The sequence below is a fragment of the Pipistrellus kuhlii genome, unplaced genomic scaffold, assembly GCF_014108245.1.
Source record: "Pipistrellus kuhlii isolate mPipKuh1 unplaced genomic scaffold, mPipKuh1.p scaffold_m20_p_1, whole genome shotgun sequence".
Lineage (NCBI taxonomy): Eukaryota > Metazoa > Chordata > Mammalia > Chiroptera > Vespertilionidae > Pipistrellus > Pipistrellus kuhlii.
Genome location: NW_023425404.1, coordinates 171,777,648 through 172,242,716, shown reverse-complemented (window position 1 = coordinate 172,242,716; position 465,069 = coordinate 171,777,648). Strand labels below are relative to the sequence as shown.

The window sequence follows — 465,069 nt, the reverse complement described above, 5'->3', positions numbered from 1 at the left end:
TAGAAAAAAGTTAAATATTCAAGAAACATTCGCAAAAAGGAACAAACTGGAGCCCATTTTCATAGTGCTGCTTTTCAATGACATTAATAGTATTCATTTTTAAAACTTGATTAGGTATATTTAAATCATACATGGGATACACCTTTTGTTCAGTCAAATGATAGAAACAAATAGAAAGCTAGTAATATCCCCTCACTCTTTCAATCTTTTACACTAATTACAGTGTTTCCCTGAAAATAAGACATCCTCCGAAAATAAGACCTAGCGCATGGAAAGATAAGACATTTCCTGAAAATAAGACCTCGCGCAACTTTGGGAGAAAAAATTAATATAAGACACTGTCTTATTTTCGAGGAAACAGGGCAGGCAATTTTGATGTGTATATTACCACATATTTTCTTCATTAATATTAAAATATACTAATATGTAAAGAATATATACAAGGATACGTTGGGTTTCAAAATGTTTCACATTATTCTGCTAGTGCATTTTTGGTTTTACTTAAATATAATGTAGATGTTCCTCTAATCTAAGACAATCATTTACATCTTAATCAGTGATTCAATGCATGCTACAGATTAGAATCACTTAGGGAGCAAAAAAAAAAAAAGAAAGGAAGGAAGGAAGGAAAGAAGGAAAGAAAGAAAGAAAGAAAGAAAGAAAGAAAGAAAGAAAGAAAGAAAGAAAGAAAGAAAGAAATTGCCAGAGCCCCACCCCCTGAGATTCCAGTTTAATCAGCCTGGGTGGGGCCTTGGCATCCAGCTGCCCAGTTGACTCTGATGTGCAGCTAGTTAAAACCACTGATTTAAGCCAGTGTTTCCCAACCTTCCCTCATGATGAGAATCACCTGGTGGAGTTGTTAAACCACAGACTCCCGGATCCCAACTAAGAAGTGCTAAACTAGAATTTTTGGGAACATATAGGTAAAATTGCATACTTAACTAGTGCTCTAAGACAGATTTTATATACAGAGCACTAAGTTAGGTATGCAATTTTACCTATATGTTCCCAAAAATTCTAGTTTAGCATTTCTTAGTTGGGATCCGGGAGTCTGTGTTTTAACAACTCCACCAGGTGATTCTCATCATGAGAGAAGGTTGGGAAACACTGATTTAAGCAACCCGAAGGCTGGAAGTGCCAGCCCTCTGCGGAATGGTTCTGGCACACATCCCCCCGGGAAGGCCCACCTCTAGGAGCACAGCTGCAGTGCCGATTGGGGAGACTCTGGGACGCCCACTTAAAGTCTCCTCAAGAAGATGGGCTTGAGAGGAAACTTGTTTTCTCTTAAATCATGACATTCACATGATTGCAAAATGTGTAACCAGAGCCAGGAATTGCAGAGGCCGCATAAGTAACTGTCTGCTCTGCTAGGCAGGGTTTAGTCCCTGAGCTGACTAAACTGTAGAGATGTGCCCTTGCCTGCAGAAGGTCTCCCCAGCTGCCCGTCACAGGAAGCCGCACCCAGAACTTGTTTCTCCGGGTCTGGGAGAGGCACCCCTCTCTGGCTGAGGGAACTTGCTCAGCCTCTCCAGGCTGGGAGAGTTTGCAAGTCAGCTCCCTGTGAATGTCTTGGTGAAACATGTGGATGGTCATTTCACCACCTTCTCCTCCTCCTCCTCCTTTTTAAAAAATATATTTTATTGATTTTCTAATAGAGAGGAAGGGAGAGAGATAGAGAGCTAGAAACATCGATCAGCTGCCTCCTGCAAACCCCCTACTGGGGATGTGCCCGCAACCAAGGTACATGCCCTCCTTGACCGGAATGGAACCTGGGACTCTTCAGTCTGTAAGCCAACGCTCTATCCACTGAGCCAAACGGTCATTTCGTCTTCTTGGCTCTCGCTACACATTTGAGAACCTGAAAGATAGAGGCACAAAACAGGAGAATTATGGAGGCTTTTGCTCCTCTTTTAATTTTGTTTCTGGGAAATGCAACAATTGGCAGTCTGTGACTGTTACAGAGATCCCGAACAATCAAACAATGCAGGAGAGTTTGGAGATTCACTATTCACCGCGGTGGGCTTAGAGAAAATGAATTCAAATTCTAAGCAAGCCTACAAGCAGAACTTCCCTTTTTATTAAAAAGCCAGCCCTGTGTACACTTAGTGGTTCTCTCGCTGCTGGCCTTGAAAACAACACAGTTCTACCCAATTAAAAAATGAGCCTGGCATGGCATTGAGATTATGGGCATATCTAGTCTCTGGCCTGCAAGGTCATACAGCTGAGTTTATCTTCATCATTATTCAAACAGGCTAAAGCAGGCTAGAAAGCAAAGTTATTTTTTTAGACTAAGAGGCCATCTAAGAAAAACGGCAGAAGATTCCAAACAGCAGGGTTTGTTTTTTTCTTTTTTACAAAATAAGGGTTTTCCTTCTCATGACCATTAGGTTTCGGCCTGCATTATTGCCTCCATTGGTTCTGCCTGCAACAAATGCCCTTTCCCTTTCTCAAAGCACTTATTTGATCAGAGGTTTAGAGAGATCAGACAAGGTTGTTAGAATTTACTGAGGAATTAAAAAAAAAAACACCAAAAACTAACAGCCTGGCAGTGGCAGGTGAGCAGATAAAGCCACATTCTACTTAATGAAGGAGGGAATGAATGTCGGGGTGAAAAAAAAAACACAACAAAAAACAAAACAACAATCAGGACTGAGCTACCGTATTTTTTGGACCATAAGACGCTCCGGACCATAAGACGCACCAGTTTTTAGAGAAGGGAAATGAAGAAAAAAAGATTCTGAAACAAATAGTGTCCTAAAATATTTTACGTGCATTAAAACCCAACATCACAGTCATAAACACATGTAATCAACCCTGTAAAGTAAACAGCAGCATTTAGAACCATTTTAGAGCCGGGCAAGCACACAGAGACCACACAGAGCCGGGCAAGTAAAAAAACATTTTTTTTAAAGTATATGTGTAGGCTATATTTGAACCATAAGACGCAGGGACTTCTGTGGGGGAAAAAAGTGCGTCTTATGGTCCGAAAAATACGGTATTTTTCTCCGTTTCTTTCCCAGTTATAAAACAATAACATGAAATGTTTCGATTTTATCCCTTTACACTCCAAAAACTAAACTGCCAAGCGTTTCAAGCCTGGGTAAAGGGGTGAATTGTTACACAGAGTTTCAGCAAAACCAGAAGGAGCCAGACCGTCAACCGCAGGCCATCTGTACCCTGTTGGTGAGGCCATGGGTCCCCGGGCGTCTGCGCTGGGGAAAGGGCCCCCAGTCCCACACTTGGAGCCCCGGTGGCCCAGCTGCAGGCTCCGCCCCCTGCGTCACGGGAAGCTGGGCAGCCTGTTGCAGGCTCCGCCCCCGGCACCACGGGAGGCGGGGCGGCCCAGCTTCAGGCTCCGCCCCTCCGAGCACAGATCCGCAGGCATGTGGATCTGTGCTAGGGGCGGGCATCCCAACTTCTGGCTCCGCCCCTTTCGTCGCGGGAGGCGGGGCGGCCCAGCTGCAGGCCCCGCCCCCTGCGTCACGGGGGGCGGGGGCGGCGGGCGATTGGCCGGGGCCACCCCAGCCCGGAGCAGGCGGAGGCTGGACAGGGCACGGGAAGGGGAGGTCGCGCTCTGCCCGGCGCGGCTCCAGCACAGGCAGCCGAGTTTGGGAGCTGAGAAGTGATTTTATTTATTTATTTATTTATTTTTTTACTTTATTTTGTTTTAATTCCCGAGGCCGATGGCTGGCGTGGAAGCACCACCCGTTTCCACCCTGCGGATCTCTGCTCGGCTCTCCTGCCTCTTGGGACTCGGGATCGCCGTGCTGTGATGCGAGCCGGGGAGGACTCGGTAAGGGGGAGCGGACCCTCTGGGTGACCCCCGCCTTCGGTTCCACTACCCTCTGTCTTCCCTTTCTCTCTTCTCTGTCTCCCTCTCCCCCAATGATTGTGTTCAGGGTTGATGAATTGCCTCAGAACTAGACGATAGGGTTGTGAACTTCTTTTTAAGGAAAACCACACCATTTTCAGTTCCTTGATTTCGAAAGAGCAAATTGTTTTTATCTTTTCTGAGTGCTGGGTTTTGTGGAAAGGCAAATGATGCTTGTGTCCCCTCCCTCCCCTACACACACACTCTCTCTCTCTCTCTCTCTCTCTCTCTCTCTCTCTCTCTCTCTCTCTCTCTCTCCTGCCTTTGTCATCTCATTTTGAAATGCAGGAGTTTAAGGCGATTTTGGTTCTGCCTCAGAGACAATGAAGAGGATGGGAGGCTGAAAATCTACGGGTTGATTCCTTAAGGGGGAAAAGGATGTTTGTTTTGGCGCTTGCCCACAAGTAGTTTGTGAGGGGGAGCTGGAAAAAAAAAAAAGTTGGTGCGCTTCCCAGCAAACACTAACTTTGCAGAACTTAGTAGCTGTTTGAGGCATCCTTCGTCTTACATTACAAAACACACAGTCACACTCGACTGTGCACAGCAGTGAGACCGCTGGCTGGGTCAGTGGCACACTCCAGTGTGGAGGGTTACCCTCCCCACGCCTTCAGAAAGGATGCATTTAAAGTAGTCTTAATCTTAAGGGCATGTTAGCACAGGTATTTAGAAAGTTATCTAAATAAGAGCAAAGTTCCTTCTTGCTTCTTTTCACCTAGTTCTTTGCAAGGAGAAAAACACAACCCTGTAGTCTGAGAGCAAGCCTTTGACTAAAATCAACCTTGAAAGATGGACCAACAAGGACTTATCCACCAACATGTATTATGTTCTGTATCAGAAAAGTAACTCCAGAGTAGATAATTCTTTTTAAGTTGGGCTAGGTCACATTTCTATGAAGATACCATCATTTAAAAAATCTTTGCCCTAGCCGGTTTGGCTCAGTGGATAGAGCGTTGGCCTGCAGACTGAAGGTTCCCGGGTTCGATTCTGGTCAAGGACCCATGCCCGGGTTGTGGGCTTGGTCCCCAGTGGGGGGCTTGCAGGAGGCAGTCGATGGATGATTCTCTCACATCATTGATGTTTTCCATCTCTCTTTTCCTCTCCCTTCGTCTCTGAAATCAATAAGAATATATATTTTTTTTAAATCTTTGTTGGCTTAAAAAATATAACATATATATTTATTTTTTATTTTATTTTTTTCCATTTTTTAAAATTAAGGTATTATATGTGTACATATCTTACCATTGCCCCTCCCCCCACTCCCATACAAATCCTCCCTCCCCAGAGTTTTTTGTCCATTGGTTTTGCATATATGCATGCATACAAGTCCCTTGGAGAGGAAGGGAGAGGGGGAGAGAGAAACATCAGTGGTGTGAGAGAATCATTGATTGGCTGCTTCCTGCATCCGCTCTCATCCCCCCCCACTGGGGATTGAGCCAACAACCCAGCATGTTAACCTGTCAGGGAATCCACCTGTGACCTCCTGGTTCAAGGGTTGATGCTTGACCTCTGAGCCCCTCTGGTGGACCTCTGTTGGCTTTTTAAGAGCAAACGTGTAATACATAGTCATTGCAACACAGTGAACTCACTCACGCCCCAGTGTGAACTCCCACAACGATCTACATAAAAGTCATGTCTTCCTGGACTCTTTCCTGTTCTCACTGCAAATGCATATTACACACCTCCATGTGGATAGTTTGTTTTTACCAAAGTGAGATCATCCCGCTGTGAAAGAATTTCAATCCAAAGTGAGCTAGAGGATATAAAGTAAATCGTCTCAGGCATGTGCTCTCAGAAAAACAAAACTAAAGGACTGATAGGTGATTTCCTGTAAATGCCTGCTTTACAGAAATCTGATCCTGTGGCATTTTCTTAAACATTAGGGTGTTCATCAGATGGCCTCACGTCAACCTTGCAGTTTTGCTCATAAGCCATAAGCTTATAAACCTCTGTTTCCAGAAATGGGAACAAGACCAACCCAGGCCGAGTTGGTCTCACCAAATTGGTCTGAACTGAGCTTTATTTGTGTGACTGGATTGGTTCTGTCTGCTTGGGGAATTTTCAAAGCTGGTTTCTGTTTGATTTCATTTTAACAGACTCTAAACTCTCCCCACTTCCTGTTCCCTGTCCATAAATACAGCCTACCCCAAACCCTCCGTGGGTTTGCCTGTAGCTTGCTACATGTGTTTTCCAAGTTGTAATTTTTCTGCTATTTCTCATCGAACTCACCTCTCTCTCTCTCTCTCTCTCTCTCTCTCTCTCTCTCTCTCTCTCTCTCTCTCTCTGACAGTTTTGAGCTTGCTTCTTTATTTGGGTCAACACTATAATGGTTTTCCCCCCACTGTTCGAAAGTAGAGCATTCTTGTGAAAAAGTATCGCAAACCAAAAATGGCATAAAGCGAAGAAGCAGTTAACATTAATTTATATGGGAAAAATTTGAGTGTTCCCAGACTAATAATAATAATAATAATAACCTACCAACTCATACCAAATACTCTTAATTATGTTCAGTTTTACACTCCACGTAACACCCTATGAGCATTTAGGCTGTTCTGGTACCTTGGGACACATATTGCTAATAGAGGTGCGAGAGAAACCGAGATGAAGCACAGATGTTCACAGACAGTTCCCAGCTCTGGCAGCCTGATGCTGAGATGCTGAATGTAGTTCCCCGGGAAAGGGGTTGGCGGGGCCGCTCTCGCTGCTGCCTCTCTAATGATTGCTGCCAAACACATGCTGAACGCTATTTTCACTTTTTGTCTTTTTTTTTTTTTTTTTTTTAATAAAATTGAAAATCTTCTTCAGATTTCTTTTGATTAGCGGAAGCAGGTACTAATGTGGGTTTTTTGTAAAAATGAGTGGTGTGATGCAAACTTTGAAGAGCCCAGGATCCCTGCCGGGCTGGTGTGGCTCAGTTGGTGAGTGTCAACCTATGAACCAACCAGGAGGTCATGATTCCATTCCCGGTCAGGGCCCATGCATGAGTTGCAGGCTTGATCTCCAGTAGGGGGCGTGCAGGGGGCAGCTGATTGATGTTTCTCTCTCATTGATCTTTTTCTCTGTCTCCCTTCCTCTCTCTGAGATCAATAAAAACATAACGTTAATAGTACTTAGTTTGGGTGGTGGGATTATATATGATTTCTATTTTTCTCATGATAATATTATCTGTAGTTTGTAAAATTTCTACAATAAATATATTTTAGTTTTGTCCTAGAATGAAGAGAACATAGACAGTATCACTTTCCCCCTCTTTCACAAAGCTTCTACTGTCTCTTATATGTAGTTTCATGTCAGGTGTCATTGTTTCTGAATTACATTTGCTGGTGAGAACATTTGATTTATAAGGGAAACCACCAGATAAAACTTATTCTAGTCACATTCACTCTTCTGACTCCAGCTGTTTTCTAGAAGAATGAGCAGTGTGGGTCTGATTCAAGCTCTATTCCTTTCCATTTCCTGTCGATCATGTCTGTTAAGGTTTCATGATGATGGGTCTTCATTTAATCTTCCTTAATTTATTTTTCTAAAATCTGCTTTGGTCCATTTAAAACCTTTCTGAATGAGGAAGATGAGTACAATTACATTTCTGTTAGCAAAACGAACTTATAACATTTCAACTCTATGGAGGGTAGGTAATAACAAAATGCCTCCAGGAAAAACAATGCCATTGGCTTTTCCTGCATGCCATCTCCGATATTTCTATGTTATCACTGAGCTGACATCAAAAGCCATTCATTTGAGACACAGAACTTTAAAAATAGTCTGAAAAGATATAGTTTAATACTTAAAGATTTGTGTTGGCTGGTTTTAGTATGTACTTCCTGGCAACAGATTCCCTTTTAAGACATTATAAAACTAAACATTTTTGTTAGCGTTTCATAAGAAAAAAAGAAAGGAACATTTTCTTCATTCTTTCATCGTGGGTATATTTTTAGATGAACATAAGGAAAGAAATACAAATCCTCATGACATTCAGCGAAGAGTTTGTTTTGCCTAGGGAATCAAGTTTTCTTATCAGTGGTCCAGAGTATCTCTGTAGAGGTGCGGAAAGATAAGAGTCTAACAGTGGTCATTAAAGTTGTAATTAATTGATTCTACGTGAAGTTAGAGACCCAGCATAAAAATATTTTCATAATGCATCTGTATACAACTGGGGCTATTTTTCTTTTAATATGCTTTGGATTTCATCAAGTTAGATTACATCTCTCCTTAATTGCTGGTACTTTTATTTGCCACCTCTGTTTCTGCTACCAGGCCCACATGATGATGAAATGGTCATTTCAGAATACTGTAGATTGGTCATGTTCTGAAGATATTAGGAGTCAGCAGAAGGAATATTAAAATAGGTTCTTAACTAGGAATTGAGAACCTTCTGACCAATAAGTATTTTTTTCCCCTCCCACTAACTTGAATTTTCTAATGTAAAGAGCAATGAAGATGATATTTAAAAAGTATAACAGACTTGTTTTTGAGGTTACTCTGATATCTAGAAATGTATGTGCCCTTTGTAAGTATATGTTTTACTGCAACAATTATCTCAACTTTCTTTTGCTGTTCTGAAAGCTAAGCTGAAATTATAGCTGAATTTTTCCATAAACATGTCAAAGCCTATCTCATGAGCATTAACCCCTGAAGAATTCAGGTAATGAGGGAATCTCATGAAGTTCACACCTGACCCCCCTTCAGGAACCATGTACTCCTTGGAGACAAGAACCGTGGAGTTTACATAGGATGTTTCACCGTGTTGGTTGTAGTGCCTGGAAGAGTGCATGGCTGACCCGTTAGCCTTTTGGTACCTGTTTATCACACAGGTCTGAGGAAAAGAGATCTCTGAACAGCGAAATAGGTTTCACTAAAAACGTCTTGTGAAGTTTCTATATTCTGCTCCCTGAAGACCTTTGAGGTCATTAATTCCATTTATTTCTGTTTATGAACTCTTCTAAGGTAGATGGGAGTAGGAGTTAAGTCTTTTAAGAAAGGCAGATATTTTGGCAGCCACGGGAGAAACAAACCTATAAAATTAGACCGAGCATTCAAAACAAGGAGGTCTTCAACTCCTGGAAGCCCACCTACGGAGAGGCTTCTGCAGGCCCTGAAGGCATCACTGTACAGAGCACTTTGCAATGACTGGTGCTCAACACACTGGTGCTGAGTTCTCAGAGAAGGAAACGCGTTTCAAATGCTAAATAAAGTATAGGGAAATTGAGAACACATTTATAATGCTTTCCATCCTGGATGAAATTCTTTGGGTACTTAAAGGAATGAACCTTAAGCTGTTGGGGGGGAAAAATAAAAATAAGTTACTCAGAAGAAACTTCCTTCCTTTGAGTTTTGAAATTAACATATCTTGGCTATTTTTAAAAAAGGATTTGAATTGTTTTAGTTCCCTTTTTATGTCTCCCTATTACAGTCTTGCAAGTGGCCATTTTAGGCTGACATGCTGTAGATTTTACTATGAACTGTAATAACTTTAGCATGCATAATAAAAGTTGTAACGAATTATCAGGGAATAACTAAGCACATAGCACTTCTACAGCCAGTGTACATAAGATTATTACAGATGGTCTGCATGTCAGAGAGGTGTTATGTTGCTCATTAATCGTATGTTCATTCCACAAACATATTGAGAGTCTACTCGATGCCTGATTCTTACTATTGTAGGCCTGTGCAGTATCAATGAACAAAAGAGATATAAACTCCTCCTCTGATGGAGGCAGAAGAAAACAGAGCTAAAATACAAAAATAATTACACCTGCCGAAACCGGTTTGGCTCAGCAGTAGAGCATCGGTCTGCGGACTGAAAGGTCCCAGGTTCGATTCCGGTCAAGGGCTTATACATTGGGTTGCGGGCACATCCCCGGTAGGGGGTGTGCAAGAGGCAGCTGGTCGATGTTTCTCTCTCATCGACATTTCTAGCTCTCTCTCTCTCTCTTCCTCTCTGTAAAAAATCAATAAAATATATATATTTAAAAAATAATAATTACACCTTATTAGAAAGGGATGTGAGTTCGATGAGAAATGAAACGAGAGGAAAACAGGGATTGCTGAGACAAGGCTGTGTAGAGGGACAGGGGGAGGCAGATGGGGAGTCAGATAGCGCTGGCGGCTATAATTATAATGAAGATGAGAGCCTTAGAGAGATTTGGAGTTGTGGAAATGCCAGGATCTAACTTAGATTTTAGCAGGACTAGATGATAGTATTTGATGAGAGGGACGGTGGGGGAATGATGCCACGTGGTGAGATTCTGAATATATTTTAAAGGCAGGGCCAACAGAATCTGCTGCCTGACTGTACAGGTTTTGAGGGAAGACAGGACCCCCTGATGACTCAAAGGTTTTGGGGCTGAGGAGAAGGATGAAGCTGCCAGGGCTAATCTGGGGGAGGGGGAGCAGGCTTTGGGGAGAGCACTGGGAGCTCAGTGTTCCACAGGTTTCCATTTGGAGATAGCTGGCAGTCAGATGGATAAGTCTGGACTTGGGGGAAGAGTTCTGAGCTGGAGAATAGTTACTTAGGGAAACCTGTAGAAGTTCTCATTTGATGGTCTTAGTTTTCTCAGTAAAACAGAAACAAGGTCATCAGCAGGAAGGAAGTTGGGAGGAAGGTACGCAGTTAGAGCAGGAAGTATGAAACAGTTGCCTGTTAAAATGGGAAAGTAAAGAGACTAGAAGTCCTGTATGATTGCCGTTGGCATGTGCGGCCAACCTGTAGTTCGTGGTCGGTAATTTAAAGTGACACTAACCAGGCACATTATGTGTTTCTCTGTAGGCACTTTCAACCCATAGTTGCTGGAACAGTGTACTAGTATAGGGATTTGAGATAACTGATTTGGATATAACTAGGGTAAGGGTCCTCTCTCACTTCTTTCTCAAGAAAGAAGTGAGAGAGGACCTAAGGGGTGGAGAGAACATACAAAGAAGTGGTCACAGTGTTGACCATAAATTTCTAAACATGTGAGCAGGGAGATGAGGCCATGCAAGAAGGAGGGGCAGTGGGAGATAGGGGGTCAGTTGCTTGCAGGTCCCTGTGGGACCAGATGATATTGAAATGGATCATTTATTTACAAGTAAACTATGTTTTTATATATTGGATCATATTGCAAATACATGTAAAGAGCTTTCTAGCACATGCATCTAATGAGTGTTTGAAAATGAATTATTTGAATTTGTTAATTTATTTTTTCAAAGGAAGTATGCTTTTAGTATTGTCCCCCCTGAATGACTTAAGCTCAAATATTTTATCCTAGTCCCATTCTTTCTCCGAACCCTCAGCATTCCTTGGTAGGCTGCTAGAAGCTGTGTGCCTTCTACCAACTTATTGCTCAAGCTTCTGCCCCATATCAGAGCCTTCTACTGGCTCTCACTCCAGCGGAGGTATTTGGTTCAGGCTTGGGTAACCATTTACCAAGCTGTGTCACTTGGGTGAGTTTCCCAATCACTCTGAGTCTCAATGTTTTCAACCTTAAACAGGGATAAAAACACATACACTGTTGCCAGGACCGGTTTGGCTCAATGGATAGAGCGTTGGCTTGGGGACTGAAGGGTCCCGGGTTCGATTCCGGTCAAGGGCATGTACCTTGGTTGCGGGCATATCCCCAGTAGGGGGTGTGCAAGAGGCAGCTGATCAATGACACTCTCTCATCTGTTTCTAACTCTCTATCTCTCTCCCTTCCTCTCTGTACAAAATCAATAAAATATAATTTCAAAAAAAACACAAAAAAAAACACATACACTGTTGTCAGATTAAAGTTTTGTATATTTATCCCCAGCACAGGACTTTGCATGTCTTTTTATTTATTTTTTATTATTATTATTTTAAATATATTTTATTGATTTTTTGCAGAGAGGAAGGGAGAGAGATAGAAAGCTAGAAACGTCAATGACAGAGAAACATCGACAAGCTGCCTCCTGCACATCCCCCACCGGGGATGTGCCGGCAACCAAGGTACATGCCCTTGACTGGAATCGAACCTGGGATCTTTCAGTCCGCAGACCGACGCTCTACCTCTGAGCCAAACTGGTTTCTGCTTGCATGTCTTTTTAAATGGTAGATATTGTTACGATCTCAGGTTTATTGAATTAATAATATTATATTACAGTTGAATAACTGAATCTCAAAAACACACTATTCTATCATTTCAATAACATAGATTTTAGGAGTATTCAGGATTGCCAATGTTAGAACATAGTATTAAATATTGCTATCATTCAAATTTTAATATATGTTTATAATTTTCAGCTTTAAGAATAGACTATGACATAATGGCAACTTCCCATGGGTATGGGTGAGATTTTTTTTTTTTAGTTTCCAGTAACAGGGAGAGACAACATACCACTGCAACATTTGCCCTGCCTTTTTGCTAGCTTAAACCAATTTTGAGCCTCAGCATTAGCAAAAGGTGACTCAATTGGAGGTTGATCCCTCTAAGAAAAAGCTGAAATATATTGGGGAAAAAAAGAGGTAATAAGGCTTTTAGTGTCTGAATGGACACATAAATACTTAATTCTCACACATGAAAATTGAAAAATCACTTTCTATTTAATGTAGTTTGGAAACATTAAGAAGAGAGAAACTTTTCCCAGTAGAAAGCAATGTATCCAGACACCACAGTCATATTTTATACCTCTGTCTTCTTTAAAAATAAACATGCTCTATTTGAAAGTTCTTCTCCAGCAGTGAAATAAAACACATGGCTGCGGAGGGTGCCTCCCCCTGTCTGAGCGAGAGGCTGCTTCTGTGACGTAGAACTGTGTCTTTAGGTTCTGTTTCCCCAGCACAGCATGAGTCATAGCGTGTGGTGTTCAGGTCTTGGAGTGAGCTTGGCTTATGCACCCTTTTCTAAAGACGCATGAGCGCTATGTGCCTGCTTAGAGTTGGCCTTTTCCCATTAGCGTTCTATAACTGTTTATCTTCTTTTCCAAAGATTATGTGGGTGAAGAAAAAAACTTTTTTTCTCTCCTTTTATAGGTAGCACAGAAATAATCACCAAGGGAGCCGTGCCAACATGTCACCTTGGCACCTGATGCAATAAGAAACCAGCAAAGATTTCAGATGATCTTGCTGCCACCTTACTGCTTATTACCTGTCAGACGAGGAATCGTTCTCCTTGAGGTAATAAGCTTCTGATAGTGAGCTGGAGAAGTAGGTCAGATGAGGCCCGGATTGGAATAAGCATTAGTTTTATCTGCGTTTCAGAGAGGTACAGGTCAAGAAAACTTTCACATCCTGAGTCTACTGTGAAAAATTTCTTATCTTATAGCTATAACATCTCTCTCTCTCTTTTTATTGACCCTGACAGGTAAATTCTCTTTCCAGGTTTGGGGTATATAGGAACTTTGATATTTTTGTTAGTGTTTTCTCATCTTGGTTGAGAAAAAGGTTAAAGGTCTGTCAAGGCCAGGATCCATTGTTCTCCCTTGGAGGCCAGGATCCATTGTTCTCTCTTGCCAAACTTTTGGAAATGTCGGTTGAAACTGATATGTAGTTGTATTAAATCTGCAGAATCAATCCTGAACGCCTTATCAGCTTCCGCTGGGTATTTTTTAAAATATATTTTATTGATTTTTTTACAGAGAGGAAGGGAGGATAGAGAGTTAGAAATATTGATGAGAGAGAAACATTGATCAGCTGCCTCTTGCACACCCCCTACTATTGACATGCCCTTAACCAGAATTGAACCTGGAACCTTTCTGTCCGCAGGCCGATGCTCTATCCATTGAGCCAAGTCAGTTAGGGCTACTGCTGTTTTTTTTTTTATTGTTTTTTTTTATGTAACTAGTCACAGGGGTCCTCAAACTTTTTAAAGTGGGGGCCAGATCACGGTCCCTCAGAGAGCTGGAGGGCCGGACTATATGAACTACTAATTCCTACTGTAACACCTCGGCTGCGCTCACTGCCCAAAAAACCTGGCGGGCCGGATCAGACTCCTCTGCGGGCCGTAGTTTGAAGACGCCTGATAGACTTTGGCTATATTAGTTAATTCTAGCCTTAAATGAGAGGGTCTGCTTGTATCAGCTGTCAAGCCATCGGTACATAGCCTTGGTCTATACACTCAAAGACGAAAGACTGCCCAATAATAGGAGTGACATCTAATTAAATCTTCATTCTTAATTTCAACTTTACATATGGAAATAAATTTACATAGCAGAGTTCTCCAAGTATGTTCCAAGGGCCAACTTGAGTACTACCTAGAAACTTGTTAGAAATGCAGACTCTTTTTTTTTTTTTAAGATTTTTAAAAATTGATTTTTAGATAGAGAGGGAGAGGGAAACAGAGGGAGAAACATCAATCTGAGAGAAAAACATCAATCTGGCTGCCTCTTACATGCCCTCAACGGGGGATTGAGCCTGCAACCTGAGCATGTGCCATGACAGGGAAATGAACCTGGCAATCCCAGGTGCACAGGCTGACACCCAACCAACTGAGCCACACCAGGAAGGAAAGACATCCACATTCTTGGGCCCCACCCCAGATCTGCTGGATCAGCAACACGGGGGAGTGCTTCAGTACATTCAGTTGCATACTGGAATTTGACAGCCACAAACAGAGCATCTTGAAGTGACTACACACAAGAATGTTTTTCTCTTTTAGACAAGTGAGCTCATGTAGGTACATTTCAAGTTGTGTGTTGGTTGATGTGACCTCATAAGTTTTTAAATACTAACTGGGCTTAAGGGAATTCATTATCCCGTATTTGTCTGTGATGACCTGCTCTGCTACAAAATTTCCATAAAGCATTCATTGAGGGAAACAGGTTTTGAGCTCTGTCTGCTTTCAAGTACATTTGTATACAAGAAGGAACATAGTATCTATTATTTTAGGCACACTCTGTTATAGATTGTAGCTTTTAATATCTTCTAGAAAAATATAGTTATTTAAATAACTATAATAAAAATATAGATTATTAGAGATAATCTAATTTAAATGATCATATTTGATTATTTGATATTTTATCTATAAATGGAATTGTATAGTTGGAAAGGCATGACTTTGGAGTCAAACATTGCATGCCTTGAGTTATATTCATTGACCTTTTATTTCTTCTTCTGAAACTAGGAAGTAAAACTTCATATACCATGTTGTGAAGATTAAATTAAATGGCATGCGAAAAGTATTTTGTAAGCATTAATTATTATGAAAGTGTTATATGTACTTATTTTCTAGCAATGTTTGGTTTATATTTCTTTATTTCTAATCTTAATTGATCTTATGCCTAAAATTGATAGGTTATAGATTTTAGAACTTTAATCACAGGTTTTGTTCAGCTTCTGTGTGTCAGTGGGATATTGGATCATGTAGCATCATGCACACATAATGCATAGGGCAGCATTAGACTGTTTCATAGCTGTTAATTAAAACTTCTTCCTTTTGCCAAAACTGGTTTGGCTCAGTGGATAGATCGTTGGCCTGCGGACTGAAAGGTCCCAGGTTCGATTCCGGTCAAGGGCATGTACCTTGGTTGCGGGCACATTCCCGGTAGGGGGTGTGCAAGAGGCAGCTGATCGATGATTCTCTCTCATCGATGTTTCTAACTCTCTATCTCTCTCCCTTCCTCTCTGTAAAAAATGAAAAATAAAAATAAAAACTGTGAACCTGAATTTATTAAAAAATCAACAACACTTCCTTTAAAAACTTAAAAATTAAATTTTAAAAATTATAATTCAGTACATTTCATTGTAACAAAGAAAGAAAAGTTAACAAGCTCCTACTATTCCTTTTTTTTTGGGGGGGGGGGCAGGGAGGAGTTGGGGAGGAACCCAATAGATTGTAGCAATTCACACTCCCATTGCCAGAAGTATATTTAATGTGCTAAGTTTTATTGAGGTTTTTCATCAATATTCATAAGTGAAAGTGATTTATAATTTTCTTGTGCCAATTATAAAGACATTTACACATGCATATTTTTAGAACATAGTTGATATTTCTCTGATGGTGATTAATGATTACTTGCAATGAATTTTTTCCCCCCTACTATATAATTGCCTTACTGTGAAATAGTATTGCAAGTTGGGTATACATAGCATTTGGTTTGTATTAATCTCATATTCAGTTCCTCTCTACCAGTGTTAAACCTGTATGTTAAGAATTTTTTTTTAAACCTAGTTGGCTGTTTGTACTTGGTGGTTGTTCTTTTCTTAAAAAAAAAAAAAAAAAAAAAAAAAAAATATATATATATATATATATATATATATATATATATATATATATATATAATTTATTTCAGAGAGGAAGGGAAAGGGAGAGAGAGAGAGAGAGAGAGAGAGACAGAAACATCAATGATGAGAGAGAATCATTGATCGGCTGCTCCCTCCACACTGGGGAGGGAGCCCACAACCTGGGTATGTTCCCTGACCGGGAACTGAGCAGTGACCTGGTCAATAGGTCGAACCTCAACCACTGAGCCATGCCAGCTGGGCTATGTTAAGAATCTTGATCTTGGTCATATGAATGAACATGTACATTCTAGATAAAATGCTAATGTCAGTTAATTAAAGCAAGGTGTCCAGAGACAGGTGTCCTTTGTCACTGCATTTCTGGGAAATGTTGAACATCAGGTTGTCATGCTCAACTCAGGAGCATGCAGCCTTTTCATAGAGTTAATTGTTAATGGTATTTTCCATCACTAACCAGCAGGAAGTTTGCTGTAATTCAAATTTCCACATAGTAGTAGTTGCTCTTAAACTAAAATGAAGTTAAGAATGGGGATTTTAATAAAAACCGAGGTAAACTAAATTTTATTTTTTAATGAAATGCTAAATCTCCCTGCCTGTAAGGACTGCAGCTCACTGGGGGAATAGAGTATCAAGACCTAAGCATTCTTTCTGGTTCTAAGTAGTGGTAATTGAACTTGTTTCTTTGTGTGTATGTATGTTTTTTAAATTTGTTGTTACCGTATTTTTCGGACCATAAGACGCTCCGGACCATAAGACGCACCAGTTTTTAGAGAAGGGAAATGAAGAAAAAAAGATTCTGAAACAAATAGTGTCCTAAAATATTTTATGTGCATTAAAACCCAACATCACAGTCATAAACACATGTAATCAACCCTGTAAAGTAAACAGCAGCATTTAGAACCATTTTAGAGCCGGCAAGCACACAGAGACCATACAGAGCCGGGCAAGTAAAAAAACTTTTTTTTTAAGTATATGTGTAGGCTATATTTGGACCATAAGACGCAGGGACTTTTTCCCCTAACTTCTGGGGGGGAAAAAGTGCGTCTTATAGTCCGAAAAATACGGTAATTCTCAAGGTAGGGTTCCAATCAGTGGCATAATATTAGGTCAAATAAAGCATGGGACCATTTTGTTTATTATCAGAAACCATGACAAATCTGCTCCTTGTGGAGTGGGCTAAATCCTAGAATTATGAATGATATTCTTGAAAAAAAAAAACTTAAAAATGTTCCTCAGAGCTTTTGTCTACTGGGTGGCTCTACTTTCCCATGAGAACGGTTGATAGAGGGTTTTACTCTCCTTAGCTAACTGGTTGCCTGGCAGACTCTTCAGTTAAAGAGGCAGTACGGGAAAAGGAAGCAAAAACACCTCGTTTCCTCTTCCCTGTCTCAGCGTGGCTTTCCTTCCCTTAGAAGCAGGAGTAAGTCTGAGAAAACACAAGTACAGTCGTCCCCCCTTATCTGCTGGCGATAGGTTCCAAGACCCCCAGAAGATTCCAGAAGCCAAAGATAGTACTGAATCCTAAATACACGTGTCATTGATCATCTAACTTTGGCCAAGCATGAGACTCTCTGGAGTCTGGGAAGAAATTAGGTCCCTGACCTTGAAGAATGAAGCTACCTGAAGCACACTGTAGCAGGGGCCAGTGATTGAGCCATGCCCGGGTTATAAAGGGAGCAGAGCCGGGAGTATCTTCCTGCAGCTCCTGTGTGGATCCTTCTCCATCTCTCCCACTCCAAGGGCAAGCTAAAACAAGAGGAGCAGGGGCTGTTGTGGTGAGTGGGTGATACGATGGACCAGCCCTCTGGAAAGAGAGGGCAGCATTTCCAAAGGGGTGGATTATAGGCTGTGCTTTGCAACCTCCCAGACATGTCATCTGGGTACTAATTAAACCCTGCATTCATGCTCCTGAATCAGAATCTCCAGGGGAGGGGCCTGGGAGACTGTAATTAGCAAGGGGCCCCAGGACAAGTGGAATATAGTTTGTCCAAGAACACAATTGGAATGAAATTTGAAGAGGATGGTGAAGGATGAGATCAGACGGTATGAAGGTTATCCATATACTAGAGGCCTGGTGCACGGGATTCATGCACTGGGGGGGAGGGGGGGGTGGCCTGTGGGAATTGGCCCGCTGTGGGGGCTCCACTCATCCCGGTCAGCTGAGGCGGCTGTGGGCCCGCCCTCTGAGTGGCTGCTCCCTGGTCCCACATCTTCTGTGGAGCTGGAGCCCTTGCCGCTCCAGGGGACCCAGTCAGGCCAACCAGGGACAATAACACTGAGAGGCAGCAGAGGAGGCCTCAGTCCCGTCACGGCCATGCACCCACCTCCCAGCCTCGGGAGTCAGCTCCATGAGCCCAGCGGCAGTGGCACTATGTGGCCTGCAGGTGTCCCGAGGAGGTGGCAGGGAGCAAGGAAGAGGATCCTGGGGCGAGGAAGTGATGATCGCAGCCTGGGTTCCTGCCCGTTGGCCCAGGGTTCGCAGCAGGAGCAGCTGGTCATCCCGGTCAGCCACTCACACTGTGGTAGCGCACTGACCACCAGGGGGCAGCTTCTGCGTTGAGTGTCTGCCCCCAGGTGGCCAGTGCACATCATAGCAACTGATCAACTGGTCATTCTGGTTCTGCCATTTGGTGCTGGATTTTTATTTACTTATTTTTTTTGGACTTTTATTATATAGTATATAAAAGCCTTAGTCAGTGGTCGGTAAACCACGGCTCGTGAGCCACATGCGGCTCTTTGGCCCCATAAGTGTTCTAACCCCATTTCTTCAGAATAGACTTTGCCCAGGCTGAAAACCAACTTCTGCGCAGGGACCACAAAGTTTTAATTGCACTGTACGTGCGCACCCGCACGTAGTATTTTGTGGAAGAGCCACACACTCAAGGGGCCAAAGAGCCACAGTTTGCCGACCACTGGCCTAAGTGACCGTGCAACCATCCGACTGGTAGCTATGACATGCAATGACCACCAGGGGACTCTGACCAGTAGCCATGACACGTACTGATCACCAGGGGGCAGATGCTCAAAACAGGAGCTGCTGAGCTGCCATGACTTGGCAGTTGCAGTTCCCGGGTGATGCACCCAGAACCAGAGAGAAGGGAACCCATTTCCAGGGTGTGTCACCTGAGAGCCACTCTCTTGTAATCTGGGACCTGTTGGGGGATGTCAGCTGGTTTCGGCCTGATCCTCACAGGCCAGGCTGAGGGATCCACCGGTGCCCAAAGCCATGCACCAGGCCTCTAGCTTTATTATATTTACTAGAGGCCCGGTGCATGAAATCATACGTGGGGGGGTCCGTAGGCCTAGCCTGCGATCAGGCCCATCTACTGCCCGCTCGCCAGTCCCTGGTCCTGCCCCACCACCTCTGCCAGCCACCCGGTTCCCCTCGCCAGCTCTCATCCCACCCCACTGCCACTGCCAGCCACCTGGTTCCCCTCACTGGCGCCCCTCCCCCCTCCATGGCAACTGGTCGAGCAGTCCAGTTGGCCTTTTATTATATAGGACTAGAAGCCCAGTGCATGAAATTCGTGCATGGGTAGGGTTCTTAGGCCTGGCTGCCGATCAGGGCCGATCAGGGCCTTCTGGCTGCTGGCCGGGGTCTTCCTTCCCCTGCTGCCGGCTGCCAGCTAGGGCCTTCCTTTCATTCCACGCTGCCTGCTGGCGGTCAGCACACGAGCAGGTGAATTCCTGGTCAGTCGAACTCCCGAGGGGACAATTTGCATAGTAGCTTTATATTATATAGGATTAGTCATGCCTGTCTTTTATGATTGGTTTTCTATCTGTATCCTACTTAAAACTGGTTGCCTCTGAGGTATCAACAATGACACTGAGCTGAGCATTTACTTAGACTTGGGCTACTTTATTTAACTTGAAATCAATCTGTTAAACGTTTGGACCTCAGACCAATTTACTGGGTTTCAGACCTTGACTTATTTATGGTCTGAGGAATAGCCAAAGAGGAGAATAGGAACGAGAGCATTGTTCCTCTATAGTGTGCCCATGACTCTTAATGCTCTTTTATTTTATTCATTAGCAAGCTGAGGCCCAGAGGTTAATGACATAGGTCAGAGATCTAATGTGTGATGCACCTGCGATGTGAGCCTTGGTCTATAGAGCAAGGGGATTCGATTCTTCAGAATGGCGAGCAGAGTGCTCATTCACTCAATTAAAATAGGTGAAATAGGAAATACAGGATTAGGGGTAGGGGCTACAGTGAAGAAGCTTCTGACATCTGTCACTATATGAAAATTTGTGTCCAACATCCTGTTGTTATTTTCTTTTTAAGAAAATCTAATTATCAATATTTTATGCGAATTTATCTCCATTTTTAAATGTCCTGTATTAAAAACCACGTGTTTGCCAACATTGTGGTGCAAAATACATCATTAGATAGAGTTTTGCTTAAGGGCTACAAGTTTGTAGCTTCAGGTTAAATAATCTCTAAAGTTTAAGCTTTTAAATATCATGATTCTTGATGTGGTATGATTTATTCTGATTTGCTTTCCTTTCATATCATGAAAAAAAATTTCCTGACTACCATAACATGACATGTTATTAATCATAGAACCTTCTCTAAGTACTGATATACTTTTAACTTTGCTGGGGCATGTGGAGAAAGATTAAAAGGCTACAGGCTCCTATTCCAGGCGATATGGTAAGTAAAGTGTTGTCTTCCCCTGAGCCTTCTAGTTCAAATGCTGTCTTTTAGTGTCTTTTCTCCATCACAGAGCCACATGTATAAGAGTCTTTCAAGAGTGTGAATAGCAACATATTAGTGAATCTTAAAACCAGTTCAGTGCATCTTGACCAATATTAAAATGAGAGACAGAGAGAGAGACTGAAAGAGTTACTGTAGAATAGAAAATGCATGTGTTACAAGTAATAAGAATAAAAAATTGTTTTGTAGACTTTCTTTCAGCTATACACTGAGTGGCCAGATTATTATGATCTCTGAATGCATAATAATCTGGCCACTCAGTGTATATCCTATATGATAAAAGGCTAATATGTAAATTGTCCCCTTGACCAGGAGTTCGACCAGCAGGCAGGCTGGCCAACTGCCCATGTCCCCTCCCTCTGGACAGGCTGACCGGACTCCACCCATGTACGAATTCATGCACCGGGCCTCTAATATACACACACACACACACACACACACACACACACACACACTGAGTGGCCAGATTATTATGCATTCAGAGACCGTAATAATGTAGCCACTCAGTGTGTATGTATGTTTATGTCTATGTTGCAGGTCCACCATAGAATATCATAGAATGTATTTCCCACTGGCTGGCAATTACCAAATTTTAAAACCACTGAGCTGGAGTGACTAAGTAGATCGTTGGTCATTCCTGCTTAATATAAGATGGTTTAAATTCTAAGCTGGAAACCTGAAAGGATTTTTCCCCCACATGCTAGTTACCTGCATTCCTGGTCTTTTTTCTTCTATTCCTTGCAAGAACTAGCAACTTTCTCTCTTGTGTAGATCAGTTCCTTGATCCGATCGTCACTTATTAGGAACAGAGTAGCAGTGGTGAAGGGAGGGAGAGTCATTACAGGATGACAAGCCTCCAGCCTGGGAGAGTAGGACAGAGACTCAGTGGCTGAGGGCGGATGCTGAGGAGGGCGCTGAGCCAGGGGGAAGGAGAGGCAATCTTATGCTAGATAGATCACCTAGTATAAGTTTAAGGACATTGAGAAGGTACACAGGAAAGCAGACCGAGGGAAACTTGGGCAACAAAATGTCTTTCAGTCATAGATTTGTTTCTTTGGAACTGAGTGAATGGGAAAAAATAAGGTTCTTGAGTATGTATGTGGAGTGAAAAGCTGATTATTTTTTATAAACCAGTGAGTATTTTTTTCTAGTGTGAGGTTGTTAGTTAAATACACCACAAATTACCACAAGTTAACCTCGCCTATGTCTCATATTTTTAAAAATATTTCTAAATTTGCATTCTCAAGAAATTGTATTGTGAAATTTAAAAATCTAGGTAGAATCTAGATTGTTGCATGAGATTGTGGACAATAGAGGAATACATACTCCTCTGTCTTAGTAAGAATTTACAGTTAAGTGCTCGCTTAATAGCTGAAGATACAGTAGTTGTGTGACTTGAAGCAAAAAGATGCATAACAAAACCACTTTTACCACAGGCTAATTGGTATAAACAAGAGTTAAGTTCCTCTGGCATCTCATCATTATAACAATTGAACTGAATGTTATTGGAGGACCTGCTGTAATTACAAGTGAAAACTTCTCTTTCAAAGTTTCCAGAAATTATATAAATGGTACTGATTTCACCCTTCTAAAAAATTTGAGCTTTGTCATAATGGTCCCCTACTGTGCATGAGGTGAAATGCATAAAAAGCACTGAGTGCTTATATTAAGTATTTTACATTCTTACTGGTTTATTGATAAAGCCCAAGGTACTTCTGGGGGAGATTTATGAATGTGCTAATGAACTACCTTAACAACTCAAGCTGCGTTGGAGGTTAAGCCTTATAGGACATTTGGTCTTGTCCTAAACACACACTGAGTAATTGGGTCCATGTCAAAAAGTCCTTAATTCTGTAAACCAAAAGTAGAAATAAATGTTATGATCAATTTGAACCTGGGGATGTCTTCTAAGTGTGGACATTTTGGACAGGATCAAATATCAAGGACCATATGGCCTGGACCAGATATGCTTCTAGATATTTCTGATGAGACCAAATTTCAAGGACCTTTGGCCTGGAGCAAATGTCTCCATGGATGTTTTGTGCAGAACCAAATATCTACTAATCTAGGTGAGGAAGCTATTTTTTTTTTTTTTAACTGAAGTGAAAAAAGCAGGCTTTTCAGATCACTTCAGAGGAACACTTTAAAAACATTATTCGAAAACATACTGCGAATTGTTTTGGCCAGTCAGTGTTTATTGTTTTAGCTCTCTCTGAACAAATATTTTAAAGAGCAACTGCAAAGAACAGAATTTGATAAGGATAGAACTCTTTTTTTCTCTCTTATTTTTGATATGAGTATAAAACTGGTAAGACTGACTTTAAGAATATTTTCTCTCACAAATAATGGAGGCTATATATAGTGCGGGGCAAACCTACTTTTGCCTCCTGTTACGTAGGTGATCAGAAGATCACCCCATGAGAAGGAGTATCCTTTATTTACTAAAGACTTTTGGTTAAAATGGAGTTGCCAATATTGGTTTTACTTTCCCATTTATACCTTGAACCATTGGGTCATATATTTATTTGGTATAGAAAAAATTTTTTAGCTTTACTATCCTTATTATTCTTTAAGACTTTCCAGAGGCTTATGAGGAGTGTTTTAGTGTTTTTTGTTTTGTTTTGTTTTGCCAGATCACCTACCCAACCTGGATCTCACCGCATTTTGGACATGACTGAGCCGGTTCAATGGGCCAGATACCACTGGCAGCGGCTGATGGGCGGTCCCAACAGGGAGGAGGATGAGAGGCCATACAGCTATTCCTCGCTGCTTGCCTGCGGGAGCAAGTCCTCTCAGACCCCGAGACTGGCGGGAAGGCACCGGGTGGTTGTTCCCCACCTCCAGCCCTTCAAGGAGGAGTATGAAAAGTTCTCTGGGACCTATGTGAATAACCGAATACGAACGACAAAGTACACGCTTCTGAATTTTGTGCCAAGAAATTTATTTGAACAATTTCACAGGTACTTTTAGTTTTGGGGAAAATAACTTTGTTCTTATCATTCTAGAGTAGGGGTGTCGAACTCAATCAGAGAAGGGGCCAAAATCTAAAATCCAGCCTAAATCGCGGGCTGAATGGTTTACTGAACAGTCATAAACTGACAATGTTAACCAGAAATGTGAATTTAAAATGAGTGGAACAATCTTTTCCTTAACAGTGCTGTTAACCAACTCACATGCTATCAAGGATTTGGCCCGCAGGCCTTGTGTTTGACACGAGTGTTCTAGAGGATATGAAAGATTTTTCATGTTCATAACATTGTATGTTACTTAGGCTGAGACTTTTGACATGGTCTTTGGCGATTCTGGTAGGGTCTGTCATGGAATGATGTCCACTTACATTCACATAGCACCTTATATAGTTGACAACATGCTTTTTCTTGACCAGGGAAGACATTGTTATCCTCTTCGTATGGATCAGGAAACTAGGTTTGGCATTGTGGTTAGCCAGTTCTTAGGTGAAACAATAAAATCTGGTTTAATATCTATTGGCTCTCCCATATGAATTTAGGCACTGAAGGAAATGCAAGTTTACATGGGGCCCCTTTCCTGTGGATTTGGTCATTTGGCAAGTGAAGCAAGATGTGTATACAAACAGCGGAAAGAGAGAGTGGATGTGAAGAGAGTTAAAAAGGGCTGCCTAGTAGGATGGAAGCCTCAGAAAGAGAAAGGATGCTGATCGCCATGGCAGCAGAAGGGGAAGTGGCATTTGAACTGGATTATAGAGGATGGAGAGATATAAGCAGAGGTGTCGGCACAGCACATGTCTGCTGGAGGAAGGGGTGTGCCCAACAGTCGCACAGAAGATTTTCTTGAGGCCTGGGAAGTTATACGTTCAGACTAACACAATGAGAGGCAAACTAAAGGCAGAGAGATCATTCAGGAAGATACCGTGTATGTCCTGGTGAGTTGTAAGAGAGACCTGAACTTAGATCAATGAAAAGAAAGATAATCTGTTGCAGATACTATGGACTAGATATGGGGAATTAAGGAAAAAGATGGTGTGACCATGTTGAGCTGAGATGACCAAAAGGATTAACAGAAAAATTAAAGGCAGAAATAAAAAAAAGAAGCTTGGCTGGAAGATTATTTTGTTTTTATAAATGTTGAGTTTGAGATGTTAATGGGAGTACAGCGATTCTCAACAATCGATATTCATTCTCATCATTCTCTCTATATGTGTTCCACATGCATTCATTGAATAGTGATGGGTTTAATGTATACATGTGGCCTGGCTGGTCTGGCTCAGTTGGTGTGTATCTTCCCATACACCAAGAGGTCACCAGTTCAGTTTCGGTTGGGGCACATGCCTAGGTTGCAAGCTTGATCCCCAGTCTATTACATGCCGATTTATATTTTTTCTTTCATTGATGTTTCCCTGTCTCTCTCCTTCTCCTTTCCTCTCTAAAATCAATAAAAGTATATTTTAACAAATAATAAAATAAAGTACTCATGTGAATTGGTTAAATTAATCCCTTTAAATGCTATGGGTGTTTCTGCATTTTATGGGGTTTGCACTCTACTGCACTTTGAATAGTTCAGGGCCAGTGCTGAGATTTGGGTGTAGTCCACATAAGTAGCCAAAGGATTTAAGGACAAAAATTTTTCAGAGTAAAAGGAGTTGGAGGTTAGGAAGGAGAAATGTGAGTAGATTATTTTGAAAAGTTTAACAGGAAAAATATGTGATGAAAATTCAAGGGGCTATGCGGCATTGAGATTTTGTTTGTTTCTTTTAAGATAAAGAGCCACTTGAATTTACCTTGCAGGCCAGTGGAGGAGTTTTTAAATATATAACATAGAGGAATGGAGGAAGTTCCTGAAAAAGTGGTTCTGAATAGCATCAAAGCAGAAATAAGAAGTTGGTCTCAAGGGGGAAAAACCTCTCAGGCTTTTCTACCAATTTTGAGCCTTGTTTGATTGTAATGTTTGGCCATACAAATTGACTTCTGAAGGGTGGATGGTTGTATCATTTAAAAAAGTTATTTTTATAACCCATAACACTGAATTTCCTGTCAGCTTTTGAACTTTTGAAGATAAAGTAGTATTTCCTATTATGCTTTATTCTAGAAGCCTGCTGCATGAAAATTCATGCACTGGAGGGGGTTGTTCCTCAGTCTGGCCTTCCCCCTCTCACAGTTTGGGAGCTCTCAGGGGTGGGAGGTGACCCAGTGGTCAGGAGAAGACAACACCCCCATCACATCTCTGCTGCTGCCACTGCTGGCAGCACAAACCTAGGCCAGCCCGGTTACCTGAGCCTTGGGCGGCCCTGGGCGGCTGGGAAGCTGAAGGTGGGTCCAGCCGCACCATGCACCTGCAACATCCCCAGTGGAACTGAAAGGACTGGAGGACTTTGGTGGGGCTGAAGGGACTGGGCACCGCCATCTTGTGGCTATGGGTGCTGCCATCTTGTGGCTATGGGAGCTGCCATCTTTGTGATAGTATGACAGTCAATTTGCATATTCCCTCTTTATTAGATAGGATCATGTGTCACACACTCAAGACTGTCAAACTCCAGTATTTACTGTTACATATTTAATAAATACTACCTCTCATTTATTAAAGTATCCCTTGTGCTAGATGTTTACAGGAGTAATAAATTGTTGGTTCAGGTTTTTTATATTTTGCTAGTTCTTTATTCTGTATCATCTAAAGTCAGCTAATAAACACCTGTAAGAAAACACCCTGAGGTTTTTTTCTCCTCTTTTGCTTTAGGTGTTTATGTGATTTGTTTACAAACTCCTTGTGTGTGTTTCTTTGCAGAGCCGCCAATTTATATTTCCTGTTTCTAGTCGTCCTGAACTGGGTGCCTTTGGTAGAGGCCTTCCAAAAGGAAATTACGATGCTGCCTCTGGTGGTGGTCCTTACCATCATCGCAATTAAAGATGGCTTGGAAGATTACCGAAAATACAAAATTGACAAGCAGATCAACAACTTATTAACCAAAGTTTACAGTAGGTAAGCGTAACAGGACCTGTCCTGGGAATACACATGCATTATTTAGAAGCTTTCAGATTGTTACTTTTTCCCCCTTAGGTGTGACCAAGACCCTGGTGGTGGTGGTGGTGGTGATGATATTTTCAACTACAATAATATGTATTAGTGACTTTAATTCGTGTGTCATAGGAAAACAAAAGTGTATGAGATGTTGTCAATCCAGGACAAAAGCCTCTATAACTTATAAGTGAAACAGAAAGAATAAAACTTAAAGCCATCAGAAGGAAAGTAAGCAGATAGGTTTTCATCTTTGATGATACAGTTTGGAATTAGAAGAGGGTGGGGTATGAAAAATATGAATGAATATGGAGAACAAGATGGAATATGAAAAGAAGAAGACAAGAGCTGTCTGGAGAAAAGGGATTCTATAAAATGAAGAAAAATGTTCTTTGGGGGCACAAAAGAGGCTAATAAAACCTTCCCACTGCAGCCATAGTTTAGGACTGTGTTAACCAGTATTTTTATTAAATGGCTAGTGGTCCAGTGCACGAATTTGTGCACATTGAAAGGAAATTAATTAGAAGAAATATTTTAATATCGCTATTCATCCTTTCTCTATAATAAAAGTGTCAATCAAATTCACGATTGACAGTGTCAGATGGAAACACATGCGTTTGATTAGCACCAGCAAGAGCTTTATATGTATCATGCTTACACGAGTCAACTTAGCCTTTTATAGATATAGAATATACCTGCTTAATCAGACCTGCTTCCTGAATTAGCTAAACCTTTTCTAGCCCAGTGAAGCATGCCAACTTTTCTCAGGTAATTGAAAGCAACACAGCAGTAAATATCAACATGAAGCAGATTATTATTGTAGATCACGCAGGAAGAACAAAGGGTAAACTATTTAACTGCAGCAGTGTTTAACTAAAGTCTGCACAAAGAGAAAACCTGAAGTCATTTTCAAGGTCCACCATTTCTTCTTTTCAGTCGAGTCAAGTTTCTAAGCTTTCTAAATCTCCCATTTTCCAGCTCATGAAAAGACAATAGGATTCCACCGAGTCTCCTATCTACCTCCTCTAGGACTTCTGTGAGGATCAAATGAGATGAAGCAAGGGGAAATACTTCACAGACATTTGGTTGAAGTGTAAAATGTTTCTACCTGGGTGTTCCTGGGCTGAAGAACCTGCATGGAGGCTAGTTGCTAGGGAGAGGAAACCAGGCATTGCTACGTGATGTCATTACCCAGCACCCACATTGATTTTTTCTGGGCTGGCCATGGGGTCTCGGCAGCAATGGCTGTGATTTGGTGGGCTTTCACTCTGGGGTGGTGGCGGGACCTGTGTCCCACTTGGGAGAAGCCAAGAGTTGCTTTGTGGGCACTAGGTCTGCAGTGCCATTTCTTTGTAAATGGCCAGTAACCGTCATGGCAGCTCCTGTGTTAAGCATCTGCCCCCTGGTGGTCAGTGCGCATCATAGCAACAGGTTGGACCGTGGGAAGGACATTTGGTGTAAATATATATCTATAAATAGACCTGTTTAAATGGTGGTATAATGATTTTTTTAATGTTGTATCTAGGTATTTATTTCATTTCTTTTATATTTAATTACCCTTCCTTCCTGCCACATGGAAGCTCTCTGAGAGCAGATGTTGTGTCTTGTGTATTTCTGGATCCTTGACACTTTGACCACAGGGTAGATGCAGAAAACACTTCATGTACAAAAAACCCATCAAACAGTAATTTTAACTTTATTCCAGGTTTATACTCAAATAATTAGTGGTTCAAAATCTCACAGGAAAAAAAAAAAAAGAGATGAAAATGTGTTTTAGGAGCTAATAACTAAATTTTCAGGAAAAGTAAGTTGTGCAATTTGGATTTTATAATTATGTGGCTTCCCTTTTAGCATTGAATAGGTTAAAATTCACTCTAATACTTTAAACGTGCTTTAAATTGTACAGTGAAGCTTAAAAAACTATTGTATATGTTTTTAGCTAGATATTCTATTTAAACTTTTTTTTTTTTTAATTTTAGGAAAGAGAAAAAATACCTTGATTGCTGCTGGAAAGATGTTACTGTTGGGGACTTTATTCGCCTTTCCTGTAACGAGGTCATTCCTGCAGATATGGTCTTACTCTTTTCCACCGATCCAGATGGGATCTGTCATATTGAGACTTCTGGGCTTGACGGAGAGAGCAATTTAAAACAGAGGCAGGTGGTTCGGGGATACGCAGAGCAGGTAAATAACTTGTCGGCAGTTGGTGGCATTAACTAATTTTCTTTTTAGAAAATGACTAAGCTTACTTTCACATGTATAGATAAAGAGATTTTAAATTTTATTTTTACCATTAAAAAATGCAATCCCAGAAGGCTTACTACAGCTCTGGTATCAGTGGACGTGCGCTATACTTTGTAGATAATAGGATATAATGACTTCGGAGTTGAAGCATTTCAGTTGGACAATCATATATTATTTGGAACTGAGTTACAGGCACCTAGCAGAATTATTTTGACGTTGGGTGGGAGGAGACGATGCAATATGCAGATCATGTATCATCGACTTGTATACTTGAAATCCATATAATTTTATTGACCAGTGTCACCCCAATAAATTTAATTTTAAAAGAATTATTTTGCAATTTGGGAAATTACTTTGTAACAGAAATAATCATCTTCTCATTTATATTTCTTAAGCTTAGACCTTATGATATTGAAGCTGGAGACATAAATAGATCATTGTTCCTAAAAACCTATAGTTACTTATTTACCAAGGCCTTTTAAGACTTTTGTAGCTTCTCATACCACAGAGCTCCTAGACCTTTCATGGGCTATGGTAAGAGAATCAAGAACATTGAAGTTATATTCATTAGCATGAATATAATGAGTCCCAACTCAGCTATTTAATTACTGCGGGATTTTAAGCAACTCACGAGCATACTTGATGCATCAGTTTCTTTATCTTAAGACGGAAATGATGTCTCCTTCAGAGCATTGCTGAGAAACTCAAGTGAAGTAATACACATAAAAGCATTGTACAAAGTGCCTAAATAGCAGTTTTCCTTCCCTTTCTCTAGAAGCACTTGAGATGAAGTATTTTAAAATGTAATGGTCTTCTTCTCCATGAACCACTGTTGGGTCAGATTTTCTTCATCTTATACTTGGAAGCCAGAAAATATGTTAACCAGAGAAATAAATACCTTTATCTTTAGTAAATTTCAACACCTGATGTCAGAACAGCCCTACTTTCAGCCTATGTATTTAGACCTCTGATCGATAGGCTGCTGAGCTTACTGTCATTGTCACCTTGGTAAGCATTCTTCTACCTGAGACATTGGTAAAAGTCTTGGAATTTTATTACATACCACTAAATATCTACGTTGAGGGTGACGCTGGTTAATTAATCAGCCCACTTTGGATTCAATTAAAGGTGAATTAAGGTTGAGCACTCTGACATTCCATGACCTCGATTCTAATCCTGGTTCTAAATTTTTTTTTCTTGTTTTGAGACCTTTAGCCAATTACTGATCCTCTTTGGGTCTTGCTCTCTTCATCTATTAATTAGACCTAATTATAGTACTACTTGGGGCTAGGAAGAAGAAATTAACCAGTTAACTGCTATGATGTTTTGAATCTAATTTAAAAAGGTTCACTGCTTGTGTCTATAGACGCTTCTGGCATACAAATGGTTAATTAATATATTTACAGTGCATAATATAGATTCAGTGCATCAAAAGAACTGAACAGTATTATTAGTAAATCAAACTACATGATCATAACTCACATTTTCCATATATATTAATATTTCACAAGCTGTATCAATAGCATTTTTTTGTTAGCCATAAAACCTCATAAAAATAAAATGAAAATGAGATAGGGTGGGCTTGGATTGTTCATAGTGAATCCATACCTATGTCTTTAAAGACACTTTGCTTATTTGCCCATTGGTTTTATAAAGCGTTCTAAAATTATTGTTTTCTCCATTAGAGTATTTTGTAAGATATTAATGTCTAGCTCATTTTTTAACTTTTCAATAAAATATACTGAGATCAAATGCATATGTGCTCAAAGTCTTCACATATACATTTACCATCAGAAAATATCTATATGGTCGAAGAACAACAACAGTGTTTTCATCTTTTCAGTGCCTTCTAGATAAGTGGTTACTATATGAGTAGAAGCTCTCTTCCGTAGAGTCCTGTATAGATTCCAGTATGTGATTTGGACATTCCTATTGCCTGCCTATGCCTACTAATGCTCTAGGACACACATGTCAAACACAAGGCCCGTGGGCCAAATCTGGCCCGCCAGGCCTTGCAATGTGGCCCGCACCGCGCTGTCATCACTGCACTCCGCTGCGTTCCATCACAATGACACGCGGTGACATAGGAGGCTTGTGATCTCGCCGGCCGCCTCGCCGGCCGCCGTACTTGCTATCTATTACGCATGCGCATAGATAACAAGTCATGCGAGATTCAGGAGGCGTGACCTATAGTCCGGCATCCGATGTGGTTGTGCGGGTGGCAGAGCAGAGGAGAGAGTGAGTGTGCGGGCATAAAAAATACACAGCAGAAGCTGCCAGTTCCTGGCATAAAGTGCAGGCATAAAAATCGCAACAGAATCTGCTATCTGTACCCAGCCAGGCATTTATTGACTGAATTTTTTTTTCTCCACTCCATCTGCCAAATCAAGCTATCCCTGTGCAGTTTTCAACTTTTTCCTTCTAACGTAGATTTCCAATAAACTACATCTTTTACTGCCAATATTGATCCCAAAATGTCCAGGAAAAGAAAAGAAAAGTTGACGGTGAAGGCAGACAATTTAATGACAAATGGGAAAATGAATACATGTTTGTGCTTAGAGAGGGCAAACCAGTGTGTATATTGTGTTATGAGACAGTGTCGGTGATGAAAGAGTACAATATACGTCGTCATTTTGACACCAAACATAATGTTAAGTATGGCAAATATACTTTGGAAGAAAAGCATAAAATTGTTAAAGAACTAAAAGGCAAACTACAATCACAGCAGCAAATGTTTACAAAGGCTACAGCGAAAAATGATGCTGCAGTGAAAGCAAGCTTTATAGTGGCTGAAGAAATTGCCCGTACTTCAAGGTGTTTTTCAGAGGGTGCCTTTTTGAAGCAATGCATGCTAAAAGTGTGTGAGCAAGTATGCCCAGACCAGATACAGAGTTTTCAAAATGTCAGTTTGTCAAGAAACACCATTGCAGATAGAGTTCAAGAACTCTCAGGAAATCTATCATCACAGCTGGCCGAACAGGCATGCAGTTATCTCGCTTTTTCACTTGCTATCGATGAAGCACAAACAACACTGATACAGCGCAGCTGTCCATCTTTATACGTGCTACGAAGACCGACCTCTCTGTCACTGAGGAACTTTTGGATGTAGCTGCCATGCATGGGACGACGACTGGTAGAGATATATTTGAGGCTGTGGAGAAATCTATAAATAATTTTAAATTACCCTGGGAAAAGTTGGTGGGGCTAACTACCGAAGGCGCACCTTCAATGTGCGGAGAAAAGAAAGGCTTGGTTGGACTAATGAAGGAAAGAATGCAAAAAAGTCACTGCCACACACCCTTGATTACTTATCATTGCATTATCCACCAAGAGGCTATGTGTGGAAAAGTTCTGGACATGAATGACATAATGACCACAGTCATTAAAACTATTAACTTTATACGGGCACGTGGCCTGAATCATCGCCAGTTCCAGCAGTTTTTACAGGAGATGGGTGCAGAGCATGGAGACGTGCCATACCACACAGAAGTAAGATGGCTGAGCAAGAGCGCAGTCCTCAAAAGATTTTTTGAGCTCAGAGAACAAATTGCTCTTTTCATGGAAAGTAAAGGAAAGCCCTTGCCTGAACTGTCGGATCCCGCCTGGCTATGTGATTTTGCTATGATGTGTGACATATGCGAGCATCTCGCCCAACTGAATCTGAAGCTGCAGGGACGCAAACAAGTCATCACAAAGATGTCTGACATGATCACAGCATTCCAGCGTAAACTTCAACTATGGAAGTCCCAACTGGAACAGGACAATCTTGCCCACTTTCCCGTTTGTTTGAGTATCTCAACCACTATTTCTGGTACTTTTCCTTGCAGTCGGCTGGCTACCAAAGTTAGCCGTTTACTAAGTGAATTTGAGCGGCGTTTCTCTGACTTTAGAACACAGCACTCAGGCTTTGACATCTTTGCCAATCCTTTTACAGTTGATGTCAACAATGTGCCCCATCACCTTCAGATGGAGATAATCGAGCTTCAGTCTGACAGTGGCCTGAAATCAAGGTTTCAGGATGTTGAAATTGAGGACTTCTACCCTCTACTGCCCCCTGACTCAATGCCAGAGCTCCGACTTCATGCTGCCCGTATTCTCTCCATGTTCGGGAGCACCTATCTTTGTGAACAGATGTTTTCAATAATGAATCTGAACAAAAACAAGCACAGATCACGCATTACCGATGACAACCTCCATGCTGTTTTGCGGGTTGCTACAGCCCAAGAAATAAAACTGAACATTGACTCATTGATCCGGGGAAAACAGTGTCAGACATCTAGCCAGAAAACAAAACAATGAGCATTTTAGGTACATTCCAATATTACTGTTTTGCTTGATACCAATATTACTGTTTTGCTTGATAGCATGTGAGTTGGTTAACAGCACTGGTAAGGAAAAGATTGTTCCACTCATTTTAAATTCACATTTCTGGTTAACATTGTCAGTTTATGACTGTTCAGTAAACCATTTGGCCCGCGATTTAGGCTGGATTTTAGATTTTGGCCCCTTCTCTGATTGAGTTCGACACCCCTACTCTAGGACCATTCGGATCCAATTTCTTAATTCATAATTATGCTGATACTTTTCTTCATTTGGGCAATTTGTAATATAAACTTTGTGGCAAGGAAGCCTTTGTTTTACCTTAAGAAATGGTGAAGGGATAAACACTTAAATCTTCTTGTTTTATGATTTAAAAATACGTGTCTAAATATATATTTTAGGACTCTGAAGTTGATCCTGAGAAATTCTCCAGTAGGATAGAATGTGAAAGTCCAAACAATGACCTCAACAGATTCCGAGGCTTCCTGTGAGTGATACATGGCTTACCTTTGTGGCTGTGAGTGGAATTGTGTGTTGCAATTATATTTAACTTGAGGTAAAACTTTATGTACTTATATCCAAGTTAAATCACTAATGGTCAATATGTTTAGGCAATTTATAAATTTGGTAAATATTTATCTACTAGAGGCCTGATTCGCAAAGATTCGTGCAAGAATGGGCCTTCCTTACCCTGGCTGCCGGCACTGCCTTTGCACCATCCAGAGCCACCTTTTCGCTCTGGCCCAGAGCCGCCTTTCCACCTTCCCATGCTGCCCAGAGGCCTGGAGTAATTGGGGTGGTGCAGAATGCCTGTTTCTGCCACCATGGCAATGATGCAAGCATCCTACCCCATCCCTGGCCGCTGGGCACCTGCATATGCAAATTAACCCATCATCTTTGTTGGGTTAATTTGCATACTCACTCCTCATTGGCTGGTGGGCATCGTGAAGGTACAGTTAATTTGCATCTTATTCTTTTATTAGTGAAGATGTATATTTTTAAAATAACAACAAAACCTTGTACTTAAGCTAATCCTAGAATCTCAGTGGTATAAGAATATCTTACTTAAGCTCCACATTAAGCCCACATTCTAGTTGTTTGAAAAGAGGTGTTTGGACAGAACTAACAGTTTAAGTGACATGAAAGGTTGGTGTCCTGCAGTTAAAGGAGCACATGGACAGTCTGGTTGGCAAGAGTTAGCCAAGGATTTGGAAATACATCATTGGAAGAACAATGTCAACAGTGTTCACTCTGAAGGCTTCTTGTGGTTTCCACATCCCTTTTGCATGAGCAGCTAGAATTATTTTAGCTTCTTTATTTTTAAAAGGAGACAATTTGACCTACTTATTAGGGATAATCTTGTGAAAAAATGGTAGAGTTACCAACTCATTTTCTGAGACCAGAATTATCCTTATAACATTACCCAGCTACCCAAATCAGTCAAAGACATTTAAAGAAATATCACTATCCCACATTAACCATATATGCAAAAATTCTAATAAAATTATAGCAAATCACATCCAACAATATATAAAAAGGATAATACACATCATGACCAGGTTTCGCATTTGAAAATCAAACTATGTGATTCACCATATTAAGAAACATATTAAAAAGGGAAATCCCTGTGATCATTTCATAGATGTAGAAAAAGTACTTGACAAAATTTAACTTTTGTTCTTGCAAACTGGAAATAGGGCACTTATGAAAAACCTATAGATAGCATCATACTTAATGGTAATGGACTAAATGCTCTTTTCCTAAGATTAGGAACAAGAGATAGATAATCACTTAACCATTTTTTTCAAACTAGAACTGGAGATTTTAGCTAGTGCAGTCAGACAAAGAAAGAAAGAAAGAAAGGAAGAAAGAAAGGAAGAAAGGACATAAAATAATAAAGAAGTAACACTTTTATTTACAGATGGTGTAATGGTTTTTGTAGAAAAGCTGATAAAAATCTATAAATAATAACTGGATTTAAGGATGTTATAGGAGACAAAAGCAATATAAAAACCTCAATTGTATTTCTGCATACTAGCAATGAGCAAATAGATATGTAATTTAAAAATATATAATGTACAATAGCAGCAGGAAAAATAAAATACTTAAGGATAAATTGGACAAGAGATGCAGAAGGCCACACAGTGAAGATTATTGAGCACTGTTGAGAGAAATTAAAGACCTGAATTTAAAGTAGAGACATACTCATGCATTGACTCAATGTTTTCATGTCAATTTGCCCCAAATTATTGTATAGATTTTGTGGCTATAAAATAAAAATTCCAGCAGGTTTTTTTTTTTTTTTTTAGACATTAACACGTTTATTCTAAACATTTATATGGAGATGCAAATTACCTATATTAACTAAAACAACTTTGAAAAAGAAGAGAGTTGAAGAGCTAACACCATCAGATTTCAAGATTTATTAAAAAGGTACAATAATCAAGCCAGTGTCATTTTGGCATAAAAATTGACCAATAGATCAATAGAAAATATGAAGTTCAGAAAGTAACACAGACATTTATGGACACATAGTATTTGATAAAGATGCAAAGGCAATTTAGTAAAGAAAGGTCCTTTTTTTAAATAGATGGTGCTGTAGCAATTGAATATCTGTATTAAAAAAAAAATTACAATGCAGGCTTCTCACCATTAAAAACATTACTTTAAAAGAAGGGTCCTATCCTTAAATGTAAACCTAAGATTATAAAATTTCTAGAAGAAAGCATAGGGTCAATCTTCAGTACCTTGGGTTAGGCAAATATTTCTTAGCTACAACAGTAAAAGTATAATCCACAAAAGCAAAAAAAAATTAAAAGAACTTCATAAAATTTAAAAACTTTTTTTCTTCAAATGACACTATTAAGTGATTGAAAATGTAAGTCACAAATCTGAAGAAAATATTTTCAATGGATATACATTACATTAAAAATATAGGCCCAAACCAGTTTGTCTTAGTGGATAGAGCGTCAGCTTGCCGACTGAAAGATCCTGGGTTCGATTCTGGTCAAGGGCATATACCTTGGTTGCGGGCGCATCCCCAGTGGGGGGTGTGCAAGAGGCAGCTGATCGATGATTCTCTCTCAAAGATGTTTCTAGCTCTCTATCCCTCTCTTTTCCTCTCTTTAAAAAAAAAAATCAATGAAATATATTAAAAAATAGATAAAAATATAGGAAGACTTCTCAAAACTCAGTAATAAGAATACAAACACTACACTTTTTAAAGTGTTCAAAAAATTTGAACAGACACTTCAGCAAAGAAGATATCTGGATGACAAATATCTGCATGAAAAGATGTAAGTTAAAACCATAGAGCACCAATGTTAAAATTACAAAAAACAACTGTACCCAATGTAGGTGAGGTTATAGAGGGATGGGAACACTTATACCGCTAGGAGCAATGTCAAATGGTACAGTTACTTTGTAAAACAGTTTGGAAGTTTCCTAGAAAATTAAACCTATACCCACTGTGTAATCTGAATACTAAAAAGCAATGGTATTTAGAAACTGTTACATCTTTTCCCCAGCCATAGCAGGTCACACTGAAATAGCAAAAGCAAATGGGCCAGAGCTTTGAAAGCTTTCCTGAGAACTACCTCAGTACTCTAATCAAGAAAACTCAAACCATGCTTTTTATTTTTACATCCCCACTTTTGCTGTTTAAAAATGAACCTATATGCTGTCTTTCTTATAGGGAACATTCCAACAAAGAACGCGTGGGTCTTGGGAAAGAAAATCTATTGCTTAGAGGATGCACCATTAGAAACACAGAGGCCATTGTGGGCATTGTGGTTTATGCAGGTTGGTTCTCACCATTGACTCCTTTGTGCTTTTCTACATGTTAATATGTTCCATTCGCTCCAAATGTCGTCTTCAGAGGCAGAAAGGAAATTTTGTCTTGATGAGCTTAATCATTGGTCTCTGTTTTTTTCTAAATGGATTACAAAAGCAAACTAAATTAACAATATTTATTATACAACTACTTTTTTATGAAATTATCTGCCAGAGAGATTTTAAAATGTGATACTTGCTGCCTGGCTTTAATATGACATATTGTGTTCACTTATACAGGCCATGAAACCAAAGCAATGCTGAACAACAGTGGTCCCAGGTACAAGCGCAGCAAATTAGAAAGAAGAGCAAACACAGATGTCCTCTGGTGTGTTCTGCTTTTGGTGATAATGTGTTTAACTGGCGCATTGGGTAGGTAACATTTCATTATTTGCAGACATCTTTTTGGCAATTTAATCATTTAAAAATATTTTACTTTAAAAAATTTATGAATATCTGACTTCTGTAAGAAAGGTTTTATTCGCCAGCAATTTCCCCCCCTTAAATCCTAATCTTAATTCTTTGGCCTGAAAAGCAGGAATGTTACTTATACTCAGTTATGCATGCCACAGTACTTGGAACCAGGGAAGGGATTTAAGTAGAGAGAGACTGAGACAAGAGAATGTGTAGCATTTTGAATTTGAATTTGAATTTGTTTCAAAAACAAGTCATTGGTGTTCAACAAAATAAATACTCATCCCTGTTTTTTTTTTGTTGTTTTTTTTAGAAATAAAGTTCTATATTTGCATACTATATATATAGCATCCATTAGATATCTGTGTATTTTTTTGAAAGGTCATGGAATCTGGTTGAGTAGATATGAAAACATACCCCTTTTCCAAATCCCTGAGCCTGATGGGCATGTCATATCACCAGTGTTGGCAGGATTCTACATGTTTTGGACCATGATCATTTTGTTACAGGTAATATCTATTGAGCTTATCATAGAATTTAAAGATCTTTGCCACTTATTCAGCTATATTCAGTTACTCAACCTTTTCTCCCCCTCTTTAGCATTTTTAAATTGTTTGGTTCTTTTTAGGTCTTGATTCCCATTTCCCTCTATGTTTCCATTGAAGTTGTGAAGCTTGGACAAATATATTTTATTCAAAGTGATGTGGATTTCTACAATGAGAAAATGGATTCTACTATCCAGTGCCGAGCCCTGAACATCACGGAGGATCTAGGACAGATTCAGTACCTCTTTTCTGATAAGACAGGAACCCTCACTGAGAATAAGATGGTTTTTCGAAGATGTAGTGTGGCAGGCTTTGATTATGGTCATGAAGAAAATGGTGAGTGTTGTGTGTCTATGATAACCTTAACATTGATCATTTTATACCCACTTAAAGGTTTGATAACTAGCATAGAAGTGCTATATTTAAGCATTGGGTACTTAAGTCATCCAGATGGGCATTAAGCTTAATTGTCATCCATTCAGAAAGTAGTAGGTCAAAGGCAAGGATCTGCTGCCATAGTTTCCTTTAAAGGAAAGTGAATTACCAGTAGAAGTAGAAAGTTGAAGTTGTAGATGTGACAATGCTATTGCATTATAAATGCTTTTGAGAATCTATTTCACCAGACTGAAATCTACTTGACCATATACATCTAGAATTTCTGGTCTTTTTCTTTGCAATGGCTTAAAAATTAGTCCATGTATACACACCATACACACACACACACACACACACACACACAGAATGCTGAAGGGGGTGATGGTAGAGGCCAGTTCTCCAAATAATTTAATTCTGGAGAAATGTATTATTAATTCTGAGACATTATTTTTACTGAAATGAAAACAAGTTAACCCTTCAGGGTTTTCTAGCAAAAGTGTTGGCTAGGAGATATTACCATAAAGAATTTTGCCACTTGGAAATAACCCCTTACACATATGTAATTGAACCAAATACATATGACAAGACCATTTTATGTTTTAAAACCTCGCAATTTAGAAATCTGGTCCATGGACTAAGCAGCGTAAAGACAACTAACAATCCAACAAGCACATATGTTTGTTGTTTATTTACTGTGCATTCAAGATCCTGGACATAATCATAAACAAGACAGATAAGGCCCCTGTTTTCATGTGGCTTCTACTGGAGAAAATAGTCACAAAGAAATTAATTTTTAAATCAAGAAAAACATTAAATAGCAAAAAGTGCTTTGCAAAGAATTAAAATGAGGTAATATGATAAAGAATGGTTGAAAGCCTACTTTGGATTGAATGACTGAGCAAGGCTTCTATCAGGGGGGGACATTAGAGTCTAGCTCTAAATTACATGATCTTAAAGTTCAGGGACAAAAGTCTTACAATCAGGGAGCAGCTGGTTTAGCCCTCTGTCTGAAATGAGCTTGCCAGTTTTCAAAGTAAAAGAAAGGCCAGTGAAGCTGGGTTTTAGTGAAAGTGTGGAAGGAGAGACAAGAAGGCTGGAGAGGTCAGTGGAGGTCAGGTCATTCATTCTGAGTTACATAAGCCAAGAAAAGGGATTCAGTTTTTACTCTGAGTGAACTGTGAAGCCACAGGAGAGTTTTGTGCAGGGAGTGATCCGATCTGCTTTATCTTTTAGGAAGATCACTCTAGCTACTGTGTGAGGAATGGATTGCTGAGGGGCAAGGAGACCAGTTATGAGCTATTGCACTAGTCCAGTTGAGAGATGATGATGGCTTGGACTAAGGTAATGGAGATGGAGAGAAGTCAAGATATTTGGGATGTATTTTGGATGAGCAATGGACAGCTCTTGTGATGCTATGACAAATGGGGCTGGGAAAGAAAAGAAGAATCAGGGAGAATCCTAGATTTTTGTTATGAGTAACTAGTATATACCGTGTTTCCCCGAAAATAAGACATCCTCCGAAAATAAGACCTAGCACATGGAAAGATAAGACATCCCCTGAAAATAACACCTAGCGCAACTTTGGGAGAAAAAATTAATATAAGACACTGTCTTATTTTCGGGGAAACAGGGTAGTTAGGTATCATTTACAAAGATAGGAAGACAGAGAAAGAGTAAGTCTGAGGGAGAAGAATAGGAGAGTTCTGTTTTCACATGTCAAATTTAAGTTATCTGTCATTTATTTATTCAACAAGTATTTGTTGAGTATCAAACATTGCTTTGGTCTTTGGAGATATAAAAAGCAGGTAAAATGACCTGCCCTTTAAGAGTTTATATTAAAAATATAAGCAAATAAGATATACTAGTATAGTATATAGAAGATGGTAAATGCTGGGATAAGATTCACAGTAAATAGTCTGGTTAGATCTGGGAAATCTTCATTGATAAGGGGACCTAAGAAACTTGAGGAAGTAATGGAGGAAGCCATACAGATATTTGCTGAAGAACCTTCTTGACTCCCAACTGGAAGCATCATATGAAGAATTGGATTCCAATTAGAAGTCAAAGTTGAAGGTTTAGTTCTGGAGGTCATATGCAAAGAGATGCTATTTCAAAGATGGGGCCAGATGACGTTACCAAGAAAGAGTTATAGGTGGAGAAGGGAGGGAGCTTCTACAGCAATTCAATGTTTGAGGCTTGAGGAGGAGAGAAGACAGCAGGAGAAACTGAGAAGGAACAGCCATTGAAGTAGGAGGAAAAATAGGCACGCATGGTGTCAGAGAAACAAGAAGAGCCATTTCAAGGAGAAAATAGCTCTGTTGGACATTGCTAAGAGTTCAACTAAAATACATGCAGATATGATCATTGGATTTGGTGACAGGAAGCTCATAAATGACCTTGACAAAAGCAATGTCAGTGAAGAGACAGGGACAGAAAGCCATGAGATTAGTTGAGGAGAGATTGGTGTAGGTGAAAGAGGGGAGAACTCTAAGGGTGAAGTCCTTGAGAAGGCCAGAGGGTTGGATGGAGAGCTTGAGTGGAGGGTTTGGCATTTGAATCTTTATCCATAGTAGGAAGAGAGAGAGTTTGGCTACAGATGCAGGTAGGTTGGTTGATTCAATGATGGGAAAAGAAGAAAGTCCCCATCTGAATGCTTCTCCTTTTCTCCACGAGGCAAGTTCATTAGCTAAGGGTATTGGGGGAGGAGTGGTTGGAGGCCAGGTTTGAAAAGGGAGGAGATGGTACGAAATAGCTGTCTTAAGTAAATGCCTGACATATTCAACTTGCAAGTGGTTCTTCTCAGGTAATGATGCAGTGTGACTTCTTTACCCCGCAGCCAAGCGGTTAGAGTCCTATCAGGAAACTGCCTCTGAAGATGAGGATCTTGCAGACACTCCCAGTGGCTCCCTTGGCAATATGGTGAAACCGAGGGCCCCCAACTGCAGGATGGTTCCTCACGGGCCTTTGCGAAGTAAATCCTCAAGTCATCTTGCTGGGAGCTGTTCTGCTCTAGCAAGTGGAGAAGGAGCTGGCGAAACGCCTCATTCCAGACAGGCTGCTTTCAGTAGCCCCATCGTAAGTGTGAACGCGTGGCTTGCCTCTTGTTCGTCAATAGTGAATAATGCCGGAATCTCCTCATAGCTATAATAGAGCCAAACACTGTGGTTTTTTCAACCAGAGAAGAGACCACACAGTTGCAGTTTAGTGTGAGTGCCATACCTATAATTAAAAGTATAAATAAACAAATCACAATATCTCCTAATTTGGGGGATAACTTCAGTGTTGAAAGATAATATAATTATTTCTGTTATGAGTAACTAGTATATACCGTGTTTCCCCGAAAATAAGACATCCTCCGAAAATAAGACCTAGCACATGGAAAGATAAGACATCCCCTGAAAATAACACCTAGCGCAACTTTGGGAGAAAAAATTAATATAAGACACTGTCTTATTTTTGGGGAAACAGGGTTGTTAGGTACCATTTACAAAGATAGGAAGACAGAGAAAGAGTAAGTCTGAGGGAGAAGAATAGGAGAGTTCTATTTTCACATGTCAAATTTAAGTTATCTGTCCAAAAATAGGAATCTTTCTTATTAGGGCCAATCATGTCTGAGCTTGCAGAAGGCTATCTTCTGTAAGGACCGTAGCTCCCTCGCAGGAAAGCTAACCAGAGTTACCTCGTACACAGGTTAGTATGTCTAAATCATTGGTCCCCTCCAAGGGCTTATTTATTTATATATTTTTATTTATTGTTAATGCTCATCCAGGGATATTTTTTCCCATTGATTTTTAAAGAGAGTGGAAGGGAGGGGGAGAGAGAGAAAGAGAAGGGACAAGAAAACATCAGCGAAAGAAAGACACATTGATTGGTTGCCTCCCATAGGGGCAAGGATCGAACTGTAACCCAGGTACGTGCCCGTGACTGAGAATCAAACCTGTGACCCCTTGGTGCCCAGACTGATGCTCTAACTCCGGAGAAGCACTGGCCAGGACTCTCACATTTATTATGACAGTACTTTTTGTAAACACAGCTTTGCTGACCGGAGCCCAACTTTGGCCAGCTCTGATACCTCTTTTATTATGGATACAGCGCAGGCTCTCAGTCATGCAGTCGTCAGATTCCCCAAGTGAGGTATTGGGATCGACTTACATCGATGGCATTTGTTACAAAGACGGAAGCTGCAAACTTTTCATCAGTCTGAGATGGACTTCAGAATGCAGTAATCTCTATGTTCTGAAGCCAGTTATTAGTCAATGTCGAGTACAATTGGTACAATGAAATCATTAGCTTCTCAGATCTCTCACTCAGTCCCAGACGTGTTCCGTAGAACTGGCATCTCTGAAATATGAAATCTGAGAATCCTGTTCATACCAGACTCTTGTTGGAGATTCCCAGTACCCAATAAGCCCCCTGAAAAGTGCTGCAGTAAAGAAACCTGTTTAGCTGAAACCGGTTTGGCTCAGTGGATAGAGCGTCGACTTGCGGACTAAAAGGTCCCAGGTTCTATTCCAGTCAAGGGCATGTACCTTGGTTGCGGGCACATCCCCAGTAGGGGGTGTGCAAGAGGCAGCTGATCGATGATTCTCTCTCATCGATGTTTCTAGCTCTCTATCCCTCTCTCTTCCTCTCTGTAAAAAAATCAATAAAATATATTATATTAAAAAAAGAAAGAAACCTGTTTAATATAAACTTTTTTTCCCAACGTATTTCAGTATGGAACTCTTTGTTTGGTTTGGGGTTTTGTTTTGTTTGCTTAATATGCACTGACATTCTGAGAAGGATGCCTCTGGAATATTGCTCCAACCCATGGAGTCTGACCGGCACCAGCTGGTGGTTTAATCATAGGCCTTGATAAAGGTCGTGCAACAAGTTTCCCAAGCATCCCTTGGTTGACTGAACATCGAGTGAGAAGTCTCAAATTTCACTACTGTCTTCTACTGACTTTGAGGGAAGGGTTATTCTCTGACTACCGAGGGCCCAGCCAGTCCCCAGCTCAGTGTTCCTCTGTTTGAGATGCATGAGGAAATGTGGGCAGCTCATTAAAGAATAGCCACCAGGTTATCAGAGCCTGTGAACTCCATCAGTCTGCTAAGTCAGATACCACAGGACAGCAGATATACAAGTATTTAGACAGAAATTTAAGAATGTTTTGTAACAGCAGATAACGTGGACTTTTAAAACCCATTGTGAGCCTGGGAACCTGGCTCAAGGTGAGTGCATCCTTCGAGAAAGAAAAGGAACGTTACCTTACTTGGGTTTCTGTTGTGCTGGTCTCATCCCACCCACTGTCTCCTTTACTTTATACAACCACCCTCTGAGGGAGGTGTTACTTTGACCATGATTCAGGAGAGGAAAATGAAGCTCAGAGGGTAAAGCGAGCTGCCCGACACCATGAGCTAGTATGCTGTGGATCTAGGAACTAAACCCAAACCCATATGATTTCCAACCTGTACTCTCTGCTTACCAAGCCCATGCTAGTTCTCACCAAACTCCTAAGCATAGAGTACGTGCCACAATCTTCTAAGTCTATGTCACGTGTCTCCATATTTTACTTTCCCCCCCTAAATCACTTCATGCATTCAAGATGCTTTGCCAGCCATCTGCATCTAGGACTCAATTGCATCTAGAGTACAGTGGCCTTTTTGTGAAATTGATTTGACGTTCCTCATTTGACTCATCTGAAAAACTCCTAAGGCAGTTAATTGTATGTTACTGGATTATAAACAGATTTCTGCCACAACATTCTTTGCTAGAAATAGTATTCCTAAATAAGTGTGAAGAGTACCGTGTTGAACAAAGTGGAGTATTTTTTTCAACAACAACTTGCTAGAGCCAGTTTGTACAAAGAGTCTTTAAGAGGACAGCGCTGAATAGAGTTGCCATAAAATTGTGATGATCAGGAATCTTTTGGCAGAACTTTTAGGAATTCCCCATAGAATGTTATTAGGAAATGCTGATTAAAGCTGGTAGCCTGCTCACAGTAATTTTTATTTTGGAGGGTTGGTTTTTTTGTTTGTTTTTTTACAACCATAGTGACTTGAGTCATACAATATTTTGTTAAAATAAATGGTATGAATAATGCCCTTACTTTAAAAAGAGTTGATACTCATCAGTTGCTGATGAACGAATCTATGTCCAAGGTAGAATCCTTGTCACAGGAATATGTATAGCTCTGGTTCTGTGTATTTCAAAATAAAAAATAAAAACTCATCCCACTAGATTTTGGTGAAATGCATTGTCCCTACCTCCTGTTTAGTTTAAGTTAATAGTCAAGGTAGTTCCCATTAATATTGTGCATTCTAAATTTTCCTTTTTTGGGGGGAGGGGGGTCTTTTATTTCCCTGTTCTCACTTTCCACAGTACTATGTATTAATATATTAAATATTTTTTATGTATTTTATTGATTTTTTTTTATAGAGAGGAAGGAAGAGAGATAGAGAGTTAGAATCATCGATCAGCTGCCTCCTGCACATCCCCCACTGAGCATGTGCCTGCAACCAAGGTACATGCCTTGACCAGAATCAAACCCGGGACCCTTAAGTCCTCAGGCCGACGCTTTATCCACTGAACCAAACAGCTAGGGCTAAATATTGTTTTAGAAGAATAAAGTTTACTGTGTCATGATTCATATATTCTGGTTATAAAAGCTTCTCATTTAGATTCAAAAGTCCCATTTTTAGACATTTGTTATAATAACACTTTGTCTTATTGGATCTCCAGGAAACAGATGTGGTGCCAGACACCAGGCTTTTGGATAAATTTAGTCAGATTACACCTCAGCTCTTTGGCCCCCTGGATGAGACCATCCCAGACCCACCACAGGAGAGTCTGTGCATCACTGACTTCTTCATTGCTTTGGCAATTTGCAACACAGTAGTGGTTTCTGCTCCTAACCGACCACGACAAAAGGTAAGGTCTCTAATGCAAACAAAGGTCACCTTTCAGAAGAGAACTTCAGATTTAAATGCATCTGTACTGGTCTTGTTATGTGGGTAATAATTAATAATAATAATAATAGCAGCTAATAATACCAGTTTAACAATTACACAGCAATTAGTGCTCTGCACTTACGATGTCCTAAGTGATTTCAGGTGCTGTTACTCCACTGTCATTTTCTGTCTTAACAGTTGAGGCTAAGTTGCCGAAACCGGTTTGGCTCAGTGGATAGAGCATCAGTCTGCGGACTGAAAGGTCCCAGGTTCGATTCCGGTCAAGGGCATGTACCTTGGTTGTGGGCACATCCCCAGTAGGGGGTGTGCAAGAGGCAGCTGATCGATGATTCTCTCATTGATGTTTCTAACTCTATCCTTCTCCCTTCCTCTCTATAAACAATCAATTTAAAAAAAAAACACAACAACAACAACAAAAAACAGTTAAGGCTAAGTAATTTGCTCAGTCACAGGATAGTTTTGTGGGGAAGGTGGGATTCGGACCCAGGAAGTATGGCTCAAGGCTACTATATATTTTGCTTCTAGGAGGGTAGCTGAAGAAAGCGATTTCTTGTGGAATGTGGCTCTGTTCATTTTGCTTTTAAGTTTTCATACCAAATTGAAGCTTTTATTTATTTATTTTTTGAGGCCTCTGAGACTTCCACCATAGTATGCACTGCATCAAACAAGATACAGCATATTAGATTTATTAGCACGTCTCATGAGAATGTACCTTTTTCATGTACCAGTTGAGTTAGCTTTAAATCAATCTATCTAAAATCCAATACATCTATAATTCACCAAGGTTCTGCAATTCCCACGAAAGCTGGGTTTCTAAAGTCTACTTGTAGCTTAGAATTCATGGAAAATTCATTTCCAGTTAAAAAGAAAAACTCGTTTTAGAGGCTGGTGATTCGCCGCTCGCTGTGCTGGCTTCCTTGTGTATCACTGTCTCCCCTTTTGCATACAGCCACTTAAAATTCAATTTGCAGCACAATCCAATTAGATTTTAATTTTCCATCAGATCATTTTCTTTGGGCAACTTCAGAGGTGGTCAACTTTAACATAAAAATAATTTACTTCCAATTAAGCTTTCATTTGCTCAGAAACTATACATTTTTATAAGATTTCAACTAGAAAGTTGCCCTTTGAAAGTGATTATGTAATTAGAGGATAAATTGTGGAGTGTTCTGTTTTCTCCCAACATAATAGTTTATATACATCTATTTCCAAAGCAGACATCTTTTAGTGTTTTCTGCTTAAGAAATATTGATACCTATCTCCAAAGAATATAATATCCTATGGCCGGAAATAAAATATAGGTATATACGAGCCTAAGTTTCATGATGTTTCAAGGCAGGGATAAGAAGCAATAAAAAAAGGAGCTAATTAGAATTCTCGTGGAATACAGAAACCTAATGGGTTATCGAAAAATTGGCCATCATGAGTCCCTCAGACTACCATAAAACGAGTAATCTTTAGAAGAAAACTTTTTTAATTCCTTGGGCATTTCTGAATGAGAAAATTTTAGGAACCAATTAATTGCTCTTCACAGTCGAATATGCTATTAGTGAATACTAAACTTACAAGTTTTAAATTGTTATTGCTAGGATGCTTACAATAAAGATTATGGATTTTTCTATATTTTAAATTAGCTCATTAGGAAAAAATTGCTAATAAGTACACACACTGCTGGCAATATTAGCATTTTATGTCTTTTGCTATTTGTCAGATTTCGTCCTGAATGGTTGTAGAAGTTCATGATGCCATCAACATTAGCACATCTTTTTCATGATGGCTCTTTATATTTTCACTGTTGTTCTCTGCAGCCGCTATAAGCATGAAGCCAGTTGCTATCTATTTAACGGAGTGGTAACTCTTTGTAGCTCCTTTCCCGCCACCCCCATCTCTCTAGTTTGACTTCAGAGTTGTCTTTTTTAAAAATATATTTTTATTGATTTTTTTTATAGAGAGGAAGGGAGAGAGACAGAGAGCCAGAAACACCGATGAGAGAGAAACATTAACCAGCTACCTCCTGCACACCCCCCACCGGGGATGAGCCCCCAACCAAGGTACATGCCCTTGACCGGAATCGAACCCGGGACCCTTCAGTCCACAGGCCGACGCTCTACCACTGAGCCAAACTGGCTTCGGCCAGAGTTGTCTTTTGACTGCATTATTGAGACCTTCCCAAATTCCTTCCTAGATCCGACTCTCTTCACTAAGTGGAATGCCCATTAAGTCTTTGGAGGAGATTAAAAACCTTTTCCAGAGACTGTCCGTCCGAAGATCAAGCTCACCATCTCTCGCCAGTGGGAAGGAGCCATCTCCTGGGGCCCCGACCGCCTTTGTGAGCAGACTCTCCCTCTTCAGCCGAGTGAAACCGGCCTCCCCTGCGGAAGGAGAGGCCTCCCAGACAGCCGGGAGCCCACAGGGCCCTGGCAGCTCCGCTTGCCCCACGGAAACAGAGAGACAGAACGGTGATGCGGGCATCACCCATGGCAAGGCGGACGCCCTCCCCGGACAGCCCTTGACCTCCAGTCTGTGTTACGAGGCGGAGAGCCCGGATGAGGCGGCCTTAGTGTATGCCGCCAGGGCTTACCAATGCACTCTGCAGTCCCGGACCCCGGAGCAGGTCATGGTGGACTTCGCTGCTCTGGGCCCATTGACATTTCAACTCCTACACATCCTGCCCTTCGACTCAGTGAGGAAAAGGATGTCCGTTGTGGTCCGGCACCCGCTTTCCCACCAAGTTGTGGTGTATACAAAGGGTGCTGACTCTGTGATCATGGAACTGCTCTCCGCGGCCTCCCCAGGTGGGTTCATGTAGAACTGAGGGTGGCGAGGTGAAGGGCTCAGAGATGGAAAGTCCACTCTCGGTGGTTGATGAGAGCAAATGGGCAGACCTGTGGGGATCGGTCAGACTTGCTGAAGTAGAGAAGGCTCAGTAGGATTGGGTGAGAAAGCATCTAAGTTTGGGGGCCACCCAGACCCGGGTGCAAATCTGGCCGCTGTCATTAGTGATGTCTTGATAAGTTACCTGACTTCTGTATCTAAGTCTTCAGTAAAGGGGGATTACAGTGCCTTCTTTATAGGTTCCTCAGAGGTTTGGCGTCATACTGCATCCCATACATGGACAGCAGCCTTTACCCAGTGCGCGCAAACTGTAAATGCCCGATGGAGGACTGATAGCATTGTTAGAGTTATTGCCCCTGCTGGTATTGATGGTGAGGGAACAGGGCCGATATTAAGTTCTTGGTACTTTCCTCTCCCCAGGGAGAATGGGAACAGCAGGATGAATTCTGGGGTTTCCTTTTATCAATGTACATTTGAGGTCCAAAACCGTAAGGCCTTTTGTTCGTTGTAGGTTCAGGTATTATTTTTTTTTTTAAATACGTCATTGGGCCGACTGGTGGGAACCCTGTGTTTTGCTAATTATTTCAGATGGAGCAAGTCTGACCAAACAACAGGTGATGATAAGGGAGAAAACCCAGAAACACTTGGATGACTACGCCAAACGAGGCCTCCGCACTTTATGTATAGCCAAGAAGGTAGGCTGCTTAGCGCTCTGCTCGCCCTTGCCTTCCAGGTAATGTGATTTAAGAGAACCTGACGGCCCTCTCAGGTGGCTCAGTCAGTTGGAGCAGCATCCTCTGCGCTGGAAGTTTGCGAGTTTGATTCCAGGTCAGGGCTCACACCTGGGTTTTGGGTATCATCCCTGGTTGGGGCGTGCATAGGAGGCAGCCGACCAATGTTTCTCTCTTACATCCATGTTTCTCCCTTTCTCTCTCCCTCCAGATCCCCCTCCCTGTCTCCCTCTTCCTTTCTGTCTTTCCAAAAATCAACAAAAACATCTCCTCAGGTGAGGCAAAAGAGAGAGCTGACTTCCACTGGGCTACATTTGTGTCGGGGGCAGGATCATTTCACCGAAAAGGCAGAGGGTCTCTTTTGATCTTGAACTCTCCATTCTTACACTTAAGTGTGAATAGATAGAAAGTGGCTCTCCCCCTCTACTTCAGCTGCTTTATAAGAACTGCAATGTAGATTTCTCCCTCTAAGGTAGGTGACCAGACGTCCCGCTTTTGGCGGGACAGTCCCGATTTTTAACAATTTGTCCCGCATCCTGTGGCGTTTAAATCGGGACTTTTTTAAAACGCCGCGGGACAAATTGTTAAAAAGCGGGACGTCTGGTCACCTTACTCTAAGTAGGGGTGTCGAACTCAATCAGAGAAGGGGCCAAAATCTAAAATCCAGCCTAAATCGCGGGCCGAATGGTTTACTGAACAGTCATAAACTGTCATTGTGATGGAAACGCAGCGGAGTGCAGTGATGACAGCGCGGTGCGGGCCACATTGCAAGGCCTGGCGGGATGGATTTGGCCCTCGGGCCTTGTGTTTGACACATGTGCTCTAAGGCAACCTGAAGACAAAGGAAAATGCATCATTCATTCCTTCTCAAGGAATTCCTCCTAATTTTTGTTTGGAACACGCCTTTCTTGCTTTACCAGCAGGATCTGCTCTCTCTTTTTACCTTTACAAATAACTGACCCTATAAGCCACATGTGTCAAACACAAGGCCCAAATCCGTCCCGCCAGGCCTTGCAATGTGGCCCGCACTGCGCTGTCATCACTGCACTCCGCTGCGTTTCCATCACAATGACAGTTTATGACTGTTCAGTAAACCATTCGGCCCGCGATTTAGGCTGGATTTTAGATTTTGGCCCCTTCTCTGATTGAGTTCGACACCCCTACTATAAGCAGACCATCAGAAGACATCAGGTGCTGCTGACTTCATACTACCTCACGCTACACCGTTAGAATCACCTGAACTTAAATAAGCGGAGATTCCTCCCAGCTACATACTCTCTGGTTTAACTGAATGCGTTAACCCAGTTTCCTCATGTATGGTGCAAAGATACTGAGCTATAGGGTCTATTCATCATCAATGTTACACCAGGCCAGTGGTCAGCAAACTCATTAGTCAACAGAGCCCAACATCAACAGTACAAGGATTAAAATTTCTTTTGAGAGCCAAATTTTTTAAACTTCTAAATGAGTCACCCAGGTCGTGGTATTTTGTGCAAGAGCCACACTCAAGGGGCCAAAGAGCCGCAGTTTGCCAACCACAGGGTTAACCCAATTCCCTCATGTATGGTGCAGATACTGAGCTATGGGGTCCATTCATCATCAGTGTTCAGTAGGCTGATCATAGAATTCGGGAAGCGTCTGACGAGGGTGTGGGCCTGGCACGAGGGTGCCAGAGAGAGGAATACCTAAAATAAGCTGATGGCTTGCTATTTCTCCAGGAATCGGGCCTGGCAGGATCGTCACGTGACTTGCCTTGTAACTCCTTTCTCCCCTCACCCCCAGGTCATGAGTGACACTGAATATGAAGAGTGGCTGAGGAACCATTTTTTAGCTGAAACCAGCATTGACAACAGGGAAGAATTACTGCTTGAATCTGCCATGAGGTTGGAGAACAAACTGACTTTACTTGGTAGGGAGACTATGTTGTATTTTCTGAGCACAAATTTGAAAGCCACTGGGCATTTCTAAGTTATTCACCAGTGCCTTCCCCCTCCCCCACTTTGATCTAATAGATACACGTGATTCTGCCCACCCTATGTGGTCTCATATCAACCCAGTTCCAATCCTCTCTATTCCGTTCCCCACTGCAGTGAACTAGACTTTATTTGGGGTCAAATCGGGGTGGTCTTTCTTAAGGAGGTCATTAAAAAACCCAACACATAACATAGAGTACAAATCATAGAAGCATCCTGGTTCCAGAGAAGAAAGCTGAAGCGTCTTGCCAGGCACTGGGTGCCTTACTTAATATGTGCTCTTGCCGAAACCGGTTTGCTCAGTGGATAGAGCGTTGGCCTGCGGACTGAAAGGTTCCGGGTTCGATTCCGGTCAAGGGCATGTACCTTGGTTGCGGGCACAAGAGGCAGCTGTTTGATGATTCTTTCTCATCGATATTTCTAACTCTATCCCTCTTCCTCTCTGTAAAAAATCAATAATATATATATATATATATATATACATATACATATATATATATATATATATATATATATATATATATATATATGCTCTTTCTGAATCTGCAGAACAAATCTTCATTATATTTAGGAGAAACTTGGAGCGCAGAGCAGTCAGTGATGTGTCCTAAGCCACACGCTCCTAACTGACAAAGTTACGGAGACGCTCTGGCCTGCCTGGTTCCAGGGCCCGTGTTCTTTATTCTGCACCTGCAGTTGGGCTAATGAAATGTATTTCTCTGACTTCCTGATTTCAACTAAAAGTTACACCCTGACACGCCTTGTGTCAGATGGAGCTGTATCCTGAAGTCTTCCAGAGCACTTCAAAAAACACTGGCGTCTGGAATTCTAATTCAATTGTTCTGAAGTGCGGCCTAGACATTTGAATTTTTAAAAATATTTATATTTTATTGAATTTTTTTTACAAAGAGGAAGAGAGAGGGATAGAGAGTTAGAAACATCCATGAGAGAGAAACATCGGTCAGCTGCCTCCTGCACACCCTCCACTGGGAATGTGCCCACTGCCAAGATACATGCCCTCGACTGGAATTGAACCCAGGACCCTTGAGTCCGCAGGCCGATGATGCTCCACTGAGGCCAACCCGCTAGGGTGACATTTGAATTTTTAAAAGTTCCCCAAATAATTCTAAGAGGCGGACAGGGTTGGAAACCACTGCCTTAGACCTGGAGATCTGATTTCCAATATAAACACTAACATCCAGGGGACCGGCCTCTGAGCTCCATTCCTCTGGCTCAGAGAAAAACAATGCTCTCTCTTAGCCTCTGGCCAATAAAATAATGATGATGCCTGCTGCTGAGTCCTTTCTCAGTGACAGAGTGTGTACCTGTTTGGCATTTCCTCATCGGAAATTCTAAGCTCTAGAATACTCTGTGGGCCCAGTGCCAGAACTCACTTGGCAGCAAAATCAGGCCCGACTTGATAAGAGTGTTTATACGTCTTTATTATCCTAACTAGTATGAACATGTGTATGCTATGCTGCAGACATATCAATGTGCCAGATTATCATATATTACAGCATATTCTCTTTTTAAAAATCTGTAAAATTGTTTTATTCCAGTACTTATCTGGCCCTATTTCAGAAAAGAGAATTGTGGACTTAACACTAGGAAAAGAGCATGGAAAATAGGTGTTACGCCTTACTGACAAGAGCATTCTTTATAATTCTGCTCTTACCTTTGGGAGTGACATAGAATTATAAAATTACAGAGTAAGGTTACCTACGTAACAGTGCCCCCTCCATTTACAGAAAAGAAAGCTAGCCAAAGGGAGAATAAGGGAGTTTGCTAAACTTATTGATTCTTTTTTTTTTTTTTAATATATTGATTTTTTTACAGAAAGGAAGAGAGGGGGATAGAGAGTTAGATACATCGATGAGAGAGAATCATCGATCAGCTGCCTCTTGTACACCCCTACTGGGGATGTGCCTGCAACCAATGTACATGCCCTTGACCAGAATTGAACCTGGGACCTTTCAGTCCGCAGGCTGACGCTCTATCCACTGAGCCAAACAGGTATTGGCTAAACTTACTGATTCTTAAGGCTTCCTTCTGAAAATGTTACTTTGCATGCGATTTTGGCCTGGGTCTTCACACTTCCTTTGGATCTCTGGAAGTTACTAGAGCAAGACCGGGTTGACTTATTGGTAGGGCTCAGTGACTGCCTCGGTGAGCCTCGGCTGGCTGAGTCTCTTACAAGCCCTGTTGCCCTTTGGTGAATTTGTAGGTGCCACTGGCATTGAAGACCGTCTGCAGGAGGGAGTCCCCGAGGCCATCGAGGCCCTTCACAAAGCCGGCATCAAGATCTGGATGCTGACGGGGGACAAGCAGGAGACGGCTGTCAACATCGCCTACGCGTGCAAACTGCTGGAGCCGGATGACAAGCTCTTTATCCTCAACACCCAGAGTAAAGTATGAATCATGAGGTTTACACTGATCTCTTTTGTTTGTTTTTTCAAAGCCAGGGGAGCATTTGTGATTTGATGAATGTGAGGAGGAAGAAAAACCGATAACCATTAGCTCCTTGATAATTATTTATTGTATGCAGCAGCCTGCCTCGTGCTTGTGGAGAGGGGAGGGCAATACCATAGTTCTTCTAAAGGCTTGGTGAGATGTCAGAATGGTTCAGAGGAGCCATTGCTGAATAAAGGTATGAAAAGAAAGTTTCTTTTTTATTCTCCACACCCTCCCTTAAGTTATTGGGTTGCTTACCAGGGTTTTGACAAGATTAGCCCATAATGACAGAATATATCAAGCTCTAGGATAGGAAGCTATCTCCCGTTCAAGTTGAGAGGAAGTGATGATTTCTATTGGAATCAGGTGAATAAGTTAATATTTTCATGGTAGTTCTAAAAATAGACTCTCAGGGTAAGCATGCCCTCTGGTGGTAATTCTTGTATAGTGCTATTGAGAATTCCAAAAGTTTGAAGAACTCTTTAAGCAGGGATTTAAAAAAAAAAAAAAAATATATATATATATATATATATATATATATATATACACACACACACATATATATATATATATATATATATATATATATATATATATATATATATATTATTGATTTCTTACAGAGAGGAAGAGAGATAGAGAGTTAGAAACATCAATCTGCTGCCTCCTGCACACCCCCTACTGGGGATGTACCCACAACCAAGGTACATCCCCTTGACTGGAATTGAACCTGGGACCTTTCAGTCCACAGGCCGAAGCTCTATCCACTGAGCCAAACCGGTTTTGGCTAAGCAGAGATTTTTCTTAAGGAAAAGGAACTTAGAGGTTTGGAACCAACTGTTGTTTCTAACCCCTCCCTTCCCACCTAATCTCTAACACAAACATTCTAATCAGTACACGATTTTATTTTTCCAGAAAGTCCCTAGCATAGTGAGTGACATTCTAAGGTTTTCTGCATATTGTGTAATTCACTTGGAACACCTCCCTCACTCCTTCCTCCATAATCACACTGAATCACTGACATCCATTCTGTCAGGGCAGCCTGATTTTCACACCCTGGAGCTTCCCACCCGGTCACATCTGGGACTCAGTCACCGGCTGCCACGTTTGGTTAGCCATGTTTCTATGATCAGGCCTCAGGTCATACCCAATGAGACTGTACACTTAGAGGAAATAAAATTTTCCATAGTTAACATGAAGTAGGTTCTCTCTGGCAGTTGGTAGTGGCCCAGGGACCCCTAACCACAATCACCAGCCAGCTCCCAGGGTCAGCCAGAGGCTGAGACAAGAGAATGCTTAGTATTGTAATCACTACATTGAATGTGCCCTAAGGTTGATAAGACCCAAGTTCAAAGACTTGGCCTGCCCTTGACCAGGTATGTGACCTTGGGGAGCTACCCTCCTAAGCCTTCTTCCTCGCCTGTAAAATGAGTGTAATGCCTATTTCATAAGGTTGATGTAGACTTTAAATGAGAAAACCTAAATTGTTTAATGTTTTGCCTGGCAGAGGCCAGGGGTTCAATGAATCTTAAAAAGGAAAAGTAATTTTTGGTGTTTAATTTTGACATTTTATGAGCAGTAAAACATTTAGTATTTTGAAATGTATTTGTAAACTAGAGGCCAGTGTACAAAATTTGTGCACTTGGTGGTGGGGGGGAGGGGGTTCCCTCAGCCTGGCCTGCGCCTTCTTGCAGTCCAGGAGCCCTCGAGGGATATCTGACTGACGGCTTAGACCCCTGGGCCTAAGCCGTCAGTCAGACATCCTTAGCAATGCCACAGAGGTGGGAGAGGCTCCTGCCATCTCCCTTGCACTCACTTGCCCCGTTAACCTGGCTCAGGGCTTCTGGCTGAGTAGCATTCCCCCTGTAGGAGTGCACTGACCACCAGGGGGCAGCTCCTGCACCGAGCATCTGCCCCCTGGTGGTCAGTGTTCATCATAGTGACCAGTTGTTCGATGTTCAGTCAATTTGCATATTAGCCTCTTATAGGACATACAATTTATGGTAAAAGCATTTAACACTACCAACCCAAGAAAAATTCACAGTGTATCATCTGTGGAGTGTTCTAAGTTCAAAAGATTATTTTATTTTTTTTGCTATTGAAAAGCACAGGTAGAATAACGAAACAGAACACTGTGAACTTAATTTAGTTTTATGATGAGTCAAGTTCATGATTATAAAATGCCAGACACATCAGGGGCTCAGTCACTGGTATTATTTCCTCTTTTCCTCACTCTGCACCCCTCTGGAGATCATCCTAAGAGTTAAAGGAATTGAAGATCACGGAGCCCAATTTGTCATTTAGGGGAGGAATTGCTCCTGTGACATTCTAAATGGGCCCCTGGCAACTAGGGGAATGTCTTCTCGTTTCTACAGTGTAGCGCTCAATGTTAAAAGTCCCCGTCATCTTTTGTCTCTAACTTTGTAAATTGGATTATAGTAAATGTATCCGCTCTACACAAAGTTCCACTCTCATAAAAGTCTTCTTGCTTTTATGTTTTAATTATTTCCTAGATTATTTATTGTGCCATGATATATAAAGGTCTTTAAGGATTCATCATTTAGTTTTTTAAGTTTTATAATTTTATATATTCTCCTGAGATAGTAACTTCTTATTTTCATGTTTATTAGTCTATAAAAGGCTTTTTAATACAAGATCTCATTGGTATTTATAATAAGTAGAGCAGATAAAATTATAGTATTCCTGTTCTATAGCTTGAGATTTGAAAAGGTTCTGATGATTTGCCTAAGTACCTATAGCTGATTACTTGCAAGCATGCTTTCTATAGTATCCCACAAATAATGAAGATCAACTACATATTACATAATCTGTATTAACCTGTCTACATATATATTTACATACAATTGATTCTATTGTAATTATTCATTGAGCTAAGTTATATAAAGTTGTCAAAAACACTGAGTTAGCAAATAGTAATCCATTACCCATAAGGGAAATACAGGATTATGTTCCCGGGACCTCTGGTCACAACCTTTTTGTCAGCCAATCAGTACATAACTTTGTCTCCTGTGTGTTTCTGTTTAAAGACAACTTATTGTACACACCCATACACACACACATACACGCATCCATGTTTGATTCATTAACACCGAACAGCACTGACTCATGTCTGACTAAACCTTATCTGACACACATATTTTTTTCCATGAGGCACATTGTAGCTTTCTTATGCATAGGAACATTTGACAGCACTTCAGCACTATACTTTGGGGAACATTTTTTTTCTTTACCCCCCCTCTATTGCCGTCCATCACTACTCCCCCCCCCCCCCCATTCATACCCTCCCCCTCTGGTGTCTCTGTCCATTGGTTAGGCTTATATGCATGCATTAAAGTCCTTTGGTTGATCTCTCCTCCTTACATTGGGGAACATTTTAAACAGTGAAATCACCAATAAAAAGCACACTTGTTTACAGTTTGGGAGCTGACATGAGAAGGCAGAGTGTCACCTTTCACTGGACAGGTGCACAGCTCTTGACTCATTTATTGTCACTCCGTCCATGTCCACAACTGGCTGTAAAAGCAAAATGAGTATTGATAGTAGGCTTTCAGACAAATTTCAGCAAATAGGTAAAATCGCAAATCGCACAAATAATGAAGATCAACTGTGTGTGTGTGTGTGTGTGTGTGTGTGTGTGTGTGTTCATACACACTTCTGAAGTGAAAGTACAGTTAATTTATGAACTAAACACATGCATATGCAGATAAGAGGATAATAGAATCATAAAACTACAGAAAATTTACGTTTGTATTTTGGAGGGCATCCACTCAGGCTGCATTCAGTACACTGTGAGCCTATGAAGGCTACAAGGACTATTCATGGTATTGGGATCAGATCTGTTCCAGAGGTAAAGGTTGCCAGGTAGCTCCATTGTAAAGTGGAGTCTCTTGTTTATAGTTTGTGCAGTTATGAAGTCCTTGTGTCATACGTACATAGCCATATCTCCTTCCTCCCTGCCCATCGCATTTTGTTGTGGGTTGAGAAATGCTTGATAAAACAGCATTTGAAATCCAGGGTAAATGGCCTCTGAGTAAGGGGCTCTTGGACGAATTAACTGTTTCAGGCTCAGCTTATATCATGCACTGCTCCTGGATCTCACTTGGCTCTCTGCTTAGCCGTCATTTGATACAATTTTTGGATAGGTTTTGATAGTTAGTCTTTTTCAGTAGAATTCATTCAGTGAATATTGATTGAATCTTATGTGGCTCTCTTTTAGGCATTGGGAAGGTTTTAAAAGAAGAACTTCCTGACTAGTGTGGGTGGGGCGAGTGGAGAGAGGTACACCCACCAAATGTGATGAGCGCCACTAAGAACGTGCCAACCAGAATATCCATCCAGGAGGGCAGGGATTTTCATGTTCACTTGGCATATCCCTAGCACCTAGAATGTTTTCTAACATACACTAGTTCCTCTATAAATACTTAGTGAATGAATGGATGGATGGATGGATGGATGAATGCCTTAAATAAAGAATATAAAAACAGTATTTACTGATTTAAATTCTGTTGTGTCATGCCTTACACGAAGGGCTTTGCATGCATTATTTCACCCATTCCTCACAATGATGTTAGGATATAGACAACATTTACATTTTTTCAGATGAGAACCTTGAGGCTACACGATTTGCCCAAAGTCAGGCAGCTAGTAACTGGCAGAATAAGACCAAAGGGCTCTTGAGGTTCAGTGTTTGAGAAGGTAACTTGCACAAATAAAGACATTCTATGACTATTTCTGTAGCTGTAGAATTGGACATGAACTGTCTTCATTCTTTTAACTGCTTCCCACATACACACAGAAGCTTTTGTGGAAGAGCTGTCAGGTCTCTGAAAGCACCAAGGGTTGCCATGGTGCACAATTGCTAAAGAATGACAGCAGCACATTTCGCTGGATGTGGCCACCAAAGAGCCCCAAGGCTAACTGTCTCTGCCTCTTGCTTCGAGGATGCCTGTGAGGTGCTGATGGGCACAATTTTGAAGGAACTCCAGAAGAAGAATCCAGTCTTTCCAGAGAAAGCACCTTTAAGTGAGGATGTACCCCACCCGCCTTCTGCCCCCCGGGACTCGGGGCTGCGGGCTGGGCTCGTTGTCACCGGGAAGGCCCTGGAGTTTGCCCTGCAGGAGAGCCTGCAGAGGCAGTTCCTGGAGCTGACTGCTTGCTGCCAGGCCGTGGTCTGCTGCAGAGCCACACCCCTGCAGAAAAGCGAGGTGGTGAAACTGGTGCGCAACCATCTCCGGGTGATGACCCTGGCCATTGGTGAGTGGGGATGGAACCTAGCCTTGGGCTTCTCACTTTCCTGCCACCCCAAGGCTGATCCTTCTGTCTGTCCTTCCTTCTGTATATCTGTTTACCCTTCTGACTGGCTGTGCTTTACCTCCCCTTTTTCTTCCTTCTTTCTTTCCATCCCACCACGCCTCCTTCCTTTCCCTCCGTCACCTATTTGACCACCTGCTATGAACCAGATAGTAGGAATGTGACCATATAATAGCCAAGACTCTTTAGGTTCCATGTCAGAACCCCTAATCAACTGGATTAAGAAGGGCAATGTATTGAACCAAAAATCTGAAAAATCTAGTTCTACCTCCAGGAAAGTTTAATTCAGGGACATGAACAACTCCTTTATTTATCTATTCACAAATATTTATTGAATGCCTTTTAGGTGCCATTTTTTCTTGGCAATGGAGATTTAAGAGTATGTACAGCTGACAAAGCACCTTTTATTAAGGAGCTTACATCTAGTAGGAGGGAATGTAGTAACCAATGAAACGAAAAAGCATAAATATATAAGATATCTCAAGAGTGACAAATACTAATAAAAAAATAAAGCAGAGCTTGGGGATGTAGAACATTAGGGAGGGAGAGGGGGCTGCTATTTTAAATATGTGTTTCAGAGGTCTCACTGATAAGATTGAATGAGAGGAGAGACTTAGAGGAAATGATAAGTGGGCCATGGGAGGGAACTCTGTGGGGAGGACATTCCTGGCAGAGAAGACAATGGAAATAAAGTTCAAGGACAATGCTTGTTATGAATGAGGCCAAAGAAAATTTAAGGGAGAGAAGAATTTTCTGCAGGTTAGTAAAGGACAGAGAGGTGGAAGGTGGCCAGACCATGTAGATTCTTGGAGGTCATTATAAATGTTTGGCTTTTATATAAAGAGTTAGTGAGTCATTGGAGTACTTTGAGCAGGAGAAGGACCTGATCTGCCATAAGTTTAAAAGGCTCACATTGTCTCCTGTGTTAAGAGTAATTGTAGTGGTGTGTAGACATGAGTAAGGACACCAGTTGAGTGGCTATTGAAATAATGAGGCAAGAGGTGATGGTGGCTTGAGCCCAGATAGAAGCAGAGGAGGTGGTGGGACATGGCCAGAGAATGGACATGAAATTGAAGAAAGAACTGGATAACATTTGCTGGTGAATTTGATATGCTATATGATAGGAGGAAATAAGGGTGACAACACGGTTTTGTCTCAAAGAACAGAAAGGAAGGAGCTACCATTTACTGAGATGGAGTCCAAGAGTTGGGTTTTACATATTAAGTTTGGAAAAGTGGTGTCAGGTAGGCAGCTGGATCAAGGAATAGAATTCAACAATGAGGAATTAACTAGAAGTATAAATTTTGGAATCATAAATCCAGTGGTGATATGTAAAGCCTTGATATTTGATGAGATCACCAAAAGTGAGTATAAATGGAGGAAAGAAGTAGTGTGAGATTAAGCTCTGAGACACTCCAATGTCTAGAGATTAGCAAGATGAGAGGAGTCAGTTATCTCTCTCTTAAATATATATATATATATATATATATATATATATATATATATATATATTATTGATTTTTTACAGAAAGGAAGAAAGAGGGATAGAGAGTTAGAAACATTAATGAGAGAGAATAATCAATCAGCTGCTTCTTGCACCACCCCTACTGGGGATGTGCCCGCAACCAAGGTACATGCCCTTGACCGGAATCAAACCCAGGACCTTTCAGTCCACAGGCCGATGCTCTATCCACTGAGCCAAACCGGTTTCGGCTCAGCTATCTCTTTTAAGGGTCTCTATTTTCACCTGGATTGTGTTCAGTCTCGGGAAGCTTCTCCCTTCAAGATGCTGATATAGCCACCCAAAATTTCCAGATTTACCTCCTATCCTATTGACAGCCTTAATGAAAAGATAGCACTTCCTTTTACGTTTCTGGAGTCAATCATCATGATTAGGGTGGGACTATGTTCAACTGTTTTATTGAATGGACATATCAATGAATGAATTGGTCAAGCTGGATCCAGATATTCCTGAGGCTAGAACCCCCAGACATGACAGTTATATCAATTAAGTTCTGGACATGTCAATTATATCAGGTGACCTTATCTGAACCAATCACTGAATCTAATAACAGATAATGCTAACTGTCCAAGCAGTTGTCCATTCTAACTCTCGGGGTTTGGATTTGTATGAACAAACCATATAGATTCCTAGTTCCCAAGGAAAATCAGGATACTATTACCAGAATATAAGTGAATGGTTGGTGGGTAGTTGGGAACAGTAAATATTCGTTACCCACCGAAAGGCAGTAGCTCTGCTTAAGAAGCTTCCAGTGTGCTGGGGAGACCCAGAGCTCTATAGCAAACACAATATCATGTGATGGGTATAATAGAGATACACAGGGTGGTGATAGAGCCCAAGGAAGGGGCATCTGCTCTAAAGGGAATATGAGACGGATCTCTCAGAGGAAATAGCATCTAAACTAAGATCAAGAGCAATTGAAACCCAGCAAGGTGGAGTGGGGTTGATGAGGACAATGTTATAGGAATAGAAAAGCAGCATGTGCAGTGGCTGCAAGAAGCAGGTTATATATCTGAAAAATTGAAAGTAGAGCGGGTGACATAGAGAAAAGAGAGAGCAGTCCAGAAAGGTGCCATAGCATGAAGGATTTTAAGGCAGAATTGAACTTGGAATTCATCCTGATGTTAGTTGGGTGCCACCTTTAATTTCTGCCTAACTAGCGTCCAGGTGTCTTGGAGACCTTGGAGTAAACTTTGAAGGTTGTGTCTGTCTGCTTGAGTGGCCAATATTGATCTGCAGAGTTTGCATCCTTTCTTTACTCCTCATATGTATCTCGCCTTTTCTTCTGTCCCATAAAGGTGATGGTGCCAATGACGTTAGCATGATACAAGTGGCAGACATTGGGATAGGGATCTCAGGTCAAGAAGGCATGCAGGTGAGTGGATGCTGTGCCCCCAAGTTCTATGAACTTGACCTCCCCCATCCAAGGCAGCGTTCTTTATGGTAAAATATCTGGTAGAATGAGACTCTCTGGTTAGCTCAGGAGTGGGAAACAGGAAGTTTATCCATTTATTCATTGATTATTTATTGGGCATTATGGTCTTTTCCTGTGTAATTTTAGCTCTGTGACTTACCTGTTCAGTTTTAAAAATATAACTAATCTAGATCGTAACTATGTATATGTATTATGCAATAATGTGACTTTTTCAACTGAAAATAAAGACTACTAAGGATTTGAAAAAAATAAAGATCCTAAAGAGGGAGGAAGAAGAGAGAAAAGAGAATGGGAGTGTCCCATTTGCATGCATGCATGGGTGCCTGGGTGTCCGATAGTGTTTTAGGCACATAATTCAGATAGAGTCGTATCCAAAAGACTGCTTTTTGTGTATGGAGCAAATGTTGTGAGAGGAAGATAGGTCGTGAGACCTAGGTTTTCCCCAAAATTGTAAATTATGACATCTGTACAAAAGATTAGAAATTCAAGTGTCTCTTTGCCTGACACATACAAAGTTACATAAAATTGTGACTCCGATTTTGATATCCTCCTCATTGAGAAGTGAATACACACGTAAATCACGCAGTTCTTGCTAAAGGAGCTGCTTTGAAAATTCTCTTGCTGATGTTACATCGTGAGTAGTGACCGAGGAGAAGTCATGTTTCATTCAACCATATCGGAAAGCTGAGTAGTAACTTCAGGCACCCTATTAAGGTTTCTGTAGGGCTTCGTTTGTTTGTTTATGGTGGGTTGTTGTGTTTTTTTGTTTGTTTGATTTTTATGGGAGGGCTTTCTTTTGTTTTTTGGACGTTTTTTTCTGGTCTGCATGTAAGGTTTCCACCACACATTTGACTAATGAGCCTGTGGTGCTCAGCCTGCCATGCTAGGTCTGTTCTGAAATGCTGAATTGCTCAGGGTGGTTCTCTCTTCATTGCCTCCGCAGGCTGTGATGGCCAGCGACTTTGCCATTTCTCAGTTTAAACATCTCAGCAAGCTCCTCCTTGTCCACGGGCACTGGTGTTACACACGACTGTCCAACATGATCCTCTACTTTTTCTACAAGAACGTGGTATGTAGCTACAGAGGATTTATCCCTTTCCCCCGCCCACCTTTCAATCCTGCTTGCTTATGGGATGAAAAGGAAGTGCCCTGCCCTATCCGGTGTGGCTCAGTGGATAGAGCATCAGCCTACAGACTGCAGGGTCTCAGGTTCAATTCCGGTCAAGGGCATGTACCTTGGTTGCAGGCACATCCCCATTAGGGGGTGTGCAAGAGGCAGCTGATCGATGTTTCTCTCATTGATGTTTCTAGCTCTCTATCCCTCTCCCTTCCTCTCTGTAAAAAAAAAATCAATAAAATATATTATTTTTTAAAAAAGAGAAAAGAGCCAAAACCGGTTTGGCTCAGTGGATAGAGTGTTGGCTTGGGGACTGAAGGGACCCGGGTTCGATTCCGGTCAAGGGCATGTACCTTGGTTGTGGGCATATCCCCAGTAGGGGGTGTGCAAGAGGCAGCTGATCGATGACTCTCTCTCATCGATGTTTCTAGCTCTCTATCTCTCTCCCTTCCTCTCTGTACAAAATCAATAAAATATATTTTTAAAAAATAAATAAATAAAATGAAAGTAACAATCTTATAAAAGAGAGAGAGAGAAGAAAGAAAAGAAAATGAAGTGCCCTACACGAAGCTCACTTCACTCACTGAGGTGTTGGGGGCAGCCAGGAGCACCCCTGCTGTCTTAATGGAAATAATCTGGAATGTGCTATGTTTCAGCTGCTGACAGCCAATTGCTAGGCTTGTCCACCCACTAGCATGTTCTATTCCCTGTGCATTTAAATTCAATTAAGGCCTGTCTGGTTCATTTAAAATCCAATTTCTGACCTTCCCTATAAAGGTTGTGACAAGCAGGATTACGAAATGTTTAATACCACCTGTCACTAGCGAATGAAAAGGTTTGCTTCCATTTTACAGGAGCTCCCAAACATAGCTGCTGTCCCCACATTGATGTTCCTTATGTTACATGGAAGATATAGATAAAACCCAGTATGATGCCTTATCTCATAGCTAGCAGGCATTTACAACGGGAGGATTTTCCAGCAAGCCTCTAAAATGTATCTGGGCCATCACGGACTTAGTTTATTTGAGACAAAATGTGGGAGGGAACAATGCAGGGTATATGCCCCTGGCCACCAGGATGACTGACAACCCTGCTGCGCCTGGGAATATCCCCGTTTGGGTAGCAAAAGTCCCATCTCCTGGAAAACGCCTCAGTCCTAAGCGAACTGGATGGTTGCCCATCCTGTTGGCACTGTTCCATTTCATCACTAAAAAAATTATCGTGGACCCCAAAAGCAAGAGAATGAACATGTGTTGTGTGCCTGGTACACGTACCAGGCATGGGACTGGGTTCTCTTCATCCAGAGCCAAAATGTCTCAAGTTGAATACCGGCTCTGCCACTTATTAGCCCGGTAATGTTGGGCAACTTCCTTAGTCCCCCCGTGCCTCAGTTTCCTCATCTGTAAGATGGGGACAAGAATAATTCCCAAGTGGTTATGATGATTACATGAATTCTCTGTAAAGCTCTCAGAACTGTGCCAGCACCACACAGTACGTACCCCTCTACCAGTGACATATCTGGTGTGTGTGCGTTTGAATTTAATAAACCATTTGCTCCCCCCTTCCCTTTTCCCTCCCCGGCCCTCATAAAAGCTGCACAGTAAGATGTGGTCTTCCTTTTGTAAGTAAGGAAACTGCCTGAGGTTGCGCCCGCAGGTGGGAATGGCGGCGTGTGGAGGTGGAGTCAGTCCCACTGGCATTGCTGTTTCTAAGACGCCCGTGTCCCTCTTTGTGTTCCCAGGCCTATGTGAACCTCCTTTTCTGGTACCAGTTCTTTTGTGGGTTTTCAGGAACATCCATGACTGACTATTGGGTTTTGATCTTCTTCAACCTCCTTTTCACATCCGCCCCTCCCGTCATCTACGGCGTTTTGGAGAAAGACGTGTCTGCGGAGACCCTCATGCAGCTGCCCGAGCTGTACCAGAGCGGCCAGGCATCAGAGGTAGGCGCCCAGGCCGATGCCCATCCGTGGCCTAGCGTGGTGTTTCTCAGGCGGCCCAGCTCCGGGACTGTGGTACATGCAGAACTACTTAAAACTATTTGAATCAGCCGAAACCGGTTTGGCTCAGTGGATAGAGCATCGGCCTGCGGACTGAAAGGTCCTGGGTTCGATTCGGGTCAAGGGCATGTACCTTGGCCGAGGGCCCATCCCCAGTGGGGGGGTGTGCAAGAGGCAACTGATCGATGACGCTCTCTCATCGATGTTTCTGACTCTCTCCCTCTTTGTAAAGAAATCAATGAAATATATTAAAAAAGAAAATAGGGTCCCAGGTTCAATTAAAAAACACACACAAAACTACTCTTATCATCTGGTTATTTCTGATCTCTGCTAACAGCAGATAATAAAATATCCATTTCTGAGGTGAACAGAGGTAAAATTATGAAAGACCATAAGTACTTGGAAGAGAGAAAATCCAGAGTGTGTAGACCTTATAGCTCATGATATCTAGCATTTACTAAACTCCGCTCTGCCCTTTATTGTGCGATCCACTACACATCCCTGTCTCGCTTATCTCACGGGAACACTCTGAGAGAGAACCTGGTGTTGTTCCTGTTCTGAGATGAAGAATCTGAACCTCGAAGGGGTTAAGTAATTTTTCCAAAAACGTCACAGTTAGGAAATGGCAGAACTGGTGCAAGACCCCTTCGGAATCTCATTCCAAAGCCAAAGTTAATTCCTCCAGGTTGTACTGTCACACAAAACTGGAGAGTATCTTCATGGCACCCTCCCCCTGAAACCATGCCCTGCCTCCACGTTATCGATGTTTCAGTCCTTCCTGTCTGCCAGTGACATTTCACTCATATCTGTCTCCCTTTCCACCCTTCCCTCACTGTCCCGTTGTCTCTTAGAATATCACAGTTGCCGATGGAGTTAGCTGTCACAAAACTCATTTCTTTCTAATTCATCTTTCACAAAATTAATAACCACCACCATTAAGATTGCGCTAACAAGCATTTATGTCATGCCTCCTGCATGCCAGTCCATGTTTTAAGTGCATAACATGCATAAATCTAATCCTCAAAATGACCCTGCAGGATAGATGCTATCATTATCCACACTGGGGTGAGGAAAGCCAGGCACAGGGAGGTACCTTAAGTATCTGCCCAGGTCCCAGGGCTAGTGTGCAGTGCTGGGAGAGTAATTTGACGCCCATAGGTTATGTGAAGGAGTCACCACAGAGGCTCAGTCACACACATTCTGCTTTCTGAGAAGAAATCCTTATAATCCTTTAATGTCATCTATTCAGATCAAATAGAGACTTGGGGTTTTCCTAAATGAGTCCAATCTGACTTAAAGGTCAAAGCCAGAAGGCAGGAATGAAGGTTGTCTTGTACCCGGCTCCTGAGCCCATGGTGCCTACCATTAATGCTTTGCTGCAGAAAGAACACTGATGCTGCCTTTAGTCTTTGGGTTTCCCCAACACAAACACCGTGGCATTTAGTGACAGAAGTGCAAAGTGCTCTCGCAAGCGCATTGTCAGGATCACGGGAACTGAGGTGGACCAGTAACCTTAAGACACCTGCTGAGGGGGATCAGCCTCGTCAGATATTCCAGTCTTGAGAAGAGGATTCTGTTAGTGAAGACTGTTTCATTTGCAAGTGACAAAAAACCAAATTGGCTTACTGAGAAAGGGAAATTAATTGTCTCATATAGTTGCAAAATCCATGTGTGATGGTAACAGAACACTGTTATTCTTACAGCACCAGGAAATGTCCTCATTTATAGTTATGTTATCACTCACTGGCCAAGGTGGAGTCCCAGGCCTTTGCCTGTGTTTTATCACTGTTTTCTCATTGACCATGTCTGGGACATGGATCTTTCCTCGTTAGGGCTGACCACGTGGTCAGGGTTGGGAAGAAGGGTTTTCTGTGGAAGGACTGGACAGCCAGGACTGAGACCCCCCAGATGAAATCTGTATGTTGACCTTCTGTTACTATTCTTTAGATGGTAACACAGATCAGCGTGTTGGAAAGTATGGGTTAGGTTTAGCTTGAATTTAAATTCTGTTTCTGTGGTGTGTGACCTTTGTAGGTTATTTATAATAACTCACCTGCCCTTCGGTTCCCTTACAGAGATGGTGTGAGAATTAAGTAAGATCGTATGTGTAAAAGTCCTAGCTCTCAATATTGTTATATTTTAACCCCCCAAATTAACCAGACATTTGAGGAAACCCCATATTTAAAATGGTGTGTTACTTTTCATTAGTCCAGCTTTATTCTGGCTTGAACTGCCTTTCTAGCTGGGAGAGTAATTTGACGCCCATAGGTTATGTGAAGGAGTCACCACAGAGGCTCAGTCACACACATTCCGCTTTCTGAGAAGAAATCCTTATAATCCTTTAATGTCATCTATTCAGATCAAATAGAGACTTGGGGTTTTCCTAAATGAGTCCAATCTGACTTAAAGGTCAAAGCCAGAAGGCAGGAATGAAGGTTGTCTTGTACCCAGGCCTAAGAAAAATTCCAGGTCCACTGGAGAATGAGAGGTGAGAGAGGGCCCTTCAGAATGTTTATAGCTGATGGTATTTATTTATTTATTTATTTATTTATTTATTTATTTTATTGTTCATCAGGTTTTTTAATTTCCTTGGTTTTTTTTTTAAATTAATAACCTTTTATATTTTTAAGAATAAATTTTAAAATCTAATAATTTTAAACTTGATTTTAAAATCTAATAATTTTAAACTTGTTTTTTCTGCCCAGGGAACTGAGAAGCAAACTTGTTTACATGTAAACTTGCCCTTAGGCTATCAAAAAGCGTAGCCATTCAAATGTAAATGAACACATTGTTTAAAGATAGCTGCTGGCTGGAATTGGATTACCTGTTCTGGGTGGGAAGGGCTTGTCCTCCCCTTTCTCCATTAAATTTAAGATGTTAGCTTTAAAATCTCTTTTTGGCAAGAGACCTTAAACTTTCAAAACTTTAAATTTTTCAGGTAGCATATTAATTACCGTATTTTTCGGACCATAAGACGCACTTTTTTCCCCCACAGAAGTGGGGGGAAAAAGTCCCTGCGTCTTATGGTCCAAATATGGCCTACACATATACTTTAAAAAAAAAGTTTTTTTACTTGCCCGGCTCTGTGTGGTCTCTGTGTGCTTGCCCAGCTCTAAAATGGTTCTAAATGCTGCTGTTTACTTTACAGGGTTGATTACATGTGTTTATAACTGTAATGTTGGGTTTTAATGCACATAAAATATTTTAGGACACTATTTGTTTCAGAATCTTTTTTTCTTCATTTCTCTTCTCTAAAAACTGGTGCGTCTTATGGTCCAGAGCGTCTTATGGTCCGAAAAATACGATACTTAGCATTTTCTCAGATCAATAATACCTCCACATTCCCAAGGATACACTTCAAACAAAAGACACATTCAAATAGATTAACCAACCCCATCCAGACCCCACACAAGGCACTCACATATAACACCCCAGTGCTACAACAACTCAACACATCCAGATCTAAGCCTTCCTCACTTGATTCAGCAGACCCTCAAGTTCCCCCAAAAGTTTCCAGCCATGTCTGAGAAGCAGCCCTGGGGCATGGGCAGGCGAGGATCGAGCTGCTGCTCCGAGCCTGGCCTCTGTTGCTCCGGGCCTGGCCTCTGTTGCTCCAGGCCGCTCCACGCTCAGCTTCTCTGGGCCTGGCCGCTGCTGCTCCTGGCTGCTACCGCTCCAGGCCTGGATGCTGCTACTCCGGGTCCTGCTGCTCCGTGCCCGGCTGTTGCCGCTCCGCACCCAGCTGCTCTGGGCCCGGCTGCTGCCACTCCTGGCCTAGCTGCTGTTGCTCTGGGCCTGGTTGCTCCGGGCCTGGCTGCTCCGGGCCCGGCCGCTCCAGGCCTGGCCGCTCCCGGCCTCGCTGCTGCTGCTCCAGGCCTGGCTATAGCTGGTGTTTTAAAAGCCCATTTGTATAAGCTGAAGATTGTAGTTTGTCCTTTATTCCTGGAAGAGTTGAGGTTATTGTTTCCTGTTGTTGAACCCTGTTATCAATCCTTGCACACATTGTTCTACTGAGCCAGCCGGTTTTATAATACACTAGAGGCCCAGTGCATGAAATTCGTGCATGGGGGAGGTGTCCTTCAGCTCAGCCTGCACCCTCTTCAATCTGGGACATCCCTCTCACGATCCACGACTGCTGGCTCCCAGCTGCCCTCCCCTGCAGGTCTGGTCCCCCTGAACTGCCCTCCCCTGCTGACCTGGTCACCCCTAATTTCCCATAGCTGCCCTTCCCTGAAGGCCATCTGTGGCAGCCATCTTGTGGTAGCCATCTTTGACCACATGGGGGCAGCCATCTTGTGTATTGGTGTGACGGTCAATTTGCATATTACTCTTTTATTAGATAGGCTGATAATAGACAGATTCCAGCATGTGGCTACTGATAAAAAATAATTGACTTCATTGACTTTCCCTTCCAGAAGAGTTGTCCTTTTTTTGAACTTGGTCTCCAAATAAATTCTATTTTATGCTGTAGTCATTTCCTATCTCCATTGTCATGAAATATACTCTCCCGGGTTATAGAATCTTTCTCCTGAGAAAGGATGGGTCTGGGAGGCTGCAGTCAAAGGCTTCCCTTCCAAGAAGCAGTTGTCTTTACCCATCTTTCACCACCCTCACAGAGTTCCTTTCTGGCTTTAACTTCATGTCCAGATTTTGCCTTTCAGTTTCCAGGAGATCTCATGAGTTATTTCTTCAGCCTCTCATTTATCTTACCCTTGACCCTTCTCTCTCTACTTTCTGTAGTCCCCTTACTCACATGAATGTATACAAGTTATTATTATTATTAAATTTTTTTAAAATTTTTGCTCTAAGTTTTTTGAGCAACCTCTGTTTTCCCAGAAGCCCGAAGTTGTATTTTAACTTATTCCCAAATTGTCTCTCTTGTCCTGTGGCATTTGGTTGACCCTTTGACTCTGCTGTGTTCTCTCTCACCATTTGATTGTGCTTCTACTTAGATTTTATGGACATTTGGATGAAGGAAGGCAGGTCAAAGATTCCCTCATTTCCGATGAGAAAATAGTAAAAGAAGGTATAGGGAAAAGTAGGCTGGAAACAATGAATCTTCATTGTTTGATTTTTTCCAAAGGACAGATAAGAAAGGATAGATATAAAAGTTGCAAGTGTAGTCTTTTGAAGAGTGGAAGGAAGTATATGGAGAATTTGTACATTTATAAAGCTTCAGGAGACAATTGGATATTTTTCAAGGAGATTTTAGCCTCATTTTTTTGCATTTGGAAGGTAATAAAACTAAGAACGTGTTAACAAAATAGAAGGCTGGCTCAGGGATATGCTACATGTGATGCCATTTTTGTCTGTGGCTGATATCACTAATGAACTATAATGTGCTACCCTTCCCACTGGGTCTGAATGCAGCTTCCGAATCCTTTTGCACACACATTACCATCCAATCCAAGTTTGTTTCAGATTGAAACCTGTTTTCAATTACTTGTGACTAGTGTCTCTACTTGATCTCTGTTTCTTTCTATAAGCTTTTGGTAAGAAGCACATGATAAGTTACATAAGGGTAGTATATTACTCCAACAAATATTTGTGAAGTACTTGCTCTGTGCCAGGTACTGTTTTAAACATTTGAATAAAAGAATCAAAATCACACTCTATAAAACTTGTATTCAGTTGAGAGGACCAGAAAATCACTATGTAAACAAAATGAGATTATTTTTTATGGTGATGAGAGACTTCTAAGGATGCCATGGTTGTAAAGGATCGAGCGGGCGTTGCTTTCAGTCTGGTCTGGAATGCCTCCTTGAGGAAGTGATACCTGAGCTAGGATATGAATAGTGAAGAACTGGTCATATGGAGGTCCAGGGCAAAGGATTTCTGGTAGAGAAAACAGCACTGGCGAAGACTCAGGAAACAATGGATTTGATATGTTTGAGGAACAGAATGAACTCTGTGTGGTGGGAGGGTGGGAATGAGGATAAGAACTGTAGGGGTGACCCTGGAGAGCAGGGACTCCATGAGCAGATCATGCAGGACCTTATAGACCCAGGGGAGGAGCTTAGATTGCATTGGAAACGCAGTGCGAGGTGATTGGAGGGAGTCACTTTGATTAGTTTGGGAGATGTTGTGATCTAATTTATAGTTTTTAAAAACATCTGGCTGCTATGAAAAGGTTGAATTAGAGTAGGAGAGGAGGCAAAGAGGCTAGATAGTTGGCTATCCAGTCACTTATAGATTGGATGGCGAATTAGAATGAAGAGTGTAGTAGAGATAGAGAGAAGTAGATAAATTCGGAGACGTTTTTGAAACAGTATTTTCTGATCAATAGGAAATGAGAAGTGAGTATCACTCTCTCTATTTGAGGTAGCTTTATGTTTGATGCAGTGACTAAAGCAACACGTTAAAGAGTTCCTTCAAGGGTTTTTTCAACTGTGAACTAATTCAATATCTTATCATATTCTTCCACCACTATTTACAAATCCACCTGTTTTTTGAGTGAACAAATGAAGTAAGAGAAATTTCTCCTAGAGAAGCAAATATAAGTACTAGCTTGTATTGTTCCTTAACTCTGCTTGGCCCTTATTAATCTTTCTCCCTTCCTGATATCTGTTTCCTTCTCAGGCATACTTACCCCTCACCTTCTGGATCACCCTGTTGGATGCCTTTTATCAAAGCCTGGTCTGCTTCTTTGTGCCTTACTATGTGAGTCCGTGTCCACTCAGAGGGTTTGTTACAATTTAATCGATGATGCTTCTTTGTACTCTATGGCTGGGTATGTTAGGGCAGATTGCTCGTAGTATCAAGTTGATTATTAACTGACTAAATTATTGCCCCCTCCCCCCCCAAAAAATAGATTTTAGATAATGGATTAAATTTGGAAAGAAATACCTAGGTAAGTCCTCTTAGGTCTTTTTTGGTTCTGTACTGCTTGATAATTTTTTTTCCAATTATTTAAATAAAATTGAAAGTCTGGCAATATAATTGAATGAATCAAAATCAGAGAGGAAAAGCCAGAATATAAAATCTATTTTTAGTGAGTGCTGGGCTAATTCTACCAGTATGACATTCAGAGTATTACATTTAAGCTCTTATAAATAGTTTTCCCAAAAATAAAAAATAAAAAACCTGTTTTACAGGTAAAGGATGGAAGAAATGTGTACAAATTAATGTGTACAAAGAATGTGTACAAATTAATTTAAAAAAATTAGGCCAACACCAAGCACAGAGCAGCATGATATAGCTGCTCATCCACACACCCATCCCTGGGAGAAAACAGTCGTTTGATTATGGGTGGTGTTATTATTATGGTAGAATAAAAAAGATGAATCTCTGAGTTAACAATTTCTATTGTTTAGTTCTTTATTCAAATAAAATGACTTGACTTTTCCCAGGTACAACATCCTGGATAAACTGCATTTCAAGAGCAATATAGATCAGGCAATCTGAAGTGTGTTCAGAAAAGAGTAACTAGAATTTTAAAAGATCAGACAATTGTGTCACATGGGGAATAATTTAAGGAGTCGAAAACATATATCTAGAAGAGGAGAGGATATTTAATTACCAGAGATATAAACTCAGGTTAGCCACGATTGCTATTTCAAGATTTGCAGCTCTGTTAAATAGAACATATTTGATATTTCTCCATGCCTTAAAGAGCAGGAAGTTTGAGTAGAAGTTTTCAGGAAGATGGATTACGATTCAGAATAAAGAGAAATCCCAAATGAAAAGTTCACAGATTAGATAGCCTGTCTGAGAGGGCACCGGCCTCTCTTGTCTAGAAATGTTCAAGTTTATCCTAAATGACCAGTTACTGGGAACGTTGTAAAAGGGACTCGGTGCTTTGCTGAGCTATGGGATAGAGGGATGATGCTTACACCACAGAGTGCGCACGACTCTCCGAGATCACCTCCTGCCATCCTCTCTTTGCAGACCTACCAGGGCTCAGACATTGACATCTTTACGTTTGGAAACCCCCTGAACACAGCTGCTCTGTTCATCATTCTCCTCCATCTGGTCATTGAAAGCAAGAGTTTGGTGAGTGGCTTTTCTGCTTCCGAAGTAGCCCGGAACACATTGTGCTTGGGAAAATGTCTTCTGTTAGCAGTGCCCCTCCTGAGCCCTTCTTGCCTGGAAGACAAGTGGTAATGAAAAGAGAGATGTCCCCATGGAAGAAGGGGGATACATAGCTTGTGGATTGTTGATGGTTTGGTGCCATGATGCAGCCAGGAAAGGGGAACACATCTGCCTGGTGTCCACAGTGGAGGGTTCATAGAGGGGTGTCAGGTGGAGCAACAATTATCCTTCTGTGGCCAGCATTCTTCAAGACCAAGCTGATGCCTTCCAACCCAAATAAAAAGAGGTGGTATGCTGTGATTCTGGTATACTGACTCTAGTTAGTAAGTGATGATTTTGTGATTTTTCTCATAATACAAAATAAATATATTTTCTCCCTCAGAATTTCTACCATTTGCTTAAATCTGGGTCTTTTTAACTTAGTTGCTGAGTTAATGGTAAAATTAAGTCTTTTCATAAAAATGGTTGCAAGGTAGCTCTCTGCAGCAAAACCTTAGTGTGGGATTCAGACAAAGGGAGCTTTATTGCAAACCTTCCCTTGCAGATAAAGCACACCCACCCACCTCAGGAGCATAAACTACCTCTGTGATTATTATGCTGCTCACTCATCTCAATTGGATCGTCTCTGCTGTAGTCAAACTCACTATCATCTCATCCTGGACTATTGTACAGCCTCCTTAATCTTCCCACCTCTGCCTTGACCTCTCTCTAGCCCTTCTCTACAAAACAACCAGGATCATTGATGAAGACATAAATCTTACCTTTTTGCTCTCCTTTGGTGGAAATCTTTCAGTGGCTTCCCAATATACTTGTAATCTATACTAATAAAAGGGTAGTATGCTAATTAGACCAGACACCTTCCAGACAAAGCCATGGGGGCAATCAAGCTGGCAGGGGAGGGCAGTTAGAGGTGATGAGGCTGGCAGTGGAAGGCAGTTATGGGCCATCTGGCTGGCAGAGGTGGGCAATTAGGGGCCATGAGGCCAGCAGGGGAGCAGTTAGGGGGTGATTAAGCAAGCAGGCAGAGGTGGCTAGGGGCTATCATGCAGGTAGGCAGGCAGGCAAGCAGGGTCCCAGATTGTGAAAGGGATGTCCAACTGCTAGTTTAAGCCTGATCCCTGCAGTTAGACATCTCTCAAGGACTCCCTGGTTGGAGAGAGTACAGGCTGGGCTAAGGGACTCCCCCTCCTCCATTCTCCTCTGTGCACGAATTTCGTGAACCGGGCCTCTAGTAAAATATAAAAGTCCTAAGGTGGCCTGTGAGACTTCATGCAGTGATACCTCTACTTCTCTCTCCCACCTCATTTCCACTTATTTGTGGCCTGGAACCACACGGTCGGTCTCTCTCTCTCCCTCCCTCTCTCTCTCTCTCTCTCTCTCTCTCTCTCTCTCTCTCTCTCTCTCTCTCTCAGTTTCTCAGATACATTGAGCTCATTGCACATCAGAGCCTCAGTATTTACCACATCTTCTGATGAGAGTCGTCCTTGTTCCCCTTGGATCCCTGTTCTTCACCCAGCTCCTAAGTTACCTGAGGTCTCAGCAAAAATGCTCCTCTGCCAAGAGCCTCTCCCCAGCCACCCAGTTTTCTCATATCATCCTCTTGTTTTATTCATAGTTCTAATAATAACTTATAATTATTCATTTAATTATGTGATTACCTGATTGATGTTTCTCTTCTGCATTACATTATCATCTCTTTGAGGGCCCTGTTCATGTTGATTTTTTTCACCGCTGTGTTCCATTATTATCTATGACAAGACTGGCACACAGTGTGTACAAAGATATTCGAATGGGTAAATGAATGATTATATGATTAACCAGTGTTTGGGGTCTGTTTACCATCCTGATAGTGATGTATTTCAAACAGGAAGTAGCTGAATGAGGTTACAGTTTAAAATGTCACATGAGCTATTATTAGAATGTATATCATGATTTCTAAAGTGGGCTGAGCATTTTTTGGAATCCCTCGCTTTGTGTATAACCTATTTATAAGCCTCAAGTATAGTAAAAGGTTAATTAATAACAGGTGAGGAGAATAAAGGGAATTCTAGAACTGAAATACTTGACATTGTTTGATCTATTTAGGTTCATCATTAAGCAATTATGTAGGTACTTTTGGTTACTGCCTAAGGAAGGGTCATAAATCCTGACATTTATGTATGTCCTGAAGGATCTAACACAAAATGTGAGTTCACTGGGCAACAGCAATCTGCTCTGCCTAACCTGAGCAAATAGGAAAGTTATTAAAAGTATCTGGAATAGCCCTGGTAAAACAAAACAAAACAAAAACATCTGAGGAACCTGGAGATCCGGGAACAGAAACTAGCGGGCAGGCTTGTCGGGATGGTTCTCTGCTCTGAGTTGACCCCAGTCCTTTCTTTCTGCTCTTGCCTCATTGTGCCCCGAGCATATTCCGTGGTGACAGAGTTATATTCCCTTGGCTCCAGTCACAGGCTTTGGCCAGAGGAGGGATGTGTTGCCAAGACTGTGATAATGCCCGTGTCCTCATAAGAGGAAGGGAAGTGAGAGCTAAGTGCCAAGAAAAACAGTGGCTGCTCTATAAAGGATGCATCATTAAAGACTTGTCTCCATGCCAGGAAGAAACAATTTTTTTAATGATGGTTTCTCCCTGGCGTGAGAATCAAATTGTTTCTTATGCTCGGGGCCTTTTCGATGAGTCAGCCATCCTGAGACCAGGAATAGCTTTCCCTTCCCCTCTTGCTCACCATCTCACTGTCACCTCCCACCTCCCTGTTGGTTTTTACCCAATTTCCCTTGACCTTAACTTCCTTGTATCAGTTTATTTTCATGTGTCAGCTCCGTCAAGGCACTGTCTCGCTTGCCAAAGCCCATGTTAACTTTCGGGCAGTAGGCTCATTTGAGAAAGAAGACATCGTTGTTTTAGAGTCATGAGATCTTATGGATTTAGCCTATATTTTCTAAGCAGTTTATACATTTTACAAAAACAAATAAATAAAAAAAAGCAACCTTTGTGACTTTTGAAGATATTGACCATGGGGAAATACTTGGCACAACTGAACGTGAAGGAAAAAATGGGCTCTTGTTTGGAAAGTGTAATGATGGGAAAATAAAAAAGATGAATAAAGGCAGTGCTTTCCCCAAAAGCATACAGAACTAAAGTATACACTGTGATTTAGGCAGGACTGTATATGCACTGCACTAAACAACACTGGATGCCACATAATGCGAAGGTGTTTTTCTCATCATACTTCAGATCATGTCAAAGAGGAAGTCTGTCAAAGAGGGGCTGTTCTGTTTTATCACAACAATTCTCGCTAATTTCCTATTGTAACAGAGAAACATCGACCAGACCATCAAACCTCAGAGGGGGGGTAGGGGAGGATGGGGGTCAGGGGGAGAGATCAACCAAAGGACTTGTATGCAAGCATATAAGCCTAACCAATGGACACAGAGACGAGGGGGATGAGGGCATGAGTGGGGGAGATGGTGGGGGTTAATAGGGGAATAAGGACACATATGTAGCACCTTAGGCCCTACAGCAGCGGTCATGACCCACAGGTTGAGAACCACTAGCAGGGTCGCCTAAGACCATCGGAAAACACAGATGTTTACATTACGATTCATAACAGCAAAATTACAGTTACGAAGTAGCAATGAAAATAATTGGGGGTCACCACATATTGGGGGTCACCACAACATGAGGAACTGTATTAAAGGGTCGCAGCATTAAAAAAAGTTGAGAACCACTGCTAAATAAATTAAAACAAAAAAACAAACAAACAAACAAAAACAGACCAGCCTCCAGACTTAGCACTATTAATACAGGTAATGCTAATGCTTATTTTTTCTAAATAAAGGTAATTAAATAGCCATTTTAGAGAAAAATATTTTTTAAAAGAATATTGCAGGCTGTACATGAATATGAAGGTGGCCAGGTTATGCTGTGATCCACAAGGATTTATTTCTTGAACACTAGTGTGTAAAGTTAACTAAGGTTCTAGACAATCTTCCTGAGGGGTGGCTCTAAGACCCAGCTGAGTCTCAGAGCTCTACCTTCTGGAACTGTCCCCCAGGGGAACTTCTTGGTCAACATGGAAGGAAAGGAGACAGCATAGAAAATATGCACCAGCTCTTTCCCTGCTTCTGACCTCAAAGTTGTGCATGTCCCTTCCATTCACATTTCAATGGTCAAAGCAAGAGAGGTGGCCAGGCATACTTTTGAGAGGATGGGATAAGTACAATCCTTCTGAATGCTTATTTGAGGAAAAGAATGAGAATATTGGTGGGCAACAGTAATAATCACAACAATGTGAATGGATAAAGTTTGAGGTTCACTGGATTAAAGTATTACCTTAATGAAGAAACAGACTAATGGGTGAGACTATATGAAAAAAAAAAATTGAGAAAATCCAACTACCTCATGGCTCGTGGATTATACAGAATAAACTAGTGCCCAGTTGGTGTAGTTCAGTGACCGAGCATCAACTTATGGACCAGAAGGTCACAGTTCGATTCCCGTTCAGGGCACGTGCCCCGGTTGTGAGCTCGATCCTCAGTGTGGGGCGTGCAGGAGGCAGCCGACCAATGATTCTCTTTCATCACTGATGTTTCTATATCTCTCTCCCCTCCCTTCCTCTCTGAAATCAATAATAATGCATTTCTAAAAAATAACCAAAATAAACTAGTCATCAGAATTACCTTTTGGCACTTGACTTAGTTTTTCCCAATTTAAACAGGGATCCGAGCTGTTCATGAAAGATGCTCTTGTCTGAACACTTCGATATTTTTGTGTTTTTGTTTGTTGAGGTGTCACCCCATCCACCTGCTGCCTAGACACGTTGTCTCTGCAGCACAGCTGCAAACCCCGTGAGCCAGCGTTCACTCCCCTGTGCCTCTTGTCTTGCAGACGTGGGTCCACGTGCTGGTCATCGTTGGGAGCATCCTGTCTTACTTCTTCTTTGCCTTGGCGTTTGGAGCCATGTGTATCACCTGCAACCCCCCCTCCAACCCCTACTGGATCATGCAGGAGCACCTGCTGGACCCCGTCTTCTACTTCGTCTGCGTCCTCACCGTCTGCGTGGCCCTTCTCCCCAGGTATGGTATTGGTTTTGTCGCCAAGAGCATGTGTGAAGTCAGAGCTCTGGATTCTCCACGCAGCTGCTAAGAATTCATGACAGACTATCCAGTTAGCAGTGAAGAAGTCAGTCTGTCTTCTATTGTAGTTGAAATATTGTTTTTTAATTATTTTACCTGGGAACAAAAGTGATATATGCAGAGGGAAGGTTTGTTTCTCGGGGGAAACTCTAATCTGGTGGATAGTCCAGGCCACAGGACAGGGCATCTTTGCCGGTTATCCGACGACTTAGTTCCTCTCCTCTATCTTTTTGTGCTGCCATCTTCCACTGCTCATAGGCATTTAAAAACCACACAACTTTTCTTCCTTATTTGACTTCAGTTATTCTTCCCATTCTATTGTAGGTTTAACTGATTTCTGTTATGGCGTGGGATGAAAATGGCTGAGAAGTATGCATGGGTTTTTAATCTATAGATTCTTTCAAGTCTGTGAGAGCTCTTCTTCTTTACAGTTTTATAAAATCTGTCTTGCTGAAAGCACGATAGAAATAGTTGTTTTATGTTTTTAAACATGATCTGAGAGTCAAAATGGTGATTTCATGTTATTCTCTAACAGGGTTGACAAACTGTGACTCACAGATCAAATCTGGCCTGCTGCCTGGTTTTGTAAATAAAGTAATATTGGAACGTGGCCATGCTCATTAATTACTGTCTGTGGCTGCCTTTGCTCTACAGCGGAGTTGAATAGTTGCAGCAAAGCTAAATGGCTTGCAACCTTACTACCTAGCCCATTGGAAGAAGTTTGCCAACCCTGATCTATAGCACCACCATCAAGCACCACGGCCCCAAACCTGGGCGTCCCTTCTAGAAATGCACCAGGAAAACCCACCCGAGTCATTCTGTGGTGGTCTCAGTTGCCTACTTAACCATTTCTCTTAAACTGAAGTGCCTCTGTGGTATTCCCAGCCCTAAGATTGAAAATACTAACAAGATGAACTTGTAGAATTTATAAAGAAACAATTCCTTTAAAGTTGTAGCCTTCAAAAATCCCTTCAAGAGTACTACCATTAAAATTCTAATATTGTAGCCAAAACCAGTTTGGCTCAGTGGATAGAGTGTTGGCCTGTGGACTGAAAGGTCCCATGTTTGATTCCGGTCAAGGGTTTGTACATTGGTTGCGGGCACATCCCCAGTGGGGGGTGTGCAAGAGGCAGCTGATCGATGATTCTCTCTCATTGATGTTTCTAACTCTCTGTCCCTCTCTGTTCCTCTCTGTAAAAAAAAAAATCAATAAAATATATTTAAAAAAATAAAAAATAAATAAAAATTCTAATATTGCTGTGGTAGGCTGAAAAAAATGGCCCCCTAAAAAGATATTCATGTCCTAATCCTTAGAACCTGTAAGTACTACCTTACATAGCAGACATGGTCTTCGCAGATGCAATTATGTTAAGGGTGTTGAGTCAGGGAGAACATCCTGCATTACCTGGGTGGGCCCTAAATGTAATAGCAAGTGTCCTTATAAGAGAGGCAGAAGGAGATCCGACCAGACAAAAGAGAAGGCACCAGGACCAGGGGGCCAGAGTTTCCTTCGCCATAAACCAAGGCACGCTGACAGCCCCTGGGAGCCAGAAGAAGCAAGAAATGGGTTCTCCACAGGGAGCATGGACCTTCTGAAACATTCCCTTTGGCCAACGAAAGTGTTTTCAGAGTCTCTGACCTTCAGAACTATGAGAGAATAAATTGTTGTTATAAGGCGCTAACTTTGTGGTAACTTGTTACAGCAGCCACAGGAAACATGTAAGTTTTGCCACCGGGAAGATGGGTGCTGCTGTAATAATTACTCAAAAATGTGTGAGTGGCTTTGACATTGGATGGTCGGCAGAGACCGGAAGAATTTTGAGGCATGTCATAGGAAATAGTGGACTTCCTAAACAAACGATAGGTAGAAATATGGACATCAATGCTTGCTGGCGAGGACTCAGAAGAAAGTGAGAAAGCGTAGAAAATACATATATTATCATCAACAGGACATTGCTAGAAATGTGAAAGTTAAAGGCACTGTGTAATATGGTAGCAGAAAATGTAGCCGAAAGGCATTGCTGTTATGTGGAAAGCAGACTGTAAATTTTGAACTTGAATATTTAGCTGAGGAGATTTCCAAGCAAAGTGTTGAAGGTCTGGCCTGGTTTTTTCTGGTTGCTTATGATAAATTGTGAGAGAAAAGAGATGAAGGAAGAACTATTGAAGTCAAAAAAGAACTAGGTTTAGGAAATCCTCAGCCTACTCAGATTTCAGAAGTTGCCAAAAGCAGGAGATTGATTGTTTGGAGGATGCTCTAGAGAGGCCAAGAGCTTGGCTGGAGTACCTTTTGCTAGAGATTAGGAGTCTGACTTATGGATCCCTCTACCATCTCTGCAGCCTTCCAGAGAGGAGATGGGATGATGCAGGAAAGATCTGTGAAGACCCTCTTCTCTAATGGCACAAATCCCCGTGACATACATTGGTGACCCACAAGGTTTTTGAGAATTCTATAGGAGCATAAACACTGCCAGCTTCAGGACGAGTTTGTGGTAATTTGTTACCGTAGCTATAAGACACTCATAGCTAACATTTTGAACACTTGCTATGTGCCAACACTCTCCCTGCTTTACATGTACTTCCTTGTTTAACCTAACAGTACACCTATGATGCAGCACAAGTGGTATCTCTACTTATTATACACATTTTTGTTTATTTGTTTAATAAGCACTCATAAGGTACTCACTACTTCCTAAATGCTTTACAAATATTAATTTATTTAATATTATTCTATTTTATATTGTGCTTATCCTCCCCAGAACACCCTTTTACTAGCTCTGATTGGTGAGTATTTTTTGTGTGTGTCCTGGGATGCATTTGAGGTGAAGGTAATTCCGTGGTGCTTTTTGTAACCTAGGTTTATATACCGAGTTCTTCAGGGATCCCTGTTTCCGTCGCCACTCCTGAGGGCTAAGCACTTGGACAGACTGACTCCAGAGGAGAGGACTGAAGCGCTCAAGAAGTGGAGAGGGGCTGGGAAGATGGGTCAAGCAACGTCTACGTGTGCTGACCACTCAGCTGCCACGTCAGAGGGAGGAGCCGTGAGTGGGCCTTCTGTCGCCTTTGCCATGATGTCAGCCACTTCCTGTGCTGTTGAGCAAGGAAGTGTACATGAAACTGCCTTGGACTCAGACCATTGTGAAACGGAGACCTCATGGGTGGCTGGACCCTCAAACGGTTAAAAAGGCAGATACCCTCTTTGGAGCTGCAAGTATTCCTTCGAGTTTGGAAGAGGACTTTGAAGAGGCACCTCTACCAAGCAACCATGACTCGGATTTTTCCTGAAGGGTCATGACTATGTTACTGGTTGAAAAAGCCAGCGCGTTGACCTCGATGGTATGTTCCTAGATGCATTCGTAAGAAAGGGTAGAGTTTGACCTAGACAGAGTGTAAGGAATTCAAGTATTTAATTCAGAATCAAATGTTTCTTTTATGAAACATTTTGGATTTTATGAGAGCATTTTAAGTCTTAAACATATAAGTGTTTTCACTTATTTGAGATATATTTATTTTACTGTGAGACCTCAGATTCCAGAGAAATGCTTTCACTGAGCAGACTCCAATCTGATTTGATTTTTTTAAAGAAAAAAAAATGTAGTTTGATTGATTAGTTGGAATTCAGAGAGTTCCATATTTAAAAAAAAAAAAAAAAGTTATAAATGGCTAATTTCCAGAGGAAAAAAAATAAGAGCCCTTTGAACAACAATGTACCTAAAATAGAATGATAAAATATAGTTAGTTATTAATAGCTTTTTATTTCCTATGAAATGTTTTTGGTCTTCTGACTGAAGATTCTAGGCATACCTCTGTGTTCATTTCAGTGTTCTCATTGGGAAGGAGCAAGGGGGTGGCTAGGCCTCCATCATGTAATGAGTTAATCGGTGTGCAGATGTTAATTGGGGAACAAAAACCATGGGTAAGACACAGCATCAGCTGAGCCTGTGGGCCATTTAGCACTCCCCTGTTGTATCCTAAAACTGACAATAGCCTGATCAAGATAAGACAATCAATTTCAAAACAATCACCAAGAGACCATTTGAGGTTTCACAGTCCTTACAACATTTTTGGGGTTGTAAACTCTAAAAAATGAGCTAGGAATTGAGACTAGGACAGGTGGTTCTCAGAAGGATTCCATGAGGTTCTCAGAAAAATTTGTATTTTAATACATTTTAGGACAGAAATATGTATAGCAGGTTAACTGCTGTTGCAAATCATGTATGCTGTCTTTCGTTGGAACAAAAACTATTTTATACCAAATAAGGCCGGTTATAAGATCATGTGTTCTTGTTGAGTTCTTTTAAAATTCTGCTTTGGTTCGTCTGAAAATTGTCAGCCACCAATTACCCAGAATTCCCTTCATGAAATCTTGTTAAATGTTTTGTTTCTATATCAAAGTTGTCTTAATGACTATTAAACTATTATTCTCAGGACTTTATCTTCTACCTGCTGCCTACTGTCCTGGTCTGATTTTTGTAGCCTTCTGATATTATTGTAAAGTAGAGGACTAGTGCACGAAATTCATGCATGGTTGAGGGCGGGTTCCCTTAGCCCAGCCTGCACCCTCTCCAATCCAGGACCGTCAGGGAATGTCCGACTGCCGGTTTAGGTAGGCCCGGTTTGTGTGTGTGTCTGTGTGTGTGGGGGGGGGGGGGGGGGGGAGGGGCAGTCGGACATTCCTCTCACAATCTGGCACCACTGGCTCCTAACTGCTCACCTTCCTGCCTGCCTGATCACCCCTAACTGTCCCCACTGCTGGCCTGTCCCCCTCCCCCCACCCCCCCAGCCAGCCTGGTTGCCCCATAGTGCATTCCCTGCCAGCGTGGTCGCCTCCAACTGCCCACCCTCCTCCCCCCTTTCCCCCCCCCCCCGCCCCCCGTGGTCCTAGTTTAGTTACCCCACACAGCTTGCTGTTCGGTCATTTGGTCTCCCCTCACTAACACCCCTGCCAGCCTGGTTGCCCCACGCAGACTGTTCGGTCGTTCGTTCTGTTGTTTCAGATGCGACGGTTGCTTAGCCTTTTATATATATAGGTAGTCTTTCATATAGACCAATTTCCAGAACTTTCAAAATCCCACATAGCTAATGGAAGTTGCTTTCTGCTTCCTTATAGATTTTTATTTTAAATAAACTGTTTAATAAATAATGTGATACAAAACTGTCATCATTCCTGTGGATACTCACTGAATCCAACTGTAATTGGTGCCAGAACTTAGAAGGAAAATCCCTAAGTACACCTTTTACCAGAATATTGTTTTGACTCTTTCTTATATGGAAAAATCTATGATGTTATAGCACCTGTTATCCTCATAGTAGCTGGCATTCATTCCCTGAGATAAATCTTTGGATAAATAAAAAATTGGAAATATTTTTACTAGTAAATGAAGTTTCAGAATCTAATGGTAAAAGAATGAGCCAAAAAGACTAAGAAAAGCTGTCAAGTATTTGTACATATGAGTAAATGAAACTCTTGATTGTTCATGTTATGGGGCCACAATTCCTTGATCCCAAAATCCGAAGAACACTAAAAACTGAATTTTTTAAAAATAAGTTAGTTACAAACTTAATGCCCAGAACAGAGGTGAAACTGTCATGTACTTAATATAATTTTTATATATTTGTTATAGAAAATTGTACTTTATTTCTGGGTGTTAAAGTGTATTTTTAAATTTTTGAAAAATTCTGGGTTCTTAAATACATCTGTCTCCCAAGTGCAAAGGAACTGAGATCTGTTCTAAGCCTTTAAATGGTCTCATTTACAAGTAAAAAACTCTTAGATGGCTTACCCAAGCTGATGTGAATAGTTGCATTTTGGTATCAAACCTATTTCACCAAATTTTGAGAAATTAATATAATTGCTCCTAGTAGCCAAAGAAAAGTGCCTAATACCATAGTATATATTTGGGGATGCAATTTTACCCCAAAAGACTTATGAAAGAATTGGATCCATTTCCGAAAATGTACTCTAGACATTAAAAATCCTTATACTCTCAATTTTTGTTGGATGCTCAATGGGTAATTTGAGAGTATTAGCAACCTCTAACTCCAGCCTAATCAAGGTGTTATCTATCATCTAAAGTAAAAGAGCATGTTCTTGTGAAAATCTGAAATAAGACAGGTATTTTGATGGTTAAGAAATTGGGTGCCAATAATTATATTGGGAAAGACAGTTTTCTGGGACATTCTATCCATACACATAAAAAAAAGAGATTATATCATTTTATTTGTATTAATGGTTATTTAAAATAAGTACAATATGTACATTTCACCAAACATCAGTTGAGCAAGGCTAAACGTTGTTACATTAAGTCTGTATCTACAACTATAACAAAACAAAACTGACCCATTTTCTTCAACTTTCATACAGCTGTGACCCAAACTCAACTGCTGGATTTCACACTCTCCATACGTTTATGCAAACTACAGAACAAGTGATGAATAACATGGAAAGTGTCAAGGCAACTTTTTGAATTTCAAATATGTGTGCACATACAAAAGAGTACAAAAATACATGTATAAAACTGCAGGTAGTTTCTATGTGGAATGCTGAGGCAGTCCGGATTGCTGATGGAGCTCAGTAGGGGATCCTACTTGTTCCAAAGGCTTTTGGATGTTGCAGAAATGGGTGCAGCTGTTGAATTGTGTTCAATTAGGTGCAGCTATTGAATTGTGTTCTGAAGCTTTTTAGTGTGGGAAAAATAACTTTTCCACTCATCACTAAAGATATTGATGTGGGTAAAGTGGCCCAGTGCTTAAAAGCATCTTTACATTTTTGCTTTAATTATCGATGGGAAGAATGAGCAACCCCAGATATTAAACATCTTTCAGGGGAAATTATAAAATGTTATGTAGAGCTTTCCTGTGCTTTGAGATACATTTCTGTACTTTATTGGTATGGGCAAACTGGAAAATATATCATTGGTAGGGTGCAATTTAATTTTTTTTTTTTAAATTTCATGTCTGCAGTTGAAAACAAGTTCTCCTTTGGCAAAGCAGAATCACAAATTCCATTGTCACATGAAGGGAACCAAATAAAAATATTACCCATGAGTATTTTCCTAGCTTTTGAAATCTCAGTCAGCCAACTGACAGACACTGAACAAACCCCAGTCATAGGGGAAGTTCTGTGGAGGCATTTCTACCACATCACCACCTTGGTTTAAATTCAGAACTCGCAACCCTACAATAAAATTCCCACAAAGCTTTTATTGTCAACCTGTGGTGGGACATGCTCCCCACTCCATAAATGGTACTTCCAAACGTCATTTTAAAGTCTGTGCTCATGGTGATGTCTGAAGTGTTCTGTGCTCAGTGTGTCGCTGCTGCAGCGACCTACAGGAATGCTACTTGTCTTTTGCCTCCGCCTTTCCCCAGTGCTCAACGTTTTAAAGACTTTGGAAGAGTCCTAGTCAATAACTTAAGCATGTACTAAATTACCTTGGCTTTTAATAAATCAAAAGCAAGTCACCGAGGTTAATATGAAAGTTGCCACTATGCTATTATATGTGAGAAACAAAAGCTGGCAGACTGGTCAGCCTGCAGCTCAGTGTGCTTTTTCGTGACTGGGGAAGAGGGGACTTTATTAACTGTTGCCCTCGCGCCTGCATTACCCTCACTCTCCAGGGTCCGCAGTTTCACACTAGTGGTCAAGGTTAAGCTGACAAAACAACCAAATAAGCTTTGCTTCTTTTTTTTTTAAAGACTTTCATTGAACTTGAGATAAGAAAAATAAAGCTGAATAACACTAGCCTGAAACACGCAGTGCAGTGCACTGCCCATGTGTCCAGGGAGTGCTCCTCTGTACAGCCGTCTGTGGGAAGTGCTCCACAGCCAAGACCCCGTTTTCTCTCAGTGCCGCTGCTGGCAACGCCCCGGGCCATCTTTGGAGTCAGTTCAGGAGGAAGGTGTGAATGTATATCTGTCTCTCAATCCATGGGGTGAAGTAGGACACGTTGCTATAAACTCCGGGCCCCTGCACTTTGGAGAAGCAGATGGAGCCCCATGAGGTGAGGCCAAACAATGTCCACCGTCCTCCAGGCTGCTCACAGACGAGAGGCCCGCCGCTGTCCCCCTGTAATAAGGAGCAGGGAGCATTAGTCACTGGTGTTTCAGAGCCCTCACGGTGTCCGCGTCATCCTGAGGGTATGCCAAAGCCAAACCCAGCGTAACCAAGCTTTTGAAAAATTCCCACAAAGCTTTTATTGTCAACCTGTGGAGGGACATGCTCCCCACTCCATAAATGGTACTTCCAAATGGACATTTTAAAGTCTAAAAGGAGCCGAAACCAGTTTGGCTCAGTGGTAGAGCATTGTTCTGCGGACTGACTGGTCCCGGGTTCAATTCTGGTCCAGGGCATGTACATTGGTTGTGGGCACATCCCCAGTAGGAGGTGTGCAAGAGGCAGCTGGTCGATGTTTCTCTCTCAACGACTTTTCTAGCTCTCTATCTCTCTCCCTTCCTCTCTGTAAAATATCAATAAAATATATTTAAATAAATAAATAAATAAATAAAGTCTAAAAGGAGAGGGGTGGCTTAGGAAAAGATTTTTTTTTTCTTTTCTGTGAAATCAAAAGACATTTTTAATAGTCATTTCCCGTACTTATCAAAATATGTCCTATTTCTTAAACTTATTGTATCAGAATCAATTCTCTCATAATCACACTCTTTAACTTTGATCCATTTTATAAATGTAGAAAGTACCCAATATGGAACATTCAAACTTACCACGTTCAAGATTCTGACTATGTGAATGAATGCATTAAGTAAAATATACTCAGGGACGACATACTGCATTTCTTAGGACCTTGTCAATTAGCATACTTGAATGGAAAATGCCACACGAGAATTACTTACCATAAGGTATTTCATTTCTTTTATATCTACATTTCATATGCATAGAGATTTTCATATTCTTGATATTTAAGTTTAGGTGTTGCATTTGAGTTTTATTTTGTTCTTTTGCCACATATAATTAATCTTAAAACTCAATAACTTTATGAAGTTAATAGTTACTACATCTGAAAGATCAGAGTAGGTTAGAGGGTGTATTCTGCAGTGCCTCAAAAGAAAGGGATACCTTAGGAAATAAGGAAGCAAATATGGTGGACATTTATGAATACTCCTGGCACTGCAAGAGTTTCAAACTTGGAAGTATATCTATGCTCATTCCCCCTTGGCGACATTGAAGAACAATGGTAATCATGTTTCCTGATACTTTTCTGAACACTTGTCCTGCATTACTTCATTTAATCCTCACACAATCCTTATGAGTTAATAATAATAATAATAATGTGATATAATAATAATTATTAAACTTATTTTAGAGGTAATAAAAATGAAGCACCACAGGTGTAGAACTTGTTGATTGGCAGGGCTATCATTTAAACTCCGGCAGCCTAGCACCATGGTTCCAACCCTATAACTAGGCTAACTGGCTCCTTAGAAACGTCAGTGAATAGGACTGCTGTGAAAGTAAAACTGAGTTTTTGATTGTGCTGTGTGCTTTTGGGGAGGTGGTGATCTTGACATTCATAAACTCCCAATGCCATAAACCTAAGTAATGAGCATGGACCATGCAAGGGTGTGAATACATTATTCTGCCTAAAAAGCCCAAAGGGAAAACTTGAAGCAAAATTTATTGGAAACATTAGACATACTCCTCAATTTTTATTAGACATACTCCACAATTTTTTCATCTCCCCTTATATAGGAGGAATACTAAGACGCTGACTTACTCAGGTTAAGCTATTCAGTATGCTAGAGAGTGATTAAAATGGAGCATGTGTATGGGTTTGCTCTACAATTCCAGATCAGAAATTTAACCCAAAAATTATTTAGCATCTGCTCTTTGCAAGGTTCCGTGCTGAGACCCACACAGAGGAAGGCACTGTTTTTGTCACCGAGGAGCCAGAAGTCAGCTTTGCTAACCAGAATACCTTTACACGAAAGCAAAGTCTAAGGACTAAGGCACCCTCACAGGAATGAGCAATTACCTCCAGGTGGGGAAGAACAGAAAAAGTGCCTTCCTTCCTAACACCTGGGTTTGAGGTGGGTTAGCGAGGTAAGGGGCATTTCTAAAGTAGAGAGCAAGAGGCGCAGAAGCGGCCATTCAAAACAACAGGGAGCATACAGCTGAGGCAGTTTGTCTGTCTTTCCTGCCCTCTTTCCCTCTTCGTATAACTGGTCTCTGGGCCCAAGTTAATGTTTGGCTTCAGGATTGACCCCGATGATTTCTAGACTTTAATGGAGGGACCCACAGCGTCCAAAGGTCCCGTGGATAAATTGGAAAGATGATGGGAGGTTCTGGTGAAGATTCTTGCTCCAGACCTAGTCAAAGTAGCTTCGGTTTGTCTTGTGGTTTGTTTTATGTTCTACCAGGAGCTGTGTCAGAGAACCACCGGTATGCAACCCACAGAGCCAAATTCCCACAGCTGAAGAAGTCGGTGTGACCAAGTTCACATTAGACACCAGGTGCCTGTGGCTATGCACAGCCTTCAGTTCCCTTTCAAGAATCACCTTCTTGCCCCTTTTTTGGAAAAATGTATTCACAGTCAACATTGCGACTAGGATAGTGTAGTGGCCCAACACCAGGGTCCTGGAGCCAGGTTTCCTGTGTTCATAGCATTACTCTACCACCTGTTGTGCTGGGTGATATTGGGTAAATTACTCAACCTCTCTGGTCCCTTCTTTTCTCCATTTGTAAACTAGGAAAAACAATGATACAATCACAGTAGGTGATTGTGAGGATTAAGTGAGTTGTTATCAAGCGTTTGGAAGAGATCCTGCAGCACAATAAGCACCAAATGAAAATGTTAATATCCTTACAGTCACTCTTCATTGAATATATATGCCAGATATCCCATACAGACATGTGAGAGATAGGGGCTTTCACAGACACAAAACACCATACAAATTAGACTCAGTCCCATTTGAATTATGAAAAGCCTATCTAGAGAGGTTAGATAATTTCTCCAGGTCACATTCTTACCAGAAGAGAAGAGTCCAACTCACGAAATGCTGTGACTCAAGCCCTAAAACCATTCTGCCTCCCAAAATACTACTTTAAAAATGTTTATTATTTATATATATTTAAATATATATATACATATATTTAAATATAAATATAAATAACTAGAGGCATGAAGATTTGTGCAAGAATAGGCCTTCCTTCCCCTGGCTTCACTCCCCGCTGCCTGGGAGCCTGCACATCCCCGCTTCTGGCCTGAGCACCACTCCTGTAGCTCCCTTTATCCCCACCCTCCCCCTCATAGCAGGTATCCTATCCATGCCTGTGTATGCAAATTAACCTGACATCTTTGTTTGGTTAATTTGCATACTCACTCCTGATTGGCTGATGTTTCTTGTGGAAGTACAGTCAATTTGCATATTTATCTTTTATTAGTTAGATATTTATGTATTGTTTAAGTGTCCCAGAAATCAAACCTTGGAAGGCAGGCTTTCTCTACCACTGCCCACCTCAGCTGGCTGTGTGTGGCCAAGGGCCTGTAGCAATGGTGGCCTCAGTGAAATGCTAAGGGAACCAGCTGTCTGCCTCCTTCTTTCCCCTGGCAACTGTCTAAGGAATCCTCACTAGGCCATCCCCAATCCCCAGGTTTGCCCACTCTGAGACAGGACCAGCAGAAGCATCATTTTATTATGCTAGGTCAGCAGTAACATCATTATTGAATCTCTTCTTTCAATTCTAAAATGGGGGCAGGGCAAGTGGACCTACTCCAAAGCAGTGAAATAGCAAAGGTGCTTCACAGCCTGGACGGAGAATGACTGCTGTCCCCACTCTGTTGTAAGCTTCTTTGAGCCCTTGTCCTTTTTTCCTTCCGTGGGAGAAAGTCCAGTGCAACAGCCAGTGAGTGTTTATCAAGTTGCAAAGAAGGCGCTTCCCTGAGCTGCTTAGTGAGCATGCTCTATGAACGGCTGTGACCATGAATCCCAGTGAGGTCGCGTGCAGTGACATTTGTAGACATGTTGGCAGCCAAGTGCAGGCCCAGACAATGCCGGTGTGCTCACTGCTGAGACAGAGGTGGCTCTTCACACACCCGGGGCTGGGGTGTTGCCTGTGCTTTCATGCCTTCACCCCAATGGCAAAAAACGCCATTGGTGTCCCCTGCTTCCCAGGCAGCCTGGTGGGGGCCGTGGTTACCACTCACACTCCTCTTAGAAACTCATTTGTCTTCGCCCCTAAAATGGACCAGAACAGCTGCTTTCCCTCCCGTGGCTGACGCACGTGCTGTGCCCCAGATGAAGGAGGAGCGAGCTGAAGGCCATCTGAGTGAGCCAAGAGCATGGATGCAGTAAGGGGACTCGCAGGGTCCTGCATGGAGGGCATCGCCATGCGAATAAACATTTGCTGACTAGTCATTTTCCAAAAATCCTCTCCAAGGGCCTCGTGTGAATAACAATGAGTGTGTGTGGGCCCACCGGAGTGACGGCTGCACTGGACCACCTCACCCATCAGAAAACCACTCACCATGCAGGAGTCCACTGTGCCGGACTCGTAGCCAGCACATATCATCCTGGTGGTGATGGTCTTCATGTCAAAGTGGGACTGACACTGCTCCAGGGAAATCACCCGGACTTCTCCCTCCTGCAGCTTGTAGGGCACTGGGCATTAAAAAAGAAAAAAAAAAGAAAAGGGAAGGAAGGCAGGAGAGAAGGAAAGGAGGGAGGGAGGGAAGAAGGAAACATACACGAGGGTAAAATGGCTCACAATGAGGCTAGCTATACATGAGATGATCACATTTTTATTCCCCCAAAGCCATATTCTCTACTTAAAAAGTCATTTCAAAAACAAGGCTTGTTCGCAATCTGAATTTTCCAATTAGAAGGTTGATGGCACTCCTCTAAGTCAAAGCCTTTGTTGTAATGAGAAAAGCAAGGCGCAGAGTGGCTAAGTCACTCGGCTCATGCTTTCCCCAATAAAACCAACAGCCACTGCAATGAAATGGAAAGTGATCACTCACACACACACACACACACACACACGCACACACATGCACACACACACACACACAGACGCACACACATACACACACCCCGCTCTGCCCCAGATGGAGGCTGCCAGCTCTGCCCCAGGACACACCCGCGTCTCCAGCAGGCAGAGCCCTCCTGTCCTCAGCTTAAAGACTGTCTCACCACCAGACCATGTGCTATGGGGGCCATTATTTGAGGAAAAAAACCTTTGATCCTAGAGGACAGGACAGAGAGATGTTGAAAGGGACAAAGCCATCCTTTAGTGTCTGAGGGGACAGTAGGAATGCCATCTTGCTGGAAAGTTCTCAAAAAAGGGCAATGGCTTCTCGAAGCATGAATCTGTGGTTGTTTCGCCATTCTACAAAATTGTATACCCTGCTCTCGTTTTACAGGTGACGGCGGTACAGTGGAAATGCACAGGGCACCTTATTGGGAGGAGGAATCATGCTTGGAAAAAGCAGTGTGATGAGGACAGCGGGAGTTTCAGGAGTTGTCAGAGAATGGTGGTAAGAACAATCGCTAACACGCACTGAGTATTCAGAGCAGGCCAGGCACTGTCACTCCCCCTGCTCGGGGCCCCTTGTCTGTCAGCTGTACAATAGTCCTATACATTAGGCAGTTGCTATTACTGTATTTTCCGGCGTATAAGACGACCCCCTAATTTTACAGATAAAACATAGGTTTAGGCATATATTCGCTGTATAAGACTACCCCCCACTTCAAAGAAAAGACTTACTTTGCTATCAAGATCTGCGGTAATTTTTGTGCCATTTTGATCTTTTGCCCCCGATTTTCAGTTGACTTTTTTTCGTTTCAAAAGTCATCTTATATGCCGGAAAATACGTATGTAACCCACACCTTGCTCCTCACGCTGCACTATATTTGTGGCAGGTGTGATCTGTTACAGGATTGCTGTCAGTTTGATGTGGATATTGTGGGAGCAGTAAGAGAAAGTATATTCAGCCCTAACTGGTTTGGCTAGGGCTGCTAGCTGCTAGGTGAATAGAGCGTCGGTCTGCAGACTGAAGAGTCCCAGGTTCGATTCCGGTCAGGGGCATGTACCTTGGTCGCAGGCACATCCCCAGTAGGGGGTGTGCAGGAGGCAGCTGATCAATATTTCTCTCTCATCGATGTTTCTAACTTTTTATCCCTCTCCCTTCCTCTCTGTAAAAAAATCAATAAAATATATTTTTTTTTTTTAAAAAAAAGAAAGTATATTCAGCTATTATTTCTATCACAGTACTACTTGTAGCTTTTAGGAAGAAGATGCCAGGAACGGTGAATCACATGTCTGACTTTGCCTTTGACGTTCTTACATGAGAGCTTTACAGACATCACTGACTTACTTCTGTCTATTGAATTTTCCTTTTTTGGCATCAATTGACCATAGAGAAAGGAAATTCAACATAGCTCAAAACTTATCTGATAAAATTTTAAAAAAAGGCCTGGGCTGGCAGCTGCTAAGGTGGCTCACAGGACAGCAATCAGCATTGCCATTCCCGAGAGCCATGCAGCACCGGTGATACAGGAGGGAGGGAGGGAAAAAGGAAACATACATGAGGGTAAAATGGCTCACAATGAGGCTAACTATACATGAGATGATCACATTTTTAAGATGCTTCCCTGAACTGCTTAGTAAGCATGCTCTATGAACAGCTGGAAAGAAAATGTCTCCTGGGTTAAATTCATATTCTCAACTTTAAGGGGTCAAGCAAAACTGGGAGTCCATTGGGGGCTGGGAGAAGGTAGGAAACGTGTTCCAATGTCTATGTTTTGTATGTTTAAATCATCCAGGGAGCCAGACTACTTTAATCAACTTAAGTAGGCAAATAGCAAACCAGTTTTCTTCGGAGAAGGACCTACTGGTTGTCTTACAAAGGTCGACCAGACCAAATCACAAGGCGGGACTGGAAATGGGGCCGAGCCCTAGACTGCAGGGCAGAATGCCTCACCGCTGGACAGGCGCAGGTGATTGGCCTGCAGGGTGTGCAAACCACCCGTGGAGGTGGGCCACAGGGAAGACTGACAGGTTTCATCTGGCTTGGCAGTGCTAAAACATTGGCACTGGCTCCCTGGAGAGAGACTCTGAGCTGGAGGAGCGTTTTGAGGTTGCCTCTGAGCTGGGCCGGTTTGAGTGCCATTGCTAACACTTGTCATTTGCATGGGAGAGTGACGCACATGCCCAGTGTGGACCATTTGTGCCTATACTTTTTTTAAAATTTATTTTTTTATGTAAGTCTTTAAAAAAAAAATTACGTTTTAAAAAATAAAAAATAAGCCGAAACCGGTTTGGTTCAGTGGATAGAGCATCAGCCTGCGGACTGAAAGGTCCCAGGTTTAATTCTGGTCAAGGGCACGTACCTGGATTGCGGGCACATCCCCAGTGGGAGGTGTGCAGGAGGCAGCTGATTGATGTTTCTCTCTCATCGATGTTTCTAACTCTATCCCTCTCCTTTCCTCTCTGTAAAAAATCAATAAAATATATTTTTTAAAAATAAAAAATAAATAAAAATAAATTTTAAAAAGTGAAGTACAACTACAGGGAGAAATAAAAAAAATGAACATGTGACAAGATAAGAAAAAGGCATGTTTTTTTTTTAAATTAATTTTTAGAGAGAGAGGGAGGGAGAGGGAGATAGAAACATCCATGATGAGAATGAATCATTGACCAGCTGCCTCCTGCACGGCCCCTACTGGGGATCAAGCCTCCATCCAGGCATGTGCTCCCTGACTGGAATCGAACCAGCAAACCTCCTGGTTCCTGGTCCAACCGCTGAGCCACACTGGCTGGGCTGTGCCTGTACTTTCAGAAATGAAGACTCAGAAGTAACTCAGCAAAAACCGGTTTGGCTCAGTGGATAGAGTGTCGGCCTGCGGACTGAAGGGTCCCAGGTTCGATTCCAGTCAAGGGCATGTACCTGGGTTGTGGGCACATCCCCAGTGGGGGGTGTGCAAGAGGCAGCTGGTCGATGTTTCTCTCTCATCATCGATGTTTCTAACTCTCTATCCCTAACCCTATCTCTCTGTAAAAAATCAATTTAAAAAATATATATATATATTTTAAAAAGAAGTAACGCGGGTCCTCCCGTGGCCAGCTGCCAGGCAGAGCGCGGCGCGGACCGGCTTACTTTTGCTGCCCATGTGGCCCCAGCCTGAGATGGAGCAGTAGGTGCTGGGCTCCAGGACTTGCCAGGCGCGGGGCAGGCAGACGGGCCGCACGTAGCTGGTCTCCTGCACCTCGGCGCTGAGCTCCACGATGCTGATGTCGTAGTCCACCACCTCGCGGACGTAGCGCGGGTGCAGGATGATGCTCTTCACGCCGCGCGTCTGCACGAAGGCCGTCGGGTGGTCCAGGTTGTTGATGCCAAACACCACCGTCCACCCGGAGGCGCTCTCTCTCCTGCAACGGTAATGCAGGAGCCATTGGCCTCTGACCTCTCCAGAGAGGGAGCTCAGCTTCCCATGCGTCCCCGGGGCCCATGGAGCGGGCAGGGGCATGGACACAGTGGCAGGCACCGGGTCGCTGAGCACAATAACCGGTCCCTGTGGTCTGCAATTTGCCACAGTCTGGTTTAGGCACGAAAATGGCACATTCGTGCTTCCTGCAGCCAGCTAGCCAACGTCAAAGATTATCTCTAACTTTTCCGGAGAGCACAAACGTCCCTTTTTTTTTTTTTTTTTTACCCCTTTTGGTTTTGCTTTAGAGTCTCAAATATTTCTCCTTTTTTAGGAAAAGGATGAATATTTATAATGAACACCTGGAATAAAAATCACCCTATTTTGTCTTGCTCCAGAAATAGCATAATTAAGTGGCAAGGTGGAGGTTGTTTAAAGGTTACCAGATTTGTTCTAGGAAATAATCACGCGATAGTGTCACTGCTGTTCTATAAATAGTACAAATGTCTTCCTTTTAGCAGTGGGCTCTGCCCGCGGTGTTTCTAAAGCGTTCCGTGTGGCACATTCCTTGTTGGCCACAGGGAAGTGTGTGAAGGGGCTGGGTGTGCATCCCTAAGTCAGACCATAAGGCTGTCCATCCGGAGGGCCATCGCCTCTCGGTTCTGCTCCTTGCTGTCATGTTGAAATGGCCCGTGTGACCTGACTTTCCGATTGTTCCAGGAAGGCCCAAGTTCTGGATGCCAGAATGATCTTTTCCAGATCCCTCGGGTCATACCTTCCCCCACCAGAGCAAGAGACTACCGAACCCTGCTCAGGTGCAGAGGCAGAGCACACGGGTAGAGATCTGCAAAGCCAGAAGAGAAAGAGGAGTCGCTGTGAAGGTTGAAAAGAGAGGAGCTCCCAGTTTCAGCAAGCCCTGGGAGCTGTGGATCGGCCCATATGTAAGGCCAACAGCGTGCTGTGGCCCAGACCCAGACACCCCCACTGGGAAGGGAAGGCAGACAGAGGACACCTCCCCGGGGGGCAGGACGCGGGGAGAGCAGAGTCAGGTCAGTTACCAAGGGCTTTTGACAAACAACCACTCTGGCTCACTCTCCAGGGATGCTCAGCAGCAGTACCCCAGGGGAAGGGCGGATATAAAATGGAACATTCCTGTTTTACTGGACATCATTACCGAAAGGAATGGATCAACCCCTCACGCCATAAAATGAAAACAGCAACAACACACACAAATTGTGAATGACTGGTGTAGTTCACAAGCACCTAGAAGATAAAAAAATAGTAACCCTGAGGACATAGCAGGGGTTCAGTAGGAAAAGTCAAACCAAATCTCTCACTTCCCTTCCCGGAGTAAATTAAAGGACTGGGATCGGGACAGGTCTGCCCAGCGTGTATGGCAGAAAGATCTGGGACCAAAGAAGTTGAAGGTCCTGGTGAGAGGGCTGACATGAGGAAGCCAGGGCACTTTGTCAGCTGGAGAGAGAAAGGAGAAGAGCAGGCTGAGATAACGGGGGAAGGGAGTGCAGACAAGCAACAAAAAGTCTTGTTAGAGAATTCAAGGCAAGGGTGACTGGGCAGGTTAGTGATTGTGGTCACACTGGAGGCCCAGTGCATGAGATTCATGCGTAGAGGGAGGGGGGATCTCAGCCCAGCCTGTGCCCTCTCACAGTCTGGGACTTCTTAGGGGGATATCCACCTGCTGGTTTAGGCCCACTCCCAGAAGGGAGCTGAGCTAGCAAACAGACAGCCCCGAGGGGCCTTTAGCACTGCCACGGGTACGAGGCTCCCACCACAGCAGCTGCACTCATTAGTTGAGAGGCTGGCTCAGGGGTTCTGGCTGAGCGATGCTCCCCCTATGGAAGCGCACTGACCACTAGGGGGCAGCTCCTGCATTGAGCATCTGCCCCTGGTGGTCAGTGCACATCATAGTGACCAGTCGTGCTGCCGTTTGGTCAAGTTGCATATTTGCGTTTATTATGTAGGAGGATTGTGGGATGATAGCTATTCCTGTGGGTTTCCTGGAGAGAAATCAGATGCTTCTGACAATTACTAGTTGTATGCCAGCCTAGGAAGTCATCTTTCCGTCTCTCAGAGGAGGAAGAAGGGGGAAAAGTTGCTGTTCCGTTACTCCTGAAAGGCAAAGTCTTTCTCCCTTACAAAACGGTTGAAGTTGAATTCTTACTAGGGCATATGGAACTTGATCTGACAGCTTAGCATCTCATGTTTTTAATTTTCATTGGGGATTTTTAAAGACCTCTCCATGGAAGAGCAAAACAAATTTGTGGCTTTTCCCCCACCGATATAATTAACACAGACAGGCTTGAGGAGGCCCACAGATGGGTCACACTGGGATTGGCAAAGCATGGGATCAGGATATGAAGTAAATCCCATTAACTGCAGCAATTGATGGCTCCAGCAGAGAGGAAGGCTTATAATTAGAAGTGCGCAAAAGCTTGCAAGGGCCACCGGAGAGACTGTAAAATAGAATCAGAGTCATTAGCACACATTCGAACGAGGGCTTGTTTGAAGTTTGGCCATTTCTTGTTTCTTACAGACAAGCCAGGCCCCTCTTGACAGTTCTGTCAAGTTTAGTGTTCCATAAAATGTCACCAGGGCTTTGATATCTTACCCATTTCCTTAATTATAAACACATATTTCTTCTCTGTTGCAAGGCTTCTTCCCTGCACAGATCTGTCCGTGAAAGAAGAGACTTGGACGCCACATAAAGAAACAACAAAAGCTGGATCTGAACCGGGATGAACTAGCACGTAAAGAATGAGTTTTCCTTAAAGACCTGCTGGATTCATCCAGGTAATCACCTTTTGATGAATGTACTCCTGCTGGTCTAATCTCCTACTCATCACAGAGTTATAAATCAGGCCTGGAAGAGACATCCGGAAACATCTGGCCTCTTCCGAAACAATAACACCGCTGTGTATTTCCTGACAGACTACACAGACTCCTCAATAATGTATGGTCTTAGACACTAAATGTTCTCAAGCGGAGGTACTGTTAGAGAGTGGGGATTTTTGAGCACGCTTCCAGAGAAGCTGTGGACCATGCCCCAGATGGAGCTGTCAGTGCTGACACCAGGCCAGGCCTTGAGATACGGTCTCATGGCCCCTTCCCAGCACATAGGCCTTCTTTCATAGAACACTGCCAGCTTTCTGAAGAACAGGATGATCCTGTGAACAACATGGTCGTCAATGGCATGATCCTGACATAGCTTAGGAAAAACTGTTTTGTCTAGTGTTGCTTACTCTGTAAGTACAGGATATGGTTAATGGGCTTAAAAGCGATCCTACACAAAGGGTCACTGCTGCTCTCTGGTCTCCCTGTGTGGAGAATGGCAGAGTAGTCGCCCGGCCGGCTAATAAAGGCTCTTTTGCTTTTGCATCAGACTTGGCTCCCTGGTGGTCCTTGGGGATCTTGAAATCTGGGCATAACAGTACTAGCTTGATGTTTTATATTTCATTTCCCCAAAAAAGAGTGATCAAATAACTGGATATACACATTTGCATTTAAAAATCACTTATCACATTATATTCTAATGACTTAAGTGTCTGCATCTTCATTAGGTTAGCAATCCAAGGAAAGAAATGTGTATTCATCTTTGAAACCCTCACCTGGAACTAAATACACGTGCTAGGAGTCTATTCTGCAGAAGGGAGAACACCAGTGTGAGTAGCTTTGTATAAGAAGGTGTATTGCAATGTTTGTTGAAATGGTAGCAAATTGTAACTAACCTGAATGTCCATCAGCTGTGGAATAATAATAATAAAAAAAAGTCTTGATAAATCTATATCATAGGATATCATGTGAACAAATGGGCCTTGAAAGGACTGACTCCATCCTGTCCCTAGCCCTTCATCTGAACCATAGGCACTCCATCTTGTTCCCATAACCTCCATTTTGTAAGAACTACCCTCTAAAATTTTCCACTAAACAGAGGGTCCTTTGTTCCATTAATTCCAGGAAGTAACTAAGCCAGATAGCCTCCTAGATAGAAGAAATTCTGCTATTTCTAGCTTCTGTAAGCACACTTACTCGAATAATGGGGGGGGGGGGGGAAGATATTTTGGGGAGGGGCTAGCAATCTAAATCTGTGCCAGTAACCTAATGTACATTCTTAATCATCCTACAGTCTAGTCACTGCTCTCTCTTAATTATCTGGTCCCGCAAGCCACTCTGAGGGCCTGGGGGTCTGGTTCGTCCTTGGCTCCTCCCATGCCGGTGTCTCTGGTTATCTGAGCTGTGCTCAAGGCTGCAAGCTTTCTGCGGATATCTGCTGAGCACACTGCCCAATCCCAACACGTGTTTTTTGTTTTTTGCCTTTATAAGCTAATCCTTATGTTCATTCGGGGCCACAAGGTTTTAGAGAGACATTAGTCCTCTCAAGGTCGCCGGCGTTTGCAATAAAGACTCCAGATGCGGCCCTCTGACTGTGGCGTCTTCTGTTTGACTTGCTAAATTCCAATATAACAATTTAGCTTTGGCATAGAATGAGTTAGAGCTACATCGGTTGACCTGGAGGGATGCCGGCAATATATCGCTACATGAGAAAGTCACCTTACAAACAGATTCCAAATTGTAAAAGGAAACAATGACGCCTTGAGGGAAATGTATTTGTTTATAGCTGTGCCGGGACATTCACCAGGCTGTGATGGGGGTACTGTGAGGAGGATGAAGAAGTAAAGGTGAGGGTGAGAGGAGAGATAGTGCTAGGAAAATGCAAAGATACTCATGCTTTAGTGGAAGGGAGAAGGTAGAATGCATAACTTCAGTAATACTGTTTTTTTTTAAGTTGACCTTTATCAGTGGTTCACTTATTAATACCAGGCATGATTCTCAGGGCTTTCCAGAGGCTAGCCAAATGTCTGCACCGCCCCGGGACGGTTATTTCCTTCATTTCAATTCATTTATTTCAATTATTGTTTTTTTTCTCAAATTCGCCACTTGCTGTGTGACCCTGGATCAATTCATGAGCTTTTCTGAGCCCAGAAAATGGTCACACAGCAAGTGGCGAATTTGAGGGGGGGAAAAAAAACAATAATAGGCAAAAAAAATGAAATTGCATTTTTTAAAGAAATTAGCCTGATCAAATGAAAACAACCAATTAGGTTTTAGGACTATGACTTATTTTGTTTTTAAAACTTGCTATTGCTTAATATGGCTTTTAAATAAAGTAAAATTATTAAAAATAAAATTGGTGGTATGGTTATTTAAAAGAATGTCCTCCCTCAGGCCAGTGTGGCGGCTCAGTTGTTTGGCGCATCATCCAGTACACTAAAAGGTGGCAGGTTCGAGTCCTGATCAGGGCACACACTCAGGTTTCAGGTTCGACCACTGGTCAGGCAGTACAGGAGCAACCAATCAATGTCTTCTCTCTCTCTCTCTCTCTCTCTCTCTCTCTCTCTCTCTCTCTCTCTCTCTTTCTGTTTCTCTCCTCTCCCTCCCTTTCTCTCTTTAAAAAAAAAAAAAATAGAGTCCTCAAACCCTTTGATACTTCTCCTGTGGTGAAGAGTTTTGTGTTTCTTCCTTTGGATCTCGGTGGGGCCTGGAGGGCTCTGACCAGCCCCACAGCAGAAGCGGTGTTGTATGTCTTGGAGTCTGGGTCACAAACGGCACCGCATCCTCCTGGCTCCCTCCTGGGAAGTTCACTGTGCCGGATGCCAGGGATGCCAGTCACCATGCTGGGTCCTACGTGGGGAGGAGCTAAGGCCTGGCCCACAGGCATCGCTGCCTCAGAGTGCAGCCCCTCACTCAGAACCTTCCAGCCGGTGCCGACATAGCTGCGAACAGAGCCACAGGGCACCAGCTATGCCCTTCCGGTGTCTGACCCGGATCTTCTGGGAGCAGAACACAGGTTTGGGTTTCTTTGTTGTTATTGCTCGGTTTGGTTTTCTTGCTCCTGACCTAGCAGACAGGTGGAGCACATGAGGATCTTCCGCAGTGATGTTTGTCCGTTGGGGGTAGGTATCTCCTTGGTCCTACTTTTCTGCTCCTTTAGGCACATTGTCCTGGTTAATTTATGTGCTAATGCGGCTGGGCCATGGTGCCAAACTATTTGGTCAAACCTTCTGGATTTTTCGGTGATGGTGTACTTGGGTGAGATTAACATTGAAATCACTGGGCTTTGAGTAAAGCAGACTCCTGCCCATAAGGAAGGTGGGCTTCATCCAATAAACGGGAGATGTAATAAACAAGCCAGACCTCCCCTGAGCAAGAAGTAATCCACCTAGCCAATGGCCATTGGACATGAACTGCAATGCCATCCCATCTTCCAGCCAACCCCATTAGATTTTGGACTCACCAAGCATCCACAATCATGTGAGCCAGCCTTTGAAAGTAAACCTCTCACTCTCATTGGTCTCTCTCTCTCTCTGAAGATCCCTGACTAATGCACATATACCATGTTTCCCCGAAAATAAGACATCCTCTGAAAATAAGACCTACTTACAGGTTTCCTTCTGAGTGAAATATAAGGCCCCCCTAAGCTAAACATGAGAGATTTGGTCCACTGATTCTGAAAGAAATGGAGTCACAAGAAATTCACCAGGAAATTCAAGAACTGGATTGTTATGATGATGTTCCAGAAGATGATGACATGATTGTCATTGAATAAATGAGTAAATTCTTGATACTGTAGGATTCAAAGTTTGTCTGGTTTGTGTTGACAACTACCGTACTACCGTACCGTATACAGGTAATAAATTTTCTTTATTTTCATTTAATAAAGGAAATTTATTACCTGTGTAACAAATGTGTACCATATTCTTCTTCATGGAAAAATAAAACATCCTCTGAAAATAAGACCTAGTGCATCTTTGGGAGCAAAAATTAATATAAGACACTGTCTTATTTGGGGGGAAACAGGGTAGTACCTTTAATTCTGCTTCCCAAATTCCTCACTAGCTCCTCCAGCACCTCCCTTCACTGTAGTGTCCCCTTGAGTAAATCCCCCATTGAACTCCACATGTATTCGATGTATTCAAAAGGGCTAGAAAAGACACTCATGCTAGCTGGAGAGTCAATCCGCTAAACTTCCTATTCCTTCCTCTTTAGGCCATAAATCATAAGCAAGAGCTATCCATCGCCAATAAAGGAGCCGCATGTACATAGGCTGACAGCACCGAGGGTAGAAAAAAACCAAGCAGAGAAAGGCCCGGGAGGAAGATCAACGGTGGCTTTTGCACCAAAGTGGCTTCACTAAGAATGCCCAGGTGGGTGACAAGATGACCAGACGCAGGCAAAACGAAGGGGAAAAGGTGGAGCTCACCCCTCAAAGCAGTGGGCGACCGTCAGGACCCACTTCTTGGCAATGAGGACGCAGCCGCAGATGTGCTCATTGGGCCCGCTCTGCAGGGAGCACTGCCAGGGCCACCTTCCAGGGCGACTCGTCCGGCCCCCGAGGATCCTCTTGTTCATTCGGGCAGCAGGGCGGCGCCCGCAGTCTGCCAGGGAGCAGGAGAGGCGTGTGTGACTCACCCCCAAACCCAACTAGATGCTGTGAGTGCAAGGGATCATTTTTCCTCCCAAGCCAACCCCGCCAAATGAAGTGTCTACCTCACTGGGACACTTCTCGCTCTCTCACCTTGTTTAGCACACAGAAGAGAAATCTTACTTCTGCTGTGGCAAGACTGCCTGGATTTGGAAACAGAAGAGGGTATGGTATTAAGTTACAGTCATTGTTCACTTCAGACACTAACCCGTGAAAAGCAAGCCATGGGTTCAACCCTTACCTGAGGTCAGTTCTCAAGGCGGGGCTGTGGTCAGCACCACCTCCAGGATGGGGGTGTACAAAGGATGTGTACTTTTCCTAGTTGACTTAATATCACCCTCATAAAATTTCACATTGGCCAGAAGGGATCCTATTGTTCGCAAAGTTTCCCAAAATATGAACTCAAACCATGATTTTCCAAGTAGGTAGAAGAAAGTGGGGGGAGGATTGGGCTGCTACTTAGAATCCATAGTGAGGGGCACCGTGTCAGACTTTTATGCTCATGGAGAGACATGAATATTAAAAAAAAATTTTTGAGAACTAGTTTGAAAGAAATAAAATATTACTTTAAAAAGTTAGAGACTGGATTTAAAAAAAAAAAAACCTGAATATTTAAATTTTAAAATAATCTTGCCAAGACTATTAGATTACGGATCTATGACTGGCTGACAGGAAAAAGGGGGTTAACTTGATTCCATGTGGCTCTAGATGTCAGGGTCAGGACTAATGGTAGAATTTATAGGAAGTGTGGGCTCAGGAAAGGAAGAACTTTCTAAAAATTGGAGTTAGCCTTTGAAAGCAAGAACATGGGCCCTGTTTAAGTATCTATCAATGTGGCTGCATCAGAAAATTCAGTGTGGGATACATCAAGTTCTAATCATAAAACTCCTTCCAAGCATGAAGCCTTTATTTGCAGTGTAAATTAAAAAACAACAACAACAAACAAAAAAACTGAGGGACTGTCAGATATATCGTGACATGCTTAGAATCCTAGACCTCTCAGAAAAAAAGTATAGACATATATATTTACATATATATATATATATATATATATATATATTCCTTACATATGTCATTTCTACATTTCTTTTTGAAGATTTACTGTATTTTTATTTCTTGCTAAATTTGCATGGTGATCTGTGTAATTATTTGTATACAACAAATTACATAATACAGAAATAGCACATTTGCTTTTTGACTCCCCTGAAGTTGTATCCCTTCTCTCTCTCTCTCTCTCTCTCTCTCTCTCTCTCTCTCTGTCTCTGTCTCTCTCTCTCTCTCTCTTCCCTACCCCCCTCTCGTTATCCTTAACTTCTTTGTAGCACTTCCAAATATCTGAAATTCACTTTGTTTACTAGCTTATAGCCCATCTGTTCACCTATATAATGTATGTTCCTTGAGACCAGGGTCCTGTCCCTCTGATTCTCTTCTATATCCCCTCAAAGCTTAGCACTGAACTTGGCATGGAAGAGATGCTCAATAATTAGTTGCTATTTGTTAGATACAAAACCATAGCTTATACAAATAGGAAAAGACACCAAAGACTATCCATCTCAATAATTTATACTTTGGGAAACTATGGTTATATAAGATCCCAAATCTAATTAGTAAGTGAGGACTCGAGCCAGTTCTACCAACTCCCAATTCAGAATGAGATATTTTATTTATTGATTTGACCTGAGAGGGCTTCTCCAGCAGTCCCAGTTTGGGGAAACACATCACGCTGTTGAAAGATTCAGGTCATTGTTCTGGAGGAAGTATTTCAGTTGACAAATATTCAGAAATGTGGCTGCAGAGTTTGGTCTATATGGGGAAATGTCAAGACATTCTAAAGAAAAACAGTCCACCTTTGGTTTTCTTCTTTGGAATTCTTAAGCGGTTCTTCCCTAGGACTTATTCAAAGCTGTGGAGTCAGATAAACCTGGTTTGAATTGAGAGGCTGTCCCTTCCCATTTGTGGATGATGAGTTTTGAGCAAGTTATTTATATATTTTATAGCTATGTCCCTATCTATATCAACTATCTATCTATCTATCTATCTATCTATCTAGTTAGGGGTGTCAAACTCAATCAGAGAAGGGGCCAAAATCTAAAATCCAGCCTAAATTGCGGGCCGAATGGTTTACTGAACAGTCATAAACTTTCATTGTGATGGAAACACAGCGGAGTGCAGTGATGACAGCGCGGTGCGGGCCACATTGCAAGGCCTGGCGGGACGGATTTGGCCCGCGGGCCTTGTGTTTGACACATGTGATCTAGATAATGGCCGTTCAACCATTTGACTGGTAGCTATGATATGCACTGACCACCAGGAGGCAGGCGCTCAATGCACAGGCATGGAAACTTGGAACAGACTGATGAAACTCAGAGGGAAGCAGGAAGGGGAGAAGGTGGGAAGAGATTAACCAAAATCTTATATCTCCAGTTAGAGGCCCAGTACACAGATTCTTGCATTAGGGGGTCCCTTCGGCCTGGCCTGCAGGGATCAGGCCAAACCAGAAGTCTGACATCCCCCAAGGGGTCCTGGATTGCAAGAGGGACTTCACCGGTACATGGATTCATGCCTCAGGCTTCCAGTAATGTACAAGTAATAAGCAGCAACGTCCTCCACTTATCTGTCTCCTATAGGCTAGACAAGGGAGGTGGCTCTGTCTAATCTTAGGGGCAATTTTCCTCAGATGTACTTTTGAGGCTACTTGGTTCTAATTCCATGTCTATTTGTTCTCAGACCCTCCAAGTCTTATTAGTTTTCATTGCTTCAATTCCCTCTGTTAACTAGTTACATATAACATTGGTAGGAAGTGCAAACATGAGACAACATTTCAAGGAAAAAGTGATAAAAAACTCTACTATTAGAATGCAAGTTTCTCCTCCTTCACCACAATAGTTTCTGTCCTTAAAGGAAAACATCATTAGCCAAGAGAGAGAGAGAAAAGTCTATGTCTAGAAAGAGGAAATAAAGCCCAGCGATGCTGAAGTGAAAGGCCAGCAGCCATTCTGTGGAAACTCACTATCGATGTGACACATGTGCATCATCTCCGGATAGGACCGGAAGAAGGGCCCGGACAACAGGCTCTCACTCCATGACGCACTTCCTCCGCTCTGGGGAAGGTGCCTTACCCTTTCACCAGCCGCCTGTGCAGAGTGGTCCCATTGAGGCTCTCCCAGTCAAAGTCTAACGTTAGCCACGGCTGGTCTGGCTCCTGTTCCGGTATGAATTCGGTCACAGATGGTTCCCTGAGAGAAGGGTAAAGACCAGTTAAACAGTCCAACCACAGTGCTCTTTGTCCAGACAGTATCATGTCTTGGCACTTACTCACTTTCCAAAAAAAGCCTTAAATTGTAAATCAATATTTCAAGAGGGGGATTTGCATTTGAAATTTGGCGTGAAATGTGATCAGCAAGAGGGGAAGTTACTATAAGTTTACTAAAGCAAAAAAAAAAAAAAAAATCAAATGATTACAGCTGTTTTAGTCATTCCGTCTGCTGACATGTATTTGAACTTGGTGAGGTGTTAGAATTCTAACGTATCTGATGTAAAAATTCCAATTTCTAACATACGTGAGCAACTTTAAACAGGGGTCAACAGTAAAATAAAATGTATCTGGCTGGGTGTTTTTTTTCTTCTCGTTTCTTGCCCCATGCTATCCTGCAATGTAGCAATACCTTTAAATAAAAATAAGTAATAACTAAAGAGAATAAATGGCCATTTCGCGTCTACTTAGATGGTATAAGATTGTATGTAGAATTATTTTAATATACTGCAAAAGCCTATGCACTAAAAATTGGGTAGGACCTTGAAAAACAGAGAGAAAGGTTAGCCAACATTATTTTGTTCCTGGCCCACATTCTCACTCAACTTCCACCAACACTGTCCTGTGACTGTCTCATTCAATCATTCAAATAAATATGGTTGCACCATATTTAAGATTTAAAATTTTAGGCTTCGAAAGTATTTAGGTTTTAGTGTAAAATATCCCATTCTTGATAAATCAGTTGGTTTGTTTAGGCAAGCCATATTGGAAGAAAACTTTGGGGGATTTTATCACCTGATACAAAAAAAGGTGGAAAAAGTAGAGGGGTTCATTTCAGACAGAAGGGGGGGGGGTGGTACTTCCTCTGAATCTGGAAGGCAGTGGGGGGAAAGGAACCAGGTACCTTGTTGGCCTCGGAGAGGGAGAGAGTTCATCAAGAGAATTTAAATCAGACAGCCTCCACTTATCAAGTAGCAGGGGTGTGTGATGAGGAGGAAAGCGATATGTTTTTGGGATTGTTCCCGGGTGGGATTTTTTTTGAGAAACACATCAGAGATAACTTAGAAGAATAACAAGCAGCGTCAAGGGTTCAGAGGAACCTGGAAATCTTGAGGTTGTGGTAGCATCAAGTCTGCGGGGGTAGTGACTTTCATTTTTGATAATGGAATGCTTTTATTGCAAAAAAAAAAAAAAAAAAAAAGAGGGGGCAGGGCACAGAAAAGGGAAAAAAAAAGTTAGATTCAGTGGCAGGGAAAGAAAAATGATAATTTCATCCAATTATTAATTATTTTAAAATTGCTGTAAGGGGTGGGAGGATGGGCAGGAAGTGATTAACCAAAGAACTTGCATGCATATATATATAACCCACAGACACCGGCAATAATGCAGTGAAGGCCGGGTTGAGGGGTGGGGGGGAGCGGGGGCAGGAGAATGGTGCAGGGGAAGGGGGGAGGGGCAGGGAATAGAGAAGATATCTGTAATACTTTAAAGATAAAATTCTTAAAAAGAAAAAGAATAAAAACCTCACCAAATCCCGTTACTTTTAAAAAGTGAAAAAACCCTCTAAAGAGAACATTTGATGATAAAATAAAAGCCAAACATTAAAAATAAAACAGTTCTTCACAATGAAAGGATTCTAGTCATTTGATGTGAAAGCAAATGGCATAAACCCTGACCACACTTTATTTATTTACTTATTTGTTTGTTTGTTTATTTGTTTAAATCGATCTTTATTGTTCATATTATTACAAAGGTTCCTCATTTCTTCCCCCCTCCACCAGGTTCCCACCCCACCCTCCGCCCCCTCCCCACCCCCCATTGTCCTCATCCAAAGGTGCACAGTTTATGTTCAGTCTCTTCCCGAATCCACCACTCCCCCTTTCCCCATAACTGTCAGTCCACTCCCCTCCTGTATCTCCGACTCTACTACAATCAACAGCTAATATTGTTCATCAGGTTTTTCAATCTCCTTTTTTTTTTTGTTGTTGTTGTTGCTGTTTTTTGTTTTTTTTTTAATTAATAAACTTTTACACTTCTAAGAATAAATTTTAAAATCTAATAATTTTAAACCTTGTTTCTTCTGCCCTGGGAATTGAGAAGCAAACTTATTTACATGTAAACTTGCCCTTAGGCTATCAAAAGGTATAGCCATTCAAATGTAAATGAACACATTGTTTAAAGATAGCTGCTGGCTGGAATTGGATTACCTGTTCTGGGTGGGAAGGGCTTGTCCTCCCCTTTCTCCATTAAAATTAAGGTGTTAGCTTTAAAACCTCTTTTTGGCAAGAGACCTTAAACTTTCAGAACTTCAAAATTTTCAGGTAGCATATTAATTACTTAGCATTTTCTCAAATCAATAATACCTCCACATGCCCAAGGATACACTTCACACAAAAGACATTTCCAAATAGATCAACCAGCCTCATCCAGACCCCACACAAGGCACTCACAGATCAACACCCCAGCGCTATAATAACTCAACACATCCAGATCTAAGCCTTCATCACTTGATTCAGCAGATCCTCAAGTTCCCCCAAAAGTTACCCGCCATGTCTAAGAGGCAACCCTGGGGCAGGGGCAGGTGAGGAGCGAGCTGCTCCGGGCCTGGCTGCTCTGGGCCTGGCCTCTGTTGCTCTGGTCTGCTCCACAACCAGCTGCTCCGGGTTTGGCCACTGCCACTCCCGACCTGGCTGCTGCTGCTCTGGGCCTGGATGCTCCAGGCCCGGCCGCTCCCGGCCTGGATGCTGCTGCTCTGGGCCCGGCTGCTCCAGGCCCAGCCGCTCCGGGCCTGGCTTCTCCGGGCCTGGCCACCCTGCACTTGGCCGCCTCTGCCCCAGGCCTGGCTGCCACTGCCCCAGGTCTGGCTTCTCCAGGCCTGGCTGCTGCTGCTCTGGTTCTGGCTGCTCTGCTCTGGGGCCTGGCTGCTGCTGCTCCGGGCCCAGCTGCTACTGCCTTGGGCCTGGCCACTCTGGGCCTGGCCACCACCACTCCAACATTGTCTTTTTTTTTTTTTATAAACACATTTATGTTGCAATGTTGGCTGCTGAGTTGAGTTCTGTCTTAGTCTTTGATTTTTCAAGATCTTCTTTGTATTCTTTCTTAAGTAATTTTATCTTTTGCTATAACTTGATTTCTTCACATTGAAAACTTCTTCGGTTTCTTCCTCCTCATCCTGGAAGCTCAGCAGACTGGCCTGCGGCGCCCCTTTGTTCTCCGCGGCCTCCTGCTTGGCTTCAGCCTGCTGCTGGGGTTGGCGCCGCCCAGGAAGCAGCCCCCGGCCTTGGCTCCGTGGCCCGCGATCAGCGGTCGAGGGCCCAGCGGCACCTCCCTCCCGGGGACCCTGTCGCCCGGCTCCTTGCCAGCGCCTGGCTGGCCTGCGACCGGCAGCAGCTCCTGCTCCTCATCGCGTTCTTCCCAGTCTGGAGCTTTTTTCTCCTTCCTGCTAGGGCAGTCTAGCATCAGAGTCAATAGACTGTCCCCTGCGCACAATGTGCGCGACTCCGGGGGCTCTGCCTTTCGCCGCTCCCCTGTGATTCCGCCTCACAGCCCCGTCTCCCTCTGTTTGAACCTGGGTCCCCAGAGTCTGGCCTAGAACTGGGGTTCAGAGCAGTCAGAACTGGGACTCAGCACAGCCAGAGCTTTTGTTTCCTTCCCGCTAGGGCAATCTAGCATCAGAGTCAATATTCCTTCCTTTGTGCGCAATGTGTGTGACTCCGGGGGCTCTGCTTTTGGCCGCTCCCCCGGGATTCCGCCTCATAGCCCCATCTCCCTCTGTTTGAGCCTGGGTCCCCAGGGTCTGGCCTAGAACTGGGGCTCAACGCTGCCAGTTCTGGAGTTCAGCCCAGTCCCCAGTCCGGGGCTTTTATTTCCTTCCTGCTAGGGAACGCCAGGCAGGCACCTAGCCTTCCCCTCCTCTCCGGCTCCGTCCTCTCTGCGAGCATGCGCGCATGTGCGTGCAGCATGTCTCTGTACCTTAGGCTTTTTCAGCTCCTCTGATTTTCCTTCTGGTTTTCTCTTTCCTTCTTGTTGTAGAATTTTCAGTCAGTTGACTACCTGTAGCTCTGGGCAATGTCCACTCTACATTTTAGTTGTATTCCATTGAAATTGTTGTGTGCGGCTGCGGTTAGGTGTTTACCTGTGCAGCCATCTTTGGATCCTCTCCTTCCTGACCACACTTTAAAAGAGTTGCACAAGATTTAAATTTATGTAGAAACTTGGGAGAACTGTTAGATTATTGAAGACTTCACAAAACCTACTGCACAATGAGGATTTTCCTTTTCCTCTACCCAACAGGAAGTCTGGCTTCCCATCAATCCCAGAATGCTGATGGGAGGTACGTGTGAAAGTCATAACCCTCTGGTGTTTCTCCTGGTCCCTGCTTCCTGAGAACTCCTTTCTGGAATAGAACAAACCACGGCCGCCTACATCCAGGCATTTTGCTGGCAAAAAGCCGAAGTAAGATCAGCTCAGCCTTGTCTAATCAGGTCACTGTGTAAGCAGGCATCCATAGGCCGCCAGGGATTCACACAAGATGCCCAGTCCGGCACAGGATTTACACTGGAGCTGGAGAGAAAATGCATCACAAAGGGCGTCTTTCTACTTGGAAGGTCCCTCCAGCTAGGCAAGGGCTCCCTTCACTGAGCCCTGCACTTGGGATGTTTGCACATTTCACTCCTCAGCCTCCAGCACGAAAGGCAATTTAGCCTGAGTCTCTTAGTCACATCAAGTGGAACATCAAAGAAATTCATCATTAAGAAGAGGGGAGAATCATTATAAAGATTAGTTTTCCATGAAATCCCAAACACTAGCCCGCTTCTCCTGCACAAAAATAAATCTCTCGGCATAAAAATGCCATCCTATTGCCCATTAAAGATATGTCGTGCGTCCAGATGGTTCATTTCTTCCATTAGACAGAATCTGAGCATCTGTGGAATTCTAATTTTTAAAAAATAATTTAAAAATCATAAAAGTAATACTCATACATGGAAAAAAGTGCACCATGAAAATACATCTTCCCATCTCAGATGTACAGAAACTACCCCTGGAAATGGTGTTTGAGTGTCCTGGCCAAGCTTTTTCTATAATCCATGTAGTTTCTAGTCTATACTCATTGTTCTGTGTGTTATTGATGATGTTTTCATTTAATGATTCACCTTGCAAGTCTTTTCCATATAATAATATTTGTTAACTATTTTCTCTATGCAAAGTATTAAAAGACTAATTCGTTTATCTTATTTAATCCTCTCAACGACTTTGTGAAGTTTGCTGCATTATTAGTCCCGGTTTTGGAGATGGAAAAATTGAGGCAAAGAGAGAATAAGTAATGTGCCCCAAGGCCACACAGCAAGTAAATGGTGGAGCTGGTATTTGAATGCCTGAGGTTGACATCAGGTTACCACTCCTAACACTTTGAGCGCTATCTGTCCCGCCTTCATGAACAGCACAGGCCATGCTCTTTTCATCACTGCACAGTGTTCCCTTACTAGTATATGGCTGTGCATACATTACTTAGCCAATCCATGATGATGTACATGTATGTATTAATAAAAAAAAGCAGCAGTAAACACTCTTAGCCATTCAACTTTGCCTATATGCACTAGTGATTTTAGAATACATTCCTAATAGTAAAGTTATTGAATCAAAATTTATTTATTTATTTATTTTAGCTTCTTTTTTTTTTTTAATCAATCTTTATTGTTCATATTGTTACAAAGTTTCCTCATTTCTTCCCCCCTCTACCAGGTTCCCACCCCACCCTCTGCCCCCTCCCCATCCCCCATTGTCCTCATCCATAGGTGCAGTTTATGTTCAGTCTCTTCCTCCCTCCCTTTCCCCGATAGTAAATCCCTGAATCAAAATTTAAATTTTCAATTAACAATATGAATTTTCTCTTCAAAGAGTAATGCTAATTTACATACTTGTCAAGAATATGTGTGTCTGTACTTTTTGTTTTTACTACATGTATAAAAATATAAGCCATGCTATTAAAAGGTATCTGGAGCCCTAGCCGGTTTTGTCCAGTGGATAGAGTGTCCACCTGGGGCCTGGGGACTGAAGGATCCCGGGTTCAATTGCGGTCAAGGGCACATGCCCAGTTGCAGGCTCAATCCTCGGTAGGGAGCATGCAGGAGGCAGCCGATCAATGATTCTCTTTCATCATTGATGTTTCTATCCCTCTCTCCATCTCCCTTCCTCTCTGAAATCAGCAAAAGTATATATTTTTAAAAAGCTATCTGGAGCTTAAAATGCTGCTCAAATGTTGTTTGGTATTTCATAATTCATTTGACTTAACATCTTTTTTTCTATATTAAGTGAAGAGACAAATTAAAGAAATCCTGTTGGGTATGGAGCAAAAAAAAATATTTTGCAAGTGATTAAGCATAAAAATCACTGTATCCTAGAAGCAGGGAATGCTGGGCAGCGAATGCAATCAGACCCAAGTGCTTCTACAGGCGCTATGAACTCTTACACAGAGAAGGAAATTTAAGCCAGGACCTAATGTTGAGGGGTGGGGAACATCCGGTCCTCAGGCTATAACAAATTCTTTGGTCTGACCCTGCCAAAGCATTAAGAGCTGATTAATTACATGTTTCACCAAATATAGCAGGCTAATTTTTAAGTTGAAATTTTTGTATGGCCTGTGAATAATGTTATAAACATCCAAATGGCCCCTGAATTCCCTCATTTGACAGCCTGAGAAAACTAGGATATACATCAAGACCCATCCCGAACATTTGTGGGGCTTAAAGCAAGAGTATAAATGGATAGAGTAGGGGTGTCGAACTCAATCAGAGAAGGGGCCAAAATCTAAAATCCAGCCTAAATCGAGGGGCCGAATGGTTTACTGAACAGTCATAAACTGTCATTGTGATGGAAACGCAGCGGAGTGCAGTGATGACAGCGCGGTGCGGGCCACATTGCAAGGCCCGGCGGGACGGATTTGGCCCGCGGGCCTTGTGTTTGACACATGTGGGATAGAGCATCAGCCTGCAGACTGAAAGGTCCCGGGTTCAATTCCGGTCAAGGGCATGTACCTTGGTTGAGGGCACATCCCCAGGAGGGGGCGTGCAAGAGGCAGCTGATTGATGACTCTCATCGATGTTTCTAACTCCTATCTCTCTCCTTTCATCTCTGTAAAAAAAATCAATAAAATATATTCTAATAAAAAAGAGTATAAGTGGAAGCCCACATACCCTATGCCTTCATATTTAGATGTTAGAAGCCAAGTTAAAAAGCTATTAAAGAAAATTCCATCTTGACAATCAGATTTCTTTAGGTTTAAATATAGAAGTATTGGACTCCTTGGAACAGTCATTTTCAAACCTTGGCATTCATTCATCAGAATTACCTGGAGAGCCTGGTAATGGAGGTTGTTGCCCCTTCCCCAGAATTCCTGATTCAGCAAGTCTGAGATGGGCCCAAAGGTTGCCTTTCTAGTAGGAATCCAGGTGCTGTGGCTGGTGGTGGTCAGGACCATAATTTGAAAACATTGCTGAACAAGAAGCAGGCCTAGATGGGCATAACTCCTTGGCTGACAGACTTCTTGCCCCCCCCCCCCCCGGGGTAAAACTTGGCTGGGGGCGGAAAGCCAGAGCGGCCCTTCTAAATTGGGGTTTTGCATCCTTGGCACTGCTGACATTTTATACTAGACTAGAGGCCCAATACATGAAATTTGTGCAAGGGCCTTGGCCCTGGCCCTGGCCCCTGCCTGCCACCACTGCTGTGACCGGGGTGTGGGGGAGCGTCTGCCACCTCTGCTGCACCCCCCTCCCTGGCTTTGTCTGGAAGGAAGGACGTCCAGCCTAATTAGCATATTATGCTTTAATTATTATAGATAATCATTTGCTATGTGGGGCTGTCCTGTGCACTGTAGGGGGGATGTTTAGCATTATCCCTGGCTTCAGCCCACTAGATGCCAGGAGGACTCCATCACTCCTGGATTGACAATCAAAAATATCTAGACTTCTCCAAATGTTCTCTTAGGGCAGGGCCACCCCAGGTTGAGAACCACTGCTCCAAATCATGGGGTCCAGGGAAAGGCCTCTCTGATCTGGATCTGAAGGTGGTACTGCACAAAGAAGCAAAAACGATTTCACTCAAATTTGCTTCTTGCATTGTGTGCTCATAAGACACTTATTAAAAATGTATAATCCCACGCACGCACTAAAATGAGAACATAGAACGTATCCAGAATTCTGAAACATCCTGACACTACAAAAGGAATTATATATTTGAGGCTTAGGTGATTAGAGGAGATCTGATTCGACTTCTCTACTTGTTCCACTCCCATCAAGTCGCTTTGTATTAGCAGCAAGGCATCATATGCTTGTGTCATAATTATGCTGGGAGTGCTTACTTAAAAAAAAGAAAGACAGCACACATCCCCAAAAAACAAGGCTGCTTTACTTTTGACAGCAAGAGAGAAATTACAAACGTGTGAAAAAGTAATTTCTGATACCGAGAAGTGTTTTGAAGGAGACAAAAGAAGCAAATATAGAGTGTATGGTGAAAGCTGCTTCAACAAGGTAGCTGAGATATGAGCTGGGATAAGAATGCTTACATAGAGGTAACTGTGAAGGTGTAGAGACCAACATTACAAGCAAAAACAACAGTAAAGGAAAGCCCCTGAGATGAGAGGGAGTTTGCAGTGTTGGAACATCAGTGATGTTAAAAAAAAAGTTTTTACCACCAAGGCAATCAACCAGAGCCCCCACGCTGAGGTGCAGTGAAGGAAGAGACTTCATTCAAGTGAAAGGGCTCAAGTGAAGACACAGGCAAAGCAGCTGAAGGGTAGCAGCCCAAGCATCACAGCCCCAATGTAGTAACTCAATTGCTACAGCTCCATGTCACAGCTCACGCCAGGAGGAAAAGAAGCAGAAAGTGAGCTCCCCCAAGAAAAGGGGAGGCTGGTTTATATAGAGAGAAGTTCCTGCCCCTGGCCCGATTGGTCCATTTTCATGCAAATGAGGACTCCAGTTAACAATTTGATTGGTCCAAAGTCATTGCCCTGATTGGTTGAAATTGGAGCCATTTTGATTGATCAGTAAAGATGCAAATGAGGATATAATTGTGCAGCTCCAATAAGACAAAAAGTCTCAATTCTATTCGTCAAAATATGATTCCAGGAACTCCTTTATAAGGGTCCGTTTAGAGGGCAGGAGCACACTGCAGAAAGCTTGGCTGCCCAATATGTGCCTTTTGATTGAAATACTGCAAGCATGAGAGGCCACATAAACAATGGCTGCTGGACTGATTATAAATTTGGGCCTTATCACCACAAGGAGTCCTTCTTTAGCAGTTCATTCTTTTGCAACATTGACAGTAATAAGGTCAATGTGTCATAAAGTTTAGTGGACTAGTGGGAAGTGCCAGGATTGAGAGAGAGAGGTGCGGTACAGATTATGCAGTCTTGCATGCCAGAGTAAGAAACTGTATTTTGAATGCAAACTGTATGAATAGCAAGGCCTGCAGGCTTGTCATATATATATATATCATTGCCAACTATCAGTCTTACCTGGGAGGTAGAAGAAAGCCAAATTGCAGTAGGTTGCAAAGACAACATGAAGAACTTAGTGGATCAGAAGTTAAGTCCTCACCAGGAGTCTCCTGGTAGAGTTCCACCACATAAGGAATTCTAACCGAAGTCATACAGACCTCTTTGGGCAACTCCTGATGGATCACGCAAGTTATAAATCATGTTCCTATTTTCCCAGGACCCATTCATATCTATGTCTAATGACAATGTTATATTCATTATGATTGAGGAATCTAATGCACCCAGAGATTTTATTGAGATTAATTCTTTCTATTCTAAAATCTTCTTGCTTACAATTACCCCGATATTTTTGGCTAAAAGCTGGGTCTTGACAGTACCTATTTCTGGAGAACCCATGGAAACCATCTTTAATTTTATAAATCAGGATGTGAATCCATTTTTTAATGATGAGCTATTTTTTTTTTACCACGAAATGAAATGTAAGTTTTTAAACATCTAATTAATTCAGGATCTCTAATAGTTCCATATCAGTTAATAATGGTGAATTTGTCTACAGCACTGAGAAGTTTCCATTTAATTTCATAAATTATTCATTAACTCAGCTGTCAGCTTGAGATTTCGTTTGCTAACAAATATCCAAATTCTTGCCAGAACTTGCTGTTAGTGATTTATGGAAATGCTCTCAGGACAACTGGTAGATTTACCTTGCTTTGTTTATTAAAACCTCATATCCAGTGGTCTCATGGAAGAACTTTAAAATCATTTTCTCTTTCTTTAGGATGTAACACTTTTTTAAAGAAAAGTCTTATTCTTCCTTGCCCCAGAATAGCACATTCCAAAAAACACTTAACTACACCCACACATTGGACTCTATAATTTTCTTCTCACCCAGGCAGTCATTTAGCCAGTGGCTTCTTGCTAATGGGTAGGAAATGAATTCTCTGTGCCAGAGCTACACATCTGCCAGAAAACTACAAAGCTTCTGTGTGTGGGGGGGAAAAATAATAACACTTGATGAGTTTGCTTTAGCTGAGTTCTACTTATGAGATGCCAGGCATCTACTTATTACTCTAAGTGACATTTCAAAGAGTAAAAAACACTTGGATTGTGGTTCTGCAGGATAAATTTCCCCTACACCCACCTCCCCACTGCTATCCATTTAAAAATTATACAATGGTAAGGTCACAAGACAGCGTGAGGACTTACCACAAAACTCCCAATAAAGCAATATTAAAAGGGACTTATATTTGTTTTTGTTTTTTTTTAAATAATTTTCTTTTTAAAATACATTTTATTTATTTTTTACAGAGAGGAAGAGAGAGGGATAGAGAGTTAGAAACATTGATCAGAGAGAATCATCAATCAGCTGCCTCTTGTGCACCACCCCCACGGGGGATATGCCCACAACCAAGGTATATGCCCTTGACCAGAATTGAAACTGGGGCCTTTCAGTCCGCAGGCCGATGCTCTATCCACTGAGCCAAACCGGTTTCGGCAAAAGGGACTTATGTTTGAACAGCTGGTTGGCCTCATCAATGAAGTATGTTTATTGAATAACTGGGTGCTGTAGAGGACCTACTCTCAGTACCCAAGATGTCTTTGCCTCTGCTTCAGACTTGTATCCTTGTTCACAGATGGCCATCAACCTGGAAAAGCATCAGAGAGCTCTCTGGAATTTTAAGTCACTAATCACATTCAGGAGGCTCCATCCTCTTGACCTTATCAACTTCCAAAGCCCCACATCCAAATATCATCCTGTTGGGAATCAGAAATCAACATATGAATTATGGGGAGGTGGGACATTCGTACTGGGGGTTTATAGGAATTCAGCCACAGAATAGTGAGTGCTTCCATGGAAATAGGAAATCAAAGATTTCTTACTTCCCCCACCAGCCTTTAACTACATTTCTTTGCTTCCCACTTGCAGCAAAATCCCTAAAAATGTTCTATAGTTACTTTTCATTTCTCTCTTCCCATTATCTCTTAGGCTTTAGCCCCCTCATTCCACTGAAACTGTTCACGCCCATGACATACACAGAGCTGGAACCAGCAGTTGGCTTTCAGTCCTCAGTTTACTTGATTTCTCAGCAACATTTGATACAACCGACCATTGCCTTCTCCTTGATAGTTTCTCCACTTGGTTCCCAGGATATCCATACTGTAACAACACTGGTTGTTCTTTCTCAGCTTCTTTGGCTTGCTACTTCTCTTCTCTCATCCTCTTAATGTTAGGCCTTAGCCCTACATCAGATTCTCTATTCTATACTCCCTGTCTTGGTTATGTCACCCAGTCCCATAAATCTATACATCCTCTGTCTTCCAGGGACTCCCAAACATACAATATATTCCCAGCCAAGACCTCTTTAATAAACTCCAGATTTGAGCCTTATAAATACCTCCATTTGAATGTCTACTAGACATCCCAAACTTAGCATGTCCAAAACAGAACTGATCTTTTTCCCCAAACTTGCTCCATCCACAATCTTCCCCATCCAGTTTGTTTTTATCCCATCTTTCCAGTTGCTTCAGCAAAAAACCTTTAAGTCATTCTCAACTCTTTTCTTTGTTAACTACTCTCAACCCCAACCAACATCTATCTGTCAGAAAGTCCTGTTGTTGCTACTTTTCAAATATATTCAGAGTAGAACCATTTATCACCATGTGCTCTACTAATATACTGATCTGAATCACCAAAATCTCTCGCTTAGATTACTTCAATGGGCTCCTAACTAATCTTCCTGTTTCTTTCCTTGCCCCGCCAGCCCTTGCTCAATACAGCAACCAGAGTGATCCTTTTAGTCAGAAGCAAAACTATAGAGAAGTTGGAACTCTCATGCATTGTCAGTGGGAGTATAAAATGGTACAGCTCTTCGTAAAAGAGTTTGCTAGCTATTTAAAAATATTAAACATCAAGTTACCGTCTGACCCAGCAATTCTAGTCTTAAGTATATACCCATGAGAATTGAAAACATAGGCTCACATATAAATAGGGATTTGAATATTCATAGCAACACTATTACTAAAAGGCAAAAAGTGAAAACAACCCAAATGTTCACCAATTGATGAATGGATAATCAAAATGGGGATATATGCAAACAATGGAATGTTATTTAGCCATAAACAGGAATAAAGTACTGACACATGCTACAACATGGATGAACCCAGAAAAACATTATGCTAAGACTTGGCGGCTAAGTGAAAGAAGCCAGGTGAGGTATGCACATATTGCATGATCCTATTTGTGTGAAATGTGCTAGAGAGGAAAATTCACAGAGACAGAAAGTAAATTCGTGATTACCAGGGGTTGGGGAAAGGAGCAGCAGGGCGTGACTGCTGGTGGGCGAGGGGTTTCTTTTCCAGCTGATGAAAATGTTCTGGAATTAAACAGTGCTGATGATTGTACACATCTTGACTGTACTAAAAAACAACTTAGTTTTACCCCTTTGAAGATTGAATTTTATAATAGGTGAGTTATATTTTTCAATTTTTTTAAAGTTGACTACAAAGTTTTAAACTTCTGGCAACCTGGGCTACATTTACTACTACAGAGGACTGAATCTGTCTTTGAGCTTCAAGGAAATCAATCAATGAGAAAATCAACCTTGAATTAGATAGTTCTTACATGACAAATGAAATCTGAAATTAGGAAAAATTTAATGTAAATCTTCACATAAAGGACTATAAGATTACATAATAGATGTTGTTTTTGGTTTTCCCCAAGATGTACAACAGAAATGTGTTTCTGAAGCAGGTTTCTCCTATTGACCAACTCTAAAAGATTAGGGCATAAAATCAGATTGAAACTAATTCCAAAAAGGAATTTTGCCAAAACCATACAGCCTGTTTCTGGATGATCTAACTTTATATAAAGATAAACCTTGTGAAGCCGAGAGACACAGAGAATCATCACTTCCCTTCGACCAACTTCCTCAAATACCAGATGTCTCAACTGAGCATTTGGCAAATGTTACAGGACAGTTCAAGGTCTGATTTGTATCGTTGATTAAATAAATGTCCATATGTTTTTGATACTGGACATGTAGGTAGCAAAGTCCATATACTATCATAAGAATTTCGGGACTTGATTTATACCCCTGTCTACTCAAATAAACATCCTACTTCCAAGTTGGGTGAACTGTAGAGATAGATACCTGCAGGTGGGGGTAAAAAGGTTCTCAAATTCAGCACAGAACTCTGAACCTTCTCATTCAGACAAGCACTTATCGGAGAGCCTAGCATTTGTGCTGTGAGACATGGAAAGTCTGAAAAACTCTACAGGCAGGTGTTTTTAATCAACTGCCTCCATCATGAAAGCATTTCAGTAGTATTGCTGCAAGACATGTAATTTGGTGTAGAAATGTCATTTTTTTATGAACTAGCTCCAACATGTACTCACGCAAGTCACTGAATGACCTATTTGAAGTTAGGTTAAATTTGTCTTTGGATACTATACTACAATGCTGGTTTCTATAAATGTTTACTGAATGAATAAAGGAATAGTTTAATAAATGTATACTATAGTATTAAGGTAATCTTAGAGCTGAATATTTTATATCATTTTAATAGAAATGTCATGTGCTGTGCTATCATTGTACCATTCTTAGATGACAAAAGTCTCATTTTTTCCCCCTAACTTTATGTTCTTGGCTGCTTGCTCGTGTCTTCCCTAATGCATTGGAAGTTCTTTGGTGATGTTATTCACCTATGCATCCTCTGAACAAGGTCTACTCTCATACAAGGCCCTAAGCAGAAGTTTTTTATAACTTCAAGTTTCTGGTGCCATGCATCTCCAGGCAGCTGGAGTGCAGGTCAGTAACTAATCATGGCCAGACAGACCCTCCTATTGAGGACTTTGAATCTGGAGAAAGTGACTCAAAGGCCATGGACTGCTTCTGGTTAACTTGAAGTATCAGTGGCAGAACCATGAAGCAGCTGGTCTCGGGGACAGTGCTAACAGAGCAGCTTCTCAGCAGCACATCCCACTTCAGGAATTGATCTCATCTTGCTCATTATCTTCATTCCTGCCCCACCCTGCCTGTGCAGGTTTCTATCAATTCATAAGTCACCCAAGTACACTGAAGAGTTTGAAGGCAATCAGAAAGTATAAAAATACTAAGGTTACCTTTCTTACTCATTTCCTTCGAAGACTTACCACTACTTATCCATGAACTCAGCCAAAGAATGGCTATGATTTTCCAACTACACTGTTCAGATTTTCCTAGTAGTTCTTTGAAATAAAGTTATCTTTTTAAAAATCTAAATGTCAATTTAGATTCTAAATATCTAAAATACTGAAATGAGAATTTCCCACCATGTTAAGAAAATGGAGAAATTTTAAAAGAGATTTTTAAAAATTCAACATGCACATAATATAGGTAAAGGAGGAAGCCAGCAAAATGTCCATTAATGGATGAATAGACTTCTTTAATATGAGGTATACCTATGCACTGGAACATTATACAGCCATAAACAGAAATGAAGTGCCAATATATGGATGCAAAATATCATTATGCCAAGTGAACTAAGCCAGGGAATGGTGATGATTGCATAACATAGTAAATTTACTAAACACCACTGAATTTCACACTTTAAAATTGTTAAAATGGCGAATTTTGCGTTATGTGCATTTCACCACAATAAAACACTTAAATCTTATATGCAAAAAAAAAAAAATTTAGAAGAAACATAAAGTAGAATATTTAAAACAAGATTCCCTTCTACTTGTAGTAGAACAGGGTGGCTTTTCAAAGAAAATTTTCTGGTTGTAAAATTTTGCAGTTCCGATTTTCCTCAGAACTCTCAATGAAGTTATCCGTCATCATGTAATCTAGCTTTCATATTAAGAAACAATCTTGTGTCTTGGTGAGGGGAAAATAAAGCACTTTCAAAACGCTTTTCATTTTTCTCTGATCAAATCATATCCCATTTCATTTAGACATAATAAGGAAGTTGTGGAAATAAAGTATAATTTAATGGATCTTGGCAAATATAATTTTTCCGCTCTGGCAAAGTTTAAAGTTCTTTTATTGATTAGCCTCAGTTACTCAATTTTCCAAAGATGTGGGTCTTTATGTTGGGGAAAATGAGCTGAAGATTCTGGGATTTAGATAATTTTTCAAAGTAGAATTTTATTTATTTATTTGTATCTTCACCCGAGGATATTTTTCCATTTATTTTTTTAGGAAGAGTGGAAGAGAAAGGGAAAACAATTGGTTGTCTCCTGCACACATCTTGGCAAGGACCCGGGCTGGAAAAGAGCCTGCAACCAAGGTATGTGCCCTTGACCCCTTGACCAGAATAGAACTGCTCTGTCCTCTGAGCCAAACCGACTAGAGCTCTAACTGGGATTTTAAAAGAATGCTGCTAGCTATTATTTCCCAACTGAATGATTCATCACTTAAAATTGTTTCAAGTTTGCTCCGTGGAATTCTGGGAAATGCCATTAGTACAGTTTTTATTCTAGTATATTATAAGTCCATTTATTCCTCATATGTGTGTGTGTGTGTGTGTGTGTGTGTGTGTGTGTGTGTAGATTTTTTACGGAGAGGAAGGAAGAGGGATAGAGAGTTAGAAACATCGATGAGAGAGGAACACTGATCAGCTGCCTCTTGCATACCCCCTACTGGGGATGTGCCCGCAGCAACCAAGGTACATGCCCTTGACCGGAATTGAACCTAGGACCTTTCAGTCCGCAAGCCAACACTCTATCCACTGAGCCAAACTGGTTTCGGCTATTCCTCTCATTTCTACCAAATTTTTTCTCCAGGAATCTCACATACATAGTAATATATATATATATATATATATATATATATATATATATATATATATATATATATATATATATATATATATTTTTTTTTTTTTTTTCATACACTCAGATATATTCTAGGACCCTTCAATTATTGCTTTCCATCCCTGATAGAACTTGAAAGAAGAAACCCCACATAATAGCAAATATGCAACTTTTGAAGCATCTCTTTGAGTGTGTTTATAACAAAGGCAGAGTGTCTTCTCATTCTACTAGGAAGCAGAATGTTCTCTGATGTAGCTTTTCTGCATTACTTGGGCTAAACTGAAATACCAGCAATGTCAAGTTTATTTCTCACCTTATGAAACAAACGTGTGCTGCTTAAAAAGGAATGTTCAATACTCTTTTAGGCTGTATTGTACAATTTTCCAGCCAGTTCCTTGGAGGAACCGCCTTAATGCTTTTATAAATAAGGAAAGCATTTTACATCAGAAGTACTTAAAATACAATTACTTCATTTACTTTTAGAGCTTCATCAAAGCCGGTTTTCCACCCAGGCTCTTCAGAGCAGGTGCCTGCCATTAATGCGGTGCTGTCACCTGACCCATTTCCTGTGCCGTGGAGGGCTCTGTGTGAGAGCACCCCCTCGCTCTGCAGTCAGAAGGGAGATATTTACAGCCACGTTCCGGGAAGCCCTCTGAGAAACTCATCAGTGCTACACACTACTGACCTTACCCTAAGCCCATCTGCCTGCAGGCCAGCTGACTCAGGGTCTCCTGCCAGCCATCGGCACACACGTGGTGTTCTGTGGCAGATCTGTGAGCCGTCAGGAATGACGAGGAGTTGTCCTTTGTAGAGAGGGTCACTGAGAACAAAAGAGAAAGCCCTAATTAAAAACATTTCCTCTCGTGAAACCGAAGGGCAGCTTTGCGTGCCTCTCTTCACGCTGCATTCATTTTTACTCATTTTTCGTTAAGAACCTTTTGGTGAATACCTACCCTGTGAAAAGCACTGCCCTCGGTGCGGTGGAAGACTGAAAAAATGAATTAGAAATGCTCTCTGCCCTCAAAAACCTGTAGGTTCCAGTGAAAGAGACAGATAGTTCTTATTCTTTTTCTAGAAGATGGCCAGAGGCAGGGCCCATCCCCATGAGTTTACCAATGATTTGCTTAATGATAAGAAGCTAGTTGTACCTTCACTCTTATCACCTCCTTTCAAAGAGCACGTGAGAATGCAAGTGGGTGATGGTGATGTGAATCTGGTATATGCGCTAATTCCGATTCTATAAAAGAATATCCTCTGTACTTAACAAATTGCAGATCATCTGTGAGCATGAAGTCACAACCCACATGATAACTACGATTTGGCCAGATGATGCCAGATGAAGGGAGAGCTAAAGGCAACAGAAAGAGTGATGAGTGTGGGATGACGGAATCAAGCAAATTTAAAGATTATAAACGGAGATACTGGAGGTATTGATTGGAGATGACTTTAGGTTCTTCCACATGGGGAAGTAATGGTTACAAGTCCCAGTTGGATGTGGAGCAAGTGTACAGAGAAGATGGGAGGGCCACTTTAATATCCCATCCCAGGAGGTGTCAGTCACACAAGAATAACAGAGCATTGATCACGGTTGAAGCTGAGTGATGAATCTAGAAATCACAATCTATAACAACTTGAACGCAAGTGCTTTTCCACAGAATGTAGACATTTCAAGCAGAGCAGTAACTTGAGGGGACATTGTGACTTGGAAATAACGGATATGAATCACCACTGTCAGCTCTAACAAAAGTAAAGCAGAATAGATGAGCTTCGTTAGCACAGTCTGTAAAGTCACTCGGGATTCATGTAGCCGAGTGTACAGCAGATGGCAGAAGCAAGCCACTCACCACAGTCCCATTCGTCTGAACTGTCCAAGCAGTCAGCTTTACCGTCACACCACACGTCACGGGACACGCACTCGTAGTTTGCACACTCCAGTTCATCCTCTTGGCAAAACGCTGGCACAGGGAACAAGAAATAGGACAGAAACATTTTAAAGGTAAATGGGATTGTCACTAACATGCACGTTACCATTTGCCAGCAGGAACAAGCCAAGAATGTGAGTTCCCTGAGGCCTCCAAACAGGTGCCAAACAGACCGAGAAAATTGGTAAAATCTCATTTCCTAGAGGTCAATCCGTACAAACAACAAGCATTTACACAGAATTCCTTTCTCCGAGTGACTCAATGCTCTAACATTAGGATTGGAAAAAGACATATCAAGCAGCAGAAATCTCAAAAATTAAAGAACAGGGTTAAAATCTGCTGTGTCACGAGCAGAGCACAGATGGTGAGTGGACTGAAGTCACCACAGCATGAAAACCAGCTCCGTCCACGTATGTGATACTGTCTACGTTGTCAAAATCTCTGCTAGCAAATGACTCTCTGAGAAACATCTGATTCTCTCCTGGGTTTTAAAAAATCACAGTGATGCCCTAACTGGTTTGGCTCAGTGGATAGAGCGTCAGCCTACAGGCTGAAAGGTTCCAGGTTCAGTTCTGGTCAAGGGCATGTACCTTGGTTGCGGGCACATACATCCCCAGTATTTGGTGTGCATGAGGCAGCTGATCAATGTTTCTAACTCTATCCCTCTCCTTTCCTCTCTGAAAAAAAATCAATAAAATATATTTTTTAAAAATCACAGTGAAACTCCTTGGTTGTCTGCCTAGCACCCAACTCCTTTCTTTCTCTCTTTTTTTAATGATTCTGTTCCCTGCTCCCCACATCCCCACGTGCACCCTGTGCCAAGCTCCAGCGGAAGATCCTGGTCAGCTTAAGCAGGAGACAGCATTTTTCTGACCACAATTATTTTTTTTTCTGAATATAATTATTCGTCCAAGAGGGAGCATGTAATCCAAGATCAGGGTCTTGGCCTATGGTTTTGCGGGTTGTACTTTGCCAGATAGTTCCTGCCCATTCTCTGCTGGCCAGGTCATGTGTCCTACCCTGGGTCAGAGGTGGCCTGGAGGACCCAGCCTCTTTTCCTAATTGGTTCTCCCTGGGAAGTTGCATTTCAGCTGTTCAGGTGGGGTCATTGCTGGTCCACACAAAGGCTCCTGACCGAGCAGGACCCTGCTCAAAGGTGGTGAATCTGAGCGAATCCCTAACTGATGTTGGCGAGGTGAGGGCAGGCTTCTCATTTCTTCCCACGGGATCTGATCAAGGAGGCAGGGCACCCCAGGTGCTCTTGACCTGGTGGGAGTCAGCCCGAGGTCAAGCCCAATTAAGAGAATCATGGAAGTGCTAAACTCCCACATCCAGCCTCAAAAATCCCTCTTACACTTGACTTTTTCTATGATAATAGGTTACATATAATGTAGACTATAATCCTCTATAATAAAGAGGTAATATGAAAATTGACCATCACTCTAACACACAAGATGGCTTCCCCCATGTGGTCAAAGATGGCCACCCTCATGTGGACACAAGATGGCCACCATAAGATGGCCAGCAGGGGAGGGCAGGTGGGGGGGGGGGGGATCAGGCCTGCAGGAGAGGGCAGGTGGGGAGGACTCAGGCATGCAGGGGAGGGCGGTTAGGGGCAATTGGGCCAGCAGGGGAGCAGTTAGATGTTGGTCAGGCTGGCAAGGGAATGGTTAGGGGGTGATCAGGCTGGCAGGCAGGCAGGCAGGTGAGCGGTTGGGAGCCAGTAGTCCTGGATTGTGAGATGAATGTCTGACTGCCTATTTAGGCCCAATTCCACTGGGATCATGCCTAAACGAGCATATTGGAGAGGGTGTAGGCTGGGCTGAGGGACACCCTCCTCCAATGCATGAATTTCATGCACCGGGCCTCTAGTAAAGATAATCAGTATCTTTATTGTTTAAGTTGACTTGAGATGGGCTCTCTATAACCAGTAGGTAAGACATCTTAAGAGGTCTAAATATTTTTCTGATTCTAAAAAATGTGGCCATTCATCGTGAAAAGGTAGAAAATATAAAAATACAAAATAAAATTTAAAAAAACACACAAAAAAACTTAATAATCCCACCACCCAGAGGGTTGTAATTGTGAACTTATTACCTTCTGATCTTTTTCTCTATGTGGGTCTATATCCTTCAAAACTCAGGGAAATAGTACACATAACTTTATATTTTGTTTTATTCATCTAATGGTACATGATGAACCCAGGAGAAACTAGTCCTATAACTTGGTTTTTAATTTTTGCATATTATTTCATTTTAAGTTCCCATATTTTTGGATATTTGTAGTATTTTAATTTTTTATATGTCATAACTAATCTATATCTATCTATCTATCTATCTATCTATCTATTAATAGATAGATAGATAGATATAGATATAGATATATATAAGAGCCAAGCTACTGGAATAACTGGAATGACCAGTCGCTATGACGCGCACTGGGGCTGGCCAACTGGTCCTCCCACAGCTGGCCAACCTCCTATGGCCCCTCCCTCAAGCCAGCCCCAATTGGGGTGGGCTGGCTGGACTCCACCTGTGCACGAATTCATGCACCAGGCCTCTAGTGTTAGTATAATATCATTGTGCATAAATGTATACATGTTTGACTGTCTTCTTGGCATATATTCTTCCAAGTGCAGTTTGGTAAAAAAAAAAAAAAAAAAAAAAAAAAAAAAAAAAAGTCTGAACATACTTAAAAGTTTTTGACACATATTTCCAAATTTCTAACTTCTCTTCACAATGAGAGGTAATTTTGTGTGTTGACAAGTTCCTGTAAGACTCACTGCAGTTTATTTCATCCACATTATCCGGGCAGTCTGGAAACCCATCACAGATGACTGTGCTCTTCAAACACTGCTTGTTGGATGGACATTCCCACAAACCTCTTTCTTTACAGCCTGGAGACAGAAGAGAAGGTAATTTGTAATAGATGTGGAGGTGAAAATAAAGATCAATGTGATCAAGCTACATAGAAAAATTACAACAGAAAGGCCTGATTTCTTTTTTCTTGAAGAGCGTTTACTCCTGTATACCATAAACACGTGATCTTGAAAGTAGAAATACTTCATACTCTTCATCCTGCAATATAAGGATTACAGCTCTGCTAAGAGAAGATCAAATGCAAAGTATGAAAAATTGGAGGAGGGGAGGGGAAATGAAAAAGCAATTATTCATTAACGTTCTCTTTAACTGTTCCTTTTGCTTTCTTAGTCAACTTGCCAACACATAGAAGACTCATCTATAAAATGGCGAGTTATGCGTTTAAGCAAAGATGCCAAAACCTAGTAATCTACATGCATATTATCTAAAAATGTAATTTCAGTCCACGAATGTACAGGCCATCTGTGTGTGTAGCAAAAGAGGCCCCTCCTCTGCCAGATAGCTACAAAACAAGTTTCAGAGTCAGTAGGAAAGCCATCACTCACTTTAGTAATGTAGCCGGAGATCTAAGGTTACAAACTTTATCAGTTAAAACGGAAATGAGCACATTTGCACCAGACAAGACTATAAGCTTGAATTGTGTAATTTGCCTCAGAAACAGAAGCATTGTGATGAACTTAATGATGTTTGAATCAAACACAGTGTGTGTCCTATGTCTGCTAAGACATGCCAAGAGTCTAATGTGTTCTTTTTTTAAATATATATATTTTTATTGATTTCAGAGAGGAAGGGGGAGAGCGAGAGAGAGAGAGAGAGAGAGAGAGAGAGAGAGAGAGAGAGAGAGATACCAATGATGAGAGAGAAGCATTGATCAGCTGCCTCCTGCACGCCCTCCACTGGGGCTAGAGTCAGCAACCCAGGCATTTGCCCTGACCTAGAATTGAACCTCAACCTCCCAGTTCACAGGTCGATGCTCAACCAATGAGTCATGTGGCCTGGGCTCATGTGTTCTTGTCACTCCAGTTAGACCCCTAGCCCTCCTCAGGCTAGAAGGTGCATGAAGGAAGAGGACACAGGGCATTCATGTTTGGGTACCTTTCACCCCTGCCTACAACAGTAACTATAGTCCTTGGCAGCCCTCAACATATGTGTATTTTATTTTATTTTAAAATGCATCTTTATCATTGAAAGTATTACAGATGTCCCATTTCCCCATCATTGACCCCTTCCACCCTGCACCTGCCACCCACTCCTCAAGCCTTCATCACACTATTGTCTGTGTCCATGGGTTATGTATATTCTATATAATAAAGAGGTAATATGTTAATTAGACCAAACAGCAGAACAACCATTCAGACGTTGCCGGGGCTGCAAGGACAGAGCCCCTTGATGAATTTCATACATCAGGCCTTTAGTCTATATATATAAAAGCCTAAGCGACTGTCATGAGCAGGATGACCGGAACGACCAGTCGCTATGACACCCACTGGTCACCAGGGGGCAGACACTCAACACAGGAGTTGTCTTCTGGTGGTCAGTGCGCTCTCACAGTCAACCTCCCATGGCCAGCCAACCTCCCCCAGTCTCTGCCCCCAACAGCAGGCCCCAGCTGGCAGGCCCCCAGGTCCCAGCCAGCAGCCGGCAGCTGGCAGTTGGCAGCTGGCAGGCCCTGGCCCGTCTGGCCACGATCAGGACTGGGAGAAATAGCCCCAACAGGTCCTGATCACCGGTCAGACCTAGGGACCCCACCCATGTGCAAATTTCCTTCCCTTCCCTCTGAAATACGTCAGTCTGTTCCATGCTCCAATGACTCAGGGTCTATTTTGTTCATCAATTTATTTTTTTCATTAGATTCCACATATAAGTGAGACCTCTTACATGTGTATTTTAGATGGAACTTCATCTAAAATGGAACAGAAAGTCTCTCTCATTGCCAGGAAAGACTATTTAATTTAAGGTGAGTAAAATGAAAAGTACTGATAAAATGAATTTAAAAAAAAAAAATGCTATTTTTCATCTGACTTAACACAAATAATTCAGAGAAATTTCATAGATGATTGACTCATGATTCTTGAAATCCATTATAAGAAAAAAATATGCTTTTTGAAATTCTTATCAAGAAAAGTTATCAAAAGAGGAATTTTTACTGTGAGCTAAAATTAGATTTAAAATTAGATTTAAAGTGTTTCAGCCTTCAAAAATTCAGGAACTCCATAATGAGAGGAGAGTCTTTTACCAGATGCACATTAGGAATGGTCTTAGGCCCAGGACATCTGGTTTGGGAACTCACAGGACATTATTTGGGTTTTCAACTAGCAGAGGGTACAGGCATCTGGAATGTTCTGACAATGGCAGCCCCTGGGGTCCCAGGAGATCTGCGAAAGAGCCGAAGTCTGCCCTCATGGCCCAGCCCCTGCCAAATGGCACAGCGAGGAAAATCAAGACAGAGGTGTCAGCATCCCACAGTGCTGCCTGCTCTAAGGGCTGCTTCTCTCATCACAGCCCCACTGTGCGCCAGTGGGGAAAGGGAGAAAAAGCAGGAGTCTTTCTGACTATTCACAAGGTCCCCTTCCTTCGAGTAGGAAGAAGAACGTGGGCTTTTGGAATGAGCTAAAGAAAGGCCACAAAAGTAGACCTTCTGAAACATAAGGCCTGCCTCTCACAAAAAGCAATGACAATAAGAGACATTTATGTTCCACTACAAACTCTAGATCTGACCACTTACAACATCAGTATTACAACCACTATTTTACAAGTGAAATTTAGAGAAAATAAATAAATCCCTCCAAACCCAACTTCATCAAGAAAAATCCCATTGTGATTCAGGTACAGATCTTTAGTTGTGTTCTTCTCTAAAAGGCATGAGGGAAGCACAGCTTCAGAATTGGACCCCTGGGTCTGAATCCTAGCCCCAATCTCACTAGCTGTGTGATCTTGGATAAGTTACTTCACTTCTCTGAACCTCAGTCTCACATCTTTAAAATAGTAATAATAGTGCCCAACACAAAGATTAAATGTGTACTGGATAAGCAGGAATTTCCTCTCCTGTATCTTCTCTTTTATAATAAAATTTTGTGAGGCCTCACTCCTCCTTGTGGAGTTATAGTAAAGCATCTGAGGAAGAATGAAAAGGTCAGGACATTCATCACATGGAAGACCATATTGCTATTTTGTGAAGAAACCACCCTCTCTTTAAAAGTGACATTTTTGGTACAATGGTATTTTAAACGTATAATTTAAAAGGAAAAGATCATGACTCCATTAAAAATTAAAAACAGGCCCTGCCGGCTCAGTTGAGCCATTGACCTATGAACCAGGAGGTCTTGGTTCGATTCCCAGTCAGAGCGCATGCCCAGGTGGCGGGCTCGATTTCCAGTAGGGGGCGTGCAGGAGGCAGCTGACCCATGATTCTCTCTCAACGCTGATGTTTCTATCTCTCTCTCCCTCTCCCTTCCTCTCTGAAATCAATAAACATATATTAAAAATAAATAAAAACAGGTGTCATGGGATGGAATGTTTAATGCAGCTGTAGGTTATGAAACCAAATAATCATTGGTGTCAAAATAACAACCTCCTGGCACAGAGACAATGACAACTCTCACTCATCAAAGCTACAGTGTGATGCTAAAGTGACCAACGGAATAGAAAAGTCATTTGAAAAGCTCTTAAAATCAAACAGCAAATCCCACAATCTGAGTCACAGGCTTTTTAAACACAGCCTAAGGGGGTTTTGACTCTGAGAAAAATGCTCAGGTTATATTTATAGATTTTATTTTATTTGAGCCCAAGAGGAGACCAAAGGTAGAAAATGGAATGATGTTTAAGTTATTTGGAGAGAAACAAAAAGACACATCTCCACACTCAGGCATTTGTATTGCTGTCAATCTTTCTCCCTCTGGCGTATACGCTTTTATATGGAATGGTGATCAGTTAGGAATTCTGGTGCTGTGTTCATGTAATAAAGGGTTTTATTTCTATGGTATAAACAAAGGAACTGTTTTAGCTCTATTCCCATGACCGCCCCATGGAGAAGCCTTGCTACTCACATCACAGCCCAGGTACCACCTGGCTCCGGCTTGTAGCTCACCTAAGTTGTAGGCACAGGTTTAGCAAAAGCTGACCCCAGTCTCACAAACTCAAATCTATAACATGGAGGCAAAACTCAGAAATATAATCCCATTGTTATTTTCCTTAGTTCTCCTTTCTTTTATGTGATTCTTATTCATTTCTTTGCCCATATCTTTGCCTTTTCCTCCACTGCTTAGGAATACCTAATGCTTAGAAAATATTATATTGTAAATCAGCTTGTTGCATGAAGTTGCTAGTTTCACAGGCAGCTCCATCTACATAGTATATTTCAATGAATGATGAAGTGTCAACCTTTGAGACAATGAAGTCTTTTGTACCAACAGTGTTGATTTAACAGTCACTCCTATTTTTTTAGGCTCCATCCCATAAGGCAATTCTGGAATGATGTGTTCAAATTTGCCAAATTCTTCCAAACACTTGGTGAAACTATTCCTAATTCTGACAGATTTTCAAATATTGTTTACATTAGCAATTGCATACACAGTGAAAAGGACTCCAACAACAAAAATTTACCATGCGAGCAGGAGACTTCAGAACATTGTTCATTGCTAAATTCTATGCAGGTATTTTAAAGTGTACTTATTGACAGTGTGCTTTGCCCACCACAGTTCCCTGCTGATATGTCAAAATGACTCAAAGTAGATTTCCAAAACGTCTATCATCTTATAATTAAATTAGATAAGTCTTGTTTTGAGAGGAACCCCAATAATATTGTAGGAACTCCTTGGGGAACTGCAGATGTGGGAGAGTGAATAGTTCATTGTCACATTAGTCAGCGAAGTCCAAGCATGTAGGTGCCTACAACATCGCCATGGACAGAATAAACAGAAAGACCTGAAGTCTGGGGTGAAGCAGCTTTGCCAGAGCCGGCGGCTGCATTGCCAGGTGGTATGCCCACGCAGGCCAAGGATGCAGAGAGACAAACTGAGCAAGTGGACAACATGGGAACGGGGTGATTTCCCAATAGTGAGCCTTCCTCCACGCCGTTTCCTTATTTGACTTCGAGTATCCTGTCCTCCCAGAGCATTAGGCATGTGTGCACACATCCCAAGGGGGAATGTGTATAAATTGTCTATTATCAATCACTTTTGGAAAAGGTCGTGGGTTTTCTCATGACTTACTAGCAATACTGTTAAGAGGAATTAATGTAACTCCAAATGTATTAATTCCCCTCCCATTCTTAACTTTCCTTAACTAGAGCTCTTAGTAGTCCATCAATATTTTGAGTGTTTGATAGGGATTAGAAAACTTCTATTGTTTTTATTATGTGACAAACGTGTTGGTGGACACTCATGACTTATTTAGAAACCTGCTATTTTAGGATGATGCAAAACCTATAGTGCTTTGGGTTTCTTTTTTTCCAGAGTATATTCTAAAATTCAGATCTTTTAGTCCTGGTAAAAATCTTTTTATTAAACTTTTAAATTTCTCAAATACTTAGTACCTTACTACAAATTTAGGTCTATCCACATCAATAGGTACCTTATAACTACTTTGAATCATCTAGGTAATCCATGTAAAATTGCATCTCAGAATACCCTTTCCTATCATTCTCAATAAATCACTCAGATTAGGGATATTTAATGGGTTTTTATTTATTTCTCTACATAAAGACTACAAAACAAGGAAATAACAGTGGCTTCTCAAAACACTGCATGTTCCTTCCTAACAAAATTATCTCAGTCATTGTACCATTATTCTGACAGCTCTAATTTTCTAGAAGATGCACTTGTCCATATTTACAGCAGCTGATAGAATTTCATTGATTGATTGTGACATTTTGTCTAGACCAAAAGGGCACTGTTTACCATGGAAAATTCATTTTGGGGAGCAAGGTAGTATTTATACTTAAAAGGCCAAAAGAATAAAATGATTTCAAAAGATGTACTGCCTTATGTGCTTTTGATGGTTAAAAAAAAAGTGTCAATTTTTAAAAGCAGAATAAGCTAAATCATCATAACCAAACTAATCTTTGGATAGCTTTTCAGTTACTTTACCTTACTCTAGAATATTGTTTAGTAAAAAGCATTGTCCATTTTCTATTCCCTGACACATTCTGAGGTTGCAAGTACCAAAGGTTTGCAGAGAAATAAAATGGAAATAAGTGCCACTTAAATTACTATTGGCATTTCTGGCCTTTCCATAAGTGATTTTTGGAGTTCAAAGGCAGAAATGCCATAAAGAGTTTTACCCTTTGCCAACAGATGCAAAATTGAAGAGGGCATGAAAATAAATCCCAATTAAATTTGAACACTGGAGCCTGAACTCTGTCTCTACGTATCTAGATACCTAACAGCATGGGAATCATGCAAAGACCAATGACAACTGCTTTATAATCTCTAGTAACACAAATAATTCCTTACTTTCCTTATGTGCTTCTCCTTATACTGAGGTTTTGCATGTACAGGGTGTCCCAAAATAACATATACACTGATGGCTGAATTTTGAAAAGGAAATGTATTTTAATAGCCCCTGCCATTAAAATTACTCAAAGTGTATGTATACATTTTTGGGACACCCAATTTTTCATGGAGATTATAAATAGAAGTGTAATTTAGGGAAAAATCAATAGAGTTAACAGGAAAAACCACATCCATTCATGCCTTGCCATTTGATGATCTAAGAAGAAAATATATTAGCATTCAATCCTAATCACTACTTAGAACTAACAGTTGATATTTCTTGAACCCAGTCTCTTATCTCAACCAGTTGTTAGTGTATTCAAGAAAAGTGCCGTCTCACATACATACCACAGTTTTCCTCATCACTGCCATCGTCACAGTCGGACTCTCCATCGCATCTTCTGGAGGCCAGAACGCACCCTTCTGAGTCACACTTGAAGTGACTAGGTGAGCATTCTGTTGAAAAACAAGGGGACCCATTACTGTCAGTAAACAGAAACCCCAGGACCATCAGCTCATTTATCTACTTATTATGTGGAATGTGGGCAAGGAGCTATTACTGAAGATAAATAAGGCAGGTACTCCACGAAGTTGAAACAGCTGCCTCCTCTCTGTTTATCAGCATCTTTCTTGTGCATCTGTCATCACTTCTCCAGATCAGTATTTACACTTTCCAGTAATTAACGCTCTTTCTGAATGGACAGCCTAAGGACTCCTAGAGCCTAAAAGGCCCTGTGGAGTCCATGCTTCCACCTGCCCAGCTGCCCTATCATAGATCCTCCCTTCCCCCAACTGGTGGGCAGAGTATGACATAACCTGTGTCTGAGGCCAGGAATTCCTGAGAGATTGAACCACCAATCATCGCATGCTGAGTGCCCTGGGCCCCAACCCTTCCTGAATCCCCACCTCAAAAGGCATGTTCAGCTGAAATTGGTATGGCTCAGTTGGATAGGGCAAGGGTCTGGGGACTTAAAGGTCCCAGGTTTGATTCCGGTCAAGGGCATGTGCATTGGTTTCAGGCACATCCCTGGTGGGGAGTGTGCAAGAGGCAGCTGGTCCAGGTTTCTTTCTCATCGGTGTATCAGTGTTTCTAGCTCTCTATCTCCCTTCCTCTCTAAAAAAAAAATAAATAAATAAAAAATTATATATATATATATATTGGCATGTTCACCGCTGCACTGGTTGCTGTTCTCTTTTCCAGCGAGTCAGCCCAGCTGGGTCCTCCTCTTCCTTCTCTAATCCTGGTTTTTCTATCTCACTCGTTAGGGCAGAATAAACTTCCTCTTTAACATGCCTTGGTCCCTGACTCCTGTTTTCTGTGCCTCTAATCTTACACCTTACATGTCACAGTTGTTTCCCACTCCAGTCTTTCCACCTCGGACTGTTCCCCCATTCCATTTCTCCACCTGAAGCTCCCATATTGCCAAGATCTCCAAATGCTTTGCACTTGAAGGAACCAGCTCCTAACCACTACCTTCAGAAACCCTAGAATAAGAGCGGCGTCCATATGTAATGGGTTCTGTGAGTTAAGTGTGGATAAAATAAATACTTGCATTATTAGATTCATCTCTGCAATTCATTTTTAAAATAAAGACCAAGTCTAACAAATAAGTACCAAATTCTTCGAAGGAATCAATTTCCAAAGCAATTCACTGCCCTATGAAGCCTGAGTGGCAACTAAATATTTTTAAAAAAATAGCAACAGAGAGACTTCAAAAACAGAACTAATATGTTCATCCATATTAGATACCCCACAGAAATTAATTTATAAATCAACCTTCCACGTCTTCGTCAGGCATTAGGCAGGTTTGATTGTCTGAATTTTCCTGGGGGAACTTGCTGCAATCGGTGTCTTCAGGCCAGTGTAGGCCCACGATGCCAAGAACAGACTCACAGTGTTCTTTGGACTGTTCACACAGAGCTCTGAAAGAGCAAGGGAGACAAAACAGTAGAAGCAGAAATAACTGTACCTGAGATGTATGTTGGGAATCTGTGCTGGGTTTTAGTACTCTGTGGGTGTGTCTCTGTGTGTATGGTGTATGTATTTGGTGTGCTGTGTATCAACTGGGTATGTATTTGGTGTGCATGTGTATCAATGTACTGGGGTGGACAAAAGTAGGTTGACAGTTGTAGGTGAAACACAGTTTATTCTTGTACTATTATTTATTAATAATTGTGTTCTTTTCCATTTGCACAACTGTGAACCTACTTTTGCCAATCCCTGTATACAGATGCATTTGCACATCATAGGTATTTGGGAAACCAAAACAAATAATAGCTCTACAAAGGGAATACATCCCAACAGCATACTTTCACCAAAAGAAGCTTCACTGCAGAAACAGAAATATTGTATTTTATTGAAATATGTTTGACATGTAACGTTGTGTAAATTTAACAAGAAAAACATGTTGATTTGATATGTTTGTATCCTATATAATAAAGAGGTAATATGCAAATTGACCCGCACAACATTGCACAAAGATGGCCACCCCCATGTGATCAAAGATGGCCACCACAAGATGGCCAGCAGGGAAGAGTAGCTGTGGGCGACCAGGCCAGCAGGGGAAGGCAGTTGGGGGAGACCACACCTGCAGGTGAGGGTAGTTGGGGGTGACCAGGCCTGCAGTGGAGATACTTCACTGCAGAAATAGAAATATTGTGTTTAATTGTGACCAAGCCTGTAGGGTAAGATAGTTGGGGGCAATTTGGCCGGCAGTCTGGCAAATAGGCCAGTATTTGGGAGCCATCAGTCTCAGATTGTGAGAGGGATGTCTGACTGCCTGTCAGACAGGCAGATTGGAAAGGATGCAGGGAGAACTGAGGGACCCCCCCTCCTCCCAGTGCACAATTTCGTGCACCGAGCTTCTAATATTTTAATAAAATCTCTGCTGTAGTAGTTGGAACCCCTATCACATAATTACCAATTATTTTTGTGTTGGACTAATTAAGATCTAGACTCTTCGTGAGTTTGACTACAGCACAAGATTGCTGTCTATGTTCACTAGACTGTGCACTAGTTCTCCAGGACTGCTTTCTCTCCTAGTTGCGAGTCTGTACCCTAACCAACATCCAGAGTCCCTTCTCACTTTTGCCCTTCTCATTTTCTCTTTCTCTCTCTCTTCTTTTCTTTTTTTGAGACAGACACATTCTCCAACATTTTTGTTCCAAGTTAGGAAGTCCCCAATATCAAGTTGGATAGTCTCCCACCGCTAGTCATGGAATCTATACCGCATCCTCAGCGTCAGAGTTCTCTCCCTCTGTCCCATTTCATGGGCCAACCTGGCTTACCCAAGGCATCCATCCCCTCCTTCCTTCCATGTAGACCAACATTGTTGAAAAATTTGATACTTCTCCCAAACCCATATATATTTAGTTCAAGTTGGTTAAAATAAAGTTTGCTGGTTGTTGTTTTTTTGTTTGTTTGTTTGTTTTTTTAAAGAAAATACATACTAAGCATTGTGCTAGGTGCTTTCATTTGTGTTCTTATTTGTACCCAGAATATTATTAACCTGAGGTATTAACATGTCTCATGAAAGATGTCTTTATTTCCTATTGAGGGATGGGGGTGGGACATGGTTGTGACTCAATATATCACCAAGAAATTAGTAAAATATTTTTTTTTTTTTTCAAAACAGACACAACTAAAATAAGCTCCTGGGTAAATTTCTTATTTCTTTTTAAATACATTCTTATTTGTGAAAAGTCTCAAACTTTAAACTGTAAGTTAATTTCAACAAGGTAGGGAATGGTTAGCAATTGAACCAGGAAGTTTCAGATCAAGCTCTGTCTAGATTTAAGTCTGGACAAGACAGAATATAACTTGATGTTGGTTTAGCAGAGGAATGGGGGAGGGGGGAGGGCACGGAGACAAAGCCATGGTGTTCCCACATCTGTTTTACAAAAACAGAAGGTTCAATTAGTGTTCAGTAACTGTTGTTGGATTGAACAGTTTGTTGTAGATTTATAAAAATTGTATATAAATCAGTTGTTGATACTTTAAATTAATCAGATAATACTTAATTTATATGGAAGACTGTATAGTGTTTGACTCTATAATTTCTTTTCTTTTTTTTCCTATAAAATGGGAATAGTACAACACACAGCACAGCAACTGCAGGAGGCGCTGTCCTTATCCCTATCTGTATGGTGCTGAGCCAAAACAGCAGACCTGCTGGCAGGGGTCTCCCTCAGAAGGTGATATTGAGGATGAGATGGCAGAAGTACCTTAAAGTATTTAGCACAATGTAAGAGCTTGAGAATGTTAGATTTTTCTGATTCATAATTAAAATCTAATTTTAAAATAAACAGGCTTGACAGAAGCAACTATGTATTGCTTCATGAATTTTAGGATATTATTCATGTTATAAAATAAAAAGTTTGTCCTCTAAATAAATATCAAAATGTAAAATTCATTTTGATATCCACTTAAAATGAAAGAGGTATGTGTATGTGTAAATCTAAAACACAGAACTAATGTATCTTAAAAAAAAAAGTCCAATGCATTGATGACTGCAAAATGTTTTAGGATCAGCCTCATCTTAGGCATTTTGATATGAAATTTAAGCCTGAAATTATACATTTTATGTGAATGTAAATTTGTTCCAGAAAATACTGCATTAGGGAAATTTTTACATACATATGAAAAGAAAGTCAAACACAAGAATTTGTTAAGTCTTATTAAAAGCAATTATTCACTACCATTGACTTTGCCCAGCAAAAGGGAAATAAGATTTAGAAACATGTACAATAAAATGGTAGGTATTTTATTAGTGGCCCTTCCAAAAGCATTTAACAGAACTTTCAGAATTATGTGTGCATAAACCAACAGTAAGTTTGACTCTATTGGTATGAATTGTTCAGTTCCTCAAGTCATTTTGAAATTTTATTGTTTCCTGCCCCACTCTCTAGGAGCCCCATTTAATATTCAGTATATAATTTATTACTTTCTCATCTGTCCACCATATTGATATTATTTCTTTTTCTTAAAGTTCTTAATGACTTCTGGTCTCAACATATGGTTTCTATAGTTACCACTCACATGTAGACAAGCACATTTGTAGATTCACGTTTTGATGGAAAACAGCACTTGGGAGAGCAGCTGTCTCCTAACTGCAGGATCTCTGACTACAGCCCCTAACACCTGGCATAGAAGAGGGACCACCATGTGCTAAGCATCTAGCTGTGCTCGTGCCCTTCATCAGGGCTATTGTTTGTTCTGGGCTTGCAATTAATAAGAAGCACGTTGCATTTTTGCACATTTGTTTCATCTCAAAACCACCATCACTATCTGGATTTTACAGGTACAGGAACTGAGGCTGGGAGAACCAGAGGAACCAGTTTCAGGCCATACACCAGGTTGAGAAGAGCCAGAACTTGAGTCAGACAGTGGACACCATAGCAACACTCTTAACCCACAGACATCATTCATATCTTGAGTCCAAGCTGCACTCTTGAAATGTTGTCCCTTACTTAATTCGGGCGGGTAGAACATGGCCAGCAATGTCCATCCCCTGTCCAGCCTGCGAAGCTGGCATTACATCCCTTTCAGCCATTCCTTTGTGTAACATAGCTAACCTCTGAGTGCTATAAGAAGTCAGCATGTTAGCCTGGCTGTCGTCACTCAGTGGTTGAGTGTTGACCTATGAACCAGGTCATGGCTCAATTCCAGGTCAGGGCACATGCCTGGGTTGCAAGCTTGATCCCCAATGGAGGGTGTGCAGGAGGCAGCAAAACAATGATTCTCTCTCATCATTGAAGTTTCTATCTCCCTCTCCCTTCCTCTCTGAAATCAATAACTATATGTATATTTTTAAAAGACAGCATTTTTAACACATCAATGCTGCCAGAGAAAGAGGCAGATACACCTGGTCTTCTGCTATTTCACATCTTTCAAAACAGTTCTTGATCAACCAAAATGACACACTTGTAATTTTATTTAAGTAAAGAAACTGTAATGAAAGGCAGTTTATATCTCCCTCATTTAGGAATAAATTCTTATTCAATTATTCATTTTTTAATTCCTGCTTCTTTACCTTTGTTAAATACAGAGTCTTTGGCAAGATACACATTTGGTCTAAACTCAGACTAAGTCTTCCTTCCTTCGGTTCTCCCCAAGGATGTTTGAGGTAATAGGAGAGACCCCACTGTATTACCTGCAAGGGGGGATACGTTGGGTTGTATTCATATCACATTTCGGTGCCAAGATAGTGCAGGCAAAGAACATGAGATATTTGTAACAGTTGGTTTGAACAAGTGCAGGGAAAAGAGAGGACTCCCAGCTGATTGATGCTTCCTTCTGAGTCTTGTGGCCAAGGTAATTTGGGAAATGTGTATAGTTGTAGGGCAAATTCATGCAGAGTTCCAAGGTAATTGGTTCACATTGACCTACCAAGAAAACACATGTACAGACACATACATATATTAATTTTTCAAAGTTTCTTTAAAACTTACAAAATTTTGAAGTCTACTTTTTCAAGTAGCTAAGACTAGAATACAAGCAGCATATAGCACTGCTATAAAAAATTAAGTAATTTGGTTAATAAAGTGCCAAATCAAGATTCATTTCTTTGTGTGTGGCTGCTAACACGGTGCCCAGCACAAATGATTTAGAAAGATTTCCTCGTATTTCCCTTTGGCTTAACTTTTCTGAAAGTGGATCTTTTTCATGATTCTTTTACTCACTTTAATTTGTTTTCTTCTTCTGAATTATTTATTACTTCTAAACCGGTATGTCCCTCATCATCTTCATAGCCATTAAAAAAAACAAAACAATGAATTTGACTAAAGTGGGCATTAAATAATTTTTCTACATTTCATTGTTGATTAATGGATTTAAATATAAAGCTACAAGCCCAGCTGGTGTGGCTCAATGGTTGAGTAGGGACCCAACCCATGAACCAGGAGGTCACGGTGTGATTCCCACCCAGGATACATGCTCAGGTTGCAAGCTTGATCCCCAGTAGGGGGCATGCAGAGGTGGCTGGTTGATAATTCTCTCTCATCATTAATGTTTCTATCTCTTCTTCTCCCTTCCTCTCTGAAATCAATAATATATATGTTATTATTGATTTCAATAGCTATGAGATTTGGGGGCAGAGGAGCCTGAGATCTCTTAGCTATCATTTCCAATGAAATAAAATCAGAACCCATTAGGTTGGCATCCAATGACACCCTGAGTTTCCAGCCTCATTGCTTACAACTATCTGGTCAGCAGTATTTCTTTGGCAATACCAGGTATTTTAAGAATTGCATGCTTTTGTGGGCCCTGTTAGCTCCTCTCTTACCCCTTTCTTTACTTGATATTCTTGTAATCACCCCTCAAATACAGTTGCAGACCCAGCTGCCAATATGTAGAATACCCACTACCTGGAATAATACTTTCCCATCCTCCCCACCAAGCTAGTTTGCAGGACTCATCATCACTTCTTCCAGGAAGACTTCCCACTCCCAGTCTAAGTTTCTGCTGAGAACCATAGCATCTTGGGTATGGACCTGCCATACATGCATTGTCCTCTGCTGTATTCTCTACTACTCATGCCACCTTCCCTCCCCTCCTCACCCCTCCCCTGGGAGGTTTTTGAGAAATGAGACTACTTAATCTCGAAATCAGTACCAAGGACAGTACCAGAAGGAAGGAAGGAAGGAAGGAAAGGAGGAGAAAGTGTCGGGAACTATCCTAGGCACTAAATATATAAAAATAACAAGTATAGTCCCCACCATTGAGACACTCCATACTCTTCATAGAAAGACACACATGCTGGCAGCTGTAGCAGAACGTGAGCTACTGGGTTGGTGGCAAGGAGCCCAGATGGACGAGGTGGAGCAAGGGAAGCTCAGGAAGCCTCACAAAGGTTTGGGCAGATTTGGGGGATGCGGTAGAAGGGCCCCGTCCTCCCGCTCTGTCCACAGTAGGCATACCCAAGTTGAGAGAGTAATCAAGTGAGTGTCTTCCTAGGATCAGCCCAAGCTGACTGAAGACTCATACCTGATTAACAGTAAGTATTCCAATTCAATGTAACCATTTCACTAGGAAGTGGTATGCACACAAATAGATTAGTAATGAAAACTGGGGTGAAATACTAAGACAGCTCCAGAACTATATCTTAAATAATCTGAGGGCTTCATAGGGATTATGTTGATAAAAAGTCTGATATTGGCCAGACAAAAAGTTGTATGGACAAAGTATACAGACTCACAACTTAGGGGTGAAAGTGTGACACAATCTTAAGGATAAGTACAGAGTGGAGAGAAGAGAAAGAAATAGAAAGGGTAGTAAAGCATAGGAAATATAGTCAATAATCTACACTAATAAAAGAAAAATATGTAAATAAATACCTCTGTGACACTCACCAGCCAATCAGGAGTGAGTATGCAAATCAACCCAACAAAGATGGCGGGTTAATTTGCATAGGCAGGTGCAGAGTGGCTGGGTTGGGGGGACGCCTGCTATGAGGGGGAGTGTAGGAGAGGGTGGAGGGAGCTATGAGCCGTGCTCTGGTTGGAGTGGAGAAGACTGAAGGCTCCAGCTGGAGCAAAGACTCCAGCCCGCCGGAGTGAAGACTCTGGCCAGAAAGAATACGAAAGGTGGTGGCCAGAGTGAAGGCCTGGATCCTGGGTGCAGGAGGAAAAGTGGTGCTGGCAGCCAGGGAAAAGAAGGCCTATTGCACGAATCTTTGTGTAACGGGCCTCTAGTATTGTAATAACTGTGTATGGCGCCAGGTGGGTCCTGGCAATATCAGGGAGAACACTTTGTAAAGTATATGTTTGTCTAATCACTATGCTGTCTGTACACCTGAAACTAATATGGAATAATATTGAATGCAAAGTGTAATTGAAAAAAGAAACAAGGTATGAGGTTGGCTCAGTTGATCAGTTCCTTTGATTTATGAAAGAGGAGGAACATTTGCATATTTTTATTTTAGATTATTTTAAAAATGAGTGTTTTTCTAACAATAAAAACAACACAAAGATGTATAAACTAAAAGTTCATCATTTTCCACTCCCTGTTCTCTCACTTTCTCTCAGATCCACAGATGAGTCTGAACCCTTCCTTGCTTCCCAATGTTCATATCTATACATACAAGACTTTACACACAAAGACAGAGTGTGTGCTCATTTTTGCCATAGTAGAATTGCACTATTCCTACTACTCTTCAACTTTTTGTTGCTTAATTATTTATCATGGCCATTTCAAAGTCAGTAGATGCAGCTCAACTCTATATTTTTTTAATTTTAAAATTATAATTCCACTAAAATGGAATCGTCCACACAGATTTTTATGTAGTCCCTTTTTTCTTACACATCTTTCCTTTCTCTCTGCTCCCTTACCGCCCTATCAATTTTTAACTTTTTATTAGTGCATTTCATTTAGTTGATTAATAGATATATCACATGAATAATTTTCCCCCTTTTGATGTATGGAGAGCTTACCACTTTTGATCTGGGATAAGATCTAACCTTTAAGTGTTTCAGAACTGAGGGGGATGAATGGATTAAGTTATTATCATTTATTATTCTAGAGATCTTTATTGAATGTTGTAATATTGACTGAATCTTGTGATTTATTCCTTCATAGTGCATTCTTCATAGAGCTATAAGCAAAAGAAATTCTCATGATATCTGTCAGCCTCAAATTCTATGATTTATGATACCAATAAGTTTCTTTATTGCATTAGACTCACTCCCTAGCTGGAGTTGCAATAGCCACTAGAGGGCAACCGAGTCACAGCACCATTTCCAATGTGAGTGAATGGCACAGTGCTTAGCACAGTATCTTGAACCTAAATGAGATTTCATGAATAGTTCTTTTTAGGGGAAATTGACCCTGATGAAGTCTCCATTGTATTCAATCTTTCCAAGTCTGTGACAAGATTTATTAAACTCAACCCAAAGACGGGATTGATAACTAAACAGTGTTATATCCTTGTGAGGAAATACTCTGAAGCTACTGGAAATCATATACTAAGTGATAGTTATTTACATGAGAAAATGTCATTCTCAATACCCATGGGTATATACAATATTCCAAGATTTATCCTTGCCTCAAACGTTGTCTCTGTCCTTACTATTTTTGAGGTATAATAGACATAATATTATATTAGTTGCAGGTGTAGAACATGATTCAACATATGTACATTATTATTTTTAATGGTTTAATGAGTTATTATAAGGCAGAAACCATTGTAACTTCCACAAAGTTCAAGAAATTGAACTTTGCCCAGCTTTTCCTTCCTATGTATATGTCTTATATCAACCTTCTCTGCTCCCTGCAAAGTAACTAGGGTACTAGAGTTATCACTCCCTTGTTCTTCTTTATAGTCTTATTACATAAGTATGCACCACCTAAGTTATTATTTTTTAACTTGTCTTTTCAGTATCTTATAATATCTGGGTTTCCCCTCCATGCCTTTATTTTTCCTTATAGCTTTACCTACCAAAAAAGGCAGGGATCAGACGTTAGAATATGCCAGATTTTGCTGCTTGCATAGTTTTGGTGCAGTGAAACACATTCCACTGCCTTCCCTGTTTCCTGAGCACTGATAACTGAATACAGAGAGAGAGGCCTGATTGGGATTCATCCCTTGGCAGAAGGAGCTGCTGGTTCTTTCATCAGAGGCACATGTCTGAGTCCTCTTTGTGTGTGACATCTGCAGATGTCAATGCTCAATGTCTTGACCCATTCAATCACTGCATCACCAACTAGTGATATTCAAATTTAATAATTTCTTTTTTACTAACTGGTTGGGGATGCTCTCACCAAGGGCTCTTTTCTCTCATCTACCACTTGTTTCAAAGGACTGAAGTTTCCAGCCATGGAGGTGTTTGGCTTTTTACTACACACTATATTATTTATTCCTTCCAACTAGAGAGGGCAAGGAGATGGCAGAAAAATGCATAGACCTTGGCAAATTATTCAAAGTCTTGGTGTTGCCGAAACTGGTTTGGCTCAGCGGATAGAGCATCAGCCTGCGGACTGAAAGGTCCCAGGTTTGATTCTGGTCAAGGGTATGTACCTTGGTTGCAGGCACATCCACAGCAGGGGGTGTGCAAGAGGCAGCTGATTGATGATTCTCTCTCATCGATATTTCTAACTCTCTATCCTTCTCTCTTCCTCTCTGTAAAAAAATCAATAAAACATATTTTTTTTAAAAATACACCTACAAGGTCTTGGTATTGAAGGGGGAAAAAATGCATGTAGAATTAAAGGTTGATGGAACATGGTGGAAATTTTGGGAGAGTTCCTGAGGCCATGGTGATCAAGGGAGCTGAGAGCAGGGAGTGACTCATGCCCAAGAGCTGCCCTGTCCAACAGGTTCCCCCAGATGTCTGGACAACATCTTACAAGGCAGAAGTGAGAATTAGTCCCTCCACACCTGACAAAGACTATGTCTGTGTTTTTCTGTATTTTGCCTCCCAGAAGGGCCCAAGATGATAAAGTTTCTAGACTGTGAATAGATGTTATGATACTATGGTACTTCAAGCCTATCAGTACAATGTCATAAGAGATGTTGCTTATAGGTTTTTATTTTTATTGTTGAAACTATTGCAGATGTCCCCCATTTCCTCTCTTTGCCCCCCCCCCCATCCAGACCCTGCCCTTACCTCCCTCTGGCCCTAACCACATTGTTGTCTGAATCCATGGGCTATGAATATATGTGCTTTGGCTATTCTATAGGCTTTCTACTCATTGTAGTTGTTTCTGGGAATCTGAGATAGGTCATGCACCTTTTTGGAAAATTACCTTCTTATCAACTCAAAGTGACAGACCTGCTTTTAATTTTAAGCTCCACATTGAAAGTGAGACCAAAAATTAATTATAAAAAGTGAAAGAAGCGAGTATCAGAGTCAGAGTCTTTCTGATCCATTTTCAATTTCCTGTGAGAATCTACACAGCCCTCCACTACCCATTCTACCTCCCCTAATAACCCTTCCTCTGAAAGCCAGGTACAGAGAGCTCCCTATTCACACCATTTGGAGCTGTTACATCGCCACCAAATCATTAACATAACGGCTGCAAGATCATTGTAAGCCAGCAGAGTTCCTGGAAAGGTGAGAGTACATTTTATTAAAGGAGCGGGCAGCCAACGCTTCACGCGACTACGCAGATGAACATCGCATTTGCTTCTTGGATAAAGTTTCCATTTTTGAAGCTAAACTTTCAAAGGGAAGAAAAATAGCATCTGCCTGCAGATGGAGCCAAGAAAATAATATATAGGAGCTGATGTTGAGTTGAAAGTAATGGTAATGATATTACTAAGTGATACGGATTTATAGCCCATTCACAACGACACAGTTGTTTCTGATTTCATTTCATTAAGACCATTTCGTTTCTCTTTTGCTACCACATGCAAGTTTCAAAAAAAAAAAGAAAAAGAAGAAGAAGAAAAAGAAAATAGATACATATATTTTTGGAGGGATCCCAGACTTTGTATTTCAATGTCAGTGGGCAAGAACAAAGCCGAACGCACATCCTGCCACAGGGATTGCATTTGTCAGCTGCCGTACTTACTACAGTTACTCAGACTGGTGTTGGGGTCACAAGGAGAGCTACCAGCACATGAATCAAGGCAGGAGCTGTAGAGGCATGTTTGGCCGTCTTCTTGACATGGAGTCTGACCTACAGGGGTGGGGGGGAAGGTACATGCGCTTTCATCATCTGTGAATTCCTGACGCCGGGATCTAAAAGATCGAGGCTGTCTGGTGGAGCGGAGGAATGACACAACTTTAATTTCCTCCCAATGTCTCCGAGAATATTGAACACATGTTGAAAAGAGGCCTTCTGGTTTAATTTTCCTGGCAACTAAATACGACAATTATTTCAAAAGGATTTTGTAGGAATGAGGAAATAAGAGGCAACCTATCAAACACACATATACACATGCGCGCACACACACACATACACATGTAGTTGTTGCTTTTAATGAAAAAGAGAAAAGAAAAGATAGTGTTTAATATTTACATGGGTGCATATATTTGATTACAAAATAAAATTTGAAGAGAGACCAATATAAAGATTCTGAAATTGTGAATAGTAAATGATATTATTTTAAAGGCTCATTTGTTCCCAAATCCAGTCTTCCCTTTGAAAGAAAATATTTTTCCCAATAATAATTAGGCCATCAACACCAACACAATAAGGATGCTATCGGGGTACAAGTCCTGTGCAGTTGTGACCCCTGTTTTCTGTGTGTCCTTGGAAAGCAATACCGGCCGAGTTGTGATGACCTGAGAATTGGGTTTCTATTATAGATCCCAAATGAATGAACACAGTAACATCAACCTAATGGCTTTTCCTTAAGGAATGTAAAGAGGAAACTGGTTTTCCCATTGATTTCCTGGTCCTTTGTAGATTACATGGATAAGATAATAAATTACTGCCCATTCTCTTTCCATCTCTCTGCTGTTATACTCAGTTACTTTCAGAAACATCAGCTGGAATCTAGAGACCTTTGCAAGGCATTTTAAAGTATAAATGATAGTATACACATGGTCATTCTTATCTATAACTAGAGGCCCAGTGCACAAATTCGTGCATGGGTGAGGTCCCTCAACCTGGCCAGTGATCAGGGACAATGGTGGGGTAGATTCCATGGAAAGTTGGCCCCAGAGGCAAGTTAACCAACTGCCAATTCTGCAAGGAATAGGGTTCCTTCCTCCTTCCTGTCTGGGTCCTGGGTACAGGCGAACCAGATTCAGGGCTGTCAGGGTCTTAGCAGCAAGGTCTGGGTCAGTGTGCATCATAGTTACCGGCCGATTGGCCAGTTGTTCCATCCGAACGATTGCTTAGGCTTTTATATATATAGATTATCAAATAATTTGTATTATACTGGACTCTTTCTAGTTTACAAGTACCATTAATGTACAGTATATCATAACCTTGCAGAGATGTCATTCTTTTCCCTTTCTTTCTTTTTTTTAATGACAGTAGAGTAAAAAAAAAATTTTTTTTTGCAAGGCAAGCCAGGCTAATTTCCACACATTTAGTCTCTTAAAGAAATGTCATAAGACAACATGCATTCTTTAGTTCAGTATATGAGTGCCTGCTAAGTGATAACTTTATGTGACAGGGCACTGAGCCTTAAAAAAGATAAAAACGATGACAGTTTATGCTCAAATTAGGGATACCATCATGAACAGAACCTCACAAGGCTATGTGATCATTACTTTACTGGAAATACATATAAGAGAACCAAGCAAGAGCAGGAAGGGGAAAGCCTCTCAAAGGAGTTCTTCAGGCAGATGGGGCAAGCTAGGACACGAGGGAAGGATGGGTTTCCCAGGCAGACAGCGGAACATGCAAAGGCCCGGGCAGGCAAGTGCAGAGGCTGGAGTCATTGGAGCTTCAGGAGACTAGACAGGAAGACAGAGAGCCCACCAAGCTCTGGGAGAAGGGGTCCCTGCTCCCCTCCCCAGCCCTGTGAGGCAGAACCAGCCTACAGTCACCACTGACAATCCTCCTGCAGCTGCGAGCTCCTCTTCCCACTCACTCTCTAATGCAGTGGCCCGTCCCAGCACCCTAAGCAAGCCCCGCCCCTTCCCTCCTTGGGACTTTGGGCCAAGAGGCTCCCTGTGTCTGAAATGCTTTCCTTCCATCCCACCCTCCTAGCTAACTCCACTCATTCTTCAGCTCTTAGTTCCAATAACTCTCCCTCAGGGAAGCGGCCCTGAGGCCCTTGGCCAGGGCACCATCCCATGTAAGATCTCCCAGCACCCTGCCTTTCCTCACGGCGACTTCACTTTGTGGATAGACACCAACATGCATACTTATCGTCTCTCCCCCCTGCTCGGGGCCTGAATGCTGTTTTACTTGCCTCTAAATTCCCAGTGGTTGACCACATATTAGCCCCACAACACACATTGATTAAGTTGACTTCATTAGAGTAAATAATATAAAGATGCTAAAATTTTACTTTTTGACCCATTTTATCTTGTGACTTTCTTACCTCTCACACCTGTAAGAAAGCAATTGACAAATCCTGCCCTTGTGCAGTGAAGAAACCAATATGATTTCAAACAGAGTTGAATTACATAGAAAGAAAGAACAACTTGATTCAAAGAGAGATTTGTGGTTGTAGAAAATAATTTGCTTCTGAATCTTTAAGTTGTTAAAAACTTAGCGCTGCTTATGTATCATTGAATGTAATAGAGCTGTGATGAAAAGGCTCTTCCTGTATGTCTCAAATGCTTTTTTCATTAAAGCTATTCTAGTGATCTATATTCATCATGACAAACTAATTTAGCTACAGGTGACCCATCTCGTTAGCTGGGGATAGATGTACACAGCCGAGACATGCTTCAACATAAAGGCCGTGTAATGATAGCAAATATTAATTAAGTTCTCACTACGTGTCAGTAATGATGTGATTATTATTCTGAGTTTACAGACATGGAAACTGAGACATCGGGGTCAAGTAACTGGCCTAAAATCAACCAGATAGTGGGTAACACAGCTGGGTTTGAACCAGATAGCTGGGTGACTACGAGCATACTTTTAACCAGGCTATGGAGGTCAATAGCAAGGTCACCAGGACACAAAGGTATTGATTTTTAAGTCTAGAAATATTCTTACTAGCCTGTGCTGAGAGACACTTCTACATAAACTGGGGCTTAAAAAATGATCAACAAGAGACTTGCTTTTCTGACAGAAATGGTCACATTTGAAAAACCAATTCATTTGATTTATGTTTTCTCTTTTGAGTTTCACAGATGGAGATCAGACTCCTTTTAAAGTGTGTTTAGCCCTGACCGGTTTGGCTCAGTGGGTAAAGCATCAGCCTGCAGACACAAGGGTCCCAGGTTTGATTCCGGTCAAGGGCATGTACCTTGGTTGCGGGCACATCCCCAGTAGGGAGTGTGCAGAAGGCAACTGATCGATGTTTCTCTCTCATCGATGTTTCTGGCTCTCTATTCCTCTCCCTTCCTCTCTGTAAAAAAAAAAAAAAAAAAAAAAAAAAAAAAAAAAAAAAAAAAAAAATCAATAAAATATATATTTTTTAAAAAGTGTATTGCCTGGTAATGTGAGGCATTGAACTGCGTCTCTGGGCATGTGACTCTATGAAGCTGCTATGTTTAATTTCAGAAGCCAGTTCTTGCTCATTGGAATCGAATTTAATCAAATACCATACTAAATACTAAACGCTTCTCTTTATCATAGCATTGCTTTTCCCCATCAGTTCCCTGACGCTCCCATGCTGTGTAAGTGTTTAACCTCTACCCTTCACCCTTGTGAATGACGTTTCAGTGGAGGCTGCTTGAGGGAATCCTCCACAGGCTGCTTTCTGGTGGGCGGGCCATGAGGACCGCTGCATACGCCATCTGGAAACCTTCCCGTGGGAATCCTATTCATGCATCCGGTTAACTTCCAACACTTCGCTGGGCTCCCAGGGGAAGGCCCGCCCTGAAGGCAGGTTTCGGGCGCAGAGCACACACTTACCGTAGCTGCAGTTCCTCTCGTCACTGCCGTCCTTGCAGTCCTCGTCGCCATCGCACCGGAACATGGCGGGGATGCACTGGCCGCTGCTGCACTCCACCAGGCCATGGCTGCGGCAGGCTGGGGGGAGCCAGAACAACAGTCACGCGGGTGGCTAGCCCTCCTCTCAGCCTACAGGTCTTAGGAAATGGAGTGTTCTGACTATTCGAGTGTTCTGTATAAAGGAATGAGCGCATGGCTGATTTAAACGCAACAAGGCCAAGTGTTTCTGAAATGGAATGGTTTCTCTCTAGAATTTCTCATGCCTTACTGTAGAGGGCCGCCTGAGAAGGCCCATGGACATCCTTTAAGTTGCCAGCTGAGCCTGAGGTACTGGCAGAGTCCATGTCCCGGTTACACACCCACAAGAGGGCTGGGGGTGTTATTCAGTTTCTGACTTACCTTTGTCCAGGTATCAGCAGGGGCGGGTCTAGGCATGTAAATCCAGTAATGCTAGGGCCTAGTTAAGAATGCAAATAAGCTCCTTTGACCCTATAAAATAAACCTGCTGCGTGGCTCAGTCACCTTGCTCCATCAGAGAGATGGCGCCCACCTAGCGCCCAGCTTGATGAATCTATTTCTGCTTCCTGCTCTCTTTCTTTCTTAATCCCCAGCTCCTCCACTCAGGAACCTGTATTTACCAGAAAACAGAAACAGCCCCCCGCACCGTACTAAATGTCACTTGCTGTGGGTTTACTTTATTTGATAACCTCACGATGGGAAGTAGTATTAAGGATGGTAGTAGTGAGGCTACTATTATGAAAGGCACAAGTCATTAAAAGTTTACTCTATGGCAATAACGTCGTTAAGAGCATTCTGTATTTAATCTCAAATCCCCACAACAGGCTTGCAAGGGAGATATTGTGGACCTGGCTTGGAGTGGAAACTGAGCCTGGAGCGTTTAGTGGCTGTCTCGCAGTCACAGGGCTGTTACAAGGGAGGGCGGGAATGTGAGGGCAGGCTTCTCTGAGTCGTAGGCCAGCCTGTCACTCCAGATAGCCTGACCTACTGATCCAAGGAAATGAAGCATAGGAAAGCCCATGCGGATTCCTAGCTTACCATAAACACTTTATTACAAAACTTGCTTGGGACAGCTGGCATTTGTGGCCATTAATCGCCCGGTTCCTAAACGTTGTCTAAATTCTATCACTATCGCCGAAACCGGTTTGGCTCAGTGGTAGAGCATTGGTCTGTGGACTGAAGGGTCCCGGGTTCCATCCCGGTCAAGGGCATGTACCTTGGTTGCGGGCACATCCCCGGTAGGGGGTGTGTAAGAGGCAGCTGGTCGATGTTACTCTCTCATAGACGTTTCTAGCTCTCTATCTCTCTCCCTTCCTCTCTGTAAAAAAATCAATAAAATATATTTTATAAATAAATAAGTAAGTAAATAAATAAATAAATAAATTCTATCACTATCATCTTTTAGAGCATCAGAAACCATGTTTTACATGACCTCAGCCTTCACCGAGCTACTGTTGAACATTAAAAGTCCCTATTCTTGAATCGAGGCTCAACACTGGAATCGTACATGAGCATCATGTCCTTGCTTTCCTTGGATCAGCCACGGTACAGTCTGCTCTGGGCTGCTGTGTTCCGCTAAGCAAGGACTCGGGGATATTCCAGTTTATTTTCAATTCAGGGAAGGGGAAAGTCCAGCATTGCATTTGGTAATTTATGTGACTTTTCTTATGTCAAAATGCAAACCATGCACCCTGCATTTCTATTATTGCCTCAAATTATAGGCAATAATTACTTGCTTTTAACATCTAGCTGCTTCTATTCAATCATTCTCTTAATCTCTACTGAATATAGTGCAGCTTCTAAAGGAAAAAAATAATTAGTAGCCATACTTGATTTTATTACCTAGGTTGTGTAACAGCTACCCAGAGACTGTTCACTCACCCAGAATATGACAGGCAGTAAAGTTCCAACTGTTTTCACTCTCTGTGTAAGTCTATGAACATCGAATGCTCTCTTTTCCCTGGCAATTCTCTCCATGTTCTCCTACACATCATGCCTGAGAACATGTTTGGAGGCTCCTGCAAGGAGCTCCTGTGTCATTTGCATTAGAAAAGGCCCCCAGCCTCTGGGGAGAGCATTCGCAGGTGCAGAAAGGGGACACAGGAGCAAAGAGAGAGAGAAAACAGCCCCCTGCTGGGCCAGATCCAGCCAAGAAAGCTTGACGTTCTGGGGAGAAACGTGTGGAAGTCAAGTGCATTCACTACCTTGTCATTGTCCTCCCACCATTCAATTATTCTCTTTCTAGGCAGGGACCAAAATCCAAGGATCTTTCCCTTGGAAGGCTGTTTAGATGGTAAGCTGGAGTATGTTGGTCTACACAGGCAAGAAGTGGACAAATAAGCAAACAAAATCCTAGGGCACTCACAGCAGTTGACCTCGTCGGACTTGTCCAGGCAGTCCTGGTCACCGTCGCACACCCAATCCATCGTGATGCAGCGCCCATCCCCACAGCGGTGCTCCTTCGTGGGGCTGCAGTCTGCAGAAGGGAAAGTCCGCGCGATGCAGAGAACCAGCATGATGTGCACATAGAATGGCTCCTGGTTCCCACTGAGAAGCATCTACTCCAGTTGCCCTAACACCGCCAGCAACGCCCCCAGGCTGGGTCTGGCACAATGCACCTCCTGCCCAAGCCTGCGGGCTCCTCGGCACTGTCACTATGACTCAGGCATCTGTTCTTCAGATGAAACCTTGTCTAGCTTTCTCAGGACCCACGGCTATTGTTGTTGTTTTTTGTTTTGTCACTGTTTTCTTTCCTTAGGAGAAACACGTAATTTTACGCTGGCTCCAATAAACAGAACTGTGATTTGGATTTCACAAGGTAGAGAGCTGGTTGGACACATTTATTGTTTTCAGACACACGCAATCTGAGGCACTCTTTAATCATACTCCTGGACCTTCCCCACCACTCCCCCAATAGTCTCCAAAGCTAAATTCTGTCCCACGCCATTTGCCCAGTGCCCCTCATCACCCCGGCGTTCCCTCTGTTCATGTTACAAAGTTCCTATGTCATTCAATGTCTAACCTAAACATTTTGAGGTTACCTAATCGCAAAGTCAAAAAGGTAAATAAGCAAGAGAAACTTTGCTGGTTTTAATTCAAGAGATGGTACTCAAAATTGAATAAGACCCTTTAAAAGGTAAGTTCATTCTTCAAAAGACAAGTTTTTGTACATAAAATAAATGTACCATCTTAACCCTACATGTCACTACTACAGAAGGGGGCATGCAGGAGGCCAATTGATTTCTCTCTCTCTCTCTCTCTCTCTCTCTCTCTCTCTCTCTCTCTCTCTCTCTCTCCCCCCCCCCTGTTTCTCTCTCCCTCTCTCCTCACTCCCTCTAAAAACCAATAAAACCATATTTTTTAAAAATAAGAGGGCTCAAGGGACAAATACTATATCTTTCTGAAAAAATTTTTCTCAAGAGTTCAAGATCTACACATGAGACACCAGAAGAACCAGAGAAGAAACAGAACACTTTTAAGGAGAAAATAATATTAATGTATTTACAACCTGCAGCGGCCTTTCCACTCTACTTCTGTAACATTCCCTCAGTATGACTGTGTATTTCAGAGGCATTACATTTATACACAATAAATAATCGGGGGGAAAACTCTCCCTTTTCTAAAATTAAGAAACCAACCATTTTATAATTTAACCTGCTCATAATCATATTAAAGAACAACAAGCTACATGTTCTTGGTGATAAATTATGAAATGTTTCATGAAAACCTTAGGAAGACAATGCTACTTACCACAGTTCTGTTCATCACTCAGGTCCCCACAGTCATCGTATCCATCACATACGAGGCTGTAATTAAGACACTTGCCCGTGTGACAGCGGAACAGATTCTGGCTGCAATCTGAAAACAAGAGAGACCACTCAGGTACCATCTGAACAGAACATGATGTGATAGTAGCACTCTATGTAGCAAAAGCAAATTAACAGGAGGGAAACCATAGTGACAACCTGGCCACGCCTAGTGCTGTACAGGTAAGGAGACTGGTGCAGAGAAATCCAATGACTTGTTCAAGGTCACATAACAAGCTACTGCAGAACCAGGACTGGGAACCTCTGGCTCCCAAGCTATTGCTTTTATCACTTTCTGAGTCTTCATGTGACTTTCACTTTATGTCCCCAGAAAACTCCTTTATAGTCAAATATGAGAAATGACATTCTCAAGTCATCTTAGTTCCCCAGGAAGTTCATGTTCATACAGAAGCAATGACGTTAGTAGAGGGTAAGTAGCTATTTCCTAAAAATGTTTCCTTTGCAATGGAAGTCTAGTTTTGCCCATGATAAGCATAAACACAATGGAGAGAAGAACTTATTTTGATTATAGAGTCATTACTTGCTTTCATACAAACATGATCCCTTAAGTCCATGGGCGGCAAACTGCGGCTCGAGAGCCGCGGTTTGCCACTCTATTAATGAGTTTGCCGACCACTGGGATAGGGGCTTAATCACAAGGAACAACAACAGCCTGTAATTATTGTAATCGAGAGTCTAGGTCAGTGGTTGGCAAACTCATTAGTCAACAGAGCAGCTAACCGTGGCTCTCGAGCCGCAGTTTGCCGACCACTGCCTTAAATCAATGGAATGTTTCATAACATGATCCTTAAATAAGCAAGTACCGTCAGTAGAGTATGGCAGCAAGATAAGAATGAGTGATATGCAGATTCAGGAAGCATATAGTTTACTGTTGGAATAAACATGTGAGGAAATTTTAATATCAAGATACATCTTGTTTTGGGGCAAAACAGAATTCATATCCGAGTTCTGCCATCTACTAGCAATGGGAATTTGTGTGTGTTAGTTAAAAATCTATGAGTCTCTGAACTGACCTATGAAACTAGGATAAGATCATTAGTTATTACAGCTTGAAAATAGAGATTAATAAAATAATGTGTATAAAATATCAAGATAATTCAATAGGAAAAAGAATACTCTCCAACAGATGGTAATAAGAATGATTAGATTTTAAGTGTACAAAACTCAACTCTGACCTTTACCTCAAATTATACACACAAATTATCTCAAAATGAATCATAGATTTAAGCGTAAGCCAAATTATGAAGCTTCTAGAAGAAAATATGGGGCGGGGGGGGGGACGATTTTGTTCTTTGACCTTGGATTAGACAAAGAATTCTTAGATATGCCAACAAGGCATAGGCCATAAAAGAAAAATTAATAAATGGACCTCACAAAGTTAAAAATATCTGCACATCTAAAAATATTAAGTTCTATATTGTTTGAATTTCTGAGCATGCGTCAATTTTATAAAAACAAGATAGTATTCTCTTAAAAATGTATTTTATACAATTATTACATTATTAAAATGAAAGTTCTTTTAATAAACATTATTCAAAAGTAAAAAGCAATAACTAGAATTAAAATGCTGTTAAAAGAATGAAGATAATAGCCAAAGAACACATATGCATAGCCCATGGATACAGACAACAATGTGGTGAGGGCCTGAGGGAGGTGGGGGCAAGGTCTGGTTGGAGAGGAACAAAAGGGGGGAAGTTAGGGGTAATAATGTCAACAATAAAAATAAAATATTATTTAAAAAAGAAAATGAAAAGGTAGACAAACTATATACTGAAAAAATATTTGTACATCATGTATGTGATAAAGTATACATGGAACTCTTACACACAATAATAATAAGTCCCAATTACAAATCAGCAAAAGATTTGAATAGAAAGTCTTCACAGGAGACATACAAATGGCAAATTGGCACATGAGAAAGTGTTCAATATAGTTATTAACTAAATTAAAACTATAATAAGATACTATTATACACCTCCAAAATGGCTATAATAAAAAAGACAGACAATAGCAAGTATTGGCAAGGATTCTGAAAAACCATGTAAAGCTGTTTGGCAGCTTCTTAGAAAGTGAGCTATCACTTTACCATATGACTCATGAATTCTACCCTTAAAAATCTACCCAAGAGCAATGAAACATATATCCACACAGAGACTAGTATGTGCATTGTTCATAACAGCATTATTCATAACAGCCCAAAACTGGAAACAATCCAAACACATTATGAATGGATAAGTAAGATGTAGTATACTCATATGATGGGATACTACTCAGAGTTAAAAGTATTGATTCATGTGACAGCATAGATGAACTTCAAAAGCATTATGCCAAGTGAAAGAAAGCAGACACAAAAAGACTACAGATTGTGTGATCCACTTACAAAATTTCCGTAAAAAGCAAACTTATAGAGACAGAGATCAGAGCTGTGGTGATCTGTGGGTGGAGAAGTAGAGTGTTTCTCTGGGGACTGACTGCACATACCAGTAGGTGGGGAGGAAATCTGGGGGGAGATGAGGAAGTTCTAGAAGTGGGCTGTGGTGATGGTTGCACAACTATAAATTTACTAGAATCCAATGGGATACATTTATGGTTTGTAAATTCTACCTCAATAAGACTGCAAAACTGTTTTAAATTAATTTATGTAAAAAGTACCTGCATTGGTTAGAAAGTAGATTTCTGAAGTATATTATCTTTTCCCTTATTTGAAGTGAAGTAAGTACAAAGATAGATTCTTGAGTCTGGAGAGACATCATGGGAGATGGGCAGAAGTGTGGATGGCATTTAAACTTCACCATGTCTCAGGTAGAGGGAAATAACAAGAACATGGAAGAGGAGAGAAAGGAGGGTACATTTGGGGATCAGTCTAGTTGGCTGATGAAGACCAAGAATCTAGTTGTCAGTAGTACAGTCCCTTGCATTCCAGCTGATCACTTCTCCTGAAGCAGAAGCCTTGTCTCATACAATGTGCTCTATTTTTTTTAAAGTAAGTTACTTAAATTCTTTAAAATAACATCATTTTAGAAACAGAATGGGCCTTAGAAGTCATCCATTCACCACCATCATTAAGAAGATGTTTTGTGTACACAAATACACATACATGTGAACACTTATGTTCACACTTATATACATGCAGAAGTTGTAAGTATTCATTTTCATTTCCCCCAGGCTGAATAATTTTCAAATGAGATTTAACCATCATAAGGAAAAATATAAGAACAAAAAAGAGGTTCCATTTTCACCTTGAGAGAGCTGTACTACTTCCCCCCACTTAGCAGAGGATGCTAACTCCCCGCTCTGCACCCAATCACTGACTGGGACTACTGTACAAGTGAAAAAAAAGGTTCTGACCTTTGTGTTCTTGCTCACCAAGCAGAATTGGGAAATCTGTGCACCAAAATACATGTGTTTTCTTGAAAATTTGTAAAAGGTCTTTTTTTCAGTTTTCTCTTGTTTTTACCTAAATTACTCTTGTGGGACATTTTGAAGCAGTATGCTAGAATATGTAATAACAAGTATTCTTAACTTGACCATTAATGCCAAAGTACTCGCATTCCCCGAAGATGGTGGTACGGTGAAGGGGTGGCATATTTTAAGCCATATGAGTTAGGGGTTTTTGTTTTTTTTTTAACCTGAATACTTCACTTCTTCTGATGGTAGGACTGGAGCATCAAACAGTGGTTCTCAACCTTTTTAATGCCATGACCCTTTAATACAGTTCCTCATGTTGTGGTGATCCTCATCCATAAAATTATTTTTGTTGCTACTTCATACTGTAATTTTGCTACTGTTATGAATCATAATGTAAATATCTGTGTTTTCTGATGGTCTTAGGCAACCCTGCTAGCGGTTGAGCCTAAGATAAGCTGCCCAGGGCCACCTGAGGCTCAGGTAACCAGGGCCGACCGAGGCTTGCGCTACCAGCAGTGGCAGCAGCAGAGGTGTGATGGGCGTCACCTTCCCCTGATCGCCAGGTCACCTCCCACCCCTGAGGGCTCCTGGACTGTAAGAGGGGGGAGGCCAGGCTGAGGGACTCCCTTCCCGCCAGTGCATGAATTTTCATAAATGAAGATGACTCAAACATTAAAAAACAATTCCTTATTATTTACACACACAGGCTCAGATTCAACTTTCCACTGTTATGGCTTACTTGGTTAGAAGCCATTCTCAGAGGTTAGGTACAAAATTAGCTACATTTGGAAAACAACCTGTTACCTCCCTAAGATCTGTGTGCCTAGTAAACACACAGAACCTGAACCGGAGGCACTGTACAACCAGAAATACACAGCCAGTAGCAAAGATCACAGTGCCTCCTTTTAGGGGAGTCAATGTTTATTTGGACTGAAAAGAAATGTTGTCAGTGCAATTTGGGGCCAACCAATGAAAACACTCAAAAGCTACTGACTGTGATTTTCTTGCTCAATGCAAGCATACTTTTGTATGACCTGGGGTAGATGTTTTCCTAGATACAGATCATTTTTCTTAATGAGAGCTTGACACAAAATGTTACTCCTGAAGTTCTTGCATGCTAATATTTATTTCAGTGTGGCACCTCACACAATTAACTTTTGTGTCTTCGCATGATCATGAGATTAAGGGGGAAAACTAAGGAACAGAAAACCTTTTATCAAGGGTTTCACTCAATTTGCTCAGTCTCTATGAGTCTGCAAACAGCCATATGTTGCCTCATTTCAAGGTTCAGGTATGGATGCTCCATTTCTCCCCCCAAACCCCCTCGCTTTCAGATGACCAGAGCGGTTAGATGGTTTGCCCACAGTTGCCCAGCTCACTGATAGCAGGGCTGTGAGATGAATCCAGGCTTCTCATCTACCTGAGTTCTTTTGACTCCTGACTTCTATCTTTAGATAAGTGTTTTTGAATTGAAGTACTGATGACAATTTGGACTGCATAATTCCTTGTTGTGGGAGGAGCTACCCAATGCAATGCACCAGCATCTTTGACCTCAACTCACTAAATGCCAGTAGCATTGCTCCCAACCCCCACAGTTGTGAGAATCAAATCCGTCTCCATATATTATAAAAATGTCCCCAATGGAGAACCACTATTCTACAGCATCTAACGGTCACCTCCATCCGCAGCCTGGTTTTCTTTAATCATCTTTTTCATCTGCGTTTGCATACCAACCCAACTCCCAGTAACCCTCCTCTCTTCCCAACTCACAGGACCGCCCTTCCTGTTTACACCATGCTTCTTTTGCTTTGGGACATCTCTTCTACTAGATTGTTCTAAAATACCACATTCAACGATCTCTATGCTTCTATGCCATTTCCCTGGTTAGATTAAAAGCCTCAGGAAGAAAGAAAGCATGCCTTAAGAGTCATCCTATTTCCTAGGCATCTAGAACATGCTTCCCACACGGCAGGAATTCGATAGTTGGATTGATTCAGCATAACCAAATCGCCACTAAACGGACGTGAATTTTCCAGACATCTGAAGCATCTTCCTTCAGTGTAGAATGAAATATTTTTATTATTTTGGTGGAACTATTTCTCATATTTACTTGCATCCCTGTCTTAGTAAAAAGAACATAGTAAGTGCAGTCCCTTGTGATGACTGGGAAACATCATTTGGGAAAACCATCTGATTTAGAGTCCCTCCCTGTTGAAATGCTACTTTTCTTTCTAGATGACAAAGAAAATCCATCTCGCCTGCCTAACGTCATAGAGCTAGAAACTTTTAAAAGAAAACTTTCCTTAATTTTTAAAATCCCTTATGCTACCTCATTAAATTGTTCCAGGTGGTCGGAAATCTGTTCGCTCTACAAATACTTAGGAGGAGACCGATAAACACAGCAAAATCAGGGGACAAAGCCGGGAAGCAGTCCCGCTACCTGTAACAGACAGTCATCTTCCAAGCGTAACAGAGCATCCGAAATAGACATCTGTCATCGCAGTGACTAGAATATAACCACTCACAGAGTCTTTCATAGACCAGGGCAAGCCAAAGGCAGCTCAGTCCAGAGAAAACAGCCTTTGACTTGGCCCCATTCAAGCCTGGCACTTGGAACCACTGGCAAATGTTTTCATTGCCTTCAGCCTCAGCTTTGCATCTGAACAGAAGGGGGTGAGGATACCTGTTTTGCTGAAGATTAAGTCAAATCACGGAGGTACATGCTTCCAGCACAGCTGATTAGGGAACTCACAAATAAAATACACCCTCCCCTCCTTTCTTCAAAGGCATCCTCCTCCTCTTGCATTGGCCAGAAGCCCAGCACCAGGCTCCTCTCCTGCTCCTCACTGGGAAGGCCCAGCACTATGTGCTTGTTTCCTGCTCCGAAGTGTCTTGCCTGTGGGCTACCTTCAAGCTGATTGCTGCTGTCCCTTCACTGCAGGGTGGGGACAGCAGGGCGGTGGCACCCTCTACAAGCACACAGAGGCAGATGACCTTGTGAGGTCAGAAACAACTGCATGCAAAGGTGTTAATGTCTGCCAAAACCAGTTTGGCTCAGTGGATGGAGCGCCGGCCTGTGGACTGAAGGGTCCCAGGTTCCATACCGGTCAAGGGCAGGTACCATGGTTGGGGGCACATCCCCAGTAGGAATTGTGCAGGAGGTGGCTGATGGATGATTCTCTCTCATCGATGTTTCTAACTCTCTATCCCTCTCTCTTCCTCTCTGTAAAAAATCAATAAATTCTTAAAAAAAAAAAAAAAAAAAAAAGATGTCAACGTCTGCCCACACATCTTCACAGACAAGGATTCTGAGGAGTGTATGTCCTCAGAGGGCCCGACCAGATTGTTTCTGCACTTGATCTTACCCAAAAGGCCGAGAAGCGATCAGATCATTTCTGAAGTGTGTTCCTGAGGAAAGCCCGAATCTTCTTTAAGGAACAGTTCAGCCCCAGAGACATGGCTAAATACCTTCCAGAATAGTAATGCCATCTTCGTTGGGTGCTGGCTAGGAAAATGGACTCCTTCAAATTCAGTTCCAGCAAACGCAGCAGAAAGCCCTCACTGTGTAAAGTGCAGTGCTCAGCGCCCCAGAGAGAGAGGCACCGTTCCTATAACTTTGATATAATTCTATTTCAATTCCCTTTTGGGGGCAATTGGCACATTTTCTTGTAAGTCCACAGCAACATTCCCTGATGTAAATATCCTACAAAAATGTTTTTTATGTAAAATTATCTGCCATAGGTTTTCCTGAAGAGGGCATTCCAAACCATAAAAACAAATGTCTCAGCAAAAGCATTTATGAAAATATGGGTGGCATAACTGAAGTTTCACAGGAACTTCATATATATTTGAAAATATATATATATGCTAGATATTCTACAAACTGCATCAGTGCATGAGTGGATAAATAAATATATCTGTAAACAGCCGAGACCGGTTTGGCTCAATGGATAGAGCGTCGGCTTGGGGACTGAAGGGTCCCAGGTTCGATTCCGGTCAAGGGCATGTACCTTGGTTGTGGGCATATCCCCAGTAGGGGGTGTGCAAGAGGCAGCTGATCGATGACTCTCTCTCATCGATGTTTCTGACTCTCTATCTCTCTCCCTTCCTCTCTGTAAAAAATCAATAAAATATATTTAAAATAAATAAATAAATAAATAAATAAATATATCTGTAAACATATAATTTTGAGGAAATACCAAGTTAAGCAAAATGAATGTCTTTTTTTTTTTTTTTTTTTTTTTTTGACCTGCAGGATTTCTTAGTACCTTTAAGGCAAAAATATGAATTGTAAATATCTAAGAAGTGCATCTGATAGACAGAACTTGTCAAACTTATTTTTCTCTCTCAAACATTTTTCAAGAATCAGGCACTGTGGAACACCAGTTTGGGAAACACTGATCTGAAATGTTACCATGATATATGGCCTCTCAAAAGTTATGACAAATAAGCATCCTAACCCTTCAGGTGGTCCGTTTGACACATAGACCAGAGGAACCTCAAATGTGGTCAGTGATTATGAGCACTTACAAAGCATTGGCAACTTCTACAAGGAGTAAATCACAGCTTTCCCCATAGTAACTACTGCTGCTCATTTAACCATTAAAAAGCAATTAGAACACAATAGCATATGGTTCTGTTTTGGATGCAGATCCTACATTGTATTCTTGAGGCTAATTTTTCCTTTTTATCTATTGCTTAAGTGTAAAAGACTTTCAATCTGAATATGTATTTGCTATGGGCTGAATGTCTGTTCTCCCATGTGCACATATTGAAGCCCTAGCCCCCAACATGACCATATTGGGAGAGAGGGGCTGTGAGGGGGTCATGCAGGTTGAATGAAGTCATAAGAGTGGGACACTAACGCAATAGGGTGGTACCCTTGTATAATATGTAGAGGGTAAGATACCAGCGCACCCCCCAACCTCTCTCAATCTCTCTCTCTCTCTCTCTCTCTCTCTCTCTCTCTCTCTCTCTCTCTCTCTCTCTCTCTCTCTCTCTCTCTCTCTCTCCCTCCTCCTCCTCCTCCTCCTCCTCCTCCTCTCCCTTCTCCTCCCTCTTTTACTTCCTTCTTCTCCATATTCCTTCTCACTTGCCCTCTCTCCTTTAAAAAAGGTCAGGTGAGCACACAGGAGGACAGCAGCTGCCTACAGGCCGGGAAGAGAACTCTCACCAGACACTGAACCCTGTTGGGCCCTGACCTTGGACTTCCCAGCCTCCAGACTGTGAGTAAGAAACAACTTCCTGCTGTAAAAGTCATGACGTCTGTGGAATTTTGTGTGGCAGCCCAAGCCAGCAAATACAACATTGGGCACACCGCCGACCAACCCCCAGAAAACGAATTGAATCCATGATAAATGAACTGTGGGTGTTTAAGGCTGACCCCACCGGGTTATAGATCTCAAACAGTTAACACCATGGACCACCTTCGGGCTTAGAGGAAGCACAGACAAACAAGAGGCCAGGCATCTGCTGTGTCATGAGCGTTAAGAATCCTGAGGGCGAAAAATGTTCCTCTGAAAAAGTCCTTTTTAAAAAAAGGTGAACTTTATACCCTTAACGCTTTAAAAACAAAAAACAAAAAATCCTCACCCAAACAAAATAAACCACAAGAGTTCTCCTAAATTTTAAGACACTTCATGCAAAAACACTTCCGCCCTTGATCTGTTCCCAGGCGGCCAAGCTGCCGGGTCCTGTGAGCTCAGGCCTGGGAAAGGTGTGCAAACACAGTGCTGCCCGGGGAGGGTAAACATGCTCTCCCTTCCGCAAGGCGAACTGCAGAGGCATGGGCAGCTGCTGCCGCTGTGGTTGTCGGGACGGGACAGTGGAATGGCTGGTTTCCAGGCCCCGCCTGCTGAGCAACCCTGTCTCCCCCTATCCCCCACCCCCCAACCCCCCCACCCCCTTCCCCTGACCCTGCGGCCCCACACTCACTGCAGTGAGCCTCGTCGCTCCAGTCGCCACAGTCGTTGTAGCCGTTGCACTGCAGTTTCTCGGGGATGCAGACCCCGCTGGTGCACAGAAAGCTCTCGTCCCCTTCACAGGAGGCTACACGGGGAAGAAAAACGTCAGGAAATTGCTTTGGTGTTTTGGGGTTTTGTTTTTCCTATTACAAATAGGAGAAGAAAATAAAGAGCAAGAAAATCTTCCCTTGCTGTTCAACAGATTTGTCTCTAAATCCCCCCTCCCTTCCCCCCCAGTGTCCTGGTCATCAGTGTCCCTGTGGCCCTCCAGCCCCTTCCTGGTGAGACGACTTGGGAATAGCCCTGGTGGCCACCGCTGGCCTCGGGAAAGCAAAGGAAAGAGGGCCCGGAGCGCGCAGAGCGACAGGTGTCATGTGTGGAGCTCAAAAGAGTAGCCCCATCGGCTATTCAGCCTCTAAAACACAAATGGGAGTATTTTTCTTAATAACTGAAAGTTATTTCAAACGGAAGTGCTATTTATTGAACAAATGCTTTTTAAAAGCTTTCGATAATAAACCACATACATGTGATGATTAGAAAAAAAAAACAAAGACAAAAGACAAAAAAACAAAACCCCCTTCCCTTCTAAAACACTATTCAATGTTGCACAGAGAAAGTTCCAGTAAAATAGCCAACTAGTTGACTTGGTACGTTTCTATGATGCTACCCTGTGCAATCCTCACACTATCAATAGCAAAAGTCTGTTTTTTTCCATTAAACCCCATGATTTCCATATCGAAATTAGAGCTACGGACTTGTCACCTGCCAAAATATGAAAGGCATTTACATTTTGTAGAGTCTTAGAGGAGGCTACAGGCACAGACTCCTGAAAGGTGCAGAGGAAACCAGAGATAATGTGAAACCCTAACCGGTCTGGCTCAGTGGCTAGAGCGTCAGCCTGCGGACTGAAGGGTCCCGGGTTCCATTCAGGTCAAGGGCATGTGCCTTGGTTGCGGGCACATCCCCTGTAGGAGGTGTGCAGGAGGCAGCTGATGGATGTTTCTCTCTCATCGATGTTTCTAACTCTCTATCCCTCTCCCTTCCTCTCTGTAAAAAAAAAAAAAAAAAAAAATCAATAAAATATACTTTTTAAAAAAGAAAAAAACTACAGGTTCTAACCTTAAAAAAAAAAGGGAAAAAAAAGGTGGAAAACACTTGGATTGTACTAGCCGGTCTATACAGTCTCCTCTCTCCAGGGTTAAGAGAAAATGATCAAGGAGTAAGTGTTGATCCTATGGTGAGGCTGTTTTTTTCTGTGTTAGACTAGAGCGTGCATGAATTCCATCTGCCTGCATCTCAGCAACCGCAATGCCTCGGAAGAAATACTGCGTTCCCTGCCTTATGGTGCTAATGATTCCTCACTGAGAGCTCCGCAGTAAATCTCTAGACTTCATCTTTAAGGCCCAATATATTTCACTGCAGGAAAGCTATTTCTTGTGTATGGTTATATCAAATCTGGATCGAATTTAAAGCCTAGCATGGCTTGCATTGTTTTGATTATCGCTGTCCTGTGGTGTCTTGATGATTTTGCAGAAACTGGCTCCTCCTGTGTGGCTCCTCAGAGGGAGGTGTGGCTTCCCTTGGCTTTAGGACTGTGGTGGTCGGCAAACTGCACTTCATGCGTCTCTTTGGCCCCTTGAGTGCGGCTATTCCACAAAATACCACGACCTGGGCGAGTCCATTTTGAAGAAGTGGCTTTAGAAGAAGTTTAAGTTTAAAAAAAATTGGCTCTCAAAAGAAATTTCAATTATTGTCCCGTTGATATTTGGCTCTGTTGACTAAGGAGTTTGTCGACCACTATTTAGGACATTGTCAATTGTTTCTTCAGTCTTTCTTTAGAGGTTCACAGTCTCATTAATCAACATTATTTTTGTAAAATTAGAATAACTGTTGAATACTCTCTGTTTGATTTCTCCTTAACTTGTATTTAGAATTTCAACTTTTATTTGTGCGGAAGTGTTTAACTAGCCAAGTACTTCAAACACACCTTACTTGGAATTTCCAAACAGCCCTTGAAGTGGACAGGCAGATGTCCTATCACCTCTTCCTTGGGGGAAGTGCTGGTTTACAGACACGGGAGCTGGAGTGTCATGAGGTGAAGACAGCAATTGCCCAAAGCCATGCGGCCAGGAAGAGATAAAAACCTGAGGTCGGTGCTCCAGGCTCAGCCATCCACACTCTCCCCAGTCCCTGCTTTTAGTACAGAAACAGCTGTGGTCGGTTCAAGGCCTCCAGGGTCAGGTAAAAGTTCAAACTGGCCTTTATTTTTCTCTCTATGCAAAAGATAAATGTCTGTCCTGTGGGTGGACTGGACCAGAGGAGATGACATTCCATGTCAGCTCTGGGTTTTTGGGAGTATTTCCCGGGAGAGCTCTTTCTTTACAAGTTTCTGTAGAGATTTTCAACCATAAATGTTACTGTTTTATAACAATCATCTTCCAACAGCCTTTATTCGGGCTTAGCGCTTTTGGTGACAAAGGGATTCCCTGAGGCAGTCATGCTATGCAATCTTGAGACCATTTTCACTAACATCATCTATAATTCTAAGGGGTGCATATTGGGCTTTAAAGAAATAGCAGGTTGGTCAAAGGAAGATTCATTCATTCCTTAAACAAATATTGACTACCTACCATGTGCTAGACATGATTCCAGCACCTAGAAATACAGCAGTAAAAACAACAAAAATCATTCCCCCACCTTCTTGTAGCATATACGCTACTAATCATCATCTGATAGATACTTTTACCAACTAGAGATACATCATGCCATTGCTGACTTCTATTTGCACACATGACATTTAAATGACATGAATGCAAAGATTTCAGTATACAGAGGTACAGTGCCTAAGATGTTAGTAGTGTACCTGTCCAGTAGGTGAGGTCAATTACAAATCACCTGAACTTGAAAATTCCATGGATGCTGAAGAATATATCCCTGTGAAGATGATCCGCTCTGCCTACTATTCTTGTCTCTGATAACAGACTGCTGAAAGAACATCCATAGCCTGAAATGACCTTTAGATGTCCTACAACCATTTCCAGCCCTTCCAGTCCTCTCTGCCTGTGTTTTACAGATGGCATTCACTAGTATATTGGCAAAGAGTATTTTTCAGAAATCACCTGTCTCCGACTGTAGAGTGTCCTCATTCATCCTGTCTTGGAGCCCTTATTTAAACTCTGATGCTCCCGTTCAACTCTACCTATGAAAAGGTCACAGAGCATCATCACCTGAGCCTGTACTAAGAGCTTGTCAGTCCTTCATAGAACATGACGCTTGAAACGAAGTTACTGCCAACCGTACTGCTTTCACCTTTTACAAGGCTGTATAACTAGAGAAAGAGAATGAGTGTAATCTTTTAGCAGCTAATAGAGGAAATCCTCCTGTGGAGAGCTCTGTATCTTTGGATATAATAGGCTCATAAAGTCATTGGGTGTAAGATCAGACGTGACAGAGCAGAGTCAAAACCCAAAGTTATGCTCAAGTAAGCAAACTTGCTCTTCACCCTACCTTCTGAGTCTTATCAACTGGCTGGCCCCTCACTCTGTTAAACATTAATATGTTTGGGTAGGTGTGCATAGGGGTACCAGAAAGTTCTGTGTACATGAAGAGTGAGGATCTCCAAGGAAAAAGAAGGGAAGGGGCCAGTATGCTGGGCACTGCCAGGAGGAGACATAAATAAAAGGTTGGCTGAGCCTCCCTGAGAGAAGACCCTTTGGAAGACAGGAGTATCCAATGGGATATTTCAAGTTGTTTTCTGAGGAAATGGAAGGGGTAATCACTTCTTCCACCTGCCATATGGAATCAGCAGAGTTTATGTTGCTCTCTAATTTCCCACTCATTTACTTGGCCAATTTGGCATTCTTCTAGGAGCTTGGAGTACATCACTGAATACCAAACAGATCCTTTGCTTTATGGAGGTTATATTACAAGGAGGCAAACAATATCAATGAGTATAGTAAATGAGAAAATTTGTGTAGCCCTAACCAGTTTGGCTCAGTGAATAGAGCATCGGCCTGCAGACTCAAGGGTCCCAGGTTCGATTCCAGCCAAGGGCAGCATGTACCTTAGTTATGGGCACATATCCAGTAGGGAGTGTGCAGGAGGCAGCTGATCAATGTCTCTCTCTCATCGATGTTTCTAACTCTCTATCTCTCCCTCTAAAATATCAATAAAATATATATATTATATTTTTAAAAGATCAAGAAAATTGCCAAAACCGGTTTGGCTCAATGAATAGAGCATCGGCTTGGGGATTGAAAGGTCCCGGGTTCGATTCTGGCCAAGGGCGTGTACCTTGGTTGTGGGCATATCCCCAGTAGGGGGTGTGCAAGAGGCAGCTGATCGATGACTCTCTCTCATTGATGTTTCTAACTCTCTATCTCTCTCCCTTCCTCTCTGTACAAAATCAATAAAATATATATTTTTTAAAAAGATCAAGAAAATTTCTGTATATTAGGTCAGAAAGTAATGAGTACTATGAAAACAAACAAACAAACAAACAAACAAAAAGAAGAGTACAACAGATTAAAAAATACAGGAGATGTCAAGGTGAGGTAGGACAGGGCCCCAAATCAATCAGAGTGCCAGGGCAGGTTTCATTGAAAGCTGATGTTAGAACAACACCTTGAAAGATGTGGAGGACTTAACCAAATCTCAGGAGTGGATTCCAATGCAAAGTCCCTCAGGCAGCCCTAACCAATTTGACTCAGTGGATAGAGCTTCGACCTGCAAACTGAAGAGTCCTGAGTTGGATTCTGGATTCTGGTCAAGGCATATGCCCAGGTTGCCAACTCAATCCCCAGTGGGGAGCGTGCAGGATGCAGCCAATCAATGATTTTTTCTCATCACCGATGTTTCTATCTCTCTCCTTCTCCCTTTCTAAAATTGACTATATATATATATATATATATATATATATATATATATATATATATATAAAATATTTTTAAAGACCCTCAGGTAGGAGCATGCCTGGCAGGTGTCAGGAACAGCAAGGAGACATGTGTGGCTAGAGACAGACAGACACACAGAGTGACAGAGGCAGAGAGAAACAGAGAAGCACCAAGGAAGGGAGGTAAAGAGGGAGGAAGGAAGAGAAAACTTCCAAATAGGGATTGACTAATTAATAAATATACTATTTTACTATTTAGTGTAGAAGTCACAAACAAAATTCTGCAGCAATTTTATTTTTAAAAAAAAATCTTTGGAAAATAACCTGCCCAGTGTTGCTCAGTTGTTAAGCATTGACTTATGAGGCAGGAGGTCACAGTTTGATTTCTGGTCAGGGCACATTCATGGGTTGCAGGATTGATCCCCAGTAGGGATGGGAAGGGGGTGGGGGGGTGCATGCGACATGCAGGAAGCAGCCTCTCAATGATTCTCTCTCATCGTTGATGTTTCTAACTCTCCCTCTCCCTTCCTCTCTAAAATCAATAAAAATATATATATGTTAAAATAATTGAAAACAATCCCTGGACAGGTGACTCAGTTGGCTAGAGTATCATCCAGTACACCAAAAGGTTGAGGATTCAATTCCCAGTCAAGGAACATAACCAAGTTTCAGGTTCAATTCCCAGCCAGGGTATGTATGGGAGACAACTGATCAATGTTTCTCTCTCTAAAATCAATTTTAAAAAAAATGTATCTACAGTGAGAATTTTAAAAAACTCATTATAAAATAAGATGTACATCAGGACTCCGTTATTTATAATTTCCTGCAAATAAGAACAACAACATAACTTCAACTTTCCAAAGAACATCAACAATTTAGGAATTGCATGCTTATAGTCCACCCTCTTGAAAGGCAGGCAAATTTTTCTAATTATTCAAGCATTTTGGAGGAGTGTCACTTTCTCAATTTGCATTAGGAAATAAACACTTTATCATCTGAATAAATGATTATCATTTAATGGCACTTTAAAATATTTTGAGATTTTTCTCCAGTCTTAAGGCTATCTCAAATGGTATTTTAGAAGTACTCACTATGAATCATAAGATGAAAATGATGGAACAATATTATAAAATACCTTTGACCAATTTCAAACAAATGTAGGATGTGTCATATGAAAGAGTTGGCCATGTATATAAGTCTAACATAAATAAAGGAAATATTAATATATATGATTTGGAAAGAATATACTCCCTTGCAAGCATGTGGTAGTATCTGAAACATTATAGGTATTAACATGTTTCCAGACTTTTATTAAACGTGTAAATCAGTCATGACATCTATGGGAAGTCTTAGGAGAAAGATAAACGAAGAAAAATAACCAGTTTGAAGAGCTTTAGCATGTTATCTTCCTTATTTGTTAAGCTACACAAATTGGATTGGTTTCATTTTACAAGTTAATAGTTTGTGGATATCACTTGCAATGCAAACCAAATTTATTTTTATTCCCAGTTTCTTTTATTTTAGTCAATTTTATGTATTGACCATCTTAATGCTGGAATACATTGTCTATGGTTTTGCAATAATGTGGCTAAGGACCCAGAAATAGAATAAACATATATATTTAGAATTTACTATACAAAAAACTTTGAAAAAACTATCTGTCAAGAACAGACTACAGTTCTACTCTAATGTCTAGAAATTAATTTCCAATCCCATGAAGACTTCCCTGCCTACTTTCTGTTGTTAATTACTATAACAGAGTATTCCAAAGCATTACCAATCAGTAAAATTCACTGATCTTCAGGATTCTGTAGGGTCTCTCCTGTCTTTCAAATCAGAGAGCTGGATTTGAAGCTTCTGAAGCCCTAGGTTAGAGCTCTATTCTCCATCCTCTTTTAAATATATATATATAGAGAGAGAGAATTGATTTTTTACAGAGAGGAAGAGAGAAGGATTGAGAGCTAGAAACATCAATGAGAGAGAAACATCGATCAGCTGCCTCCTGCACACCTCCCACTGGGGATCCACAACCCAAGTACATGCCCTTAACTGGAATCGAACCCGTGACCCTTCAGTTCGCAGGCCAACGCTCTATCCACTGAGCCAAATTGGCCAGGGCTCCATCCTCTTAACTGGTGGCAACAACCCCCCTGCCCTCACCCCCATGCAGTAGTAGCCCATGGGACAGCACAAATTCCATTGGCAAGGCCGGGAAAACCTAGATACCAGTACTTCTGGTTCTCTAATTTTTAAACTTAAAAGAGCCCAAACATTCAAGTAACTTGAATTCTAACTAGTATTATAATTTGAAAATGTTGATGGTGATGAAACTAGTTTATAAACATTCACCCTAATATCAATATTGATACTGACTGGATCTATAGATAGGAGAAGTAATTATACTATATGATATAATTATATATAAATATATGTTTTATATTTATTTACTTATATATTATAACTATATTATTATTAAATAAATAGAATACATAAAAATACTGTATTGCATAATATATTTATTATATATATGTATATATATATATAGTTAAATAGATAAATAAATAAAATAGATTATATTACTTTTCTGTCCTGCTTTGGAAAGTTATTCCACCTTTTGCAGCCTCAGTTTTCTTATCTGAATTCTACCTGTTTTGAGACTGTCTTTGAGAATATTAATCAGCAATATCAGGCGTATGGCACTGAACTGGGTAAAACCCAGTACGTTCTGTTTACTAAGGCTGGGGAGTAGGCCAGTCACCCCTGAAGACACCCATCACAGCATGTCAAGAAAAAATGCCTTGTGCTTAGAGGGTGTTCCTGCACAGAACTAGGGGTCCAGCCCTGTGGATACAGCAGACCTGGAAGGTAAGGGTGATTGTATTCTTTGTAACAACCGAGATAACAAAAAACAACATGATTCTGACAGAACGTCACACAGACACCAATATAACAACAGCTAGCGATGGGATGCCTCACTTTCCTTGGGCTTCTGGACAGAAAAGGGAGTCAGCTGCTCCAAGAGTGTTCACCTTCGCTGTTAAATCACGTGTGTCCTGTGAAGTGGTTTAACATCCTGGAGAACACAGAGGTGTCCTCTGAATTTCTTTCCCAGGCCTCCTCCACTTTCCACCACGGCATGCCTTTCACAGGGCAGCTACAGAAGTCTCTCCTAGGAGCCCGCGTTACCAGGATTGTATATAACAAAGCCACACAGACTAAACCTAACACGGGGAAAAGTCAACCTTGCCGAAAACTAAATATAAGCACAATTTAATTAACTTGCATTCCAGAGCCACAGCTGCCAACTTGTTGAGACTAGAAGGTTGGGTACACTGCACCCAAAGGCTCAGAGGAAGGGGGTGGGGGAAGAGAGACTGCTGATTTTCTTTCCAATGTCTTCACGGGACTCATGCAATCCTTTGTACCAATAAACAGGATAATACCCACTTTGAACAAGACAAAGGCATTCAGTGGCTGGGGTGGGCCGGGCGGAGGGGGGTGGGACAGAATGAGCTAATAATGCAGGAAAAGGTGAAGTTTCAGGACAGTCCAATGTTTCAGGAGAGACTAGAAATGTATAAAAAATATTAACATTCAGATCAGGCCCGAGTCAAGTAGGGAATGGTCTGCTTAATGAAGGATTTCAGGCATAGCTGAAGATAATAGGAAGTCAAAACCTAGGCGTCCATCACTGTAAATGCTCATAACTGCAATTTGAGCAGCGATGTTGTGATGCCTAAGATACTCTCCTGATCAGCCTACTGTGCTGAAACTAATCATGGGAAACCAAGGCATGAGGGTCATCAATGGGAGATGGGTTGGGGCAGTTGTCAGCAAACTCATTAGTCAACAGAGCCAAATATACAACGATTGAAATTTTTTTTTGAGAGCCAAATGTTTTAAACTTAAACTTCTTCCAGCACCACTTCTTCAAAATAGACTCGCCCAGGCCATAGTATTTTGTGGAAGAGCCACACTCAAGGGGCCAAAGAGCCTCATTTGGCTCGCGAGCTGTAGTTGGCTGACTACAGGGTTGGAGGACTGAGCTTAGCATGGAGGTGCTATTGCTTGGAAATGGGTACTTGGAAGCAGGATCAGCAGATGGCAGCCATACTCAGCCCATAGGCCCTGTGAGGCAAGGACTCAGTCTGAGCTTCTGGAGACTCAGGGAATTTCAGTAGGGGACTTACTTCCCCCCCCCCCCCCCCAAAGAACATTGAGTAAATTTGAAATCCCACTTTGTCCAATTATTACTGCGGAAAACTGAGAAGTCTTTCACAATTGAAGTCTACTCATATCCTTGATACATTTTCTCTAATTGGTTTTTTTCCTTATCTGTCTATTGGAGCTCCTCTTGTTGAAATTATCTTCTCCCAGGCCACCCATCATTTATTTGTTTTTTAAACCGTAGTCTCTTTAGTTATGCAAAAGTTTCACATATGGGTGATGTCAAATACAGCAGTCTTTATGGTTTATGTCTTTATAAACCATATCTATGTGTGTCAGAGTTCAGGAACTCTATGAAGGCTGTGACTGCTGTTTTTTATTTCCTACTATAGCCATAAGACCTAGAAGAGTGGCACGCATAGAGAATGGGCAAAATAAACTTTGCATTCGGCCCAGAGCCTTTCTAAAACATGTGGAAACTGCCAAAACCAAAATTAAGAGACACATTCTGGCCAAAATAACACTAAAAATAGGGCACAGGGGTAGGGAAATCAGATCAGGTTTCTTAATAGTCAAAACTGATTTTGATCTGGCTGTTAGAGATTGACTAATTTTTTGTTAAAATAAGAAGGCTTCCCATGTGGCCGAAATGGTCAAAATATAAAATACATAGTCTGAATTATATTTAAAGGAGACGCTTTTGAGATTTAAGTTTCAGAGAAAGGCCAAAGGGAAGGGAAGTGGTGACTAGGTACTTTCAAATACCAGCCACTAGAGGGAGACCACATCTTAAACCAAACCACATGGCCCATAATACACTTGTGGGAAGTATCCAGGTTGTGACAGTATCAAACAATTGTATTTTATGTGTTTTTAGTATCTAAGTTAAAATCAAATCACTTTTCTTTTTTAAAAAAATCATTTTTCATTTTAAATACAGGCACAAAACTATGAATCCTCACAGACCAACGCGTTCAGAAACACTAAAGCATACTGTGTGCTTTTATTACAGAATTGACGTTTCCATACTCTTAATAACCAATTCATTTCAGAAATACAGTTTTTACTTTAGCCAATTTTATTTCAAGTGGCTTTTTGTACATTTTTGGAACTGCAAATTGCCACCTAAGTGAGATTTTTGTCTGAAATGGAAATGGACTTTTCAGCAGGAGATCTCATTACAAGATAAGCTCATTACAGATGCCTGTGGGAACTCTCACCCTGGCCCCCAGGGGGGAAGGAACATCCTCCTGAAACGCTGGTAGCACAAGATCTCAGTGCCTCTGCTCTAAGAACTGCCCCTTTTTCTCAGCCACCCTCCTCCTAAGAAGAATGTGTCACGGCCATTCCAGGGTCCTTTATAAGGACAGACAGAAAAGGAGGCCAAATACTTCACAAAATTTGGCGTGATTCTGAGGGCTCCTGGGAGGTCTCCCTGCCTAAAGTATTTCCCAGCTGAGATCCCTCAGTTTGGTTTTACTCTTTAACCTCAGCCAAGAGTTCTCAAAAGGCAGTTCCTGGGGACTCCTCAGTCATCCAAGTGTTGGATATGGCAGAAATCACAGGCCTTACAGCAGTCTTAAGAGACAAAGCCATTATCAATGATTAATACTTAAGAAATATACTTTACAGATTAATATTTATTATTAGGATGAAAATTTGGCATGGAAAAGTAGCAAAGGGTAGAATCTAAAGCATGGGGTCCTCAGCATAGACATTCCTGGGCAAAATACTTTGAGAACCAAAGGTCAATATGGGATCAGCAAGGGCCAAAGGGGGCAGGAAGTGGGGGCAAAAAATATATAGTCTTTCGCCCAGCTGGTATTGCTCGGTGGTTGAATGTTGACCTTCGAACTAGGAGGTTCAGTTCCCAGGCAGGGCACATGCCTGGTTTGGGCTCCATCCCCAGTAGGAGGTGTGTAGGAGGCAGCCAATCACTTATTCTCTCTCATCATCTCATTATTGATGTCTCTACCTCTCTATCCCTCTCTCTTCCTTTCTGAAATATATATATATTTAAAATATATTTTCCCTTCAAAAATATTTCATTATTTATAAAACATAATGGCCATAACAGAGATATATGAGAAACAAAATCAATGTATAAGCTGCACAAAAATAATATTTTTGTGTCATAATTTAATATGATACAATTAATAATAATACATTATTAATGTAACTTTCTGGCTGAATTTTTTGAAAATTCTTCTATCAAAATATAGACTTTTAATGTATATAACTGAAAAAGGCATTAATAGCTCAACGAAAATGCAAGAGTGCAAATAACTTTTCATTTTGACAAGGATCATTTTTCAGATGCATCTTTTAATGTTGCTGTTAAGAGAATTTTATAGACTATGACAGATTGAGATAGATTTCTGATAAAGTATCCCAAAATACAAATTTTAATATGTCTAGAGCTGATGATTTTCATGGGGCAATTTTAATAAAAATATTTAACTTTTCATGTGAATCAATTTAGTGTAAGTCTGAATTTAATTTTAAATATAAATTAATACAATGGCATTTCAATATTTCTTTTTTATTTACTGTTAGCTGTGGAGATCAAATAAAAAATCAAAAGTGGCTTCAAACTTTGTATATACATGCTATTGCTATATTGCCAATTTTAAGAAAAATTTCCATTTTATATTATCCTCTTTGTTAACCCTCTGTATGCCATAAGCATCTATAGGCACAATTACATTCAAAATATCATGGCATGTGGGGATGGTTCCTGTTTTGGACGTGTGGCAGTTACCTGGTTAATATAAGGCTAACTGGTCAATATAATGAAACTCACAGGAAAAGCGTGTTATTTTTTTCATTGACCATGGTTAAATGCAATATCTATTTCTAAGCCTCCAAACCAAGGATTCCACGTCTTTGAAGAATAATCCTAAGAACTCGTGGATAAATGCTTTATGACAATGTCCAGGTACATACTCACTATGAAATTGTTTACTAACGAAGTCTGCTGCCCACGCACCAGCAAAGGCTGTCTCGGGGTTCAGGCTGGGGAGTTAGCATCTGTGCAGCTGCCACGGGGACAGGCTCCAGGGGTCACCAGACGAGCACCTCCCACAGCCTCCCACGGAGCCCATCCTCTACCTGGGACCAAGCAACCATTACCCACTCCCAACCTGCTCTGTGGCTGCTTCTGTAGCTGCAGGACCATTGTGGCCACTGATCTGGGCCCAGGTCCTTGCCCGGCCACCTGGGGACCCTGTGAGGTCCCAGATAGTCCTCTGGCCAACTGCTCAGCACCCACATCATCCACCGCTATGCCCATTGGTACATGTCCACATATCCACACACTACCGCCTGGCATATCTCCGCCACTCACACACATGATCCATTGCCAATCAAACCTCTGTTACAAAACACAGTATAAAATTATTAAGAGTTTTAAGACAGTGACAACAGAGCATGAAACCAATCTTGGGAGCCCTCTGAGTGCAGGGCCCTGGGCTAATGCACACATCACCAACCCTGTGAGGCTGGCCCTGCCCTCAGCCTTCCAGGGGGAGAGAGAGAGAGGCAGGGAGGCTGAGACGGGGGTGAATAACCATGACAAGTCCTTTGGACAGGGGTCCCAGCATCTCATGGTTTCTCAAACTCTAACTCCTGGGTCACCGTAGCCATGCTCTCACCGCGCCTCTTCTGCCACACCCAGCACATTCCGTCCTGTGGGAGCCACTGTCTAGACATGGGAACCACACGCACTGTGGCAGGCACTGAGCTATGCGGGCTCCGCCTCTTCACAGCGATGGCGCGAAGGTGCGGCCATGGTCACCCGGCTAAAGAACACACTTTCCAGCCGCTTCCCCGTCAGGGGTGGCCCTGCTACTAAACTCTCCACCGCCTAATAGAAGCAGGTTTGTCTTCTACTTTGCCTGTGTAAAAGGGACTTGCTACCCTATGCTCCCTCTCTCTGCCCTCCCACAGCTAGAGCAGAAGAGAGGACTCAGCCAGCTTCCATGATTCAGTAAAGGCTTTGGTCTAGGGCAGTGGTCGGCAAACTCTCTAGTCAACAAAGCCAAATATCAGCAGTACAACGATCGAAATTTCTTTTGAGAGCCAAATTTTTTTAAATTTAAACTTCTTCTAACGCCATTTCTTCAAAATAGACTCCCCCAGGCCAGGGTATTTTGTGGAAGAGCCACCCCTCAAGAAGTCAAAGAGCGCATGTGGCTCGCGAGCCGCAGTTTGCTGACCACGGGTCTAGGGAATGGTGTAGCAAAATAAATAAAAATAAACATGCCCTACCAGGTTTGGCCCAGTGGATAGAGCATTGGCCTGCGGACGGAAGGGTCCCAGGTTTGACTCCGGTCAAGGGCACATGCCTGGGTTCTGAGCTCGATTCCCAGTGGGGTCGTACAGGAGTCAGCCAATCGATGACTCTCTCTCATCACTGATGTTTCTCTCTCTCCCTCTTCCTTTCTTTCTGAAACCAATAAAAATATATTTTAAAATGAAATGAAATAAATTAATAAAAATGAAAATGGATAGAACCTAAGTCTTGGGTGACTTCCTATGGCAAGCCTAACTTGGCAAACTGGAAACTTCATCTTGGATCTGCTGCCTGTGAGAGCAATACAATGTTCCTTTCTTTAAGCCACTGCATGTCAAGATCTCTCTTCTCTCCACGTGTTAGTCTTTCTAAAACTAATCTGAACGGTTTGACCATGGGGAGGTTTCATTCCCACTGTCTATCTGTGAGTAAAGGAAGATCTGAGAATAAAGTTACATCCCTGGAATGAAAGTCAGGACCCAGGAAGGAGGGCGGTCCATCAACGTGTCCCAGTGAGGACTCTGGATGGACCTTCCCACAGAAACATTCATGGACACACGGCAGCGGTGAGCCCAGGGGACTCTGGGAATGCACGCCAGCCCAGAGATGGAAGCACAGCTTTGCTTCAGAGAGAAATATAATTCATGTTTAAAATAACTAATTTGCAAGTCTATCTTTGAAATACAGCTCCTTTATTGGCTGGCGGCTGCAGTGACTATTGACAATACATGCAAACTACGAGGCAGGATATCTGACACCAAGTGAGCTCTTGTTCAGTTTGATTTCTTTATTATTTTTTAATATATACTTTACTGATTTTTTACAGAGAGGAAGGGAGAGGGACAGAGAGTTAGAAACATCGATGAGAAAGAAACATGGATCAGTCGCCTCCTGCACACCCCCTACTGGGGATGTGCCTGCAACCAAGGTACATGCCCTTGACCTAAATCAAACCCGGGATTTTTCAGTCCGCAGGCCAACTCTCTATCCACTGAGCCAAACTAATTTCGGCGATTTCTTTATTATTACTGACTGTATTAAACTGACATAATATAGGCAGCAAAACCAAGAAGGAATTTATTTTGAGGAAGTACAATGCCTCAGGCTTGTGGGATCTGTGGCCCACAACCTCTCCCTCCCCTGACCCCACACACAGTGGTATGAGGGACATATTAGGTAAATGTCCTCAAATCTCGAAGCTACCACAAACAGGAATAGCGCATTTTTCTGCAAATACACTGCACAAACCATTACCTCAAAAAATGTGAGGTGTTAAAATACTCACCAAAGCAGACAGAAGTGATGAGTTAGAAAACTGGCTTGGAAGGACAAACCAGAAATTTAGTACAAGAGAGAAACATGCACGTAGGAGCCACCAAACCCTCTCTCCACCGCCACCCTCACAAGAGCCTGCCATTAGAAGAGATACGTTTATTTTCTCCTGCAAGATCGACCTCACAATCGATAATACACAATGGATAGGGGCAAGGTGGTTTTTAAAAACTGAGAAAGCAAATGGGCTGCTACTTTGAAGAAGAAAAAAAAAAAAAAAAAAGAAGAGGAAGAAGAAAAGGAAAACAATCTAACTTCCTTTAAAGCCATAGAGAATAAAAAGAGATAATGGAAAAATCTTAAAACTTAATTAGGTGTGGGGAAAATCTGGGAGGAGGGGAAGCCGGGTAGTCAGACTTTTAATTAGTCACTTATCTCTAGAGCACTCTTTTCAGAGCATGAACAATGAATAAGACCATAACAAAGAAAGCAAGATGAGCCAGATGAGAATCTGGAGAGAAATTTCTTAACTAATCTGGACTTGGCAGTAGTTCCTTTGTTCAGTGCTTTGAAGGAAGGAAGAATTCCACATAGCAAAGACAAATCAAATAACTGAAGTGTATATTTACCATTTTTAATGTGTTCGTAATCTTTTTAGAGTTTTGTGTAATAGAACACTTGTTCTCCGCTTTCTTAAACCGAACGTGCTAATTTTTCACATTCCCTTGCTGTCTTTATGATGAGAAGCAAGAACATCCCAATGCTACCTACTGGGAGATTCCTGGAGTGAATTCCCCCCTGCGCTAAACTGCCTAGGACTGCTTGCCATTTAGGATGTGTCACTCTTGCCTGTTATACACAGGCTCAACAGTCACCATCTCTACTGCTGAAGCGAAAGCTGCACCAGGAGTGCTATCCATCTCCATTTCCAATTTGTATGCCCTTAAGAAGAGAGATCTGGGAAACCTCCCCAACAATGCTAGTTTTCAGATTAAAAGTGTGCAGGCTGTGAAAGAGGCCCCCAGGAAATGGTTTTTAACGACAGAGTGAACATCTGGCTGTTAATTTCTTTTGTTGTTTTTTTAAATCATTGATTGTATGCTGAATAATTTAGGTGGCAACCTCTGGATAAGTGCTACCATATAGTCAAATGACTGAACTAAACACGAGACAGCAAATGACAAGAAACTGCCGCTATCGTGGAAAGAGCATAGAACTTGACCATTATAACCGGTTCCAGTCCTGGCTCCTCTGGCTGTATGAACACGCACACCCACTATGCAGGGGTATTTTGAAGGTTAAAGAGATCGGGTAAAGTACCTGACCCCATACGTGGCACAATAAAGCTCATACAGGCGAGCAATGCTATTATTTTTACATCACTAAATGTTTAGTGGAGATTTGGGTATATATGCTAATATACTCAAAAGGGTTATTATTATTGCAAAGCCAAAATTTAATCTGTAAGAAAAAAATCAACTTTAAATTGTTTTAGGAAAAATCAGGTTAGTTAGATTTCCTGAATTTTAAAGCTGGAAGAGTCTGGCATTCACACAGCCCTGCCTCCCCTTTCTATAGATCAGGAAAGCAAGACCAAAGAGTCAACGTGATTGGCCAAAGTCACAAAGCTAATTAGAATGCAGTAGCAGGACCAGGAAGGACCCAGGTTTCCCAGTGTCCAATACAGTCCTTTTCAACAAATATGAATTAATCTAGAACAGAGGTTGACAAACTTTTTCTATAAAGGGCCAGATAGTAATTTTTTTAGGCTTTGCAATGCATATAATCTTTGTTGCAACTATTCAGCTATGCCATTGTAGAACAAGAGCAGCCACAGAAAATAAATACATGAACAAGATTGTGTTTCAATAAAATTTTATAAAAATGGCAGCAAACTGTATTTGACTCATGAGCCATACATGGTTTACTGGCACCTGATCTAGAACAAGTTGACAAACTTTTTTTTAAAATATATATTTTATTGATTTTGTACAGAGAGGAAGAGAGAGGGATAGAGAGTTAGAAACATCAATGAGAGAGAATTATCGATCAGCTGCCTCCTGCACACCCTCCACGGGGGATGTGCCCGCAACCGTGGTACATGCCCTTGACCAGAATCAAACCCGGGACCCTTCAGTCCGAAAGTCGACACTCTATCCACTGAGCCAAACCGGTTTCAGCTTGATAAACTTTTTAACTAAAAGAAAATGAGGTGTATAATTTCAAATCAACAAACCTATTGTCAATACAGTAAACTGGATGGCAATAAGAAAACTTACGAGTGATTTTATATATGTTCTAAATGGTGCTATTATGACTAATATTTTTATTTTTTTAAAATATTTGTATTGATTTCAGAGAGGAAGGGAGAGAGAAAGAGAGATAGAAACATCAATGATGAGAGAGAATCATTGATCCGCTGCCTCCTGCATGTCCCCGATTGGGGATGGAGCCTGCAACCCGGACATGTGTGCTGACCGGAAATTGAACCTTGACCTCCTGATTCATAAGTTGATGCTCAACCACTGAGCCACACTGGCTGAGCAGTGACTGCTATTTTTAAATGATGTTTGATAATCCTCCCCTCAAGATCATTATATTCCTCATTAGTAATTGGGATAATGCAAGAAAGAGGAGGATCCTTAAGGAAGGAATTCCAAATTATCTCACTGAATAAGAAGAGTAAGGAAAACTAAGGCAGTAGTAACATTAAGTTGACTTCAGTTAGAGTAACTAAAACACAAAATACCAAGGGGAAAACAACAACAAACTACTCTGAGCTAAAGAAATAAGCAAATATTGCCATCAAAATCTACTGACAACCATAAACTGAAAATACCATCTCCCCTAGGAAACATCCTTAATTTCAGAAGCAAAGAGGATGATCTTGGAACCAAGAATAATCTACCAGAACTAAGAACACACCAGACGTGTACCTGGCTTGATGATACCACGTCCCATGATCAGAATTTTCATAATATTCTGCAAACACACCGGGAGAGATCTCACGGAGGAAGGTGCCCACATGCCTTTTCTCCACTAAGGACCAGTGCTAAGAAACCCTTTTTTTTTTTCCTTTTCTTTTTCTTTTTTTTTTTTAATATATTTTATTGATTTTGTACAGAGAGGAAGGGAGAGAGATAGAGAGTTAGAAACATCGATGATAGAGAGTCATCGATCAGCTGCCTCTTGCACACCCCCTACTGGGGATATGCCCGCAACCAAGGTACATGCCCTTGAGCGGAATCGAACCCGGGACCTTTCAGTCCCCAAGCCAATGCTCTATCCATTGAGCCAAACCGGTTTCGGCTAAGGAACCCTTCTGCTACGATATGAAGCAGAGACAAATCTCCTGCTCCTAGGCATATGACAGACTGGAATGGGTTTGCCAAGGAATATTGCGTAAGCTCCCTCCGGGAAGCCTCTGAGAGAAGACTAAAACTTGGCAAATGCATAGCATGGGGGACTCTCCCTGAAGAGGGAGGGAAGCAGCCGAAGACTTTTCAACATCTGAATTCTAAGGAAGCTATTCCAATTGCCATTTGACATACTCAGTTGAGCTAAATGTATACTCTGTTCTCCCTAATGTTTATGCTGTTCCCTAGTAGAAAATTGGTTATTTAAAAAAAAAAAAAAAAAGCACATCCACCCTCAGAGGCACTAGAGAGTAAGCCAATGATGTATGATTAGAATGCAGCTCATTACACTGTGCCAATGTGCTCCCAACATCTGTTCCGTTTCTGCAATGACTCATTCAGAGTATTCAGCGCTTCATGCAAACAGCTATGATCTTGCAATATTTGATTTATCCTTGAGCTTTTACGCACCCAAACTTTGGTTTCACTGCCTGGTTTTGGAAGAAGAAAGGCATAAAGTGAAGCTGTATCAATGGACAAGAGATTGAGTTGTAACTATAAAAGTTTTATGGATCCAACTTCTGCAGTTCAAAGGGCTCTGAGTCAATACGATGTTATGAGCCAAGAAACATTTTAACACTTTTGTTCTCTGTCAGAAACACAATTAAAGCTGTTGTCTGAGAACTTTAGTCCATTGTCATTTCCCATACTTTTTATTCATATATATATATACTTTATAAGTATTTAAATTGGATATCCTTTATAAATACATTTATATATAATACCTGTGTTTTATAAATGTATAATTATATAAAAATATAAAAAGTGCTTTTTTAATTCATGTATATTTATGGCAATGCAGTTATAATTTATAGCTACATACAGCTATTAGGAATGCTTCAGTTTTCAATATAGATAACTAGAGGTCCGGTGCACAGATTCGAGCACCAGGGGAGTCCCTTGGCCTGACATGCGGGGACTGGGCTGAAACTGGCTCTCTGACATCCCCGACCAGGGCTCTAGAATATGTTAATCATTCCTGTTTTATCTATTACAAACACATGAGGCATGGTACAGAATAAAAACTAAAGCATCTGCAATACGCTTAAATGTAGGGAAATAAGAGACACTCTATTATATTTTATGATTGCTGGTTGTATGAATTTCAGTTGCTATAACTACAAGGTGCGTGCCAGGACTGGAAGGAATTGGGAAGGTTGGGCACAAGATATGAGAGGAACAAAGTCCCAGACAGCCCCATTTCCCACCATGAAAGTGGTAACTTGGCAACGAGATGAGAAGGAGGAACAGAGAGAGACATGAGGAGGAGGGGAAACCAGTTGGCACATGAGCACATGAGCAGAGCACCCCAAAGAGGAATAAAAATAGACCAGAGCTCAGTCTGCCAGGTTGAACTGCCTTGGGGCATCTGACGAGGTACCAAATGCCAAAATGAACACACATTAGTGACATGAATCACTCTGATTAGCCGTAGTTTCTGCAAGTCTATTCTCTTCCCTGCAATAAACATTACTATTAGCTTGCTTGTTTTGTGGCCATTAAAACTAATCCCATTGAGACTCCCAGTTGCGATGCAAAAGGTTGGATTAATTTCATGCCCCTAAGGTGTTTTCTTCATTACTAAAAGCACCTTCATTCATTCTCTCAAAAATATACTAAGTATAAAGGTTATTTTGTCAGAAAATGGCCTAAAATAATGAGCCTTGGTTTCCTTGTCTGTAAAATAAGGATAATAGTATATTTCCATTAAGTTGTATTGAAAATTAGTGAGACAGATCTATAAAGCACTTAACACAGCAATGAACACCCAGCATGCATGCAATATGTGAGCTATTACTTTTGTTATTGGTATTACAATTACTATAAGAACCTGAGGCAGAAACCAGTTTGGCTCAGTGGATAGAGCGTTGGCCTGTGGACTGAAAGGTCCCTGGTTTGATTCCTGTCAAGGGGTACCTTGGCTGCAGGCACATCCCCGGTGGGGGGTGTGCAAGGGACAGCTGATCGATGATTCTCTCTCATCGATGTTTCTAACTCTCTGTCCCTCTCTCTTCCTCTCTATAAAAAATCAATAAAATATATATATTTTTAAAATGAACCTGATGTCATTGTAACCTAACTTGAGTTATAAACCAATAAAATCTAATCTTTAAACCATGCAATTTTATTTATGCAAATCATCTATTTCCTTTAGAATACAATGAATCACCTCTTAAAAAAAAAAAAAAAAAAAAAAAAAAAAAAAACCCTTTGATTCTCCTCTGTCTAGTCAGGCGCTGGCCTGATTCATAATCAAATGGAGGAAAAACATGAAAGATCAAGGAAAAGTACTAAAGGAGAAGATCTAGTATTCTTTAGTCTGTATTACAGTTAAAAGGTGCACCTGCTGAGCCATTCCCAAAAATGGCTTGGGTCTTCTTTGCGTCTCAGAGGAGGACAGATATTAAAACTGGCTTGCAATCTTCCCTTCAAGTGTCCTGAAGATTTGTCATTCTTCCGGTCTCCTTCCTTTGCACTCACACCTGCCCTCTGTAAGCTCATCCACTTTCCCTACTTCGGACCCAATGTGTGCACTAATGACTCCCAGGCTCTTGTCCCCTCAGCTCCAACCTCTCTCCTGAGTTTCAGGAACCTACATCCGACTGACATACCAGAAAAATGCATGCGTCCAAATGGTACTTTCTGCCAAACTATTTCCCCCACTATGGTCTCTATTTTGGTAAGTTGGTGCCACCAACACCTCTGCCTCTTCCCAACCAAACACCTGAGTTGTCATCATTCCTTCTACCCTTTCCTCTCCTCGTTGGATCACAATTCTCCAATGTGTGAGTCCTTGGGAACACAGATTTTGTCTTGTCTGCTACTGAATACCCAGTGCCTGAAACAATACCCACACATAGTAGGCACTTCATACCCAGCCGCTGTCCACATGGCACATAGTAGGCACTCCCTACCCTTCTGCTGTCCCCATGAATGGCACGGCACCCCGCCCCATCGCAGCTAAATGAAGGGGGAATGTGCTTCTTCAAGCCAAATCCTCAGAAAACAAAAAGAACATTACAAAGTTTCCCTTTCCTTAGATCTTTCTATTTGTTGTTGTAATCAAAGCTGTTAGGTAATGTGAAACAGTTTTGTTTTCTATCAGAAAAAGGTACTCTTTGTTTTGTTATAATGTCAAAATGTTAATCCTCTGGCTGTTGAGTTCCACAGTTAAGCAAGACATCTTCCGGCATTCAGGCTTTATCCTATAAAGCTCTGTAAAAATCCTCTATTCAAAAGTTATACTTAGCAGGGAATCTTCTGAAATCCAAATCTAGAAAATTGGAAACAGCTTAACAACCCCAAAGAATAACATTTCATAAAGTCCTAGGAAGTAAAAAGCCAGGTCCCGTGGGGCCGCTGGCTGAGTGTATTGACCTTAACTCTTTCAGACCCTCAGGCTACTGAGTGGACAGAAGTAAGGTGTCAAATGTCCTGCAAGATTTTTGAGTGACTAACCTCACATTTCATCTAAAATGTTCTGTCATTTCCATTTGATTGATTTTAGTAAAATGGGATTCTAAGGCAACAAATTTCAACTGGTGTACCACAAGAATTTTTTTTTTAAACATGCAATACCTGGCTATTTAATCAAGAGCACTGATCTCTTTTCCTTTAGATTGTCAAATAAAAAAACTGACAACAGCAAACAACAATAGCCATCCTGTGTGAATAAATCAAAATTATACCTTTTTGGTCAGATTGGCAAAAAAATATGTTTTTTGGTGTGCCCAGAATTTTAGTACTTAGTTTGCTAGTATATGTGCCACAAGATGAAAACGGTTGAACATCACTCTCTAAAGCACAGATGTTGCTTTCTTGCTCGGAAATATGTGACCTTGCATACACTGTGTGTCAAGTCTCCAGTCAATCAGCTCGCATTGCTCTGATTCACAAAAATAGCAAAAATGTGCTACCAATAACAGAAATAAATAAAAGGTCAGTACATTCACGTCCGCATCTGTATTTGACTCACAGAAAAAGAGCCTCCATGAAATAAAAATATTTCGAGCCCTTTTATTTTTATCCCTACTATTCTATACAGAGTACAACTGAACATGACATGTTTTCTCCAGTGAGCAGGCAGGCTTAGTTTCAATACAAAGTCTATGCCTAAATTAATCTATACATTTCTGACATCTTGTCCGAAGAGACCAAAAACAAAACTCCAAACTTCTTCTCACCAGGTCAGTACCAGCAGTGCTAAGCTAGAGAGCCACTTTCCAGTCCTGTGTTGAGATTTATTCAAACTGCTCACCATGAAAAGAAAAATAGCAATATTCCCATGAAGAAGAAAAGAGAGAGAAAAGCCAATTTTGGGGCATGTGCAGGTAACCACTGCTTATCTAACCACAAATTACATTGTTAGTAAATGGAATTTGATATATATATATATATTTGTGTGTGTATATATATATACTCGTATGTATATATAATCATATCTTATTTACATATAGAAATGTTCCTGTATGTGTACTTTTTATATAAATAAATCCTCAACCTTCTATTATGGACCTAATGTTATAACTCTAACCTCTAATCTATTCTAATTAAGTGCTTGTAAAGAATAATTTTTAAATAAGTAGTCTTGTACACAGAACCACCGTTTTGTGCTAATTTTGGATGCTATTATGTTGAATGTGCACAGGGCTCCTTCTTCCTCCTTCTAAAATGTGTAGGCTGTTTTATAACAGTGACGTCCGAGGTCTGTGAACTCCAACTGGCCCAGAGTCAAACAGGTTCAAATCACCACTCTGCCCAATCCTACCTCTATGATCTAAAGCAATTACTTAACCTTCCAATTTTCTCATCTACAAAATGGGTAGTATCTCAGTCAGTTTGGGCTGCTGCAACAATACTATGGACCAAGTGGCTTAAACAACACACACTTATTTATTTATTTATTTTTCATTTCATTTTATTTATTTTAAAATATATTTTATTGATTTTCCACAGAGAGGAAAGGAGAGGGATAGAGAGTTAGAAACATCAATCAGCTGCCTCCTGCACACCCCCCACTGGGGATGTGCCCGCAACCAAGGTACATGCCCCTGACCAGAATCAAACCCTGGACCCTTCAGTCCGCAGGCCAACACTCTATCCACCGAGCCAAACCGGTTTCGGCTCTTTATTTATTTTTAATATATTTTATTGACTTCAGAGAGGAGGGGAGAAGGAGAGAGATATAAAATTATCTACGATGAGAATCATTGATCAGCTGTCTCCTGCACGCTCCCTACTGTGGATGGAGCCCATAACCCTTGCATATGACCTGACCAGGAATCAAACTGTGACCTCTTGGATCATAGGTCAAAAACTCAACCACCGAGCAACACCGGCTGGCACAACAAACATTTATTGTTCATGGTTCTGGAAACCGAAAGAGAGATCAGGGTGCCAGCACAGTCAGGTTCTTGGTGAGGGTTTCTTCCGAGTTATGTTCCCACATGGCCTTCCTTGGCACATGCCACAGAGAGAGAGAGCAACCTCCCTCCAGTCTCTTTTCTATAAGGACAACCTAAACCTAGTTACCTTGTAAAGGCTCCACCTCCTAATAGCATTCAATGGGGAGTCAGCGTTTCAACAGGTAAATTCTGGAGGGACGCAAGCATGCAGCCCATAACAGGAAAAATAACCACAACCCTCACAGTGCTACCAGGGGAGTGAATAAGAAAACGTCTCTAACTCTTAGCATGGCACTTAGTATGTAAGAAATGTTCAGCACAGCACTATATCATCATCATCATTACCATAGTAATGTTATAATTGAGCACTATTATTAAACACTATTACTTTATTCTTTTTGAATAGCCTAACCATATTCACTAGAGAGAAGCTTAATTTAAAATTAATTGATCTTCCCTTCAGCAAAACCCAAATAGGATAAATTCAAAGAAAATTACATCTAGACACAAAATAATCCACCTAGTAGGGCTTATCCCAGGAACAAAAGACTACTTCAACATTCAGAAGGTAATGCATGCAATCCGCAGGTTAAGAAACTAAAGGTGAATCACACAATCAAGACAGTGGATGCAGAAAAAGCATTTGATGAAATTCAACATCCTACTTGATAAAAGAGTAATATGCAAATTAACCATCACTCCGCTCAAGCCATGCCCACCAGACAATCAGAGCAAGTATGTAAATTAACCCCAACCAAGATGGCTACAGCTACAGAGAGCAGTTGAGAGGCTAGGGTTTCCCCCAGCAACGGAGGAAGCAAAGCTTTCCACCTGCCCTGGCTGGCCTAGGCCTCCACTCAAGGCTACAAAGTTTCAATTATAGAAGATACACAAAACCAAACAGAAAATGGCAGCAGCCACAGAGCTAGCAGGGGGCTTGGCTCTGCTCCAGGCTACAAAGTTTCAATTGTAGAAGGTAAACAAATTCCAGGTACCAGGGTCTCTGCTTGGGTCGCCAGGGGGCATGTCTGGTCTGTAAACCACCATAGGCCCCTCGCGCAGACTGCCCCACGCCCCAGGGGAACACCCACCCTGATCCAGAACACCCTTCAGGGCAAACCAGGTGGCCCCCACCTGTGCACCAGGCCTCTATCCTATCTAATAAAAGAGTAATATGCAGATTGGCCATCACTCCAACACACAATATGGCTGCTCCCATGTGGTCAAAGATCCTGCCCCCATGTAGACAAGATAGCTACCACAAGATGGCCAGCAGGGGAGGGCAGTTGGGAGGTACCAGGTCTGCAAAGGAGGGCAGTTGGAGGTGATCAACCCTGCAGGGGAGGGTAGTTAGGGGTGGCCAGGCTGGCAGAGTAGGAAAGTTGGAGGCAAATAGGATGTCAGGGGAGCAGTTAGACATCAATCAGGCTGGCATGGGAGTGGTTGGGGGTGATCAGGCTGGCAGGCAGAAGTGTTTAGGGGCAATCAGGAGGGCAGGTAGGTGAGCAGATGGGAGCCAGCAGTCCTGGATTGTGAGAGGGATGTCCAACTGCCCGTTTAGGCCCTACCCTACTGGGATTGTGCCTAAACGGGAAGTCGGACATCCCTCAAGGAGTCCCACATTGGAGAGGGTGTAGGCTGGGCTGAGGAACATCCCCACCCACCCCGTGCACGAATTTTGTGCACCGGGCCTCTAGTCTTTCATAATAAAAAGTCTCAGGAACCCAAAAGAAAGATTAATTTAAAGGCTCACCTAAGTAGGTCAGCCCTACTCAGGTCACTCTGCCTTTTTTAATGTCAACGGTGGAATACAATATTATCTAGCTATGGGAGTGACTATTCCAACATATTCACAGTTTATACCTGCACTCAAAGATAGTGAGTCATACAGGGTGAGGACATCAGAGTATGATATCTTAGGAACATCTTAAAATTCTGTTTTCCATAACAAGCAATGAACAATAGGAAACCAATATTCTAAAAACAGTACATTTTACAATAGCTCTTAAGGTATCAAACAAAACATGCGTAAGATCTATAAATTATAAAATGCTGTTAAGAGAATCAAGGTAGACATAATCAATGAGAAGATAAACCCAAGTTCACAATTTAAAATATTCCATATATTTTAAGATATCCAATTGACATCTCCTTAAATGGATCTACACCACAATACCAATTAAAATCTCTACAGGATTTTTTTTATTTGCTGATTTTACAATTTATATAAAAAGTTAAACTACTAGAACTAAAAAATAAATGTTGAGCAAGACCACTGTTGAAAAACTCAACTACCAGATGTTAAGACTTAATATAAAGATATAATAATTAAGTCAAAGTGGTTTTGGTTCAGGCATAGACAGTCAGTGAAACAAAATAAAGAACCCAGAAGTAGACCCACATGAATATGCTTGATTAATTTTTGACAAAGGCACAAAAGCAATTTAGTGGAAAAAAGAATAGTCTTTTCAACAACTGGTCCTAGAAAAATTGGAAGTCCATGTGAAAAGAAAAAAAATACCACATAACCTATACCTCAATCTTATGCCAAAAGTAACTCACCATGACCATAATTTAAAAAAAAAACAACAACAACCTATATTTATTTTATATAAGTCTTAGGAGAGCCCTAGCCAATTTTGCTCAGTGGTTAGAGTGCTGGCCTAGAGTGAAGGGTCCCATGTTCGAACACAAGGCCCGCGGGCCAAATCCATCCTGCCAGGCCTTGCAATGTGGCCCGCACTGTGCTGTCATCACTGCACTCCGCTGCGTTTCTATCACAATGACAGTTTATGACTGTTCAGTAAACCATTCGGCCCGCGATTTAGGCTGGATTTTAGATTTTGGCCCCTTCTCTGATTGAGTTCGACACCCCTAGATTATAGTCAAGGGCATGTGCCTTGATTGCAGGCTCGATCCCTGGGGGTACCTATGGAAGGAAACCAATCAATGTGTCTTTCTCTCCTTTCCTTCCACTCTCTCCAAAAATCAATGAAAAAAATATCCTCAGGTGAGAATTAACAACAAAAAAGGCTGGTGTGAAATTAAAGGAGAAAGTCTTTCTGCAAATCAGTAAGGTAAAGAGTTTTTATGATACACAAGCGTGTTCCATACAGGACAAAAAATTAATCATTTGGACTTCATCGAAATTAAAAGCATTTGTTCTGTGAAAGACAAACTGGGGGAAAATATTTCCAAATTACATAACAAAGGACTTACATTCAGAATATACAAAGAACTCTCAAGACTCAGCAATAAGAAATCAAACAGCACAAGAGAAAAAAGAGCAGATGAACAGACGCTTTCCTATAGAAGATATGCATTCACAAATAAGCATGCTAAAAGATGCTCATCATTAGCCACCAGATAAACGCAAAACCACAGTGAGATACCACTGCACAGCTATTAGAGTGACTAATACAAACGACAAAAATCAACCTGGCAATACTTAGTGCAGATGAGATCATGGAGCAACTGAAACTCATATACCTTGTTGATGGGAAAGCAAAATAATACAGCCATTCTATTATAAAAAACAATTTGGCAGTTTTAAATAAAATAATACATACCTTTACCAATCTAAGTATTTAGCATAGATAAATTTGCTCACAAAAAGAGTGTATATTTAGTAACTAGAGGCCGAGTGCATGACATTCATGCATTTGGGGGGAGGGGGGGGGTTTCCTCAGCCTGGCTTACACTCTCCCAAAGTCCAGGACCCCTCGGGGGATGTCTGCCTGCCGGCTTAGGCCCACTCCCCAAGGGGTCCTTAGCACTGCCTCAGAGGCCAGAGAAGCTCCCACCACTGCCACTGCACCAGCCATGTGCTTGGCTTCTGGCTGAGCAGAGCTCCCATTGTGGCAGTGCACTGGCCATCAGAAAGCAGCTCCTGCATTGAGTGCCCCTGGTGGTAAGTGTGCATTATAGTGACTGGTTGTTTGGCTGTTTGGTCAATTTGCATATTAGGATTTTATTATATAGGATAATTTTCATAACTGCCCCAAACTGAAAACAAAAAATGCCCTTCAACAAGTGAATGAATAAATAAATTGTGGTATATGTAGGCAATGGAATACTACTATTGAGATAGATAGTAAAAAGATGAAAACCATTGACACATATAAAAGTATTTTGCTAAATGAAAGAAGGCAGCCTCAGAAGGTAACCTCATCATATGATTCTATGCACAGTACATGACATTGTGGAAAAGCCTGGTTGTTCCAGGCTTGGAGAGCAGGACAGTGGTTTCCACAGGTTGGGTGGATATGTGGGTTTGACTACAAAGGACAACATCAGGTCTGCTCTATATCCTGATTATGTTGGTGGTTACACAAATCTCTGTTACAATTCATAGAACTACACACAAGAAAACAGTGAATTTTATTGTATAACTTAAGAAGTAAAAATTAAACAAATAAAAGTAATATTGTTATCATGGGAACACATATTAACACACTCATATAAACTAAAAAATAAAAGCATCCTATTTCTGATAGAGAGTAACTTCAGTTTGGACAATTATTTTGACATTGAAAACTGACTTTTACCGATCAGGTAAATTCCATAGAAACTGAATGAATTAAACTCACAGCTCAACGTTTTGATACATAATTTAAAGCACATCATAATGTGAAAAGCTTCTTATCAAAACAGTTATATACAAAGAGGTTAATTGAAATCAGTATTTGTTTTCCCAATTCTATTGATATATGTATAAATAGGATTAACCAAAATGCCTCTAAGTAAAAGAATAATACATAGACATTTGATAAATCCTGAAAAAGTCTCAGAAATTGAGACCATGAAGACTAATGACTGAACAAATAATTCATGTCTAAGTAAACTCCTTTTCAACTCTGTGCTTTCAAAACTGAAAGGCGAATCTAACCAACTTGCCATCTAATCATTGAAATAATTTTTAATGACAGATTATTACTATGTGACTTTTGACAATAAACTGCAAAGTTGTTAAAAATAATTGAATGTCATTATTACAATAAAACTTCTTCTATTAGCTAAATTATGTGAATAAGTTTTCAAAGCACCACAACCTAGAAGACAAAAAATCAGAATAGAATTAATGCCAAACCCTATTATGTTCTACACAACCACTTTTTGAAAAATCTGACATAATAAAGCAAGATAAATTTCCAAAAATGTCACATTTAAATTTAATAATTATGTATAAACACTATAATAGATGTAATATATTTAAATCACAATTTTTATGAAAAATTAATAAAAAAATTATTGATACTCAAAGTCTCATGAGTAAGGAGAAAATTTTAAGTAATAATTTCCATTTTAATACATGGTTTTGTTCTAGAGATGTATGATAGGGTGATAAAAATAATTATGAGCATTGAAAAGAGATTACACCAAAATTTAATTCTGTGGGAGAAGGGGAATAGAAATCATAGTTCAGAGAGAAAGAGGCACTCTGTAAAATTTGCTGAATGTTAAAAGAAGAGATTGTAATATTTTAATGGTTGGTGAGTAGCAAGTCACTGTGGAATTTAAATTCCATTGGACAGACTTAAAAGAGTAAAATAACAATCACTTTAAAATGTCAATTAACACTGGGCCCTATAGCTCAGGGGTTAGAGCACTGGTCTTGTAAAATGTCAATTATTATAATATCCTTTAAATTTTATTCTTTGTCACTCTACATTCATCATTTAAAATGTTTAGATATTAACTTAAAACTGTTCAAGAGGGATATGATTTTGCGAAGTCCTTTTAGAGTTACACAAGCAAACATATTTAGAAGACCACAGCTCTAAAATACGATGTTACACTGCCTCCTCAAAAAGAATTTAGTTCAGCCAAAACTGGTTTGGCTCAGTAGATAGACCATCAGCTTGGGGACTAAAAGGTCCCAGGTTCGATTCCAGTCAAGGGCATGTACCTTGGGGTATGCAAGAGGCAGCTGATGGATGTTTCTCTCTCATCAATATTTCTCTCTATCCCTCTTTTTTCCTCTCTGTAAAGAATCAATAAAATATATTTTAAAAAAAGAATTTAGTTCATTTTGTTCAAATGTGTGCAGGACTTAAGACAAAAAATAAACATATGGATTGAGCAGATGAAAATGAAGACTGAAATTACTCCCAATTGCTGAGCTTAATAAAACTGAAATGATGAAAGTCACAATGCTGTTTAGCATAATGAAGTTGCAATTTCAGAAGCAATTCACAGATTTTGATGCCATGATTCTAAGTCACACATTAGTTTCATGGGCAGCCCAGAGTTTAGAGTTCAAATTCTAGGTTGCAGGAATCACTAAGCGATTGCCACATCGCTGTAGCCCACTTTCAAAGAAAACTGGTTGAGCTTAAGGAACTATGTCCTCCAAATAGACATAAAGTAGCACCCTATCTTGGGAATTTTTGGAGACAAATATGAAACTTAGAACTAAGCTAATATTTCCATTATATGGGAAGGGGAGAGGGAAGACCAGCAATTTTTTCCCCAAAAAACTATCTGATTCTGTAAACATGTATTGGCTATGATTAAATTGACCACCATGCGAGATATAAAGCCGGATTTAGAATGAAAATAGATGCTTTAAATTGTTCAGAGTGTGAATGGTCAGCCTTCCTGTTGGAGTGATCAATCAGATTTTTTTTTAACCAAAATAGGCTTAGAGTTATGTGCTTATGATTATATATATATTGGGGGGGGGATCAGACTTTAGCTTTGTAGCTAAAAATTCCTATATTTAATAATATAATCTATAAGACCACAATTGTGAATTTCTAATTGCAAGGCACGATTTTGAACAAAATGTGGATGCCATTGGTCTCCGGCCATTGAACAAAATAATACTCTGTAAGAAGCATAGGGGTCAACCTATGACCTTTGGCTTCTGAGCTATCACCCTCTCTCAGCCATGCAGCTGGCTCGTAAGGGGAGTGAGAAGAAAGAACACAGGCGTGGAAAGAACCCCCCCTATTTCTGGTCTAGGAACCACTGTGCGACCTCAAGCCAAGTAACCTTTGGCAGAGAACAAAAACCCAATCTCAAATGATCTATAAACAAGACTTCTGAGCCCAAAGAGAACAGGTAGTATTTAGGCTCCACAAGAAATCTATTTGCCTTGGCACTGCCTGTCTTTGCTGGGTAAGTGGCACAGTGAGATCAAAACAAGACTGCGGTTCTCACAGGAAAACAGTGGAAATCCACAAGATGAGATTTCTCATGGCTCACAGACTGAAAGAAGTTGCTAGGGGCTTTAAATAATTTTTTTTAAAAAGCTTCACAGCAAAATGAAACTCAAGTACCAGACGAGCTGATCATGAAGTTTATTAAGAATTCTTCCATGTACTTCGCTGTGTCACTAAGCAAATAACAATGGTAATGTAGCTGTTGCTGTTATAGCTTCTCTTCCTTCTCTTTGGCCACTCTCCCTCACATGCCTGTGTAGCACTGAGAGTGGATATAATTTTCCCATGGGGTGGGGGGCAGAGTATGGCAGGCCGATGAAGGAGAGTAGCTGGAACCTAGAGAGCCTGAAGGAAAGTAGTAAGAGAGAAATTAGAGAGGAAACCGGGAGCCAGATCATGTCAGGCAGAAGGTCTATGTTGCACAACTCCTGGAGGAAGTATTCACATTGATTCCTGTGTGATTGACGCTCTCCCACAGTTGTGTGATGCAACAGCACTAGGGAGGGCCCTGAAGGTTGTACAGATGGTGGTGTTTATATTGACTGAGATGGGTAACCTATAGGAAACTTGGAGAAGGAAGATGTGAACATATAGGAGAACAATAGGATTTGAGTAACAAAAAGAAAAAAAAGAGCATGTTGCTTCTGTGTGGAGAATAGTCTGCAGGGGAATAGGGAGGCTTCAAAGAACTTAATAAAGGCTGGAGGGACAATCCACCCAGGAGTTAGGTGACCTGCATGGACCAGGAAGTGGCTGTGGAGGTGATGAGCACTGGTTGGATTATGTGTATATTTGACAATGGACTCAATAGAACTTGTTGACAGATCATATACAGTGTAATCCGTTTATTTTTCCTTTTGTTTCCCTTGCCTGAGAAGATATATCAGAAAAAATTTTGCTACAAGAAACTTCCGAGATTTCACTGCCTACATTTTTCTAGAATTGTCATGGTTTCCAGTCTTACATTTTCCCTTTTCCAGTTCCTGGTAAACTGCCTGGTACTTAGAAAATGCTTCTAAATGTCTTCTGAACAGAACCATTTACATTTGCACAGTGCATTAGGGCTGCCAAAATTCTTTCAAGTACATTATCTCATTTAGCCCATATCACAGTTCTAACATCCAGGCATAATTTCTTCTATCCTACAGTTGCGGAAAGAGAGGTTAAAAGGGTTTAAGAAACTTGCTTAAGACCACGCAGTTATTAAGTAAAACAGAGCTTGAATACAAGCCTTCAGATCTCAGTTTGGTGCCCTTACAAGAAGCATCCACATATGGAAGAAAAAAAAATGTTTTTCTAATTTAATTGTGTAATAATTTAAAATTATAAATATAGGAAAATTTGAAGTTCTAGGAAAAGCTCATTTTAGTCAACGATCTATTGTAATGAAAAGGGCATGGCTAGTTTTTAGTAATTCCATGATGCTGTGTCTATAATCATCCATCTCCGGCAAAACAATGACACTAAGTATCTCAAAGGAATAGTATTACATAATTTCTCCCAAATCAGCCACACTCAAGTAGGAGAAATTCAGAGTATGTGTTTTACCAATATCCTGAAACTACGATTTTGCTGTTAATGCACTGAAGTGGTTGCTATCAGCAACCAGAGCTAGCAAAGCAAATGAAATACCAGGAAAGGAAAAGGAAAATGAAGGAATAAATAGCCAAAGTTGCTTCATGACAGGAGGGGGGCAGGGGGGGTGGGCGGGAATCTCTTTAGAGACAGAGGAATATCATTTAAAAACTACTTTCCATATAAGATTTCAGACAAGGTAGAGTGAAGGGTCAGTCAGGAAGTTGAGAATGATTGATGGGGGGCCTTGACCTTTGTCCCCCGTGTTCTCACAACTCAACCCTGGAAACACACACTGATGTTTATTTTAAAACCTCCGAAGAACAGTTCCCACAGCATTATCACTTTAGCACATTCTTTACTTCACAAGACTCAACATCAACACGAGAGGGAAAGGATGAGACAACTGTGGATCATTCTATCTGAGAACAAAATATCTCTGGAGTTATGATTGATTAAAGGATGCTCAGAGAAGATGAATTGAATGTATAGAGCTGTACATTGGAAAAAGCAGCTGTTACCAGTTGTGGATGCTGGCTCAGTTCAATCTGAAAAGACATTTTGAAAGTTCTTGTGAGAAGGGGCTATAACAGAGGGTAGTGTTCTAGAGTTAATAATCCAATCAGACGGGCCTTCCCAGGATGGTGGACTAGTGGGTAGATGATACAGCCCAGGGAGCTGGATTTTAAAATAACCTTGGGATGACCTCCCCAAATCTCTCAGTTTTCTAATATGTAAAATGAAGATGAATTATCAGGGATTTATTCTGGAAGCCAAGTGAGCTTACAGCTGTGAAAGCACTTTGGAAAGGAGAAGGGGGTCCATCGTGTAAAGGGGGCTTACTATTTTCTTGGGGCCCATGATTTCACAAGTGGGAAGGAGAAGACTGAGATGGGAGTCAACTTGTAGTCATCACTCATTTCATAGGCTAAGTAGGTAGAAACCTGACTCCAGCACAAGTTCACAGTGTTGAATGCCTGCACCAGTCCACCGTCTCTCTTCCTCTGTTAAATGGGACCCTGCCCCCTTTCAAAAATGCAGAATTCCTTTTGTAATGGACTCCACTCAACTCCACTGACATTAACCTGTGTCGCTTTATAGTTTCTGTCGGACATCAGAGTTTCAGTTCTTTTTACATTGTTTCTCACATATGGGTGTCCCAGATTAGGTTTAACATTCCTACAGGAAGGAAGGGTGGTTAGAAGTAGTAGTAGTAGTACTTTACAAAACATGGAGTACTGTGCCAGACCAAGGTTCCTCAAAAGCAGCACTAGTGATATTTGGGGCTACATAATTTTTAAAAATATAAATTTCATTGATTTTTTACAGAGAGAAAGGGAGAAGGATAGAGAGCTAGAAACATCAATGAGAGAGAAACATCTACCAGCTGCCTCCTGCACACCCCCCACCAGGGATGTGCCTGCAACCAATGTACATGCCCTTGACCGGAATCGAACCTGGGACCTTCCAGTCCACAGACTGATGCTCTATCCACTGAGCCAAACCGATTTTGGCAAGGGACCACATAATTTTTGCAGTGGGGCTGAACTGTGCATTGGTGGTTTATAGCACCGTAGTAGGTTTCTACTCACTACATGCCCGTGGAAACTCCTTCTGTCCCCAGAGTTGTGACAATGAAAACATCTAAAGACATTGCCAAGTGTTCCCAGGTCATCCCTTGTTGAGAACTGCCACCCTGGACGGGTATAAATTAATTTTATGAATACTGTAATTACTTTTATTTCTTCAGATTTCCTGGTTTAATGCTCTGGACAGAGTAGGTACTCAATTAATATTCACTGAGTAAATAAAAAAGAATGAAAAAAAGAACTTCATGGGTTATAGTTATAAGTGGCCCTACAGCATAAAGTCTTATGTGATTATGACTATATTCTATGATAAGTACTTTTCTAGTTCGCATAGAGTATATTCTTACTACACATATTTTAATAACTATGTGTGTGCTAGAAATTATAATTTTATATACACACAAAGATCATCACTAGCAGTAGCTTTATCCCTAGCACACATATTATGAACATATATATGATGGCTAGCATCCTGGTGGAATTTAAGTTTGCATGGGAAAATATTATAACCAATAATTCTAAAAAGTCTATGACAAGTAGAGAATCTCAGATGTACTTAGGAAATTTCTATTTTCTTTAAACATGAGTTTTCAAATACAAATGGATCATCAATCTTTTCCAAGATCAGAAGATTTGTAATATCTTCAGATATTTGGAGAACCTATATTCAGCAGCATTTCAGCTGGAACTATTAAAGACTACAAATGTTATTTTGACTTTCAAGAACTAGTAGTTTTTGACCATCAGCATTAAAGAACACTGATGACATTTTCGTTTTCACATTTACTCTGTGGATTCTTAAGTCCTCTGTCAACATGCCACATTGTCTAAATGATCACTGATAAAGTATTCTTACCAAAAGAGGGACAGCTGTAGATGGACAACAAGAGATTTGAGAGACTTCTTTCAGATACAAACACTCACTCACCCCTCTGATGGCTTGTTGCTATCTACCATCTTTTGGAAGGAATCCTAATTTAGCAGCAGACCTCTACTAAAGACTATGCTAAAAAGAAATAAAAATAAAAAATTTACTACGTTGTAATAACTTGTGGCAGGTCAATGCCCTCACTGTAAAACCGGAAGAGCCAGATAAAACACAAAAACATCTATTCAAAGACATTTGGCAGACTAGGAAGAGGTGAGTGGCTAAGACCCCAGAGAGAAGATAACCACAGGGAAAACAGCCTAGGTTCTGCAATGCTCTTTGTCTTACGGAACTTGCTGATTCTTGTCTTGGTGCTAGAAACTGGACATTAGGCCACTGCAAAAAGGTAAAGAAGTCAGTAGAGCTTGGCAATTTTTGTCTCTCTACAGGCTACATAGAGAGACAATATTTAGCATTTTAGGGCTGCAAAAAAAAAAAAAAATGAGTATTGAGGGATCAAAAATGTAGTGAGAAAGGAGACACAGACTAGTGGGCCATGGGAAGGATTTCCCTTTAAGGCATTTAAGGCTTTCCCTTCAAGGCATTTGCCACAAAGAACAAGAAGCTAAATTGAAGAAAAAGAAAAAAAAGTAAAAATTAAATCAATGGAAAAATATCCTCGGGTGAGGATTAACAACACAACAAAAAAGGTCCATCTCAGCTCTAAAAACCTATGAAATATAAAGAGAAAATCTATGAATAGGCTTTGGGTAATAGTGAGAATAATACAAAATAAAGTGACTATAATTTATCGAAGAAGAAGAAGAAGAAGAAGAAGAAGAAGAAGAAGAAGAAGAAGAAGAAGAAGAAGAAGAAGAAGAAGAAGAAGAAGGGGAAGAAGAAGGGGAAGAAGAAGAAGGAGAAGAAGAAAAAGAAATGGCAGCAGCAAAAGAGCTCAGCAGAAAACCTCTACAAAGTGCAGTGGAAATTTCAGCAATCCTGTTGTCCTCAGAAGAAAAACATGAGCATTTGGAACTGCCCATGGAGGAGCGGAGTGCAGTAGATATTTCAGTTTCTCAGTGGGGCCCCCTGGAGAAATGCTGCTTCAGAATGGAAATGAACCAGAGGAACATGGAGTCAAATTATCATTTCTTATAGACACAGCAAAATCAACTCAGTCTCGGATTGGATCAGATCTGTTCATACTCTATGTTCCTACCATTCAGGAGAGAATTTGTTTCCCCCATTGTCAGCCGACAGCCTCTAGCCCCTTCTTCAAGCTCTGCCTCAGCTGCAGAGAGCTGCCTCACCCAAGGCACTCCCTTCCCAGGAAGCACTGCAGCCAGTGACTGAGTGAGGCGGGTACACAGTTATGCCCAGCTTAACAACAGGTTACGTTCTCAGAAATGCGTCATTAGGCAACTTCATCCTTGAGTGCACTTACACAAACCTAGACAGTACAGCCTGCTACACTCCTCGGCTACATGGAATAGCCTATTGCTTCCAGGCTACAAATCTGTACAGCATGTGCCTGTACAAACAATATGAGATTAAATCAAGCTCAAGAGAAAGTGATGCAAGCAACAGACATGGTAAACACGAGATGTCTGAGGCTGCTGCTGGAGCAATTCGGCACACTGTTTTACAGCAAACATCCTATATAATAAAAGGCTAAATATACAAATTTTCCCCTTGACTGGGAGAGTTCAGCCAAGGGGTGTGGCCAGCCTGCCAACCACCCTCAGCCCTCCCCCACCTGGCCCCACTCCCAACAATCCTGCACACCCAGATTGGGGTGGGCTGGCCAGCAAATCTCCCACGTCCCCTCCCCTCGCCAGCCTGGCCTAATCGGCCCTGTTTGGGGCAGGCTGCCTGGACCCCCCTATGCATGAATTCATGCACCAGGCCTCTAGTCCATATATATATAAAAGCCCAGCGACCAGAATGGCAGAATGACCAAAATGATCAGAACAACTGGTGGCTATAAGCACTGCAGCATCCAACTAGCCTGATCTGGCCTCCAACACCCTGGTCAGGTGCGGGGCCAGCTAGCCCACCACCCACGGCCCCTCTCCAGAGCTGGCCTGGCCTGACGGGCCCCTATTGCAGTGGGCCAGCTGCACCCGACCCATGCACAAATATGTGCACTGGGCCTTAAGGTGTTTTTTATAAGTAGAAACTGAATACTCTAAAATAATAAAAAGTATAGTATAGCAAATACATAAAGCAGTTACACATAGTCATTTATTATCATAATTGTATGTACTATTTTTTATACAACAGGAAGTGCAGTATGTTTGTTTACAGCAGCATCACCACAAACTTTGTGATTAATGCACTGTTATGATGTTATGATGGTTATAGGCAATAGGAATTTTTAGCTGCATTAAGTCTTATGGGATCATTGTTGTATATGAGGTCCGCCACTGACCAAAGCGTCATTGATGTGGCACAACACTGTAAAGACCCAGCTATCTTGGCCCAACATGGAACAGCTCTCTCAGGCCATGTATGCCATACAGCTCCCCATGGATTTAGCTGAGGCTTTTACGGGCGGGCCCGGGTCTTATTTTAACATGTCCCTCTGCCCAATCCTGCTTTCTCTCTCTCCTCTACCTAAAATACCCTGTACAACACACTCCATCTCAGTGACTGTTTCTGGAAACCTCAACTTGGGACAGTCCCAGGAGTGGTCCAAGAAAGGAGGTGAAATGATGGGGTTCTTGATCTGGATCACATGCTGGGATGGTTGTGAAGTTAACATCATTGATGGTTAAGTGGCGATAGACATTCCCTGGCATGAGAAGGTGGTCCAATTTTTAAAACCCTCAACAGAGGTGAATTGGAATGGTATGCCTATGGAAAGGAATGCACTGGATGGGGTAACTTACCAAGTGTTTGAGACATACAGAGGAATAGTAACTATAAGGACAATGGATTGGATAGCTTACTGCTGAAAATCAATGTCCTAGTAAAGATAACTCAAAGCTATAGGCAACTGCAGCTCAAGTGTAAAAGCCAAATACCTTAGAAGAGGCTCCTATCTACCAGAGCAGGAGAGTCTAGAAAGCTGAGGATGCCCTAGCTGGTTTGGCTCAGTGGATAAAGTGTCGACCTGTGGACTAAAGGGTCACAGGTTCTATTCTGGTGAAGGGCACATGCCCGGGTTGCGGGCTCGATCCCCAGTGGAAAGCATGCAGGAGGCAATGAATCAATGATTCTCTCTCATCATTGATGTTTCTCTCTCTCTCTCCCTCTCCCTTCCTCTTTGAAATCAATAAAAACATATTAAAAAAAAAAAAAAAAAAAAAAAAAAGAGCCGGGACTGGTTTGGCTCAGTGGATAGAGCGTCGGCCTGCAGACTGAAAGGTGCTGGGTTCGATGCCGGTCAAGGGCATGTGCCTTGGTTGCGGGCACATCCCCGGTAGGGGGTGTGCAAGAGGCAGCTGATCGATGATTCGCTCTCATCGATGTTTCTAACTCTCTATCCCTCTCTGTGAAAAATCAATAAAATATATATTTAAAATAAAATAGAAAGCTGAAGACCAAAAGTGATCAATACTGTAGACCCATTGAAAGTAAGACCTTCTATTCCATCATAGGCACCAAGAGGAGGGATAAAAGGGAAGCCCACAGTGGGAACTCTTCACAATATGTATACCCACAGACTGCATATCCAGAATGCATAAAGAAGTATAAGTCAAGGACAAAGGCAGACTACCTGATTTAAAAAAAAAAATGGGGAAAACATTTGGACAGATACTTTGCAAGAAAAGAGATATTAAAATAAAAATTTGTGAAATTCCACTTAAATTCATCAGGAAATGCAACTTAAAACCACAAAGAGATACCACAATACAAAAATGAAAAAGACAGGCAATACTAGCTGTTGGGGAAGATTTTGAGCCGCTGCCATTTTCACACATAGCTCATAGGAGTGCAAATTGCTACAACCACTTTAAAAACTCTTTTGCTGAACAAATGCATAGCCAATCAAAGACGTGAGCAAGAATACAGTAGTCATAGTATCACTATTCATAACAGCCAGAAACAACTCAAATGTCCATCAACAACAACAACAAAAAATGCAGTGTGATATAATAATATATTAGAATTCTATACAACAATGAGAATGAGTAAACCACAAGAAGATGAAAACATAATGGATCTCTTAAACATAATGTTGCACAAAGGCGGCTAGATACAAAAGAAGGACATTGTAGGACTATTTGAAATGGAGTTAAGAAATAGGCAGAATAGGCTTCTATCTAACGTGCTAGAAGCCAGGGGAGGGGCTCTTTTGCGGGGGTGAGGCCACCAGGGAATGACTCAGAGTGTTTCTGGGGTGCTGATCACATTCTCTTTCTTGATCCGGATGCGGATTACACAGGTCTGGTCACTGTGGTGACAGTCATTGCGCTGTACACATTATTTGTGTGCACCCTTGGATGAATGGCATAGTTCAATTACAATGGTAAAAAAATGCAACAAAACACAGACACCTACCTTGCTTTTCTTCTTCCTGCTCTGGTAAGAAGCAATTCCTGCTGATGTTGCTGCTTTCGGTTTGGTTTCTAAACTGGGAGCACCTGAGGAAATTGGGCCAGGAGGCGTTCACCCTCCCCAGGATTGGCTCGCAGCCCTCTTTTGCAGCCTCACAGAAGGACCAACAGGGAAGGAGCCTGTCACTAGAAGAAAAGAGGAAAGTGAAAATTAACATTTTTATAAACTGCTTCTTGAAATAAGAATGAAATTGAAGTTGGCCATGAGGGCTGTAATAGTATGTTAATTTACATTCACTATGTCAACGATTTAAATTTCTACATTCAATCCTTATAACAAGAGTGTCAGACATCCTAATATCCTGGTTCTAGAGTAGGGGTGTCGAACTCAATCAGAGAAGGGGCCAAAATCTAAAATCCAGCCTAAATCGAGGGCCGAATGGTTTACTGAACAGTCATAAACTGTCATTGTGATGGAAACGCAGCGGAGTGCAGTGATGACAGCGCGGTGCGGGCCACATTGCAAGGCCTGGCGGGACGGATTTGGCCCGCGGGCCTTGTGTTTGACACATGTGTTCTAGAGGGAATAAGCCAGTTCCATAATATATCATCGATCTCCTGTAGAAGCATTGACTCCCCAGTGTGTTTTTTTTCCCCCTGAAAGTTGAGGTGTTAGCGTAAACCTGTCAATCCAAAAGGAGCTCTACTTAATGTCAAAAGGAGTCAACTAATTAACCTGGAAATACAGGCCCCCAAATTGGAAAGGCAGGAGTAGGTCACAAAATAGGGTCATCTCATTTCTGTTCTTCCCTTTGAGAAATTCAAAGTATCTCTGAGAGGCAGGGGGAAAGCTGTTCCTTAATTTCCACTGCCTCCCTGGAAAAGACACATAAAGACAACTCAGTTATTTATTTGTGGCAACTCAGTGATTTACTTGCAGTCATAAGCAATGCTTTTATCGACAGTTTCTAAAGTTATTATCTTCTCGGATTTCTATTTTGTCTTCTGCAAAAATAGAAAAATGCAGACAACAGTCCATTAATGGTAAGAGAAATGCTGCCCTGGAGCTTGCCTGGATTCACCTCACATGCCATCAAACACTCTGGCTCCAACACTCAGTGTCTGGGGACTAGGAAGCTACAGAAGCTAAAGGCCCTGGGTTTGTTCTCTTAGAGACCCCGTGGCTTTTTCTGCTTTGCAGCTACAGGCTGCATCTCTCACCCTGGCTGGTGAGCATTTCAAATGATTAAAAAAAAAAAAAAAAAAAAAAAAAAAACTGGGAAAGAAAATATACATGTCAGTCAAAGCAAAGCCCACACTTCACCAATGTAGTGTCACTAACATGTTTCAGAGCCACACAATATTAGATCTGTAAGAAACCTTAAACAACACCTCGTTCAAACCCTTCATTTGAGACAGGACCTGATTCTGGGATCGACTGAAGGTCACATAGCTTCTTAATGGAAGAACTGGGAAGAGAATCCAGATGTTTCTACTTTTAGTCCACACTCTATCTTCTCTCCTATATTGTCTAATGCTCATGTAAAGACCTAATAATTGGGCTTTAAGAGTTCCTTGATCAAACAGGATCTCTCTTGGGAGAGAGATATTTTATATATAAAAGCGTGGAAAAGGTTTACTCAGCAATTTCCTTCAGATATGAGTGCTTTGGACCTCATAATATGAAGGTTAGAAACTTGTGTTAAAACTGAATAGCTTTATTTTAATTGATTTGAGAAAGAGAGAGAGAGATGTTATTCCACCTAGTTATGCATTCATTGGTTGATTCTTGCATGTGCGCTGATCAGGGATTGAACCTGCAACCTTGGCATATCAGAACCAACTGAACTACTTAGCCAGGGCCAAAACTGAGTATCTTTTAGAGTCCTACTATTCATATAGCTAGCTGTCTACATTCATATGTCATTAAATTTGTTAGGGAAGATGCAGAACGATAGGTTTTGCACTTGAAAGATTAGGCTTAAGGCATAAAACATGTTGACCTGCTCCGGGCAAGTATCTTGGTATAAAAAGAATACCTGACTGCCATTCAGGAAATATATATTAGGTATTTATAGGACTAAGAAAGTATCACTTAAATAACGTTTTCCAGCCGAAACCGGTTTGGCTCAGTGGATAGAGCCTCAGCCTGGAACAGTCCCGGGTTCGATTCCGGTCAGGGGCATGTACCTTGGTTGCGGGCACATCCCCGGTGGGGGGTGTGCAAGAGGCAGCTGATCGATGTTTCTCTCTCATCGATGTTTCTAACTATCTATCTCTCTCCCTTCCTCTCTGTAAAAAATCAATAAAATGTATTTTTAAAAATAAATAAATAAATAAATACCATTTTCTATCTCAATCCAAAGAAGTCAGAGACTATATTTTCTCAACTAAAATGTGGGCACATGGTTGAGGAAGGTGGAGAACATAGAATTCCTGTGCACATTGCTAGACACTCTCTTCTAAGTGCTTCCTGCGCATGACACCTTCATTTCTCACTACAGCTCTAAGTGCCAAGTGCCAGTAGTATCATCCCTAATACCCAGATAAGGAAACAGAAGCACAGGAACAACAAGAGCCTTGGCCAAGGTCACTGAGGGAGAGAGTGTCAGAGCCAGGATTCAATGTTTAAGAGAAAGTACTGTTCTGGTGGAGATGGTTGTCTGGGTGGGGTGCTTGAATGGGGTCTGGATGATATCAGAGCCTGGGACCTGGGTCAGGGACTCAAAGGCAAGGGAAAAAATGCCAAAGTCAAGGACCCAGGACCCACTTTATTAACTACTGACCCAGGACCCTCTCTATTAACTACTCTACTGCACGACAGTTCTTACTCCAGGCCTATGTGTTCCAAAGCACAACTCAAGGGCGGGTAGGAACGTGATAGGCACTTTGGAGTGGACCAGCCATGTTCACAGAGATGGGTTCTTCTTCATTCTCCAAACTCCTAGTGAAGTTGCAATCATCAGTGTTTGCCAACGGGGCCAAGAAACACAAGAGAAGAAGGAAGTTATGTATCTTTCCTGTCCAGTGTGAGAGAGCCCCCCCAAAAAAACTACAAGACCAGCCTGGCTTGACGTTGGCATTTTTTCCCTTGCCTTTGAGTCCCTGACCCACGTCCCAGTCTCTGATATCATCCGGACCCCATGCAAGCACCCCATCGAGACAGCCATCTCCACCAGAACGTGACTTGCTCTTAAACATTGTCTTTCTTTCCTGCAATCAAAACTGCATTCTCCCAAGTGAGCAGATTGCAACTGGGCTGTCAAAGAACGCTGACAATAACACAGAGTAATTTATAATAACAGATGGACCCTTAACCCTCCCAAAGGTTTTCTTCATCATTAGAAGACTTACTGGAGCAAAGGAATCTCTAATTAATGCCATTTCAGATGCCATTTAGAAGAGGGAAAAATTCATCTATCACTGGGGAGGGTGAGATCACTGCAAAGCTAACTCTCGAGGCTCAACTCTCCCAGGTGGTTTCTGGACTTTCTCTCACCTCTGAGCCGACCTACATTTGGGTCACGCCACATTTTTTCTTGAGATCCTCTACAGTAGGGGTGTCGAACTCAATCAGAGAAGGGGCCAAAATCTAAAATCCAGCCTAAATCGAGGGCCGAATGGTTTACTGAACAGTCATAAACTGTCATTGTGATGGAAACGCAGCGGAGTGCAGTGATGACAGCGCGGTGCGGGCCACATTGCAAGGCCTGGCGGGACGGATTTGGCCCGAGGGCCTTGTGTTTGACACATGTGCTTCAGGATCTTCATGCAAGGGCCCAGCAGACTGCTTTCTGTTCTGAAGCTGACATTCTCAGTGACTTTTCCTATGGACACTTTCCGCTAGAAAGGGTAAGCCCGCCACCCTCTAACTTTCACACGGCACTCCTCACTGTCTGGTCTTGTGCCAACGGTTCACCCACAGCAAGACTCGGTTTCCTCAGTTGAAAAGTGAGAGGTTTGGAAAAGCTGAGTTCCTACGGTGCTTTTATCACTAACATTTCACACATCAAAATGTATCCTTTAACACAGTGCTTCTCAGAGGAGCCGTGATAACCCCACCGGCTTGCTAAATTTCAAAAGGTAAGAGACTTTTTTTTTCCCCTCGAAAATTTGTTCTGGGAATATACAGGGACATTAAGATACCATTAGGCCTCCCATTCTAAAAATGGGTTCTAAGAAAAATGTCTAGAGTGTTTCCAAATAGCTCTAAGAGGTGTAACCAACAGAGGCCCATAAAGCTTTAAATTGCTGCACCGGGACCTGTGAAACAGTGAGAGAGTATTAATAATCAGCAGCCCTTTCGAAGAGTGAGCAAAATGAAGAGCCATTTGCTCTGGGTCGGCATGGCATTCAACTGCCCATGAGGAGCTGAAGTAGTTTGCTGTCATCACATGGAGCAGCGGGTGAGACAGACCACACTATTTTGGAACATAAGTGCCTATATCCAAGCAACAAGCAGACTGACATCTGAAAACAGTGCTCAGCGCGGGCAGGGGTCGGATCTGGCTATCAGAATACTATTTTAGAAGTGGTGATTATTTTAAATCGATGTGTGAAGTGCACTTGGTGTCATGCAAAAGTCTCTTCACACATTTCAACTAAAGTTTAAGCAGGAAACAGTTATTATATGAGTAATCTATACTAATAAAAGGATAATATGCTAATTAGACCGGGAGACCTTCCAGACATCCTTCTGGACAAAGCCATGGTGGAGGGGCCGAGACAGAGGCAGTTAGAAGCAATCAGGCCAGCAGGGGGGCAGTTGGGGGCGAGCAAATCGGTGGAGGGGGGGAGGGGCAGTTGGGGGTGATAAGGCCAGCAAAGGGGCAATTTGGGGAAAGCAGGCTGGGGGAGAGGCTGTTTGAGCTAAGAAGGCCGGTGGGGAGGGAAATTCGGGGCAATCAGGCCAGCAGGAAGAGTGGTTAGGGATGATCAGGTAGACAGGCAGGTGAGTGGTTAGGAGTCAATGGTCCCAGGTTGCAAGAGGGATGTCCAAGGGGTCCCATATTGGAGAGATTACAGGCCGGGCTGAGGGACACCTCCTCCTCCTCCCATGTACAAATTTCATGCACTGGGCCACTAGTTATACTACATAATGATAGTGATGTTTTTATTGTGTTTCCACTAGGCAGAATGTCCTAAAATGATTTATCTATTAAAAACTTGGAGATTTTGCCTATATATTTTTAAGTAAATTTATCAACAGTTTTTAAAATTTATTTACCAATATATATATATATATATATATATATATATATATATATATTTTTTTTTTTCTTTATTGTTTCCTTTTTAACAACATATCTCCATCCAAAAAAAAAAAACTTTTAGACTTCGGCTGTAAAAAAAAAGTTCTGATAAGATCTAATGTTAAAATTATTGAACAAGATACAGCTGATATGATTGATATGACTCAGAATTTTTAAATTTTACAAATGACTTTTTCTAACTTTTTAACTACTTTTGGCCTATAGAAAAGTTATGAAAACAGTATAGAAAGTTGCCATATATCCTGCATCCAGGCTCCCTCAAGGCTAACACCTTACACAACTACAGTTCAATGGTCAGAACCAGAAAACTAAGATTGGCACAATATCTTTAACTAAATTAAATATCCCTAAAAATCTCCATTCAGGATCTCATATTTATATTTAATTGTCACATGTTATGTTTGGCAAATAAACTGATTTTTAAATATATTAGGAGAGCTCAGGGTTTAAAACTGTCGCCCTCCACAGACAGAATTCCCCAGGCAGACTCTAAGATGACCCCCAATAACTTCTGGCTCCTGTTGTTCAGGCCTGTGTGAGCCCCTTCCTTTGAGGGTGGGCTGGCCTAGTGACTTGTTTCCAACCAACAGGTGGTAGTGGGATGTCATTTCTATCATACATAAGATGTGGCTTCTCTATTGCTAGAGACTCTCGCCCTTATTAGCTTTGAAGAAGCAAATCGCCATCTTGGGGAGGCCCGCATAACAAGGAGTTGAGAGTAGCCACTGAGAACCTGTGATGTGGAGGAAGGTGGAAATGGATATGGAGAAGTCATGCCATCCAGCAGGAGCTCAGCAAATACTGGTAAAGGGATGGAATGTAGTGCTATAAACTGTTAAACTCTTGTTAACTTGACATCTTTGCTGTGAAATCCACCACAGAAATCAACAAATGCTACAAACAACAGTTTTGTGTTGCTGTGTTTTTTTGTTTGTTTTTTTCAGGGAGCCAGTTTATCAGTGTACCACTGGCATGAATGTATAAATCATGGCACCTCCTACAGAGGAAAGCTGTTCTTATCTCCACTGAAAGGAAAATCACTGTCTTGCACTTCTTGAGCCAGATCGAGACAATATTAACTCATTATCTCACCACTCCTTGGACATGCCTAATTTTGTTGGTGCTAATACCATCTACCCAAGTCCTCAAGTCCCAAAACCTTTGCCTCACCCTCAACCCCACCATTTATGTGTAATTAATCGTGAAGTACTGCTAATTTTACATCTTCAAATCCAATTGTTCTCTCCCCATTTTCTGTTCTAGTAAAATGAAACTAGTTGTAGTTTCCCTGATATATAATAGACCTAGGCTGTTACTCTACCCGAAATGCCTTCTCTTCCCACCTTTTCCACATAGAAAACTTCTATTCATCCTCTAAAACCCAATGTAGCTGTTACCACCTCTCTGGAAGCAGCCATTTCTCACAATGCCAGATGAAAAGAGTCTTCCTTCCTCCCTGTGTTACCCCCACACCTTGTAAGCTGTTCACATTGCACAGCCATTTATTTATTTTATTTTATTTTTAATATATTTTATTGATTTTGTACAGAGAGGAAGGGAGAGAGATACAGAGTTAGAAACATCGGTGAGAGAGAGTCATCGATCAGCTGCCTCTTGCACACCCCCTACTGGGGATATGTCCGCAACCAAGGTACATGCCCTTGACCGGAATCGAACCCGTGACCCTTCAGTCCCCAAGCTGACGCTCTATCCATTGAGCCAAACCGGTTTCGGCTGCACAGCCATTTAAATGTGTTCATGCCTGGTTCCTTATTGTTAGGAAATCTCTCAAAGGCAGAACTCTGTGCTCTTCACCTCTACATCTCTCGCATCAAACTATGTGCCTGGCACACTGTAGGTGCTAACATGTGCTTGATAGGAGAATAAATAAATTGATAACTTTCTGATATCCTTTTTGAAGGAGCTGATGTCAGAAGCTGAGAGGTAGTTCACTCCCAAATTCTAGAAGACCCTCTACTCTCCATTATGTCTACCCTCCCACACTCACATCCTTGCCAACAGCAACTGCAGCTACTTGCAAGACTGATTCCATCAGGCCCTCTTTCCCACCTAGGTCCATTCCCACAGAACATTCAGAATACCCGGGTCTCCCTCACTTTCTAGATCCCTAAATCCTGAGGGGTCAGGTGCAATCTACTTAGTGAGATCTTCCTGAATAACACTGCTTAAAATTGCATCTCTTGCCACCATACCCCCATTCTCCCAAAGCTTTCCTGCTGGACATTTTCCACTGCCCCAATCACTATCTAATCTACTTTACTTACTTACATGCTATCTACTTATTTGCTTATTGTCTATCCTTTTCTACTAAGCTCCATGAGGCCAAGGATTCTTATCTGTTTTGTTTGCTGCTGTATCCCCACTATGTACAGTCAGCACTCCATCCATATTTATTGGAGAAATGGATGAACTACAGTCAGAGGATAATGTGGTGGCCTGCTTACAATAAAGCGATCCGTAGCAAAGTCGGGAGCAGAGCCATCACTACTACCTCCCAAAGTAATCGGTCTGTACAGGAGCTCACGCCGTCCATGCTCACCTGATCCCCTCCCTTCATGTCAGCGAATTCTACACATGCTGTTCAGTCTTGAAATAATTCCCATGTCAGAGAAAAATGTCAGTAAAATTGGTATGGGTGAAAGCCCTACAATTAAATGTCTCACTTGGAAGCCAAGAGCAGGGTGTCACCCTTAAGACAGAAACTCGAGGAAATACCACCCGATAAACACAGCTTAAATTAAGATGAGTGTGAGTCATGTAAAACCACACAACCACCCGTGAAAGAGAATATAAATTCTATGCCCTTCTAACCAACATGAACCTGATTCTCATTAATACTTGGCATACTTACCAGGGGCCATGGGGTAGAGGATTAACAAATCACTAAAGAAACTTGCAATCGTGAAATTATTTTTGCAGCTGTTTTGACTTTTGTACACCATGAAATGACACCTTCAATGCAGATCTTTGAATGAAGTGAATCACAGGTATTAAATCTAAATGCTAGCCACATCCACATAATACCAAGAAAGTATTGAGGTGAAAAGTCGACATACTAATTCACAGAGCTCGATGAAATACGTGTGCTTGAGACACTGTCAGTGATATGACAAGGCATTTTCAGAAAGACTGGAGCCTCATGGCCTGATTCTCTAGCTTTACATCTTTGTAAAATAAAAGTTCCAGGAGTTATCTGACTCTATTACCCACACATGGAGCCATTTTGGGGTCATAAAATGAAAACTGACTTATCATTGATATTTTATATAAAATGCCAAAAAGCATTTCCCACTTGTGTTGCCTGAGGTTGAATGAGGTTGAAAAGGAACTATGATACAACTGACCACCTAAACCACCACGTGGCCAGCACTGGTGTGGCTAAAAAGTTGCTCCAGCCGGTGGCTCAGTTGGTTGGAGCATCGTCCTGTACAACAAAAGGCTGTGGGTTCAATCCCCTGTCAGGTGTGTACAGGAGGCAACCAATCGATGTTGTTCTTTCACATTGATATTTCTCTCACTCTCTCTCTCATCAATAAACATACCCTCTGGTAAGGAATAATAACAATAATAATAATAATAATAATAATAATAACTGCTATTTCTAGGTCAAGAGGTAAAATCAGGGAAGTAAGCCACAAATGACTTTCAGAATAGTTAGTTGGTAATAGCAACAAAGCATATCTTTTTTCTTTGCCTACTGACATATGTACTTTTTTTTAAATTATGATTATAAAAAAAATGTAATGCTATAATGCTTGCATTTATTTGTGACACCATCGAGTTCTTGGGACATAGGTAAAAATCTTAATAAAAGAAAGTAATAGTATGTAATTATTCTCCATTTAGAAAAAAATGTATATAATAAAGCTTATGCTGACTTTATATAATTCCTGAATTCTTCAAAGAAGTTTTTTAAATCAAATAATATTTTCCAAGTGCTTTTTAGATGATTTGGGGGCTGAATTTACATGTGAGATTGGTACATGCTGCCTTATAAAATGATATATTTAAGAACACAGTAAGCCTTCTAAAGTACATGACAGGAAGGCAATTTTGTTACTTTTTTACTAAATCATTATAAAAAAAAATTCGATTCAAAAATAGTGTAGCAATATAACAATATGCAGCAGTAGAAATTCTGAGGATAAATTGGATGGTGAGGGAGAGGCTTTATAATTCTCAAAGCTTTGAAAATCCATTCCAATAACAACTTAGACGCCCAATTGGACTATTCAGCTAGAGCCCATCTCAGTATTATGGGCATCCTTAGGAATAGGAGGGAGTCACAACAGGAATACTGAATCAATTGTGTGTTTGAATTGACGGGAAACTTTTACAATAACTTTCAGTAATGAGAGCTAGAGTGTAGGATCCTTTTTCTAGGAAACTCCGCCGCCTCTGAAAGGCTGCCTAGGGCATTGATAGAAAATGAACCAATTGTGCCTTCCAAAAAAGAAATTTTAAATATCTCTTGTTTCTTTTAACATTTTTCTTCTTCTCTATGCCTAGAATTCTTAGTTATCTTCCTGGAGGTTAGCAAAAGCAAAAGCTTAAAAGAAGAACGAAGGCAAATGGAAGATAGTAACATAGCAGAGTTCCAATCTTGATTTATCATCAGAATTTTTAAATCAAAACTCATAGGATTAGGTGTGAGAAGCAGGCTGACAGGGGACAGATCTTGACAGATCAGTTTTTTTTTCAATACTATTTTCAAACACAAATTGTTGAAATCTGAGCACCAGCCACGGTGCCTGAGACACATATGTGTTCCGAGCAGATAAAATTCTCCAACATGATACTTCTAAACACTTAACATTTCTTTAGGAAAGAGCCTGAGAGTCAAAAAGAGATAACGAGGGCTTTGGGCGGCACAGTCTCAATCGGCAAACCCCACATGGCAAAACAGAAGTCCTGCAGTAAATGCAGCCCATCCTTTCTGAGGGGAGTTAGGTGACCATCTGTCATTAATAGATACTCTCCATGGTGTCAACACAACCCATCACAAAGCCCCACTGGATTCTCTCACTATTATTCCAATGCAAATATAAAGTATCCTTTGGAAAAGGGATGGCAAATTTAATATTTTTTTAGTCATCAGCCAAGGACATTTTTCATTGATTCTAGAGAAAGAAGAAGGGAAAGTGAAGGAGTGAGGAGAGGGAGAGGGAGAGGGAGAGGGAGAGGGAGAGGGAGAGGGAGAGGGGAGGGAGAGGGAGAGGGAGAGGGAGAGGGAGAGAGGGAGGGAGAGAGGGAGGGAGAGAGGGAGGGAGAGGGAGAGAGGGAGGGAGAGGGAGAGAGGGAGGGAGGGAGGGAGAGAGGGAGGGAGGGAGAGAGAGAGAGAGAGAGAGAGAGAGAGAGAGAGAGAGAGAGAGAGAGAGATCAGTTGCCTCCCACTCACACCACGACCATCAGACCTGCAACCTGGGTATGTGCCCTGACCGGGAATCAAACCCGAAACTCTTCAAAGCAGAGAACAATTTCTAACCAACTGAGCCACACTGGCCAGGCCTATTCTTTTTTTCCCCTGTAAGTTTTTAGAACTCCTCAATCAAGTGCCATTATGAATGGACTGGCCCTGAACTGAATAGAAAAATATTTTGCTGAAATAAGCTGGATTCCTTGCTGAAATGTCTCCAGGAAATTTTCATTAGTCGGTTTAAATACCCCCAGCGATAGTAACTCATCATTTGCTGAGACAATTCCATATGTAGACAAGTTGCCTCCTGTACACACCCTGACTGGAGATCGAACCCACAACCGGGGTATGTGCCTTTCGGTATATGGGATGATGCTCCAACCAACTGGGCTAAACTGCCCAAGGCTAATTTGCATTTTTGAATGATCACTTTGGCACCTAAGTAGAAAAATAATTAGTAGGTGGGAAGTGTGAGAAAAATATGAAAATCTTGCATCTCTGAAAGAGCTGATGAAGTTTATACCCTCCCAGAAATTCATATACCGTCTTTGAGGACCCCACCAATAATAGTGCTTATCATTTATGGAGAAGTTACTGTGTGCCAGATAGTGTAGACCATGTATGAGTGCTTTATGTAAATCATTGTTCAATTAACACAAACTCTATGAAGTGGGTAGTATCAGTATCATTATGTAGATGAGGAAACCGTTGGTTAGCAAGGCTAACGAAAGGTCCTATAATTGACAACTAGCGGAGCTATAGCTTGAATCAGGTCTCATCTGCCCCCAATCTTTCAAGTGCATTCTCTGCAGTTGCCAGATAAATTCTCTAAACTCCAGTGAGCAACATCCTTACTTGGGGAAAAGTAGAGTGATTTTGAAAAGATCATTTGAAGAAAGGCTTTTGATCCTCATAACAGTCCTACATGGATTGAGTACAATACAGAGATACAATCTTAACCTCTAGTCATCTGGCTATATACAATTTTTTTATTTATTTCCACAGATATTAAGAATTTCTGCTAAGGAGATAGTGGCAAAGCAACACCCTGGCGGGGGAAATCAATAGCAAAACATCAAGTGTTCAATGCTAAGGCCTCATTTTATGGGCCGTTTCTCTGCAAAGTGTTAGATGTGCGTCGTGTTCCGGTGACAGCAAGCAGCAGGTCTCCCCAGTGTGCTCTAGAAGCAAAGCCCAGGCGGGAACTTCCAGGCCAAATTAACCCTCCCAAACTTTTATCAGGTTATGGGCCTGTTATTAACAAGGTGGGAAAGGGTGCTGGTTACACATCAAAAGCAAGGGGCTGCAATGCCTGCTTCTCCTTTCAAATGCAAAGGGAGACCTCCAGTGTTCCTGGATCAAGAATTGTGAATTTCTCCCTAGCTGCCTGCTGACATTGCTACCATATTTCTTCTAGCCCACATATTTTTATTGTTACCCAAATGATTTATCAGCTAAATCCTGTATTTTGAGGCACATTTCACTGAATCCCATATAAATTATATCCCATTTCAGTTAGCCTGGGTTATATAGTACATGACACACACACACTTATTAAATGCAGCCTAGTCTAAAATAGACACCGTTCACCCAGCTGGTGTGGCTCAGTGGTTGAGTGTCGGCCTATGAACCAGGAGGTCGTCGTTCAATTCCCAGACAGGGCACATGCCCAGGTTGCAGGCTCAATTCCCAGTAGAGGACCTGCAAGAGGCAGCCAATCAATGATGATTTTTTCCCCCTCATCATTGATGTTTCTATCTCTCCCTGTCCCTTCCTCTGAAATCAATAAAAATATATTTTAAAAAATAAAATAAAATAGACACTGTTCAAGTTCATTATGTAATGTAGTTCAAAGGAATCAAATTAAAAACTCTATCACTTACACTGTATCTTTTTAATTTAAATTTTAAATGTTATAAAGTAGCTATTTTCTCTAGGATGGAATATAAGCAATTCTCTGTTATTTGAAAAGCAGAGAAAAATTAATGTAAACGTATGCCCAATAGTGTAATATAAGAAAATCATGTTCGACTTCAGAATTATTTTCCATAATCTGTTTTACTTTTCTCAAACTTATTTTGCTTATTAAGTTTAGCTTGCAGGTCCCATGGACATTATAAGTGATAGTAGGAAGCAACGGCCTAAAAGTGTACTTATAAAATTAAATATGATTATAAATGTAATAAAAAACAGCATCGATTCCCCAAAGGATACCTTAAAACTGACTATAAATTATCCTCCATTAAAACACAAAATGGAAAACTCTCACATAAGAGCATTTCTCAGGACAAACCAGGTCAGGAGAAAAACAATACTTACCTAAGAGTGCCCTAAAGACTGTGAGATCTTAATGAGAATTTTGCAACTAATTTTATTAAGAGCAGAAATTGAATTACAACAAGAATGATCAAAATGAAATAAGAGTCTCCCAGAAGTCAAATGCATTCTCTTTCATTGTCCTGTTTATGCACACACATGAGTTCAGAGGAAAGGAAAGCAAAAGGATACAAATGAAATGGTTTGAAATTACAGAGAAATGGAACAAGAATTCAGCTCCATCAATCCAGAGTATTCTACCTAATTTTCCTTTAATCCATATGATATTGTACCTTTCCCCCTCCCCCAAATCCTTCAATACTTATCATGTGCTATAAATAATTTTTGTGCTCTCAGTTTCATCAGTACTTCCCCTTCTTTTCAATCCACTACTTGGTAACTATGCTGACACTACTGAGCTGTACCTAAAAGCCAAGTACTATTCCAAACTCTCTGTCATTTAAAATTCACATGAACTTTGTAAAATAAATACAACTATTATTCCATGTTAGAGATGAAAAAGCTGAGGCATGTGCCTGCACAGCCTGCTTTCGCAGCCACTGTGTGATCAATGGTGGCCCCCAAGAGATATGTCCATGTCCAGCCTCTGGAACATTGAATGTGACCTATTTGGGAAAAGGGTCATGGCAGGTGTAATTAAGTTAAGGACATTGAGAAGATGAGATCATATTAGGTTGTCAAGATGGGCCCTCTATCCAATGCCCTTGTAAGAGACAGAACAGAAGACACAAACACAGAAGAGGAGGCATGTGAAGATGAAGGGAGAGACTGGAGAGACCTGGCCGCAAGTCAAAGAAGGCTTGAAACCACCAGAACCTGGCAAGGGAAGGAAATGAGCACGCGCGCACATACGCACGCACACGCACACGCACACACACATACACACACACCCCTGCAGACACCCTCCACCAGTCCCTGGAGGTTGACATGGCTCTGCCAGATCTTGGACTTTTAGCTTCTAGAAAAGTGAGAGAATGAAAGTGAGAGAATGTTGAAGCCACCCAGCTGTAGTAACTTGTTCAGGCAGCTCGAGGAGACCAATCCTGACACCATTCTAGGAACATAAGGGGCCTTCCTGTTCCCATGCATAGTTTCACTCCTGGGAAAGACCTAACAGAGCTTCTCGCTCTTTACCCTGAAGACACTCTCTGCAGATGGCGTCTTCCCAGAAACACTTTCCTGAATGCTGTGTCTGCTAATGGTTCTTTGCTTACTTTACGGTTCAGAACCTACTGTTTCTATTCTACCGAGTTTCTATTCTATGGCCATGCAGGCTTTTTCCAGTTCAAATAAAAAATGGCTTTACCTATTGAAAGCATATTTTATACACTAATTAAATTAGCACAAATAACATGCAATCTATTTGCACTTGAACACACGATTCATTCTAACATTGCTATTCTGAAAACTTCCTGTCATTCCCATTCAGATAATAACGGTGATTATTATTTTAACACATGCTTTAAAAATATATACTTAGTATTTCAAATATTCCCTGACCTACTCGTCATTGACTTACCCTTATTGGAAATCATTTCTAATCCCAGTTGATATTGTGCTGGGCAGTCTCTGTCCCTCTTTATCTACCCTCCCCATTCCTGGCCCTGGTCTGAGTTCCAGCGTTGACCATGAAAACCACCCTGCATCTCACCCAGCCCTGACTTAGACACTGAGATAGGGACATTTGAGCTGATGATATTTGGATGAGATTTTTGGTCTTATCTATTGAGTTGCCATCAATTGCATGCCCTTGCCCAATGGTTGCTGGTGAGTGCAGTTGGTGGGAGGCCCTGGGAGATGGAAGGGCACGAGGAGAGTGAGGTCAGGGTATTTATTCCTTTGTCTTCCTGCAGCACTGAAGGGCTGGCTGTGGCCCTGTCCTCTGGTTGGGGTTGTACCACTTGGCCTGTCAGGAGATCCCCCTTTAATACCTGTAACTGTCTCCAGGTGCTGCTCACCCTCTTCCCCCTGTTGTGGGACCTGGTGCCTCCCACCACTTATTTGTTCTCTGAAGCCTAACCACACCTTCATAAATAGTCCCTTCAATAAAAACTTTTCCATCACCCCTTTGAGGACACTGCGTGTCATCTACCAGACCCTCACTGACATAACTATTGAGTATCCCAGCTGAGAGCATCAATCTAACATCCTGAATAATGTCTTCCCAAAGATAAAATTATTCCAGGTTTTCAAGACATTTCTTCTTTAAAAGATTTACAACCGGCTATGACTGGTGGGTTATTTTTTTTCTCCTTTAATAACAACAACAACAAACATGTGGTAACGTGGGAGGATTCTGTTCCTCTCAGACACTTCTGCCACAACTGACTCTTATCACTGAGTGAGATTTTGTTTCCAAAATACCTGTCATCACCATCACCATCACCGACGCACTCAGGGAAGGCAAGGGTACAGCCAAAAAGCATCATATGTTGATAGCAACCGAGGCGCTGGAGATACATGAAGAATTTGAGGAACGTCTCCATTTCCATCTTTTTGACAATTGAGGGGAGAGGTGTTAGCGAGGTGTTGTAGGGCAGCGTCTGACATAGGCTGTGGGTGATGTTCATGCAGGCACCTGGGAAGTCAAGATAATTACATTTAGGAGCAGACACATCAGAATTACACATTTACAAATTCATTTGATATGAAAGGTTAATGTGTTCATAAGATTAAATATAGTCTACTAGAGGACCGAAGCATGAAATTCGTGCAAGAGTAGGACTTCCTTCCCCCGGCTGCTGACACCGGCTTCCCTCTGGCACCCAGGACCCTGGCTTCCCTCAGAGCCCCAGCCTCACCCAGAAGGAAGTCCAGTCTAATGCTTTTATTATTATAGATAAGAATGATTATAGATATACAATCAGATGTATATACAATAATATACATACATGTAAGACGAGGGGGTGCACGCACATGCAGATGTGTGACAATGAAATCAAGCTACTTATATTCACAGAGGAAGAGTATCTGTGTCCTGGGCAAATGTGTGGGAAAAGTACACTCAGATGTAGCTGGTGGGCACAGAAATGGGCAATCATTGTTCTGGATCACAGCTGGGCAGGGCAATATGTATAAATCTTTGAAATGTGCATATCATTTGACAATGTAATAATCATTTCTAAAAAAAATTATCCTAAGGCAATAATTGTGATTTTGAACATGGATTTATCTACATGAATCTTCTTCTTCATTATAGAGTTTCCATTTTTAAAAGATATAAATCATCTCAGCATTCAATGAAGGGGATTGGTTTAAAATATTATGGAACAAACTACAGATTACTTAACTTAGATATATGAAAGATGCTTTAAAAGATTATTTAGCCCTAACAGGTTTGGCTCAGTGGGTAGAACGTTGGTCTGCAGACTGAAAGGTCCCAGGTTCGATTCCGGTCAAGGGCATATACCTTGGTTGCGGGCACATCTCCAGTGGCAGGTGTGCAGGAGGCAACTGATTGATGTTTCTCTCTCATCGATGTTTCTAACTCCCTCTCCCTTCCTCTCTGTGAAAAACCAATAAAATATATTTTTAAAAAGATTATTTAATCACATGGAATAGTGCTTATAATATAACATGTAAAAATAACAAGTCACAAAACAATGTGTATACTTTGGTCCTGTTTTTAAAAACATGTGATTTTACAAGGATTTCCAATCCTGATTATGCTAACAGTTCAAGCTCAGCCCAGAGCCTCTGCTTTCATTTCCTCATGGCTGTCTTCTCTCCTGGGCACTGCCACCTGCACATCCTTTCTTCCTCCCTCATTCCATAAATTTGCATGGTTTGTCTGATATGACTCAAAATATTAATAGGAGACCGTTACATTTTTCTTTTTTATGTTCTTCTGTATTCTCTTATTGATGTATATAAAATTTTATTATTTTATAAAAAAAATAATTGAAACTTTGGTTATTGTTTAAGCAGGCTATTATTTAAAAGAATCTTCAGGCTTTGAAAATAAAGTGGAAATATTAATTTTAATTATGCTGCATGTAGCAAGAACAGAAAGAAGTTCAACAAGAAAGGGAATATCTTTTCTGATCACCGTGCAATTCCTAGTCAAAGAAATGGAGAGAGAAAAAAATCTTTCTAAGCCTACATTTTACTTCATTTTAATAAAGATAATGTTTAAAAGAAATAAGGCAGCATCTCCAATAAAATGGCCAGACTAACCTTTGATATAAGTATATTACAGAATAAACACACCCTATCGCAGGATTCGCAACCCCCTTTTCTGCTTCATTCATTCAGATAGATCACCTTAAACATCTCTCATCCTCTTCTCTAGTCTACTTCTAGGCTTACTGCGTAGACTCACATCTCTTACAAAACCACCCACGCCCTACAGGAAGTAATTCCTCCAAATGACCAGAGTGTAACCATTAGCTCAAAGAGTCTTACACTTCATGAAAAGACACAAGTCCTCATTGGTATATGATAGTTATTGTTCACCCAAGATACACTGAGCTCAGTGGGGCATGATCACAATACGATTTCCACTTTGAAAGAAACCAGTAACATTCAGAACTTCTCTGTATGCTAGACTCAGGTATAGACATGGCAAAAATAAATAAGTGCACAATTCTATTTTTAATCAAAATCAAAAGTACAACATGGGGGGAAAAAGAGACAAAGAAAAATCCAAATAAATTTATGCAGATGGAACACAAACACATATATACATGAGTTCAGCTTTGCATGAGTGCTGAGGAAGAGAGTTCTGTGCAAATTTTATGAATATGACATGCAAGTCACTTAGTAAGGAAAGTTAAAACACAATTCAGAAGGGAAGAATGTAAAGATGGGAGACTTCAAAATGACACAATTGTATGCAGGATGCTTGCTTTTATAAGACTTGAGAACAAAATTTTCTCCGTCAAAAACATAAAATCATGTATGGAAACTTCAGTGTTAAGAAAACATTTACTGAAAATAAACTTTGTGCCAGGCATCAAAACAGTTACTCAAATTCTCATTCACAGTTGTTCCATTTTCACACCCAGTTAGTGCTAGTATATTATACATGAGGAAACAGTTTCAGAAAGACTACGATATCTGCCCAACAGTGAACAGCTATTATGTGGAAATTCCAGATCTTCAAACCTATACCTTCTGAGTAACCTGTTTGGAGTCAACTCAGGCAAATGAAAAGGGGTTTATTATGTTAAAAAAAAAAATTGTTAGAGAAGATAATTCCTAATGACCAATGGAAAAGCATAGAAAAACACACAATTCAGAGAGAGGATAGAATGAAGTAAATTTACTTTGCCGTAAAAGCTTAAATAAACCATTAGTATCTAATTCAAGTGGTCTCTTAGTATAAAAGATCTTTTAAATTTCATTCCCACTTACTGTTTTATAGAAAAAATAAACCAATTTTAAGAAAAGGAAGTAGATACAAGATCCTTGATTGCCTAACGGGGTTGGGGGGTGTTTGCTAGATATTTTTATAGACAGTGCTTTATCTAAACCCCGCCTCCCACAATCCTATGGAAATGCTGTTTTTATACCCATTTTATAGATGATGAGACAGATTCAGTGAGGGTAAGAAAGGAAACATTTTAAGATGTAGAGTTGAAATTGATCTGATAGCCTTTTTCCCCCCACTGTAATATTCTGACAAAGGTACTATTCCATTTTAGAGAGCACAGATTTACTTTAAACGCTGTAAGATATTTTAATGAATCTTTATTATTATTATTATTATTCCAGCAATAGAGTTGTTTCTCCAAGATTGGCAAAAACTAAACTCTCTCAAAGAAATCAATGAATCGGCTATTAAAAATAGGTTGTCCATTCTCACAGAGGGACAATTTGGATTGGGATTGCTGAGTATCTATTCTTGGTAACGATTCAAAGTCAACCCAGAACAGAGTTACATCAGCAGAGTGGAAATAATGAAGTTCACTCTTTATTCTAGATAACTCACATGAAAAATAACATTTCGCCAGAATGGTTTCTGGGAAAAACCCATGTGAAAAGATATCATGTTCTTGGGAAGATCTGTAAGAGGGTTGCAGAGAGATAAGAAGGAACAGAAAGCTCAAGACTGGGCTTCTCTGTGAGGATTCTTAACTAGCTCTGTGAATATCTTTGAATCCAAACATGGTAACTATTTTCTTTCTTATAAGAGAAATCAAGGAGACAAAAGATACATTTTCTTAATGAGTCAATTGTAACATTTGTAATAAGTCTTTACATAACAAGGCATAGGAATGCCAAAATAAAATGCGTGCACAAAATAAGGAATAAAAATGTAAGTGCCTAGTGCAATGCAGTGTAAATTACCAGAATTAAGCAAGAGCTACTCTTGCCAGAAGAAGCATAATGTTTGGGGATTAATATTTTCTATATACTTACATCTATTCCGAACTTAAGATTTTTAATGCAACCTCAAGTCTCTTGGTAAAGTCTTTTGCCAAGTTTCAAGTTTTCACATCCTACACATATATATATGTATATGTCACGCTCTCCTTTTATTCATATATACACATCCATACCCCTTGATTCTAAGATGATCAAATGATAGCTAAAGTCTCATAACCTGATGTAACTCATTCATTCAACAAATATGTAGTCTGGCAATGTTGTAACACAGTGAAGGGTCAATATTTTATTATAAATTAATTATTCACATTCCATAGAACTAAATAAGATATGTCATTTTTCATTAATTTTATTTTATTTTATTTTTTTTAATAAATTTTTATTCATATTATTACAAATGTTCCTTCCCCCCCCTTCTCACCCCACCCTCTGCCCTTTCCCCACCCCCCATTGTCCTCATCCATAGGTGCACAGTTTATGTTCAGTCTCTTCCCACATCCCCCTTTCCCTTTTCCCCAAGAATAAACAGTTCACTCCCCTTCCATACCTCTGATTCCATTATATTCAACAGTTAATATTGTTCCTCAGATTTTTTTTTTTTTTAGTTTCCTTGGTTTTTAGATTCACTTGTTGATAGTTACGTATTTGTTGTTCATAATTTTTATCTTTATTTACTTTCTCTTCTGAAAGAACCCCCTTCAGCAATTCATATAATTCTGGTTTGGTGGTGGTGAACTCCTTTAGCTTTTTTTTATTAGTGAAGCTCTTTATCTGACCTTCGAATCTGAGTGATAGCTTTGCTGGATAGATTATCTTTGGCTGTAGGTTCTTGCTATTCATCACCTTGAATATTTCTTGCCATTCCCGTCTGGCCTGCATGGTTTCTGTTGAGAAATCAGCTGACAATCGTATAGGTGCTCCTTTATAGGTAACTAACTACCTTCTTTGCTCTTGCTTCTTTTAATATTCTCTCTTTGTCTTTTGCTCTTGGAATCTTAATTATGATTTGTCTTGGTGTGGTCCTCTTTGGATTCCTTTTGTTTGGAGTTCTGTGCGCTTCCTGGACTTGTAAGTCTAATTCTTTCACCAGGTGGGGAAAGTTTTCTGTCACTATTTCTTTCAGTATGTTTTCGATATCTTGCTCTCTCTCATCTTCTGGGACCCCCATAATTCTGATGTTGGTTCGCTTTAAGTTGTCCCAGAGGTTTCTTACATTATCTTCATCTTTCTGGATTCTCTGGCCTTCTTGCGTCTGAGGAGGAGTGTCTTCTGGCTCTTTATGTTCCAAATCTTTGACTTGATTCTTGCGATCTTCCATTCTGTTTTTAGGACTCCATAAAATATTTTTTATTTCAGACAATGTATTCTTTATTTCTTGTTGATCCCTTATTATTTCTAGTTGATCCCTTTTCATATCCTCATAGGTCTTGTTTATTTTATCGGCCTTTTCTAGGAGATTCTTGAACAACCTTATAAGTGTGGTTTTGAACTCTATATCCAGTCGCTTTTTGTCCTCCATTTCTTTCGTTTGTGATCTATTTGGTTTAGGCATTTTCGCAGGCAGCTTTCCTGATGGGGCGGGGTTTCAGGGTGGAGCCTACAGCCTTGGCTTCCGTCAGCCTCGCCCTATGCGACTCCTGAGACTCAGGGTCCTTCAGTACTTGTTGCGAGCGCCTCTGAGAGAAAGGTGCCCTCGATTTTCGCCTGCTGCCAAACTATCTATGCTCTCCCCCAATGAGTCCGGTATTGGGGTTCAGTTCAGTTGGTAGTGGGATTGGAGGTGGCGTTCAGAGCAGTCTGGGGCCCCTGTCTCCTTCCCGTCAGGGCAATCCCGCGGCACAGCCGGCCGGCCCTTCTCTGTGCGCAGTGTGCGCGACTCTGGGACCTCCTTTCGCCGCTTCCCCGGAGTCCCGCCTTACAGCCCAGCTCCCTATGGATGAGCCTGGGTCCCCGGGGTCTGGCCTAGAATTGGGGTTCAGAGCAGTTGGAGCTGGGCCCAGCACAGTCGGAGCTTTTCTCTCCTTCCCGCTTGGGACCGCCAGCCAGGCACTCGGCCTCCCTCCTCTCCGGCTCTGTCCTCTCCGCGCCGCGTGTCTCCGTACCTTGGGCTTTTACAGCTCCTCCGCGCTTCCTTCTGGTTTTCTCCTTGCTTCTCGCTGTAGAATTTCCAGTCAGTCGACTTTCCTGTAGTTCTGGGTAATGTCCATTTTATATTTTAGTTGTATTTTGTTGAAATTGTTGTGTGCGGCTGCGGCTAGTTACCTACCCGAGCAGCCATCTTCTCATTTTTCATTAATTTTAAAAGAACTACACATCTTTTCCCATATAATCATCTATCCTAGAATTATGATTGATTGATTGATTGATTAAGTAATAATAATAATTCAAATTTGTATGGCATTTCCAAGTGTGTAAAATATCTTTCTCATATATAGTATGGTGATTCCACATTTTGTTTCAAATCCTATCTTTATCATTATAAACATATGTGGCCTCTGACAAGTCACCAAATTTATCTGTTTATCAGTTTCCTGTCTCCAAAATGAGGATAATAAGATCTGTGTTAATAGGGTTATTGTGAGGATTAAATGATTTTTACACAATGCCTACTGTTAGCACAAACAATCTATATATATATAAACTAGAGGCCCAGTGCACAAAATTTGTGCATTTGGGGGGGTAAGGGGGAATCCCTCAGCCTGGCCTGTGCCCTCTCGCAGTCTGGCAGCCCTTAGTGGATGTTCAACTGACAGCTTAGGCCTGCTCTCCACAGTCGGACATCCCACCACTGCTGCTGTGCTCTCCAGCTGTGAGCCCAGTTCCCCCTGTGGGAGCGCACTGACCACCAGGGGTTAGCACCTGTATTGAGCAGCTGCCCCTGGTGGTCTGTGCATGTCATAGCAACTGGTCGTTCCACCTTCGGGCTGAAACCGGCTCTCTGACATCCCCCGAGGGGTCCCGGAGTGTAAGAGGGCACAGGCCAGGCTGAGGAACCCCACTGATGCACTATCAGAGATAGGGAGGGGAGAGACACAGGAGGTTAGCCAGCTGGAGAGCAACCACAGGAGGGTTCCAGGGCATTCCGGCCCATCTTGCTCAGTTCTGTTTGGCTGGAACCCAGCAGCAAGCTAACCTACCAGTCAGAGCATCCACCTCCTGGTGGTCAGTGTACATCATAGCAACTGGTCAACTGGTTGATTTTATGCCCCCTAGTGGTCAGTGCATATCATAACAAGCAGTTGAGCAACTTCAGCATATTATTAGCATATTATGCTTTGATTGGTTGAATGGCTGACTGGACAACTGGACACTTACATATTAGGCTTTTATTATATAGGAAGCCTAAACGACCCTTTGACCGTTTGACCATTCAACCAGTAACTATGATGTATATTGACCACCAGGGGGCAGATGCTCAACACACAGGCATGGAAACATGGAACAGACTGATGAATCTCAGAGGGAAGAGGGTAGTGGGAATGGGAAGAGTTTAACCAAAGATCTTATATGCATACTAGAGACCCAGTCCACAGATTCATGCACAGGTGGAGTTCCCTTGGCCTGGCATGTGGGAATCAGGACAAAAACTTGCAGTCTAATATCCTCCAAGGGATCCCAGATTGCAAAAGGGAGCAAGCCAGGCCGAGGGACCCAACCAGTGAATGAATCTATGTCCCAGGCCTCTAGTAAACTATAACAGTTTTTGCTGCAATTGTCTCATTTTTGACTCACAAAAACTCTGTGAAGTAGACATGAGAGATACTTGTGCCCCTGTTATGAAGGCAGGAAAAGTGAAGCAGAGACAGTAACATTTCCTTCTGCCTCTTTCCTCAGAATTCCATGAAGAATTCTTTGCAGAGGGAATAATGACTAATACATGGAAGATCAAAATTCAAAGTTTCATTAATTAGTTTTGCTTAGTTGCAAAATAAAACACTGCTGGGTATTATGTTTAAAAAAATACTAAGTGTTTAAAAACATTACTTTTTGAGAAAAATATTTATTAAATCTCTATTCAATAAATTCACTGGGCTTGAGGCTATGGAATTTAAAACTAATAATTTGAAATCTGACCACACTTTATTATTGAATCAAAGTGTTCTTTCATACATATGAAAATTCTTTTTATGTGCCAGCTATGGTAAAAATAAAGTCTATAATGATAAGAGTATAACAATGACTTAATAGCACATCATGCACTTCGAGAGCAGGGTTTACTGTAAAACCACTATCTCACTTGTGGTCAGTTTTCAACCTCACTACTCACAAAGGCAACAACATTTCAGGAGACTTTCCATCTTTCTGTAGTTCTATTAGGAACCTCACTTTAGGTTTGGTGACAGCCAAGGATGAAGTGTTGAGGAAGGACAGGGCAGACCTGAATGCGAAGGTACGTTGCCTCAGCTGGTTATAGTGGTTCCAGCTGTGAACCTGTGAAACGAGGGGAGTTGATGCCAAATGACAATGGTGGGACAGGCATAGAATGGACAGTCCCATTCCAGAAGGAGCAATGAGAACGAAGGAAGGGTTGATGGGTCCCTACTTGGAGAATGATGGGGCTTGCTGTGTCCTCCCGCCCTTCTCCCCCACACATAACCTTCTTCTCTGCCTCTCATGAATGGCTGTAACATGGCCACTTGGCCAATTCCCAAACTCCAGAACGAGCAAAGAGTTTTGACTTAGGTCTTCATTTCTTTTCCATGGCAGCCCTCCTTATTATTTATTTTTAAAATATTTTGTTGATTCTAAAGGACAGACGATGTGATAACAAAGTCACTGTGGCTTACCAGCCATCAGGACATCATACATCAGTCTCCAGAAAATCACATGCTAAGGCCTTTGTTTAGTGCACACTTGTAAAAACATAACCCAAGCAGACACAAACTCTCTGTGCTTGATTATCTAATAAACAATGGAAGAACTGGAAAGTAATTCCAAAGAGGTAATTGTAGAACTCTAAACCTCCCACTTTTTGAGATAATAAAATTCTCATTAATTCTTTTTTTTCTCGTGGTTTTTTTTTTATTAAGGTATTATATGTGTACATATCTTATCATTGCCATCCCCCAAACCCCACTCTCATACATGCCTTCACCCCCCAGAGTTTTGCGTCCATTGGTTATGCTTATATGCATGCATACAAGTCCTTCTGTTGATCTCTTATCTCCCTCACCTCTCCCTAACCTTCCCTCTGTAATTTGACAGTCTGTTTGATGCTTTACTGTCTCTGTATCTATCTTTGTGTTCATCAGTTTATAATGTTTCTTATTATCAATAAATCTCATTAATTCTTATAAAAGCAATGTTGGCCTTGCCATAAAATTGAAAAGTAAAGGCTCTGCTCAGTTTACCTAAGTTATCTATAATGATCTAAGATAATAATATTGTAGGTAAGTTTTTAAATCTAAGAATGAGACAGCACAATCTGTTTAAAAATGGAAACATTTTACTTTTATAATTTTAAATAAAACTTTATGATGGATTATATTTTCTTTCATCTCAACCTTTCTTACAGAATTTCTCAAGTTATAAATAACTCTATAGGCCCAGTGCATGAAACTTGTGCACAGGCAGAGGGGTGTCGCTCAGCCCAACCTGCACCCTTTCCAACCTGGGACACCCCTCCCATAATCCAGGACTGCTGGCTCCCAACTGCTCACCTGCCTGACTGCCTAATTGCCCCTAACAGCTTCTGCCTGCCAGCCTGATCACCCCTAACCACTCCCCTGCCAGCCTGATTGATGCCTAACTGCTCCCCTGCTGGCCTGATTGCCCCTAATTGCCCCCCGCTACTGGCCTGGGTCCCCTCCAACTGTCTTCCCTTGTAGACCTGATCTCCCACAACTTCCCTCCCTTCTGGTCATCTTATAGTGGCCATCTTGTGTCCGCATGGGGGTGGCAATCTTTGACCACATGGGGGCAGCCATCTTGTGTGTTGAAGTGATGGTCAGTTTTCATATTACCTCTCTATTATATATGATGTTCATATCTCCCAGTAGTTACTTGGCTATTTGGGGACTGGATTTCTATCTGATGCATCCTTAGAGTCTATATACACACCCAACGCCCAGAGCTTGGCACCCAGTAAATAGCAGATGATGAATGAATGACGCTTCCCAGAATATTAACGTAAGCTCTTTGAAATGTTTTATATAGCATAGGAGGGTATATAAGTACCATATTGAGTTTACACCAATTAATATAATTATAAACAAGTACTGCAAGTCATCAAGGCAAATACCACATGCTAATACTCTGTTAATGATGCAGAACAGCAAAATAGAACAATAAAATACATCAACACTCAGAAGCAAGGAATGGTTTGCATCAACTGTGAATGGATGCAAAGCATTTAGCTTGGAAAACCTATTACCATCCTCATTTCATCTACAAGGAAGGCAGAAGGCATATTCTCTGAAGGCACGAGCAACAGCCAACAGGCTCTTGTGGATGGGTCTTTTGCTCTCAACACAAAATTGTACAAAGACCAAAACCCTGAGAGAGTCAGCAAATTGAAATGATTCAAGCAAAAGAACAAGTTCCATGCCAATTGTCTTTCAGAACCAGAGAGTAAAGTAAATTACAGATTTTAAAAAATTTTATCTGAGAATTTGGCTTTTAAAATATTGTTTTTGACCTAACTATGATTGGGAATGTTTTGGCAATACTATTATCAGCATGCTACTGTTTTGTGTTTTTCTCTCGGAATGGATCAAGGGTCTCTGGGCTGTTCTTCCTGGAAAGGAAACGGTGATAATGAATCTGGAGAGAAAATGTTTGAGCCACAGGCCTTTGTTGACAGGACTATTTAACTCTGACTCTCATTAGCTATATTAATATGTTACAGACACATCACCTTTGAGGGCACACGTCACCTGTGGGATATTGCAGGATTCATTTCAGAAAGAGGGTCAGGCAGTCCTGCCCAGAAATCTTTGAGAAGGGAGGGATGGGATTGGAGCCAAAGGAGAATGACAGGCACCGCTCCATTACCCCTTTCAGAAGCCCAGCTCTGCAAATAATTGAGTTTGCTCTCTCTGGGAGAAACCCAATACAGCCCAGGGATGGAGTCATCTAAAGAAGGAATGAGGATGAAGGAAAGGAGAGTAGGGAGAAAAAAAGAACAGGAAAGAGTCCATTCCTACATTCAAATTTCCTTTCTCCCTCCCAAGAAATCTACAAATTTTTACTAGAATGCTACCAGGCTAACCAGACACACATGCAACAGTTATATAAATGCTCCACTTGTTCTTGCTTAGATGTTGAGGTTAGCTAGAAGCCCATGTCTGAATCTCAGACTGTTCCTTAAACCTGAAGAATAGGATTTAAGTGGAGAGGATACCCAACTGGGCTTGATCATTGGGGTCTGACGCTGGTGTCTAGCAGAGTACATCGCTACAGTAAATTTTGGAGCAGCAAATTCTTTTTCTTAATGTATTTAAATTTTTAATTTTATTTATTGATTTTAGACAGAGAGAGGAAGGGAGAGTCAGACAGAGAGAGAAAGAGAAAAACACTGATTTGTTGTCCAACTTATGTATGCATTCCTTGGTTATTTCTTATATGTGCCCTGACTAGGGATTGAACCCACAACCCTATAAACAACTGAGCTACCCAGCCAGGGCCAGAAAATTCTTTTTTTTTTTTTAATTTTTTATTGATTATAGTATCACATAATTGTCCTCTTCTCCCATTGCTATCCCAAACCCCTCCCTACATATGCCCTCACCCCCCTGTTGTCATGGCCACTGGCTAGGCCCATATGCATGCACACAAGTCCTTTGGTGGATCTCTTCCCCTTACTCCCACCCTCCCCTACTTTCCCTCTGAGGTTTGAGAGTCTGATCACTGATTCTAGAAAATCCTTAATGAAACAGCTTAGGCAGGCCTCAGATTCTCCCAGGTGCCTAATAATAATAATAATAATTATAATAATAACAATAATAATACTCTTTTCCTCTAGACTATGTGTTCTTATTCATAATCCAAAGGCCCTAATGGCCCATACATGAAATTTTAGTGAAAAACCTAGATCAGAGGTAAATAAGCATCTCTATTTCCATTAACTTCTATGTGAAATTCAGCATTCTTAAATTATCAATGAAGGCAACACACAGAAAAATAAATTAGAAATCACAGCTATTTTCCTATCAACATGAAGTTGTTACAAACATTTCAAAATATTTACATCCATTGCTGTTATAAAATTAGTTATTGACTTACTGCTAGACATAATTACTTCTGTATCATGTATTACTATATCATGAATGTGTGTTTCTAATACTTTTTATAACAAAATGTTAATAAAATTGCCTTCCTTTGAGATTCCGTTATTTACTTTATATTATTGTGAGAAGACACCTAGAGGCTTCCCCAGGTTGCCCAAGGAGTCCATGGCACAAAAAAATGTTAGACTCTGCTATTTCTGGAGATGTGACACAAACACCGCCAACTCCAGTTCCATAAAGCAATATTTCGAAAGCTGGAGAATTGCAGACTTTCTCACAGGAAGAAAGTTATGCAGGTATAGAGAAAATTAGATATAAGCCCCTTCATGCCTAGAGGGGTAACACAGCTATGAAACTGATATGTATACATCAAATAGAAACAAAATTACAAAACTATTAAAGTTTAAATAAATGATAGTAATGAGTTGATATTAGCATTGTTCTGTTAAAGCAACAGGCTCTTCTGTGTTTGAGGAGCTTACACCACCACAGATCCCAGCTGAGAGAGCAGGTTACCATTTTTCTCTATCTGAACTGTCTCGAAGGCGCCCCTCATACAATATGCCAGCATATGCCTTGTTCTGCAACTGAGAAGAATATCTATTGCCTCTGTCTCTACTCCTTCCTGGATGGCTGACAAATGTCTATTGAAATACCATTACAGGTCCAAGATGGAGCCGCTCTTGTCTGGGTAGCCAGGTCACCAAACTGAAACTTGGATAACTTTCCTGTCCCTGGAACTGCTCAGCTTGACTGGAAACGCAGTATTCCCAATCAGCTAATCTCCAAAGCCAAGCCAGCTCTGGGCTCCCTGCTTATTTCCTTGTTCCTTCTAATCTAAAGCAAGGGTGGCTATGTGGCCCCAGCCAACCAGGTGTTTTCTCTTTCCCTCTTCCTTGTTCTTTATTCTTTATCTTGCTAAAGCTTCCTGTCTTTAGTAAGATGAAGATGGGATGGAAGGCCGGAAGCTGTTCACTTCATGAAATGTTAAAGGTTGTATCACCAAATTGTTTCTTTAGTCATTTTTTTCCCAACAGTCTAAGCAGTATAGCTTAGCAGCAACATAACCATAAATAGAAACTCAAATACAGGTACCAAAAATCCGTATCAATGCTTGTTATAAGATAGTGATCCAGCCGAAACCGGTTTGGCTCAATGGATAGAGCCTTGGACTGCGGACTGAAAGGTCCCGAGTTCGATTCTGGTCAAGGGCATGTACATTGGTAGCAGGCACATCCCCAGTAGGGGATGTGCAGGAGGCAGCTGATCGATGTTTCTCTCTCATTGACATTTCTATTTCTCTATCCCTCTCCCTTCCTCTCTGTGGAAAGTCAATAAAATATATATATATTTTTAAAAAGATGGTAATCCAGGTAATTAAGAATAGGCTTACCTTAATTATTTTTTTATTATCATAGAAATTAAAGCATACATTTAAGAAATTCTTATAGAGAATTCAAGGATCTGCCAGAATACATTTGAGGTCCCTCAGACCCCGGATGGAGAAATACTGTCCAATAACATAATAGGAATGATAAGGATACAATTCACCCACCCACATGTACACATACATAGCACAGACTCCCACTCCAAACCATATAATAATCCAGAAAGTAATCTATGGAGGGGGGTACATGACCCTGGGGCAGTAGAATTGATTGTGGAAAAACATAATAAAGACATTTAGGGTTCCATTCGGAAATATGGAGAGGGGAATTCCCTAACTTCAAATGTCTAGTTAGACTTCCTTTCCCCAAATGTCCTTGGGATAGTTGCCTAATGAACAGTAATCCAGGTAAAACAACACTTGCTCTGTTCCTCTTAGCTTCATATTCATGCAGAGCTTACTTTTAAGCTAGTAGAAATGCCATGTTGACAACACAGAACTAGGAAAAAAGAATAACCTTAAGGTTTTAGATGGATGTGTAAGCTTTCTGCAATAATAAATTCGGGATATGTGTTTAAAGCATTTAGGTATAGTGCTAATAAGTCACTGTTATTTAGACAGCTTCACTGCCATGATCAAGTCATTTTATCTTCAGAAGAGAGATCACTGATAAAACAAAACAAAAATCACATAAAAAAAAAAAAAAAAACACTTCAAGCTAGATATAAGGTGAATACCTTATATTGGGAGAATGGCTGAAATAAAATAAATTATGGTGTAATGACAACATGGGATACTGTTCAGTCATTGCAACAATAAATTAGACATATTTATGTGAAGTATTCTTAAACAAGATAACATTAAATAGAAAAATACATGTACTAAGTAAGATCCCACTTTTTGGAAAACAATGACAAAATCACCTTTGCATGTATATTACTCTGTATACATATATGTGTACATATGCTTCTATATAACTAAAGGCCCAGTGCACAAAATCCGCACACAGGTAGGGTCCCTAGGCCTGGCCAGCAATCAGGGTCGATCTGTGAGGCGGCTGGTGGGACGATCAGGGGGCCCTGCTGGCACCTGCCTTGGCTGGCCTGGAGCAGCTCACTCACCAGCCCTGTCCCCTGCCACCACCACTGGTTGGGGCCTGCAGGTTGGGGGCAACTTCTGTGTTGAGCGTCTGCCCCCTGGTGGTCAGTACATGTCATAGCAACCAGTCATTCACCATTAGGTCAATTTGCATGTTAGGCTTTTATTATATAGGATAGTATAAGAAATTCTAAGAACAAAACGGGCAAGTTTAGGGAGTCTTAGGAATAAAGAGGATCTATGGGGGAGGAATGCATAGGTGAGAGCTTAGAGTTGCCAGAAGGCAAACACTCACAGAGGATAAAGAAAAGTCACAGAGTATAAGTATAAAGGAAACATACTTTCACAGAGGATAGAAAATTTGGACAGACGCTGGAAAGAGGAAGACATATTTTCACTGGAGATAGAGGAATGTTGCAAGGTAAAAGGGAGAGAAAAAAGAGGAGCACCATCCTGGGTTTTGGATGTTGAAGCTGATATTCTGCACAAGACTGACCAATTAGAAAAGCTCAGGGTTATAAAGTGGGGACGGGGTCCAATTAGAAGGGCGCATGAAGAGACAAAGAACTAGAGTCTTTATAAACCTTAGAAAAAGGGGCTTAGTTGGTTACCCCCTGGGGAACCTCTCCCTACATGGGAGTTTGTATTTGCTTCCAATAAATTTCCACACTTTTACTAGCAAGGCCTTTTAGTACGAATTTTATTCTTCAAAACTCATGAGGCAAGAACCTGCAAGGGGGAGATCCGATCCCAAACTCCACATTTCACAAACACGGAGAAAACTATAAAATCGTATATACTAGATTGTCAACATGGGTTAACTATGCACATAGATAGGGTAATAGGAGGCAAAGGAAGGAAAAAGAGTAATATACAAAAAATGAGTGAAAAGATTTCCATTTAAAATTAATATATAATATCATATTTATGCATTATAAAAAGAATAAAAATCAGCTCCCAATGTTGTAGAAAATTTAAAAAGTTGGAGGGTAAAATCCTCCAAAATTTGTTCCTCCATAAAACAATAAAAATACTGTTTCGGGGGGAGGGGGTGTTAAAATCAAATCTTTTAGCACTTTGGGACTTAACCAAAGGCTTGCATTTTTCATTATTCAAGAAAAATGCCTGGGTCACAGTAAGAACTATGAGCTTTGTAGCATTTTAAATTGCCCTGTTACCTTTCCCTTCTCCTCAGTTCTGTGATGGCCTTGCAACCAGGGTAACTATGAAAACTGGCAACCTAGGAGAGGGTAGAATGGATTTGTCCTCCCAAAAAGCCATCCCCAGGGAATTGTCACCACTCACCCTGTCTGGAAGCCCCCGGGAAAGGGTTCATTGGGGCTGGTCTTTATGTGACCTGACCTGGAGCTCTCTCTGTGCAAACAGCTGTATCCCGAGGGCGTCCTCAAACACAATCTGTGCCAGTTGTTTGACATCACAACCACCCACCACAAGAATCCGGGTGGGAAATGAGAGACGGACAAAAGGCTGGAAAGGAAAAACAGGAATGAGGTGTCCACAGGGGCCTCTGAAAAGCTCTGACAAATGCCTTGGGATCTCCGGAGGCCAGGAGCCTGTGCAAGGCTGTGCACGCAACCAAGAGGGATAGGAGAGGCCGGTCACAAAAGCCACATCTTGATGATAGGATGCCCTTTATATGAAATGTTCAGAATGGCAAATCCATAGAGACAAAAAGTAGATTCCTTTTGGACCCAAGCAGGGGAAAGAGAAAAGAAGGGGTAAAGAATATTGGCATTTTTTCTGTAGGGATAAATACGTCCTAAAATATCTCTATCTAGAGAGCAGTCATGGTTGTACAGCTCTGGGAATATATTTTTTAAAAATACTTAACTGTATATATTAAAAGGGTGAACTTTATGGTATGCTGACTATATTTCAAAAAGCATTTCTGAAGTAAGTGAGAGGTATACTGTGTTTTCATCTGATATAAGAGATTTAGAAGCTGTGTACGAAAACAGAATACCTTAACCTTTCAGTGCCTTAACCCACTCTTGTCACTTTAGTTCCTGATCAGTTTCTAGTTACTCTACTGTGTGCCATATGAGTTTTAACTCAAAAGCTCTAGGTTGGCCAGAAAGTTTTTCTCTTTTTTCTTAAAATTCAATTTATGTTCAAATATTTACAAAATACATAAGGAATCAAAGTGAAAATAAAAACCCAAATACAGAATGCAACCTAGGGAAATCCCTTGCTGAAATATAGCATGAATGCTAACTATGGGCCTTTTTCCCCCTTTCCATATTACAACTGGTTTTCCGAATGTAACTAATGAAAGTCCAGAAGTAACAGATGTTACATAAGCCTATTTCACATTCACAAAGCCCAGATTTGCTACATAGTGTAAATTGGGGATAGAGGGGAGGGGTAGGGAAGTTGTGGTTAAAACTTTACAAACTGCAATATTCTATGCTTTGGCATGATATTAAGGACCCCTGCCACCCCTCCCCCGACCCCATCACCCTCTCCTCCCAAGGAAATGTCTTAAGGAAAGGCTATTTCCTGATACCTTTTGCCAGGAGTTCTCCCTCTGGTTTTCCACCCAAGATATCTGTGAAGGACAGAATGTCTGGCTACTGTGTTTTCGGACTGAAATGGACTTAAATAGCTTTTACATATGCCTGGAATTTAAAAATGACATTTTCATTCAAGAATGATTGAAAACAGAAATGAGGCAAATTCTCTGCTAAGTGTTCATTCAGATACAAGGCATTCAATGATGCTTTAAACAGAATTGGTTAAATAAATACCAAGTGCAGAAGTGTGATTAGACATTACTAACAAAAAGTGATAAATCAGATACTATAGTGTTAAAATGACAGCAGTTGATTCACTCAACAATTAATTTTTTGCGGATTATGGGATAGGCTGTAATAAACAAAACAGACTCCTCTTCTACTCTCTTGGAGCTTAAAATTTGTGCAGTGCCCAGATGGCCTGGCTCAGCAGTTAAGCATCCACCTAAGAACCAGGAAGTCACGGTTTGATTCCCTGTCCTGGCTCATGCCTGGGTTGTGGGCTCAATCCCCAATAGGGGGCATGCAGGAGTCAGCCAATCAATGATTTTCTCTCATCATTGATGTTTCTATCTCTCTCTACCTCTCCTTTCCTCTCTGATACCAATAAAAATACATACTTCTTCTTTAAAAAAATGTACTCAGTCATGCTCCTGCCACTGCAAAAAAAAAAAAAAAAAAAAAAAAAAAAAAAAAAAAAAAAAAAAAAAGGCAATGATAGTGACTGAGAAAGCATGAAATAGTTGAAAGAGCACTGGTCTAGGAGTCCCAAGATCTGAATCCTAATTCCATGTCTACCAATTGATTACTACACAAGTGATATCAGACACGTAACTTAATGTCCGTAATCCTTAATTTTATATTTTGAAAATTGGTACAAAATATAATTGCCTGTCCTGCATATCTCACCAGTTAGTTATAAGAACCACGGAGAAAATACGCACATATGTCCCAAAAACTCTAGAATAGCAGGGTAGCAATGCTGCTGGAATGCATGAAAAACTATCAAATCCCTTGCAATGAACAATTTTAGTTAATACAGACGGTCTATTGAGGGTCATGTAGTCAAACAGTAAAGCTCAGTTCGAACAATCAACACACGAACAACACAGAATGACACATATTCAAAAGTTTCAGCCTTTCTCCATTTAATCATGCTCATGTTACCTGGATTTCCTTTACATGTCAACTTACATTCATGCTCTCAAGCAAAGCTCCAGCCACAGGGAGAAAAGAACGAGTCAAACAGACGCGCATCAAACTTCCAAACTGAGCAACAAGTACCATCTGTTTCTTTACTCTTCGGGGTACGTGTCTGTCACCTCAGCTGGAATCTCAACAAATAATGGAGCTTTCGAAATCGAGACAAATCCACTCAGTATAAGAAAACAACAATGGCTATAATTGCAACCACATTAACTGGACTGAGTTTTTGCTTAAATGACTTTTGCACTTCTGATGGAAAAAATACTGTCCTTAAGAATAATGAAGTGCTGAAGGCATGACTGAAATATTTAACAGCAACAAAACACACACACACACACACACACACACAAAAAAAAAAAAAAAAAAAAAAAAAAAACCTCAAAATTAAACTCAGGAGGAACATATATTTCACTTGGCATTACTGGGATTTGCAGTATCACTGGCAGGTAGTGAACACAAACCTGTCTGAATCACTGGTGAACACTGAGCCTAAGGAACAGCTAATGCCTACCAGTGCCACCAGTGCCGTGTGAAACAGTGGAGGCCAGTCTGTCTCTCTGGAGAAACAGAATTATCCTGCTTTTCTTCAGACACTGGCAAACATGGGCTGTGATAGCCAAGGACAGCTCTGTCCTTCCTTTCTTGGCTCAGAATGAAAATCCATCCTGTGTCCTGGCCCTCAGAGGGGATTTCCCTCAGTGGGTTTTCACCAAAGGGGGAAGGACAAACAAGAAGATGGTGGTGGCTGGGAGGGCCTGCTATAGTTTTCAATCACCTAACTTGGTTTTAGGAGGAAGAAAATGAGAATCAAGACAACTGCAGAGCAAGTCCTGACAGAAACAGTGCTGATGGTTTCATCGGCGCTGACTGGGGCAGAGTCGAAGCTCTAGGCCAGTGGTCGGCAGACTCATGAGTCAGCAGAGCCAAATATCAACAGTTCAAGGACTGAAATTTCTTTTGAGAAATTTGAGATTTTTTTAAACTTAAACTTCTTCTAATGCCACTTCTTCAAAATAGACTCACCCAGGCCGTGGTATTTTGTGGAAGAGCCACACTCAAGGGGCCAAAGAGCCGCATGTGGCCCGCGAGCCGCCGTTTGCTGACCACGGCTCTAGGGCACTTTCCCTTCCACGTGGAAGCTTAGTAATTTGACCAAAAAACAAACAAACAAACAAAACCTGCGGGGTGCTGAGGAACAGAGTCACCTTCCAGAGAACATTGTCTGCCACCATCTCCCTGACCCGATCTCCACACTTTCCATCCTCTCTCTCCCCCAGCTCTTTTCTGGAATAACTGACAAACCTCTCCAGCTGCCCTCAAGCGGAAGTTTCACCTATGCCACGTTCCTCATGGTGTGATGACCTGTCAGTCACCAGCACGCACAGTACATCGCACCACAGTCAATCAAAGAGGGAGGAGAGTGAAGCGAGAAAATAAGAACCCATGGACATGTCAGAGGCAAATGAGAGGGTGGTAGCTCTGGTTCAATCATGTGGCATTCTGATATGGAGCTGGGGTCTCCTCTAACAAGGCCCCGATAACAAGTCACACCAAGTAAACATCTCAAAATAAGTAACTTAAAACTTCGAAGCACAGCCAAAACCAGTTTGGCTCAGTGGATAGAGCTTCGGCATGGGGACTGAAAGATCCTGGGTTCGATTCCGGTCAAGGGCATGTACTTGGTTGCGGGCACATTCCCAGTAGGGGGTGTGCAAGAGGCAGCTGATCGATGATTCTCTCTCATCGATGTATCTGACTCTCTATCCCTCTCTCTTCCTCTCTATAAAAAAATCAATAAAATATATATTTTTTTTAAACAAAAAACTTTGAAGCACAAACTTTCAGAGGCGAACCCCCCCCCCAAAAAAAAAAAAAATCAGTACCCTTATATCGGGGCAAACACATTTTCCTGCCTCAGAAATGTTGAATCATATGGTGAACTTCATTATGTCCTACCGGGATGGCTGAGCTGAAGAGCGCTCTCTGCTAGGCTTGGGGGAAATGAGTGGAGCTCTGCCTGTGTGATCAGTAAGTGACTATGATTTGTGAGCATTTGTGGCCACACTTGAAAATCCACCTGTGGGTCCCACAGACAGGAAAGGGCACATGCATGCAGCTCCTTCAGGCTTACTCGTGTTCCTGTGACCTTGGTCCCCTGGGAGAGGAGCACGGGTGGTCCAGGCGGGAGCGCGGTCGTTGGGATGTGCAGTAGATGTCACTGTGCTCTCAGGGTGACTTGTGTTTGTAAGAAGGACATCAGGCACTTGAACTTCACTGTCAGTGGCTATCGGTTCACTCTCGTTTGATTTCAAGTAGGCTTTTTGTAATGTTCCTGAAAGACAAAAATATGCATTTTTAAAACATTACTAGAAAGATTCATTTTTAAACGCATCTGAAGAAAATTCTAGAGCTACTTTCCCAAGTCACATTCTACCCCAGCAAACACAAAGAGAAAGCTAATCAGTAGAGTTTCTCTTCTGCAAAACATATAATCCTGTGAAGAAACTATTGCTTCCTTACCCAGGTTTTCAGTGCCTAAGGAATTTAGGGCTATTCCCCCGGAGATTTGCCACAATTAAATAAAATGTGGTAATACCCACCGGTATGGCTCAGTGGTTGAACATTGACCCATGAACCAGGAGGTCATAGTTCAATACCTGATCAGGGCACATGCCCCGGGGTTGCATGCAGAAAGTAGCTAGCCAATAATTCTCTCTCATCATTGATGTTTCTCTCTCCCTCTCTCTGTCTCTGTCTCTCTCTCTTCCTCTCTGAAATCAATGAAAATATATTTTTTTAAATATATTTTATTGATTTTTTTACAGAGAGGAAGAGAGAGGGATAGAGAGTTAGAAACATTGATGAGAGAGAATCATCAATCAGCTGCCTCTTGCACACCCCCTACTGAGGATGTGCACGCAACCAAGGTACATGCCCTTGACCGGAATTGAACCTGGTACCTTTTAGTCCGCAGACCAATGCTCTATCCACTGAGCCAAACCGGTTTCAGCAATAAAAATATATTTTAAAACAACAACAACAAAACGTGGTGAATCTTACAGTATTTCCTTCCTGCCTTCTCTTTCTCAATTTGTCCCATTATTTTATGCTACTCAGCACCCAGGACACGTGTTCTCCATATCTCCATCTCCACCAGAGGACACAGCAGTGCCTCTTTAGCCTTCTCCTTAGGTTTCTTCGCATTTTACTCTAAATGTCAGTGAACTATGCATAACAGAAAAATAAAAATAATAGGTCTCATGTATTTACCAATAGAAAAAGTATATCAAACAAGTGAAATTCTAACCCCCACAAAAAAAGAAGAAACTAAATTATCTTCATTTTAATAATTACAAGAAATAAGAAATAGTCACTAAGCTAACATTATCAACTGGACATTTTCTCAACCTATTCATTCACTGACAAAATAAGGTGTCAAACATGACTACTGGGGACCACCTAGCTTTGACTTCAGGCAGAAACTTTTGAAAAACTTGAAAGAGATCATGTATTTTTTAACTTCATTAAAATAGATAACAGACTGTTTCCAGAATATAGCACTGTAGTTGAGAATGCTACTAAAATAAATGAATGTGATATTGATCCACTAGAGAAATGCCCAGGGGAATTTTTTTTTTCTAAAAACATTTACAGTGAATGCTCTAATTGGTTCTCATGTTTCCAAACAGTTCATGGGCCGTTAAAAATAAAAGAAATATAAATAAAATGTTTAATATCAGCCTATGGAAAAAATTTCTGTACATGTGCTTGACACTTGGTAAATATTAAGTACAAATCAAAATAGAAAAGCAGCTGTTTTCTGGCTAACTGAGGTCAACAGATTCATCTGCCAAAGGATTCTAAATAAAACATCGAGTGTAAAAGCTAAATCATAACCATGCCATACAGGTAACACATTCTCCAAAGTGTCCGTGGGATTATGAGTGAATATAAAATGCAGTAGGTGAAATGAAACACTTCCTTTAACTGTTTTTAAAATAATTTAGAATTTATTCTGGATCAAAATAAGTATGTGATAGACTTGATTACTACATAACATGCATTTCATTCATACAGAAAATTTTACTAATCAATTAGATATAATATTATTTTTATCCACTTGTTATTTGTTCTCTTCTCTGCGTGTTTTGGTATAAGAGATTTTTCACATAACATGTTTCCACCAATGTGCCTATAATGAATACATGATGTCCGTGAAGTTGATTTACTTATCATGCTAACCTTCTGGATCAGCACCCAGCTCTGTCAACACACTTTTAGCAAATGCCAATTCCTCATAGTTATGTCCCTGAGTAATTCACTTACTAATAAAAGGAGATAGTTACTGTATAAAACATCTGCAGTTGTTAACATTTTGTTTGTAATGACTAGCCTTGTTGATAATCTTTCTCTTATCTTTTTTTACCTACATTGGTGACTGGTAATAATATCTGGTTACTCTCAGATGTCCTTTGAAACACTGACTTACTTAGGAAACAATGACTTAGATAACTTTCTTTAAAAAAAAAAAAAAAAAGCAGCTTTCTTACTCTTAAATTCTACATATAAAGTGGCTTAGTAGAATAGAATGATAATACATGATAGTTGCTATAGCTAATGTTGAGAGAGATAAGAGAGAGAGAGAGAGAGAGAGAGAGAGAGAGAGAGAGAGAGAGAGAGAGAGAGAGAGGAAGAAGAAGGAGGAGGAGGAGGAGGAGGAGGAGGAGGAGGAGGAGGATGAAAAGAAGGAGGAGGAGGGAGGAGGGGGGAGGAGGAGGAGGGGGAGAAGGAAGGGGCGGAGTAGGTCGATAAGGGGCAACTGGGTATAGGGTATAATGTGTGAGGGAGGGGAGGGGGAGAGGGAGAAGGAGGCAGTGGCTAAGGGACTTGTATGAAAAAGCCTGAACTCACTAGATAATTTTGTTTCAAGCATCTCTAGAAACTTACCAACTCCCAACTTAGTTGCCTATGATGCATTTTATTAAAAAGCACAAAAATTAGAACTCAAAAAGACTAAATACCCTCCAGTTAGTATAACATGGTGAACATAAAAATGCTGAGTTATTAGCTCAAAGTAGAGAGCTCATTCTTCCAGCACTGCCCATCCTCTTCCGCATTCCTGCTTTTATGAAGCAGTGGTTAGAATTACAGGCTCTCCAGCCTGACCAGCTGGACTTAAGTCCCGTCTCTAGCACTTACTATCCTGAAACTTTGCACACACTCTCAACTGCCATTAAATAAGGAAAATAAAAGTACCTTCCATTCTAGGGCTGGTTGCTAGAATCAAACTGGCCAATACATTCATAACTCCCTGACAGTTCACGGCACAGAGTAAGTTCTCAATAACTGTTGGTCATTACTACACAATGAAATTAAAATTGTCTTCCTTGGGGCTACCAATAAATACCATTCCCTTCTACCTTCAAAAGCAAAATGGCCCAGGAAATTTTCAAAAGTGAATCGCTTACCCCACTTTCGGAGTGAAATAATGGTGACTAGTAATAGAAAATGACGTTGTATGGCTCAGAAGTGTTTCAGCTCTGTTTAACAATGTTTAAGAAACTGTCCATAATTACAGTAATCATCGCCGAGCTTTACTGATCACCTACAATGAGCGGATTGAGCACTGTAAGTGGCAAAATAATGCTGCCTCAGAGGTGTCCACAGCCTCAGAACCTGTGACTATGTGACCTTACCACCTTACATGGCAAAAGGGATGCTGCAGCTGTCAACTAGGGAATGTGAGGTGGAAACCCTATCCTGGATTATTCAGGTGAGCCCGAGGTTCTTACAAGCAGAAAAGGAAGGGAGGTAGTGTGTGCCAGAGCCACACAGTGTGAGAAAGATTCAATGGGCCGTTGCTCATTTTGAAGAAAGAAAGGAGCCACAAGCCAAGGAACGCAGGAAGCCTCTCAGAGCTGGGGGAAATAGGGAACAGAGCGTCTCCTAGAGCCCCCAGAAGGAATGCAGTACAACCAACATGCTAATTTTAGTCCAGTGAGACCTAGTTTGGACTTCTGACCTCCATAATTCTAGGATAATTTGTGTTGTTTTAAGCTATCAAGGTTGTGATCATTTGTTATAGCGGCCACAGGAAACAAATACAAGCACCTTGCTTAGTATCCTCACTTCAGCCATCTCCCAGGTTAGCCTCCCAAGAATCCTATGAAATATATATATTGTATATAGTTAACACTAATATGCAAATAGACCAAACGGCAGAACAACCGAACAACCAGGAGGTGTGCACGGAACATGGCGGACATCTGCAGCAGGAGGCAGAGTGCGGAACATGGCAGGTGTCGGCCACAGTGGGATGGTGGAGCAGGTGAGCAGGGGTGCCAGACCAAGGAGGAGCATCGGTCGCTGTCATCAGGGTGAGCCAACGGTGGTTACTGAAAATTTTTTGCTCCCGCATACCATAGTCCTACCCAGTGCTCGCACCTGCTGCTGGCCCCGGTCACCTATGAAGGCTTCTCCACCTTCCTGTGCTCCTAAGGGGCGATCAGGGCTGCTGCTCACACCCACTGCTGGCACCGGTCCCAATTGCTCTACACTATCAGCCAGTGTGAGTGGCGGCGGGAGTGGGGCTGCCTGCAGACAGGGGACCAGGGGCCGTGGTGGGAGGGGCCAGACAGGGGCATAGAGGATGGTCTAAGACCCACCCATGTGCCCACCGCAGCCTCATGGCCCACAGTTCCTTTCAAAGTACACAAATTCGTGCACTGGGCCCCTACTAGATTCTATAATTAACTCTTCTTTATAGAGATTCAGAGAAGGAAACTGAAGCTTATAAGAGTTGTGTAACTTACCCAAAATTGAGTTAGGACACAACACATACACATACACCTACAGACACTTCTCACTTTGGACAAGATACATACCTTAAAAAAAAAATCAACCACCATATGCACGTAAACAAATTTATCTTCCTATTTCGTGAGTTTGAAATGAATTCCTGTCTTTACATCTCTAGCCATGTGGTAACACATTTACTTTGCATTTTCTCTGTGCCAGAAACTCTGTATTTACTCTCTGCTGAGAACACAGAATCTAGAGAGAGGTACTTATCGTCAAGATGTTTATAGATTAGTTGAGGGAGACAGCCATGTCGTCTAAAAATACAAGCCATGCTGCAAAGGCTTTAAGAATGATATGCATAGGACAATCTGGTGACAAAAAATAGACAAGTAGCTGTCACTCCATTCTGGAAAGTCAGGAAAGGTTTCTTAGGGGAGAATGATGCTCGATGTGAACCTTAAAAGGTGATGAGAGATTTTCTAAGTTTGAACAAAGCATTTGCTGGGAAGAGGGAGGTGAGGTATGGTCATAGGGAAATGAGAACTTTATAGATAGAGCAAAGTAGAAAAGATACACAAAAGCCTAGCAGCAAGAAATTAAGCATGGCTAGCACACAGGGGACTGGCAAGAGCAAGGAAGAGGGTGTGGAAGCCAGACTGTAAAAGGGCAGTTCCTGTGAAAGGTTTGGAATTGATCTTGTTGGGATAGAGAACTTTCGAAGGGCCTTTATTAGAGTGGAATGTTAGAATGAACACTCTAGCAGCAAGCTGATGCCTGAAAGGAGTAAGTCTAGAGGATAGTTAAATGGCTACTGATAGTCCAGGCAAGGCCTGACCCAAGACAGAAGCAATGAGAATAAACGATTGGGAGAAAGCTTCCCAAGGCAAAACTGTGAGAAAATAAGGGAAAGAGTCAGAGGTCTTTTCAGGCTTCAGGTTTGAATTACTGGGCAAATGAAGGTACCCCCAAATATGACAGAGGTGGTGGTCATTAGTGCTGTTCATCAAATATTGTCCATTCTCTCCCAATGTACTATAGGACACATGCTTGGGTTACATTCTCTGGCCTCATTCTCTTGTCTCTTACATCTTTGATGTGGGTCAAAGGATACAAACTTTCAGTTATGAGATCTTGGGATCTAATGTACACCATGCTGATTGTAAATGATGATGATGATGATATACTTTAAATAAAAGAATGAGCCTCCAATGCTCCTTATCTTTCTCTCTGGCACAATGACCACAAAGGTTCAAGATGATGGCTTGTTCATCAATTTACTCCCTGACCTCAATGAGCAAAGCACATCCCTCTCCCCCACCCCACTGCTATCTTTCAAAGAACATGTAGTAAGAGCGTAAAATTAACTTTCATTGTTTTTAAGCCAGTAGGATGTTTGTTACACAGTATAGTATAGCCACCTGACTGTCACATTAGATTAGGGGTGTCGAACTCAATCAGAGAAAGGGCCAAAATCTAAAATCCAGCCTAAATCGCGGGCCGAATGGTTTACTGAACAGTCATAAACTGTCATTGTGATGGAAACACAGCGGAGTGCAGTGATGACAGCGAGGTGCGGGCCACATTGCAAGGCCTGGCGGGATGGATTTGGCCCGCGGGCCTTGTGTTTGACACATGTGCATTAGATAATAGAGAATGAAAAATAGAATTTGTAGAATCTTACCTGTCCCTACTACAGACACATCCTATCTAAGAAAGATGGAATATACAAATTGACTGTAGCTCCATGACAAAGATGGCGGTGCCCACAGCCAATAAGGAAGGAATATGCAAATTGATACCACAAGGCAAGAGGCAGAAGGCAGCTCTGGCCAGAGCGAAGGCAGTGCTGGCAGCCAGGGGAAGGAAGGCCTATTCTCTCATGAATCTTTGTGCACTGGGCCTCTAGTTAAATTGAGAGCAATCCAAACATTTCCTCCAGAATGCCTTGCCAGACTCCCCAACAAATATGTGTCTTTGTGTTTCCAGAAACACACCACTTAGATCACGTATACACTCAAGTGTCTGTTTTCCTGTCTGTCTCCTTGAAGGTGGGTTTTTATGCATGTCTGCATCTCAAGCAGCCAACAGAATGCTTAGCACGAGGGTAGGTCTCAATAAAACTTGTTAAGTATGAATGATGAAGGAAGTCAGGGGAGTGGATGACATTGTCAAGAGAGGCATGGTTGGAAAGTGAGAAGAGCCTTTAGGACAGATACCTTAACATTTAATGGATAAGTAGAAAAAGATGAGCTTAAGGAGATGGAGAAAGAACAGAGAAAGATGAGCGTAAGGAGGTGGAGAAAGAACAAAGAACAGAGGTAAAAGGAAAATCATAAGTGATCATTTGCAGGCCAAGCAGAAGAGCATTTCAAGAAAAAAGGAGTAGTAAAGACTGAGCAAGATCATATCTGCATGTCACACCTGAATGGAGAAAGTATTCCTAGCATCAACTAACAGCGAGCATGCTCAATCTGACTCGATGTAAACAAACACAGAAAGAAAGCATAAAGACCTTCATTTTTAAAGTCCTGTTCACATTGGTTTCAAATGCAGCAGGATAAGAAGACATTGGTGGCTTTGGTAAGGACACAGTTGCCAGTATGAAAAGAAGAGAAAGAGGGGAAGGTCAGATTGCAGTAGGTTAAGACTAGAGGAACAGGCAGAAATCACCTGTGGGTCTTGTTAGAGTGCCAACTCAGCAGGGGTGGGTGGGGCCCAAGAAGTGACTATGCATTTCACAGACTCCCAAGTGGTACTGGTGCTGCTAGTCCTTGGAACACATTTTGAGTACAAATTCTTTGGCTACTATTTCAAAATGCTTTAGACTTTAAGTATAACCTCAGGTCTTAGTAGTTAATATATATATTCTCAAGTTTGAGAAGTCTTAGTTGATGAATCTGTACCAGAAGAGCCAGGATTATAAAAGGAGTTTGTAGATTTTCAATAAGGAATGTGGAGTCAGGTCATAAAGGATCATAGAGCATCTTAAATTTTGTGTAGAGAAATGAAGATCTGGGAGGCTTTCCATTTTAAGGTGCTATTCAAAATACATTGTAAGCTAGGAAATTAAGGTCTTTATAATTCCAAGTCCTTGTAAAAAGCCACAAGCTGCTCAGAAATTTTCTAAGAGCAAAACTATATTTTAGTTCAATGATCTCCATCCCATCTGGCATTTTCAAAGAGGAAAGTCGCTTTTGTAGAGGACAATTTCTCTTGAGTTCAAGAAAAATATACTGTTTACCATATTTCTATACTCTCCATTATAACTTTTCTGTTTTCTTCATTTAAAAACAATTAACAGGCCACACATAGACTTTTCATAGTATTAAGAAAGCTAGGAAGCCCACATTAGGCCATTCTTCATAAATTTAGAGCTAAAACAAAGAAAATTTATTTTCAGTACAGATGAGTAGAAGAGCCTTTAAAACCAAATTTTCTGCAGCCTGAGGGGGGGTTGTTAAGAGCATTCCAATGAATTGTTTTGGACCATAACTTTGGTGAAATTAAATGGAATAAACAATAGTTCGCAAAATTCTGTGCAGACCATCCCCCAAGTACCACATTTCTAAGACTCTTGTAATACGCCCCCAATTTTCCCACTGCCACACACTCTACTCGTTCCCACCCTTTTTCCACACAGCTGCCAAAGGCACCTTCTTTAACTTCAATTTTTATTCTTCAAGTACAGTTTCCTTTCAATATCATGTTGTACTAGAGGCCCAGGGCACAAAATTTGTGCACAGGGTTGGGGGGAGGGGGTCCTAATTTCCTAGCTTACAATGTATTTTGAATAGCACTTAAAAATGGAAAACCTCCCAGATCTTGATTTCTCTACACACAGGCCACAGGGTTTGGGCCTAAAGCTGCAGCTGGACATCCCTCTTGTAATCCAGGACCACTGGCTCCTAACTGCTCACCTGCCTGCCTGCCCGATCACCCCTAACCACTCTGCCTGCCTGCCTGATGGTCCTTAACAGTCTCTGCCTGCCTGCCTAATCACCCCTAACCCCTCTCTGCCTGATGACAGCCTGATTGCCCCTAACTGCCTCTGCCTTGGCTCCCGCCACCATGGCTTTGTCTGAAAGGAGGACCAGACAACCAGAAGATGTCCGGTGGACCCAGTTTACTTCTTATAAGAAATGAATTAACCTCTGAAAGTCACTCATGGGTCCCAGCATAAAGATCATGTAAAACTTGTCATCACATTGCAAACACAGTAGTCAGTCAACTTTATCCTTTCTGGCTACTTCATTGGCAATTAAAATGTACTGTGGCAATGGCTTGATATATGGGGTTATGCGGTTGTAGATTATAGGATTACTATGGCGATGGGTCATAGGACAAAGGTATTATTATTATTATTATTATTATTATTATTATTATTATTTCTTACCAGAGCATATCTTTTCCATTGCTTTTCAGAGAGAGTGGAAATGAGGGAGGGAGGAAGAGAGAGAAAGAAAGAGAGAGGGAGGGAGAGAGAGGAAGAGAAACATTGATGTGAGAAAGAAAACATCGACTGATTGCCTTCTTAATTTGCCCTGACTAGGCCAGGGATTGAACCTGCAATCCAGGTATATGCCTTTGACTGGGAATCAAACCTGCAACCCTTTGGTGCTCAGGCCAACGCTCTAACCACTGAGTCACACAGGTCAGGACTAAAGGTTTTAATTTTTATGGATAGAGTTAAAATAAGATAAACACGTTTGAGTTCATTTTAAGTAAAATAAAACTATTCGTTAAAATAATTATCTGATTTTTATAATGTTTGTAAGTAAAAGCTAATTCTTTACTTTCATTATCAATTTTGTAACTTAGAAAATTATTTCATTTGACTTCCATAAAAGTTCTGTGAAACAAATAAGGATTATAGCTCCCGTTTCACAGAGAAGGTAAAATATGGTACCTAAAGTCACACATCCAGTAAATGGGAGAGAGTAAAATGCTAACTCAGACTTTTTTTCTGTCAAATTTTAACCTCTTTTTCCTATATCACATGGTCCTTCAGTATGAGACTATAACTTAGTAAATAAAAAACTATATATAATATTGTAGCTTTCTCACTCTTTAATTTTCCTTTCAAAGACCTTATTTTAGAATCTAAATCTTTGGGAATCATTGGGACTGCTCAGACTATCTGCTGATCTTAGAAATAACAAACTAAACTAAACATTTGTAGCTCCAAGTCCAGTTTAGAGGTTGAAGTGAGGAACTATTTGTACTGCTCTCTTCTATAGCCTATTGCTGAAATCATTTCTCACAAAGTTCAACTCTTTTATCTTCAGAAGTTGTTTTATTACCATCTTGACTGTATGCATGACAGAAGCCCAAACAGACAAAATGAAGTATACATAGAGCATCTGTGTTTGTTAGCATAGGGCTTTTGTTACCTTTTTGTAATCAATAATCCTCTCACTGTTATCTCATTGACTTTTTAAGCTAGAGCTCTTTGATGCACAATTGGCATTCCAGCATCCCTTAGCAACCCTCATGGACCTAGAAATAGCTACAAAACTTTGAAAGACTAGGGAGTTGTAAACTCAAACATAACAGAATGTTTTTAAAAGTAAGCAGAATTTAATGAGGTTTTTTTAAAAAAAAGATATAAAGTGATTTTATTGCTCATTACACAAGCACATCAGTTATAAAATAGAAAATGTTTACTTGGGCAGATGTTTCAATATATCTATATCAAACTAACTGGTGAAGAACTACAAAAAAAAATACTTTTGAAGATGTTTGAAAAACTTCCTCTTTCTAAAGATCTCTCTATATAAAAGCTTAAGCAACCATTATGACCAATCACTATGATGTGCATTGACCGCTAGAGGGCAGACCCTTAACACAAGAGCTGCCCCCTAATGGTCAGCGCACTCCTATAGCCAACTTCCTATGGCTGGCCAACCTCCTGTCATTCCTTCCCCCAGCCAGGCTCCCATCAGGATGGGGACTAGGGAAGACAGCCCCAATCAGCCCTAATCTGTGGCTGGGCCAAGGGCCCCAATCACTCTCCTATGCACGAATTTGTGCACTGAGCCTCTCATATTCCATTAAAGCTGTAAAATTTTTATCTAAATAAATAATACCCACTTAATTTTTTATCTAAATAAATAATACCCACTTAAAGCACTGTTTTAATAATAACATTCTTCCTCTACTCAGAGCCTAATACTCACAACATAGACATAAACTGTATTTTATCGAGATTAATTTACTTAATAAATTCTAAATGCATAACTTATAAGTCGAGCAATAAAAATAATAGGTAGTTTGGGTGAAATAAACTATTTTAAAATCATTGGTAGTGCAACTAGATGTGTATCATCTTGCTATTTGTTTTTATATTTTATTTGATTGCACATGTTCAAAAAAATCTGATTCATAGCAATAAGTAGCTATCAATGGCAAGATTTTGAGTTGTTTTGTTTTTTGTTTTTGTTTTTTCCTCCAATAACTCACCTTTTAAACTTAGGATATTGTTCATTTAAAGAGAGATTGCAAGATCCAAATACAAATGAGTAAATCTGTCAGCACAGATTATTTTGCCCCTGGTTTCTGCTTTGTTAAAAATTAATATGTAGCTGAAGCCGGTGTAGCTCAGTGGTAGAGCATCGGTCTGCGGACAGAAAGGTCCCGGGTTCGATTCTGGTCAAGGGCATGTACCTTGGTTGCAGGCACATCCCTGGTGGGGGGTGTGCAAGAAGCAGCTGGTCGATGTTTCTCTCTCATTGACGTTTCTAGCTCTCTATCTCTCTCCCTTCCTCTCTGTAAAAGAATCAATAAAATATATTTTTTAAAAATTAATATGTAACATTGAGTTTGAGTGTACATTTGACTTCAATTTAAAAAAATAGAAATTTGAAGCAAATAATTATGTAATTCTTGAGTCTTTTTCTTGGAACCTTAGTTCTATGGAATAGATTTTGAAAACCAATCACCTAGGTGCTAAAGCCCATATTCTTTAGGACAGCATGTTAGATTTTATGTCATTTGCACTTTATTCATCAATCTAGCTGCATTTCCTACCAAAATTTCACCTCATTTTCCAAATCCATCTGCATCTTTCATGGGTTATACTTTTACCCTTGCTTTTTTCTCAGCCAAATGTGACCCATGTACTACTTCCTTCTAAGCTGAATTTCTATTTTTATTCCAAAAGTTAAAATGTTAATGCCTCACAAAGCCTTGTGACTATCCCCAATAGCACCTTGTATATACCTCTATCATCAACATGTGTTGCCTAGTCTGACAATCATTTCTTCCTCTCAACTGTGAGTTCCTGAGAAAGGACTAATTTAAACATCCTTGAGTTCTCAGGGACTTTTAAAGTTTCTGCTACCTAGTAATCACTCCTTAAGTGTATTGAATTAATTAATCCATTAATTAATATCCTATATAATAAAGAGGTAATATGTAAATTTACCTCACACTGTCACAAGATGTCAGCATGGACAGCGAAGCTGGATTCCTGTAACACAAGATGACTGTGCCCACAGTGGAGGCAGGGTTCCCATAATGAGCCATCAGCAGGGACCTTAGGCTGCATGGTCCCAGGTGGGGCTTGACAGAGGGCCTCAGGCTGTGACTCCCACCCAGCAGGACTTGACAGGGGACCTCAGGCCCGCTTCCCCTGCCCTGGCGACGGGCTGGGAGATCTGAAGTTGTGCCTCTCACCTGGTGGGGTTTGAAGGGTGTGGGGCCAGCCGAGACTGGGTCATGCATGATTTCAAGGCACGTGCGGGTGGGTGGGGACTTGACTCTGGGTCCTGCCAAGTGCCCCAGACTCTGACAGGAGGAAGATATTTATATACACTGAGTGGCCAGATTATTATGATTTCTGAATGCATAATAATCTGGCCACTCAGTGTATATCCTATGTAATAAAAAGCAAATATGCAAATTGTCCCCTCAACCTTGAGTTTGATCAGCAGGCAGGACAGCCAACAACTCATGTCCCCTCCCCCTGGCCAGGCTGGCCAGATCCCACCCATGCACAAATTCATGCACCAGGCTATATATACACACACACACACACACACACACACACACACACAACACACACATGCACGCACGCAAGCACACAGAGTGGCATGATTATTATGCATTCAGAGATCATAATAATCTAGCCGCTCAGTGTATATTTTACTAATTTTCTTTCATCTCTGACACTTCTATTACAGAGAAAAGGCAAATAGCAATATTAAAATATTTCCTCTAATTAATTCCCTTTTGATGTGCATGAATTTCGTGCACCAGGCCACTAGTTAATAATAATTAGGAGAGTGATTATAGTGGATTTAAAACTGCAGATTTACCTAAGTTAGCAACAGCTAACCCTCTGATTGAGTTGTTATTTTAGTTTATATAAGTACTAAGTAGAAACCACTCTTATAAATCATGCTAGTTTTAATTTTGACTTCATTTTACAATAATAATGGCAGCACTCACCAACAAAGGAAAGCAGGATGACCAGCAGGACAATGAGAGCGCAGATACATGGAACCAGGACCAGCAGTAGGAAGCGGAGAACATTAGCAGTTGTCAGCTGCTGAAGGCAGCCATCACCCACAGCATCTTCCTCAGCTCCCAAGACCTAAAGCAAAAGAGAAATATGAGCCCCTGGCTGGGTTTGGCTCAGTGGGTAGAGGTCCTGGGTTCGATTCCAGTCAAGGGCGCATGCCCAAGTTGCAGGCTTGATCCCCAGTAGGGGTCATGCAAGAGGCAGCCAGTCAATGATTCTCTCTCATCATTGAGGTTTCTATCTCTCTTTCCCTCTACCTTCCTCTCTGATATAGATATATAGATATATGTATATATATATAGATATATATATATAGATATATATTCATATATATTCATATATAAATATATTCATATATATACGTATATATGTATAAATGTATATAAAGATGATAATTCTAGTAAAAAAAATAAGAGATAAATATGAAACATGGCTTTAATATTACAAAGCAACTCAGTACATGGCATGAAATTATAGAGCAGAGCTACCATTCTCTCAAATCAGCAGCATTCATAAAGATTTTGCTGTGTGTACTTTAGGACATGAAATGAGGTTTAGTCACCGAATCACACAAATAAAAGAACAAATAACGGTACAATCGCATTCAGGGCGGAGCAAATCATTTATTTCTGAAATGTTTTTCAGAAGTGCATGAGCTTTTAATGATATTGCATCTTAATTAAAAAAAAAAAAAAATACATTTGCCAATCCGGTGTTATTCCAAAAGGCCATAAATAACTTTGGCAAGAACTCACGCTGGCCCAGAGCTACAGGCAAAGACCGCCTAGTACAGTGACAAGACATTGGTGAGTAGGTGTAGACAAGACATACTCCAGACTTCGTTGTTGTGAGGCTTATTAGTCCTAACCCAAATCTGCATAAATCTGGATAAAATAAGCTTTCAGCCATTCATACTTCAGCAGGTTTTAATATGACTGACCACGTGTTTAGTGACAAGTTGAATAATCAAAGGGCCTATCCTGTGGTCCAGCTGAACACTTAGGATCCCTCGGCACATCTCCCGCTGTGCACACTGACCTGCAGCCTGTCCACTTGTGAGAGGATGATGAGGTGCCACAGTGACGATTCACATAAACTTCTCGTCCTCAAATACTTTAAACTTTGCTCAGCTCAGTCTCTTGCCAGAAACGACGTCTGGAAACTCGTTTATTGCAAATGGCTAGCTTCAGGCAGTGACTTTTTCATCAGGGTCCGAGGTGGAATTAAAAGTGACTTGAATAACTCACTAGGAGTTATTCCCTTGATGACGGTGTTTCTTGTGATTCTCTCTTGGACTTTGGACTCTCTTGCATGTTCTCCTCGGACAGTTTCAGAGCTTGAACTATAACCTCTGTGTAGCTGCCTCCTGGATCTCTCTTGAGTCCCAAACTTCCTTTCAAGTTAAGCCATATATTTCCAGTGCCTAGTGCTTAACAGCATCTCTCTCTCTCTCTCTCTCTCTCTCTCTCTCTCTCTCTCTCTCTCTCTCTCTCTCTCTCTCTCTCCTGTAACACTGCCATCCACTTTTTAACAAGCTGAGGTCTCTTGTTGTTGTTTTTTAAATTCATCCTCAAGCCTATATCCCATTTCAGCCACTATCTCTCTCCTTCTTTGTCATCCAAAATGCTCAAAGGATTAGTCTTTATTGTCCAAATTTCCTCACTGGCTGTTTACTCTTGTGACCACTACAATTTGGCACCCACTTCTGTCAATGGTACCAAAACAGCTTTTGCTGTGGTTCCCAATGGCCTCCACGTTGCTACATCCAAACGACACGTCCCAGACCTCATTGTAATGATATCTCAGAGTCATCTGAGAGATTCTCAGTCAGCTCCCACCTTCCTCAAGCACTCTCTTCCTCTGACTTCTCTTTCTCCTCCTTCTCTGGTCATTCCTCCTCTTTCTGTAAGCTCTTATCTCACACCCATGTTCTCCCCACAATGTCACCAGCACACATGACATCAGTCGCCAGCCCCATACATGTGACTTACATTGTTAAATAGCAAACAGAGACCTTTCCTCTGAGCTCCAGACCTTTGTGACTCTTCATGAGGGCCCATAAGGAAACCTGATACTACTTTTTAGGTGGCAGTTGACAGACAAAACTACCTAATTTTTGCTGTAAAATATGGTTGCTTCACAAAGGTTCAAACATAATATAATCTTCAAAATAGAATACAAGTTTTATCAAGACTATACATGTTACATCTGTAGGAAAAAAGGGAAGCACGAGTCTCAGGGAGATTCAAACTGAAATAGTACTGCAACATGAACTACAAACTATAATAACCAACAAATATTTATAAGATTAGAAAGTACACATTTATTCCTGCTCCTGTAGAAACATAATCACAGCATAAACAATACTAACACAGCTGTATCTCTCTGTGTGTATAAATATCACCCTTTTCTCATGAGGATAGGCGAGCACCTGAACACAGTCAGGAATGGAAGATTACCTGCTGAATAAATGAGTGGATTAAAGCACCTGGACAAGAATTACTCTGTACATAATTATACAAATACTGCCTCTTTTTTTTTTTTAAATAACATACATCTTACAAAGACTATTCCTGAATCATCCAAAAATACTTGGAGAAGAAAATGTATTTGGTAGAAAAGTAAAAATCTTTTTCTTTCAGGGAAAATGTACTAAAATATAATAAAATCAGTTTTTATGGGATTACCGAAAGGAGTTTTAGGGGTAAAATAGACAGGTTTAGGGAGTTTTAGGAATTGGGGGGGCCCATAGGTGAGGAAGGCATAGTTGGTTGGCCAAAAGACATTCATTCTCAGAGAACAAAAGATGCCACAGGACAAGGGGAGAGGAAGACATCTATTCGCAGAAGATAGGGACAAGCCACAATGTATGGTGGGAAAGGGGAAACAAACTCTCACAGAGGACAGAGAAATTTTGACAAATGGGAGGAAGAGGAAAACAGATTTTCACAGGAGAAAGAGAATTCTACCACTGAAGGGGGAGCAACAGAGGGGGTACCACGTGGGTTTTACACTTTGAAGATGATATTCTACCAGTTGGAAGGCAGCCCTAAGAAACAAAGAACTGCAGCCTTTATAAACCCTAGAAAAAGGAGCTTAGGGGGCTACCCCGTTGGGACCCCCTCCCTCTGTGAGAGTCTGTACTTATTCCAATAAATTTCCACCTTTTCATATACCACCTTTGGTCCGTGGCTTCGTTCTTCCAATCCACCTGGACAAGAACCTGGGGAAGAAACCACCCTTGCATGCCACTCAGAACAAAACTACTTTTAGTTCAATGCCACACTCACTTTCACCATTATGAGCTTTGAAGTTAGGCAGAAAATTACGTGTTTCAAAAAGTTATGGTTTTTATTACAGACAAGATTTTTTAAATACCACCTATGTGAACATGAAAATAAATAGCCTTGTGACTCTATTAACTCCCTAAAAGAGAGATCCCCAGACATTCCTGGTGCACAGCACTCAGCCTCCAGGTAATGGTTTCGGTAGTCCTGGATCAAAAGAAATGCCCAACAAGTTTAGGCCTCTGTGGCTTAGTTGGTTCAGTGTCATCCTGCGCAGTAAGAGGTTGCCGGTTTGATTCCAGGTCAGGGCACAATGCCTCCACTACAGGCTCAATATTTCTCTCTCTCCCTCCCTTTTTCTCTCTCTAAAATCAATATGAACATTTATTTTAAAGAAATGACTAACATACTCACTTCGGCAGCACATACACTAAAATTGGAACGATACAAAGATTAGCATGGCCCCTGAGCAAGGAAGATATGCAAATTCGTGAAGTGTTCCCTATTTAAAACAAACCAAAAAAAGAAAGAAATGGCTAACAGTTCCATTTATTTGGTAGTTTAGTTCAACAATTTTATAAATATTTGTATCCTAAAAACTTAGTAGCCAATTTAAAAAAATACTACACATAAATTAAAATTTGAAAATACTTTCATGTCGTTTTTAACCATAATTACTTACTAATGGGATGTGTGCATCTGGTGGGCTCTGCACAACACCTCAAACATAGGCATCAAATTAGAAACCACCACCTGTTCCACATGGATTTTCACATGGAGTGACTTTTTACACAACTACCACCAAGAACCCAGCAAAAGGAATATCACCAGACTGCTTTCCATAGTGGTTGTATATCAACCTACACTCCCACCAGCAGTCAGTGAGGGTTCCCTTTTTCCTACAACCTCCTCAACCCTTGCTATTGAGCTGATGTTAAAAGGGCGTGACTTCAGCAGGTTGGGACTTGGAGGGAGGTCCTCCCAGGCAGAGAATACTTAGGAGCTGGGAAGAGCCAGGTGGCAGGCGTGTAGAGCAGGTGGCAGGCATGCAAAGCAATGGGAGCCATGAGTCTGGTACAGGCAGGGCAGCCTGTAGACCTCCAGATCCTGCCCCTCAAAGGGCGGTCCTCAGACAACCAGCATCAGTGTCCCTAGTAGCTGGTAAAGGATTACAGAACCTCAGGCCCCACGTGAGTCACATGCACACTGAAGTCTGTTTTCCATACTATACATTAAGGATATTGGTCTTTGTCTCTTAAGTCCCTAGACTGGGTTTTAAGCCAAAAGTGACATATCCAAGTGAGTATTTTGAAAAGAACACCTGGGATACAGCTAGAGATTGGAAAGGGGCACGTGAGAGTATGGGGAAACCAGAGAGGAGATTGCTGATGTACATAAAAAAGGTGGGGTCTCTAAAGGGATTGCCAGCCTTTCCACCAGCTTTACATTTTACTGTTTGCTTTGTACTGTTAACATAAAAACATTCAAACATGTAAAGAATTTTTGTAAGTTTATTTGAGCCAAACTGTAGACAAATGTCCGGACGCAGAACCTCAATGAATTGAGGTAACGCTCTGGAGAATGGCGGGTTACATCTATATTTGTACATTGCAATCAAAGGAGGGACATAGATGGATTACATGAAATCCATTGGTGATAGACTAGAAAGGCGGGAAAAAGCAAAGAGGGGAGGGGCAAGAGAGGGGACCCTGGGACTGGATAAAGAGTAAAATGATAGACACATACATAGGTGGGTGCAGGAACAATTAACATGACAATAATGAAGTAATTTGTGGTATCTGTTCTGTCCTGGTGCCCAGGCACAATAGGTTGTGCCCCAAGGACTCCAGAAAAAGGGAAGTTACAAGTTACTCAGACATTTCAAGGGTACCGTATTTTCCGGCGTATAAGATGACCCCCTAATTTTACAGTTAAAACATAGGTTTAGGCCTATATCGCTGTATAAGACTATCCCCCACTTCCGAGGCAACACCAGTTCTTTTTTTAATAGACTGCCTCTCTGACTCTGGCCAATGTGAGCAGGCTTTTTACTAGAACACAGTGTAGCTTTGAGTACAGAGAACATGTATAATTTACATGCATAAAAAGCCTGCTTGGATTGGCTGAGTTAGAGAAGTGTTCTATTTAAAAAAAGAACTGGTGTTGCCTCAGAAGTGGGGGGTAGTCTTATACAGCGAATATAGGCCTAAACCTATGTTTTAACTGTAAAATTAGGGGGTCGTCTTACACGCCGGAAAATACGGTATGTTATCTTAAATGGAAAAAGACAGAGAGGCTCAGTTAAGGTAAAAAAGGTTGACCTTGTCAGTGAAGATCCCTGTCTAGGATGTAACTACCCACCATACTGCCTTTAGTTACAGTTTAATTTCAGACCATCCTTTGTGTTTACTTTAGGTTTCTGAGTTTGCAAGACCACTATGTAGGCCTCCCCTTGAGAAAGAAAACTCCTATTTTGTAAAAAACTGCTGTTTGAAATTTTTTGCTGTTTTTTTAGATGGCCTCTTATTCTAAAATGTTTGCTTTCTAGTCTGCTTTAGCCTGTTTGAATAATGATGAAGATAAACTTAGCTGTATGACCTTGCAGGCCAGAGACTAGATATGCCCATAATCTCAATGCCATCCATGCCAGGTGCATTTTTTAATTGGATAGGACTGTATTGTTTTCAAGGCCAGCATCGAGATAACCACTAAGTGCACTTAGGGCTGGCTCTTTAATAAAAAGGGAAGTTCTGCTTGTAGCCTTGCTTAGAATTTGAATTCATTTTCTCTGAGCCCATCTCGCGATGAATAAAGTGATTCTGTCCAAACTCTCCTCCTGCATTGTTTGATTATTCGGGAACTCTGTAACACCCTTAGCTTGTCAGGTGAGCATGTGGCCCCTTTCGTCCACACTATTAATCCCTGTTTGAAAACATTTTGGCTATCACACTGTACTTAGTAATTTATAATTGAAAATTGCTAAGTTGTAATTTACCAAGTTGTAAATTTTTTCCTCTGAATTTATGCTGGTTGAAGACACAAAGGCACTGAACTTCTCATTAGCTGGAGATAGTCGAGTCTGGCCACACTGAGTTGCTGTTAATTCTGATAAAAAGTAAACAAACCTGAGTTACATTACTTGTCACGAAAAGCCAACAGTATTGTGTTTAAAGAAAACTTTCAATGTTTTTTCCTCCCTTCCATCAAAAGTGAACATATCCCAGAGTCAGACTAAATCAGGAGGTTAGAGAATTCTAGGAGAGATATTGATAAAGAACAAATAGAAAGGCTAATATTAAAAAAAAAAAGTAAATATATCAAAACTCCCGAATTTCTCTTATGAAATTTTGCTGGCCTTTAATAGTGAGTCATTCATTAATTTACTTAAAATATATATATATATATATTTACTTAAATATATATATATTTACTTAAAAAAAAAATATAGCCGAAACCGGTTTGGCTCAGCGGTAGAGCATTGGTCTGTGGACTGAAAGGTCCCGGGTTCGATTCCAGTCAAGGGGTCAAGGGCATGTACATTGGTTTCGGGCACATCCCCGGTGGGGGGTGTGCAAGAGGAAGCTGGTCGATGTTTCTCTCTCATCGACGTTTCTAGCTCTCTATCTCTCTCCCTTCCTCTCTGTAAAAAATCAATAAAATATTTTTTTAAAAAATAAATATATATATATATATATATATATTTTTTTTTTTTTTTTTTTTTTTTTCCTGATCCTACTCTATACAAGGCACTGGTTAGTTGCCTAAGGAATAAAAATAATGTTCTGAGCATATGATATAACTTTGATTCATTGAATTAAAATGGATTTTTATTTTTTATTTTTTTACCTCTTGAGATTACAGTTCAGTAATTTTAGTATGTACAAGCATCACCATGATCCAAAGTAGAACATTATAAAAGCCATAGTTCAGTTAAAATTGCTTCACCTGCAAGTGATAGAATATATGGATATCAACAGTGATTTAATGAGAAATAATTTATTCCTTTCTCATGTAAGTGGTCAGAAAAGAACTTGTATGCATATATGCATAACCCATGGATACAGACAGTAGAGTGGTGGAGGCCTGAGGTTGGGGGCAGGGCAGGCTATAAGGGGTAAATGGGAAGAAGAAGGGGGCATATGTGATACTTCCAACAATTAAGATTTTTGAAAAAATTTCCCTGACAGCCTAGCTGTGGTGGCTCAGTAGTTGAGCATTGACCTATGAACTAGGACGTCACGGTTCAATTCCTGGTCAGGGCACATACTGGAGGCAGCCAATCAATGATCCTCTCTCATCATTGATGTTTCTCTCTCTCCTTCTCCCTTCTTCTCTGAATTCAATATATATATATATATATATATATATATATATATATATATATATATATATGTATATATATAAAATGTAAAATCCATTTCTCAATATAAGTGCTTTTTTGAGGGCAAGAAATAGACTTTTTCCAGAGTCTTCATGCTTCTGCAACTCTTCTCAAGTCAGACATGGCAGAATAGAAGATTACCACCTCACTACAGTTGAACAATTTTAGAAATGGCCCATCTGTGCTGGTATTCTTTCAATTACTTTGTAGAGCTTACATTTCAAAATTATATGTTAAAAACCTTAATCTGCAGACACTAAGACTACACTCTCTAAGAAATATTTACCTCAAAACATTGTCTTACCCAAGCACCAATCCAAAATGAAATCTGAATTGTTTTGCCCACTGAGCAAAAATGAGCCAATTGTTACCTTCTTACATAAGAAGGAAATCTTCTAGTACTAGGTATTTTTCTCTCTGTGCTCAATAAACTGTGAGAGTGCTTTACATGAAGTAAAGGTAGATTAACTGAATAAAAGACCAGTGATTTAGACACTTCTCAAATCAGGTATCTATCAATACTCCACAATTCTCCCTCTCTCCCAATTAGCAAAATGCCTCCAAACTCATCTGTGAGTGAACTCTTCCAAACCCAAATGTCTTTTGTTGTGCTGCTTGTTTTTGATGTCCCAAGAGGCATGAAGAACAAGCATCTGGTTTCCAGTAAGTCTTTTCATCCACTTTCTGGCATTTAATTGAAGCATACCAAGTTCAAATAACTCTCTCAAAATGAAATTACCCAATTCACACCAGAACGCATGGTTCCACAAGCCAACCCTGCCCACATTCTCCTCTGAAAATCAACATAACAACAACACCAGATAGTTGTCCCCTGAGTTTCACAGCCACATACCCCAGAATGGGTGTTCAACATGGAGACTAAATACCGACAAAATACTTTCCCTTTGAGGAGACGAGATAATGATAATCCAATACTCAGGATTACTTCAGCCTTTCTGATTTGAGGGTAGCATTGTTTAGCTCAAGTCTGAAATATGAGAGAAGAGATTGGAATGTTTCAGAGGCAGCCTGAACAATGTCATCTCCACCACTGAAATCTAGGAGACCTTATAAAGTCACCGCCCTGTCCTAACCATATTTCCATATCTGCACATAGGGATAGAAAATACATGTCTTGCTCTGACCACAAATATTCCCTCCCCCTCAAAAAATAAAATGAAATTGCTAAAGCAAAAGAAAAGTAAAAAACAGTAATAGCAATGTTCCTTTCAAGTTCTGAAAGTTCTAAGTCCCGATTTCTCTCCCATGCGTAAAATGGAGTTTGCTCAACTCAGTCTCCCTGGTGGAAAGCTATAATCTTTACTCAAGTGGGGAGATGTCTTCAGAGGCAACAGGAGGACCTTCTAAGGTAAACCCTGTTTCTCTCAGAGCAAGGTGGGAAGGTCATATTTCTGTGACAGTCACAGATGATTTGGGAAGAAACACAGGCAACTTCTTACCTACACAAGGTAGCTAGGACCCGGCATCCCATGTGGGGTTTTTTCCAATTAAATTTTTTTCCCAATTAAGTTTTTTAAAAATATATTTTTATTTATTTCAGAGAGAATAGGAGAGGGAGAGAGAGATAGAAACATCAATGATGAGAGAGAATCATTGATCTGATGCCTCCTACATGTCCCCTACTGGGGATGAAGCCTACAACCCAGGCATATGCCTTGACAGGGAATCAAACCATAACCTCCTGGTTCATAGGTCAACACTCAACCATTGAGCCACCCTGACTGAGCCCAGCATCCTGTTTTGAGATGACTTTGCCCCCAATCTCAAACATGTTACCCTTACCATTTTATGGCAGACAAAGTCTTAATGTAACGAACTATAGAAATGATCCCTGAAAGTATAGTCTTATAAGTCTTAATGTAATAAAAGATTTATTTTCATGCAGATATAGTATCAGAATTATTTCTGCATATATTGGACAGTCATAGAAATAATTATTTCTCAGTATATTTTTTGGGAAACAATGAAGGCTACAGGGAGGGGATAAAAAGGGAGGGTTGAGTTAATCATGCCTCTGGAAATTAAATATTTGAGATTTATTCATAAAAGCGTTTTAAATTTCACATCCTGATTATAAGTTACAACATTTCTAAGGGAGCCATGGCAAAATCCAGAGGTGCCTAACAGATCACCAAGTGAAGCCAAACTATTTTTCATGTGGCTCTGAGGAAGCTGCTGAAGTTGTGCAAACCTTAGAGACCTAATTGACTTACTGACCCAATGACAATGGACATGTTGTGACTTTTAAAAATTGAAACAGATTGACAAAGTGAGTCAAGAACTATAATATTGACTTTCTACAGCTGAAAATAATCAGGGACTGCATACGAGACAAAATGGATTTTATGCTCTGCAACAATCCATTTCAGGCATTTCGATGCAAAGTAAAACATAAACAGATGTTGAAAACATTTAACCTACTGAACCTACCTGCTGAAAGGAATCCTGCAGTTAAAGTACAAGTAAGGATTTTATGTCTTGGATGGAGCTGCAATTTCTTTGTGAATATCCAGAGCAAAAGCAAACTTAACAGTCATCATAGAGTTCACTCTACTTCATATATTTCACTATACTGGGTTCAGAATGGTAAAGAGTTGCATCCAAGTCTAATGCTCTTAAAGAATCTCCTAGAAAAAGGGAGCTATTAGAACAGAAGAGGAAGGGTAAGATCTCAAAGGACCTATGAATAACTTCCCCCAAGGAAGCTAGGATGGGAGAAGTTACTGGAAAGTTGATTTCCTTAAAGCTTCAGATAGGCAGTTCAACGCAAGGACACTTAGTGAAGCACACCTTCAAGACTGGACAGCTATGACAAGCAGATACTGAAAACAATATCCACGGAACAACAGTCTCTTAGAGGAGAAAGGGAATAAATAGTTATACAAAAAGTCAATTAATTATTATTGTGGTAAGTGCTATGTGGTACGACCAAGGTAAATAATTTGTGGTAATGAAAACTGACTTCGACTTCGTTATTAAAACCTACAATAGGAAGCAGCCTAATGCTGAAAATTACTTCAGTGACAAGAAATAATAATGAATATTTCTTATAAATACTCAAAGTTGAATTACTAGAATTATTTCAGCAATAATTAAACAATTTACCTTCCCAGCTTCTTTCCACTGATGGTTTCAAGTGTTTATAATGTTAACACATATGTACAATATAAACTGTTCTGAATGTTAAGATTTATGATTTGGGAACTCAAAGTATTAAGAACTGCATAACATTTCCTAAAACGATAAAAGCTACTGCTGAAAAGGCGGCTTTTGAGAGTATAAACCTCATTGGTCCATCCATCATATTTTTTTAATTTTGTTTTTGACATCTTTCCACAGTTAGTATTCCCAAGTACTCAAACATTTTAAAAATCATAATACAGTATCTTGCAAAGAATAACTTGTGTCAATTCTCTTGAGTTTCTTACCAGTGCTAAAGTTGTCTGCATTTTAAGACAAAATCAAACATAAAAATGATAAATGTTCTAAAATACGTGTGATATTATGAATGTATCTAATTTATGAAAAGGCGAACCTCTAGATCCAAATTAAGTCAGACTAAACTAATGAGAAAGATGTCTTTAAATGTTTAATAATTGCCTAATCTTGATGTATTGACTTTTATCTCTTCCAAAGAAAATACGGTTAAAAATTATGGTTGTGAATTAAGTGACTATAAATAATCCTGTTTTTAAATGAAGAAACTAGAAAAAAATTCTCCTTTTAGAATGTAAGACTAAATTGTATATTAATGGTACACTAAATTATCTACTGCTTTAAAAATGGCTGCCAAACAAAGAAACAACCCCCCCCCCCCCAAACTCATAGATATAGATGGTGATTACCAGAGGAGCAGGAGCATGGGGGGAAGGAGGGGAAGGAGGTTAAATATATGGTGACAGAAGGAGACCAGCTTCAGACGGAGAGCACAGAATAGACTATACAGATGTCATATTATAAAGTTGTACAGCTAAAATTAATATAATGTTATTAACCAATGTTACTCCAATAACTTTAACTTTAAAAATAGTCGCAGTGATTACAATTAGTTTATCTTAGTGTAGACACAAATATAAAGTTTTTTAATCTCTTGAAATTTTCAAATGAAATATATTTACTTTTTTCCCTCTTTAAAAAAAAATTTGAAAGAACCACATACTTATAGAAGAGTTGGAAGTACAGTGTAAAGAACCTTTTATCTGAACCATTTGATAGTGAATTGCTAACCAGATGCTCTATCACTCAAAAAAAAAAATGTTATTGGGTGTTTCCAACAAACAAGGACATTCTCCTACAAAACCAAAGGAAATTACGCTGATTCACAGAGAAACATGCAAATTGACTGCACCTTTACTCTGCCCATAAGCCCCGCCCACCATCCAAACAGGGTGAGTATGCAAATCAATCCATCCAAGATGGCGGTTAATTTGCATATCCAGGCCAGGGCAAAGACTGATGACATATAGAAAGAAAGAAGCCAAGTGCTGCAGAGAAGCAAGCAAGCCGGGCGGGGGAGAAGGAAGGGAAGCTGGTGGGATGGGGAGAAGGGAGGAAAGCAGGCAGGGCAGCAGGAAACCCTATTACAGGAATCTCCTAGTAGTCCTAATAATACCCCTGGGTCTAACTTAGGACTGTGTGACCATGTGTCCTTGGTTTCCTTCAGTCTTCCTTTAACTTCCATGACTTTGACCCTCTGTAAATTACAGTCCAGTTATTTTACAGAATGTTCCTTAGCTGTGACTTAGGATTAAATTCAGACATCTTTAGCAGAAATATCACAAACGTGGCACGCCATTCTTCTCACGGCATCCTCTCAATTTGTTCCTTTACAAATGATCACATTAATCGCATAGCAAAGACAGTGTCTGTCAGGTCTCCCTGTGATGTTGTTCTCCTCTCCTCAGCCATGTCCTCAATAAGTAATTCCTGGTGAGGTACTGAAATTATGTAAATAACTTTCAGTTATCTTTTGACATATGCATGGTTTCCTATTTTATCTAACGGCTTATCATCTGTTCCTATCATTATGTATTTTGATGGTCAAATGGACCTCCATTGGGCTAGTGAGATTCAATTCCAGCTGGCTACTGTCTTCTTAGCATGCACCCATAGTTCTCTGGGCCGGTCCCTGCTTCCTGGAACAGGATGTTTTGGACTCACATTGGACTTTCCTTGCCTCATTCTTGCTATCAGCCATTTCTCTAAGGAGCCTGGTTCCTTTTTGTAGAAAATGGTATTTAAAACCAAGATCTGGTGATCCTTGGTACTCACAGGGCATGCTATCTACACACTTACATTTATTTAAAACTAAAGTATAGTTGACATACAATATTATACAAGTTCCAGTTGTATAAGATAGTAATTTGATATTTATATTCCTTACAATAAGTCTAGTAACTATTTGTCACCATATAAAATTGTTATGATATTACTTTCCTTCCCTCTACCGTACATATCTCCATGACTTATTTTCTAATGAAGGTTGGTAATTCTTATGCCCCTTTACTCCCCGCAGTTCTATATTTACCTTTATATGCTGAAACATACACACTTACACTCCTATCTCTAATTCCAATCCCATATCATAGGGTTCTAGATGTAGGTTTCTTCCTTTTTTTAACTGATTTTTTTCCAACAGTGAGAAACCTGGCTATTGTTAATATGTGCAATTATCCCGTCAGTCCCAGCCTGTCACACATCTGTCAGGGTCCCGGCACCCTCTGCTGTGAGGGTGCCATGGTCACCTTGAGGGAACTCTCACGTCCCACCCTGGTTCACGCACCCATCCACCCCTTCCTCCACCTGCTCAGGCTCTCGCCCTCCACCTTCGGGCATCCTCACCTGGGGGGGTCTCGGCCACTGTGCTGCCCTCTGGGCACCGTGAGAGTCCACCTTGCTGCTCCCACAGAACAAATTCAGGATCCGGTTGTTCACCAACAGGCAAGGAATAGGAAAATGCAAATAAAGGTTTGAAGTCTCTAGAAAGCAACTGGTGTTGTTCCTTTTCTCACTCTTTTCTTATAACATAAAAGAGGAATATTATAAAATCACAAGATCTGGATCCTTCAGCCTCCTTGAATATGTTTTTTTTATTATTATTATTATTTATTTTTCGAGAGAGAGGAGGGGTGAGAGAGATGAAGAGAAGAAGAGAGAGAGAGCGATAGAGAGGAAAAGATCAATTTGCTGTTCTACTTATTCATGCATTCATTGGTTGATTCTTTTTTTAATACCATATTTTCCGGCGTATAAGAAGACTTTTGAAATGAAAAAAAGTCAACCGAAAATCGGGGGCAAAAGACCAAAATTGCACAAAAATTACCTGCAGATCTTGACGGCAAAGTAATTCTTTTCTTTGAAGTGGGGGGTAGTCTTATACAGTGAATATAGGCCTAAACTTATGTTTTAACTGTAAAATTAGTGGGTCGTCTTATACGCCGGAAAATACGGGTATATTTTTTATTTATTTCAGAGAGAAACATCAATGATGAGAGAGAATCATTGATCAGCCCACAACCCAGCATATGCTCTGACCACGGGAATCAAACCATGACCTCCTGGTTCATAGATTGATGCTCAACCACTGAGTCATGCCAGCCAGGCAGAACAAGAAACATTTTTAAAGAAAAGTCTGTGTTTGAAAATTTTTAAAAATACTAAATCAAAGCATTTACTAAATTAAAGTATTTATCCCATGGGTTTTATTTACTTTCATTAAAGAGAATAAATCATTTTTCTGGATCATGGCAATGTAACATACAGCATGGGGAATATAGTCAATAATATTTAATTACTTCGTTTGATGTCAGGAGGTGCTAGACTTACCAGGGGGCACTGCCAAAGTTATAGAAATGACTTATTGGTATGTTGCACACCTAAAGCTATTGTATGTCCACTGTAATTGGAAATTTTAAAACAGGAGTGTCTTCTCACCAAAGCTCTCTTCAAAGAAAGAGGAAGACAGTTGCCCGATTTTCCGAGTTTCTAATGTGAAATGGTTGGAGAATCTTGCTAGTCGGGAATAGAGATAGCATTTTTGTTCCTCTTATTGACCTTCAGCTGATAAAGTTAAAACAATACACACAAAGTTGTAGGTGCGATCAGCAGGGATCAAGCAGGCCAGCTGAGTTTGTCCCAAGAAGGCCCAGAACCGACCATACACGTCAGCTCCTCCAGTCCCCTGGGCAATTCATTCCTCCTAGGGACCCCTGCATGTGCTCACCAAGGCCACGTTCAGCAAGGCTCACCAGCTTAATTGTGAAAGGTCGGGAAGCTCAGCATTACTGTTAGGCAGAAGAAGGCAGAATGAAAATCGAGGCCTGGTCAGAACTATAGTTACCAAGTCCAGATGTTAAATCGAACACTGGTGAACATAAAGACCAGGAGGGAGCTGGTCTCTCCAGTTTGCCCTAACGCTTCTAGGGAATGAACCGGCTACACCAGGCAGTCCTTCAGCCATTCCTGGCTTCATCCTCCCACCTCCACCCCACATCCAGAATTGGTCCCAGCTTGCTCGTGGGCAGCTGGGCTGAGAGCTGCGAGGGACCTCCCGGGGCTATTTTTAACCAGATATTTTCGGCAGATTGACTTTCCACTGGGGCAGCCCCAGGCCTGGAGATGCACTCCAGCTGGGAAACCTGAGCAGTCAGCTGGCCTGTGACAAACGAGGTATTTTTAGCCGAGACTTGGGGATCTCCGGATTGTCATCTACTTTAGACCTCAGGGTGGGAGACACAAAACAGAGCCCAGCTAGAGGAGTGGTGCTGAGTCTGAAGTCCCTTAGCAACCACGGCGGAGCTTCTTGTTGGAAGGGGCTCTGTGCCTGGTGCGGAGGGAACAGAGGCCTGGGGGGCTTCCCCTGCCCTGGTGGAGGTGGGGCCTGGGGTCCCTTCTCCTGGCCTGGTGTTCAGAGGGGCCCTCCCTGCCTACCTGCCTGCCTGCCTGCCTGCCTGCCTGCCTGCCTGCCTGCCCTCTGCGTCAGTATCACCTGGAACTCGTTAGAAATGCAAATGTGCCAAAACCAGTTTGGCTCAGTGGATAGAGTATCATAGGTCTGGGGACTGAAAGGTCCCAGGTTCGATTCCGGTCAAGGGCATGTACCTTGGTTGCGGGCACATCCCCAGCAGGGGGTGTGCTATGATTCTCTCTCATCAATGTTTCTAGCTTTCTATCCCTCTCTCTTCCTCTCTGTAAAAAAAAAAATCAATAATATATATATTTTTTTTTAAAAAGAAATGCAAATGCATGGGCCCCACTCGGACCTACAGGTTAGACACCCTGGCCGTGGGCCCAGCAATCCGCGGTGTGCTGGGCTCTCCAGGTGATCTTCATGCACATTACACTTTGAGAAGAACTGGTCTAACCACACATTCACCAGCATTCATATTATAGATAAGGGTATGAGTTTTTGTCCCTACCAAACCCACATGGCAGTACCTTTTTAAATTAAGAGACATTATATTTAGCATATTTTTCGATTTACAAAAACATTGAGCAGATAGATAGTAAAGAGAGCCAGTGATTTTTTTTAAGCTATCTCTTCCTCCTGTGTGTATACCCAAATGGTTAAACCTTTTGCCTCTGTTCATCCTCAATGTTAGTGATAAGACACCGAGTGTTTGCCATCGAGCCTACGGTTGAATCTGAGCAAGAAACAGCGGCCAGCGCCCAGGAGGAGGGCGGCAGCGCACTCCAGCCCTAGGATGACCAACTGCACATGGGTAACCCGTGGCCACGCCGCCAGGAAGCCAGCTGTAACTGCCTACCACGTGGCCCAGGGCACGCCTTCTCGAAAGGGACTTGAAAGTGATGGTCCTATCAGAGTGTTAGTAATGTATTAGCTACCCATGGCTGCTATAACCAATGGCCACCGAGGCTTACCACACGAATTTGTATTCTCCTGTAATTCTGGAGGTGAGAAGTTGGAAATGCGTGTCCCTGGGCTGGAGTCAAGGCGTGGTCAGGGCTGCTTCCTCCTGCGGGGTCTGAGGGGAGGACCGTTTCCCCGGCCCTTTTCGGCTCCCAGGGACGGCCTGTCTGCATCCCTTGGCTGGTGGTCCATCCTGCCTCTTCAAAGCACCTCTCTCCCGTCTCTGCATCCATCACCTCACTGCCTTCTCCTCTGACTCTGGCCCGCCGGCCTCCCTCTTACAAGGACACTGATTACATCAGCTCTCACAGATCATCCAGGGTAATCTCCCATCTCAAATCCTTAACCAGCCACACGTGCAAAGTCCCTTTGCCATGCAAGGTGGCATTTACAGGCCCTGGGGATTAGGACATGGATATATGGGAGGGAGGAAGGGAAACATTATTCAAACCACCAAATGCCTTGTGACTTTTCACCATGTTCTATGGTAGACATAAGCCATGGTGATTATTGAGTACTTGCAATGGGACTCATCTGAACTGAATCATGCTGTGAGAGTATTGATTGGAATGTAAAGACTGAGCATGAGAAAAAGGAAAGTAAAATATTTCACTAATAATGTTCACATTCATTTCATGTTAAAATTATAAACTGTTAGATATGCTGAATTAAATTATTCAAGTCACACTCATCTGTTTCTTTTTGCTCTTCAAATGCAGCTACCAGAGGGCTTTAAGTTACACATGTGGCTGACATTATTTCTGTTGGACGGTGAGACTAGAGACCAAAAGGGAAGCAGGGTGGTGTTAAATTTCAATTGTTTTATTTTTGTCTTACTCGTGCTTATAAGAGAGTCTAGACTTGGAAAGCAACCTCTCTTCTTTCAACCCTCTCTAGGGAGAGCAACTGAGATTTCAAATCAAGAGGGAATGTTATTACATATTATTACATCAAGGATGTGGAAAAATAAAATTCTTCGCTAGACTGAAAAAAAAAATAAATAAATAAAAAAGCAAAAGCCAACCTGAGAGACTCCATGGTTGAGCATCAACCTATAAACCAGGAGGTCAAGGTTTGATTCCCAGACAGGGCACATGCCTGGGCTGTGAACTCAATGCCCAGTAGGGGGCATTGCAAGAGGCAGTCAGTGGATCAATGATTCTTTGTCATCAGTGATGTTTCTATCTCTCTCTCCCTCTCCCTTCCTCTCTGAAATCAATAACAAAATATATTATTAAAAAAAAAAAGCAACGCTCACACATTTATCCAGCCACTCGTGTTCTTATAAAGCACCTTCATAAAGCATTATCTCATTAAAGCCTTGATCACAGCCCTGTGAAAAGGATATTGTCCTCCTTTCTCAGAGAAGGAAGCTGAGCCAAGAAGAAACAAACCCAACGAGTTAGTGATGAACAAAAGCCGGAGCCTCCGGCACCCAGGGTCGCCTTGGCATGGGGTTAATGATCTAGTCAGGTCCACTTCATTTCCCCAGAGTTTTGTTGTTTTCCTTCATTTCCGAGATCCCAAATTTCAGAGATCCCAGAATTCTCACTCTTTGCCTGAAAATCCTGTCCCTCGACTACTCGTTATTTTTCAGCTCTGACTGCAGAGGGGCCGAGTCCTGCCTGGCTATGTACGGGAGGTTATATCTTGCACCGGAGACGTGCCTGGCTCCCAGCTTGACTCTAGGCCACTTGCTGGAAGGCCCCCAACACCAGGGACTGTCTGTCCACCCTCACCCCGTACCCCCAGTTGCACGCACGGGTAAAATGCTCAGCTCTGACGTACACCCAGAGACGCCACCTCAGACAAGCCTGGGCTCTGATGGTCAGCTTTCCTCTGGTCAGTCCCCCCTGGGGTTATCCGGGCAGTTTTGCAGTTTGGCAGAGAGTCGCTGTAAGAGGGATTAACGAAGACCCAGGAAGAGGGAAGCAAACTAAGGTCCAAGAGGATGCCCTGCCCAGGCAGCGCTGCTCAAGTGTTGGCGGGGGAGGAGGGAAAGGACAGAGAAAGTGTAGGGCGCGCTGCTCATTTGCTCTGCCATGTTCAGATTTCAGCTGTGGGAAGGCCCCAGGAGGGTGTCTAGTCCAACCACCCCATGTTACAAAGAAACCAGGAGCAAAGGGGTTAACTTTCTGTGAAGTCTCATGGCAATTTAGCATTGATAAAGGTGAGAACTCCCACCGAAGCCGGTTTGGCTCAGTGGTAGAGCGTCGGTCTGCGGACTAAAAGGTCCCAGGTTTGATTCTGGTCAAGGGCATGTACATGGGTTGTGGGCACATCCCCGATAGGGGTGTGCAGGAGACAGCTGGTCGATGTTTCTCTCTCATCAAAGTTTCTAGCTCTCTCTCCCTCCCTTCCTCTCTGTAAAAAATCAATAAAATATATATTAAAAAAAAAAAAAAAGATGAGAACTCCCATTTCTGATGTTGTTCAACTTGGACCAAATTTTTTAAAAATATATATTTTATTGATTTTTTTTTTTTTACAGAGAGGAAGGGAGACGGATAGAGAGTTAGAAACATCAATCAGCTGCCTCCTCCCCACTCCCCACCGGGGATGTGCCCGCAACCAAGGTACATGCCCTTGACTGGAATCGACCCTGGGACCCTTCAGTCTGCAGGCCGACGCTCTATTCACTGAGCCAAACCGGTCAGGGCTGGACCAAGTTGTTTTAAAGGATCACAGAGAAATATTAAGTAAACTCATTCAGCTTTGATTTCCAAACCACACTAGAGAGAGTGGCATCTCTCTTGCAGGACGAGGCTCTGAAACAGGCACGCGGGGGTGAAAATCAGGCATGGGCGCGGTAATCCTTGAAAACGCTTAGAAAAGTGCCACACTGGAAACCAATATACCCTCTGTCAGTAAATCCCACACGGTCAGTTTTCCCAAAAACGGATCAGGTTCATAGGTGGAGCTCCAGATTAACTACCTGGCCTGAGGCTAGAGGACAAAGAGGCATGTTCCTTACACACAGGATGACACGCAGGCCTGCAGGATGGATACGGATAAAAGGCACCTGGGCCCTAGCCAGTGTGGCTCAGTGGATAGAGTGTCAGCTTGCATACCAAAGTGTCTTGGGTTCAATTCCGGTCAAAGGCACATGCCTCAGGTTGTTCAGGTTCCTCCACGGTCCCGGGGCCCTGGTCGGGGCACGCGCAGGGGGAAACCAATGGATCTGTTTCTCTCACATCGATATTTCTCTCTTTCACTCTCTCTGAAAAAAATCAATGGGAAAATATCCTCGGGGGAGGATTAAAATAAACAAACAAACATGTAAAAAGGCACCAGGTTCTGAGAATACCAGCAGATTCCCTTCTCTTCTCTGGCCCTCCCTGCAGGGCACTGAGTAGAAAGGCAGGCCAGTGGCGCTTACTGCTGCAACAGTCCTCTCCCCCTCACTCCTGACACAGAGCTTCCAGGGCTGCCCACGTGCACAATCTTTATTTGTTCGCCGGTGGCTCCCAAATTCCTGTACCAGCACCTAAATGCTTGCTGACTAAATGGAGGAATCTAGTCCCCTTTCTGGCCAGCCTATGTCGCTGAATTCTCATGAGTTGAAATTATGTAGGTCTCACCCATGGCTCTTAACTTCTTGGGGAGTTTTGGTGCCCAAGACAGAAAAATTCCCACTGAACTGTTTATAGAGATATTTTCTGACTCATGGGGTTCCCGGAGCTCCAGATTAAGATTTCCTGGTACGCCCTGACTGGTTTGGCTCAGTGGATAGAGCATTGACCTGCAGACGGAAGGGTCCCAGGTTTGATTGCGGTCAAGGGCATGTACATTGGTTGCGGGCACATCCCCAGTAGGAGGTGTACAGGAGGCAGCTGATCAATGTTTCTCTCTCATCGATGTTTCTAACTCTTTATCCCTTTCCTCTCCCTTTCTTTTTGTAAAAACATCAAATATATATATATATATATATATATATATATATATATATATATATATATATTTTTTTTTTTTTTAAATTTCCGGGTGCTATCTGCAATAACACTAGCAGCATGACCTTTATGGGTTTGAACAGACTGATATCCTTTACTTTCATAGCTGCACACGGACTTTTCTTTAAAACTCTGCCAAGTGCTGGAAACAGAGCTGGCAGCCTAAAGGTTTGAAGGGGCCCTGGGATAAGCACAAACTAGGGCCACCAAATGGTCTTCCCAACGCACCCCTGTATTTTCTGCCCTCCTGCTGAGCCAGGCTGTTAGCTCATTGGCTTCTCTTTTTTATTTTTTTCTAAATACATTTTATTGATTTTTTTACAGAGGGGAAGGGAGAGGGGTAGAGAGTTAGAAACATTGATCAGCTGCCTCTTGTACACCTCCTACTAGTGATGTGCCTGCAACCTCAGTACATGCCCTTGACTGGAATCAAACCTGGGACCCTTCAGTCCACAGGCCGACGCTCTATCCACTGAGCCAAACTGGTTAGGGCTCACTGGCCCCTCTTGAGTGCTGGCAGTTTCAGCACTGATACAGGTGGACACGATGGATCCCCTGCAGGGCCACCTGGGTCCTCTGGTCCTATCACACGTCAGCACTGTGCTTGTCACCACCCACTCTGATGGTTTGGACACGTAGACATGGACCGGAGGAGAATATTCAGACAGCGGCCATCAGGTGGGCGGATGGGGTAACTGCCAGAATTTGGCTGAGAGGCAAACGGAATTCCTGGGCACCTTCAGCTGAGCTCTGCGCTGAGCAAACTGGGCTGCAGAACACTCGGGGTCAGGCAGACAGAAGAGCCCGGGCTCTGGGACAGCAGTGGCTCTTCCTGAGCAAAGAGACAGGAGCGGGATTGGAGACGGTGACAGGCCCAAGGCAGGCAACGGATGCAGCGACCCAAAAGTGAGCATGCCCTGCACGCCACACCCACAAGGAAAGCACACACAATCTGCCAGCCCGCACGGTGACTGTCTGTGAACATAATAAGCCTTACGGACTGTACTTGCTCTCAGGGCCATTTAGATAAGTCCCAGAAACAGAATAAACCCTTAGGGGGTAAGGAATGGAGACAGGGAAAGGATCTATGCATCTCTACTGGCTTCAATGGTGTCCCCAAAATTCACGTCACGTGAATTGTGACATGAATGTGACCTGACTTGGAAAATAGAGTCTCTGCCTTTGTCATCTGTTAGGGGGAGGTCCCAGAGGATCAGGGCGAGCCCGAAGTGCAATATGACTGGTGTGTTTGTAAAGAGAAGGAACACGTGGGACAGGAAGAAGGGTGCATGACTGACAAGGCAGAGATCGGAGTGATGCAGCTACAAGCTAAGGGAAGCCACAGCTTTCCAGCTAGCACCGGAAGCTATTCAATAGAAAGCGGGGAAGGGAGGCTTCTTCCCATGCCAAAGAACTTGATTTTGGACTTGTAGTCTACAAAATGGTGAGCAAATGAATTCTTGATATTTTAAGCCACCCAGTTTGTGGAAACGTGTTGCCGCAGCCCTAGGAAGGTAATACAGCAGTTGTCTTTCTTAGCTAGCTACAAATATACTCCTGCACAGTCATTCATTCACACATTGTTCATAGGTACCAACTATGTGCCAGACACTCTCCCCGAAATGAACAAACACAGAAAACTTCTGCCTCCTAAGAGTTCATACCTTAGAGTAGGAGGAGACAAAAAATACCCAAAGGTGAGAAGTCTGTCAAATAATGATGAGTTCAGGAAGGGGTTCTATGGAGAGAAATGGTTTCGAATCTATAATTAGTTTAGAAGAAATCAAACACTCTCAGTAGAATCTAATCCAAACACTGAGCCTCATATTCTAGTATTGTCATTCATATATATAAAATGATACACTATGCAAGGGAAGTGGGGAACATACATTCTCCCTCTACTATTAGGTCTAGTAATAATTAATGTCGTTTTCTAATACTTTTTTAAATCAAATTTATTTAAACAATACAACAAAATTTAATCAACAATATAGTTGCCGTTGTTTTCTACTACTTGTGCCCAACGCTCAGGAAGCATTTTAATCCCTCTGTTGTAAAATTCTTGTGATTTTGATGCAAAAAATTCGGTCAATGCATTTTTGAGGCATTCTTCATTATTAAATTTTTTTCCAAGAAGAAAGTTTTGCAAAGAACGAAACAAATGGTAATCGGAAGGGGCAATATCAGGAGAATATGCAGGTTGAGGGAGAACTTCCCATTCCAACTGGCGCAGTTTTTCAGCAGTGATTCTTGCAGTATGCGGTCGTGCGTTATCGTGGTGAAGAATTAGGCCCTTCCGATTAATCAGCGCGGGTTCTTTTTCTCTTAAAGCTTGGGCTAACCTTTCCAATTGGGCACTATACACTGCACTTGTAATGGTTTGGTTAGATGGTAAAGTTCATAATGAAGAATTCCTTTAAATTTCCACCAAACACACAACATCACTTTTTTCGCATGCAAGTCAGGTTTTGGCGTGGGCTGCGGAGCCTCATTTTTGTCCAACCATTGAGGCCGCCTTTTCAAATTAACATACAGCACCCATTCCTCATCTCCGGTAACAATTTGCTCTAAAAACGGCAAACGGTTTTGACTAGAGAGGAGCGAACTGCAAATTGTGACTCTTTGATTACGGTTGTTGTTGGTCAACTCATGAGGAACCCATTTTCCAAACTTTTGGACTTTGCCAAGTGCACGCAATTGATTGGAAATTGTTTTTTTTGTGAACAATTTAAAGTTGTCGCAAGCTCTTGTTGATTAATTTGAGGATTTTGCACCAAAAGAGCTTGAAGAGCTTCTTGATCAAAATTGAACACAATTTTGTCATCTACTCTTGTCACCACTCTTTGTCACCACTCTTTGTCACCACTCTTGTCATCTAGCGAAAAATTTCCCTCGCGAAATTTCTCAAACCAACGCTGGCATTTTCTAGCGCTAACTGCATCTTGACCAAGAGCACTACAGATGTTTTTTGCAGCCTCACTTGCTTTTCTTTCTAATTGGAACTCGTAAAGCATGCAGTGCCGAATATGCTCTTCATCCGCCATCTTCTTAGCCCTAGTTTTGCAACAAAAACCAAACCAAACACAAACTTTTTCAAGCAAAACTTGTTAATTGCACTTCACACGTTCTGTAGATACCACGTGTTTGAGGGTTATGTCAATTCAAGTCAACGCCAAGCAAGATTTTAAACTAATGTTTTAAAACGACATTAATTATTACTAGACCCGATATATCAGTGTTTCTGCTCGAAGAGCAGGAAAACCGCCAGCCCCAGAGCTCATCATGAAGGGGAATGAACCCTACATTAGCAAACATCATCGAGGTGAGGGGAGACTTCCCAGGGTTTTCTGACTCACACATGCTTGCTGGCTGATGTATAAAGGAATCTAGCCACTTCACATTCAGCAAATGCCCTGGAGTGTGCAAAGGAAGCAGAGGGAGGCGCTGGCTAAGAAGACTTTTACCACCTGAGAGCCCAGTGAATGACCACAGAGTGAAGGACAGCTCTGAGAGGACATTCCCGGCGAAGGAGGTGCTCTGCCTACTCCTAACGCGGTAACCGCCGGTCCGCGTGGTGACTGAGCACTTGAAGAACCGGATTTTTAATTTGATTTAATTGTGATTAAGCTCGGTAACGGCCTGTGCTGAGCAGCTAGGCTATTGGACGGCACACGTTCAGAGTCTCGGAAGGCTGGCTGAGGGGAAAGGCCCGGGAGATTCCCTGCGTCTGGGTGGAGGGGGCTTCGTAATCACTAACAGGCTAGAGAGCCGTCGCAGAATGTACAACTGCTAAACACCGTGCTTCTGGGATGTGAGTGCTTCCTTAGTCCTCTCAGAGTCCTTGGAGATAGTCAGTATCTCTAAGGCTGGATAAGGAAATCAAAGCTCAGCAGGAGTATTTGACTTGGTCCATGTCTTACAGCCTCTCAGAGATCCGGATCAGGCTTTGACACCAAAACCCATGCTCTCCACCAAGGCACCTCACCTATGGCACCTTCCTCACTCTGTGATTCCCTCCATTCTCACCCTCTCTGAACACGCTACACACATAAGTGTGTGTACACCTGTGTGCACCTGTCTGAGTAGACTGTGAGGAACAGGTAAGGCTGGGGTGGGGGGAGTGGGTGGGGGGGTGTTCTTGAGAGCTCAGTGCGGATCCAGTATTCCATACAGGTCACTCTCCTTTGGCCAACCAGCCCCATCTGCCACCTGGACAGACAAAGGGAAATGCCAAGAACAACAACGCAGCAAACAGGACGCATGCATGCATCCTCTCGGACTAACTTTCTAAGGCCCGAGTGGCACCTTAAAGAAACCTTTCTCCCTTGGACACGGCCAGCAGAGATGCTCCATCACAGCTTTCCTAATCATCAGGGGGCATCGTCCCTCCATTAGCGGAGCCATGCGGAAACCCTGAGGTGTGGCCACACAGCTCCACGTGGAGCAGGGGTTGGAGGGAAGGGAAAGAGGGAGATGACCAACAGAGTTCCTCGCTAGCAGTATGGAGATCTGTGATTTGGGCTTCGGGAGGTGGTGAGGCTAATTCTCTGGAGATCCTGGGCTGGTCTTCTCCTGCAGCCTCCTGTTTGTCTGCAGCGATGGAGGAGGGCAACGGAGGGCCATGAAGCCAGCAAGTGCTGGAATCCACAGGAAGCCATCGTGGAGACGGGCCTCTCTCCAAACAGAAGCACAGCTGGTTGGTGCTGGAGGCAGCGATGCCCCCTGAGCTCTGGCTATGGAGATGTCTGCAGCACTAAGGGGAAGGTTTTGATGTGATTAATTCCGCATCTTTTTAAAGCGTTTCCCTGTGCCTGGAAATATACTTGGTGAGATTAATAAAGCAACCCTTGTCTGTGTAACCTCCTGGCTGGTTAACGGAGCCTGTCATTGCTGAATTGTAATCCAATCCTACAGGGAACCTTCTGGGAAGAGCCGTCTTCCCCTAAATAAAGCTTTCCAGCATCTTGAGGTTTTGATGCTTGTGCGATTCTACACCCAAATAGCTCTACACTCGGGCGTGACTCTCAGCAGAAAGGACTCCATGGACAACCTGGCCGCTCAGCCCAGGCTCAGGCAGACATCTAGTCTTGACTGCTCTGTCCCCAGGAACATGGTTTCCGGGGCTGACTTTTAGCTTCCTGTTGCACAACCAGAACTACAGGCACCAAATAACACTAACACGCTGGCGAATGTGGTGGCCGACAAAGAAATGATTCTGTAACTTTAAAAACATGCACTGTTGCTTCTCACTCTCTGGATGGTGCCGCAATTCCTGTTTTGCAGCATCTTATGTAATGTTAACACCTTCAGCTAAAATGTCTGTCTGTGGATACGGATCTCCAGGAAATCCTGAAAATTCATTCTTCCCTCTCTTTCTGGGCTTCCATCAGTAAATTACAAAACAAACAAGAAATCCGACAAACCACCACTGTGAGTGCAGGAATAGCATACAGTTGTCATATGTATGGTCTTTGCAGAGCACTGTTTTCATTAGTTTCCCTTGGAAGGGAAAGATCCCTAAAGCATTGCTGGGAGAGATGCTCTGGGGAGGCCCATCTCCCCCGCTTCCCTGAGGAGCTCCCCAACGCGTGGCCGGGGCTGAATCCCGGGAATCACCTGCCTGCGAAGGTGCAAAGAGCGCCTGCACCGCCATCCACCGGCCCCACAGGGTGACACCCACCGGGCGCGGGCATCCGCCTCCGCCACGGAAGCTGGATCAGCCCAGCCAGATCCGCACACGCCTTCCTCCCGCCTCCACAGCCCGCACTCCCTCCCGCACTGAGCGGCCACCCGCCGGAGCGGACTGTGCGGCAGGGACCTTCCCAAAACCGAAGAGGGGCAGCTGCATGTGAGAGCAGGTTCCAGGCGGCCAAGGGCGGCTATGCGGGCCCTGGAGGTGCTACTCCCTACCTTTCCTCTCGCCAAACCGGAGCCGCCAGGACTCTGCGCCCGCCCTTAGGTGCCCGGCGGCGGCGGGGTGCCCGGCCAGGTGTGCGCCGGGACAGTTTGCGCGCAGGGGACGCGGAGGTCCCCGGCTCCCTGCAAGCGAGGTGCCCGCGCTCAGAAGGGCCCGGGAGTCTCCGGGCACCAGCCGGCTGCAGGAGGGACTAGAGATGCACTCCGCGGTTGTGGGAGGCTTGATTCTGGGGCCTGCAAGCCCGCTGCGCTGTCCTCACAGAGGCCGGGGCTGCAGCGCCGCGCAGAGAGGAAGCCGGGTCCCCAAGGGCTTCAGCATCCTCCCCAGGTACCCGAGTCCGCAGCGGTGTGGCCGGCGCAGGGAGGAGGGAGGGCTCTGTATTGCTCCGCTCAGGGGAGCAGGGACTGACCGGCCTTGAACCTGAAGGAAAGCCTGCGCTGGGCCCGGGGAGGGTCCCGGCTGCTGGGCGCCCCGGGGAAGGGGGCCGTGCGCCCTGGGACTGGTTGCGAGACAGGCTGCTGAGCGAGGGGCTGGGAGAGCTCCAAAGGTGGGGACAGTTGGCCACTGAGGGGAGGGGAAGGGAAGAGGGGGCCAGCGGCGCGGGAGGTTAGCCCCGAATTCACCCGGACCCAGAGGTCAGCCGACCTGTTTGCCCGCAGAGTGCCCGCAGCGCGCGATTCGTGCATCTTACCTGCTTCGGGGCGCCAGCTCGGCAGCAGCGCTCGTCCGGGGCGAGGGCAGGGGGCTGCTTCCTGGAGATCATGTCTCGCTTTTTTTCCTCGGTTCACTCTGATCTTGGTCGCTTTTCTCTCCTTTTCGTGCCCCTCGGGGAGAGAACTCCGGGCGCCTGGCTCCTGGCTCAGGAAGTGAGCCAAGTTGAACTTCCAGGGACGAGGCCCCACACTTGGTCTGCTCCACTGATCCCACCCGCGGGCCACTCCCTCCTCTCTCCGTCTCTGCGTCCCACCCCTAGGAACCCTTCATGACAGATCCCCCCACCCCACCTCTTGGCATTCAGAAAAGCCACCCCTCAGGGGCAGACGGAAGCCAGGGGAAATGCAGCGCCCTCCCCCACCCTCCACTGCACACACCTAAACTCACACGTCGGGATAGATGGCAGTGCGAAAAAGGTGAGACAGAGTAACTGGGAGCAAAGGAACGCTCCTGGGCTCCCCTAAAACCTCCTTATCACCTCCTAGACCCCTTCCGCTTAGCCAGAGCGCAGCCAAGCAAAAATCAAAGTAACCATGGGCGCTTGGCAGTGAAAGGCCAACTTTACCTTTAAAAAGGTTTTTCGTTCCCTGGGCGAGCATCATTTGTATTAAACAAATGGGAACTCGCCTTCTGACTTAGGTTCAGTGAAGAAACTCCTCTGCAAGGCTGCCTTAGGCTGCGCTCAGGCTGCAGGGACAGGGAGAGCCCAGCCCGCTTCCATAGCCCTGGCTGAGATCTCCCGCGGAGACCTCCCGCAGGGGACCAGGGACCAAGGCCAGGGCCCTTTTGTTATCCGGGCAGCCACTCCTCAGGCAGCCAAGGGGGCCCTGCAGGTCTTTACCAAGGTAAAGCCCCAGAAAGCTGTCAAATGTTTGGCAGAAAAAGGCTACATTGCGTTTTCCTTAGAAATGATTTTTTTCATCCAATTTGAGTCAAGATCTAACGGAAGTGGCCAAAATTACTCATGAGGTTATTGGATGAAGCCATCACCATTATTCTGGAGGAGGATATGCATCGTATGGATGTATTGGACACCTGTCCCTTGAGTGTTACAATGGGGGAAAGGGAACTTGCAAAATTCTGTTTCTAAAATGATGAGAAAGTAGAAAATATTGTATGTGTATATAGTACGATAGTTGAAATGCTGATTCCATCAGTGCTCCAAACATCAGAGTTGAAGTCCAATACCCATTAAGTTTATCATAATTCACAAAAATTAATCTTAGTGGAGGGCTTTGTATTAACCACTTCACAAGTATTCTCTTTTAATGCCACTTTATGAGGCAGGTACTATTACTATTTGAGAGATGGAAAGACTTAGGGAGTCGAAGTAACCAGCCTAAGTTTACATAGCTAACCAGTGCTGAGCTGAGATTCCTTGGCAGCAAGATGTTCTTGCTGCCATCACCAGGTCATCACCACAGGGACACCAGCTTGAAATATCGAGAGCCTGTGTGGTTTATCTGCCAGCTCTACCTTAAGCAAATCATCAGTCTTCCTGGGCCACACTAGCTGCTTATAAAGTGAGGGTTGTATTCAATCCTCAGGTTCCCACAGGCATTCTGAAGCCAAGCATAAACTTCTATTTCACCTCGTTTCTCTTCCACGTGCTGCCCTCTAGTGGAAGTGCTGCGGAAACTATGAAATTAAAGCAGCGTTTTTCAACCGCTGTTCCGCGGCACACTGTTGCCTGGTGTGCCGTAGGTGCAGACAAGACAAGAATTTTATAATTTTTCACTATTTTGTTTACTTAATATTTCATAATAAAGTAATTATAAAATACTTTCTTTGTGTTTATTTGATTCCTATTCAAGAGAATTACTTTATATATAGTCAATATAGGCACAGAGTTAAATTTTTTAACATTTTCTAATGGTGGTGTGCCTCGTGATTTTTTTCATGAAACAAGTGTGCCTTTGCCCAAAAAAGGTTGAAAAACACTGAATTAAAGTATCCAAAATTTGATAAAGACTGGAGATAAGTCTTCCCCTCTATCCACAACTATACTGTGTTGTCCTCTTCCTCCTCCTCCTCCCCCTCCCCCTCCTCGTTGTTGTTGTTGTTGTTCTTCTTTTTCTTCTTCTTCTTCTTCTTCTTTTTTAATATATTTTATTGGTTTTTTTACAGAGAGGAAGGGAGAGGAATAAAAAGTTAGAAACATTGATGAGAGATAAACATCAATCAGCTGCCTCCTGCACAACCCCCACTGGGAATGTGCCTGCAACCAAGGTACATGCCTTTGACCGGAATCAAACCTGGGACCCTCCAGTCTGCAGGCCGATGTTCTATCCACTGAGCCAAACCGGTTTTGGCAATACTGTGTTCTTCTAAGAACTGAGGCTGACTGCACTGATGATGTAAAAAAGCATTCCTTCGATTTCCTTTTAGCAAGAAAACTCACATAGTTCTAGTTAGCAAAAGCACCAGAGTGAATACTTGAGATACTCTTTATGTGAGGGTAAACAGCTATTTTCATATTCTTTACAACAACCTTTATAATGTAAGAAATCATAAAAATGTTAGGAGTCTCAAAATTTGACTTCAATTATTCCTTTAATTTTCTTGCATATTTGCTTTTCAACTTAAAGTGACAACTATCATCTAGTTTCTTAAATTTTGTAAAATACTTTAATTTTACAAAAAGAAACATTTCTTGCCTTTGAAACTTTTGTCATCTAGTATTTCAAGTATATACCCAAAATAATTAGATGATCTAAGGGGGGGGGGGGGAAGCATAGATTTATGGAAAAATTAATTTAAAGATGGCCTATAGATGGTTAATGGGTAATTCTTCACAGCGCCATTTAAATACATGCCCCACAGTAATTAGAAAAAGCAAGAACAGAAGCTCAGTAAATAACAGACCTAAACTTGCTCGATAGAACAAGATTCTGAAATACGTGAAAATGGTTTCTTAGATGGACACCTGGTCTCTTTTGTCCCTTAAGAGTTTCTAGAGAGCAGAGAGATCCCTCCCGAATTCCTCTCTTCTGGAGGTAGTAATCAGGACTCTGCTTCTTCCTCCTCCTATGAAGCTCATCAACCTCATAGGCAGACGGAAGGCCCAGGCTTAGGAAGGTTTAAACACTGCCACACAATTTAGAGGGCAACTTCCACAGATGGGACAAGAGACACAGTTATAACTATTATACTATGTCAACTCTAGCTTCAGATCTTAGACAACTATCTTAGGACAGGCAAACATTAACAACCGGAGGAGTCACCCGAGTCACTTAAAATTACACAAGAGGAGGAGAGAAAATGGCAGCCCAATAGGAAGATCCCATTTCTAGGAACACAGTGGGTCCTCCGGTTACGTCGGAGTTCCATTCCTATGGCGCAATGCAACACAATTTTCGCTGTAAGTCAGAACCCACCTACATAAACACCTACTCACATGGAACACATACACAGCAGTAATGAAGTAAAACAGTAAAAAAAAAAAAAAAAAAAAAAAAAAAATAAAGATAACAATTCCTGACTTTTATTTGTGGTAAGTAAATAATAAAAAACAAAGCACATATGTACATACATCAAAATGACAGAACTTTTCTATCAATAAATGAGAGATGGCAATGTAACCACGAAATGACGAATGTTGAGTCCGACGTAACCCGAGGACTGTCTGGATATCCTAAGAAACCCACAACACCCATCAGAAAGAAAATATGCATCCCTATGTTCACAGCAGCACAAATTACAATAGCTAAGATTTGGAAACAGCCCAAGTGCCTATCAGCAGGTGAGTGGATAAAAAAGTTGTGGTACATTTAAACAATAGAACACTATGCAGCAGTAAAACAAAAGGATCTCTTACCATTTGCAACAGCATGGATGGACCTCGCGAGAACGACAAGCGAAATAAGCCAGAGAAAGGTAAGTATCACATGATCTCACTCATATGTGGAATCTATTGAACAAAATAAACTGACAAGCAAAATAGATCCAGAGACATAGAACCATGGAACAGATTGATGAATTTCAGAATATGGGGTGACAGGGGAGAGATTAACAGGGAACTTATATGCATATATGTATAGGCCATGGACATGACAATAGTATGGTGAAGGTTTGGGAGGGGCGAGTGAGAGGTAGAGGGGGATAATCAGAAGAAAAAAAACAAAGGGGACATCTGCAATTCTTTCAACAATAAATTTTTTAAAAAATTATATAAAGAGCCAAACAATTGTTACAGGACATCTTTAAACAATACCACAGATGCTTACCAATGTTTAAAATTTTTAACATTCATAGCCATTAAGTTCAAGCATCAGACTTCTTTGCAAAAAGCAAGTTTTCAGTGTTTTTGTTCAATAAAGTTCCTTTGGCAATTTCAGCAAAGAACATACCAATTCATTTGGAATTATCTGCATTTACTTTAGACTTTAGTGAAATTAATGGAAATACAAAAACTAGATGTTGCCAATCTGAGAAAATGTTTAAACAGAAAAACTTTAAAGATTTCAATATAAACATTCCACAAATTTCAAATAGTAAGTTAACAAGCTTTTTAAATGTCACAAAGTAAATAGGAAATTAAGGCCATCATAGTCCCAATTTTACTTATTCTTAATGGCTACTTGAAAACCTTTTCCCTGCCTTCTCCAATTGGCTCAGATAGAAGGGTGAAGGACATGCATTGCTTTATTTCCCTCAGAACCAATTAGTGTGTTTACACCAAATTTAACCTCATTTGGCCTTAAAAAACTCGTTTCTTTCATTCCCCTTCTGCTCACCATGCAGTGGTTTCTGCAGCATCCTCATACCACTTGCTCTGGGCAACAGGGAACTGTGGAAACTGGAGGCATGTGTCTTTGAATCTGAGTACCACTAGCACCTCCAGCCTAGACTGCTTCCCAACTCATCTTTGTAGTTTTTACTCTTTTTCTCCACACACAGCCAGCCATCTGTATTTTTTTGTTGATAGTATTACAGGTATCTCCCCACCTCTCTTCCTCCTCTTTCCTCCCAGTCCCCCACCACATGTCCTATTGTCCTGTCCATGGCCTATGCATATAAGTAAATTCTTTGTCTTCCCAATCTCCCAGCCAGCCATCTTTAAAAAACAAAAAATAACTATTCCCCATTTAAAACCTCCCAACGCTGCCCACCGACACTGGAAAAAAAATCCCAACTCCTTACCACGGTCTATTAAGTACTGTATGAACTGCCTGGCCCTAGACTCTCTCCCCCTCTCATTCTCTAGCTTCAGCCACACCAGCCCTTTTGTTGCTTGGCCATGCCAAGCATCTCACCAACTTAGGGTCTTTGTACTTGCTTTCTTTTCCTCATAGACTTTCCCCTCAGATCCTCAAGGTCATTCAGGTCACAGCTGAAACAAGCCCATCCCAGGGGGACTTTCCCATTCTAAAGTAGCTAGTGCCCTTTTACCCCGCCCCCCTTTCACCCTTTTCTGGAATATTTTTTAATACCATGTATTATACATGACACTGTATTCTTAAAAAAAAAAAAAAATCTCTCCCACTCCGGTAGCAGCTCCCCAAGAGAAAGATCACTTACCTTCTGATAAGTATCCCTAGTATCTAGAGTATCTGTTAGAGGGAACACATCTGTTGATTGAATAAGCGAATAAACAGCTGGGTAATTTAAGCTCTGAGATAATATCCAAACAAATAAAAAACAGCAAACAGTTTAATTTGTCACTCATTCAAGCCCCTTCCTGGGCTCACTACTTTCCCATAAATTAGAAAGAAAACCTAACAGGATCAGCAGCCCAACAGACAGACATGAGGTAGGCTTCAGACTTGTTTAATAGGCCAGCATTCCAGCAACATGAAAATAGGCTCCCAGGCAGACACCAAGTTGTGTTCATATTCTTTAATGTTCATTTTAGATCAGAGTAAGGTAACGTCTTGAGAATAGCAGCTTAAACACCAACTCAGTAAATCTGAGTTACTGAGAAAGTAACTGGGAAAGTTAAAGAAAACTAAAACCAAAACACAGACCATAAAGAAAGGAATGAGTGCCCTTTAATTTTAGAGACCAGTTAATAATTGACTAATCAACAAGACATTTAAAGAAAGCCCAAATTAAATTAAGCAAAATTTAAAAATCCTTCTTTGTACTTCTGTTTAAAAAACATTTCTACACTTTTTACTATCTTTTAATTACTGTTTTGCATCAAATTTTGGAGTTTTTCATGCATTGATACTAATACCTATCCTAAACCTACAGGTTCCTGAATATTTTAGATAACAGTAAATATTCTAGATTACAAATTTGGTATGAAGAACTTTAATGAAAATATTAAGCATACAAAAATTAAATAACAAAACCATTTTAAAATGACTTACAATTTAAACAGATTTGGCTTACTGACATTTCTCTATCAGCTTTTCATAAGAACTGATTATTTCCAGATAAAAATCTACTTAAAAGAGTACCGTGGTAAGAAAAAATGAGAATAAAGTACATAAAGCTCATAAGCCCTGTGCTCAGCACATAGTGCTCATAAATATTAGTTTTTCTTTTATTATTACTTTGAAAAGACACAAGTTTTATAAAACATGCCAATTTCGGTTGAAAGATTCTTACACTAGAAATACCCACATGTGAGGAGTCTAGTTTGGCATATTTTGAAAACAGTATTTTCCTCTAAGGAACACAGTACATAAAAATTTATTTCAATAACTGATAAGCCAGTTTCTGGAATCTAATTATATAACTTCATATTACAATTTAAGAGGTCTTTTAGAGAATTGTCTTTTTTATTAAAGTACAAAGTTACATGATGAAGAAAAGTACCTTCTAATAAGTAACCAAAATATTATTAAATATTCCTCTTACAGCACATGTGGCTCAGTTTCATCTTAATTGGGGGTTGGGGAGGAGGAGAGGAAAAGTTGGTTTGAAATTGTAAATAAAAAAACTATGTTAATTCAAAGAAGCACAATGAACAACTAACATGCTACCCTGCCACAACCTATGCCTTATGAAATATTTTATCATTTCAGTCATGCTTTTAATATCAAACATTGTTATATTGCCACTTCTCATGTGTTAATTAAGATAAAGCTTAACATTCTATCCTTCTAACAGCTGGAAGAGAACAGAGAGATGAGTGTGAATACATATCATGTTGTACAATATACGCTAACATTCCAAGCTTAACAATGTGTCTAAATCCAATCTGAGGTATATTAACAGATCAAAGAATTTTAAGCCGCACCAGGGGCAATGTACCATGCAAACCCTAACACCAGAACGGCACACACTGGGAGGAGATGATATTTATACTTCTGCCACAGTGTTGGCTCAACTGCCACTTCATCTCTTTTCCTGTTCTTCTTCCGACGACCCTTCAGTCTGTTTTCAAAAGCCTCCAGTTCAGCCTAAATCAAAATAGTATCATTTTTATTAAATCCAATACATACCTTATCTTGAAATCTTCTACTTAGATAAAAATAAATCAATTTGGGAAATGTTTTAGTAGTAATGGTATGTAATAAATACACTGATTTGATTTTTTGTTTTAAATTCTCTACTACTAGTTGTATTCAACAAGTCCAGAGTTTAGGAATGCAGTGCTGAGAGATGCCCAACGAGAATAGCTCTAGTTTCTTACAATGTTGATAAATAACATTAGTGGCTTGTGTAGAAATTCAAGTGGGTAAAGAGAGAAAAAAGCCAACAGGAACTCATTATTCTCTTGATAAAACACAGTTAAAATTATAGAATAAAAATTCTTCTGGAGAAAAATGCTTCATGCTTTAAATCAAATGACTATTTTAGAAAGTAAATTATATAAAAACTACTTCTAAAAAAAGGATAACTGAATAACACTCATTATAAAATATGAAGTTTTATTCTACTGTTAAGAACTTTTTTTTTTAATATATTTTATTGATATTTTTTTGCCCCCCTTCCCTCCCACCATCCCCTCCCTCCCCAGAGTAGAACTTCTTAAACTTTAATACATAATAATGTAACATGTACTGTTATTAACTAAAACTTAATAGGTAATTAAAATACATATGTAACATGCATGCAAGATTCTGTAAATGTTTATTAATAGTAGAAATATAAAATTTAGTTAATACTCCATTATTTTGTTTATAAACTACATTTGAATACCTAATCGTGTACTTAATTAAATAAAAACTAACATTCTTCAATGAACCAAATTGTCAGAATATTGTCAGGTGGCTGATATATAGAAGATCAAATTACATTAAAAGCAGTCAAACGTGAGAAACACTGACAAATAACTGATGCTTTAATAATGATCCACGGACAATGCTTATAGTTTAAATTAGGTTCTATATATTCTATTTAAAAGGTCAGTAAATAGGGAATATATTTGAAATCACCATCCATAATGGTTTATAAAAAGGTGAGGGACACCCTAACCTATTAATAATTTAATCTCCCAGGAATTTAGCCAACATTTTTCACTATATTACCTCTGACAACTTATTTTGGGATATTAGTAAATCAACTTTATAGAACCATAAAATACCATAGGTCATTTTGGCCCATTTTTTTTTGCACATAAATTATTTCTAATGTCCTCCCTCAAGTCATGCAAGTTTTAATTTCCTCATTCATAAAAACAGCATTTTAACATATATTGTACCCTGCTTGATAAGTATAAAGCATCTCAAAATGCAAATTAACAAATAATTACATGTCACTATAAGAAAGTTAAGCCACTCTTTGGAGAATATGATTAACATAGTACTTGAACAAACTAGATATATCAGGAATGAATTCGTTATCTAGGTAGTAACAAAGAACATATAATAATCCTACTTTTAAGAATCTATGGGGTCCTAGCTGGTTTTGCTCAGTGGATAGAATGTCAGCCTGCTGGCTAAAGGGTCCCAGGTTCCATTCCAGTCCAGGGTACATGCTGAGTTGCAGGCTCAATTCCCAGTAGGGAGTGTGCAGGAAGCAGTTAATCAATGACTCTCTTTCATCATTGATGTTCCTATCTCTTTCCTTCTCCCTTCATCTCTGAAATGTCTGTCTGTACTAACAAAAGGCTAAGACGCTAACTAGACCAGGAGACCTTCTGGAAGTCCTTCCAGAGAAAGCCATGGTGGCGGGGCTGAGGCAGAAGTGGTTAGGGGTGATCAGGCCAGCAGGGGAGGGGCAGTTGGGGGCAAGCAGCGGGGAAGTTGGGGGCGAGCAGGCCAGTGGGTGGGGAGGGGCAGTTGGGGGTGAGCAGGCCGGCAGGCAGAGTGGTTAGGGGTGATTAGGCAAGCAGGTAGGTGAGCAGTAAGGAGCCAGTGGTCCCAAATTGCAAGAGGGATGTACAATTGCCAGTTTGGGCCCGATCCCCGTGGGACATCCCTCGAGGGCGTCCCAGATTGGAGAGGGTCAGGCCACTAGTATATATATATATATATATATATATATATTAAAAAGAATCTAATGAGGACAAAGGAGAATGTATTATTAACACAGATGTCATGGTTAGTAAACAGGACTTATTTGCTACACATAATCTACAACTCAGTAAAACAGAACTCAAATAATTTTAGATAAGTGAAGACATGGGCTCCAGGAAATGCCTTAAAAAGAATGGCACTGCACCTCAGCCCTTTCCCCACAAACCAAAAGAGGAATTAGAACTCTTTGGCTGGTGAATGGATGAAACTGGCAAGGAAGCAAAGGAAGAACACTGGGAATATATAAAATATCTGGGAATATGCGAGATCCTGTGCTTCTTCAGAGGTACAGTGTACCTGATTAAAGTAAGTGAATGGCATACTTTAATGTATGAACTATATTATTTTCAGTCCAGACAGAGTTGACTAGCCCCTAGTTTGTATCTAGAATGTACTTTGTGTTTGAATAAAAACTAACAATGATGCAAAGAAACACAACCCTGGGTGTTCTGTTCAGTTACCTGGCGTCTTCGATTTTCCTCTTCCAGTGCAGCTTTGGCTTCTGCTTCTTTTATCTGTTTGCAGACATTTAAAAGTAAAGTAACACATTGTAATTGTCAATTCTATATAGAATGTTAGCATCATCTCACTGAGGCTTCACAAACCCATAATGACTTCTGGAGGATGTATACTGGCAGTTATTTAAAGAAATGTAAATATTATAGGGAAAAGTGTTACCAAGATACTGTCTAACAGACTGGGGGTGAGGAGAGATGGTATGTTACACCTTCTATAAACACTTCAAATTAATATAACAAATATTAGATCACAATTCAAAGAGCTACAATAGTAGTAATTGAAATGCTTTTAAAATGTTTTTTTCTTCTTTAGAGTAATCATAGTGACAAGCTATACTCAAAATTATTCAATACCACTCTCTTTCTGGAGTTACAATTGATCATTTGCTTTAAATGTCTTGAAGGGAAATCTTACTTTCAAACAAAATCAATGGTTCACTCATGGACTGGGTTGAGTGCAAGAAAAAATGACATAAGAGGTGACCCACACAGCAAAAAATCCTAAAACCTTATTTTTATATTATTTTAACCTAATTTTCAGGAGGTTTATACTAACATGAAGATGAACAACCATGTCCCAGAACACATATTCTAACTGGTTAAGAGAATGGAAAATCTAGTACACATTAGACAATAAAAAGCACACCTCAAGATTCAAAGTAGGTCTTTAAAACCAGGTTTTAATTATAAAAGCAAAAAAGATGAGCTTTCAAGTCATTCACAATAAGCACACAAAGAAATGCACACAATAGATAGGGAAAGGCCATTAGCACATTGAAAATTACATTTACTGTAATGTGGCAGTACCTCAGAGGCTTTCCGCTTCATTTCCTTGCACGTTGCATCACATTCTACTGAAATCTGATTTTCACGTACTTTGTTGCACTGAAACTCCTAACAAATGAAAGTTTTTACACTTCAGATTTTAAGATTTTTCCCTTCTAACTGTATGTCATAAGAAAGCAAAATTTCCCTAAGAGCTTAAGGTTATGCAAATTATTTAACAGACATGTTCGTTAATATTTAATAATTTGATATGGTTGCAAGTATCAAATCTCTCAGTTCAAAGAGTGATAATTATTTTATTTTCCCTTAATTACAAAAAAGCAAATACCATAAAATTAAAATCATCCACTTACTAAATACAACTATTGAGAAAGGTCAGTTTTTCTTTATTGTTTCTTGTTAATCTTGTTAAGCTTCCAGGTAATAAAATGCGCCAGAGCAGTCCATCCAGCAGCTTTCTGAGATGCTGGAAATATTCTAAATCTGCACTAACTACCCAAATAGCACTAACCATATGCGGCTACTAAGCATTCAAAATGTGTCTAGTGAAAGGAGAAAATGAATGTTTAATACTATTTACTGTTAATTCATTAAAATTCACACTTAAGTAGCCACGTGGCTAGTGGCTACCAACTCAATGTAATTCTAGAGAGTTTTCGAAAGAGCTACAAATTTTTCTCTCAACTACTAAACCTTTGTTCAGTTTAAATTAAAATTTTTCTACAGTTTGTATTTGTGCTTCACTGCATCCTTAATAAAACAGAGGAGGATCTTAATGACTTGATATCAATACTATGATCAATTTGTGTACTATGCTATAATGAATCCTGTGGGATCAGGCCGAAATGGGCTCTCTGACATTCCCCAAGGGGTCTCAGATTGCGAGAGGCTGAGGGACCCCTGGTGCACGATCGTGGCCAGGGAGGAACATGGGAGGCTGGCCAGCCAGGGAGAGACTTCGGGGGGCTCCAGGGATTGTCTGGCCTGTCTCGCTCAGTCCCTACCTGCAGGACCCCAGCAGCAAGCTAACGTACCAGCCAGAGCATCTGCCCCCTGGTGGTCAGTATATGCCACAGTGAGTGGTTGAGTGGCCTTAGTATATCATTAGCATATCACACTTTGACTGGTAAAACAGACGACGACCAAACGACCAGACATTTAGCATATTAGACTTTTCTTATATAGGATACTTTGAGACTTTGAGTTTATAGATCTTTTATATACCTTTTATTTATCCCTATTTCTTGCTGTCAGATGTCACTTGTACCCTGAGGGTACCTATTATTTGTATCAATTTCTCCTCTTGCATCACATGCTCAGATTCTAGTTTTTTGTTTTTTTTTTAAATATTTTATTGATTTCAGAGAGGAAGGGAGAGGGAGAGAGAGATAGAAACATCAATGATGTGAGAGAATCATTGATTGGCTGCCTTGCACGCTCCCTACTGGGGATTGAGCCTGCAACCCAGACATGTGCTCTTGGCCAGAATCAAATCTGGGACCTTTTAGTCCACAGGCTGACTGACACTCTATCCATTGAGCCGAACCAGCTAGGGCAGATTCTAGTTTTTTAGTTAAAATCTACCACAGTTAAGAAATAAGATCACCAATTCCTATGAACAGAGCGCATATACTTTATTTTAAAAATTAAAAATAAAATAATAAAGACCTCTAGAAACAAGAAAAAAAAAGTGCATATACTTTAATGAAAGCACTTTATAGAAAGAAATTTTATTACTTAGTAGGTTTTTCCCTAAGTTCTTCATTTTTGGCTGATGTTAGTGATAAACACAGTTTTTGTCCTCAAAGGGCAGTCCAGAAAAATAAAAAATATGAATAAACATTAAAGACAAAAAATTAAATGTGTTTGTGGACATTAAATCTATAAGCCTGAAACAAAGATTGTATCTTTTCTTATTCGAGATGTACTTATAGAGTGCCTATTACATGCCAAGTGTTTTGTTATGAACAGGGAATATACATAAGGAAAAGAGCATAATAATAATAAGTGCTAAACTAAAAATAATAGTAGCTACTGCTATGATATATTATTTTAAAATATATTTTATTGATTTTTTTACAGAGAGGAAGGGAGAGAGATAGAGAGCTAGAAACATCGATGAGAGAGAAACATCGACCAGCTGCCTCTTGCACACCCCCTACCAGGGATGTGCCCGCAACCAACGTACATGCCTTTGACCGGAATCAAACCTGGGACCTTTCAGTCCGCAGACCGATGCTCTACCACTGAGCCAAACCGGTTTCGGCTACTGCTATGATATTAAATATAGTTCAATGCTATAAGAAACATTGCAATCATTGTGCTAAATGCTATGTGAGCATTACCTCTTCTATGTTTTTCAGTAAATCTATGTATAAACTCCATTTCACAGTTGAGGAAACAAAGTTACAGATGTACCTAGAATCACAAAGCTCTTGAGAAAACTCTATAGCATCAATACAAAGAAAGCAGAAGAAGGAGCACCTGAGTCTTCCCAAGGGAGTCGAGGAAGAAAGACCTTCCCTAACAAGGAAATGTTTACACTGAGTATTAGCAGGATTCTCCCAAGCAAAGTGGTAAGGGGAAAATACATTGTATTTTACACAAAAGAAGGGATTTTTATATATATTCCAGTGGACATCTAGACTAAAGGGGGATATAGCATGAATGTTAGGACACTTAAATAACAGATTCGGAGTGCTATAGGATAAGACTGTACAAATAGGCAAAATAACATCATAGATTTTCTTGTATGTTGAGTCTATGTATATACACTTTCCTTATAAAATGTGGATTTCCCCCCATAATGCAGGAAGAACCAATGAAGATCATATATAGGAGAGTGCTATGATTAGAGGCAAGGAAATCCATCATGAAGCTGTTGCCGAAGTCCAAGAGCAAGCTGTTGCCGAAGTTCTAATGGGTGGCAAACTACACCTGGACAATTAAATACGAATTGAGAGAAAACCTGATAGACGGCCCAGATTAAAAGTGGCTTGACTTAAGTGTTGATTTTCATGTAAAGGTGATTCACTTTAAACTACTAAAACTTAAGAAATTCAACTCCAGAAGAGGTCAAGACTATACATTTAAATTCAGAAGTTATCTACCCCAAATAATGATAGTAGAAACTGTAAAAACAAATGAAGAGAATCTTAATAAAAGCAAAAGGCTCTAAATAAATATTTGTTGAGTGGGTAAATAAAAGAGTGAATTTAAAAAAGAAGAAAATTAAAAAAAAAAAAGAAAAAAAGAAAAAGAAAAGACGAGTCTACCTTAAGGAAATGACCATAGAAACATGAAGACAAAAGGGAGTGAATTCTAACTGAGACGGGGAAAAACCAGAGGTCAAGAAAGAAGAAAGTTTCGAAGGAGTCAAGTGTCAGCAGGAAAGTCAAGGAAAAGAACTGGAAAAAGACCCTTCAGTCACTGGCACCTGAGATTTCAGACTCTTTCTTCAGGAGTCTTGCCCAGCATTATGTAATTTGTTGTGTTTGAGCGTTCCAATCGTTACTTTTTGCCCTCTTACTCCTGTTACCACTATTTTACATTAAAATTAGTTCTCCACAAGTTTGAATATTATTTTATAATTTTATAAGGCTGTGCATGTGAGGTCATTTTTGTAAGACACCACTGCACTTGGACCAGCCTGTGAGGTCATTTTTAAGGCATTTTCAAAACATAATACTGATGGCAAAAAAAGTTTTTTAAGAGCAACAAAGGTTAATTCCAGACCATTTCTTAAACCATGAAACTTGCTTTATTACTCATTGTTTTCCCTGGGCAAAGCTGATTCTACCCAGAAAAAGGACACTGTACTGGATTCCAACATAAAACAATCTCTTACATTAAATTACAAACAACTACACTGCCAATCAAAGCTGATTTTTAAAACAAGCATTTACAGAGATAGATGGGAAATAAAAAAGTTCTGAGAAATAAGACCTTAAAATTAAAAAGCAAAAAATAACCCAAAGAACTATCAAACACAGACAAAAATAATGTACATAGAAAAGAATTTTCAGTAACTTAAAATATTTACCTTTTTAATTCTTTTACAAGGACATCTAAGTTTTACCTTCTGGTTGCAATTAAAAGGACATTCACCAGGGTGGCACATCTCTTTGCACCTATGACCACAAGGAAGCTAAAATAAAACCAAAGGAAAGCAGTTACATTCTCAATTACTTATTACCCCAAATCTGAATTTGGACAGAAGGAAATTTAACAAGAAAATCTCAGGATTGAAAAATTCAGAAAATTAAATTTGAAATAATCCATGCCTCTAGTTTTACTCATACTAACAAATATCATTTCATGCTTGAAAGGTCTCATATTTTATACTAGTAATCTTGCGTAAATTCTGAAAATGTTAAATTCTAGTTCTTGAACAAAAATCCATAAAAAGTGTCCAAAGTATTAGTTAAAAGAAAATATAATTTTTTCCGAAGCCGGTTTGGCTCAGTGGCAGAGCGTCGGTCTGCAGACTGAAAGGTCCCGGGTTCGATTCCGGTCAAGGGCATGTACATTGGTTGCAGACACATCCCTGGTGGGGGGTGTACAAGACGCAGCTGGTCGATGTTTCTCTCTCATCGATGTTTCGAACTCTCTATCTCTCTCCCTTCCTCTCTGTAAAAAAATCAATAAAATATATTTAAAATATATATTTATATATAATTTTTAACAAAATGACACATCACATACTGATTTGTTTTATTTGGTCAAAGAGACTGATTACTATTTTTAAAACTATGTTTCCATCTCTTCCTTACCAAGATTTAAAAGAAAAGAGGTACTATTAGTATATCCTTAAGTCAAAAGGCTTCCTTTATAAACTTCCATCTTTGCAAATCAAATAACTGTCACTGCCTCAGCTTCAACAACAACAAAAAAGAGAATGTTCACTTTTAGATTGGCCCAATACAGATGGATAACCTTGGTTGCTCACATTATTGCCAGGATAAATCAATAGTGAGATTTTACCATTTTATTTTGAACAATTTTTTGGAACCACTTTCGATACTTGTATTTCGAATATAATGTACAGACATCTGAATTTTTAAAAACAAAACTTTATATATGAAATGCTTTATACTAATTCAAAATAATAAATTTTAAAGTTCACATACAAATATACTACTATATCTATCTTTTTAAAATAACCTACTATGAATTTATTCTCTAACTGCTTAAGAACCCACACAGTTTTTGATAAATTTATATTTTAAGTCTGAATCACATGGGAGGTAAGCATTAGATGAATACCTTATTGCTTAAAGTATATAAGCTATCTTTAAAACAACTTAAAAAAATCTTCAAAGGGGCATCCTAGGCTCATACTCCCCAAATTTCATAAAGATATGTGCATCCCTACTCATATGTATTACATTTTTACAGACATCACATTTTTATTTCTGGAACCACATCTTTAGTGGATCCAGAAAAGTCCTGAAATAGGATGTCCAATCAAGAAAAGAGAAAATCAAAATAACAATTTAAAAGGTTCTATTAAAGCTTACCTCTTTAGGACACTGATCTTTGCAACAACTGAGGCGGTTCTTTTCATTTACATCAGCTGTGGTTATTTTTCTAAAAATAGGAGTAAGATTTGGTGACATTCAAACCAAGTCCATTTCATAGCATATTTTCCAAAAGCAACTCAACAATTTCAAACATGTCTATAAAATGATCTTTCTTATTTTTTTTTGAGACCTATTTTAATTGTTTCTTTCTGTAACAATTATCTTCCAATTACTTTACTGTTCTGATAAGTCAAATTTTCCAGCCCTTCATCAACTACCAACAAATTAAATGCCAAAAGGGTAATCGCTGCAAGAAGGAAGCACAAAACACACATAAAATATCACGGTATCTGGACTCTTTTTTTATAAGTTCATGTACTATCTTTCCCTATAGTTCGGTGATTATTCATAATTAAAACTCTCCTTAAAGCCTTTACATAAATTATTAAAAAAGAGTCATTTAATATGTTAGTTCAAACTAAAAAAAATAGGCTATTCAGTGGGAAATGTAAGCTTATTAGGAAAGTCTTTCAGTTGTTTTAGGATAAGCTATTAATGTTAGAAATTGATCCATTTTAAATTACATCATTTAGATCAGTCTGTGCTTTTATATGACTCAATAGGTAATTTGGAAATAGTCATAAACACCAAGGAATAAAACCACTTTCTAATAGGGAGGTGAATAGAATCAAAAGAGATACTACATGAGTCAGTATCTAGTGACAATCTTAAAATCCCTATTATACCTATTGCACTTTTCTCTTCCCCAAATTGCTTTTTTGCTTTTTTTAAAAAAATTATTTCTTTTCCTGCTTTTTCTATTTCCTTTTACTAGACATAATTCCCAAAATATAACATAAAGTTAGTCTCACTGATGTCAAAATTGTAATCTTCATATTTGTATCAAATTATTATATCTATGAGTGTACACTAACATACACAATTTTCTTGTTAAAATTTCATTTACTATCACAAAGTTTTTATGCTAGCTCTACTAAACATTGTATATTTCATTCTTACAAGTATGGTGCTCACCTCTGAACTTATGGATTAAAATCATATTATTCCTGTTTCTCTATAAATTAGGAAAAATTACCTACTTTGCAAGCTCTGCATCTTTTATATTTAATTCCCAAGAATAAATACACATGAAGCAGAAAAGAACTAAAAGGAAAAGATGGCTTATAAAATAATTAGTTGAATTAAAGCAAATAAAATTATCAGAATACCAAAAGTAAGGGATTCTGTATAAAAACATTTATTTTAAATATGTATTCAAGAAAGGGAAAGGAACTCTGGATAGCTGAGACAATGGAAACCATGTCAATCCAATTGCATCCAAACATTCAAAAAAAAAACCATTCAGCTCATTAATAACAAAATCATTCAAATTCCATGACCTTGGAATAACTAGAAGACAGAAATATCTACAAGCTTCAAATTACCTGTAAGTAGAAAAGTAAGTATCAATTCCTAGCAGAGCTATTTCTCAAGCTCCCATAGGAAATCTTTTCAAGAAGTCAGTGAAGTTCTGGAAAAACTGAACAGAAAAGACAGGGAGCTAACATCACTACAGAAAAAGAAAGTCAACCCTCAGTGTAAAAGCACAAAAAAGTCTTAGTAATCAGAGCATTAACTACAAGGAAGAGACTTGGAAAAGTGCACAACAACCAACGAGCCATGAACTGAAGGTAAAAAGGAAAAGAAAGGCAGCTTTTGAAGACTACACGATGAAGAGAAGAGAAAAGAAAAAAATGCAAGACCTTGCAAGAACAAAGAAAACAATCCCTTTTTATCAATATCACCCATTAATAAAGCAAAATTGCCCTCTTAACTCCCCCTACAAAAATTCTAAAGCTAAAAATTATAGTGTTATTTTATTTTTTTAAATATCAACAAAATAATTTTGACTTTTACACTTTTACAAAGCATGAAACTAGAGTGCAAGTGACAAAAACAAATTTAAGATAAAATGAACAGGCCATTTTTTCAAAAAGCATTTATGCTTAAAAAAAAAAAATCAGAAATAAAATTATATTCCCAAATTTAACTTTGAGTAAATCAGACTTTTCAAAAGCCCACTTTATACACTTGGATGAAAAGAAGCTCAATGAGTTTGGCCATAATTAACCTGCATTTTTTAAAATAAGGAAAATATAAAGGTCACATCCTTGTATAATAAATGCCACAACAGCGACATCTGTAATAAATAAAACCTACCTTTTAAATCTACAATTTAAAATTTACACTTAAGTAATTATGTGTACGTCAATTTTTGATCCAATGAAATTCTAGTTTGACATTGTTATTTGAACACACTGTTTATAGGAATGCTTCTCCTTTTTTTCTTTTTTAAAGCAGTTTTATAACTTTTTTCCTAACAAAATCTTATAGATCCCCAAATGGAAAAAACTCAGAAATGCCCTGGTTAAAAAAGGGTGCAGTATCTACAAGGGGAAATAGTCTACATTGCCTCCCGGTCACTAGGAAAATCTAGTTCTCTAGAGTCTAAACACAACCACTGAAAACATATTCCTTACAGTATACTACATATGAAGAGTTCTGAATTATAAAAGGATATCACAAACATAATTTCAGCAGAACAATATTTCTTCAGTCTTCTTACCTACATTCCACATATAGGGTTGTGATCTTGCAGTGACATTTTATTCTAAGCATCTGAACACAAGGAGGACACTCTCCAGGGTGGCACGGCAGAACACATGGATGAGGACAGCCCCCGGGCCGTGGTTTAGAGCACCCTTCCTCACACTGGAGGCATTCTGGACCAGCCTGCCAAATTGCAAGGAAATAAATCACCTACATTCCAAAGTCTAACATTTCTACACAGTAGTTATAAAATTTACATACGCCAGTATTTCTGCAGCTCTTAGAAATACAGCTTAAAAATATTCAAAATGAAAAATAGCAAGATTTATCAATATGACCATTATTCACAAAGATTTCTATGTATACAAACCTGATTAAATCAAACTGCCTCACCTTTAAAATGGACATGAATACATTAAAGCTCTAATAAAAACATAAATTACTTCCTAAAGAGTAGTCATTGGCAGGGGAAAAAAAAAATACATAGTAAGACATTATCAATTCATTTATACCCAACAAGTACAATAATCATCAAACTAAAGAAGGATTCAATGTTCTGGAAATAGTCATCTCATCTTGCTAAAGGAAAAAAACACATATAGAGGAAAAAAAGGAGAATGACTACTAGTTTAATTTATTTTTAATGCACTTCAATAAGGCAAAACTAAATTACATTTAGTACAAATAAATATTATCTCAATTTTAAACTTGCAACTTAACAAGTCACCTCTCTGCTCTAGTAATAATTTAAGTAGAATCTGTCTACTAAAGAAGGCTAAAGTTTTTATTACAGGATAGGGTTGAATTTCACATATCATACTGAGATCAAATAAAAGATCTAAAGATATGAACACAAAGTCTTAAAGGTTCAACATTTTTTATTATCAGTTTTTAAAATGAGGTTTTTTTTTCAATTCATCCAACTTTCTGGAAATCTGCAGAGGAGAGCAATCCTAATTATAAGTAATGGGGTGGTGAGAAGAAATACAGAATGAACATTTGGGTATTAATCCTGATAAATGAAACTTTTTTCTCATTTTTTTGAAACATAATTGGTATTGTATAAATTTAAGGTGTTAAGATGTTCATTTGATATTTATATAGGGTAATATGTTTGTCATGCAGCAATAACACCTCTATCACATTATAGAATTATCCTTTCTTCTTATTGGTTGGAATAATTAAATTCTAGTCTCTTAGCAAGTTTAATAATTATAATGAAATTTGTTTGTTTTTAAATCAATGAAACATGACACATCGCACACACTGCTTTTAGCAGTGTTCTCAAACATTTCTGTGCATTATCAATCACTTGGGAATATTATTAAAATGCTAAGGTGGGATCTGAGATTTTGCATTTCTAGTAAGATTCCAGATGATGCCAATGTTGCTGGGCTGCAGACAACACTCTAAGTGGCAAGGATCTATAAAATACAAAATAATCTATACTAATGAAAAGGTAATATGCTAATTAGACCAGGAAAACTTCTGGACAAAGCCATGCTGGCAGGGCCAAGGCAGAGGCGGTTAGGAACAATCAGGCCAGGAGGGGAAGGCAGTTGGGGGTGATCAGGCTGGCAGAGGGGGGCAGTTGAAAAAGATCAGGCCGGCAAAGGGGGTAGTTGGGGACAAGAAGGCTGGTGGAGAAGGGGCAGTTAAAGGCGAGCAAGCCAGCAGGCAGAGTGGTTAGGGGCGATCAGGAAGGCAGGCAGGCGAGCAGTTAGGAGCCAGCGGTCCCAGATTGTGAGAGGGATGTCCAACAACATCAGGCCTAGACCAGCAGTCAGACATCCCCCAAGGGGTCCAGATTGGAGAGGGTGCAGGCTGTGCTCTGGGACACCCCCCCTCTCCTCTACATGAATTTTATGCACTAGGCCACTGGTATAGAAATATATGTAGGTGTGATTATGTATCTACATATATTTTTTATTTTTTATGTATTTTTGTTGATAAATTCCTCCCCCCCCCCCAAAAAAAACTTTCCCAATTAGTCAATTTCTTCTTACAGGCACTTCAAAAGATATCTGTCCCACATTTGCTTGGGAAATACATACCATTTCAATTGTCATCAGCCTCAAACATTTCCCTTTCAACCACAGTTCCACTCACTATCACCAATGAATTAGACAACGGGAATATCTGTTGCTAATTGTAACAATTAGAGCTACTGCATAGAATAGCCTCCATTGGACCTGACTGTAAAGTCAGGCAAGGATACCAGAGAAGAGCAAATAAGCCAAAGAACTTTGAGTCTAGTCAATTCTATAAATACTTATTAAATACCTGCTGTGTTATAGGCTCTATACTACAACTGAAAGCAGAAAACTGTATTAAAAATTCCAAAGGTATTTGGGTCAAGAGACACATACTAAGAGTATTTCTCCAATGGGTCACAATTGAGATATGGTAAGAAAATTTTTTTTTTAAGTTTCTGGAATTATTTTGTTTCATATATAAATTACAGTGATTGCAAAGTTAACCCAAAATATCTTATAATTTGCCACATCCACTGCCCAGGAAGCAATAGTCAAGAGAATTCTCCAATCACTGTCATATTAGCTCTTAAAAACAAATTTTTTCTGACTCATTTGATGTTCTGAAAACCTCGAGGGATGCCTAATAGCAGCTATACCTTAAGGTAGTTTTAAATAAAGTTATTTATTAGCTTGATTTAATAATTCCAATACTCTTTCATTTTATCATGACTACATTTTTATTGATGACCAACACATGGGCTAATGAGGAAATCCTAACTCATTTACATCTATGTCTACATATGAGCAGGAATGATGCTATGGATATTTATGCTGTCATACACTACAATTGCCAAAAGACAGACCAAAAAACCTAACAATGCAATTGAAATTTTCAATAACACAATTCATATGAGTAACTTAAACATTTGTTCATTTAATGTCACTTAGTAAGTATGAAACTTAAAACTTTTTACTTATTCCTCTTTAAGCACACTTGCTATTATGATTCCCTATAAAATGAAAGCCCAAGAAAAAACATGAATTACTTTTAAAAATTAAAATTTAATATCATTTAAAAGTTAATTGGCTCTATTTGTTTTTCTTTATAAAAGAGCAATTTTTAGAGTCAATTTTTCATAGGCTTATAAAATGCTTTTACTGAATTTCACACACACACACACACACACACACACACACACATCTGTGATGCTATTTACTTTACTTCCAACTGAAGTTTGGGAATTTATTAAAATTATGAGCATCATATTTCATGTGTCAGGCTTTAAAAATATTTGAAACCAAATTCAGAGATATGTAAGTGTTTACACATTCAACTTAAGGACATTACCTTATTTTTGCCAATGCAGGCTTCAGTTTCAGTTACTTCGTGGCATTCTTTCATACACACATGATTCTGACAATCTAAGGTTCGTCCACAAACTCTCTTACAGGAGTAGGGTCCTACAGCATGGCATGGAAGTGGACTCACCTTAAAAAAAAAAAAAGAAAATCAGCACAACACATACACACAAACACACACACCTCCAAGACCCATGTTTCCAAAACAACTAACTCTGTTATCAAGTTTCTCAAAGGTTTGAAATATTTTCACTAATGATAATGATCAAAACCAAAGTAATCTATCCAAAAAAATATGCAAAAAATGAATGCCAAGAAGCAAAATATTTCTAAAAGGGAAATGCAATATGATTCTGTAGTAAATGCATATTCATAAACTAATTTGCAAATAAGAACATGTATACAGGGTGTGGCAAAAGTAGCTTTATAGTATTTTGCCACACCCTGTATTTTTAAAATTAGTAGACAAACTGTTGCCTTTAAAACACTGAAATAACAATACTTAGACTTCATTATTTCTAATAATCCTAGTATAAGAAAATACAGATGACAAGTTTTACTTAAAACTTGTGCCTAGCTCTAGCTGATTTTGCTCAGTGGACAGAGCATCAGCCTGTGGACCCGAGGGTCCCAGGTTCAATTCTGGTCAAGGGCACATGCAGGGGTTACAAGCTCAATCCCCAGTAGGGGGCATGCAGGAGACAGCCAATCAATGATTCTCTTTCATCACTGATGTTTCTCTTTCTCTCCCTTTCCTTTCCTCTCTAAAATCAATAAAAATAACAAAACTTGTACCTATTAACTTACCTCATGCTTCCCAAGACACTGCCTGCAAGAAAAAAATAAAATGAAATAAAAACATTACAAATTCTTCAAAAGAACACCCAAAGCAAAGATGCTAATTCTATTAATTGTTTTATTAAGAGTAAAAAATAAACACATAAAGAAATAAGTAATTATAAAAACACCGCAGGACACAAAGTTAATATACAAAAGCTAATTGCTTTTCTATAAAACAGCAATGAACAACTGGGAATTAAAAACATGAAACATACCACCATTTATATTAGCACAAAAAGATAAATACTTAGGTATAAATCTAACAAAATATATACAAGATCCATATGAGGAAAATTACTCATGAAAGAAATCATAGATCTAAATAAATGGAGATATATTCCATGTTCATTGATAGGAAAGTGCAATATTGTTAAGATATTTCTTCTTCCCTACTCTATGCAGAGTCAACCCATGTTATTTTGTGGATATCAACACAGTGATTCTAAGCTCTATATGAAAAGACAAAGGACCCCGAACAGGTAACCCAGTACTGAAGAACAATGATGTCAAAGGACTGACACTATCTAACTTCAAGACTTATATTGAGGGTAGAAAGCTACAGTGATCAAAGCAGAGGGTATTTAGTGAAAGAATAGACAAATAGATACTGGAACAGAACAGAGAGCCCCAGAATACAGCCATACAAATATGGTGAACTGATCTTTGACAAAAAAGAAAGGCAACTGAATGGAGGAAGGATAGTCTTTTCAACAAATGGTTGGTGCTGGAACAGAAAAAAATCCAGACAGACCTTATACCTTTCACAGTAGTTAACTCAATATGGGTAGCATACCTAAATGTGAAATGTGAAACTATAAAACAGGAGTAAATCTAGGTGACTTTGAGTTTGGTCATGACTTTTTAGATATAATATCAAAACCATGATATTATATCTAAGAAAATGGTAATGTTGGATGAACTTCATTAAACCTAAAACATCTTCTCTGTAAACATTTAAAAGTATTAAATGAAAAGATAAGCCACAGGCTGGAGAAAATACTTGGAAAACATATACTTGGTAAAGATATACTTGGAAAACATATACTTGTATCCAAAATATAAAAGAACTCTTAAAACTCAACAATAAGAAAGCAAACACCTATTTAAAAAGTGAACAAAATTTGAATGAACAGAGAACAGACAAATAATAAAAGACATACAGATGGCAAATAAGCACATGAAAAGAGATGCTCAACATCCTATGTCATTAGAGGACTGCTAATTAAAATGAGATACTACAGCACATCTATCAGAATGGCTAAAACTCAAAACACTGACTATACCAGATACTAGCAAGGATATAGAGCAACGGGTGCTCTCATTCATTGCTGGTGCGAATGCAAAGTGATAAAGTTTGGCAATTTCTTACAGAATAAACATATGCTTACCATATGAGGCAGCAATTGCCCTCCTAAATATTTTCCCAAATGAGTTGAAAACCTATGGCCATTCAAAAAACTGCACATAAATGTTTACAGCAACTTTATTAATAATTTCTAAAACTTGAAAGCAACAAAAATGGCCTTCAACAGGTGAAGAGAGAAACGGTGGTACATCCATAAAATCTTACCTAATAATAGACAATCATGTAAATTGACCTTACCTCTGCTATGCCACCAGCCAATCAGGAGTAATATGCAAATTAACACAACAAAGATGGTGGTTGATTTGCATACACAGGCACCTAGTGATGGGGCAGGATGCTTGCATTCTGCTCCACCCCCAGACTCTCAGGGCCTCTGGGCAGTGTGGGAAGGCAGGACTGGAGCAGAAAGAGGGGGCTCCAGGGCCTGAGGGAAAAGGGGCTGGGCTGGAGTGGAAAGACGGTGCCGGCAGCCAGGAAAAAGAAAGCTCATTATAGCATGAATCTTCATGCATTGAGCTTCTAGTAGAATAATATTCAGTGATAAAAAGAAATGAGCTGTGAAGCCATGAAAAGACCTGGAAGAATCTTAAATGCATATTTCTAAGAAAAAAAGCCAGTCTCAAAAGACTACATACGGTATGATTCCAACTATATGACATTCCAGAAAAGTCAAAACTATAAAGAAAATAAAAAAACAACAGTGGTTTCCTAGACATTCAAGGGGTGGGAGGCAAGGGATAAACATGATATAGGGCATGTTTAGGGCAGTGAAATGATTCTATATAGCATGTATGTTAAATAGTCTTCCTATAAAACAGATTAAGGAATTCAAAGGTAATTGACTACAATATGTCAATTTTAGTGCCTATGAATCAAAATATCAGCGTCTCTTCTTCTGTTTCCCCAAAAGGAAAAATTTAGGCTATTGATAATCACTAATAACTCAAATCTAGTAAGAGATATTATAGACAACTTGGTCCCTCATGAAATAAATACAAGTCCTCAATAAAAGAAAAGACTCTAATAATTACTAGTTGAATATGTACATAAAGAATCTCTTTGCTAACTATACCTCGCCCCTCCAATAAATCTACTGACTAAAATCACCCTATTAGTGACTATAGCTCCCAATTAAAATTCTGCCTCCCAACCTGATTACCCAACCAATACATAAAAATATACTACATGCTATTCAAACTGAAAGGAAAGTTGTGCAAGGACAAAACAGGAGTGAGAGCTTTGAAAAGTACAGAAAACAAGAACCCTCTCTTTAAAATACCAATACACAGACACACGAATATTCTATTTGAAACTTCAATTATAAACAACAGCCCCTTTTGTAATTGTATGTTGGTTCATAGTTCTGTGCTTTCTTTTCCCCTATATTCCATAACCTCTGCTGGAAGTATGAATTATTCCAGGATTCTCTATTACCCCAGATTTGGCTCAGTCCAGGTCATTTGCTAGACACTTCCTTTCGTTTTCAGTATTTCCCTCAAACACTCTCCTTTATGTGTGTCTTACATAGAACCCGGTTTCCCTTTGTCCTCAAGAAGCTTACAGACTAGTATGGGAATCAGTCAGGAAAACTGGATATATTATTGTAATTGTAAGCACAGTTGCTATAAAAGCTAAGAAGGGCATCGAACACTAGCTAGTGGTAAACTCAAATAAGAAATCTAGAGGAAGTTTTTAAGCAGTAAGCAAAATGCATGTGGACAAGAATGAAGCTAATGACAGAGAACTAACTAGCTTATAGGCTAGGCCTAAAATGATGAATTGAACAAAGAATATGGGAAAAGGTAACTTAGGATATACTTTGAGCCTGGCCGGCATGGCTCAGTGGTTGAGGCGTCGACCTATGAACCATGAGGTCTTGGTTCGATTTCTTGGTCAGGCACATGCCTGGGTTGTGTGCTCGATCCCCTGGGTGGGGTATGTGGGATGCAGTTGATCAATAATGCTCTCTCATCATTAATGTTTCTCTCTCTCCCTATCCCTTCCTCTCTGAAATTAATATATGTGTGTGTGTGTGTGTGTGTGTGTGTGTGTGTGTGTGTGTATATATATATATATATATATATATATATATATATATTTTTAAGATACACTTTGAACTATGTCAAAGGTATTTTTTTTTAATATATTTTATTGATTTTTCACAGAGAGGAAGAGAGAGGGATAGAGAGTTAGAAACATCGATGAGAGAGAATCATCGACCAGCTGCCTCTTGCACACCCCCTACTGGGGATGTGCCCGCAACCAAGGTACATGCCCTTGACCAGAATCGAACCCGGGACCTTTCAGTCCACAGGCCGACGCTCTAGCCACTGAGCCAAACCGGTCCCGGCTGTCAAAGGTATTTTTTAAAAGTAAAATTTTAATACTTACATAGGAATAGGAACTTGACATGGAGGACAAGGTAAAGCAGCCTGAATAAATGCTGGCTCTGAAGATTGTTCCCAAGGGCCTGTAGGCTGGTGCTACAAGTAAAATGCATAACAATTTTACGTCAGAGGGATAAAACCACATGGCCATTCAAAGAATCTTAGAAAATTTACCATGTATCCTCCACTCAAACAGGTTGAATACTTTTCAAAAAAATCAACAAATGGTATTTACTGAAATATTCCATTCCATCCGCATTCTATCAGCTTGCTCCTCTCTAAAAACATTTGGTATTAAAAACTGAGGCAGACTCCAGAATTTTAATACCAGAACATTGGTAGTTTAGCCTCCTTCACTTCTCATAGGCCAGTGGTTGGCAAACTCATTAGTCAGCAGAGCCAAATATCAACAGTACAACTGAAATTTCTTTTGAGAGCCAAATTTTTTAAACTTAAACTTCTTCACTTAAACTTCTTCTAACACCACTTCAAAATAGACTCTCCCAGGCTGTGATATTTTGTGGAAGAGCCACACTCAAGGGGTCAAAGAGCCGCATGTGGCTCGTGAGCTGAAGTTTGCCAACTACAGTCATAGGCCAAAGGGAGAATGAGAAACAGAATTGTAAACTCTACCTTCCACCAGCTGAATGTAATCTCCATTATTTGTTCACTGTTGTCTTCCTAGCACTGATAAGAATACTTACATAGTAAGAACTCAATAAATATATTAAAAATGTGAGTGAATTTTTGAGGAAACTAAAAGATACCTATAAGCCTAAACAACATATGTGAAGAAAAACTGCCTAATTTATCTCTATCTTGAAGATAAAATGACTATCACACTTTATTTGCAAATATTTGTTTACTGGTCTCTCTCCTTTTCTATACTGTACACTTCTTAAAACGAAAGATCAAGTCTTGGTTTCTTTATACCCCAGCTCCTATCACAGTGCTCAATACCAAATAAGTACTTCTTTACTGCTTGTTGAATGACTAAGAAAAATTCAGAAAATATGACCCACAGCAATTCACTGTCTCGTCAGAATATTGTTTCCTTACCCTGCCAGTTTGCTTTATTAATGCTTGATCATGACATGGAACAGGACACAAGTGACCACATTTCTCCAACACTTTTTGGCAAGGTTGATGACATGGAGGACAAGAGCCAAAGTGACAGCGATGTTTTTCTTGACTTGTATGATGGCAAGTTGGTGGGCGACTAAATCATAAAGTACAACTTTTAAATTATTCTGATCGTTGAAGAATTATATTTAAAGTGCAATCATCAGTTTATATATCTTGTGATTCTATACAGAATAAGAATATACTGTGAATATTAGTATTTAAATACATTAAAGCAAAATTGAAAATATTAACAATGTTAAAAATCAATATGAATTTAAATTGGTAAGACACCAATATAAGTTTGTGCAGAGCTTCATACCAACCTACATAGCTCTTTGCACTTGGGTGGTCTTGTGGTACGTTCTCGGCCACAGGGTACTGTCACCTTTGTATTACCGCAACTGCACTTCACATCTACAGTTTCTGGGCAAGGATAGCAACTCCCTGAAAAAAGGGGCTGAAAGTTAAAATTCACTTAACTACCCAAATGCCCATCAATAGTACGATCAATGAAAACATCAATAAAAACATGTCCTTGGGTGAGGATTTCAAAAAAATATATAGGTAAAAATCAAGTAGGACTGATATTTTCTTGGTAAGAAAATTCTAAACTACAGATCCAATTTCTTTTCTACTTAAAGGCCAGTATTTTAAAAATAGCCTACAAGACCCTATACATATTCTCCTGTCCCCAGCTATCTTTATCGCACCATCTCTCTGACCTGATCTCCGACCATCTGTCCCCCTGAGCACCTCTCCCATGCTCTTTGCAGTTCCTTCAAGTGCTCCTGTCTCAGGGCTGCTGCAATTGCTCTTTTCTTGCCAGAACATTACCCTCCCCTATTGCCACGGGGCTTGATCTCGCACTTCTCAGGTCTTCTCTCAAATGTCGTCCTCTCAGAGTCATCCCCTGATCACGCTATATAAAATAGGGTATACCATTCCCACTGTCACCATTTTAATTTTACTCTCATTTCCTTTCTATACGTGGCAACACTGATATTCTATATGAATTTGATTAGTTATTTGTATTCTGAGGGAGAGTTAAAAAAAAGTTCCATAAAAGCAGACATTTCTTAATATCGTTCACTCATGTAATCCCAGTGCCTGGTACTGAGCATCCAAGGCAAAAAACTTGAATAAATTAATGATTAATGCAAAGAATGTTAATGGAATTTAAATTTGAGTTAATGATGTAATATGACTATAAAGGAAAATAGATCCTTTTTAGGGTTAATGGAATCTGTCACTTTTCCTAATGGGGAGGCAATCCTACATAATAAAAGGCTAATATACAAATGACCGAATAGTTGAATGACTTGTCACTATGATGTGCACTGACCACCAGGGGGCAGACGCTCAATGCAGGAGCGTCTGCCCCCTGGTGATCAGTGTAATCCCATAGCAGGTGCACCACTCAGCCAGAAACCAGGCTCCTGGCTGGCACACACAGCAGCAGTGGCGGGAGCCTCTCCCGCCTCCATGGCAATGCTAAGGATGTCCGACTAATGGCTTAGGCCCACTAAGCCATCAGTGAGACATCCTCCCAGGACTCCTGGACTCTAGAGGGCACAGGCCAGGCTGAAGGACTATTCCCCCCTCCCCGCCCCCAATGCACAAATTTCGTGCACGGGGCCTCAAGTGTGACATAATGGAAATATCATTAAAGTCTGAATTCACATCCTGACCCTACAACTAGTTTTATGACCTTGGGCCTATAGTCTCTTGGACAGTTTCCTTATTATGTTAAACAACAATAGTGCCATATGCTTTGTAAAATCTCTGAGAGGATTAAGACATTAACTAAAAAATCTAACATGCACATAAACACAAAGGAAAACAATAGTTTGTCCCAGGTCATAAAGCCCCTAAGCAGCAGAATCCAGACTTGAACCCTAAGTCCAGACTTCTTACCCTTAGTCCATGCTCTTACCACTACCTTATACCATAATTTAGTAAATTCCATTTCATATTGACATACCAAATGGGTAAAGTTAACTCAGTTTTTAATGTCTAATAACTTAGGCATCCCTGAGACTCCTTCAAGATCTCACATGCATACATAGAGCTTTCCAGAAGCTATATGACAAGTGATATCAAAAGAGATTGAATTCAAATCAGGTCTGTAATTCCAGCCATCTCCTATTAAATTAGACATTAAAGACATTTGCAAAAATGTAAAAAACACCATTCTCACTAAATTTTTTTCAGAAAAGTTATTTTTCACAAAAAAAAGTTACTATATTAAGAAGTAGTGGGGCTTTACTGCTATTTTTAAATAAAATAATAAGTATCATTACATTTTATTTCAATTTAAAATATAATAAATATCAATAGGTAAAATCCACATTCACAAAAGCTCTTTGGGTCCCAAAAGATTGTAAAGAGGTCTTGAGGTGAAAAAGTTTGAGAACTACTGGCTTAAGATGTATTCAATTCCTTACTAAACTTAATTCCAGAAAAACGTCTAAAATTCAAAGTAAAACTGAAAAACGTAAGAACATATTTATTAATTCAAAAATTCTGTGGGGAAGATTGGAAGGAAGGAAACAACATGGTGTTATAAAATAACAAAGCTTTTATATACAGAAGACATGGGTTTAAATCTTCGCTATATTGGTTACTAGGTATTTCTGTGTACATTTGTCACTGAACCCTCTTAACTTTAATCTCCTTATCCATAAAATCATGATCTTGGCAACTGCCCTACCTTCTCAAAGTTATTAAGAGGACAAACTAAGGTAATAAATGTGAAAGTTCTCTATTAACCTAAAAAACACTATGTAAATACAACATGAAAATACAACTACTGTTAAATTTTACCTCTGTGGCAGACAGATGGACACTTATGGTTTCTACAACCTAAAGTCCGTCCACAATTTTGATCACAAGGTGTACAGTTTCCAGGACAACACTGAAGAGAAAGCAATATATAAATAACAGGTCAGCTAAAAAGCATGCATAATATAAATGTCATTACTAGATATTCACAGAACTTGTGGAAAGCAAAAAACACTGTACCTCTTTTCAATCCTATCTGATAAAGAGGGAATATGCTAATTGACCCTCATGCTGCCGTAAAGATGGTGGCACCCACAGCCAATATGCTAATTGACTGCCTCAAAGATAGTGGTGCCCACAGCCAATAAGGAGGGAATATGATAAGTGACTGCCCCACCCTCAAAGATGGCAGTGCCCACAGCCACAAGATGGTGGCGCCCAGTCCCCTCAGCCTCGTCAGGGTGGCAGGCAAGCAGCAAGGCCAGGTCCACCCTCAGGCAGGACCCCAGTCCCCGCAGCCCTATAGCCCCCCACGGCCAGCCCAAGGGGCAGCAAGCCTCGGATGGTGGCTGCCCAGACGCCCAGAGCTGTCGGAGGCTCAGGTAACCAGGGCCAGCCAAGGCCTGCACTGCCAACAGTGGCAGCAGCGGAGGTGTGATGGGGCGTCACCTTCCCCTGATCGCCCAGTCGCCTCCTGCACCTGAGGGCACCCAGACTGTGAGAGGGAAAAGGCCAGACCTCCCACTTCAGTGCAAAATTTTTCATGCGCCGAAACCGGTTTGGCTCAGTGGTAGAACGTCGGTTACGGACTGAAAGGTCCTGGGTTCGATTCCGGTCAAGGGCATGTACCTTGGTTGCGGGCACATCCCCGGTAGGGGGTGTGCAAGAGGCAGCTGGTCAAGGTTTCTCTCTCATCGACGTTTCTCGGTCGCTCTCTCTCTCTCTTCCTCTCTGTAAAAAATCAATAAAATATATTTTTTTTTTAAAAAGAATTTTCATGCACCGGGCCTCTAGTATAAGAATAAAAGTAATAAAAAAATATTAACATTCTTCTGATAAGTAGACATGCCATATTAAGAACTTGTAAGTTTAAGTAGAGAATATTCTAATTTACTAAAATCAAGCTAAATTTCCTTGCATTTCAGTTCATTATTCTTAAAACATTCTGATACTTTCATTTCTACTTATCTATGTAGAGACTGACAACATTAACCAAAGTAATAGATCTGGTCAAATCCTATAGTCAATTCAGGCAAACAATTGATCTGATTATTTTAAAAATTTAGTTAAAATATTGCCAGTTAAATGTATAGATTAGTTTAGCACAGTGGTCAGCAAACTCATTAGTCAACAGAAGCCAAATATCAACAGTACAATGATTGAAATTTCTTTTGAGACACAAATTTTTTAAACTTAAACTTCTTCTAACACCACTTCTTCAAAATAGTGCCATTTTGTGGAAGAGCCACACTCAAGGGGCCAAAGAGCATCATGTGGCTCTCGACCTGCAGTTTGCTGACCACTGGTTTAGCAGTTATTTTTAAGTCATGAAATCAGAGATTAACTAATGGAGAAAAAAATGAGATTAGGCTATTTGCTTCTAATTTTTATAACTTTCCTGATTTCCAATCTGTTTGTAAGAAATATACCCGTCTATGACTTGTCCCAATTTTCATTCATGAACAAAAGGCCAACTACTTACAGTCCACCTTGCTATTCTAATTCCCTCCTTGACTTCTCATCTATCCAAATTTTGGAGAGAAATGAAGACTATAATTATCTTAAAGAAACTTAGGGTTGAAACCTACTTTAAGAACGAGTTTCAGTATATAAAAATAGCTCAAGCCCTAACTGGTTTGGCTCAGTGGATCAAGTGTCGGCCTGCGGACTGAAGAGTCCCAGGTTTGATTCCTGTCAAGGTCATGTACAGCTGATTGATGTTTCTCTCTCATTGATGTTTTTAACTCTCTACCCCTCTCCCTTCCTCTCTTTAAAAAAAAAAAAATCAATAAAATATATTTTCAAAAATAATTTAAAAATAGCACAAAACAAAATATACTTTATTGAAAAGCCATTAAAAGTCAAAATAGTTCACTCAATCAGACAAATATTTACTAAGATTATGTGTCTATCACTTTGCTAGTAACAGTGTGTGAAAAGAAATTTTGTGGTCCATGAGCTGAATAAGCTTTTTAGACACTTCTGTTTCTGACCAAGGTGGAATAAACAATGACAGGATTTATACTCCTGCCTTAAGCAACTAGGAAATCAGACAAAGTATGTGACAGACATGGAAGATAGAGAAAAGACCCAAACCCAACTCTCAGAAATGAAAAACTATAATACCTGAGATGAATAAACATAGGATTTGATTTTTTTTTAAAAATGGATTAGAAAAAGCAAAAATTAAGGAACTTGAAGACAAATCCCTATAAACTAAAACACAAATTTTAAAAACTAAAATTAATAAATGGAGCATCAGTGAGTTGTGAGACTTCAATAAAAGCATAATATTACATAATGCAGTCTAGGAAGGCAATGGGTAGGGGGAAAACATTTGAAGAAATAAAAACTGAAAATTTCAAAAAATTGATTAACATATAAACCCACAGATCTGAGAAACTCAACAACAACAAAAGATTAAAGAAACATGAAGAATGCTATACCAAGGAATACCACAAATTGCTAAAAACTGGTAATGAGAAAAAAAAATTTTAAATAGCCAAAGGAAACAGAGAAACAAACAGAGAAACAAACATAATCACAGCACACACCCTCTGTTGGGAAAATGCAAACTAAAAGATAGTGGAGCAACATCTTAAAAAATGCAGAAAAAAATGTCAAACTAGAATTCCACAGTAAAAGTATTTTTCACAAACTAATGATATTTTATAAAAGCTAAAGATCTTTTACAAAAATTGAAATAGTGACCAGCACTACAAAAAATGTTAAAGGAAGTCCTTCAGATAGAAAATGAAAGCAGACAGAAACCTAAGTTAATAGAAAAAAACTGAAAAACATAAAAAATAATGAGTCTGACAATCTATAATAATAAAAGCGTAACATGCTAATTAGACCGGACAGCTGAATAACCTTCTGAATGTCCTTCTGAATGTCCTTTAAGACCACCTTTAGGATGAAGCTGGGGCTGCAAAGGCAGAGGTAAGCCACCATGGCTGTGAGGGCCAAGCCCCTTGTATGAATTTCATGCATTGGGCCTCTAGTAAATTATAAAAGACTATTTTTTCTTACTTTTTCAATCTCTTTAAAAGATATCTGACTAGTTAGAGCAAAAATAAAAATATCATTATTTGGGGTTTATAAAACACATGGGTATAAAATGTATGAGTCAAATAAAGGATAAAAATAGAATTACTGAAGAGCAACACTCAATAAAATAGAAATTAGAAAAAGAGAAAAGGAATCAAGAACAGATAGGCAAATAAAAAATAGTAAAATGGCATTTAAATCCAACCATATTAAAGATCACATTAAATGTAAGTGATCTAACCCCAATTAAATAATAAAGATTATTCTGCTAGGATAATACAATATCTAAGTGCTGTCTAAGAGAAAACTACTTTATACGTAAAGTATGAATAGGTTAAAAAAGAATGAAAAAGATTTACTATGCTAACACTAAGCAAAAGATAGTTGAAATCACTATATTTCAATAGGAATTTTATCAGAGATAGAGGGATAATTCATAATTATAAAGAGGACCCTCCAAAAAAAAAACTGCAAATCTACAAACTCAATAAAATAATCCAGTTGACCATAGACTGAACCAAGTGTCTGTAAATAAGAGTTAAACAATAAAGATTAAGCCAGCAAATGAACTATCACTCTTAACATTGCTATGATATTTTAAAGTCAGGGAACAAAAGTCACTTAAGAAACAAGCTGAGAAAATTATGCACGAGATTAAAAAAGTCTCTTTCATTTAAAAATCTTGATAAAGCCAAAAACCGGTTTGGCTCAGTGGATAGAGCGTGGGCCTGCAGACTGAAGGGTCCCAGGTTCGATTCCAGTCAAGGGCATGTACCTTGGTTTCGGGCACATCCTCAGTGGGGGGTGTGCAAGAGGCAGCTGATTGATGTTTCTCTCATAGATGTTTCTAACTCTCTATCCCTCTCTCTTCCTCTCTGTAAAAATCAATAAAAATATATTTTTAAAAATCTTGGTAAGATTTCCCACTTATATAAACCATTAGGATTAATCTAGAATATGTATTAATATTTCATATGAGAAGCACAGAATGTCAAGGTGGTGCTTACATAGGCCTACAGAGGAAAAATTCAAAGAATTTTTAAAGCAATGTCCCCAGGTTATTACACATACCTTTCTCCTACACTGATGCTTCTGACAGTCACGCATCTTAACACACTTAGTTTCACAGAGATAAGGTTTATGACATGGCATTCGTTTTGTATGCTTTCCACAGCGACATTGCTTTTCTACTTCCTGTAAGAATCAAATAAATGCTATTAAAACTAACTTTTGTTAACATGATTTTTTTTCACCTTGCCCATTTTTATAATTACTAAAAAATGAAGGAACCCAGTCAGTGTGGCTCAATGGCTGAGCATCAACCTATGAACCAGGAGGTCACAGTTTGATTCCCAGTCAGGGTACACGCCTAAGTTTTGGGCTTGATCCCCAGTGTGGGCTGCAGGAGGCAGCCGATCATGATTCTCTCTCATCACTGATGTTTCTCTCTCTCTCTCTGCCTCTCACTCTCTAAAATCAGTAATACACACATATACACACAAAAAAATTTTTGAAAAAATGAAAGAGGAAAGTTTCAAGAGCAAACGTGTATGAAAGGAAGACTTTACCAAAACTAAAGCAGAATTTCCTAAAATAATTGCATCTTACTGTGTTCCAAAAAAGACTTCATAGGAATTTTCATTATTAAACTTAGTAGGAATTTAATACTAAATAAATACCACACATTAAAATCACTTATATGTGGTTATACCATGACATCTCCACATCTTATTTCAGTAAAGCAAGAAAATTGGATTATCTTGTAAGCTAATTTGTTGACTTGGTAGTATGGTCCTATCCAAGGTGACATATATGTTTGTGTGTGTGTGTGTGTGTGTGTGTGTGTGTGTGTGTGTATATATATATATATATATATATATTCATCACTAAGCCTAATTCATCATTGCTTTGAATGTCTACTGGGAACAAATAACCTCACTCTGGACCATAAAAATGCAAAGTTCAAACTTGAACCAAGCAAAATCAAACAAAAGGTGATTTTTGGACTTGATTGGTGGCATACTCTCATGCTTCTTCACGATACACATTAGATCACTAAACTCATTCAGGTCATCACATATGTATTTATAAAACTAAGTAATGAAAAACAATTACAGAACAATCCCATGTGACAAAATAGAGAGCTCTTAAAAGTAATTATTATAGGAGATGACTAACTTGTCTACATGTTTCACAAGGACCTCGGTGACAACGCTGTGAACATCTATGGACTCCACATTCAAGCAATTTGTCACAGCTATCTCCACAAGTTGGTACATCTTCTGTACAAGGCAAAGAAAACTCTAAAAGCAGACAAAAAAAAAATCAATGTTAATAGTAACATACATGCCGAGACTGGTTTGGCTCAATGGATAGAGGACTGAAGGGTGCCGGGTTCGATTCCGGTCAGGGGCATGTACCTTGGTTGCGGGCATATCCCCAGTAGCGGGTGTGCAAGAGGCAACTGATCGATGACTCTCTCATCGATGTTTCTAACTCTCTATCTCTCTCCCTTCCTCTCTGTACAAATCAATAAAACATATTAAAAAAAAAAAAAGAAAAAAAAATAGTAACATACATTATTATGAAGCACTAACAACATGCCTTGTTCTTTTGACTCCCTGAAGAATGACAGCCCTTTCAGACTATGAAGTTTTGCATCTATGTAACTATTGGAAAAGTTAACTTTAATAAAAATAACCCCTAATATTTGTGAAGTTAATGTAAAATTAAACAAAATTTGACATATGACAAGTTACTTCAAGAAGCACAATTATGAGCTATTTCAGAAGTACTTATCTGAAGAAATAATGTCATATAACCTCTATGAAGAATTCCACAATATAATTACAAAAACAATTTGCCCTTAACCTCACTGGATAAAAGAATTAGATTCAAAAACATAATGAAACTCACCTTCTACATAAACATGACAAGTAATGGCAATAATCTTATGAGCATGTGTGCTGGCATTGGTACAGAGTCTACAGCCCTTCATGCCTTTAACTCAAAGCAACCGAAATTAAATTCACTTATAGCCCAATACATAATAATGACTATAGCCTGTAATGATTAGGTTTCCTTTATATGGTAGGCATTACAGTTTTATGAGCATTTTACCATTTAATTCTCACAAACGTCTTACAAAGAAGGTACCATCATTGTATTGAGAAAATCAGAGTTTATGAAGGTGGAATTTGAACCCAGATATGCCTGATTCCAAAGTCTGAGGTTAAACATGTTATACTGTCTTCTCATCCAAATGTACAGAAATCTAACATTAAATGTGTATAATTATTGAAACTACATTATGAATTCAGAGAAATCTAATGAGGAAAGTACTCTAGTTAGCATAAAAAATATCCCATTAAAGGTATAAGAATAGTCTTACTTGACTTCTGACATGGACAGAATCTTTTCCCAGATCGAGGGCATTCTCCACAAGCACCAACATGACAAATTTGCTCACATGTATGATTACCACATGGCAAGGTTTTCCCACATACCTAAAATAAAATAAGCACTAGTGAAAAACTTAAAAGTTAACAAAAAAGACTTTGTATTTACATAATCCATTTTTTCTTTGTACATAACCCATTTTTCAATCACAAGCAACTTTTTATATTCCTCATAATTTGTTTTTCCCACTTAGGTATCATATATCTATAATAATAAAAGCGTAATATGCTAATTAGACTGGATGTCCTTCCGGACAACCTTCCAGACGAAGCCGGAGCTGCCAGGGCCCAGGCAAGCCAACGAGGCTGGAACTGACAGCGGGCACAGCGGGTGGGCAGGGCCTTCCTCTGTGAGGGAAGCCTGGGTCCTGGGTCCCGGAGCCCCCGTCCGGGTGCCATAGGGAAGCTGGTGCCAGCAGCCAGGGGAAGGAAGGCCTACTCTTACATGGATTTTGTGCATCAGGCCTCTAGTAAATACATAAATACAACACATACATACACATATACAGTATATACACATACATACATATACATACTTATACACACATTTCTATGCACCAAAGAGGATATTTTTTAAATATAATACAGGAAAAAAGTATATACAGCTTCATATGGTCATCCACCAAAGATTTCCAAATGGTAATAAAACCATGCCAATTCTAGGAAAAACAACCTGTAAAATCAATTCTACTTACTCAATTGGATTAACTCAAGAAGTGAGGAGGGGTATTGTTTAAAGAAAGGGAGAAAGAGCTAGCAAGAAAGAGAGTATATATATGTACTGAATCTAAAATTCAACTATTAGTTTTTTTTTTAAAAAATTATAATATTAAACTGGAAAAGTTTCCTAAAATGTGAATATAATTAATTTAAGTTACTATTCTTCCTTTCATTTTATCCAACGAAATCAAATGAGCTAAACCCCGATTATCATTTCTGATTATGTTTTCCGTATTCTTTAACACCCACACCCTCAAAATGCATGCACACTCACTTGATCACAGTGCCACAGTGGACTTGCACAGCTTCTTTCAGTTACTTGTTTGCCACAGACACACTTTTGCCTACTAACTCTTGGACAGGGCAGACAACTTCCTAAAATCACAATTATAAATCAGCACTGATACGTTATAAAAGCAATAGAGACTGCTTGCACTTTGACTAAAAGGTATGGTCTTTCACCTGCATGACAATGATTTTCACATTTATGCTGTCCACAAAGCAACTTCCGCCCGCATGCATGCTGACAGGACCATTCCTTGGTACTGCACCTACGAGGGATGGGTTTTGCTTTCTTACAGTAACAAGTAGTTGTGACCATCTTTGGACAAGGAGGGCAGGGCCCTAGAATCCAATAAAAGGGGAGAAAAAAAAATCAGAGGTCAAAGATAACTTCCGATTCCCATACCTATTATTGATTTCTAAAGCTTTCCTTACTTATACTTTAAAAGGCATCCCCTTTCAATATTTAATTCTGTAAACTTAAGTTCTTAATTCAACTTTCACAATTTTTTTTTGCCTCAACTTAAGAAGAAATAACCACCCCCAAACAATTATAAATGTAATATATAACGTACCTGGATGACAGAGGAGCAAACATTTATGGCCACAAGGAGGTTTAAATTCTCTCTCGCATACTTGGCCACATGAATGAGGCACAAGCCACGGATCTAAAGGTGGATCTTCAACTTTTCCACAATAGCAATAGTACCTACTAGGTGTGTCAGATCGTTTGTACTCAAACCTACATTTTGGACTACAAAGAAGAATTACAGAAGTTAACTTCATTTTAAAAAGTGATACAAGAGGCAGGAATATATATATATACTTAGCAATATGGTACATTCAATTAGCTCTATGTAAGACACTCTGATCCATTTTTATATTAGTGAAAAATAAGATTTTACTAAAATAAATTTCAACCATCTAGGACAGCTTTATCCAATATAATTTCCTGAGATAATGGGACAGTTTACAATTACAAATATGCGAAACACAGAGTTTTTTCTTGCATTAATTATTAGTACATTATTTTCCATACGAACAATGGCAAACCTACTTTTGCTCAATCTTGTGTATCAGCTATGGTAACAAGAGGTCTAATGCGGATTCAGATTTTCTAAATCCTGAATCTTATATAATCTAGGGGCCTTTGTTAAGAGAAAGAACTGAAAATTACAAATATAAAATTAGTTACGAAAGTGATTATTTATGTGACCACACAGAGTCCCTGAAATTTCTGCATCATTACCTTGACAGTAAATCTACCCTTTTGGTTGCCAGTGTGAGTAAAATTTTTATTGTCTTTATTTAGCAGATTTATAAAATTTGTATTCCCCAACTCTTTCTGGAAATATTACAGAAGTTCAAGATCAAATCATGAATAAATCATATAAAATAAATGTAGAAAAATAATAATATTGAGTAATATACATCTATAGTTTTGAGAGATTTGGGAGATAAAATTGAAAAGCTTATGATCAAAATATGTTAGATGACAGTTTTATACAATGTGATATTAATGAATACTAATATGAACACCAGGAAGGAAGTGCCAGAATCATGAAGAATTCCAGTCTTATAGAAAAGAACGTTTTGCAGGGGAAAAATAAAGTCTGAATAATGTTTAATTAGTGGGAAATAAAAGCCATTACCAAGCCCCATATCTTCATAAGACTGCCAATAAAGCAACTTATGAACCACATTTTCATTTATTTTACAACTTGATATTCCAAAATTAGAAAAATTACCAAGGCCAGGGATAATCTCTCCTTCCAAAATCGTCATCTGTCAAAGAAGATACCAGAAACTGGCTGTCTTTAGCCCACTTCTGGATACAGGGCATGTGAAATATACAGAAACATCCTGAACAACTCCAAACCTAAGACAAAAGTATCAGATATTAACATATATGCAATGATCTTTTTCTTTGATAATTACATAATACTTTAAAATAAGCACCATAGTAAATTATTTTCAAGAGCAAACTAAGGATTAAGAAAAATAATTTTGCCCTAGCTGGTATGTCTTAGTTTATTAAGCATCATCCCATGCACAGAAAAGTCAAAGGTTCAATTCCCGGTCAGGGCTTATATAACAAGGCTTTGGGTTTGATCCCTGGTTGGGGTGCATATGAGAAGCAACCAATCAATGTTCCTCTCTCTCCTCTCTCTTTCTTCCACCCCCCCCCTCTCTATTCTTCTCTCTCTAAAAATCAATTTTTAAAAAAAATACATTATATAATTTTTCCTTCCAGAATAACAGAAGCAATGTTCTTTAAAGAAAAATATCATTAACCATCAGATTCATTCAGCTAGAAAAAACTACTGCTAACATTCTTGTCAGACTCTAATACTTTTTATTAATTTTAATTTTTTAAAATCTTTATTGTTGAAAATAATACATATATCTCCTTCCCCCCATCTCTAGTATTTTTAAAAATGTGTTTCATATTTTTTAAAAGGAGTCATGCCATACTGATATATAATTTCATAATCTTTTCTTTTAATATATTATATACAGTAAAGCTTCAAAATAATGAACTAATTCAGGCAAGGGGATATCCTTTAAAGCCAAAAGTCCATTATATAATAAAGTAGGTTTTCTGAATGCGTATGTTAAAAATTGACAAATTAATCTGTTTTTACCTATGTAGACATGCTTGTGTAATTAAAATTAAGTATGATGGAAAGTTTAATTTCACAGAGTTTTCTATATGCTTTACAGTAATTTTAAATTTATACTGAATAGGTCTAATAAACGTGTGCATTCACCAATCACCGTGAGTAAACAAATGCACACAGCTGGGGAGCAGCTTAGCACATGTGGGAACAAGGGCCAGCACTTTAAACTGCTATGGAAAATCACACCATGGGACAATATACCCAGTTACTGCTCTGGTGTGATCATATGCTAATCATTCGCCAAACGCTGTTGATAAGCGATGATTCCTGGTTTTAAATATGTAGACTAGAGTTGTAGGTATGTAATATTTATGTTGGTAAGATTACTACAGTGTTTTTTCCAACATCTTGCCTATTCGCTAAAATTTGTTAAAAATAACAGTGAATTAATAACAAAAAAATAACCTGTTAATTATAAGCAAATCTCGGTTAAAAGCACTTAAAAATTAACAGGGTGTTAATTTTCACATGACATACAGACTGGAAATTTTGTCTACTAAATCTAAAGTTTGCTAAATCAAGGTCTACAAAATTGAAAGCTTACCGGGCCTCTAGTACTGCTGTAATAGCAGTGGATTAATCTGAGGTCTAAAGGGTGAGTCTATCATAGTCAGTCATCACTTCCCCTTAATTGATCCATTAACATCTTTTTAAATTTACATATATGTAACTTCACCATAGGCCATCTCAACCCTAAGTACTACATAAGTTATGTCTGAATCCATCTTTCCCCAATGACAACAGTCACTTTCCACCATGGCTTCAACATAAGAAAAGCTCACTAATAAACCATGGTCACTGCTAGGTTCTACTTCCTTGAAAGCATCTTTTTTTCAACCTGCTAAAAGTAATGAAATATAGTCCATTTGAACATTTCAGTATTTGTGAGAATCTCTAAAGTACAAAGATATTAAAAATATGTCATGAACATGAAAACTGAAGATACTTGCTTCAACTATATTAATAGTGCTAAATATATTGGATGCTCATTTAGAGGTATTTTTTTTTTATTATTATTACAGATTTATAAAACAAAGGTCAATAAAATCCTCAAATTAAGCATTTTTTTAAACAAAAATAAGCAAAAACATAATAAATGATTAAGTATATTATAAATGCAATGTAAGGTATTTGGGGGAGACCCATTAATACAGATAAGGAGAATAACTTACTGCCTGGTTTCTCTTCACTGAAGCAATACAAATTAAGCATGTCATAGCCCCTGCTTGAAAAGCTTCATTTAAATACTGTCTCGTTCGCTCTAATTCACGTACATCTCCATCTGGAAATTTAAAAATTGAAAACTTCATATTAAGCAACATATGAAAATAACACAAACTCGCTAATAGCACTATATAGTACGTGAGAACAGTCTAGCAGTATCAACTGCTCAAAATATGGCTTAAAATCATAAGTTTAAAAACCAACCAGCAAGCTGCCAAAAGGTCATAAAGTGCATGCATTAAGTCTTACATATGTGATTCAAACCAGTATCTTGGCCCTCTCAGAGCATCCTTGCTTTTGTTGTTGTTACAGTGCTTACCAAATTTGGTAGGGGCAGAGCCATAGACAAAAGCAGCAAGATGTCAAGTAACAAGAGAAAGCACATCAAAGCAAAATGAAAGAAAATGAATGTCAAAGCTCAACAGAGCCATTAGCCTAAATATAAGCACATGTATGTGTATGTGTGTGTACATGTATGGGTGTGTGACACACAGCATTGTGTTTTAATAAAAACTTATTGAATAAAAATATCCTGAGGTCATTATTATATAACTAGAGGACCGCTGCAGGAAGATTCCTACAAGAATAGGACTTCCTCGGGCTTATTCCTGCAAGAACAGGGCTTCCTGCTACCTTCTCCGCTGCCTTGCTCCCTCCCGTCTCCGCTGCCTCACTCCCTTCTCTGCTGCTTCATTCCTTTCTGCAGCACTTGGCTTCCTCCTACGCTGTCTTCAGTCTTTGTTCAATGCCTGGGTATGCAAATTAACTGCCAGCTTTGTTGGATTGATTTGCATACTCACTTCTGATTGACTGGTAGGTGTAGCGGGTGGACGGTCAATTTGCATGTTTATCTTCTATTAGTGTAGGTGACTATTTCTGCTTAAAAAGGGAGCATGAACTTCTTATTAAAAAAACTATATTTTCTCGCCGAAGCCGGTTTGGCTCAGTGGTAGAGCGTCGGTCTGTGGACTGAAAAGTCCCAGGTTCGATTCCGGTCAAGGGCATGTACATTGGTTGCGGGCACATCCCTGGTAGTGGGTGTGCAAAAGGCAGCTGGTTGATGTTTCTCTCTCATCGACATTTCTAGCTCTCTCTCTCTCTCCCTTCCTCCTCTCTGTGAAATATCAATAAAATATATTTTTTAAAAAAAAAAAAAAAAAAAACAACTATATTTTCTTAAGCAATTATTGAGTATTTATTTGCCAGGTACTGCACTATTAGTATTTCAATAGGTTTAAATTAGCTACTTTTATCTTCATTCTATAGATAAGAAAACTAAAGCACAGAACAATAATTTCAGTCTGACTCTTAACCACTATGAGCCCCCTTCATCACTGTTATGCTACAGCAAGGGATAACCACAGGAAGGTCCAAGAAATAACAGGTAAAAGCAACATGAAAGGCAGAAAATTTAACCAAAGCACACATGAGACCAAAAAGGAAGTGATCTGAATCACATTAGTATAAGAGAAATAAACCTACATAACTTTAGTACAATAAAGATTGTTCAATAGAGACTGACTGAATAATAATATAAACTATCATAAGTACAGAAATTATGGCAATAAAATGGTTCAAATCAAAATTTAAGTTACCAGAAAGAAAAATTAAATAAACAGGTTTCTTGGATAATTCTTTACTTTCTAAGATCTAAGGAAACACAGCATTTACAATAACATGCTCTACAGAATATAAATATAATTTAGGGTATTAAACAAAATATACATAAAAACAATCCCAAACTTTAAAATATTAAATTATTTTAAAGTTTTAAATACAATTGCATCCTTAGAAGCCGACTTAATACCAATATTCTATGTGCTTATTTTGCTTTTCTCATAGCTGGCTTTAACAAATGTTAGCATTTTAAATTCCATCTTATTTAACAGCTAACAGAATGAGAACAAAATGAAATAGGCTTTAACAAAATAAATTCTAACTTTATACTTGTAAGATTTCTTTAAAAACTGTATTAAAGTTTGGCTGCAACAATACAGTATACTGCCTAAAATGTCATGGTGGATAACATGACATTTAAAGTGATGCATTTTAAAATCATCATCCTGGCCAAAGCCAGTTTGGCTCAGTGGCAGAGCGTCGGTCTGCGGACTGAAAGGTCCCAGGTTCGATTCTGGTTAAGGGCATGTACATTGGTTGTGGGCACATCCCTGGTAGGGAGTATGGAAGAGGCAGCTGGTCGATGTTTCTCTCTCATTGACGTTTCTAGCTCTCTATCTCTCTCCCTTCCTCTCTGAAAAAAAATCAATAAAATATATTTTTTTTAAAAATCATTATCCTGGCAACTAAAGAAAAGTAAGTACAAGGCAGCTAAAGTACCAGTTAAGAGGCAGCGATAGCAGATAAATCAAAAAATGACCTTTAGCAAGTTACCTAATGTATCTTACCTCATTTTTCTCATCTTTAAAACAGTAATATTAATATCTATCTCACAGTTGCTATGTGGATTTAATTCACACATTAAATAGCTGCAGGGGCTTGAATTAAGGTAACGCTAGTATATGGGAGAAGAGAGGTGGATTCAAGAAATTTAGAAAGTGAAACTCAGCAGGACTTAGTAACATTTAGATTATGATGCTTTTAAAAGTCGATGTTCATGTCAACAGTAAGAAGAAAAGAATGCTGTGTTTGATGAGGTGCCTGACATGGGCAGAGGGGAGGAGTGGTAGTGAATAAAACACACTCATGTCATTTATGTGTCATCCCTGCTCCCTGATTCTGGTTTTGGTGCATGACTTGGAAAACTGTGGTGCTACAAATTGAGATAAAGAAAACAAGAGAAGAAATGTTATCTTTCAACATATGCTTGAGGCATCCATGGCCAGTAAGACAGGGATACCCATTAGGAAGTCGACTATGCAAGTCTGAAATTTGAGAGAATCACAAAAAGTACCAAGTCTGTGCACAGAGAAAAAGAATGAACTTCTCTGATCAATGGGAATGCTGACATATACTGTTCTTAAGTGATCAAATTTCCTTCCTTACACAAAGGAATAAGAATAAAAATATTTATGGATTTGACACAAAACAAAATAAGAAAAACTGTCTTAAACTGTAAGATGAAAGCCAGATTAAAAATTAATAAAACTTATAAATGAAGTTTCCTAACCACTACAAAGAAATACTGAATTTCCTACTTAAAAATAAAATCTGTCTTATCTGGAATGGTTTAAGTGAAGTCCTCTTGAAGCAGGCACCTTCTTAAGATTTCTTCCTATGAAGGCCTCTAGAACAGCAGTCACCAACCTTTCGGGCCTCTCGGACCACCAGGGGCCCATGGACCACCGGTTGCCAACTGCTGCTCTAGAAGAAAAGTACCTGCTAACCTTAAGGCTACTCTTCATCAACTTTTACCTGGCTGAGCCAGACTTCCTAGTCAAGCCTCCTAATCTTAATTCCATAGCAGATATGGTAAATTTCTCGGAAACCTATAGGATGACGTGTACCTATCCTCAAGTGCCATCGATATACTCAGGCAACTAATGTTAGTGATCCATGAAAGAATGCTTCCAATAATGACTTTAAGTATAAAACGTGTAAAGGGTAAAACGCATTTAAAGTAATCTATTTTTACACTCAGTGCCAAATCCTTCACAGCAGCACCACTTTGGCCCCCTCTCGTAAACAAGCACGACTTATAAGAGCAACCCCGATATAAACAACATGCAATGTGACTGTACGTGTCAAACCCAAGTACTTTGTTTTTAAAAATGGTATGGAAGTCAAAAGTTGTAAGGTATAAAGAAATAAAGTCATAAAATGAAAATGACTTCAAGACACATTTAACGTGAGAAAAAAGTGAATAGATTTAAAGGATTCAAAGTTCTCAAATGCAATCAAATCAGAACCAGGAATAGCTTGACCCCACTCACCCCACAGGGAGCTCTGCATCTCCCTCCCAGCATTCTAATGAAATACCAGTTAAACACACAGGAGACCTTCTAAGGCTGTATGGGACACTGCCATCCCATTTGTTTTATAGAAAGATCAGTGTCATACAGTATGTAACTCAGATAGGAAAATGAACAAATATTAGTTCTACTTCAACAAAAAATGCTCATTCTTAAGGTGCAAAAACTATTCCATATGGAGGAAAAGTGTTTTTTAAAAGCCAGGAATATAAATATGGTCTAAATTTAAAAGATCGTACAGTACCTGTTTGAGTAGTATAAGTTGTAAATGTATTAGCAACTATTCTTCCCTGTTTTCCTTCCAAATCTTCATCTCCTTCTTCTTCAGAGGAAGAGCTAAAGTGTTCTTCAACAAGTTTTTTGGCCGCAGCTTGATTAGCCTTCTTGATTTCCTCAAATTTCCTTTGAGCCATTAGCTCTGCTTAAAGGGAGAAAAAGATGAGTCATTTCTGCAAAACAAGCTCTCAAAAGGCAAGTCCTAAGTGCTAATACATCATTTTAAAATATAGATTTAAAAGTCACCTTTGGAGCATTCTATTTTACTAACATCCATGAAAAACAGTAATCTCTCAAATTTCTTGTCATACAAAAATGAGAATGTCACAATAAAAACTTGCATGTTTGTAAAATACCCTGCTAAAAGCAGTGAATTGTCCTAAAAACAGTGACTGGCCCACCAAAGACTGAACAAATAACGTTCACTGTGTTACGTTTATATAAACTGCTGTTTAGAAAGCTCAAGAACTTTTTGCCTTTATTAAAATGTGGTCACAAAACATATATATTTAACATTAATCCACACAAAATGTTGCTAACATAGAGAAAATACCTCTTACAACTTCATTCCAAAAAGAAATGCTAAGTTTTGAGTTATTCTTCTGCTATTCTCTTTAGCACTATTTGTACTTCTCATTTTGTTACTTGGTTAAATAATAATGCAAAAATAATTAGATTACTTCATAGCACATGAAAGTGAACACTCAAGAGCAAGGATCATAGGAGTTTTTTTTCAGCACTAAGTGTTAATAAACTCTAATGGACAGCAACCACAGTTTAAGAAAGGAGCCACAAACATACTGAATTGATCTGAATTAATTAGTGCTCATATTGAGAGGATTTTAAATTTATTAATTTAAATTTTTCACTTGGCCCTGGCCCAGGCAGCTCAGTTGGTTAGAGCATCATCCTGAAATGCCAATGTTGCAAGCAACCAATCCTATATAATAAAACCCTAATATGCAAATCGACTGAACATGGAACTGCCTGTGGAATAACCAGTCACTATGAAGCTTTATGCAGGAGCTGCCCTCAGCCCAGAGGCCCTGATTGGGGGGGAGGGGGGGGGGTAAGGGGGGGGGGCATAGGGCAGGCAATTGGACAACGCCAGACTGCCTGCCAAGGCGGGTGCCCACGGGTCACCCAGCAGATAAGCCCTGATGGCCAACCAGGCCTACGGAACCTATCCATGCATAAATTTCATGCACCGAGCCTCTAGTGAATGTATAAATAAATAAGTGGAACAAATCAATGTTTCTCTCTCTCTCTCTCCATTCCTCTTTCTTTAAAAATAAAAAAAAAAAGTTTTTAAATAAAAAAAAAATTAAGTTACTAGTTAAAAATTCACTTCATGCTGGAAACAATGAGCCACTACTAAGATAAGCCTTCTTATCTTAGGTGGTATTTTTATCTTTTCTTTCCCTTTCTTCATGCAGCCAGTTTGGTTGGGGATTGTGCTGTGTTTCAAGTACAACTGGAGGAAAATGTGCAATGTGCCCACCTAGGAATCTTATAGTACTAGGAGAAAAGTAATATCTGTAAGATATATGAATCAAAACTGGATGCACATCAAGAGAGATGACAAATCTCATTAATTATGGGAAATTAATAAAGGAAGCATTTTTTAAAAGGTTGAATTAGAAGATATAATAAAAATATTCATAACCTGATCAATGTAACCACATATGATCTCGAGAAAAGCTGACAAAACAACCTTCCCATATATTATTTCTAACAGTAAAATCTCAATGATAGCACAGGTGAAGGATGCTAGCTTTTCTGCCATCCACAAAACCCAATAAGGTTTGCCGAAATGTTCCCAGGTCTCCAACAAACCTCACCACCATTATCAACTCAGTAATTGCAAGCTAGTAGAATACCACCTAATTTTAAAATTCGTTTAGGAGAAAAACAAAATACAAAAAAACACTTAGACGCTCAATTTGCTTCTCAGCCCACAAAAGAATACATTCAGAAAAATACATCCCAAACTCACACAGAAAAATGACTTCAGGAATTATTCCTGTGGCCCCACACACTTTCTTAGTAAAGACAACCTGGTGTTGCGTGCATGCTCTCGGGCTCCATAAAACACAGCCTTGCATGAAAGCCACAGACATATGGGAGGCGGCCACGCCAGCTACATCCAGGAAAAGGACCAGAAGTCTGCGAACAGGAACCAGGAAAGTACCACCACCGGAGAGCTTACAGGACACAGGCAGTTAAAAGTCAGTGAGTAAAGCCATCAGGTGAAGATGGAAAGTGACAACTGGGCTCCAGAAGCAGGAAAAGACCATGTAAACGCGGTGCCTCCGCTCCATCTGAATGGGATGTCCACAACCCAGTCCAGCTGGCTGCTGCCATCGTATTTTACAAGAAAAGCAGAGCAGATGTGTATGACATTAAAACACACACACACACACACACACACACAACAACAACAACAACAACAACAACAAACAACAGAACTCCCATGAGAACCAATGCAGATTCCAAGCCTGTGTTAACCAAACCAAACTACGGGTTCAGGCTAGCCCTCCGGACTACAATTTGCAACTTTCGGTCCTAGAAAGTCGGCGCCGGCAAAATGAATGAAGGGAAAAGTAAGAGGGCAAGAGAATTAGAAGAAGAAAAAAAAAATTTTTTTTAAATGAATGATCCATTAAAATTAAGAAAAAACACTTTTTAAATTAAGATACAATGAAGATGGGAATGTGCCTAGAATGCCGGAGAGAGGAGCTGGCGGAAAGGTGTGCGAGGAGGGGCCCATTCTCAGCGTCCCCGGGAGAAGACCAGGTGTGTGTTCGAGCCCCGGCGAGGCAGCCCGCGGCCCGCGCCCCCGGGCGCCCCGGTGCGGCGGGCGGAGGGGCGGCGGGGGCGTCCTCACCTCCCGCCGAAGTCGGCGGCGCTCCGGGCCCCGGGGGGCTGCGCCGGGCCGCGCTCCCTGCGGCCGCGGGGCCGGGGCCGGGGCCGGGCGCGGCGGCGCCCACCGGCCCCTTCTCTCGCCCGCCGCCGGCTCCGCGCAGATGGGGTCCATCTCCTGAGGAGGGGGCCGCGGCGGCCCGTCCGCGGGCGCGGCCCCGGCCACCGGCCACCTGGCGCCAGGAAGCTTCCATCCCTGGAGGGAAAAGAGAAAAGAGAAGAGTGGAAGGGGCTGGAGTGCAGGGAGAAGGGCGGCCTCGGGGAGCAGTGGTCTCCGCGGGGCCGGGCCGGGTGAGAGGACGTCGCGGCCCGGTCTCCCCATGAGGGCGAGTGCCCGCTGACCCCGGGCTTTGGAGAGGGACCCGGAGGGAGAGGACCTAAGCGGGGAAGTGGAACGTGGGGCCAGGAGCATCCAGCGCCGGAGCGCGGAAGCCGGGGAGAAGGAAAGCGCTTTCTCCACCTCAGGCGGAGCGCCCTGACGGGAGGGAGAGCCACCGACTTACCTCGCAGCTCCCGCGGGGAGCGAACTGCGGGAGCTTAACCCAAAGCGGGCTACGTCTCCTTACCGACCGAGTCCGCCTCCAGCGACTACAACTCCCAGAAGCCCACGGCCACGGCCCGCAGAATGCGTGGCATCACTGCCCACTTCCTTATCCGGGAGAGGCGGGGCGAGGGTGGGGGAAGGGGAGGAGAGGGAGTTCTGAGCGCATGCGCTGGCTGACCTGGGCCTCCAGAAACTACAAGTCCCGGCGTGCTCTGGGTCGCCGTCGGAGAGGGCGCCAGGTGCGGAGGTGGGTCGCCCTGAGACGTTGTTTACACCGGAAGGTACAGCTGGGTTCCCGCACCGGCTTAAACCTCCCTGAGTGGCCGGGTTCTGTGGAAGTGGCTGTAATTGGCCGCCCTCCATCTCTACTCTGGCCTTGTGGCTTTCAGCTGGCGGAAAACGTCTCACTTGAATAGAAAAAGCTCTTAATGAAAACACTTGGGTTCGAGGGGAAGGGAGGAATGAGGGGATTCCGCAAAAGGGGCTGGATTGGAGAAAGCGCTCTTCTGAATTGCTAAAGCCCTGCAGAGGATAAAGCTAACGCCTATTAGACTAGTGCTTTATAATTGACAATATGCTTTTCCTGAGCAGGCTGATTTTTACCTGCTCTCTAAAGTAGATTTTTATTAAGGAAAGTAGTTGAGAACCAGGACCTAAATCTCTAACTTCTGTTAGTTTTCCAGTAAGAAAGAGATTTCAAAATTGGGGTGGAAGAGGGATGTTTGTCTGAGATTGACAAGTACATTAACTGCTTGGGACCACACAATCCTTATACAACCCTTTAACTTAACCCCTCTACGTTACTAATAATATCTAATACTTAGATAGCATTTATTAAGTTATATATATATATATATATATATATATATATATATATATATTAAAAGGTAATATGCTAATTAGACCGGATGTCATTCTGGACATCCTTCTTGATGAAGCCAGGGCCAGAGGGAAGCCAGTGCCAGAGGGAAGCCAGTCCAGGTCCCAGGTGCCTGCTGGGGGCAGGAGGAGGTGCCGGGTGCTGCTACCAGCAGCCACGGGAAATAAGGCCTACTCTTGCACAAATTTCGTTCATTGGGCCTCGTGTGTGTGTGTGTGTGTGTGTGTGTGTGTGTGTGTATTCTCCAAGGACAAGTTACTTAACCTGTGTCTCAGTGTTCTCAGGTGTAAAACAGGGAAAATGTGTGTACATATGTAAAAACTAAAAATCTATTGTATATACATTTATGATATGTGTGGTTAACTATATGCTGATACACCTCAATTTTTTTTAAAAACAATTCTAAAATAAAGTATAGAAAAAACTTCTTAAATTCTTTTCTTACTCCTCTTCTTAAATACTTTTATTGTGCAGCCATTTGAAAAGTGTGATTTAATTGCATTTATTTGTCCATTCATTACAGACATATCCTAATAAGGATTCTTTTTGCCAGCGTATCCATACATGCTCCCCAAATACATTTGTCCTTGACAAATACATCTAACTGTACTAGTTATCAGTTTACTAGATGTCTGGCGCATGAATTAGCGCACCAGTAGGGTCCCTCGACCTGGTCTGCAGGGATCAGGCCAAAATTGACTCTCTGACATCCTCGGAGTCCCAGATTGTAAGAGGGTGGTTCTCAGGCTCCCCCAGAATTGTACCCTAGAATCAGGCTCCCCCCCTCTGGTTCCTGGTGTGTCAGCGGACAACAGCAGCTGCCAAGTCACTGCAGCTCCTGCATTGAGCGTCTGCCCCCTCGTGGTCAGTTGCACGTCCTAGCTACTGGTCGGAGGTTGAAGGGTAGGCTGGTGGGCCCATTGCTTAGACTTTTATATATACAGACTAGAGATCGGTGCACGAAATTCATGCATTGGAGGGGGGCCCTCAGCTAAGCCTGTGCCCTTTCACAGTCTGGGAGCCCTCAGGGGACGTCCTACTGAGGCCTCGAAGGCGGGCCACTGCACTTGCCCACTGGTGGTCAGTGCACACCATAGCGACCTGTCCTCCTATTTGTTCGATTAGCATATTACCCATTTATTATAAAGGATAAGTCTATTTCACAATTAATTTATTTTATATTTTCTTTTTCAAAAAGCATTTGAAGGGGCCACTGTTTGAGATGCCTACCTGAAACTTTCTACTGGAAGTAGAAGTTCAAGGTTGCAGGTAGAGGGAGCAAGATAAAATGACTTATTATCCCAGAGGCAGAAGGTTACAGCCTCACCATCCCATTGAACTGGATTCTTTTCTTACTCCTCTTCTTAAACTCCTCATTTTTTTCCTCCTAGTGTCTCTTTTTCCTGGCTCCTCCTTTTTAAAATTTCTCTTGAACACATTTTCTCTCTCATTGAAAAAAAAAAAAAAAAAAGTATTTTCTTTTCTGCTCTCCTTTTAAAACTTCTTTTTCTCTATCCCTTTTTCCTCACTCATGTTACTCTTCCCTCCCCTTCACTCTCCTATTCTATCCCATCCCTTCTTTTACCCTCTATCTGTTTATTGACCACTTTTAACATTTTTCATTTCTTCTATTTCCTTTCCTAACTCTCTACTTTTACTATTTACTGGTTACTCCTTTTTCAAATCAGTTCTATTTACCTGTGCATCTATCTATCTATCTATTCATCCAAACACCTACATAACTATCTCTTTTTTTTTTTATTAACTTTTTTTAATCTTATCCCCTTTACACACAATTGTATTTGACTTCCTTGTTGGCTTCTCCCTCTCACACAATTTTCTCTCTCCTTTATGTAATACTTTTCCCTACCGACTCATCATTTATGAACTTTTCTTTCCTCCTTATTTCCTACTTCTGTTCCATCATCCTTCCCATCTTTCTCCAGCCCTCCCTCCCTCCCCCCATTCCTTCTTTCCTTTATCTTTACCCCTTCCCTCCCTCCCCCTTTCCTTCCTTCCCTTCTTAATTTCTTTCTTCACTTCCTGCCTCAGACCTGCTTTGCTCCCTCCCCCATTTCTTCCTTCTTCCCATTCTCATTTTAAGCTCTACCAGCTCCCCTTTAAAACTTTTCTTCCTCCCTCTTTCTCTCATCCTACCTTTCCCATACATTCTTCTCTACTTACTTCCACTGTTCTAGTATCTATCTACCTGCCCAACAATTTACTTTCATTTATCATTTTTTCTTTCTTGACTCTTACTTTCAAAATCTGTCCCCATACACAACTATATTTGATTTTCGTTATAGCTCCTACAATTCACTCATACATCCTCTTTCCTTCTTTAACTCTGCTCTCTGCTGACTCCTTTATAAAGTTCTTCCCTCCCTCCTTCCCCTCTTGTCCATCCTCCATGCTCCTCTCTCACTTTTACTCCTTTTACAGGCTAATTAAAAATTCTATGCTTTTTGTCCTGTCTTAGTACTGACTTCTCCACTTAAAAATCATATTCAATAAAAATACATTTTTAAAAAATCACCCTGTACTTAATTTTCTTATTAACTCCTCCTCTTAAACTTCCCTCACTCTCACAGTCTGTTTCTTCTTTTTATTTAACTATTCTCCTGGCCTCACCCCATTTTAGCAACCCTCTCTTTCCCGCTTTCTTTCCCTCTCTCCCTTTGAATCTCCTGCGGCCCCTCTCCCTCTCTCCCTCCTCCCTTCCCTCCCTTCATTCCCAGTGTCTATCTCCTTCTTACTCCTCCCACCCTCCCCACCATTCACCTTTCCCTTGTGATCCTGAACCCTGCCTCCCTCCCTCATCCCCCTGCCCCCCTTGCCATGTTCACTGGTTTTTCTTTTAAACCTTCCCCTTTCTTCTCTGGGACCTGCTTCCAGCCCCACACGAACGCACCCGTGATATTAAATCTTCCCTTTGGGAGGTGTTAACCCCCAGCTCAGGGCCCAGCCCCAGTCAGGCCTTCACCGACCCCCTCTAACCCCAGTCCTCCCCACTGCTGTCCTCCTCCCATTCCCTTCCCAGGACACCCCAACTTCCAGTCAACAAAAGTACACTTAATGCACTACCAATCTAATCCTGGCCAGTGTCTTTGGGGTCCAAGCCTCAGTGATGAAAGAGGTACCCTCCTTAGTGTGCAATTCCACCCCAGCTAAGCTGTGCCTCCCCTCCCAGTGCAGGGTGCCTGGCCCAGCAAGGGTAGCTGAGGCCTAGCTGCTGCCGCAAAGCAGGAGCACCTCCAAAAAAGGCCTCGGACCATCCACCCCTCCATCCCGAGACCTGCAGGCACCTCCCTGCCAATGGCCTGTGCTGGGGGCCACCGCCCTCCAGGCTAGCTGTGCCCTGCCTCCCCGAGGTCACCACCCCCTCCTGCCTGCAGCCCCGAGTTTCCTTCCCTTTTCCATTCCTGCGTCTTTTTCTTGTTCGCTTTCCGTATTTCTGTTTCTCCTCTCGGCCTGTCTGCATGCAGGCCTGCCTTCCTCTCCCTCTCCTTTCTTATCCCCTCCTGTCATATCCTATCCTACCTACCCAGGGCCTCACAGCTGCCTGAGCAGGGGGCGGGGATGCAGCCTGCCAATGGGTTGTTGTGTGGCGGCATCCCAATCAATTTGCCTATTACCCCATTATTAGATAGATTGCCTTTCAGCTTCGATTCACCCTTCAAGACATGCTCTGTGATAATGGGAAGAACTCCTTTAAGTACCTCCGAGAGAGCACCACATTTAGTTTTCTCAGCAGAGGGCACTGGAGAGACGCTGCAGGAGGGAAGGTGCTCTCCTAGTAGTTCGTGCTGTCACATAGTGGGTCAGCAAACTTGCAGCCTTTGTGGTCTTCGGCCTGGCCTTAACCTTCCAGCGGCCTTCTCAACATGGAAACTGACCCAAGGCCTCCTGCTCACACTGGCACCCTCAATCATCGCTGACACCTGCTCCCCCATTCCCGGCACCTGCTACACTTTCACCGTAGGCCAGGCCACCACACCTGTGCCTGGGCTCCCATTCTGTCTGCAAGCCCACACTGCGGGTTCCTGGTCACCCACACCTGAGAGGGACTGCAGAACAGCTGCAGCCAGAATATACCAGCAAGCTTGCCTGCTACCCAGTGGATTTGAACCTCAGCCTTGGGAAGGTGGATTCCTCCAAATCTGTCTTGCCTTGGGTCCTCTCCCTAGATAGAATATCATACATGGTTTCCCAATTTTTTATCAGAGCTTAGTAATTCTTTACACTAAACTTAACCCACCATATGATTTCTATTCCTGGTTAGATCCAGACTGATATAGGCAGTGTACACATTTACACATTTTATATTCGTTTTTCTTGAAATACTGGCTATGACCAACCAAACTGGAAGCAATATGGGGAAGAGGGGGAGGGGAGGAAAAGTGGTCAGAAGGAAATAAAGTAAATAAAAAGGTAATCAAGTTGATTTTCCTAGCCAGATTGAGGAGACTGATCCCCCTCTCTCTTTTTTTTTTCTTTAGAGCACATGTGTCAAACACAAGGCCCGCGGGCCAAATCCGTCCCGCCAGGCCTTGCAATGTGGCCCGCACCGCGCTGTCATCACTGCACTCCGCTGCGTTTCCATCACAATGACAGTTTATGACTGTTCAGTAAACCATTCGGCCCGCGATTTAGGCTGGATTTTAGATTTTGGCCCCTTCTCTGATTGAGTTCGACACCCCTACTTTACAGAACTGATTGCCTCTTTTTTTCAATACTCAAAATTGAAATGATATAAATAGTATTGTATATTGTGAATTTCATTAAAGTAAAAATAAAATATTTTTCTTTAAAATGGGCTGTCATTTTATTTTTTCTAGGAAAACCTTCATAACACAGGAAAAAATCATTCAAACATCTATTCAGATTTAATGTGAGCTTTTTTCAAACATTCAGTTAAATAATCCACCCAATAATCACTAATCAAGTCTAGCAAATATCTAATACTGTCAGGCACTGGTCATACAAATTCAGAGATAGGAAGGGTTCACTATAAGTACGAGAATAGGAATGGGGAGGTTCATGAAGATGCCGAGAGCTGGAATATTATTTTTAAATATATTTTTATTGATTTTAGAGAGGAAGGGAGAGGGAGAGATAGAAACATCAATGATGAGAGTGAATCATTGGTCGGCTACCTCCTGCATGTCTTCCACTGGGGATCGAGCCCACAACCTGGGCATGTGCCCCGACTGGGAATCAAACTGTGACCTCCTGGTTCATAGGTTCACACTCAACCACTGAACCACACTGGCTGAGCGTGAGAATATTAGTAAGAACAGAGTAGATCTGAATGGGCTGGAAGGAAACATTCTGAGTGGTAGGGACAGCATGAGCCAAGGTTTAGAAGTGCAAATAAACATGGTATGTGTTTGAACCCCAAAAAGGAAAAAAGTCTATTGAATACCGAAGGCGATTAATAAGGCAGAGCAAAGTTATAAACAGGTTTGGAGAGAACCTTGAAAACAGAAGTAAAAAATGTGGTCTCAATTTGGCATTAAGTAATCACCAAGGGATTCAAGAGAAGGGTGATGACATCATGAAAGGTTTTTCAAGAAAACTAAAGTAGAAATACTAATAAAATTTGAGCTAGAGAAGTTCTTGACTGAGGATGGCTACGTAGAATTAGAATTATAGTCGCTATGATTCTCAGTTTACAAACTCAGATGTGTAAATAATCATATTTCAGTAAACATAACCTTGTAATCAACTTAGTTTGAACTCTGAGTTTTGTCTTTCCCAGGATTGGTTGGAAAACTCATGAATTTATTAATTTATTCAACAGAGATTTATAAATCCCTATTATGTCCCCAGGACTCTCTAGGCATTAGAAATAGAGCAATTAATGAAATGACTCCATAGTGGCAAAAGCTAAGGTTTAAGGTAATTAGTGCCAGTGTACTGTTTGGGGCCTGAGACTCGGAGACTGGGAGCTCCATGTCTGGGATCCAACCTTCCCCATTGCTCTACTTGGCTTGTTTCCTCAGAGGAACTGCTATAGACTTGAGGGGCTGCTCTGGAGCACTCAAGAAACTAACAGATTTTTTTTTTTCTTCCTCACAACCCAGACTTAAAATCTTGCAAAAATCCTGGTTCTGAGTAAACTCCATGCACCTTATAAAAGATTCTTGTCTTCATCTGTGATCTTGTAGAAGACTCAATATTTCTCTGAATGTGTTGAAAGAAAATCCTCTAAAAACTAGAATCTCAACTTATAGTGGGATTGACATTATGATGAGAGAGAGAGAGAGAGAGAGAGAAAGTGAGAGAGAGAGAGAGAGGCTGGAATCAGGATAACTCATTAGCATGTTATGGTCTCAAGAAATAACAGGCGACCACCCTCACTAAGCTGTTTCTACTCAGTGACGGCACTGTGAGGAGTGATTGCCTTGATGTTTTGTAGGAAGAGACTTCCAGAACCTCCGCTATTGTGTTCTTTCCCCTTATGATTTTCCTCATCTCTGCCTAGGCTAAAGTGAATTATTTCCTCTCCTAGGCGATTCTACTTACCAGCCTCCAAAAGTGTGCAATTGCCAGGAGGGGTCCATTAATTAATCATGAAATCAATTTAGACATTTGCAACAGGCATGTTTTTTGAAAAGAACTAAAATAAAATAGATAAAAGAGAAGGCCCTCAAGTACACTGCATGCTCTAAGGGTACAAAATGCATTTTAAACAGATTACTTATTATGGGTCATATCAAGAAAATTTGAACAGACTAGAAGCAGTTACCCTCATTATTGAATCTGTCCTCTCTCTGCTTCAAAATATTTTTTCACGTCTTTGCAAACTCTGCCAATATTCACTTCTGTTGTTCCCCAGGGAAAACAGCCTTCCTGGAGTTTCTGTGCCATGTTACCTGTTGTCTGTCCTAAAACTCTAGCAAACAGGAAAGTCCAATCAATAGAGCAAATGCAGGGGCTAATGGATCATTGTTTATCTCATATTTGGCTTTAGGACTTGATGAACTTTAAGATGTTCTTTTTCTCTTACTTATCAAAGATAGGTCTGGGAATTTTCATCTCCAGAGGGAATCTGATAGATGGAGTATCAGACAATGTGGTGAATTAGTCCATGTTATGTCACTCCATTCTCCTGGTAATCAACTAGGTTTCTTTGTTGTTGCTGTTGTGATTTGTTTGTTTTTAAGCATATTTCTCTCAGCCTTTGCCTTTCTGGACTGGAGTCCCATGCTCTCTCCCTACCTCCATTTATTCACATGCCACCTTTTATTCATTCTCTGCACTCTAGCCACCTCTAATACAATATATTCAGGGTTCACTAAACAGAAGTGCATACAACTTTTAAGTTCAGATGCCCCATAACTTTCTATAAAGATAATATTTCTTCTTCAGAGTTCCTAATGAAATCCAGCCTTTCTGTGATCTTCTTGTACTAGTAATTCCTCACTGAGAATATAACACGCTACAAAACTCCTCCTCTAGGTCTTTACTGCATTTGATTGCTTAGAGCAAATCATTTTAAAATTATAATTTGAAAACAAACAATCTGATTTAAAAATTGGCAGAGGGGATAAATAGGCATTTTTCCAAAGAAGGCATACTGATGGCCAATGGGTACATGAAAAGGTGCTCAACATCACTAATCATCCATTTGAAATATAAATCAAACTGCAATGAGATATCACCCATACCTGTTAGAATGGCTATTCTCCAAAAGATAAGAAATAAGTATTGGAGAGGATGTGGAGGAAAAGGAATCCTTGTGCATTGTTGGTGGTAGAGTAAATTGGTGCAATCACTATGGAAAACTGTATGCACATTCCCTCAAAAAATTAAAAATAAAACCACCATGCAATCTAGCAATTCCACTTCTGGGTATTTATCTGGAAAAAAGAAAAAAAAGAAAAGACTAATTTAAAAAGATATATGGATAACGCCCCTCACATATTCATTGCAGTGTTAATTACAATAGCCAAGACATGGCAACATCCTAAAGATCCATTTATGTATAACTGGATAAAGAAGATGTTCCATATACAATGGAATATTATCTAAATATATAAGATCTATATATACAAAAGCCTAAGCAACCAAAAGACTGAACGACTGAATGACTGAACGACTGATGGACCAGTTGCTATAATGCACACTGACCACCAGGGGGGCAGATGCTCAACACATGAGCTGCCCCCTAGTGATCAATGTGCTCCCACAGCCACCCTCCCGCAGTCTCCTTCCCCCCCACCCCCCTGACTGGCCAGCTAGCCTCCTGCAGTCCTTCCCCCCTGCCAACCCTGATCACCAGACAGGCTGAGTGACCCCACCCATGCAAGAATTTGTGCACCAGCCCTCTACTTGTCTTAATAAAAAATGAAATCTTACTAAATGACATGAGTAGAACTTAAAGAGATTATACTAAGTTTAGTCAGGCAGAAAAAGATAAATATCCCAACATCTCACTTATATATGGAATTTAAAAAAGAAAACAAAATTAAAAAAAACAAAACAAAACAAAAAAACTTCCAAACTCATGGATGTAGAGAAGAGCTGCAAAGCAGTAATACTTTATGTTTAATGTGGAGACCAGGGAAGCAGGTCCCCCTCTTAAGGTAAAAAATAGTCTAGGTCACTACTGTTAAATTGAGAGATCTCTATCACTAGACTTAGTACCAAAATCTAAATAAAAGAATTTATAGAAAGAAAAGGAAATCCATTATTTCAGTTCTGTAAAAAAAACAAACACAAAAAAAACTCTCATTTTCCTATCACCAACAAGTCTTATTTCAGCCCATGAGTTTTAAACACTCAATTATTTTAAACACAAAAATAAAAGGCATATAACCAAAGCAAATTATAAAGTTAATTTCTTGTGGTACATTCCTTTGATAAGTTTATTTATTTTGTGCTCTTTGGGTATTTTGATATTGCATCTGGATGGAGCAGGAAACGTGTAATATAGATTGTCAGTATTTTATTTTACTTTATTTTATTGGTTTTGCAAACTAAAGAACTGGGGGGAGAGATTTATTACATTTAAAAATTAGTGGAAGAAATTACATTTCATGATGCAGGTGCTCTGGGTGGCTCCTCTGTCACTCTCTGTGCTGAGTGTAATCCAAGAGGCCGCTGGGGGATGCCCTGGACTGGGGGACGCCCTGGACTTTGGTGCCACCAGGATACCTGTGCTGCTCAGCTTCAGGAATCCTTGTGGCAATCCCGGGAAACAGGCTTCCTGATGGCTGAAGAACTCACTCAAGTAGCTTCTTGGGCCCGGTCCAGCTGGCTGAGGTTCAGCACAGATAAAACAAGAAAGAACCTAACTGAAAAGAAGAGAATCTGGCAAGCTGACAAGAAATCTAATATCAACTCTTTTTCTGGGCCCCATTGTCAGGCTGGTGAGTAATTTTGTGGTAAATAGCCATTTTCAGAATCCCAAAGGAATGCATTGGTGAAAAATGCATTCTTAGACCTCTGACTCATCAGGAAACCAAGATCCAGACATGTAATGTAATTCTAAAAAGTATTGTCTCAGATTTACTCAGTATGCACTCTGACTGACTTAAAGTGGAAACATACAGATAACAAGCATGTTATCACCAAGTAAAACCTCATAAAACATGGACTTGGGCTGCGTAAAAAGCAATCAACCTCCTAGGGAAGTAAACACTGAATCAAAGGTCAAAAGTCCAGCCTTTGCCACTAAACTATGTGAATTTAAACTTAGCTCCTCTGTTTCTCTTTTTGTCTTCTTTTGAAATAGTTCAAATATAGCAAAGATTATAAAGGGGATTTTACACACACACACACACACACACACACACACACACACACTGAGTGGCCAGATTATTATGATCTCTGAACACATAAAAATCTGACCACTCAGTGTATAATATATATACACTAAATATATATATATAATAAAAGGCTAATATGCAAATTGTCCCCTCAACCAGGAGTTCGACCAGCAGGCAGGCCAGCCAACCACCAATGTCCCCTCCCCCTGGTCAGGCTGGCCGGATCCCACCCATACAACAAATTCATGCACTGGGATATATATATATATATATATATATATATATATATATATATATATATATATATATGATGGGGACTGCCCTTGAACCCAGCCTGCACCCTCTCCAATCTGGGACTCCTCGAGGCATGTCTGACTGCCCATTTAGACCCCAGGAATGGGTCTACATACAAGAGTCAGCACTGGAGCCTCAATGTCTAGATTCAAATAGTGGTTATGTCACTTCCTTCCTGTGGGTCTTGGGAAAATTACTTAACTTCTCTGTGCTTTCATTTCCCTATTTATTAAAAAATAGAACATAAAGGAACCTACCTTGTAAGTTGTCATGAAGATTAGATGAATTGACCTCTGGGGAGTACTTGGAACAGTAACTGGTACATACTAAGCACTATATAAGTGTTACCTGTGACTATTCAAATGTTTTTATAGCATCCATTATATGAATGTATTCCAATTGATATATCTAACCTCCTTTAAAACAAGTTTGTAATCCTCACCTGGGATATGTTTATTGATTTGAGAGAGAGAGAGAGAGAGAGAGAGAGAGAGAGAGAGAGAGAAACAAACATCGACATAAGAGAAGATGGGTTGCCCCCATACTACCCTGACTAGGGATCGAACCTGTAACCTAGGTATGTGCCCTGACTGGGAATCAAATCTGCAACATTTTTGGTGTACGGATGATACTCCAACCAACTGAGCTGCCCAGCCAGGTCTATATCTAACTTCCTTTTGATGAACATTTAGGTTGTTTCTCTTAAAATTATTATTATAAAGATTCTTCAGCATGTCTCCTTATGGATATGGGCACAATTTTCTCTAGTGGCTATGCCTAAGAATGAAATGTCTGAGTTTTAGGTGAGCTCAACTTTGGGCTGTAGTAGATATTACCATATCATTGTCCAACATACAGTAAAAACTCCCACTCTCAAAATTCCTAATAGTCTTTGTTCTCACCAGCTTTAGTGTTGCCTGATCATCATTCTAGTGTTTTATAAAATGAGGAGAAGTTATCTTGATGACCTCCGGGATCTTTCCGCACTTTCTATATCCTTTGATTCCCTTTCCATGAATTTCCCACTCTCTCCCTTCAGCTAGAGACAAACTAATCCAGTGAATGGCAAATTATTCTATTTGACTCTAGAAGCCTATTGTTGGGTATTTTTAAATTCTTAAGTTTAAAAACTAGGACATCCAATAATACCATTAGTGGTGAGGGGAAAATATCACCTAAACTAACAGTGTCCTAACCAGGAATACTCCCAATGCTGCTGATATAAGTCACTGGTTTTCAAACTTTTTAAAACAATGAACTTTTAAATATAGATATAAACTGAATCACAATATAATTGTTACTTGCTCTTCCCCCCCCCTTTTCTTTTTGCTTCTAAAACACATCTTACACATTTTAAAAAGCTTCCTGTAATATAATTATCATGATTGCCTTGGTAAGCTTCCTGAAATTAAGAACTATTAAAATGCTTCCATTTACCTTGCATTTTAAATTCTACTTGATCATGTTTTTATTTGACTGGTATATATTTGGGTATACTAAAAATCTTACTTTAGAAAAAAATTACCCATTATTGCCAAAGAGCTCTGATTTTACTACCTTTAATTTCTATGAAGAAAAATATTCAGTTTCAGGCTTTGAAGGTAATCATGGTAGGCCAATATTGCCACCTAATGGTAAGAAGCCTAATCACAACATATCTCAAGTTGGAAAAGTTATGTGTTTTTAAAAAAAAACACATATGCAAAACTCTGCGCACTCTCTTCCTATGACGACCTGACATCATGGTAGAGCTGGGGGACACTCATCACACTGGCAAGATTGGTGATTGGGTTTCTGCTTCCTTGCTATCTGGCCTCCATGAGTTCCAGCATTCTCTCTCTCATCTCCTAGACACAATTATTAAAGATCTTCAAAGTCAGGCCATCCCTCCCTTGTCCTTATGCCAAGTCTGTCCTAGTCCTAATATATTAAGAAGCTAGTTATAGACAAGCATTTGGAGACTGGAATCAGCCTGCAATATGGCTGGTCTCTGGATTTCTAAATTTGGCAGCCACGTGTACCTAGGTCAGCACTTCACTGTGGGTCTCCCCAAAGCCACATGTTTTCTGTCCTTTTACAATATTCCCTAATGAAGCTGAAACCCAGGTGTGCACATCTGAATTGCCCTCCAGGTATCTAAACTGGAGCCCCCACCACCATCTGTCGAAGTCTCTACTTGGGCAAGTTGTGAGAAAAGAGTTGGCTAAACCCTACTTACTCCAAGTCTTTAAACCAAGAATCTGCCACCATCCAATTCGAGCAAAGCAAGACTCATAGAGCATAGGGTCAAAGGTCATCAAGTCAGAACCGTAGGATATGTCTCCAGCCCAAATCAGACTCAAAGTGCCCACTCCTGGAAGCTGTGAGTGGGGTTGCTTCTCGAGATATGTAACCCTCACTCATTCCTGACTTACCACATCTGCCTGACATGAGAAGCCAGCAAACTTCTTTACGGTCTTACAGGTTTGTATGACAGGCAAGAAAGAGCACAAAGAAAAGAATGCAATGCAGCTGAAGCAAAGGAATGATAAGAATCAGAAAGAAAAGAGAAGAAAAGGAGCACCTGTCTCAGGCAGAAGCCATGTTACTTATTATCTATGGCCCTCCCACTCCAGGAATAGCCACTTCTACAGCGAAGAAATCCCTGCCAGCTGTTACTGAAGAGACAGGCAAAATGTAGAAGGGAAACTTAAGACTGCAAAGACATACTGTGTATAGTACAATGGGTAGAGAAGAATAAATTCTATTATTGAGCTACACTGACTGGAGTCCATATACATATCCGATATGTCAAATTAACAAGGAGCTGCATTAAATCATGTTGTTTTAGGTGGGGATAGAAATCTTTTATCAATTTCTGTAATCTGTATTAGGAAGAATATTTTGAAACATGGCTGGGCTCAGCAGTAAGAGCTGTGTGATTGATTAGCAATGTCTTCTATGGCCACATACTTGTCATACTTGTCCTTTTCTTTTCTAGAACCATCCTCCCATTTATTTCTTCCTGGTGCTCTAGGTAGGTGCTTCTCAAGCTTTAATGCGTCACCTAACAGTCTTGCTGAAATGCAGATTCGGACACAATGGGTAGGCCTGAGATTCTGAGATTTTAAAAAGCTCCCAGGTGATGCCCATGCAGATCCATTGAACTCCCAGTTTTCTTGTCAAACATTACAACTTCCTTTGTTAATCACCCAGCAATATTATTATCTTTATCTCTTTTCTGGTGACCAGAGGAAGATAGTAGCCACTGCTGTCAGGCCTTAATAATAAAAAAAATTTTTTTTTAATTTATTATTTAAAAATCCTACAAAATGTTTTTATTTTAAGGTCCTATTTATATATATATAATATATATGCATATATTTGTACAGTAAAGTCTGATTTCTAATTCTTTTATCAGTAAGAAATTTCTCTCAACCAGTCTTTCTAAGCCTATCTATGATGATTAATATCCTTAAAATGACCTTGAAGCTCTACAAGATCCAAAACTCCCTACTAAATAATTAAATAAATAATGGTCACTATCTTTTGAAAATTTATTTTTCTTTATTGCATCCTAATTCTTTTTAAACAGTATTCTGAACATGATGCACATGGTACTTCCCAGTTCCTCCTCAACCATGTAAATTGCCTGAAAGTGAGGGACACTTGTTACCTTTTATAAATATTGTTACACGAAGGGAGCAAACGTGGGGGGAAATCAGAAGATGTAGATACCGATAAGTTAATCAGTTAAACCTTCGTACATTGTCCATTGCGGAAAATCCCAAGATACGATGATTCTTTAACCATAGTACCTTACATGCTAGTGTGTTGGCCTTGTGTTCTGCACCAAAAGCACATTTTCCTCATGGAAAATCCCCCAGCTGTACCTTTCTCTTCTTCCAACTTAATCATCACTGAGTCACAGAACCGAAAGGATCATGGGCTGTGTCCTTGCTAATAGCTAGCTCTTCAGTCCTGTGTGGGCCCAATTTCAGCACCAGGTCCTTCAATGGCTGAAAACTCTGTTTCAATAAGTGGTTTCAGAAATTTCTCCACCTTGGTTAGCCTCTGCTTCAGTTTCTGCTGCATGGACTCATACTCGGCCAGGATCCGAGCAAACCTTGTTTGCATGAGGTCTACTGACCCTTCCATCCGGGTGACCTTCTCTTCAAGATCTTTGGGGTCGTGTCCAGCATTCGCGATGTTGACATCCAGCAGACCATCTTTCATCAAGATTTGCCTCCCCTTCTCTTCTAGCATACCTTTAGCATCTGGGTACTCAGTCAGAGCTTCCATGAGGTCGTCTTTTGAGAGACAGAACAGATCTGAGTAGCCAATGCTTTTAATATTGGCTGTCCTTCGGTTGCCAGCTTTGCTGCCTTTGATGTTAAGGATGCTGATCTCGCCAAAGTAGCTGCCGTCACTCAACACCACAAACTGAGTGATTCCATCATCTGCCACCACAGCGAGCTTGCCTTCCTTGATGATGTACATCTCTCGTCCGATGTCGCCTTTCTTGCAAATGTAATCTCCAGGGCTGTAGACTTGGGGTTGTAATTTCAAGACCAGCTCCACCAATAGACCAGCCTCACAGTCGGCAAAAATGCGCACCTTTTTTAACGTGTCTAAGTGGACGCTGATGGCAATCTCCGCTCTTAGTTTGTCCGGTAGATACTTCAAAACTTCCCTCTCATCCACCGTCTTTTTGTTGGTCCACAGATAGTCGAACCATTTAATAACTCTCTTTTCCATATCTTTGCTTACATTTCGAAAATGCATGTATTGCTTGATGGCATCAATTCTTGCTTGAAATTCTGCTCTGGCTGCATTCATGTTGGAAATCATAGACCCTATGTTACCAACGATGGTAGCAAAAATTAATACTCCAATTAAGAAGTCAACCACCACGAAGACATACTCAGAATCCCTCACAGGAGGCGGTGTTTCACCAATGGTGGTCAAAGTCAGCGTAGACCAGTAAAGGCTATAGACATACTTTCTAGCCAAACGGCCAAATTCAGGGTCATTGACATCAGGATAGACCCACGTATCATTTCCAAATCCAATCGCTTTGGAAATGGAGTAGTACACACATGCGTTCCAGTGGATAATGATGACGATGTACATAACAAGGTTAGAGATCCTGAAGATGTTGGGGTAGTTAGTTCTTGTTTCTGTTCTTTGGAAGAACTCAAACATTCGAGAGATCCTTAAGAGTCTGTTTAATCTAATTTCCGGATAGTTCCACCCCAGCTTAAAATATAGCAGATCGGTTGGTACCACGGATAGAACATCAAGTTTAAATTGTAAGTTTGATTTATATTTCTCTATGAGTTTAAGCTCTTCCTTCACCAGCAGTCCTTGCTCTAGGTAACCTAAAGTAGAAAAAAAAAATCAATTTAATGTTTTTTCTTTTCATGCTATTGTAAATTTTTCTGAAGTAACTCTCAATAAACTTCATTGAGTTCAAAACAAGAACTCACTTTCAATAAATATGCTTTTAGCAATGTAGTAAGATATGAGCACCAATCAACATATAGCTATGGAACATACTGTTTTGCAGAAATAAAAAGTAAAACTTTGTATGTGCAAAAGTGAGAAATTATATGCAATTTATATACAAATCTCTGTAGATCAGTATCTCTATCCAGGCCAAGCCACTGCCTTTATGAAAAGTGTTTCTTGGAAAGTCTCCTAGACCCCTGAGTACTGTGCTTATACCTCAGGTTACTCTCTTGACAAAACCCCAACCCCACCCTTGAAACGTGGGCACCATTGTGAATATTCTTTCCTTGCTCCTTCAGTGTGAAGTGTAAGTGTCCTTGGCGTCAGCATTCCTTAGTTAGACATGTGGGGTCTTCCGTTCTCCTACACTGCTACCATGGGCCTGGTGAAGTAAATCCAGCATTTCAGCACTCTGATACATTTCACCAGGAGAACAATTTGTTCTTCCTCCTCTACCGACTATCAGAGCTGCAAACAGGACACAGCAACAGCAACGCTCTGTGTTCACTGGTTCCCTTTGCATGTGGAAGCAGTGTAGAAACAGTGAGTTTGTATCTACTTAGCAAGAGTACTTAAAGTAGGTAGTTATTAGATTCTTCCCCCTGATCAATAATGCCTCAGCATAGGTCACAAAATTGAGTTAAGGATGTGTGTTCTGCTTCTTATAAAATTTCCAATACAGCTCTGCTGGGTACAATGACACTTCCCCCCATGCCTCTTTAATCTCTCCGTGAGGTAGCATTTCCCTTTCCCCACCAGGCCGACGGACTGTTTCTGCTCTCTCTAGCCCTTTCACGTGACATAAACCCAGTGAACAGGGTAACAGAGGAAAGCCACCCATCACATTCAAAAGGTTGTCTAGAAACATCCCTTCCGAACCCTTTGGAGCGAACTAAGCCTGTGAGTGGGAATATGGTATTCTTGCTTTCAACTGTGTTTTTTTCCTTTTTTTTCTCTCTCTAAGACAGGTGTTTGTGAGTTACTTTGAAGAATGCTTTAATAGAAAATTTTCAAATTATATTATAGATACAAAAGCATGAAATTGCAAAGTATCCCAAATTGAACATATTTACCTGTCCTGGTTCGTACGAACATATCAAGAAGATAGACTACATCTGACAAGTAATCAAAAACGAGCCAATATGCTAGGTAATCAGACTGGAGCTCATCAAAACATGCTCTGTAAAAAAAAAAAAAAAAAAAAGTATATAAATAAAATGGGAGCCATTTCAGTAAAAGTCCTCTTTGTATAATTTTCTCATGAATGAGACGTATAATACTAGGAGAGGGTCCTTAGAGTCCATTGAATCAACCATGGCTTTCCCAAATCTTTTCCCAAATTGGAGTGGTTGGATTAGTTTTCTCACACTTCTGAATTTCAACATCCTTGCCATTATACTAATTAGCTTTATAAAAACATCAAATAAGAATGAACAACCTAGAGCTAAAGTGAAATACATTGGGTCATATACATAAATAACCAGGTTCATACTGACTGCCAGTGCCCAAATGCTTCAGGAAATTATGCTTGGTTCTGGATGGCTGAGCTGCTTACTGGCTAAAAGACAGGAAACCATAGAAATTATTTGGGAAATACACCTTGTTTTAAACCAATCTATATCCTTGATCTTTTTCTACTCTTGGCAAAATTTTTTCCCTTAGGAAGAAAAAAAATTTTTGTCCCCCAAAAGTTTTAATTAAATGATTGGGCAATCAAAATTTAAAAGTATCCTCTTCATTCCTCCATCCTGCTACTGGGTTTCCAGGTATATTGGCAAGGAAAGTTCCTAGTCCTGATCTTAGGAAAACACGTTGAGAGCAACATAGAGTCTCTTTACAAGCTGAGATGAAGAAAAGAGGTGTGCCCTAAAGAGCTTGAAGCCGAACAGTTATGTCAGTTAACCTGGAAACTGGAAGTGAGCTGAGATCCACAAAAACATAGAGAGACCTTGCAATAATCAGAGTCCAGTTGTACATGACGGGTAAGGTGATGCAGAACAGCCAATTGTAGTATGTGTTTCCCGAGGGATCAATCACCATGACTTCTTTCTTCTTCCTAGCAGCAATCAGAAGCGGAGGGGAAAGTTACCAAGAAACAAAAACATTTCAATGTCACCTGTCAAATACGACTATGCCCATCCCCACAATGAACAAAAGAGAAGGAAGCTGGAGAAGCCAGAAGGTTAGCTTGGCTTAAGTGCACTGGTCATAAGAAACTAGTTCATGAAGGGTGGCAGGATACCTTGTTTCCCGGAAAATAAGACAGTGTCTTATTTTGCTCCCAAAGATGCGCTAGGTCTTATTTTCAGGGGATGTCTTATTTTTCCATGAAGAAGAATACGGTACACATTTATTGTTAAATGAAAATAAAGGAAATTTATTACCTGTATACGGTACGGTAGTACGGTAGTTGTCAGCACAAATCAGACAAACTGTGAATCCTACAGTATCAAGAATTTACTCATTTATTCATTGACAATCACGTCATCATCTTTTGGAACATCATCATAACAATCCAATTCCTGAATTTCCTGGTGAATTTCTTGTGACTCCATTTCTTTCAGAATCAGTGGACCAAATCTCTCATGTTTAGCCTAGGGGGGCCTTATTTTCGGGGGGGATGCCTTATATATCACTCAGAAGGAAACCTGTAAGTAGGTTTTATTTTTGGAGGATGTCTTATTATATTTTCGGGGAAACACGATAGTTCAATTACTAGTCTTACATGAAATCAAATTTTACACTTCAATTAAAGCCCTTGTTTTACTGCGATGCCGTAGATACTTCTTTCTCTTCAGCCACAAAGAAGGAATCATTGCATAGATCATGCCAAACCCTGGACATTTCACAGAACCCTTTGGTAGGGTATAGATGGTGGGAGAATGCTGGCTTTGCCAAGCCCCCAACCAGGGAACAAAACAACCAAGAACTACACTGTAAGGGGAGAGCTCATGGCTTTTTTCTAATCTGTAGGAAAGAACAACATAACACAATCTAATAAACGTGCATATGCATAAGCACATACAAAGGATTAAGGGAGGCAAGAGTGGGCAAGAGGAAGGGAGGAAGAAAATATATGTTCAAATAAATGTTTTAAACGTTTTTGTAGTATCAAGCCTATATTTTTAAGGACTTTTTTCTTTATACAAACGTCAACAACTTTCTAACAGGCACAAATAATTGAACCATTGTCTGGTAAAGAGTTTTAAGTAAGTTTAGAAAACAATTTTTCCTTTAATAAAAATCAAAAAGAGCTGAAACGGGTTTGGCTCATTGGATAGAGCATCGGCCTGCGGACTGAAGGATCCCAGGTTTGATTCCGGTCAAGGGCATGTACCTTGGTTGCGGGCACATCCCCAGTGGGGGGTGTGCAGGAAGCAGATGATCAATGTTTCTCTCTCATTGATGTTTCTAATTCTCTATCCCTCTCTCTTCCTTTCTGTAAAAGTCAATAAAATACATTTTAAAAATAAAAACAAATAAAAAGCAAAAAGAGTTTTGCAACTACCACTCTGCTACCAGAATACAGGAGTGGGATTCCACCATTGCTCATGGGGCTGGGGTTCTTGGGGTGCCACTGAAATGAGCACTTTCAGAAGCTCCCATGGGATAATGCGGTGTGATAGAAGACTTTGTATGGAGCTCTATTTCTCAGCTTCCAACATCCCATTTCCCTTCAGCCAGCCCTGAATGAGGGGCGGCTATGGATTCCACAAAGCCCAAGCAAGGCCAGTGCCCCGAGCTTTCATTCCAAGTTGCAGCTGGGTCCAGTCCAGCCTCAAGTGAATTCAAGTCCATTAGTCCATTGTATGGCGTCTTACATTACTGGGACTCCTGCAAATGCAGGGAGTGTACTCCCTGGAACAGAAGTACAGGGCCCAGAGCCCAGAGTTAAGAGTGTGTGTAGCCTTTGTCTAGGAGTGTAAGTGGTCAGGTTTCTCCCCCTTACAGTGGCTACACCTACCCTGGGCACAGCCTCACTTCCTGGCGTGACTGGCATACAGGCCCCTTCCCACGTCATTCAGACCTTCCTGGGCATATGCCCAAACTGCCTTACCTGGAGAACGTTAAATTAGCCAAGCTGTATAAATGACATGCCTATATGATCTAGTCTTCCCTTTACTCCCTTCCTGTTAAAGAATAACCAGATTATCACAACAGTATCGACTCAGCCTTATCATGGTGCGATTCCAGTTCTCAGATGTTGGTTTGAAAAAGGATCATTCAAATGGCTGGTAATTTTGCTTTTGAAATGAGGCGTGGCTTTTGCAAGGAGACTTCTTTACTTTGAAGTATTTCCCATATAGTACAATATTTATTATGCAAAAATATTAACAAAATTATTGAACTTATATTTCAATTTTTTAGATTGATGGTGAGATCCTAGGAATCCTATGCTCCACGGAGCCTAACTCTCCCTCAGTAGTAAGTTTATCTCTATCAGGGTTTGGGGAAGGGAATTAATGATAGCAATGAAAATTCTTGATGAGAAAACTAAGAATGAGGCTTCTGTTGTTAAGAAAATTTTAAGAAAATAAGAAAAAAGTTAAACTACATTTAATAACAATTTATTTAGTCTTCACAGAGGGCCTCTGCATATAAAGTTTCAGGAAATGTCCCCTGGATCCAAAACCTATCGCCAATACATTCCTGATTTCAATGAGAATTAAAAAAAACTTACTCTTCTTTCTTATCTTTGTCTTTCTTTTCCTCTTTCTTTTTCTTCTCTTTGTCTTTTTCTTTTTTCTTTTTCTTCTCTGGGTCCTTTTTATTTTCACTTTTATCAGCTGGCTTGCTGAAAAAGTGAGATATTTAGTTAGTATTAGAATGCAAAAAAAAATGTCATGAGCAGAAAACTGTGGAAGTCTAACTTACCTCTTCTTTTCTTTTTTCTTTTTCTTTTTTTCTTTTGGCTTTCTAGAGAAGAAACAATATTTCCATCACATAATCAAATTCCATTCTGACTTCCATTCTGACTTATTTTTCTCTCCACCAAACAATAATTCTCAGCTTTGTATTCAAAGACTTCCCCTGTGTTTCGAAGACAGAAATCTGGTCTTCTAATGGAGAGTTCTACTAAAAGGTACATGCATCCAGGTAACAAGGCAAACAAAGAATAATTCTTGAGTAGGTGAATGTGGAAAACTAAAGAAGATAGAGCTGGGTAAAGGCATAAACCCAAGGAGAGAAATTTAAGAAACAAGAGCTTCTAAAAGAATGTACTTTCCGCCGAAACTGGTTTGACTCAGTGGATAGAGCGTCGGCTTGGGGACTGAAGGGTCCCAGGTTCGATTCCGGTCAAGGGCATGTACCTTGGTTGTGGGCATATCCCCACTGGGATGTGTGCAAGAGGCAATGGATCGATGACTCTCTCTCATCGATGTTTCTAACTCTATCTCTCTCCCTTCCTCTCTGTACAAAATCAATAAAATATATTTAAAAAAAAAAAAAGAATGTACTTTCCAAGTTTCAATGTATATGTTTTAAATTATTTCAAATTTAGGATTCTTGCTATTACTTATATTTATCCTTAAATAAGAGCTTTGAGAATTTTGAGAAAATACCATCAATTTTTGTAGAGCATTAATTCTGCCTGAAGCAATTATTTTCTGAGTAGTCAAAAAGCTCTGTGGTGACATAGTGGAATCCTAATTCTTAGAATCATTCACTAAATCTGAGATTACGTATATATGCAATTTTTTCCTGAGTGGAAATTATGTGATTAAAGGCCTCTTTCCATGATTGCTTTTCTCCATGAGCAGAAAAAGGATTCTGGAGCCAGACAGCCAGACCCAAAGTCTCAGCAGGCTGCCATTGTTGGCTCTAATGTCCTGGGAAGAGTTACTGTTGGCACATCAAAGAACAGGCATGTCACTACCACAAGGATAATCAGAGAAGGCTGGTAAAGGGAGGGAGGTCTACACCTGACCTCAACGTATGAGCAAGAGTTGGAAAAGTTGAGAAGAGGGAGGATGTTAAAGGGAGGACATTTTTTGGTACAAATATACAAATAAATTTCATCTGGGTGCAAATGACCAGAAGTGGAAAGCTGCTACTGAGGAGAAATAGGAGATAAAACTGACAAGTGAGGCTTGGTATCTAAGGCCATCCCGTCAAATGGGAACAGAACATAAAGTTGAAAAGGGGAGAATTTGTCTTTATGGGAACTCACTCCTGTGAGACAGGACTGAACACCCTAGCATCAACCCGGAAAGATGGTCCTCACACGCTGCTTAGGTGGCGCTTTGAAATTCAGAAAAGCTGAGGGCTCACACCAAGTGAAATAGAAATGACAACATGCCAGGCCAGATGGTAGAAGAAGGTACCAAAGAGGCTCAAAGAGTGGTATGCTAACATGGGCATGCTACATAAGGGAGATGGCCCGCCAGTTGCTTATGTTCCCTAAGAAGGCTCAGAGAGTACAAAAATGATCCGAAATGTGCTGGAGAGAGGGCACCAGCATCACTGAGATGTTCAGTGGTACTGATAATAGGAGATGCTGATACAGAACTGGGCTTCTCAAGAGCAAGAGGGATGCCAGGATCTAGAGAGAACAGAGACTAGTGGCAATGCTTACCCTTCAAAGCGAGATGGGGCTCATAATAGTAATTCACAGTATTGAAATGTTCACATGCATACATACACACACACCACTTTTAATATGGGTAGCTACATTTTTCAGAAGTACATAAACAAACAATAAAGCGACAGAATATCAATGTCATTGCCTAATATCCGCCCTATAACAGGTTCAGATATATCCCTAACTTTTCACTGGTTTTCTCTATTTATATTATAAAATAAATGTAATAATTATTAGTATATTATTATATTTTGTTTCCTATTGTAAATATACTTACTGCTCCTTATTGCTGCTGTTGTTAACATTGAAAAGTGCGATGACACCAGGCAGGTGCTGTTCCCTAGGGAATGAGAAGTACAGTGAAATCATAGTAGTCTCCATCCATAAATGTCTATGGTAAGCACACAGCCTCAAAGAACAACTTTTTTTTCAGTTTCTACTTATTACTAATTATTGTCTAGACAAGTTTTGAAAATGCAGAGCCTCCATGAAGCATGAGCTATCAAATATCATGCCATGAAACAAAGTGATTAGTAAACACCTGCTGATCAGTGCTCACACCGAGAAGTAGCATCCTTATTGGTCTCCACTGAGCCAACTGGATGCCGCTAACACCCAGCAAGAGACCTGAGACTTACACTTAGGAAGCTAGGAAGGGGAAAGAAAGGCAAATGGAAAGAGTGGAAAAACTGGAGGTAGTCAGTTGAAAAGAGAAATAGGAGAGAAGGAAAAAAAGGCAGGACAAACAGCAAATAAAAAGTGACTATGTACCATATATATTTTATAGAATGGCAACCCCTGACCCACACCACCACACACAGCTCCCACCCCCTCAGACTAGCATGTTTGAAGTTTCCATGATTGCTTATTCCCTACAAAGGATTTTAAGCTTTTCTCTTCTAACTACTCACTCCAGTTCTCTACTTTCCTGAAAGGAAAGTCAAATGGGATTTTTAAAAAATGACAACCAAGCCCTAGCTGGTTTGGCTCAATGGGTAGAGCATCAGCCTGTGAACTGAAAGGTCCCAGGTTCGATTCCAACCAAGGGCACATGCCTGAATTGCAGGCTTGATTCCCAGCAGGGGGCATGTAGGAGGCAGCCAATCAATGATTCTCTCTCATCATTGATGTTTCTATCTCTATCCCTCTCCCTTCCTCTCTGAAAGCAATAAAAATAAATATTAAAGAAAAAAATGACAGCCAAACAGAGCTAAACTACTTCAGGACCCTAGAAGAAGGATCAGAGAGAAGGAGGAAATCAGAGGGGACTGGGGCATGAAGCGTAAGAGACAAACATGTGTCTTGGGAAAATGATCAGCAAGAGTATGTCTTGGAGCCCCATGGACATGAATAATCACCGTCTCCCAAGAAAAGAAGTAGCGAGCTCCTCCCAAAATCCTGCCTAGTGATGAAGGAGCAGGACCATTTGCCAAGTCCCCTCAAAGGAGGTCTTTTTTCATCTAAACAATGGTTTAAAAACCAGGATAGGGAAACAGATTAGATTGCTCACCTCTGTGATGGTCCTCCCTTCCTGCGTGAACTATTTCTGAAGGAATCCCCTGCACAGGGGTTTTCACTCTCGGAGTCTTCAAATATAGAGGCACTGTCATTGTCGTCAGAAAAGGAGCTACAGTCCAATGGGAGGGAGAGGTGAATTAGGTCAATGCTCTAAACCAAGCATGTCAAACTCGCAGCCTACAGGCGGCACGCGGCCCACAAGGAATACTTTTGCGGCCCAGCCAATATAACGGTATGTAAGAAACGTTTTAATAAATATTTCGTAACTTAATTTTTACAATATCCTGTTATACATAATGATTAATAATGAACTACAACGTTTGCTAATGATATGTGATCATATTGCATTCTTATCCCTTACACACCTTACATGCAGGAACACCATTTCCCTCCACTAATACTAGCAGCGAATATTTTAGAGCCAATTGCTGCTACATCATTAGTCTTGGACTGACTTATTTGGTGTGTACAAGAGGAAATAGTTTGCTTTCGGAGGATAAGAAAAATAGGTTTATTTGTGTTCTGCTTACTAATTTGTGCTGTTATTCAGTGTCTGGTAAGTTAATGTTCAAGAAAAAAATATTAATTTTATTAAAATGTTCTATTATTTTATGTTAATGATTACAAATTTATTTCAGCTCTTTGTATTCAGCATGTCTCTATTGAAATAAACCTACATTTCTATGAAAATTGAAGCTTTTGTTTTTTTGCGGCCCACATAAACTTAAACCTTGTTTATTTGGCCCATGTTAGCCTTTGAGTTTGACATGCTTGCTCTAAATTGATATAGAGGAATGCCAATTCTCATTAGGGTGATGCTTACCCCTTTTCCTTCCCTCTCAAAGTAACACATACAGCGACTTTTAATTAGAGTGAAATGAGAACTGTACAGAATACGTAGGATTGTAACCACAATTCAGTGATATACATGTAATTAAGAAAATACTTTCTAGGTCATATACAGGGATATGGACTAACTTATGAAAATCCTAAAGGCTCAGTGCACAAATTTGTGCACCAGTAGGGGTCCCTAGGCCTGGCCTGCGGGATCAGGCCAAAACCAGTTCTCTGACATCCTTGAGGGGTCTCAGATTGCAAGAGGGCACAGGCCAGGCCAAGGGACCACACTGGTGCATGATTGGGGCCAGGGAGGGATGCAGGAGGTTGGCCAGCCAGGGAGGAACCACAGGAGAGCTCCAGGGTGTGTCAGGGTGTGTCTCACTTAATCCCAATTGGTGGGACCCCAGCAGCAAGATAACCTACTGGTTGGAGCATCTGTCCCCTATGATGTGATCAGTGCACATCATAGCAACTGGCCGACCAGTTGACTGTCTGCCCCCTGGTAGTCAGTGCAGATCATAGTAAGTAGTTGAGTGGTTTTAGCATATCATTAGCATGTTACACTTTGATTGGTTAAACAAGTGACTGGATAACTGGACACTTAGCATATTAGGTTTTTATTATATAGGATTCCTTCCATTAAAAATATATTCAACCAAATGTATATATGTTCTCTTCATTTATAGAAATAGAATAACTGCATTAAATTATACTTTTAAAATGTGCTGGCATTTCACACTCTGTATTTTTTCACATGTATCTATGGCAATGTTATCCCTTTAGAATTTAAATGTCCCATGAGGAAAGTTCTTGACAGTGGTTAGAAAAATATTTGGCATAGGGGCTTCTAAATGAGCCCAATAATGTCTATGTTTATTTGTTGTACAGGTTATGCTGTTTCAAAGTTTAAATAAACTTACTACATTAAATAAACTATAAAGTTCAAGGTTACAAATTAAAAGTTAAATTGAGCCTTGGCTGGGTGGTTCAGTTGGCTAGAGCATGGTCCCACACACCAAAAAGGTTGAGAGTTCCATCTCTGGTTGGGGCATGTACAGGAGGCAACCGATTGGTATTTCTCTCTCTCTCTCTCTCTCCTCTCTCTCTCTCTCTCTCTCTCTCTCTCTCTCTCTCTCTCTCTGTCTTTGTCTTTCTCTCTCTCTCTTAGGTAAGTATTAAAATTTTTTTAAGTTAAATTAAAATTTAAGAGCTCCATTAAAAATACATGGAAAAATGGAGTTACCTGCATGCTCCATTTTCCATCCTTCTTATTTTCTTTTCCATATCTGGGACAATCACATTGGGAATGTTTATGAAAGAATGCTGTGTATTGATAATATTTTTCTTCATGGTTATTTTAATATCTGGGGAGAGAAAAGGCTTATTAATTAGTAGGAAGATTTTTTTTTATACTTACATACATAATCAAAAGTTTCACTCTATGAAATAAGCCAGTCAATGAAAGAGAAACACCATATGACCTCACTCAATTATGGATATATAAACTGATGAACCAAAAGATAGATATAGAGACAGTAAAGCAACAAGCAGACTGTCAAATTATAGCGGGGAGGGTAGGGAGATCTGGGGGAGATAAGAGATCAACCGAAGGACTTGTATACATGTATATAAGTACAACCAATGGACACAAAACTCTGGGGAGGGTGGGTATGTATGGGGGGGGGGGCAATGGTAAGATATGTACACAGATAATAATTTAATAAAAAAATTTTTAAAAAAGTTTCATTCTACCATTATTCTAATGCTTCTAATCTTATTTCCAATTATACGTGAGAATTTTTCTTTAATAGAATAGAAACATGGCCTAAGCTCTTAATTACCACTCACCAGTTTTTGGTGTATTTTTTTAAAAATATATTTTATTGATTTTACACAGAGAAGAATTGAGAGGGATAGAGAGTTAGAAACGTCGATGCGAGAGAAACATCGACCAGCTGCCTCCTGCACACCCCCTACTGGAGATGTGCCCGCAACCAAGGTATATGCCCTTGACTGGAATCGAACCCGGGACCTTTCAGTCTGCAGGCCGACGCTCTATCCACTGAGCCAAACCGGTCTCGGCTGGTGTTAATTTGCACAATACCTCTTTATTACATAGGATTAATACATGCTCAGTGTATATAAAATCCAAACAACATAGAGCTCTAGTCTCATTAACAGCACATATAATTCCTGTTCCTGCCCACCTGTACCTACAGGACCTAGTTTTACTACCTTAAAAGTTTTCCCAGGGAACCCCTCAAGGGGTGCCTCACATGTGCTGGCTTTTGTGGAGATAGATATGTTCTTTAATGCTCACACCCTCACAAGATGGCTGCCTACAATCAGGCTGGCAGGGGGGTCAGTGAGGGATGACCAAACAACCGAACAGCAGGCTGTGTGGGGTGACCAGGCTGGTATGGGGGTCAGTTGGGGGTGACCAGCCCAGCAGGGGGTGCAGTTAGGGGCAATCAGGCTGGCACGCAGAGGCAGTGAGTGGCAATCAGGCCAGCAGAGGGGGGCAATTAGGGGAGACAAGGCAGGCAGGCAAGTGAGCACTTAGGAGCCAGCAGTCCAGGATTGTGAGAGGTTTCCTGGATTGGAGAGGGTGCAGGCTGGGCTGAGAGAACCACCACCCCCATGCATGAATTTCATGCACTGCACCAAGCCTCTAGTTTTATAATAAAAGGATAAATATTAAAATATTTTTCTCAAATAAACATTATTTTAAAGCAAAGAAGACTTATTTTTAAATATATTTTTGTTATTGACTTCAGAGAGGAAGGGAGAGGGAGAGAGATATAGAAACTTCAATAATCAGAGAGAATCATTGATCAGCTGCCTCCTGCACACCCCCAACTGGAGATCAAGCCTGCAACCCAGACATGTGTCCTGACAGGGAATCAAACCATGATTTTCTGACTCATACATAGCTTAACCACTGAGCTCTGCCAGCTGGGCAACACATTATTTAACTTATAGAAATGTTCATGATATAGTGTTAAGCCAAAAAAAAAAAAAAAAAAAAAAAAAAAAAAAAAAAAAAAAAAAAGCAGATTGCTAAGCAATATTTATAGCATATCTTATTTTATTTTTAAAAATTATGTATATGTACATAGAAAAGATAAGCACTTTAATGTCACATATGCTAAGATTTTAGTGGTGACATAAGTATTTTCACTTTCTTCTTTGTGTTCTGTATTTTCTCCTAATTTATTTTTTATTTAGGAAAAACGGTAGTACTTGTACATAGGATTTTGTACAAGTTAGCACTTTTGCTTTAAAGGGATGTTTTGCAGTTCTTTCCCAATCTCAGCAGTCAATTGCAGAGCTTAGATTGTTTCTTGGTGTTTAGCAATGCCCCCAGCGTTGTGTGACCAACCACAACAGGCTTTGCTAGCTCTGCAGCAGGTCACCATGCCTGAAAACAGGCATCTCTTGTTTGGCTGAGATGTGGGTTCTAACCCCTGCTTTTCACCAAACTGCCAGGGAGACCCCAGCAGAGATGTTTTTGAGTTTCAGTTTCCTCTTTGTAAAGTAGAGATCGTAATTCCTTCCCTGCCTATTTTAATTATTCTCTATTTGGAACTAATGCAAATATATTGCTTCATAAAATATATATGAAGCAATACTGAAGGCTGTGAAGAATTATACAAAAGCAAATTGATGATATTATTCTATAATCTCCAAGTTCAGAGAGAGGCAACTATCAACTATCTTATGGAGACAAAGAGAGCTAAAATGGTTAAAATAATCTTCCCTTAATCCCCCGCCCCCTTGAACTATAACTTTGAGAAGTCAAATTTGTTAAGGCAACTAGTTAACAATTATCTTCCTAGGATCATACCCACGCTGTAATTCCCACAAAAAAGAAAACAAAGCTGACTATTGCTATGTATACCCATGGCAAACACAGGGACCTGTCAGGCTTGTTATGTACATTATGATCCACTTATGAAGAAAACAAAATACTTTCTCAGCAAAACAATAATTTCACCAAGGAGGTCATTATTGCCATAATCATTATCATTACCTTCACAATTCACAGAAAGTTTACAAAGGAGCCATCATAAAATAAAAATCTCAGTTAATCAAATTCAATTAATGAAACCATCGAATATCCAAATACATTATCTAGTACTATTTTTGCAGCCAAAACATTTTACAAAAAAAATGTTGAAATAAAAGAGTAGTTTAAATGACAGAAAATGTCAGGATCGTGAGAGCAAAATATTTGTTTTGTTCGCTACTATTCCCAGTGACCAGAACTAGAAATATTTTTCACATCAATTTAAAGAACTTATTATAACTATAAAGTCACATATATATTATGGTCATGGAACATTGCAAGACCCTTCATCATGAAAGAAAGTACTTTTTAAAAAATCAATATGCCATACTAATCAAGAGTAAGAAATAGACTTCTCATAATGGCAGAAGGCCTAAATGTGTTGTTATTCCCACTTTCTCCATTGAACAAAAAAGTATTCAGAATTCTAAAATTTGATTTAAAAATTTAACAGATTCTAATTAATTGAAGTTCTATTTTCCTTTTTTGTTAGGGTACCTCATTCTTTCTGCTTTATAATGGAATTTCTCAGAAATGCATGTTGATGAGAAGTGTTTTTGGAAAGTCAAAATTATCTCTTCAAAACATATAACTTAAAAAAACATATAACTTATTTCTTGTTCTTGTCTCACATTGATAGAAGTCATAGAACAATGTTAAATAATAGATAGCATCACTCCTTGTCTTGTTTCAGTTGCTAGAATTTCTTCTATTTTTGTCCATTAGTTTCAGATAAATATTCTTTATTGTATTCAGGAAGTTTTCTTTTATTACTAATGTCTTATTTTGTCAAGAGTAAATGTTGAATTTTATCAGTTACCTTTTCATCCACAAAAGCTGTATGAGTTGTTAAAGTTAAGTTGATATATACTTTGGAACATTTGCACATTTGAGAACCATGAAGTGTAATTATAAGCACTTGTCCCACACAATAAAGTACCTATATTGGTAAATCTTGGCACAGTGGTTGTTTGCTGATTGAAAGCTACATTATATACCTCCTTTAAGGGGGTGTAGAAAAGTAACAGCTGTGGAAAGTTTGGTTGGTGCCATAGCCAAAACTTAAAATATGGCAGCTCAAGTCCCACATACTTTTACCCAAGGTGAAGGCTCTGGCATATGTGGACTTACTCCTTTTGATCAATAAATTAACAAGTAAAATATATTTTAAGAGAATTCTTTATATACACTGAGTGGCCAGATTATTATGATCTCTGAATGCATAATAATCTATCTACTCAGAGTGTGTGTGTGTGTGTGTGTGTGTGTGTGTGTGTGTGTACTAGAGGCTGGGTGCATGAATTTGTGCAAAAGGAGGGAAGGTGACATGGACGGTTGGCTGGCCTGCCAGCTGGTCGAACTCCTGGTCAAGGGAATAATTTGCATATTAACCTTTTATTATATAGGATATACTCTGAGTGGCCAGATTATTATTCATTCAGAAGTCATAATAATCTGGCCACTCAGTGTATATAAATATTATTATTATAAATGTAACCATATATATATATTTTCTATTGATTTAAGAGAGAAAGGGAAAGGGAAAGAGAGATAGAAACATTAATTATAAGAGAGAATCATTGATCAGTTGACTCCTGCACATCCCACACTGGAGATTGAGCACACAACCAGAATCAAACTGTGACCTCCTGGTTCATAGGTCAATGCTCAACCACTGAGTTAAGCCTACTGGGCAACAAGTAAAATATATTTAAGGCACACTGCCTGTTTTTGGAGGTAGTTCTTGGGCTTTTTCAATTGTGCCCATAAGTTTTATTCAATTTAATTTTTCTTTCTTAACTTAAATTTAGACATTTTCAGTGTAGAAAATAGTCTATCATATCCAGACTTTTTAGTTTTTAGCTCATATCAACTTCACAGGTTAAAAACTGTGAAAAAAATGAAAAAGAGACAGATCTTCAATAGCTTACATTATTTAATGAATTAAATAATTTGTTGTTATCTTTCATTGAAGAGCTATTTGACATTGTTTTTCTCTTCCCTGTAGTTTTCTTTTTCTATTTCTAAGGGTAGGGTCCTTAACTTAAACTTTACTTGTTAATCTCTAACTTTATTTGACTGTGTGGCCAGAGAATGTAGCTTGTATACTATTAGGTTTTTATTTATACCCTGATGCTTCATTCACACCCATCTTCTTTTGTCTGCCTGCTTGATCTAACGATGACATAAGCGAGTGATATTCATGAAAAGAATAAATACAGCAGAACAAAAAAGTTAAGGTAAAATAGTCAAAATGTAAAAAATTAACTTAAGATGTGTCTTTATTGACAGGAACATTTTAAAAGCTTGGTTTAATAATGTCTAACTTTCTAATATAGAATGAAATTATAAATATTTAAAATCTTATAATCTTTGCACAAACAAAATGATGAGTAATTTTGAAATTTATAAAAACAAAACATGACAGTAATTAATAATTGTTTTCAAAATATAATTGAAATAGAAATGCTTATCACGAAGAATTAAAGGAAGGCAAGGTGATTTAAATTCTGGCTCCATTACATAATAGTAAGATGTTGCCTTAAAGGAGCCACTTATTCATCCTAAAAAGGGGATATACTGGTTATAATGTTTATAAAGAGGTCCTCAATGAGTTGAGGCTCATATTTTATTTTTTTATTAAGAATTATATGAATTTGATGGTGTTCTATCTTCAAATATATTAAAGAAGAAGCAAATTAGTATATAATACTTCCTTAGAGAAAGACACACCTGCCAAAGTTATTGTTTTTGACTTCTAAGAATGAGTTTGAAATTTGCAAAAAGCAGGTAGCATTTACCATCTTGTGATATTCAGATTAGCAGAATCATATTGATAGGCCTTTACATATTATCATGTTAAACTAAAATTGTGTTTTAGCAGAAAATTAATTCATCTGTCAAAAATACAGAGAAATTAATAAAAATACAACCATTAGCTGTAACTAGAAAGCATGTAGCATGGAAAACAAAGCAGATGCTGATGCTTTAATAAGTCAAAACCAAGGTGTAAGCATATGTGAAAACACAACTGCAATTGCCTTTGGTTCTTACCTTTGGTTGCTTAAGCAGTGTATCTGTGTCTTCTAGAAATGTAAGTCAGCAAGTGGTGTATCCAAAATAAACAGGGAGATAGTGTAAACCTTGACATTGTCAAAATCCAGGTCTTAACTTTTAAAAATAATAAAAAAGCTGATCTTTTTCCTCTCTTTCAACATGTGCAAATGGCTAGTTTTCATAATCACGTTCAAAAGGAAAGAAACAATCCCGTGGCATTGGCAAGGGGGATTTTCCCGAGTCAGTCCTGGATTTGCGGATTTAGAGAAGGATGAAAACAACAGCCACCAAATCACCCTTATCCTTCGCCAGGGCCCAGCTTATTAATATGTATGAGAGGTAGGGCTAAAAGGGGTGTCTCAGAACTACACCTCTTAACAAGTTTGAAATTAAAATTAACCAAAGGTAAGATTGTCTGATGAATTTTGTTATTTATGCTATCAATTTCCCCAGGTTTACAATCTTGAAAGAAGTGGCTCTTTGTCTGAGGAGCTGCTTCCTGGAGCCCATTTGTAATGTGCGGATGTTGGTGGTCCTGCATCCAGGCCTTCTGTGCATGGCTCCCCGAGGCAGGCCCCGGATTCCCGCAGGTGGGTATGGATCTACAGCGCCTTGAGGGAGTTTAAGATGTCCACCAGTGTTATCCTTGAATAAAGATCCCTTCCCAGAATGGCTTCTCCTGATCCAGGTCTCATAAACTGGGAATGATGAGTTCTCAGACTAGAGCCTCTTATGCTAGTTCTGAAGAGAAAAATTAAGTTCTGACTCATTTGGGGGTGGGGGGAAGGGGAGAGAGAATTGTCTAGGTTTTTACAAAGTATAGTTAAAGATTTAACTATAGTGCCATCATACTAAAAACTATTAAAATTAAGTAGGGTGCACTTATTTATTCATTGCCCTGTTTATTGTGTGGACGAACTGCATGTTTGAAACACATCTGATCAAGAAATACGAAGAATGAGTCTGAGCTTGCCCAAAAGAATAATTCATGCTTTAGATGTGCAAAAAAAAAATCAATAGTCCAGCTAGTTTCTAAATGTTATTCTGATGACTTAAAAGTAAATTTTCTTAAGAATTTTTGATGCAACGTTTGACCTTTTACGTGTTTACAATACTTTTCCCTAAGGCTCAAAATCAGAATGGCATGAAATAAACACTGTCTCCATCTAGCAATCTGCCTTCATTTTAATCTGTCAGAAATCTCTCCAGAAATACATCATTCTTTCTCCAGTACTTGAAACAGCTGTCCTGCGGAATAGTTAGCCATTAAACAACCCAGTAGCATTTATGGCCTCAGATAAGTGGCTACAGCTCCCAGTGGGATTAAGAAGCTATCAAAAGAGGAGAAACCCCAAGATGCCTGGCAAAAAAAATTAGCAGGGTACTGCGTTCTTTTGGAAAATTGGCTTGTGGGATATAGAATTTAAAAATAACAATTATAAAATAAAACGTGCACCATAAAGTGTGGATAATACGGAAGAGATGAAAACAAAACTGAAACATATTCTTACCATTCTGGGACAATTGATTAATATACTAGAGGTCCAGCGTGCAAAATCATGTGCGGTCCAACCGCCCACTACTGCTCACTGAACTCCCCCCCGCCCACCCGCCTGCCTGCCACTGCTCTCATGGGCCCACAGGGGAGGGACCAAGAGGTGGTCAATGCACCTCATGGCGACTGGTCTAGCGGTTATTCTGGTCGTGACATTTATGGTCTCTGGCCTTTTATTATATAGGATAATACATATTTAAAATGTATAATAACATATAAATCTATTTTTAATAAAAGTACTCTGATTTTAATATTATATTAACACTTTCACATTATTAAATATATATCAAAAGCATCCTCTTAAAGAGTGCATCATATTCTGCCATATTCTATTATTCGTAATTTATTTATTGGTTTCCCTATCACTGACTTATTTCTTCTGCTTTATAATATTTCAAAATGATTCTTGTATTCTTAATGAAATGGAATGTTTCTTTTTTATGGTCTGCTTGTTCTGTGACATGTTCTTAAGTTATTTAATGAATTAAATAAAATCATCAGATCAATGATTCTAATAAACCTCTCTTCCTCTTAACTCCTGGCTGACATCATGAAACTTCATAGAACTTGTCATTATGAAACAGTTCCTCCCTCTCCCCACCCCACCTCACCATGCACACACACAGTTCTTTACCTCTGTGGAGTGCCTCATTCCTTTGATCTCAAATGCACTTTCTTTTATTGTACTAGCTCTTGTACTTCATGCACCTTTCCCATGCCAAAACACATAGCTAAGGATGAACTAAGTATTATAATTCTTGGGATAATGCTTATTAGTTATATAGACTTGAAAGAATGACTTAATCTTTCTGAGCCTCAGTTTCCTTTTCTGTAAAATGGAAATATAACCTACCTTATTAAGTTTTTGTGAGGGCGAATGGAGTAAGATTATAACATATCGCACACTGGTGGTATACAGGACACAATAAATGTACTCTCTTTTCCTCTCTTCCTTCCCTTTCCTGTAAGCTCTTCGATAGCATCTAAGCTGGAGCTTTGCCTCACATTGCTTAGGCTTCACCAGTATGTTGCTGTTAGACTTTTTTATATATATATTTTATTGAATTTTTTTTACAGAGAGGAAGGGAGAAGGATAGAGTTAGAAACATCGATGAGAGAGAGAAACACTGACCAGCTGCCTCCTGCACACCTCCTACTGAGGATGTGCCCGCAACCAAGGTACATGCCCTTGACCGGAATTGAACCTGGAACCCTTCAGTCCATAGGCCAATACTCTATCCACTGAGCCAAACCGGTTAGGGCATGCAGTGAGACTTTTGATAGGCAGGAATATGTGGCTATTAAATAACTAATTTATGTAAAGTTACAGGAATTTTATTTATACCTTATTTCTAAATAATTTATTATATAATTCTAACAGTATGATCAAATAATATAGTAATTAATTGGAAATAAATTATATTTTAATGTATTTTTATTGATTTTAGAGAGGAAGGGAGAAGGATAGAGAGATAGAAACATCAATGATAAGAGAGAATCATTGATGGGCTGCCTCCTGCATGCCCCCTACTGGGGATGGAGCCCACAACCCAGACACGTGCTTTGGGCCGGAATGAAACCTGAGACCCTTCAGTCTGCAGGCTGATGCTCTATCCACTGAGCCAAACTGGCTAGGGCTGGAAATAAATATTAATGGAAATCTGTTTTATGCATGTAAAGTGCTTAACAATGAGAAATAATAATTCTTCATAAATACATGGAATTTGTTCAAGTGTTTGTCTTTCCAACACACAGTTCCTGAGCACCACACATGCTGGGCACTGCTCTAAGGTCTGCGAGCACCTGCAAGCCCTTTCCTTGAAACTGTACAGAGGAGGAAAACAGATTAGAGAAGAGAAGCTTCCGTTCAGGGTAACCGAAAGCTAAGGGGACACATTTCAAAGGCCTTACGGTTTGGGATGAAAGGAACTGGACTAGAAGATGTTTTGGGGGAAAGTGTCTCAGCTGAAATTGAAGGGAAGTAGTAATGTTTCATTTACAAACTGACATATTAGGATATTTATCCAATTTACCCAAGTTTAAAAGGGCCAGCATGTGTTTTGTTTTGTTTAGTTTGTTTTGTTTTCCCCACCAAAGTGCAAGTAGCTTTATTCACTCCATAGGAATGGATTTCCTTTCCTGGGGCCTGCAGTAACCTTCACGGAGGGGAAGAGGAGAGCCACGCTGGATTATCTGTTTAGTAGGCTACTTTTAGTCCGGTACCCAGTCTTGCTTTGTCAGCTCCCTCTAAATCTTTATAATCCCCTTTAAACTGCCTCTAGTTATAGATGCTCATTTGCATGCCATTGACTCCAGTGTATGTGCTTTGAGAAAATTTGGCTCTTGGCCTTAAATTATTAAATATTTGCTAGTCTGTCTTCTAATATATCAAGACCTTCCGCCAGAGTGGTCAATGAGGTCTCCTCTGGATTCGTAACCACAATAATTAAATGCCATGTGATTAATTGTTTAATGCCTATATCCCCTGTAAGAACTGTAAACTCCATGAAGGCAGAGGCTGTGTCTGTGTTGTTCTTACTGTACCTGTAGTATGACGTTCAATATCATGCAGAGTTATTGATTCAACAAATATTTACTAAGTGCCAGGCTTTCTTCTACACACTGGGGAATCAACAGTAAACAAAACTAAGTTCCCGCCTGGTGGAGTGTACATTCTCAGGGGGTGGGAAATACAAACAGAGCAGCAAACTGAAGTCATGATAAAGAAAGCAACACAAGGGAATAGGACGTGGTGTGGAAACAGGCAGGGCTGTTTTAGCTAAGAGAGTCAAGGAAGGCTTCATCGAGCAGAGACCGGATATACTAGTAATGATAGAGTTAGCCATGCCCACATGGAGGGGTGGCAGGGGGGTAGAGATCTGCCTGGCAAGAGCACATATGCAAAGCTTGAAGATAGGCCTATGCTTGGAGCAGTAAAGGAACAGCAAGGAGCTCAGTGGGTAAGTTAAAGGAAGCAAGGGGAGGAGGATGGATTAAGGTCTAAGGGCCAGACCATATAGAGTACAGTTAGGAGGCGCCATGACAGATTCCTGCCCTGCTCTGGATTCAGACCAGGATAGCAGACGTGGAGCTGTGAGAAGGGTATATCTTTTTAAGACAGAAGCAGTTAGATTTGCCAATTGATTGGATGTAGCATGTGAATGAAAGACGGGAGTTAAGGATGACTTTAGATTTTTTTGACCTAAGCAACTAAGGTCGCCATCTCCTGAGGTTGGAAGGAGACCAAGAAGAACAGATTGGGGACAGAGGGATGTTAGGAGTTCTGTTTGGGAAATAAGCAGCTGCATGTCAGTGTCTCGTTGAAATGAATAAATAAAAATGTACGTATTTTCTTCTACTTACTTTATCAGTGAGGATTCAACCAAGATAAATGTTGGCTGCATGGTTCAGAGAGTAGTAACATTCATAAAGAGAAACAGTAGAACCTTAGAGTGCAAAGATTCTTATATGAATTTCATTGGCAGAGTTTGAGGGCCCAGGACCCCATGATATCATAATTTGGCATATAGATGAAAATGGGTTATTTTCTGAGATGGTCCATGATTTTCATCAATTTGCCTTACCCAAAGAACTAATATATTAACTAAATTAATATATTATAAATTCATTAAGTATCTATTAACATTTTTTTGTTTATAGAACTCAATTAGAGTAAAAAATATGTAAAATGTGCAAAAGTAAGAAAATTATATTGCTCTTATTCAGTTAAAAAGAAAAAAAGGATAGTATTACATGTTAGGCACTGGGGTAGGGAGCTTTCATAAGATTACCCACTAAGAAAGGTGGTTTAGCTTAATAGTTAGGAATATCAGCTTTGCACATTAGATACATGGGTTCAAGTCCCAGTTCTTCCACTTGCTAGCTGTGTTACCTAGGGCAACTTATATAACTTCTTCACTTTTTAGTTAAATGATATATCTAGTATGGTAAACTGTCTTCCACAAGGCGCTTAATACATTGACAGATTTCTGCTAATGAGCAAACCACCTTTGATTATAATTTAGCCTCTCGGGTAAATCTGTTTACAGGGAAAAAGCTCACTCATATAGAACATAGTCATCTAATCTATAAAACCAGACCCACAGAATGAATAAATGGAGTAGAATTTTAGAGCCTATGGAGTCACAATCCCATCCCTCAGAGTTGTACACATACCAAGTTACCATCATTTTATGGTAACTGAAATTATAAGACCCTTCACAAAGTATTATACAATTTAAAACAAATAAAATATTTATTTTCATGTCTGAATTTAACCGATAAAATTTTGGTTAACCCTCTTATAGATCTAGGAGGAGCTGAGTAATAAATTTTAGCACTTGGTGTTAATAGCTGCTTGGAATATTGGAAATTTAATAGACTGGAGTTAGACTAAGGTAGACTTGCATTCTAACTCTGCCAATTTCCAGCAGCATTATGGTCGTGGGCAAATTATTTAACTTCCTTGAGTCTCCGTTTTTTCATCAGTATACTGGAGGATTCCTTTATCAGACTGTGGTACTTAGAGATAATCTACACAAAACTCTTCCCACAGTGTCTGGCACAAACCAGGTCCTCAAATATGGTAACTATTAACATTATTATTATTTTTTTTCACTGAGAGACAGTTATTGGAGCGCACTACTAATTAATTAATTAATTAATTAAAATTCTTTCTATTAGAGTATCACATTTCTAGTTAAGAGTAATATGATTAAACGCAGAAGAGATCAGAAGAAGTTCGAGTAGGAAAGGAATCTATCATGTGGCAGCACAGGGTTCTACCTGAGAATGTTAAGGCTTTTAGGTAAGTAGATTATCACTGCCAGGCAACTAACTACCTGTTAAATAATTGTCAGAATTCACACAGAGTCTGGAGAGTCAAGTTCCCGTCAGAGTGGAGCATCTCACTGAAAATCTCAGCAATAACAAGGTTCACAGGAAAGCCACACTTTTGGTAATAGGTCTAAACTAGATCTAGGGCAAAGGATATACTCCAACAACCATAACAAATCTTAAAACAAGATTGTAAAGAATCCAGCTAGTCTCCAAGGAACTCACCTCCTTTTCTCTCTTTTAGGAAGGTTAACACAAATCCAAACCTTTACAATTTAATCTCATAATGCCTGGCATTCAGTCAGAAAGATATATATATATATATATATATATATATATATATATATATATATATATATATATATATATATATATATATGGCTAATATGGAAAATGTCCCCTCGGGAGTTTGACCAGGAGACCAGGAGTTCAATCACTAGCTATGACCACCAGGGAGGGACACATGGCAGGCGACCAGTGGTGGCAACTGGGCACTGAGGGAATAAGGGAAGGAGGAGGCGGGGAGGCAGGGAACCTGATCAGCACTGATTGCCAGCCAGGCCTAGGGACCCTGCCTGTGCATGAATTTAGTGCATCAGGCCTCTAGTTACTAGATAATTACTAAAGAAGCAGAAAATGTAATCTATAATCAGGATAAATAGCAGTAGTTTCAGACCTACAGATAGTGGAATTAGTAAGAAGTCCTTAAAATATCTATTCTAAATACACTCAAGAGTTGTTTAAAAAAAAATGGACATAATGAATAAACAAATGTGAAAGGCATGAAAAAGTAACAAATGGAACTTCTAGAAATTAAAAGGAAGCTGTCAAAATGAAAAATTTACCAGATATTGACCTAGCTGGTTTGACCAGTGAATAGGGTGTTGGCCATGGACTGAAGGGTCCTAGGTTCCATTCTGGTCAAGGGCACATACCTCAGTTGCAGGCTTGATCCTGGCAGCTGCAGAAGGCAACTAATCCATATGTCTCTCTCACATTGATGTTTATCTCTCTGTGTTTCTCCCCCTTCCTTCCACTCTCTCTAAAAATCAATGGGAAAATATCCTCAGGTGAGGATTAACAACAAAATTTACCAGGTATTTATTCAGTGGAATTGTTAATACAGAAGATAAGATCAGTAAACTTGGAAGACAGCCATCAAAGGTATCCAAACTGAAGCAAGAGATAAAACATCAGGGCCTCAGTGACTCATAGACTATAGACTTCATGAGACTACATTAAGCAGTTAAGCATATGCGTGTTTGATGTCTTGGAAGGGAAGAGGTAGAAACAAATATTTGAAAAAATAATGGCCAACAATTTTCTAAATTAATGTTAAGGGATAAGCCCACATATTCAAGCATCTCAAGTGAACTCACACAGGATAAATATAAAGAAAATCACACCAGGGCAAATAAAAGCCCAGTTAATAAAAATAAGTGATAAAAATAATTTTTTAACAGCCAGAGGGGGGAAATAGGTGCATCATGTACCATCCGGGAAAACACAAATGAATAGTCACAGCCTTTTAATAGAAACAATGATGTGAGCTAAAAACAATGGAACAATATCAGTATCCTTAAAGTTCCAAGAGAAACTACTGTCAACTTATACTTCTGTACCAAGGAAATATCACTTTCAAAAACAAAGACAAAAATAAAGACTTCCCCCCGCCACTCCCCCGCAAAAAAATAGAGAGCACCTATGCTAGCAAATACTCACTATAGGAATGTTAAAGGAACTTCTTCAGCATTTAATCCAACTATATCAATAATTACAAAACATGTACACACACTAAATAGACCAATAAAATCAGAGATTGACAGTTTGTTTTAAAAAGGAAAGTGCAGGTGGCTCAGTTAGTTGGAGCACTGTCCCATACACCAAAAGGTTGCAGGTTTGATTCCTGGTCAGGGCACATACCTAGGTTGCAGATTTGATCCCTAGTTAGGGTGCATGAAGGAGCCAATCTATCAATGTCTTCTTTCTCTTTCTCAAAATCAATAAATATATCCTCAGGTAAATATTAAAAAAAATAAAATGCATCTATAATATATTTTATTTATAAGAAATAAGATTTAAATATAAAGATAAATTAGAAGGTAAGAGATAAAAAAAGGTATAACATGTAAACTCATAATAAAACATCTGGTTTTGCTATATAAATTTCAAGGTACCATCAAATAAAAAAGGTATTACTATGCCGAAACCGGTTTGGCTCAGTGGATAGAGCAACAGCCTGTGGACTGAAAGGTCCCAGGTTTGATTCCGGTCAAGGGCATGTACCTTGGTTGCGGGCATATTCCTGGTGGGGGGTGTGCAAGAGGCAGCTGATCAATGTTTCTCTCTCATCGACCTTTCTAGCTCTCTATCTCTCTCCCTCTCTGTAAAAAAATAAATAAAAAAATATTTTTTAAAAAGGTATTACTATAAATAAGCAGGAATCTATAATAATAAAAGGCTAATATGCAAATGGTCATGATGCCCTCACATCGTAACGACCGATTACCAGGAGGCTGCGAGCGTTGCAGGTGAGGGTAGGTGGGGCTGCATGTGCGGTGAAACCAGGGGATATGAGGCTGCATTCCCCACCTAGTGTGGATTGATGGGGCACTTCAATTACAGAGAAAGGGTAAATAGCAATATCAAAATATTTCCTCTAATTATTTCCCTTTTAATGTGCATGAATTTTGTGCACTGGGCCACTAGTATTTAATAATGCTAAAAGTGTCAATAGACTCAGAAGACCTAACAGCCCTGTGTATATATTCACTAATGACAAAGCTTCAAAAATCCGTGAAGCAAAAACTAACAGCACTGAATTTATAGGCAAACTCAAAATTATGGGTGATTTCAACACTTCTTTCTCAGTAATTGACAGAACAAATTTAAAAATCAGTAAAAAACTAGACTTTGAGCAAGCAATTTAACCTAATTGGCATTTATAAAACATTATACCCCAAAACTGCAGAATACACATTCTTTTCCATTTCACTTGGCACATTCACTAAAATAGACCATAAACCAGATCTCAATAAATGTCAGAGGCCTATTATTATAATACAGAATATGTTCTATGTCCAAAATAGAATTAAGTTAGAAATCAATAACAGAAGAATATCTGAGGAAAAAAATCCCAAATATTTAGAAATCAACAGCACATTCCTAAATAATCCATGCATCAAAAAATATCAATAAATCATAGAGAAATTTTCAAAATATTTTAACTAATCCTATATAATAAAAGGGTAAATTGATTGAATGGTGGACAGACCAGTCACTACGATGCACACTGACCACCAGGAGGCAGACACTCAACACAGGAGCTGCCCCCTGGTGGTCAGTGAGCTCCCATAGGGGCAGTGCTGTTAAGCTACAAACCCGGCTGACTCCTGGCGAGTATAGCATCAGTGGCAGGAGCCTCTCCCGTCTCCAAGGAAGTGCTAAGGATGTCGGCCTGCGGCTTAGGCCCCCTGGAGAGAGAGCCTAAGCTGTCAATCAGAGAACCTAAGCTGTCAGTCGGACATCCCCCAAAGGTTCCCAGACTGCTAAAGGGTGCAGGCCAGGCTGAGGGAACCCATGCCTCCCTAGTACATTAATGTCGTGTATTGGGCCTCTACTTAAATAATAAAAACACATCTCAATTTTTATGGGATATAGCTAGAGCAGTATTTGAGGGCAATGATCTATGTTTCTACCATAGAAGCCAGAAGAAGAAAAGCAAATTAAACTCAATACAAGAGAAAGAAAATGATTTAAAAAAAAAAAAAAAAAAAAGCCAAAACCGGTTTGGCTCAGTGGATAGAGCATTGGCCTGCAGACTGAAAGGTCCCAGGTTCAATTCCGGTCAAGGGCACATACTTTGGTTGCGAGCACATCCCCAATAGGGGGTGTGCAGGAGGTAGCTGATCGATGATTCTCTCTCATTGATGTTTCTAACTCTCTATCCCTCTCTCTTCCTCTCTGTAAAAAATCAATAAAATATATATTTTTGAAAATAGTAGCAGAAGTCAATGAACTTTTTAAAATCAATAAAGAAAATCAACAAAGGTATGAGATGGTTTTTGGAAAAATTGATAACCTCCTAGCTAGACTGACTGAGAAAAAAGTAAGGCATCATGAATTCCCAGGAGTAGACTTGGCATAATGCTAGGCAGGACTGTAACTTCTACAAATAGTCTCAAGTCCCCTCTCCAAAAACACCCCTCCTGCATACTCACTCCATCCCTGCCCCAGGAACCTTAGACCTCTCCACAATCTAGCAACTGAAGGGTTAAAGCCTTATCCCACGGGGACCCTATCAGACCCCTGCACTGTTCAAAGAACCTGTGGCCTGGTTCCTTGAGGCCTCAGCGTTTGTTCATTATTTAGACCACATGTGTCAAACACAAGCCCCGCGGGCCAAATCCGTCCCGCCAGGCCTTGCAATGTGGCCCACACCTCGCTGTCATCACTGCACTCCGCTGCGTTTCCATCACACTGACAGTTTATGACTGTTCAGTAAACCATTCGGCCCGCGATTTAGGCTGGATTTTAGATTTTGGCCCCTTCTCTGATTGAGTTCGACACCCCTAATTTAGACCATCACTGCTGAGTCTGCAAGACCAGTAAGACAGGAGCGGACGTTTTAGAGGGCCTCATGTGTCAGAAAGGAATCTTCCCAGAACTGTGCAGGGGGCTCCTTGTAGATTTTTTAATGTTCTTCTTTTAGTTAAATAAACACCATACTTTCTAACAGGAATAAAAGTCTCCAAAATTAATGACAGTCTATGGTGCTATAATCGCATAATATCCAAACGTCATCTAAAATAGGTAGTGAAGGGAAATATATTGTAAAGTTCTGATAAGCAACATTTAAACTGGGAAAACAGTGATCTTAGATAAGCTTACTTTTATGTTTCTGTGTTTTTGTTTTTTTATTTCTAGAACCAACAAATAAGAATTACCACAAAGTGCCTCCTACATAAAATAGACTCTACTAAGAAGCCAGAATTCAATTTAAAAAAAAACACCGCAACAGTAATTCTTAGTTTTTTAAATATCCAATTAAAAATATATATATCCATTTAGCAAATGGGGTAAAAGCACAGACTCTGAAGCCAGATTTCTTTAGTTAGCATCCCAGCTCCACCACCTATTAGCTATCTGTCCATAGGCAAGTGACTCACTCTCTGTCTGCCTCCCTTTCCTCTCTGTAAGGAAGAAGGGGGATTAATAAAGTATCTATTGTGATGATTTTAAAAGCAAATGTTTTTAAAGTGTTTAGAATAGTGCTTACCCACATAAATGCTACTTGTGTTGGTTAACTATACAATAAATAATACTTCACAACACGTTCACTGTTCTCACCAATCTTCGATGAAGGTAAAAACTTCAAATCTGATGTTAAAACCTTTAACTAGAAACCTAAGTTTTAAGGCTTGTTATCCAAGTTTGCCATAAATCTCCCTCCCATCCAGTGTTCACCGTACCCCTCCCCATGCTATGCCTTCTCCACCAAGCCATCCACCTGTGAACCTGTGTGCCGCATGGTGACCGGTTGTTAACTCTTCTCTCATCAGCCGAAGAACAAGAAAAGCAAGACTGAGGTCTCTGCTCTGAAACTCTTGGGTAATAAAGTTAATGACAACCTAGGGCAAAGGCAAGGCGAGCAGCCTTTCCTGCGGTGAATTCCGGAGCACAAAGGCCTGTGATGAGGGCTTCCTCAGGAATGGTCATCCTCTCCTGTTGCATCATGACCTGTTGGAAGCCTTCCACTGCCTACTTGGTTGATCCAACCTTTTTAGTGCTGATCCCTCATCTGTAAACCAGGGGTTAATAGACGATGTTGTGACATATACTGAGTTCATGCATGTAAAGTGCCTGCACATGCCTGGTAAAGTATGAATATCACAAATGGCTGAAACCGGTTTGGCTCAGTGGATAGTGTTGGCCTGTGGACTGCGGGAGGGGGGGGGGGTGGTCCCAGGTTCTATTCCTGTCAAGGGCATGTACCTTGGTTGCAGGCACATCCCTGGTGGGGGGGTGTGCAGGAGGCAGCTGGGGCACATCCCTGGTTGGGGGAGGGGAGGTGCAGGAGACAGCTGGTCAATGTTTCTGGCTCTCTGTCCCTCTCCCTCTCTGTAAAACAGCCAGTAAAATAAAAATAAAAAAATTTAATATCACAAATGTGAACTATTACTATTTTGTAGGAACCAATCGTTTCTGTTTGAAGTGCTGCCTTTCCTTTGGGGTTTATTGCAAATAACTCGATGACCAAGTTCGAAGTCGAAGGAGCGCGGGAGAGGCTGATACCGGCACGGAAAGGCGCGGTGTACCAGGTTAAACCAAAGCGCCCAGGTTAAACTTTGGCACGGCCATCAGCGCACAATCCCAGCGGCCAGCCACTGCCCTGCAGAGCCGCTAACGTGGGCCGGGGAGCGCTCAGAACCCCGCAGCAGGAGGCACTTCCCCTCGGGGCGAGCCAGAAGGGGCCCCCCTGCACAGCCTGTGCATGCACTCCACTGACTCCCCGAGGCTTGGCCCGGCGGCCTCCACGCTCGGAGAGAAGCCTGGGCTCCGCGGGGTGTGCCTATGCCTCTCACCGCCCAGCTCCCGCCGGGCAAAGGGGCGCGTCCCGCCAGCGACTGGGAGACGCGGCAGCGGCCGCCGCCTTCCCACCGAGAACCACCCTCCAACCCGGCAGGTAGAGGGCGTGGCTAACCCACAGGTCCCGCCCAGTCTCCCCCATTGGTTGAGGCCTCCAGGGGGCGGGGCCAGAGCGCCAGGGGCTGAGCCCGCCCGCGCAGGGAGCCGGGTCCAGGCGGTGGCGGAGGAGCGAGCGCCCGCGCCCCGAGAGCCCTGCCTGGGGGCCATGGGGGGAGAGGTGAGGCTGCCGCCCGGAGAGCCCTGCCGAGAAGGTGAGTGTCTGCTCCGAGCCGAGCGGGGAGGGGGGGGGGTGGCCTCGGGGTGGCGATGAGATCCCATGGGCTGTCCCGGGTACTTGCAGAGGCGCGGACGGGATACCTCTACTCTTTTTAAAAAATATATATATATATTATTGATTTTTCACAGAGAGAAAGGGAGAGGAATAGAGAGTTAAAAACATCGATGAGAGAGAATCATCGATCAGCTGCCTTTTGCACACTCCCTACTGGGGATATGCCCGCAACCAAGGTACCTGCTGCCCTTGACCGGAATCGAACCTGGGACCTTTCAGTCCACAGGGATACCCCTACTCTTAATGCATTCACCGTGCGTGCATTCATCCAGCCGCTCAGCCGGTATCCAGCCAGGTGCCAGCCAGGTGCCAGCCTCGGTGGGAATGCCCGAGTCGGTGGAACACAAGACCGACGTGGCTCCCATCCCAGTCGGGAAGGGAGGTCCCTGTGCATTACACTGTGCTGAGTCTTGTTTCGGAGACAGTCAGGATGCTGTGGGAAGACTCCCAAGTCTCGCCTGAGAAAGGCTCTGACTCACTTCTAGAGTCCTCCTCTGTCGACATCGTCCAGTGAGTGGCCAGAGGGCGTGCCCGGGACCCGAGTCCTGTGTGTTGCGTGCACCCTGGGCAGGCGCCCTGGACCCGCCTGGGGCGCCCACATCTCTCTGACTCGGAGATGGGAAGTCCCCCGTCCCGCTGTGGTCTCTCCTCTGACTCCTTGTACAGTCACTTCTTGGCTGCGTTAAGGGAGAGCCCAACGGGAGAGGAGAAGAGAACGGGGTGCAGTCATGAGTAGGTCTCACTGCTTGCAGGGCTGGGCCTTCAGCCCCTACCTGACCCCCAGGTCTGTACAACACCCGCAGGCTTTCTGCAGTCACCCAGGGGGTCACAGCCCCGAACCCGGACTGAAATTGGGGGTGGTGGGGTGTGGGTGCGACAGGAAGAGAGTGTATCAGCTGGAAATTGTGAGGGTTTTCACATCAAGGCAGTTTTTCATTTATCTGATGAGAATATAAATAGAGAGGACGGTGAAGGGCCTGATAAGAACTATATATATATATATATATATATATATATATATATATCCCTTTCCCAAAGTTGCTGCTGGCTACTTCCCCGGTTTTCTCTCCTCTTGGTCCCTCCAGCTTATTCCTTGATTTTGGAGAGGTTTGTTGTTGTTTGCTTGTTTGTTTGTTTTTAAGGCCGTGAACTAGTCAAAAGTCAAAACCATAGTGAGAGAGAGAAAAGGATCACCAAGAAAGAGGAGAAATGCCTGAACCGTTCACAAAAGCTTGAAAAGCTGAGATTTTGGAAGCGGTTAGTTACCATGGCAGCTGGATGTAGATTTCCTAGATAGTCAGGTTGTATGACCTTTGTCAAAATAATTCCTAAACCAGTAAGTTAGATTGCTACTAACCCTTCCACCCTTGTTTACCCAAGGATCCGTAAGGTGGGTGTGTGGGCTACACCAGCTTGTTTGAACTTCCTGATATTTTTCCTGCTTTGCTAATACCTTTAGCTCCAAGAAGAAATATTTCAGCGCAGTGCTTAATACCTGTGGTTAATTGTGGCAATCGGTGTGTGGGAGATGGGTGGGAAAGATTGGGAATCCACCTTGTCAGTAGTGGTGGGAAGGGGTTAGACTTGAGCATCAGACGGTCTTCTCGGATATGAGTTAAGCCTCCTTGAGTCTTTCTACGTCTAAAAATTGGGAGTAATTCCTACAGTTTACAGTTGTGAGGACTAGAAGCAGGTGGGATTACATGGGAAGCCTGACATGGAGTCCAGTCTCAATTTGAACAAATCCCATGTCCCAGGCATCTGCCTAGGGTTAGAGGAACTTGCAAGATAGTCTGGTCTAGACTATAGGGCCAGGTCTCTGCTCCTATGCAGCTGTTTTTTGACAGATACTATGCAAGAAGCAAACGTCTAAAAACGGACAAGAGTGACGAGTGTCATGGATAATGTAATGAGAAACTTGGGATGTTCAGACTGGGTATCCAGGAAAGACTCCTTAGAGAGAGACACATAGGCACTGAGACCCAAATGACAAGGAGTCCATCATGAGACCTGAGGACAGAGCATTCCGGTTGTACTTCCATGCAGAAGGATTTAACCCCGTAGTGCAGTTTTTACTTTTAACACTATAGATCCTTTAAAAGGCCTTCTAATCCAAAATTATTTCAAAAAGATAAATTTAAACACATATGAAGGTTACTTTTTTAAATTCAGGATTTTTACATTATGCCACCTACCTTACAGATTTTAATTTGACTCCAGTAGAGCTTTATTAACATGAGAGTATGACATAATGAAAATAGAATGTAAGAAATACACCCATCACCTGTGAAGCACCAACCGCACGAAGACTGTGTGTGCTAGGTCAGTGGTCGGCAAACTCATTAGTCAACAGAGCCAAATATCAACAGTACAACGATTGAAATTTCTTTGGAGAGCCAAATTTTTTAAACTTAAACTTCTTCTAACGCCACTTTTTCAAAATAGACTCGTCAAGGCCATGGTATTTTGTGGAAGAGCCACACTCCAGGGGCCAAAGAGCCGCATGTGGCTCGCGAGCCACAGTTTGCCAATCACGGTGCTAGGGTACACCAAGGTCAGCAAGCCTGGGCTGTAAGGAAGACGGGGCATCTTCCTGAGAATGGAAGGATTGGAGGTGGAGAGGGACCCAGTGGTTTTCAATTTTCTCTGAGTGAGCCAGGGTGCAGCCAATCAGAAGAGTGACTGACAGATGACAGGTGGTATTTAGAATTGATGCAGCCTGTCTTCGTGGTTTTGAGAGGAGAAAATTCAGGAATGTGCACTTCTTCAAGAACTGGCTATATCTCTCATGTACTGTTTAGCGTGTGTCCCATTTTCATGTATATAATCTTAAATTTTCAGAACAGGTTAACATAAAAATATATCAGTTTACTCTCACCCATGTTAAATTCTGTGAGTTTTATTAGGCAACCATTATATCCTTTTTCAGATACAGAAACCAAGGCCCAGAGAATTGAATAAGGTTTCATAATTAGTGATCAAACTAAGGACAAAATTATTTGGGCCTTTATTTATTTTTTAAATATATATTTTATTGATTTTTTACAGAGAGGAAGGGAGAGAGATAAGTTAGATCGATGAGAAAGAAGCATTGATCAGCTGCCTCCTGCTACACACACACACACACACACACACACACACACACACCCATTGGGGATATGCCTACAACCAAGGTACATGCTCTTGACCTGAATCGAACCTGGGACCCTTCAGTCTGCAGGCTGATACTCAATCCACTGAACCAAACCAGTTAGGGCTTGGGCCTTTATTTTTTCTGTAGGAGCCCATCTCCATTCTCTGGCCTCTTGGTTCAGTGGTATAAGTATAATGATTCTGAGATTTTGTTCTTTAAAAAAATCCATGTCGTAAACATTTCTCAAAATTTAACCAAATGAACACAACCTGTATAATCAGGACAAGCTGTATTTTTGGTGTAAAATATAGTGGCTTATATGTTGAACAAAAACAGACTTCCTTCATATTTTTACTAGAAGTTTACATTTTTTGCACAAGTTGTTTTCCCAGCCTTCCACAGGTTTTCGAAGTGGTGAAATTTAAAAATGCTTAAAGGTCGTAAAAATTTCCCACTAAAGTTTGTTCAGAAAACAATATGCTATTAATTGCTTAGTTTAATATTTAATATGAACTGTATCAAGGTTTAAGAACCTTGATATAAATGCACACTTATTGCAATATTAGTCCTTAGTTTCTTTTCCTTCATCTTCATTCGTTAATCATTTATTAACTTTATGGGAATTTTATCTTAACAACTTAGTGACTTTAGTAATATACAGATTGTAAAGTGAAAACAGTAGTTTATGTAGGAAATCTGATAGTTATGATTGGAATTCTTGGCTTCCAACACACTGACGGTGGGAAGATACAGGTATTTAAATTAAAAAACAAAACAAAACAATAGTATCTTTTCAATTTCATTTTGATTCATTGAAATAATGGGCGTCTTCCCCATCCTATCAGAGTTGATAGGTAGTCTACTATGACTTGATTTCCGAATTTACTCAAAATTATTACTCATTCTAGTCTGCTCCCTTACTCCTGTTCTTTGTTCTCTCACTAAAATCATCGGCTCTGGGAGAACAGAAACCTGTTTACCTGCCTTGTTGATCACTATCTTGCAGGTTTCTGGAACAGGGCAGGGCACACAGGAAGTGCTCGGTAAGAATTCGCTACGTGTTGAATAAATGAATACCTAACATATGTTTATGTGGTAGGTGTTCAACAACTATTTTCTTTTTTAAAAAATATATATATATTTTATTGATTTCTTATAGAGAGGAAGGGAGAGAGATAGAGAGCTAGAAACGTCGATAAGAGAGAAAAACATCAACCAGCTGCCTCCTGCACACCCCCTACCCGGGATGTGCCCGCAACCGATGTACATGCCCTCGACCGGAATCGAACCTGGGACCTTTCAGTCCGCGGACCAACGCTCTCCCACTGAGCCAAACCGGTTTCTGCCAACAACTATTTTCTTGAATGAATTAATGAAAAAGCTTTACGGATATACAATACTGTTACATATAAAACCATAATTGAACTGTAAGAAGTTTGGTTGGCAGGATTAAGTAGGGTGATAAGATGGAACATGACTGAGAAGTTCCTTTAGATTGGGAAGGCTTTGAAGATCTCTCTAAGGAGGTAGCTCCTCGTCAGCCAGCTACTGCTTCACTACTCAGGCTAAGTAAGGGGTACTTAAAAGTTTCAAGGTGAGAAGGAACTTAGCCTAAGAAAGGAACAGAGGAAAAAAAAATAACAGTAGGGAATGAGGTTGCAGAGGTAGCTGGAGGCAGGATTCTGAAGAACCTTGTGAACTGTGGTGGGAATTTTGGATATTTTTTCTGAAGGAGGAGAGAAGCCATTGTAGAATTTGGGAAAGCGAAATGACAACATCGAACCTACCTATTTAAAGGCTCCTTTCACCTGATCTTGTCCTCTGCTATCCTTCAACCTAATCTCTCAGCCCGGCCAGCCTGTCTGTTTGTAGTCCCTCCCACCTGTCAAGCAAACTCCCCTCTTAAGATTTTTGCATTTACACTTAACAGAGAGGTTTTCCACTTAATGTTGTTGTTGTTTTGTTTGTTTGTTTGTTTGTTTTTTAAATATATTTTATTGATTTTTTTACAGAGAGGAAAGGGGAGAGATAGAGACTTAGAAACATCGATGAGAGAGAAACATTGATCAGCTGCCTCCTGCACACCCCCCACTGGGGAGGAGCCCACAGCCAAGGTACATGCCCTTGACCGGAATCAAACCTGGGACCTTTCAGTCTGCAGGCTGATGCTCTATCCACTGAGCCAAACCAGTTTTGGCTAATGTTGTTTTTTTAAAAAAAGTATTTCTTTATGCTGCTTTAACTACTTTCCATGGCACTCAACATATTATGTACTTATTAGTTTGTCTATCTTATTCTCCTCTCATTAGAATGATTATAAGAGAGTAGGAATGTTCTTTTGTTCACTGTTGCATCCCCAGCTTCTAGTAAATGCCTGACAGATAATAGACACTCAATAAAAAATGTTATCTGCACCCGAAACCTGTTTGGCTCAGTGGATAGAACATCAGTCTGCGGACTGAAAGGTCCCAGGTTTGATTCCGGTCAAGGGCACATACCTTGGTTGCAGGCACATCCCCAGTGGGGGGTGTGCAAGAGGCAGCTGATTGATGTCTTTCTCTCATCGATATTTCTAGCTCTCTATCCCTCTCCCTTCCTCTCTGTAAAAAAAAATCAATAAAATATATTTAAAAAATTTTTATCTGCAGAATAAATGTAGAGATACCAAGAAATTTCATTCATTCTTTACTTTGCTAGTAAGAATAGGTAGGTGTATCAGTTAGCTATTGCTACACAACCTACAACTCAATGGCTAAAATAACAACATACCGGGTGAGGCAAAAGTAGGTTTACAGTTGTTCATATGGAAAACAGTACAATGATTAATAAATAATAATACAATAATAAACTCTATTTTCCATACTCACAATGGTAAAACTGCTTTGCCTCACCCTGTCTAGTGCTAATGTGTCTGTAGTTAAGCAGATAGTTGACTAATATAGACTGGATTCAGCTGGGTGTCTCTGCATCAGGCTACATGTCCATCTGGATTTGTCTCTCTGTGGTATTGCCAGAGGAACTAGGATCATTCCATGGTATCACAGAACATGCATTTGAGGAATGCACACATAGGAGGATTTGAGGTCTAGCAGCAAGGTTTACTTGAGGGGAAAAAAGAACTGCCCCCAGGTACGCCATGCCCGATGCCTCACCCCTGACCAGGTGACTCAGCTCCATCTCACTGCAGAAGTGCAGCCTCTGGGGCCACAGCCACACACTTGTCCCCACCAGGCCTAGGAGGAGGTCAGGACCCAGAGCTGCAGTACATGAGCCCAGCACAACTTCTGTTCCCCTCTGGCTCGCAATTGGTGCTGCATTGGTCTGTCTCTCTCTCTCTCTCTCTCTCTCTCTCTCTCTCTCTCTCTCTCTCTCTCTCTCTCTCTTTCTCTCACTTTAGAAACATTATTATAGTTTAGCTTCTTGGTCTTGGTTTGGATAGTGACAGGATTTTGACAAGTCACTTCATATCCTGGCAATTAGTTTCTTTAAAAATGCCTTCCAACTACAAGTGCCTGTGAGTTTAGAGCTGGTCCATTGGCAACATTTATGAGCTACCAGGATCATCAATAAATTATTCTGGGAACAAAGATAGCTTATGATCAAACCCCCAAATGACAGAAGGCATCTTCAGAATCAAGTCAAATGCCCTCATTTTAGAGATAAGGAAACTGAAGCTAAGAGTGATTGATTACTCAACTTGCCCCTAATTACAGATAGTAATAGAGCTTAAGGGAAAAGGCATATATTCCTATAGGAAATGTAATATTGCTTTTAAGTTATTAAATTGTGTGTGTGTGTAAGTAAACTCTCACACCTATACATAGAAGATATATATTAAGTTGAACCATATGAAACTGCTATTTTTGTAGCATCAACAATTGTCATATGTCAAGTACATATGTTTCAACATAGTTGAGAAATTATCAGTACTGTTTGTAAAATCAAAAGCAGTGCAAATTACCCAGATGTTCATCAACAATAAAACAAAAATTAATTGTGAGATAGTCATACAGTGGGACCCATAGAACAGTGGGGAAATGTCAGACCCACATGCATCTACATCAATCTCAAAAACAAGCAAGTCACCAGAGAATACATACAGAATGATTATATTGTGCAAAAACAGGCAAAACTAAATTTATTATTTGAAAATATAATCTCACAGGGAAAACTTTTTAAGCAAAGAAGAATCAGGATGGTTGTTACGTCTAAGGGGTGCTGTTTTATTTCTTAAATTGGGTGGTTGATTCATTAGTGTCTATTGAATTGTTTTTCTTTATAACGACATATTTTCTAAATATTAATTACTTTAGAGATAAATATTTATCTCCGGTTTGGCTCAGTGGATAGAGCATTGGCCTTCAGACTTAAAGGTCCCAGGCTCTATTCCAGTCAAGGGCATGTACCTTGGTTGCGGGCACATCTCAGTGGGGGGTGTGCAAGAGGCGGCTGATTAATGATTCTCTCTCATGGATTTTTTAATTCTCTATCCCTCTCTCTTCATCTCTGTAAAAAAACAAAAAAATATATATATTTAAAAATAAATAAATATTAATTACAAAATATTTAGAAAACCAAGTAATAACACCACCAAAGTGTTGCTCCTTGCCGGCAGGAGTATAAGTCGGTACAGTCACTTTGGAGGGCTATTGACAATGTCTATTAAAATGAAAAATAATGAATGTAATAGACTTTCTCTTTCTGCATCAAATAAAATTTGGATTAAATTCTCCCTATAATTACTTTGCTCACACACATCTTAAAAAGCCAACTCTGATATGGAGATTTTTCTGATTCCTCTGGGGGAACACTCCAAAGTTCCTGCCCACACATCCTGTTTCACCCTTCTCTCCCCTGCTGCTCTCCACTCCACACCCACCAACTCACCATCCACTCCCTTCCTCCCGCCTTCAGTCACATCTGCTGCAGTCTCTCTCCTTAACATACACCCAAAACATAAAATAAGTGAAGTTCTAAGGTCAGTCACTAAACAAGATTTTTATTATTTGGCCTGCCATAAAACATGCAGCATTAACGCCTGCCACTTACAATGAGAACTTACAAAATGCAACCAAGATTATTTGCTCTCCCTTATCACCCTCTGCCCCCACACCCCCTAAAATGTCGAAACATTTTGCTGTGTCAACAGCTTAAAAAGAATATTGTTTCCCTGGAATGAGATCCACCCACACTGTTTTCAGAGATGAAGTTTTGGAATGGTTATGTTTCTACACAGTAATGTAGCCATGGAATCTACTAGAAAGTCAATTACATGTTTTCTCATGAATTAAACCAATTGAAATTTTTACTATTAAAAACTACTTTTCATTCTTGGGGTTTAAAGGAAATGAACAGTGCCCAGAACAGTTTTAGTTTGTCTGAAAATTTACTGCAGTTCTTAGTAAGACAACCTGACTGAAAATTTGTCAATGAAGTAGAATATCTTTGAAATTATACAATTTTTATCAGAATATAAGTTTGGTCTCAGAATCTATACTCTATCTCTGAATCAAAGTTGATTCATCTTCAAGTTGCAGAAATAAATGAAATAATAATCATGGAAAGCTTAAATTCACATTTTTTTTTTTTTACCTTTTTATAGACCTAGATTCTTTGTTGCTTCATAACTTTATATGTGATAAAATTCAGATTTCTTTATAATATTTGACAGGGAAACATCCATCCAATTATTAAAGTTTTGTTGGTAAGACATCATTTGATCAAACTGATTTTGGTTTTGTTTTTATTTTTAATTTGTTATGCATTCTTAAGATTTGTGAGACATAAAACTGATTTTTTTTTATTCAATTCTAAAATTGTTACGTGATTAATTTTTTGTTGCCCTTTTTTATTTAGGGTCATTCAAAATGAGGAAATATGACTTTATAATGAAAAAAAAGTTGAGGAGATAGTTAAAAAAAATCTAAAATCTAATCACCTGTTGACAGCTTTTCAAGTGGAGTACAGATTACAAAAAGTTTGCAATATAGTGTAAAATGTTTTCATTTATTGTTTTGGTGTTTAGCCTTAAAATTCCAAGGTACTTATATAATGAAATGTGGAAGCCAAACGGAAACATGTAGTTTTTTCTGGGCAGCATGCAAAGGTGACTTCTTTCCTGGGTTCTTGTACTGGTAGATTCGAAGAATGAAACCACGGACAAAAGGTGATATATGAAAAGCTGGAAATTTATTGGGAACAAGTACAGACTCCCATGTGGAGAGGGGGTCCCCATAGGGGTAGTCCACTATTTCCTAAGGCTTATAAAGGCTGCAGTTCTTTGTCTGTTGATGCTCCCTTCTTATTGGTCACTATAGCAGCTACCAAGCTCAAACTCTGCGTGGGGATCCTCTTTTTCTGTCCCCCCTTCAGTGGAGGAAATCTCTACACCTTGTGAAAATCTGTTTTCCTCTTTCTCTCTTTGTTTCTCCACTCCCTATGTCTTTGCCCTTATTTTCTGCGAATGGGTGTCTTCCTCTCCCCGTATTCTGTTCTTTGTGAATTTATGCCTTTTGCCAGCTTCAAGTTACCTACCATTTGTGCCTCCCTTCCCCCTGAGCCCCCTAATTTCTAAGACTCCCTAAACCTGACTATTGTACCCCTAAAAACTTCTTTCAATAATAATGGGTTGTGTTCAGTAACTTTACATGGTTCAAATATATATATATATATATGACCATTAAGGCAGAATGGACAGAACGACTGGTTGCTATGATGTGCCCTGAGCAGGCAGGCCGCAGGTGAGCAGTTAGAGGCAGGCAGGCAGGCAGGCGAGCTGTTAGGATGAGCAGTCCTGGATTGCGAGAGAGATGTCTGACTACCAATTTAGGTCTGATCCCTGTGGATCGGGCCTAAATCAGCAGTCAGACATCCCTGAGGGGTCCTGGATTGCAAGAGGCACAGGCCAGGCTGAGGGACACATTCTCTGCCTCCTTCCTTCTCCTCCCCTCTCCCCTCCCCCCCGACCCCCGGCACTAATTTTTTGCAGCAGGCCTCTAGTTCTAAAGTAAAGCCTAAAGATGGTGGAATCATTTTTCTCTTAGATTCTTTTTTATTTAGGGGAAGGTGAGTTAGTGGGCCTGAAAAATCATTCCCTTCAGAAAATGTGGTAAAGAAAATGGAACCCATTTTTTAAACACATTTTTTGAAGTGCACAATTCATACCCCACCGAATGCGTTAAATTCTTGTAAGGTGGTGAATTCCGGACCAATGGGTTGCTGTTCGCTTTCCCTACATTCAGGTGTCACAGACACTGCTTTCCAGGAGACAGACTGACACACTGAGAAGGAGAGAAGTGTGTGTGTGTGTGTGTGTGTGTGTGTGTGTGTGTGTGTATTGGGGAGAGAACTGTGATGAATTTCTGGAGCAGGTTACTGCTTTTCTAGAACAAAGAACCAATCTTTGCCAAAAGTTTCCAGTTTATAAGAGGAATCCAGACCCTGATGCCCAATCTCTCCTATTTAAAGGATAAAAGCTAAACAAATTTATATATTTTTTTAAGAACCGGTGTCCGTCAAATCAAGCAGGTGCGTGGGCCTGAGGACCACCTTCTGGGCACTTCCCTTCCTGCAACAGAAAACGGAGTTTCAGTGCTAAACACTCGAGTTTCTCTTTCTTGCAGAAGCGGAGTGAACACGAATGCACCTCCCTTTCGTTTGCTGACATTTTCTTCTTTCCTTTTGTTCCAGGCTACATGCTGTCTTTGGTCTGTCCAAACTCCTCCCAGGCTTGGTGTGAGATCACCAACGTGTCACAGCTGCTGGCTTCGCCTGTCCTCTACAGGGACCCGAACGCCAGCCTAACCAACTTGAGCATTTCCGCAAACGTAGAAAACAAATACAGCCTTTATGTGGGCCTGGGCCTGGCAGTAAGTTCCAGTATTTTTATTGGCTCCAGCTTCATACTGAAAAAGAAGGGCCTTTTGCAACTGGCCAACAAGGGCGTCACTAGAGCTGGTAAGAAATGGGTGCAGCTAACGCATTCAAGTTGCTAACTGCAGAAATAATCCTACTGTGGCATCATCCTACTACTGTCTGTTCATTGTAGCTTCTATCTCCATTGGTTGCATTTCTTTCCTCAGCCGTTTCCAGGATTGAACCAGCTGTGCCTCCTTTAGGGAAAGTCTGAAATTCTTGTTTCCAGAGGTTTGGAGTGTACTGCGGATTGTTCTTTCCATAGCTTTATTCTGCAGTTTCAGGAGACAAAGTCAGATCCTGTGCTCGGGATACAATCTAACATCTTCCCACAGACTCGGACCGCCTGCATGAATTAGCTCTCGCTACCTCCCCAGATTCATCTTCGGCTACGCTCCCAGACACCTACTTTTCTCTGGTTCCTGGAATGTACCAAGTTCTTTCCCACCTCAGCCTGGAACTCTTATCCCCCTGCCCTTCATTTGGCTGACTCCTCCTTGAGATCTCAGCTTAAATACCTTCACCCCAAAGGGGCTTTCCTTGACCATTCTCACTAGGCAGGTCTCCCACACCAGCCTGCTCTGTCCTTGCACCGATGGTTTCCTTCATTGTACCTAGAATAGCTTGTTCTTGTACATTTATTGTTTATGTACTTGTTGTCAATGGGTTTACTTCTTTATTAATAGTAGATTCATGCTGAAACCAGTTTGGCTCAGTGGATAGAGCGTTGGCCTGCGGACTGAAAGGTCCCAGGTTCGATTCCTGTCAAGGGCATGTACATTGGTTGCGGGCACATCCCCAGTAGGGGGTATGCAAGAGGCAGCTGATTGATGTTTCTAACTTTCGATCCCTCTCTTTTCCTCTCTGTAAAAACTCAATAAAATATATATTTTTTAAAATAGTAGATTCACAAGAACAGGAGCCTTCCCTAGCATAGTGTTTGCCACCCAATAAACATTGGTTAAATCAAATGGATAGTCATAGGATTAGGTTGCTAATAATACTGACATTTCACATGCTAAGTAGTTCTGCTTGGCTATCCTTCATAAACCATGAATTTCCTATTCATTCTTATCAAGAATAACATTGTAACAGAGCTAAATATTATTCTAAAGTTCACATGTAAAAATAAATAATTGTAAATTGTGCAAACAGATTTATGAAAGCATACTATTGAGGGGAGATTTATACCACCAGAAAATAGAATATGTGATGGTGCTATCTTAATTTAAAAAGACAAAACAATAAAAGATAATTAATAATGTATAAGGGGACCCAAGTACATACAACAATTTAATGTATGATTTTTTTTTAAGTGGCATTTTGAGCCACTGGAAAAAGGATGTATTATTCAATAAAAAGTATTGAGACAATTGACAAAAATTAGAGGAGGAAAATATAAAAGTTCTACTCTATACCATTCATCAAAATAAATAATACATAGTTTAGAGTTAAATTAAAAACATAAAAACATAAAAGAAGGCCTTTCTAAGCATAGAGATAAAGGAAGGAACTATTCTATAAAGCAGTGTTTCCCAAACTTTTGACATATGTGTACCCCTTCTATAATTTTCATAACGCTGAGTACCCCTCGTACTCATGAGAACGTAGAATTAGGCGCAGCTAAGCACAGTGCAGTGCCTATCCCCACCGAACTCCGGTGCAACGCGTACCCCCACCAAACTCTTCCCGTACCCCTGGGGGTACGTGTACCACACTTTGGGAAACACTGCAAAGAAAGAGATGACCTATATTGAAAAAAAAAAATCTATATGGCAACACCTTTAACTGAACACCTGAACTAGAAAGAAAATGACTTGGGTAAAATATTGCAAAATATAATAGAAAGTGTTAGAGAATCTTTGGAAATGGCCACATAATTAGGCTAAAAGACTAAGTATACTGACATGGCCCTAATCTTCCAGTACCTAGAAGTCAATTCTCCAAACCTTCTTTCACGTTAGAACTTAATTTTGCCCAGCCAGTGTGGCTCAGTGGTTGAGCGTTAACTTATGAACCAGGAGGTCATGGTTTGATTCCTAGTCAGGGCACATACAGGCTCTATCCTCAAAAAAGGTTGTGCTGTACAATGATTCTCTCTCATCACTGATGTTTCTCTCTCTCCCTCTCCCTTTCTGAAATCAATAAAAATATTTTTTTAAATAACTTATTTTTCGTTTTTATTATTTTCCTAGGTCAAGGTGGACACTCTTACCTCAAGGAATGGCTCTGGTGGGCAGGATTACTCTCAAGTAAGTCCTTAATGCTGAAATAATGTTTGCTTGCAAAATGACAAATAGATTACATGGAATTATTTAAAATTGATTGATTTAGGCCGAGACCGGTTTGGCTCAATGGATAGAGCATCAGCTTGGGGACTGAAGGGTCCCGGGTTTGATTCCGGTCAAGGGCATGTACCTTGGCTGCAGGCATGTCCCCAGTGGGGGGTATGCAAGAGGCAGCTGATTGATGACTCTCTTATCGATGTTTCTAACTCTCTATCTCTCTCCCTTCCTCTCTGTATAAAATCAATAAAATATATTTAATAAATACAATAAATAAATAAAATAAAATAAAATTGATTGATTTAACTGCCTGGTAAGGATGGCATTTAGTCTAGCAACTTTTGCAAATATAACATATTGCCTTATCTATAAAATAAGTCATATTTATTTAGAGTTTATTTTTACTCTTCTTCCCCACTCCCTTGTTCTCAATACTGTCTTGGAATGCAAAGGGAAAAGTTAACATTTAAGGTATTATATTTTATCATGGACTTCTCTTTCTCTTATTCTGTTCTCCATAATAATTGAAGAGAATGCTTTCCCTCCACATTTTCCCAGTTCCGAATTAAAATTTGGGACTATTCTAGCTGCATGTTTTCTAAGGAATGGGTACATTTTCCTGGCCAGGATCAAAACATAGATAAATTCAAGTCTCCTCTGGCTGCTTAGCAACTAAACAAATAGAACAGTGATTTTCACCCGGTGTGCCACAAGAATTTTTAAAACAGCCAGTACCTGACCATTTAGTCAGGGGTGCTGACCTCCTTTCCCTTACTAAGGCTTAGGGTGTCAAAGAAATAAATAAAAAAAATGACAACAATCTACACAACAATAGCCATTTGGTGTGAATGAATCAAAATTATACCTATTTTCTCTGTCAGACGGGCAAAAAATAGATGTGTCTGGGTGTACTGAAGAATTTTAGCAATTAGTTTATGTGTGCCAGGAGATGAAAAAGGTTAAAAATCACTAAGAGAGAGAGAGATGGCGGTTGTCGGCACTCCTCTTCCTCCTAAATGTGCTGAAAATTAAACGGGACTCTGTAGCATCTGAAAGCTCTTTCTAAACGCCAAAGTGATGTCCAAATAGAAGGCATTTACCTCCCTCAGGCCCCTCTGCAGATTTCAACCTTCCTCCTCATGCCTCTGAACTTTCTTAAACCCCAAACCTAAGACTTCCAAAGAAAGGGCCTCATACGTTGTAGTTTCACACCAGTTGCTAGTCATCTGCATCTGTAGCCAGGAACCTTAAAACTTCCATTTATTTTCCTGTACTATTGCTATATCTGTGAGATCCTGTTATAGGAAAGAATTAGAATACTTTAAACAAACGGCAGAATCTAAAAAGATGATGAATGAAAATAAATTCGCACAGCCCTTTATCTTCTTGAAAAGTCATCTATTGTATAAAGATAAAAATATAAAGTATTCAAGAAAGCTTAAGATTCTGCCAAAACTGGTTTGGCTCAGTGGATAGAGTGTCAGCCTGTGGACTGAAAGGTCCCAGGTTCGATTCCGGTCAAGGGCATGTACCTTGGTTGCGGGCACATCCCCAGTAGGAGGTGTGCAGGAAGCAGCTGATCGATATTTCTCTCTCATCGATGTTTCTAACTCTCTATCCCTCTCCATTCCTTTCTATAAAAAATCAATAATAAAAAAAATATTTTCTAAGAAAATTGCCATTACTCTTCTTATGAGAGGAGTCTCCTAATTATTTCTATTTGTCTTATGATGTTTTCCTAAAGCTAAGTACTCCTGTACATTTGGCTGGGGGCACGGGGCTGGAGCCTAGCAGCCAGAGGAGAAAAGAAAAAGTATGCTGGTGTCTTTCATCTGTTCCAGAACTTTCTCTACAATAAGTTTATTTTTGCGTAGTTGGCCAGCGTGAAATACTACATTCCGTGGGCAAGTGTTCAGTGTTCAGCTGGGACCCATGAGAATAATTTGGCCCCAAATAGAGGATCCAGCTCTTAAAGGGGTTTTCTCTCACTCTAGAAGCCATTTGCATCACAGTAGCTCACGGGAGTTTAGAGTTCCTCGGCTAAGAAAGGGGTTGCTGGAGCACATTATTATGACTTTAAAACGGGTGCTTGGATCTCCCTGAGCTACTAAGATAGTGTTACATTCTTTAGGTCATCTGCAATGACCTAAAAAGAAGCCTGGCTACCTGGGCCTGTGGTGGGCATGTCTGGCTGTCCCCTGCCTAGGCAGTAGATCTCCACTGGGCATTCCAATTTTAGGAGTTGCTTTATTGTTAATTTGCATACCAGTAAGTATTCTTGAGCAAACAGAATAATTCTCTGCTTACTCCAAAGCCACCTCTACTAGATTTCATCAGAGACCATGTACGTTTCTGGTACTGAAGTAACTAAAATCTTTATTGAAAGTCATTTAAAACGTGTATCCATCACCCCCTTTTGTGTTTGTTGAGCTTTTATGACCAGGTAATTATGGCTTAACTGCATCCCTATGACCAATCTTCCCCCTCCCTCCCTAAAAAGAGTTCATTCTTCTTTTTTGTTCAACTTATGAGTGTCTGTGGGATCATAGTCCACGGCTTTGCATCTGTCATTTGTTTTTCTCTCCTGACAAAAAGTCCGTCTTTTATATTAACACTGCTGCTTGCTTTCCAGTGGGAGCAGGAGAAGCTGCAAACTTTGCGGCTTACGCTTTTGCACCTGCCACGTTGGTCACGCCACTGGGCGCGCTGAGCGTTCTCATCAGGTACGTGAGCCATGAAGAGTGTGGCTTCTATAGGGATTTGAAAACCATGATAAGCTTAACCCACAAGAAATATATTGCTAAGCACATCGCAAAACAAAATCTAGAAATCACAGAATTTGAGAAGACTACACAATAAAGTGTAGGAGAAATAGGGAATAGTCTGCCTTATTGTTTTTTAGAAAACCTATGAGAGTGAGCTTGGTTTGCTGCTAACAAAGTAATTGTGTGTTATGCTTGTGACGATTCAACGAAGCAGTTTGTCTGTCTCCCTCTCTCTCTCTCTCTCTCTCTCTCTCTCTCTCTCTCTCTCTCTCTCTCTCTCTTTCTCTCTCTCTCTCTCACCTGAACAAATTGCCACAGCCCTTTTAATCCTCTCTGTTGTCATAGCGGTTAATGACCATTGCTATTAGAGGACTTTTAAGAAGCCTAGTGTTTGGGTTAAATTTCAACTCTTGCTGAAAGTCTTGCATCTACGACTTGATACTTCTGTTTGGAGGTCTCTGTTTCTCTTAGTGCTGGGAACAGGAAAAATTTCCCGTTCATAGGATGGGGATCTAATCCTTCTGGGTTAGTCTTTCTTATGATCCCAAATGGATGTGTCCCATGAGCCCAGGAACTCTTTATTTTGTAGCTAAGCAACTATTTTGTTTGTTTTCTTTTTCTTTTCCTTTTATCTCCATTCATTATCAACCTCTGGTAGAAAGGTTTAGACTAGGCCTACTCACTTCTTCCCACCTTCTTTGTGGGACTGTTTTGAGAACTCAGTGAGTCAGTGCCCATAAAGCCCTAGAACCCTGTCTATACAATGAAGGACAGCTATGTTTTTGCTGAGGGTGAAGACCTCACAAGTGACTACAGCAAGGCGACTCTTAGGAAACACCTGATAACTGACCAGTCTTGAGTGCAAATGGGTACTGGGTAATATCCTGATGGGAATGCCAGGGTATCAGGAAGGAGGCTGGTGTGCAGGAGCCACAGCATACCGACTGGTGAGGCAGCAGGATGGCACGGTCTGGTGTCCATGGTGTCGCTAACCTGGAATTGCCTGAAACCATGGCAACCAAAGTAGTGGGAGCATTTGGTAGGTGAAAGTATCAGGGCAGGAGCAGCTGGTAAGAAGATATTTCAATATTTTGACAACCTATATGATTGTACTTATGTGTTCTAGCTAAATATCAGTCCTGAGCAGAGTCAATCTTTAAGCATAGTTCTTTCTTTGAAGTTTTCATGAACATGTGTCTTCTAAGTGTACCATGCCAATAAGATGGAGAAGGTGGAAAAGTTGAAAAATGAATTGAGTGGGCCCTCTTTAGAGGTCATGGAAAGTTTAGAGGGGTATAGAATGTCTTTTAATTCTTTAGATATAAAAGCAATTAAGCAGATAGGATCGACCATCGTTTCTGTGTTTTAAAACTAATCCGGGTTTTCCGTGTCACATAGCACATTCAGATCAGTTGATTGGGATACAGTGGCTTGTGCCACAGGGTGACTTCTGAACTGCTATGGAATCAAAAGATAACTGAATAAGAGTGATTTCTTTTTCTTCTCCCAACAGTGCAATATTATCTTCCTATTTTTTAAATGAGCACTTGAACATTCATGGGAAAATAGGCTGCATATTAAGTATATTGGGGTCGACTGTGATGGTGATCCACGCCCCACAGGAAGAGGAAGTTGCTTCATTGCGTGAAATGGAAATGAAATTGAGAGACCCAGGTCTGTGCTTCAACCAAAAGAAACACTCACATTCTGCTCCACTTTCTCTCTTCATCAAATGAATTTGTAATAATATTGCAATAGGCTTCCTCCAATCCAACTCATGCCTTGAGAGACACAGTTAAGTTTCACTGAGTATTACAAGTCTTCTGACAAGGTAACACAACTTACTTTTGTGTTCATGCTTTCCCTCTACACAATGAAATGAAGACATGGTGAAAGGAGAGGCTAAAGACTTATACTCCACCCCAAATTTGGCCACTCCTCTAAAAATAAAAAGTCAATCAGGCAGTATCTTCCATGCCTCACAGTATTTTCTTTGAGATTCCAATGACATGTTTGGGAAAGTCCATTGTAAAATATAAACAGCTATGCAGTCCAGTGTTGTTGGTTTTTTTTTGTTTTTTTTTTTCATTTAATCTCACTTCTCTTTCTAAAACACCTGTGCTCCTAAACTCCTGACTAATAATATTTCACAAAGACATGATATTCTGAGCATTTTCTGAAGTCTGATTCTTTTCTCTTCCTAACAGGATTCATTTCCTTTGCTGTGATCGTTATCCTGATCGCCTTGGTGCTGATTTTGATCGTGGCTCCCAAGAAAGGACAGACCAACATCTTAGTCTACATTTCCATCTGCTCGTTGATCGGAGCATTTTCAGTGTCTTCTGTGAAGGGCCTGGGAATTGCCATTAAAGAACTATTGGAATGGAAGCCAGTGTACAAGAATCCCTTGGTCTTTGTTTTGCTGGCTGTGCTTGTGCTTTCAGTGACGACACAGATTAACTATCTCAACAAGGCCCTGGACACCTTTAACACCTCTCTTGTGACTCCCATTTACTATGTGTTCTTTACGTCCATGGTAGTGACGTGCTCCGCCATCTTGTTCCAAGAATGGTATGGCATGACAGCTGGAGATATCATCGGGACCCTGAGTGGGTTCTTCACCATCATCAACGGCATCTTTCTTCTACATGCTTTTAAAAACACGGACATCACCTGGAGTGACCTGACATCCACCACTCAGAAAGAAGCCCCCTCTCTGAATGGCAATGAAGACAACAAGTATGTCTTACTAGAGAATATAGACTCTTTAACCTCGGGATATGAGGAGGACATTACCTTGTTTAGCAGGACTCATGAATGATCAAAGTCTCTACAAAGTCTCTACAAACATTCAGAGACACTGGAAGAGGAGAAGCAATATAGCTGCAGAACTATTAGGAAAGCTGACATTTTAAAGGTTCTACCTAGTAATTTAGATATAAGGCCAAATTTAAAAAAAAAATGCCTTCATTTTTGGCCATCATCTTTGGAGAAAAAAAAATCAAGGTTTTGATCATCTTCTAGAAGACTTCTGTTGTTTTCTCACTTCTGCAAACTTGAAATCTCTTTCTTCTGGTCACAGTATATTTGGCCTGGCCAGGTGGCTCTTCATTTCATTGGCTGCTAGTCTTGGTTTCATAGTAATTAATAGGTAACTGTGTGCTGATAAGCAGAGTACCAGTCATTCTCTGATGAGTCATAGTTTCAAATTATTGAAACTGAGAAGTGAGATCACTGATGCTTTCCCTCCCCTTCCAACTTCATTTAGCTAAACTGGATGGTAGCTGAAGGGTAGAATGTTAAAGAGAATTGGCCTGCTCTGGACATCTGTTCCTGTTGTGTTAGAATGTAAAGAAATATGTGTCCATGAAGAGCTATGGATTATAATTATAATTTATTGACATATCATAGAAGCTTATTACCAAATAAAAAGGGGGAAATGGAGGAGGGAAATATTTTATACCTTAAGTAAAGGAAACACTTTTTTTTCTCTCAAATGTTTAATTCCCAAAGGTTGGGTTTTCCACAAACTATTTGGAAAGAACTAAAAGAATCTTTGTGGAAAACCTGAATGAGTTATAATAATCACCGTCTTGAAATTTAGCACTTTCCAGCTTTTTAAGGAAATTATAGTTAGTTGCAAACCTTTTTGAAAATATACATATCCTACCACAATAAGTGGTAGATTGTCTCTTTCTGTTGAATCTCACCCTGACCATGTTTTCTGTATATTTTATCTGTAAGTGTTTTGGAAGAATAAGAAGGGGGGAGGGGATTACTTTCCTAGAAAATAAAACATTAAGACCTCAGGAATTACTACCAGAACACACGTTTTATGCATTGAAACTTACCTAAAGTGTTCCGGTTTCCAAGTGCATAGTAGAAATAACACTTTTCATGGTCTTTAATGTTTTTTGGTGTTTTGTTTTTTTTTTAAATATATTTTATTGATCTTTTACAGAGTGAAAGGGAGAGGGATAGAGAGCTAGAAACATTGATGAGAGAGAAACATCAACCAGCTGCCTCCTGCACACTCCCTACCAGGGATGTGCCTGCAACCAAAGTACATGCCCTTGACCGGAATCAAACTCAGGACCTTTCCGTCCGCGGGCCAGTGCTCTATCCACTGAGCCAAACTAGTTCTAGCGTTCTTTAATGTTTATGGACAGATTTCTGATCACTCATTGATTTAATAGAAAAGGAGAAATTAGCTGCCTTCTGAACTTACTTCTCTCAAAATAAAACAAAAATCCTAACCAAAAAAAAAACCTGACATTCAAAAAAACAAAAACTCTTCTGGTTAACTGCATTTACATGTTCTAAAATCAAAGGTATGTGATTTTGTTTGTTTGCAATCTAGCTCATGTCTATCCTGGATAATAATAGTCAATTCTGTTATTCAGAATTCTGTTAAACTGACTTTTGCACTTCATCAGCTCTACTGAACTATCACTGATGTCGCAGTGACAACCTGAGGTGCCTGGCGAGTCCTAAGGTACTGTTACCATCTCTTCAGCAGTTTAGTGTGGAGTGCAGCTCCGTGTGTTCTAGGTTTCTGAAAACTGATAATCCATGGAAGATACACGGGTTGATACCTCAGGTCAAATATGTGTTTACTGTATTGACTGCTGTTTCATTGTAATTGTATATCAGATATATAAGCTATGAAATCTATATACAACTTTGTAAGAAAAGGTAGTGTTTGAAAAATGTAGGCATTCTTTAAACATTTTTTTGTATTGAAAACTTTATTGGTTTATCCTTCTTGGTGAGGAAATTAATGGCATCCACACTGAGGCTGTGAATTTCAGTGTCAGATGTTTCTTAAGTGTCAGCTGTTACAAAGCTTTGCCCTTGGTGTATTGTGTTTAGGTTGAAGGAACTTGGAACACAAGAACCATGTGTACCCTGGGCTGGAAAATAAACTGGTGTTGACATATATGCCCTCGAGAAAGACAGAAAAATTGAACGAGTTGAAATACGTTGAGAAATAGTGAAATATTTCAAATACTCTAAAAATCCTTGATGGACATTTTCAATATGCATAGAAAAACTAAAATGTTATTGCAAACTTTAAATTCAGAATAAATTTCTCCAAATAGGGATATATTGTCTGAGGAGGAATAAAATGCTGGACCCTCATTTTCAGACTAACCATGTTAGTCTTAACTGGAAGTTTCATGTATGTATCTATTTAAAATACACACTTTCTTTATCTCATATAGATGGTATCTGAAGGTTTATTATGTGAATATCTGCATTTGTGACATTAAGGATTACAAAATTGTCCTCACACAGCCATATTGAAAGCTTTTCCTAATTCTGTAAACATCATAGTTTCATTTTACTTTTGGTCTTGTAATTTTATTCTTAGGTCAATGGTTAATGATTTTATTTTTAGTTCAGATTGCAAAATATTCATAAAATCGTTTAGCTTTGGTAACATAAAATTAACACCTTTATTTTAAGGGTACTAAATTAAATACATGGAAAGCACCCTACATCATGTCTATTAGATGAGGCAATTAATGAAATTTAATTCTCTTTGAATCAATATCTTACAATTTTATTACTAGACATGTAAGGACCATTCATTGCCAGTTTTCATATATTCTTCATCTTTTCTCAGTGTGTGTTACAGTAGCTCATTTTAAGTAATTCAAATGAAAATGAATTCCATTATTATACTATCTCAACACAAACCAATATAAAAGAATTCCAACAGAAATATATATATATATTTTAATAAAACTGAACTAACTGCAACCTTCACATTCCAACCAAACTTTGTGGAAAGTAATTTATATGAATATATGGAAAATGTTCTCAGATCTGTGGTGATGACGTTTTCTATTTTTCAAATGTTTATAAATACTGTTTATTTTAAAAAGTTTACAAGTTTTAAATTTATATTTCTGTATATTTTTCATTTTCAATAAAATAATGTGGTTTAATTATGCTTGTTGCAGTTCAGTTTTTAGTTTATTAAGGTTAAGTTTATGTAATGGCAAAATTATCCCCATTTAGTTTTTGGTTACAAAAGAAAGTTTCAAGGTTTAAAAAAAAAAATCTGCACTTAGGTTAATTTTGTTTTGGCATTTTCCTTGAAATTCAAGCCTGTTTTTTAGAAATGACTCTCCACAAACGATCTTCCATATAACTGACTTATCATTGGAACAAAAAGTAGGAGATAAATATCTTCCAGTAATTTCATTGAATAAGATAGAAGCTCTAAGCAGTCAGTATAATGAAATCTCTCCGTCCAGAGATTTATAAGAAGGCGAAGAAAGCATTATAAAAATATTTGGTAGTATTGCATTATATCAAAGTTTACATTTACAAACCTTACACAAATGGCCTCTAGCCCCTGTGTAACTAAAACTTCACTTCATGTAGAGACCACATGACCATGACTTGATCAATTCTCCCTGATTTGATTAGAACTAGTGTTTGAGAACAACTTCCTCAGTTGCGTAGGGTAGAAAAGGCTTGGTTCTTACCTGTGTCCCATGCCCCCTTTTTCCTGCCATTTTATAAATAATACTAGAGGCCCAGTACACAACATTCATGCACCAAGGGGGGGCACACACACATACTCCCTGCCAGCCTGGTCACCCCATGCAGACTGTTGTTGGGTCATGTGGTCACCCCTCCCTAACCCCCTGCCGGCCTAGGCGCTGTTCACAGCCTGCTGCTCAGTCATTTGGTTGCCCCTCACCACTTGCCCTACCAGCCTGGTCACCCCACGCAGCCTGTTCGGTCATCCACTTGGTTGCGATGGTCGCTTGGGCTTTTATTGTTGTAGATACAATTCCCTAAATCACATAGTTACCCAAGGCCAGAATGAGAACCAAAATCCAAGTGTCCCAACACCCCAGACTACTCAATCCATGGAACACAGCCCTGTCTAAGAAGGGCTTGGAAATGGCACATCTATCCCAGCAGAGCTAGAACAAACTGATTATCGCAAGCAAGTTGTTTGCATAGACAAATATTTCAGCACTCTGGCTGCAGTGTACAGGAAGCCACAGGTGAACTTAAATTACAAAGAGTCTTAAATTGTATAACAAAGAGCAACATATTCTTCCCAACTGAAAGCTTGGATGGGTTGTCGCCTGCACATGTATGCACGCGCGCGCACACACACACACACAGAGTTTTTTTTAAAGAGTTGACTATCTGAGCTACCTTTTTTCCACTTCAGTTACAAATCATGAAGCCTTTTCTTCTTAAGGGAAAACTGAATCTCTAGAAACACCATTATTGTAGGCGAAAAACTTTGAGTTAGAAGGCATTTTAGTTTTTATTTTTATTTTTTTTAATACTCACCAAGGACATTTTTCCATTGGTTTTTAGAGAGAGGGAAAGACAGAAAGATCCATGTGAGAGAAGCACATCAATTGTTTGCCTCCTGCTCGAGCCCAACCAGGCCCAGACCGAGAAAGAGCTTACAACCAAAGTATGTGCCCTTGACCCAAAATGAACTCAGAACACTGTGGTCCACAGGCCGGTACTCTATTCACTGAGCCAAACAGGCTAGGGCAGTATTTTAGTTTTTATATGTAGACCATCCCTGTGGCTGGTGGGCAGAGGGGGGTAGGAATCTTTGCAGGCCTAGCTCTACTGGTCTCAGGAGCTCGTCCAACCCTCGGGAGACAGATCTCACACCAGTTTTCTGCACTAGTGTGCTCCTAAGACCACGTGGACCTCCTCTCCACCCTATCCTGTATAGCCCAGCCACGACGTGACTGGGGGAGCAGGGAGAAGAAGCAGACGAGCAAGGTTAGTAGTGGAGATAAAGAAGCCATGCTCTGAGTACCATGTTCCTACAATCCCCTCCTACCTTCTATGATCTGCCTTCTATGATCCAGCCAGTAACTCCTGACCACAGCATGCAACCCAAACTTGGCCCAAAAGCTTTGTAAATGCCTTCTATAGGAACTCACTGACCGTGGAAACCAAATACAGAGTCCTGATTGTTTAGTTTCCACTGAGAAAACTAAACAATCAGCTCTCCCCTAGAATAATGATATGTGACTGGGTAATGATATGTGACTCCTCCTCGAGTTAATTGTGCCCAACAAACATCCAGAAAATAAACTCAAAGATATCCTGTAACCTCCGGCCCATTGAACAGATTGCTTCATCAACCAGGAAGGAGCAAAACAGCCCTTCGGCTCAGGTCTCCATCTCTCAGTTAGTGTTTGCCTTTGTTTTGCCACTGTTAACATTTCAGCATATTTCTAAAAGAGTTTTAAGTAAGATATGCTATATAATAAAAGCCTAATATGCCAAGGGTCTGGTCATCCCATCAGCCAATCAAAGTGTAATCTGCTAATGACACACTAAGGCCGCTCAACCACTTGCTTTGATGTTCACTGAACACCAGGGGGCAGATACTGAATGTAGGAGCTGCCCCCTCATGGTCAGTGCACTCCCACCAGGGGAGTGCCGCTCAGCCAGAAGCCAGGCTCATGGTTGGTAAGCACAGCTGCGGTGGTGGGAGAAGCTAAGGATGTCCAACTTAGGGTAGTGGACCTAAGCCATCAGTTGGACATTCCCCATGAGCTCCCAGACTGTGAGAGGGCACAGGCCAGGATGAGGGAGCCCCCTCCCCCCGAGTGCACAAATTTTGTGCACTGGGCTTCTAGTATTTGAATAAAAGGGATCTCTCTTCTCATTGACTCATGGAACTGAGAGGCTGGGTCATAATGTACACGCCTTAGAGGAAACAGACAAAAAATAAGTTCTTATAGATAGAATTGGGTTTTATTTACTGAACCAAATTCCTTCTGAACAATCTTGCATGCACAGAAGAAAAAGAGGGAAGCTGCCTACCTGTTTTGAGTCTATTTTCAGGATTACAGGATGTAAACCTGAGTAATGTGGTCAGTCGGTCTTTTCAACAAGAATTGAGACCTGCATTACTCAGCAAAGGGAAGCTGCCTGATTGACTTAACGTGGGCCAAAGGAAGACCCACTCTGGAGGCACCGTGGTGGCTTTCTATGCGAACCAAACTGGTTTAGAATCCAAAGGACTTAAGCAACTCGATGCAATTCAGGTTACAGGCAGCCATTCCACTTGTGACTTGTGACGGGAGGTGCCTGCTGATTGAAGATTAGCCCGCAGCAAGAGGGAAAATAAAAGTGTGGAGGAACTGGTCAAGCAAGATCAAGGCTGTATTATTTGTTTAGCTGCACAGCGGTGGAGGAGCTGGGGCTGGATGAAGCAAGTACCCTCCATTGGAGCATGGGACCTACTTGAACAACCTCAGCATAATTTACCGTCCAACGCAGGGACCCTGAACCACCTCCACCAGACTCCTCTGCGTGTCCAGGGTCTTTGAAGGGCAGTGACTTTCGAATCATGAATGAGACATAAAGGGTGAGATCTAAAACATGTCGCTAAGCAGAAACACTTTCAGTTTTGATGCCAAGCAGACAAGAAAGTGAGGCGACTTCAAAGTCACAAGCCCACTCATCAACTTTCATTTCCCCCAGCCAACCCGCTGATAGATGCCACAGAGCAACACACCGAGGCATGGAGAGTGCTCCCCACCTACCACCCCACCCCATGAGATACACAGAGGAAATCCTACCAGTTTCCCCGGCATCTTTCATATCTTCTCTAGAGGCCTGTCGGCTAGCACCAAAACCCGGTGAGGAGATGTGAGCTCCCTGCCACCAGGTTTCCGGCTCTTTGTGAGAAGGCCCTGTATCTCCTTCAGGGAAATGGCAGGCCGGCTGGTCAAGCATATTGTAGGTTAACAAGGGACAGCTGTTAGTCATCAGGCATGGGTGGGTCATTTTCTCCCTTTGTTCCACCTTTCCATAAACTTCACAAGAAGCCTGGGCCCAGAGTGTATATGTACCTCGAGTAGTGCAGTGGTCAGCAAACCGCGGCTCATGAGCCACATGTGACTCTTTGGCCCCTTGAGTGTGGCTCCTCCACAAAATACCACGACCTGGGAGAGTCTATTTTGAAAACGTGGCATTAGAAGAAGTTTAAGTTTAAAAAATGTGGCCCTCAAAAGAAATTTCAATCATTGTACTGTGAATATCTGACTCTGTTGACTAATGAGTTTGCCGACCACTGGAATAGTGTATCTATTCTAGTGTGATGATGGTTGGCTCCAGCTGCACATGGTTTCACCGAAGAGGCTTTTTGAAATTACCATGTTTGGGCCCCACCCCGGACCAATTAAGTACAACATCTGAAGCTCTTTGTTACAAAGCTCCCCAGATGATTTTAATACACAGCCAGGGTTGAGAAACACAGATCTAACCAAAGACCCTACCTGTTATAAGTCACATCCCAATTTCAAAGTCATTTTTTTTAAAAAATTGCTAAAATATAATATGCACACATTCTGTGGTTGTTTTCCATTTATTGGGAAGATTTCAGCAACCTTGGAAATACGATACATAACCTGAACCCGAGTAAAAGTGTCAAGTGCAAAAGCTGCCAGTGGAAGAATCAGCAGAGATGTATCCTTTAGGAAGGGGCTTGTCCTCAGGCAGGTGAGCATTTGACTAATAGTGGCTTAAAGAAATAGGGGCTCACCAAAATTGGTTTGGCTCAGTGGGTAGAGCGTCGGCCTGCGAACTGAAAGGTCTCAGGTTTGATTCCAGTCAAGGGCACATACCTTGGTTGTGGGCACATCCCCAGTGGGCGATGTGCAAGAGGCAGCTGATCGATGATTCTCTCTCATCGATGTTTCTAACTCTATATCCCTCTCTCTTCCTCTTTGTAAAAAAATCAATTATATATATATATACAATATATATATATATATATATATATATATATATATATATATATATATATATATTTATTTATTTATTTTTAATGAAGAAAAGAAAGAAAGAAATAAGGGCTCACTTGCCTCAAAGAACAAGAAGTCTGGAAGCAGGTGATTTAGGGTTGGTATAGTGGCTGAACAATCCCAGGTGGGAGCCAAGCTCTTTCCTTTTTCTGCTCTGTAAATAGGATTGTCAGGTTTAACAGCAACAATAAAAACACAAGACACCCCATTAAACTTGAATTTCAGATGAACAAATAAATTTAGCCTAAGTGTGTCCCACGCAACATTTGGAACATACCTACTGTAATAAAGAATCTGACTCCATTTTTTTAATGTTTGCTGATAGCTTTCAAGCCCCATCACATTCCCTTTTCCTTCAGCCCCCCATTGGAGCAAGCTCATCAGATAGGCTGGGTGCTTCTTCCTTTGGTACCAGCTGGAAGTTCAAACCAAGCAAGCCCCACCCAGCCCCTGCCCCTCACCCCCCCCACCACCACCACCACAAAACCCCTAGCAGTCTCCCACCTGCTCTCTCCAGCTATTTTCAGATCTGCTGGGAGCCTTTGCTGATGTCCTCAGAAACTCAAGATGTGAGTCACAAATCTCTCCTATCCTCTTGGTATGTATGATGTCAACAGTCTCAACACTGAAGCCAAACATAGGATTGGGGGGGGGGGGGTTTCCATCCATTTCTGAGGGTGACCCCAACAGGAGAGGTGACCACAACACACTAAAATATTGTTATTTATCTGAAATGTATCTTTAATTGTGTGTCCTATATTGTATCTGGCAACACTTTCTGTGGGCCTTTCTCTTCACGCCTGTTTTCTCTCTGAGTCACAGGTCGGCACGCCAACTCCAGGTCTCCAAGCCATGTTCCAAGCAGGAAGAGTCAAAAGAGTTTTCCTTCTGGTGAGACTTGGCTTTTGGTTGGGCAAATTCTCCTCAGGTGCTTCTGGTTGCATTTCACTCTGTGGAGCTTGCTGGTGTGGGTGTGCTTGTTGGCAAGAGAGCATAGAAAATTGAGTATTTTAACCTTCAGACCAGGAAGAAGGAGGGTGGTAGCTGACTTTTGCAAGATAAGCCCATAGCAACTACTAGAAAGCTGTCTGCGGTCTTATGTAATGGATATCATGTCTTTGAAATACCTTCACCTACCTGCGGTGGGTGCTTCTCCTTTTTCCGCGTCCCGCACGGAAAGGGAGAAGGACAGGTTCCTGAGTGGAGGAGCTGGGGATTAAGAAATAAAGAAAGAGACAAGAGGCAGAAATAGATCCAAAAGCTGGGGTCCGGGTGGGGGCTGTCACTCTGATGGTGGGACAGTCAACACCCACCACAGACCACACAGCGCATTTATTGATTTCCAGAGGGGGTTTAAGGTCAAAGGAGTTTTGGGGGTGCCCAGGTCCTATTCATTCCCTCATTCCTGGGATTTAGCATATCAAGACCTGAGTAAGTCAAGGTCCTATTCAGTCCTCATTCCAAGCACAAGGATAAAGATAAGAAATCAGTACTGATAACAGTCTCCTACATTTTGGGAGGCTGTTTCCGGGGGACGGCCATGCCAGTCACCTCGGACTCAGCTGACATTAATTTAAAGGTCATCCATGTGCATTCCCAAGGGGCCCTCTACACCTACCCATAAGCCAGAGTTCCCCTCTCTGAATCCTGTTAGCATTGAGGGCAGGGAACGGATGTAAATGCCCACTGGGAGGAAAGGTGTGGCCCATGGATCCTCACCTTTGACATCATCTGGGAGCTTGTTAGAAATGCAGAATATGAGGTCCCTCTGTGGACCTACTGAATCAGAACCTGCGTTTTAACCACGTCCCCAGGCAGCTGTGTGTATATCATAGTTTGAGGAGAACTGGCGTGGTTCTCATATTTAAAAGGAACCTGAAAATGATTGCCATAGATATTGTGATTTAAGTGGTCTAGAGTACAGCCCGGGCATCAGGATTTTGAAAAGCTCCCTAAATTATACTAATAAGCAGTGAAGTTTGAGAACCTAGAACAGTGATTCTCAACTCTGGGTGAGAATCACTTGGAGTAATTTGTTTTATAACCACCAATGCCTGTGTCCCCCTCAGAGCAGTTAAGTCAGAATGGAAAGGTGAGTGAAACGGTGGGACCTGAGCAACTGTACTTCCCTAAAGGTCTCAGATCATTCTAGTGTGGGAAGACCACGCCAGGAAGAGGAAGTAAAAAGCTAACACCCTCTAGCCCAGTGGTCTTGAAAAGAGGGACAGTGGTAAGTGGTGTTATATGGGTTGAAGGTACCCTTGAGACAGGGGTCCAAGTGGATGCAGCAGCGAGCAAAAGAGACAGAAATACCTGACCTCACACAAGTTTACAGTTGCAAGAGAAATGGGACAGACAACAGACCAAATAAATAAACAGTCCTATATAATTTGTTATATCGTATTGAGAGTAGAACTCTACAGAAAAGGTAGACAAGGCATATTCATGGTGAGGATATGATTTTAAATAGTGTTATTAGAGAAATCTCTCACACAGAGAGTAACATTTGAGCAACAACCTGGGGGTAATAAGGAAGCAAACGTTATAGCTATTCAGGAAAAGGACTCACGGTGTACAGTACAACAGGTGCACAGGTCTGAGATCAGAAGGTGTCTGAGATTTGCAAGGGCTAGCATGGGCAAATCGGAGAGTAGCAAGAGATAAATGAGTGCATAGGAACAGGTGACAGCAGTAAACAGAGCATGCCACTCCAATCCAAGCAGATTCATCACCTGCCCTTTGAGCTTTCCTAGGCAGCTTACCATAAAAGTCACCAAACCCATGTCTGTGTTGTGGGCTCAATCCCTTGCAGGAGACAGCAAATCAATGATTCTCTCTCATCGTTGATGTTTCTATCTCTCCTTCTCCCTTCCTCTCTGAAATAAATAAAAAATATTTTTAAAAATAAATTAAAAATACAAATGGCTCTGTGTGTGTGTGTGTGTGTGTGTGTGTGTGTGTTCATCCTACGTATGATGGTACATCCACATCTTTCATAATTTCTCTGTATCCAAGTTCTTATTTCTGTCAAACCCTCCCTTCTCTGCTCTGAAGTACATCTCTAATATTTCTTTTTTTTTTTTATCATCCTACATTTCTTCAATCTTCTCAAATATTATTTATTTTAGATTGTGGTCTATAGGTCTGAAAGGTTGGCAACTGCTAGCATATAGCATACCGTTATGTTGACAACAAAGATCAGGGAGTAAGTGGGTAAATATTATATTGTAGCACAGCTCAAACAAGCAACTTAAAATGGAATATGAGACACTCTTGCCAATGAAAGCCCTGAAGCCATTGTTATGTCCAAGACAATTCCACGTGTTGTTGAGGATGTGAAGCAGCTGGAACACTCATACACTGCTGCGGGTTATGAATCTGATTATATACACTTAGGAACACTGTTTAGCACTATTTACAAAAGCTGAAAATACACATAATTGTTGGCCCTGCAATTCCACTCCTAGATATACCTAACTGGAATACATACATATTTTCACCAAAAGACATGTAGAAGAATGTTCATAGCAGCACTGATCTATAGCCAAAGTTGGAAACAGCCCAAATATCCATCAAGAATAGAGTAGATAAATAATCTGCAGTATAATTGTATAATGGAAGACTATATAGAGATGAAAATGAATGAAATACAAATATATATATATATATATATATATATATATATATATATATATATATACACACATAATAGATGAATCAAACAAACAAAGAAGCCAGGCACAAAGACTACAATGCCATAGGATTCTATTTACAGAAAGTTTGTGTTGTAAATCAGGATATTGATTGCCATTGAAGTAATGACTTGAACAGGGAATGAGAATGGAGCCTGAAATTCTGGAATGTGCCATTTTTTGATCTAGTGCTAGTTTCACAGATGTACTCACTTTGTGAAAATTAAACTATATACATGATTTGTGTACTTTATGTGTGGGAGCAGGCTCAACAGCAGTCCTGTTACTGTTTTTCTTGCAGATCTAGACCTACCTGCCTGAGAGTACAACCAGTCCATCGGGTATGTCCCAAGATAAGGTAAATCTGGACTGTTGGGTACCAGGGCCAGACATGAGTTTTGTACACTGTGAAACTGTGATCTGTGAGACAGCACATGGGTTGAAAGGCCTGTGAACTGCAGGCCTGCATGACAGATAGAAAACCAAGGAAGAGCCGAAACTGGTTTGGCTCAGTGGATAGAGCGTCAGCCTGTGGACTGAAAGGTCCCAGGTTCGATTCTGGTCAAGGGCATGTACCTTGGTTGCAGGCACATTTATAGTAGGGGGTGTGCAGGAGGCAGCTGATTGATGTTTCTCTCTCATCGATGTTTCTGACTCTATCTCTCTCCCTTTCTCTCTGTAAAAGATCAATAAAAGAAAGAAAACCAAGGAATAAGCTTCTTTGCATCAAGATGAGTACCACACTTCATGGCCTCATTGCCAGCAAGCATACACTCTCCTGGCAGATGAGGAGGGACCCAAGCATCTATGCACATGTAGAACTGGTAGGCCTCCATTGGAACTGAGGGTTGTGCATACTCTTTTTCCTGTCCCTAATCTTTCTAAACAGCTAAGTAAACTTAGTGCTGGATTAAATACTATGGTGTCTTGTGAGTTTGATTGCCACTCAAACATGTCACCAGCGCAGTGGTGGGACCATGTATTGTACTTCAATTCAAAGTTTACTCAACAAAAAACATTTTTTTGGCTCTTCTTACCAAAAGGCTATTTACACTGATCATTTCTTCTGATTGGCCTCCAAGTTCACTCTGTTTTTCTGAGCTTCCCTCTCTCCTTTGACTTCCTATCTTCTCCTCTTTAGGGCTGTCACCTACAACCAACCTCTAAACTTCCGGTCCATTTCTTATGCCGAACTGTTTAGCTATTGAACTATCTCATCCTTAACTAGTCAAGCCACTCACAAAGAGCTCATGTCAGTAACGAATACAAAGATCGGTCGCAAAACAACTCCCTCCCAAAGGGAGTTGTCTGACTACTTCTTAAGGAAGTTTTTCTTTTGTTAGACAGGGAATGCTGACTCTCTGTCCATAGACATTCCAAATCCACACATTATCTGAGTCTCAGTTACCTTCATGATTCCTGTTCCTAATTTGGTGTTTCAAACTTTTCTAAAATGTTAAAACAGAAGGAATAGAATGTGCCTACCGTGGCCATAGATGCTCTTAGAAGTCCCAGCTGCCACCCGGTGACCTCCAGGATAACTTACCTGTACCACCACTCTGCTCTGTCTCCCTGCACTGCATTGACAGTGATGGCAGATGCCCTATAGGCACTCCCAGCATTTCAGTGTTTGGTATGTTGTTGTTTTCTTTTGAGGGGAGAGTGAGGACCTCTAAGCTTAGTAAAACCTGAGAAAGACACCTTACTGCATATATTGGTACCTACTTTATTCCCTGTTATAGCATTAACTTTCCCTCTCTCTGCTTTTGCTGCTTCATGGTCTCATGGTCTCTTGAGCTAGATTTTCACATGATTTTACTTGAACTATAGTCTCAGAAGTAGGATCCCTCAGTCTTCCCTCCCCGTAGCAGAAGCCATGAGGAAAAGCAGGTGATAAGCTCAGAAGTGGCACAGTGTTTCAGACAAACATATCTGAGGCCACCACTTGAGTTATCAAGATTCTTCTTGTGCCTGATTATTTCAATGCACATTTATTGGATACTATTGACATTCAAAGATATCATTGGGCAAACATGATTTAAAAATCACCAACTACTGACAGCCAGCAAGTTAGGACTTACAGAGAATTTAAAACAAGTTCCTTCAGAACCATGGTGCAGGGCAGAATAGCATAAAAATAATGGGCTCCTTTTGTTAGACCCCATTGTAATTATATGTGTGCTTTCTATCATAACCTTCTTCACATGGAACCTCTGAAGCCCTCAGAATGATAAAGATCAATTTCCAATCGTTCCTACAAACAGTGCATGAGAAATTAAGATTTTATCTCATGACTGCTGGTTGCTTAATCATGAATTCAAAACCCTGGGCTTCAGAAACCAAGGAGCCTGATGTAACAATTGGTTGTCTTACTTTTGCCTCCCTCTTGTTCTTGTGGAAAAACCAAGTCATCTTCTGGTAAGGTGCAGGAGGTACTTTTTATGACCAAAATAAGACTTCTTACGTTGTTCGATGTCACAAAGACAAAGTGTGAAATCTTGGAATTAAAATTCAGGCTCTGAATTGCCCCTGACAATGGATGCTGTGTCCAAGTTCCTCTGCTATGGACTTGATTTCTTTGGATGCCAGGAATTGGAAAAGGACATGAGCAGCCATAGGGAAGTGGGTCATGCTTTATTGCGAACAAAGCAGACAACTGCCTGGTCAGTGGCACCTTCCATAATCACTCAAACAAAAGAGGCCTCATGCCAACTAGTGACATCGGTGCTACAGTAACATAAGTAGCTTATATAAGGGTGGGCCTGCACAAGTACGTATAGTGATACTGCTGAGTCATCGCCTTTTCGAATGCATATGGCAAATGGGCCTTTAACACCCCGTGTACTCTGGCTAGAGTCCCCACAATGGGTATTACTGGGAAGGGAAATGTTACCAGGACCTGTACTAAGAAGAATGTGGGTTATCTCCTACAACAGTGTTTAAAACTGGAATATAAGAAACTGTCTCCAAAAGTATCAGATATGTGCAAAAACAACTTGTTAAATAACATAGGGAAGACTCTGCAGGACAGTTCCAGACTGCTCACAGACATGTGGTTTGTACAATGAAGGTAAGTGTCTATAACGACCTGTGTAGATCAAAAGCATGAGATTCTGCAGGGGAAGCTCCTTTAGTCCATGCGTTGGCAAAGTTTATTTTCATCTCCTGTGCATTGCTGATTGAAGTAAAGAACGTCAATCCTCTTCAGGAAATAAATTTCTTTCACCCTTAAAGAATCATGTTTCCAGGTTCCCTCAGGGGTCCTCAGGGCTATTCTTATAAATGCGATAGAGCATTTTCCTCATCTTCATAAATAGGACATGAAGAATGAAGCGTTTAGAAGTCCCTCTCAAACACGTAGGAAATCTGTTGTCAGGATATTCTTAAATGTTATAAAAAGTTTGGGATGCCTGTGATCTTGATAATGTCTCCAAGAGGCAGCAGCTCTGAAAGAAGTTATTCACCATCAGTGACCCACACGGCATTTCCTTTTCAGACAACTTTACAACATGATCTTCTGGGTTGGCGTTCCACTCAAGTCACCAAGTCTCTGCAATCTCAGAGAGAACCCGCAGCAGCTCAGCAAACGTAGGGCGGCCTTTAGGTTTCTGGAAAAGGGAAGCAGAGGTGGTCAGCTCAGCTTCAGACTCACTCAGACACCAGTTCTGGAACTTGCCGGCCCAGACCTGGATCCAGGCTGGTTCTCCACAAATGGGAGAGAAAGACACCTTGGCTGTCACCCGGGGTATGATTGGCTGTGGAGTGAGCTATGATGTGAAAATGTAAGAGCAGAGAGCATTGCAAAGATAAAATGGCTAGAGCTGCAAACACAAGCCACATGTGGCTATTTAAATTTCAACTAATTCACTTAAGTCCATTTTAAAACTCAGTTTCCAGTCACACCAGCCACCCTGCAAGTCTCCATGGCCAGGCATGGCTACCATATTGGATAGAACAGACATAGCGCATTTCCATCATCACAGAAGGTTCTGTTGGCCAGCACTGCCCACACACAGCTACTCATGGCAGCCCACGTTCTCACCAAGGCCACAGGCGGCAGGGTTAATGGGAAGACAGACACCCTGAGTAGCTTTTGAACAATAAATAAGCAAAAGAAGATGTGAGCTCATGTGAGAATCCTCCTTGAAATTCCAAGAATGCATTGTGAAGTTTGGTAGGGGCTGAAGTTCCACAGTCACTAGAGACTATGAAACGTGTGTATCAAGGCTGTTATGATCATGTTGGACCTAGAGGCGCCTAAGCCCTCAGGGCTTTTAGATGACATTAAAAAGTTGTAGGCGAAATCAACTTTGCAAACAAGTACATCAACATAACCAGAACACTGCTTTAATCATGTTCCAACAGCTATTTGAGACTGATGTCACTTACCCCTTCTTTGTCTCCTCCACACAAAATATAAAATTTCAATAGGTATGTTATTGTATGTATATGTATACATCTATATCTATGTATCTATATCTATATATCAATATCTCTATATCTACATCTACATCTTATCTATATCTATATCTATATATCTATATAAAATAGATAAATATGCTAATTAACTGGGACACTGTATAACCTGATAGGTCAACCAGATGCAAGGAGGTTGCGGGAACAATGTCGGGGGCAGGGCGGCAGAGGCTTCTGCAGGCCTGCCTTGGGGAGGGCTTGATCAGCAGTGGCTGCTGGGGGGCCCAGAGAGGGAGGCAGGGCTAGACAGGCGATTCGAGGGTGGGTGGCGCCACTCTATTTCAAATCGCAGGCTGGGCTCCTAGTACAATATATAATTCCTGAGCTATTTGCAATGTTAATGCAAAGTTGCTCTTAAGACAGCTGTTTGCTACTAAAAGCCTACAAGATCCCTTGCAGAGCAGTTAGTCATATGTAAAATATTTTCATACACCAGGTATCTTTCAAAATTAATACTTTGCTGGATATGAACAACCACATCACTCTCGAAATATTGAATTTTCCAGTGTTTGTGGACTGGAAATCAAGAGGTTTCTTTTTTCAGCCAGGAGGAAATGCCTCACCCAGCTGTGGTTTTTCTGGGGTGGAACTGTCAGTTGGAAAGAGGGGAGCGAACAACATCACTGGGGAGGCAGATATGGTAAGAGAGGTGTGTTGACTCAATGCCCTGAAAAGACAGTGGTGAGCCATAAAGTCCTCTGGCTCTATTTCTAAGCTTATCATTTTAAGAAAGAGAGAAATCAGGCTCCCTAAAGATCATTTCCTGAGGAGAAGTTCCTGGCACCCTTTCTGCCTTCATTCTGTTATGGTTTAATCTCTCTACCAAGAGTCCTGAGTACCCCAAGAGAGATGAAACCCACAACGTTTAGCCTTAGAAAAGCAAGACAAATTAGTAGAGCGAAGTCAGTAAAAACACCATCCTTCTCTGTCAATGTGGAAGTTCAACAAACCTGATTCTACCCTTAGTTCCCACCCACCAGTTCCTAAAAGGTGTTAACCAGCTCATCTCCGAGGCTTTATTAGCAAGTTCCTGCAGGAACCAATCTCAGAAAGATAAGAATTCCTCAGACGAAAGGCCATTGTTAAAAACAAAATAGATTGATGACTTTGCAGTGGGAGTTTCAGAGAGAAATAGTGCTTCTGGCTCTCAGGGGTCACTACCAAGGAACAGACACCTTTTCCTGCCATGAGGGGGCCCTGCGTTGTGGTATGTGATCCACGGGTCTGCTCTCCGATGCTGGGACTGCCCACCTTCACGGGAAAGTGGGGGACACTCACCTCATGCCAGCAGCGGTACATGACTTCATAGACGGACATCGGTGCCAGGCGAGGGCGGTACAGCCTGAAGCCTTTAGAAATGGCTTCCACAACTTGCAAATTTGACTTATTTTCAAAAGGCATTCTCCCTTCTGTGAAAATTTCCCACATCAAAACGCCTGCAAAAACAATGCACGAGAACCAGAGGTTGGAGAGAAATGGTTACTTAGATCTGAAAGAACTGTCTCAAACCAAATGGCATTATCTCCCTCTTCCGGTCTTCGCACCATAATCACCCAGACTGAGAGCAGGTCCGTCTAGGGAGCTGATGGTGTGCATCTTAGTTTTAGAATAGGCCTGTGATCTGAAAGTGTTCCCCTTGGAAACAACGCCTTTCCCTCTGGAGGAAATTCCTCCCTATGGGAAGAAAATGCTGCCAGCATTTCCCTTTGTAAGTATTCTCACGCCCCCACACCCTGAAATCCATAAGCCTTTTTGCCATCGCACAGAAAATGACAGAATTGTCTGAGGCCCTGATGCCTGCTAAGACCAAGAGTTTCCCAGCCAGCAGATGGCCTGCATCCCCCTCCAACACTGGAAGTTAGACTGCTGGGTTGAGCCAAAGACTGCACATAAGCAGGTGTTGATTGATTAGCTGATAGATTCATGGAACTTCTTCAAGTCTCCCAATTTGAGTTTATTTAATAACTCACTTATTCTACAAATTTGTATTTGGTGTGGAGTAAGAGGCCAGGCCTATGCTAGAGCCAGAGGGGTCTAAAGAATGACACCACTCCAGGTGCTCAGAGCCTCACTTGTCCAAGGGAATGAAGAGAGACAAGTGGACAGGTAACACTCGAGGAGTTCTCATTGTTCTGCAGCAACTTAATGAGGCCCTTGGGTTGCTCTCCATCAGTCTCAGAGCATAACTCTCCAGTAGAGCTTAAAATGTCACCTGCCAAGACTACCACATGTCAGTGGGGAGCTAATGAGATCAATAATACAAGTTTAATCTTATAGTGACAATAAAATTCACACCCTGCTGAGGTTGTAGCTGTTCCTCCAAACCCAAGAAGCCATCCAGGGTAAAAGAGAGTAGATAATCACACGTTTGTGGCCACTCTTTGAAAATCACTTAAAAGAACAGACTCCATTGGGCATAGGTCCACAGTGTCTCTTTCTCAGAGAAGAACATTACCCAATATAAATATTGATGGACAGACCCCAAGGAGACCTATGTCTAAATTCTATAAAATTCGATGGTAATGAAGTAAATTAGGGGATGTTGCTTAGCAGTTTGACAATGAGTTTTATTAATCACATTTGAAAGTCAATAATCCCATAAGACCAGCTTTCCTTACAAGTCTCTGGGGTATGGGCATGTCGGCTGAATTTGTTTTTTAGATCAGAAGACTCTCTACCCTCTTATGGTTTCACAGCAAGTGCTCAGTGGGGAAGGAGAAGATCCAAAAGGCAGACTTATGTCAGAGGGTGAAGGACACCAGTTGCCAAGGACAGCCTGGGTGTGATCAGAACACTTAAGACAGAAAGCACTGTTTTTAAATGCTGCATCCCGTTATGAAATCAAAACTTCAATAGGAGATTGGCCTATTTTATGACATAAAGCTCCGTTGAAAGGACATTAAATTCACTCACCAAATGACCAGACATCAGATTTGCTGCTGTACTTGTTGAAATGGAAAACTTCCGGAGGGGACCACTTGACTGGGAACTTGGCTCCAGAAGAACTGATGTATTCATCATCCAAAACGTACCTACGGCCATCAGATTGCAAAGCACATTGTGTTTTGTGTCACCTCTAAATTCTGTTTACTTCAAGTCTTTTAGTGAAGTCAGTTCTAGAAGACAATGTATTTTACCCCCAAAAGTTCTGCATACCCTCTCTTTTTGTCCTCAAAGTGGGAAAGCTGTCTTTAGAGTGTTTCTTTTCCAGGTCAAGCCTCAATTTTGTTTATTTTATTCGGATCTCAGAAAACTATAGCCATGCTTCGGTCCAAAATATACCCTACGTATTATGCTAATTACAATAAAATCTGCAAAGAAGTGTGCTGAATGGTCTAGCAATCAAGGTTATAAAAAGGAAATAAAAATAAATATATAATAAAAAAGAAATTCACAGCTGAATGTCTTCTTGCCCTTCTGCATATTTTTTTGTGGGATAGAGAAGGGGGAAATAAAAGTATTTGAACATAATATATTTGAGGTGGAAATTTTCTAGTGCATTAAAATGACCCTATAGAGAAAGAAATCAGTAATCGCTACAACCACCTTTTTTTTTTTTTAAATATATTTTTATTGATTTTGTACAGAGAGGAAGGGAGAGAAATAGAGAGTTAGAAACATCGATAAGAGAGAGTCATCGATCAGCTGCCTCTTGCACACCCCCTACTGGGGATATGCCCTCAACCAAGGTACATGCCCTTGACCGGAATCGAACCTGGGACCCTTCAGTCCCCAAGCCGACGCTCTATCCATTGAGCCAATCCGGTCTTGGCCGCTACAACCACCTTTAAAAAATAACAAAAAAATTAAACCCTCTCTCTTTTTTGAGAATATAATAATCTCTTTTTTTTTTGGACATTTGCTGAAATATCCAAGAATGGGCAACTGGAGAGAAGAGAGGATCGTTAACATGTGCTATGTAGCCTCTTGTCTTGAGTATGTAGTATAGTATTTTTACATTTATTTATTAATGCTTCCCCATGTTGCACTTCTTTTCCCCTCATATTTTATCTCACCTCATCTTTAGAGTCTTTACTGAACCATAATTCATTCTACTAAAGGGAAAGAATGAATCATAGAAAACAAAAGGGAAGGAACCATTTTTCATAGCTCTTGAGTTTCTAGAGAAGGCAAAGGATGGAATTATTAACAAAATATTTGGGAGAATGGCTCATTTGGGAGAATAAGAGTGAGACCTGCCTCCATCACCACTCCCCTCTGTCCCTCTAGAAAAGGCCCCTTGAGCTGGGAAGTCAGTAGAAATAGTAGACCTCAGTGGGTGGATTTGGGCCCTGATGAGAGTCAAGGAGAAACTGTAAACTGACCGAAATTAAATTTTTAGCAACCTTTAGGAAAGGGTTCAGAATATAAACTGCAAGGAGTTATAAAGAATATGGTTAGATTTTTTATACTATTGAGCTGTAGACTTAAAGTCAACTCCTACGGCAGATAATAGGGATATATGATGATGACATAGAAAAATCAGAACTGAGCAAACAAATTTATTATTTTTTCTTTCAGAAATATAACTAGTTATGTATATATATATATATATATATATATATATATAACAAATTAATTATTTTTTCTTTCAGAAATATAACTAGTTATGTATATATATATATATATATATATATATATATATATATATATAAATATGACAAATTAATTATTTTTTCTTTCAGAAATATAACTAAATATAACACGCACACACTAGTGGCCCAGTCCACAAAATTCGTGTACGGGGCCAGGGGGCAGGGGTATTTATCTCAGCCCAGCCTGCACCCTCTCCAATCCGGGACCCCTTGGGAGATGTCCGACTGCCACAGGGATCAGGCCTAAATCAGCAATCAGACATCCCTCTCGTAATCTGGGACCACTGGCTCCTAACCACTCACCTGTCTGCCTGCCTGATTGCCCCTAATTCCCTCTGCCTGCCTGCCTGATTGTCCCTAAGCCCTCTGCCTGCCAGCCTGATCACCCCCAACTGTCCTCCCCTGCCCACCCGATCGCCCCAACTGCTCTCCCCTGCCAGCCTGATTGCCCCTAACCTCTTCTGCCTTGGCCCTGCCACCATGGCTTTGTCCGGAAGGTCTCCAGAAGGTCTTCCGGTCTAATTAGCGTATTACTCTTTTATTAGTGTGTGTATGTATAAATATACATATATATGCTTCTTTCTTAATCTTACACATATAATGAGTAGACTGAGAAATTACTCTTCATTTTCATATATGTCACAGTTTTATTAATGATGATATATGAAAAGAGATCAGAATAGCCCATAGTATCCATTTACCTCACAGTTAAAATTGGTGCATGTCCTAAAGTGGGTCAGCAGGCCATACAGCCACATTAACATGGGAGGAAAAGCAAAGCCAATAACATCATTCAGTTTATCAGTAGACAAATACAAGATTTCCCCTTATGAGTAAACAATAGCAAAATGTATTATGTACCTTGTCATTCCGAAGTCTGAAATTTTTACTATACTTGTAGCACTGACCAAACAATTTCTTGCCGCCTATAAAAAAAAGAAGAGAACCTGAGTTCGAATATAAGTTTTACTTTCGAGTTTCTATTCTCCTTTTCCTTAGTTCATTTGGGCCCCGGCCTACTTCTCCATGTGGTCAGCCTGTTATTTTTATGGTGGCACCTGTGGTGGTTGATGTATGTGACTTGGCACATCTGCCCTCACATGGGAGATTTTAATGATTCTTCAAAGAAAGGATAAAAAGGTGAAAAGAAATTGTAACACTTTTTAAAGATTTTTAATAGTTTCAAAAAGTATCCTTGATAAATACGAAGATTTACTCAATCTTAATGAGGAAATCCTCTTAAATAAAGATGATAAGCTATGAATCTTGACATAAAAAAGAGTGTGTATTTTAAAATGTATCTTAAATAAAAAGAAGGCTCAATATACATAACAAATAAGGGATAGTCATTACATATCTTTGGGACATATAATTGCTAATAAAAGTTGAGGACTTGTATTTTAAAACTTACATCTCATTGACTATAACTATTTAAAATGATACTTTCACATCCTATATAATAAAGAGGTAATATGCAAATTGACCATGACTCCAACACACAAGTTGGCTGTCCCCATGTGGTCAAAGATGGCCAGCTCCATGTGGACACAAGATGGCTGCCACAAGATGGCTGGCAGGGGAGGGCAGTTGGGGGGATACCAAGCCTGCAGGGGAGGGCAGTTGAGGGCAACCAGGCCAGCAGGAGAGGGCAGTTAGAGGTGACCAGGCTGGTAGAGGAGGGAAGTTAGGGGCAATTGGTCCAGCAGGGGAGCAGTTAAGCATTGATCAAGCTGGTGGGTAGTGGTTAGGAGGTGATCAGGCTAGCAGGGGAGTGGTTAGGGGGTGATCAGGCTGGCAGGCAGGCGAGTGGTTGGGAGTTAGCAGTCCTAGATTGTCAGAGTGATGTCTGACTGCCCATTTAGGCCCAATCCCACTGGACATCCCTTGAGGGGTCCCAGATTGGAGAGGGAGCAGGCGGGGCTAAGGACACCACCCCCCATGCATGAATTTCATGCACTGGACCTTTAGTTTCTTAATATTACCACAGTGAACTAAATATAGGGTTATATAATGCAAAAATGATCTATCTGCTGACAATCATTTTATTTTCAGTCAACCCAATCAGGAAAATTATTACTGAGGTTAGTCTGATAGAATTTTTCTCTTATCAAATGATTGTGATGTAGTTAGTCCTAAAATAAAAGCAAGAACCTTGAAATGGTTAGGTCAGAAGGAGCCAGTTGGGAAGACGTTGACAAGAGCTGGCAATCTCAAAGACAGACTACAAGGTAAGCCCTTGACAGGGAAAGACTCCTTGTTAGCTAATACATTTTAGGTGGATAAAATAGAACACAAAAGAAAACAATGAAGAGATGAAGGAAAACAATGAAGGGAGGTCTGCAAGAAGACCCTTGGAGCCAAGAGAATGATCAGAACTGTCGCCTGAGTTTTAAATTCTAAGCCTCATCAGGAAAGGCAAACCTGCAGAGTTTAGGAAGGTGAGCTAGGTGGAATGATGCCAAATCCATCCACTCTAAAATCTGTTTGATAGCTACTTGGTGCTTGACACTGGGGAATACGCCAGGAGGAATGCAGAAGAATGGTTCTGCTATGTATTATAATAACAATAGTTAGCATTGCTGAGCTCTTCTCTGAGCCAAGCACTGAGTTAAGTGCTTGTTCATATTCATGCATGTAACCCTCCCAATAAGCTCACATGAGGGAGGTGCTTATAACCAACACCACTTAACTAGTTAACTAGCTTCTTAGCTGGTAAGAAACAGAGGCGGATTTCAAACAAGGCAGCCCAGCTCTGGAGCAGTGGTTCTCGACCTTGACTGCACAGGGGACTTTCCAGACATGTTTCAAAAAATATTAATGGCAGGATTCTACTTCCAGAGATCCTGGTTTAATCGGTCTGGGGTATGATCTGGGTATTGTGATTTTTTTTTTTTTTTAACTCCTAGGCCTTGATCTCCAGGAGTTTAGAGTCTAGCATTTGTGTAAACAATGAAAACAATTAGGAAGTAGAAATAATAAAATAATAAATACCATGAATTCTAAGTCATGTAGGACAAGCAATGGTGTCCTGGGGCCAATGAAATTATGCCTCTTAACTCTCTCCAAAATATTTCAGCCAGAATGATGAATAATATGGTCATTCTGGTCATGGTGACGGGAGTACTGGATTACCTCTAGATGACAATAGCAGGGATTTCTCACAGAATGCTTGTCAGAGTTCTTTTTGGGCTTAGAAATTAGACATGGAAGGGCATAGATATAGAAGGAACAGTATGAATATCATGAACAAATATGGAGTAGCTAGAAAATGTTTTTCAAGGGGAATAAGCAAAGCAGGAAAGCAGACTATTAGCATTTGGGGCAAGATAAGCCTTGACTCTGTTTGTATGTTTGTTTGTTTACTTGGACTATTCTGAACATTACAAAACAGAAGGGTTTAGTATTTCTAGTCCTCTTGTTAATGTGGGTAATGCTGATGCAATCCTGTTAGAACCAAACCACATCCACATGGGGCGGTTTCATACCCTGGGTGAGAACCACTGGTGCATGTTCTAAGCTATTGTATCTCCAATGCCTGGCAGAGCTCTTGGCATTTACTAGGTACTCAATGCCTATATGATTACAGGAAGGAAGGAAGGAAGGAAGGAAGGAAGGAAGGAAGGAAGGAAGGAAGGAAGGAAGGAAGGAAGGAAGGAAGAAAAAAGGAAGGAAGGAGGAAGGGAGGGAAGGAAGGGAGGAAGGAAGGGAGGGAAGGAGGGAGGGAAGGAAGGAGGGAGGGGAAAGAGTGAGAGAGGAAAGTGAATTAATTTTATTGCATGGTGGTTGATTAGTTTAAGGTATATTTAAGGTAGTAGCTTGCTTGGCTATAGTATCAACTGGGCAATTAAAAATAAAGCTACATTCCTAGAAGTGAGTTAAATGGGAGTTCCATTTTTATTTATTAATTTTTAGGAAACTCCATGCTCTTTTCCTCAGTGGCTGCACCAGTCTGCATTCCCACCAGCAGTGCACAAGGCTTCCTTTTTCTTCGCATCCTAACCAGCACTTGTCAATTGTTGATTTGTTGATAACAGCCCTTCTGACAAGTGTGAGATAGTACCGCACTGTCATTTTGATTTGCATCTCTTGGATGATTACTGACTTTGAGTATGTTTTCATATGTCTCTTGACCTTCCTTATGTCCTCTTTCGAAAAGTATCACCAATTAGAAGGATATATGCTCCCCTATGTTCATAGCAACACAATTTACCATAGCTAAGATTTAGAAACAGCCTAAGTGCCCATAAGCAGACGAGTGGATTAAAAAACTGTGGTATATCTACACAATGAAATGTTACACTGTGGTAAAAGGGAAGGAATTCTTACTATTTGCAACAGCATAGATGGAACTGGAGAGCATTATGCTAAGCAAAATAAGCCAGTCAGAGAAAGGTAATATCACATGATCTCACTCATTTGTGGAATATAATGAACAACATAAACTGATGAACAAAAACAGATCCAAAGACAGAGAAGCCTGGATCAGACCTTCAAATCTCAGAGGAAGGAAGGAGCAGGCAAGGGGGAGAGAACAACCAAAGGACTTGTATGCATGCATATAAGCTTAACCAAAGGACACACACACCAGGGGGGTGAGGGCATGGAGGGGATTGAGGGGGGAGGGAGCAATGGGGGAATAAGGACACATATGTAATACCTTAATCAATAAAGAAAAATAACTAAATAAATAAATAAAGTTACACTTCCAAACTGAAGAAGAAAATGCTTTAAAATTAAGCCAGCATAGGCATTATTCTAAATAACAAAAGTCCTAAATTGGTCATGTCCCTCTAAACCACATGTGTCAAACACAAGGCCTGCGGGCCAAATCCGTCCCGCCAGGCCTTGCAATGTGGCCCGCACCGCGCTGTCATCACTGCACTCCGCTGCGTTTCCATCACAATGACAGTTTATGACTGTTCAGTAAACCATTCGGCCCGCGATTTAGGCTGGATTTTAGATTTTGCCCCCTTCTCTGATTGAGTTCGACACCCCTACAAAGCATGCTATGATTATTCGCATCAAATAATCAGCAAAATTGCACCACACTTACTAAGTCCCTGTGAATGAAGGAGTTTCTCTCCAGATACTCCATCCCTTCACATATGTCCTGGCACATGCTCAGCAGCATCTCCTTCCTGAGCTTCCCTTTCCGCTCTCGGAGGTAGTTCAGCAGGCAGCCGTTCTCCATAAACTCGGTCACGATGTAGAGGGGCTTCTGCTGGATGCATACCCCGTAGAGCTGAACCAGCCTCGAGTGGGACAGTTTCCTGTGGCAGAAACACATCCATGGTGAACAGAATCTACATTACCTTTAGCACAGGCTCTGGAAGCCTCATGCGTGTGGGCTCCCACGTGAGGCTCCATCTCCAAATACAGTGATGAGAAGCCCAGAAGAGATTTGAAGTTGTTCTTTTACTGCAATGGAACAGCTACACAGGATGCTAACCGTTTTGGTTGACAGCTATAAGATCTGGCCTAGAGTAGTTGACCAATAAGTGTTTGTTGATCATTATGTTAGTTAATTGAAGATCATGGCTTTTGTGCCCAAACTGTTCACAGTTCTGATTTCAATTAGAAACTCTACCAACGTTTTGTTGTGGGACAGTAGGCAAATTAGGTAAGTTTACAAAATTTCCTTTTTCTCATCTACAAAATTGGGATCTTAATGGAATCTACCCCATAGAATTGTGAGGATTCATTAACTCATTCGGCAGCCCACAAATATATTTTGAACCGCATGCTAGTCATCATTTTAGGCACTCGCCAGGTCGTAGAAGAAAGATAAATAAGCTCCTATTTTACGGAGCTTACGTTCTAGTGGAGGAGAAACAAAACAAATACATAAGAAGCTTTGGAGTAGTGACAAGGGCTTTGATGGAACTAGCCACAAGGGGATATAATAGAAAGCATTTGGGGATGGGATGCCAATTAAACAGGGTAGTCAGGGAAGACTTCCTGAAGGAGGTGCCATTCAAACCACACACTTATAAAAAGGAGGTCACATGTATATTACCACATAACATGCACATATATTTTATAAGTATATTACCAAGCTGTATATGCTTGCCAGATAGAGCTTAGTGTGTGTCAGCTTAATTTATTTTTTTAAAGATGAATGTATATGCATTCCCTAGTTAGAAGTCAGAAGGGAGCTCTTCCTGCCTCACTTAAAAAAAAAATTGAGGTGACCTGGCCAGTATGGCTCAGTTGGTTGCGCTTCATCCCATGCACCAAGAACTAAATTGCTTGGGATAATACAACAGAATCTAGGTAATCTGGGTTTTCTTCTTCACCCTTTTAAGTAATTATTGAACAAATACTTAAAGTTGATTTGATTTGTGTCACATTATCGGCCTGTCCTGGTCCAGGCCAGTTTATAGATGTAAAACACAGCCACACGTTCAGCTGAGTCAAAATCCTGATCTGTGAGAGTCTACAAAAAGCCATTTCTGTTAAAGCTAAGAATTTTTTTCTTTTCTTTCTTTCTTTTTTTCTTTCTTTCTTTCTTTTTTTTTTTTTTTCATTTGGTTTCATTATTTTTTTTTCCCCCTCAAGGTAAAATTTATTTTTATAATCTTTATTTTTGAAAGTATTACATAGCTCATCCTTTTCCCCCATTAATCTCTTCCAGCTTGCTCCCGTCCCCCCTAAAGTCCAGAATTCTTGTATCTTCTGAAAGCAAATACTTTATCCTTATATCACTATAAAGACAAAGTTAACATTTTTTGCTTCTGAGAAAATGAAAAGTGCACCTATTAAGCCCTATTATTGAAGCAAAGAGAGCACACATTTTTGTCACTTTCTTAGATTGTCTCAATTAATCCACACATTGGTCCATTGAGGTAGGTATTGCTATCCCCATTTCACAGGTGAGGACATTGACCAGCTTGGAAAGGTGAACTGACTCATCCAGGCCACATGGAGGTTAAGCAATTAGCCTAAGTCACACAACTAGCTTGGGCAGAGTTGTGACAAATCCAGGTGTGACTGACTCCAAAATCCATGTTCTTTCTATGATACCAGGGTGCTGTGAGACATTTGTCTGGGTATTCTTTATGCTTACGTCATCACTTTAGCCTCCTCAATGAAATCCTCCTCAGACATGGAGCCTTCGTTGATGGCCTTGATAGCTACCTGGAGATGTGCTCGCCATTCACCCAAATGGACCACACCGAACTGACCGCTTCCGACCTCCTTTACAAAAGCCAACTCAGAAGGATCTATCTCCCACTTTTCTGAAAAGTAAAAAATGAATTAAAAAAAATAAAAATTCATGTTATAAGTAGGGAAAAGCTTGCTAAAATTTTAGAGCTAGAAAAGATTTAGGGATCACCTAGATCTCGTCTCTTATTTTATAGAGAGCCTGGAAAGTTTACACATGAGTGGAGAGGGCCTACAACTATTTTTAATACGCTCATTGTGGCTTCAATGGGTAATTCCAGAAATTAAGTTTAAAAATACAAGCTTGAGCCCTAGCTGGTTTTGCTCAATGGTTAGAGCATTGGCCTGTGGACTGAAGGGTCCTGGGTTCAATTCCAGTCAAGGGCACAAGGGCATGTACCTTGGTTGCAGGCTCAATTCCCAGCCCCCATTGGGGTGTGTAGGGAAGGCAACCAGCTGATGTGTCTTTCTCACATCGATGCTTCTATCTCTGTCTGTCTCACCCCCTCTCTTCCACTCTTTCTAAAAAATCATTGTAAAAATATCCTCAAGTGAGAATTAACAAAAACACAAGCTTGACTTATTTGGAGAAGAATTATAGACATTAAAACATGCTTTCTCTTTTCAGAGAGAGCCAGGATAAAACACAGTTCTGTGCTTTTCTAAGCTAAACCTACCAAAACTAGATCTGGGACCTGAAATATTCATGTCCAAAGTCTGCTTTTGTTCTAGTGAGTAACCTTGTGAGACAAAGTTTGGGCTTCTGTCCCCCACTTCAGTTCCTTCTACTGCCCATTCCCTTTCCTAAAGGGCTTTTCTAAGTCCTCTTTAGGAAAAAGTCTAATCAATCCATCTGATAAATATGTCCAATGTTAATATTCTAACCCACATATATATACTGTATAAATAAATGTATGTTTGAAGTGACATTACATTACCACATATTTCTCATCCTATAGAAGCAAGTCAGGGGGGGAAATGTTTTTTTAAAAAAAACCTCTTGAAAACTCTGAGAAGTATCAAATCTTTTGAATCTCTTTTTATATAGCAATACCACCATCTGCTGGAACTTTAAAATAATGCATTTAAAAGAATTGTAAGAGCTGCTGGCTCCGACAGCTTTGCAAAGTGCTCCCCCTCCCAATAGCAAGTGTGTTTTAAAAGTAACATGGGAGGACCTATTCATGACCTTGTGATTGGCATAGGTTTATTTAGCAGAATGTAACCATAGAGGAAAGTATTGACAATTACACTTGTAAAAATTCTGTTCATCAGATACATCTTTTAAGAGAATCAAAAGGTAAGCTACAGACTGGGAGAAAATATTTCCAAAACATGTAACCAACAAAGAATGCCTATTCATAATATAAATAAATCAATTTTTAAAGGTATATAATCTTATTTTTAAGGGTTAAAAAACCTGAACTTTCTTTCTCCTTGTAATCATTTTTACTTAACTGCAATCTATTTTTAAAATATATTTTTATTGATTTCAGAGTAGAAGGGAGAGGGAGAAAGAGATAGAAACATCAATGATGAGAGAAAATAGTTGATAGGCCGACTTATGCATGTCCCCTACTAAGGATCAAGCCAGCATCCCGGGCATGTGCCCTTGACTGGAATCGAACCTGGGTCCCTTCAGTCCATAGGTCAACACTCTATCCACTGAGCCAAACCAGTTAGGTTGAACTTATTTTCTCACAAAAGAGAATACCCAAATGGCCACTAAACTTATGAGAACTTGATCAAAATAATTAGTCATCAGAGAATTGTACATATAAACCATAATGAGATACCACTCCACACGTACCAGACTGGCTAAAGTGAAAATAAAACAAAATAAAAACAAAAACCACAAGAATAACAAATATTGGCAAGTGGGGAGGTATGGAGCAGCTAGAACTCCGAATATTGTTCATTGAAATGTAATTTCATTAAGTACTTTGGAAAACTGATGAAATCTAAGGGCATACATACTCTATGACCCAGAAGTTCTACCCTTAAGTATATATCAACATTGGAGTACTGAACTTCATCAAAAGACATACAAGAATATCCATAATATATGAGACAAAAATTGGTTATAACCGAAATGGGCATATAAAAAAAATCCATTGTCGTATAGTCATGCCAGGCAACACCACACAACACAATGACAATGGACCAACCACACCCAACACCATGGGTGAGCTGAGATATGGACTGAGAGAAAGATGCCAGGTCAAAAGAACACATGGTGTCCAATTCCATTTTTAGTAAAGTAGTCAAAACCAGGCAAAAATAACTGGGCAATAGACTAATAAATTGTGCACTGTTCTGGATGTCAAAAATTGAGTTTAGTTTTTAAAAAATTAAACAGGGCCATTGACCCTTAAATTGCTAATGGTGGAACTTTTATTATATATAGTATTTATGGGCAAGGAAAGAATCCAGGTACCCACAACACCCTGAGATCACTCTTCCATCTCAATTAACATAGAGACCCTGAGTCTTACTTACCTGTTACACAATATAATTGCATTATAATTTTCCCCAGTATATTCTGATGAGAAATATATGAGAAAATTTAATGAGAAAACTTAAAGGAATAAAGCATCACCAAATTAGAATATGGGATTCTTTGTCTCTATGTATTCTCACAGATTTGCAAATAACCCATTTACTAGAAAATAGTTAAAATCAAATTTTGTCTAGATTTTGTGCTGTTAAAAAAAAAAAGGGATGAGGACACTTTTAGCAGCTCGTTTTAACAGGTTCTCTTGGGGAACATCATTTGCCAGACACCCAGCCCAAACACTCAAATGAAAAGAACTATAATTTATCAAAAGGGCTCTTAATAGTAAAATTTGAGGTAAAAGTGAAACATTTCCCCAAAAAATTTAAATTGCCCTTAGGAGATGCACAGAATTAAACATCTCAGAAGGGGGATTTAAACTTTGAGAAGGAATGTAACTCAATAGACATCTGAGCGACTGGGAACTTAAAGAACATGGCAGGAACTTGGGGTAAAGTCTTTACTGGATCTGAGGCTTTGCTGGAGCACATGTGTACACCTTACCATAGCTAAAACCAGCGGTGGCCGGCAAACAGCTGCCCATCAGCCCAACTGGGTAGCGGAGACGGGACATGAGACCTAGGGAGAAAGAGAAATCAGCATCTCAAGCCTGGTTACTAATATAAACAACATACCAAATGATAGTACAGTTCTTTACATAAATAAGGCACTCTTCCACTTTGGCTGTTGGCTTATTTTTTCCCATTTGAAAAACGTTTTTCATTAAATAATGTATTCTCATTGAACACAAATTAAGGAATTCAAGAACATATAAAAATGAAATAAAGATCCATCACAAGATATTAACATCCGGAGAAATACTATTGATGAACATCTTTGTAAAAATCTTTATATGTGTATTTGAAAGACTATACACACCCAATACATTTTAAAGAAATTTAAATGTCTTGCTATAGGCTTATACAACCAACCTATAACTGATGTATACTAATGACTATAAATAGACCTTAAAGTTATTTCCAAGATTTCCCTATTATAAAATATACTATTGATCTTGTATGCACCTCTCAAATTATCGCCTTAAGATAAATTCCTTAAAATGTGGTTTCCTGATCAAAGGGTACCTACCAAAGTTGTACCAATTTACTCAACTCAACAGTGCTCAAGTGTAACCATTTCTCTATTTTAATTTTTGAGAGTAGTTTATTTATTTATTTTTAATAGCATTGGAGCCCTAGCCAGGTAGCTCAGTTGGTTAGAACATTGTCCCCAATACACTGGGTCTCTATAACTCATGGTCCAAACAAACATAAAAAGGAATTAAGACCCGAACACTTTCCTCTAACTTAGAAGGTTTTGTCAAAGGACTTGTATTCATGCACATAAGCCTAACCAATGGGCACAGACAACAGGGGGGTGAGGGCATTGGGGGGGGAGGGGGGACACAATGGGGCGATAAGGACACATATGTAATACCTTAATCAATAAAGAAAAATTTTAAAATATATTTTATTGATTTTTCACAGAGAGGAAGAGAGAGGGACAGAGAGTCAGAAACATCCATGAGAAAGAAACATCGATCAGCTGCCTCCTGTACACCCCTACTAGGGATGTGCCCGCAACAAAGGTACATGCCCTTGACCAGAATCGAACCCGGGGCCCTCCAGTCTGCAGGCCAATGCTCTTTCCACTGAGCCAAACTGGTTTAGGCATGAAATTTTTTTTTTTTAAGATTTTGTCAAATATTTTTATTCTGTGAATTACTACCAGTGGTTTAATGACAGTCTATATCCCTGATAGAAGTCTGTCAATGTCTGCATTGCCATTACTTCTGCTAAGGAGATGGACGGTCATGAGCTAAACTCACCAGAGGTTAAAAAAAAAAAAAAGACAAAATAGTCATGGGTTTTAATGCACAAACTCTTCAAAAAGTAGACCTCCAAAATATTCCCCAGTAACATGATTTGCCTCTTTCTGGAGGTGATGACAGGAGTCATGTGCAGACTCTGGATTTCACAGGTTCAGTGGCTCCAACACTTTCAAAGATTTATGGAAGTTCAAATCTCAGTTCACACACTAAGTATTATAACTGTGTGATCTTGAGCAAATTTTCTCACAACTCGTGCCTCAGTTTCCTCACCTGTAAGATGGAGATAGCAACAGCACCTACCTCATAGGATTGTTCTGAAGGTTAAATAAATAAATATACAGAAAAGCATTCAGAACAGGGTCTGGCCCCAAGTAAATCTGCAATAAATAAGTTCTTTCTGAGTCCCATGCCTTTCTTCTTATCACCCTTCTTTCTTGTTTCTGCATTTGTTTTCTACTTCTTTTCTCTTTAATAAATAGCAGCCAGCCTGGCTGGCATGGCTCAGTGGATAGATTATCAGCCTGTGGTCTGAAGGGTACCAGGTTTGATTCCGGCCAAGGGCACTTGCCTAGATTGCAGGCTTGATCCCCAATGTGGGGCATGCAGGAGGCAGCCAATCAATGATTCTCTCTCATCATTGATGTTTCTATCTCTCTATCCATCTCCCTTTCTCTCTGAAATCAATAAAAATATATTTTTTAAAATAATAATAATAAATAAATAGCAGCCATTGTTTTAAGTTTTCAAGTCCCATATTTCATTGTTTATTCCAGGTTTTTTTTATTTTAAAAGTTATGTGTATGGTATTTCATTTTAAAGCAGAAAATAAAAGCTTCCCACATTCAAGTCTAATTCCTCAGTGGTAAACCTTAACAGTTTGTAGTCTGTTATAATCTTATCAGTTTAAAAATTATTACCTAAATGTCAAGTTGCTCTATGCACACATATATGTGCAAATGTGTATTTTTTTTTCAGAAGTAGAACTATACTCTAAATATATTGCTTTGTACTTTTTTTTTCTTTTTTTACCAAATAACTTATCACTAACATCTTTTCATGTCAGTACATCCTGATGTACCTCAGTTTTGTTTTGTTTTTAACCTCACCACCAAAACCACTCAGTTTCTTAAACTCTATCTTTGAAGGAAGCGGAAAGAGGAGTGTGAAGAAGAAAACTCAAAACTGGTCTCCTCATTGAAAGGTAACCCTCCCTAGCCTCCCTCAGAAACCTTGTCACTTCCTCTCTAGTAAAACTCCCCTGACCACCTGGAATATCCATGAGAACTCATCCCATTCCCATAAGTTGGATAAAAATGTCCTTGGATTTATTCCTGATATTTAGAACCAGTACAATGGAAAAGCGGCTGCTTTCCAAAAAAGATTTTATTTTGTCAATCCAACTTTTCATGAGAAAAATCTAAAATAGCATTGTATGACAAGAAGTAAAAAAAAAAAAAAAAAAAAAAAAAAAAAAAAGAAAAGTTACAGTGGGTTCCAAATTCTATAGAACTAAGGTAAGAGGATTCCCCCATGGGCTCCCAGTGGTCTAGCAGAGGTTGATGAGGGCTGAGGGCCAGAGATGTGATGGCAATTGTGGTGAAACTTTCTGGAATCCTATATCTTTCCATAGATGATAGGTTTGTACAAATAGCAATTATTGCAAACAATAGCTGGGGGTGGGGGCTAAATATGCCTCCAGCATATTTAAACCAAAATGTAATTAGTGAGAGGCTGCATCCTGTGTAACATTTTCTGTTCTCCAAACAAGAAAGAACAGAGAATGAGAGCAAATTTTCTATTGCAATCGTCTAAAATAGAGAGCACATTTAGGGGGCCCGGAAAAGGAGGCATGATTCTTTAGGACATTGGAAATCCTATTACATTTAGCCCTGTGTAAATTTCAACCAATGTATAATGACTTCAACAGCCTTTACTCCTCTGTCATCTATCCCTTTTCTAACTTGGCCGAAATGTAAAAAAAAAAATGGACCTATCTCTTGCTCCCTGACTAGAAAACCAAAGAAGCGTCATTGAAGGGAATTGTTCAGAAGCACGTTGTATTTCAAGCTCTTACACATTTTTGCAGGGATATGTGTAAAGTGTCCGAGACCAAAGATGCATTGTCCATCTGGAGCCTGGCTCCCCGACTCTCCCAGCCTGAAGTCCCCGACTCACCAGCTGCGTTGTGCTGGTGATACCAAATCAAGTCAGGGATTGACGGAAAGAGGTGTCTTTCAGCCACGTACCACGTTCCTGAGTCATGCCTTTTAATCTGGTAATGTTTGATGGTGGGCTCCATGCTTCTACGGTCAGTAAAATGCAAATTAGTGAGCACACGAAAGGTCACTTTGGAACTAAGTTAATGCGTTAAGCAACAGGGCTCTGCCTCTCAATCGCTTAGTCTGGCAACACTACACACTGGAGCCAGGATTGGGTTAGAGTACACAGGTCCCTCCCCATCCCAGGAGACTTCCCCGGCTGGCTTATTGGAGCCTTAGAATCAAACATGACTTCCAGCCAACGTCGAGGTGACAACAAGATCTCATAGTGAGCACATACGTGTTTATTGACTACCGAGTATGCTGTAGGAATGAAGCAATGCCCTGTGAGGGGTGTGAGGCAATGTGAGACAAAGAAGGGAGGAAAACCAACACAGGGCGCACTGCTGAGCAGTTCTGCTGTGGGCAACCGGAGTTTAATCCTCATGGGGAGCTGAGAGACTGTGGGACACACCTTGGAACTGTCCCACTAAAGTGCAAAGAAGCCGAGGTGCTTATCCTCCCATTCCCCATTGGTGGAGGGTGGCTCCTAGGATGTTCATTCTCAGGCGCGTCCAGCCTAGCCCCGGGGACCAGGCGCTCCCTCATCCAGAGAACATCCTCGGCAGAGACACAGGAAGCTTTCTGAGGGCAGGTGAACTCCGCGGGTAGACCCAGAAGAGACAGGGATATGAGGAAAGCACCACCAGTTGGGCTACAACTCGGCAAGCTTCCTCACTTGATGGTTGAGAAAAGGGGAAGAGACAACTTAAGTGACACCCAATGCCACACACAGATCTTGTTAGGGATACAAACTGAACTGGCCTGCTGTCCTAATTTCCAGTCTAGCAATCTCCCTACGCGAGGCTCTCCCTTACATTCTGTAAGTGACGGTGCCGGCATGGAAAGGGCTGTCCCAGGAGCTGTTATTTCTAAAGTGAGCGAAGGCACAGTGACTTACCTCCTGTCTCTTGTAAACACGGAAATGGTGTAGGATCCCAAATGTCTTGAATCTCGGACAATAAATGCACCTTCTTTGGACTGCAAAAATAATTCGTTCATTGCACAAGTTTACATTTATTAGAAAGGAAGGCAAACCCACATCTTAGTCATGAAAACCAAGGCCATCCTGACTTACTACAAAAGCCTGAGATTGTGTTTACAAGTACAGGCTTAGAAATAATACCTATAAAATAAAATACATTTAGGACAAACTTTTATTGTATACATGAGTACCTTCAAACGTTGCCCCCAGTTTTCCTAAGCAAAATCCTGCATTTGACAACCTTGTATACCACCATTTAGTTGTTTTTGTTACATTGACCAGGATGATAGGTCAAACAGCTGATGAGTAGGATGAACAGACTGAGTTGTACTTTGGAAGAAAAGAGAGAAAATGACAGGTGGGGGTGATGGAGGGAGGGAGAAATTGTTGGGATTGGAGTGGGAAAGGAGACCAGAGAGTCTGAAGAGAGGAATGAAGAGAGCCATTCTAGTTGCTCTGGGTACGAGAGACACAAAAGGGCATATAGCAAGAGGAAAGAACATTATAATAAGTTTGATGTTAGACTATGAATTGCATCCCGACTGACATTTTTGGAAAATCTCAATAAAGCTGTGAATTGCTTTCAAATATCTTGACTGTTGGGCAGTTTTATTTGAGTGTGTGTGTGTGTGTGTGTGTATGTGTGTGTGTGTGTTCTTTTAAAATGCTTCTGCTTTATTGAAGGTGTTTACACTTGTGGAGAGAAAAATATCTCAGGATCTCATCCAACGTTTACATCCGTAAAGTGCGCCACCCACTGCATGGCAGAGTCCATAAGGCAGAGTCTCCTTCTCCTCCCAGATGCTTACCAAGATACAAGCCCCATTTCCTGCTCAAATTGTCAAACCAAAGAACCTCTTATAGCCACTTAACATGATAAAATCTAGCTCTCTCTCCAAGTGAAAGACCTAAATGTGAAAAGCAAATCTTTACAAACATTTAAAAGAAAATTTGCAATTCCTTTATTACCTCAGGAAAGAGAGGAATTTCTTATAATAAACAAATAAAAAAGCAGAGATCGTAAGAAAATATTGAGAAATTTGGTATTAATATGTTTAGAAATTCTGCATAAGAAAAATTCTGCAGCACTGTTTGTGATAGCATAAAGTTTTGTTTTTAAGCCAGAAACCAGAAGAATATAGTTGTAACACATAACTGACAAAAGATTGGTATTCAGAATATATTTTTAAAGCATGTATCAGTCAGTTTAGAAGAAAAATACTACAGAAAAATGAGCAAAGACTATTAACAGGCATGTAGCAGCAGAGAAAGCCCACTGGCCCACAGACACATGAAAAGTTACTCAATAGAGATGTTTATCAAATAAATGCACATTTCAAAATACATATGAGCCAAAACTGGTTTGGCTCAGTGGTAGAGCATTGGTCTGCTGACTGAAAGGTCCCAGGTTTGATTTCGGTCAGGGGCATGTACATTGGTTGCGGGCACATCCCCTGTAGGGTGTGTGCAAGAGGCAGCTGGTCGATGTTTCTCTCTCATTGATGTTTCTAGCTCTCTCTCTCTCCCTTCCTCTCTGTAAAAAAAATCAATAAAATATATTTTATAAAATATATATATAGATGAAATTTCTTACTCAATGCCAGGCAGATACCAAATGTTGGCAAGAATGTAAGAAACTAGTTTTCTCATTGCCTGGAAGAGATTCAACTAGTACAAGTACTTTGAATCACGATTTGATAATATCTAGTAATATTAAATGTGCACATTTCCCTGACCAGACCATTCTATTTCTGAGTATAATTGAAAGAAACCCCTTACCTTTGCATATCAAATGAAACATACATGGAAGCTCTCTGCAGCACTGTTTGTGATATTGTAGGAAATTAGAAACAATTTGAATGTCTATCACTAGTGAAATGGGATGTTTGGGTATCTTATATAATAAAAGCCTAATATGCAAATTGACCTATCAGCAGAACAACTGGCAGAACGACCAATTGGTATGACACACACTGACCACTAGGGGGCAGATGCTCAACACTGGAGCTGCCCCAACCCACAGACTCCAGGCCAGCCAAGGCAGGTGCCAGCAGCCAGCCCCTACCCCTGACACCTGCTGGTCTCCCCACAGTTTGGCCCTGATTGCTGGCCAGGCCTGAAGACCCTACCAGCGCTTAAATTTTGTGCACTGGGCCTCTGGCACTCATATGATGAAATAGTAGACAGCAGTTAAAGCAATGTGTTTGATCTACCTGTTCCCTTTTGAATAAAATTGAAAATATAATGCTTAGTTTAAAAAAATCATGGCCTCCTTTAAATTAAATCTTAAAACACATAAAATAACACTACAGTTTGCTAATTGCACAATCTATGATAAAAACATAAACATGGGGTCAAAATGGGAAATGTTCTTCTACTGTGATTGCCTCTGGGGAGTGGGGAGGACAAGAAAGATGAGAGGTGAGCTGGGTCTGTGTCCCTCATGCTCTCCCTGCCTGCCCCCAGCTGTTACCTGGACCCTCCCTGGGTCCTGAGCCATTCCTGGCATTGGGTTTTCAGTTACAGAACTGATTCTTTCTCACTTGTATTTCTAGATTTCCTCAACATCCAACAGTGGTGTGTAATGACACAAATACCTTGCACCTACTTTCTAGTTTTGACTTCATGTGTACCCACAGTTAATGTTTACCGTCAGTTGGAAATTTAAACTCTACGCAGCTTTGTTTAGTTTTTACCTAAATGATTGGTTTTGACTAAGCTTGATATTTTGACTACCTTACTCTTCCCTTTGTTCTCAAAGATCAAAGAAGGTGCAGCACCTTGTATTTTTTTATATTTGTGTTTTTTTTGTTTTGTTTTTTCTTGTGTGTGTGTGTTTTTTTTAATATATTTTATTGATTTTTTACAGAGAGGAGGAGAGAGGGATAGAGAGCAGAAACGTCGATGAGAGAGAAACATCGACCAGCTGCCTCTTGCACACCCCACCGCGGATGTGCCCGCAACCAATGTACATGCCCTTGACCAGAATCGAACCCGGGACCTTTCAGTTCGCAGACCGACGCTCTACCACTGAGCCAAACCAGTTTCGGCTGATATTTGTGTTTTTAATGAGCCTAAGTTCAGTTCATGAGGATGTATATTTGATTGGCACTGAGGCAAAGGTGCTTGGGTCCTCCAAATATAGATTGTAAGGTAGAATGCACTTTGGAGTAGATGAAAGAGTTGTAGAATGTTGGTGTTGAAATTGTTTCAGGAAAAATGTTTCTGAAGTTATGATGAAAATCAATTAAAAATCATAATATCAAGAACAATTAGTTTACAACATCAAAAAAATGTGTAGAGGAAAAAATGTGTACAAAGATGAAATTATAATACTTTAAAATTAAAACGAACAGAAGTCAATAAAACTTTTCAGTTGGGTAAGGTCTTTCTTTACAATGCAGCCTTCCTGGAAATTTTGAAAATATTCGGATTTATTCAGGAATAAATTGAATTACCTCTTGTCTCAAAAGACGTTCTGCCTGATTTCTGGTAATGTTTCTATGGTACCACCTGTAAAAGCAATAAAAATAATTTTTTAAATTGTGTATTTCTTTTCTTTTCTTCGGAAAAAAAGAAAACACCCTGCTCCATTTCCCTGCCTTAAAAGCTTACTCCAGAACTGATTTTTAGAATATAGAGTGGGTTTTTAAGTTCACATAAACAATAAAGTACTATTATGGGCCAATTAATTTAGTTTAGTGGAGTTTTATTAGTTGCAAGTTTATTCAATTATCTCAACTCAGCTTTCTGACACACACTTATATAATTTTGAACAATTTAACCTCCTAGACGTTCCCAGGAAAGACATGTGGTTAAGAAGTCACGTCTTCACCCTGGCCAGTGTGGCCGGGTTGGTTGGAGTGTTGTACCATACACAGAAAGGTCATGGGTTTGATTCCCATTCAGGTCACATACCCAGGTGGTGAGTTTGATCCCCGGACAGAGTACAGGGGGCAACTGGTCAATGTCTCTCTTTCTCTCTCCCTTTCCCTTCCATTCTCTCTCTAAAATCAATAAAAATATATCCTCAGATGAGAATTTAAAAAAAAAAAAAAAAAGAAGTCATCATCTTCAATAAACACTTCACTGAGTTTTGGTAGACAAACTGAGAAAATACCTATTTTTTTCTTCTCAGGAAATTCTTATTTGCATGTTTTTGTATGTGCGATGTTACCTTTCCAAAACTAAAACCCACTCTAACTTAAGTGACTTTCCCAAGTACGTGACTTTGAAGTAAAGTGAGCGGTTTGGTGAATGGAACATCTATGTAACCCTGCTCCACTCCCCCTCTCCAGCCCCATCTTCCCTCGTTCTCTGCTCACTCACTGAGCTCCGCCACTTGGGATTCCTTCCTTCCTCACATTCACCAACCCTTTTCTGCCCCTATCTTTCTACTACCTCTCTGCATAAAACATGTCACTATTATACTTTATAACAGCGACTTTCAGCCTTTTTCATCTCATGGCACACATAAATTAATTACAAAAATTCTGCAGCACACCAAAATATATATTATATATTTTGCTGATCTAACAGAAAAAAAAAAAGAAGAAAAAAGTAAAATGTTGATTCATTCACACTGGATGACTATTATTGTGTTGGTTATTGTCATTTTTTTAAAATCTTTTACAATCTGAAGGAAAAAAGGTCAGTGCCCCCTGATTAAATAGTCAGTTAGTGCATGTTTTAAAAATTCTTGCAGCACACCAGTTGAAAATCGCTGCTTTAGAATACCAGAAGTGTACACAGTTGCCATAATTAAATAATAGTATACTCAAATATGAAGTTTTGTATGACAAAACCTAGTCAGTAAGCAAACATGGTACAAGAAAGAAAAAAAGGAAGCAGAATCAAAAAGAGAAAAAGAAAAATGGAAAAACTTTTATTTTAAAACCAGATTTTTAAAAAGCAGCTAATTTAATATTACCAGAAATACTATTTTTAAGGACAGTGGAAGGAAGAACACACATATAGCCCTTCACTGAGTCATAATGGGGGGAAGGAGGGACAGATGGTGGCTAAATGAAACTCATACCTGATTGCGGATGGAATCGATCTTATTACATGGAGTTCCCCTAACCTCTAGCAGTAGAAAGCTGCCACTAAATTAGGATGGTCAGGTATGAAAAATACTAATGTCCTTAACAGGAAAACGAGCCTTTAAAAAGATGAACCATAGATAGTAGGGTTGATTAGGGATGATTCTAGATAAAATAATATGAGTACTTATCACTAGTAGGAATAGGAGAAACTGTGATGTCCAATTGTGAATATCACTTAGTACTTTTTAATGAATATTCATATTGTGAAGGGAATTTCAAGGTGAATCTGAGACCTCCTGTTGTAGAGATAAAGACTTGGAGAATCGGCTTCAAGGGGCCCCCACTGGCTAAATTGTGAAATATGGGTGCTAAAAGGAGAATAACAATTATAGCTCAATAAAATACATTGAATCTGTGAAAAGTGAAGACTGCATAATGGTACTTCAAATAAGAAAAAGTTAAGATGGATTGCAATTTTTCTAAATGTTTTTCACCAGCCATCGTATCAGTGTTCATTTTGTTGCTTTGCATTTATTTATTATTGTGATAAATAATAGAAGTAAATAAGTTATTTTGTTTTAAAATGTAAATTAAAAATATGTATGCATGTCATTAGAAGGATTTCCAAGTTGTAATCAAAGAGTCAGATAGAAGTATAGGAAGAATTTAGGATTCTTTAAAATAATGCAGGATTCCACAGGCAAGAATGAGATTGGACGACTATAACTTAGGAGGTTGGGGCACGTATTGCAGAATTAAGACAGATGTGCATGTTTTTTAAACCAGTAAGGCTGTAACTCATACCTAGACAACACTCATTATAAAACCGATACCAAAGGATGTGGGCCTGGGACTTGGGATGGGGCTTCCATTGAAGTATTTTTAAAAATCCAGCATATCCAACTCTGGTTGAGTACAAACATCTTGCGTACATGGAAGCCTCAGGTCCCCCATCCCTGTCTTAGATTTCTGATCAATGTGTAACAGTATTGTGCTCTTGGGTTTTCAACCTAGAACCCTCTTCCACCTGAGAAAGTAAATCTGCTTCTCTCTGTAAGTGACTTCCTAACCCTGAGAAGGTTAAGCAGTCAGTGCAGAGATAATGAGATAAATCAGACTCATAGAAAGTTCAAGACAATCAATGTTTGATATTTAAAAAGTCTATAATTTTTAAAGAATTATAGGCATAGTGGTTTAAAATTTATAATTAATCTTGACTTGGCATTTGAAGTTCAAGGGAATTTGGCTCATTTTTAAAAAGTATTTGCATGGTTAAGAGAACTTGACTTATTAGATTTACCTAGGGTTCAATGAGATTCACATGTGTTTAATTTATTACATTAACCATGTAAGTTTAATTTATTGGATGTCCAGGATCATGGGAGAACTTGCAAAGGGCTATGGCAGTTGCAGATTTGTCCTGTCTGGCATGTGAAGAACTAAAAAAGGAAAACTGAATGATTCAGTTTATTAACTCAGTTAAATGTTCCAGGAAATTTAATTAGTTGAGCTTATAAATAGGACTGATTGTTCAAGGATGTTTAATTAGGTTGAGTTTGAAATAGGGTAATTGTTCACATTTTTTCATATTTATAAAGAGTATATCAAGATTTACAAGTTAAATTTGAAGGCTTATTGAAAACTAGGTTTTTACATTGTGTAGTTGATAATTAGATATTAATCTAACACCAAAGTAGCCATAAACATTTCTACTTATAAAGGCCCCCCTGAGATGTCAAAGGCCACATTGACACAGCATTCCTTCCCCTGAGTACCCCCTATCACCTTTAGCCTCAAGTCACTTCCTCAGAAAGGTCTTCCCCAACCAACATCTATACCTCCTTCCCCCCGTCTTCTAAATTATACCTCCCAAGACATTTCCCTGGCAAGGAGGCAAGCGTTCTGTGCCCAGCCGCGGATGGGCCTCCGGGCTGCAGAGAGCTTCTGGACAGCGGGCACAGAGTGGCCAGGCCCCACAGAAAGCTACTGGTGCACGGATTTGTGCACAGGGCTACTAGTGTGTCTATAAATTAAGTCCAGTTTGCCACTCATTGAAAATTGAATGTCCTTTCAAAAATAATTTTCCAGCCGAAACCGGTTTGGCTCAGTGGATAGAATGTCGGCCTGTGGACTGAAAGGTCCCAGGTTCGATTCCAGGCAAGGGCATGTACCTTAGTTACAGGCACATCCCCAGTAGGGGGTGTGCAAGAGGCAGCTGATTGATGATTCTCTCTCATCAATGTTTCTAACTCTCTATCCTTCTCTCTTCCTCTCTGTAAAAAAATTAATAAAATATACTTAAAATTAAAAAAAATAATAATAATTTTCCATTTAGGAGACATAGTAAAACAAGTGCAGGACGAGTGTTTGGTCTCATGCTGTCACTGTCAAAACAAAAAAAGAAAGACTACACAAACTGAAACAAAAATAAGCTTCAGAAAAAGAAGTTTCTGAATCAACCATTATAAGGATCAAATACCTCTCGAGCTAGAGTTGCAGAACATGTTATTTTCTTTTCCTTTTTCAGACCAAAAAAAAACCAGTATGTGAGCTTATACCCTGACAAAATGCAGCTGATCTTCATAGATTAACCACAGAGCGTATTTTGGAAGACACTTACTCATAAATTTCTAAATTGGTTAGCTTGTTTTCAGCCACGTAGTTGCTTGGAATAAAGCCTTCATTCCTATAACAAAAGACAATGCAAAAATAAAAATTTTGCCAAGTCTATAGCATTATAATGGCAACAATTCTTATAAATGTCGAGGATGTAGGGGAAGTTGAGTTCATTTTACTGATGAAGTTGTTAAAAGAGGAAAACAGGATTTTCACTTCCACATTTAACTAAAATCTCAATATCATAGAATAGATAGTAAGATCCTGACTTACAATGTGAGTAGTTCAAAGGTGTCTTATGATACCAGATGCTTTTCAGAGAGGAAAGGGGGCACTTACAGGACCAGGGGGCCGGGTTAACCACGGAGCAATAACAAAGATACGGTTTGCTGCAGAGCATTCGATAGAATAGATATTCTAGTTTAGCCATGTCCCTAGTACAGGAACGTGATGAAGAAATACTTGAATGTGCCATTTTTGCACAAGGAGGGGCATGTCTCTAAGACAGACTCTAAGCAGGGAAATTGCTGGGACACCACGCATGTGCGTCTTTCAGTAGATATGGCAAATTGTCTAGAAGGGACATACACTAATTCACCCACCCATTCCAGCAGGTGAGGACTTCCCTTTTTCTACACCTACACCTCCAAATTACATTTGAAATTACAAAAAGATCCCCAAGACATATTATTGGGGAATAAGAGCAACTTGTAGGACAATGCATAAAGTGTGGTAAGGTTTAGATACATTAAATCTGCAAACAATACCATATATTTCAATATGTGCATGACAGCGCACAGACAATGATTTAATAAATGAATAACAGTGCTTGTCTTTGAGAAAGAGACTGGGTTTGGAGGTGTGGCAAAGAATGTTGGCATTATTTTTTAGGTTTTCGTGTTATAAAGAACTGTATGCACTTATTAACTTTCAAGTTCAATATTAATTGGTTGGTTGGTTGGTTGTTTTGGTCTGAATCATGCCAACAGGCCACCTGGAGGAGGTGCTATTTCCACAATCCTAAACCTACTGATAACTCTATTCCCACTGAAACATCTCTATCACATGTTCAGTCTAAACTAAGATTTGGAAAGACAGCCAAATAATCAGGAAAACAGAAAGAAAGAGAACATGTGATATAAGTACTTCTGATATTTACACCCTTATAATCTTCAGATCTTGACAAAGATCAGAAATCAATGTCGGCATCCTCTCCCAGAGAGCCCAGACCCCCCCAGGATCCTTCCTGCCCAGCCAGGCATTAACCATCTACTGCAACAGACACAGTGAAGTCTGTCTGCTTCCCCTTACTGCTTAATTCAGCACCTACTTCCAAAGCTAGTCATTGTAGACATATGAAAATAAGGAAGAGCCTGTTTCTGCTCCTACCTTAGAGCCTAACAGAAAAAAAATCAAAATTTTTTTTAAAAATGTCAAATTTCCAGAGAAAGCATAAATCAGAATAGGAACCTATACAAATTATTATCCCCATTTTATAAATAAAGACATGAAAACTCATTAAAAAAATAGAACTAGCTTGTGATCCAGAGATTCCACTTCTGGGCATTTATCTGGAAAAAAAAGAAAAGAAAAACACACACACACACACACTAATGTGGGCCTCAATTTGCATTGCAGCATTATTTTCAATAGCCAGGAGATGGAACCGACATAAGTATCCATCAATGCAAGAATGGATAAAGAAAATGTAAGATGGTAGACAGATGATAGATAGATAGATAGATAGATAGATAGATAGATAGATAGATAGGAATATTATTTGGCCATAATAAAGAATTAAATCTTGCCATTTGCAACAATGTAGATGGAACTTTAGGGCATTATGCTAAGTGAAATAAGTCAGAGAAAAAGATAAATACTGTATGATCTCACATATAGATAAAATCTAAAAGATTTTTTACATTAAAAATGGAAAGCTCATAGATAAAGGAACAGTTTGGTGGTTGCCAGAGATGGGTGAGGGCTGTGGGGGTCGGGACAATTGGTGAAGAGCATCAAAAGATATAAATTTCCAGTGGCAAAATAAATGTCCTGAGTAAGTAATGGACAGCACAGTGACTATAGTTAATAATACGGTATTTCATATTTGAAAGTTCTAGGAGACTAAATTTTAAAAGTTCTCATCACAAGAAAAAATATTCTGTAACTATATGACAGATGTTATGTAAACTTCTTCTGGTGATTGTTTTAAAATATATACAAATATTCAATCACTAGAGGCCCTCACAGCCCTAGCTTCGTTCAGAAGGTTGTCTGGAAGGTCATCCATTTGGTTGTTCCATTGTTCGGCTGTCGGGTCAATTTGCATATTAGATTTTATTATTATAGATTATGTTGTACACCTGGAACTAATAGAATGTTATATGCCAAATTACAGCTCAATTTCAAAAAAATAAAAAGAAATGAAGCCTGGCCAGTGTGGTTCAGTGGTTGAGATTTGACCCATGCACCAAGAGGTCTCTGGTTCAATTCCCAGTCAGGGCACATGCCTAGGTTGCGGACTTGATCTCCAGTGCGGGGCATGCAGAAACGATCCTTGTTTCTATCCCTCTCTTCGTTCCTCTCTCTCTAAAATTAATTTTTAAAAACATATTTAAAAAAAAAGAAAAAGAAATGGAAACTCAGAGAGGGTAAATGACTTGCCCAAAGGACATGATAGTAAGTGACAGCATTGGAATGTGAAGCCAGGTGTATCTACTTCTGAGGGACTGCTGAATCATGGTGCTAGAATGCTCTCATATGCATGAGGATCTGTAGGGATAGGTTTAATATCACACAGAAGGAAGTTATAAACCCGGAGAAACTGAGCCAATGAACAGCCTTCTTCATGCTTCAGAAGTCTATAGGGGATAGAAGAGGAGGTATTTGATAAGGATCAAGCCACCAATCTTACCCCCAACGGTCTCTTGCCTTCCACCAGTGAGTATCATACTTCTCCAGGATCAGGTATTCCTCTGCTCTCTTTAATGCTAAATCACAGGGCTCTCTGGGCAGAAAGTCATAGAGTGCCATGACATGGATCTTCTCTTCAGCAACCTCAGTGGGCGGGAGGGGAGGCAGCGGCTTGCGTTTGGATGGTTGCATACGGCTCCTGCTGGACTGTGAAAACCAAGTAGTGAGTAGCTGTGCCCCTGTTCCAACAATCCACACTGATCCTGTACTAATCAAGAAGAGGCATAGAGCATCTGTCTGCTGCCCCCCCTTTTCCCATCCAGCTGTGCCAGAGCGGAAGCCGGAAGATGATAAACATAGAAAACGACCAACTATAAAACAACTTTTAGATCCAGCAACACACTCAGCGTTTTGTAAATTTTCAAGATCACACAATTCTCTTGCCAGCATTGCATTGGATTTTTTTTTTTTTTTACATTGGATATTTTTTCCCTTGATTTCTTCCCCAATAGTTTCACGTTGTCTTATGGATTTTTCTCCCTTGGAAAAAGAAAGGCAGCCCTTTTCTTTCAGATGCTATAAGCTTGTGTTTGGCTTTCCCATGCTTCCTAAGAACACTGTTTCTCCCAACTCTGGGCTGACAACGAATCCTGGCCTCAAAATGACAGTACCAGGATGCATTTTTCCCTATTCACTGTCCAGTTTCAAGTTCTTCCAAAATATGGCAGAGCAGGCTATGTTAACTGGTCTTTTTTTTTTTTTTTTTTTTCCTTTCACTTTCTTCTAGAAAATTCATTCGTTAAATGTTTATTGAGCTCTTATTATGTGCCAAGCATGATACTAGGTCTGGGCATGGTAGCAAACAGTATCTACTGGAGCAGACCCTAAAAACGCAAGCTTCCTCGACTCCCACCCTTTCCACCCATCAAGATGATACTCACTTGCTTCTTACTTCTCAATTCACTGAACCACTGCCTGCGAGGCTGGATGTATTTTTCTGAGAGTTCTTCATCATTGCTCAGGCTTATTTGTGTTCTCACTTGCCTGACATAAAAATTAAAAAAAAAATGATCATGTTACAAGTGATTATTTTTATTCAAGTTATCTGTAAATCCACTAGATCAGTGGTCGGCAAACTCATTAGTCAACAGAACCAAATATCAACAGTACAACGATTGAAATTTCTTTTGAGAGCCAATTTTTAAAAACTTAAACTATATAGATAGGGACATTGTTATTAATTTAATTAGGGTATGTGGCATTTTGTGGAAGAGCCACACTCAAGGGGCCAAAGAGCCGCATGTGGCTTGCGAGCCGCAGTTTGCCAACCACGGCACTAGATCACCCCAAAACTAGTACAAAAATCCAGGTCTCTTTCCCTTTTTTTAATTATGAAGACTAACCATTTCCTTGGGAAAGTTACTACCTCTCAGAATTTAATTTTTTTTTTTTTAATCTGGAAACTAGAGGTGCTAAGAGCACGTAGAGTTGCTATGAAATAAAATTGAGGAAACATGTCACATGCCCAGTACAGAGTCTGGTCTATCCACGTTAAGGACATAAAATCATAAACATGATAATGAAACACTCTGAATCAGGCACAGTGTTACTAATTTTACATGCATTACCTCATTTCATAGCATCTATTGTTATAAGTAGACATGATAGAGTAATTAAGAACAGGAGTTCATGCCGGCACCGGTTTGGCTCAGTGGATAGAGCATCGGCCTGCGGACTGAAAGGCCCTGCATTCGATTCCGGTCAAGGACATGTACCTTGGTTGTGGGTACATCCCCAGTGGGGAGTGTGCAAGAGGCAGCTCGTCGATGACTCTCTCTCATCGATGTTTCTAACTCTCTATCCCTCTCTCTTCCTCTCTGTGAAAAATAAATAAAATATATTTTAAAAAAAAAGAACAGGAGTTCAAATCCCAGCTCTCCCGTTTTATAGTGTGGCCTTGGGTAAGCAATGTAACCTCTCTAAGCCTCAATTTCCCCATTTGTGAAATGGGGATTGTAAAAATCCGTAGGTGGCTTTGAGAGTTGCTTGAGCTAATAAATGCACACCTCTTAGCACAATCTGGCATATGGAACACTCCCATTAGATGTTAGCTGTGACTAATTTCATGCTTTGGATTTTATTCTTACACAATCATTTGCTGGACACCAAAGTATAAAGACACCGATAGTTTTGAGGAGATATTCAAATGAATAAGACAGAATTCTTGCCTGCAAAATTATAGAGTGGAACACAGGCATATAAATAGGACACATGAAATAAATCTATACTAATAAAAGGGTAATATGCTAATTAGACCAGACATCCTTCCAGACAAAGCCATGGTGGCAGGGCCAAGGCAGAGGCAGTTAGGGGGATCAGGCCAGCAGGCAGGTGAGAGGTTAGGAGCCAGCAGTCCCAGATTGTAAGAGGGATGTCCGACTGCCGGTTTAGGATGACGTCCCCTGAGAAGTCCCAGATTGGAGAGGGCTCAGCCCAGGCTGAGGGACACCCTCACCCCACCCCCTGCGCACCAATTTCATGTACCAGGCCTCTAGTATTAAATAAAGAACTGAACTGCATGCTTCGGAAAGACAATCGAAGGAGCAATTAAATCCAAAAGGATTAAGAAAGGATCACAGAAGGCCCGACATTTGACCTATGGCTTTAAATAACGGGGGGGGGGGGGGGGACGGGAGAAGAGTTTCCCAGGCAAAGGCAACAGCCGATACAAAGAGACATGAAGACTCGAAACAGAACACATTCATTGCCAAGTAACTGGCCTCAGAAACAAGACTTACCGCTTCTGCACGGAACAGCAACAGCAGCAACAGAAAATCGACTGGATGGTATTATCTGGAAAGCAGAGCATTCTCAGCTGTTAGAGAGCCATGGGCCCATGATATCCGCTAGATGAGTCTGGGGGTGCTATTCCAAATCCCCTATCACCGCAGGGTGGCAGGAATTATTATAAACCGGGTGCTAAGTCCGACCGTGCCCTCCTTCACCAGCGGAAGGGGAAAACCTGCCACGAAAGCAAGTTACTGGCACCCCGATCAATGTGGTTTTCCTTCTCAGGCTCTTCTCACCAGGTCTGGTTTGTGCAATTTCCTCAGTCGCCGAATGATGACCACTGTGCTCTACCTCACCTTGGTCAGGGCTAATGTCAGCTAGCAACTGCACAAAAGAATGGACTTCCACCACGTTCTCCTAGAGAATCTGCTCACACTGACTTTGAATTAGGTCATCATGTGTCCTTAAAAATATTTACTATATATATTTTATACATTCATATAAAACATAAATATATTTACATTGAATACATTATATTTTAATATGCTTACTTTATTTTTATTTTATATATATATGGCTTTCAAATTTTTTATGGATTAAGTCCAGATATAAGCTAAATATTTCAAGAAAGAAGTAGCTAGCTTAGTAAATCTGGGGCATGCTTACACTTTTATTGTCAAGCTTAATCTTTTTTATTTAAGCTAGGTCAGCGATTTTCAGCAGCTGTGCTACAGGATTTTTAAAGCAGGTGATACCTGACTATTTAGTCAGGAGCACTGACCTCTTTTCCCTTTATTCTCAAATAAAAATAGGACAACAGCTAATACAATAATATCCATCCAGTGTGACTGAATCAAAATTTTATTCTTTTTGTTTTTATCAAATTAGTAAAAAATATATATATATATATATTTGGTGTGCCGCAGAATTTTAGCAATTTGGTTATATGTGCCACGAGATGAAAAAGGTTGAAAATTACTGAGTTAGCCATTTGTCTTTTTAAAAATAAATAAATAAGTTTTGAATTTATCGAAAGGATGTTTTATGTTCATTGAATTTGCATTTCACAGTCAGCTCTTTCTTCTGTTCACGCCTGAAAATGTAGTACTGTGAAGGAAGCAGAGTGCAATAGCTTTGAGAGTGAACAGATCTGGATTTGAATCCTAGCTGTGCGGCTGACTATACCTGAGATGAATCCCTTGACTTCTTTAACTCTTCACTACTCTGCGTGCAAAAAACAAAACAATTTTGCCTACCCCCTTGGGAAGTCTGATAGGGCAGAGGTTAACCTCTAACTTTGTGGGTTTGGACAAGTTACTCAACTTAAGCAGTTTCCTTATCTGTAAAATGAGAATAATGGGATATTTAGCATGTAAGACTACTGTGAGGATGAAGTGAATCGATTCATGTAAAGTACCTAGAACAATGTCAGGGGTACAGCAAGAGGGTAATCACGAAGACCTATGATTATTATAGGGTTGTTGAGATATTATCTCTAACGTCCTGGAACATGGGAGAGGGGCACAAACAGAACACACCCAGTGCAGCCCACCTCTCGGCATCAGAGTCCTCCTGGTCCTCCTTGGGATGGGACAACCCAACTTTTTCCTGGTAATCAGGACGTTCATTCCAGCTACACTGACTCCAACTCAAGAAATCCAAAATGTCCAGCGGGCAGTCTCAACCTCCAATAAGCCCCAAGAAAAGATTTCTTTTCTCATGGCAATGAAATCTCCAAATCCACTAAACCCAAGGTCAGAGGGAAAGAGAACAACAATATGCCAATGAGTTATTAAGTTAAGTGGTGAGAGGGGCCATTCCAATCCTTACTCACGTATCCTGGCTATCTATTTGCTGCTGGTTTTAAGACTTTTATTGCATCTTATAGGACACCAGTCCAACTTTGAAAGATGTCTCCTAGATGTTGTAGTAATTGAGCCTTTACCCAATCCTTCCTCTGTCCTGTCAAGCCAGCTGCTTCTGAATTATGGGACACACTGTTAGAATATTCAGAGAACCATTGAGCAAGCACCAATGAAACTGAGAAGAGGCTAACACCACAGAGTAGATAATCTTGTAGATACCGTTCCATACTGTTCCCATTCCAAGAGTTTCAAATGTATTTCTCTCCCCCAGATCTCCTTGGCATCGATCTCCTGATCGTGTTCGTTCAATGTTCCCAACCAGCAAGCCAACTTCTTGCCATTGCCCATGAGACAGTGCAGAGCAATGCCTGACACTCTCTTGCCCTGACAAAGTGAACAAACTGATGTATTTAAAGTTCTGGGAGGATTTTATTTTAGCGCTCTCTTAGGGCACCCCTGCATCGGGCTGTAGCTGTTGACTTTCCATTTGTGTGGGCTCGGGATGCAGATCTGTTTATAAATCAGGTCTGATAGGGAATTCTTCTTGAGGCCTCTAGTGTGAGTTAAATGAGAAGCACAAAAAACAGGTTTCCTGTGAATACAAGTCACCTGCTCATGAAGCTTTCTTGGATCAATGAGGGCCCACTTTCATCTATACCACTTCCACATTCTGATGGATTACGGCAGTGCGTGCCCAGATTTGTGTTTCATGGATTAGATAACTCAGCTCATGCTGGGCAGTTTGCATCACATAAATATTTCATGGTCCACAGTCAGGCATTCGGTATTCACCAGTAGCAAGCCAGGAGCTACTTTTCAAGTTGAAAATAGTTATTGACCCAGGGTCAAGCCTTTACTCCAGGGTTTGTGCTGTGGTTCTCATACATGGGACTTTCAGAAGCTCTTTACAGCCAACATTTTTCCCTTTATCCCAGGCTACCACCAATGATAATTCAAGTACTTAATAATTGAGTTGTTTCTCCCAGCAATGAGACTATTCCTGGACTTCTAAATATATGACCAAATACATCCCAAATCCGGTGTGACTCTGTTTCCTAGAGCTGCTTCTGATACCAATTTTATCAGAGTTCCGATATGAAGCACAACTTGCTTAAAATAATTTGTTTAAAGTTTTGTTTACAAAGGGACTGATTACAAAAGTGTGGAGGGGGGTTTGGAAATCACAAAAGGTGTGCAGAAGCATGGGTCCCGCAGTAGTGGAACTACAATCATCCCTAAGTTCACAAGGACCAGAACAGGGAGAGAATGTGAAGTGTAGCAGACACCCCAGCTTGATAGGAGCAAATGATCTGCTGTTGAGGTACCTAGCCGGCTTGAGCAACCACACCACACCTTCCTTCCAAGGCTCCCACAGGGTGTAATCCAACCATAAGCATGTTGAACCAATCCCTACAGATGACTTTCCCAGGACAGAGTGCAGGGTGGAGAAGAATGACTTCCAACAGGCTGGGGTCATGAGCCAGCATGGAGACTGGCTACCACATTTAACCCCTATAGTTGATCTTTCCAGGCTAAAACAGTGGGGATAAGAATAAAGCTGCTCTGCCTAGATCGGTTTGGCTCAGTGGATAGAGCATTGGCCTATGAAATGAAAGGCCCCGGGTTCGATTCCAGCCAGGGGCATGTACCTTGGTTGCGGGCACATCCCCAGTGTGGGGTGTGCAGGAGGCAGCTGATCGATGTTCCTCTCTCATCGATGTTTCTAACTCTCTATCCCTCTCTCTTCCTCTCTGTGAAAAACCAATAAAATAAATTTAAAAAAAAGAATAAAGCTGTTCAGTATTATATGTATATATTAGTTCCCTTTCCTTTCACAGAAGTTGACCTTCATGAACTAGTTACCTACCTTTCTCTGGTTCGGATATAACCATTACTTAGTCTTTGGGCTATGGATACATTGGTGGTCCAGTGGTAAATGTCTTACTTCTAAAAAATAGAGTCCTAGTGCACGGCTAGGCAAAGACATCTTTGTCCCCACTGCTGTTTCACCATTCATACCCATAAATCACTCATTTCCCAAGTTTTATTTCCCAAGTCCCAAAAATCTGCACAACATTATTTGTTATTAGGTGTTTGGATTTCAATTGCTTCTGACTGTCCGTTTTCACCGATAGTGTCTGCATGAGCAACCTGCCAAAAACACTTCTAATTAGCACTTGAGGTCTCTGTCTACCCTGGCAGGAGTGGTTTTAATTTATATTCACATCAATTTATTTCCGTGTTGTTTTACAGCCTCTTAGAGATCTGTATCTATTCAGGCCAGGGGATGCAAAGTAAAATGTAGGTTACGCAAAGGAGTGAAGCAGGTCAAAGTATGGTGTAGATGGTGACAAAATGTGCCAAAGCCACAGGTGGAGGTTTTCAAATTCAAAATTTTTTTAAATATTCCCTTCCTCTCTCACGTCACTATTTTTCCTTTTCTACTGGATCATTCCCATCAGCATACAAATATGCTGTTACTTCACCCATTCAGAACAAAACAAAACAAACCACTCTTGACCTTGTTTCCTCCTTCACCTTTGCTCCCCGTTTATATAGTAAAATCTAGAAATGAGTAGTCTTTACTTGCTGCCCCCAATTCTTCTTCTTCCATTTTCTCTTAGCCCAGTCAAGTTTTTGTCCCTACCCCTCCCTCCAAACTGCTTTGTTAGGGTCACCAGTGACCTCCATACTTCTATATCCAATTATCAGTTCTAAGTCCTAAACTTATTTGATCTCTTAACAGCACTTGACACCATGTCCTCTTGGGTTCCTTTCTGTCTTCTTTGCTGCTTTCTTCTTGTCCTTCCTAACCTCTGAGGTGTGTATGTATATATATATATATATATATATATATATATGAGGCCTGTTGCACGAAATTCTTGCATTCAGGGCTAGGAGGTCCCTCAGGCTGGCCTACTCCCTCTAGCAGTCTGGAAGCCCTTGGGGAATGTCTGACTGATGGCTGATGTGGGGAGTGGGCCTAAGCTGGCAGTTGGACATCCTTAACACTCCCACCAACATCACTGCACTCAGTCCAGCTTGTGGCTGAGCGGAGCTCCCCCTGTGGAAGCTCCCCTGCATTGAGCATCTGGTGGTCAGTGTGCATCATAGCTACCAGTCGGTCCCAGTTGTTCCATTGTTAGGGTCAATTTGCATGTTACCCTTTTATTATAAAGGATTCATTTTGCTTCATGTTTTATTTCACCTCTATTTAACACATACACACACAGAATCTTACTGCTTTTTCCCACCATCTGTTATTACCATGGTCTAAGCCACCATCATCTTGCCTGGACAATACCAATGGCCTCCTAACTTCTTCCTGCTTCTATCCAGAACCTCCTACGGTTTACTCTCAACACTATGACCAGAGTGATGAATTTAAAACCTAGATAGGATCGGGTTAATCCTTGTCTCCAAACCTCACAATGGCTCCCCATTTCTCTGGAGGTACAGCCAAATTTCTCACGATAGCCTCTAACACGCTTCCTGTCCTCGCCTCCTGTGGTCTCTCACCTTCTCGCCAGTACGCTTCTGCTCACTTCCTCCAGCCGCACTACCCTCTCTGCTGTTTCTGGAGCACCCCAGGCCTGTTCGCACCATGGCTTCTTTGCTTTTGTTTTGCCTTGACCATTGTTCACACAAGTATTAACCTTTTTCATTCCGTTCCTTCAAGTCGGCTCAAACCTCACCTTCCTAAGTACTCTGGACGATTATTATTATCACTTGTATTCCCTAATTTTGAGATTACTTTGTTCTACTTTTTTTTTTCTTTTTCTTTTTTAAAACAGTATTTCTCATTTTCTAATGTATTATTATTTTTTACTGTCTATCTCCCCTATTGGAAGATAAACAATGATCCTTGTCTATTTTCTTCACAGTTATATCCCAAGGGGCTAGAACAGTGTTTGACACATAAAATACATACTCAACAAATATGTGATGAGTGAATGAATATGTAAACGAATTGGTTTGAAGGAGCATCAAATTATAACCTTTTCAGAGTGCCCGCCTGTCTTGATTTAGTCCTAATGAGAAAATGGAAACTGTATTTGGGGACAGACTACACAGGGACACTAGGACAAAGGGAACAGTAAGGGAGGTGGTGTAGAACAAGATGATGAAAGTCCTTTAAGTAAAGGAAGATAGGACCCCAATTGTCTATGTGGAAGGGAGTTTTACTAGACACTGAAGATGGAGAAGAATTTGGCGATCGGCCAATGCTGAGTAAAATCTTCATTCAGCCTAGAAACCTTCATAAGATAGTCCAGCAAAGTGAGCAACAATTACCTATGGTCTCATGGTTTAGGATATACTAAAACCATTTATGAATGAATCAACTTACCATGGTTCAACTTTATTTATTTAATTAATTTTTTTATTGATTAAGGTATCACACATTTGTCCTCAACCCCCCATTCCAATCCCCACCTCACCCCCACTAATACCACCCCCCTATTATCCTTGACCACTGGTTAGGCTCATATGTGTCCTTTGGTTGATCTCTCCCTTTGGTTGATCTCTCCCTTTTATCTCCACGCTCCCTTTGAGGTCCAACAGTCTGACCCATGGCTCCTTATCTTTAGGTCTGTTCTTGTTCATCAGTCTATGTTGTTCATCAACTTTAATAAGTTTTTCAAGATGATAATGGTGCAAAACCAATATGCATTCAGTAGAAACCATGCTTTGAATTTTGATCTTTTCCCAGGCTAGTGATATGTGGTGCAAGACTCTTTCGTGATGTTGGGCAGCTGAAGCAAGCCACAGCCCCCGGTCAGCCACACAATCACACAACCAATATTGCCAGCGTTTTCTGAATCTTGTGTTCTGAGCACGTTAGGCTGGTCTAAATTATGATGTTCGGTAGGTCAGGTGTTTTAAATGCATTTTCAACTTACATTTTCTACTTTCAATATCAGGATATAAAACCATGAATTGAGGAGTATCTGCAATGTCATCCAAGCCAAAGAGTGTTGATACTAGTCGCTTTACTCCTTGGATAATCACTGGCGTGTTACATTACTCTCTTTATTTTTCCATATGCTTAAACTATTTCAAAAACTAAAACTTGTAGATTGCAAAGAAGGAAAATCTCCAGGAAATCAGGTAAGATGGTGGGCTAGGTAGGTGCCTATTTTAGCATTAGTAAGTTTTTACATATACATGATTGTTTAGTAATAGGTGTAAAAGGCTTATTTCTTTATTTCAACCACCGTCTTACCTTTTGCCCAACCAAAATTATCATCTTCCTTGCAAGTTCCAATAAGAAAACTATTCTGTCAATTTCCCTTCCCAATTTGCCATGTCTGTGTATGTATGAGTCTATCATAGAAATCTTTAATTCTTTCTGAGCCCCCTCCTTAACATTCAATTTGCCGTTATTCTATTCAAATTGGCATTTTACTTTTTATCTCTTCTGCTACCAACCCAGCCCAAGCCTTATCGAGCTAACGCCTGTATTTCTGCATTAATTCATTTAATCCTCACAATGTGAAGCAGATGGCTCTTCACCATGCTGAATTTGAACCTCAAAGAGAGTCTTCCTTGCTGAGAGTCAGTGGAGAGCAGGACTGGATTTCAGGCAGGCTGATCCCACAGTCTCTTCTCTTAACCTCTGTGCAGCCAGTGTTTGCTCAGTGCTTGAACGAACTGGCCAAATCCCCTGCCTCTGAGCCCTCTCTCCTCCGATCCATTCTGTATACTCGTTTCCCTAAAAGTCTGTCTCAGCCAACTGCTCTATATCTTCAGCATCGAAAAAGACTCTTAATCACACACGGCATCAAGACTTGTGCTAACGGCCTTCCGTCATATGGCCAGTCCCACTTTGACGCTTACTGTTCCCCAGTTCCTGCTGTACCCGCTTTTCCCGACTTGCTCTGTTCTCACAGACACCTTGCCTGCCTCTGGCCTGAAAAAAAAAAGGGGGGGGGGAGCCTTTGCAGTCTTCTCCCAACTTATCTTCCTTTGGCTCCCAAAGAACATGCATTGTACACTACCCTGTGGCCCTTAATTAGGTGGTCATTAAAATGTCTTTCGGTTTCCCACAGGGTTTCTCAAACCACTATTGGCATTTTAAATTGAATCGTTCTTTGTTGTGGGGGCTGTTCTGTGTATTGTGGGTTGTTTAGCAGCTTCACTGACCTCTATGTACTAACACCAGCACCAACACTTCCACACCCCACTAGCACCCCGCCCCCCCTCTTCCTAGCTGTGACCACCAAAATGTTTCCAGGAATTGTCAAATGTTCCCTGGGGGCAAAATCACCCCTAATTGAGAACCACCGATCCAGACTGTAAGCTCTCCAATTTCGGGGACTGGATCTTATACATTTTTGTCTTCTTTATAGCATCCAACATCAGTGCCTCATACATAGCAAAACTCAGTAAGTACCTATAAGTAAGGCTTCCCCAATAGCTACACCATCATGTTAGATCTGGGCTCCACTTCTCAGTACCTCATTCACCACATGATATCTCACAGCTCGATGCTGGCTGCAGAGAAAGCTAGGCTTACCATGATCTTTTGTGGTCAACTGTTCAACTAAGTGGAATGGCAAAATTGAAGAAAACCGAGCTTCCGGAGCTTTAGCTAGCACTTGTAGTAGGCCATCAGTCTAATCTTTTGTTCCAGATACATTAAAAAGAAAGAAGCTTATTCAAAACCAAGCATTAAACTATGAGAGCTAAGTAAAATGGCTAAAACCTCTCTGGTGTTCATTTTTTTTTTTTTTTCTATATTAGGACAGCATATGGCAGTGATTTTCAACCTTTTTTCACTTCACAGCACACATAATCTAGTTACTAAAATTCCGTGGCACGTGACAAAAAATATATACTATTTTCCGATCTGACAAAAAAAAAAAAAAGGTATTTACAAAATAATAATAATAATTACCTACCCTTTTGGTTCCGAAGTGAATTTTTTTCTTTAAATCAGATACTTATATTTGTATATAGGATTTCTGGTACCAAGAATTAACCAATAGATGCGGCCTTCTTATGTGAATTGACCAATAAGATATTGTATAACTCTATTAGATGATGTATATATTTATGGTTCAAGACAGAGCATGAATACCTATGACTATTGTTGTGCTGGCTGTTGTCATTTTATTTTTATTTTTATTTGACTATCTAAGGCAGCGATTTTCAACCAGTGTACTACAAGAATTTTTAAAGCATGCAATACCTGACATTTATTTTAAAGCATGCAATACCTGAGATTTAGTCAGGGGCACTAATCTCTTTTCCCTCAGACTGTTTACCCCAACCTGGTGATTCCCAGAGACCCACCCTACCAACTCCTGGGACCACCCAAGCATTTTCCAGTGGCTTTTTCATACAAATAGCCTCTCTTAGCTCATGCTTCAGACTTTGCTAAAATCTTTCAAACAAGAAGCATCTGGTCTCTGTATACTCCGTACTTCTTGCTAAGTGGCACTAGCAGCAGCCAGCCTCAGTTTGCAGCTTGGCCTCTCATGAGAACTTCCTCGCCTTCTTATTCATACACTGGGATGTTCAAGGCCATTCTGCCAGGAGCCTAAATGGGATGTCCAAGGACTCTGAGCCTGGGAATCCCAATCAGGCTAAGATACCAAGTGGGTGCAAGGGCACAAGGCACACTGTGCCCTTCTGTAACCCAAATGTGATGTCACTCTTGGTGCCCACTCTTTGCCTCTGGAGTAATGTATGGTTTCCTGACCAAGAGTGTGTGGAGAAGTCTGCTAGAGGGAGAGCAGCTGAGCAGAGAGAGCTCAGAGAAGCAGAGACAGTAGACACAGAGAATGTAGCTTCTATGTGTGCAGGAGAGGCTAGAGAGCTGAGACGGACTGAGAGCTGATCCTGCTACGATGTAAGGCTAAGAGCTCGCAGAGAGCTCAGATATAGCTACCATGTTAACCAGCCAGCGTGCCGGGCAGAAGAGACAGGAGAAGCTGCTGAGCCTGAAGCTCTAAGGGAGAGCTCAGCTGCTGCTATAATGTAAGGCAGTGAGTGTGGGGCAGCTTGCGGCTGCTCAGATACTAATAGCGGGGACAGAGATTAATGCTGCTTTTGTGAGAAAGATACGTATTCACCAGTCAGTGTCCAGCTGCCTGCCTGTATGGATTTTACTGCAAGAAACTGTCTTGTCTAATACCTATGTGGCCATTGGATCTGCAATAAAGACTCATTCTTACAAACCCAACACTTCTCATGGCCTCTCCATCTTCCCGCCACCGAGGATTGGCCTGTCTCTCTGTGAGCAGAAGATAAAGGCGGAACTTGGACTAAGTTCCCAACAGTGAGTTCAGGGGGAAGGGTTCGAGGAAGAACCAGCCCTGGAGTAGTCAGGAAGAATTCAGGATACTTGGATTCAGAACAGCTCAGAGAAGCAGTGCTGAGCAGCAATCCTGCTATCTCTGACAATAAGAAAACAGAAAACGGTCAGAACAGCAAGAAGAAAAAAGAATCCAAAAACATGAGGGTAGTGTAAGGAGGCTGTGGGATACCAACCTTTGCATCATGGTGTGTGGAAGGAGAGAGAGAGCAAGAAATTGAAAACCTATTTGAAAAAATAGCTGTCCCTAACCTGATGAAGGAAATAGACATACAAGTCCAGGGTGATTTTTCTACAGAAACTTTGCAGGCCATAAGATATTGGCACGAAATATTTGTGAAAAACAATGACCTAGCCAAGACTACTCTACCAGCAAAGCTATCATTTAGAATCAAAGGGCAGTTAAAGAGCTTCACAGACAAGAAAAGCTAGAGTTCATCAAAACCAATATTACAAGAAATGTTATAGGGTCTTCTTTAAGAAGAAGCAACAACAATAAAAATGGTCAATATATCAATAATAAAATGGTAATAAATACATATCTACCAACAAGGTTGAGTATTGTCCCATGCACTTAGAGGTTGCCAGTCCTACCTATTCCCAGTCAGGGCACATGCTTGGTTTGTGGGCTCGATCTCCAGTAGGGGGTATGCAGGAGGCAGCCAATTGATGTTTCTATTCATCTTTCTCTCTCCCTTCTTCTCTTTCTCTCTCTCTAAAAAGAAAATAAATAATAATAATAATAATAATAATAATAAAAACATAATTTTAAAATTGTTTTAAAAGCAAATGGATTAATTGCTTGAATGGATAAAAATAAAATAAAAATAACAAGACCCTCACGTATGGTGTCTACAATAGACCCACTTCAGATCAAAAGATACTCACAGACTGAAAGTAACAGGATGTAAAAAGATAATTCATGAAAGTAGGAAAGAAAAGAGAAAAGGCTGGGGTAGTAATACCTATACCAGACAGAACAGACTCGAAAACAAAAGCTATTACAAGGGACAATGAAGGGCCTAACAGCTCCGCTTCTGGGTGTTTATCTGAACCCGAAACACTAAATCAGAAAGACATGTACATCTATATGTTCACTGCACCATTATTTTTTTTTAAAGATTTTTTTTAAAATCACTGAGGACATGTTTTTATTGATTGTTAGAATGGAAGAGAAAGAGAGAGAAACATCGTTGTGAGAGAGAAACATCCATCGGTTGCCTCCTGTATGTGCCCTGACCAAGGACTGAACCTTCAACATAGGTATGTGCCTTGATTGGGAATCAAACACACAACCTTTTGGTACGTGGGACAACACTCCAACCAACCGAGCCACCCAGCCAGGTCCATGGCAGTGTTATTTACAATAGCTAAGATATGGAAGCAACTTAAATGTCCACCAATATATGAATGGGTAAAGAAGAAGTGGTGCATATACACGGTTAAGTATGATTCAGCCATTTTTAGAAACAAAATTTTGCCATCTGCAACAACATGGGTGGACATCGAGGGTATTATGCTAACTGAAATAAGTCAGAGAAAGACAAATGCCAGATGATTTCATTTACATGTAGAATCTAAAAAACAAAATAAGCAAACAAGCCATACAGAAACACATTCATGGGTACAAGAATATTTTGATGGATGCCAGATGGGAGGGGGGGTGAAGGGATTTAGAAATACACATAGTTATATTACAATAGAATAGATTGTTACATTGAAAATGGTGAAGGGATTTAGAAATACACATAGTTATAGCATAGTCATGGGGATGTTAAGTACAGCACAGGGAATGCAATCTACTATATTGTAATAACTATATCTGTTGTCAGATGCTAGATTTATCAGGGTGATCACTTTGAAAGTTAAAGAAATGTCTAATCACTGGGTTGTACACCTGAAACTACCATAGTATTGTATGTCACCTAACATGAAATGAACCTAAAGCAGTCTTATTTTTGTGCAAAAACTTAAAATTTAAAGTTATCAAGACTGCATTACAAAATTTACAAAAGCATCCATTTTTTTTTTTAAGGAGGGATAGTAGGGTAATATCATGTAAGGAAAAATATCCTGTAAGTAAATTACATCTAGAAAATTTTTACTATAGAAAATTAATTTTCATTTGTAATGCTAACAGCAAGACACCCATGAAAATCACACATGGTGTCAAAATAAGCCAAAGGAAAATCATTTGGTCAAAAATAAAAAGGATCCTAAGTCAATTTTATAAAAAAGATTACTTTATTAACTTTTGGTTGAGAATATGTTTGTATATTTTCAGAAAACTATTCCAAGACCATGGGGATTCCTGCAAAAAAGAGGAGCTGTCAAGTCTGCTCCAACCATGAAGACAAGAGGAGAAACAGTCCAGAGATGGAAGATGCTGACATCACTTGGCCACGCTAGCAGTCAACAGCTGTGCGTTGCTGCAGGTTGCCCAGGACCAAACCAGAGAGGGTCGGACCTGCATTGCCACCATCTGTCCATCATCCAGATATCATTGCTGACATGTATACATAAGGAACTATCGGGTCTAGTAATAATTAATGTCGTTTTTAAATGTTCGTTTAAAATCTTGCTTGGCGTTGACTTGTATTGACATAACCTTCAAACACGTGGTATCTACAGAACGTGTGAAGTGCAATTAACAAGTTTTGCTTGAAAAAGTTTGTGTTTGGTTTGGTTTTTGTTGCAAAACTAGGGCTAAGAAGATGGCGGATGAAGAGCATATTCGGCACTGCATGCTTTATGAGTTCCAATTAGGAAGAAAAGCAAGTGAGGCTGCAAAAAACATCTGTAGTGCTCTTGGTCAAAATGCAGTTAGCGCCAGAAAATGCCAGCGTTGGTTTGAGAAATTTCGCGAGGGAAATTTTTCGTTAGATGACAAGAGTGGTCGAGGCCGTGTGTCCAATTTTGATCAAGAAGCTCTTCAAGCTCTTTTGGTGCAAAATCCTCAAATTACCCAACAAGAGCTTGCGACAACTTTAAATTGTTCACAAAAAACAATTTCCAATCAATTGCGTGCACTTGGCAAAGTCCAAAAGTTTGGAAAATGGGTTCCTCATGAGTTGACCGACAACAACCGTAATCAAAGAGTCACAATTTGCAGTTCGCTCCTCTCTCGTCAAAACCGTTTGCCGTTTTTAGAGCAAATTGTTACCGGAGATGAAGAATGGGTGCTGTATGTTAATTTGAAAAGGTGGCCTCAGTGGTTGGACAAAAATGAGGCTCCGCAGCCCACGCCAAAACCTGACTTGCATGCGAAAAAAGTGATGTGTGTTTGGTGGAATTTTAAAGGAATTCTTCATTATGAACTTTTACCATCTAACCCACATGTGTCAAACACAAGGCCCGCGGGCCAAATCTGTCCCACCAGGCCTTGCAATGTGGCCCGCACCGCGCTGTCATCACTGCACTCGCTGAGTTTCCATCACAATGACAGTTTATGACTGTTCAGTAAACCATTCGGCCCGCGATTTAGGCTGGATTTTAGATTTTGGCCCCTTCTCTGATTGAGTTCGACACCCCTAAAATCAAACCATTACAAGTGCAGTGTATAGTGCCCAATTGGAAAGGTTAGCCCAAGCTTTAAGAGAAAAAGAACCCGCGCTGATTAATCGGAAGGGCGTAATTCTTCACCACGATAACGCACGACCGCATACTGCAAGAATCACTGCTGAAAAACTGTGCCAGTTGGAATGGGAAATTCTCCCTCAACCTGCATATTCTCCTGATATTGCCCCTTCTGATTACCATTTGTTTCGTTCTTTGCAAAACTTTCTTCTTGGAAAAAAATTTAATAATGAAAAATGCCTCAAAAATGCATTGACCAAATTTTTTGCATCAAAATTACAAGAATTTTACAACAGAGGGATTAAAATGCTTCCTGAGCGTTGGGCACAAGTAGTAGAAAACAACGGCAACTATATTGTTGATTAAATTTTGTTGTATTGTTTAAATAAATTCGATTTAAAAAAGTATTAGAAAACGACATTAATTATTACTAGACCTAATATTTGACATTGAAACTGGGTCTCAGAACTGTTGGACACTGAAATTGGGACTCAAACATTTTTTTGTTATTATATGTTTATTTCTAGTCTGCAGTTGCAAGATTTTTCAAAGAAAAGAAATGGGGGGGAAATAGTTATTGAGATAAAAAAAAAAAACATTGAACAGACTGTCAAACTATAGCGGGAAGGCAAGGGAGGTTGGGGTGAGGCAGGGGCTGTAAGAGATCAACCGAAGGACTTGTATGCATGCATCTAACATAACCAATGGATTCAAGACACGGCGGGGGGGGGGGGGGGGGGGGGGGGGGGGGGGCGGGTAGGAGAGGCTTGGGGGGGGTCAAGGGGGGTAAAGGAGACATATGTACTATTATTTATAATGCTTCAAACAATAAAAAAAGAAACTAAAATAAAATAAAAATTAAAAAAATAAAAAATAAATAAAAAATAAAATTTTTTAAAAAGAATCACTGAATACTGATCAAGAATCACTATATACTGAAAAAAATTAAAAAGAATCACTATGTATTGTAGGAGATGTATAGAGGGTAGGAAAGAAAAAAAAAAGCCGAGGCAAAGTGCCTAGAATATAGCAGTGAACATTTAATTTTCAGTCTTTTTCCTTACGCAGTTCCTTATAGCTTTGGGGATATTCACAGGATATATTTAAAGTAAATAGTTAGAAACTGATGTGGTTCTCCCTCTGAGACAAAACAGGAACAAGGCCAAGTAAGCCAAAGCGGATCCGCAGCCCCAGCTTCTCTGCTCTGAGCCTATTGGCTACCCCTGACTCAGAGGCAATTGTCCCTTCCATTCCAGACTCTAATGGGCTTTCTCTCCCACTAGTAAAACAGCTCTTCGGAGAGACTCCAAAACTTATTACTGATAAGGTATAAATGATATAACAGGAAACATTATACTATTGTACTGCAGTTTCTTTTAAAGGCATTTTCATCTAAACATGACACCTGTACTAGAGTGAACAGAGATTTATTTCAAGGAATTGGCTCACAGGTTGTGAAGGCTGGTGTGTCCAAAATTTAGTGGGATGGGCTGGTAGGCTGAAAACTCAGAGAAGAGCTTTGGTTCAAGACTTAAGGCAGTCTGCTAGCAGAATTCCCACCTGCTCAGGAGAAGAATTTGTCCCACTGAGGCCTTCAGCTGATCAGATGAGGCCCACCCACATTATGTTTTACTCAAATCTAAATATGTAAATGCTACTCTTATCCCAAAAACTCTTTCACAGAAACATCCAGAATAATGTTTGACCAACTATCTGGGCATCACGGCCCAGCCAAGTTGAACCATCACGTTAACCACCCTCATACCTCAAAATGAAACACAGACAACTTTCTAAGCAAACCTGCTTTTACCAGTCAGCAGGCAGAATTGCTATCTGAAACTAGGAAAAAAGCCTTCTGTACACTGAACTCACAACACATGACTGCACAGCATGAGGGCTGATTAGAGAACCCAAGGACATTCCCTGAGTTACCTTTGCTTTCTGGATCCTAGAATTTTCAAATGCTTGTTTTTCCTGATGCAATAGCAAAGACCATTGCCCTCCACAGAAGCACCACCCTCCACTGCTGCTGCTCTGATGATGAGAAGGCGTTTGTTTGCTCTCCCCTGAACGCCAGCAGCAGCGGTGAGCAGGAAGGCCCGCTCCTGCCTTGTGGATGGTTCCCTCCCTTCTGCCCAGCACACGGTCGCTGCCCAATAACGAATTGCTGAGCACGCAAAACAGTAAACAGGGAAAGCCGAACTGCTCCCTGGCTCTCCCTTGTTTGGCAGGACTTTCCTAGACACGAGGCATCTTTACAGATGGAAGGATGGACTCATTCCCAGGCCGATAACAGTGATCATTAGAGTCACGGTCATGTTCCGTTTGCAGCATCACAGGGGTTTCCGGGCGAAGAAGTAAAGGGAGAGCCGCTGCCACGTGCACACGGTGATGACAGAAGCCATTCTTTGAACTGTGTTTGCTGAATCCCTGCAGACAGGAAGCACTTCTGCGCCTTTGGAAAATGCCCAGTTTGCATCCCCAGGACTTTTGCCCGGAGACTAACACGCCTCGGAGGGGGGCAGTGACTATTTGCACACTGGGAGGATCTAGTCAGCCGGGAGGATTATCGCAGGGAAGAACGAGGGCTTCCCCCCACAGGCTGACCTCTGCGCTGTTCCTTTCATCGGCTTCTTAGTCCCCAGCAAATATCTTTAATTCTGTATCCTGTACCAGCGAGTCCGGAAAAGGGCATCGCGGCCCGCGGAGTCTCTGTGACCTTTTGGAACCGGCTCCTCTCTCTCTCCTGGGTTAGGCCGGGAGCTGCTCCTTTGATCAGGTGTCTGTGTTCTTCTCCGGGAAGGCTTGCCCCCTTTCTTTCATCCGAGCAGGTCCTATTTGCATCCCTTTCCCCTCCAGATGAGTGGGTGGCTGCACCCAGAGCCTCTGTCTGGGAACCCGGTTCCACCAGGGGGCACTGGAGCGGGGCGAGTGTGAGAAGCGCCCCTTCCCAGAACAGCTCCCTCCCACCTTTCATCCCCGCAAATAAAGGTCCGAGGGAAAGCTGTGGGGGCACTGCCCTCCGGGAAGCCAGGCCGGTGCGTTCCTTCCGTGTCTCATGTTTTGAGGTCTGCGTATGGGCATAACCCCGTGTTCATCCCCCGGCGTTTCTGATGTCAGGGTTTCGTTTTGAGTTAGTGGTTCAAGTGAAATTCGTTCCTACTGAACGTGGCCATCCTCCCTGGCACCTGGCGAGGGATTTCTACCTGGAAACAGGGATTAACAGGCTCCATTTCAAGAGCTGCCCTGAACCAAGGACCAGGCTAGTCGCCCACCCGCACACCCCAGGGCATGGCTGTAAGGCAAGGAATTAATTCCAAGGTCAACTGGGGGCAGGAGAACCTGGGCCGCCTGTGGCTCTGCAGAAAAGGGCTCCGGGTGATTGATTGGAGCCGAGCCTCTGAGTTCACTACAAGATATGCCTTCCTTTTCCCCCAGGCATTCACAGACTTCCTCACTGATGTCAGCATCCCCACCTCAGACCCATTTCTTAAGGGCCTTCTGAACGGACTCACCTGTTATCTGGGAGGCGATGTCTGCCTCTGATTAGGCACCAGAGGCTTCCCAGATGTAAAGCCAAGAACCCACATCAGCCCTAGACGGTTTGGCTCAGTGGGTAGAGTGTCCCTACAGACTGAAAGGTGCTGGGTTCGATTCTGGTCAAGGACACAGGCCCGGGTTGTAGGCTTGATCGCCAGTAAGGGGCATGCAGGAGGCAACCGATCAATGATTCTCTCTCATCATTGATGTTTCTATTTCTCTCTCTCTCTGTCTTCCTTTCTCTCTAGAATCAATAAAAGAAAAAAATTTTTTTTAAAAGAACCCACATCAATTAAAGGGAAAATGAAAGGAAGAAGGGAAGAATAAGAGAGAGAATGGAAAGATAGGGAGAAGAAGAGAGAGAGAGGGAAAGAGAGAGAGAAGGAATCTGATATTTTTATTGAAATGTTTTCCAATCTGGAAAGCTATCTTTTATTCTGATTCTGCACTCTACATATTGGAGACATAAAATTATTCCTGTGTTGTGTGTGCGCCTCCTTTTGACGTTAAAAGAACACCCTTGAACAGAAATGCTCAAGGAACACTCCTATGATTCTTTTTGATAGAAAAAAAAAGTCAATTTTTCTAAGAAATGATGCTCATCAGAGATGTTAATCTTTTTAAACCTACGGACAAAATAAGTTAGCAACCCGCTATGAGAGCCCAAACTCGGATTTTAACATTGTCCTTGTCTGTGAAACCTTAAAGTAAGAGGAGTGACTACATTACGGGATTCACTGCCAACAAACAGAGAGCAGGCCCCTCGCTCATGGGACAGTAACCGGTTAGATTTGGTTGGAAGATAAGACTGCTGCTTGGTCTGGCTGGGGCCTGAAGGGTTGCTGAGTTCAGAAAGGGGTGAGGACATTCTAAAAGGCTGGGGAGTTAGAGGGGGCGCTGGACCCAGAGGAAACAGGGTCCTGGAAGTGGAGGGTGCAGGAAGGAAGAGCAGAGGCTCCCAGGCTCTCCCCCTCTCCCCCCCTCCCCCCCAGCCAACACCAAACATCCCAGCGCCCTGAAGCCCTTGTGAGCTCTCTGCAGTAACCAGTGGATGGGAGCTGGGAGCAGCCGACTCACACACAAGTTCTCCCGCCCCCAGGTCTCAGAGTAGTGATTTCCTAGAAGACCGTTGTCTGTGGGCTGCAAGTTTATGAAACACTCACAGAAATCATGCCCCAGACATCTGGCCGGCTCACACTGCGGGGGAGGGCTCGGCCACAAGGCCTGAGGGCAGGCTGGGCTCCCCGGCCCTCGGCGGGCAGGAAGTGGGCAGACGATGCTGGCCAGTGGGCCTCACTGAGGACGGACAGGGGAGTCTGTAGGTCAGCGCCCAGAGGCCACGGAAGCCTCCCGGAGTGACACACAGCGCCTACCCCGATGACAGTTCCCATGACGGGCAGTGCAGGGGTCACAGTGAGATGATTCACAAACAAAGGAAAGACAAAGGTGTTCACTGAGAAATTCTCCGTTTCTGAGAATATTTGGCTCCGGCGGAGTCAGAGGGGTGGGAAAGTGGCCAGGTTTGTTTTGGGCCCATGGTTCTGTCTCCTTTTGCCACTGAATTAGTTATCCATCGTTGGAGATAAATCTCTGCAAGCCTAGAGGAGTGAAACACTCACTATCTCACAATGCCTTCGGGTCAGGAATCCGGCTTAGCAGGTCCGAGCTGAGACTCACTTCCAAGTCCCCCCCCACAGCAGTCAGCAGGCCGTGCACCCTGGCTGCCTGCGATGGGGTTCTCCACTGGCTGCCGCCTCATCGCAGAGGCTGCCCCCCAGCTGGTGTCTGTATTCTGTCCGTGAGGGGCTCCTGGGCCCAGTGCATCCTCAGGGAGAGGGACCGCACAGGGCGTGAGTCAGGAGGGGGCCTGTTCTAGTGATATTAGTGTGATGTTTTAAGGATTTAAAACAGTGTAAGAAAAATTATTTGTGTGATTTAAAATAGGAATGAAAGCATTTACTTTTATGAGTGATTTATAGTTTAAGTGTGAATTGTATTTCTGATCTTATTCTGATTTTAAGTAAAAGAAATTATTTGAGATGTGTTTTAGTATAAGGAACTCCATATAATGTGACTTGAATCCATTTTGTAAAACTCAAATGGATTCAAGTCACATTATATGGAGTACTTATACTAAGTATAAAACACATTTCAAGTAATAAAAGAAGATATTAACGCAGCAGGGCTGGTGTAGGGGTGAAATACAGGAAGGAATGAGAGAGGGTGTGGAGAAAAGAGGCTCCAGAAAGACACTCCGAGGAAGGGGTCCCGACTTCACCTCCCAGATCAAACTACGGAGATGAGTCCATAAATACGCATTTGTTTAATCTATTTTTTCCCCCCATTGATTTCAGAGAGGGAGAGACAGAAAAATCAATGATGAGAGAGAATCATTGATGGGCTGCCTCCTGCACGCCTCACAATGGTAATCAGGCCTACAACCCAGGCATGGGTCCCGACTGGGAATCGAACCCTGACCTCCTGGTTCATAGCTCTCTCGGGCTCTCTCCTATCCAGTCCGCTCAGTGTCTCCCCTTCCACCATTGTCTCCTTGCATGACCTGCCCTGCAGCAGCCTGAGGCCAGATTTCTATGGTACACAGCTCTTAAAACAGCAAAAATATTTGGCAAATGACTCCGGCCCGGCAGACACACACAAGCATGTTTTTGATTTGCAGTAATATCCTTGGAGGCTTGTTCTCTTATCGACAATAAATACCCTGTTTCCCCGAAAATAAGACCGTGTCTTATATTAATTTTTGCTCCCAAAGATGCATTAGGTCTTATTTTCAGGGGATGTCTTATTTTTCCATGAAGAAGAATACGGTACACATTTATTGTTAAATGAAAATAAAGGAAATTTATTACCTGTATACGGAATGGTAGTACGGTAGTTGTCAACACAAACCAGACAAACTGAATCCCACAGTATCAAGAATTTACTCATTTATTCAATGACAATCATGTCATCATCTTCTGGAACATCATCATAACAATCCAATTCCTGAATTTCCTGGTGAATTTCTTGTGACTCCATTTCTTTCAGAATCAGTGGACCAAATCTCTCATGTTTAGCATAGGGAGGGCCTTATTTTCGAGGGATGCCTTATATTTCACTCAGAAGGAAACCTGTAAGTAGGTCTTATTTTCGGAGGATGTCTTATTTTTGGGGAAACACGGTATTTGGTTTTACCCAGAAAAGAAAAGAGGGAAAAAAAGAAAAAAAGGAAAAGAAGCCATATCAAGTTGTAATTTATAGCAGAAAGAACAGGTAATTCTTACCATCCAATCAAATTACCAGAAGCTGGAAGGGACAGGGAGAGTTCATCAACTCCATGTCCTTCCAGGCCAGCCAGAGAGATCCTCAAAATATAATATCCCCATCAACAGGCCGTCTCTTATTTCACCCTTGGGCCACCTCTAGTTCTTGTCCCAACCAGTATTTATTTTATATATAACCGAACCTTTCCGATTGCAATTTACAGCCTTCTCTCCAGTTCTGACCTCAGGAGAAATGGCAGATGCTCACAGAGCTTTTAATAAAAAGGTTTTCATTAAGTCACTGTTCACCTCGGTCCTGCCGCCTCTGAGCGCTTTCTTCGTGGCTCTGCTTGGCCTGCATTCCTGACAACAGGCAGCCCCGTGTTTTATCCACCAGAGGATTAAGACCGTAACTTAGATTCAGGTCAGTACGACTGAAATAACTGGGTTTCGTTTTTTTTTACAAGTTCTCCAAACTAGTGTTGGGTCCTATGAGGTGATTTGGCTTGAACAGAAAACATTTTAAAATTGCAACCACTTTTCCTTGATGGCCACTTAAAAATCAGAAATGTAAACGTTTTGTTAGCCAGCCTCTGCTTTCACCGGATGGGACTGAGCTTGGTGAAGAGCTTGGTTCCTTCGTCATTCAGATTGAGATCAAAGGCTGTTTTCCTCCAGTAGTTTTAATTGTTTGCATTGACAGGGCCTTCTGAGCGAAATTAATAAGCAATTCCGAAAATTGCACCCGGGGCCTAATGGTCTTCCAAAGCAACTTCAAACTGAAGTTCAGGAAGGATGGGTCTTTTTTATCTGTTGTTCCTTTAGGATGTCTTGTTGGACGTTGGGCAAAAAAGGGAGTCACCATTTTATAGACAAGAGCCTGATGCAGGCCTTGGCCAGGTGACTCAGTTGGTTAGAATGTCATCTCAATTTGCCATGGTTGTGGGTTCGATCCCTACTCAGGGCACGTACAAGCATCAACCAATGAATGCACAAATACGTGGAACAACAAATCGCTCTCTCCTTCTCCTCCGCCCTCCCTCCATCCCTCCCGTCCTTCCTTTCTCTTTCTCTCTCAAAAAATCAATAGAAAAGAGAAAGCAGAGCCTGGTGTGAAGAAGTTGCCACAGGTGACCCACCTGGGCTGCAGCAGAACCAAAACTTGGTCTCCTCGCCTTCAGCCAAGCTGTTGACACTAGACATCATTCTAAAAAAAACAGACACCTCTTCAGCAGGATTTCTCTCGTGAGGATTTAAGGACACGGTGGTTTGTTTTGCTTTCTTTTGCATTCTCTCCATGTTGAGCCTTTCCTAAAATGATATCGCCACAACGATTGCTTACACAACAAACAAAACCCTGTCCCGTCTGGGGAAATGATTCCTCCAAATGTCACCAGCCCTCGGCCCTAGAGAAAACGCCTTCTGGTGTTCAGGAACCAGCAACATGCCCGGAACCACAAAGCCCTCTTACTCACAGGTGGAGAGGATCATGGCTGCCCCTCGGCCCGCGGCGCACACCCCAGCCTGCAGCTCGCCGGCGCTGCTCCCGTCACCAAAACACATCTTTCGACTGAAATCGTAGCTCCGCCAAGATGCTTCTCGTGGGCAAGGTTAACCCCACCTATCTTCCTGTTCTGAAACCTCAGACGCGTGTGAATGGCGGCCGAGAAAGTGCCACAATCTGCACCCAGATCTCCGGGGAGGGCGGTGCCAGCCACCCGCTTCTCATTCCCAACCGTGTGGGCGACGCCAGCAAACAGCACTTGCAAGAAATCACAACATTGGGCAGAAAAGGGGCCTTAAAAGTCATCAGATCACACTGCCCTCTCAGGACAGGGAAGCAGAAGGGAAGGGACATGCTTAGTGGCAGCAGGATTAGATTGTAAATTGTGGAGCACACAGTCTAGAATGTTCTGTCCCCTTACTCGGTATAGACACTGCAGGGACTATTAGAGGAAACCTTTTTTTTTTCTTTTTCTTTTTTTTTTTTTTGGGGGGGGGGGGGCGGGGGAGTTGCAACCAATAAAATTATCCCCATGAAAGGTGACTAGAGCATGGCCAAAAAATATAAAAACACCGTCACTATAAACAGTGCACCCATGGGCTTCACTTCATCCCCTAGGAAAATATAAAAATTAACTGGAATTTAGCTGACAGAGTGTCGGCCTGCGAACTGAAGGGTCCCGGGTTCAATTCCGGTCAAGGGCATGTACCTTGGTTGCGGGCACATCCCCAGTAGGGGGTGTGCAGGAGGCAGCTGATCGATGTTTCTCTCTCATCGATGTTTCTAACTCTCTATCCCTCTCTCTTCCTCTCTGTAAAAAAATCAATAAAATATATATATATTTTTTAAAATTAACTGGAACTAAAGGGAACCGCTCTGATGAAGAGGCAGCACGCTCACCTACTTCCTGCCTCACAGATTGAGATCTCTGCGCATTCTGGGTGGGTTCTTCTATTTTTACTTCACCTCTTGCCCTAGCAATGCTTCTACGTAAAAACTTTTTTTTTTTTTTCCTCACGTTTTAGTGAAACATTGAGAGGTTTCTGAAAAACGCGCTGCCAGGTATGACTCACCTTGTCCTCCACACCCATGAGCTACAGAACAGTCATCGCAAGGGCTGCGTTTCTCCGCACTTTCGGCCACGCCATCCGGCGCCCTGAACTCGGCTCCTCGGGGTGAAAAGGGGAGGTTGGGATGGGTCTGGGATGAGGGGAGAGGGGAATCTAGGTGAGGGGGGGAGGAGTGAGAAGTGTGACAGTGAGACTGGGGTATGACTCGAATATGATCCACTTCTTGCATGAGCTACAGCTCGGTTCAAAGGTGTGCACGTGTGTGTGTGTGTGTGTGTGTGTGTGTGTGTGTGTGTGACGGGGTACACACAGTTAAACAGGAAGATGAGGAGGCAGG

The 465,069-nt window shown here is 40.8% G+C and overlaps 6 protein-coding genes, 2 non-coding genes and 1 pseudogene across 18 annotated transcripts; 4 read left to right on the top strand and 5 right to left on the bottom strand.

Annotated features, from left to right (window-relative positions):
* The first annotated feature begins 3,538 nt into the window (after positions 1-3,538).
* ATP10D (ATPase phospholipid transporting 10D (putative)) lies at positions 3,539-82,430 on the top strand. Of its 9 annotated transcripts, none has more exons than XM_045572880.1 (24): positions 3,540-3,793; positions 11,151-11,287; positions 23,391-23,717; positions 26,515-26,709; positions 28,725-28,929; positions 33,711-33,796; positions 37,004-37,110; positions 37,381-37,512; positions 37,936-38,063; positions 38,183-38,435; positions 41,311-41,549; positions 45,198-45,386; positions 47,613-48,222; positions 48,851-48,957; positions 50,776-50,902; positions 53,191-53,375; positions 58,379-58,691; positions 61,569-61,645; positions 62,649-62,774; positions 64,564-64,764; positions 71,401-71,481; positions 72,709-72,813; positions 73,002-73,175; positions 77,741-77,880. In XM_045572880.1, exons 1-23 carry the CDS (start codon positions 3,773-3,775, stop codon positions 73,164-73,166), a joined length of 4,116 nt encoding a protein of 1,371 aa, XP_045428836.1. In that variant the 5' UTR covers positions 3,540-3,772; the 3' UTR covers positions 73,167-73,175; positions 77,741-77,880. The 9 variants fall into 9 exon arrangements, with proteins under 9 accessions (XP_045428850.1, XP_045428836.1, XP_045428839.1 ...); XM_045572877.1 differs by lacking the exons at positions 11,151-11,287; positions 73,002-73,175 and adding exons at positions 12,834-12,977; positions 80,846-82,430 and having other exon boundaries at positions 3,541-3,793; positions 77,741-77,928; XM_045572879.1 differs by lacking the exons at positions 11,151-11,287; positions 73,002-73,175 and adding exons at positions 12,171-12,264; positions 80,846-82,430 and having other exon boundaries at positions 3,541-3,793; positions 77,741-77,928.
* Positions 82,431-85,543: 3,113 nt separating this feature from the next.
* CORIN (corin, serine peptidase) lies at positions 85,544-278,070 on the bottom strand. 2 transcript variants are annotated; one of them, XM_045572862.1, is made up of 23 exons: positions 277,807-278,070; positions 250,618-250,762; positions 237,500-237,700; positions 216,960-217,163; positions 205,425-205,434; positions 201,543-201,718; positions 162,365-162,478; positions 152,946-153,053; positions 151,561-151,671; positions 149,139-149,255; positions 145,215-145,322; positions 138,859-139,090; positions 134,484-134,629; positions 133,055-133,162; positions 126,119-126,232; positions 123,259-123,369; positions 122,105-122,234; positions 104,989-105,105; positions 101,963-102,012; positions 101,648-101,822; positions 94,101-94,372; positions 90,470-90,603; positions 85,544-86,056 (listed from the first exon to the last, which is right to left on the bottom strand). In XM_045572862.1, the coding sequence occupies exons 1-23, from the start codon at positions 277,876-277,878 to the stop codon at positions 85,874-85,876; spliced, it is 3,138 nt and encodes a 1,045-aa protein (XP_045428818.1). In that variant the 5' UTR covers positions 277,879-278,070; the 3' UTR covers positions 85,544-85,873. The 2 variants fall into 2 exon arrangements, with proteins under 2 accessions (XP_045428818.1, XP_045428812.1); XM_045572856.1 differs by lacking the exon at positions 205,425-205,434 and having other exon boundaries at positions 201,543-201,724; positions 216,950-217,163.
* On the top strand, positions 254,384-254,487 carry LOC118710001. Its single transcript, XR_004985237.1, has one exon. It is a non-coding gene; the product is annotated as a U6 spliceosomal RNA (small nuclear RNA).
* On the bottom strand, positions 260,075-260,226 carry LOC118709720 (annotated as a pseudogene).
* A 5,512-nt stretch (positions 278,071-283,582) lies between the features above and the next one.
* On the bottom strand, positions 283,583-327,934 carry NFXL1 (nuclear transcription factor, X-box binding like 1). Of its 2 annotated transcripts, none has more exons than XM_045572853.1 (23): positions 327,841-327,934; positions 327,240-327,470; positions 324,321-324,494; positions 320,096-320,205; positions 317,991-318,121; positions 316,818-316,996; positions 316,423-316,584; positions 316,235-316,335; positions 315,174-315,288; positions 313,961-314,085; positions 312,854-312,976; positions 308,555-308,645; positions 306,055-306,175; positions 305,666-305,825; positions 304,611-304,702; positions 300,821-300,842; positions 300,003-300,143; positions 296,695-296,861; positions 294,066-294,135; positions 292,589-292,693; positions 288,568-288,654; positions 287,704-287,757; positions 283,583-285,181 (listed from the first exon to the last, which is right to left on the bottom strand). In XM_045572853.1, the coding sequence occupies exons 2-23, from the start codon at positions 327,466-327,468 to the stop codon at positions 285,008-285,010; spliced, it is 2,733 nt and encodes a 910-aa protein (XP_045428809.1). In that variant the 5' UTR covers positions 327,469-327,470; positions 327,841-327,934; the 3' UTR covers positions 283,583-285,007. The 2 variants fall into 2 exon arrangements, with proteins under 2 accessions (XP_045428809.1, XP_045428806.1); XM_045572850.1 differs by having other exon boundaries at positions 327,778-327,906.
* Positions 327,935-340,781: 12,847 nt separating this feature from the next.
* CNGA1 (cyclic nucleotide gated channel subunit alpha 1) lies at positions 340,782-354,560 on the bottom strand. The gene is made up of 8 exons (XM_036417094.2): positions 354,443-354,560; positions 352,352-352,468; positions 351,119-351,181; positions 349,134-349,175; positions 348,940-349,053; positions 346,207-346,314; positions 345,332-345,438; positions 340,782-344,128 (listed from the first exon to the last, which is right to left on the bottom strand). Exons 1-8 carry the CDS (start codon positions 354,547-354,549, stop codon positions 342,723-342,725), a joined length of 2,064 nt encoding a protein of 687 aa, XP_036272987.1. The 5' UTR covers positions 354,550-354,560; the 3' UTR covers positions 340,782-342,722.
* A 6,465-nt stretch (positions 354,561-361,025) lies between these two features.
* LOC118710362 lies at positions 361,026-361,093 on the top strand. Its single transcript, XR_004985388.1, has one exon. It is a non-coding gene; the product is annotated as a small nucleolar RNA SNORD52 (small nucleolar RNA).
* A 12,397-nt stretch (positions 361,094-373,490) lies between these two features.
* On the top strand, positions 373,491-393,617 carry NIPAL1 (NIPA like domain containing 1). The gene is made up of 6 exons (XM_036417079.2): positions 373,491-373,615; positions 384,518-384,784; positions 386,938-386,994; positions 389,660-389,750; positions 391,306-391,466; positions 392,000-393,617. Exons 1-6 carry the CDS (start codon positions 373,570-373,572, stop codon positions 392,611-392,613), a joined length of 1,236 nt encoding a protein of 411 aa, XP_036272972.1. The 5' UTR covers positions 373,491-373,569; the 3' UTR covers positions 392,614-393,617.
* A 12,957-nt stretch (positions 393,618-406,574) lies between these two features.
* Positions 406,575-464,071, bottom strand: LOC118707136 (tyrosine-protein kinase TXK). Its single transcript, XM_036417056.2, has 15 exons — positions 463,634-464,071; positions 441,606-441,660; positions 439,749-439,851; positions 438,809-439,014; positions 435,899-435,964; positions 431,692-431,746; positions 428,150-428,229; positions 427,106-427,233; positions 423,604-423,678; positions 420,448-420,619; positions 418,435-418,651; positions 414,243-414,307; positions 411,700-411,818; positions 410,065-410,222; positions 406,575-407,918 (listed from the first exon to the last, which is right to left on the bottom strand). Exons 1-15 carry the CDS (start codon positions 463,719-463,721, stop codon positions 407,850-407,852), a joined length of 1,656 nt encoding a protein of 551 aa, XP_036272949.1. The 5' UTR covers positions 463,722-464,071; the 3' UTR covers positions 406,575-407,849.
* Between the last annotated feature and the right edge of the window lie 998 nt (positions 464,072-465,069).

Bases quoted from the DNA above. Each gene is read 5' to 3' on its own strand.
- ATP10D (XM_036417122.2), top strand. From the start codon at position 3,773: ATGCGAGCCGGGGAGGACTCG. The intron at 58,692-61,568 runs GTGAGTGGGGAT...TGTCCCATAAAG, and splicing joins GGTGATGACCCTGGCCATTG to GTGATGGTGCCAATGACGTT. The intron at 62,775-64,563 runs GTATGTAGCTAC...TTGTGTTCCCAG, and splicing joins ACTTTTTCTACAAGAACGTG to GCCTATGTGAACCTCCTTTT.
- CORIN (XM_045572856.1), bottom strand. From the start codon at position 277,878: ATGATCTCCAGGAAGCAGCCCCCTGCCCTCGCCCCGGACGAGCGCTGC. The intron at 139,091-145,214 runs GTAAGTACGGCA...TTTTCTTGGTAG, and splicing joins CACCAGTCTGAGTAACTGTA to GTCAATGTGAACCAATTACC. The intron at 133,163-134,483 runs GTTGATTTATAA...GTTTTTCAACAG, and splicing joins GCCTGACGAAGACGTGGAAG to AATGCTCACCTAGTCACTTC.
- NFXL1 (XM_045572853.1), bottom strand. From the start codon at position 327,468: ATGGAAGCTTCCTGGCGCCAGGTGGCCGGTGGCCGGGGCCGCGCCCGC. The intron at 314,086-315,173 runs GTAAGACTATTC...GTCTGCTTTTAG, and splicing joins CTGTCCATGTCAGAAGTCAA to AGTTTTCTTTGCCTTGTACA. The intron at 285,182-287,703 runs GTAACTGAACAG...ATTTTGATTTAG, and splicing joins AGGAAAATCGAAGACGCCAG to GCTGAACTGGAGGCTTTTGA.
- CNGA1 (XM_036417094.2), bottom strand. From the start codon at position 354,549: ATGAAGAAAAATATTATCAATACACAGCATTCTTTCATAAACATTCCC. The intron at 352,469-354,442 runs GTAACTCCATTT...ATTGGACTGTAG, and splicing joins ATGGAAAATGGAGCATGCAG to CTCCTTTTCTGACGACAATG. The intron at 345,439-346,206 runs GTCTCTCTATGT...TTTTTTTTACAG, and splicing joins TGGACTCTGATTATTGCAAG to AGCATGTTTTGATGAGCTCC.
- NIPAL1 (XM_036417079.2), top strand. From the start codon at position 373,570: ATGGGGGGAGAGGTGAGGCTGCCGCCCGGAGAGCCCTGCCGAGAAG. The intron at 384,785-386,937 runs GTAAGAAATGGG...TTATTTTCCTAG, and splicing joins CAAGGGCGTCACTAGAGCTG to GTCAAGGTGGACACTCTTAC. The intron at 389,751-391,305 runs GTACGTGAGCCA...TTCTCCCAACAG, and splicing joins GCGCTGAGCGTTCTCATCAG to TGCAATATTATCTTCCTATT.
- LOC118707136 (XM_036417056.2), bottom strand. From the start codon at position 463,721: ATGTGTTTTGGTGACGGGAGCAGCGCCGGCGAGCTGCAGGCTGGGGTG. The intron at 427,234-428,149 runs GTAAGTCACTGT...TACTGACCGTAG, and splicing joins GTGTTTACAAGAGACAGGAG to AAGCATGGAGCCCACCATCA. The intron at 414,308-418,434 runs GTAAGTGTGGTG...TTTTTTTTATAG, and splicing joins CCTTCATTCACAGGGACTTA to GCGGCAAGAAATTGTTTGGT.